The following is a 542,389-nucleotide window of genomic DNA, read 5'->3' on the forward strand; positions in this document are numbered from 1 at the left end:
ATTTTATTTATTTATCTTTAGAGGGGAAGGGGAGGAGAGAAACATCAATGCATGGCTGCCTCCCGTGTGTCCCCCACCGGAAACTGGCCTGCAACCCAGGCATGTGCCCCAACTGGGAATTGAACCGTGACGCTCTGGTTCACAGGCCTACGCCCAATCCACTGAACCACACCAGCCAGGCATTATTTCCTTTAAATGCCTATTTAAAATGTTTAGTGAATATTCTAAAGCTAATTTTGGTATGCTAGATAGAGCCCAGAACGTGAGGTAAAGTAGCCAGCTGGTTTTGATCCCTGAAGGAAGTGCCTGGGAAAAGAAGCAGCCCCGAGGGCGCGTCGGCCCGGGCCCCTCCCAGAATCACTGTGTCACCTGGTGTCCAGGCTAAAAGGCACCTCAGGAAGGTCCCGCCCGCCTCACCCTGCTCTTCCTGGTGTCCCAGCCCGTGTGTCACCCTGGCATGGAGGGCACCTCTGAGTCGGGTTTGGAATGGCAGGCGTGGCGGCACCTGGGGTCCCTCGTGCTCCTGTTTTGCACACTTTGGCCCTGCGGTTGAGCACGGTCCTGACTCACCGCCCCCTCCTTCCCGGGGTGCGTTAGTTTTCGTGGGGACCCCTCGTCCGAGCCCTGTGCACTCTCACACTGTGGGTGGGTCAGCAGCCACGCCCAGCCTGCTGGTGTGAGGCAGTTGCTAGAGCAGACGTGGTTGTCTGGTGGCTGTGACAGAAGGAGCCCAGCCAGCCCCGGAGGACAGGGTGGGGGCTCCGGAGGTGCTGGAAGTAAGTCCTGAGGACAGGACCCGCCTTTGATGACCGGTGCACGGCAGCCACCAAGCAGGAGCCCCCGTTCCAGGCCTGCATCTGCACCCAGGTACAAGTCGAGGCTTCTCCTGGAAACTCGTCACGAGCGACCTCGGGCACACCCATGCAGTTTTGGGGACGCCCGCAGTTTGTGTTTGCCTGATGTGTTCTCATGAGGTTACGCATTGTGGGGAAGGTGGCCCTTCTGTGTCATGTCCAGGGCGACGGTGTCTGTCTGCATTGCCATTGACCCTGACTCCTTGATTACGGTGGGGTCTGCTGGCTTTCTTTGATGTGAACTTAGTTTTTCCCTTTTCAAGTTACCATCTGGGGGAAGTACTTGGAAACTATGCAAATGTTAGACGTCTCCCGTTTTTGCCCACCAGCGTGGGCACGTAGGGTCTCGTGGTGGTTTTCTGTTTCTCACGCCTTTCCCGTGGGCCAGCCAGGACCGTCTGTGTGCTGTCTGCTCAGTCGTTCATGTTATCACGGATGCACGTTGCACCTCAGGGCTGTGACCCAGCACTGGGGCGTCCTCGCCCGCCTGGGCGTCGGACCGGCCTGGGACTCCACCTGCTCCTGCCTGCCCTTCTTCCACTGCTGCTGTGTGGGAAGACCCATTTTTGCGTCTACTTCTGAGCACAGGGTGCTCCAGGCGCCTGTCTCTCTGCCCTGCCCTGGAGCCCACTTTCTCCAAGGAGCCCGAGTGCCCACGTTGGGGGAGAGCCATTTGGAAACCAGAGTCAGGTGCTGGCTGTGCTCATGGCCGCTGCCGCTGGTGCCTTTGAGTAGAGATGTTTGGGGAGGCGTGGGGTGCCCTGGGCGCTACATGCACTCTGCCTGCCTCTCTCTGCCCCCGCAGCGAGGCACAGCAGCACCCGTCCCTGCTGGCCAACTCTTACAGGCAACCGCAAGACACTTGGCTCTCATCATCTGCATTGACTGGTTTGTTCACTCTCAGTCACGTAGACGGTGGTCGCAGAACCGCTTGGCACCTCTTTGGGAAACGACTGCCGGCCAGAGAGGTCTGTCGGCCTCTGCTCAGAACAGCCCAGAAGGCTCCTGCGGCCGCCCCTTCCTGCCCTGCAGTTCCCGTGCGGCGCGGGTCGCTCCTGCGACGGCAGTGTGCTGCAGGTAGGTTCCCATCTTTCTGCATCCCGGGCAGTGTTTAAAATTGTGTGTCTGATATCATCCACTCTTCGTGGTGTGCGCTTCTCTGGAGTTGGACAAATGTGCAGACCAGTCACCACAGTTTGAGTCACCCCCAAATACTGTCAGGCCCCCCGCTACAGTCAGCCCGCCCTCCCTTCCCCCAGCGGTGGGTGGGTTCCCGCTTCTGGTCGTATCTTCTCAAGAGTGTGGTGGGAACGGAGCCGTACAACAGGGGGCCTTGGGCCTGGCTTCTTTTACCAAAGCACATGCCTGGGACCTGCGGTTGCAGCCTGTCCCTTGCATTGCTGGGCAGCTCCCCACGGCACAGACGGACAGATGGGTCCGTCTCCCCACAGGCTGAAGGACGTGGGTATTCCCATTGTTCCGGCAACTGAATAAAGCTGCTGTAAACATTCACGTGATGATTTTTGTGTGAATGTCTTTTCATTTTTGTTGGTAAATCCCTCGATTGCTTGGTCATAAGGTAGGTAGGTATGTATTTAATTTTAGAAGAAACTGCCCAGGATTCTGGCTGTTTGCATCCGGGCCAGCACCAGGTACCCAGGTACCAGTTTTTCTCGTGTGTTTAAACCGAGCCGCTCCCCCCAGTGCGCAGCGGTTGGCGCTTCAGTGTGCGTTTCTCGGGACCTGAGATGTGTGTGCGCGGCTTCCCCCGTGTGCTCGCCCTCCCTGCGTGCGTCCTTCTGACTGAGCTCAGACCGCCCGCCTCTGTGTTTCTCCCTTGTTTGGTTCTGAGAGTGCCTTTCTGTGTGGGGACACAAGTCCTTTGTCAGGCGTGTGGCCTGTGAGTCTTTCCTGCACCTTCGGCAAAGCTTCGGTGTGCGGGTCTCTTTGCGGCTGCGTGTCTGCACGTCTAGTGTTGCTCTGGCGCTTCCCAGCGAGTTTGACATCCGGCCGTCTCACTACTGCCATGGTTCTTCCAGCCCCTTTGCCCGGCCCTGTGAATTTTACAAGGAGCTGGTTGCCATCTACAGAAAAACCTGCTGGGATTTTTATTAGGATTACCCCGAAGTTTTATCAGTGTTCCCATCTTTTTAGCTCAAAGATCCTGTATATAATGGTTTGCTAGATTTAAACCTAGGTATTTCATTTTCAACAGTGCTAAACGGCATTGTTTTTCAGGTTTCAGATTTTATTGTCTATTAGTGAGTAGAAATACGGTTGGTTTTCGTATATTGGTCTTGCACCCCGAAATCTCGATGAACTCGTGCTTGTTACCATTCGGGGAGACTTCCAGCCATTGTTCTGAGGTGTCCCGGGCGTGTCACGGGCTGAGCACCCAGAAGTAAGGGACAGCGAGAGCCCGTGGGGACAGAGGCGGGCGGTGGTGCCCCCAGGTCACCGCGTCCCCTTTCTGCAGTGCAGAAGGTTCTCCCGGCGCGCGCAGCCCCACGGGAGGCCCAGCGGGCATGACCGGGCGAGGCCACCGGCGTCCCCAGGGGGAAGGTAACGCTGAACAAGGAGAACCCCAACTCCAGAAACGGTTCCCCCGACAGCCACGGACAAAGGCCCCCTTCCTCCAGCAACGTTAACGAGGAAGACCTCGCGTCCCCGTGGCACTCTGTTCCTCCCCGCCACTCCAGCCCGTGTGACGGTCCGGGCCCTGCTGCGGGAGCTCAGGGTGGAGGCCGGACGGAGCGCGGAGCGCGGAGGGTCTGCGCGTCCCCCGCGCCCCGCCCGACGGTGCCAACCCCTGAGCTCCCGCCGCAGGAACGAGGTTTCCCGTTTCGTAACCCGGAGGGCAGAAGAGAAAGGGAGATTGACCATATATGGAATTTTTTTTAAAAACAAGCATTTCATGAAACGAAAAGCGTGTTAACACTGCAAAACTATAGAACACATACCAAGATGCACTTCCCTCTTCGGAGAGACTCCAGAGCCGGCGTGTGTGCCCCGCTCGGATTGGGGGGGCGGGGGGGGGCAGGCCCCTTCCGGGGCGGGGCCTATCTCCGGGCGGGGCCTCCGCGCAGCGCATAGCGCTGGGGGCGGGGCCTGCGCTGGGGGCGGGGCCTGGCCTTGGGCCGGCCTCTCGGCAGTCGGCAGGAACCATGGCGAGCGGTGGGACTCCGGGCGACGGCGTGGCCCCGCGGGCCCTGCACTCGGCGCGGGCCGTGGATGTGGCCTCGGCGTCCAACTTCCGGGACTTCGAGCTGCTGCACCTGCACCTGGACCTGCGGGTCGAGTTTGCGAGCCGCACTCTGAGCNCCTCCGCGCAGCGCATAGCGCTGGGGGCGGGGCCTGTGTTGGGGGCGGGGCCTGGCCTTGGGCCGGCCTCTCGGCAGTCGGCAGGAACCATGGCGAGCGGTGGGACTCCGGGCGACGGCGTGGCCCCGCGGGCCCTGCACTCGGCGCGGGCCGTGGATGTGGCCTCGGCGTCCAACTTCCGGGACTTCGAGCTGCTGCACCTGCACCTGGACCTGCGGGTCGAGTTTGCGAGCCGCACTCTGAGCGGCACGGCGACCCTGGATCTGCGCTGCCTACTGCCCGCGGGCGCGGCCGAGCTGCGGCTAGACTCGCACCCGTGCCTGGAGGTCACCGCGGTGGCGCTGCGGCGGGGCCCGCCCAGTCCGGGGCAGCCGCCCGGCCCCGACGAGCCCGTGAGCTTCCACACGCAGCCCTTCGCGCGCTACGGCTGCGTGCTCTGCCTGTGCTTCCCGCAGCCCCGGCCGGCGGGCGAGCGCTTCCAGGTGCTGCTCACCTACCGCGTCGGGGAGGGGCCCGCGGTGAGTGCTCAGGTGTCGCCCGGGTGTCCCCAGCGGAGGGAGAGGAGTAGATCCTATCACCCGCCCCCCAAGGCCAGGAGCCCCTGTGCGCCGCGAGCCCCTCCTCCCGGCGTTTGCAGTGACCTGTCCAGCTTGTTCCTCAGTCTCAGTTCCTCCCAGGGACCCGCGCGTGTCTAGTTTGCAAACAAGTGTCTAGTTTGCACTTTGCCAGAGGAGAGAACCTTGTCCTGCGCGGCTTTGTGCATAATCCGAGCTCTTTATTAGTTGGATTGAATGTTCCGGGACGCGGAGGCCCCAGTCCGATTGATTTCTGCTTTACGGCGGCAGGTGAATCGGCCCCGAGGCCAACTGGGGCCTGTGTTCCGTGTGTCCTTCGGCCGCCGGCGGCGATGACTCTGAACCCAGATGGTTACATTGGTTTGGTTGGGGTTGAGAAGAATTTCAGTAAAAGTCAGACCGCAGTCAGAGTGCAGCAGGCTGTATAATAACACGGCCTTCTCACCCCTGATTAACCCCTAAATCTCAAAGGTGGGGGGCCAGTGGTGGAAATCAGAGGGTTGCAGAAAATCGCGTGGCCGAGGACTGAGAGAGCCAGAAACCCCCGCGGAGGCAGAGCGCTCTCCCCGAGAATGGGGGGGCTGCCAGTGCCGCAGGACCCTGCGTGAGGCGGCCTGAAGTGGATTCACCCTGCGCAGGGCCCTGAGCCTTTCACTCTTAGAACTGGCTCAGAGGACAGTTCCGTTTCCTCTTTCATCGCCTGGGGAGTAAATGAACTTTGTGATACAACTTGTCTTAAAAATGAAATTCCAAAGCAAGGCAAACTGACCTTCCTGGCAAAGGGAAAGCCCAGGGTCTCCCCTCCTGTTCCACCCTCCCCACCCCCCACCACCAAGGCAGTAGGAACAAGTTTGGTTTCTCTTTTGTATTCTGCTCCTGGTTTCTGGCAGGAACCAGAAATTGAACAGGAGAGCTAGAAAAAGTAAGCCCTCTCTGAATTTACCTACTGAGAGTGGCACCTGGAATTACATGTCAAAACAAAACGCCAAACATAAGGACAGAGACCCAGGCTCCCACGCCCCCACGCTTTGCAAAGGGCCACCCTCGGCGCCTGGGAGGTCTCCACGGGCAGCACTTGCATGTGTTTATTCCTCCTTCTTGCCTCGGTCCCTGCGAGGGCCCCACGCAACTGCCGGCCCTACCTGTCCCGTCCCCAAGGGCAGGCTCTGCCTCTGGTGTGTAGGCCACCTGCTCCTCCATTCCCTTTGCGTTGTGTCGTTGGAAACACACCAGCAAAGACGAGTGAGGTCACATCTGTCACCATGTGCCACCATGTGCCAGGGCCCAGGCTGTGTCCCCTAGAGGGAGGGGTTCCATCTGCTGCTCGGCCTTAGCTCGTGGGGTCAATGCCTTCCATTTTTTTGTTAATAGGATTTATTTACTTTTTTAAAAAAGCAAAAGCAGTTTAGGTTAACAGAAAAATTGAGCAGATGTAGTTTCCATAGACCCTCTCCACGCAGTTTCGCCTCCGGGCTTTTTGCAAGTATGATACATCTGGCCCTGTCTGCGCTGCAGCGCTGATACTCGTTACCAGCCAGAGGCTGCAGCTGTCTCTGGTCCCGACAATGTGTTACTTCGTGTCTGTCTCTGCCCTGGGAGTCCGCCCAGGATGCCAAGGTGCACTGCGCGCTCTGCTTGCTGGTGACAGTCTCCCAGACCTCCCCGGGTTTTGGTGGCCATGACAGCCTTAGGGCATGTCGGCCAGGTGTGTGGTGGGGCTCCCTCTCTGGGGGTTAGGCCTGATGTTTTTCTCATGGCTGGACTGGGGTTGTGGGTTTGGGTTTCAGAAAACAGACTATTTTTAGAGCACCTGTAGGTGTATGACAGAACTGAGTGGAATCGTACAAGGTAGAGTGCCTTTCTGTCCCATCACACAGAGGGGACGTGGTGTGAGAGTGGCAGGTGACTGGACCTGGTCACCTGGCGGAAGGAGGGCCATCCGGTCTCTCCGCTCTGGCCTTGCTCACCCCTCTCTTTCCACCTCTGCTGGACCCTGCAAGGAGGCGCGCTGAAGTTTTCACACAAGCTAAAACAAAAATTCAAGCAGAGAAAAACCCAGCATTCCACATGGAGTCCTGAGGTCCCCAGGGCCTGGGTGCCCGGAGGCCCTCGGGACCGCTGCCCAGGCAGGCACCTGTCTCTGCCGTGACCACCCCCAGTGCCCAGGGCCCGCTTCCCTCCGCGCCTTTCCGAGTGGGGCCGCCCAGAATGGCTTCTCCCTTCCTCTCCCGGCTCCGAACCCACTCGAGTGGTGGCTCAACCCCAAAGTCTTGCCTTCCCTGGGAACTTCCTGGAATTCAGCCTTTTCCTGGACTCTGGACGGCATTTGGTGCTGATGTGTCTGCTGCCCCCACAGCCGCCTATGTCTGTGTTATTCGTGAACTGAATTTCGCTGTGGCCATTCGGTCGGTCTGCCCGGGGAGGGGCTCATGGAGTGTGAGGAGGGTGGCAGCCAGTGCCTAGGGCATGAAGTGCGTCAGCTCTGAGAGGCTGGGCGCCTGTGGAACCTGGAACACACAGGAGCCATAGGCTCCTCCCACTCAGGTCCTGCTTTTCTGTGTCTTTGCTCACAAGTTCGAATACGGCTGCTTCGGTTTTTGTTATCTGATGAGAAACTGCTAGGGAGGGAGACGAGGTGAGGGGCTCAGAGGCCAGGCCTGTAGTGGGGAGGGGCAGACCCAATGAAGTGTCTGCCTTGTGAAGTGGACGCCACACCTGGGCACGCAGGAGAGGCCAGCCCAGCAGAGCCAGACCAGTGGGCACACGTCGTGGGGGTGACCCTGACCCTGAGACTCCGACGAGCCCTTCCTCCCTGCCGGGGCTGAGCTGGCACGAGGGGCTGCCTCTGAAGTGCCCACCCCCTAGGTCTGCTGGCTGGCCCCCGAGCAGACGGCCGGGAAGGAGAAGCCCTTCCTCTACACGCAGGGGCAGGCGGTGCTGAACCGGGCCTTCTTCCCCTGCTTCGACACACCTGCCGTCAAGTGCACCTACTCGGCCGTGGTCCAGGTGAGGGGTGCGCCGGGTGCCTGCCCTGGGGGCTGAAAGTGTTGCCTTTGGGTGGCGAATGGGGACATCCACCCAGGAAGAATTCCTCTGTCTACAGAGTGTCATCTGGCCCCAGCCAGGTGGCTCCATTGGTCGGAGCATCGTCCGTACACATAAAGGTTGCGGGTTCGAACCCCCGTCGGGGCACCCCCTGTGTGGGGGAAGGGGCAGCTGGTCGATGTTTCCCTCTCACATCGACACTCCTCTCTCTGTCCCTCCCTTTCTCTCTTCTCTAAAACCAATAGACATATCCCTGGGTGGGGATATAAACAACAAATACATAGTAAATATTTCCTCTGTGCTACAGCCCGTCAGTTTGGCACAGGTATGGATTTCTGCAGCCTTTGGGGCCCAGGAGGACTCGGGTCACTGCCATCTCCACACAGGTCACCTGTCCTGCTGCCCTCCAAGGTCAGGGCCAGCCGGGTCTCCCGGCAAAGCCTCCTCCACGTTCTCTGCTGTCAGGTGCCAGACGGCTTCACGGCCGTGATGAGTGCGGACACTTGGGAGCCTCGAGGGCGGAACCAGTTCTTCTTCCGCATGAGCCAGCCCATCCCCTGCTACCTCATCGCTCTGGCCGTCGGAGACCTGGCCTCCGCAGAGGTGGGGCCCAGGTAGGAGACGAGGCCCTGCAGGCAAGGTTGGCGTGAGCCCCGTGGCGAGGAGGCCCTGAGGCCGGCGCTGCCAGGTGGAGTGTGGGTGTGGGCGCCTCGCTGGGCGCCAGCTGGAGGCCGGGCTCGGGCTGCTCCCTGCCCCACTCCATCCAGTCCCAGCGCCGTGTCTGCCATGGGTCACCAGCCCCACCAGTCCCAGCTGCTGCCCCGAGTCACCTGAAGGTGACGGCGGGGCTGAGGCAGCAGGTCTGAGGCCTGTCTCCCCTTTGCTCCAGCACTTGGTTCCTGAAATAGACAACCTTGACCTCAGCGCCTCCCTCTAGAGAGGAAAGTGCCCAGGGAGCGGAACCCTCGGGCCAGAGCCCGGGGGCAGTGAGCTGGTGTAGGGAGATGGGTGAGGGTTTTCTGAGTTTCCCCAGAGCTTGGCCAGGACGGGGTTTTTCCTGGCTGCCCCGCTGCCTACCAGCTTGGCTTCTTCCCGGCCTGGGGGGGTCACAGGTTGGACAGCAGTGCTTGGACGCTGTCACCGACGCGGTCACTGGCCCTTTATCTGGCTTCTTATCTCTGGTCCTGCTTCCCTTTCCTGGAGGAGGTGGGGTCCCAGGCCTCAGCTGGGCACATAGCAAGGCCAGGGTCACAGGTCTTCCCTCTGGGGCCTGCCGGTGTGTGCTCGGGCCCCTCAGAGTCCTTTCTCTCTCTCTCTGCCCACTCTCCTTAAGCTGTGCTGGGCTTGGCTGTTCTGTCCATTTTCCATCCAAACACAGACCCATGCCACAGCCCAGCCCTCCACGGCCTCCGGCACGGCCTCCAGCACGGCCTCGTGTTCCCGCCTTCGGCCCCATGGCCAGTTTCTCGGAGGAGCTGCAGTTCACCCTGGTCCCCGCGTCGCCCCCTGCCGCCGGCTGTGTTTGGGTGGGGACCAGCCTGCTGTCCCCTGGCTGCACCACCAGCCCAAGGCTGGTTTTCTTTGGGGGCCGGCCCTGAGCTGCCTTCCCTGTGCGCTCGTCCCCAGGAGCCGGGTGTGGGCCGAGCCGTGCCTGCTCGAGGCGGCCAGGCAGGAGTACGATGGCGTGTTCGAGGAGTTCCTGGCTGCGGGAGAAAAGCTTTTCGGACCCTACGTTTGGGGAAGGTGGGTGCACATCTTCCTCTCTGTCCCCTGGACCAAAGGTCCCCCATCCTGGGAGTGACCGAGCCTGACCGGGTTCCCGGTGATGAGAAGGGGATGAGATGACAGTCATCAGAGTGATCAAAATGGCCTCGGGGTTGCCGAGTTTGGAGGTCAGGGCCTTCCTGGGTTGTCTCTGGTTGCTGGAAGCTGCCGCCCACCCTCCAGCCAGGTCTCCTTTGGCTCCTTAGAGAAATGGCTCCCTTAGATCTCTGTGACCCCTCAGTGGCCGTCAGTGCTGCTTGGAAGCAGATCAGGGGACAGAGGTTTTGGGGAGCAAACATGGGGAAGGGAGTCCCGGCAAGTCTGCTGGGACTGAGGAGCCCGGCGCCATCTCAGCACCGGCCGGCCACGTTGTCAGCTGCTTGTCCAGTGTCCACATGTCCCGGCAGGGAGGGAGGGAGGGAGCGAGGCCGGGTCTGCCCCTGCAGGCCTTCGACCTCCCGCCGTCCCCAGGTATGACGTGCTGTTCATGCCGCCGTCCTTCCCATTCGGAGGCATGGAGAACCCGTGTCTGACCTTCGTCACGCCCTGCCTGCTGGCTGGAGACCGCTCCCTGGCGGATGTTATTATCCACGAGATCTCGCACAGCTGGTTTGGGAACCTGGTCACCAACGCCAACTGGAGCGAGTTCTGGCTCAACGAAGGCTTCACCATGTACGCACAGAGGAGGATCTCCACCGTCCTGTTCGGTGAGCCACCCGTGGGCCTCCCGGGGCTGCGGGTCCTCGGGCACCGGAAGGAGGCGGTGGTACAGGGGGGTCTCGGAAGTAGCTGCTGACCAGTGAGCCCAGCTGGGCTGCAGGGGAGCTCACACCTGCTGCTCCGGGGAGACGAGCCCAGGGCCGTTCACGCAGGATGCGAGTCCGACTCCTGAGTGGAGCCCGCATCAGCACAGCCGCTGCCCGCCCCTGCACACTTACACCGCAGCCCGCACTGGGTGTGTCGGGGAGAACGCACCCGCTGGCAGCCTTGCAGCGGCCCGTCGTGGGGCGGGGGTCGTCCTGCCTCGGAGGAGGATGCCCTGCCTGGCCAGGGAGCAGGCACAGCAGGCCCCTGAATTGCGCCCAAGTGCCATTAAGACACCTTCGCAGCCTCGTTTCAGAAAACCCCCACGCACCAGGTGCTTTAAAAGATAACGTGTATTATTTTCTCATTTCTCTGATCAACGTCTGTTTCGGCGTGTGTGGGAGAGCAGAGGAGATTTTCCCCCCGTGATCTCTGTGCTCCGAGGCAACCGATGGGACCTTGCACGGTGCCCTGTGTTGAGTCCTCAGCCCATAGGAGGCCTTCCAGCTGCCTCTTTCTAGCCCCTGCCCCCCAAAACCTCCTCCCAGGCCATGCGGCAGCTTAGAAGGCAGTTTCGCAGTCGTTCCCTCACCTCGGCCAGAGACGAGGGTCCCGGTCCCCAGTGAAACGGTGTGCTGGCCAATGCCCGTGCATCCCTCGGACGGTGTCTGCACGCTGCTGGAGCCACGGCTTCTGGGTGCAGACGCCCTCTAGGGGTTTTGCAGGTGCAGCGCACTCCCCCCAGGTTTGTGCAGCCCACTCCTCCCAGGTTTGTGCAGCCCACTCCCCCCGGCCGTGTAGAACCAGGGCCTGTGGGCGCCTTCCCAGCTGCCACCAGGGATCCTGCAGGGACGTGTGCTCGCCCCGCCACACGCGGGCAGGAAACTGAGGCTGCAAAGGGCTCTGAACGTGTCGGGCCAACACTGGTCCCCTGCCGCCCGCCCTTCCCACCATCACTTTCGGAGCCTGAGAGAGACAGGGAACCCTTAGAAAAGTTTGGGGTGACGATTTCTCTTGTCTGACGGAACAGTCAGGGGAACATAGTGTTTTCGTGGAAGGTCAAATTACTGTCTGGAAATAAAAATGCGTTGATGGGGAAAGGTGCTCATCAGAGAACCAGGGGTGGTTCCCCAGCCGGAGCCTAGGGCGGGGGGGCCCAGAGCTGCCAGGAGCAGGAGGGTCAGGTCTGTCCCCAGTTCCCTGGTGGGCTGGCCCTGAGTTCCCTCGTCTGGCGTCCTTCTTCTGGTGGCCACCAGGGGGCGCTGCTGTCGGGACAGTAGTCTGGGTGTGCTGACCATTGGGGCCTCTGGTCTCCTTCTGCCCAGGGGCTGCCTACACCTGCTTGGAAGCGGCCACCGGGCGGGCGCTGCTCCGCCAGCACATGGATGTCAGCGGCGAGGAGAACCCCCTCAACANTGGTTCCCCAGCCGGAGCCTAGGGCCGGGGGGCCCAGAGCTGCCAGGAGCAGGAGGGTCAGGTCTGTCCCCAGTTCCCTGGTGGGCTGGCCCTGAGTTCCCTCCTCTGGCGTCCTTCTTCTGGTGGCCACCAGGGGGCGCTGCTGTCGGGACAGTAGTCTGGGTGTGCTGACCATTGGGGCCTCTGGTCTCCTTCTGCCCAGGGGCTGCCTACACCTGCTTGGAAGCGGCCACCGGGCGGGCGCTGCTCCGCCAGCACATGGATGTCAGCGGCGAGGAGAACCCCCTCAACAAGCTGCGCGTGAAGATCGAACCAGGTGCGGAGGCTCCTCTGGGTGACACCCACCCCCCAAGTGCGTGGCGGTCGGTGGGTCTGAGGACACCCTCTGGGGTGGAGCTCAGCCACCCAGCTCTGTGTCCTCGCGGATGGCCCCCCGCTTGGGGCTCCTGGAATGGGGGGTCAGCCGCACCTTGTGGGGGCAGGTGTGAGCGCCAAGCCGCTGGTGGCTTGCCCAGACCCTGGGCTTTTCTCGTGTGTGAGTCCCCTCCTCTCCACGTGTGACTGACGCTGGCCCTGCATGGAGCTGAGGTTCACGGTCCTCGTTGCTGCGGGCTGTGAGGGCAAAATTCTCATGGATGGGACTCTTTCATTTGAGGCTAGAACTTTGTAGGACACCCATGTCCTGGGAGGGGTGGCGGTGGGCTGGCGGCCACGGGCTGGGGGAGCGGGGCCCGCACCCACGCCTGGTCCTGGAGTGAGGAGCCAGAAGGCGGGCATCTGGGTCCTCCTGCCCAGTCCCCTTGGAGGGGCCGGGGAGGCCAGGGAGGGGCCAGCCTGCAGCCCTCGGGGCAGCTGCACCGACCCCTCCTGTTCCACGGTGAGTCTGGGCCAGAGGCCTGCCGTGGAGGTGACCGGTGTCTGCCCCGCTGCCAGGCGTGGACCCAGATGACACCTACAACGAGACCCCCTACGAGAAGGGCTTCTGCTTTGTCTCCTACCTGGCCCACTTGGTGGGCGACCAGGGTCGGTTTGACTCCTTTCTCAAGGTATGTGCCGCCCAGCGGGCAAGGGGAGGGGCAGGTGGGGAAGCACAGGTGGGCACCGTGGAGGAGGGAGGGTGTGGAGGAGGCCCGAGGGGCTGAGAAGACCTCTCTCCGCCCAGGCCTACGTCCGTGAGTTCAAGTTCCAGAGCATCTTAGCGGAGGACCTCCTGGACTTCTACCTGGAGTATTTCCCTGAGCTGAAGCAAAGGAGGGTGGACTCCATTCCTGGTGAGCAGGGGGCGGGCCCACAGGCTGGAGGGGCCGCCGGGGGCGTGACCTCCAAGGCCCCCAGAAGTGGCTCTCAGGAGCAGACCCAGGGCCCAGGCTCCGGGCCACAGAACGCCACCTCCTCCTCCCTCCTGGGGGACTCCTCCTTGCACTGGGACCCCAGGCTCACACCCTGGCTTGGCCCTGGAGCCTGGGGATGGGGGGGGACACAGAGTCTCCTCTTGTGGCCTCCCTAACGAAGGGAAGCCCCAGCGCTGCCCCGGGGAGTGGAGACCACCCCGTCACGGATGAGGGCCCGCTGGACACGGCCCCCTTTGTCCCGCAGGCCCCGAGTCACCCTTCTAGGGTTCGGTCCCGCTGTCAGCTCTCGGGCCTGCATTTCAAGGCTGTGAGCCTCTGTAGCTAATAGAGCGAGTAATGACCGCAAGTGGTGATGTCTGCCCTGGCCGCGTTAGCGTGGCTCCTCCTCCCCACTGCGCCCACGCCGGGGAGCAGAGGTGCCAGAGGCGAGGTGCTGAGCCCCGGGAGCAGCCCACAGCCTTCGCTCGAGTCTCGGCCCCGGGCTGTGGCCACACTGGTCCTCGTGGCTGAGACAGCGCGGGGGTGACGTGCAGCAGGTGGGGCTCGGCGGAACCGGGCACAGCCCTCCAACTGCCCTCCGACCTCGCGGTCAGCACAGAGACCCCGGGTGCTCCGCACTCGGTGCAGGGCGCGGGCCTGGTGGGGATTGGCTGGGAGAGTGTCGGGGGCAATGCCGAGGTTCTAACTGTGCCCTCCCCCCAGGGTTTGAGTTCCATCGATGGCTGAACACTCCGGGCTGGCCCCCGTACCTCCCGGACCTGTCTGCCGGAGACTCACTCATGAAGCCGGCGGATGAGCTGGCCCAGCTGTGGGCGGCCGAGGAGCTGGACATGGAGGCCATCGGGGCTGTGGACATCTCCACCTGGAAGACCTACCAGCTGGTGTACTTCCTGGACAAGCTCCTGCAGAAGTCCCCTCTGCCGCCTGGTGAGGGTGCGGGTGTCTTCTCCCGCCAGGTGGACGGGGGCTCCCGGGTGCGCAGATCCGTGTGGGGCCAGGAGGCGCCAAGAAAGAAGTGGGGTGATGGCCGGTGGACATGGCACCCTGCAGGGAGTGGAGGCCACACACAGGGGTGCCGCGGGTACCGGGTCACAAGCCGGCATGCGTCCAGGCCTCGGGCCCTGCCGGCTGTTCTCGGCTCGTGAGTCAGCTGACCCGCTCACCCTTGTGTTCTGTGGGGCGGGCGCCCTCACGCTGATCCCCGGGGCGCGGACACATGACAGCTGGAGAGGCCGAGCTGAGGCAGCCCCCGTGGGGAAGGTCCTGAGCCGCCTGTGCTGCTGGCGCCCAGTGGGCTCGTGGGTGCCTCTGCGCAGAGCAGGGAGGCCGTGGACACTCGTGCTGTGGGTGTGGTGGGGCGGGGTTCGGGGTGCGCCTGCCGCAGTTGGGAGGAAAGCAGGGCGCCGGAGGGGGTCTGGGGCGCCATCTGCCCAGGGATGTTTGCTGGCAGAGCCCCAGGGACCGAGGCCACGGTGAGGATGGGACATCGGGCGGTCTCCCAGCAGCGGGTGGGCGGGGCGAGCGCTGAAGTTGGTGACCCCCGAAGGGGCGCTCGGAGCCGGGGTTGATACACATGCCGGGTCGGGGACCCAGGCTCCGCCGCAATGTCAACCGACGGTAGCCAACTCCGCACCAGACCCCCGGGGGCAGGGGGTGCCAGGGGCGGGCACTGCGTAAGGTATGAATGCCTAAACGCCGAAAGCAGGGGGTGGGCGTCAGCTGTCCTAGGAAAATGGAAAACCCGTCCGCCCAGCAGCCACGTCCTCTCCCAGGGAATGTGAAGAAGCTGGGAGAGACGTACCCGAAGGTCTCGGGCGCCAGCAATGCAGAGCTGCGGCTGCGCTGGGGCCAGATCGTCCTGAAGAACGACCACCAGGAGGACTTCGGGAAAGTGAAGGGCTTCCTGCAGAGCCAGGTGGGCCGCCCTCCGCATCCCCGGGCCCCGTGGGCCCTCAGCAGGCTCAGGGTCCTGCCGGTGGGCTGGGCCTCGCACCCATCTCGGGCAGAGGGCAGGTGATGTGTGGCCATGCTGCCCTGGTGGGTGAAGCCAGTCAGAGCTCACCCCAAACTGGAGAAGGGGTGACGCTGGTGCTGCCCTTGGAGTGAGGTCAGAGGACAAGATAGAGTGACCGTGAGGTCACAGAGCCCACTCCCCGGGAAGCCCGTGCCTTGGAGAGGTTCTGACAGCCACTGCGTCTCTGGTCACCCCAGGGAGCTACCCCGCTGGGAACAGGACAGGGCCCCCCAGGGGACCATGCTGGATCCCAGAGCAAGGTGGGGGGTTCTGGGGGCAGAGCCGTGCTGGTCCTGCAGCCCTGCGGTGGCGGCCACACCCCAGCTTGGAGGTCCCAGCCTGTGAAGTCTTAGCCAAGCCTCTGGGTTCTGGGGACCGGGGGGCTGCGTATTGGGTCCCTGGGCTGGCCTCTGCACAGCGGCAGTGGGACCTGGGACCTTCCGTGTCCTTGGCTTGGTACGGAGCCGCTGTGGACACCTGGTGACCACCCCCCGGTGGCTTTCCCGAGCGGGTGGAGCCGCCTGTTCTGTTGGGTGTGCACCCCTGTCCTGCCCTGGGTCGGGGGAGTGCCGGCACCTCTGTGGGGGACCTCTGGGCACCCGCCCACCGCCCCAGGACAGACCCTGGTGGGCCACATGGGCCACGCATGTCTCTCGCAGGGGAAGCAGAAGTACACTCTCCCGCTGTACCGTGCAATGGTGGCCGGCAGCCCGGCGGCCCGGGCCCTTGCAGAGGAGACCTTCGCGGCCACCACCGCCCAGCTGCACAGCAACGTCGTCCGCTATGTCCAGCAGATCCTGGCGCCCTCGGGCAGCTAGAGGCCCACCCGTCGCTCGGCCTCAGCCTCTCCACACGACACAGGCTCTCGGGGTACTCAACCCTGTGCCGGCACCCTGCTCCGCTCCCCAAGCTTGTGTCCCTCAGGAGTCTGTCCCCCGTGTGGCGCCTGTGACTCCTGGGGACCCCTGGGCCCCCCGCCCCCCACCCCTGGCATCAGTAGGGGGAGCGGGATCCTTCTGCTTTGCCGGCTGCGCCTTGGAGGTGCCAACAGCCGGACCTGGTGGTTCTCTCCTCGGGTCTTGTCTTCTAATAAATCTTTGTACCTGAAAAGTGTGACTCGTGGATTGAGTGACAGGCTTCTTCCCCCAGGTGGCCCCTGCGCACACGTTCTGAGATGGTCACAGGCACTCAGCGCACGAGTGCCCCCTGCCCTTGGGGTGCTCCTGGCTGTGGGAGGCGCGGGCCCCACGGTGTGGCCGTCACACTCGGGGAAAAGTGTGCCGGTGAGCAGTGCCGGGTCCCTGCCCGCCCTGCCGGCACAACTTCCCTCGTCCTCTCCGGGGCTGAGTGTGAGTGTGGGTTCTGTTTCTCTCTCCGGAGCCTCCTTCCAGGCCCCGGGGCCTCGCCAGGCCTCACCTGCCTCTGAACTGGGACACCGCGCCCAGTCACTCCCTGGCTTCAGCGAGGGGGTCTGCACAGCTCACAAATCGGCTGTGGGGGGAAAATGGGACAGCTGGAGTAGTGTCATCAATAAAGCATATAGCTAAAGGTTTTTAAAGGTTTCATTTATTTTTTAGAGGCAAAGGGAGTAGAAGGAGAGAAACATCAATGTGTCATTGCTTCTCTGATGCCCCCTCCTGGGGACCCGGCCTGCAACCCAGGCACATGCCTCAACTGGGAATTGAACCAGCGACCCTTTGGTTCACAGGCCCGCGCTCAACCAGTGAGCCACACCAGCCAGGGTCAATAAAATACATTTTAAAAAACCTTATCTAAATATGCGTAGGTTGCCTTTCTCGTGCACAGGGTGCCCCAGGCCTGTGCCCGCTCTGTCCCCTGCTGCGGAGCCGTCTTCAGCCTCGGCCACCTGCACAGACCAGCACAACACAGACGTGTCCTCACTCTGAGCAAAAGCGAGCGAGTGGGGTGGCCACAGGACATGGCAGGCCGGCCAGTGCCTCCGTCCCACACACAGCTTCGCCAGAGGTGAGGGGCCCGGCTCTCCTCAGAGCAGGCGGGCCACTCCAAGGCTCCTGGGCCCCTCCTGCTCCCCAGCTGGGGTCCCACCCGTTGGCCGGAGAGCGTGGCTCCTCGCTGGTGTGAACCCTCCTGTATCGGGGAGCCCCGTCGTAACAGCAGGTCACGGGAGCTCTTCCTCTGACAGCAGCTCTGACTCCGGCTTCTGGAGTCACAGCGGGGCATCCTGGAGGTGTCTCCTGCCCCCAGCACGTTGGCTGCCCACTTCACCTGGTCCTCTGGCTGTGCCTGCCCTGTCAGGGCCGGGGACCGTGCTCTCCACAGTCCCTGTCCCCAAAGGAGACGCCCTGTGCCACCCCCACCCCACTGGCCCCCATCCTGGGAGCCTCTCCCCCGACCCTGCCCTGCGAGGCACTGACGGACCTCCAGCCTGCATCTCCCACGCAGCTTCAGAATGCGGGCTGGTGAGGCCCCAGCGTGGGAGGCCAGGAGCCAGCCCATCCTTCGCTCAGCCCATTTCTTCCACAAAGCCCCTTGAAGGCAAGGGCGCCGGCGCGTTGGTCCCCTTCCCTTTGTCCTTCCATCCACCCTGCTCGGAGCACGTGAGCAGCTGGGGCTGGAAGCTGGTTCTCCTGCATTCCAGGCTGAGTGACTCAGTGGAGGGTGTGCCTGGCCCCGGGCTTCGTGGGGGAGGCGCCCTCGGGGCTGGGAAAATCCGGAGGCCCGTGGGGGCAGCGGGCCGAACCCCTCCCTTGGGCACCCACAGCTTCCATCAGCCCAGGGAGGGTGAGAAGCGGGTCCCCTCAGCTAGACTCTCTGCTCTTGGGTGCAGAGTTAGGGGGGTGGGCTCCAGGGTGGGGTCACCTTCCCTCCCAGCAACTTCACTGCCAGAGGCAGCCCTTGGCTGCAAGCCACCAGGGGCCGGTCCGGGTCCCTGACCGAGGAGGTGGGGAGACCGTGCTGTCGGCCTCTGTCCACCACGGGTGCAGGAAGACTCGGGTCTGGAAGAGCCCTCTGGGGTCAGGGCTGGTTTAGTCAAATGTCCTGGCTCGTACAGGTGGGGAAACTGAGGTGCAGAATCACACAGCTGGGGAGAAACCAGAGAATGGGCCTCTTGCCTTTGTCCCTCCCCCTACGCGCCGACCCCCCGGGGTCTGTGTTTCCTGGGGACGTCACTGGGCCCCTGGGCGTCTCAGCGTCACTGAGCGCTGAGAGAGAACTGGCGCAGAGACAGGTGCAGGGCGGGCAGTGGCTGTAAATCCCGCCCCCCACTTACCCAGCCCCGTGAGGCCGGGGCTCTGAACGGCGGTGCCGGTCTGCAGAGTGGGGACACGGTGCCTGCGTACCGCGCTTTGCGAGGGTTCACAGGGACTGTGGGGAAGGGGAAGCGGATACCAAGCCTTCCCTTTTGCCGGGAGGCGGTCGGACTCTGACCACTAGGGGGCAGCAGACAGCGCAGGTGAGCCGCGGAGAGCGGCGAAGGGGTGGTCGACCAGGTGGCCCAGGTGGAGGGGCGAACACAGCCTGGGGNGACAGGTGCAGGGCGGGCAGTGGCTGTAAATCCCGCCCCCCACTTACCCAGCCCCGTGAGGCCGGGGCTCTGAACGGCGGTGCCGGTCTGCAGAGTGGGGACACGGGGCCTGCGTACCGCGCTTTGCGAGGGTTCACGGGGACTGTGGGGAAGGGGAAGCAGATACCAAGCCTTCCCTTTTGCCGGGAGGCGGCCGGACTCTGACCACTAGGGGGCAGCAGACAGCGCAGGTGAGCCGCGGAGAGCGGCGAAGGGGTGGTCGACCAGGTGGCCCAGGTGGAGGGGCGAACACAGCCTGGGGACCCCCACACCACCAGCACCCAGGCGGGCAGGGCGCGCTGTGGGGAGCCCGGTCTGTCCAGAGGGGCTCCGGCAACCCTGACGCCTGGATGAGGCCCCACAGGCAGAGAATGCCAAGACCTCGCCACCCAAGCAGGTACCAGCAGGCTGGTACTAAGGCTGGGGACAGGGGGACACGGGGGCCCAGGGCTAAGCCGGCAGGCCTGCCCCGCCCAGGCCCCGAGAACGTTGCCGTGGGGAGAGCCCTCTAGCCGGGGTCCGAGACGCCCCGAGCTGTTGGTTCTTCTCCCCACCAGGCCCCCTTGTCCCCACATCTTCAGACGCTAGCTGCCCCAGCACCCTCCCCTCGCCAGCCCCTCCCTGACCTGCCCCCACCCCCGGAGGAATTTTCTGAGCCGGAGGGTGGTGGACAATACGGGCCCCTCCGCCCACCCAGCGACCCTCCTGCCACCTGCCCTGGCCAGTGCCAGGTGCCCAGCCCCAGAGGGTGCGGAAGGGCCATCTGACAATCATTAAACCAGCTGGGCCTGATTTCCCAGCACCCCAGGTAGGACCTGGGCCAAGTGGCACAAAATATGCAAATCACCTGGGCCCGGGAGCCAGTCTGAAGGCCGGGAAACCCCCTCCGTCCAATGAGCCGCCAGCTCAGGTTGCGGCTATAAAGGCCTAACGGGAGGAGCTCCGGGGCCTATTTAGGGCGGGCGGGAGCGCGCACCGCGCAGAGCTCTGCCTCCTGCGATTCTGGCCCTGCTGCCCCTTAATCCTGCCTGTTCGACCGCCACACCCGCGCCGCCTCTTTGGTAGGTCCCCCGCCACCGTCACGCGCCTCAGCCTGGGCTGCAGAGATGGGGGCTTGCTGTTCTGATCCCGCAGGGGTGTGTGGCGATGGGGGTGTCCTGAGGGTCCGAGAGACGAGGGACCGTCCCTGGGAGGGACAGGGTGGCCGTGCCTCAGCCAGCCCCACGCAAGGGCCCAGGCGACGGAGGAGGGAGCCCAACAGGAAGCCAGGTGTCCCCCCGGCGTTGAGGACCCCACTTGAAGGTGGGGTGTCCGGAGACGCGGGGAGCTCCGTGCCCCCCGGTAACACCTGCCTCGCTTCAGGAGCAGTGGTTTCAGGGCAAGTGCCGGCAGGCCCGTCATCGGCCGTCCCTCCAGGCAGCCCCATGGCTGCAACCTGCGAGATCAGCAACGTGTTCAGCAACTACTTCAGCACCATGTACAGCCCCGAGGACCCGGCACTGGCTCCTGGGCCCCCCGATACCTCCTTTGGGGCCGACGACCTCGTGCTGTCCCTGAGCAACAGCCAGATGCCGCCAGAGGGCCCCGGTGGGTCTCGAGGGGAGGAGCGATGGCAGAGGGGCATCTGGGAGGCTAGGGAGCCAGGGGTCGAGCAGGAGGAGGGTCTGGGCTTGGCAGGGACTTGCTGGAGGTTGAGGGGCTGGGCGTGGGGCAGTGAGCCTCGTCCCGGAGGGCTGGCTGTGGCCGGCTGACCTCTGCTGTGCCCGGCCCCTTCTAGAGAAGGCCAGCTGGTCCCGGGAGCAGCCCCAGTTCTGGTCCAAGGCCCAGGTTCTGGACTGGATCAGCTACCAGGTGGAGAAGAACAAGTTCGACGCCAGCACCATCGACTTCTCGCGCTGCGACATGGATGGCGCGGCGCTATGCAGCTGTGCCCCCGAGGAGCTGCGCCTTGTCTTTGGGCCTCTGGGGGACCAGCTCTATGCCCAGCTGTGGGACCTCAGTGAGTGCGGCCCCTGTGCCCAGGGTCCCCTCTGCGTGAGGGGGGCTGGTCCAGAGCTTGGCCCCATTGTCCCAGATCAGCAAGGCAGCGGGAAGAACTGGAGCCCCGGGCCAGGGCGTGGGCCCAGCCACCCAGAGCCTCGGAGGGTGAGGAGGGCCCAGCAGCTAGGCACTGACTGCTCCGCCCCCTCCTCAGCTTCCAGCTTTCCCGACGAGCTCAGCTGGATCATCGACTTGCTGGAGCAGGACAGCACGTCCTTCCAGGAGACCCTGGGGGACCCAGGCCCCTTCGGTGAGCACCCACGTTCCCGCTGCCCCCCCCACCTGTCGCCCCAGCTAGAAAGGTCTGCAGGTCATCCATCACACATCTGGGTGGCCGTCCCCATCCCTGTCCCCGCCCAGTCTGAACGCTTGCCTCCTCTTTCAGACCAGGGAGGCCCCTTCAGCCAGGAGACGCCCGAGGGCCGGCGGCAGCAGCCCAGCCCCTACCACCTGAGCAGCTATGGCGTGGGGGCCCCATCCCCAGGCTGCTCGGAAGTCTCCGCCACAGGTGAGGGCGCGCCTTCCCACCGCCTACCCCCACCGTCCCAAGCCCTGGCCCCCAGCTCTGGGGGGTGGGGGGTTGGAGTGGCGCTGGCCAGCAGCCTGTGGGGGGGCAGTGGGTAGGGATGCAAGGGACTCACCAAGACCTGCCTCCCTAGGGACTGGTGCTTCCCAGGGCTCCCCCTGCTCGGACTCTGGGGGGAGCGACGTGGACCTCGACCCCCCGGACAGCAAGCTCTTCTCCAGGGGTGAGTGGGGGGTGGGTGTCCCTGCAGGGGCGCTGCCCTGCCCCGCATCCCCCCTCTCTCCCTCCTGACCCGCCCTCTGCCCCGCAGACTGCTTCCCTGACTACAAGAAGGGGGACCCCAGGCATGGGAAGCGGAAACGGGGCCGGCCCCGGAAGCTGAGCCGAGAGTCTAGGGAGAGCCCGGACAGCAAGAAAAGCAAGCACGGTGGGCACCGGGCACTGAGGCCGGGGGAAGGGCAGGTGGGGGGCGGGGTGGGGCTGCTGGGGGCAGGCCTAGCCTCGCCTGTGCTTTCTGCACTGTCCCCGTCCCACCTGCTCTGGGCTCCCTGTGGTTGACTGTCACCAGCTGCTGGCCTGTTAGCTTTCTAACTGTGGCCCCACCAACCGGTGGCAGCCTGGCAGTCACGCCTGCACCCCGTGTCTGTGCTGTTAGCTGGCCCTGCACATGGCATTCGCAGGTGTGTGCCGAGACCCAGGGCCTGCTGGCCGGGCAGGGACAGGACACTGGGGGCCAGTGCCCTGGCCACTGCTGACGGCTCGGCCCCGCAGCCCCCAGAGGCACCCACCTGTGGGAGTTTATCCGGGACATCCTCATCCACCCCGAGCTGAACGAGGGCCTGATGAAGTGGGAGAACCGGCAGGAGGGCGTGTTCAAGTTCCTACGCTCGGAGGCCGTGGCCCAGCTGTGGGGCCAGAAGAAGAAGAACAGCAGCATGACCTACGAGAAGCTGAGCCGGGCCATGAGGTGAGGGCCCAGGCGGGGGCCCAGCGTCCTGCCACCTCGTGGCATGAACGGCGGCCTGGAGGACCGGGGCGGCCACACGTACGGGCCCAAGGAATGTCCAGCAATGAATACCTCTGTGTGGCCTCAAGGCTTGTCCCAGCAAAGGCTGTCCGTGGCCGGTGACCCAGCACGTCCCACAGCCGCCCCTGCCGCCCCTGCCACCACAGTCAGGCTGCTTGTCTCCCGGCCTCAGTTTCCCCTTCATCATTGCCGAGGTCCCTTCCTGCCCTGAAGTCGTGTGGCTTCACGACAGGCCCCGGGCTGCCGCCTTAGGCATAGAAAAGAAAAGCACATGGTCCCTGGGATGCAGTTAGTTCTAGGCCAGAAAGTGGGCCAGGCTCAGGGTGGTGGGGCCCGGCCCCAGTAGGGACGGGTCCCCCGCGGGCCCCGCTGACCCCGCGTCCCCCGCGGACCCCGTGTCCCTTCAGGTACTACTACAAGCGGGAGATCCTGGAGCGGGTGGACGGCCGGCGGCTCGTCTACAAGTTTGGCAGAAACTCCAGCGGCTGGAAGGAGGAGGAGGTGGCCGGGAGTCGGAACTGAGGGCCCCAAGGGACCGAGACGGACGCATGGACGTGAAGCCGGCGGCCCCTCTCGCGAGGACCGCTGGGCTGTGGGGGAAGCCGAGGCTCTGCGGTCTGCACAGCCACCTCCCCGTGGAATTACAAGCCCAGAGTTCGAAGTGACTTGTCCACCAGCGATGCCACAAGTGTGGCTCCTGCGGTGTTCCTGATGCCCTGACCCAGACCCCGGCTGCAGATGCCCACAGGTGCCTGGACGGAGGCCAGGAGGCCTGGGAGGCCCAGGGCGCCGTGAGCAAGGGGACAGGGCCCTGTGCCTTGTTGATGGACCGGCTTCTACTCCCTACCAAAGCTTGGGCTCCGCAGGCGGGGGTCAGAGCGCCCCCTAATTTATGTGCTATAAGTACAGCAGATGTACATAGAGATCTATTTTTTCTAGGACATTCCCCTGACTGGTCCTGGCCCTGGCCCTGGCCCTGGATTGGGCCAGCAGGGGGGAGCGAGGGTGCCGGACGCTCAGGGTGGGGCTCCGGCTCCTTCCTCCCGAGTGGAGGCAGAGATCTACCTCCAATAAAGTGCCTCCTGGGCTGTTTGTAACCTTTGTCTCAGCTCCCTGGATCGGATAAGGCCAGGGTGTGGTCCGGGTCTGTGGGTCAGCCTGTTGCTCTGAGCAGGGGTGGAGGCCAGTGTGGAGGGTGGGGACCCTGGAGCCGTGGGGAGGGGTGAGGAACACCCCTTCGGGGGCTGGGAGGAGAAGAGAAGGGACCCTGCTCGGGGACACAAGCCCTGCAGGCCAGGTGGGGCTGTCGTGACAAAGAGCTGGTCGGGAGGCAGGGCTCGGCCAACATCCTGGACAGCCCAGCGTGGAAGTTGGCCCGTGTCTGCTCGGAAGAGGTGCTTCTTCACTCGGACCACGCTGGCCGAGAGCTGAGTGCCTGAGATACCATCTGTTCTTGTCGTCTGATGTGGAATCGGAGTGAGGTCCCTGTGCTGGGTAAAGCAAGCACAGGCACAGGGGACCTGAGGAGGAGGGCTGGGGGGGCTGGGAGTTTGGAGTGTTCTAGGCAGTGGGCCCCTCCACAGTCCTCGAGAGACCCAACAAGGGGGCTGTACTGCGCCCACTTCCCAGATGCAGGAGGTGAGGCTCGGGACCAGGGGCCTTCCAAGGCCATACAGGCTGAGCCACATGTTCCTGCAGATCCCTGGGGACAGCTCCGGGGCTCAGCCCCTGCGACCTCCTGCTCAGCAGGTCCCCCTGAGCAGCGGGACAGGGCCCCCAGGCTGCGCACAGCGCCCTTCTCTGCAGGTCCCTTCCGAGGCACGGCCGTCTGTGGGAAGTTCCAGGGGTTTGAGGCCTCAGATTTCAGAGTCTGAAATGCCACTTAGTTGTCTGGGAAATGGCAGGCTGTTCGATGAAGGGATGTGGGGGAGGAAGGGCCCTTAGGAGACCATGAGTGTGATGCGTGGGAGGGGCTTGCTCTGCGGACATGAGAGTGGGCTGGACAGCCGGGAGCTGGCTGCACAGAGCAGTGTGGCCGTGGAAGGTCGTAGAATGAACGCCAGCCGCCGTCTGGAAGGAAGGCGTGTCCCTCTGAAGGGTGTGGTTGGTCTTGGAGGTGATGGGCGAGAGTACGGGCTTCACCCCAGACACCCCTGCTCCCCCCATGCCGGCAGGCCCTGTCCTCCGTCGTCTAAGGGGTGCCAGCTGTGAGGCTGCTGGATGTGTGCGCGGGAAGGAGGGCCCAGGCCCCGGGCCCTCGGCCAGACGGAGGCACCGCCTGCTCCCTCCGACCTTCGTCCTGTTGCCGTTTATGAGCTGCTTTCCTCGCCGTTATCGCTTCGGGTCCGTACCACAGCCCTGGAGGAGATGGGGGACCCACGTCCCCGGTGGGGCTGGCCCAAGGTCACCAGGCAGGTGGAGAGGGGACTGCGGCCCAGGACTCCTGCCTCCAGGTGGGCAGCACCCTGCTGTGGCTTCCACAGGGGACCTGAGGCCCCTGGGCATCACCGGGGAGTGGGGTCGGGGGTGGTCCTCACCTCCCCCAGGAGCACCTGTTTCCTCCTCAGGCGTCTTTGCCCCGAGTTGCTCCGTGCCACCCCGCAGAGCTGGCACACACCTCGGGGCTGGCTTTTCTCCCCCCGTCCTGGGTGCCTACTCTGCTGGGTGTCAGCCACCCCAGCCCCAACTGCCACTAGCTCGGGAGCTCCTGCAGGCTCGGCCCCCCTCTGCTAGGACAGCCTGTCCCTGGGTGTGGCCAAGCTGTTTCGGTCCTGCCTGGAGCAGCTGGTCACCTCTTATCTGCTCCCCTGGAATCGAGTGCTGCTGGGCAGGCCTCAGGGAGGTCACCCCGCCCGGGTTTGGGTGTGCCTGCCCAGGCTTCCCAGGACAGTTCCCGGAGATCCGCCCCCACCCCCAGCCCTCCACCCAATCCAGGAAACGGGCTTCACCTGCTGTCTCCTGGGCAAGGTGGCAGGGTGGCTGCATTTTCTGAGGGGTTCGTTTCAGCCTATCCTCTTATTCCAGGGACCCGCCACACGGCTCTCTCCCTGACCAGCTGCCCGCACAGGGCTCACTCACCTCAGCCCCTCGCCCGGGGCCCAGTCCAGAGGAGGCACCCACCAATATCTGTTAAACAGCTGGCTACCACCTCGCCCTGCACACACACTCACACACACACACCTCACACTTCACAGTCACACACTGCAGTCACGCAAACTCGCATGTACACACCACACACTCATGCACACCCACACAGCACACACACGCAGCCCCCCACCCAGGCTCCCTGCCCTTTACTCACCTGCGCGTCCCAGGACCCCGTGTCCTGGCTGCCCCTCCTGCCAGGACCTGGTGCAAAATGAAAACACGGGCCCTTGTGAGAGATGGCAACTCTGGAACCTACGCCAAGCCCAGGGCCCTCCGAGTGTGTCCCGAGTGAGGGCCCAGGCCGCCCCCTGAGCCCCGCGGGCCAGCAGCTGTCCTTGGCTACTGGCCTTTCAGAGCTCACAGAGTCCACCCTCCCACCCCCCACATTCTTCTGCAGGAACCTGGAAAGTCACACAAAATAGAAATGGTCGGTGTCAGCATTTTAAAAATCAGGAAAATTCTCAGAGAATAACGTGGATTTGTGGCTTTTTCTTCAGATATCCGAAGATCTGGAACTCGCTCAGCCCCTTCCACAGGGGGGGCTGGGACGGGGCCAGAGCCCCCGTGACTCGGGCCCTGCCAGACACCCGGGGGCCCCGTGCAGTGCGGGGCTACCACAGGCACTCGGGCCTATGGCTCGGAGCAGGGGTGGAGGCGGCAGGTGTGGACGGCAGCGTGACGGCCTCCTGGAGGGCCACGGCGGCTTAACGCAGAGCACCCAGAGGCCACCACCAGCCCGCAGCCTGGTCCCATCCAGCCACCACCATACTCGGCAGAAGCTGTGCCACTGGGCGGGGGCTCTTGCTGCGCATCTTCCCTTCCCCTGCCTGTTCTCGAGACAAGCAGACCCTCAGTCCTTTAACCGTCCACCCGTGAGCTGTGGGTCAGACCACCAGTGGGCCGAAGAACGCACCCGTTTTATAGGTGAGCAAACTGAGGCTCAGAGGAGGCAGGTGACTTGCTCAAAGCCACACAGCAGGCCCCTATGAAGCCCCTACTCGGTGCCAAGCAGTGTGCCAGGCCAGTGACCATGTGCCAGGCCAGTGACCATGTGCCGTTCGCCAGTTCCCTCTGTGAATGTTTGTTGCGTGTCTGCCGTGTGCCTGGCTGCACACCCGTGCAGGGGGCCCGGGGTGGGGGGGTGCAGAGGCCACGGAGCGGGGCAGGGAGACTCAGCCAGAGCCCGGGATGTGCTAAAGATGTCTGCCAAACCTCCCCACAAGGCTGCAATGGAGAACGACCGCTCACCTCGGCGATGAGGGACCGGGGCTTCGCAGGGTGTGGGAAGCAGCTCAGGCTCTCAGGGCTGGGGTGTCCAGCCTGGACCTGAGCCCTGGGGGCACGGCCCGCTTCCCTCAACCCCACCGCTGACCCTGCCGCATGAGGCTCCGGGCAGTGAGCAACGCAAGTGCCCCTGCTGTCCAATGTCTGAAACTATCACCAACTGTGCCTTTGAGAAGTGCCCGCAGACAGACAGACAGACAGACAGACATGCCTGGGGCAATGGTCCCATTCAATTGGATTCCTGGGGACTCCTTGAGTCTTCGAGGGCAGGAAGGAGGCTTTAGTTTCTGAGATCGACATAGGGCCTTCTCTTGGGGGCCTGGCCTCCTCGTCTTGTGCACCTGCCCCCCTCCCCCTCCTCCCCTCTCCCCCTCCTCCCCTCTCCCTCCCCCCTGCCCCCTCCTGCTACGTGCAAGGCTGGGCTGGGACAGCAGCAGCAGCAGCAATGAGCCCAGCTCAGGCTCAGCCACTGGTTACTGGAACCTTCCTGTCGACTCTGGAGCCCATCCAAGAAGCCACGCCCAGCGGCCCCGCATGACTCAGCCTCACCTGCCCAGCTCCGCACCTGCCACCCCCCATGACCCAGGCGCGGCACCCAGGGGAAAGTCCCAGGTTCCTCTGTCCACCTTCATCACCTACACCGTGCGTGCGTCTGCAAGGCCTGCTGGGACGTGGCGCACTGACATCACCGGCCTGGGCTCCACTGGTGTCTAGCCCGGAGGGAGAGCCGACGGCTGGATCGGGCTGGGCTCAGACAAGGAGAACGTTGAGGGGAACTGTTTGCCCACGGGAGCAGCTGCGACCATGGGGGCTGCTGACGTCATGCATCGAACTGGCAAAGGGCGAGGAAGCCCCGCCCTCTGCTGCTGCGAAGGACGGAAAGGAGCCCGGGCCGCCCCCGAGCCCCTGCCCCAGCTCGGCAGGCAAGCGCTCCAAAACCCTTTCTCAAAACAAAGTAGCACGTTGTTCAGAAGCCTTAAAAAACCTGCGGGAGAGGTGTCAGGGGGACAGATGGTCATGGGAAAGGCACAGTAAAAAATATGCCTGTGTCTTTTCCCACCGCAGTTTCGTGTCTGAGAAAATCTATTTCCCAAGAGAACTACCGGACCGGGCATGAAGGACGTGGGCATGGCTCCACGTGGCGGCATCCACGGGCAGGCAGATGGCAGCACCCGAAGTGTGAGCCCGAAGCGGGCCGGTGGCAGTGACTGCCACGAGGCTGCATCCCCTGGCGCGCAGTTCTTACCCCCGACACATGATTCCTCGTGGGAGAGAGGCGCAGCGTGTCCCTTGTGCACAGAATTCCCCCGCGTCTGTGAAATGTTAGTGGTTGTCTCTCGGCGGTGTCATGAAAAATAACTGCATACTTTTCGGGGAAAAAGATTGTGTTTATATGACTATGGAAAAAGGGAACCATTTCCTAGTTGAACAAATAAAAAGGTATCGACAGAATTAGAAAATGCTGCTGTTGCCCTGGCTGGTGTGGCTCAATGGCCTGAGTGCTGGCCTGTGAACCAGAGGGTCACTGGTTTGATTCCCAGTCAGGACACAGGCCTGGGTTGCAGGCCAGGCCCCTGGTTGGGGTGCATGAGAGGCAACCACACACTGATGTTTCTCTCCCTTCTTCCTACCTCCCTTCCCCTCTCAAAAAACAAATAAACAAAATCTTTTTTAAAAATATATTTTATTGATTATGCTATTACAGTTGCCCCATTTCCCCCTTTCATTCCCCTCCACCCGACACACCCCTCCCCCATTCCCCCCTTTACTTTATGTCCATGTGTCAGAAGTTCTTTAGATTCTCCATTTCCCATACTGTTCTTGCCCTCCCCCCTGTCTATTTTCTACCTACCGTCTATGCTACTTAGTCTCTGTACCTTCTCCCCCTTCTCCTCCTCAAACTCCCCTGTTGCAAACTCTCCAAGTGATGGCACGGGGTTTTGCCCATAATCTTGCCGTGGAGAACTCTTCCTCCAGGTGCCCGGGAACTCCTTGCTGGTGACCTTTCCTCCAGACGAACCTTCTTGTCGGTGAAATCATAGTCGCAGCGGCACTTTTGGAAAATAACAAACTACGGGAAACAGTTAAAATCTGAGTTGCTGCATCGAGAGGTTCTTTGGGGCCAGGTGTTGCTGGTATTTCACGTGTGCAAACGCTAACTCACACAGCCGCCTGCCCAGGCCGGCAGGCCGGCAGCACCCCGTCTTGCTGGTGAGCAGACCGTAGGCCCTGCTGCTCTGGGGTTCGGAGCTGGTGTATCTGAGACAACCACCCAGTCAGGCCATGCCAAGTGGGCCGTTTCCGACTGAAGGATTTGGCATCCAGGAGCAGGTGGTGAGGGGATGAGTGTACAAAGGTGTGTCTGCAAGGTGACTCGCGCGTCTTGGTCGTGCCCAGGGACCGGGGGTTTGTGAGACAAACCTGCAGCCACAGTGCGGCTTGGTGGTCAGGGAGAGCGAGGCCTCCGGTACCCAGGGTGCCGTTTGTGACGTGCGGTTCAGCGAGGAGGCTGGCAGGACGGCTGTGCGTAACCACGTGTCCATATTGGTCTGCGGCGTGGGGATGAGCCCCCGTGTCCAGGTGCGTGGGCAACAACCCAGGGGGAAGCCTCTTACGCCTCTCTGTGTCGCCGAAGTTTTTTTTACAAAAACTTGGTGTGGCTCTTAAAACATAAAAGGAGACGACCACTTTTTCTCTTTTGCAAAAGACACATTAGTGACTCAAAACAGGAAAACACACGTCTGTTACAGGGGGTACAGGAAGCGTGAGCGGTCCACTCGGGTCCCAGGTGCTCTGCCTCCAGGACACAGGGGGTACAGGAAGCGTGAGCGGTCCACTCGGGTCCCAGGTGCTCTGCCTCCAGGACATATGGCATCGCTGTGGGGGGGGAGCGGGGGGGGGCAGGGACAGGACCCTCCCCTGTGAAGGGCTGGGAGTGAGCCAGCAGACACTGACCACTTGCTGGGGTTAACAGTGCAAAGAAAGAGTTGGTTAGAGGCCTTGTAGCCAAAGAGTGGCGCGCAGGCCCTGGAACCCGGCGTGGGAATGTGCGTGGGGACACAGAGAGGGGCATCATCCGGGCAGAAAGAACATCGTGGGCGAAGGTAAAGAGGCATGACATGCCGTGTTTGTGCAGAGGATGTGAGGGGTTGGCTGGGATCGGAGCACAGCCTCCCAGGCGGGGGCGGCAGAAACAAGGAGGACGGCTCCTGGGTGGTGAGAAGCTTTGTGGGTCCCCGGGGGAACATGGAGCCAGAGTTCGGCTGCTTCCCCCAAACACCCTGCTGGTGCCCGTGTGGCAGCGACTGGAGGGGACGATGGCGAGGACGGTTCCAGGAGCGAAGTGTTCAAGGTGACCTCAGCCGGGCCACCACCCGACCGCCAGGGTGTGAGAGACCAGCCGAGGGCCACCGAGCTGAGCCCGTCGAACTCCAACATCCACGAAAGACAAGGAGTGACGTGTTGTGTGGAGGAGTCACGAGCAGGGGACGGAGCTGGGGGTGTCCCCAGTGGTGTCATAAAGACAGACATGCCTGAGCCAGGCGCCTGGGCTTGGGGACCACGTGGCAGGTAGCTGGTGGCGGAACGTGGAGGAGACTGTCCATGAAAGACCACGGGGCGTAAACGAGGCAGGGAGTGGACCTGAGATCTCGAGGCAGCGGCCGTGGGGCAGAAAGCGGAGGAAGGGAGACGCTGTCGGCGGCTGGAGGAAATTTGGTGAGAGTGTCTCCTGCGGAAACACAGGAAAAGACAATGCAGCACACAGACGTGGCCATGAAGTGTCACCTTCAACCCCCTCCCGGTGGCCTCTGGCAAGGCCGTGACCCCCAGCTCTAGCTGAGGGTGAAAGGGGAGCATCCTCGGCTGGCTGGGGCCCCGGCCATCACGGCCCTGCTCTGGAGAGCTGACCGGGCTGGGCTTTGCAGGGTTTGGTAGGAAAGGCCAAGGAGAGGCAGGCGGGTGTGGGGTGCCAGGCCTGATGACCAGGGCCACCAGGCATGGTGGCATTGTGGCTCAGGGGGCCGGGGTCCTCAGCCCTTTGCCTCCAGACGCTGTGTGTCTGGGGCCGGCACTTTCGCTCTGTTCCGCGGCTTCCCGTCCAGAGAGAGGGGCGAGAAGCATGAGAAGCCACTGCGCTTACAAAGGGGTCCCCAGTGCGTCAGACCCTGTCCTGGGCGAGACCCCCGCTGACCCAGACGCCTGAGATGTGGGTCAGCCAGTCGCTGCTTCCCAGTGGCTCCGCGGCCGTGTCTGGGCCGGCAGCCGTCTGAAGTCTCCGGGTGCCTTTGCTTGGGCCCTGCCCATTCGGACAGGGGTCAGAAAATGACGGCAGCAGCTTGGCCAGGGGCCAGGGCCCCGTGGGGGACACCAGCCCACAGACGGAGCCACCCCGGGAGTCCAAAGTCTCCCAGGAGTCCAGTGACACCAGCCTGTCCTTGGGGGAAGAGCTTACCCTTGACCTTTCACCCTCTTTGTGCTCTGTCTGCTCTCCCGGCCCCGGGGTTTGCCATCATTAGCCTCCCGATGCCACCGTGTCATCTGCAGGCCCCTACATGGCGACTTATTCTAACATTTACCCTTGGAATAGGGGTCCCTCTATGGGACGGTGGAAGAAGCCAGACACAAATTGGGGGCAGACACGGGAGGGCGTGACCCCACTTACCGGAGATCCCTGGGGGATTGGAGACCACAGGGACAGAAAGTGGTGGACGTTGACCTAGACGTAAAAATTTAAAAGAAAAGAAAGAAAGAAAGTAGATGGTGGTGGCTGGGGGCGGGGGGGCAGAGCGTGAGTGGTTCATGGGGACAGAGGTTCACGCTGGGACGATGACAGTCCTGGAGCAGAGAGGGTGGTGGCACCACCATGTGAAGGTGACCGGCGCCCCAACTGGGACACTTAGAGATGGAGAAAATGGTGAATTTTGTGATATGGATATTCTACCACAACTCGAGAAAGATGAAAAACAGGGCCAGTCACCCTGTGACGGCAACTGGCTGATGTGACCTGACAGAGGGGGCGAAGCCAGCAGCCCCAGGCCCAGGGGACCCTAAGTCAGCACCTCCGTGGCCCTGGCTGGTGGCCGTCGCCTGGGAGACCGCCCCGCCCTCAGGGCCCGCTGCGGTGCAATGCCCAGCACGTCTACACGGGTCTCGTGGTGTCCATGGTGCCTCCACCAGGCCGCATGCGCGGACTGGCAGGGCCTGGGCTTGCTGTTGGATCTGGTGTCTGGTGCCGGTGTGCAGCCAACAGGCACTTGCTGGACATGTGACTTCCCTGAGTTTCCTGGGGTCCGACTGCTCATGCACATCTTTTAAAAATGCATTTTAAATGGATTTTGAGAGAGAGAAGCGTTAATTTACGGTTCCACTCACTGATGCATTAGTGGTTGATTCTGGCCTACGTCCTGGCCTGGGATCGAACCTGCAACCTCGGCGTATCTGGACAGCACCCCAGCTGAGTGAGCTGCCCAGCCAGAGCCTGATGAGCCTGAACCCTGAGGGGCAAGCAGGCAGGTTCCCAGGCGACGGTGGCTGCGGCCTTTCGGACACCCTGGGCCTTGTGTCCTCCACCTCGTCTCCTTTCCTTGAGACAGAAGACCAAACCCAAAGTGCCCCCTGTCCTCTGGGCCACCACATGCCACCCTCAGGACCACGAGCACCTGTCACTCTCTGGCTGTGTCCTGGCCATCAGCTGAGCCACAGGGCCTCACCTGGGCTGGAGAGTGTGGCCGGGAGGACAGATGGGCCAGGGAGCCCGGGAGGTGGAGGGGGAGTCGTGGGGGGCTGGCGGGGGAGCTCCTGGCCCTGCGAGCTGCCCCTCAGCGGGCAGGTCTGGCCCCTGGGGGAGATCGGAGCCGCCTCGGGCTCAGTGAGGGGCAGACAAAAGGCCCAGCCGCCTTTGTCCTCCACTTGCCCTTTGCCCTCTGTCTGTAGGTTTCCTTCCCGTAAGTGAGTTGGCCCAGCGCTGGGCCGAGCTGGCTCTGCGCCAGACGCACCTGCTGGGCAGGTTGGGCAGAGCCCGTGGAGGTGGGGACGGGCGGCTCGGGCCCTTGGGGAGCAAGCTGTGCTCCCTCGTCAGCAAGGTGCCAGGCCCCGGAGGGGGAAACGCCTTTGGGGCTGGGAGGCGAGAGGGTCTGTCCCAGCTGCTGGAGGCAAGAGAGCCCAGGCTCACTGTCTTTCCCAGGGGGAGGCTGAGGGCTAGGGAGGCAGAGAGGGCAGTGGGACCCACCTCCCGGCACTGGCCCCTGGATGGGAGACCCCACACGACCAGTGCCCAGGGCTGGGCTCTGTCCGGCAGGTAACCGGGGAGACTCTGTCCCTCTCTGGGCTTCGCTCCACAGCTGGGGCAGCTGGGCGGTGACAGTGGTGGGCAGGTGGCAGTTGCAGGAGCCAGGGAGGAGCCGGAGGCAGAAGCTCTCCTCCTGCCCCAGGGCGTCGGCAGCCCCCCAGCTGCATTCCTGGCAGTGCCAGGGTCAGGGTCAGGGTCAGGGTCAGGGCACTGGGTCCGTGTGACTCAGTCAGGAGAAGATGTTTCCTCCCCACGCAATTAGCAACCAAGTTCACCTAAGATGTGCCCTCCACCCAGCCCCTGTGTTCTCTGGGTGGTGAGGACTGGCCATGCGTCACCAAGGCCCTGCTGACGGCCTGTCACAGGCCCAGCCCTTCCCCTGTGACCAGCCAGGCTCCGTGCACCGTGCTCTCTGCCGCCAGCTCCCGCCATTCCTGTCTTGCCCCTCCCCCACCCCAGGCCGCACCCCCCTTCCTCCCCCATGACCCACACTGGGAACGGGGGCTGTTAGCGGGGGTGTGGGGCTGCCCAGACGGAGGGTTGAGAGAACATGGCAGGGGACAGCCAAGTCCCTGAGTGAGACGCCCTTGGTGGACATTGCTGCAATGCCCCCCAGCCTTACCCGGCCACCACCCTGCCTGTACCCTCAGCAGAGTGGCCATGCACACGCCGGCTGGTGCTTGCCCAGACTCCCGAGTGGGCGTTCTGTCTGCCTGTGCACGGGGACATGGCCATGGGCCCTCACGGAGGACATGAGTCACAAGATGGTCGCCGGTGTCCTCTTTCCGCTTCCTGGCACTTTCTGAATCACACAGTGACCATGCACCCTTTTTACACACGCCAGCCTCCCTGAGGCTAACTCACACACGACGGCGAGAACACCGTCGTCCCCAGGAGGCCCGGGTGCCAGGACGCCCCGTCCCCACCCCCACCCCACGCTGTCCCTGCAGATCGGCCTGCCCGGGCACTTCTGTCACCCCTGGGGTCCGGCTCTGTCATGTGACCTTGCGTTTCCAAGGTCCATCCGAGGGGGTGGCATACCTCTGTCCCTGCTTATTGCCGACACATATTTCTACCATGTGTCGCTGTCACTGTGCCTCAAGAGACCTGTTGGCCTCGAGTCTGGCAGGACCACAGATGTGGCATTGGAACTGTGCGTGTCACTCACGCCTCAGAAATGGTCCCGGGCAGCAGCTCACTGGTGACGGCCACAGAGCGGCCAATGCCCTCGGGTGCCATCTGTGCAGGGGACAGATAAACCTAGTGAGAAAGGTACCAACCAAGACACCGGGGCCAGGTGCGTGTCCTGAGGAGCAGAGGACACAAGAGATGTGCTGGACGCTGCGTCCCGGATGGTCTGCTTCTGAAAGGATGGCGATGGGGCTTGTGGATACGTGAGATTCGAGCTGCGAGGTGCCTGAGGGAGGAAGCAGGCGCTGGGGGGGGGGGGAGCAGGGCAGGAACACCGGGAAGCTGGGCGCCTCTGAGACGCGAAACAGCTGCTGGTGGTGGGGGGGGTCCTGGGGGACAGGCCCTTGTTCTGGGGAGGGGACGGAGTGAGAGTGGGTGTTTGCTGTCAGAGCTCACTCTGGTGGCCACAGGATTGGAGGGGCACCCCGCAGCAGCGGTGTGGTGCCCGAGCAGTGTGGTGGCGCCGTGCATGGCGGGGGACTAGAGCGAAGACCGGATGTTTCCGGTCTTGCTTGCCTGGTGTTTCCTCAGAAGATGGTGATGCCGCTCTGGGCCAGGCCCAAGTGACACATGGCTGCTGCTCTGACCCCTGAAGACCTTTCCCAGGCCTGGGGGGTCTGCAGAGGGAAGGGCGAGGAGGAACTCAGGCCGTCCTCAGTGCACAGAGCAAGTAAAGACAAGCCCGGAGTGGCGTGATGTGCCACCTGGAATGGACAAGGGCTGGGCTGCCCAAGGTTCCAGCACCTGTGACGGGCACAGCCACTGGCCATGAGACTGCTCTCAGAGACCCCAGTGGGCTCTGCTGGGTTCCTTCCGCACCCCGGCCTCCTAGGGGCTGGGGTGAGGCCCCATCTCCACTCCCCGCCCCACCCCACCCTCGGTGACCATGGACACACAGTGTAACCTGAGCCGGCCTCCTTGTGTGCGCAGGCAGGCGTGGTCCTGGGAGCTCTGGTGGCCGAGGAACCAGTGACAGCGCCCTGCAAACAGACCAGAGTCAGAGTCCCAACAAAGCCCTCAGGCCGGTGGCCATCTCGCTGTGTCACGCAGGTCACCTGTAACTGCAGGGGTGGGGCTGGTCACACGACTAACCAACTGGCCCTGTTCTAGCCACATGGTAAAGGGCACCCTAGGAGACAGGGTGCCCAGGAGGGCGAGTTAACAAGACCCGCATGGGTGGCCTGGGGACCCTGGTCCTCCCTGAAACACACCCTGGGGGAAGGCAGGCAGGCGGGGAGCCCGTCAAACTGCCCCTTCTGGTTTCCCTCGGCAGCCAGGCCCTGCCACACCTGCAGGGGTCACTCTGGGGAGGACGTCTGTGGCGGGGGGCAGGCTGAACAGAGCCCCGGGGCATGTGGACAGGGCAGGGGAGGAGCCCACGCCCACCCGGCAGACACCGGCGCAGCACAGAAGACAGGCCGAGAAGGCCCCCACGGTGCTGCGGCCAGAGCCGGGGCCACAGGTGCTCACTCCTTGGCAGCCCGTGCCTTCCCTGCCTTCCTCCCCGATCCAGCTGTTTAGTTATCCATCCGCCCATCCATCCATCCGTCTGTCCACCTGCCCACCCTCCCATCCATCTGTCTGAGCCCTCCCCAGGCTGGGCCACTGTTGGCCGGCGTGCCTGTCCCCTCCACCACAAGCAACGGGGGCCGTGTCTGGGGCGCCGTCTGCACCCTCACTCAGGACGGCGCTGGCACTTAGTAGATGCTCAGTGAAGTTTGTCGAGTGAATGAATAAACACGTGATCGACTGCAAGGCAACACAGCGCGTGGCACGGGCCACGAGAGAGGTTTCGTGTGGCTCACCGTTCAGTCTCCAAGTCTGGGGCACAGAGGCTGCTCAGTAACATCACTTTTGAAGAAGAAACAAGCTAATGAACGAATGAGCGAATGAAGGAAGCTCTGGGAGTTAGAAGGAGGGAGCAGTTAGGTCCCCTGGAGGCAGGGCGCAGAACAGAGCAGAGGAGCTGGGAGCTGAGGAAGAGCAAAGCCACACCTCTGTACCCGCCCTCCCTGGGGGGCGGGGGCTGCTCTTGCTGTGGGGTCCCTGGGGAAAAACCCTCAAACTCTGGGCATGAGGAAGCGTCGAAACCGGGACAGTCTGAGAAACCAGCCGACCCGGCTCCGAGGAGCCCGGGGAGGCAGGGCAACGGGAAGCCACCCGGTGCCCCGGCTGCGGTCCTCCTGGGCCAGGAACGGAGGCACAAATCAGGGAGCTTGACCCCGAGCAGGCTCCAGTGAATCCTGCTGTGTCCGAGTGGCTCACTGCCTGCGACAGGTGCACCACACCAGTGTGCGAGTTAGGGACCAGGGACACCGGGTCGCTGGGTCGGGGGTGTGGTGGGGATATCCCACGTGGCACATCGATTGGTTTGAAGTCACCCGGGTCCCTCCTGGGGGGGCTGTGCAGACTCAGTGCGGGCTTTGCGTTGTGCCCCGTGGCTGGAGGTTCGCCCAGCCTTTGGGGTGTGCCGACCCTTTACTCAAGCGCAGGTAAGCACCCCCACGTGAGGCCAAGAGCCTGGTGCTTGGTGACCTGATGCTGAGAAAATGTGGGTGCACTGTGGATCCCCAGCAGCCCTCCCCCACTTGCGGCAGCCGCAGCACCTCCCAAAACTGCCTGGCTGGGGCTGCCCGTCCCCTCTTTATTGCTGTGACAACTTTCCTTTGTCCCCAGGGTCAGGTCCAAGCTCCGCGACCCAGCTCAGCGGGCTGCGTGTGACCCGGAACGACCCCGTCTCCCGCCTCACCTGGGCCTCACCTGGGCCTCACCTGGGTCTGTCTCTCTCTGGTGCCTCACAGGCCTTTACGGACCGACAGTCGGTCCGTCGGTCTGGGCGCAGACCTGGCGATCCCAATCCCGCTTCTGATGGGCTTCCAGTGTCCCTGGTGCTGGGCGCTGCTGTGGGGCCAGCCGGGTTTCGCCAAGGTCCCTGGGCGTTTCCTGGCTCTCGTCCTACACAGACCACCCCAGCAAATGGACCTGCACCCCTGCCCCTGGCCCTGCTCCAGGGAGCCTGTCCCTCCCATCTTAGTGGGTACCAGGTGTGAAACGATGAGGCCGGGGCCCACAGTGGCCTCAGGGGCTTTGAGCTCCATGAGAGTCTGTGTTCCCCTGGGGACAGTGAGGAGCCCCGGGGCTGGGCCCCTCCGGCCTGGTGCCACACTCCCACTTGCCCCCTCGGCTGCAAAGTCCTGCCGGCACCTTGGCCCTGGGAGGGTGAGAGGGGACTTGGCAGGGCAGGGAGGCCTCCTTCGCCCTGGCCAGCTTCTTCTCCACCAGAGGACCATTCTGGTGGAGGAGGTGGGATATTCTCAGAGGAGGGCCTGACCCACGAGCTTATTCTGGGGTCCCGGGGAGTCGCCTGAAAGGCCTGAGGTCCTGGCTCAGGTCGTAAGAGGAAGCCCAGCACCTGTCGCCCACCAGGTCAATCTGACCAGCAGGCCACGGCTCCACGTTCTAGCTCTGAACCTGCCCGTGGTGGTTTCACGGAGGCGTCTCCCCAGACCGTGCCAAGGGGCCCGGGCAGGCTGGTCGTGTGGCCTCGGCGCGTGAAGGGAAGACAGACCACTGTGCCTTCCCCACACCGGGCTGCAGACCTGCTGTGGGGCCACCAGGTGCCTCAAGACCTGTCATTCTGAAACCTTGCAGCCACCTGGTGGGTGGAGGTCAGGGGCAGCTGTTGCAGGTCCAGGGAGCACCGGACCAGGGGCGAGACGCACGGGCTGAGGTTGCGGGGCGGGCCTGTGTGCAGGCTCTCAGTTCCAGCGACTCCGCCCCTGTCAGCTCCCCCACACGGCTCAGAGCCTGCGTGTGCCGGGGTCCCTGGGGCCTCCGCCCGGGGCCTCCAGAACGTCTCTGGGCATCCAGCCTGCCCTCCTACGCCCTCCCCTGCAGCTGGGGGCCTCCTCCCTGTGCACGTGGTCACTAGCGTTCTCACTTTCGAGACGAAGGTGTGACGCTCATGCTGTGAGCGTCGCTGTGTGTGTCGCAGTGCCGGGCACAGTCCCTCCTGTCACTCGCTGGGTGACAGCATGCTCTGGGTGGTTGGGGACAAGCTGTGAGCCAGTCGTTATAGGGAATAGAGACCGTGGAGGAGGAAGGGGAGTAGGGGAGAGGCCTGGGGGGCTTCAGACAGAGTGGCCAGGGCGGCCCTTCCGAGGGGCCTTGGAGGATGAGAAAGAGCTGAGGGAGGACCATTCTGGGGAGGAGAGAGCAAGTGCAAGGGTCCTGGGGCAGCGTGAGGGCGGGGGGAGCCACCGTGGCCCAAGGACGTGGCCTGGGGGCCCCAGGTAAGCAGTTTGGAGACGAGGCTATGCAGGGAGGGAAGCCACAGGAAGTCAAGTCGGATGGAATATGATTCACGTTTTAAAAGTTTCTCATGGCAGCTGAGTGGGGACGGGTTGGCAGGGAGGCATGAGACGAAGGCCGAGGGCAGAAGGGCGGCCCTGGCTCACACAGTGCACAGACCTTCCGAGAGGCGCCCGGCCTCTCTGTGCGTTTGCACAGGTGTGTAACAGTCTCCGCATGCCACGGTGTGGCTGCAGGCTCACAGGCACTGGGGGACAGGGCAGGCCGTGCCCACTCTGGGGGGCCCCTTCCTCGTGGGGCGTCAGGCATCAATGCAGAGAACCTCCATGAGAGGCCGGTCAGTGGGTGACCGGGTATGGTCAGAGTGGTCACTGCAGCAGGCCACTTGTTTGCTGACACACACCCGCCATCGAAGGCCCCGGCGAGGGACGGTCCAGAGGGGCAAAGACAGGGCCTGCCTGACAGGCCGGAGCTGCATGCAGGTCACCACTCGCAGGACCCTGTGTGACGGGGCACAGCAGTGGGGAGCTGACCAGGTGCGGGGACCGAGGGAGAGAGCTGTCCCCTGAGGCTCTGCTGTTGACGTGAGGCCGCCCCACCCTTCCTATCAGCTGCCCTGGCCTCATCCCGGGAGCTTTGGAGGCCCCTGCATGGGTGCTCAGGGAGTGGGTGCTCAGGAGGCCCTCCCACCCCTGCCCTGCACACAGGCCCCATCCCTGGGCACAGAGCCTGGGAGTGACTTGTCCCCTCCCCTGCACCTTGACGCTCGCCAGCTGGTCCTGACCCCCACTGGGGGCCACCAGCATGCCTGACCAGGGTCCCCCTAGGCAGGCTCCAGGGTGGCACAGAGCCCGTGGGCTTCCATCCTGCCCAGCACGAGTGTCCCGTGTGGCAGGCCCACACGTTTCCAAGGGGATCTCGGGGCTTCGTTTCTGCGGGTCTGTGGGCTTGTTCCCACCCCCTGGGTCGGCCCTTATCCATCCACCTCTGCTCCAGGTGCCCTTCCACGGGGGAGGGGCCAGGGAACCCACACATCTGAATCTGTGTTGACCTTGAAAACAGTAAACCCCAGGGGGCAGCTGCTGTCAGGGAGACAGGTGGCACAGGGGGCAGGGGAGGGACCCACCTCGGTGGCTAGAGCCAGGAGACCTAACTCTAGCCTCGGATGTAGCCCTGCACTTGCTGGGGCTGCCCCTCTCGGAGCCAAAGTTTCCCCATCTGTAAAAGGACGTGGGCTGGCCTGGATCCATGTGCCTGGAGTCCGCCCCGGACGAGGAACGGAGGCCCAGCAGCGGGTCAGTGTGACCGGGAGGAGGAGCGCGGCCACCAGCCCCCCGCACCAGTCCCCACGGCCTCTCCCAGGCCAGTTCCCTGGTCCTCTGCGGTTCCGTGCTGGCCCCGGAGTCCCCAGCCTTGGGGGAGGACTGGTTTCCACGCCCACGTGGCCTGCGACTTATTTTTGTTCGATTCTTTCCCATGTCGTGTGGGACCCACTTGTGGAGGCCGAGTCGGGAACCTGGGCTCGGCTCTGGGCAAGCGGCTGGCGGAGAAGGGACGGGTCCCTGGAGGTGGACCCCAAAGGTCCCGTGTGGGAGACTCGGGGAGGGGCAGGGCCCTGAGACAGGAGCTGGCCGGCCGGGGATGCAGGTGGTGACAGGCAAAGGCCGCAGAGCTGTGCACGGAGCAGGCGCCCGGGCCCGTGAGTCGCCCTGCAGGGGCCTCGCTGGTGCCAAAGCAAGTGTCTGGGAGTCTGAGGGGCCACCCTCCCCTGACAGGGGACCTGGCAGGTTGGGGTGGCCCTGGGCCAACCCGGGCGCCACCTTTGTCACCAGGCAGTGCCTCTCCGCACGTTCACACCCAGTGCCGCGCTGGCAGGCTGTCAACCGAGCCTGGTGGGTGCCAGGAGAGGCCCAGACCCACCCCAGCCTCCTCAGCCCCCAGTTCTGAGGCGCCCGGGACCCAGCCCAGGGAGGAGAGGGTGCACACAGGGGCTTGGGCAGGTGAGGATTAGGGGCGATGACAGGTTGTCAGCGCCTGGGGACAGCTCTACAGTCCCGCCCCCGCCCAAGGGCCCTTTGATTACCAGACACAGGCCCTGGTTTGCAGCCCAGACAAAGGGCCTTTGTGTGGCCGGGACAAGCTCCGGGAGGGAGCCTCTGGGGACAAGGAGGACAGCCCCGCCCCCTGGGGGAGGGCTGCAGAGCCGGGCTGGGCGAGGCAGCTGCCGGCTTCCCCGCCAAGCCTGCCTTTTGGGCAAAGGGCACTAGTAACATCCCACTGCTCGCCTGAGGGCCGTGGCAGGCCCGGAGCCGGTCAAAGCTCCTTCCAAATTACTCCAAAAGCCCAAGTCTTTACCCCTGTGGAGGCTGCGGGGGGTCCAGTGGCCACCATCTGTTTGGGCAAAGGGCTGGCTCCTCATTGCCAGGCTCCCACCCTGAGCAAACAGGTGTCCGCTGAGGTGTGAGTGATGTGGGCACCGAGTGCGAGGGGTCAGCAGAGCCGGGGGCCATTTGGAAGAGGGAAGGACAAGGGGCACGTTTCAGGGGCCCTGGTCCAGGATGCGGGTCTGCCAGTGAGGAGTGGCTGGGCTGCCCCCTCACTGCCAGGATTTGCAAATCAAATCGGGCTGCGGGGGACGGTGAGATCTGCTCCCCCTTCCAGAGCAAGGGAGGGAAGTGTGGGTGGGTGGGGCACTCCCGCATTCATTTGCAAGTTAAATCCGCCCCTCCCCGCCCGCCCGCTGTCCCCTGGTGAGGGGACAGGGTGGGCTCTGCTCCTAGACAGCCTCCCAGTCAGGGCCCAGCTTAGAGCCGGGGCCTGGGCTCAGGCCAGGAATCCAGGAGGCACCCGTTCAGGGGTTGGGGCCGGGGTGTGGGGTCTTACTGGGGCTGCCTCCGCGGAGACCAGAGGGCTCATTTGGGGGGAAGATCTGCAGAACTGCTGGCTCCCCAAACATTAGGCCACAGCCTCCTGATAGCGAGGCAAGTTCACCAGTCACGTCTTTATGTGAGAGCCTGAGCCTGCCCCTGCCCCCGCGACCTCCGGTCAGGGACGTCACAGCTCCTAAGGGGGAGGGCAAGGCTGGCATGTGCGGCGGGGACTGAAGTGTGGGGAGAAACAGGCTTTCCAGGGCCAGGGTCTTCTCGGGACTTGGGCGAGGGCCACACGCCGCAGTTTTGACAGGTGGGTCCTCAGGTGGGCGCTTTGGGGGGCTGACAGGGGAGGGCTGTGGGGCGGGCCAGCCCTGCAGTACGCGGAACCCCTTCCAGTGGAGAAGTCAGCAGACGTGGCCATCGGCCGTGTGGGGCCACAGTCCCTGTCCTCTGTGGGAGCTCAGAGGGCCACTCCCCTGTGGGCTTGTCTGGGGTTTGGGGGCAGTGGCAGGTCTGAGGTCCTGAAGAACAGTGATAATGGGGCCGCGATGGAGACGAAGAACCAGGCAGAGAGGGGCTCCGCGGACCCAGCACAGGCCCAACCCAGCCTGTGGGCTGGGAACCCGGCCTTCGGGCCCTGAGACGCCGCTGACTTTGGCAGCCCCTCGAGTGCCTCCACCCGCCCCAGCAGGGCCTGGAACCGACTTGAGGCCGGCCCCATCTTGCTCGGGCCAGCCGTGGCGGGCTCCTGCCCAGCGGAGGGAGACATGCTGGGGGGCGTGTTCTGGGGAGGGGGCTTCTCGGGGAGGGGTGTCAGGTTCAGCCCTGCCACTTCAGGAGGTCCCCTCCAGGCCCATTCCGTTGCCTCCTCCTGCATCCGTCACTCTCCTTGACCACCTGCTGGGGACTTGCCCCTTTTCTTTATGGCACAGGCGGCAGACACAAGGCCCCAGGGCCGAATCCCGCCTTCACCTGGTTTTATCTGCCCAGCGGCAGTGCCGAGCTCCTTGCCCCCCTAGTTAAGGAGTAGTTACATTTACGCAGTCCCCAAATCACATTCGGCCCCTTGACGGCCCCCGAGAGGCTGATGTGACCACTCACGAACGTGAGTTCGACAGCCCTGCTTTACGATTTGGGGACCTGCACCTGCTCCGTCACCCCAACACTACAGGGTGATTTCAAAGGCTGTGGAGAAACCCCATCCAAGCCAGTCACCTCTCCATCCCCTCACGCGACCCCAGAGACTTCTTCCCTCCAGGCGATGTCAGCCACCCACTTCCGTGACCACAGTCTGCGTTGTGTCAACACTGGGGCCACGCAGCCCCCCAGCCCCTCCCCCGCAGCTTCTCCCGGTCCTTCTTTGTAACCCCTGGCCCCTGGTGCCTCAGCCTGCCATTGCATCTGTCCGTCTATCCGCTCCTTTCTTTCTTTTTCCTTTTTTAGAGACTGGGGAAGGGAGGGAGAAACGAGAAGAGAAACATCAGCGGGAGAGAGAACATCAGTTTGTTGCCTCTCGTCCGCACTCCAACTGGGGACCAAACCCACAACCAGGCACGCGCCCTGAGGGGGAACTGAACCCTCGAGAGGTTGCTTTGCCCCGCCGGCCTGGGCTGCCAGCCACCTTCTTTGCTGGTCGCCACCAAGTCCGGCTCATACCTGTGAGCCTGCCATTCTGACCTGCTTGCCTTTCCTCTCCCCTTCTGCAAACACCGTGGCTGTTCTGAGCTGCCAAGGGTGGAATCCGTAAGCAAAAGGGTTTTTTGTCTGTGTTTTTTTTTTCCTTAAGGGATAAAGAAAGCTCCAGATTTGCTGGGAGGCCCAAACACAGAGTCGAGGCCCAGCTCCCTGGGAGGTACCCGGCACACCTGGGGTCAGGCTGCCTGGGGTGGCCCGGCGGCCGCGTCCACACGTCCGTCCCCAGCTGGGGTCGGTCTGTTCTGAGCGCTCTCTGGGTGCCAATGGGGGGACAGATGGCCCCAGTCCCTGCCTTAGCTGCTCCCTGCATTAACTGCACAGAGAAATGAAACTGTGACCATCAAGTGAACATCAGCCCTTTGTCTGCCTTTTCTCCTGTTCATTTGTCGTTTGTTAGTTTAGTTCACCCCCCCCCCCTCAGTCACTGAACACAAGAGGGGAAAGTTTTTTCCTGCATTATTTTGACCAGTAGCCCAGAGACGCACAAAAGGCCACCCAAATGAGGCCTCCATGTTTACACGCTGCACTTGAGGCCTCCAAGCCGGGCCCCTGCTTGCCTCAGGGGAGTAAGGGCCGCTCCAGTGAAGTGTGTCTCCGAGGAGGGCGAGCCGGCGGGAACTAGGTCAGAGCCCCGGGGCGGTGGGGGGGTGCTCACCTTGCCCCCCCACGGCCCCTGCCGTGAGGGGCTTTCGGAGGCATTTTCCGACTTTGCCCCCTGTGGCCGGAGACAGGTGAACTCACTTTTCTGGTGGAAGAGCTCTGGGAGTGGGGCAGAGCCGGGGCACGGGGACAGAGAGGGAAGCCGCTCCCAGGATGTCGGCACCCCGAAGGAGCTGGGACCTGCCAGACCGAGCCCTCCCGCCCGCAGCCACTGCAGGCCCCACCTGCCGGGTAAGACGGTGGGAAGGGGCGTCTCGGTGTTGCTCTTGCTGAGCGTCACAATGTATCACAGTTTTATGGAGCCCGGAGGGGAACTCCACCAAAGGGCAAGTGTAGCCCTGCTGAGGATCAGCATGGAAGCAACCAGACAGTGCATAGAGCCACGGCCAAGCCTACCCCCCTCGGCCCCTAAGTTCTCAGAGCTGACCCTCCCGGCTCCCCCCACCACCCCCAGCCAGCCACTGGTCTTCCTCCTGGCACTACAGTTCAGCCTTTTCTAGAAGGCGGATGGAGGGATAGTTCTGAGCTCCGCCGTGGTGCTCCACACAAGACAGTTTATTCCTCCTCACTGCCGAGTGCATCCCGGCACGCGCCCTACCGCCTGCGTGCATGCATTTGGGGGCTGGCGGGCCTGGGATGAGGCGCATTCCTGGCCACTGAGGTAACGCGGCTGCACACGCCGCAGTGCACGTGCATGTGTGGTCCGTGCTCACCTCTGTTGCTCCCGGGCAGGTCAGCGGCGGTGGGGCCGGGTGGGGTAACAGGGTTTGCTTCTGAGGAACTGCTAGACTGGTTTGGTTGTGTCCTCTCAGGTCAAACGCACACACTGCTACCTGTGTGTCGATGTGTGTGACACGGAGCCCCCTTCCCCACCGTGACCTCGCCATCGCCCATCACAGTCTCCCTTTCAGCAAATTAAAACCATGAATCTCCCTGGTAAATAGGACACAGGATGTAAGGCTTCCATCCACTACCAGGGCCAGAGCTGGGTCCGGGGAGGGGACCAGGGAGCTCACCCAGTGAGCCGGTGGAAGCGGCAAAGCTGGGCTGCCCCTGGGCAGTGTCCAGTGAAACAGCCGAACAGCGACCTCCGCGTGATCGTGTCTACCAGGTCGTGTCTATCATTTCTACCAGTTTCCCATTGTGTGTGTGTGTGGGGGGGCATTGGCCCGCTCTGGAGAGAGAATTAGGGGGAACATGTCTCCTCTCCCAAGGCACCTGTGGTTCTCAGGTCAGCTGGAGGCTTTTGAAAGACCAGGCTGTCGTTTTTGCCTTATTGACAAATAGGGGGCAACTTTTCGTAAGCACGCCGGCAGAAACGCTCCAGCCTCTGTAACCAGCCCGCTCTCCTCTGGGCTGGGCTGGCCTCTCCCTCTGCCTGAGGTCAGAGGTCCTGTCCGTCTCAGCCTGTTTGGGCACAGTCCGGTGCAGCAGCCCTCTGGGCTCCCCTCCATCCCAGCTGGTGGCCTCCTCTGGAGTGTGGCTTCCACGGCAGGACTGTCTCATTTCCGTGTTGCCAGGGCCGGGCCCCGTACCTGGTGCCCTTCGAGGCTCATGCACTGGCCCGATGCCTCCTCTGGGTCCCCCCAGATGCGGAGGGTCTCCTCGGAGGGCCGGTTGCCGTGGTTGCTCGATCACAGCCCTGCCTCAGTCTGAGCTGGGGGCTCCTCGAGTCTGCTGGTTGTGCCCCAGAGGTTTAAGGGCTGATAGCTGCTTGTACTCAGGACCAGCGTTTGGGGGCCCCACACCTTCCCCTGGGGCTGTGCGGCTTGGAGCTCCCTCAGGCTTGGGGACAGTGGAGGTCTGGAGACAAAGGGCTTCTCTGTGGTGGGATTTCCTGTTTTCTCTCTGTAGCTTTGCTGCCCTCATTCTCGGCTTCCTTAAATAGACGAACCCAGACACCCATGCATCCAAGAAGGGGCTTTCCTTGGGGGGGGGCACTGTGGGGTCTCAACCTCCCTCCGACCTTTCCCTCTTTACCGTTGTCCCTTCGCCTTGCCCACAGCTCCCCCAGTACCCCCCGTGCGGCTAGGAAAAGGAGCCAGGACAGGTTTCCTGTCCTGGGTCCTCTGGCCTAGGTGGCTGTGAAACGTATTTCCCCAGCCCGGATACTCTGGGGCGGGGTCACTGTTGACCATCAGGATGGGACAACAGCATACACCTCGGCCGTCCTGGGCACCCCGGGAGGTGCGGCCAACCGGAGCCAGACCCACAGGTCACCCAGGCAGCCCGAGGCCTTTGCAGGACGTCCCTGGCCTGGGGACGTTCACAGGGAATGGGAGAGATGACAGCCCACCACCGGAGGGGGTGGACACTGAGCCAGCCTCGTGACTTCAGCAGCAACGGGGACGCAGACTGTGCATGTGGAGGCTCCTCGGTGGTCCTGGGAGGGGCCTGGGTCCGGGTCGGCCCCTCAGGGGTGCGGAAGGAGGCGCAGGCTCTCTGCCCCAAGGTCTGGAGCGAGTGGGCAAGGGTGGTGGCCCAGTGAGGGCGGTGCATTGGCCTCAGAGCTGCCGGCAAGCGCCTGCCTGTCCTGGGCTCCCTCTCGGGGCCACCTGGACCCTCTCCTTGCCCAAGGGGGGCCTGCATTAGGCTGGAGCCCCCCTTGTTTGCTGAACAGAGGGAAGGCAGAGACTCTGACCACACTGGGGGCGACACGGGATGGGCACGGAGCGCCGGCTTGTCACCATCTGTGTCTTTTCTGCAGTATTTGCATCTGACCCTCCGAGGGCCCGGCCCACTGGGGGCGTGCCAGGAGCTGACCCCGGGGCGCCCGTTAGACGTTTACTACGATCCTGCTGGGGGTTGCATTCACCCCAATTTACAGTTGAGGCTCAGAAACCTGCTCAGGTCTCAGCTGACCAGGGACAAGCTGAGATCTGCCGGGATGACCCGAAACTCTGCATTCTGTAAATTCCACCCTCAACCGCAATGCCGCGCAGCCGGGGAGGGCCTAGCGTGACGCTGCTCCTCGGGACCTGGGTGTTGACTCAGTCACCCCCGGGGCCGTGCCAGACCCGGTTTCAGGGGGCGGGTGGTGGCAGCAGGAAGGACACAGAGTTTCTGTCACCCTGGAGCGGGTGGGCAGCCTCCCGCAGGGTGGGAGGTGCTGGGTCTCCTTGCCCTCCTCTCCCTGGGGGAGGGCGGGGGAGGGGAACTTCCCGGGCAGCCAGCAGGCCCAGCCCTGTGATGTCACTCCGTGGAGCAGGGCTTCCAGGGAGGGCCCGCCCCGCTGACCTCAGGAAGACTGAGGAAGGCTGAGGGGCTTCACGTCCCCTGTCCCCAGGCAGCTCGGTGGGGCCTGACGGTACCGCACGTTCAGCAAAGGTCGAGATGACTAGTCTTCTCCCAGCAGGCAGGGCAGGGCGCCTGCGGGGAGCGCTGTTCCCGGCTCCGGGACTGCAGCCAGGGCTCCGGAATCTCTAGGCAGTGATAGGCTGCGTGTCCCCAGACGGGCCCTTGTCCTCTCTGGACCAGCTCTAGGGCGCAGCTCCTAACTCTATGATAGGAAGAGGTTGGAGGTGAGATTGCCGAGCACCAGGGCTGCCAGATGACGGGTTTGGGGCCTGGTGCAGCCTGCATTGTGGCGGGATCTGTCACCCCTTCCTCCCCACCCCCTCCTCCCTCCTGGCTCCTTAGAAGGTGACTCAGCTGCCGGCACCCAGTTTCAGCCCCGCCCCTGCCCCGGGATCCCCTTTGCTGTTTATTCCCAGAGCAGGTGCACCTGGGTCACCACACGGAGGGAGGGGGAGATGTGAGACCTGAAGACAGGGAACGCTCTGGCCCCACCCCCTGCAGGGGGTCAAGGCCAGGCCAGGGTCAGGGAGCTCCCCAGCAAGGTGGGGGGTTTGGGGGCTCCAAGCGGGTCCAGCTCACCCGGCTGCCAGGCCCGGCCCCTCCCTGGAGGCCCATGCAGCACCCGCTGCCCCACAGCCTCTAATCTCCGCCCCGGGATTGGGAGTGGCCATCTGGTTTCAGTCACTTCTCAGCAGCCCTGGCCCCACCCTTAGCCTGAGGCCACTGGGTGGCTGCTCAGCCAGCCTGGGGTGGTTTGGGGGTGCACCCTGATGGTGGTGGTGGGACACGAGGAGGTGTGGAGGGCTGGCCAGGCTCACAAGCCCTGTGCAGGTGGAGAGGCCGGGTGTGTAAGGGCTGGGCTTCAGGTTGGGGGGCAGAGCGCTGCAGAGGCCGGAAGGTGCTGAGTCCTGGCTCGGCCACCATGCCCGTCTGTGACCTTGGGCATGTCCATTACTCTCTTGGTGCCTCAGCACCCCCACCCGAGCAAGGCAGGGGTTCAGATGGATGAGCCAAGTCCCCCCTCACCCTGGCGCTCTGCTCACCCAGGTGGGCGTCTCCACCCCACTCCCACTCCCAGGTCTCCGAGGGAGGGAAGGGCAGGCGTGGGTGCCTGTGGTGGACCAAGGCAAGAGCTGGCCATTCCCTGGGAAGCAGCCCAGCACCACCTGGGAGCTGTCCTGCCAGGCCCCCTGGAGGCCGCCCCTCCCCAGGCCCCCCGCTCCAGACCACAGAGCAGACAACAAAGCAGGCAGGTGGAAAATTCCCTCTGGCCCTCTGCCCGGGCACCCTGGGTGCAACCGTGCCAGCCTGGGCGGGCAGGAGCCCAAAGTCCAGGGCACCAACCGCCTGGCTGCCATGGGGAGCTGGCGGGGGCCCTGCCAATCTCCCCACCTCGTCGCCCCGCCCCCCCTGCCCAGACGTGGGCGGTGCGTCCTGCTGAGAGGGGGGGAGCCATGGGAAGGGCGGGGTCATGTGCTGAAAGCCTGGAGCTTCCCCAAAGCTGCAGCCCTGAGTCTAGGCCGTTGGCAGGCCCTCCAGTTCTGAGCTGAGGGGTCCCTGGGACAGTGCTGGAGAGTTCAGCCACCAGACTGAAAGTGAACTTTGTTAAGTGCTTCGGGGGTGCAGGGCCCTGGCTCCGCTCCTGTGGCCTTGGCATTGTGACCTTGAGCAGGCCGTGTCCCCTTCGGGGCCTCACCTTGTCCATCTGGGACTGGGGGCAGGGTCTGGGCCTCGCCCTGCTGGAAGGGCTTGAAGCCTCCCCAACCACGAGGGGCCTAGGAAGCTGGACAGCTCTGTGCATGCCTGGGACTTGAGACCGGCCCTGTGTGCGGGGGACCCCTTGTGCCTGGGAGTCTAGCAGGGAGGGTCCCTGGACTCTGCCTCACCCCTCCTCTGTGCCTGACCCTCAGGAGGTTGCCGGTTACCATGGCAACAGTTCCCTGGCGGTGTCCCTGGAGGCCCCTCCCAGAATCTGGTTTCTAATGTTCACCCACAGACATTTTTCATGTTCAGTTCCAGGGGGGGGCATTCGGAACAAAGGAGAGCCCCCTGTGGCTTGGTAGTTTATGGCCAGTGCCAACAGGGCCCATCAGGTCACTGCCGCGGCCGGAGCCTGGACACAGGAGGCCCAGGCTGTCAGGGCATACTGAGGTCGAGGTGAACCCACACATTGCTGGGAATGCTGCCCGCAGGGCATGACCCACTGACCCAGAAGCAGCAGCCGGCAAGCGTCACTGCCCTTCAGAGAACACTGTCCATCTGGGCGGGAGAAGCCCTCAGAGATAAGGCGGGCGGTGAACCCGGCTCCCGGGCAGCCCCGAAGTCCAGCCGTGAGTCACTGACAGCAGACCCGGAGGCCTGGGCCTTGTCCCTCTTCCAGCAGTCACACCTGCTGGACACGCCCTCTCGCAGCCATCCTGGGGCCATGTCCTTCTCCCAGTGGCTCGGGGCCAGCTCCACAATGCTGCCCTGCAGGGGGGCACCCGGGTACACACTGAGTGCGGAGGCACACTCACGCACAGACACACTGCACAGATAAACACTCGAGAGCCGCCCCCTGCACCCCATGGGTCAGAGGTGGGCAGGGCAGCAGGGGCCGGGAGATGGCAGCAGACCCACCCGCCTGTGTCTCTCCAGGGTCCCCACGACTTTCTATGAGCCGCGCGGCTGAGCGAAAGCACACAGAAACACCCGCACGGGGTGGGCCGAGCAAGTTTCTCCGGGAAAGTGGGTTTGAAGGGGCCCGAGGGACCCCGAGCAAAGGCCCCCAGTCACAGATGAGACAGGGTGGGTTCTCTGTGCATGGGAGAGCTTGGTGCTCATGTTTGCTCTGGTTGGCAAGAACCTGCCCAAGTTCCAGGAACTAGGTCAGATGTTGGCCCATGAGCCCACCCTGAGGATGTCCTGGGTGGGTGCCCCAGGGGGTAATGGTGGGTCAGGCGTGCCTCCTAGGCCCCCCACCCCCACCCTTGGCACCTGCTGCAGGGCTGGCGGGGCTGGGCGCTCCTGTGGGCTCTTCCTGGAGACCAGACAGGAAGCCTGGGCTGAGCCAGGGGTTGTTGAGGTCCCAGGCACTGGGGCTCAGGGCTGTGGGCCACAGGGACCCCTGCAGAGGGGGCTGGGGACAACGTGAGCCTGCCTCAGTGTCACTTGGAGGGGTCCGAAGAAATCGCACTCACACTGGCAGTCCTCCAAGGACAGTGCTGGGGCTACTGCCCCCAGGCCGGGCCCCTCCCAGCTCCGCTGGGGACCAAACAGCAACAGTGCAAACAGCACAGACTCTCAGCAGGAGCCGGCAGCCCTGAACTAGCGGCGTGGGCTCACAGCCAGCCCTGGGCGGGGCGGCCAGCCGAGCAGGGGAGGACGGAGCCTCACCTGGGGCCAGAAAACCTCCTCTCCATGCACAGGCCCGAGCTCCCAACCCGGGGCAGCCAGGCAGGGGTCCTGCTGTCTGCCGTGGGCCTCGCTGCGTCTGGGAATTTCCCCCCTGCTCCACCCAGGCCGGGCAATGACACCGTTGACCTCCACCAATGGCTCGCCCAGGGAGAGAGAGAAGCAGGGTTTTGGCTGTGGGGTCCGAGGTCCCCAGAGTCCCTGTCAGGGTCACACTGCCGGCCTCTGAGCACAAAGACCCTTGGCCCTGGGCCATCCGGTGGTGCTTGCAGGCGGGCAGGTGGGGGGAGCGGGTGGGGGCGGGCTCCTTCACACCCACTTTGAGTCAGCGGAGCCGACCCCCCAGCTCCAGAGGCAGGAGGGTGGTGGGGCTGCTCTCAGGCTCAGAGGCCTGAGCGGGAGGAGGCCGTCCTTCCCGGGCTACTGCTCAGCGGGGCTGACCCCCCTCCCTGCTCCCACAGCATTCCTTCGAGCTGAGGCTGGCAGCCAGGTCAGGACATCAGAGCCGGGAAGGGCACCTGGCCGTGAACGATCTGCTTCCCTGGCTGGGCTCCCAGACGCGGGCGGTGCCAGCCTGTAAGGGTGGGGGCTGGAGTAGGACCCTGGCCCTAGGCTACCTCCAAGACGGTCGCCCCCGGACAGATGGCTGTTCCCTGACCCAGGGCTTCAGAACCAAGTCCCAGCCTCAGAGGGCCCCCAGCTGCCCGAGGTGGATGTCCCCCTAGAGGTTTCTGTAGAGACGAAGACACTGCGTCAGGGACTTCCAGGCCCTCCTGCCTGGGGTCACTTGGGGAGAGGCAACAGGGAGAAATGGAGATGACCCTCTAAGGGCTTCCCAGGCTCCTGCAGCCTCCCCCGCCCCCCGCCAGGGTCCTCCGCCCTCGATGTCCCTCCAGGGGTGGCACGCCCCTCCCCCCACAGAGGCTGCGTCTTCCCGGAATCCCCCTTTGCTGCCCCCCAGCCACCTTCCTTTTCTGCCTGGGGTTTGTCCGTCCCCCCTCTGCCAGACCGGCTCCCTCACCGCTTCCCAGCCCGTGTGTGCACGTGTGTGGTCTGTCCCATCCAGGGCGCAGAACCAGAACCGATGGGCAGATTTCCCTGGAGTCGCTTTATAAGAAAGGAGTCACGTCCACGCCATTACAGAGTCTAACTCCGGGAAGGGGCTGTCTTGAGGGGTAGTGAGCTTTCCATCAGTGGAGGCATGCAAAGCGAGGCCAACTCCCTCATTAGGAACCCAGGCTCGGGCGCATTAATTACCTGTCTCGCCCAGAAAATGACCGATAAACATTTGTTCAACAGATACCACCTGGTTTCCTCCACCCTTGCCATGGGCTCATTGCAGACAAGTTTGGAATTTGGTACTGAAAGGGGACTGTCTGAGGACCCCTGACCCAGGGCGGTCTGGAGCCCTCCCACCATCCGCGGGAGGGTCCGTGGATGGATCCCCGTCTGTAGTGAGCCCCCTCCTGGAGCCGCGGTGGAGGTGTCCTGGGCCCTGGAAGGCAGCTGGGCTAGCAGGCCAGATGGTCAGGCTCCCTGTCACCGGCCATGCGCACACATGGCAGTGTGGTCCCCCGAGGCCTTCCCGCATCCAGACACTGCGGCCAGGAAAGAGAATGGGTGAGATGGGTTTGGGACCTACGTCCTGGGGGAGCCGGCCGCCACGGCTGGGCACAGTGACCCGGAGATGTCCCCAAGCACAGGGCACCCTGCTGGCTGGACCCTCCTGCTGCCACAGGACAGCTGCCAGTCTTCCTTTTGCTGAGGACACCAGAGGTGGCCTCCTGCCCGCCCCACCGAGGGGACGCAGGGATCGTGGACTGGGGAGGACTTGGTGAGCCGCCTGTGCCTGTTACTGGTTGTTTCCGAGTCTGGTAAACACAAGGATCAAGCTCCTGCTGGACGCCAGGCCCTGGGGTCCCAGACAGGGAGGCCGGCCCTGCCCACCTGAGGGCAGAGAGGGCGGGGTCTGCGGGCCCTGGGGCTCTGTCTCCTTCCTCCGGCCCCTCCTGGGAGCTTTGTTCCAAGGCTTTGGGGAGGAACTCCCCCGCCCCCATTCCTGGCACCGCCTGCACCCGAATCCCCTGGAGAATTTGCTAGAACTCAGGCCACAGCTCCCAGCACCTTGCTGATCTTCAGGTCTGGCCTGGGGACTGGGAATGTGTTTTTTAAGCTCGTCCTAGCTGTGAGTGACCCCGGGCCATGCTTTGAGGACGGCTGACTTGGTGGCTGTGGAAGTCTCACCTTTAAAAGTGCCGTCGTGAGTGCCTGGCCTGGGCCACAGTCTGCAGGGAAGGTGGGAAGACCAGAGGCCCCGCGATGCCCCGTCCTTCCCACAGTGCCCATTGTGCTACCTGGATTCAGGTTTTCAGCGGCCCCGACGGCCCGTGAACATGAACTTGGGGAGGGCACAGTGGTGGCCGCATGGCTGGCTCCCTGTCTCTGGAGTATCCGCGATGATGCCTGGCACATAGTAGGTGCTCAACCAGTATCTGTGAACTGAGTGCGTGAGTGAGTCAGTGGTCGAGGACTCTGAGGGCTTGCTGGCATCAGAGCTGGGACCAGGTCCCTGACCCAACGCTTGGGAGCACTTTCCGGCAGCAGCGTTGGCGTGTCCCCCTGAGCAGGACCCAGGGACCCTCCGCAGGGAGCCTGGGGCTCAGAGGGCTGGCCTGGGGATGCGCTGGGATCCAGTGTCCTAACCCCAGAGACTGGTGCCAGCTGCCGGCCAGAGGGACGTCCCTGTCCAGGCCTACACGCTGGCTGGGGACGGGCTTGCCCAGAATTTGCCCCCCCCCCGCCCCCGCCTGCTCTGACAGCCACCTGCCTCTCTGCAAACAAAGATGGTAATGGGGCTTCCTCCCATCCGTGTGTGTCCCACCAGGGCCCCAGCCTCTGTCCCACCCCGAGCCACCTACAGCCGCGTCTGTCACCAGCACTGGGGAAATTCCGGGGAAGAGGGATGGGGAATTCCTGGGATCTTGCAGAGATTCCCAAGGTCGAGAGCCTGGCTCCCACTCACTTCCTTCCCAGGGAGGGCCCTGCCTGAGCCTGGTCCAGGGGGAGGGATCTTCCTAGAAGCAGAAGCCGACTGGGGAGGAGCTCTGGGCCTGCCCCTCCCGCAGTGAGCACAGCCTGTCACTGGTCACTGAACATCTGCCTCCCCCTAGTGGCCTCCGGTAAACCTCAGAGGCCCAGGGCCAGCACAGCGGGGCCCTATCAGGGGTCAGCGATCACGGATCACCCACCCCGTGTGACATGGGGTGACGAGGGAACCGTCACTGGTGCCAGGAAGGACCAGAGGGGGCACGTCTCCAGGTCCCCTGCACCAGGTGGTGTGTGCCTGACGGTGGGCGGGGGGCGGAGTGCCATGCTGCTGCCCGTCCAGCCTTTCTAGGACCTGTACTCGGAGCATTCCATGACGGCAACGCCAAGGTCCCCGCCGCCCACCAGGGTCGCCGAGTCTCTCCTGCATGGGGGAGTGCCTCACTGCCCACTGCACGCGGGGGTCAGCCGAGGCCTGTCCCTCCCACGCGTGGCCAAGGTCCTGAGATGCTGCCCGCCCCACCGGCCTCCTCCTGGGCTGTGAGCCCTACTCCAGGCTGCCCATCTCATCCTCTTTCTCTGCTTAGCCACCTCTAACGCGCTCCAGCCTTCAGGGTGCCAGGCACACAGCACGCTTCTCGCCCCTGCACTGCTGATGTGCCGGCCTCTGGGCCCCGCCCAGCACCCCCGTGTTCTTGCGGTCTGCCCGTCCAGCACCCACAGCCGCCCCCCCAGGCCTTTGCACGACGTGTTGTGCCTTCTGCCCGGGGTGCCCTCCTTCCCATTGTCTGCTTGGCCAGCTCTCCCGTCATTGTCAGGGTCAGTTCAAAAGTCACTTATCCAGGGAGGCCTTCTGCAGCCTCCCGCCTCTCTAGGCTCCCAGGCGTCTGGCCCCGCACCTGTCAGGGTGCCCAGCAGGCGGCACCAAGATGATGTTCCTGCAGGGCTGTCCCCCTCTGGACTGGACACTCCTGGCGGCCGAGGTCCTGCCCACACCTGTGTGCTGAGTGGCTGGAGCGTAGCAGGTGCTGGGAGTGGCTCCCTTCTGCCGGTGGCCATTCCCCTGCTGGGGCCTGGGGCCAAGTGTCGCGTTCGGATCCTGGAGTATGGCTGGTTTCTGGGGGCCTCCACGTGGCCAGGAGGCTGGCAGGTGGACACGGGCCCGCTGCAAACGGTGTCAAGGTAAAGGGCTCTGGACGCAGACCGTGTCCCCGTCTCGCTCTGCAGACTCGGGTCTCTGGTCCGAAAAATGGCAATGTCACCGCTCGCCCCGTGGGGCTGCTGTGAGGGTCCCGGGGAAGTCGGCTGAGCACCAGGCCCACTCAGTGCTCAGCGAGGGACAGACAGGTCTGTGGCAGCTGCGGTAGAACCTGTGGAGGTGGGGTTCCAGGTTGGGCTTCGGCAGTGCTGCTGCCGGTGGCCACGGAGGGTGTGTCGGGCTCCCGTGCGGTTGCCCTGTGGGTGGAGAGGGAGCGTCCTGGAGCACAGGGCAGCAAGGGCGCTGGGTGTCCAGCAGAGGGCCTGCCCAGCCCAGGCCGGCAGGGTGGGAGGGAGCAGGTGGCAATGCCAGACGCCTGCCTGGGGGCGGACCGAGCGGCCAGCTGCCTCGTTCGAGTCCGCAGCACTGGGTCCCTGGCCCTCGGCGGCTCTCCACGGGGCAGCTGCCTCCGGCTCCTCTGGCCATGCGGTGGCTGTGGCCGCTGGCCGTCGCTCTCACCGTGGTGTCGGCCACGGGCAGTCACCGAACCAGAGTCCCGGAGCAGGCAGGCCGGCCCAAGAGAGGCACCGAGGATGAGGAGGCCAAGGGGGTACAGCAGTACGTGCCTGAGGGGCGGGCTGAGTTCCCCCGGCCCATCCGCCCCGCTGGCCTGCAGCCCACCGGGCCCTCGGTGGCCACCAGCCGCGCCCCAGGCGAGGATGGGGTCCCCCCCGGTGGCCGGCCAGAGCCGCGGGGCCATGTGACGGGGGCGCCGGGCCAGAGGCTGCGCATGCAGAACCCCCTGTACCCGGTGACGGAGGGCTCCCACGGCGCCTACGCGGTCCTGCTGCTGGCGCTGCTGGTGTTCGCCGTGGGCATCGTGGGCAACCTGGCCGTCATGTGCGTCGTGTGGCACAGCTACTACCTGAAGAGCGCGTGGAACGCCATCCTGGCCGGCCTGGCCCTCTGGGACTTCCTGGTGCTCTTCTTCTGCCTGCCCGTCGTTGTCTTCCACGAGCTCACCAAGCAGAGGCTGCTGGGGGACGTCTCCTGCCGGGCGGTGCCCTTCCTGGAGGTGAGTGTCCCCCGGTGGCACAGCCAGGGGCCGAGGCCGCTGGAGGTGGGGGGTGTGGGCCCTGACACCAGGGCCTGGAGCTGAGTCTCGCAGCTTTCTCCCGCGAACCAGGCATGCCGGCCAACAGGGAGCGGGCTCCGGGGGGCTCTTGGGTGGAGCAGGCCCTGGGGTGCAGGGCCCTGGCTCTGGCCCCACCTGGTCCCCACCATGGGAGCTGCCCAAGGGGGCCACCCCTCTCCCACACCCCGCGCTGATGTCTGCCCCGTCTTTCCACTCGGGACGCCCTGCCCTCGGGGTGCCTTCCTCCCTCGTGTCCCAGGCCACTGCTCCTGCTCCACCCCAGCACCCTGTCTCCCCAAGGGGCTTCTGAAGGGAGACCCCCTGGTCCTGCAGATTCCATAGGTCCACCTGTGTTCCCCCCTCCCGCTGTGAATGGTCGGGGCTCCAGTCCTAAAGGGTCCCCCGTCATCCCCCGGGCACCTCCCATGTTGAGAGGAGCCCATGGGTGTCAATGGACACGGGTTTAATCAGGACAAAACCGCCCCCAGGCAGGCATCTCACTGAGACCCTGCAGGGCCCCGGGCTGCACGGGAGCAGAAATGTTCGAGCAGTCTTTCAAGTTTGGGTTTGGTGGGGCGTCGTCCCGAGGCCGAGAGCCACGGGTGTCGTGGTGACCTGCCTGGGAGGGTGAAGGGTGGGAGCCAGGTGTCAGAACGCAGCTGCCGTTCCCAGCTCTGCCCCTAGTCCCTGCGCCCCAGGCAGGGCTTCATGATTGCAGAGGTTCTCTGAGGCTCAGCCCTTTCCGGCCCTTCCCACCCAGTGAGACCCCTGGGTAGCCCTGAGGACTCCAGCCTGAGAGGAGACCCTGGAACTCAGACCTTGGACTCTGGGTGATGGGCAGGCTCAAGGCCTGGCCAGCAGGGTCCAGCAGGGGAGGGTTGGGTGGGACTTTGGAGCCAAGTGGACAAGATAAGAGACCAGGCCCTGCCCCTCCCACGCTGAGTGACCTGTGAGTGACTTGTCCTGCTCCAACCTCAGTGTCCTCACCTGTACACTGGGGAGGGACAGTCACAGTAACCACCGACTGAGCCCTTAAAGGGTTCCCTGGTGCTGGGAAAGGAGAGAACTCAGCGGATGGTGGTTTGAACCGGGAGTGACCCACAGAGGGGGTACACACAGGGTGCCTGGTCCCCAGGGTCCTCCTTGCCCCCCCCCCCGAGGACAGAGGTCATGCATGAGTGGGCAGAGCCCTCCTTCTAGGGTGGGTGACAGGGACCAAATGCACGGCTGCTGGACCCTTTGGGGGGTGGTCTCAGAATAACACTCAAGATGTTTCCTGAGAGTGGGGAGAGGGGAGAGAGCTCGCTGCCCCTGCGGGGGGTGGGGGCGTCTCTTGCAGGAGCCCTGGGGCGGGGCTAGCAGCCAGGGACCATTCCTGGGCCAGAGAGGGAAGAGGGCGGACAGAGGCCGCCGAGCACAGTCCCTGTGTGGTCTGCAGCCTCGTCCTTTCTTGTCTCTGGCACTTTCTCCCCGGCTGCCCTGGCATCTTCCTCTTGGCTCGCAGGGCGCTGTTCCTGTGGGCACAGTGAGTGGCTCTCGGGGGAGGGCGAGTTCTCGACCCCACACAGCCAAGCCCGGGCGTCTCTGGACAGGGTGAGAGTGAGCATGAGAGTGTGAGTGTTTAGGAGTGTGTTTGTGAGCATGTGAGTGTGTGAGTGAGCGAGCATGTTCGTGAGCAAGCACATGTGAGTGTATGAGTGTGTTTATAAGTGTGTGAGTGTATGAGGGTGTGCTTGTGAGTGTGTGTGTGTGTATGAGTGAGCGTTTGCAAGCATGCAAGTATGAGTGTGTGAGCTGTGCTCCCTGAGACCACACATTTGCACGCCATGGGGCGGGGACGGGAGGGCCTTCTGAGCCTGTGTGTCGATGCTCTGACTCTGCCCTAGTGACACCTCCTAGGTCCCAGGAGCACGAGGCTCTGAGGGTACACACTTTGCACCCACCCCGTCCTCTGGAGGTACCAAGCCGCCTGGGGGTGGACCTCAATGCCAGCCCTGCAGGTCACTCTTCCCGCCCAACCCAGCGCAGCCTCTTCTGAAGGTGGCTGGTTGGGAGGGCCGTTGGCACGGGAGGCACCTGGTGTTTGTGCCCGTGGGCTGTTACTACAGCCCCTCGAGCATGCACCACTCGACCCCGGCCACTGAAGCCCCCAGTCTGACCGCGGCCGCCCTCTTCCTCCCATCTCTGCCCAGGTCTGCTCTCTGGGCGTCACCACATTCAGCCTCTGTGCCCTGGTCATTGACCGCTTCCACGTGGCCACCAGCACGCTGCCCAAGCTGCGGCCCATCGAGCGGTGCCAGTCCATTTTGGCCAAGCTGGCCGTCATCTGGGTGGGCTCCGTGACCCTGGCTGGGCCCGAGCTGCTGCTGTGGCAGCTGGTGCAGGAGCCAGGCCCCGCCGCCGCGGGCACGGTGGACACGTGCGTCATGAAGCCCTCGGCCAGCCTGCCCGAGTCCCTCTACTCCCTGGTGATGACCTACCAGAACGCCCGCATGTGGTGGCGCTTTGGTTGCTACTTCTGCCTGCCTGTCCTCTTCACGGTCACCTGCCAGCTGGTGACGTGGCGCGTGCGGGGCCCGCCGGGGAGGACGCCGGAGTGCCGGGCCAGCAAGCACCAGCCGTGCGAGCGCCAGCTGAACAGCACCGTGGTGGGCCTGACCGCCGTCTACGCCCTGTGCACGCTGCCCGAGAACATCTGCAACGTTGTGCTGGCCTACCTGTCGCCCCAGCTGGCCCGCCACACCCTGGGCCTGCTGGGCCTGGTCACCCAGTTCTCTGCCTTCTTCAAGGGCGCCGCCACGCCGGTGCTGCTGCTGTGTGTCTCCCGGCCGCTGGGCCAGGCCTTCCTGGACTGCTGCTGCTGCTGCTGCCCCGCGTGCTGCGAGGCGTGTGGGGGGGGGCCCTCGGAGCCCGCGGCCGCCCCCGTCCCGGACGGCAAGCTCAAGACGGAGATGTCCTCCTCCTCCATCTACTTCCACAAGCCCAGGGAGTCGCCCCCGCTCCTGCCCCTGGGCACGCCCTGCTGAGGCCAGGCCCCCGGGGGCTGCCAGGGGAGGGGCGAGAGGGCCTCTGGGGTCTCTGTCCCCAAGGGGCTGGCTTTTCTTCCCGTCCTGCTGGCTAGAGGTGGACTAGGTCCCTCGTACGGAGGTCCGGGCACGTCCAAGCCCCCTCCCCCAGAGGGGCCTTCCTGTCCTTGCCACCGGAGCATGGTGACGCTCGAGGGTCCTTAGCACTGCCCTTCCGGACACCCAGTCCCACCCGCCAGGGGCCAGGAGGGCAGCTGCCCCCTGTCCCGCCCCTCGGCCTGGGAGCCTCACGCCCTCCAGGCGTGCCCCCTCTGAGTCTCCTCTGCCCACCTTCCCATCCTGGAACAGGGACCAGCCCCACTCGGCTCTTCTCGGGACCCGATCCCAGACTGGACCTTCCTCCTCCTGGCACCATCAGTCCTTCCAGAAGCTTCTCTTTCCTTCCTCCTCCTCCTCCTCCTCCTCCGATGCGTCCCAGGTCTCCCTGTCCCCATGTCCCCTGTTAGGCTCTCCCCCATAGCAGCCTTCTGCAGAAAACAATAAACTAGGTAGAACGAGCCCCGTGCCACTGGGCTTCCTTGTGCCACACCCTGGGAGCCGGGCTCCTGGTCACCTTTGGCCCTTCCCAGCCTGTGGCTGGTGTCCCGCCAGCCCTGTGGCCCGATGGACACAGAGGGGCCGTGTGGGTGGAGGGCACCAAGTCCTCTTCTGGGTCTGAGCCCGGCTGACCCTGGGGAGTCAGAGGGCTGCCAGGTCCGTCCTCTGCTCCCCTCTCCACAAAGCTCCGTTTGAGGGGCGCCAGCAGCCGTCCCTCCGGGAGCCCTGGGCACCCAGCCTCTGTGTCTGAGAGTCCCTGTTGTCCCTGGGACAACTGCGCTGCAGCTGCCTGCCCCACTGTCCCCCCCATCCCCCTCCCTGTGCCCTGCAGCTCCTCCCGCCCGTCCTGCCCTGGGCATCCCACCTCCTCTGGGGACCTCAGCCCTGTTTGGGCCCAGAGGAGTGGCACAAGGGACGCCGGAAGGGACACTTAGCCCAGGCCACCAAACACTTGCTGCCCCAGACACCTGGCTGCCTTCAGGACCAGGGCTGGCAAGTCTGCCCACAAGGCCCACCAAGAACATCTCGGGGGGACCCTGGGCACCTTCGTCTCGGCCTGCCCCTCCCAGACCCCTTGGCCTCAGTCTGCCCTGTACCCAAGCCTCCCCCCACTCTCCCCAGGATCTTAACAGCCTTGTTCTTGTTCCCTGGCACCCTCCCCAGGCCGGTGGCGCGCCGGGGGCGGGAGGCGGTTGCTAGGCGACGGCTGCCTGGCGCACACCCTCGCTGGGGGGACACCCACCCACCGCTCAGCGGACCTGTTGCCACGGCGACCACAGCCCCAGCTTTGTCTGTAGAAACTTAAGATGGGGGGGGCAGGGGGGACAACGGGCAGATCCAGGCCTGCGTTTCCTGCACGTCCCCCCCCCACCACGTCCTAGATGCCCAGTGGCAGAGGAGGGGCCCCGGGTGAGCCGAGGTGAGGGCTGGGCCCTGGACGGGGCTGCTGATGGCCGGCGGGGCCGGGCGGGGGGTGCCCCTCGGGGTCTTGTTTGGGGGCCTCTCCCTCGTGCTGCTTGCCAGCTCGGTGCAGAGGGGGCGGTGGGGCTCTGAGGCCCTGCCACGACCGCCACCCCCCGAATGGCCAGCGCGGCCGCCTGCAGAATCAGTCAGCAGGACAGCCAGGCCTTGGGAAAGAGCCACTGTCCCTCCTGTCCCTCCCGCCTGGACCAGCTGGGGAACAATGTGGCCTTTGTTGCTCAGGGGTCCCAGGCTTGGCAGTGGTGGGCGGTGGGCCTCAGCTGGGCACTGACCCTCACTCTCTGCGGGGCAAGCTCCGGGAGGGCAGCCCTCGGGCCTGGGGTTGGGTGGGAGGGGAGCCGTGCGGCGACAGTCGCCTCACTTCAATCACGGGTTGTCCCCTCTCGGCTTTGCCATCTGAGGGAGATGATGCCTCCCTCCTCAGGACTGGTCACCAAGGGGGACAGGAGCAGGTGAAGCTCCACCTGGGACCTCCCTTCCCTTCGAGAACTCCGTTCTGCAGGGCTGGAGCTGGCCAGGCCGGAGCAGCCTGCGCTCCTCGGGGTGTGGGCGGTGACCCAGGGACACCCTGAGGGCAGCAACCCACACAGTGCCCCTCTCCTCCCTGTCCCACTTCGAGTGCCTCTCGAGGCCAGGTCAGGCCCCGTGTCCGGCCTGTGGCTGCTCTTGCCAACCCCCCCCCCCCCCGGGGACGCAGGACCCAGGAACGGGGGTTCCCCTCTCCTGCCCCCCAGGCTCCGGGCCGGGGCAAGGCCTGTTGCCAGGGAGGGGGCAGCCCGACCCCCCCCTCCACCTCCTCACACCGGTGGGGTGGGGCGCACTGTGAAATCACTGAGTTCTGTGGACCAAATTCCACCCAGATTCTCCCCGAACTCCTCTGGCGGGGCGTGTCTTCCATCTGCATCCTCCACCCCCGCCCGGAGGAGGCCCTGGATGCGCTGGGGACGGCTGCGGGAGCTAGGAGCCACCAGGGCCGCCCGGGCCCAGGGCCCGACCTGGAGGAAAGCGTGGCTCCATCTCCCTGCAGGGGCAGGTGAGGGGACCCCACATGCTTCGGATGCGCCGGCTCCATTCCCAGGGTGAAGGGGGGTTGGGGGGGGAGGCAGCAGGGGCGGAGCTTCCTGTGAAACTGGGTCAAGATGGCTTCGGACTGGGGTGAGCAGGGCCGGTCGCTGTGAGCAGTGAGGAGGGCACCCGGGTGCCAGTGGGTAGGAAGACAGCTGGGAGTGGGCAGAGGGGCGAGGGTGCAGGCCCTCGCTGGAAACCAGCAGCAGAGGAGGGAGGCCACCAGGCTCTGCCCTGAGGACAGTCGGCTGGCTCCATCCGGGTGGGCCGGGGGACAGAGGACAGAGGCTGGCCCAACTCGGGCTGCAGGCAAGGTCCTGTCTGGCTGTAAGGAAACTGGGCCCATCCCCCGATCACAATTTCCCAGGCCCTGGGCCGTCCCTTACCCAGCCCTGAGTGACACTCAACAGCCGTAAGCTCCCAGCTGGGACCACAAGGTCCAACCGGAGGCCCGGCACACGCGGGTGGGTGCCCTGTGAGGTGCTGTTGTGAGCCCCATGACTGTGTGGCCCCCTCCGCGGCTGCCAGTGCTGCATGGAGAGGCACCAGGGCCCAGGCCCGCCCCGATGCCCTCTGGGAGGAGGAGCGGCACCACACACCCCCGGCACAAAATTGCTAATTTATTCGTGTTAGGAGGCAAAAAAATGTACAGTTACAAGAATCGTTTTCCAAACAGAGGTTACGTATGAGCTGAAAAGTATAAAAAAAGAAAGAGGACTGTCACTTTACAAATCATTAAATTAAATAAACAAGCAAACACGAAACCCGAAGAGCCAATGCCCCCGCTGAGTTCTGCCCTGGCGTGACTCTGGAAGTGAGGACAGAAAACAGGAGGCCGGGGTGGGGTGGGGGCCACCGCACGGGCACTGGGCTCTGGCCCCTGGGGCCTGCTGGTCCGGGGCAGCTGGCTGCACTGGGGCCCTGCAAGGCTGGGGGCGGGAGGTGCACGTCCCGGGACTCTGTCAGCCTGTGACACGCAAGCAGGGACAGCCAGACCCGGACGTGGGACCTCCCAGGACACGGGACAGCCGCTGGTGCCTGGGCTGGCACCTGCCCCGAGTGCCGGCCTCCACCTCCCCTGCCCTGGCCCTGCACCGAGCCAGCCCGCACCCCTCCTCCTCGCCAGGCCGCCCCTCCCAGACCCCGACTGGCCCCTGCAGCATCGAATGGTTGATTTTAGTCTTTGCTTAAATTAAAAAATTAAAATATATATACATATATATACTGTACACACAGGACGATAACAGAAGAGTGCTGGGAAGGGCAGGACGGGCCGGGGCTGGGGAGAGGGGAGGAAGCGGGGCAGGTGAGGGGACCGCAGGACAGGGGCGGGCGGGCGAGAGGTCAGGGGACGGGAAGGGAGCGGTTTATTTTACAATAAAAACAGGAGTTCAAACCTCAGCAGAACAGGGCTCTAGGGTGCCCAGAGGGTCCCTCCCCACACCAGTGACGAGGGGGGCTGGGGGGTGGGGGAGCAGGTAGGCGGGGAGCTCGGCTTCAGGTCTGGAGGGGGGGTTGCTGGTCTGAGGGGCGGGGCCCCGTTCTCAGCTTCTCCGAGACTTCGAGTGTTGAATAAGCCACTGTAGGGTGATGTCTGGGTGGGGACAAGAGAAAGGTGACAGGACGTCCTGGGCTGGGCCTGGGGAAAGGCCGAGCAACACCACGGGGGGTGACATGGGAGGTCCACCCGCAGGCCACCGAAGCCCAGAGCCAGTGGCTGTGAAGGGCCCCAGGCAGGTGGCAGGGCGTCAGGGTGCAGGCAGGTCCTGGGGCGCCCCCTGTAGGGCCCTGGGGTGTTCCAGGTGGGGCGGCCAGGACCAGGGTGGGGCCCTCTGCCTGAGGCCACACAGGAGTGGCCAGCAGAGCTGGGAAGATGCTTGGGATGGGGGCCTCCCCCAGGAGAACCTCGGCAGGGGGGCCGAGAGGGAAAGCAGGGCTTTGGGAACCACAGGCTAAACCGCCCACCAGGGCCTGCCCCCCACCCCCTACCGCCCAGGACTCCCGCAACCCCCAAACCCACGCACCAATGTTGTCTTTCTCTTTGCAGGAGATGGAATAGCAGCAGATCTCACGGTCCTGGATGGCAGACAGATTCCTGGGAGGGGAACCAGAGAGGAATCTGCTTGGGGCCTGGGGTGGGGCCAGGAGGGTGAAGCTCCCAGGCAGGTGGGCTCTGCTGCCCCCGTGTGGCCAGCGCTGAGAGCAGACGCGTGCTGCGGAGCAGCCTGGGGGTTTGGAGAGCAAGGGGGAAGGCGGAGAAAAGTCCCCAGACTCACATTTTCTCAATCAGCTCCTTCTCATCCAACGCTCCAGGGAGGTCTCGCTTATTTCCCAGGACCAAGACCTACGAGAAGGGAGGGCCCGGGTTCAGGGCGACAGGACTGGCTTCTTCCTGCCCCCCCCACATGACCTCCCTGCGCGCCTGGGCACTGAGGGCCCCTACCCTCCACCCCACCCCGAAGCTGACCGGGATCCCCTGCAGCTGGGGCTTGTCCAGCAGGTTGTGCAGCTCATTCTTGGAGGCCTCGATCTTCTCCTGGTCAGCGGCGTCCACCATGTACCTGGGGGAGATGGCGGGACAGCGTGTGACACCACAGGGAGGAAGGAAGGACAGGAGCTGCAGCCTGGCGGGGGCCCCGGGAATGTTTCCTGGGCAGATGGAGGTGAAACCTGCAGGCACTCCTGGGCCTCAGGGTCCTGCCCCCTGAAGCCCCCCCACGTGGCTGAGCTTGGGCCTTCAGGGTCAGCGGGGAGACCCCCGCCCAAAGCGACCCACTGAGGCCTTCGCGGGAGGACCTGTCAGGTCGGGGAACCAAGCCGAGGCAGGCCCAGCTGTCTAGCTCCAAAAAGTCAGGTCGCAAACAGCGGGGACTCAGCTGCTGTGTGCACGTCTGCACGCAGGGGGAACGTTGTTTTTAAGAAGCCAGGGAACGAACCCTTTAAACCACACAAAACTCAGGCCAGTGGTGGCTGCGGGGTGGGGGACGCGGGGAGACCGTGAGGAGGGCCGCACAGGTGACGCGGCCAGCAGGTGCGCGCTCCGCGGAGAAGCGGCAGGCCCAGCGCAGCCGCGGGTCGGGACAGGATCACCTCTAATCAGCTCTGTGCCTGGGCCCGGGGAGGCGGGGCCGGCCGGGGAGGCGGGGCCGCGACGCGCGGGCACTCACACGATGGCGCTCACGCCGCGGCAGTAGCGCTCCCACATGCTGCGGAAACGGGGCTGCCCCCCGATGTCCCAGAGCTGAGCAGGAAGAAGGGGCAGCGGTCTCAGCAGCGGACAGGCAACCAAAACCTCTTGCCTCCCAGGTGCCCCCCCACCATGGCCTCCGGAGGCTCCCTGCTCCCATCCTCCGCCTCCCTCCTCGCTACCTTGATGGTCACGTTCCCCTTCGTGATCTTGCGCATGTTGAACCCCACCGTGGGGATCATGTCCTCGTTGAACTGCCCTGACTGGAGGGAGAAGCGAGAGTTGGAAAACGGGCGAAAGTCGACCGGACCCCGTGAACCTCCCGATGACAGCCTGCGAGCGTGACTCAGAGGCCAGGTCAAAGCGCCTCTGGGGCCCCCCTACGGGTCCCTGGGGCCAGCTCCGGAGCCTCACGGGCACCCGTCCCACCCTGGAGGTCCCCCGTGCCTGAGAGGCCTGTGAGTCCCTCTGCACGGGCCCAGAACAAGCTCGTCGGGGCTCTGACCGGGCTCCCCCACCGGAACAGACACCTGCCAGCAGCAGAGCCCCGAACAGATCGCGGGAAACCGTCAGGGGTCTCCAGGGAAGCACACACGTTTTGGAGGAGAAACCAGCCACCCCCAGAACGCAACGCACACCCAGCGCTTTCTGGGTTCTCCTGGTCTTGTGCGTCTGGCCCACCCTGCACTGTGCGGACGGACCCCCAGGCCGTGCGACCTGTGACAATCCCCGTCCCTGCCCAGCCACGTCCACGACGTCGGTAAACGCTGCTGAGCAGTGAGGGCTGTGAGTCTATTCCCCAGGACCCGCTTGCAAACCCCAGCACTCTTCATTTCCCTCTGTAAATTGTCTCCGGGATTTCTAGAGTGTTCCCAAGTAGCCAGAGGCCTCGTCTAAGGGCGGACCAAACTCAGGGTCATGTCTACGTGCCACAGAAGAACGCAGGCTGTGGCTGGCTCAACCTGGTCCCTAAGAGTGACAGACTCTTTCTTCCACCGGGGGAGGGGGGCGGGCAGGGGTAACCCATCTCAGGCTCCATGGAGAGGTCGGGGCTCTGACCGTCAGCAAGGTGCACAGGGGCGTCCAACCCAAGGCCCAGGGTGGCTGAGTGTGGCCCAGCACAAAACTGCACATTTACTAAACACATTATGAGATATTCTTGTGATTACGTGTCACAGTGTATTTAATGGGTGGCCCCAGACAACTCTTCCTCTTCCAGTGTGGCCCAGACGCCCAAAGGCTGGTCACCCCTGGCAGAAGCTGGGGTGTCTTCCTCAGAGCCCCGCGCCTACCCCCGAGGCCCCTCTGGCCGAGAGCACCCAGGTCCCCAGTGATCTGCAGGAACCCCCACCCTGTTCAGGCCCTCGGATGCGAGGCCCGAGCGCCCACGACTCCTGTTGAAGCCGGGCCCGAGGGCCCGGGGACCCCTGCACCCCCGGCACTGCACGAGCTGTGTGCTCACGCGTCTGTCCGCCTGTGTGTTCTCTGGGGAAAGGGCCTCCCAGTCCTATCCGCCATCAGAGGGTCCAAGAGCCGCCCAGGTCAGGAGTCACTGAGGAAAGGTGGGTGCCCTGAGAAGCTGTTCCTCTTCTGGCGGAGTGAGGACAGCCACTCGGCCCCAGGTCCCCCAAGTCCCAGCGGGGTGCCGGGGTGGGGAGGGGCATCTGTGGGACCATCGTCCACTCCATCCCCATTGTGGCCGATGAGGACATCGAGCCCAGGTACTGCTTACCTCTGTCCTGCAGGGGCTGGGACAGGGCACCCGAGCCTCCGGGCCTCAGGGCTTCCTTCTATGACAGGGTGTCACCTGGTGTTCACTGGGGGCCACATCAGCCTATCGGCTGCCTTCAAAGGGCTGAATGTGATTTGAGGACTGTGTACATGCACCTACTCCTTAGCCAGGGGCAAGGAGCCCGGCACTGCTGCTGGGTGGACACAAGGTGCCGGGCCAGATAGAACCAGGTGGAGGGCGGGATTCGGCCCGAGAGGGCCTTGTGTGTGCCCCCTGTGCTCTATGACGTGAGGACAGGGCTTCCGTTTCAAGGCTCGCGGACGAGGACCACAAAAGCTTGGATGTGGTGGATGCGGCACGAGGACCCATCACAGCTCCTCGGGAACCAGAGGAGCCTCAGGCCCCCCTGCAATGAAGAGCCCAACCTGGAGGCTGTGACCTTGGGCAGGCCCGGAGCACCCTCAGGCTGCCAGTGCAGCGGTGAACCACGCTGACTGGGACCCTGAGAGGACTTCCTGTCCTTGCCCACACCTCCCGATCTCACAAGTTCCACTCTGAAGGTCAGGAGCAGCACCGGCGGGGGTGGCCCAGTGGACTGAGCCCCGGCCTGAGAACCGAAAGGTCACCGGTTGGATTCCCGGTTGGGGCACACGCCTGGGTTGTGGGTCAGGTCCCCAGAGGGGGGGTGCACGAAAGACAGCCAATCAATGTTTCTCTCCCTCTTTTTCTCCCTCCCTTCTCCTGTCTCTAAAAATAAATAACTACAATCTTTAAAAAAAAAAGAAGTTACCTGTGGTCGGTCAACCACAGTCCAAAAATATTAAGTGGAAAGTTCCAGGAACACAGGGTTTGTAAGTTTAAGGTGCACACCCTCTGAGCAGCGTGATGAAACCTTGCGCTAGCCCACTGGTCCTGCCGGCCTGGCATGAATCATCGCTCTGTCCAGTCTCCACGCGGCACGCACAGGACAATGAGACAGTTTGTAAGCGAGAGACCACATTCTGATAACTCTGATTTCGGTATGTTGCTACAATTGCTCTATTTTGTTAGGGGTCGTTGTTGTTCATCTCTCACTGAGTCCAACTTACAAAGTAAACTGCTGCAGGTGCACGCATGCTGCCTGCTGCCGGTGTGCACGGATACAAAGAAACACAGGAAACGCAGGGCTCGGTGCTGTCCGCAGTTTCAGGCACTCGACAAGGGGAGACCGCTGTGGGCTTGAGGCCAGCTGGCCCGCCTCTTGTCTCCAACCCGAAGCCCTTCCACTGTGGGTCAGCTCCAAGTCTCCCCAAGGGCCCCCTTCCTGTGACTGACACCCCAAGGCACACCTCTCACCACCTGAGAACAGCCCTCCCCTGTCCTTCGGGCAGAACACCCCCTACTTTCTAGCAGCCCATTTTTTCAAATCTCCAAAGATGAGTTGTAGGTTGCTAGAAACATTGTCTCGAATTCTTCTCCAGCTCCGCTGGACCTCTGGACCCCTCAATTCGGTTTGCGGCAACAGCCCTCCCAAGAGTGAGAAAAGCAACAGCCCTCCCAAGAGTGAGAAAAGCCGCGTGGAGAAAAAGCAGAGACAAAGGGGCAGGAGGAGAGACTGAGGACATTGCAGGTGGGCTCGGTCCAAGTCTCCACTTCCCTCGGAGGGACCCTCTCCAGAGGGTGTGCTCGGGGTGGGGAGAGTGTGTGCGGGCTGTGGGGAGCCCTGGAGGGCCTAGGCTCCGAGTGACCCTGACCCACAGCTCCACAGAAGCCCAGGGGGTGGCTTTCCTAAAGGGATGTTTGCTTGCCCTTTGGGATGTGTGCACTGAAGGACAAATTTCTTATCAAAAGGGGATGCCTGTGCTGGGGAAGGGCACCGTCCCTGCACCTCCCAGGCACCCCTGACCCTGACAGAGGAATCTGCTGCAGTTTCGGGATCTGCCCCTGCTCTCCCCTGCCCCTGCGCCCCGGGCTTTGGATGCCACACTGGCCCAGAGGACACCCTTCTGACCAGGAAACGGAAAACACTGGGGTGCCCGTGGAGGCCCGTCCAGGGTCCAGGAGATGGCTTCCGTGATGCTGCGTGAAAAGTTCCCCGGGGGCACTCAGGCTCAGCCTCTAGGGCGGCAGCAACTCACTTCCCCTCTTGGCGGTGCCCTGGAGACATCCCCTGGATACGAATCCTGGATACGAACGCAGGGAAGCGGTGCCACCCAGGCCTGGGGGATCGGGGACAGGCCCTGCACACCTGCTCACGGAGCCCGGGGCCCAGGTCGGTGCCAAGTCTAATCAGCGGTGTCTGGCCTCAGGGCCGGACCTGGGTGGACAAGGGCTCCGGAACCATGGTGCCAGAACACCCAGCTCGGGCCTGAAGATCCTGCCCAGACACCGGTCCTCTGACAAGCAGAGTCTGAGAAAGGCTGCTGGTGCCGGAACGGGGGCCCCAAGCTTCTTGCTCCTCCAGCCTCTGGTCTCAGGGAATGCTTCTTTCTGGGGCCTGTCCAGCAGGCTGGCTGGCCAGACGCACTTCTCCGCTGACTTACCTAATCAGCATTTCTGGCCCGTCTCCGGCCAGTCCACAATTCTGAGGATCCCCAGCATGGGACTGGGACCAGGTCCCAACCTTCCTGCACCCCCCAGCCGACCGCACAGACCAGACCGAAGGCTCACACACCGCTCATCTTCCCCTTTTTTTCTGGGGACAGAGACTTTAACCCCTTCGGCGCCGCTGCCCTGGCACCGAGCCTCACCATCGCCCACCTCCGTCCTGCCTGCGGGGAGCCCGCGGGGCCACCATCTCCCAGACCCCAGCGCGGGCAGCGCCCCTCGGACTCCTCTCTTGGCCCCAAGCACCTCCTCCTGCAACTTCGGAGCCAGGCGAGGCTTTCCGAACTCCCTTTACGACGCCCTCCTCTCGGACGCCCCCGGACGCGCCCCTTTGGGAGGGCGTCCTGGACCGGGACTCTGGGCTCCGGCCCAGGGCCTCAGCTGCCGATTCCAATAATCCCGGGGGACACCTCCCTTCCCCCTCAACAGCGCCGGGGCTTCCTCTTCCGGCAAGAAGGGGTTAAAGCATCAGGGTGCGGCTGGCCTGGCCCAGGCCCCCTCCCGAGGCCCTCGGACCACCGGGTTCGCACGCTGGGTGGGCAGGCCCCGCACTTTCGCTCCGTCATGCCCTCCTGCGCGGGGGTGGAAAGGCCGACGCGCTGGGCGGAGGATCCCTCCGGCCTCGTGACCCCTCGGGGCCGCGGGTCCCGGGCACCAGCCCTGTCCCTGGTCCCCCGCCCCTGCCGTGCCATTCCGGCCGGGCGGGAGCGCGGGCCGCGCGCCCCCGGGTCCCCGCGGGCCGTGCTAGGCCCCAGGCGCCGGGCCGCTCCTGGGGCCTAGCAACCGGCGGCGACCGGCTGCCCCCCTCAACCGGCGCGGCAGGCGGGGACAGGCCGGCCTCCGCGCCCCGCGCCCCGTACCGCGATCACGTTGACGAAGGTGGTCTTGCCCGAATACTGCAGCCCGACCAGCGTGAGCTCCATCTCCTCCTTCCAGAACAGGGCCTTGAACCAGTCCAGCAGCTTGTTGAACAGAGCGATCATGGTCGCTGCGCTCGCGCTCGGCCAGAGCGGCCTCGGTGCGCCGGGTCCGCGGGGTGCGCGGGGCTCGGGCGCCGGACGACTCGCGGCCGGATCCGCTCGCAGCTGGGTGTGGCCTCGGCGCCTCCTCCGCCGCCGCCCCCCGCGCTCCCGGAGCCGAGCCTGGGCCGCGTCCTGCTCGCGCCCGAGCGCGCGCGCCTTCCGCCGGTGCGGGGCCGGGGCGGGGTGCGCGGGTCCCGCGGGCTGCAGCGTCCGGGCCGCTTGGGGAGCGAGGACTCGGTTTATTTGTCCCCTTCCCGCGCGGCCGCGCCCGACTGGCACCTCCTTCCTTCCTGAAGGGTGGTGGGCCGGGGCGGGTGACGTCCCCAGAAAGCAGGGACACGTGACTGGGGCGGAGAGGGTGCTTCACCCACTTCCCAGGACACGAAGACCAGGCCTCTATGTCAGGGGTCCATGGAGGCCTTGCTCCCTGCATCCCTGCCTGGGAGCATCTCTGAGCCCTGGGCCCCTCCTCCGGCGCGTCCCCAGCAGGGGCCACATGGGCCTTTGGGTGTTTTCTGACTCATCTTGTTTGGTTCACAATTTACCCAGAACCACTTGTTTGGGACCTTCTGGCCCAAGGTGAAGTAGATGTTTGAGGGTGATGTTGATTTATTTTACTAATATCACCGTGATATTTAGGAAAAAATCATTTGGGGTGGGAGGTGGTGGTGGGGTTCAGCAAGAAAGGTTGGCAGCAAATGAAAAAGTTGGCCTGTTTTGGTCAAAGTCGAAATTTCTTTCCAGAGGCCTGCCAGGACGCCCCTGGGCCTCTGAGGACCCAGCCCGGGGCCTGTCGAACCCCAGGCTCCGGGCCACCCCCGCCCTCTGCCCGGTGCTCCCTGGTTCTTGGTAGCCACATGTCGGCTACTTCAGTCAGAGGTGCATAAGCCCTCAGCGTCAGCCGTCTCCATCACCCCCACTGCAGATGACCCCAGATGAGCACGCGGTGGCCGACAGGAGCCCCGGTCTTGGTCCAGCGCAGCATTCTGGGCTCTTAAGCATCGCCTCCCTCAACTCTGCCCTTTATGGACCCCTCTCTAGCTCGCCAGGTGCACGCTGCCGGTTTCCTAAACTGACAGTTTCACTCTGTGCACGGGCCCTCGGAAGGGCCAGGAAAGTCCCTGGACAGCCGCGGCCTGCCCTGGTCTGCGGCTTCCTTCTTTCTGTGTTGCTATAAAGAGACCCCAGGGGCCCGAGAGGTCGGTGGGAGGATGGAAAGAGTCAGCTACCCAAGGCTCTTTATTTTCTCACTCAGTTCCTTTTCCAGAGCCGTGCCCCCTGTGTGCCCAACGTGGTGGGGCTGCGTGTCCAGGGAGGGAGCCTGCGGGCCGGCGTCTGGGAGCCGGCCTTGGGCAGGGCCAGGCCCCTGAGAGCACAGGGCCCAGCTTCCCCGGGCACACTTCCAGGGCTGTGGGGAAGGTGGGCTCCCCCAGCAAGGCCAGGCGGAAGCCTGAAGAAAGCAACTTCTGACCTCTGACCTCCGTCTCAGCGCCGCTGGGGGTGTCGGGCCTCTCTCCAGAGGAGCTGGGGTGAGTGGCCAGCTGGCGGTTCCGGAGGCACGGCTGTCCCTCTGGGCCTGGGAGAGGGGTCCCCACACTTTCCCTCTTCCAGAGACGTCAACTGCCCGGCCTGTTCCCCTGCGCATCCGTCACTCCCAGGATACCCCTGGGCCCAGAGGGCGTCTGGGAGGCTGAGCCCCCCTCACAGGGTGGGGTGAAGAAGTACGTCCCAGCAGGGGAATCTGACCAAGGTCAGGACAGGCCTCTGGCCCCAGCACCCGGTCTGTCCTGGGCAGGGCGCAGGGGCAGGCCGTCCTGTCGGCCCAGGAAGGTGGGACCACGAGCCGTCTCCCACTGCTTTTCCTTAACGGCAGCAAAGTGTGTCAGACACTTGGCGGCTGCCACTCACAGGGTGTCCATCAGCCTCGCGGGTCTGCTGAGCGGCCCCCCGATCCTACTGTCAGAGACACAGGCGGGCTCCCCCTGGGGTCCACTTGGGGCCACCAGAGCGAGCAGAGGCGCAGCCAGTGGGGAAGACCTGGTGTCCGGCTGTGGTAGTGGCTGAGCGGTGTCCTGTGACCCCTCGCTGAGGGGGCACCTCTTCCCCGTGGCCGCCCAGAGGGTCTGCAGCTTGGAAGGCCCACCTTCCCAGGCCTGGAGGAGAGGTGCCCGGGCGGGCGGAGGGCGCCAGGGCTCAGGGGCTGGGCTCCTCCGGCAGCTGCGAGGCGTACAGGGCCAGGGTGTGGTGCAGGAACTGGTACTGCTCTGCCGTCTGGATCATGCCCCCCCTGTGGGCACGGCACGCAGCTGTGAGTCCCTTGGCAGCCCTCACTGCGCCCGGGAGCCCCCCCCCCCCGCACCTCTCTGCTTCCTACTCCTTTCTGCTGCCCTCATGGGAGCCCCCTGCCCCTTCCTTACTCAGGACTGAGCCTGGGGACTGCACAGAGAGGACGCCCCCTGCTGGCGCATGGTCATATGCGACCCATCAGCTGCTGGGGCAGAACAGGCCCCGACTCCCCAGGCCCAGCCAGGAGTATTCCTGGGCACCAAGGCCTCCTCGTCCCAATAATCCTAGACAGAAAAGCAATAAGCCCACGGAGGTGTGCAGCAGGTTCTCACGTCCCCAACCCGCTCTGACACAAGCTAACTCAGGCCTGAGGCGCCTCTCTGCGGGAGGGGCCAGGGAAGCAGAGGAAGAGTCAGTGAGGCGCGCGCCCCAGTTGGCTCCTGGTCCTCTGTCTGCCGGCCAGGGGCCTTCTCTGCACCCCTGTCACTGCCTAGCATCTAGGGCAAGGAGACCCCATCCCCCACCTTTCCCCTGAGCAGGGGTTTGGGAAAAACAGAGTCAAAAACCAACAAAACATCACCGAAGTCTGGGGCGGACCCACAGGGCGGTGTAGTTAATTCTAGGTCCCCAAGCAGAAGTTCTGGGGAGAGACGTTTTCGTGGGAGCCAAAGAAACAGCTCCGTGGGCAAAGGGCGCTTCCTCTCTCCCCGCAGCGCTCTGACCCCGGGAGGTGCGGAGGCCACCCGGTGTCCTCATCCCACTCACAGCCGGGGCTCACCTGTCCAGCCGCAGTTGGCACACGATGCCCAGGATGTCCACTTCCCCTCGGGCCTTCAGCTGTTGGCAGCCCATCCGGGTGGCGATGAAGCAGCCGGTCCGGCCAATCCCTGCACTGAATGTGGCCAGGGAGGGGACGGAGGTCACAGGTGACCGGAACAAGGGGGCCAGGTTCCAACCAAAGAGAAAGCGCCAGGAACTAATGCACTCTGTCTGGCGGCTGTGGGCACGGGGGCAGGGAGGTGGCAAGGCCTTGGCAGGTCACAGCCGGCCCAGGACGAGCTACGTTTCTTGCCGACCTCGCTCGGAGCCTATGCCAGGTCACCCTCAGGTCCCTGGGGGTGTTTGATAAGCTCGTGACAGCGGTTTCCAACGGCCTGCGCCCACGCTGGCCTGCTGACCCTGGGCTCTCCTTATCTGACCATGACTTCCTCCCAGCGGCGGACGCCGCCCATCCCCACCTCGGGCCTCCCACAATTCTCTCTCTTGCCCTTGATTTTGAAATCATCTTGGGCGTCCTTCTCTGAACCCCTGATAGAAGCCGCTCGCCACCTTCCCTCCCCTGCAGGGGCCACTGTGGGTGTGGGGGGCGGGGGGTGGCTGTCCCTTCTGCCTCTTCCTTCTGCTTTATTAAGGAAACGCACTCCCAGAGGGTGTCCTTGTAAGCGTGCCCCCTGCACGGGGCACCCCAACCTCTGAGGCTGTAGCCAAAGTACTCCTTCCGGTGCCATGAGGACCCCTCATCCTTGGGTTTCCCATAATCACCCCTCACCACTCTCCCCTCCCGGAGCCCTCCAGGCCCCCAGCCTCGGACGCTGCCAGCAATGTGTCCGTTCGAACATCTCATCTCTGGGCCCCTTTGCAAATGCTGTCCCACCCGCCTGGAAGGCGGCCCCCTCCCCTCACCGCCTTTCAGGTTTCAGTTCCGCTCGGACCCCTGGGTCCTGGGAACCCCCCTCTGCCCGAAGTCTGGGCTGGGCTGTGGGAGGGCGGGCGAGTACCTGCAGTGGACCACCATGGGCCCCGTGCTGGCTGCCGCCTCCAGGCTGTCCTCCACCTCGGCCACCAGGCGCAGCAGTGGCCGGGCCGACTCTGGGGTCTGGTGGTCAGGCCAGGCCGAGAAGAGGATGTGTCTCACTGACCGGCACTGCTCCTGGTGCTGGCGGGGACACATGGCCTGAGGCCCAGGGACAGGGTGGGGAGCACCCCAGCCCAGGGCAGAGGGGAGGAGACCCCAAGCCAGGAAGGCCAGCTCCTTTCCTGCCTGTCATGCTTCACCCCTGACCCCGACATGCCTGGAAGGAACTTGGGCTGGGAGAGGGGACAGTCCCCTTTTGCCTCCAATTAGCAGGGGACTTGGGGAAAGTCCCTTCAGCCCACTTTCTTCATCGAGAAAATGGGGACAATGATATCTTGCTGGGGAGCAGGAGGGCAATGAATTGAGAGAGACTAGTGCCCAACGCTGCCCAGTGATAGACGGCACTTCGAAGCATATCCCTGTGTCCCCTCCCTCCTGCGCCATGCCGCTGGGCCACCCTAGGCTCTGCCCTGAGAGAGGCACCCATGTCCCTCTGTCTTCTGTGCCCCAGACGCTTCTTGCAGACCCGGGTCCCAGGACGATGGGAGACGTCGACCCTAGCCCCAGGGGAGCTGGGGGCCCGGCCGCCCCGTGGGCCGAGCGCGCACCTGGATGGTGAGCCTCCGTGTGGAGTATTCCGGGAGCGCTCTCTCCTCCTGGACACGGATCCGGAAAGGCCCGTGCGTGTCCTCATCTGTGGGCCAGTAGTGGACACATTTCTAGGAGGGAGGGAGCCGGGAGTCAGGGAGGCGTGGATACGGCCAGGGCAGCAGGAAGTCCCCGCCCCACCCCACCTGCAGATGAGGTGCCCCCCTTCCAGCCGGAAAGCCCCCACGGGGCACGTGTGTCTCAGGAACTTTTCTGGGTGAGTGGGGCGGCCTGGGCCTGCCTGTAGGTGTTCTCCGCCTCCAGGGGGTTGTGTGCTGCCCTGAGTAGGGGTGTGTGTGTGGGGGTGCAGCCCCTTCTGGGTTCACCAGGAGCCCTGGCCTCCTACCTCCTTGGTCTCTCGGAGCTGAGTGAGCATGACGATGAGTGAGGCGCCTTCCTGCCACACCATGTCCCAGAAGTCCGACACGGTGTTGGGCATGGGGCCCTGGGTGGCAATGTAGACCTTCTCCTGCCCGTCGTAGCCCTGGGGGGGGTGCATGGGGAAGGGGAGCAGCGGTGAGAGGAGGGCTCTGGGGAGACCGGGCTCTGCAGGTGCCAGGACCAGGCTGAAGCAATGAGTGTGGACAGGCATGTGCACACGCAGACACACATGGAGATACATGCCTACATGTGCACACACCGTAAGCACATGGTGGAAAAGACAGGGGTTCTGGAGTGAGGCCCGCTGGGTCTAGACCCCTGTCCTGCTGCTGGCTGGCTGGGGGGCCTCCTATGTGGTTACCCTGTCTCCGGGAGCCTCGGCTGTCTCATCTGCGAATTGGGCACAATCTCTCCCTTGCAGGAACACAGTGCAGCTTAGATTCGAAGTGTCGCCAGAGACCAGCGCGTCGCACCCCGTCTCTGAGCACCTGTTTCCCTCTCCCCTGCTCTCTCCTGGCGCCGAGTGCGAAACCGCTCTTCCGCGTCCGCTGCAGGAGCGTTTCAGGTTTCCATACTCCTTTTACGAGGAGCAGGAGGAAGCCCAGCCCGGCCAGCCCTCCTTTCTCCCCGTCGGAGTTCCCGGCCACGGCTGCCCAGGGCCGCGGTGAGACCCGGGCCTCTGCTCCCCTCGTTTCTGCCGGCAGGTGGGGATCGTGTCCCCCGGGGCCCCGCCTCACTAACCGCCCGGCGGCTCTCGGCGCCCGTCGCCGTCCCACCACTGCGGGGCCCTAGGTGGCGCTATTTCCCCGCAGCCTCAGGGCGCGGGCCGTGGGAGGCCCGAGCCCCCCAGGCCTGGCATTCCGGTGGCTACGGGTTCCTGTGTGGCTTGGTGGGAACCACGTCCACAACGGAGGGGCTGCGTGGGGACAGGTAAAGGTGGGAGGGAGGGAGAGAGGCAGAGGCAGCGGCAGCGAGACGGCCATTTGTGCAGACTGGTGGACCCAGCTCCACCTGCCACCTCCTGGCCAGAGTTGCTAGGGGTGAGCCGAGGGGTGGGTTCGGGACACTTGGGGGCCCTTCTTTCAGCTTGTTTCACATACGCTCTGTTTTCTCGGGGCGTCATGGGGACTCGGTGTCTGGCCAGCCTGGCGGGCCAGCATGAGTCGGGGCGGGAGATACCCCTGGGGACACCGGCCAGCCCCCCAGCTGCGCGGCACTCACGCGGATGTAGTTGGCGTTGATGTAGTCCCCGTCCTCCCGGCTCTGGGCGCGGCCAAGACGGACTCGGCTCTGCGGATCTAGGCAGACGAGTCAGCGGGGGTCAGAGGTCATAGGGTGACCGGCAAGGGCAGGGTGCTGGGGCCGAAGGAGGAGAGGTCCTGTGGCGCCCGCAGCTCCTCGGTGTGGCTGTGACGGGCCCTCCGTGTGGACAGGAGGGGCCACACCGCGTTTTGAGCGGCGCAATGACACCGTCCAGGCCCTGGTTTGGGGTTGGGGGGTGCTGCACAGGGTGGGCCGTAGGGAGAGGTAGAGAGCAGAGCAGAGGGGCCGCTGTCCCAGGCCCCATCCCCGCGGGGTGCCGAGGCCACTCCAGAGGAATGCAGGTGAGCTCACAGTGCCGCGGGCTCCGGGCAGAGGGTGCCGGGAACCTCAGGCGGAGGGGGCTCCCAGCTCTGGGGGCTGCGAGGCTGGGTAGTCAGTCCCCAAGCCCTGTGGTCAGTGGCTGGGCCTGGGGACGAGGATGGGCAGGAACCTGAGCTGGGCCCTCAAGGCTGGCTGCTGAGCCCGATGAGGCTGCTCAGAGGGCGTGGGAGGCAGGGAACTGGGCCCAGGCCTCTGCCTCTGTCCTCCTCATGACCCCTCGCGCATCTCAGGCTTTTCAAGACCCTCTCTAGGCGCCACCCCTGCAGCCCTTCCCTGGGTGCTCCCCACAACACCCCAGGGAAGAGGAAGAAGAAGGTTCCGTGCCCCCAGCTGAGTCACCTTGGGCCAGGCGTGCAGCGGCTCTGCGACTCAGTTTCCCCATCTGTGAGGCGGGGATACCATAATACCATAGCGCCAACATCGGGGGTCCCTCAGAGAGACTTGGAGTGCAGCCCGGCCCTGAGAGCACCCCCACTCGTGGGAGGCTGACCGCCGCCTCCCCCGGGAACAGGAGGGGCTGTGGTTCTCGCCATGCGGTGTTGGGGTATCCACTGAGATACAACCCGGGTGGGCTCCCTGGCTCTTCCCGGGCTGAGACCATGCATCCTGTGCAATCCTGACCCCAATCCTGACAGCCCTACCCCTGCCCTGCTCCCCCCAAAGTCCTTACTGGGCAGGATGGTCTTGTACCGGTCCTTGGAGGCGTGGCCAGGGATATCCAGGTCTTCAGGGTTGACAAAGTTTGGGGGGATCTTCTAGTGGGGGGAGGACATGAGTGAACAGCTGACACCCCTGTCCAGCCTCCACCCTTTTCTGCTGGAGCTGGGCCCTGGTGGTCCGGCCTCCTGGCAGTGGCTCGCAGGCCTGGGTGGGCCGCGGCGGAGGAGGAGCCTGGGGCTGTCTGCTCCTTGTAGCCTGGGGTTCATGTCGCGGAGGGCCCAGAGCGGAGGCCCCCTCACAGTGCCCAGAGCGGGACGGAGCCTGTGATTCCGAAGGGCAGGGGGACCCCTCGTTCTTACCAAGAACTCCTCCTCCAGCTGCTGCGGACTGGGGGGCTGGTGCTGCAGGGCCCAGCGGGTGAGGGGGCGGCTGGCGGTGCGCAGGAAGTGCAGGGTGACCTCCCGCGGCGTGTTCACGGAGCAGATGGGTTCCACGGCGCCCAGGGAGCGCACGTCCAGCACCAGTGCCACGCTGGAGCCCCGCCTGCGGGCACGGCATCCGGGCCTGGTGAGCGAGCGCCGTCGCCCAGGCCCCGCTTTCGGTTATCGCTGACTCGGGGACCGTGGGCGGCGGCCCCCCTGCCTCCCTGAGCCACGGCCCCCTGAGTTCAGGGTTCAGGACCCTTCTCTGGCTCTTCTCCCTCCTCAGCCAGAACAGGGCAGCCCAGCGGCCGGCTCCAGCAACCCGCCTGCCCCACCCCTGGCCTGACTCTTAGAGCTGGAAGCTTCGTTCAGACTGAAGACAGCCAGCCCTTCTCCAGGGGCCCGAGGACAAAGTTGGGAGCAGGGACAAGGCTGACATGAAACTCTATGCCCCAAATTGTAAAGGGCATGCAAATGGACACGGGGTTTCCTTTTTAGGCTACAGTCAGCGACTGAGGACCCCTGGGCTCCCTGTTCTGGGCTGGAGGGGTCATCAGAGGGGCTGGGGGTCAGCGCCGGGCTCTCAGCCAGGAAGGCCCTCCAGCCCCCGGGAGGGGCCTCACCTCTCCTGCAGGCGCACATGCTTCTTGGCCGGCGCTTTGGTGGGCGGAAGCTGGGTCATGGCTACCCCCAAAGACCAGGCCGTCGGCTGTGCTCTGGAGCGCCCCCCACAGGCCTGGACCATGCTGGGGGCTGCTGGGCCGGGGGAAGGCTCACTCAGCCATGAGGTTTGCCTGAAAGACAGCGCCCCTGGGCTGCTGAGTGCCGGGCTGCCGCGCAGGGGCGGGGCCCCAGACCCAAGCCGCCTCCTGCCCTCCTCCTCCTCCTGTTTTCACCGGGGATGGGGGGAGCCTCTGTTGCCCACAAAATGGTGTTGTTCACCTTAGCAAGGCCAGGCTCTGCACCGCGGGACCCAGGGTGGTTGGCAGTCTGGGGTTAGAGGAAGGGCAGGATGAGGGCAAAGATTGCGGGGGAAGATGGACAAGCATTCAGAAGGTGCAGAGAGGGGCAGAGGAGCACCCGGGCTGCCCCAGACTGAAGTTCACAGACCCAAGTTCACGACCGGGCCCCAGGCTGGAGGCTCGGAGAGAAGGCAAGGGAGGAAATTCGGAGTGTGGGCTCCCCAGGGAAGGGAGGAGACAGCTCACAGGCACCTGCGGGCCCAGCCCATGGGCCTTCTCTGAGTGAGAACCCTGAGGCCCCTGGCCGCCTGCGGGGACCGGGGCCTGCCGATGCCGGCCCCTAGTGGGACCCTCCCAAGTTCGTCCCGGCTTCAGGGGTCTCCATTTAGAGAGGTAGATTGGGGGTGTTCCTTCCTCCTCTGCCCATCCCCCCTCTCCTGCCTCCCTAACCGTCACAGGAAATGGCCTCACCAAGCCCATGAGCGACAGCGCATGGTGAGGAGACGCTGGGGGCAGAAGAGGGGCGCGGAGGTGGGGGGCCGTCTGCTCTTGGGGGACAGTCCCCATCTTCCAGAGCCAGGGTCCCACTTCCGTGGTGTGGGTGTGTGGGGGGGGGTGGTTGTTAGGGATCCTAAGGCCGCAGGGACCGAGGCGGGGAAGACAGAGTGGCCCGTGCAGAAGCAGGTCACCGAGGGGCTCTCCGCAGCTGGAGGGCTCCTCAGCTCTCCTCTCCAGGCAGCCCCTGCGGCCCCGGCCCTGCGTCCTCGGGGACAGCAGCCAGGTCAGCACCCACTGCCCAGCCAGACACGGGCACCCAATGCGCCCTCCTGGGGTTGCCTGTGCGCCTCCCTGTGGCTCCCAACGCCCCAGTGCCACAGAACGCCTCCGGCCCCCACCCCCCCATTCTTGACTCACCAAAGCAGCTGCACCCCCCAGGCTGCCTCTTGCCAGCTGTCTGTCTGTCTGTCGGTCTGTCTTTGAGGCTGAGGAAGCTTCAGGAAGCCAGCTTCCTCCCTCCGCCCCTCCTAGCTGCCACCCACGCACACCCAGCTGCATGCTGCCCTCCTGCCGCCACCAGGGGTCAGGTGCCTCCTGCCTGTGCCCCTCTGGGGACGGCCTGGCAGCGTCCCCACACCTCTGCCCTGGGGTCAAGGCTGGTGCCGGGGCTGCTCAAGCTGGACGTTCCCAACCACCCCAGACCCTCTTCAGACTGGTGTGCTGGGCTGTCTCCCCACTGGGACGGTCATGTCCAGCTGCTGCCGACTCGCTGGGCAGAGCTCAGCCGACCCCCCCAGCTGTTGCCCAAACTGACCTTGGCCAGAGACTGGTGTCCGCAGCTCTGCTTCTGCCTCAGTGCCCGGCCCCAGCTCTACCGGCCTCTCCAGAGTGGGGAGTTCATGGTCAAAGCCCAGGCTGCTTCCAGGGCAGGAGCGGGCACAGATGGGGTGGGCAGGGAGAAAAGGAGGCAAACACCGGGCCCAGTGGGCCCCAGGGGTCGTCCCCGGGGCAGAGCCACGTGGCAGCTCCTCTGGTCAGAGACAGGCCACCCTGGGAGCAGGCGGCGGAGATGCTGACGGGAGGGGCAGGGGAGTGGCCCCAGTCCCCAGCCCCTCCAGGCCTCCTCCCAGCAGCACGCCGATAGCCTGCGCCCTCACTGCCGGGACACCCGGGTCATCTTTGCTCTCCAGGAGACTGGGGCCTGGGGAGTGGCTCCCGGGCCCCAGCCTCACAGCCTTCGGGCCCTGCTCCCCTCAGCAGGTCCTGCCGGCTCATGCTCTCCGCACCTGTCTCTGTGCACCTGGACACAGCAAACACCCTTCCCTCCCTGGCCCCCCAACACGCACAGCCCTGTCCTTTCCCACCCACTTCTCTGGTTCAGCCGTCAACGGTGACAGACAGAAAGAAACTAGGTGCAGTAGGCACAGGGGCGGTTCGTGGGGGGCAGGGAGGGCCGGCCCGCTGCCGGCCCAGGGGCTGGAGACTGACCAGTAGCCCCTGGAACTGGTGGCCTCCCAGCATGGCCCTGGGTATAGGCGGGACGGGCTCCCCTCAGAGGCCAGCGGGTCCTGGCCCCTTCCTCCCCCTCTGGGGGTGCATTTCCCAGGGGGGCTGATCAGAGCTGGGTAGTACTTGGTGCCCAAGACCCCAAGGGAGGGGCAGGAGCCCAGGTGTCCCCGATACCTGTGGGGACTGACATGAGGCTGCCCCCAAACTAGGCAGCCAACAAGGGGGGGCCCTGAGACCAAAGAGGAGCAGAAGGGGATTGGAAAGAGGGCCACCCCCTGTGGTCCACACTGGTGATGGTTATCGAGAACAGGAAGCTAGGGGAGCACAGGGGGGAGGAGGAAGTGGGCAAGCCTTCCCCCCAGGGCGACCAGTGCCCCTTGTTTCTGTGGCCGGAGCCCTGTTGGCAGTGAGCACCTCTAACCTCACAAGGCCGCTCCCACGGCAGAGGGAGGGAGGGAGGAGCTGGGGGCCCAGCTCTCGGGCAAGCACAGATGGGGGGCATGGCTGGTCCCTTTGGGTGTCTAGGGAAGACAGTCACTTCTGTGGGCTGCCCACTCCTCCTCTGGGTCTGCTGAGGAAGGCTGGGGCGTTGTGGCCGTGTGGGGTGGGAGTACTACCCACAAGCCCAGCCTGGGGTCCTGGGTCACCCTGTTCACTCCCTGGCTGTTGGGGGTGGAGCTGGAGGGCCCTAGCAGAGACCTTGCTCTAGGACCTTCCCCCCTCCCAGCGCCGTGGACCTGCCTGCAAGGTCTGTCAACCTCCCCCCCACCCCCGACTGCCGGCCTGCCCCCAGTGTGGGGGTGCCGGCTGCCCCGACTCCAGAGCAAGCAGAGCTGCAGCTGAGCCCGAGGCCCTGCATGTGCCCAGAGTGACCTGCCAGGGCGCAGGGTCCCCGTCAGGCTCCCGCCCTCGTGAGACAGTCGCAGAGCAGAACGGAGCTGACCCCCCGGGGGCCTGCGCAGGGACGGGCGTAGCAGCATTTGGGTCAGAACCAGGCTCTGACTCTCAGCTCTCAGCCAGACTCTGGGAGAGAGAGGGTTTCCCGGGTCACACTGCCACCCCCCTCATCACCCCCAATTCCGGGGTCGCCAGCCACTCCCCGTGCGTCACCAACCCTCATCCGGAATTCCCAGAAGTTATTTCCAGGCAGCACCCTCGGGTGGCCCGGGCGCTGCCAGCCCCAGAGTCAGAGGCTGCTGCCCCGTCAGATCCCAGAGCAGGGGTCTCGGGGACATGGCCAGCTGCTGGAGCCCTGTCCTGCACATGCTGCAGGGCCCTCCACTCCCTGGCCCTCGTCAGCTCCCCTCTGGAGAAGTCCTGGGCCAGCCTCAGGGGCCCCGCCCAGCTTGTTCCTGGCCGTGTGGGGGAGACAGACACCCAGGGTTGGGGTGGGGGCGGCGGCCTGCAGAGAAGGCAGGGAGACACGAGGCAGCGGGGGGCGGGGGGGCGGGGCTGGGTGCTGCTGGCCTGGGCTGCTGCTGTGAGGTCAGGAGCCCCCGGGCATGTCCTGGGGTCCGGCCTCCCTGGGGGACCTCCGCACTCCCGCCCCCCCCCCAGCCCAGTTCCCTGACCTGGTGCCTGCTGTGGAGGGACTTTCCCATCACCCCCGGCTGGAGGACCAGGGAATCAGACCGCCTGGGCCCCGGGACCCAGGGCCAGCCTGCCCCCCAAAGCCAGGACCCAGTGAGATGGTCGTCCCTCTGCTGTCCCACAGTGTGGCCCTTCCTTCCCAGGGCCCCGCCCCCCACTTCCCCACGTCCCTGGATGCCCACTGCACGCCCTCGAGGTTCACGTACACACACGCACACCTGCCCAGCCCCCTGCCAGGATCTTCCCTCAGCCCCTAGCTGCCTTTCCACAGCCTGGTCAGGGGGCCAAGGCCACCCCATCCCCGGTGACCTTCCTGGGTGTCGGAGGAAGAGTAGGAGACCTGCCTCTCTCCTGCCTGGTGACTGTCCTCCCCCAGTGCGGGGGCTGCCCAAGGCCTGGCTTCAGGTGGGAGGGGTGGGCCAGAGAGAGCCGCCTGGGAGGGGCCTGGCTGGCTCACATGGGGCCTGGACACCCGGACCCTCCCCAGCCCCTTGGCCTCCCGGCTGGCCCTCTCCAGAGGGAGACGGTGAGGCACTCTGGGCCCTGGGCAGGGCCCTGGGGCTGTCTCAGGAGAGGATGTGGGTTTGTCTGTGGGGCCGAAACACAGCTCTTTGGGGACTTTTTTTGCTGAATGGAGAGGCTGGGGCCAGGAGGGTGTTTGTTATCTTTCTGCCGCCTCTTCGGAGCTCCCTGCCCCCTCAGCAGCTGCTCCGGGCTGGCGGGGGCTGGCAGGTGTGCCTCCTGTGGCCAGGTGCCCCTGTGCTGTCCTCAGCAGGCCCCTCCTGTGGGGACTCTTGGGAGGGGTCTGAGACACACCCTCAGGCCGCATCTGCGCCATCCCTTCCCCTTGGATTCGGAATCCGGGTGTTTCCACCTGCTCCCTGCCACTCTGCTGCTGCAGAGATTCTGCTGGTGCTGCCCGAGGTTGGGGGGTGCTCGGGGGCAGGGTTCCTGTCACATCAGCTTCCCTAGTGGCCCTCCCCTGACCTCATCAGGAAGAGCACACGTGTGCACGTGTGCACATGCCATGCACACACAGCCCCGAAAATCTGATGAGTTCTGCAGGGCTCAGTTTCCAGGCCCTGTCCCCATCCAGGGCCCGGCGGGCGGCTCTGAGGTTTGGGGCGGGAGGGGCAGGCAGCCGGCTGGGCCCTGTCTCCCCAGCTGCCTTGGTCTGCTGGCCCCCCATGCCTGCCTGCTCACTGCATGGTCCCCTCCACTCTCCCGGGGCCCAGAGCCATTTCCCCCTTCTGTCCCCCTGTCCCCCACCCACACTCCCATGGTCTCTCCACGGCCCCACTGTCCCGGGGTGGGGGTGGGGAGCAGCTGGAGGCTGAAGGGCAGCCTCAGGCCAGTGCCTCCGGGAGGCTGCCCCTGAGGTGGGCTGGGTGGTGACGGTGGGGTCTCTGAAGCCCCCTCCCGGCTGGAGCTCCTGGGCCGCACACATGTGCATGCATGTGCCCTCACCCTGGCAATCAGACATGGGTGTGGGTGTCTACCACTGTGTGCTCTGTGGGGCCTGGGGGGCCAACGTGTCCCCAGCGCACATGCCCCTGCCCTTTGCCTCCGAAGGGCAGAACCCACCGCAGGAACCCACTGCCACCCAGAGGCCTCTCCAGAAAACCCTGGAGAGGGGGGAGGCGGGCAGCAGGTGCCATCACTGTCTTGCTGAAACAGGGAGGATTGAGCATGCCTGCAGTTTCTCAGCATGGCCATCAGGTGGCGTGCGTTCTCCTTGTAGGAATGGCCAGGGGTCAGGTCCCACGGGATGAGGCCAGTGGGGCCTGGAGTGGGGGGGGGGGATCCCGGGGGCCACCCAGGCTGCGAAAGCAGGGGCGCCAGGTTCTCAAGCCTCCATCTGGCCTCTGCTGTTTCTCATTGTGTCCACTGGGTCTTGTTCTAGGCCAAGAAGGGGTTAGGAGTCAGGTAGGGCTGCCGGGGGTTCGGAGCACAAAAGACGGGCTCTCTGCATCGAAAATCCCTTTCCACAAGCCTGGGGGACAGGGCCCCGGACAGGGACACCAGGCACTCAGCTCAGCCCCTGCAGGTGCCGTGGAGAAAGCTCGCTGGAGGGAGCAGGGGGTGGGTGGACCCTGGACTCCCCAGTGACTCTGTGCTGTGGTGGGCCTCACAGCTCAAGAGTCCTGCTTGGGTCACAGGCCCAAAGGACACGGTCTCCCGGCTCTTCCCCACTGTGCCCTGACACCTGCCAGGGTTGAGCTGCCTGGCTGGGCACAGGCTGGCTGGCTCACCCCTGCCCAGCCTCCCCGCCCTGCCCCGCCCTGCCCCGCCCTGCCCCGTCCTGCCCCGCCCTACCCTGGCCCGGGTGCATTTTCCCACCCACCTGGGAGCCTGCCCCGCCCCCTCCGCCCCAGGGACCCTGTCCAACTTTAGGTCCTCTGCCGCAGGGGCGTGGCCCAGCTGCGGGGACGGACAGGGACTCAGGGAAGGTTCTGCGGTCTGCAGGCGGCCTCTGTGCAGTGCCCGAGCCAGCCACCAGATGGCGCTGTGAACCACGGTGTGCTCTGAGCAACTCTGGCTTGGAATGCACCGGGAGCCTGTCTCATCAGAGACCTAAGTCTGCCCCCAGGTCCGCCTCCACAACCATCGGAGCAGCGCACTGACGGCGGGGCCGCCCTGCGCGGTCACTGAGCTGGGCAGAAGCAGAAGAAGTCTGTGCCGGCCGCAGGGCAGCCCGGCTCCGGGGCTGCGTGCTGTGAAGGGCAGAGTCAGGAGTCAGGAACACGGGGGAGCCTGGGAAGCCCGAGACTGAGCGTGTTCTGTCTGTTAACCTCCCAGGAGGAGGGGACAGCTTCAAGGAACTCGGGACACAGGCCCCACCACAGGGCACGGTGGCTGGGGTCCAGCTGAACTGGCCGGCCCACAGCCCGTGTGCTGGGCACTTTCCCTGGGGACAGCCCCCACCCTGCACCCTCCAGGTTTTCAGACTTCAGCCTCTGGTGTCTGGATTACTCACGGCCCTCCCTCCTCGCCCCCACCCCTACACAGTGAGAGAGACCCTGCTCCTCTCTGGCTATCCTGCCCTCCTCTGAATGCCAGCATCCCCAGGGCTCCCTGAACCCCGGCACGCCGACTTGAAGGCAGGAGGGACCAGGTCTTTGTGGCTGCCAATCTCTCTCCTCCACCCTCCCCTGCACACCTGAGGCAGGTGGGGTAGAAAGCAGCGAGCGCCCTGGGGGAGGGGATGGCCAGGGAGAAGCGCAGCGTCCCAGGCCCTTCAAGACTGAACAGCCCAGCAGGGGACCTGACCTCCGGTGGCCCCAGGAGGTCCCATCTGCCTCCCTGATCAGACGGCTTGGTTCTGCACGGTGCCTGAGGCTGGGCACCTGTTGTGCCCATGGAGGGCCCTGGGGGAGCCCCAGAGAGCCTGGGAACATCCGAGTGGGGGCCCTGGAAGGGACTTAGACTCCCAGACAAAGGAGGGGCAGAGCTGGGACCTCCTGCTGAAGTACAGGGGTCGGAGGTCAGGGAGGGCCCTGTCGGGCCTGGCTGGAGAGTTGAGAGCAGAGGGAGGGCTTTCTGTGCCATCAGGACTCTCCTCGACTGAGGTGAGGCTCTGCCCCGCCCCCATGTCAAGTCCCCATTGTGCTCTGTGTTTATCAGGAGCCTCGGGTGGGGCGGGGGCCGTGGTGGCTCTCAGGAGGGCAGGCGGGAGACTCCGCACCACCGGCCGAGGCGCCTTGTGCCAGGGAGGCACTGCGCCTGGACAGCTGGCGCTGAGGACAGGTGAGGGCGGAACCGGAGCTGTGGGCGAGTGAGGCCGGACGCGCAGGCAACCTGGGAAGGCTGGGAGGGGTTGATGAGAGGGTCCGGAGGGTCTGGGGTGTGCAGTCCGGGACGAAGGGGGTCCCGGGCTTCCGGTGCGCGCTGCGGAGGGACCACGGGAAGGTGGGGCAAACGTGCGAGACCCGAGCCTGCTCCGACCCTGCCCTCGCTCGGCTCAGCAAAGGGTCGGTTCTAAGAAGAGAGCCCAGGCCCCGGGGTTCCCGCCTCCGGGGCGTTGAGCCTCAGCTGCCGCTCTGGCCGCCAGGTGGCGCCCACCCGCTGCCTGGAGGGCTCAGCCTGTCCTTCTGCGGGGTCCTGCCAGCAGGATCCGGGGGGTCCCGGGCTGCGCCGCACGCAAAGCACTCTCAGCGGGTGGAAATGCGCGCCCATTTCTTGGGTCCTTTGTCCGCCACCCCATCCCAGCCCGCAGGGTCGCCCTGGGGGAGGGACGACCCCGCATGCCCCTCCCCTGGGCAGCAGAGTGAGAAGATTCAGTTCACGGGCTGTTTCCCATCTTTGGAGTGACCTTGACCAACGCCCCCTCCCCCACGGGTCACCGTTTCCTCCTGCGGGGGTGGAGGGCTCGGGGGTCTGTGGGGGCTCGAGGTTGCTTCCCGAGCGCCGCTCCCCACCCCACCCTCCGTCCCCTGAGTTCCGTGGCTGCCCCTGCAGCCAGGAGGGTCTGCGCCCAGGCCCTGGAGCCGGGTGAAAGCAAGTGCGGGCCGAACGGACGGCGCGGCTCGCGGTCCCACGGGTTCTCCGCTGGGTTCTCTTCCTCGGGTAGAAGCGCTGCCAGCTCAGAGGAAGGAGGGAAGGGGCGAGCCGGGCGCAGCAAGTTTCCTTGACTCCTCCTCCGCCGTGTCTCCCTCCCTCGCCAAGCCCAGCCTGTGAAACGGAGTAACGCACTCGCCATGCCTGCGCCGCGCTGACTGCAGGGTCCCGCGCCGCCGCCGCCGCCGCGCCCGGAGCAGAGCCCGCCTGGCCGCGCAAACGGTGCGCCCGCAGCCGCCCGCCGCCAGGTGCCCGGCCCCGCCGCCACGATGCCCTGCGCGTCCGGGCTGCGCGCGCTGTGGCTGTGCGCCGCGCTCTGCGCCTCCCCGTGCGCCCCCCAGCCGGGCCCGGCGCCCGCCGCCTGCCCGGCCCCGTGCCACTGCCAGGAGGACGGCGTCATGCTGTCGGCCGACTGCTCGGAGCTCGGGCTCTCCGCCGTGCCCCGGGACCTGGCCCCGCTGACGGCTTACCTGTGAGTACCCGCCGCGCACACTCCTGCGGCTCCCGCCTGTGCCTGCCGGGCCCCAGTCTGGGGCACCTGCCGGGTGGGTGCCCTGCGCACAGGCCTTGGCGAGGGCTCTCCCCTTCCAGTGCACTGACCACTGGAGCCGGGACGGGGATGGGGTGGGGGGAGAGGCAGACTAAACGTCAGACAAGCTGGGCGCTGGGCTTTCCTTCCTGGTCTCCCGGTCCCCCCTCGCCCCGGACCCCGCCCCCGACTTGTGGCTTCACTGAGGGAGCTCAGGCTTGGTCAGAGCTGGTCAGGGCCGGGCTTGGTGGCCCTTGTCCTCCGAGAGTGCCACGAAGGGGGAGAGCAGAGGGGCCTCCGGTGGGGAGTAGGGTCCGTCCTCTGAGTGTCAAAGGCAGCTGGGCAGACACGCGGGCTGGGCAGTGCTGGTGGGGGGGTCCCTGCAGTTGGCAGAGGGGCTGATCCACTCTTGCCTACTCCAGAAGGGACCCTGCCAGTGCCCTGTCCCTTTGCTGAGGCCTCCCGGACCCCCGGGGGCACTGGTGAGAGGCTGATTTGTTGTGGGCAGGCAGGAGGCTAAAAACCAGGGAACCGTTTTCAGAGTCTGAGTTAAGGGCGAGATGACTCGTGAAGGCGTCCCTGTTGGGGGCAGCTGTCTGGGGACCAGCCCCCAGGAGCGTCCCCGCAGAGCCTCGGGGCCGGGGCCGGGGCTCTGGCTGCAGTGCCCTCAGGCAGGAGGAGGGTGTGCAGTTCGTTCCTGCACCCCCCCTCCCGCTCTGAGGAAAGGAGAGGGGCCAAGCTCAGCCTTTCTGGGGCTCCTGCACCCTTTCTCCGTGGGCGGAGAAGGTGGGAAGCCTGGGGCCACCAGGCCAGGGCGGCGTCCCCCCACCCCCGCAGCTTTCTGGCTTTGGGGCTGCAGGACCTGGGTGCTGTGAGGGAGGGGGCGCTGGGGTGGTTTGCACAAGAGCCCCACATGTTTGCCACACCAGACGGGACCACGGCGCTCCGTGCTGGCATGTCCTGGGTGGGCGTGGGGGGCCCTGAAGGGCAGTCCCTCTCGGGGCTCTCCTCCCAGCCTCTCTGCCCTGCGTTGGGATGCCCTCTCCGGGTGCGAGGGGGGGACCAGGGGAGGGAGTGGGCGGAGAGCCCTTCCTGGTGCCCGCGGTGAAGACAGGGTCCGCCGTCAGCCAAGCCTGGGAGGCGGGGAGCCCACGCAGCCTGCAGAGGAGGCCGGCTCTGCCCTGCACCTGCTGCCCCCGGGCAGCCCCACCTGCGCCTGTGTTGTGGGTCGGCGTATGTGACAGTGGTCCCTTTGAGGACAGGGTTCTGTGGCTAAAGAGCTTGGGAGCCAGTGTGGGGGCCAAAGGTCCCTTTCCTGCGTTGAGGGGCCAGGGGACATCTTCCGGGCAGAGTGGTCCAGCCCCCTGTCTAGCACCTGTCTCCCTGGGCCATCTCTTTTTCAGGAAGAGCTTGGAGACGGAAGGTACAGAGCCATTTGGGGATCTGAGCTCCTTGAGGCCCAAGGTGGTAGACGAGGGGAGATCTTGCCCATTCTTGTCCCCACCCCCTGGGGCCGTGAAGGCCACACCAGGGTCCCTGGACGTGGGATAATCCACCGAGCTGGTCTCACGTCCCCCTGGGACTTGAGGAAGGCCCCTCGTGCTTCTGGGAGCAGACAGCTCGTGCTTCTGGGAGTGGGAGAGGGATAGACAGAGACCGCACGGGGATGCCGTGGTGGGCTCTGGGTTGTGGAGGGGCAGCGGGAGAGTGGCCCGTCCCCTGCCTCGGGCTGCGGAATGGTCCCCTCGGCGAGGTGGATGAAGGTTTTCTGCTGGAGCTGGCCGGTGGGAGCAGGGCTCAGAGGAGGGGCCTGCTCTCTCTGCCTGTAGGAGAGCAGCCCGGGGACAGACAGGGATGGGGCGTGGCAGAGGGTTGTCCCTGAGAAGAGCCCAGCCAGGGAGGTCCCGGGCCCCTTCCTCTGCTCAGCAAGGTCGGGCTGTGGGATGTCAGATGTGCCCGCTCAGGCCCTGCTCCAAGTGGCCGGGCTCTCGCGGAGGACGGTGCAGGCTCACATCTAACGGTGTGCCCACAGTGGCCAGCCGTCTGGGCCACCCACTGAGCGTCACCGAACCCCTGGGCGCCTCAGCTTCTCCCTTGGTCCACGGAGGGAAGCGGGGGGCTTGGGGTGTGACTCAAGGTCTCGTGTGGGCCTGGCTCCCAGGTGACTCTCAAGCAGGCCGCCACTCTCATGCCTCTTGCGGGGTGTTCCACCCAGGAGATGGGAGCTCCGGGGGCCCTCCCCGAGGGAGGGACGCTGAGCTGGGGGTGGACGCGGCCCTCCAGGGAACAGACTCCAGCTGGAGGGGGCGGGGGTGGGCTGCCAGGCCCTGGTCTGGGTCAAGGCTTGGCTGTCCTTGGGGTGGGGGCCCAGCCAGCTAGTGAGCACTGGGGATGGGGAGGGAGTGGGCTGGAGGCTCCTGGGGAGGGCCTGTCTGGAGCCCACCTGGGGGACAGGGAGCCCCGCTCTGGGGTACCCCCATCTGCTGGTGACAAGGCCCTTCCCCGTGTCCCATCCCGAGTCCACATGGGGAGGGACAGACAAGCACGCAGGGCTGTCCTCGGGCAGGACACTCAAGTCCCCCTGCCCCAGGTCGGCCCGTATTGGGAGGAGGCTGGTGCAAAACTGGCCGAGGAGTCGCAGGCGCTGGTTGGAAAAGAGCTGAGACATCGACTGGCTGTGACCCCAGGTGTGGGGGGCGGAGGCGGGCCACTCCATGCGTCCAGCAGGCTGCTCACGACCTGCCGGGGCTCCACGCCCCTCAGACCAGCGAGGTCCCATGGAACCGGCTGGGAAGGTCGGACGGTGTCTGTGGGTAGGTTCTGGGTGGTTTTCCCTGTCCTTGTCACTGCCTGGGGTGCTGGGACCGGTGAGACGGAGGCAGGGGCCCTGGCCACAGCAGAGCTGTGTGCACCTGGCCAGGTAAGGGCCCCCTGTGACTCAGTTTCCTCGTTTGTACGCAGAGCCAGAGCTGTGTGGCGTCGCTGAGGGAGGGCTGTGAAGGGCTGGACAGAGGGTTTGGTCAGTGTTGGGAAGAGCTTCACCAGTCGCCTTGTCGAGGTGGCCGAGGCCCAGGGGTGTCCGTCCAGGTGGGCTTCCTGGAGGAGCCCTGTTCTGTGAGGGGCGTGGGGTTGGGCTGTGGTGGGGCCCAGGGAGACAGAGGGGCTCTTGGGGCGCCCCAGAGCAGCTTCGGTTTTGTCCTGGCTGGGGTGGGGGTGGGAAGCAGCGGGCAGAGGACCGTTCTGCCCGCCTCGTTTCGGACGGGCCTTACTGGGTCTGTCTTGTGAGGGAGGAGGAGAGTGTGTCCAGGGGGTGGACGTGCAGGTGTCCATTTTCACCTCTGAGGCTGCCCCCCTTCCTGACGCCTGGGCCACAGCGCCCCCACCCCCAGCCCTCCGTCCCTGCGTTGCTCCCAAACTTTTCTGGACCTCAGCGTCCACAGCTGTGTTGAGAAACGAGAGCGTGGGAGAGGCCCCCTCCCAGGCTGGTCCAGCAGGGGATAGGAAGCCCCCAGGGAGGGAGCCGCTGGGGCAGCGCCCAGACCGGGGCAGAGAGACGAAGGCAGGGAGGGGGGCCGATTCCAGGAGCCTGTCCTCTGGGGGCCTGTGTGCCCGCCACACAGGGCAGCCCGGGGGGCGGGGGGGTGGCTGGCGGAGGGAGAGTGGGGGGAGGGCCCGCACCCTAGTTCAAAGGAAAGGCAGGAAACAGCCGCAGGCCAGAGAAAAAGGAAGCCTCGCCACTCTGACAGGGCGGGCGCAGGGCGCGGCCGGGCGGGGCGGCTGGCGGGGAGAAGAAAGCCTGGCCCAGGGCAGAGTGGGCACCCGGCCCGCCTGCCCTCCCGGTCTGTGGGCGCTCAACCCCGACAGCCCCGCAGATGCTGAGCCCCTTCCTGCCCCGACCGGTGCCCACCAGGCGGGGGGCCACTCGGTGCTGCCGGTGGAGAGGCCCCTGTCCCGGCTCTGGGTTCAGGAGCTGCACGCCTTTGGGGTCCTCGGTCAGCCTCGTGCAGGCCTCCTTTCTTTGCGTCCAAGTGGGAATGGGGACTGGAGTCCCTGGAGGGGCGGTGGGGAGGGGCAGATGGGCCACACAGCAAAACTGGTGCCTTTCTCATCGCCCCTCCCGGCGGGGGCCTGGTACTAGCACATTTGCCCTCCATGCCTGCTCTGCGAATGAGCCACGAGGCCCCCCCACGACCAGGCGGGTTCCGGCTGCCAGGGTCTCCTCAGGAGCTTCCTCAGAGTGTCTGCCCGCCCTCCACCCCTGGTTGTTCCTCCTGAAGCCGCCCCGCTGACCTCCAGGGAAGAGGGCCTTTCCCCAGCGGGTCTGCCCGGGCGCCCAGCCCAGGATGGAGGACGGGCCCCTCCTCACGGGGAGACTGGCTGGCACCTGATGGTGTCTTCAGAGAGGACAAGTCTGGGCTTCTAGGTCCCTTCTGTCTGGGGCGTCCCCAGAGGCAGACCTGCCCAGTCCTGTGGCCCGAGGGACGGCCACGCTGCGGCTGCTTGCATTTGGGGTCTGTGGCTGCCCCGGGATGTGGTCCCTGAAGGGACCAGTGAGGATCCCCTCTGAGCTCATCCCCGGTGGGCTGGGGATGAGCAGCTCACTCTGCCCGGAGCAGGGCCAAGGGTGGGGAGCCCTGCAGGGGCCTTGGACACCTGGGAAGGCATGGGGACAGGTGGGGGGAGGTGTCTGGCCCTCCCTGACACGCGGGGGTGACAACTCATTTAGCCAAACTGTCGTTAGTTCTGACTCAGGGGCCATCAGGATGGGGGGCCCCTTGGTGCTAACTACCCTGTTGGTAAAAGTGGGATTCCTGGTTTCCGATGGCCGTTCAGGCTTCTCTGCCCTTCAGACGTGGAGACAGGTCTCCGGAGGAGGCGAACACCCGGGACACCGAACGTGGGCAGCGAGCAGAGAGTTATTTTGGAAGCAGAAAAGGGACATGGCAGGGCACTCAGGGGCTGGCAGTGTGCCCCCCGGAGCCTTGCCAGAGCAGGCACCGGTGGCTGGCAGCCTGCAGGCAGGTGGGGGCTGGGCCCAGCCCCGAGGCTTCTTCCTGTGTCCAGTTTCAGCCTTCCCTTCCCGCCCTTGTCTTCAGACACAGATGGGGCGGTGTGTGTGTGTGGGGGGGGAGCTGTGTCATGAAGGGTCCCCGGGCTGGGCTGCCGGGGCCCTTCCGGTGAATTGTGAGATGCAGACACTCCTGTGCCCGGCTGCTGGCCTCTCCCTCCACTCCAGTGCAGTGGGAATGCTGTCCCGGGGGAAGGGTCTCGCCCTGGACCTCGACCTTCCTTCCAGGAAGACACTAGCTGGTCAGGAAGGCCGGTTCCTGGGGCCCAGACAGACGTACGTCGTTATGGGGGGACTGTCCCCACAAGGGATGCCACTTACTGCTTTCCTGTGAGCACATGGTGGCTTCGCCCCACGCCCACCCTGGGAGGGCAGTGCTGGAGTCGCTCCCACCTTACTGAGCAGGAAACCGAGGCCCTCAGGGGCGAAGGAGCCAGCCCCAGGCCACCAGCTGCAACCAGCACACTGTGCTGCCTCTCCAGGGCTCAGAGCGGGGAGTCCTGAGCTCCAAGGGGGTGAGCAACACTGTGGGCTGTTAATCTCTAGGCCGAACAGCCCCTCAAAGGCGATTCCTCCTTGTCCGACTATGTGGGCAAAAGCCGGCAGTTTCCCCTGCTCCCCTCCCGTCTGCCATCTCTGGCCTCTGTGAGGCTGCTCGAGGGGCAGGTGTGGTGAGGGGGTCAGGGCACAAGGTAGGAGCCGCCGCCTAGCTGATGTGGACCCCGAGACGGCCGTGGGGTGAGGGGCAGCTACAGGCCCAGGCATCGGAGCCTCGGGCTGACTCCCATGTGCTCCACGGGGACAATCCTTTCTCCCTACTGAAGTGGGCGGATCAATCCTGGTCCTCTTGGGAGAGCTTAGGAGGCGTCACCCCGCAATGCCCCCACCCGCTAGTCAGCTCGACCTGCCCCATGTCTGTGGGGTGTCCCTGCCTGTCCAATGGACCCGGCTCTGCCCCCAGACCCAGGGCTCCTCTAGGGCAGGGTCCACGCTGTCCCCTGCAGACTGGGAGCTTCCCAAAGGCAGGTCCTGCACGCGGGGGCTTCTCACACTCCTCACACCTGTGCTCACGTATGCACACGCACCCGGGACCATTCTCCGCCTGCTCCTGACAGGGCCCTACCAGGTACGAGAGTGCAAGTTTGTCTGCCTCCCCCGACTCCAGACCTGTGGCCCAGAGTGGGGCGGGGATCAGGTGTCCCAGGATGTAGGCGCGGAGGCAGGAAGGGACTGTGAGCCAATCCCTGCCTTGGTGTCAGCAGAGCCGACTGGGAGGCCCGAGGAGACGAGGAAGGAGGGGGGCTGTTGTCTCGAACAAAGGCCGAGAGAAGGAATTGGGACGAGGCCTGGGTCCAGCCCCGCTCACTGGGCAACAGGAAGCTGGACGGTGGCCAGCTCGCTACCCACGGGCCCACACCCCAGCTCTGCCCGCAGTGCCCACGTGCCCTGTGAGCAGAGGGGCTGCCTGGTGGTCCCCGAGCTCAGAAGGACACCCCTGAGTCATTGCTTTGCGGCCGTCCTCTCAGAATTCTCAGGAACGCTCAAACGAGGGCTCCTTTCCGGTTCAAGCCCGGCCTGCCCTCGGCCTCTCTGAGCCGCGCGCGTTTCCAGCAAGAGCGGCCATCTCTTGTCCAGCCTCCCATCCAGTGGCCACACCGTCCAGTGAGACGGCTTCCTTGGAGCCGCCCTGTGGTCCCTCCGTCTCCCAGCCCTCGTGATAGGACGCAGGCGATGGGAGGGGGGTCACTTTCTCAGGGGCCCACGGGACAGAAGCAGCAGCCGCTGCCCAAGGCACCTAGGGCGGCCCCGCAGCTGGGCTGGGTGCCCCTTGGCCCGAGGATGGCCTCTGTGGGGACGAGGCCTCGGGGACCCTGTGTGACTGCCAGTAGGCGGGGGCATGTCCGTATCCTGTGTCTGGGGGGGGGGGCGCTCCGTGGACCTGTGAGCCCTGGGCCGCCCCGTCTGGGGCGCATCCTGGCTCCGCCTCCTGCTCACCGTGGGAAGGGTGGATTTTTAATTTTTTTGCGGTTACAGTCACATGCAGAACTGTGTTAGATTCAGGTGTGCAGTCGAGCGGACTCACTCTTTTGGTGCCTCAGTTTTCTCACCTGTGGAATGGGCTGCCAAGGGCCCAGAGGGCTGTTGTGAGGGCTTAAGAGGCGGCCTACAGAACAACGCTCTTCGAAGGGCGTCTGACGCACAGTGACCGCTCACGGGCGTGAGCCCAGGCTACGTGTCTGTTCGACCATCGAGTGGACCCTCAGCAGCAGGCCCAGCTGTCTGAGCGCTGGCGTTCGGGACACAAACGCAGTCCCCAGTGGGCGAGGTGGCACAGATTTGGTAACAAGCCATGGGAGCCCTCAACCCCCAGGGGATCCCCTGCGGGGCGGCTGGCTGGGGTGTGGGGGGCGGCAGAGTCCTGGGAAGAATGGGGGTGGTGGTGTCTGTAGACCTTCTCCGGTTTTGTCGGAAGCACCCAGCTGCCGGTGCTGGCTCTTCAGGGTCACACTCAGCGGGGTGGGACCGGGAGACTGAGGCCAGGATTCTGTCTCTGCCACTGGTGGCTGTCTTTGGATGGGCCCTCCGACCTCTGGCACTGTGTCCTGGGGGTGACTGTCCGGGATCCCAGAGTTTCCTTGAGACAAACAACCCTGTGTAAATAGAGGCAGAGGGTCTGCCTCTGGAGAAGGGCCCGAGGGAGGCCCTGAGGCAACCTCGGCGAGGGAGGTGCCCAGGTCCCCGGAGACTCGAAGTTTTGCTCCACAAGCCTGGCGGTCCCCGGGCTGGGACAGGCGTGGCCGTTGCCAGCGCCTCCAGGGCCGGGTGCCCAGCCAGAACAAGGCCCCATTAACTGTGTGCAGCCGGCGGAAAGAGGAATGCTCGTGCGCCCCCACCAGCGAACACCACGCGGGCCCTCGCCGGCCTCACTGCTGGCGGCCCCGCTCCGAATGCAGAAGCTGGGGGCCCCGCCGCCGCCGCCGCCCTGCCTGCACCTGCCAGGAAGCATCAGCCTCTCTGTCCAGATCTGCGTGAGGCTGCAGAGGCACCTGCTGTGGGGCCTGGCGCCCTGCGGGGGTGGGGCTGGGGCTCAGCCCTGAGACCCCTGGCATGCCCACTGTGGGGGGACAGCCCCCGGGCCTTCCGGGGCTGGGGGGCGAGGGTCCCCTGAATCATACCACAGCCTCGGCCCACAGCCTTGGCTGGGCAACACCCCCCACCTCAGACCTGGTCCTGAAGCATCGCCTGCTCCAGTGTCTGGCCCTTGAGGAGGGTAACCACCAGGAGGTCCTCCTTGTGTCTGTCCTTCCTGGGTCCGTCTCTCAGGCTGTAATAACCCTGGGGTTCCCTCCCCACTGAAGTCGGAGGGGAGTGAGCCAGAAGCTGCCCCTGTCTGCTCCACTTCCCTGTCTGCCTGAGCCTGGTCCAAAGGGGTCTTGGAAGGTCTGCCCGCCGTGGGGGCTGAATGCTGCAGTGGCCTCCCTACCCCCAGCTCCCTGCACCCAAACACGTCCTTTAAGAATTAGAAAAAGCAGCCCCTTTGGGGGCTTCTTCAGAGGAGGCCAGGAACGCCCAACCTGACTTAGAACACAAGGGCTGACTGAGATGCTTCCTCCTCCAGGAAGCTTCCCCTGACGCCTCCACCCTGAAGAAGGTGGCCTACTGTGTACCCCTCTGCTCTGGGCTCACCTCCTGGGTTCCAGCTCTCCTTGGCCTTTCTGTTTTCCAATCTAGGCTGGGAGCCCCAGGAAAGCAGGCCCCCAAACCAGGGATCCCGGTGTCCTCATGCTCAGTGGAGTGGGGGCCTGAGTGAAGAAGTGAATGACCGGGCAGGGTCAGGTGTGAGGAGCTGAGCCACCCAGGCTGGGGCATGGGCGCTCACCTGGGTCCGGGGATGGGACGGAGGCGGCCCCTTCAGCCGCTGGCTGGCACTCACCTGGCTCCAGGGCAGGCCGAGGGGTGGCACTGGACCCAGACGGCTGCGGTGAGGCTGGAGCCGCGCCGGGGAGCTTCCCAGCTGCCTGCCAGCCAGCCAGCCAGCCCGCAGCCAGGCAGGGTTTCCTTAAAGTGAGACATCTGTTTATAAACCCTTCCACTTAGGAGCTTTGCCTTCTCTGTTCATGCTCTTTATTTACTTTTCCAAAAAGAAAACTCCTTTTGAAAATTTCCATCCAGTTTCCCACAAGCTGAGATGCTTGGAAGTAGATGCCGTTCTGGGCTCGGGCGGGGAGAGTGCTGGGGACCGCTGGGGACCGCCGGCTCTGGAAAGGCCCTGTGTCTGGCACTTGCCTCCGCTCCGAAGGTCCGAGGTGACGGAGACCCGCGGTCTGCGTTAAGAGGGTACCAGGCTGGCAGGCGAGAAAGCGACCACCCATGAGCGCTCCGGAGTGGGGCGCCGTAGGGAAGGGCTGGCCACTCTGGCGTCCTGTGACGTCCAGGGTGCAGGGAAGTCTGAGGACACCAGAGCCCTTGGCCGAGCCTGCAGACCTCAGCCAGCATTTATTGAGCACCTACTATGTGCCTGCATCTGAGACGCACAGAGGAGTGAGGCAAGGACGGCGGGTGGCAGTGAACAAGCCATTTCGGTTCTGTGCAGTTTGGGCCGCAGGGGCCCGTGTGGCCGGCCCAGGTCCTCAGAAGACTTCCTGAAGGGGCTTTCCTCTCGCTTTCTGACCAACCTTGTACTTGAGTCTAATACACGTCCCGAGAGAGGGGCCCCGTCGCAGGTGCAGATGTGATGCCATGGCAGAGGTCGAACACACTGTGTCACCAGGACCCGGGCCACGAAGCAGATTGGCGAGCCCCCCAGACCCCGCCCGCCCGCCAGGGTGGCGGCGGCAGTGACCTCCGACCGCGAGGTGCGCCTTGCTTGTGCTCTGGACTCTGTACACGGGCAGCTCTTTTGGGTCTGCGTTCTCCCCTCACTGAGTCTGAAGGGCCATTCGTACCGCGGCCTGCGTCCCTGCCTCATAGCGCTACGAAGCTGCGTAGCGGTCATCGCAGGGACACCACGAGAGGGGTCCCCTCCACTGTGATGGCCATCGGATCCTTGCTGGTTGGGGTACTATGGGCCATGCTGCTGTAAGCAGTTGGGACAGTTATCTGGTGGCCGCCTGGATGCGTTTCTGCCGGTTATGGACGCAGGACTGGAAGCTCTGGGTCCCGTTAGACCCGGGAGCTGCCTCAGCGTGAGACCATTTTCCTCCTGTGGCCAGGTCGCTGGCTTGGTCTGAGGCCAGGAGGCCAGGGCTGGGGTGGGGCAGTGGGCAGGGGACCCCGGGCAGGGCCATGAGGAGCAGACCTCTGCCCAGTCCCTGTGCCGTCCCTGGTGGCTCCCACAGCCAACCGGGGCTTAAAGCCTCAGAAATGGACTCGCCGACCCTCGGTGGCCAGAAGCCCAGGACCAGGGCGTCCCCCAGCGGAGCTCACTGTGGGGACTCGGGGGGAGCTCTGCGCACATGGCCTCCACCTCCGCTGGTGGCCAGGACCCTGCTGGCTTGTGGCCTCGTCACTCCCGCCTCACCTCCGTCTGCACGTTGCCTCCAGTGCTGCGGGTCCCTCTGCGTGTTTCCCGCTAAGGCCCTCGTGGCTGGGCCTGGGCCCCACCCGAATAACCAAGACGCTTTCCTCGTTTCGGGACCTGTTCTTATCATACCTGCAAAGACCCTTTTCCCAAGCAAGGCCACAGTGGCAGGTTCTGGGTTCAGGACAGAACATATCTTTTGGGGGACCACCATTCAGCTAATGGCATCACCCCTCCTGTCATGCTAAGCACCCCAGCTTCATCCCTCCCTTTGCACCTCTCTCTCGGGCCTCTTTCTGACGGTCTGCCCGTTCCTCTTGGCTACCTCGGGCCCCCTCCCTCCAGGAAGCCCTCCCTGACTGCCTCTGCATCCTCAGGCACTTGAGATCCCTCCAGCCTGACACTCAAGGTTCTGTCCCACTGTGTCTGCGGGTCTGAATCAGTCCTCACAGGGCAGAGAGGGTCTCCTCCTCCCCTTCTCTGCACACACACACATTCGTGCACACTCCCCTCCCCAGGGGCTCAGCCAGCCTGGGCACACCGGGTACTGGGGACAAGGAGCTTCAGCTGAAGGCAGCTTCCCAGCAGCCTCCAGGCTAGGGCGCCGTGCCCAGGGGTAGCCCAGTGGCCAGCCCTTCCCCGTGGCCTCTCTCCCCCAGACGCTGCCACCAAGGGGGGGTGGCTGCCTCTGTGGCCGTCCGGGCGCCGCATAAACAGGGAATGGCAGGAAGGGCGAGAGGGAGGAGCTGGGGGCGGGGAGCCCAGACCTTTGCCTCTCCTTGGAGGAGGCTGGGGAGGCAGAACGCCTTTGGCTAAGGGACCGGGCCAGACACCAGGAGATCAAAGGACCAGGGGATCAGGGCTGGGCAGGTGGCATTCAGGGGGAGGCACCCAAGGAGCGGGAGCGGCAGCTGTGCCTCCCAAAGGCAGGGCTGACCCCAGACGCCCTCCCCTCGACACCCCCACCCCGTGTGACCCTGTGGCAGGGCCCTGGGGGCTGAGGGCAGAGGGAGGGAGGGGCCACCCAGTGGGCACCGCTGGGCCCCTCACATACCAGGGCTCCCCTGTAGCCCTCAGGACCGGTCCCTCCCAGGGAACGTTGTGTAACGTTTTCTGGATGCGGAGACTGAGGCCCGGAGAGAAAGCAGCTGCTTGGGGGTGGGCTGCGCTGCACGCTGGTCCTGGGACGCTTGGACCAGGACCCACGGCAGCGCCCAGACAAAGGCCCTGGCCCAGCTGCAGCAGGACAGGCAGAGACTGGAGGGTGGCAGGGACTCCCTGCTGGGTGCGGAGGTCATTCTAGACCTTGGGCCTCATCTCTCTCCTCAGCCCCACAAGCAAACAGGCGGGAAGTTGGGACCAGCGCAGGTTGTTGGGGTACCACCCAGAGGGAAGGTGGAGGTGGCAGGACAGGGGAGGGCCCCTAGAGCGTGCTGGGGCCTGGGCTGTGGTGCTGGGGGGAGGGAGGTGCTGCGCAGCGGGGCTGCCCGGCCAGCTGCGTGGGTGGTGCGCTCCCGTGGGCTTGCAGGAGGGAGCCGAGCTGGGAAAGCCGTCCTTGGCAGCCCCTGGTGGTGGGACCCAGGGGCCGGTGGGTGTGAGGGGCAAGGCCGTCCCAGGGGGCCCTAACCCCCTGCACTGTGGCAGGGCTGTGGCAGCCTCCTGTCTGGGCGCCCGGGAGCACCACGGGGATGGGGCATTGGGCGCTCGTGGGCTCGGGTGGGCTCCCGTGGGCCGCTGGAGTTCTAGCGAGTCTCTGCCTCTGGCTGTGTGAGGGCGGGAGTAACGGCACCTCCGTGTCTCCCTGTCCATGGGGAGGCCCCGATGCTCCACTCCCCAGCCTGAAACGGGGTGATGGGAGACCGAGGCGGTGCCAGGGCTCTGCCACCTGCAAATCACCGTCCAGGGGAGGCGGGTGGGCGCCGCCTGGTACTTGAGCATCAGAGGGACCTGGAATTTATAAAGATTTTAATTTATTTCTAGTGAGAGGGGAAGGGAGGGAGAGAGGAAGAGAAATATCACCGTGTCATTGCCTCATGCGCGCCCCCTACTGGAGACCTGGCCCGAAACCCAGGCATGTGCCCTGACTAGGAATCGAACCAGCAACCCTATGCTTTGCAGGCTGGTGCTCAATCCACTGAGCCACACCAGCCAGGGCGGGACCTCGGTGTGGCTGAGCCCCTCTGTGAAATGGGTCAGGGCAGCCTTTAGCTCTGTGTCGGCTGTACCCCTCCCCCACAAAGGCAGCTCTTGAAGGCCCTCTGCACTTCCCGCACCCACTGTCTCCCAGTGCCATTTAGAGAGCTATTGAGCTGGGCGTCCAAGCGCTGCCCGGCGGTGGGGGGTGGCATGGGGGCTCCTCGGTGTGTGCCCTGTGAGTGCAGGGGCAGGGCAGGGTGGACGGACGGATTCAGGCTGCGAGAGAAAAGCTCCCATCGGGATGTGGGCGTGGGGGCATCGAGAGAGGGCCTTTCTCCGTCTTCGCCCCGACACACCCTGGCCCTTTGTCTGGCCGAATGAAGGCAGCTTCAGTGGAACAAACAGAACTCGGGGCTCTGGTCTCACACAAAGGCGCTGCACCTCCCACCCTGTGCACCCCCGTCCTCCCCCCCAACCCTCCCCTGGCTCCCCCAGGGGAGCTCCGGCGCATCCTGGCCCGAGGGGAAGTCACAGCCCTTCTCCAAAGGGCCCCGAGTCCGAGGGGGCAGCCACAGACACAGCCACAGCCACAGACACAGCCACAGCCACAGCCACAGGCAGACAGGGCGCCCGCAGCTCACAGTGGACGTTGTCACGCCATGGGCGACTGTCCCCGACTCCGGTGGTCTTCAGTCCAGGGCTAAAAACATCCCCCTCCTCTTCTCTCTCTCTGGCTTTGGGGATTGCCTCCCTCCCCGCCCCTGAGCGCCTGGCTCACCGGATGTCCCGCCCCCTCCCCTCTGGTTCAGTCCGGCCTGCACAAGCCTCACCTTTGCTCGGTGACTGGAGGGACCTTCTGTCCCCTCACGAAGTGGATGCCAGTCCCACCTGCCTGCCCCTCCAGCATCTGGCTTGCTGCCCCACCATGACCCGGCCCCCAGGCCTGCTGGGACATTCTTGTGGAACAAACAGAACTCGGGGCTCTGGTCTCATAAGGGAGCCGAGCCACGACCAGGTCGAGTAGCGGCTCTTTGAGGTAAAACCCAGCTCTGGCCCCACCTGTGTGGCTCTGTCGGTTGGAGCATCAGCCTGTGAACTGAAGGTTTGTGGGTTCGGTCCCCGGTCAGGGCACAAGCCTGGGTTGTGGGTTCGACCCCTGGTTGGGGAGCGTGCAGGAGGCCTTCCTCTGGAATCAGCAAACGTCTATGTTTACTGAGAACTAAGAAGGGCCCCGCTCTCCTGCTGCACTTTGTACAAAGTCCCGGAGGGCGCGCTGCATCCCCTTGTGCGTGGAGACAGAGGCAGGCTCTCCTGCTCGGGAACGCATGGGAACTGCGGCAGCACCAGAGGACCGGTGCCAGCAGACTGTCTGGGACCTCGCAGCAGGCAGCTCTGCTCAGGAGGGGCCGTGGGGCGGAGGTCAGTGTGGGAGGAAGGAGCCTGGTCCAGGGGCACCGGCCCCGCACCCTCTCTGCCACCCCGCTGCTGGTGGCCTTGGGTGACTTTGCCTGACTCTGACCTGTTCCGGAGGGCATGCAGTCGGGGGAAGGCGCCTTCCACTCGGGGTGCCTGGACGGGCACCCCAGGGGGCGACACGACCTGAGCTCAGGGTGCCATCAGGTCTGTGGCGAGTGGGGGTGTCCACACAGGAGGGACACCCGTCCCCAGGTGAGGCGGGGTCTCTCCGGTGCCGTCTGTACTAGACTCAGTTCTGGGAGCAGCTGGGTCCGGCCTCGGCCCCTCCCGGCTGCCCCCGCCTCTGGACCCCGCTGGGCTCTCTGGACCAGCCCGCCCTGCTCCCTGGGGACACTGAGCCGCCTCCCCCACTGCATCTGCGGGGCGTTCACGGATGTCGGGGGCAGGGGTCGGATGGGGCGGGGACTGGTTAAGTCCTCCCCTTGAAGAAGGTCACGGTCACGCGGGTCATTTGACACGGGCTGGCGCAGTCCGGCGAACAGCGAGGCGTCTCCCTGAGCACTGCCCAGTCTGCTATTAACTCGGGGGATCCCCGCTGCGGCCTGTGAGGCAGGTGCTGTTGTTACCCCGTGTCACAGGCCAGAAAACAGAGGCTGGGAGGCGTCAGGAGGCGTGACCAGGGTGGCAGGTGGTGGGAGCTCTGTCGGCGTCCCCGAGGGAGGGTGCACACAGCAGGGTGGGCACACTGGACACTGCGCAGCTCTGCCCAGGGAAGGCCTCTCCCAGGCGGTGACCTGGGGCAGAGCCATGCTGGGGACAGGGGCTCACTTCCCGGTCACTCGGGCTGCCCTGCACCTGGCTGCAGAGAGGTCCCCGGAGCCCACAGGGGGCCTGAGTCCCGGCCTCTGCTGCCGCCGGGTGGGGACAGTCCCTGTGGAACACACAGGAGCAGCTCACAGAACGGCTCCCCACGGCCCTGGGGACAGGCCAGGTCGTCGTGGGGGACAGTCTTCCCTACCCCACCCCTCAGTTCCCGCCCCCAGCCCCCCAGCACCCACCTCTGGTCACACCTGCTCCTGGTCTCCATGGCGACGCCGCCTCACCCAGCCTCCTGGGTGGTCTGGCCGCTTCACGGTGAAGCTCTGCGAACATTTTCCTGATGCGCAGCCAGGAATCTCCACTTCCTGCGCCCAGGGCTGTGGCTCTTCTCACCCCCTCCTGCCAGCCTTGCCCGGCTCTCCCCCACCCCTGTGTCCCCCCAGAGGCCTGCCGGGCCTTGGGGAAGTGTCTGCAGGGCCTGGCACAGTGGGGGTGGGCCTGTTGTTGGAGACTCGGGGAGAACCCACATGCAGCAGCAGAGGTCTGAGCCACGGAACAAGGGTGTCTGTGCGGCCACAGGCGCTGGAGCCCATGTGTGTGTGTGTACATGAGTGAGCACATACATGTGTGTGCATGTGTGTGTGCTCCTAGGGGTCGCAGGGTGACAGTGGTGACCCCGAGTGCGTCCTGGCGTCGGCTCCAGCTCAGCCGCAAGTGGGGCCTGGAGGCGGTGTCACCGAGAGACCGGCGCCGTTTCCCAGAGACAGACTGGGGGGTAAACTGGGGCCGAGAGAAGGTCACAGCACCCTAGGCTTTCTGACCCACAGACGAGACCCAGCTGAGCCCACGCAAGTCTCTTTGTGAGCTGCAGACGCTTCAAGGACTTTGCGACTTCAACGGGGCCGGCGTTCTCACATGCACACGTGTGAGAGATGTACTCGTGTGTGACGCGACATGCACACGCCCCGTACCCACAGGACAAGCGCATCCGAGAGCTCATGTGTCCCCACACATGGCCCCTTATAAACACGCCCCTGTCCACACAGCCAAGCCTGGGTGCCCAGGGGTCAGGGCGCCCTCTTGTCCCAGCCCCAGGCCGTGCCTGCAGGTCTGAGCTGGGGTCTCTGTCCCCACGGGGACAGCCCACCTTCCTGCGAAGCCCTAGCTCAGAACCCCCACCTCCATGGGACACCCCCCTGAGCCCGCCCCGGCACGGTCCCCCACAGCAGGCCCCCCACAGCAGGGCCAGTGAGGCCCCTGGCCCCCCCAGGCCCCCCGGCATCACCATTGGCCTGGAGGCTCTCCGGGGAAGGCTCTGCACCCTCCCTCTCCTGGCTCTCCGTTCCTCCTCCCCCCTCTCCTTGTCACCAGCCTCACCCCTTTGCCTTCTGTGACAGGGCCAGGCCTGAGTGGGCCCCCCGCCCGCTCCCCGCCCCCCGCCCTCCGAAATCCCCCCCCTTGCACTGAGCCTGCAGCTGGGCTGTGTCGTCTGGGGGCAGGATGTGGGGGTGGGCTGGGCAGGGCCCCCACCCCCAGGGGAGAACAATGAGGCCGCTCGTGGGGGGTGGAGGGGGTGGGGGGCCTGGAGCCACATCAGAGCCTCTGAGGAGCGGCCCCTGGAGGGACGGCTGAGTGATGAGCCCTGAGTCACAGGCCCCGCGCTGCCCTCCGACTCCTGTGGAGGCATGTTCAGAAGTGCTGGGGTAAACACTCGGAGGTGACGGGTTTGCAGCTCCCTGCCTGGCGCAGGGCGAGCCGGGCTGGCGCGGGGAGGCCCTGGCACACCCGGGGGCCGAGGCACGGGCTTCCCTGGGCCACCACGTGCCCGCTCTGCCTGGGGCCTCTGCCTCTCCACACCCGGCCAGATCCCAGACTAGAGGGGCTGAGAGCACCCTGAGGACCCAACGCTGGCTTAAAATTCATGGGTGACCTCTGCTGCGGAAGGGTGGCCAGCGGCACACCAGGGGCCCCTCCTTCGAGGGGCCGGTCCACACCGGGAGCAGGGGCACCCAGGGCCAGAACAGCCCGGCTCCGCATGCCAGGCCCGGGGCTGTGGTCTGAGGCCAGCTGCGTCCGAGATGAGACATTTGAGAGTACACGGTCCTTGTGTGGATCGGAACTGGGCTCCCGCGTGTCCCGCTGTGCTGAGCGGACCGGCCAGGCACACGCGTCCCTCAGGGGGAGGGAGGCCCTGCGGTTGGTGGGTGAAGGAGCCTCGGGCACCAGAGAGGGGCCGGCAGTGGCCAGAAGCCCAGGCTGGGGGCGGGCGGGAGGGCCCATGTGTCAGGCACATGCATGTGGTCCAGGCACAAACAGGGAAAATGAAACGCTAACTCAGGTGGAACTGCTGACCAACCTTGGGCCCGGCCCCTCCGCAGCCTCCTGGGCCTGCTGGGCTGGGACACTGGCCCACAGCCCCCGAGGGACAAGTGGGAGGAAGGACCCAAATGCCTTTGTCAGGCCGCCTGTAAGCAGCGGCACCTGGCATCCCTCCAAGGACGGGAGCACTGGAGTTTCCTTCATCCCACCTTTGTGGACAGCGACCGGGGTCCCAGTGGACCGGGGTCCCAGTGGCTCGCTGCCTGAGGTTGGACGGGCGGGAGCAGGAGGGGCTGGGTCAGGGCCTCGGGCGGCAACGCTCCTTCCTCTTTGCCCCTGTTGAATGTGAAATGGGGGTGACAATGGCCCTGCCTCGGGGGGCGGCGCTGGTGCATTCCTCAGTGGGGGGGGGGCGTCCAGACTGGTCAGTATAGGCTGCTACCCCCGGGAGGGGTTCGCACACCATGTGCCTCGCAGGTGTGACTCTGGAACCTCCTCGGGCTCTCAGGGAACCTGGGAGGGGCGGGGTGTCTGTCCTGCCCCTCCGGACGGGCACATTCTGTGACGTGTCCACAGGCCGCAGCACCCTTGGGTGAAAGACTGAGGGGTGCAGCCAACAGGACTGTGACTGGCCGGGGCCTTGGAGGGCAGCGCTGGCCCCCACTCTGGGCTAGAAGGACTTCAGGCCGTGCATGGAAACCGTAGGAACATGCCCTGGAGGTCGGGACGGCAGGGCGCCCCGTGCCTCGGTGTCCCCTCTGGTACAGAGAGGGCCTGTGTGCAGCAGGTGGCCCCTCGCCTCCTGCCCTGGAGCTCCGTGGGTCCCTCCCGTGCAGGGAGGTCGGCTTCCTTCAGAGCCTTAGTCAGAGCCAGCGGCCACTCAGGGGGCTTTGGGGCCGGGCACGGGGACGCTGCAGTCACTCACAGCCCGTCTTCTCCCCACGCAGGGACCTGAGCATGAACAACCTCACGGAGCTGCAGCCTGGCCGCTTCCGCCACCTGCGCTTCCTGGAGGAGCTGTGAGTAGACACTGCACCCGGGGGGGCAGGCTGGGGGCCACCTCGGACAGCTGACCCACTCTCGGGACCGGCGCCCCTTCAGAACAAGGGGCCGGGAAGCTGTTCTTGAGGGCACGGTGATTGCTGATGCCTGGCCCTGCCCGAGGGTGGCCTGGCCTCGAGGGGCCCCGTGGTACAGAAGCTCCAAACTGGAGTTTGTTTCCTCCCTGAGGTCAGCTCCTGGTCATGCCCCCCACCCCCTTTCTGTTAACATCGCCCTTCACCTGGGAGGTCACCCTGCCCGTCCATCCACTGGCTGCTCCCAGGACCTGGTGGCTTTTTCTGGGGGTTCCTCTCTCATCCCTTTTCTCTGTTCCTGCTCCTGCTGCCTTAGACAGCCCCTCACTTCCGGGCATCACCCCAGCCTCCTGGCCGGCAGACCCCCGCCCCTTTCAGGGGTCTCTGCACACCCCTGGGGCTACAGGGGGCCTGTCGTGACAGGTGGCTGACGGTGTCCTGGGGAGACAAGAGAGGGACCCACCTGCTGCCCTCAGGGTGGGGCCTGTGGGGGGCAGGGAGGCCCGTCCCCAAAGGAGGTGGCTGTGGAGTGGATGTCACCCAGGCCCTGGGAGGGCAGGGTAACCCGAGGGCAGGGCCAGACCCCTGTGAATCACCGTTCCCCCCGAGAATGGGGGAGACGGAGTGAAGTGGGATAGACATCGTTGCCCTCGGAAAGCGGGAGTGCGCCCCAGGTCCCCTCTGCAGCCCCCACAGGCTAACGGGTCCCCTCCGTGGGTCCCTGGCGGTGTCACTACCCTCTGCTCTGGTTTGCAGGCGTCTCTCAGGGAACCATCTCTCACACATCCCGGGAGGAGCGTTCTCCGGCCTCCACAGCCTGAAGATCCTGTGAGTGCCCAGCCTTCCCAACAGCCCACCGCCGGAGGCGAGGCCCGGGGGAACCAGGGAGTCTGCCACCTCTGCCTGTCACTCCCTTATCTGCTCTTCCCATCTGAATCGCTGCTTCCGTTTGTGCGTCTGTGCGTGGCTTTGTCTGTACCAAACATGATGGTTTGTGGCTGCGTCTCCCTGGCAGCCCCGGGAAGCAAGCCGTCCTGTTTTCTGATGTGAGTGGTGGCCCTGAGTGCAGGTCTCTGTGGAGTCAGCCAAGGCCCCTCCAAGCGCTGCCCCGAGATGCGGCCAGGGCGGGACAGCGGTCCTCGGCCAGCGTCCTCCAGAGCCCCCACCCCAGTCTCTGCGGCTGCTGTGCTGAGTTCCTCTCTCTGTGCGAACCTGACCCTCCATCAGCCACCAGGCTTCTTCTTCCCAGCTCCTGGCACTTGCCCTTGCAGCCAAAGGAAAGTGACATCCTCCCCTCTGGCCACTGAGTGGGTGGCATTCAGAGAAGGAGAGATGGAGGCACCCTCGCGGGCTCCCTTTGTCCCAGCCCAGCTGAGTACTCAGGGCTGGTGGCAAGTACAGTGCGGGGAGTGGGGAGGGAGACACAGGGTCCGAGGGGGCAGGAGAGTCCCCTTGGCAGGGTGCCTCCCACAGCGGCTGGTTTGGGGGGGAACGAGCCTGTGGGGGCTGGTCCTGGAGCTTTGGAACGAGCCCTCGGAGCTTCTGTGTGGGGCCGGTGGTTCCCCGACGCTCCCGCCCCCTCGCCCCAACCTGGGCAGGCTGCTCACTGCACGAGACCACCTGTCCACAAGGTGACAGGTGCCGAGACTTAGCCCTGTGTCTGGCGTGGGCTACAGCCCCCCAGGAAGAAATATGTGTGTCTAGTTCGCTCCAGGTTATTTGGGCTGGTGGGGCCCTTGGCCGTCAGCTTCTGGTCTCCAGTCAGGCCCAGTGCATTCCCACCCCCTTGTCTGGGGCCTCTGCCCTCAGCCTCCCTCTGTGCTGACTCCAGGGCTCCTTGACCCCTGCCCCCCCGCCCCAGCCCTCTGCTCTGCCCTGGGCACCACCTCTGCCCAGCCTCCCTCCCCTCATTTCCTTGCAGCCCTGGCCCTCTGTCCCTCTGCCCTGGGTCTGTCCCACCCCCATCACCTCGCAGCCCAGGGTGGGGGCAGGTGGCCCGCTCGGCGGCGTGTCTGCGCCCAGGGCAGGCTGAGACCTGCAGCCGGATGAGAGCGGGCTGCATGCTGGGCTTTCTGAAGACTCCAGCTTAGCCGAGCCTCTGCTTTCAAAGCCACCCCCACCTCCCACCCCTGTCTGCAAACAGAGGCCTCGGCTCAGCCCAATCGGGAGGCCGGAGAGGCTGCAGGCAGGAGCCCAGGACGGCCTGCCCATGCCCACTGTGCCCGTGACCACCGTGGGGTCTGTCCTTGAAGACCCCCGGCCCCCAGCCCCATGTCAGCCCCTGGCCCGTGAGCCTCTCCGTGTTAGAGATGAGCTGGGTGGTCTCCGAGCAGCACTTGCGTAGGGCCCAGCCGGGGCCCCATCGGCGTCTGGGCAGGGAGCGCCTCTGGTGTCCGACGCCGGGCCCTCTGGCTGCCGGGCTGGCCCACGTCGGACCTGCAAGGAAGACCGAGCAGCAAGGTCCCTTGTCGGCGTCATAACCTCTTTGCGCAGGGAGACCGTCGCCTCCCTGCCTCCTCCCCGCTCTGTGTCCAGGACTCGGTCTGCAGGGTGAGGCCAGGACACTGGGGTTTGAAATCTTCCCAGGCCATTGTACCGAGCAGCCAAAGCTGAGAGCCCCGGGGTGCTGGCCGCCCCTCCCCAGGTGAGACCAGTGGTCACAGCAGCACCTGCCTGGGGGGCAGGACTGGGCCCCGGTCCTGGTTAAGCCGTCCGTTTGCTCTGTGTGACCTGGGCCAGGTCACCCCGACTCTCGAGCCTCCGTCTCCCCATGTGGGAAAGAGCAGGACTGTTTGTGTGAAGGTCCTTTGGGCTTCCAACCTGGAGTCCCGGGAAGGAGCGCCGGCCGGGGACGCAGGGTCTGAGCCAGGGCCAGTGGCCAGGCCGCCCCCTTGTGTGGGGCAGTGGTTTCCAGCCTTGCCATCTCACGGCACATAAACTAATGACCGGAGTTTTATGGCACGCCCCCAAATGTGTTTTTTACCTATCATGTAATGTAATTTGTAATTCATGTAATTTTGATTCATTCACACCGGACAGCTCCTGCTGTGGCGGTTGCCATTTTCACCAGACTGTCTGCAGGAGGAGAGGTCAGTGCCCCCGACCAAACAGTCAGGCGTCGCTTTCAGATTCCTGCAGCGCGGCGGTGCAGAGTTGCTGGCTGTGGGGGGTTGACTCCAGGGAAGGACAGTCTTTCTGGTGGCCCAGCGCGGCAGATGCTACAGCAGCTGCGTGGGGAGGGACCGTTCAGGGACCCAGGGGACTTTGTAGATGTGGGGTTTGCAGAGGGAAGGGTGGGCGTCTGCTGTGAGTGACTCCTTCTGGGGCCTGAGAGGGGCCCTGGGTGTGGGCAGCTGTCCCCTCCCTGTGCACCCAGCTATCACTTCTGTCCCCTGGCCCCAAGCATCCTGAGGCCTCGGGGAGGCCGGGGCAGCCCTGAGGTGCCACGGAGGATGTCTCTGCCCTCGACACAAACGCGGTTGGTGTGGCAGAAGGGCAGGAGTACAGAGGGCAGGTGACGTCCTGGGTCACCAAGTGTGACAGCGAAGAGAGGTTTTTTTTGTGGAAGGTGAGGGACTCTCTCGGCTGAGTGAGGGGGCGACCAGACATCGATGCTGGCTCCCAACCAGCAGCTGCAGCCCACTAGTGGACGAGGGCATTGTCCTCGTCCCAGCTCCCAGACCAGGAGTGTCAGCCCTTGCACGCCGCCACGCGACTGGGGCTCCGCCGCTGCCTGACACCCAGACCTGCAGCGAGGCCACCCTGTACTCAGGAGACCAGAGAGGCACGGGTTTAAATTCCTCCCCTGAAGCACATTGACCTTGGGAAGGTCCCACCAGGCGTGCAGAGCCTGGCTCCGAGGCTCACAGCCGCCCGCCCTCCCCAGCTGGGCAGGCGCAGGGGGACCCCTTCCCTGGCCCATCTCCTCCTCCCCCAAGGAGCTTCTCTGGTCCCCACCTTCCTGGACCCAGCTTTCTCTCATCGCTGTGGCACTGTTGGGAGTTTAGGGAGACGGGGGGGCGGGGACAGAGACACAGGAGCCCCTTGTCCTCACTGTGGCTGCCCGCACGACACAGGCCCCGGGCGGCCCCGCTGGCTGCTGTCTAGGCCCAGACCCTCCGGGTAAGTGTGAACTCCTCCATGTCAAGTTCTAAGATGGGGCCCAGCACGTCCACTGCTCCTGGTACTAAAACTTAAAGGTTAGGAAACGGGCCACTTTCCCCAAGGCTGTGAGCTGAGTGATATTTGGGTGAGAAGCACATCTTCTTCTTAATTTTTTAAAGATTCTATTTATATATATTTAGGGAGAGGGAAGGGAAGGAGAAAGAGAGAGCGAGAAAAAACTTCAGTGTGTGGTTGCCTGTCTCACGCCCCCCTCTGGGGACCTGGCCCACAACCCAGGCCTGTGCCCTGACTGGGAATCGAACCCGCGACCCTTTTGTGCTCAGGCCGGCGCTCAGTCCACTGAGCCACATCAGCCAGGGCAGGCGCATCCCTTTGCTTCTTTGCCTTCCTCCTCTTTGGCTCTGCCTCATCCTTCCACGAACCCTCCTGACTCCCACAGGAACCAGGCTGGGCCGGGACTCCCTCGGGCCTCGGGAGCTGGGGTGTAGGGAGGCTCCGGGGCTCCACGTGCCGTGGGTCCTCCAAGCCCCTCCTCTCCTCACAGGGTGCTGCAGAACAACCAGCTGGGAGGCATCCCTGCCGAGGCCCTGTGGCAGCTGCGGAGCCTGCAGTCTCTGTGAGTCCCAGCCGGGCCGGCCCGCCCCTCCTCCGCGCCGCCCCCCGCCCCGCCCCGTCCCCCACGTTTAGACAGCCAGTGCTCCAGGCCTGGCCGTGCCGGGGTTCTGCTGCAGCCAGAGGGTGTGTGTCGACTCAAGGGTGCATCCGGGGAAGGGAGGCTCCGGGCCCTGCCGAGGACTGTGGGAATGGGACCTCCCTAGGTGGGGCCACCAGGGCGGCCATCCTGGGGCGTCTGGCGTTCTGCCCCGTAGTCTGGGGTGGGGGTGGAGTCAGCCACCCCCCAGAACTGTCAGGAAGAGGCTGTCTCCTCCACATAGGCTGCTCTAGCCCCCAGGGCTCTGGGGCGGGGTGGCCCAGACACCCACTTCCCTGCTCCGGCGGGACTGTGCTGGCCACCCATGACACAGCCGCCCTCCAGGGAGCCCTGCAGTTCCTCTCCTGCCCAGTAGGGGTGCCATGGACACAGGACGGAGGGAAGGCTGAGCCAGACAGGTGCAGCCTGCCACCCTGGGCGGGGTGCTGGTCTGCGCTCACATCCCAGGCCAGATACCTGCCCACCAAAGTGACCGTAGGTCCTTTTGTATCTGATGGAACAGGGTATAGGTACCTGGGGAGAAACCGAAGTTGGGAGACAGGGCATAAGGTTTATCCGTGGGGGGAACCAAGCCACGGTCAGTGTGCCGAGTGTCGGCTCAAAGGTCTCTCAGCCCAGGGCCCTGGCCTGGCCCCGGCCCCTGGGTGTGGATCAGACCGTCCCGACCCTCTCTGGGTGGGAGAGGAGGCTTCCCCTGCAGGACCCATAAACCCAGTGCCCAGTGGTAGGGCGCTGGCCGCCAGCTGTGCCCACCCCCCGTGGCTGGGCTTCCTCCGCATCCCGCCTCCTGTCCCGTGTCCGTGTGCACCCATGCTCCCCAGCTGCCTGCTGGGCCCTGCTGGCCCTCTTTCCCTCCCCTTCCCACCCTCCATCCCAGCAAGAGCTAGGCCTCTGTCCCCAGCCTCCTCCTCTTCCTCCACCAGGACACCCCTGAGCAGGGCAGGGGAGAGGCCATGGTCAGGAGACCCAAGGCCAGGAAAGCTGGTGCTGGCTCCCCGCTCTGCCACCCCAAAGGGAAGACCCCACATTTGCTTAAGGCAACAGCAGAGCAGGGGCAGCCAGAAACGGGGTGCAGGGGCAGAGTTGGCCATTTTGTCCAAAATATCAAAGAGGCTTTCCCGGGAAGAAGGCAGACACTCACTGGGTGGCTTTGGCGCACCGGCGAGACCAGGTGGTTTTGGTCGCAAATCACAGCTTTGGCACACTGAAGGGTTCTATGGGCTCTGCAGGCGGACCTCCGAGCTCTGGGGGGCAGCAACGCCGCTGGTGGGTGAGCAAGACCGTCTGAGTCCCCCCGCGCCCGACATGCCCAGCATCCCCTGCTGCCTCGTGCCTCAGGGTGGGGACGCAGGCCACCCTCCACGCCTGTGGGGACAGCTCTGGCTCACTCCTGGCCCTGGTCTCACTGCTCTGTCACTCACCCCCTCCATGCCTCGTTTTCTCCACCTTCAAGTTGGGGGTGGCCGTCTCCCCTGCCCCTCTCGCAGGGTCATCACCAAGCTCAGACACAGCAGACGTGAAACTGGAATGGGGTCCACACAGCTGTGGGGAGTGGTGACTCTTTGGTCATCGTGTCCATTTGTCAACAGTTCACGTTGTCCCATGTATGGGTGAGGCTTCCCTGGGGGTGGGCAAGACCCACCTGCTCTCCGACAGCTTAGGAAAAGTTGGGAAGGGAAGAGGCCAGGAGGGCGTGCCCGGCGGAGGGAGTCACACGTTCAAGGGCTCAGCTGAGAACCCAGCGAAGTCTAGGGAATTGTCTGGGGTGGAGCCAGGCTGGCCCGTGTGTGCTGGGGACAGGTGGGACAGGCAGTCGTGGAGAGAGACCTGGAACCAGTAAGAGAGGATGCCCAACAGGTAGGCGCAGACCTTGCTGAGGATCTGGACCCGGGGAGCCATCGCAGGATTTTGGCAGGAGAGCTGTGGGGTGGGGTCTGCATCATTGAACAATGACTGGCAGCAGTCATGGAGGACAGCCTGGAGGCGGGGTCCGTGAAGGGGCCTGGGAACCAAGGGAGTGTGACTCCAGCCCAGGTGGTGCCTCGGCAGGATGGAATGAAGTGAGTTAACACACGTCAAAGACATACCTATCTGGATCCCGCTACAACGCCATCATTGGCATTGACTTCAGGTGGCAGTTGAGAGAGACCGGGTACTCTGGCATCTGGGCAGACTCGAGGCAGGTTGCTGAGAACCTGGCACCTGGGAGGGGTGAGTAGGAGTGTGGTGACGGGGCCATAGTGATGCCCAGGGGTGGGCAGGGCGGGCCCCTGGGAGGGAGGCGCTGATGTCCCCCTGGGGCACGTGGACTTTGAGGCGCCTGCAGTCAGGGACACTGAGCAGCAGATCACCCTGCTGGACACGCAGGGTGTTGGAGGGTGAGTTGGGGGACAGGCAACTACCCACCTTGCGGGGTCTGAGAGGCGTTTGTCCCAAGCTGTTGGAAGCCAGCACCTCAGGGTGACACGCTGTCCCACTGAGTTCAGGTCCCTCCTTCTGAGATGGTGACAGTAAAGCCAGCTCGGGTTGCTAGGCAGAAAGGACAGCGTGAGGGTGAATGACAGGTTTTGGAGCCCCCTGCCCTGGTCAGCGCTGCACGGAACGCTTTCTGATTGTTGTCTGAGTTCGTCCCCACAAACGCTCGTTAAGCATCGTCACCTCTGCTGTCAGACAGGCTCAGGGACCTTCCGAGGTAGGAGCTAGTGGGGAGGGAGGCAGGGCTGCGCCTGTGTCCTGCCCACCAGCACTGCCGGGGAAGCCGCCGTGGGTGGCTGGCGTTGGGTGCTCCCCCTCCCACTCTGTCCACCCCCAGCAGCCAGGCCCCCCGGGCATTCCCGGCACCCCAGTGAAGGCTCCCTTCTGTGGTCCCCTCCCCACCGGCTGGAACCGGATCCTGGGGCAAAAGGAAGCAGGTCCGGGGAGTGGAGCTGGGCTGGGGGCCCCGGTTCCCCATCGGACACAGCACCCAGGCTGTTTAGGGTGGGCCTGGGTGGGCAGCACCCAGCCCACAGAGTGGGAGGGACCGGGGGTGGTGACAGCCAAGAGAAGCCACAGGAAGCCTGGGAGCCTGGGGGGGGAACAGAAACCCAGGGGGCGAGGCGGCCTGGGGGCCCCACGGAAAAGCAGGAAAACAGCCCAGAAAGGCCTCAGGGTGGGGCGGGTCTGGGCCTGGAGAGTTGGAAAAAACACAGTGGCAGGTCTGAAGGGGAGGGGACAGGAACACAGCCGGGTCCTGGTCACCCTCCAGGAGCCCTGCCTGACGGCAAAGGGCAGCCACAGGGCCCCGCCGCCCTGAGCTGAGCTGCGGTCCGAGCAGTCGCCCGAGGTCCGGCCAGCACTGCCTCTCAGCCCAAGCCTCCCTCCCCGGGGACACGGCTTTGGAGGGGTGTGCGTGGGGGCAGTGGCTCCCACTCGCTACACTTTGAAAGGCTGAGTACTCCGTAGTCTCCCTGAGTCCTGAAGGCCATACAGGTGAGGGAGCTGAAGCCCAGGGGTGTGCCCAGGACGCTCAGCTGGCTGTGCCTGAGCCCAGGTGCCACCCTCACCTGCACTGTGTCCTTGAAGACATAGGCTCCAGGGTCTGGAGACCTGGATCCCAGACTGGCTGTCACGAGTACAGTGAGGCTGCAGGCAAGTCATGTCCCCTCCCCGAGGCCAAGGTCCTGGTCTCCAACGGCAGCCAGGGGCCCTGGGAGGACATCGTGCAGAGGGACACGAGAGCTTCCCGAGGGAGTATGAGCACTGTCCCCGAGTCACTCAGGACTCCTGGGCACACTCGTTCTCCACAGGGAAAAGTCTGTAAGCGACTGGAGCTCATTCTAACGGTCCAGGGGCTGGGGCTCTGGGGAGGCCCCGTGCCGGGGTGCAGACGACCGCTCCTTGCTGGCCCTCTCGCGGGGAGGAGCAGAGCCGAAAGCAAGCTCTCCCAGACTCCCAAGGGTATCGACCCCCCAGGGAGACCCCCTCACGGCCTCGTCTACCCCTAACGAAGGGGAGGGGACGGAAACACAGCCCAGTTCAGACACACGGGGTAGACTGGTAATGTGTGCATTTTCGAAGGGGTATAAACGTACAGGCCACACAAGGGGACGACGTAGGTCATCTGGGCATCAGAGGGCACCTGCATGGACCCTGAGTACCCCTGGCCTTGATGGCGAGCCCCAAAGACCCTCTGTGGTGAGGGCATCTCCAGTGAGGGGTGATTCTGGGGCTTTGCACCACAAGTGGCTGGTCTGTCTTCTCCGTGAGGACGGCACTGGTGGTGACAACCCACCTTACGCAGACCTGGAGGGCAGTGCCCTGCTCAGGACCCGCAGTGGGTCAGAGATGGGGCCTCCTGGGGCCCAGCACAGAGGCAGCCGGGGTCCCTCACCACCTCTAGCCTCCTGATGAAAGCCTTCCAGAAGCCGCATGAGCTCGGGGAACCCTGGAGGAGGCGCTTCTCAGACTTTTGGGGTGCTGGGACGAGGAAGGGGCCACGGAGGGACGAGGGAGCAGCAAGACCCCAAGTCTGGGCAGCTCTGGTCCAATGCCCTGTCTGCCGTGGAGAAGACCCCCAAGCAGCCGCTGGGGTCCAGTGAGTACCGTCAGCACTGCCCAGCCCTCCTGCCAGCCAGCAGGGGCCCCGAGGCTCCACCGTGCGGTGGGGCCTGGCCGAGGGTCCCTGGGGACGCGCGAGGTGGCAGACGGCTCCCTGGCGTGGCTATTTCGGGCTCTGTGATTACACGCTGCTGCATTTGGATCCCTGAGGTTCCGGGAGTTGATTGCCACATGTGTCTGGGGCACAGGCCGCCCCAAGGTGGGTGGGCGCGCGGCGGCCCCTGCGTGGGGCAGTTTGGCTGCTGCAGGCACTGCGGCGTGTCGTGGTGGGCTGGGCCCTGGGGTCCTGGGGCTGTTCTTCCCACCGTAAATGCTTCGGTGGGACAGAGGTGGCTCGAGTGGGCCATGCAGGAGCGGTGATGCTGTGCCCCACCGGGAGGGCCTCCGCCCAGCTCCTTGGGGGTGCCCCAGTCCCCCGAGCCCCCCCCGAACCCCTAGAGCTCCGGCAGGCCCAGGTCTGAGAGACCTTTGAGAGGCTGGAGCTCCCGAACAGGAGGGGCTGTGGGGCTGATAACTCGGGCGTGGTTTAGGGGGCACAGGGGTCGCAGGCAGAGCCGTGAAAAAGGATGGTCGCTCCCCACAGGAGGGGACAAAGGCAAGGGCCTCAGGCTGAAGCCCCCTTTCCCGTCATCACCTGCAGACAAGGGAGGGAGGTCAGGTTCGGGTTGGTTTAGTTGCCGACCAGCCTAGGGGCCGTGAGACGCCTGTTGCCTCTTGGGGATGTAGCTGTAGACACCCAGGTTAGACCCTGGGGTGAACTGCCCAGCTGCCTGCACCCACCGGGAGGGCACCAGAGTCCTTCCTTCTGAAAGTCCCTTAGAGACATAGACTCATTGGCCTGGGGGTGGGAAGAGGGGCTTGACCGCCTCCCCTGGATCCACTGGGCGTCTTCTGGGGACGATGGCGTCTTCTCAGAACTCTGTCCCTCTTCCACCTTAGAGCAGAGGTGGGAGAAGCCCAGGACCATGGCCAGGGAGGGGTGGGGACAGCGCCCACGGGCCTGCAGCCCCTTCCGCTGGCCTCACCCCTTTGCCAGGCCTGCCGCCGTCCCGGGGAGAGCTGACTGGTCAGGGGCCGGGGAAGGGTGATCTTTGTCGAGTCTGTGGGTAACTTTCCGCCCGTTTACGAGCCCTGGAGGCCCAGGTGTCTGCCAGCCGCTGGCTGGAGTGTGGAAATTCACACGGCGGCCAGAAAAGGCGGCCACCGGCGAGGCCACGTGGTGGGAGGCAGCCTGCTCTGGACCGCAGGACCTGGGCCTCAGGAGCTGGAGGGCGTGGGTGGTCACCCCGTGGGACCGCCCCGCCCGCAGAGGAGGAAACTGGCAGCAGAGCGGGAGTGACAGCCCAGGGTCTCCCAGCGAGTGGACCTCAGGCCAGGCCTGCAGACGCGCAACTTCCCTCCGAAAGGGCGTGACGCCTGCAGGAGCCTCTATGGCCTCTTCACCCAGGAGGCCCCGAGGTCGCTTGTTCTGCCAGCAAACCCGTCCTGGCGGCTCTCGGCAGCCCTGGCACTCGCTCTTGGACCTGGAGCCCACTCCGTCCTGCGCCGGCCCATACGCAAGGCCCGGCCTAGGCTGGGCTCTGTGGGGCTCGGACGCCGTCTGGGCCACGCGGCAGGACACGGCCCATGTGCCTGGGGGTGAGCTGCTCTGGGTGCACGGGTGACGGGGCGCCGAGCCTTGAGGGGTCCTTGAGGTGGCCCAGGGGGCAGAGGTCACCGCTGCCCCCGCACCAAGCTCTCTTCCCTCCGCAGCTCTGTGCCCCCCCGCCCGCATCTCCTTTAAGAAATTAACTCCTGGAAGTTCTGAGATGGGTCGGTGGGGAGGCCCTTCCTGCCTCCACGGTCCCTTTCCGGAGGAGGGCAATGTGGGGGCAGCAGATGGAGCTGGACAGGAGTGAGGGCCGAGGGGGACTCATGGGGTCGAAGGTGAGAAGCGCAGCCTGGGGCCCGGGACAGGTGAGGCTGCGGCTCCCCGGAGGGGGCTGCAGCTGTCGGACAGCTGTGTGGTCAGGGTCCGCACGTCGGGGTGCACGGGGGCTGCAACACAGCCCGTGGGGAGTAAACACTCTTTTCTAAAAAACCACAGAGCGCAAGGCCAAGACTCACACCTCTCTGCGTTACCCGCTCCTGAGGGAGGGTCCTGTCTGCAGGCCCTCCACCCTGTGGGGAACAGAGGGGTCCCTGAAGGGGAGGCCGGCGCTGACTCGGGCTCCCGGAGTTTCTGGAGCTCCAGGCTGGGGTGCAGATAAAGACGCGGCCAGAGGTCCTAACCCAGCTGGGATGCCCTAGCTTCTTCCCCTGCCTGCCCCTTTGCTGCACGTCTGCTAACCTAGGGCCTGAAGGGGCTTGTCGTAAACCCCCTCAGAACACCTGGAGTGGGGGCAGAGCCACCTGGAAGGCGGGTGGGACGAGGGGAGGGGGTGGTGGAGGGAGGCTGCGTTTCTGGGGCCTAGTTCTGCCCTGAGTGGGGGTGAACAGACCTGGGGACCTGCGGAAGGGGGGTGCCCGAGGCTCCCCCAGGTCTCGGCACCACTCAGTCACCATTGAGCCAGGGGTGTCCAACTTGTGGCCCGAAGGCCGTGTGCAGCCCAGGAGGGCTGTGAGTGCGGCCCAACACAAAATCATACATTCACTTAAAACATGACAAGGTTTTGTTTGTGATTACATGTCACAATGTATTTAACGTGTGGCCCAAAAAACTCTTCTTTCTGTGTGGCCCAGAGATGCCCAAAGCTTGGACACCCCTGGTAAGCAGTCTCGGTCTCTGACCCAGAAACCACCAGCCCCCAGACCCAGCTGGGGCAAATCTCCCCCCGAGTCACACCAGTCTCTGGTGGTGTCCCTGCTGTCCACGAATGGCAGCAAAGTCACTTCCCCCATGCCCCCCAGTTCCCCAAACCTGCCCTCTTCTACCACTAAACCTTTCCATGGCAGTACAGCACTCACCTCCTCCAGGAAGTCCTCCTAGACTACTCCATCTGACTCTGAGCCTTAAGTCCGTTTAGGTACTGTCTAGGCATCTGGCTTCAGCAGTCAGGTTGGGACACTAAGTGGTGACCTTTGGCATCTGTGAAGTCTGTGAAAGTTGCTGTGCCTGCCCCAAGGCAGCAGGTCCCTGTCTGCTGTGTGGCCTGCCAAGGGTCTGAATCTGACATGGTCCAGCACTGCTCAAGGACCCTAGCTGAGTGGGGGGCAGTCAGGAGACCCTGGCAGGAGAGAGCCTAGACCACAGCAACGTCCAGGCGACTCCACCGCCAGGACCCGGCAACCCACCAGGTGGGAGAGCCAGGGCCACGTGGGGCCCAGAGAGGGGCCCAGAGCAGGGTGCGTCCCTCCATGCCTCCCGGAGGCTGCCCCCTTCCCTTCCCCCCGGCAGCGTCCTGCCCGCCCCCCCAGCTCCGCCGGCTGCCTCCTCCCGGCTCCCGCGTCTGGGCCTTAATTACACACTGACGCCATTTGTTTTTAAAACAACATGTTTATTTCTGTTCTGACTCATTGTAGAAAATTTAGAAAACACAAAAACCAAAAAGAGGAAACTGAAAATCACCCACAGTTGTACCACCCAGACACAGTGCTCCAGCGCAGGGCCGCCTGTCCACGCCCCCCCCCCCCTGCCAAGTGCAGTCTCCCTGCCACCCCGGCCCTGGCTCAGTGTCCCTTCTAGTCACACTCTCAAGGGACAGGCGCCGTCGTCTTAGCCTCAGGTATTTGAAAATATCAGGATGTATTCACGGAGCAAAAACCAGCCTTGGAAAAGCACACGGTCCACTGTGTTCAGACTCTACAAATGTGCGCGACCATCGAGATTGATTCCAGAACATTTTTGTTGCCCCCCCCCGCCGAAAACTGGTGATTGTGGCGAGGGGGGGGTCAGTCCGCTTCTCACAGCCCCCTGACAGCTCCGGTCTCGACCTGTCACAGAAATGGAACCGGCGTTCTGTCTGGCCTCTCACTGAGTGTAACGGTTTCACCATCCGACCACAGGTGCATTCACGCACGTGTCTGCACCAATTTTTTTCTCTGGCTGAGCCACCCCTGGTGTGTGCGCCTTTGGCTGGTGGACACGGCGTGGCTTCCTCTGTTGGGCTGTGAATGTGCTGCTTCGAACTCCTGTGGAGACGTGTCCTGGTGTGTGCCTGTGTCCTCGGTTTCCCTCCTAGAAGGGACGCTGCAGCTCAGGGCGGGCGGGTGGGGGGCACTGTGGCTCCATCCGTGAGGAGCAGAGGTGTGCGTGGGGGAGGGCCCAGCGCCCCGTGGGGCTCCGTCGGGAGGCTCCTGAAGGAGAGGAATTTCATGTGAGGCTTCGGGAAGAGGAGGGGGGCGCCTATTTCCCACAGGGCAGTCGAACGACCATGAACTCTGGGACGGGGCGGCCCAGAGACACATCTCCCGGGGAAAGTGGGGAATGGGGGGCCTCTGGAAGTGGGGCTGGGGAGAGTCAGTCGGGGCAGGCGTGTCTAAGCCCAGGCCGGAGGGTTTGCGGTCGTCTGAAGCTTGAGTGCCTCTGAGCAAGAGAAAGACAAGATCGGAACAGGGAGATGGGGGTGGGTGTCTGTAATCTGTGTGAGTGGATGGAGGGACGGACACATGGATGGATGGATGGAAGGATGGGTAGGCTGACGGATGGGCACACAGATGGACAGATGGATAGATGATGGATGGACGAACGGACGGAAGGATGGTTGGATGGCTGGATGGGTGGGTGGATGGGAGGCTGGGAAGCTGGGGAGCAGAGGGTCAACACCACATAGCCGTGAACTGCCCAGCTCCCTTTCTGGTCCACAGGGGAGCTATAAGGCCCTGGTATGGGGAAAGATAAGACAGACTGTGAGGGGGGCTGGGACCCGTGTTAAGGAAGCCGGAGCCGATGGGGACTTTTCTTCCTGCCCCCCTCCCTCACCCAGGGTGCCTTTAAAAGTGTTACCAGGAGGCTGGTCTTCCCTGGCTCCTCTCACTGCAGAGTCGGCTGGGGTGGCTTTTAAGTAAAACCCTGGGATGGTGCTTGTATTTCCTAAACCTCCGACACCACTGCCCCTCCCTGGAGAGGCGCGTCGGGAAAACCCCGTCTGCCTGTCCCTCTGCCAGCCCCAGCTGCCCGTGGCCGAAGGCAGGGCCTGGGAGCCACGGGGCCCAGCTCTTGGCCTCGTCTCAGACGGTCCAGGAGGGACCCAGAAGCCAGCGTGAGTCAAGGAGCCTGGTGGCTGGGGGCTGGGAGATGGATGAGATGGCTTTTTGTGGGCCCCGCCCCAGGATTCTGGGACCGTCACCCACAAAGCTGCCCGGAGCCGCAGGCCTGTGTCTTCAGGGGAAACTCTTGACGAGTCCACACAACCTCTCCTGTGCCTCCCTGCAGCTGAGCTGGGAGGGTCACTACTTTTACCCGCGGCTGCCCATGCAAACACGGGAGGGGAGGGGTGCTCAGGTGTCCCCCTCTGATGTGCAGAAAGGACGGGCTTTCGGTGCCGGGCAGGTGGGAGGAGGACGGCTCGGCCTGGCGTGGCCTCTGCCCCAATGTCCCGCCTCCGACCCATCGAACGGCTGACGGCGAGGGGCATGAACCAGAGGCGAGAAACTCAGACCCTCCCCGTGGAGGGGGCTGCCGCCGTGGCTCTCAGCTGCCCCCACCTCTGCCCCCCACAGCGGAAGGGGCCCCCAGCAGGGAGAGGGGTAGGGTTTGGGGGCGGCAGAGGCCTCGTGGAACTGGAGGGGCCCCCTGTGAAGGCCCTGTGGGTGCTCATGGTGTGGAGGCACCTGGGCTTGGGCACCTGGTGCAGAGGCTGGCGCCTCCTCAGCTGTGTGGTCGCCGGAGGCTCCCCCGCCAAGGCCGCCCCTCCCCGGCAGGTGGGTCAGGGCTGCTGGTCTTCCAACAGGGTCTCCTCTCACTTACCTGCGGGTGGGGCGGAGGCTCCCCCAGGGCCTGGGAGGGCGGGGCCCCGAGTTTTCCATCGCTGTGGGTCGCAGTCAGTGAACTGCCCGACCTAATCATCTCCCGTTAGTCAGGAGGGACCGGCCTCCCCAGCTCTCGGTGGGTGTCTGTGGCCCGGCCTTCCGACCACCTGCCCTTGGGGACCCCCACCGCAGCCTCAGCCTCAGCCCTGGGGGGGTGGGGGGAGCCACGTGGCTCTGGGGGGTTAAGCCGTTCCCAGAGCCCAGGCAGCCCCGACTGGCCCTCGAGGCCCCACTCACCTGCCGTGTTTTCACAGGCAGGAGAGACCAGCAGAAACCGTTCGGGCCGCCCGGGCCCACGCACAGGGAGGGGGCTGCTGGGGCTGCCGGCTTGATGCCAGGGCTTAACTGGCGTGACTCCTCTCTCCTTCCTGGCAAACCAGGGTCCGTCTGGGCTGCTGTCCTGCCTACGGAGGGGGCGGTTCAAAACGCTCTTTCAGTCCCAAGTGGTGGCTTCTGAGCCTTCTCCACAGCCCGGCGCACCTGCCTGGCTGGCCTCAGCCGGCCCTCCCCTCTCCTGCCCTCTGTCCGCCCCCTTCCTGGCCCCCTGTGGCCCCAGCAGCAGCCACTCTCTGGTTCCCTGTCTGCCAGACACTGTCCACTCCCCTGACAAACTCCTCCTGGGCCCCCAGTCCTGCCTCACTTGCGCCTGGAGCCTTTCCTGCCCCCCACCCCGTCACTGAGCTATGACTCTGGGGGGTGGGGGGATGGGGACACTCTCTTCACATTCTTTTTTTTTTTTTAAATTTATTTATCTTCAGAGAGGAAGGGAAGGAAAGACGGAGAGAAATATCAATGTATGGTTGCCTCTCACGTGTCCCCTGCTGGGAACTGGCCTGCAACCCAGGCATGTGCCCTGACCGGGAATGGAACCACGATACTTCTCTTCACATTCTTGTGTTTATATGATCCAACCCATCCGTGTACGGGCGCCTCTAGGGTGGTCTTCACAAAGAGATGCCCAGCGCCCCCTTCTGAACCAGACTCCCCTGGGAGGGGCTCAGGGCTCCGTGAGTGCCCAAAGCCCCGGGCGACCCAGCCTCGGCCGGAGCAGCCAGGGGAGGGTGGCCGCCCTGGGAGGACCGCGCCTGGAGTGACAGCCTTGCTGGGGAGGGCTCCTGGCGGGGACCGGGGCTCCATCAGGTCCCAGCATGTCCGTCCGGTCAGCTGAGCAGGGAGACCCATCAAACCGCTGGGCCCTGGGGGAGGGGGTCTTGCTGCGCTGGGGGTCAGGGAGCAGCCGCGTCTTCAGGGGCGTTGTCATGGTTAGGCTGGCGGGAGGGGAATCTCTCTGTCCGTGGGGGGACCTCGGTTTTGTGGCCATGGAGTGAACAGCTGTGGGAAGGACAGAGACCCGCCAGGGCAGGGGGCAGTGGGGATGCACCAGTTACCCACACGTGGGGCGTGGGTTCACCCGCCATCTTCCAGGAAGCAGAGCCGCACGGGGCAAGGGGTCAAGAACTGCTGACCAGGATGGAGACAGAATCTGGGCTGCAGAGGGGATCCAGGCCCCGGGGGCCCGGTCACGGCTTAGCCCCATGGTGCCTCCTCAGAGCCAGCGGGGGTCCTGGCCGCCTGCCCTGCCCAGCCCCAACCTTGGTTCGTGTCTTGCCCAACTGACCCTTGCCTCCTTCTCTCCCTCCAGGCGCCTGGACGCCAATCTCATCTCCCGGGTCCCAGAGAGGAGCTTCGAGGGGCTGTCCCGCCTCCACCACCTGTGGCTAGATGACAACGCCCTCACCGAAGTCCCTGTCAGAGCCCTCAACAACCTCCCTGCCCTGCAGGCCATGACCCTGGCCCTCAACCGCATCAGCTACGTCCCCGACTACGCCTTCCAGAACCTCAGCAGCCTGGTGGTGCTGTGAGTATGCTCCGCCCCGCTGCCCACAGGCCCCACCACACGCCCGCCGCGGGGAGCCCGAGGGCAATGCTCGCCCCTCTGCGGTGCTGCCCTCCTGCTCTGTGGCCCCTCTGTGCCCCGCTGTCCCCATGCGATCGTCTTCAGACCAAGCGCCGCTAGAGCTAGAGGAGGCCCTCAGAGGGCAGAAGCCGGAGGGCCGCTGTGTTTCTCGCTGAGCCAGCACAGGGGTGGTGCCTGGAGAATGGGCACGTGAGTCCAGACTTCCTTAAGGGACTCCCACCCCGCCAGGGGACCGGGTGTGGCGGCTGGTGCTTTGGCCCAGGGACAGGGTACATTCATGGCTCCCAGGCCCAGAGAAGCAGCCGTCACCGGTGATTAGCCAGCCTGCCCCGAGGGGTAATTACCTGGGAGACAGCAGCCCTGGCAGCAGCAGGCACAGGGTGAACCCTGCCTCCCCGGGGGGTGGGGGGTGGCTGTCGAGGCAAATTAGCTCCCAGCTAATTGCCGTGAGTGACGGGCAGGTTCACAGGGGGGTCGAGGAGGGCTCTGGGGTCATGGGTGACTGCTGTGGGCTCGGCACCAGCTGCTGCAGGAACACGCGTGTCAGGGGCTCTGTCCAGGGGAGGCTGGCACCTGCAGAGGGTCAATGCAGCAGGTGTTTCGCTGTAGCTTCGGCGATACCCTGGCAGCAGCCCGAGGGAGTGGGGTCAGGGCCACGGGGAAGCCAGGGCCTCGGGACGGTCCCCAGCAGCACCCGGGGCGGGGTGGGGGCGACGCAGGCAGAGGCCCTGGAGTGTGGGATACAGCCGCTGCCCTCCAGGGTGACGGTCCAGGGGAAACAGCAGAAGAAAGACGGGGAAGGATAGCTCCTGCCCTCAGATGCATCGGAGCCCAGCGGGTCGGGAGGGGCGGGTCCTGGCCCCGACAGGTGCAGACAGGTGAGGAGGTCACGCGGTGAGGAGAGTGAGAGACCCAGCGGTCCGGGTGAAGACCCTGGGGTATGGGCAGTCCAGGAGAAGAGGCTGTGGACAGAGTTTGGGCCTTGCGGTGTCAGGGGTGACTTTGTCTGCGAGTGGGGGAGGGGAGTGTGAGGGTTTCGAGTGAGGGTGAGAGGTGAATGGGAAGGGGTTGGGGGGGGGGGACTGGGGGACTGAGGACAGAAAGGTCAGCAGGAGGCCCCGCTGACCAGCCAAAGCCCAGGCTGGGGAGGCGGCCGAGGACTGGAGTGGAGCAGCACAGAAAGGGCAGTTGGGAGAAGAACTGACTTGATGCAGAGGTTTTTCGAGGCTGGGATTTCCAGAAGGGGAACCAAGAAGGACTCGGAAGCGCGTTGGGCCCCAGAGGCTAGAAGCTGAGCCACCGCAGATCGAGGAGGGGTGCTGCTGGGCCCGAGAAGGCGGCAAGGGGACCCACACAGGTGGGAGCCCAGCTCAGGGGCAGAGACGACCCCTGCTCTGGGGCAGGGGCAGGGACCCGCTCTGTCCCCCACCTGCCCCCAGCTCATGGGGATGGAGGAAACGGGCTTCGGTAGCAGGTGACCTTTGGGGGATGAGCTGCAGGAAGGCCTGGAGCCAGACGGGGTGGCCCCCGCATGATGGGCAGGGGTCTGGCTGGAGGCGGCCCCCTCCTGTTGCTCTGCCAAACCCCAGAGCGGCACTCGATGGGACGGCAGTGACGCCCCAGCGCCCTGTCCCAGGCGGCCACCGGAGGGGCCCAGCCCCCTGGGCTGAGCAAGTGGCCTGGAGGAGGGAGTTGGCGGTGGGGGTGCGGGGGGCTGTTTGCCAAGCTGAGACTTGGACCAGAGATGCTGTGAGGGGCGGGTGGAGGATGGAGGCCGAGCTCAGCGGGAGGCAGGAAGAAGTGACAGTTTGGTGAGGCTGGGGGGGCTGGGGAGCAGCCCACCCCTTGGGTAGGGAGGACAGTTCCCGCCCAGAAGGTCGGGCTGTGTTTCCAGTACATCAGAAACTCCCTGCGGGAGGGGTCTGTCCCCGCTGGGACCTGGCGGAGCATGTGACAAGGATGGGGACTCGCAGGGCCCTCAAGGCCCAGCCCTGGCCGCTCTGCTGGGCGGGTCTGCCCGCAGGACCCCTGGAGGCCTGCCTGCCTCCCCCAGGAGGCCATTTCCTTTCTGCCTTTAATCCGAGACCCTAGGCACCCTGTGGGATCCCCAGCACCCAGCTCCCCAGAAACAGTGGGCACCGTTCAGCTGCAGATCCCAGGCTCTCCTCATTTTGGAGAGTTCCCTTCCTGTGTCACCCCTGAATGCACCTCTGTCTCACTGCCCAGTCCCTCCCTCGGGGACACCAGTGTCTCCGCGCTGAGTCACCGGGGTCCTCCTCCCCTCCCACTCCCCGAGTGCTGACCCGCGCCTCCCACCAACCGCCCTGCCGGCCGAGAGGTCTCCACTTTCTCTGACTGTGGCTGCAGCTGTTTCAAACCCAGGGACTGGAGTTTTAGGATATGGTCTCTGCCCTCCATTTGCTCCCTTGGCCTGTGACATCACTTTCTTTCATTTGTAAAGTCCGACACGGTGCTTCAGCTGATGGTCCGCAGCAGAAAGTGGCTGTGCTGTTTCCCTTGGGCTCCTCTCCCGTGAGCTGCGTTTCACTCTAGGCCTGACCTCTGCCGCCTTTTGCATCTGTGTGTCTCCCACCTGCTGTTCCCTAATTGCCACGTGACTCCCTTCTGGGGCCTTCGCTGGGAGAGCTGTCTACCGGTCCCAACGGCGTCACTGTTGGCCCGTGGAGCACCCCCTCCAAACTATAGTGTGTGGGCCAGTCTTGCGGGTACACTGCCTTCCCCCACGCGTGCGAGCCCCGGTGGAGCGAGGTGGGGGTGCTGGGAGGAGGCATCCAGCCTCCTCAGACCCCAGGCCCTGCTGGCCCAGCAGATCCAGGAGCTGTGAAACGCCTGAGTCACGCCCTCCACCCGGACCCTAACTCGGTGCATGGCTCAGAGCCTTGGGCTTGGAAGCAGTGCAGAGAGAAAGGGCGTTCGCAGAGCTGCCTCTGTTCAGATTTGGGGGATTTAGGGAGAATGCTCAGGGTTTTGTTTTCGTGCCTGTGCCATCCCTTGGCCGCCAGGTTTTGCAGTTTGCTCGCGTTAGGTTATGTCTGTCCTTGCCTTGTTGCTACTTGTAGTATCTGGGGCAGCAGTGGGGTTTCTGCTATTTCACTCGTTTCATTAGGAACTGGGAGAAGAACATCCCGTTGCTTATTTTCAACTAGCTATTTATCGCGGAATTCTCTCCCAGCCTGTGTGCTCCCCTGAGCCAGGCCCCTCTCCAGCCTGCAGTTCGTCGCTATGGACACTGGTGCTTGGGACACCCTTCCCTCTGCTTGTCCAGATCTCCCTTCCTCCAAGGCCCTGCTCTGGGTCACCACCTCCAGAAAGCCCTCCCTGATTGATCTGGCTTCACCAGTCCCTGCCGCCGCCGTGCTCGCCTGTCTGCAGTCCTGTGACAGAACACTCGGCCCTTAATTATATGTTGTCTGCCGCGGTTGGCTGTTGGCTGCCATCAGGGCGACTGGCCACTGAGTCAGGCAGGCTGGGTGCTGGGGAGCAGGACCAGAGAGGAAGCCTCAGACCAGAGCCCCCTCCGAACCAGGCCTCTCTGAGACATAGCGGGAGCGGCACCGGCTGTGGCCAGGGCGCTCCACTCCGCTTCCCTCTAACCAGAAGTTGGAAAGGGGTCACCTGTGGTCCACCCAGCCTCGGAGACTCTGACTTCCGACATCGGTCTCGGTCGATTGTTTTGTCTCTGGGGTCGAGGGCTGGACCACCCGGGGGCACCCGCTCCATGCGGCAGCCTCCGCGTCCTCCTTAAGCTGCCATCTGCCCCTGCCCCACCCCGGGCTCGGCGCCGTGGGCCCTGCCTGACAACCCCCTTTCCTCCCACACAGGCATCTGCATAACAACCGAATCCAGCGCCTGGGCACCCACAGCTTTGAGGGGCTGCACAGTCTGGAGACACTGTGAGTGTGGGGTTGTGGCCGAGCTGCATCCTGCCCATACACCCGCTGTGGCAGCCTGGCCCTGGGGTGGGGGGGTGCTGGTGTCTGGCTGCCCACCCACTCGCCACACTCCCTCCCCGGAACTGTCTCTAGCTTGTCACCCGGATGAATAAGTGAAAAGGGCCTCCTGCCTGTGGCGGGTGGACTGTGCCCTTCGGGAGCTTGGGGGAGCCCAGGGAGCGGGCCCCAGTGCCAGGTGCCAGCCAGCCACCGAGGTCGGGAAGGGTTCATGGAGGAGGCCGAGTGTGGGGGCTTTGGGTGTGTGTGTCCCAGAGGCTGGGCCGTCCGGGTGTGTGATTGAGGGGGGCATTGGGGACAGGACTGCGGACCCCTCCTCTGCCTGCGCCCCGGGAAGCCCAGGAGCATGCTGGGAGAACGTCAGAGCCGGCCCAGCTGGCCCTGCTGCTGACCTCGTGCCCAGGGGTGGGTGCAGGGGTGCCCAGCCTGCCAGCAGGAAACGCAGCCTGTCTCCTGCCCTGGGCCAGACGGAGCCGTGTGCCCCCCTCCCCCGGCAGCTGCCCAGGGTGGCGGGCAGTCACAGCCAGGGCTCTGACGCCCAGGGACCGCACTGCCTGCCAGGGACCGAGCGGGCCCAGGGTGGTGTGTTTGCGGGCCAGACAGACCTCAGCCCTCCTTCAGTGCCCAGCCATCCTCCGCCACTTGCGTGGAGTATGAGTGCACAGCTCTGCCTTGCCGGGTGCGTGGGGACTCCAGAGCTCTGGGCGGACTCGGGCTGCCCGCCCGCCTGCCCGCCGGGTGTGGGCTCGCTCTGCTGGGAAGCCGTGGGGGCCCCCATGCTGGGTGAGGGTCAGCTCCTCTGAAAAGCCCATCCGCAGCGCTTTCCTCACTGCAGGGCACGCTGCCCGCTTCTTTCTCAATTAGCCACTGGCACACTGCGCCGGGCGTGGCCGGTGCTGGCTGCACTACAGAGCGGCCTGCCGCCCAGCGCCCACCGAGCTTTTGATGTGCCGGGCGCAGGGCCACCAAAAAGCCTGCACTCACGGCACAGGCGGGGAAGCCAAGGTGAGGCACGGAGAGGCGCCCCACCCCCACGACTGGACACAGCGAAGCGGCAGGGGCTGGGGCGTGAGGGGTCCCTCCAGCCTGTGACCTCGGCCACGTCCTGCGCTCTCCCAGCACCGTTGCTGGGCCGAGAGGAGGTAGGAACCGCGCTGGTCTCCACCGTTGGCTGCCGGGTGGCGGCTGGGGATCTCGCCCTGCACCCCTGCTCCCTCCAGCCCCCTTCTGGCTGGGCAACACCCCTTCCTTCCTTCCCAGCCGCCCTGCACCCCTGCTCCCTCCAGCCCCCTTCTGGCTGGGCAACACCCCTTCCTTCCTTCCCAGCCTTCAGGGATCCGCTCCGCTTCCAACTTCTGATGGAAAGGGGTTCTTTATCCTCCGTCCAGGAGGGGCACTTGCTGAGCCTGGGGGCAGCCAGAGGCGGGAGGGGCGGGGCAGGAGAGTGAAAGCCAGGAGTCAAAGCTTTTAATTGTTGGATAATCGTCGGGCTTTGCAGCCTTGGTTATTACTGGGGAGCTTTTCATGTGCGCTCCTGGCTGGCAGGGTGTTTCTCCCTGGGGCCGAAAAGCTCTGCCTCTCAGACCCCTCTCATCTCCGAGGATCCAGCCCCCCTCCTGCCCTGCCCCAGCTGTGGTTTGGCTCCGGCACCCAGCCCTTCCACCTGTGCAGGAGGGGCCCGGTGTGAGCCAGCACACGCGTGGTCACGCACGCACACAGCTCGCACGCCATGTAGCTCAGCCTGCCACGTTTCTCAGCTAACACCGACATGCCCCCCCCCCACCCATGCACAGCATCACTACCCACTGCCAAGCGCCCGGGGCAGTGTGGCCAGTGACCTGCACTGCTGTGGGGCCGGGCGCCATGGGCGCCACTGCCACCTCTGTCCCCGATGGCTGGCTGGCTGGAGTGGCCGCAGCCTTGGGCCTCTTTTCCCTTGGCTGCCCAGCAGCGGGCAACCTCGGAGGGAGAGGAGTCGGCCGGCAAGCATGCACCCTGCTCTCTGTGCTCCAAAAGACCCAGCGAATCCAAGAGGGGTGGGCAGGGTCCAGGGGCTGGACACCACTGTGCCCCGCCGGCAGGCATGCAGCCCCAGGCTCCTGCCCCGCTGCACTCTGGGGAGGCTTGGCTCTCAGGGCAAGACTGTCCCCAGCTGCTTGCAGGAGAGAGTCCTGTCCTGCAGGCGCCCCTCCCTCCTGCGCCCCCACGAGGGTGCCCGTCCTGGCCGAGAAATTCAGAGTCAGAGGCAGGTCGGCCTATGAGGTTTTATTTCCTCACTTTGCCGCTCAGACCCGATCCGGAGATGCGGGGCGAGCTGCCCGCCTCTGGACGGACAGGTGCTGGTGAGGCCCCGGACGTGGCTCCGTCAGCGCTGGCTCCCGGGGGTCCGGCCAGTCACGGGCCTTCCCGAGCGTCTGGGCTGAGAGTCCTCGAGCAGGAGCGGTGCTGGGGAGGCTCTGCCTCCGCAACCTGAAACCGGCCCGTGCGCAGTCCACGTGACACGAAGCACGGAGACCAGGGCGCTACTCCGTGCCACCAGCAAATGCTTCTCAAATCCCTGGCTCTACTGGCCAATAAAATCTGTGCCCCCCACAAAAAGAGCCGAGCAAATGCACTGCCACCCCAGGGGCCTGCCCCACACCTCAGATATGGGCGTCTGATATCAGCCAGAACTCGGAGGGGCCCTCCCTGGGGCCTGGGTCTCGGGCTCTGGGCCTCATTACCATCTGGTGAAGGAAATCCGACAGATCAGGGCCCCTGGGCTGCTGGACTTTCTCCTGGGAGGGGACCTGGGGCCATGGAGGGTGGACGCCTTCTGGCCCAGCTCCCTCTCGTCGGCACTGGCCAGCAGCCGTGTGATACAAGGCCCGGGGTGGGGGGTATATTCGGGGCTCTGCCTCGTGGTCCAACACGAAGCTCCACGTGCATCAGGCAGTGGGATGGGAAGTGAAAATGCTTTTTTCTCAGAGGCTGTGGCATCTCTTATCTTGCTTGTTCCCCCTCCCATCTGCCTGTCCAGGCAAGAATTGTCTCCCCTGGTGTTGCAGGTGAGGAGAGCCGGGCAGAGCAGACATGGCTCACCAAGGTCTCCCGGCAAACCAGGGGCTGGGACTGGAGCTGGGTCACTGCCGCCCTCCCAGCGCCCATGGCCAGACCACACAGGCTCTGGATGGGTCAAGGGGACCCTTCCTTGCCAGTCTCTCATCACCCCACGTTTGTGGGTCTATTAGTTACAAATCTGTGGGGCTTTGTGGCTTATAGAGGAATTTATTGTTCCATATAAAATGTCATTTTTTCTGGCTTTCCCTGTGGAAGCAGTCTTGGAACCTAGCAGGTGGGAAATTGAGCCGTGCAATGCGTTTGTCCTGCAGTCCATGGCCACGGCGAGTTATTAACAGTGCTTCCCAGCACCGCGTTCGCTGTCCCACGGCCCTGGCGCTGTGGGCAGCCAAGGTCACCCTTCTTGTCCCTGCTTCCCCTTCCTCCCCTGCTGGCAATGGGGCTGAAGCTTCTGCTCCAAACCTGCCCTGCTCCCCGGGACGCCCCCGCCAGCTGGCCTGGAATGGCGGGGAGCGTAGGCTCAGGAGATGGTGGGCGCCCATCCGAACTGCTGGCCAAGGTCCCCCGGTGGGTCTGTCCCTCAGTTTTGGAGGGAAGGAGCCGGCAGAATCAGTGACCCCTGCTCACGGCTGAGTTTCTGGGGCGTTCGTGACCACCGTCTGGAGATGCTTGTGCTCCCACGGGGACAGTCCCTCCACGAGCTCCGTGGTTCAGAACTGTGGGTCCTGACATTGCACCTGCGAGGTGAGGTTGCTGGGACAGACCCTGGTGGCACAGCGCTGTGACGGGGCCACCCCAAAGCCTCCAGGTCGTCATGGCCTACGAGCAAGGTGGGTGCTGCCCACACCTGGGTCCTGTGGCTTTTCTGGAGAGGGTGCTGGGGGGAGGAAGCGCCAACAGACCCTCATTCAAGGGCCTTGGTGGCAGCTCGAGGCAGAACACGGCAGCTGTCTCGGGAAGACAGTGAGCAGGTGACTGGCCGACATGATGGCCCGGGGAGTGAGGAGAAGAGGGAGGGTTTCTCGGTGCACAGAGCAGCCCACGGGGGTGGCCCGACACCCAGCACAGGCAGTGGGTACCCTGCTGCTGAAGCGGTCCCCGTGCAAACTCAGACACGGCTCTGGCCACAGGCAGACTTCTCACTCTCTTCCAAGTCCTGGCTCCTCGGGTCCCAGGTGCTTCAGGGGTCAGCAGCTTCCTTGAGACCCCGCTGTGCCAGCTGCCGGTGTTTTCCGAGTTTCCCGGGGAGGACGAGCAAATAGGCGGAGGGAGGCTGATAGGAAGCAGCCTCTGTGTCTCTCAGGGGAAGTCGATGGCAATTTCGCTAATTGCCCCGTTTATTCGTGGGTGGCCTTTGCTGGAGGCTGCTGGAAGGTAAAACGGTGCTGTCAGTCAGAGCGTCTCTATCGGTTCCTGGCTCCCGGGCCCTCCGCCCCCAGCAGGCAGAGTCAGATTCAAGCCAGAGGCTCTGTGTGTATGGGAGGGCGCACGCAGGACACGTGGTCACGGCGCCGTCCTCACCAACACTGCCCCACGTGCCCTGGTCTGTAACCTGGGAATGAGCCCCAACTGAGCCTGAGAATCGGCATGAGGCCCGCACCATAAATCACACGGACCCTCTCTCTGTCCAGGCTTGTGACAGCGGCCAACTCCTGTGTCTGCTGGTGCAGTGACCAGGGACCGGCGAGTCTGGGTGGGTGACCAACGTCCAGTAAAAGGAAGAGGGAAAGGAGGCGGCACCCTGGTGGCCTCTGCCCTGGGCGCACGGCGGGTGTCGGGGTCCGAGGGGGAGGAAGCACACGCGCGGAGTTGGGGGCTGTCCCAAGGCCCCGGTTTCTCCCCCATCCTCCTCCTCACTGTCCCTGCAACTTCCTTCTCAGAAGGGCGCCTGCCAGCCTGTGTCTGTGTTGTGCGTGGAGAGATGTGAGTCGGGCCTAACTCAGCCCAGGCTCCAAGACCCTGGAGCCCCCCTCTCTCCACACCTGCGTTTTCTTACCGGTCGGACACAGGGGCCGGCTAGCGTGACAGCGAAATCTGCAGCTGTGAGCTCTGAACGAACAGCGAGGCTCGCAGACAGCTCGGGAGGCGGCCGTTTCCTGGTCTCCGAGTCTCTACAGGGCCAGGGAGGAAAGATGCTGGGAGTGTGGGTCCTCGGCAGCTCAGGGCTTTGCCTTCTTCCCAGCTGCGTTGCCGATGGCCTGGACCTGCCACCCACCGGGGTTGGGTTTGGCTGGAAATGGCTGAGCAGACGGAGCGGAGCTTCCAGACGGAACTGGGGCTGCAGGAGGCCCTTCGCCGTCTGCTCCCAGCTCCCCAGAGCAGCCGACAAAACAGTTCACGCTTCCTGGGCTTCTGGCTCATTCCAGGCTCTTAAAAAGCCATGAGAGGGTTTTCTGAGGTGAGGGTGTCAGAAACCAGCCTTCCACAGAAGGGCCAGACCAAAGGAGCCCGTGGGGGTGTTGCAGGGCGGGCTCTACGTGACCTCAAGGGGCAACACAGGACCGGGCAGCCCCGTCCTCAGGCCTCGGCCCTTCGGCTGGAGAAACCACCCCGGACAACGAGCACCCGCATGTGTGGCCCTGTGCCCAGGCCTGGGGAGCCCCGAGAGGGGACCCACGTGCTTCCTGAGTGTGGCAGCTCCCAGTGGGTCGGGGCACAGCGTGCACACAGCGGCCCCCCCGCCCCCCACCCTGACTCACCACGTGGGCCGCAAACCCAGCTCTTTCGTTCTCAGCCAAAGGGGTCAAGCGCAGGCCTCTCTCTGGCTCAGCTCCTCGTGGGCAAAATGGAGGCGATAACAGCACCTGCCTCACGGGGCTGGCACGGAACGGGATGAGTTCATAGATGTAGCTCGCCCAGAACCGCAAGAGTTACCTAGCAATTACGGTCATTATCAGGACTGTTATTATCACCACCTTCGTTATTGCCGCCTGAGGCCGAGCTGCTCCGGAGAGAAAACCAGCTGGCAAGGGGGCGAGGGAGCCGTTCCGGCTGCAGGGACGCCGCGCGAGAGGAAAGGTCTGCTGGAGTCGGGCTCCGGAGGGGCGGAGGGTTTCCGCAGCCGAGGACGCGAGGGAAGGCTCCGCGGAAGCAGACGCACGCAGACATGAAGAGGCACAGCGGTCGGACAGGCAGACGGGCGGACGGACCACTTCATTGCTGGATCCCGTTCCCCACGTCAGGAGGAGCCATCTCCAACTTTTTGTCGGAGAGCAGCCAGGTCGCCGGTGCCGCCTGAAAGCTCTTCCCAGCCAGCAGCTGAGAGTGTGGACTCCGGACCCCCAGGGCCCGGGCACAGCTCCCGCTGAGCGGCTGGAGCAGACAGGCCGTCCCTGGGCAGTGGCTGCAGCCCCAGAGGGTCATCTCTGGACCCGGGAATGGTCCGAGGAGAGTGTTTCTTCGTGACAGGTGGCCACCCCACATGATGGTCAGGGACTTGGCTTCTTGGGCCCTGGCCACCCTCATGAGCTGGTGGAGGGGCGGACAGACTGTGGAGGAGACGGGCTGCTGTGCCATCCATCCTGGGCCAGCGGCACCTTCCGTGGGGGAGTCGGGTCAGCGCCGTCAGCTGCCTCCCCGCTTGGCTCCTGTTCCGTAGGCCGCGCCATCCAGCAGCACTCTCTGGATGGTGCAGACGTTCTCGTCTGTGCTGCTGACCTCAGCCACGGAGAGCTGGTAGGCCCGCTGATGGTGCTGACGTAGCGTCAGCTGAAACTGAAGGAACCACGCAGCTGGGGGCATTGGTAGTGGGCAGTTGTCACACAGAGGAGAGCGGCTGGGTTCAGGTCACGGCCGTGCAGGAACAGGTGTGATCAGGGGACGTGGGACACCGCTGTGCCTCGCTTTGTGGCCTGTGCAATGGGTGTGAGAGCAGTACCTGCCTGACGACGTGAGGCTGTCCCGTGGCCGGCATCGTGGAGGTCAGCAAGGGCGTGCTCGGCAGTCCAGGGACACCTCCCCCAGACAGAGACACCTCGCCTCCAGACGCTGCCTTATCTCAACCGAACGGTCACATGTCCTTCACTAGCTTCACGGCGCAGACTTCGGCTGAAGCCGCTCTCTCTGCCGGCTCCACCCCCTTCCCTTCTCCACCGATGGAAATGTCACCCCGTGACCTCCAGTTTGCAAAGGTCCTGGTCCCTGGTGAGTCCTCCGGGACCTGTCTCGTCCTACGGAGACCCAGTCCAGTGGTCTCAGGCCTCGGTCCGCACAGGAATATCCTTCGTCCGCCCCTCTGCCTTTGGTGTTACCCCTCGGGGCTGGCAGAGCAGAGGTCAAGTCTGATTGGCCCCAGAGGGAGCCTGCACCCCGCCAGCCACACCCACACCTAAGTGGGCAAGTCCAGGGGCTCCACCGGCACACTGTTGGCAGGGTGCCTTCTGACATTTGCTGGTTTTATTTTCCCACGTTTCCCAACAAAAATAGCCTCGTGCTCACATGCCTTTTCCCGTGTCGGCCAGGCCGGGTCTGGCAGTGCTCCCAGCCAGAGGCTGCCGAGGGGGGCCTGGCTGCCTGGATGCGGGTCCGCCGTTCCCCCAAAGGGCTCCAGCAGCAAACGGCAGGGGGCTCGTGCCGGGGTCCCATGGCCCTGAGCGAGCCCCACAGTGCCCTGCGGGACTGTCCCTTGCCTTTTTCACATCAGCCTCCAAATCTTAAGGAGGATCCCAGGAATACCCTTAGATTCCTTAAGGGCCCCTTAATGTTTTCCATTATCGTTGTATCTAGACCTTTTCACTTACTCCTTCGTTCTCTTTGCAAGTGTCTGTGGAGCTCAGTTCTGCCCCCGCGCTGCTGTGGGGTCTGAAGTCTGAGTCGGGCAAGTTCCTAATTTCAGGGAACTTTCGTTCTCGTCGCGTAAAAAGAAAAGAGACAAATACGTGTCAGATGCAAGTACGTTCCACGAGGAGAGAGTAGGTGGGGTGTCTCATGATCTATGGCCTCACGCTTAGGGGAGTTCAATAGTTCATAATCACTCCTGGCTCCGCGGCCTGTCTGGGCGTGCGTGACAGGCCCCTCCCCGGTGCTCTGCCGGGGCTCGGGGGTCCTGCGGGGCCGCTCACGTCTGGGCCTTGGTGTCCAGCAGGTCGGGCCTCTCTCTCCAGGCCACCCCGCTCCCTTCCCCAGTGATGGGAGTGCACCCAGGGGAGGCAGAGGCTGCGGGGCCGCTTGTGACTGAGGACTATCTCACGCCAAGTTATTCCCGCCGCATTCTGCCGGTCACTGCCCGTCACGAGGCCAGCTCTGTCTCAGAAGTGGGGAGGTTGATCTTAGCAGAAGCATTGAAGAGCTGCAGGCAGCAGATTCATTGAGGTATGATTGGCAGACAGTGGGAGTTGAAGGCGTTCGGCGTGTCAGCTGGATGGGCCGCTGAATGCCAGGCTGTGGCTGCTCTGAATCCGCTGGCCTTGCGGGGTTGGGGACAGGGCGACTGGCTGCGGTTTCACACCGAGCGATCGGAGGAGGGCGAGCCCGGTGAGAGCCGGCAGAGCTCCGGGCCCGACCAGCCCAAGTCTTAGCGCCGGTCTCTGTCCCATACGGGAATAACGCAGCATCGAGGCTTCTGAGTGCAGGTGCTTGGGTGTCCCCTGTGGAACGTCCAGCTGCCAAGGTCAGGGGCCTCCACTTGGACACAGGGACAGGTGACGGTGGGACCGAGAAGACTGTGTGATCACTCTGCAGCTCACACCCCGGCTCTCCCAGCCTGTCATCTGGGTGGCTTCCACGGCCGGCCGGTGGTAGATTGAACGCCAGGAATGTGGCCCCCCGCCCCCCGCTGCAGCCCCGTCTGGGGCGCTGTCTTCCGAGTGCCCTGAGCCTGGGCACAGACCCTTCTGCAGGACCCGTCCCTGGCCCTGAGGGAACTGGGCATCAATCGGCTTGAAAATACACGGCCAGCCGACGTCTGCAAGGCGGTGCCCCTTTAAATGCCCACCTGTCATTGGTTGGGACAATGCCACTCTCAAAGCCACTGCCATGTTTGTGATCACACATGTGACATACGTGCTCATTGTGGACACACTGAGAAATGGGGAAAGATGAGCTGCCCGCCACCACCTTATGCCAAGGGGCGCTGTTCGTTTTTACAAAGGGTGAGGGCAGAGGCCACAGGCAGCCCAGGGAATCACCCAAGAACCTTCTAGAATCCCAAGAGCTGGTGACAGGTGTTAAAGGTTTCCTTCTCCCATCTGTCCCGAGGCCCCATTGATGTCCCCAAAGGCTTAAAGGGCTTCCCTGGCCAGCGGGGACAGTTCTGAGCCAGCTGGCCCCTGCTCCCTGTCCCCTTGTCCAGGGGCTGTTCCGGTTTCAGGAGTAGGGGTGAGATGTGCATGTCCTCACACATGTCTCCCAGCATGGCGGGGGGGGCCCCATGCCTGGGCAGCCCCTGCTCTAGCCGGGCCGCTCCTGACGAGGGCTCCACTTCCTTCCAGGGACCTGAACCACAATGAGCTGCACCAGTTCCCGGTCGCCATCCGCACGCTGGGCAGGCTGCAGGAGCTGTGAGTGCCTCTGCTGGCCCGCGCCCTGCACTGGGGGCTGGGACGGGCGGGGGCCGGGGACAGACGGACAGGGGCACAGCCTGGAGCGCGAGCAGCCTGAGAGAAGCTGAGGGCGACCAGCAGAGCCCCAGACCTCAGGCAGCGTCTCCACTCAGATGGCCGCCTAGACCGCAGTGGCACCTTCATGCCACCTGGTCCTAGATGCGGGCCAGACCGGCCAGAGGGGAGAGTGGGAGGGGACACCTGGAAGTCCCCCATCTCTCGCTGGCCGAGATGTCTGACTTCCTCGGGCTGGGCAGGCAAAAGGATGAGGTTCCGTCCCCTGAGAGGGGAGGGAGGGGCCAACACCCTCGGGAAGCAGCAGCTGGAGGGTCTGTGCATGGACGTGTCTGTCCGTCCCCTTCTCTCTCTGTGACTCGGAGGGAAAGCTGCTTGGGGACAGGGCCTCTGTCCCCTGCACGTGTGAACCCCCAGCGAGCAGCTCAGCGCTGTCACAGCCGGCCCAGGTGGTGACATTGTCTGGAGGGCCAGGGTCAGTGACAGCTTGGGGCTGAGGGAGACCGAGAGCGAGGTGAGGTGAGGTGACCCGGAGCCCCAGAGAAGCCGGGATCGCCACGGAGACGAGGGTGGCTACTCTGTGAGGGTTCTGTGCCACATGGCCCAGCATTTATTGATTGTATTTCATTCTTTTCAAGCATTTATTTCGAAAGGTCTTCCCCAGCTAACCAAACACAAACTCCTGCCCCAGGGCCCCAGGTGTTCACCCTGGTCTTCACGTCCACGTGTCCCTGTGTCCAGTCCGTCACCTTCCCGCCTTATGCCTCGTCCTCCTGCCCTGGCCCCTTCTCTGTGCTTTCGTTTTCCTGCCTTGAGGTCAAGCCAGCACCCATCTGGGGCTCAGCCCTCACCCAGATCCCCTGGACGTTCTGTTTCTTCCACTTTAGTCTCCTCCCCCCACACACCCTCCCCTTCCCCCTTGGGGACCCTCCAGAGGGCTCCTGCCTGAGTGACAGAGGTGGTGGTGATGGACAGGACTCCCCCCCAGCTGAATTGCCCTAGGGCTTCCTTAGGCCCCACACCCACCACCTGCACAGGGAAGTGGGGGCAGGGGTGATGTCCGATGAAGAAAAGTCACAGACAGGGTTGAACCTGGGTCTCCCGGCAGGTGTCCCTTTGGTCTCTGGCCTTTCGGGGGGGGGCGGTCCGCCAGCTCCCTGCAGCCCGTGTGTCCCCATGAGGCCACATGTGTCCCCGGCCCCCGCTAACCATGCTGCCTTCCAGGGGCTTCCACAACAACAACATCAGGGCTGTCCCAGAGAGGGCCTTCATGGGGAACCCGCTGCTGCAGGCGATGTGAGTCCCGACTCCTCCAGCAGCGTCTGCGGGCCGGGCCGGGCCGGGCGGCCGGGCGAGGGGGTGCTCTTCATGGGCTCCGTGGGGGGAAGACGGCAGAGAGCTGCCCTGGTCCTGGCGGAAGGCGCCCAATCCCTGAACTCGGTGTCTGGGGCTCTTTCAGACACTTCTACGACAACCCGATCCAGTCCGTGGGGAGGTCGGCGTTCCAGGACCTGCCGAAGCTGCACACGCTGTGCGTTGCCCCAGAGGGGGGCCCCTGCCCACCCCGCCCCTCCCTCGGGCTCAGACCCCAGAGGCAGGAGCTCCAGGCCACAGGCCTCCCCTTGCTCGGGCCCTTCCCAGACGTGGTGACTGGACAGCCTCCCGGCCCCTGTGGCTTCTTCCCAGCCCCCAAGTGGGTGGGCAGGGCCCGTCCCCGGGCAGGGCCTTGGACCCGGCCTCTGCAGGTGGCTGGATCGGGTGGCACCCTCGGAAAACTCCAGGGCCGGTTGCGGTTCTCCAGCTCTCGGCCGCACTGCTTTGCTTCCTCCCTCCCGCTCCGCCAGTGCCAGCCCAAGTCCCTCCCCTTCGTGGAAGCCCCGCCCCTTCGTGGAAGCCCCGCCCCCAGTGACCTCCAGCCTCAGCACACTGGCTTTAAAGCACGTGCTTCCCTTGGGGGTCCTGTGTCACCCTTCTCCCCACCCTGGGTGCGGACTGTAAGGACATCACACGGCTGGATCCCGGGCCCAGGCCCTGCTCAGGCAGCAGCCTGAGACACTGCCCCCCCCCACCCCGCCTGCCCCCTCTCCATGTACAGGTCCCTGGGCTTCCTGTCTCCCCAAGATGTGGGGTGAGGGGGGAAGCTTCCGTCTGAAGCAGCTTAAGAAAGGGGTGCTGAGGAAACCGCAGAAAACAAGAGTTTCGGGGAGCCCCTGTTTCAGGCTCTGAGCAAACCTAGCAGCCCGAGCTTTCTCCAAAGCACCCGGGCCATCACCATCCTAACAGAGGTGATGCCTGAACGACTCGGGCGCCTGTTCCGTCTGGGCTTTGTGGCTGCTCCGCCCCCGCTGAGCACAAACCGGCCTCCACCTGGGCAGGGAGCTGTGGGGCTTGGGAGGAGGATGACACTCCCCCCACGGGGTGCGGAGGTCTCTGTGGGGAGAGCCCCGAGGGCCAGCGCTGGTGTGGACCCGCTCAGACCCCGCCCTCAGGCTGCGGCTGTCTCCAGGTCCCTGAACGGAGCCGCGGACATCCAGGAGTTCCCAGACCTCAAAGGCACCACCAGCCTGGAGGCCCTGTGAGTGGCTCTCTGGCCGCCCGCCCCCCCCTGGACTCCATCCGCCCGGTGTCTGATGCCTTGCTTGCCCCTGTCTGGCCGCCTCCTGCTGGGGGCTCCAGAGGGCGCCCCGCTGGGCCCCCAGGCCACAGCAGACTCTGGATGGGGCACCGCTGCGGGCAGGGTGGGTGGCAGGTGGTTTGGGGTGAGTGACTTCAGGGTCCCTCCCCCAGCCATGGGTGCCTGAGGCCCTGCAGCAGAGAGGGGGTGAGGGGCCGCCTCCTTGGGCTTCTGAAGTGAGTGTCAGCCTAAACTTTCTCGCTCACCCCTGGGGGGAGGGGGGCAGGGGTCGGGGCTTAGCGGGCCCTGAGACAGTTTGAGAGAATGAATGGGACAAGTTAGGGATCTCCTGTCCCGCCCATGTCACCCAGCCCACCCAAGGCACAGTGGGAGGGCACTCTTTCCGGTGGCTCTGCTGTCCCCTGAGACTCGCTGGCATCCGGAAAAAACTCTCCAAGGATGACTGGGCCTTGGGTCTTTCCTGGGACACCCTGTCCCTGCACCAGGCAGCTCTCCAACCTGCCCCTCCCTGGGCAGCCTCTGCTCTCCCCTTTCTTCCCATCTTCTCTCTCCTGAGGCACAGGAGTGGGGGGGACAGGTGCCGGGTTCCCCGGGCCCCACCGCCTGCTTTTCCCCCCCGTCCCCGGCTGCATCCCCCTGCAGGACCCTGACCCGCGCTGGCGTCCGGCTGCTCCCACCCAGGATGTGCCAACAGCTGCCCAGCCTCCGCATCCTGTGAGTGCCCCCCGCCCCTACAGCCCCACCTCACGCCCGGGTCCCCCTGGGCTGCAAAGGTCCCTCCTGGTCAGGGAAGGGTCAGGTGTTACGTGTGTCAGCAGCCATGTCCCCGCAGGGTCACCCCGCCTTGGCTTCCTGACGGGGCTGGTCCCCTGGCCCCATGTCACGCCGGCCCCCACCCCCCCTCCCCAGGGAACTGTCTCATAACCGCATCGAGGAGCTGCCCAGCCTGCACAGGTGCCGGACGCTGGAGGAGATGTGAGTGGGGGTGGGAGAGGGTGTGAGCAGATTCCCGCCGGTCTGCAGGGAGGGCTCCGCACACTGACCTTCCCCCGAGGGGGGGCGGGGGCTGGGCAGAGGCCTGGGCAGCAGCTGACGGGCCAGGAGCCGGTGCCCAAGGGGACTCCAAGAGGCTCCCTGAGGGTCGAGAGCAGCATGGCAACGAGGGACTGGACCACGGTCCGGACCCAAGAAGACCCTGCCTTCAGAGCACACGGTCACTTCCCCTGGCAGCATGTGTACTCTCGTGTGTGCATGCTGTTGTGTGACACACACACACACACAGTGGGGGCCCGGGTTCCGACTTGACAGGGAACAGAGTCACGTGAAAGATTCTCTCTGAGGAGGTCCCCCGCCCCTGCTTTCTCCAGCTGGCAGGGCCTCCTGGGTCTGTCCCCAGGTCTCCGCGGGGCGATCAGTGCCTTTGGGGGCCTGGGCGGGATGTCAGGGCCGGTCGAGGTGCCTCAGTGGGTGCCGAGGCACCAGCCTCTCAGTCCGCTGAGCAAGGGCTGAGCAAGGGCTGGGCGGGACAGGGCTCCGGTGCTGGACCAAGGCCTGGAGGACCCGAGGGGCGAGGTCACTGGGCGGGGAGCCAGGCCCCATGGGAACCCTGGAAACGGACTCTCCTTTGGGCCACAGGGACAGCACGGTGGCTTTGTCCCCTGACCCACTTACCCAAAGCAACCGGACCCCTTTGATGCTGGCGACTGCTGCGGGCTAGGCCCTCACTCTCTGCGCCAGGAGAAGGGGGGGCTCTCCCTTCGCTGCCCAGTGTGTTTGAGGGGGCCCGGTCTGGAGTGCAGCCAGGGCCGGAGCCCCCGGTCACCAGCCCGCCTTGCTGCCCTAGCGGCCTCCAGCACAACCGCATCTGGGAGGTCAGAGCCGACACCTTCCACCAGTTGAGCTCCCTGCGGACCCTGTGAGTACCCGTGTACCCGGCTCGGGGGACATCTGGGGACGGCTCAAGGCCACTGCCCTCGTGATGTGGACACACCGTTGAGCACACAGGTCCCTGCACACACAGCCCCCAGCACACACACACACAACGGGCCAGGTGCCCACACCCCCCAGATGGCTTCTCCAGCTGCATCTCCAGTGGGTGCCCAGGGACTGGGAGGCTCTGAGGCCAGGCTGCCATGTCCCTTTTGGGGGGCCACAGCCGGGAGCCAGGCTACAGATGCCTTCACCTCCAGGAATGGCTCAGACGGGGGCGAGTACAGGAGAACCAGGGGAGGGACAGGGAGTCCTCCATGTGTCCCGTCCCTCCTCTCACACCCTCTCTGCCCGCAGGGACCTGAGCTGGAACGCCATCCGGTCCATCCACCCGGACGCCTTCTCAACCCTGCACTCCCTGGTCAAGCTGTGAGTGCCTCTGTGTCCCCGTCCTGGGTGCTGCCAGCCAGTGGGGACAGCAGGACCCATGCAAGAGTGGGCACCGGCCTGGGAGCCTGGCCACATGTCCCGGGGACAAGGGCTCCAGCCTCATCAGTCACGGGGACCGGCCATGTGATCGGCCGTGGGGCCTGTTACCAGAGAGCCGCGCCCCCTGCAGGCTGTGGGATATCACCTGGGGGTGCTCTGCAGCATTTCGGGGACCTGGGCCTCCCTGTGCCCCACCCTGCCCCACCCCTCCCTTTCGCCGCCCACAGCCCCGAGCCCCTCCCAGCACTGGAGGGTGGAGGCAGAAGGGGAGCCAGGGTCCCAGCGTGGGCATCCCTGTGCAGTGCTGCCATTCTGCGGGTGGGGTGCCGCCGGCCGTGGGGTTAGGTGGGACAGGGCAGGTAGCGTGTCGCACTGGCCATCTGGCCGTGATGTCAGCGTTGGAAGGGCCACTGTTGTGCAGCCACCGCTGTGGCGAGGCCCACGCGGCGCCAGGGGAGCTGCCTGCTGGCCGCGTGTCCAGAAGGCACGTCTACCCGAAGGGTCCCCTTCTGGTTCTTACTGAGACCCCTCCCGGGCTAGCACCGACTCCACCTCAGGGACCCTCCGCGCCCACGCTCGCAGTCCCCCCAGTCTGGGCTCCGTGGGCTTGGGCTGCAGGGCTCTCCTCCCTCTGACTCGGGGCAAGACATACCCGGCCTCACCTCTGGCTGCAGAGGGGACGGATGACCAGCCGGCCAGCTTTGTCCAATACCAGCTCTGGGCTCCAGTGTCATCCGAGAGTCAGGGGCGGGGTGGGGCCTCCTGGATGGGACTCCCACCTGGCACAGGAGCTGTGGCTGAGGGGCCCGGTCACTCCTGAAGCGGAATGACCCCTGGTGGACAGTCAGTGCCAGACATTTGATGAGTGAATGAGCGAATGAGTGAGCGAGTGTGTGGTGCCCGGAACCTCTGCTGGCCGCCCTCCCCACCCCGTGCCCAGAGCTGCCTTCCCAGCCTGTGACTGCCGGCCCTTTGATCCTCTCCTCTGGCCACACCCTCAGCTTGGCCCTGGCCCCACAGTCCCCCGACTGCCAGTAACCCTGACCGTCCACTGTCCTAGGGACCTGAGAGACAACCAGCTGACCGCACTGCCCCTGGCTGGGCTGGGGGGCCTGGTGCATCTCAAACTCAAAGGGAACCCGGCTCTGTCTCAGGCCTTCTCCAAGGACAGTTTCCCAAAACTGAGGTGAGGGCCTGGCTTTCTTCCACCCCCGCAAGGGAGGTCTGCCCCTGGGCAGCTCAGAGGCCGTGAGGGACACACGGAAGCCACCGGAAATGCTTGGTGTCCAGGCTGAGCGGAGGGCTCATGCCCCCCTTCCCGGCCCTCCTCGGCAGCATTTCCCTGTTCCAGCCCAGGGGACCCCGTGAGGACGGAAGAGGATGGGAAGGCCCCTGCACCTCACTGCCCCTCCCCCTCCCCACATCTGGGCTGCGTCTGGGCCCCTGGAGCCAGGGCAGAACGAGGCCGCTGAGCGGAACCCCGGTTGCAGCGCCCACCCAGCACTCATGGCAGCCAGGGCCCCCCCTCACAGGGCACCTGTCCAGCTTGATGTGCCGGAGGGGGGGCCAGGGTGCAGAGGTCACCGGGAGAATCCCGTCTCCTTCAGTTTAAAGAAGAGGTGCTGGCTGGGAGGGGACCAGAGCCCCCCAGTGCTGTGTGACTTTGGGGGTCCTCCCCCCACTCTGAGCCTGCCGAGGACAGCAAGTCCATGGCCCCTGGCTCCATTCTCCAGACTGAAATGTGCCCAGACCTTCCGAGGCAGGAGCCAGGCTGCTGACCCTCGAGTGCAGTGCCAGGAAGCCACCGGCAGGGCGCGGGGGCATTCCGGGGTCGAAGGGCAGGCACTGGGTGTGGGGAACCTGGGATGAGGCCCCAAACGTTCCTGACGCAGCCGTGTCCCTCCCCGCCCCGCAGGATCCTGGAGGCGCCCCATGCCTACCAGTGCTGTGCCTACAGGGGCCTCTGCACGGGCTTCTTTAAGGCCCCCAGGCCGTGGGAGGTGGACGACTTCCACCCAGAGGAGGAGGAGGCTCCCAAGAGTCCCCTGGGACTTCTGGCAGGACAAGCCGAGAGCCACTGTGAGTGACGGAGACCTGGGGAGGAGCAGGCGGGGTCTGTGGAGGAGGGCAGGCAGACCAGAGGCCTGGGGACCCCGAGAGAGGACTCAGGGAAGGGCTGTCTCTCCGACGTTGCACCACAGAGGTGCGCCAGAGACACTAGCGACGGAGGGGGCGCCCTTTGCATTCACAAAGCCCCTCGCCCCACACCCCTGCCTCCCTGCCCTGTGTGCACGGTCCCCTCTCCACACTGTCTCCTTGAAGCCCTTCAGCTGTGGGTCGTTCTCGGGAACACATCCATTTCCCCCGAGGAGGAGGCTGGAATTAAGTAGATTAAGTTCAACCTGCTTCCAGAAAAAGTCCCCACTTCCATCCTGGAGGCAAAAGGAACGGCACAGGGAGTATGCTGGCCGTGTCTTCCTGCCCCTCGGGTTTCAGAGGGACACTTCTGAGGCCACCAGGTGCCCGAGGGCCTCGCTGAGAAGGGGACCCCAGCCAAGGCTGTCGGGGCCAGATGGGTCCCCGTTTCTGGAAGATTTGGGCAGAAGGCAAAAAGTGGGGGCAGGTGGCCAAGGGGAATCTGAGGGACCACCTCCTGAGGATGTCTCAGGTGAGGACAGGGACCAGCCCCCGCCTGCAGTGGCAGGCAGAGTTCTGCATTCCTGTCTGCTCTCTAACCCTCTCCACCCTCCGACAACTGAGGAGTGAGTGGAAAGATGAAATCTGAATGTGCAAGGAGAGTATCTCTCAGCGATGCAGACAGACCCAGCCTCTAGACCCAACAGACTGACCGCCAGCAGCCGGGCGCCTTGGACAAGGCCCCCAGCATTGCCGAGCCTGTTTATTGCTCTGTAAAGTGAGACCTGCATCACATACCCTCTGGTTGGATCAAATACCACAGGTGGCGACCAGGGTCCACCTCTCTGGCCGCCACCCCGCTCCTGAGATCTGTGCCTGCTGGTGCAGGGGGCAGTGTGTGGACAGGTGATGGGGTCTCTGGGAGCGCCCCCCACCATGTGCTAAAACCCCCCTCCGCCAAGGAGGGTGAGCACCAGGCAGAAGGCCCTGCAGCTGGGCTGTCCCCAGGACGGCTGGACATCCGCAGTACACCCTCTCAGGGGCTGGAAGGAGCAGTGGAAACTCTGCTTGCTCAGGGTGAAACTTCCCGCCAGGCCTAGGTCTGCGAGGACCTTGGGGCGGTAAGATCTAGGGCAGGGCCAGGAGCTGCCGCTTGGGCCAGAATCGATTTCCTCCTCGCTGGGAGAGCGGTTACTAGACCCCTTGGCTGGGACTCTCAGCCGCAGACTGACTGACTCCTCGGGCATGTTTCATTCATGCACTTGGACTTCAAAGTGCAGCTGGGCCCCACTCTGGAGAGCAGGCTCGGGCGGGAGGGAAGGTGGGGAGAGAAGGAAATGCCAGGGTCGGGCACACAGTGGCCTCCGCAGCTGAGTCTGGGCCGCAGCAGCTCCCCTGCTGCCGCCTTCTGGACCGATCCCAGTGCCGATGTGAACCCTTCGGGTGGGGCAGAAGGGCCTGCACGGGAAGCCGTGGGAGCCAGACAGGGGGACAAGTGCCACTGCCACCTGTTCGTTGTCCCCCGTAGACAGAAGAGAAGCCCCGGGCGCTGACTCTCCAACCTGCACATGGTGCAGGAGTTTCATCTGCATAGTCGGAAACGTTTCAGATTGTTTCAAAATCCTGATACAATCTGTGGACCCTGAGATGTCTGTCCCTCCCCTCCCCGGGCCCCTCTCTGCTAGAGCCAGCCACCATTTAAGAAACATTGTGCCCTGGCTGGTGTAGCTCAGTGGATTGAGCGCGGGCCTGCGAACCAGAGGATGGCAGTTCGATTCCCAGTCAGAGCACATGCCTGGGTTGCAGGCCAGTTCCCTGCAGGCCAACTCCCAGCAGGGGACGCACAAAAGGCAACCATACATTGATGTTTCTCTCCTTCTCTCCTTCCCCTCTAAAGATAAATAAATAAATAAAATCTTTAAAAAAAGAAACATTGTAACAGAGAAACACTGTAACAGAGACTAGGAAAGAATCCACTGGTATCCGCATGGTACCCAGCATGGCACATTCTTTAGCAATGTGTTTACCTTTCTAATCCTGTTTCTCCAACTGACTTAGAATCCTGTTGGAAGGATGGGTGGAGTCAGCTGAATCCCACCTCTGAGTCAGTGTAGATGGTGCCCTTTTTCACCTTAGGGACGGCCTGCGTCAGCGTCTCTGGTGAAAGGGACACTGGCCCCTGCTTTTGTAAAGCTCCCCCCACCCCCCACATCAGTCCTCCCTGGGAAAGCGTCCTGTCCCGTCCCCGGCTCTGTGGTCAGACACACCTGGGTGTGGAGTCAGCCCTGCGGCTTGCTCGCTCACTGGCCGAGGCTGGGGCGAGCCACCTCCCTCCCACAAGCCTCGGTTTCTTCTCTGAGACGATGCCCAAGGGCGCCAGCCCACAGAGTGGTGACGGCGCTCCCTGTCTGTGCTCATAAGCTGCTTGAGATCCGGCCGTGTCAGGTCCACCATGTCCACGCCTGGCACGCAGCACACATCGGGCTCCGAGTGTGAACCTCCTCGTGCCACTGGCTGGACCACCCTAACCCTGGGACTCAAGCACGTCACTGGCAACGGCGACTCCCCCCTGGGACCCTGAGGGCCGCCTCCTGGAGAACGTCGTCTCTCCTGTTCTGCCCTCCTGGAGGACACAGCACAGGAGAACGGTTCCTTCGTGCCTAACAGGCTGTCAGCCTGTTCAAAGATTTTATTTATTTTTAAGGAGGGAGAAAGAGAGGGAGGGAAACCTCAATCAGCTGCCTCTCACACACCCTGTACTGGGGACCTGGCCTGTATGTAACCCAGGCATGTGCCCTGACTGGGAATCGAACCAGCGACCTTTGGGTTTTCGCGATGACGCCTCACCCACTGAGCTACACGGGTCAGGGCTCCTTTAGCGTTTTGAGGACAGTCCTTGTGTTCCCACTCACCATCCCAGCTGCTGGACTGTCTCACACACGGGGCTTCCACTCACTGTTCCTGGGGTCTCCTCCTCTGGACTCGGGTTCAATTCTTCATCTTAAGAAGACGTCCCTTCTTACTGTATTTCTTTCCCATTATCATTGGTACCCTGCCCGCCCAGCAATTCCCCCACTGTTCTCCATGTCTGTGAGTCCTCTTTCCTTTTTGCTCCATCCCTCCACCCTCTAATGCCCCCCCACCCCAGCTATCAGAGGCGTCCTCTGCAATGCGCTGTGTTTCCAGTGGGACAGGGAGTGACAGTGCCGGGCCAGCCCTGGGGTCACCAGCTCCTGTCCTCAGGCTGCGTGCCCCCCCACACACACACTGCAGGCAGCCCCTGCACACCCTCCCGCCTGGACAGGGCGCAGAGCCGGGTCACAGAGAGCGGGTCTCTGCAAAGAGCCCAGGACGTGGAGAACCCAGCACGGGTCACAGGGTGCCAGCCAGTGTTCACGCCTGGGGGCCCAGAGGGGCTGTGCTGGGAGGGGTGAGGCGGGGGACTTTGTAAAGGTAAAGGGTGGGCATTTGGAGTCCAGCCACTTTCTGGTCTTCCCGTCAGACGACCTGGACTTGGACGAGCTCCAGCTGCAGGCAGAGGACAGGAGGCCGCAGCCCAGCGTCCAGTGCAGTCCCGTTCCAGGTCAGCTGGGGCCGAGGGGGCCGGGGCAGGGCGGGGACACAGGGTCAGCCAGGTGTGCTTGTGGCTGTGTGCAGGGCTCGCTGTGTCCATAACCCACCTCCTGGGGAGGACGGCCTCTTCTGTGACTCCTGGGCAGCAGGGGTGCGGGGGGGGGGGGTCAAAGAAACCTCTCCAAATCCACCAATCAGAGGTCTCACATCCCAGAGGAGATGCCCCCCATTGAGAAGAGAAGCATTGCTCGGAGGAGTGCCAGGCGGCTCCTGACCACTCCCCCAGCCTGAGACCCTCAAGGGGGCGGGGCTCTGCAGGGTCCCTTCTCTGCCCTCTGGGCTCCGTTCAGTCCCAGAGGGTCTCACGATGCCCCAGGGTGGGAACCCCAGAGCCCCCAGGGAACTACTTAGGGCACAACCAGCCGTTACCGCTGAGGAAGCTTCTTTAGAGCTTAACCTAAACCCATCTTCTGTAAAGAAAGAAGGAAAATCCTCTCCCCTGGGTGCAAGTCATCTTCGGGTGCACCGGGCACAGTGCCCAGGCCAGGACAGCAGCTGCTCAGCATCAGCCAGGAGCAAGGGGCAGTGGGCTTCTCTGTGTCACCCACGCCTGTGCTCCACGTTCCCGGCCCCCTGTGGCTCGGGTGCCTCTTTCCTCCTCGGCCCCCCTAAGGCTGCAGCTGCACCTGCCCACACCTGCCCTCCGAGCCCGCGACTGCCATGCGCCCTCTAGTGGCTGCCCGGGCAGGCGCGCCGACACAGAGCGGGAAGCGGGCGCTGTTTTTTCCGACCTGGACAGAAACTTCACCTCTGAAAACCGGGAGTCAGCAGGTGAAAGAGGACATTTCAAGGACCAAGTCCCACTTGAACTTACTTTAACATGTGGCTCGTACAAACGGCCAGGTAGATCATGTATTTCGAGGAATATGAGAGGCCTGGTGAACAGTACCTAACAAAATTTTAACTTTAAAAGAGAATAAAAGCTATATGCAGTGAAACCCCAGTGGAGTTTAAAACTCTCTATGTATATACGTATCTTTTAATGGAAGGAAACATACCAAAATGATGGCTTCTCTCTGAGAGGTAGGATCATAATTAGTTTTAACTTTTCCATGCTGTATTTTACAGATTTTCTATAATCACTACCTATTGCGTAGTAATCAGGAAAAAATGTGTTAAAATGGCTCCTAAATTTTTTTCAAATCCCCAAGCTACATAGCCATGCACGGCAAGAAAGGCGCCTGGAGCTGAGAGGATTGAAGACACAATATGTCCAGAATGACCAGGCGATGAGAGGACAGAACCTAGGGGCCTAGAGGGGAAGAGGCAGGGTCTGAACGCCCAGCGCAGAACCAGACTCGAAACCCCAGAAGTCCCCTCCGGTTTGATTTAGGAAGCTGCGTGTACCCGAAATGTGCCTCCCAGCTGCAGGGAGACGCTGTGAATACTAAATGTGGTCTTTGTCCCTGGCCCTGAACTAGGGGCATCAGGGCCATCCACAGCCGGGTCCTCAGGGGCTCCCTGGGCCCAGGCCAGGTGAGCAGAGCCTTGGCCACAGGGTGGTGGCTCTTGGGGCAGCCCCTGCACCCAGGTGTCTCTCCTCCAGCCACAGCCCAATCCTGACGGCCTGTCCACTGCTTTGGACCTGCCTGTCCCTTCCTTTCTCCCCGAAGCTGCTCCCTCGAAAGGACAGTGTGCTTACCCCTTGCTCACCACCTGGGCTAGCAGTGCGTTTGTGTGCTCTGTGTGTGCCTGTTGTGAGTCTCTCCCCTGGGTCACCCCAGCCCCAAGGGGGTCCCTGCAGCCCGGGACCACGCCTGCCCTCTCCCCACAGGCCCCTTCAAGCCCTGTGAGCACCTGTTTGAGAGCTGGGGCATCCGCCTGGCCGTGTGGGCCCTCGCGGGGCTGTCACTGCTCGGCAACGCGCTGGTGCTGCTGAGTGTCTTCGCAGGGGGGCCCGGGCCCCTGCCCCCAGTCAAGTTCGTGGTCGGTGCCATCGCCGGGGCCAACACCGTGACTGGCGTCTCCTGCGGCCTCCTGGCCTCCGTGGATGCCCTGACCTTCGGCCGGTTTGCCGAGTACGGGGCCCGCTGGGAGTCGGGGCCAGGCTGCCGGGCTACGGGCTTCCTGGCGGTGCTCGGGTCCGAGGCCTCGGTGCTGCTGCTGACTCTGGCCGCGGTGCAGTGCAGCGTCTCCGCGTCCTGCGCCCGGGCTGGAGGGAAGGCGCCCGCCCTGGGCAGCGTGCGGGCGGGGGCTCTGGGCTGCCTGGCGCTGGCGGGGCTGGCTGCCGCCCTGCCCCTGGCCTCGGTGGGGGACTACGGGGCCTCCCCACTCTGCCTGCCCTACACGCTGCCCGAGGGCCGGCCGGCCGCCCTGGGCTTCGCCGTGGCCCTGGTGATGCTGCACTCCTTCTGCTTCCTGGTCGCGGCCTGTGCCCACATCCGGCTCTACTGTGAGCTGCCGAGGGGCGAGCTGGGGGCGGCGTGGGACGGCGCCCTGGTGCGGCACGTGGCCTGGCTCATCCTCGCCGACGGGCTGCTCCACTGCCCCGTGGCCTTCCTCAGCGTGGCCTCCATGCTCGGCCTGGTGCCCGTCGCCCCCGAGGCCGTCAAGTCCGTCCTGCTGCTGGTGCTGCCGCTGCCCGCCTGCCTGAACCCTCTGCTCTACCTGCTCTCCACCCCCCGCTTCCGTGGGGACCTGGGGCGGCTCCGGCCTTGGGCGGGTGCCGCACGGCCCCTGGTCTCGGCCGCTGCCAGCCACCTGCAGAAGAGCCCCTGCGACTCCACGCAGGCCCTGGTGGCCTTTTCTGACATGGACCTCATTCCGGAAGCTTCTGAGGCTGGGCGCTCCCCCGGGCCAGAGACCTATGGCTTCCCCGCCGTGGCCCTTGTCTCCCAGGGGGGCACCAGGTTGGAAGGCGGCTGCTTGGTGGAGCCAGAGGGAACCCACTTGGGGAACCAGCGGCCCTCCGTGGGCAGGGCCGTCCAGCGCTCTGGCTCGGTCTGTGCCTCCCACGTGTAACTGTCCCCACCTAGTGTCCCATCTGCTTCTTCCCTCCCCTCCACGGACGGCGGCTGCTTGTGAAAGGAACACAGCCCACAATCAGCTCTGTCGTGCCCAGGAGGAGGGCCCCGCCTCTGGCTCCCTGGGCCCCGTGTCCATCACCCGTGCGTGATCTGGTTTCCTCTGGGCTGTTCTTTGGGCCCTGGCCACTCGACTCTGCTTCAGGGAAGGGGCCCTCATGGGAAGGGCCGCAAGGGACGGCCAAAGGCATGTGGGCATCTCCCCCATCGCTCCTGGGTCGGACACAGCACATGCCCTGTAGAGACGCATGGGGCCTCTCTGAGGGCCACAGGCCACGCCCGTGCCACGCAGGCTCTGACCATCCCTGCGGCAGGGGGCCCATCGCCACCATCTCGCCCAGCTGCCCCAGCCGTCAGATGCAGGGCGCGCGTTTGCCTGTTCAGTTTCCATGGACGGCCGACCTCTCAGCGCTGCTCTCTCCCAGGGGCTCCACCTCATGCTCTCCAGGGACCCCACGAGGAGCCCTGATCCCAGGGGCTCAACCTGGGTCAGGTGGGGACATCAGCCAGCAGAGTCTGCACCTGCGAAGGACAGGGGGTGTTGCCCTGTGGTTCGTTCCCATGCCGCCTCGTGCCAAAGCCAGGTCCTCCCTCTGAATCCCGGGCTCCACCTTTTCTGAGGGGGGTGGCCCTCAGCCAGAAAACTGGAGGGCCATTACTTGCATGGGTGTGTTGTAGGAGGCATGACAGAAACCGGTGCCTGGGGGCCCAATAGGCCAGGACCCTTCTGCCTGGCCCATCACGCCTTCCTACCTTGCGGTTCGCCCGGTGCCTCTGAGCACCCCAGGGAGGCCCCTCCCCACCCAGACCCACACACTCGGAGCGAGGCAATGAGAGCAGGACCCCTCTGCAGACACACGAAGATAACCAGGAGGATTCCTGTCCCAGGGCACCCCGACGTTGGCCACATCAGGGCAGGGGCCTGGAATCTGAGACCGAGGGCAACACGGCCCACTTCCCGAGTCCCCTGTCCTCAGCCAGCCCCCAGCCCCCTTCCCAGGGGGAAGATGACACTGAGACAGTCCTTTGGAGTCACAGCCTGGCTCTTCCTCGGTGCCCCTGCTGCTCCCAGACCGGGCAGGCGCTGACCCGAGTCCATAGTGTGCACGGGCCACGCCACCGCCACATGGCTGAAACTGGGAGCAGAACGGGCCCTTCCCTCCATCCCATCCGACCTGCTGAGTGGCCCGGACTCTCGCAGGCTCTGGAATGGGTGTGCTGGCCTCAGGACCGGCACTCTCCACGTGCCGTGCGCTCCTTTGGCGGTGGGTCATTCAGGAATGCCAGGCGCCCGTTCCCAGGGCTGACAGCAGACGTTAAGTGTGCTCTGGTTTGGGCACTGCTAACGGGTGACTCTTTGGTGGGGAGATGCTCTCCAAGATGCCCAGGGTTGACAAAGTCAGTGTGACATTGGCAGCCTTGACTTCTAGGAAGTCACTCAGACCCCACCCTTGGGGTCCGGAAGCTGTGGGGAGTGGGGTGTGGCGGGTAGGCCGCGTGCGGGAGGTCCTGAAGTCGTGGACTGCCCAGGTAGGGGGCCACTCCCATGAAAGGGGCTGGTGCGCCTTGGCTGCCGGCTCTGGGTGATGCCAGAATTGCGTCCCCGCGAGGACCCAAGCAGGCACCCGGGCTGGCCCTGCTGGTGGGGAGATGCAGGCCAAGCAGAGGCATCTTCGCCCAAATCTTTTCCTTCGTCGAAAGCCGAGTAGACGTCATGTGCTTGAGGAAAATAAGGCGGCGACAGGAAGTGTCTGGCTGTGAGTCTCACTCAGAAAGCGAGTGGGCCGGCCCTTCGGGGTCTCCATCGTGGTCAGGAGACAAGGTCGGTTTTGTGCGACTTTGATGAGACACCGAACCGCAAACCAAAATGATTCAATCTCTGTAAGAGCATTTTGTTTGGTCCACAAAATCTCCCCAAACGGCGTCCTTCAGGGGAAGGACCTGTCGAAGGGCTGGGGCTCCGGGTGCCTTGTCCCCTCCCAGATCGGCCGGCGGAGAACTTCGAGTGGTCGAAAAACCAGGACTTCTGAAGCACCCAGCCACACGGGAAGGAAACAGCCCCCGGACTCAGTGCTGAGATCCGAGGATGAACAGGGCCCCGCCTGGGCCTTCTCTCTGCCTCCTCTCCCACCCCCAGCTTCCCAGCCTCCTCCCCGACTTGGCTTTCCAGGAGGGGTGCAAGGTTTAAGGATGGGGGAGCTGGGTGCCGATGACTCCGAGGGGCTTGAGTGACTCCAGTGACGGAGGTGCCCGCGCGCCTTCCTTCCTGGCCCCCCTGTAACTACCTCGGCTCCGGGGTGGCCACGGGCCCCCACCCCACCCCCGTCACTCCTGGGTCTCGGTCCCACCGTGCCTGGGCTGTGTGAGGTGTGAGGACTGTAAAGTGTACATTTTGGGATTCTTCTGTCCAATAAAGCACCGTGAAGTACCATGTGTGTCCCAGGCTCCTACTTCTGGTGGACCCGGGGGGCGGCCTGGGGGAGCAGTCCGGTGTCCAGTCTGTTCCTCAGCCTGGCCTCTGAGCCCGGGCACCAGGGGCCCCGCCAAGGAGGCCCAGAGGGGCCAGAACCAATGGCCCTCACCCTGTGTGCTCCCACTGGGTCAGAGACAGTCGTGTGGAGAAAGAAGCAGCTGGTGGGCTTCCAAGGACTCGAACCCAAGCCTGTGCTTTGGTCTCCTGACCCCAAAGGTCAGCTGCTCCCCTCTTCTTGGGCCCCCTTCCTCTCCACTCTCTGCCTCGGGAGCCTGGTCCCCCAAACCTTGCTTCAGAGGGGGGTGATGTCCCAAGACAACTGGCGGGCCCCTTTGCAGGATAAGAATGCACAGTAAGACTATCTGTAAGATCGCCCTGGACCGACGGGGGGGTGGGGCAGGTGGAGCTCAGCAAGATGGGCGTCATCCCCCAAACCAAAAGGTCACCAGTTTGATTCCTGGTCAGGACGTCTGCCTGGGTTGTGGGCCAGGTCCCCAGTTGAGGGCATGCAGGAAGCCACTGACTGATGTTTCTCTCCCTCTCTCCCTCCCTCCCTATCCCTCTATCTAAAAATAAATAAATAGAATCTTTTTTAAAAAGAATATCCATAAGGTAAATTCCTGGAGGAGGGTGCTCGGCGGGGGTGGGCAGGCGCTGGGGCCCAGGTGGGAGCTGTGGCGTGAAGTGGAGTCCACCTGCAGCACTTACGGGCACGTTCAGGTGCACCGGGCCCGGGAGGGTGTGTCTCCCAGAAGGAGAGGCACCGAGGCCTGAGCGGGCAGTTGGAGCTGAGACCGGGGAGATCTGTGTCCCCGAGGCTGCCACCCTGGCAACCCCGTGTCCTGGGACGCAGAAAGCAACTGCTGAGGTGGTTCTGCCTCTTCTGGACCCGCTGCTGCTGCTGCTGACTCGGCCTGCGTCAATCCACGGCCGCTGCAGACGGGATCCCCGGTCTTCTCAGGCCGTCCCCGCCAGCTCGCCGCTCTGCCCCCCGGCACAGGGCCTTGGCTCCTCTCAGCATGTCCCAGGGCGGTGTCCCGAGAGCCTGGGTGAGACTCCCACCAGCCAGCTTCTTTGTCTCCACTAGGCCGAACACAAGTCAGCAGCCAGCTGTGGCCGGCCACGGGGGCCAGGCCCTCGGGACTCTCGGTCTGTGTGCGGGCTGCTCAGGCAGAACAGAGCCGTCCGGGGGTGCCTCTCACGCCCACGACCACAGCCCTTTCTGGGGCCTCTGAAGGCCGTGCTCAATGACTTTTTGTTGGAGAAAAAGAATCAGGGAATTAACGTGTCCAAATACGTCCGTGAGGGTTCTGTTTCCCCACCTAGTGGGGACACCTGGCCAGGAGACGCAGCTTCCCCCTGAACGACCCCGAGGCGTCCCAGAGACCTGCCCCAGGAGGCCCAGACACCAGCCTGCGCCCTGCCCTGTGCCGGTCCTCTCCGTTCCAGAACCCCACGCACGTCCCAGTCCCTCATTCCCACGCGCGCTAGGCCCTCTGCCTGGGCCTCGGCTGCTGCCTGCTCCCCGGCGGGGTGTGCCCCCGGCCCCACAGCTTGTCCTGTTCCCTGCGTGCAGGGCTGGAGCCCCCCAAGGTCTAGGACTTGTTCATTAAGGAAGCCGTGATTTTTGTCTGCTCAGGTGAGTTGGTAGAGTTTTGCCACCAGCAGGTAGGCTTCCTGACACCCCTTCTTGGCCTCCCCTGCCCACACACAGTGTGAGGGCGAAGAGGGCAGCTGCTGACCGGGAATGTGGCTGGGCAAGGGGGATTGTTGGGGTGGGCCATCAGGAGGGGAGAGGGGTGCAGCGGGGGAGGCCCCTCGCAGTAACCTAGGACACGGTGTGAATGTGGAAGACTGATGAGCATGGAAGGGAAAGTGGGTGGGTGACTGAGACCCACCTGGTCCCCTCATCCCTGCCCCTGAGGCCCCCAGACTCTGCCCTTGGACGTCACAGGTGCAGTCAGAACCACAGGGCCACCGGGGCTCTGCACTGGGAGCTCCCTGCAGAGCTTCTCGCTCTGCAGAGAGGAGCCTGGGGTGGGGGCACTGCTCTGGGGGCGGAGCGGTGGGGGTGTGTGGATACTGGCACTGGGTCCAGAGTCCAGGAGTCGTACAACAAGGCTCTGGAGCCAGCCGGGCCTGGGTGGGAGCCCCAGACCTGACAGGGCCGGCAGGTGTCTGTCTGAGGGTTTCCCTTAACCCGAGTCTGCGTCGTCAGCGGAAAACCGGGGTGGGACGGCACCTAAACTCTGCAGGCTGTTGAAGTTGGCAAAGGAGATTCTTCGAGTGAAGAAGTGAGTGCTGGGCACAGAGTGAGTGCTTGGGAGCTGTCGGCTGCTCAGTCCCCCCCAGCGTGGGCGTCTGGGAGCTGCTCAGCTGGCAGCACTGGAGATGGGGGGCTGCCTAGAGGTGAAAGCAGGCGAGCCAGGCACCAGCCTGTGGGTGACCGTGGGGCACACAGGACCCTGGAGGAGGAGGCTCCTGGTCACGTTCTGAGGTCGGTGGTGAGTTGCCAGGTGGGGGAAGCTGGATGTTCCCCCCGCAGGGGCCACCCCCTGAGCCTGTTCTGGCACTCCTCAAAGGCAACTTCCGCATCTGCAGGGGACTTGCAGGCTTCAGCCTCAGCCCCCAGGAGGTGCCCTCTGCTGGGAGGTTGGGGGAAGCTGCCTACGCAGGACATCTTTGAAGTGGAGTTGCCCGGTCCCGGTTGAAGGTGAGGGGAATGGAAGGAAGGGTCACTGGTCACCCCTGATAGAAACCGAGACTTGGGGAGAGATGTGGGGGTTCTGGGGGGCCTGGCAGGAGCTGGGGGTTGGGCTGGAGGAGACATCCCAAGAAACAAGGACAAAGCGGAGAGTGTTGTCTCTGGGTGTAGCAGGGCTGTGCGCAGGCCTCTGCTGGCTCACGGGCAGCCCGTCCAGGCACACCGCACGCAGCCGGCCTGCCTGGGGAGCGGGTTTGGAGCCACAGCACCCCTATTCTCCCGTCCTTGTCCTTGCCTCCCCCAGGCTGCCAGGCCTATAAACAAGACAACCTGGGCGGGAGGTCGTGGGGGGCGGGGCACACACTGGTGGGAAAACACACTCGTCTGGAAAGGAGCTTTATTTGTTCGTGCTGAGTCCCCACGGCAGCTGAAGGATGATTGGCTGGCCTGGCCTTCACCCGAGACCGCCCACGAGGTGGGTGGACAATCTGCTCTGGTTTAGACGCTCCTGCGGATTGTGGGGCGGGGAGGGCCCCAGGGAGGGACCTTGCAACCTTCAGTGTTTATGTGATTGGTCACGGTGTCATCTCTCCTCTTGAATTAGGGTTTGGGGGTGCTCAGCTCTCCTGCCCTAGAGCAGATGGGCGCAGAGCAGCTCTAGGGGCCGCCTTGGGGTGACCGCAGTCTCCTCCCTGTCCCCTGCTAGGCGCTCCATGCTCGCTGTCCCAGGCCCTGCATGGGCGCTTCCTCTCAGCCAGTCCTCACAACAGCCCATGGGTCAGGTCTCTGTCACGTTTTGCAGGAGAAACTCGGGTATAGGAAGGTGGCCGGCCGGCCCCGGGGCTCCCGGTCCCAAGCCTGCTCCCACCCTTCCTCGGGCTTGTTCCCTCTCACTTCTGTTCTGCAGCTGAGTCCTTGTGCCTGCTGCGTCAGAGGCGGGTGGGCGGCCTTGAAGAACTGGCAGCTCAGTGCTGCTCACCCTCAGAGAAGCCCCTGCAGCCCCCTGTCACCAGCTCTTGGCCAGGCTCTCGGGCAGGGAGTGTGAAACAGACCCCGGAGCAGTGGCCGGGGCCAGAGTTCACCATTCCCCCTTCATAAGGGACGGGCGAGGACGCCTGGGCCACTGCCTGTGAGCCACGCCTCTCACGGCCAGGAAGGCAGAGGGAATAGCACTCGTGCAGGCGACGAGGCAGATGGCCAGGGGTGCTCAGGTTGGGCGGCCCTGTGGCGGGAGTGGGGCATGGGGCGCAGCTGCTTCTGTGAGGGTGGGTGGAGGAAGGGGCAGGGGCCGGGCAGGACGCCCTGGGAGGACTTGAAGGAGGGAAGGCGAAGCCGGCTTTGGCATCACCAGAAGACCGTTCCTGTGGCTGTGGGACACGTGGACTGTGGAGGGCCATGGCTGGGGACGAGCAGACAAGGTAGCGGCTGTGTCTGTGCAAGGAGAGGGGCTGGCAGCAGCCGGTGCTGGGGCAAGGGCAAGGCTGGCAGCCGAGGGCTGCCTGGGCCGAGGCAGCGGGTGGGGTCTGGCCTGCAGGGCTAGGCCTTCCCCCCCCTGCCCCCGAGCCCCTCTGCCACTGCACGCCCACCTTTCCTGGTCACAAAGCTGGGGTTCAGGGTGGCCCAACAGCCACAGGCACTTGGTCCACGGCCTGCTGCATGAAGGAAGTTCCTAAGGCTTTGGTGCTGGCAGTCACGGTAGGGGCAGACAGTCTGAGAAAGTCGCCACCTTGGACAGTGGGTGGGAAGACAGACACCCCTGCCCACCAGTCCTGGTGCTCACGCTGCCCCGGGCCTCACGGGTAGGAAAACAATGAGCACCCTCCTTGCCAGCTCCGGCCTGAGCTGGGCTCCGCTCACAGCTGAGGCCACCACGGACACACTCACGTCTAGGACCCCGAGTTGGACACAGCACATGTGAGCAGAGATGAGCCTGGAGGCAAGTGGCCGCTGGGCTTTAGGAAGGGACAGGAATGGGTTCCGGGGAAGTCGGGAACCGAGGAAATGGGGCATGGAGGGAACTGGCGTGTTCAGTCTCTGCTGTCCTGTTGCAGTCGATCCACGTCTCGCCCCCCGAGCTGGGGCCGCAGTTGTCCTGCGGCAGGCGAGGGCGGGCCCGGGGACTCACAGGGGGCCGTCAGGAGCGGCCTGCTCAGATGCTTTCCCATGAGGGCACCTTGCCACGGGGTCACCGCTGTGGGGGACACACACGGGGACCTGACGGTTCTGCTACCTGCCATCCTCAAAGTCTTCCGCTCAGCAGGGCAACCTCCCCCCACTTCACCTGACTTCTGTTCCACCTGCTTTCTGTCACCTAACAGGAGGACGCGGACAAGCCACGTGCACCCACGATCTTGAGTCGGGGGGCAGGTCTAGCACCCCACTGTTCCAAGCAGGGCGTGCCTTGAAATGGAGCCAGGGACAGGTTGGGGCTCAAAGAACCCCTGACTTAAATTCAGTTAGGCCAATCCGCGTCTGAGCACCTCACCACCGCACTCTAAAACACTAGCACAAGCCTGGGCACACAGGAGGCGCCCAGTGGGTACTCGTGTTTTTTAAAATTATTATTTATTTATCTTTATAGGGGAAGGGAAGGAGAGAAGGAGAGAAATATCAATGAATGGTTGCCCCTTGTGCATTCCCTCCTGGGAACTGGCCTGCAACCCAGGCATGTGCCCTGACTGGGAATCAAACCACGATCCTCTGGTTTGCAGGCCTGCGCTCAATCCACTGAGCTACACCAGCCAGGGCCCAGTGGGTACTTGTTGAAAGGCACCCACAGCGATTCTGATCAGCAGTACAACTCCCAGAATGCGGACGCTGCAGAGGTGAACAGAGTGCGCGTTCCCGCAGGTGCTCGCTGCGCTGACTGCGGGCCCTGCAGCCCCGGAAGGCCCGGGGGAGACGGCAAGTCGGCAAAGCTAAGGACAGCAACTGCAGCTGCTTTCGCTTTCTCACCGAGTGGCGAGCGCGCTGACCAGTTCACTCCCAGACACACATTTGGGACAAATACACTCAGCATTAAGTGATCCTTTATTTTTCAGGTTTAAAATGTCTCAAAATACATATGTACAAGCTAAACAAACTCCACTAGAGAACCAGTGATGGGCAGAACACATAAATACACGAGGCCTGCTTTATACGGCACAAACGCAACGTCATCAAATACAAGGAAACCAGGTGAGGTGGGCGGGCCAACCAGGCCGCCCTGGTCCAAACGCAGACTCTGCCGGGCCAGGGTCAGGGCCAGGACCAGGGCCAGGGCCAGCCGCTACACATCGGGGCGGGCTTTCTTCTCCCTGCCTCCCAGCTGCCCAGCCTTCCTTTTCTCTGCTGTGTTCTGTGCTGCTGAGTCACCGGCCGCTGGTGGGGTTCCAGGCATCTCCTCCTCGCCAGCCTGAGGAGGAAAACCCGAGGCTCAGGACGGAACCACGGAGCCCCGGGCAGCGCCTGCAGGGCCTTCTCTGCGGCCTCTGGGCTGGGCACTCCCTCAAGTGGCTTGGTGCCGGGCGTCAGCGTGTTGCGTGTTTCTCCCCCACAGGTGGCCCTCACCGCCCCTGAGCTCACCCCCAAGGAAGCCGCCGCTCAGCAGGGACAGGGAGCTCACCCTGTGCTCCCGCACCGTGGGCTCAGGAAATGAGGACGCGTGCCACTCGCGTGGGGAGTCTTCCTGCTCCCGCAAACGGGCGGAGAAAGTCCACACCCCGCCCTCCTGCACCCTCACCCTGGCACCTCCTGCAAACGGTTCCAGCAAGAAGTCTCAGGGGGAGACTCTTGAGTGTCTGAGTTGCCCCTCCCTAGCCCCACCACCCCCAGGGATCTTCGTCACTCGGTGGCTGCCTGCTCCCTGGTGTCATTAATGGGTGACAACTCCCGCCCACCAGACGATGGCAGCAGAGAGTCCGAGCCATGCGAACGCCTCACCATCTGTCTCTGCCTCGCATGCTTCTCTGTCCACTGCCGAGCATTGTCCAGGAAGATGGGCTTGTTGTATTTAAACTCTGCAGACTGAGACAAAACCAAAGGGGAGAGTCAGGGGAGGGAAGGAGGACCTGCCGGGGTACGCTTTGGAGCCCAGCAGCCTTGCTGATGGAGTCAGAGGCGCAGAGCAGGGGGTACTCACAATGTCAGCCATGAGTGGGTCGTCGGGGTTGGGCTCTGCCATGAGCAGCTGGATGGAAGCCAGCACGGTGGCGATGCTGAGGGACGGCCGCCAGGCTCCCTGCACACAGGCAGCAGGGCTTTGCGTGAGCAGGGACGAGGGGCTGCAGCACCCACCTGACAGCCACATGGTGCTGCTATCAGCCCTCCACCCCCACTCACCTTGGGCGGCAGCTTGAGAATATCCAGACAAATCCTTCCCGCGGAATCAATGTTTGGATGATAGATTGGAGTCAGAAATCGGACCTGAGGCGGCTCAAACGGGTACCTTTGAAAGCACAGGACAACAGAGGACTTTCATTAAAACACTGCTTCTTAATCCATCACGAGCGGCTTCCTGGTGACCACTCAGAAAGACAGTCTTTCCTTCCCCCCGATTTTTCTTATGGCAGGTTACACACACACAGGGGAGCCTGAGACGGTGGTATTAAAACACTCCTACCCCCACCACCCGGAACAGGCCCTGCACCGTCTGAACAGTCAGCACCCAGTCACGATCAGAGAATTAACACCCAGGTCCTTTAACTCCCACATTGCTCTGTCTTCCTGCCACCGAGCTTAGCGCTGCAGGTGCAGAACCTAACCCACACTAACCTCTCAGGAACGACCACTTCCAGCGTGAACACACCTTTGTCATAAGGGGTGTTGGCTCCACCTATTATTTCTTAGAAGAAAAAAGAGGAAGTGAAGAGATGATCCAATGACCTGAATTACCACCCTGCGTGAACCCAACAACATCCCCGGCCTTGCAGAGGAGTCCGTGGGGACAGTGATGTTCTCTGGGTTTTAACCAGTCCTCAAAAAATGCGCTGCGGTCATGCCCAGACAGTGAGGGCGTCAAACTGAGCACACACAGATCAGCAGGAGCTGGAAAGGGCTGGGCACAGACTTGCTCATCATTTCCGTCTCCTGTCTGGCCTTGCAGGAAGTTAAGATGCGGACGCCCCAACCGTGGCTGCACATCAGCAAAAGTGTAGTAAAGAGCCAAGAGGAGACACCAAGCAAACCTTTTCCAAATGGGGACAGACTGGGGTAGATGGACAGGGGGAATACTTAGAGGTCGGATGGTTCCCCGCATGCGATGGGACAACTGTTCGCATTTCACCACAGCCTTCAGCCAAGGGTGCCCCCTACCCCACTCGCCCGGCACCTACGGGCGCGCAGCTGCGGCTGGTCAGCCTCCTGCCAACACGTGATGCCCGGCGGGGGCTCGGAGGCCAACAGGCTCAGCTCTCTCCGCAAGCGCGAGGCCCTCTGCATGGTCCCTGCACGCTCAGGGCTCGCGGGGGCTCACCCGGAGAAAAGGGCAGCTCTGAAACATAGAAGTGGCTGGGGTTTCGTGCACTGTCTCCATTTGGACAAACAGATGCCTCAGGAGAACCCCGTTTACGCCTTTTATTTACAGGTTTTACGGCTCCCAGCGCACGTGTGCCTAACGCGGGGATGCGGTGCACAGGCGGGGACGCGGGTGGGAGCGCTGGGAGCGCACAAATGGAGGCCCCACCCGGTCTGTGTTCGCTGGGGCTGGAGTCCTGCACCCGAGTCACGCCGCCACGCCCCCACTCCTGACGCCACGCCCACAGGTTCCGCCCACATGCGACGCCACGCCCCCACACCACGCCCCTGACGCCAGCCCGGACCTCCAGAGCCGTCCCGTGCACCGCGGACCCACGCCACGCGTCGAGGGAGTGCTTCCCTGACAGGAACAGGTCCCGTCCACCCTCCCCGCCTCACCCTCCGCTCCGAGCGCCGTCGCTGAGCCCCGACAGGCTGTCCCTGGAGGTCCCGGGCCGGTTAAGGGGCTTCTCGGTCCTCTGCGCAGCCCTGTGGTGGGCGGGGCCCAAGCCTGGGCTCTCGTCCGCTCGCCCGCCCGCCGCCTCCCCAGAGGCTGACCGTCGGGTCCCGAGGACCCCACCCAGAGGGATCTCCACACCCACGCGGGAGCAGGACGCGCACCCAGACCCACAGGGACGCCCCAACACCAACCCCTGGCTTACGCACGCGGACCACCACACAGCAAAGCCGCCGTGGACCCGCCGCCACTCGCGCATGCGCGCTACTTCGAGCGCCGGTCCTGATTGGCTCGCAGTGGGGCGGGGAGACGAGCGCAGCCGCCCATTGGCCCGCGCTCTTAGCCCCAAATTCAAAGGTGAGCGCGAGGCGCGGCGGGTTCAGGTAGGGAGCCCGCTGCTCCCCGCCCCGTTTCCCGCGGGCGGCTGGAATGGCTACGAGGAGGGTGACCGGACCGGCTCTGTGATCTGATCGGAGAAGGCGCTGGAAAGCAACCCGTGGAGGGAGCGGGAAGATTCGATGTGCTGCAGGGAGGCCGTGGCACTTCGCGGGACACGGAGGACGCGCCTAAGACCGTGGGTGGAGGTCGAAGGTGCGGCCTGAGCTCCGCGATCGGGCTGGCAGTCAGAACTCGGAACCGAACCGCGGGCTGCGGAGGCGGATCCTGCCTCCGCAGCGCGTATCCTGACCCCAGGAGCGCCTGTGGTCAGCCAAGCCTCCCGGGAGCAGGCTCACACCCGCTGGACGCCAGAGGACGGGCCTCCGGGGACACCCTGCACCCCGAACCCTCGTCTCACTGCTCTCCGCTCACCGCCGGCTTTGGAAGAGCGGTGCCACCGGAGAGAGTGCCGGCCAGCCGATACCGTGACCCCCGCAGTGACTTCTGTGCTTGGTCCACATTGGGCGGCTGGGATGTGCTTTCTCTTCCAGACTCCGCCCTGGGGACCCCGACGGCGGTCGCAGGAATGGACCAGCTAACAGTGGCTTGCGGACGACGAATGGGGCTTTGGTTATTTCCTTCCTACCCAATCTGGAGCTGGATCTCGATCTCAGGGACAGTTCTGTCTTCGGAACCGAAGTTGATTTCTTCCTGGGTGGTTCTTTTGGAAACGCCTTTAAAAGGTCTCTTAGAAAAAGCAGGAGCTGTATTGAGTCTGGTGAAGGGGTGGCGTCGGAAAACGAGCAAATACCTGTAGTTTTCAGCAACCAAATGGGAAGGATTGGCTCCAAGGACAGAGCCACAGGGGTTAAACGTGCCGTTTCCGTTTGTCCACCAGGGGGAGGCGTGGGAACGCGGGAACGGCGGCCGGGCTGAGAGATTCCAGAAACGGGGTGCGCAGGTGTTAAAAACGGAGCCGTCTACCACTGTAATTGTTACCGCGTGTATGTAGGAAATCTATGTTTCTTTATACAAGAATATACGTGCATGCATCCTAGCCCGCTCAGTACATTTAAGTGTACACAATTTTATGTATCCACAGACTTATTTGCCAGGATTTTATCACTTGCACATAAAATATATTTTCTTTAGAGTAGAATATTTATTTAGCATCTCTGTCGTGTTCAATGAGCTGAGTGTATACGTTTACTCTCAGTGAGTCATGGAAGATGTTTCAGGAAAAAACAAGTTAATTTTGTTTCAAACCACTGTACAGAAATTGTTTATTTTGGTGGCATAACATCTTTTTGCTGAGCCAGTTCAGTTAGTTAGATTAAAATAGTGCGGCTTTCCATAATTACATAGCTGGAAGACATCCCTCTCTTTCCAGGTAAGTGTGCACATAAATTATCCAAGGAACTTAGCTGCTTATATAAAACACCCAAAGAGGGTTTTGTGCTCTCACTGCTGGACTGGCCAAAGAGTCCATACAGCTTTTCCCCAAAATAAAAGACGCATTTCTCATTTTCACCAGTAACTTCATTGATTTGGATATTCCGGGCATGTCAGCTCTCTCCTGCTATTGGCTGCTAGTGGGGAGAGGCCAGGGTGCTGCTAAACGTCTTCCAATGCCTAAGACAGCCCCCCAGCAAGGCTGTAGCCAAAATGTCTGTGGCACCAAGAAACCTCGCAAACCACTTCTGACACATTCAGCCAGTCACAGCACCTTCTCCACACTGCACAAATCATTTTTATGCGTTTCAGTTGCATTTTTACCTTCCTTGAAACGAGAAAGCATAATGTGCCGAAAATGTTGCACATCTTTTTCCATCTTCAATATTAAAATGGCTGCACAAAAATTCAACAGTTTTGATAAGTTTTTTAAAACGCATGCCGATACGACAGGTGTCACAACACAATCTAACAAAGTTGTTTCGAATGACATTAAAGACAGCTAGCTAAGTGCTACTACAGCCATCCTACGGAGAAATGTAATGGACTTTTTGGCCAGCCCAATACTTAAGGGGGAAAGAAAGCAAGTAAAATAGATATGGAAGAAAGACTTCCTGGTATTGAAACTGAATTCTCCCTGTTGAAATTTAAGTTCATACCTTTGGGGAAAGTAAGGATTTGACCTGGACTTAATGGATTTTAGCTTACTTATACAACTGGAAGCAGAGATCACATTCTGAATGTGAAAAGAATACAGGCAAAAGAAATGTGACATTATTGACCCCTGAAAATTTTACCCCAATTAAAAAACCTTCATGAGAAAACTAGGCCAGTAAAATATACGGTTCGATTGTACACCTTTTTGGAGCAGCTGCTGTGTGCCGGGAACACGGTATTAAAATGAGCCACGTGGGCGGCCATCAGGCCTGCTCCCTGAGCTTCCAGCAATTCGCTTTATGCGCAGACCTTGCTCCTCTCACTTTTTGGCTTCCTTGCCAAATTGGCAGTTTAGCTGATAACGGTTTCCTAAAGAGGGTTAGGCTTATTACCTCTGTACCCTTTCCTGTTGGATTTAATGTCAGTGTTTCTTTTACCCTCCCGGGAAAGTCTTATCGAGGGCTGTGGGCAATTTTAATTACCAGAGGCTGGGTTGGAATGTTGACAAGTTATTGTACCACGTAAATCCCATACAGAACTTTTAATTGCTCTAGATGATGAGGCATGGCAAATTGACACACAGAGCAGGGAAAACAAGGAATAATATATATTATTCCCAGGTCATAAAGATGCTGGAGGACTTAATTAGTACTTATAAGTTATTTAAGAATACCTAATTAAAGCATAGTGTAGATGGATATAGTATTATTAAACAATATTTTCCAATTACATGTAACTTTTCGTTTGAGTTTCAGTTCATCTCAGGGGAAATTGTGGCAAGGGCAGATTTATTATATCGCATTAATAAGTGGGCTATAATAAAGTTTCCCTTTACAGTGGCCTAATAATTTTTGCAGCATTTTTAAATGAAAAAATTTCAACACACTGAAAAGTTTGAAGAACCTAGTAATCGTATGTGTTTTCCGTCATTGTAGATAACACGTTTAATTAATTTTGTCCAGGCCTAAGGACCTGGGGGTATAGATATTAAATCAGTCTGACGGGTTTTATTACCAAGTTCACTGTGAATATGAAAATGCCCAGTTTGCTGCCTTCGAGTTTACAGTATGCTCTCCAGTGCCTTTTTGTAGACAAGACATCCGTTCTGTCTCCTAAGAATTTAAGATTCATGCAGAGGGTCGAGGAGAAGAGAGAAGGAAGGGAACTTATTTGTTGCTGCGAGCTGATACATGCCGGGGGGTACTATTACGTGGCCTTCCTATTTGATCCACATGGATACGTTGTTACTCCCAGTTATTATTCCCATTCTGCGCTCCGGGAGACAGGCTCTGAGCGGTCACCTGACTTGTCTGGGGCTGCACCTGAACGCGCCTTTCCAGGATCACTTCCGAGCCTAGAGCCTGTGTCAAGTTCGAAGTTCGAGTGTGTAGTTTGTGATACTGTAGGTGTGTGCGCGGTCCTCTTCCCCACGCACAATGGCACTGTGGTTAAAACATGGTAACGTATTATATTTATAACGTTAGTAAAAGTCTAGATTTAGAACCAGGTACTTTCTGTCTAGTTTTCTCCAAAAGAATATAGGGCTAATTCCGGAACCCTTGCCACTTCAAAGGCCTGATGTGATCATTAGGAAGCCAAGAGTAGTTGGTAGTCATAACAAGAATAAACTACGACTCCCAAAATGCCCACAGAGGCGGCCGCCGGTGCGGGAGTCAATTCCAGCTTTGGGGCAAAGGTGACCCCGCCGGGTCCCGGGCGAAGTAGGGAGCCACACGGGTTCTGGCCCTTTTCCTGTTGCATCCAGGGATTGTAGTTCTCTCAAGGCCGAGGGGCGCCCTTGGGGCCGGTCTCCGACCACAAGTCCCGTGATGCCCCGGGGCGCAGCGCGCCTGCGTGCTGGAGCCCGGGGAGCGCGCCGGCGGCGCCAGCGGCGGAGTAGTAAAGATGGTGGCGCGCGGGTCTCCGCCTTCTGCTCCCGGCTGACGCGCTGCGAAGGAGGCGGCGGCGGCCCCCAGGGCAGCAGTGACCTCGCCGCGGCAGCGCGGCCGCTGCCGCCCGCCCGAGCGATGGCCGAGCTGGAGCACCTGGGCGGGAAGCGGGCCGAGTCGGCGCGCGCGCGGCGGGCGGAGCAGCTGCGGCGCTGGCGGGGCTCGCAGACGGAGCAGGAGTCCGCGGAGCGGCAGGCGCGCGCCAGCCGCGGGGCCCCCCGCGTCCGCTTCGAGGACGGCGCGGTCTTCCTGGCCGCCTGCTCCAGCGGGGACGCCGACGAGGTGAAGAGGCTTCTGGCCAGAGGGGCGGACATCAACACGGCCAACGTGGACGGCCTGACCGCCCTGCACCAGGTACCCGCGCGCGGCCGCCGGAGCGCCGGGGGCGGCCCCTGCTGACAGCCTCCCGGGGAGCCAGCCTCCGCCCGCCCGGCCTCTGCCGGAGGGCAGGGTGCGCGCCCGGGCCGGGGTACGGATTTCCTTCCCCTCCTCTGGCTGCGCCCGCTCCTGGGGACCCGGTCCCCGGCGTCGTCACTAGAGGTTGGCCGCCTGCGCGGCCGGTCGGCGCGCCGTGCGCCGAGTCACCCTGGGCAGTCGGTGTCGCCCGTTCGGAGAACTCGTCCCGTTCGGACAACTCAGCCTGTGTGGCAGGGCAGTCTCTGAGGTCCTTGTGCTGCGCTAGGGAGGCAGGTCTTCGCAGAGCGCACCTCTCGCCTGTCTGGCGGACCTGCGATGAGTTAGAACCAGCCCGTCTCCGGCCGCCTGCCGCTCCTATGGCGGCACCTGACCTCCGGGCGTCTTTGCCTTCAGCTTCGCCTCCCCAGGGCCTCCTGTGGGGAGCCAGCCTCCTGAGTCTCTTAGGATGTTCGGTGCTATGGAATGGCCTTTCTTTCTTTTTCTTTCTTTACGAATCCGTCTATGGTCGACACCACATGTCCTTACATAGGTGCGGTGCACAGGCTGCGGAGGACGCGACACTCCTGTGCTCAGTAATAGAGCACCTTGGCTGCCGTCCTCCTGTGCAGCAGTATTCTGCCAGCACGGCTGTCATAACCAGCTCCACCCCCACCCACCCCCAGGTGGAACTTCACAGTTGTTGCGGTGAGCTAAGCGCTGGACACCCACTCATAATCTTTCTTATTGTCCTTCTTCTGCGGTCAGTGCAAAGTGAATGCGTTGGTGTGAGAATCGACTTTGAAATAATCATTCAATCTGTTGTCACCCTCTCCCCTCAATGTACAGCCAACAGCTTAAAATTCCTCCTCATGATGCTGGCAGCTTCTCTTTCAGGTGGAGGAACCTTCTTTCTTTTCTTCCATCTGTAGCCCTTTCCTTCCTGCTCATGATTGTGTCCCTGGGGCAGCCAACACTGGTCTGGTCCTCTGCTGCTGGAAATCGTTTCTCGTTTGACCACCTGTGGGTCTCAGCAGTGGTCCTGGGTCGTGGGTGTGGCAGGTGGGGCTGCTCTCACCTTGCAGAAACTCGGAAGACTTTCACCTGGGCGGGGTTAAAAAGGGAACTAGGTATTGACTTTTCAGATTTAAATTCCAGAGCTTCCTCTTCAGAAAAATACCTAATAAGGAGTTGAATGTAAATGCTGATCTAAGATAGATGCGCATGGGCCTATGCTCATTATCTGAAATGTCTGAACTCTGGGTTCACAGAGGACAGCGGATGCCCTGTGGCCCCTGTGGCCCTCTCTCCGGTCGCTGTTCTCTGGAGGCACACGTTCCCAGTGCAGCGCAGAAGCCCCGTGCAGTGTAAGGCGAATGTGCCAGCAGGGTCCGATCTTGACCCTGAGAGAAGTGCCTGCTCTGCCGGGGTCCCCTTGGGAGCCCTTCCTCCCACTCCAGCCCCCTGAGTTCCTGATCCTTCTCCTGGGCTGACCTTGGTGCCCGCCTCCCTGAGCTCCTACCCCAGACTGGGAAGTGTAACTTCTCTGAGCTAACATGCTCTTCACAGTCAGTAGGCTCCTCCCATGGGAGAGGAAGGAGATGACAGCCGTGGATAAGAAACAAAAACAAACCCCCCACACACAGGACAGTTGGCCTTCCATGCCCGTGGGTCCCAAGCATCGACCAAGGGGCTTCGCATTCCTCCATCCTCGCCATCAGCAAGAGACAAACACAGCTGAAGGCGAAGCTGCTGGGAGATTTCGGGTCCACCTGGCCTCTGTTGAGAGACCATCTCTTTGTCTGAACCTAGAAAGGGACCTTTATTGGCCGAGGGACTCTGACAAGTCAGCCCCTGCACAGTTCTAGCCCATGTCCCCGGCCCAAAGGGCTTGGGTGCATCAGGTCCCCTCAGTGAGGCTGGAGCTGCCAGCAGCTAGATAGCCTTGTCACTGACCGGCCTTCTCTGAGACGGACAGCGGCACGGCGATCTGAGTTACGTGGTTGGAATGGCCTCTGTCATACAAGCAGGATGTCAGTTACCAGGGTACTGGCTTCCTTTCTCTGCTGCTGTGCGGCCCCTGGACCAGCTGTGGCTCAGCATCCTGGTGCCTTGGGAGAAACCACCAGGTGAGACTGGGCTGTTCGCCTTTGCCCACAGGTGACACTGCATGATTTGCTCCTCCGGTTGGGGTGCCCCGATGCTATTGGATTGGCCAAAAAGCCCGTATGGGTTTCTATGCCGATTACTGTATTGATATGGATATGTCCGCTCTCTCCTGCTGTTGGCTTCTAGTAGGAAGAGGTCGGGGTGCTGCTAAACTTCCAGTGCCTAAGACAGCCCCACCGCAAGGGACTGTGTGTCAAAATAGCAGCAGTGCCAAGAAACTCCGCAAACCGCTTCTGACACATTGATCAGCCCCAGCACCTTCTGCACACGCAGATCTTGTCTGCCCGGGTCCGTTGCATTGTTACCTTTCTGGAAACAGTAAAGCGTAATGTGCTGAAAATGTTGCACGTCTTCTTCCATCTTCAGTATGAAAATGGCTGCACAAAAATTCAACAGGTTTGATACAGTCTCTTTTTAAAATTTAGGCTGATAGGATGGTTGTCACAATGCAGTCTGAATTGTTTCAAATGAAGTTAAAGACAGCTAAGCGCTACTGGAGCCATCGTGTGGAAAAAACGTCATGGCCTCTCTGGCCAGCCCAGTCCTTCTGACTTGGAGACCTTTCTTTGCGTAGGACATGAGGTCCTCGAGTCAAAGATAACAAGCTCCAGGGAGCCTACGAATCATACTGGAAATAGCCAGGGGTGGAAGTATCTCAGAGGTTGCACCTGCTCTGATGAGAGCCCGAAGCTGGTGCAGACTGATGGAGCGGGGGTGAGTCAATCCAGGTTTGGGTGCGTGCCCTTAGCTTCCTGGCATCTTCAGTGAAACAGGCATTAATCTGATGACCTAACTGTTAGAAGCAGTTGCTTGCTCACAGAGGAATTCCCATTTCATTTTATACGTGTATTACAGGGCACAATCCGTGAGCTAATAATTCTGGAAGGCTGGTACCTTTTAAAATTTCTTTTATTTCTTTTGCAGGGTTGAGTATTATCATCCATCTTGGTATCCCTAGTATTATAATCTTGGGTGCCAATAGGCCTCGGTACAGGCTCAGACAACTGTATCTACCCAGTTACTGGGCTGCTTCAAGAGGCAAGTGCTTGCTTTTGGGAAGAGACTTGCTGGAACTTGTGAAGTTGAGTGCCGGCTTATTCCTGCAGAGCAGATTTTGGTATATCTCTCTGACGGTCCCTGTGGACCTTGGAACCAGGCTGACGAGTCTTCCTTTAGAGGGGCACCTCGGGACTCGCAGCCTTCCCCACTTGCCAGCTTGTGTGGGAAAGCACTCTGTGCTTCCTGTTCCTTGTTGCTTATCAGTTGATACATTTTAGAAAACAAATAGAACTTTGGGGGTTCTCTCCAGAATGGCTGGTTCCTAGTAGCATTTCTAGTGGGGAATTGGTTACATAGTGACTTTCTCTCCGTTCCGAGCGTTCTGGCTCTTTAGGGGTTGACTCAGAAGTTCAGGTGGGCTTTGGAATGGTCTCAGAGTCCCAGCTTGGACCTTAGGGTCACCCAGACTGGAATTCAGCTCCTCGTTCATTCTAGAGTGCCTCGGTCCTCGGGGAGATTACAATTACTTCTTTCTCTGGAAGAGCAGTGGAGGAAGGCACAGATGAGGGGAGGAGAAACCAGGCATTTACATTCAGAGTGGTACAGGCTGAGCAGAAGACGACCAAGAAAATGTTTAATTCAGTACAGAGTAGCACAAATGTGTGCCAGCTTGTGTGGGAAAGCAAAACTTGTGTTCTGGCCCTTTCTCTCTCGTTCCACATTCGTTCCCCCCTCCGTGCAGCCCCACCTGTGAAGGGACCACTGCCTCACCCTGTGGATTGGTGGATTCTGCCCGGCATCGGGCACCGAGGCCGTGTGGGGTGGGGTGAACCCTGCTGCTTCCGAGTGTTGTGGGCGTCTTGGCACTTTTAGTAGGTTACTTCTTCCGGCTGGTCCATGTGAGGCCTCGGGCCGTGTTGGGCATTTATGACCTTTGAAAGGGCAGTGTCAGTAGAAACGTGTGTTTGAGGACTTTTGTGGTGTTGTATGATTTTTTCCCATTAAGCATAATTTAATTTAGTCTTTTGACTTTTGTAAGAAAAAGTAAATCTGTGGTCAGTATGATTGTAACTGTAAGTTAAGGCCCCAGTGTATGACTCCTGAATAGGTGGTTTCTGGCTGCTTCAGGAGGCTCCACTGTTTGTGAGTCAAGAATGTTTTAGACTGTTAGGCCTGACAGTAGAGGCCAGAAGGTTGCCTTCATACCACTGGAAGGTTGGTTAGCTAGTTCAGACTGCTGTTCCCAGCTCAGGGTGGCCTGTGTCCCGCTCACCAGCACTGTCGCTGGAAGGCAGCCTGCAGGGAGCAGGGGTGGGGAGGTTGGTGCCTGCAGAGTATTCGCTGCCTTCCTCCTTCCACATCCATTCCCTGAGAGTCTACTTTGTGTCTGACTCTGTGCTTCTTGTTCCTTGTTGCTTATCAGTTGATACATTTTAGAAAACAAATAGAACTTTGGGGGTTCTCTCCAGAATGGCTGGTTCCTAGTATCATTTCTAGTGGGGAATTGGTTACATAGTGACTTTCTCTCCTAGCGTTCTGGCTCTTCAAGGGTTGAAGAGGAAGCCTTATATTCATGAGGATTTGTGACTGTTTTCCTCTCCACTTATGAATGAAAATGATCCTATTTATACCTTTCTATCTAAAGATGGTAAAAGGTGGGAGTTTGGGATTTTTAGCAGATCTCTAGGTGGTTTAATATAGTAATAATAAATTCAGATTAAAGGTCTCAACCCAGGATTTTATATAGGGCAAGGAACTGGAACCTCATTTGGATTTCTAATTGCAGCTTGCTCAATTTGTTGATGGGGGCAGGGGGTGGGGCTATGACTGTGTTGTTGGGTTTTTTTTTCTCCCTGCTCTTTTGAAGTGTAATGTAAACAGTGTTTCTCCCCCCCCCCCCACCATGGGAATTTATTTATTTACTTTAAAAATATATTTTGATTATGCCATTGCAGTTGTTCTATTTACCCCCTTCATTCCCCTCCACCCTGCACACTCCCTCCCCCACCATACCCCCCTTTAGTTTATGACCAGGTGTCTCAGGTTCTTTAGATTCTATATTTCCCATAGTATTCCTGCCCTCCCCCCTGTCTATTTTCTACCTACCGTCTATGCTACTTATTCTCTGTACCTTTTCCCCCCTTTTCCTCCTCCCACTCCCCTGTTGCTAACCCTCCATGTGATCTCCATTTCTATGATTCTGCTCCTGATCTAGCTGTCCTCTTAGTTTGCTTTTGTTTTAGGTGTGGTTGTTAATAACTTTGAGTTTGCTGTCCTTTTACTGTTCATGTTTTTTTATCTTCTTTTTCTTAGATAAGTACCTTTAACATTTCATATAATAAGGGCTTGGTGATGGTGAACTCCTTGAATTTGATCTTATCTGAGAAGCACTTTATCTGCCCTTCCATTCTAAATGAAAGCTTTGCTGGATAGAGCAATGTTGGATGTAGGTCTTTGGATTTCATGACTTGGAATACTTCTTTCCAGCCCCTTCTTGCCTGTAAGGTCTCTTTTGAGAAATCCGATGACAGTCTGATGGGAACTCCTTTGTAGGTGACTGTCCCCTTATCTCTTGATGCTTCTAGGATTCTCTCCTTTATTTTAATCTTGGCTAATGTAATTATGCTGTGCCTTGGTGTGTTCCTTCTTGGGTCCAGCTTCTTTGGGACTCTCTGAGCTTCCTGGATTTCCTAGAAGTCTATTGCCTTTGCCAGACTGGGGAAGTTCTCCTTTATTTGTTCAAATAAGTTTTCCACTCATGTCTGTTCCTCTTCTCCTTCTGGTACCCCTATAATTTGGATGTTGGAACGTTTAAAGATATCCTGGAGGTTCCTAAGCCTCTCCTCATTTTTTTGAATTCTTGCTTCTTCATACTTTCCTGTTTGGTCATTTCTTTCTTCCTTCTGATCCACTCCCTTGATTTGAGTCCCAGTTTCCTTTTCATCACTATTGGTTTCCTGTGTATTTACCTTCATTTCTATTAGTTTAGCCTTCATTTGTTCCTCTAATTTGTGACTAAAATCAACCAGTTCTGTGAGCATCCTGATCACCAATATTTTGAACTGTGCATCTGAGAGGCTGACTATTTCTTGGTCACTTAGAGTTACCGGCTCTGGGGCTTTGAGTTCTTGAGCCATATTTTGGCCTGTTCGTGCCTGTTACGTATGAGGAGCGGAGCCCGAGGTGTTCACTAGGGCGGGGCGACCCAGTTGCTGGGTTGTGATGCTGTGTGTGGGGGCAGGGTCAAACAGGGGCAATGGCGGTCCCTCTGCCACTTCCCGCTGCTGGGGCTGCGTGGTCCGTTTCACTGCTTGCTCCTTTGCTGGTCTATTTGCCCGTGAATGAGTGACCATGGTCACCCTGCTGCCTTGCGCCTTCCCTGGGTCCACCCTTCGCAACCCCACACCTGGGATCCGCCCAGGGCTGCCTGGGTGCCTGGGTCAGGGAATCTTTGCTGCCCGGCCCACTCCACTGCTGGCTCCGCCCCTCTTACCGGTCTGGCTGAATAGCTGTTGTCGGACTTCCGTATAGTTCAATTTTCTGTGTTTTTTTTTCATTTATTTATTTTATTTAATTCTTATTCAAGTACAGTTTAATTTTCTGTGTTTTAGCTGCGTTTTTGTTTACTAAACCTTTATTGTCTTTAAACTTGGTTGTGGGAGAAGGCACGGTGTTCCCAACATTGTTTCTTAAGTCTCAGGTTTGGAGGCACACCAGTCTCAGGCCAGTGGGACGGGGCACACCCAGCGTGTGTGTCTCCGTGTCTGTGCAGCTGACCAGCTCTAGGAGTGGGACACTGCCCGGTGCGAGGTTCCCGACACCGTGCTGGACCCCACTGTGTCCATGGTGGGGCAGCGTGGGGACTTCGGAAAGACCGTGTGCCGTGTGCTGTGCTGCAGGTTGGGACCCTGGTTGGTGGGCGTGTCTGTGCGACTGCTCATTGTCTCATGCGGGGGTGGGGTCCCCCTGCCTCCCAGGTGGTTTCTGCTTCTGGCGGATTTCTGGTGGTGCCTGCAGAAAACTCCTTGTTTGCCTCTGTTAGCACTGCTGGCAGCACATGCGAGCAGTCACCCCGCCGCAGCCCCTCTGCAGCAGGTCCTCCTCGCCACGCTGAGAGGCGAGGCCATCGGTGACGGCCATCGGTGACGTGCAGAGGTGCAGCCTGAGGCAGAGAAGCTGCGTGACTCGCCGAGGGCCTGTGGGCCTTCAGCTCCGCAGCAGCCTCTGAACACACACTTCTGGCCAGTGCTCCAAAACAGCGCCCGCAGGCCGCAGCCCCAGGCCCAACTCAGTACCGCCCAGCGTCGCTCGGCCTTCGAGCCAGAAGTGGCGTTTACATTTCTGACTGGTGGACACGGCAGAAGGAGAGCCGCAGTCCGTGGCATGGGACACTTGCCAGAATTTCAGGTTTCCGTGTCCAGGAGTGTGTGCTGGGACCAGGCGTGGTGCCAGCCCAGCTTTGTCTGTCCGCACCGGGGCAGGGAGGCCGTGGGGCCTGCGGGGCCTGCAGCACACACATCTGCCTCTGCAGGGGGCGACAGCCAAGCTTCGCTCTGAGTGCGCCAGCCGGCCTTTTGTTCTAGAACGTCGCACAGAGGACACGCGCTGGGGGCAGCACTTGGATTTACGTGCACTCATCTGTTTCAGAGTCCGTTTCCCGTTGGTCTCCTGTGTCCTCAGGGCCACGGCAGACTAGGAGGCAGGTCAGCGTGCCTGTCGTCCCGTCCGTCCCACTGCTGGGGAGCGCCATGGTGGCAGCATGGGGTGCGGTGGCCTCGGTGTCGGCTGGCCTGTGCAGCGTCTCTGACGCCCCTGCTCACGCGGAAGTCTGCCCTCCACCCCTGTCTTAGGTGGGCGAGGCTAGAGCTGGGGCCCGAGGCTTCGCCTGCAAGGAGACAGTTACCGACAGGGAGCGCAGGTGCCCGCCGTCCCAACCTCCAGCCCCCGCCGCAGCGTCGGGACCCCCAACTCGTGGGAGCCATGTGACTGAGCACGTGCCAGCCAGGGGCTCCAGAAAGCATGGTCCCACCTTCCTGTGGCCCTCCCGCCCGAAGAGGTGGGCCACTGCCCCTTGGGCTCCGGGGCAGGGGAGGGGGCGCCTGGACCACCCCCTCTCTAACAGTAGACTTTGAATTGCATTCCGGGTTCTGCTTGTCCATCACTCTACCTTTGGGACGTGAGGTTTCTACCCTGTAGTGACTCCTGAGCTTTTCCTGGGCTCAGGAACGCCTCCTCTCCACCTGGAAGTCACCGGAGCCTTCCTCATGGCCCCGGCGGCACCACCGGGCCTGTCTGCGAAGTGGGGTCCATTTCTGGGCGCCCGAGCCGGCCCTGGCTGTGTGACCATCGTCCCCTCCCCCCCTCTGGGCCATGATCCTGTGCTCAATGCTCCCGGGAAGAGACAGGGACTTAGGGTTTCTGAGCCTCAGGCACTAGCATCTTCGCTTTCGGTCTCAGCGGTGAGTTCACATCACCAGCAGGGCTGACCTCGCCCAGGCCTGGTCTTCGAAGGCGCAGCGGAGGCACAATGCCTCCTTGAGAGAGGTCCGCTGCGCTTCTGTGCGTAGCCCCCGTGGTCAGGGCCACGCAGAGGCCACTGCACCGTGCCCGGGCAGGCGCCTGTCGGAGTGCGGCCACTTGTGGAGGGGACCGTGGTGAAGGTCTGAGTGGGCCAGGTGGTGAAGGACGATGTGCGAGCAGGCATGGCCTCAGCCTGGTCAGCTCCTGGCCTCCGGCTGTGACAGCCACTTCCTGAGTGGTGTCCCCATCTCGACCTCTGCCAGCAGCCAGACTCATGTTCCCCGCTGCAGCTGTCATTCTGAGACACAGTTCTGATGGTGTCACCTCGGCTGGAAGCCTTGGGATAAGGTTGCTCTTCATCGGGGGACACGGGGACCTTCAGGCCCCCAATGTCGGGTGACCTTCAGGCGCCGCTATCCTGCCAGCGCCCTGTCCGCCCCTTTCAACCCCTTCAGGATCCCCAAGGAGGCCCTGGTCAGGCTTGCGGGTGCCCCCCCGGGGGTCTGAGCACGCTGGGCTCCTTACCCCCCAAAGCCCTGTCCCTTGTCCGCCCCCCCCCCCCCCCGCCCAGGCCTCCCTTCCCTTTGATTCTCTCGCCCCTGCCTTTTCCACTGGCCAGCTCCTCATCCTGTGTAACTCAGAGGACACTCCTTTCGGGGAAGTGTCCTCGTTATCTGCAGACAGAGGCAGTGGCTCCTCACTGGGACGATGGCACTTTGTGCTGCAGTGTCGGTTACAGAGGGCTCACTGCACCGGGACGGGAAGGGTGGTGCGAGCAGAGCACGGCCTCAGTGAGTGAGCGTGCCATGAGGACGTGGACGAGTGCGTCACCGTGGACGAGCGCACTGCCCGTGAGTTCCCGACCTGTTTTCGGTGGTGAGAGCCAGCGTCTGACCTGTAGCGCAAGGCCCATGCTGGGACGCTCCGCCCCCACTAACAACAGGCCGGGTGGGCCCCCGCACCCCACCCGCACTCCCAGGCCATGGCGGGACTCTCTTCTCTGCAGGCTCCGTCTTCCCCTGTCCCACCCCTACTCCTCCCGTCTCTCTCAGGCAGAACCAGTGGAACCTGACCGGGTCGGTTGGCCTCCACTGAAACCTCCCGCGAGTTTTTCTCAGTAGAGAAGTCCTGCCCTTTCTTGGGTGGGAAGGGGTGTTCCTGCTGACTCTTGGGGACTAGGCGAGGCTGTGGCGGTGGCGGTAATAATAATGAGAACAACAGCAGCAGCTGACAGTTGCACTGAACTCTGAGCCAGATTCTTGTCTCCACACACATTAGCGCATTCGTGACCCCCTGAAGTAGGGACTGTGATCGGTGGTTCTACAGATGAGCACACACAGAGATAGCTTGTTTCACAAACACAGCACCACTGATGAGTAGTCGTGGGCTACAGCCCTGAAGCCCGGTCGGCAGCCTGCCCGCGCAGCCAGTGCACTGGGCAGGGGTGGGGTTGCGTCCACACCTTCCTCCGTCCAGAGTCCTGCACGTGCGGAGACACAGCCGTGACAGACGGACTCACGCTGTGCTCCCGGCCTGCTCTGCAGACCCCTGATGCGGCTGTGCTGGGAAACCGGCAGCCTCTTGTTGGAGCTCTCCTTTCAGGGACAGGATTTGCAAGGCTGATTTATCCTCTCGGAGAATTTAATCTTCTCATCATTTCTTTGTGGCTTTTCCCCCTCACCCAGCTCAGAGCCCATATTGCCGCTGTCTTTCCGCAGGGCGGCTCTGACCCTGCCCGTGCCGCAGCTTTCTGGCTGTGCACACGGCTTCTGAAACACCTGTCTGGGGGCGCACAGCGGTCCAGAGCGCAGTGGGACTGTCTTCTCCCCGTGCGACCGCAGTTCGCCCCTCCTGCCAGGTTGGCAGGGTGGCCCTTGGGGTCCTCCCGTGGACAGGCAGCCACGCTCCAGGGCAAGTTTCCAGCCCACACTCCCGGCGATTGGCGTGGCCACCACAGCACCTTGATGGGGTCTCTGTGTCCGCAGTCAGTCTGGTCGACAGAGGCCCTCGGAGTCGGCCGAGCAGGACGGTCCTCGTGTGTGATGACTAGTGAGTGGGCTGAGACTGCCGCTCCCCGCAGACGCCGGGCAGCTATTTTGAGGAAGGTCAGGCCAGGCATCAGCAATGTTCCCTGTGCCAGGTGGAGTCCTGGCCAGAGCTCGGTTGGATGCCCCTAAGTTGGCAGGTGGAGAACATGCAGGTGGTTCGGCAGCCGAGCGGCTGGCCTTGTGCCAGTCGGTTCACACTGGGGTCTGGTCCCCCGTCTGTGCAGTGAGGAGGCCCAGTGCTTGTCGCCGCAGCTGCCACGTCTGCCTTCGTTTCGCAGCTTCGTGGTGCTTTATCGTTTCCACAGCGAGTCCCTCTGACTCAGTCAGTTGGGATGGGCCACTCTGGCGCTTCATGAGCCTCAGCTCGTATGTGCCGAACCTTTAGGAAGACAGCCTCGACCAGGGCTTTCTTATCTCTGGACAGGTGCTGGGGACGCTGGGGACTCAGCCCTGTGCACTCCTTGACCTGAGGGAAACTCACGCTGGGGGATTTTTACCACATTCGTTATTCCTCAAACCAGGATGGCCCACAAGACAAAGTCGAGGTTTGGAGGCCGGGAGTGTGAACCTTCTGCTCGAAGTGCTGTGGGCTTTGAGAAGACACAGCCCTTGTTTCCTGGGCTCTGTCTCCATCCTTCCTGGGCTCGGTCTCCATCTGCCTGCTTTGACACCTGCCTGGGTGACAGGAGTCACACTGGATGTGGGTGGGGCCTGGAGGGCTGGTCTCGGTTCAGTGCACACACGTGGGGGATGGGGAAGGGGGAGGGAGACGCTGGCAGGGTAGGGGCTTGGGCCATTAGGAGGTTCTGGTTGGATCCAGAAGGAGCATATTTTTGGAATCTAAATATTGTCAACTGCTCTCAACTGCAGGGAGGTGTCCTCTGGTCCCACGTCATAAATGTTTGCAGTCTTGGGCACAGTACCCCAGTCTCCTGAGAACAGAAACCCTGTGTGACACTCCACGGAAAATTCTTTACCTCCGTCATCTCTCTTGGCTCTCTTTCCTGACAGGCTCCGGATCCGCATCCAGAGCCTGCCTGACTGCTGAGCACATAATCAGATATATAGTTCTCGCCCTCAGAAGCCAAACTGTGTGTGCCAGGGAGTCGTCAGTCTTTCACACCGAACGACCGTGCTGGTGTCACCTGTCATGTTGGAGCCGACTGTTGCTGTGATGCTCACTCAGGCCGTCATTACACGGTTATCCTGACGCCATTACACTGTATCACGATGGGGGGTGGGGTGGGAGACAGGCGGTTGTTACAGTGTATCCCAGCGGGGGTGGGGAGACAGGCGGTCGTTACACTGTATCACAGTGGGGGTGGGGGGACAGGCGGTCGTTACACTGTATCACAGTGGGGGTGGGGAGACAGGCGGTCGTTACACTGTATCACAGTGGGGTTGGGGGGACAGGCAGTCGTTACACTGTATCACGTCAGGGGTGGGGAGACAGGTGGCTGTTATGCTGTATCACAACCAGAGTAGAGAGACAGGCGATTTTCTTTGCCTCTTCCAGCTTCTGTGTGTGGCCTCATAACTCCAGTCTGTGGTCACATTCCCTCTTTTTCTGTCTTGTGTCATGCCTGCCCCTGTCTCTTATAAGGACATTTGTCATTGGGTTTAGGACCCACTTAGATAATCCACTCTGCGTCCTTAACCACACCTGCAAAGACCCCTTTCCAAGTGCAGCCCCTGCAGCAGTTTGGGGGACTGGGACGTGGATGAGCTGGGGGCACTGCTCAGCACGCTGCGGCAGGGGCAGGGTGCGGGGACAGTGCACACAGCTGCGGGGCCGCATGTGCAGCACCGACCTGGGGAGGGCCTCGCGCAGCCTGCAGCGTGGGCTCGGCGGGTCTGGGTGACCCTGGATGACGGAGCATCAGCTGAGAGTGCGGACAGTGGGACTGCCCGTGCTCCCGAGGGTGCTCTTGTGTCACCCAACAGATGTGCGCCTGGTGCCCTCCAGGGTTCGGGCTGCACCAGAGGGCGCACAGTGGTGACTGTGGAAGGCTGTAGAGGCCACAGGAGTTTGGCATGTGGCTGGTAAATTGAAGCAATTACGGTCTTTGCGAGCATTCAGGGTGTTCAACGTGAAGTTGGAAGTGTGTGGTCTGGAGGAGTATGCGAACCCCAAGTTACAGAGTCCTGGACGGGTTGTTACTGTTGTTGAGTCTGGGGGAGGATGCGAACCCCAAGTTACAGAGTCCTGGACGGGTTGTTACTGTTGTTGAGCCTGGGGGAGGATGCAAACCCCAAGTTACAGACGTCCTGGACGGTTGTTACTGTTGTTGAGCCTGGGGGCTGGGGGAGGATGCAGGACCGGACCGTGGGAGGTGTGCACTGGGGATGGCTCTGAGCATCAGTGGCGCCGGCCGGCACTTGTGTCGGCGAGGTTCCTGGGAATCCAGGCAGGTGTGGGCTGCAACACCCAGGCAGGTAGGCGTGTCGCCTGCCCAGGGCCCCCGGAGCTGGGCTTTGTGGGGAAGGGAGTCGCAGCAGCGTTCTGAGACATGGCAGCAAGGTCAGCCCCTGCAGCCAGTGGCACTTGGTGGCGGTGACAGTTGCAGGCTATTTTGGGACTGGAGGAGGCTCTGTGCTGTGAGGCCTCTCTGCGGTCCCAGAGTGAGCTCACCCACCTCCCCGGGGTTCCGTGGGATCCAGTCGTTTCCTTGGAGAGAGCTTTCCGTTGCCAGGGAGACGTGACACTCCCACCTCAGGAAGCTTCAGACCGTTACCGGGCAACACCTCTGATGGCTCTCTGGACTAATAACTAAGCAAGAGGTGGTGAAACGCCATCTCTTTCTTAAGGAGCTTCACACAGCTGTTTCTGCAGTGGTGCTGTGTCCCCAGGAGGTGGGCGTGGACCGCAGCAGAGGGAGCCGTGCCTAGAGGCAGGAGCGCTCTCCACTCCGGTCCTGAGCAGCGTCGGGACCTTGTTCAGCCTCCTTGGCCTGCTCAGGCACAGGCAAGGCCCATCCACCTGGCGGTCAGGGCAGCTTGCGTGGAGGCCAGCGCTGGGGCCCATGGACCTGGACGCAGTGGTGCGGACGAGTCGGTGCCTGCCGTGCTGCGGTCTCGGGGGAGGCAGCACGGCTGCAGGTGGTGTGAGCCGGGGCATCTGCCTCAGTGTCGCCGGCGCTGCGGAGGCTTTCAGGGGCTCTCTGTTCTCCTCCGCGGCCTCAGCCGAGTTCCTGCCGCTGGAGCCTCAGAGGCAGAGGAAGGAAGGACAGAGCAGTCACTCCAGGACGTCTCTGCTAGCAGGGCTCTCCAGCAGTGGCTCTCAGCTTAGCCCCTGCACGTGCTGGTTCCCCCTTGGAGCTCCCGCACTTAGGGTCCCGCAGGATGCTGGACCTCAGAGGGGGGTTCTGAAGTTGGACTGCAGCTCGCCCCGAGGTCTTGCCAGGCCAGAGGCACTTTTGACCCTCTGCCTCCCTGCCTGCGTGGGCTCTGAGTGGGGGCGGCAGGGGCGGCGCCACTCACTGGACTGTTGGCTAGAAAACAGCCGTGGTGCCGGGCCGCAGTGTTCGTCTCTTCTCGCCCCTTACAGTCCCGGGAGGCCTGGATGCCTCTGTCCCCACCTCACCCAGAGTCAGCTCACGGCAGAGCTGGGCAGGCCCCTCTGCCTGCGCCCCGGCTGGCCCTGACCCACTCCAGCCCTGTGCTTGAGCCCCTGGGGCCAGTTCAGTGCTCAGCCTGCCCTACTGTCACTGGGGTGACTGTGGAGGGACCCCGCCAGGTCTCCGTGCAGATCAGGCCAGCGTATGGCAGTTCTCTGAAGCTCCTGTGAGAATCCTTCCACAGGGCCATGAAACCCAAAGGGAGGAGGGCCCAAGTCCTGATGGGGGAGGAGCCTGAGACGGGGGAGGAGTCAGAGGGACGGAGGGGCGGGGCATGCTACCAGCAGACACCGCACGGGCTTCTTTGAGGCCCTGTCTGCTGTCGCCTTCGGGGGCAGAGGCGGCTGTTGGAAACGGAAAGTCCGCCCGGTGGGGGCGTGGCCACTGCAGCTGAGCCTGGAGACCCTTCTCTCAGAGCCAGGGAGACGGCGCCGCCAGGCGAGAGGCCCAGTGGCGGGCCCAGTTGGGGCAGCACAGCGGGCCCTCGTGACGCGGGGCTTTCTCGGGGCCTGGGCGGCATGTGCTTAGCCTCCGGGACACTTTCTCCCCCTCGGTCTTCAGTGCCTTTTTGGAAAGTAGCCCCTCATCCCTTCACTTGAAAGTCTTCCTGGACAGGTCTCCTCGAGGCACTCGGCAGCGGCTGGTCTCAACGCTGCCCCGGGGCAGATGTGCCGTGTCCGCAGGACTCGGCAGCGAGCGTGGTTTCGAAGTGCTGCGCGTGGTGGCCGGGTGCAGAGCAAGTGGACAGCGCTCATCACGGCAGGTCAGCCTGCCAGGAGCGACCTGGAGGAGGTGTGGCCTGGGAGCCACTTGCTGGGAATGGGCCGTCACGGCCCCAACCTCAGAGGGTGGCTGGGAGGGATGTGTTACCGCGGAACCCAGTCTAGGCTGGTGTGTTCGGTGACCTCACTGGTTGTCGAGGGACCAGATGGCGTGGGGGAGACTAGCAAAGGTGCTGGGCGTAGCCAGGGTGACCTGGTCCCGTGTTCGTGTAAATCGGGTCAGCCTGTTTTTGTTGGTGCCCTGGTGCTGGGCGGGCAGACAGACATGTGGCTCATCTCGGGGTGGGTGGCCATGCGGCTCCTGGAAAAACTCGGGTCACAGTGTCCCGCTGGCGCTCTCCCCAGTCTTCCCGCAGTGACTGCTGCCGGCTGAACAGTTGCTTGGCGTCACCGAAACGTGCCTGGTGGCAGGGGTGGAGGAGCACAGCAGTTCTCCAACTGCGTTCTCAGCATTGCCCCACACTCTGAAACTTTGTTCAGAACTTTGGAGAGTTTTTGTTCATATGGCTTATTATGTATCACTGAGACGTTTAAAAAATATGTACTCGTTAAGTCACTTAAAATAGGAATAACTTATTGCAGGATAATATAAATCACCTGTTTTAATTGAAATAGTTATATATTGTGCTGGCCAAAAAGCCTGTTTAGTTTTTTCCCTAAAAGACACATTTTTCATTTTCACAAATAATTTTATTGATTTGGGTGTTTTCAATGTGTCGGCTCTCTCCTGCTGTTGGCTGCTGGTGGGCAGAGGCCGGGGTGCTGCCAGCATCTTCCAACACGTAGGACAGCCCCCCAGCAGAGGGTCATTTGGCCCAAATGTCTGTAGTACAAGAAACTTCACAGACCTTCACTGAACTTCTGGCGCGTTCAGTCAGTCACAGGGCCTTCTCCACACACTGCACAAACCTTTTTTTGCGTTTTAGTTGCATTTTTACCTTTCTTGAAATAATAAACCATAATATGCCAAAAATGTTGCCTATTTTCTTCCATCTTTAGTATTAAAATGGCTGCACAGAAATTCGCCAGTTTTGTTACGTTTTTTAAAAAATGCACACTGGTACGACAGCTGTCATGATACGCTCCAACTGAGATGTTTCAGATGAAGTTAAAGATGACGAGGCGCCACTAGAGCCGTCGTGCAGAAAAAAAGTACCGGACTTTCACTCACAAAAGTAATGACGAGTGGCTTTACCTTATGTTTTTACAAGTCCCTTTTAATGTCTGGATTCAATTTGTTCGATATGGGGTTTTGACTGAAGTCGTAAAGGAAAACTGGGCTCACGTAGGCAGTATCTGGAAAGGGAAACGTATGAAACAGCTGCCCGGGCCGTGTGGGCACCTTCTTGGGTTGGCGACCAGACCGGAGAGCCTACAGCAGCGGCAGGTGGGGAGAGGCCCCGGCAGGGCCGTCCGTGCTTCGACTCTGGATGAGTCGCTCCCCTGTGCGGTTTTCTAGCACTGTGCGTGCGGTGGCTTGGGACACCGGGCCCACTGTGCCGCGCCGGTCGCCCAGGCTCACCCCGTTTTGCAGGACCCCAAGTCTCAGCCATGGCGGGAGGGCACCACACTCTCGGTGGTGGCTGTTTCCCAAATCCGAGTGGCGGAAACACTGGCTGCTTTCTTTCCACTCTCAGGTGGGCAGGCGTGCTGCGTCCCCTTCCAGGTCTCGAGTGTGCCGTGTCTGTCGGTCCTTGGAGTGACACCGACGCTCCGCGAAGGGAGTGGCTGGTCCCTCTTGCGAGTCGGAGGCACCCGAGCTTTTCCTCAGCGACAGGTTTGCCCAGGCGCCGTGTCCTCCCCACCTGGCCACTGCCAAGGGCCGAGGGCCAATAGAGCCAGTGACCTCTGCTGTTTGAGCAGGTGGCGCCGGCTCTGGGGCAGGAGCGCCGGTGTTGGCGCTTGGGCGCCCACGGGCAGTGGAAGGGCCACGGCCCTGCTGCTGCTGCTGCTGGGAAAGTCAGTTTGGTCTGGATGCGACCCGACCCGAGGCTCGTGGAGGACAGGCGGCCTTCGTCAGCGCAGCTTCTCCTCCTCTTCGGTCTGTGGACATGCTATGACAGCCTGGTTACTGAGGTCTCTGGCCAGAGAGCTGTGCTTCCCCTGCTGTTCGGGGACGGGCAGCAGTGGGTCCCTAACTGCCCATAACCACAGACAAACTTCGCCGTGCTGTGTGAGGACAGTCAGAAAATGAGTGTGAGCCCCGGCTGGGGTGGCTCCGGGGACTGAGCGCCAGCCTGCAAACCCAAGGGTCACGGGCTGGATTCCCAGCTGGGGCGCATGCCTGGGTTGCGGGCCAGTAGGTCCCCAGTGGGGGGCGCTCGGGAGGCCACCACACGTGGATGTTTCTCTCCCTCTCTTTCTCCCTCCCCTCCCCTCTCTCTAAAAATAAGATAATAAAATTTTTTGAAAAAAAGTACACAGGAAAGGTCTGTTTCTTGTGCCTGGCGTGCTCACCTGTCCCTGCGCACTCGGCCGGGCTGGCGGGGGCCCCACCCTTCAGAAGCGAGCCCGTGGGTCGCAGGGTCGCTTTCTATAGAGCCGTGACGGGGCCGCCTGCCCGCTCCCAGCAGCCAGGACCCTCTGTCTCCGTCCAGCCCACTAGTGGCGTCAGTAAGGCCGTGTCCTCCTGCCTGGTTCACACTGGGGCTGGGAGGAGGGAGACACTCGGGTTCACACCAGCCCGTGCAGCTGAGGGGCCACGCCCTGGGTGCCCTTACGCAAGAGTCAGAGGCTTGTGTCGTCAGGGCTGCTGTGCGCCGGCGCCCAGAGGCGTGCAGCCGGGCTCAGCGAAGGCTCTCGGGTGACGACGGGCTTCTCTGTGCAGGCCTGCATCGACGAGAACTTCGACATGGTGAAGTTCCTGGTGGAGAACGGGGCCAACGTGGACCAGCAGGACAACGAGGGCTGGACGCCCCTCCACGCGGCGGCCTCCTGCGGCTATCTCAACATCGCAGAGTGCGTGAGCCTCTCCTGCTCCAATCTCGGTCTCCGAGTAGTTACACCGCTCTCTGTTGAAAATTTCAAAAGCAGAGAGCTGACTTGTTTTTAAGGAGTAATCGATACTGTAGCTGCTAAGTCCACAGGGTTTTTGTCGTTGTCGGGGTGGGCCTCTGTCTCCCTCCCTCCCTCCCTCTGAAGAGCAGCAGCAGAGGCCGCCTGGGGCCGAGGAGGTGGCGGGGACAGAGGCTGTGCTTTCCGAGGGAGTAGTGACTGAGCTCATGGGATTTTCCAGCCTCTGGGCAACTGTGCAGGTTCTTAGGGAGCAGTGAGTATTATTTCATAGGTTGGTTGTTATTTTCGTTCAGGAAAAAGTGTGAAACTAAAGGGGTTTTTACTCTTTTTCTAAGAATGGTTCAGGAAGGTGGCCGTACCTAACAGTAATATCTTCCCGAATTCCGCTTCACCATAATTCAGAGTACTTTCTGGAAACAAGGCTTCTGGACCATGGGCCTCAAAACAGGTCAAAGAGGCAACAGCGGGGCCCAGGCGCCGTGATCCCGACCCCCCAGGGATGGGGGGGGACGCCGAGCGGAGGTCAGCCGGTGTCGTTCAGGCCACACTCTGGAGGCCAAGAGGAGAGAGTGCCAGGCGCTCGGCAGTGGCTGGGGGAGGGGAGACACCACAGTTCAGTCTGTCACAGCAGGAAAGAGCCACTGCTGGCAGGGTGTGTCGGGAGCAGGAAGGGGCGTGGTTTAGCAGAGTGGGGGGGGGCAGCCAGCTGGAAGCGTTTGCTGAGTGCCTACTGGGCACACCGTGGGCACATTTCTTTTCTGGGGAGGGGGAGGTGTGTTTGAGGGGTCCTGGGGGTGAAGGGGAGGAGCTGCGGTGGGTGGGAGTGCGGGGTCAGCACCAAGGATGCCAGGCACCGCAGGTGTGTCCGTGGGAGGCTAGCGTTGGCCGCGAGGGCCCAGGCTCAAGGAGTGAGGCCACACAGGAGCTGCCGATCCGCGTCAGAGGCCCTGGTGGGCGCCGCTGCGCCCGTCTGACACTGAGGAAGCGCGTGCAGTCTCTCGTCTCATCTCTGCCTGTTCTTTCTCCCCCGTCAACTCTTTGGGTCCAGGGGTGTTGTCTTGTCTTTTTAAAGTTTCCGCCCTGGCTGGTGTGGTTCAGTGGATTGAGCTCCAGCCTGTGAACCAAAGGGTCACTGGTTCGATTCCCAGTCGGGGCACGTGCCTGGGTTGCAGGCCAGGTCCCCAGTAGGGGGTGCGCAAGAGGCAACCACACACTGATGTTTCTCTCCTTCTCTTCCTGCCTTCCCCTCTTTCTAAAAATAAATAAATAAAATCTTTAAAAATAGGAAACAAAATCTACAGTGTCTAGAACACGGCCCCTTGAGCTTGTGGGGCCAGTGCGTGTTTACTGACTTGGGGACAGGCTGAAGTCTGACTGCAGCAGTTTTTTCTGCTTTAAAGACTTCTGAGCACTTGGTGGAGCTCCCAGCACTATTGGGGTTCTCACTGGCCCCAAAGTAGCCAGGTCTTGTGAAAAGGGGAAGTAGACATGAAGTTGGAAGACCGGGCCTCTGACCTCTGCTGCTTGCTGCCCTGTGACTTTAATTCCCCAGTGCACGGGAGCCTCGTTTCGTAGCCCGGCCTTGCTCTGCGTTGAGTCTCAGGTCCCTTCGTGCAAATGTGTGGGAGTGACTGACGGTGTTGGCTCTCGTCACGTCTGCGCAGGTACTTCCTTAACCGTGGAGCCAGTGTGGGCATTGTCAACAGCGAAGGTGAGGTGCCTTCCGACCTTGCGGAAGAGCCTGCCATGAAGGACCTTCTTCTGGAGCAAGTGAAGAAGCAAGGTAACCCTTAGCCCCGGGAGGGGCCCTGAAGTGGCAGCACGGGGAGCCCCCGACGGCCGCCCCCCACAGACAGCAGGGAAGCCTGCCAGGAGGGACAGGAGACTCTGGGGACGTCGGCTGTTGTGACGTCTGGTCTCCTGTCCGCCGCCTCACCCATGGATGCGCTCACCCGAGGGTGTGGCTACAGTGGCTTTTCCTGGTGGGCTGGTGGGAGGGGGCAGCTCTGGCCACATCCCCGTGTTTGCCAATTATCCAAACCTGGAGAGACTTCATCCCTGGCCCTTACAGAAATGTGCCAACCTCTGTGCCAGGGCAAGGAACGCCGGCTTCTCCTGCCTTCCCTTGTGTGACCTTGTGCCCAGTGGGGCCGCAGAGTTGCTGCCCACTTCCCCAGGCAGACCCGGGCTCTCGGAGTCCTGGTGCCAGCGGGGACATGCTCCGTGGCCCTTCCGTGTTCCCTCGTCTGTTCCCTGGGGGCGTGGTGCCCATTCGCACCTCCGAGGGGCAAATGCTGTGGCATGGAAGGGGACTGTGAGATGGACAGCTCTGAACAAAGACCATCATGTAAAAATAACAGCCCCTGGGCCCCTTGTTCTCAGAACGGAGAGCTGCTTCGGGTCGGCCCCTAACGGACCTGCCACTGCATAGTGTTCCTGGCACGCCGCCGACGGGGCCCGAGGAGTGTCTGTAGATGCCACGGCTCTGTGGACGAGGGCGGGTGGCTCCCGGCCCTGCAACTGCGTGCCTTTCCCGCCCGAGGTGGGAGGGGCCGTGGTGACGCCTCGGCTGCTGTGGCTCCTGCAGGGGTCGACCTGGAGCAGGCCCGGAAGGTGGAGGAGCAGCAGATGCTGCAGGACGCCAGGCAGTGGCTCAACCGCGGGAGGATCCAGGACACCAGGCAGGCTCGCTCGGGGGCCACCGCACTGCACGTGGCCGCCGCCAAGGGCTACGCTGAGGTCCTCAGGTGTGCCAGCCGCACCGGCCAGCGGGGGGTGGGGGTGGGCGTGGGGCGAGCCGGGCCTTTGGAGCGGGGGTACGGTTTTCCACCACGTGTCTTTGGCTGCTTCCCCTGGACCACGCGGCCTTCCCTCCCGTTTGCCAGTGCCCCCCGGGCAGCTCTCAGCCCGCCGTCCCTCTAGGTCCTCGCTGGTGAGTCTAACGGCAGACTAACCACGAAGGGGACCTTATGGGGCCTCCCGCAGCCCCGGATTCAGTGTTAATGTCCCCGTGGCCTCCCCGCTGTGATGGGCTCTTCAGGAGAGATCGCGGTCATTGGTTCCCTGGGCTCGTTGGTCAGCAGTGCGGACCTGGAGTGGGCATGTCTGGCCGGAGTTGGCTGGCTACACGGATAGGCGGGTTCGGGTTCTGCTGTCCCCTGTTGCGTGTCCTCGAGTCCATGGGGTTACACACAGCTCTCGGCTCTGCCAGGCTGCCGAGCATCGGGCCCCACCAAGCAGGCTCCTGGCTGTATGGCAGTCACGCTCGCTCCCTCCTGGGACGTGTCTGTCTACGGGCCCACAGTGCAGGCCGACCCCCTCTGGCTCCTCGGGAGCAGGACCCTCCCTCCTCCGGGCGCAGGGGCTCAGAGCTGTGCTCTGCGAGAGCCCTGCCTACTCTGAGGCAGGGCTGGAGGGCCGGGGTCTGCTGGAAGCATGGGGCGCCCCGGAGAGGCCCACAGAAAGCCGGTCCAGGAAGCGGCCTTAGCTGAGTTCCCGCCTGAGGCGGCGCGTGCTCCCGCGCTAGGAGCAGGCACAGCGTCTTGGGTGCCGTCTGCGGCCAGCTGAGTCGGGCTCGGCTCCCGCACAGGTGCATACCCCGCACAGCACCTTTGCAGGCCCCTGCTGTGCCTGGGGGGTCCCGCACCACTTTCGGGGGTCAGACTGGCCCCCTGTGTGGTAACAGAACCCTGAGTGGGCCTTAGGGGCAGGGGGACCTCTACGCCGTGGCTTTGTTAGGGGACAGGGTCTCCAGCAGGAAATGGACACAGAGGGTGTGAAGGCCCTGGTGGGCTCTCCCCCCAGACTGCTGGTCCAGGCCGGCTACGACCTGGACGTGCGGGACCACGACGGCTGGACGCCCCTGCACGCCGCTGCGCACTGGGGGGTGAAGGAGGCGTGTTCTATCCTGGCAGAGGCCCTCTGCAACATGGATGCCAGGAACAAGCTGGTGAGTGCACCCGGCCCCCACAAGGGCCACGAGCCTGGGCTGGGGATCTCGCCCCAGAGACTCCCTGTCCAGGCCCTCAGGGGCGCGGCCCTGCAGCTGCGGTCTGCTCCCCATGCCACCTGCTCGCCACACGGGTTGGCTGTGTGAGGGAGGCGTCCCCGACCCGCCTCCAGCCCCACTGACGCTGAAGCCTCTAAACAAGAAACAAGTAGGGTGCAGTGGCGTCTGCCCCTGGCCAGGGGCCTGAGGCTCAGTCTGTGGTGAGGCATGGAAGGTTTCATTTTACTTTTTTTTTAAAGATTTTATTTTGGGGGAGGGTAGGGAGAAAGGGAGGGAGAAAAACACCAATGTGTGGTTGCGCTCCCTACTGGGGGCCTGGCCCACAACCCAGGCCTGTGCCCTGACTGGGGATTGAACCAGGGACTCTTTGGTTTGCAGGCCGGCAATCAGCCCACTGAGCCACACCAGCCAGGGCTCATGTTACTTTTTTTATTATTTTTTTTAACCAGTACCTGAGGACTTGCTTATTGATTTTAGGGGAGATAAGGGAAGGAGGGAGACAGAGAGAAAGGGAGAGAAACATCGACCAGCTGCCTCTCGTATGCACCACAACCCAGGATGGAACCTGCAGCCTGGACATGTGCCCTGATCAGGAAACAAACCCACGACCTTTCAGTTTACGGGACGATGCTCCAACCTACTGAGAAACCCAGCCAGGGCTTGGCTTTATTTTTAATTCAAAGACTTGTAATAACTGAGCTCCTTTCACATTCAGTCGTTTTAAAACGTTGAAATACAAGGATCCTTGAGCTTGTTTGGTATCATGTTACTGTACTCACTTCCTTAAGTCCGTGGAATCTCTAGGAATTTCCTGGGGGTCCAGAGACACAACCCTTGGGTCAGTGGTGTTTCGCCTCCTTCTCGCCTCTGCTGAGCCGGGTCCTTGCCTGTGCAGGGACTCCCTAGCAGAGCCGGGTTCGAGGTGTGACGTTGTGCACACATGTCCTGGGCCCCCTAAAGCCCCCGAGGCCCCTGTCCTATCTGCCATAATGATGAGGGCCATTGAGCTACAGGTCAGGGGAGGTGGCACGTGGTTATCGGCCACAGGCCACAGGCATTCGAACAACATGGCCGCTTTCTCAGTGCTGCTTCATGAAATGCCAGACCCCCCGCTGGGACGCACTGCCTCTCGGAGATAGAGGACGGCTTCCTCGTAGCGTAGAGCCGTGCCCTGGGGAAGTGGCTGGAGTCAAGGTGCAGAGTGAATGCCCACAACTGCTCTGATGGAGGCACATGGCCACGGTGCCCCCTCTCCCTCCGCCAGGGCCAGACCCCGTTCGATGTGGCCGACGAGGGCCTTGTGGAGCACCTGGAAATGCTGCAGAAGAGGCAGAGTGTGGTGAGTCTGCTGGGCCGAGAAGCTGTCCTGCCTTCTCGACCCGCCCAGGCCACCCTGCCGTTTGGGGAGGGCCGCTGTTCCCTCAGGGCCGTCAGTGGCCAGTGAGAAGGAAAGTCCCAGGAGCCATGGTTGGTAAAGTTCACTCATTAGAAGGTTAAAAACAACAGAAGACCAGTTACCCAGGGGCTCTGGAAAGGAACCTGAGTGCTTGCCCTGCCTTCGGTGTTGGCCTCCTGCTCCTCAAAAGGGCAGGCCCTTTCGAGTTCCCGTGTCTGCTGATCCATCCCACCCATCTCACTTCCCAGCTTCGGAGTGAAAAAGAGACCCGGAATAAGCTCATCGAATCAGACCTGAGCAGCAGAGTGCTGAGTGGACTCTTCAGGAAGTAAGACATTTGGGGTGCATGCATGCAACCCACTTTGCATGAGGATTTATGAGACTAAAAACTTTCCTTTTAGTCAAATGATCTTCAAATTGTAGGAGCCTTTGAGGGCAGGGAGGGACGCTAATGTGTGGGGGGACTCGGGGGGCGGGGGGTGTTTGGAGTTTAAGGACAAATTGACCTTGCGCAGTGCTTCCTGTTCCCTGGTTTTAGGGGCCTGAGTCCCAGCTGCCTCCCCAGTGGGACATTCCAGGAGCTCAGGGCCCACCACTCCTGAGCCAGCTGGGTCCTGGTGGGTCACAGCAGACACAGATGTTGTTGAGTGATTTCTGTTTACCTGCCAAGTCAGCACTGAGGTTCCTGACCCTCCCTGTTCTGTGCTGAACAGACGAGAGCTGCTTCAGTCACACTCTGCAGCCCAGCGGTGCGCCTTAGCCTGCGGAGGCAGACTTGGGGGCACGGGGGGACGAGAAGGACTCGAAAATGCAGGCCCGTAGCCTTGTCCCCCTGACACCTGACTGTCAGTGCACCGAAGGGACGGCTGTCCTTTCTCCATGACGCTCAGGCTGCTCTCTTCAACTTAGCAAAGAGAAGATGCTTAATGAGGAGGAGACGCCCAAGTCCCATGAAACAGAGGAAGAAAACAAGGAATCCAGCAGCTCCAGCTCCGAGGAGGAGGGTGAAGATGAAGCCTCGGAGTCCGAGGCTGAGAAGGAGGCAGGTAATTCGGGCCCTCCCTCCCCACGGGCCCTGTGTTCAGGTGCAGGGTGCGCCCCCCTGTCAGAGAGCTGAGGCCAAGGAGGCCGCCGGGGCTCAGGGCGTCGAGCTCTGTGTTCAGAGGCGAGTCGGCAGACTGCTGGCAAGAGCTCGGTGGTGAAAGCCCTGAGCCAAGCTGGAGCTGCTGTCCTGCAGCCGCAGGGCAAGGCACCCAAAGGAGCCCTGCGAGAGGTGCCCGCTCCGACCTCAGACACTCGGCTGGGCCTGCAGTGGCCACCAGCTGGGAGACCGGGTTGGGGGCAGGTGGGGGGCTGGGCATAAGTTCACGGTGGCGTCTCTGTTTCCTGAACTTGGCCGTGGCGGGATTCACAATGAAGGCATCGTGAGCTGCCTTCTGCTCTTTGGGCCCTGCTCCTCGGAGGTCTGGGTTCACTGCCCAGTTTCCCCCACAAAGGGACAGCACTGCCTTTCCTCATGCCTCTGTTTGTGGACTCAAGACTGTCACCCCAGGAAGTGGGGGCCAGTGGCTCTAGTGAGGATGTCAGCACTGCCGAGCTGCAGCGTTAGGGCAGCGACCGCTCACTGAGGCCTGAGTTTCTGTTGAGCTGGTTCAGCTCACCCTGATAGTGCTGGTGCCTCTCCAAACCCCTACACATCCGTCTGGTTCTGTGTTCACGGTGCGTGGAGTGCGTGCGGCGCCACGAGGTGTGCTCCTGCCCACCGTCCCTCGTCCCCCCGCCCCGACCCCCTTGGATCATGCCACAGCCCTGTTCCGGGCCCGGGGACCACCTTCCCCACTCCACCTGCCTGCAGTGTAGGTGGTCAGTGCCCCCCACTTTGCCCCCAGCGGGCCTTCTCAGCACTGCCCATCGTAAGCCACCTGCTGTGGCCACAGGGGAGTGTCACCAAATACCCCCTGAAGAACTTGGACTTGACATATAATGTGGAGGACATTGTCAGTTACATGTGGGGGGTTGCAGTTGAAACCACCGGGACAGCCACAGCACTGAGTCTCTCTCCCGGCAGCTGGCGGTCAAGTGCACGTGCCCCCATCTGCCTGGGGAGTGGGCAGACCTCTGAGTCAGCAGGAGGGTGTGTGCACACGCAGGCAGATGTCTCACCGTGCGCTTGTGCTTCCTGTGTCTCAAATGGCAGACCGAAGGCCGGAGGCTGTGCCCGACCACTCCGGCTCGGACAGCAAGGGTCCGGTGGAGGAGCCCGTCCCAGCGCCAGCCCAGGACACCTCTGCCTCCTCGTTCCGGAAGGTGCGTGTTTGGGAAGTAGTTGGGATGTTGTGTTCCCCCACTGCAGTGGCACGCAGTTAGAAAGGCCTCAAGGTCACATTCTTGCAAAACAGTGAAGATACATTCTTTCCTGTCTGAGTCTGCTCAGGCCGTGCGCGCGCACACCACAGACAGGCGCCTTTCGACAGTGGGGGTTAGTTCCCTGCTCTGGAGGCCGGGGGTCCAAGCTCAGCGGGCCAGCGGGTGCCGTTCCTGCTGAGGACCCCTTTCTGGGTCAAGGGTGACCACCTCATCTCCAGATGTGGTCACGTCGGGGTTAGGGCTTCCGCGCGGGGGTCTGGGGGTGCGAGGGACACGCGTCCTGCCTCCGGAACAGTGCCCTCAAAAGCCATAAAACCGTCACCAAACGACTTCGCCTGCAGTGTGCTTAGCTAACACAGGATGTGTCTAGTAGCCTGGGACCAAAAAGAAGCCCACGGCGCGTGTTCCCCACGTCTGAGGGAGGCCCCCGCGAACGAAGCTCAGGTGGGGCTGGGAGCCCTCGGCGCCCAGCATCCGCTCAGGGGCTGCTCTCCCTTTTTGCTTCTCACTGAAATCTCACTTTCTTGAGTCGGTCTCTCCCTTACCGGGAATCGAGAGCCCAGGCAGAGGGAGCCCGGGGAGGGGACAGCAGCACCACCTGGGCGGGGCGAGCGAGGGTGACCCTGCCCATGAGTGACCCTGCCCGCTGAGTGCGCCTGGCTTTGGGCTGGAGAAGGGTCCGAGTTCTCCGGAGTGCAGCCGCCGGAAGCTCTGGGCCTGGCTAGGTGCTGCCTTCCCGGAACCTATGGGTTGGAAAGGTGGGCGCCTAGGCCTCTGCGTGGCTGTGACGGAGCCACCTGCCCCGTCCCTCAGGGAGCCTCAGCCTCTCTGCTGCTCAGGGTGTCACCAGACGGCCTTTTAATAAGAAACACCGCCTTCAAAGAGCACAAGGCCCACCCACACTTACTCTGCTTCGCCGCGATGGCGCCGCGAAGGGCATCTGCCCTCGGTCCGGCCTCTGGAGCCGGCGGGGTCCACGCCCATGGCCAGTGAAGAGAGGAGATGAGTGGGATGTGAGATGCAGGCCTCTGCATCTCTGCCACTGTGCCACCTGGAAGGTGGCCTGGGACCGGACCAGGACCAGGCAGAGACGGCAGCTGCCGCCTGCAGACCCCAGGGGCCCCAGACGGCCTGTGTGCCGACACTGGCGTTTCCCGTGGTTCCTGGCGAAGTGACGTGACAAAGGGCAGGGTGCGCCTTCCCTGTGCTCACTTGGCGGGGGTGACGTGTTTTCCTGGGAAACGATGCTCAGGTAGCGGTGTTCCTGACGTGCGGCTGGGGCTAGGGTGCAGGGCCCCTCGGATCTCCATGCGTGACCAGATCGGGCCTCGGGCCCCTCTCAGCGCCTCGCACACCCGTGAGCATGGGCTCCGGGGCTCCCCACGCCGTGTGAAGGGGCATGGACTCCCTCTCCCCGTCCTCCAGATGGGCATGTGGATTCCCGGACAAGGGTCCTGTTCTCAGTGACACCGCCAGCCGAGGGAGGTGTGACGAGGACTCGGGTCTCATGTGCCCGAGCTCGGCACCCGCTGCTCGGGGATGAGGGGCTGCTCTCCCAGGGCACCTGGTCGGGGCCGCTGTGTGAGAGTCCGAGGCTGGTGGGCAAGGCGGCCGAGAGCCCGCGTGGCCGTGCCAGCTGCACAGAGCCAGAGCGGCTGCGAGGAGGCCCCAACCCTGCCTGTTTGCTCGCTTCCACCCCCCCCCCCCCCCCCCCCCCCCCGNCCTCCTGGCGCCTGGGCCTCAGAAAGACTGGCAGCCACAACGCGCTGAGTGCAGCAGCCGACGCCCAGGAAGCCGCGAGGGACCGGGGCCCCGCCCTCTGCCGCTCAGCGTCCAGCCCTCGCGTCTCAGCCCTCCAGGACAACAGGGACAGGGTACGGGGTCGGGGATGGGGGGCCGGTCGACACCAGCGCAGGTACCACCTGGACCTCATTGGACCCTGGGAGACAGGCGTGCGGAGGGTGCGGGCAGGGCGCTTCCTGCTGTCGTTCACTCAGCGACCGGAGAAAACCCTCTTTGCCTGCCCGTGCTCATCCCTCTCCGCCCTCCTTACTGAGGGCGGAAGATGCGCCAGGAGCGTGAGCACCTGGGCGCGGCCCACAGGGGCCCCGAAGCAGCACCAGCAGTCTGTGCTAGTGCTGTTCGTGGCTGGGCCCCTCAGCCAGGCCTTCCACGTGGCCGACATGCAGGCAGAGCCACACGGAGAAAGAGGGTCAGTGTCCCGCTGGCTCATTCGGGCCCGGGGCCAGCGACAGCGCTAGCAAGCTGCAGGCGCGCCCGTCCGTTCCCAGGGGTCCCTTGGGCTGGGGAGGGGCAGGCGGCCGGCTCTCTCAGGAGGGCCTGTTCCCTGCGTGGCAGTGCTTCGCCGTGGCAACTGGCGTGAGCCCGTGAGAGCCAGCCCTTCACAGCCCATGCCCATGTGATCGGGACTGAGGCTGGAAGTGAGGGTCTGTGGGCCCGTGTTCTGCTCTGTGGCCTGCATGCGTGGCCGCTGTGCCCAGGCCTCACCCGTCTTGGTCTCACAGGACAGAGAGGGCAGGGGCTACTTCAGCTCGCTGGCACCCCGGAGGCTCAGCAGCCCTCGTGATGCTGAGGAGAAGGAGAACAGGTAACCGAGCGCGGCTGCTGCCACAGGCCGCCCGACCCCGTGGGCCTGTTCGGGGCAGCTGCTGGCAGCAGGGGCTCCAGCCCCCCAGGTCTCTCCCGCCCAGCACAGGCCTCCCCCAGAGTAATCGGCCACTGACAGGGCTGCGGGTAATTGGCCCGAGCGGCTCCTGTCAGTACATACAGCTCCTCCTCCTCCTCCTGGGTTTGAATGAGGGCATCCCTGAGCCGCGTAGCAGAACCCGACCTGGCCCCCGGCTCTGGGGCACAGTCCTCCCAGGTAGCTGCAGGCCCCTGTCTGAAAGGCGGGCTCTCGGCGCCCCCGCCCAGACCTGCGGAACTGCAGCCTTTACTNGCGGGTAATTGGCCCGAGCGGCTCCTGTCAGTACATACAGCTCCTCCTCCTGGGTTTGAATGAGGGCATCCCTGAGCCGCGTAGCAGAACCCGACCTGGCCCCCGGCTCTGGGGCACAGTCCTCCCAGGTAGCTGCAGGCCCCTGTCTGAAAGGCGGGCTCTCGGCGCCCCCGCCCAGACCTGCGGAACTGCAGCCTTTACTGCAGCAGCCCCATGGTGACCGGGGGCCATGCGGGTCCCGGGAGGACTGTTCTGGAGCCGCCATCTCTGTCCCCCTTCCCTTTGGCCTCTTCCTACTCCCCACCACTAACCCCTCCCCTGCTGAGGGGTGCTGCGGAGCTTCCGGGGGAGGGGGGAGGCAGGAGTGCCCTCCCCCAGGAAGGCTCGGAGCCCGGCACATAGGGCCTGGTGCCCTTGGCCCTGAATCGGCTCTGAGGTTGGCTTGCCCTCTGCACGGGAACGGGCTCCAGGCCCAGAGCACAGAGCCCGTCTGCCCCTCAGCCACACGCAGCCCACCTCCCTGGCTCCCCTAAGGCTGGCGTGTGCCGTGGGTGCCAGCCCAGGGTAGAGGCCAGTGTCTGGCGTGGTTTTCTTTCCCTCCTCATAGAGAGTCGGCTGCTAACTTGGTGAGGAGCGGCTCATACACCCGGCAACCGCGCAGGAACGAGGCGCCGCAGACAGTCCCCCCTTCCACCTACGTGTCAACCTACCTGAAAAGGTACCAGCTCCCTGGGCCGGAGCGAGTGCCCACTCTGGCCGTGGGTGTGGGGTCGTGACTACACGCTCTTTCTAGCCAACGAGCAGCACAGAATGAGTCAGGAAGGGAAGCACTTTTAGATTTCGTGGGAGTGACAGTTGACTAATTTGAAATTAAAATTAATGAATTTTCTTCACTGCTTTGAAGGAAGCTAATCCCAAACTTGCACCATGGACAGGCAGGAACTCACACCCGCCCTCTTGGTCCTGTTAAGCCGCCCAGTGGACCTGCCCCCAGGGACGCTGCACGGGCCCGTGGCCTGAGATGACTCCCCGTGCTCTCAGGCTGTGCTTGGAGGGGGGCCCTGCAGGTGGGGAGGGTGGGGAGGGGCAGCTTTGTGTTGCACTGAAGCAGTTTCACACAGAGCCTGTTAATCGAGGGACTTGAGTTGTTTCTTTTATGACTTTAATGGCCCCCAGATCCATCGAGATGAGAAACTCGCAAGCTCGGTGCAGAGAAGGTACATGGGCCTCCCTTCCTCTCCTCACCTGTGTCCTCTTCTGCAGTTTCCTTCTCTGCCTCGAGCCGGCCCCAGCACAGTGCCTTTGCCAGGCTGCCCAGCTCGCAACCTGCCTCCTTGGTCCCTTACAGTGGCCTCACCACTCACTCTGACCCCTCACTCCCCCACTCCCCCTCGGCTGCCCCTCGGTGCCATGACCCTCAGCAGGAGGCGCCTCGGACCTTAGACTGTGCTTGGGATCCAAGCTCGTCTCCACCCGATGGGAGAGTCTGGCCTACCGGTTCACGTCGGAGCCCTGAGCTCTCAGAGGGGCGGCTGTGGCTGCCGGGCAGGACCCCCGTCTGGGGGGGCCACGTAAGGAGGGCTCCAGTGGGGAGAGACACGCTCAGCGCACCCGTCTTCCTCAGGCTCCGTGCTCCTTGGTGTCCAGGCTCCGTGCTCCTCTGGCTTCTTGAGACCGGCGACCCTTGGTCCCCAAGGCTGAGGCATTGGTCTGCACTGCCCATGGCTGAGCCCAGAGAAAATGGTGAAAAGCCTTTTCTGGGAAAATGGTGTTGCTGGTCCAGCCAGAGAGGCAGTGACCATGAGACGCTGCGGCAGGTGGCTCCTTTGTGGGGGCAGTCGAACTCTGGCTGAGGGAGCAGCACGGGGTTCGGTCCCTGCCGCTGGGCTCGACTCCGGGAGACGGAGGGGGCAGGGCCGCCTCGGGGGTGGGACGCAGGCTCGTGATGTGGGGGCTTTTTGAGCAAAGATGGAGATCATGCTTCCTACGAGGGGTTTCCGCAGCTCTTCTCCTGCCCCCTGAAGCCTTTTTTGGTTTTGCAGCATCTTAGGACCTTTTCAAAAGCAAAGGCTCTCGTGCTGTCGCTGGCTACAGAGCAGGTGTGAGCAGACACTGGCCACCTGGCTGTGCGAGCCTCGCACACTCTCCAGGTTCTGGTCGGCCCCGGTCTCCGGGCGAGAGTCCTAGTGTACGGCCGGAGAAGGTGCATCTTTTCCAGAGAAGGGTCATAGCTCTTTTGGTTACCCCCTCGAGTGTCTCATTCCTGTCGTGGTCAGGAACAGTTTTTTAGAACTTTTAACCCCGACGATGGCTTGCTGCAGGTGGGACAGCTCTCACCTGCGTTCGGTGGGAGCAGAAAGCTGTCCTGTCCTGTGTCACCCACACATAGGGCTTTCTAGCCTCAGCACTGGAAGTCCACCCCAGGGAACCCCCACCCCAGGGAACCCCACCTCAGGCCCCTCCTCCGCAGGGCTCCTCCACTCTTGTCCACGCTGTCCCTTTGAGTCTCGGCCTCCCAGAGCCGCTCTGCAGCAGGCGGACCCGGGGGCGGGCGCATGGCCGCACTCAGGCTGGTTGGGAGCGGGTTCTCCTGTCGTGCTTCCTGTTCCTCCCTCTCCTGGCCTCGCCCACCACGTGCTCTCTCTGGTCGCCTCCAGACTGTCTTCCTCCCGCCTCCCTCCTCGGGGAGCGGGAGACACCTGCTTGCTGCCAGCAGCCGGCTCCACCGGCCTCTCCTCTTCCACTGCCGTGCCCTCTCTGTCCTGCGTCCTTCCTGGGGCCGTGGGGGGCGGCCGCCTGTCCTGAGGAGCGCTGTGTGTGTGTTTTCCAGCGCTTCCTTGGTCGCCGTAGTGGCCCCACGCGTCCCTTCGTTTCAGCCAGCCACCAGCCGTCTCCTGCCGCCTCACCTGTTCCCGCGGCCCCTCCGCCTGTCGGGCAGCCGGCGCGGCCTGCTCTTCCTGCCCTGCCCGGCAGTGCTGACGCTGCGCACCCGTGCCACACGGCAGGTGAGGCCTCTCGGAGCCACGTCGGCCACAGTTGTCACCGCCGACGCCCCTGGATACGCGAGACGTGAGCTGGAGCGGCTTTGTCACTGCGGAAGCGGCGAGTCCCTGCTGCAGGCCCATCGTGTGGCGAGGCTGCTGTTGCTGTGACGGCAGCCGCCAGCAGCCACCACCTGTCAGACAGTCATCACCGTGTGCTCAGGGGTTGGCACTGAGGACTGACTGCTTCCGTCCCTCCATCGGCGCAGGGTCGTGGCTGCAGTCAGGGGGTACACTGCTGCAGTAGACGCCATGCAGAGCCACCCGTGTTGGGGAGGCGGCTCACAAACCAAACGAGAAGGAAGGCTCACTCTTGTGCCAGGAGACCTGCAGCCTCCTGGAAGCTCCCAGCCACTGAGTGTTTGTGCTGGACACGGCGCAGGAAGGAAGGGATGTGTGCTGGTCCGAACCCCTTGCCAGGGGCGCGTCTTCCTGGGGGGCGGACAGTGTCCTTAGGAATGCACGGAGGGTGCCGCCGTGGTTTTGCTGGGGCTCAGGGCTCTGTGTGTGGCAGACACCTTTTTCCTTGTGGGCGTGGGCACAAGGACTCCTTTCAGGGTCTCGTTTCTGACACAGAAAACGAGAATGTTAACAACGGTGCTGCCGTGAGAGCGGTACCACACTGATGGTGGCACTTGAGGGGCGTTCTCAGTTTTCAGCTTCTTTCCCCAAAATCAGTGGTGGCCATTCATTTGGCCAGAAGGGGCAGGCGAACGACGGCCCATTCACAATAGCACATGTGACAACGCAGGAAGGTGTAGGGTTGTCACAGCGACACACCTACCCGGGCAGGTAGATCCCCATCAAGGGGGAAACCGACGCTTGGGAGGCCCCTGGGCTGACCGTTCAGACCCAGGCCTGGGGGGAAGCAACCACTGCTTCTGCTGGGTGCTGAGTGTTGGGTCAGGCCCCGTCCAGAAACCACACAGACATCCACTTTGGTCACGCGGAGCAGCAAGTCCAAGTAGTGATGGCCTGCATGTGACAAAGGTGTTTGTTTTCTTTTCTTTTCTCAAGAAAGCCCAGAAATAAGCAGGGCTGGCCCTACAGCTCCAGAGTCACCAAAGGATCCAGGCTCCTTCTTTTCACATCGTAGTGCTTAGGTTGTTTCCATTGGTTGCCTCGTGGTCCAAAATAGCTGCCAGAGCACCAGCTGTCATGGCTGCCTTCCTAGACAGGAAGGAGGAAGAAAGGGGAATGTGCAAAGAAGGATGCCTTTGAGAATGTTCCCCAAAGCACTAGTTTCTGTTTCTGTGTCACTGGCTACCTCTGTCAGCCAGGGAGACCTTGGAAAATGTGGATTTTTAACCAAGTACCTTGCTGCTCTCAGTAATATAATGGTTCTGTTACTAAGGAAGAACAAAATGGAATATAGGTTAGGTATCCGGCTGCCACAGGCACACACATCAGTTAGTGTCTCACAGGGAGCCGTCCTGTGTGTGACACGCCACCCTCATGCCATTGGTGAGGACACAGAGACGCCAGGGTCACCCAGCAGGTGGGGCTGAGGCAGGAGCTGGGCCTGGGCTGTGCATTTCTCAGCTCATGCCTGCTGCTCCTGTTGCTTCTACACGTCTGTGCTCGGGGCCGCAGACTGAGCGCCATGCGCACGCTGCTCTGCTGAGTCAGCACAGGACCTGCCCCGTGAGCGCACCACCCTCGTTGCACTCATTCGTGTGTGCGCACTTGGTTGCCCTCACTCGAGGACACCTTTCCCCGTTGCTTTTACTGAGGAGGGAGGAGGGAGAGACACTGGTCAGTGAGTGTTTCTCACTTGTCAGCTTAGCAGGTGTCTCTGGGCCATCTTGGAGGCACCCAACCAGCCACCACGCCCGCAGCTTTTGGGTCCACAGGTTGATGCTCCAGCTGACTGAGCCGCACTGGCCGGGGCCCGTTGTCCCCCTTCACAGGTGATGGTCAGAGCGGTTAGGTCAGCTGAGAGGCAGCCCCAAGTCATCCCACAGCCTCTGACACCCCCCCACCCCCCGCTCTGGAGTTTCTCCACACACTCACTGTGAGGGTGCACAGTCGCACTGCAGGTCCCGCACACTCTCCGTGAGGGTGCACAGTCGCACTGCAGGTCCCGCACACTCTCCGTGAGGGTGCACAGTTGCACTGCAGGTCCCACACACTCTCCGTGAGGGTGCACAGTCGCACTGCAGGTCCCGCACACTCTCCGTGAGGGTGCACAGTCCCCTGTGCTAATTTTATTAGTGCTTCCTGTGCACATGTTGGAGTCTGCAGAATCGTTTGCTTCGGTTTTTTGATTAGAAGAAGGACACAAAGTTTCGCCTTCTGTCCTCTTGATCCCGCTTCCGAGCTGCTGTTTCTGTGTCTGCACCTGTCTCTGCATCAGGTGACATGTTTGGACTTCCAGAGTCTGCAGGTCAGCTCATTCTGATGTGGTTGTCGGAAAGTGGGCTTGTGGGGTGTCCTCCATCGCGGTGCAGAGCGGGAAACACCCAGCTTTGTGGTGTCCTGATGGCCATTGCTGGTCCTGTCTCGGTGAGAGTGGTGTTGGACCTGTCACCCGAGCAGTGCGCTGCGGCGTGGGCCGGGAGAGCCAGGGGACAGGGTGGGGCGCAGAGCCTGTGGTCGACCGCTCTGCACTGAGAACAGAGTCCCCTGTCGTGCCAGTAGCTGTGAGCACCCACAGGCCATGCTGCTGGAGGGCCCGTGGCGGAGGCCACACGGGCAGCCGCGAGCGTCAGGGACACAGATAGCTGGGTGTCTGGCTAAGTGGAGCGCACCGCGGCTGGGCAGGGGGTGGGGCCGACCACCCGGGCTCTCGGAGCTTAGCGGGTGTCTCTGCACAGTCCGAGGGTCAAGTCTCCATCCAGGCTGAGCACGGCCACAGCCCCACTGTCGAGGACGTGGGCAGGTGGAGGAGACACAGCCGAAACCGCAGGCTTGTCCTCGGGTGTGAGTGTGTGTGACCCGGCCGGGGGCCACTCGGGAGTGTGGACGCCTTCTGGCCTGTGTCATTGCCTTCTGGCCTGTGTCATTGCCTTGCCTGATACCTTAGCTAGATTTTTAAAATTTTAATCTCAAGTAGAACATTTTATGAAATGTCACTCCTCAGGCTGAGTATGTGAGATGGAACATGTACTCACTCTGTTCTGAGGTTTCGGAGCCCAGAACTCAAAGAGCTGACCGACAACCACAGTCTGGGTGGGCAGAGTCTGGCTCAGCCCGTCTCCAATGCCCCGTCTCTGTGCTTTGTGGGGCACGGGCCTGAACACCCCCTCTGTGCCTGTCCTCTCTGCTTTCAGGACCCCCAGCAAGCCCCCGGCTGACGCCCCCGCAGAGAAGACAGACTCTGTCTCATCAAACACCCCACTGCGTGTGGTCACCAACCACCCCCTGCCCAGCCCTGCCAACGGGGTCTCAGCGGCCACTCTGCTGTCCGGGCCTGGCTTGGACTCCTCCGCAGGAGCCAGGGATCGGCAGAGGTGGGTCGTGCGGCGGTTTCGTCCAGGGTCCTGTGAGGTGGGGGCACCAGGCAGGTGGGAAGCCTCCCCCATCTCAAATACGGCTCTGAGAGCAGACCCTCATCACACACTTCGGGGTTTGGGTTCTGCCTTGGGGAGGTCACGATCATTTCTGATTCCTGAATAGGGATGCCTGTTCTGTCGTGGAGACAGGCTGTCTTGTCTCTGTGTGTCTGAGGGGGTCATGGTCAGGCGTGTCCCCTGCCTCGTGGTGGAGACCCAGACATGGAGAAGCACCATGATGACTGGCAGCAGAGAAAGGCGGTAATGAAATAGAGGGCTCAGAGGGACGGAGCGGGGTGTGACGTTTTCGTTCACGTGGGAAGAACCCCAGGAGAGAAAGTGGAGACTCGACATCGGCACGGTAGCAGGACAGTGACTCTGTGGGACACGTTGGACTTTGTGGTGTCTACTCCAGAGAGAGATGGACACGGGAGAGATTCCAGGTGGAAGCCGGAGGAGGTCTTTGGCGTGGGGTTCAGAGACCCGGGGAGACGATGCAGGGGAAGGGGCCGCCTCTCGCCCTGGACCGAGTGTGGTGCCCAGAGGGCGCTGCCCGGAGCGTCAGACCCACCGAAGACCAGGGGCGGTGCCCCCTTTCACCAGATGGGAGAAGGAGGCGAACTCTTACGAAGGCGGAGATCAGAGTTTGACTTCACCTGGTCTGAATACCTAGAGGAAGACTTTGTTTTGTGGGTGTGTGTTTACGCTTAGTAGGTCAGAGAATCTTACCTACAAGATACAATAAGCCAAGGGTTTTACGTGTTTATGGCACAGAAAAACCTAACTCAGGAGAAGAAATGAGAGAAGATGTTGAGTTGAGAAAGCAGTGTTTTCCCTCCCTCCCTCCCTTCTTTAAATTTCTTTACATGAGAAGTGAAGGAACTCGCTCCTGGGCCAACACGCTGTAGAGCTGGCCCCTGTGATCCTCCGGGGACTGCCGTGGGCGAGGCCCACCGAGTCCCGCCGTGCAGGGCTCTGCCTACACCGGCCCCGACGTGGCTGCCGTGCCCTCTTCGAACTGAAAGCTGTCCTTCATCAGCCGAGCGAACCCTTCTGAGATGAGCGAGTAAAAGGGGTTGAGTCCGTCCCTCAGATCACGGTCCTGGAAGAACAGGCAGCGTGGCCCCGTCACATGGGCCGATCTCTAGGGAGGCCTCAAGGCCGGGTTGTTTCTCCTGGGACTTCGCGGCCTGCGGCTCACGGGGTGTCCCTGCCGTCGATGTGGCTTGTGTCCCGCACCTGTTCACTGAGCACCCGGGGCCCCAGCCGCAGCCGGGACGCACTTCGGCCCGAGGAGCAGCCCGCAGTGAGGGCAGGGTGGGATCAAGGCGTGACTGGGTTTATCCGTGACCGTGGTCTCTCTCGCAGACATGGGGACCAGGGCTGCATGGGGCACCCGGAAGTCCTGGAGCTGTGGGGAGCGGACTGGGCACTCTGCTCCCTGGGCATGTTGGCTGCGGAGTGAGTTGACCAGATGAACGTCCTTTGCGCGGTTGCACAATTAAAGCCATTTAGTTTCTCCCTCTCGACAAACGCGCTGAAAGGAAAAGCCATGTTCTGAAAACAGCTAAATTTTCCTTCTAAAAGAGCCTGCTGGGTGCAGAGTCTCCTCCTGAGGCCGCTGCTCTCCTGATGGGACCCCACAACAGTGGGGGGAGGAGCAGGGAAGCGTTCCCAGGTCTCCTGGAAGCCATCAGTGACCATCAGGACCAGTGGGGCCCCAAAACCGGCCAAGCCCGGCCCGTGGACCCCCATCTCCAAGTCCTGCAGGCGCCAGGAGCATGTGGGCTGTGGGCCCCACGGGGCTGCCTTACTTCTCCAAGACGCGCGTTCTGAGAGGGGCCTGGTGGGTGTGCTCGCCTCGTGGCCAAACACCGGTCTGCACCTCACGCCCCGCTCTTTACTGGGGAGGCTACCTACAGCTGTGGGGTTGAATGGTCACAGCAGGGTGTGAAAGAACGCTGGGAGACACCCAGTGATAAACCAGGAAGTGTGCGTGGCTTGGAAAACCCTCGCCTCAGGGACGGCGGTCCTGTGACGTGAGTCAGGCTGTGAGGGTGGCCATCAGCACTGAGGCGCGCACATGGAGTCCAGGTCCAGGGTGTGCAGGGTTGTAGGTAACTTACGGTTTTGCTTCCTGAGCTGGGGGTGGGGCTTCTAAAAAAAGCCACCTGTCCTAAGAAGGGCATGGTCTTGGGTTTGCAAAGTTCCCTTTTCATCCTGCAAAGCTTGAGTGCCCACAAAGGCATCCTCGTCACACCAGGGGAGGGACAGGAGGATGCGGGCCCGAGAGCATGGCAGAATGGGCTGCCTGCCACAGCGTGGTTGGGGGGGGTGTACCCTGCCCCTCTTCTCCCTCCTCGTGGAGCCCGTGCAGCCCCTTCTTTGAGATGGGGGCGCAGGGCTGGGTTTGGCAGCCCAGTGTGAGGGTCCCCAGCTTTAGGCACCAAGGCCCACGGGCTTGGCCGACTGTGAGGGGCAGCGGTCAGCAGAGAGCTGGCAGGGAGACGGGGCCTCCTGCAGGTGGCACACAGTGGGGGTTGGGCTGGGTTTCCGAAGCTCTGAGTTTTCCTTAGCAGCCAAGTGGAAACAGCCTCGGGGCTAATATTAGCCTCTGTCCGCTCCTCCCGCTCTGCCCTCTGCTGCTGGTTCCGCTGGCCCAGCCCCTGCCCTTCATTTTATGGCTTCCTTTTTCAGGAGCCCTTCCTTTCCTCTACGGAAGTGGCTACAGCGGCTTTTCAGGACAAGAAACCAAAAACGGTTTCTCTTTTCCCGAACAGCCGGAGTTCAGCTCTGCCTTGCTGGGTCAGGATACGGTCAGTCCTGGCTGAGTCCCTGGGGGTCCCCATGAGCCACAGGGTTATTCCTGCTCGGTGACGCTGTCCATGGATTAACTTGGCCTCCTCCTCGGAAGGCTGGAAATTTAGACCGAGCAGTCAGGCTCTGAGTCATGGTTTCTAACAGTCGTCTGACTCTTCTGTGGGCGGGCTCAAGACAGGCAGCTGTTGGTCTGTGAAGGGCTCTGGGAAAGAGGGTCCTCCGGTCTGGCAGATCTGGGTGGCACGAGCGTCTCCTGTGGCACTTGCCCCCGTCTCCCTGCGACCTGCAGACCGAGCAGGGAGGGGCTGTGCTGGGCTCCCAGCCTGCAGCCCCAGTGGCTCAAGGGGCCAGCGCAGATGGTGCGTGGGGGCCCCCCGCCGGTCGGCCAGGTCGGGTCTCCTGTGGTGCAGCCCGGCCACTCACCCACACAATCCTGGCACCGACTCTCGGGGCACGTCCTCCACACACTGACATCTCCAGTCACCGAGTTGCCCCCACCCTCTGTGCACCTGCGCGACTGCAGCCACACTGCCACCAGCTCGATGGGACGAATGTGCTTCCCTGAGTCTGGAAGGTCACCACCACCACACTAGGCTGTGGCAGGAGGTGACAAGCCCATGGGGCCAGGCTGCAGTGTGGTGTGGGTTCCGCAGTGACATCCCGTGGAGCTGGTGGCAGTGCTCTGCGGGCCCGTCAGGGCGGGGAGGCGGAGAGTGCACCCCATCGGCAGCTGTGTGACGAGTGCATGCCTGTGTGTGTACTGGGAAACCACCTGCTGGCTCCCCTGCACGGCCTGCAAGACCGCCGGTGACAGGCCAGAGGAAGCGTGGCCCCAGCCAGTCGCCCCGGAGGGAGAGACCTCTGCAGCGGGGCTTCAGGTCCTGAGTGCAAGCCCGTCGTCTTTCCCGGCCTTTCTCTCGTTGGTGCGGCTGTTGTGACACAAACTCGGTTTCCCGGAGCCTCTGTCGCACGAGTCCTCGGCACAGCAGGTCACACTCGGGAGTGGGGACAGTCCCCATGCCTGCCCCTCAGCATCCTCACCGCCTTCATCTCCTCCTGGCCAGGGCTTCTTCTCCCGAGCATCGAGGGGCCTTGTGCCCTCGTTCGCCCCTCTGTTCTGCGGGCTAGTCTTCCCGACTGGAACTGGACAGCTGCCCATAGTGGCCCCCCAAGTGGGCTCTGGTGTTCCCTGGGGGAGCACAGCCAGGGCGGCCGCCTGGTCGCTGGACCCCGGGCCTCTGGGCAAGCTGCTGCGCACGTGCTCCCAGCCTGACCTCTGGTGGGGTGACCTGCTGTGGCAGTGGCCCCCCTGCCCTCCTTGGGGCTGTGGACACCGGAGGCCCAGGACATTGGGTCTTTGCGCTCCAGGGCTGGGGGGACTGAAAAGGCTGCCAGGGCCTGGCTGTGCGGCAGGTGGGTGTGCGTGTGGACTGCCACAGAGGGGCCGGTGAACAGGGCTCACTGGGGAATGTGTGGTGCCCACTGTGGCTGCGAGCGGTCGCTGCTCCGGCTGCGTGTCAGGTGGCCTCTGGGTGGAAGCGCTGAGTCTGCACGTGTGGCTTCCTGGCTGGCTTTGGGGGTGCAGAGGACAAGTGTCCAGGTGAAATGCACAACTGCGGAGTTGGGCGGGACTGTCCCAGAGCCTGTGTGAGGGTGGAGTTGACCTCGTCCTCGCTGCTCCCAGCCTGGCGCACCCAGCTGGTGGCCCAATCACGGGCACCCATGCCCCTTGCGTGCAGAGCCCGCTTCCCAGGTGGCCCGGACCCCAGTGCCAGCCACCCCAGACGCTCGCCCTCTGCGGGTTGGATCTCGGAATGCATGGCCAGTTAACCAGCACGGCAGCAGCGACTTTCTGAGGTGCTTTCTATTGGGGTTCCTTCCGTCGCAGAGCCTGGCAGGTGGCAGGCCATGGTGATGTCTTGTGTGTGGTGCCTGCGGCGCCCAGCAGGTGGCAGCACAGGGATGTCCACAGGGCAGCCACACTCCAGGGGAGGGCTCCTGGGCAGGGCACAGGTGTCCCTGGCTTGGAGGCCCTGCGGGCTGGCCTAGAGCTCTCCTTCCCACGGGAGCCGTAGTTCAAGGCGTAAAGCACCCAGGCTGCAAGGCAGGTGATGCGCCTCTTCGGTCAGGTGCGCAGTAGGCCTCTCAGGCAGGCCCTTTGCTGCCTCAGCCGCAGCTGCCGCTTCTGTGCTCGGTGGTGTATCCAGAGCTGGGGGTGACAGGCAGCAGGGCACCCAGGGCAGAGGCCTCCGTGTGGAGGCCGTCAGACGCCCCCCTGGGCATGCGAGGGGCAGGCGTGTGAGGACAAATGTGGGGCTTCTCTGAGACGTGTGGGAGGCCGGAGCGGGTGAGGGGATTGATGTGGTGGACACTTGTCCTAGGCCAGAACCCCTGGGGGCATGTTACCCTGGTGGCTTTGTGGAAGTTGCCCCTGTTCCTGCCCGTGGTGTGTCTTCCTGACCCATCCCCATCACCACTGCTGACATGAGCCCCTCGGCCACAGAGGCAGGGTCCATGGCCCACCAGGACGGAGCACCGAGAGAGTCTCCTGAGAACAGACTTCGTGCATTGTACCCATGCAGGAGGGCGCCCCCCGCCCCGCGGGACAAGGGGAGTCAGTGGGCAGTGGTGACCCCAGCATCGAGTGCACTGGTGTATGGGGAGCCTGCTGAGCCCGGAGGGCCACCTCTTCCCTTGGCAGGACGGAGGCTGCCGACGCTCCAGCTCCTGGGGGGCCGGTGCTGAGGCTTCGTCCTCCCCTGCAGCCATGCACCTCTCCTGCCGTCTGCCCTCACACACCTTTGGCCACCTGGCCGCTCTGCAGGCCGGGGCAGGGAGGTCCGTCTCCTCGGAGCTGGCGTCGTCGAGGGGTCGGAGGGTTCCTTTAGGTCCTGTGTACGAGTTTGATGGTACCATCTGCCTGTCTCTCTCCAACTTACTTCACTCAGCCCCTGCCCTGTGGGGCCACACGTGCTGATGCAGACGGCAGGGTTTCCCTCCTCTCGCCGCTGAGTGTTCCGGCGTGTAAGCACGCCCCACGTTCTTCACCCGCTCCCCGTCGGCGGGCACTCAGGTGGCCCCCACATCTTGGCCGCTGTGTGTGATGCCGCCGGGAACGTGGGGTGCAGTGGCTCCTGCAGCGTGGAGGACACGCCCAGACGCGGGGTGGCTGGGTCCTGTCATAGTTCTGTCCTGGCCGTTTGCAGGGATCGCACGCTGCTCTCCACGGGGGCTGCGCCAGTGCCCAGCCCCACCCACGGTGCACAAGGGCCGCCGTTCTCCCACGTCCTCACCAGCACTTGTCGCTTCTTGTCTTTCGAGAGCCGCCCTCCGGCAGGGGTGAGGCAGCAGCTCGCTGTGGTCCTGACTTGTGTTTCCCCTAGTGGTGGTGATGCGCGGCACCTTCCCACCTGGTGGGCACTGTGCGTCCTCTTCCATCAGGTCACCAAAATGGAAAGTATAGGCCTAAATGATTAAAGAAGTTGAATTCTTATTCCAAACCTTCCCGTAGAGAGCATCATAAACTCAAATGGCTCATTGGTGAACTTTCCATTGTTTACGGAGGAAGAAACTGCAGTCTTACACAAATTCTCACCCGCCAAAAACAGACAGGGAGGAAGCTCTTGTTGACACCCGTGGCCTTACTGCCCAGACCCGGCTGGGGGCCACAAGGCGTCACTGCGGGCCGGTGTCTCACATGAACACCGGAGAACCGGAGCTAAAGGCATTGATTTGTGTAAAAAGAGACCAAGCCGAGCTGATCCAAGAACTCAGTGCCACCCTGTGGTCTGGCTCCCACCTTCTCGGCGGGTGGGAGTCGCAAGGGCGTGGGTGGAGGCCTCACGTCTCCCGCCCCACAGGTCCTACCTGACGCCCGTCCGAGACGAGGAGGCAGAGTCTCTGCGGAAAGCGCGCTCCAGGCAAGCTCGGCAGACCCGCAGGTCCACGCAGGTGAGGGCAGCCTCCTTTTGTGCCCTGTTGTCCTTCCCTGCCCCGGGACAGCCCCCAGCCTCACTCCTTGGGGGCTGGTGAGGTGGGGCACTGTCACTTGGCTGTGAGGAGGAGCCAGGCTCTGACCTTCGCCAGTGCTGTGAGCAGGGGGTGCACCTGAGGGGGCGCTGAGTGACAGGAGGGAGCCAGGCCTGACCCCACATATAGGCGGATCCTGGGAAACTGGCCGCAAAGGGGCCTGTGGGGGCGGGGCTCCAGGGGGTGGGGGCTGCTCACAGGGTGGGGCTCCTTTTGGAGCTCGAGCGTTCTGACTCGGGTTGGGGTGATGGAATACGCCCAGAACCACTGGATCGAACACTGGAGGAGGGGTATGCCACACGGATCACATTTAGTAATAAACTGGGGGGAGCTGGGGACGGGGGGAGGCGTCTGACGGGCGGCCCGGTTTCAACCGCTCCCCTGGACTTGGATGTGTTAGGTCTCGGGGGATTGGGCCCAGCCGGAGCCCCCTGACCTGCAGTGTCTTCCAGGGGGTGACGCTCACAGACCTGCAGGAGGCCGAGAGGACCTTCAGCCGGTCACGGGCCGATTGGCAGGCCCAGGAGCAGCCTGGCCAGAAGCCCATGGGCACCGAGGGGCCGGAGGGCCAAGCTGAGAGGCCTGAGCGGACCACGGCTGACACAGAGGATGCCGCCACGGAGGGTGCTGCCACGGAGGGTGCTGCCACGGAGGGTGCTGCCACGGAGGGTGCTGGGGAGGGCTGCCAGCCCTCAGGCCAGGGTCTGCAGGGAGAGGTGAGCTGCGTCCACCCAAGCTGCACCCGGCCAGGTGGGGCGATCCTCCCCTGGCCCTCCACATGCGTGTCCGCCACTCAGCTGGCAGGTGTTAACGGGGGGGGGGGGGTAGGAAAGGGTCACCCTGGCTCCTGGCCTTGGCCGGTGCTCCCCAGGTGCGCTGAGCTGTGACGTCAGCGATGCGGTAGTTTCAGGTGTGCAGCGTGGGGTTCCATGCACATCCACACGGGGATGTGATCGCCACAGCGAGTCTGGTCACCGGAGTCCGACCCGACACAGTCGCTCTGCTGAAGAACAGGTGTCCTGACTAAGGGAGGGGTCACAGTCCAGTGCAGTGCAGGCGGAAACATGCACCTTCGTTGTGCACCCGGCACTGTCTGCGCTGCTGCAGACCTGCTGACATGACACACTTGGCGGCAGCCCTCCGAGGCACCCGTGACCACGGGGAGGCCAAGTCAGACGGGACATGCCTGCACGTCTCGCACAGAGACATGTTAAGCAAGGGTCTGGCTGCAGGCGCCGGGCGCCGGGCACTAGGCCCCACAGCTCGCCTTGTCCATGTGCTGGCAAACCGCAGAGCTTCTGAAGCAGCCTCAGCCCCGAGCGCACATGGGTGCCACTGTGTGGTGGACAGTAGTGGGCTGTGTGGTCGGGGAGGGCTCAGGTTTCGTGGGCACCGTCTGGCCGTTGTGCTTGCACACCCGTCATCTCTCTCTGCTGTCACCAGTCCCCTTCCTTTGCTCCCAGAAGTGTCCGGCCACGTGGGTGGTCTCGCAGTGTCGGTGCGGTTGTGGGGGAAGCAGCCTCCTGCACAGACGGGGACGGCCCGGCTGCTGAGGCCGCGGCAGGGCTGCCCCTTCCGTAGCTGCCCTCTGTGACAGGCCTGCTTCAGGCCTCTGCTCCCAACAGCTCCCCACTTGTCTCCGCGGACCCCCACAGCCCTCAGAGAGGCAGGGCCCCTGCACGGCCCTCGAGGACGCCGCAGCTCAGAGGGCTGGGGAGCTCGTTCAGGCCACGCAGCCAGCAGGTGGTGGCACAGGCATGCAGGCCGCGTTCTGCCTGACTCCAGAGCTCGCCGTTTTAGTGCTTCTGGCTGTATAACTTGCAGACTAAGGAGCACGCGGTCTCCAGTGCAGTAAGAACTCCTCTCTCTGCGTCTTAGTGAACCCAGCTGAGGCCGCTTGCCAGCTCTCTGTCCTCTCACCCGGGGAGCGCACTGCACCGGGGTGGGTGACGTGAGAGAAGCCCGTTTCCAGTAAACCTGCTACATGCGTGCTTTTGCTGCGCGTGACCGCTGCCTCTCACCCTGTGGGTCCCCTGCAGCCTGCACCCGGCCGCCCGAGGGCAGCAGCCCAGCCCGACGAGCCCACAACCGCCGCGTCCCCGGCCGCCTCAGGGCCCTCCCTCTACACTAGCGCCTACCTGCTGCGGACGGGCAGACCCTCGGCCCCCGACTTGGAGCGTCTGGGGACAAAGGAGGCGGACACGAATGGTGCGTAGAGCTTCCGGCAACTCGGCCCTCCCGGTGCCCGTGCCCCCGGTTCCCGGTGCTCACGCGCGCTTTCTCTGACCAGAGACTGAAGAAGCAGGCGCAGACGACCCATCCGCTGGCGGGCTGTCCGTCCGGGAGAGGAGGCGGCTCAGGGAGCGGCGGAGAGGCACAGGCATCAGCTTCTGGACCAAGGACGTGAGTGGACATACTGGCGCCACCTCTGTGCCGAGCCAGACAGCCCCACAGGGGACAGCGGGGGCGAGGGTCAGGACAGATCCTCAGGAAAGGGAGGTGGGGGAGGGGCTGGCGGGGGACTCGTACCCTCCTGAGGCGCACGGCAGGGGCTGTGAGGAGTGAAAAGCTACCTTTACAGCCTCACGCCCAGCCCCCCTCCCTCACGTCCTGGGAGATGGGCCACGCAGCCGAGGGCCTCGCACCAGCCGAGACAAGAAGTGAGAGCTTCAGGCACCTTCCAGGCCCCACGGGAAGGAGCGCCTTCCGAGGGTCCCTCCGACTCCGCCCTGCTCTTTGGAGGAAAAGGGAGGGAGGGGAGGACCAACCCAGAGCTGGCCGGGCTGTGCTGCCCCCCTGCGCCCACAGCCGCGGACATGCTGGGGCCCCTGTTGCCCTCGGGCTCTGCCCTCTCGCCCCACCATGGCACTGGGACCTTACACAGCAGATCCCTGGTCCCCCCGACTCCTGTGACATCAGACGAGCCGTTTGGGGAGAGAGAAGGGACAGTGACTGCCAGCCGTCCAAATGAGCTCTAGGCACACAGTCATGGCGCAGGACCAAGGAGACCGTGGGCACAGGCGGGGTGTGGTCTGTCGTCTTAGAGGTCCCCCCGCCAGGCAGCAGCCGTGGCCCCGAGACAAGCCCTGGGCCGCTCGGTGGGCAGGGTGCAGCCCTGGCGGCAGACCCTGCAGCCGCCAGTGTGCCTGTGACTGTGCCCCTCCTCTTCCCCCTCCTTCCCTCTCAGGAAGATGAGGCCGATGGCTCTGAGGAGAAGAAAGAAGCGTGGGTAAGTGACAAGCCAGTGTGGCTTGTCCCTCCTGGGCCCCCCTTGCTAATGGGCGAAGGGCGGGCCCTGCAAGGAACTGGGCTGTGGGCAGGGGTGGGGTGGGGCTCCCACGGGGCTGCATGGCCTGTTGGGCACTGGCCACGCCCCCGAAGGGTCTCCTGCATCTCTGGTGCCCCCTGCCCTCGCACAGCTGCGGGGCCGGTGTGTCTGCTCCTCTGGTGAGAATGTCAGCAGCTGCGGGACGTGCTTGGAAGGGGTGCAGACCAACACTGTTTGTGGGCACTGCTGAGGCTCGCCTCGTCTCCCTGGGCTCCTGCCGGGGGCGCCTGGCCAGCACTGCGGTGCAGGCCTGTGAGCTGGGGCAGCCCTGCTGTGCGCCTTCGGGTGTGTGGCCAAGCGCAGGCTACCGGTGCTTCCCCGGGGGCGGGACTTGGCTTCAGCACACAGTGTGCGGAGTTGTCCATACCCCCCACCCCTCACCCCCCACCCCCGTCTTGCCGCTGAAGGAGAAGCGGAGCCCGCACGTGGGGGGCATTCCCGTCCTGTGCAGGAACTCGCTGGCTTCCTGCGCTGTCCACCCGCACAGGCACGCAGCCCAGGCGAGACCATTGGGTTTTCCGTCCACTTCCTGCCTCTCTGGCCGGCCGGCCTCCCCACCGCTGCCCCGCAGCAGGCCTGTATCACCACTGCAGGGCCCAGGGGACATTGTGACGTTGCAGACCAGGCAGCTTGCTCTGTGCCAGAGGGCCTGTGGAGAATCCAGTCGAGGAAGTGCCTCCTGGGTTTGGGGAGTTTGGGGATAACTTGGTCGAGGAACCTCACTTTATAGGGAAGGGGCTGGAGGCCCAGGGACACCCCAGCCTCCTGTCACAGGGTCGGGCAGGTCCTTGGGGTTGCACGGGACAAGGCCCCAGCCAAACGCAGAGGCCTGGGGAGGTGAGTGCTTCCGGGTTACAGCCGTGCTCCTCGTCCATGGCCGACACACGCCCGTGAGGTGAACCTTTGGTCCGTCTCATGCCTCAGGTGGCATCCCACTGGGACGGGCACAAGAGCAGGCGTGCTCGTGTGTGGACGGGATGCCGCCTGGTCTGACCTCTAAGTGCTGCGAGCCAGCTGTGGCAAAGTCCACTGAAAAGTCACCAGGTCCACTGGCCCCCGAGTCTAGGTGAGGGCAAGGCTTCTGCTGACCTTTGGCCACATGCTGTGATGTTACTTGTTAGTTTCCCCTCAGAGGACGTGCCAGCTGTCAGGTCGGCGAGGGGGCTGGCCCTCCATACGTGTGTCTGTGTCCCAGACACGTGCCTGGGGGGTCTGGAGAAGCGAGGGCTCCAGGGGCTGTGGAGCGGGGGCAGGACAGGGATGGGCCGGTGTCCCCCTCGCCTGCTGACGCCTCTGGGACCCACCCTGCTTCTCCCTGAGTTGCCCCTCCACCCAGAACAGTCCCTTTTCTCTCGTCCCAGGTTTTCACGGCTTTGCTTCTGGCCGTTCTGCCTGCTCTCAAGCAGTGTCTTAATTTTGTTACATAACCTCGTGAAGCCCCTTTCTCTGTGGGAGGTGCCAGCCTTTGTCCTTTTAGGTAAAATCCCAGGGCTGTGAGCTTCCCTCTTAGGCCCACGACCTAATATGGTAAGGAATGTCCCGCAGGCCGCCCTGCGCAGCCACCGTGGGGCCGAGCGGGAAGACACGGGAGGGGAGGGCGTTGGTGCTGGACAGGGAAACCCTCCCCCCACAGAACCCCCTGCAACAGCCGCCGTGTGTTTGCAAAGCCAGTCCCTTCTGACAGTGAGCGGACAGTGAGACCGACATTCCTCCCTCGGCCCCTTTGTCTTCGCCCGCGTCAGAAGGGGGGTGGCCCGAGTGTCCCAGAAAGGGGGCGTCATAGGCATCTTGGGGGGGTGAGGACACCCTGATGCTCATGGAGACATCTCTCAGCTGGGCTGTCCCCTCGGGCCCTGGGTGTTGGCAGGCACAGCTCACAGAGAGGCCAGTGGGAGGGAGGAGGCCACAGGAGGATGGCCCCACGGGCCCCTCCTCTGCATGCGGTGACCCGAGCCTTCCACCCCCCAGGCCGCTCCTCGGCATCTTCCTTTTAAGGCCGTGATTAATTTTAGGCCTCGCTGTCACCAGGGAGACTCCGGCGTCAGGGCTCACGTCCTGCCCTGGGGACCCTGTGAGCTCCGTTCCACCGCTCCGGGCCGTCAGGAGTCTTTGCAGAAGGCTGTGCAGGGGGGACCTGCGCAGCACCCACGGAGCATCCGGGCAGCGGAGGGTTTGTCCACCGCCGGGGACGGGGCTGGAGCCCGCTGGCCCTGCCTGCTGGAGGGACACGGGGAGCCCTCTGGAACCTCTGGTTGCTGTGGGGACTGTGGCGTCGGAGAGCACCGCACCCTGGCCCTAGCGTTGGGGCCTTTCGGGTGGAGGCTGTCAAACCCCTGGGGTCCTGTGAGGCCACAGTGACCAGCAGAGATGCCACATGTCCCCTACGTCCCACTCGGCCTGGCTGGCCTGTGGCGGGACCGGCTCCCTGGACAGCCATGACGGAACAGCTTTGTTTTCTGAGTTTGAAACCCAACTCAGTTGTGGCATAAACTCGAGTTTTCCAGTCGCTGCGGGAAAGCCGCCCAGCTTGCTGGTCCCCAACGTGGCCTTTGGGTGGCAGCCGCCCAGCCCCAGGCCTGAGGCGCCTTCTGCTCCAGGGTGGCGCCCCAGCAACCTCGCGGGCCCCACCGCTTATAAGGGAAACTTGCCTTGTTACAACCCACCTTTCCTCTCTTTCTTCGTGTTTCGTGGTTGGCTGTTTGTGTCTTTCACTAAGTTTGGTGCCTGTGACTTTCCCTGCAGGGCAGGAAAGGTTGGCGGTTGGGAAACTTAAAAAGGGTTCTTTCTGCTCCGAAGAACAGGAACCCCAGCCGCCGCAGTTACCCCTCAGAGACAGTGTTGGCTTTCTGCTGGGTGTCCTGCTGGTGGCTTTCCTAAGTGGTTTTTTTAAGGCATGTTTAAGGCCAACTAGTGACATTCTTACCAAGGGGTCGTTTTCGCCGTGTGCCTTCCCGGGACCCCCACCACCCTGAAGTCCGTCTCGCAGGGCCAGGGTGTCCGCAAAGGGCAGGGGCTCAGCCCTTTGAAGGTCGAGAGTCAGCCGCCCACCTGGTGATGGCTGAGCAAGGCCTCCAGCAGCAACACCCACCTTGGTCACAGGAGGACACGTGACACTCGCCCTCTGCCGAGGATGTGGCCGTGGCTGGGGTCAGCTGGGCGGGGCCCGTGCAGTGGGGGCTCGCTGCCCCTCCCACCCCGGCAGTGTCTGCGGGTCTGCCTGGCAGGGCTGCCGGTGCTGACCGGTGCCTGTGAAGTCTCCCTGTAGCGGCACCTCGGCAGCGGCGGGTGTGGTGGAAACGCACAGGTGACTGGTCACAGCCTGCAGCCTCCCTGCCGCCCCGCTGCCTGCCGGGCAGGGTCAGAGGTCAGAGAGCAGCCCGGAGGGCTGCGACTTCCTTCCACAGAGAACTGCAACTGTGTGTCCGGAAGTGACCCTGTACGGCACGAAAACGTTCCCGCAGGTGCCGCAGCAGAGGGGCTTTTAAAAATGGGTGACTTCTCAGTCTCTGACACTTTCCCTTTCTGACAGCCTAAACCGCGCCAGGGTGGTGGGGTCCTGGGAGGAAAGGAGGGACATTTAAACCTGCTAGCAAATCAGTCGTTCTGAAATTAATAGACCTAAATATGGGGCTGGACAAAACGTCTATTTTTTCCTAAAATAGAAGACACATTTTTCATTTCCACCAGTAACTTCATTGATTTGGATATTCTGAGTATGTCGGCTCTCTCCTGCTATTGGCTGCTAGTGGGGAGAGGCCAGGGTGCTGCTGAACACCCCCACATCGAGTCAGGGCAGGGGCGGTGGCCACAGGGGCGGCCTCCTCTCCAGTGTGACCCGGGACGGTCACTGTCTGTCACAAGGATTCAATCCTGCTGTGGCCATGGGAAAGCTGCATGGACGAGGCGCCAGTGAGTGGGCATGGCCGTGCCCACTAAAACTTCATTTATAGAAGCGGGCTGGTGGGCCAGGCCACGACTTGCCGGCCTCCCTGACTCACTCAGACGTGTCTGCTGCTGCCAGTGACCACAGGTGTCAGGGTTCTCTCTGGCCGCCCACATTGTCCCGACTCCCTCACCCTTTGGGGGTGAGGGGCATGTCCGTTCCCACTTGGAAGGGTACTGCAGGGTCGGCCCCGCTGAGAACCGTGCATGAGGCTCCAGAGTGGGGGCGTCTGCACCCTGCCGCAGGGCTTGGGCAGAAAGCACCTGGAGCTCTCAGTTGCCCCCCCACCCCCACCCCAGACCGCTCGCTCCTCTGCTCTGGACCCTGCCCCCGCGCCACCGCCCCCCCCCCCAGCCTGTCCTCCTGGCTGGGGGGTCGCTGTGCGCTGGAGAGACCCTGCCTTCCGTGGACCAGGCCAGGGGTGCCTGCGCCTCGAAGACTCAGAGTCGGGCAAGGGTGGCCAGAGAGGGGTCGCTGGCATTCACTGTAATTGCTGGTCGTCATTTGAATTCCTCAGTCAGGAGTAGATTGTGGTTTTCATTGGTCTTTTTGCCTCGTTGACTTTCCGTCTGCAGAATCCACACAGAGAGACTTTGGGGGGATCTGTGGGGGTGGAGGTGGTGGCAGGAATCTTTGGAGCTTTGCCCTGGGCTTCCTTGAAGTGATCATGGAGAGGAAACTGTTTCTTTTGGAGAAAGAAGCTAAAATTGATTCTTCCACCCCTTTCATTTGGGCCGAGTAAGGAAAGCCAGAGTCTCGCAGTAGAATAGAGGTCTGGCCAACACCCGCGTGGCCGAGAGGCCTCCTGGGTCACTGACGGAGCTGACAGACTGTCTGGTGCTCCCACGTCCTTTGTGGGGGCCAGGCTGGGAGCCCTCTCAGTGGTGACCTTCCGACAGGAGGAGCTTCTGTGTCATTGTCCCTTGGACTTGTCAGGAAGTGTCGCCAGGCATGGTCTGTGGTGCAGACTTGGAGGCCACCCGTCAGGTCCTGAGTTGGGGGTCTAGCTGGTGCGAGGCAGAGGCCCTGCAGGTGCTGCTTCTGGGCACGTCTGGCAGACGCTGTCTCTGGAGGTGTGGCCGTCAGGGGCATACTTGGGACCCAGGGGCTGGGGGGGAGCCTGCCCCTGCCCCTCCCTCCTCCGACCGCGCTCCCAGCCACAGGGCGCCAGTCAGGGAGGGGCAGGTGTTTGTTCGGAGCTTGCTTCCTGAAGGGCTCTGTGGCTGCAGCGCACAGCCCAGCTTCCAGGGGCAGGTGTGATCTAGAGAGCGGTCCTTAGGGACGACTGCGGGCCACCGTTCCCAGACAGCGAGCCAGCTGTAGGGCGTGGGAGGGGCGGGGTGAGACTTGGAGGCAGTGGCATTCTTTTCACCAACCAAAAAAAATGGTGCCCAGTTTTCTTTAGACGAGAGTGTAGTGAAATGGGCCCTAATTAATCCTTCCCTTTCGGACAGCAGATTGCCCAACTGTCAGAAGCCCCAAACTGACCCAGAATATTCGAGAGTGAGAAGCTCTGTGGAGAGCAAGCGGTCTGCAAGGGGCGAACGCAGCAGGAGCTCCGTGCTCCAAGACGCTCGCACACGAGTGTGGGGTGGGGCTGGGGCGGCCGTCCTGGCCTGTGGCTGTTTGTGGGACAATGCAGCGCACGTGTCACGCCCCACAGGAAAGTGGTAGATGGGAAAATGGAAGGAAGAGTCTTGCAGAATGCAGGGCAGAGACAGAGAAAGGGGAGAAGGCTGTGCTGGCCTGAGGGGTGAAGGAGGGACGGGTGGCCCGGCAGGGCGGTGACAGTGGCGGTGACGAGGGGGCAGCTGGGGCCCCTTCGAGGACAGTGTCCTGGGGTGGGCGGCCCTGCACACGCGGGGCTGGGCGGACGGTGCCGAAAAGCCTCCGGGGGCTGGGTGCCCAGTGCTCGGCCACCCCAGGGCGCGTGCGCCGCCCGGCACACACCCGCAGGTCCAGACTCCAGAACACAGCTGCCGCGTGCGGTGTCAAGTATGGTATGATTCGGCATCTCCCTCCTGTGCTTGTTAAAACAAGGGGCTGGGGTCAAGAACTGTTTTACACAAGTCTGAACGTCCCTGAAGGTTTATGGTTGTCGTGGAAATTCCCGGGAAGTTGCCCTTTTCAAGCTGCCGTAACCAGCACCTGGGGACAGGGGCCTCGCGGCTCCTTTGGGGTCAGGCTGCCCCCTCCTGCCTCTGACCGACAGAGCTGCTTCCTCACCCGGCGCCATGAACACCTGGGCAGGGTGGCTCCTCGTCCCGCGGGTCTGCCGGGAGCGTCCCCGCCTGAGCGTGCTGTCCTTTGCTGAGAACACCGTCCTCCCTGCCCAGTGGGAGGCCTGCCCACCTCACAGGGCCACTGTGCCTCTGGCCCACGGCGGGCAGCCACACACGCTTTCACATGAAAGGGGGTAGCGTCCCCCTTCCGTTCGCCTTTTTCAGCTGTTGCTGAATTTAAATTAAATTGCAAAATGCCAAGCCCATAAACCAGTTCTGGGACAGGCCTGTAGACCGAGCCTCTTTCTCAAAGGGCCTTTGAGTCCCCACCTCATCAGGAGAGTCTGAGTCTCAAGCTCTTGTGGCCCCGGGACGGTCCATGTATGGGGGCCTCGTGGGGCCTCTGCTGACAAGCCCCAGCATCCCCTGAGCAAGTGGCAGTTTGCGTGGCTCAGCCTGGAGGGCTGTCTCCAAGGTGTTCCGTTTCTAGGCTCTTTGGTGACTGACCCTGAACTTAAGAACAAGTAGCGTGGCCCTCCCTGCTGGTTGCCATGGGGCCCGACAGTGTCTTGCCTCTGGACTCTGCCTGGGGCTGGTGTCCCCCCGGGAGGCACCGGATGGTGACCACGCTTCTGTTCCCACGGGCGTGAGGGACCCTGCCTTGCTCAAGGGCAGTTCTCATCTCCGACTGAGAGCGGAACCCTCGTCGACTGGGTGGAAGGAGAAGCGACCTGAAAGGCCGCTGAACCAACGTGGAAGCGTGGGTGCCCCTTCCTGGAGGCCTCGCCCACGGTTCTGCGCTTCTGGGGTGTCCCCGAACATGCTCGAAGGGTGGCAGTTGGTGGGCGTCAGATCCTGTCGGCCCTTCAGCCTCCGTCTGTCACCCTTCCGCAGGCAGGTGTGTCTGCTGAGCCGAGTGGCCTCAGGGCCCCGGTTTCCTCGGCTGTGAGCAAGGCTGTGGGTGTCCCGTGCACCGCCCTGCCTGGGTGTGACGGGGGCTGAAAGGAGAGGAGAGACGGCCCTGCCGAGTCCAGGAGGCGTGCGGGGTCCCCGCCAGGGCCCTGTGCGGGCTCTGTCTCTGTGAGGACAGCAGTGTTCCCCTCGCCACACGGGCCCCACAGGGGCCACCTGCACATGCAACACCCAGATCAGCCCCAGGTCGGAGTCACTTTCTGGTTGGACTTCACAAAACGATGTAAGGAGAACGGAGAACATTGACATAGTGGCCTGCTGGCCAGATAGAAGGAAAGGTGTGGATGTCACGTGGGAGGGGGCTGGAGAGGTCAGCTGGTGCTCTGGGGGTGACCACAGGCTTGGGAAGCATCTGGCCAGAAGTGGGGGGTAGGGACAGCCATATGGGCAACACTTTCAAGGTCAAATTCCAAAGCTGTCCATGCCAAGCCAATAAGTTCTTTTTAACCCTGATGTTCACAGTGGGGGGCTCAGCCCTGGGTCTTGCCCCCCCTGCCCTCCCCCATGCACACCGCCTCCCCGCCATAGGGTTTCAGAGACAAGCCCTCCCCCGGCGGGGCTCCAGTTTCGGTTTGCTGGGCTTCCTGGGCGGCCCGGTGACAAGCTGCCGGGATGGACCTGAAGGCCGAGGAGCTCTGACTGCATGTCCATCTGGGCTTCGTCACAGGGGGGGGCTTGTCGCCGCCTCGGAGCAGTGCCTGCTTGGAGGGCGGGGTCTGCCTGGGCGCGCCCCGAGCCCCGTGGCCCTGGAGGCTGCGCCGTCTCCCCCACAAGTGGCAGCAACTAGTGGGTGGAAAGCGGATCTTTGCCCTTGGCCGGGCTCCAGCATTCCTGGCCGCGCAGGCAGGGCTCGGAACGGCAGAGAGCAGAGGGGGAGCCGCGCACTCGAGGGCGGGTGTGTCAGCGGCTGCTCCGGCGGGACCCCGCTCGCCGCCTCCAGCCGCTTCCTCCTCGCAGGCTCCCAGGTCCTGACTGAGTTGTTTGGCGTTTGATCTGCTTAGCCTCAGTTCTTCTCGGGCCGTTGCCAGCTCCGTCCAGCCCTAGGGGCAGGCTCCGGGAGGAGGACGTGGTCTCGAGTGTGTGTCTTCCCCCGGGTGAGTGGCACCTCCTGTCAGGCACGTCTCCGGCAGTCCCCCAGCAGTTCGTGTCCTCGGGACTGGACCTGCTGTCACCAGGGACCTGCACTCTGTGAGCGGTGAGCCTGGGGAAGCTGGGCTCAGCCCAGCGCGGCCCTGACTGTGTCCCAGGGGCCGCGCCCCGCCCCGCCCGACGGTGGGCTGCACTTGGCAGTGTGGCTTCTCCTCTGGGTCGCTCTGCCCGGCCCTGAGCCGCCTCCGGCGCGGGAGCCATGTCCTCTCTGTACACCCGGAGCAAGGAGTTCCCGCGGAGCAGGAAGTCCACGTCCGACTCGCCCCCCGCGTCGCCCTCCCCGACCGCCAAGACACTCCGAGTAAGTGGGTCTCATCTCCGCGTGCGTGGCCGTGGGCCGAGCAGGGGGCCGTGGATAGGGACGTCGGCTGCGGGCCGAGCTTTCCGGGCCCAGGGAGTCGGGGCAGAAGGCCCTGGGGCAGCCTGCGGAGTGGCAGTGGCCGTGCCCCGAGGCCTGCGTGTGGGCCCCACACTCCCAGGCATCTGCTGCCTGGTGGGGAGAGTTTGGAGTCCTCGTCCCCACGTCTCACTGGCCTTTTCTGAGCAGCGTGGCCGTGTGCACGTGCCTGTCCTGGGTCTTGAGGGTCCGTGCTGCGTCCATGGGGCTGCGTGCAGTTCTAGGCGCCGAGGGACACCCCGGACAGCACATGCGGGTATCAGGCAGCTGCCGTCTTCCGCCCCGGCCACCAGGAAACGTGCTTCATGAGCCAGGGAGTCACTGCTGCCTGCCGGGCAGCTTGTGTCTCCTGGGGGCCCCTGGGGCGCTCGGCCAGCAGCCCTCCTGGGGCGGGAGCTGTGTGCAGGCAGGCGGCCCCGTGGACCCTGCACACCTGCATGTGGCTCGTGTCCCCAGAGCGCCGGTCCCTTCACTCAGACCCGAGTGGGGCATCAGTGCCCAGGTCCCACAGCCACCGCTGTCAATCTGTTGAGACACAAGTCCCCCAGTGTGTCCCTGTCACTGGGGCGGCTACCCTGGGGCTGGTGTGTCTTTCCAGGAGCCAACAGATGCTCCCCAGCAGCTGTGGCTGTTTCCTGGTGTCCGCTACTCAAGGTCCTCAAACCCGAACCTGTCCTCCGTCGCTTTGGCCTTGTCACGTGTCCTCCCGCGAGCCCACAGCGCTTTTGGTGTCAGGAGGCCCATTAACACTGGTTCATGTGTCCCCCACTGTCCCCGGCCGCCCATGGTGCCTGGCGAGCACAACCAGGTCCACGCGGCAAAGGCGGGTTCGCATCCCCACTTCCCTGTGGAGTCGGGTTCCACAGCCACCTGCCTTGGTCCAGCAGCCACCGTCCACCTTCGCGCTGCGTTCCCACCCTGCTCTGACCTGTTGGACAGGCCATGACGGGCAGAGGGGTGGGTCTAGGTCACGGGTCCTTTATGGCTGAGCTTCCCCTGCCAGGACCCCTTCCATCAGGGGCTCCCGACATCCCTGGGCCCAGGCCGGAGCAGTGGAACTGGGAGCACTGCACCCAGGAGGCCCAGCCCGGGCAGGCCTCCACTCTGGCTCCCTGACCGGTGAGGGCCACAGCCTGTGGCTTCCAAGTGGGGAAACGGGCACAGGAGAGCCGCAGCCCCCAGCCTCACTCCGCCGGGAGGCGGCGGGCAGCAGCACCGGCGTGCTGATGGACTGTCTGAAGGCTCAGGACATGCGAGGGTTGGTGAGGACAGGCGAGAGCTGAGGCTTGGGGGTTGGGGTCGGGGGGCCTGGGTCGGACGTGGCAGGAGGGGGCGCTGTGTCTGCACAGCGGGGAGCAGCAGGTCCCGGGCCTGACGCGGCAGAGGTGCGGTCAGGCGGGCGGCCAGTGTGTGGCTTGTGACCAAAGATTTTGGAGTTACAGGTGCAGCCTCTGGGCCCCCCTCCTCGGGCGCCCAGGGACGCGAGCCCTGGTCCCTCCTCTGTGCTGCCGAAGGGCCCGGGGAGGCCCCATGTCCCTGTCAGGGACGCGTCCTCCGTGGGGGCTGCAGGAGGGGGCTGTGCACGGGTGGACCGCGGGCGCCCGTCTGAGACCCCGGGCAGCGGACAGACTGCGCGCTGTAACCAGACAGGCGCTGTTTTAATGAGAAAACACAGCCGATGGCACGGTCCCTGGAAAACGGCCTGCCTCTGGGACCTTTCCCCGCACCTCCCAGAGGCCCCAGGGGCGTGAGCGATTGCATGGTCCGAGTTTCTCTGCTCGGAGGACCTAGGACGCCTTTCAACATGAAGAACTGGCGTGGGCCCCCCGGATTGTGCAGCCAGGACCCTCCCCCCTGAGAACCAGGTGGCAACAAAAGACTGTGTGTGCGCGCATACTTGCTCCGGATCACAAGGCCTCTTCTCCTTCCCAGAGCCCAGGCTCTGTGGCTACTGGAGGCTCCGCCCACTGGGGGAGGCCCCACCACAGCCCTGGACGGTGCCGTAGTTCCTTCCCAGAGCTCTCCTGGCTCTGACACCCAGGCTCCGGCGGCACCTGCGCAGCTGCAGGCGCAGCCTCTGCCCCCTCTGAGGCCTCGCTGTCAGTGCAGACGCCCCCTTCGACGTCACTCCCACCACCGTAGGACAGCAGCGACTGCACTGCGAAGTGTGTGGCGCCTTCAGCCTGGCGGTTCCCCCTTCGCATGGTGCTGGGCCTCAAGTTCATAAAGCCTGTGACCTTGGAAACCCTGCACACGGGTTGTGCTCTCGAGTCCCTGGGAAGCCAGGCCAGGGAGCCACGGGTCGGCCTTCTGTTGTTCGCCAGTCCAGGGCTCACCCGAGCGTGCGGCACCGAAGCCACTGGCAGGGAGGCGGACCGTGGCCCAGCGCACAGTGTGTGTGGCTGCGTGGGGCCTGGCTGAGGGCCGTGCCCAGGACGGGCACCACGGCAGGGACACGCTCCGGTGGGGGCTCAGCCCGGCTGGCGCACCCTGGGCACGCCAGTCTGGAGCTGTCCCTTGTCCCCTAATCCTGTCGGGGACGGAGAGGCGTTCGGGGCAAGAGCGCCGACTGAGGGCACCGTCGGTCACCAGTTTTTCTCTCCGAGCAACACCACCAGAGCGTCGGGCTTTCCATCCCTCTCCACAAAACTCAACAAGCGGCCACTCCTCAGTCTCCCGACCAGGGGGTTCGGCACAGGCAACGCACAGGCCCCGGGTGTCCAGTGGGCGGTCGTCTCACTGTCAGACGTTGGGTGAGGGGCACCTTGGGGTGCTCAGAGGGGAGGGCCGGAAAGTAACCAGTCTGCAGTGCAGGAGAAAATTACGGCTGGAGACACTGTGATTTGTAATTACGCCAGGGAGTGGCAGGCCCGTCTGGGGAGCTGAAGGGAAGAGCTGGGAGTAACCCCGGGGTGCTGGTGGCAGGCGGACGAGTGCCGCTCTCCTGGGTGCTTTCGCCGGTGCCATCCCGGCCTGACGTTGGGCTGGGGGGTGGGCAGGTTGTCAGCCTGCCGACACAGTGGCAAGCCTCAGTTCCCAAAGAACACGGAGACTCGGGAGGGCAGTTCAGGGTCCCTGGGGAGTTTGCAGGTCCTGGTTTTATTTTTGTTTTCTGTGCAGAGCGAGCCATGTGCCTGGGGGAAGCTGGAACTGGAAGAAGTTTCCATGTTATTCAGCATCATTTATCTTGTGTTTTTACTTCTTTTCCTCAGCCTCGTAGTGCTCGAGGGACCAGCAGGTGATTGTAGTCTGCAGACCCATGGGGACAAAACCAGCAGCAGGGCGGCTCCCACCTGCCTTTCACCCCGTCTCAGCCCCTTTGGGCTTCTGCTCCTGCCCACTGGTTCCGCAGTGGGTCCTGGGTGTCCACAGCTCCAGACGGCACCTCGGCTGCCAGCACAGCCACCTCCCGGTGGGGTGGGGGCGGAGGCCACAGTTGTGTCAGACTCCTCGTGAAAGCCACTGTCACAGCCCTGAGTCGATCTCCAAGTGAGCCTCACCTGGCGGGCGGGCGGGCTGGCAGAGGGCAGGCCACAAGGGGGGCACAGGAATGAGCCTGGACCTGCAAATGATCCAGCCCTTCCCCCAGTGGGGCCGAGGGGTGGAAAACAGGGAGGTGTAGCCTAGGTTACAGAGAGGGGTGACGTCACTACCTGAGGCCACCGAACAGGTGTGTGCCAGAGCCAACCCCATGTCTGCAGCACAGCCGGACACGCAGCCAAGGCATCCGTCCCAAGAGACTGACTGAACCAGGGTGTGTGAGCCTTGACCCCCGGGCCGGGCGCCTCCCCCCAGAGCAGGCGCAGTCGGAGTGCCCCTGTGCACTTCCTGACACGCCCGCATCTCCCTCGAGCGGGTGCGTGTTTGGTGAGGACGGTCAGGACGGGGGCAGGTGCCGAGGTTGCCGCCGGTGTGAGCTCCCGTGCACACCTGCTCACGGCCAGGCTGCAACCGCGCTGCTCTGTGGTGCTGTGGCCGGGCGGGCTTGCTCCTGGAGAGCCTCGCTCATAGGGAGTCACGGAGGGACCAGGACCTCTTCTCTGGGGGCGGTGCTTCTGAAGTGGCTCCCCAGCCTTGTCCTGGCCTCTTCCCCACATGTGATGTGGTCGTCCCAGGATTGCCACCGGGCACAGTCGGCTGTCAGGGAGGGTTTCCCGGATGGTGACCGGAGGGAGGCCAGCAGTGCTGGGAGAGGCAGGTGGGTGCCACTACCCCGGCCGAAAGCCAGCACAGACTGGGGACCCATGGGCTCCAGCCACAGAGCCTGGGCTCTGCCAACAGCCCGAGTGAGTGGGGAAGCCGGTCCTGCCCCTGAGCCTCTGGGAGGTGGCACGGCCCAGGGCCAGGCTCGGGCGCCAGAACTGCGCGGTCATGAATGGGGCCGTGGGCGCGGAGCCCTCGGGGGGGTGTGTGGATCCTGAGCTGGTGATGTGCGGGCTGCACCAGAAAGCCCCCCTCAAGGAGACGCTCGTTTCCCATGCGGGAAAAGCACCCGGCACAGCCTGGTGGCCCAGGCCCACTGCCACGACTTTGCGTGGATCTCGGAAGTGTCCATGCCACCAGGTGTGTCTCCAGATGGTGCGGAAGCCTGGCAGCCTGTTCCCTGAGAACTCTGGCTGCTCGAGTCTCAAAGGGGGGCCCTCGCTGGCTCAAGGCCACCCAGCCAAGTCGGAGCAGCTAGATCGACCCTACACACCCTAGTCACAGAGTTGCTTGTGTTCAGTTGACTCGGGGGTTAGGGGGGCAAGCTGGTCTGCAGGCCCAGCTCAGCCACACCCGCTGGCTCGATTTCTGTGGCCCAGTGGGAGGGGCTGGTTCCCCGAGGCCACCCAGAATAGCTCGGCCTGCCCCTTGGCCCAGCCAGCGCACAGGGACGCGGCATGCAGTGTCCTCTGGCTCGCTCCCTCTGCAGGGAAACATCAGCTGGGCCGTTCCCATCGCTGTGGGATCAGGCCGGCTCCTCGGGGTCCTGGCAGTAGACACGTGACCGGTCCCCTTCTGCTCCCTACGGCCCAGCTTCCCAGAGCCACAGTCTCATTTTAGACTTGTCAGAGGGGCTTGGTTTCAATTATGTGCCTCCCCGAACCCCCAGTAACGTTCTAGTCAGGAGCTTTTGTGGGATTTTTCTGAGACAGCCTCTGGTGTTTTGCAAGGCATACACGTTTCACAAACAAAAACCAGCCTGGCCGACCCCTTCCTGGGGCCGCCTTCTAGCCCGATGGCGACCTTCGCCCTGTTCTTTTGTTGGAAACAGGTCCTGCCACAGTGGTTTTTGTGGGTGAGTTTGGAGAGGCAGGGAAGGAAGGAGCCCGCCCCTGGGCGTTGGAGCGTTTCTGGAATCTGGGCTGTGGCTCGTCGTCCTTCCCCACCTCCCTGCCTCCTGTGTCCATGCGGGTGCCCGAAGCTTCCATCTGGTCTGCCCCATGGAGAACCGCCACCTGCCCAGTCCTCCCGCTGGGCAGCACCGGGCGGGGGGCCTGTGGCTGTCTGGCATGTCCCAGGTCACTGACGGACGACACTTCAGCAAGAGGCACGGTGACTCCTCACTGGCTCATGGGTCCTTCCTCTTCGTGTGGGTCGTCAGGCCTTTTTCTTCCTCCTCCTCCTCCTCCTCCTCCTCTGTCCTTGAAGAGTTCTTCGGTAACACCTCAAAGGGGGGAAGAAAGATACGTGTTCAAAACCGCTGGGGTTCCGCCGTAGTTCTCTAGACAAAGGGGAAATAAGAGGGTAAGGTCAACCATGACCAAACATACAGGTGGAGCACAGGCGCTGCATGTCTGCGGTTTGCCCACCATGACCCTGTGCCCGTGCTCGTCTGGAAGTTGTTCCTCTGAGACAGACGCAGAGCTCCTCACACCATCCTAGGGGGCCGTCCCCTCCTCTGCTGTCCCTGCAGGCCTGGGGCAAGGCTGGGCCCTGGCCTGGGGGCTGATGCTAGCTCAGGCAGGGCTGGGGTGGTAACCAGAAGGACAATAGTGGAGCAGGTCCTGAGGCCATGTGCACTCACTCTGGAGAGCAGGGGGGTGGGGGCAAGGCCCCCAGTTCCAGAAGCCACCGTCCCCGGTCCTCTGGGCACAGCCCTGGGTGCCGTGGGGCACTCGGTGGCCAGCGTGGCTGCTCTTGGACTGCACCCCTTCCTCCCCCACACGGTTTCAACATGTGGCTTGGAAAGTTCAGCTGTGAAGGGAAATATGAGTGCTTGTCCCTCAGGAATGCTGGCCTTTAACCTGTGTTCCATTCTGTTTTTGTTTTTTCCTGTGTCTAGCATGAAAGACTCTCCAGGTAAGAATGACCCGTGTCACACGCATGCTGAACCCCTGAGTGTGAGTGCACATCCGAGCGAGCTCACACGCATGCTGAACCCGTGTGCTGTGAGTGCACGTCCGAGCGAGCTTGGCTCCCGCCGTCTGTGTCCCCCTCACGTCCCCTCCGTCTCCATGGCTGCCACAGCCACTCAGACTGTCTCCCCTCCCGCTCCCTGCCCCTCCTTGCAGTGTTCTGTGTGCTTCACGTGCCTGGCACGCCGTCCTCGGCCTCAGGGACAGCCAGCACCCAGTGTGGCCTGGGTTCCCGCAGGGGGCAGCGGTCGCCACCTGGCACCAGGCCTCGCACAGCCCCTGCCCCAGCGGCGCGCAGTGATCCATCAGGGCCAATGGAGGCCCGACTCGTGAGGGCCAAGACCCTTGGGACCCTGTCAAGGCCTGGGTCTTCCCGAAGAGTCCGAGCAGCAGAGGCCCCAGGGCCTCGGGTCTGAGGCCCTCCGTGTCCACGGCCACTCCACGGGGACGTCCGCAGGCTGCGGGCGAGGTGGGCATGGAGCCGGCAGCGGCCCGCTGCTTGTCCGGCGCCTGCACCAGCCCTCCTCTGTGGACGCATCTCCGTGTTTACAGACTCACACAGCAGAGAGCGCCCATGCACCCTCAGCTCCCCTCTCGCCGGCACCAGCCACAGGTACCAGTGTACAGCTTGCCCAGGAGAAAATGGCGTTTTGCAGAATTGGGGGACATGGCATTGTCCCCTAGTCAATTTCTGCGCACTCGTCACGTTGTAACAGCCTCTCATGAAAAGAGACTCCTGTGCAGACTTCGACACACACTCCGTAGAGTCTCTCCCCGCAGAGACTAAACCAGCGGGCGCCCCTTCCAGGGTAGGCAGGTCCAGGGGGCGCGGGGAGTGGCCCCAGCATCACGTGGACAAGCTGCTCTCTGGGAAAACAGCTCCCTCCTCAGACCATGGCCAAAAACAGGACAACAGGACAAAAAAGCCTGTTTCAGCTGGATTACAATGTTTAAGAGAAAGGGGTTTCACTACGAAGTCATAGGAGGGCTTATAATCTGTGTGTAGGAGGGGCCTTCCCAAGCAGACGAAAGGCAAAGTGGAGGAAACCTGCAGGAGCGACCCGGGGTGTCGGGCGGCCATGGGCCTCGATCAGAAGCAAAGACAAAACCCAAGCCCGGACCTCCTGGTGATTCGAAACCCTGGACCAAGTGCAGAGAGACAGCCCTGCTCCCGGGACGGGACCGAGCGCCTCTGTGCGGGTGGCGCAGCGGCAGAGTCGGGGTGCGGTGGCCCCACGACCCAACAGCCCCGCTTCTGAGACTCACCCTAGTACTGAGGCCACACGGAGACCTGCGGACGTCTCCTCGTCGTCGTGACGCCGAGGGCACGCGCTGGAGCCACAGACAGCGAACGTGTCTGTCACTGGAGGGCAGAGTCCCCTTGCAGCCACAGGCGGAGGACTTCAGTCCGAGAACAGTGTTCCAACGGGGGACGGGGAACAGGGTCGGAAGCCATGTGTCTTGTCTGCATTGACAGACGCGTCCTGATGCCTCTGTGTGGCTGACTCTCTGCCAGCGTCCCAGCTGCACTCCCTGGGGCTCTGTCTCGGGCAGGATGACGGGGTGGCTGTCCCTTCCTGTTTCAGACGCTTCGGTACTTGTTTTTGTACAAGCACATGCTGCTTTTGAAATCAGGGAGGTCAGTGAAGAGGTTTCTGTTGACAAAATTATTTTTAAAAGATGAGAAGACAGTTGTGGGACTTACTAAGACAGAAGCAGCCGCTGAGTCCTAGGAACTCCGTGTCTCCCCGACTCGCCCAGCTCACTGCCTCCGTTGCGGCCGGAGCTGCCGCCAGACAGAGGCTTGAGGTGCCAGTCTCCCCCCGTCCCCCTCGTGCGAGGGCGCAGAGCCCTGCGGGGCCGGCCTGCGAGGAGCCGCTTCAGGCACAGTGTTTCAGCTTGGACAGGGCCACATCCCAGAAACACACACACCAGCAATGAGGCTCGGGGCCAGCTGCCCGCCTGCAGGCCATGGCTGAGGGACCCTCCCCAAGGGCCTTGCTGGAGACGCTGGGGCGAAAGCCCCCCCCCAGGCCTGGGAGCCGAGCTGCCCGAGGACATGGAACCCCCCCACAGGCAGCATGGTCTTGTGCAGAGAGTGGCCCCCCTGCTGCCTGAGGCCCGTTGGCCACTGTCCCCTGGCTGGCCTGCAACCGGAAGTCCCCGTGCCTGCGACTCACCGGCTGGGCCCCGAGTCACCCGCCCAGAGCTGCTATACCCAAGAAGTGCGGCTTCGAAAGGCACACTCGTGAGGGAACAGTTCAGCCCTGCGTGACTTTGAGGGGCCCCTGGAGTTAAGGCAGCCCTTGGGCTCAAACGGCCGGTTTTTCAAGTTGGCCCCGCTTTTGGCCAATGACGGCCCCTCCCCACGCTGGTGGCTTCACCCTAGGGCCTGAGAAGCGGAGACGGCCCAGGGTTTAAGGAAGGGGTGGGCTCCCACACACTTTGCAGGACATGCTCTGCCCCCAGCACCACCCTCTGCTGTGTTCCCAGGGCCGCTCTGACCGCCCATGTGGCTCCCACGTGTCTCCTGCAGGTTGGAGTCTGGGAGTAGCAGTCCTGCCGCCAGCGACTCCTATGGCGACCGGGCCTCAGCGAGAGCCCGCCGGGAGGCCCGGGAGGCCCGCCTGGCCACGCTGACCAGCCGCGGGGAAGAGGGCAGCGGCAGGGACTACAAGAAGGTAGGGTCCTGCACCGTGTCCCTGTCCCTGGGCCACAGCCTTCCTGGGTGGGACAGTGAGCCCAGTCCTGACAGCAGAGACTGTGCTGAGGTGACCATGAACTCCCCCAGTCTCCTGGCTGCTCCACCTTCTGGGACCTTCCGAGCACCTGGAGGGGTTGCCCAGGGCGGAGTGGTGGGAAGCAGGCCAGGCGGCTGGATGCCTGTCGTCCCTGGGTGCCCGCACCACCGCTGCGGAGGTGACCTGCCGGCTTCCCTCCCAGCTCTACGAGAACGCCCTGACTGAAAACCAAAAGCTGAAAACCAAGCTCCAGGAGGCCCAGCTGGAGCTGGCAGACGTCAAGGCCAGGCTGGAGAAGGTGGCCCAGGTGAGGGGCGCCGCGGGGCCTGGGAGCCTAGGGGGGGTGTCCTCGGGGACGGGAGCTGCGCCTCCCAGATGCTGGTGGACTTCAGTGTCTGACAAAACGCTGGGTGAGTCATGCCTGGTGGTACGAACATTCGTCATCGCTTGCGTGTGGCGTGGTCAGTGCCCGGCAGCGTCCCAGCCTCATGCGCCAGGTGTGTCGGTTCAGTTCATCTCCATGTCACCCCCAGAGAGGGACAGACGAGGCCCTGGCAAATGCAGTGCCAGGGTCGCAGATCAGGCCCTGAGAAGTGAGTGGTTGCCCAGGGCAGAGGTGGTCTTTGGACCGAGGATCTGGTCCCCGGTCCCCCTGCCCCCACAAGGCCACCACTGCCTCTCAGCCCGGGGCAGGGACATCGGCTCACGAGGAGCAGGAGGCTGGGCCACACTAACCACTGACCCCTGGTCCCCAGCCGCAGGCCTGGCCAGCCCCAGGCCGCTGCCCAGGAGGCTGCCGACTCAGCACCCTGGAGGCCAGGGCCCTGGCCCCCTCCAGCTGCACTGACGCAGGAGCAGCTCTTTCCCAGGGAGCAGGAGTGAGAGCCACGGCAGACTCCACAAGTGCGGGCGCCAACACTGAGGCCACAGCGCTGGGTGCTGGGGGGTGGGGGCAGCGGGCTCCTTGGCCTCTGACTCTCCCTGCGGAGGGACTGGCCGCCTCACTTGGGTGCCTGGCCTGACCTGTGCCCGCTGGGCCCTCCCACCGGGAGTTCCCGAGGCCTGCTGCAGCTGGGACAACCTCCCCCGCCCTCCCTCCCTCACCAGAGCTGCCGACAGCTCGTCTCTGGATGGCAAGGCGTGCTCGCCCTGCCCCCACCCCCAGGCCGAGCGGCAGAGCCCCCGCAGCCTCAGCAGCTGCAGAGGCGACCGGCATGGAGGGTGCTGGAAACAAGACCCAGCCCCTGTCTGGCCTTCGCTCTGCCAAGTACACGTCACTGATGCTCACAATAGCTGCGGAGGGGGTCTGCTGCCGACCGAAACTGGAGGGTGGGGCGGGGCAGTGGGGGGGTCCCATTCGCATGGAGGTGGTCCCACAGGGACACGTGGGACTTGTGCACGAAAGCCCCCCCCCCAGCCCTGAGGGCTGAGGATGTTGAGATGGGAAAACAACAGGATGACCAGGGGACAGCCTGGCCTGCAGGGGAGGGCCACAGGCCTGCTCCTGCCTCGGCGCCTCTGGGGAGGGGGGCAGCCACGAGGGGCCGGGACGGGGCCCGAGCCTCACGGTCACTCTGGCTGGCCCTGAGCCCTGTGAGAAAGGAGGCCTTGCGAGCAGACCCACGAATCCAGTGTCCGTCGGGGGTCTGCAGAGGGGTCCACAGTGCTCAGTGCTAAGGGCCGCCCCACTTGCTGGGCAGCGCCCCCCCCGCAGTGCTCTTCCCTGCCCCCCTGCCCCCGCCCCCAGTCTGTGCAAAGCCAGAGGGTCTAACATTCTCCTCTTGTACTGAAACCAGGTCCAGGCTTGTCTGGACACTCCCTCTGCGGAAGCTGCGGGCCTGCTGTGCTCAGAGCTGGGCTGGGGCGGGGGGCTCCAGGGGCGGGGGGGGCTCCGGGGGGCCCTGGCGCCCTCAGCCGGCCGAGCGGATGCCCGGAGGGAGAGTTAGAGGAAGGGCGCCCGGCCCTGGCGCTGAGACGGGCAGAGGGGCCCAGACTGTCCGCTGCCTCCTTGGAGAGGATGCAGGGTGGTGGCAGGCGGGGAGGGAAGCCCCACCAGTCCAGGCTGGTGGCTTGACCATGACCGTGGTCCCATGGGGACCCAGCTCCTGCCCAGGCCCAGAGTCCCACCAACACCTGTGTGGGGCCCCACGTCCTCAGTGCAGCTGCCCCGACAGACCCCAGCCAGGCCACCTCTGACATGCCCCCTTGTTCCGGCAGAAACAGGAGAAGACTCCCGACAGGTCCTCGATGCTGGAGGCGGAGAAGCGGGTGAGTATCTCCCCTTGACGTCCCTGTGAGCGTCTCTGGCTTTGCCAGCAGCGCAGCGGAAAGCGCCCAGCCCAGGAGGCTCCGGCATGTCCTTCCCCAGCTTGGCCCAGACCCTCGCTCCCAGGCTCTGCACAGCAGTGCCACTGGGGGTCCTTCCTACGTGGAGCCCGAGGGGGGTCGCCTGGGTGCTGTTCTGCCTGCGGGCAGCCCTGCACACGCACATGTGCACATGCACACACACGGGACAACACACAATGTGCATGCCTGTACTGTGCACGCAGCACAGACACGCATGCACACACAGCACCCTGACACCCCCCCCAGGCCCAGCTCCACCTTCCCTACCCCCTGGAGCAGTGGGCCTCCCCCTGGACCCCACCCACTCTGACCGAGGGGTGTCTGGGTCAGCTGCTGGAAGCTGACCTCCTAGGGTCGGGAGGACTCGAATTCAGGGACAGGCCCGGCTTGGGCTGCCCCTGGGGCAGCTGCTCCCGCCTCCCCTGTCTAGTTTTGAAAGCAGCTGCACTTCGGGACGCTCTTCCCTCGACACCCATGCTGGGGCCGGGGGCCCCCTGGGGGATGGCATCAGCCCAGCCTCTGCTCCCCAGTGTGACAGCGCCTCCCGAGGGCCTGGGGGCCCGTCAGAGCCAGGCTCCTAGTCCCAGCAGAGCCGCTGGTGACAGGGGGCACGCAGAGAGGTGGCTGTGCTGTGGAGCAGGACCAGCAGCTCCTGCGCCCCTGGGGCTGTCTGCTGGGCGGCAGCATTGGCGTGCCCCGCTCAGCCCACACTTTCCCAGCAGGAGCGGCGTGCCCTGGAGCGGAAGATGTCAGAGATGGAGGAGGAGATGAAGGTGCGTCCCCCCAGGGCTGAGCCCTGAGCGCAGCCCCCACCTCCCTGCCAGAGCAGCGTGGCCCCTGGTCTGGGGGGCGCTGGAGGCAGAGCTGGGTGAGCAGGCGTGGCTGCCCCCACGCACCTGGGGGCCCGGGCTGCCACGTCCCGCCCACCGCAGCCCCTGCAAGGGAGCCGGCCTGAGCCGTCCCACCACAGGGCAGGCTGCAGCCACACGCTGGGCTGCAGTCCCATGTGTTGCCCCAAAAGGCTCAGTGTCCTTAGAGCTGGCTCAGGCCAGTAGGTTTAGGCCAGAGGCTCGCTGCTCCCTCCTTGCCCCGCTACGCAGCCGCCGTTCCGAGCAGCTGCCCAGGGCCTGTCCCTGCTGAGGAAGGGGCCTCTGCGGGGCCCCCGGGTGGTCGGGGACTGCCAGCCTGCCGTGCATGGCACCCGGCCTGCAGCGGCTCAGCACAGCTCAGTGTTGCTTTCCTCAGTGGTCTTCCTTGACTGGATGTCAGACACGGAGTGCCCGTCCGGTGACGTGCAGGGGCAAGGGGGACAACCGCCAGGCTGTAGGTGGACAGGCATCCCTGACGTGCCCACGGGGAGATGTGTGCTGCTCCACGGGCCTCAGAATGTCGATCGTTTGTCGAAAAGGCTTCTCAGGACCTGGGGAGGTCCAGGTCGTCGCACAAACCCGGTGCTCGTGTTCCTGAGGGAAGGGCTCCGACACGGGGGCCCAGAGTCCCCCCGCTCTGCTCCAGCCCTGCCTGTGGCCCGGCAGCCCTGTGGGCTGGCACAGCGAGACCATGCCTCTGTCTGCCGCCCTCCCGGTGGGTGGGCTGTGGGCTCCTGACCGGGCCCTGACTTCCCCGCGCCTCCCCAGAAGGTCACATGGGGAAGTGCCCCCCCTCCTTCGCCCCAAGTTCCGCCCTGCGAGCTCACATGAGGGTGTCAGGGCCCCAAACTCGGGGGGTTGCTCACTTGAAAGTGGCTTTTTTGTTGTTGAACTTAACCCACTTGGTCAGAAGCCGTACCCTTTTCCCAGAACAAGCGCAAAGCTAGGAACCCTGGGCCCCAGCTTTCCCCCACGTCTGCCCCTCTCTGGGCACAAGCGTCGTAGCGCTGGCCCGGGTCACCCTGAGGGGGCCGAGAGAGCGCTTGGCTGGCTTTCAGGCTCTCCCTGCAGCCCACAGCCAGAGTGATGAGGCCTGTGTCCTGTCCAGTCTGGGTCCCCGTGGAGCTCAGGGCCGGTGGCGCCTGCACATCTGTCACGCAGACGTCAGCCCTTCTCGGTGCGTCAGCTGGGCCAGTGCAGGGCTGACCTCCCGAGAACCGTGAGGGACAGGTGCCGGGCGACAGAAAGTGGCCCTGGGGCCCACGTGGTGCGCGCTGGTGAGCCAGGCACAAGGCCCGGCAGGCAGGGAGCGCCAGGGGGGTGGACTGTGGGGTGGGGGCCCCCTCCTCTGGGCTTGCCCTGCCTCAGGCCTGCTCCCTCCCCCGCCCCCCTGGGTCTGGGGTTTGCTTCCTTTCCTCTGGAAACAGCCACACACCTCGTCCCCCAGTCTGCTCGGGCTACTCCCTCCGAGATGTGCCGGCAGGTGGCTCCTGCCCTGCTCCCCCTGCCGAGACACTCCTGACACCCCCCCATGACCTGCCCGTGAGCACAGGAGGCAGGGCCCCCGCCAGGCATGTGGTCCGAGTCCCCCCCTGGAGGAGGGTGAGGGCCCGGGACTGCCCGTGGGCCACATGGGCACGGCCCTGCCCACCCGAACATCCATCGCACGTCCACACGGGACTTGGGTCTGTCCTCTCGGCGTCCAGGGGAGGGTGGCCTGGTCCCTGCCCCTCAGTGGCAACTTCAACGCAGTGGGAGCCCAGCCTTTGTCCTCACTGGCCGTACCAGCTCCGGGACTGACACTTTCTGTTGTCTCGGCCCGTCGTTCTGAGCCTCAGGCCACCTCCTCCCTGCTCTTCACCACTAACCCTTCACCTCTGCCCTCCCGCCTGCGGGTGGCACGCACCTGGGTCTGGTCCTACAGACCTGCCTGTGGCCCCCGCAGGCTGCACACGAGCCTGCCCACCCACCAGGTCACTGCCCTGCGCCCAGACCTGGCGCTGCACAAAGATTGGGCTCCCGGGAGGCCTGCGTGTTGGGAGCCAGGCCCACGGGCCGGGTCCCCTGTGACGCAGGAGGTTCTCCGACGTCTCCATGGGGGACGCAACCCAGGCACCACCATCTGCATGGCACAGACAGTCCCGTTGCAGGCCAGCAGACACAGCGGGTCCGAAGCAGCGGCCTCCCTCAGGACGGGCACCCACACTGGAGGGTGCCACTGTGGCTTCTGGACGGCCTTGCACAGAAAACACACGCACAGCGGGCTCCTCTTTTGTTTTTAAAGAAAAAACCATGAGTTAAGAGGACCCAGAAAGAAAACAAGCAGAACAGGGCCAGCCAGGAGCACAGCTGCACCCGGGACATGCCAGTCCTCACTCCCATCCCAGTGGCCGTGGAGGGACCCCGGGGTGGTGGCTGGACCACGCCAGCCCGGCTCAGAGCCCCCAGAGCTGCTGCCACGGTGGGCGGGGGGCTGCCACCCTGGAAAGCCAGCGGGTGGGCTGTGGAGCCGAGCGGCTGCCGTGCACGTGGCTGGCCCTCCCGGGAGGGGCCTGGCGGGCACTTTCCCCACCCCCGTGGCTGCGCCTCTCCTTTCCTCTCTGCATGAGCTGAGCACCCACCACAGCCACGCCTGCTCTCACCTCCTGGTCTGTCTGTCTGTGGTCTGTCTGTCCGTCCTTCCGTGTTCCACTGCAGAACCTCCACCAGCTAAAACAGATCCAAACCCTGAAGCAGATGAACGCGCAGCTGCAGGCTGAGAACAGGGCACTGGCCCGCGTGGTGGCCCGGCTCTCGGCGTCCGCGGAGGCCGCGCCAGCGCAGGGGCTGTAGCTGCGGCCCCTCCTCCACCTCTGCAGGCAGGTGTCCCTCTGCGTGGCTCCCAGGAGCTTTGGGAGCTCTGGGCCTGCCCCCTCAGAGCCCTGTGCAGGTGGTCAGGGCTGGTCCTTGACGTGGGCAAAGCCAGGACGGAGGCCTCGAGGGGGTGCAGCCCAGGGCCCACCCGAGGGGCTGAGGTGTACGCCGGTGCACTTGCCTGGGTGGTGTTACCACCGCACTGCAGGTACAGATGGGCGGCATGGACCTGCCTGGGCACCCCCGCAACAGAGCGGAGGTCTGGGTGGAGGCCCACAGCCCCATCGCTGCTTCTGTGACGCCAGGGCCAAGAGCCTTGGCCTGCAGGGGCCCCCCAGAGGCAGCTGCCCGAGTCCGGCCACACACTAGGCGGGGCGCCTAAAGGCGCGCCTGGCCAGGGCCCGGGTACAGTGGGATGCGCTCTGCCCCCTGCTGAGTGGTCTGCGGGAGGCAGTTCTCCCACCCTGGGCTCTGGTCTCAGGCCCAGCGGCGTGTTCACACCGCCCAGGACGGGGGCTGAGAAGCCGCCGCCTTTGCAGAGAGGTGGAGGTGGGTGTGTTTTCCCCTGGGACCCAAGTGGGTGTGGAAGGCCTCCCCTCCCCTTGGATGCGGGTCCCAGAGCTACTCGCAGGCGGCAGTCCCTGCCGCCACCCGAGAGGCCTCAGGCTCTGAGACCCACCTTCGCTCCCCAGCAGCAGCCGAACTGGTGCAGACGGGCTGGCCCTTCCCCTGCCCCCTCACTGCGCTTTCGGGTGGCCGAGGGCAGCTCCGCCCACTGGGTTGGCAGCCCCAGCAGAGAGAGAAGGCGCTGAGTGACCCACCAACTCCACACTTTCAGATCAGCCTCGAGGCTCCTGGGAAACTTGGGTTGGTGTGATCAGGCCCCTACAAAGGTCCTAGTTGTTCTCACTGTCAAGGGTAGGGTGTGAGGCGAAACCTGCTTTCAGTGGCCAGTAGCCATGGTAACGTCTGTTTACTGAGGTCCGTGCTCACTGGTCCCCAGAGCAGTCATTTACACTCGAGGCTGCAGGTTGCTCAGAGGGAGTGGCTCACTCCAAGTGTGTCAGGTCCCAGGGCCCACGTCCTGGCCCCCTGGTGCGGAAGCCGGCCCCACGGGCCCCACACTGTCCCCTGCGTGGCAGTGAGGGCCAGCTCTCTGCCCCCTCCACACAGCCGTTTGCCAGCAGGTTCTGCCTGGTACTCGGCTTCCTGGACGGCAGAGAAGTGAGAACATGTGGAGACCCGTGAGAACTGTGGAGTCAAACTTCAGTGTCCAACATGAAGCTTTGCTGGACCGGCTGGGTGTCGGTGTGGCTGAGGGCGGCCCCTGGGGGCGGAGGCTGCGACCCAGAGGAACGGTGGGAGGGCAGCACACTCCCTGGGGCTCCTTGCCTCCCGGGCATTGAGCCCTCTTCCCTGACCCCTGGGGAGACGCTGGCCTTGTCTCGACGCACCGTGCAGCCAGTTGCCACCCGCACAAGCAGGGACCTCCCCAGCAGTGGAGGCAAGACAGGCCACTGTCCCCGCAGGTCGGGACCCTTGCCCTTGCGGGCACGAAACGGACGTTAGGAGGAAGGGCTGAGCGCACGGGCTCCGTCTCACCTGTCCCAGACAGCCGACGTGGCCAGTCCCTGAACCGTGGCTTGCCTTCAAGGCGTCCAGCCCCGCCCTCCAACCTCAGCCCCCACCCCACTGACCCTGCAAGTGTCCCCACCGCAGGGAACGGCCCTGTCTGGTCTCTGTCCCAGTGGAGTCTAGCTCTTAGTGTGGGGACACATCGCCAGGCCCCTAGAGGAGTCTGTGTGTGCGAAGGGCCTGGCATGGCACATGGCCGCCGTCCTCTTACCGGGTGGAGTGGGCGGGGCTGGACGAGCTCACGCGGCGTGTTCTGGGTGCAGCAGCGCTCGGGGAGCCGGTGGTGGGGCAGGAGCTGCGGGCACCGCGTAGCCTGCAGGGCAGGCCCAGGAGGGCTGGGTGAACTTTGGGCTGTGCATACGCAGGCTCTGCCTCAGGCCAGCGGCCAGGTGCCCCCCAGGGGTCAGACTCTTGTCGCTCCCCACCACCGTGCAGCCATGAGAGCCAGCGCTTCCACAGAGCGCTGTGTATACGCAGAGGGGCTCTTCCCCCCCGGGACACACAGCCCGGGCCCTGACCCCAGGTCCTCTGTGGGAGACGCAGGGGGCAGCCGTCCTGTTGGGGCCCCTGGGCCTCGTGACACCTGCGTGGGCCCCGCAGGCCTGTGGTCACAAGCAGCTGCCTGACGTCGTAGGGGGTGCATTGTGGCCTCGAGCCCGGGTGTCCAGCCGTGCTCCCTGGCCTGGCCACCTGAGGCTTTGACACGCCATCCCCTGCCCCCCACAGGTGTTAACAGAGCTGAAGTCCGACAACCAGAGGCTGAAAGATGAGAATGGCGCGCTCATCCGAGTCATCAGCAAACTGTCCAAGTAGCGGGGCCGGGGCCGGGGCGGAGGAGACCTGGCCGGTCTGCTGCCCCACCCCCCGCCGTGGCTTCCCGCCCAGGGAGGGCGTGTGCTGAGTGGCCACTCGTCCTCCCCCCCAGCCGCCTGCTCTGCCCCTCTTTGCACTCTGTTCCTCGCGAGCCTCCTGACGCCCGGCCGCCTGCTGGTCCCTGCCGGGTCCTCGTCCAACCAGAGCTCTGGGTGGCTGCCGGCGGGGCCCCGTGCGGGACGTGGGACTGTTTCTGCTCGGCCCAGGATGAGTGCACAAGGCCCCTGCTGGTCGTCACCTCTCAGGACCTGGCTTTCCCTGCTCCCCGAGCCGGTGGCTGTTGATCGACCACCGGCCCCCACCCTGAGTCATCCGCGCCTGGGGCTCGGGGGCCCTGGCTCGAGGCCTCTCCTCTCCGCCTGCCCCATGCCAGGCTTCGTCGTCCTCTCCCTGCCCCAACGGTGGCTGTCAGAAAGGCCTGCCTCCCTGTGCCTCGTCCCGTCCGCCCTGGGTCCTGGTCCGAGTAGGAGTGACGTGGGGCCGACTGACGGGACCAGGCAGTGGGGCGGGTGGGGCGGACCCCCGGTGCCGGCTGAGACCCTGAGGACGGGTGGCGGGAGCTGTGGGGTGAGGGTTTCTGGGAGCCGCGTGTAGGGAGACATTAGTGTCCGGAGACACCAGCAGCAGTCACAGAAGTTTGCAAGTGACTAGCATGGAATCAGAGGTCGTTTGGTCCAGCTTTGCCCCCTCAGGTGGCCTCTGTGGGTCATTGTCACTCGGACGCTGGGCCGCTCTGATAGGGGGCTTCCCTAATGTGGGGGGAGGCCTGTGGGGCTCCCGAGCCCTTCAGCCCTTGCACCGTGTGTGGGTGGCCTCCCCTCTTCTCCCAGCGCACGTGTCCCTGGCCCCCAGACAGCCACCGGCTGGCTCGGCCACCATGCAGCCGCACTCAGACCCCATCCTGCACAAGGGCCCAGCGTCAGCTCACAAGCGTCTGCCTGTCGCAGGCGTCTCAGCCCTTGGCCGTTTGCTCTGCCTGTGGGCCCCCCACACGCTGCTCCCTGCCGCCGGGTGGGGTGTGGCACTGGTTTTCAGTGCGGCCTGCGCTCCTCCCTCAGAACCTGCCCATTCTGCCCATGCTCGTCACCCAGCACGGGGACGTAGGACCCCGTGCCTGAGCACACAGGGCCGGCCGCGTCCACCCTCTCCCCCAGCAGCTCCCTCGATGAGCGTGGTATCGTGGGAGTGGGTCTCGGGGACTCTGGCGGGAAGTGACCCACCCACAGGCACCTCCCCCTCCGGGCACTGGGAGCCCTCCCGCGGAGTCGCCTGGCCGCTCTCTGGCCGTCAGGGTGCTGGGGAGGGACGGGCAGCCGCCTCTTTCTCAGGAAGACACTGAGCTGCTGGGGAGATGTCTCCACCCCCCTCCCGAGGGGGCCCAGGAGGCCAGACCTGCTGTGCCTTCACGCACGGACGGTGCTGGGACTCGGTGGCTGCCCCTCCGTGTCAAAGATGCCTTTTCTTGCCAGAAAGTTTTCTTGTGACAAAGTCACGAACTTTTCAACCTCAGGAATCCTGGGCCCTGTGGCCGCGCCAGCCCCCCAGGAGCTGCCACCGCCAACTCTGTCACTTCTGTCACGCAGACTGAGTTCTGGCACCTCCCCAGGGCTCAGGACACCGTCCCCACGGCTGCTGCCCAGGCACAGACCCCAAGCCGCCCAGAGGCCCTACGGGCCCCGAGCCCACCCCAGGCAGCGCTGGGGCAGCTCCTCTGGGCCCCAGCCCGCTCTCCTCTGAGACCCCCCAGGAGAGTGGTGTCGGGCCATCAGTTGGGGCTACTTCACCCATGTCCCCTGCCCTAAACAAGACGCGTGCTTACTGGGACCTCCCACTCAGGAAGCAGGAAGGCTGCAGCCCCTCACTGGCCTGTGGCCCTGCCGAGCAAGTGGCTGGTGGGCGGAGAGAAGAGGGGGGTGGCGGCTGCTGTTCTGCCCAGCTGGGCGCTCCCCCCTCATGAGGGGGACACAGAGAGTGTGGCGGTGTTGCTGGCAAGGCGCCGTCCAGGCTGCTGGCTTCTCGGGAGGGGACACCGACCGAACCCTGCAGCCAGGCTGGCGGGACGGGCTCCTGGTTCCACTGTCTGGGAGACACCGGCTCCCAGGAGCCTGGGAGCAAGGGGCCTTGTGCTTCCCTCCACCCCAACAGGACCAGAGTCCGGCCCTGCCCACACCCAGGCCAGCTGCAGGTCAAGGGCCCCAGGCTGATGTGCAGGGTGGCCTTCAGCCCCTCAAAGGCCAGTCCTGTGACCCACCAAGCAGCTCTGAGGACAGAGGCCTAGGGAGAGGGTGGGCTGGGGGCCTCGTGTTGAGGGGTGTCTTCCCCTGAGGGGGTCTTGAGTGGGGTGGGGTGCTGGCTGCCAGCATGGGTGAGGGGTACAGAAGCCAAGCTCCCTCAGGGAAGCAAGTGGGGCTCCCTGGTGGGCAACCCTCAGCTCCCTGCCACGTGGGCCCTGACCTGCTTGGGACCAGTGGCCCCTTCGAGGTCAGCTACTGACCACTTGTGTGATGAGGTAGACTTGGTGGCAGCCCAGGACCTGCCCTTGTCACAGCTGCCAGGGGGCAAGGGGTCTGGAGGCTGAGAGCAAGCAGAGCACCCTGGCTGGCAAGTGCTTGGGAGAGAAGGCCGCCCGGGTCCCCTGGCAGCTGCAGCTGGGGGGGCCAAACCCGCACCCGCAGGCCCTTGGGGAGAAGTGTCCTGGTTAGGGGGTGATGTGAGGACATCCCTTGGAGAGGGGTGACACAGCTGGGACTGGAGCCCATCTGCCCACTGGCATCAGGGAGTCTGGGTCCTGTGGAGACAGAGCCCCGTCCTGCAAGCAGCCGCCCACCCTGCCCGCGGCATTCCCGCTGGGACTCTCCCAGACGCCCCTGTGACTGTCCCCTCGGGGGCCCCTTGAGGTGACACCAGGGTGCTGTGCCCTCTCCCACCGCACTCCCCACTCTCCTCTCAGAGACGATGGTGCTTCAGGGAAGGTTTCCCAGCAACCAGCTGCCCCGCCCCCATCTGGGACCGGAGGGCCACCTGCCAGGCCCCGAGCGGGAGAGGGCACCACAGGCCGCCTGTGCTGAGACAGGCAGCCACTCCACCACCCGGACAGTGTCAGAGCCCCTGGGGCAGCTTAGGCCTGCAGAAGGCGAGAGTGCCACATGGGCCCTGAAGCCAGGGCTGAGCCTGAACTGGGGACCCCTGCCTGGTCCCCCCACTCCTGGAGCCTGGGCTGGGGAGGACGCAGCCCTCGCTCCAGCGCCCCTCAGCCCCCCAAGGGCCAGCCCACCACTGGCCTCCCAGGCGCGTCCCTGCAGTATGGGAGTCTGCCCTCTGCTCCCCTCTGCCTCGTGCTCGGTCAGACAGGGTCCCGGTGCCTCCCCTGCTTCGCTCCCTCCGCCCCGGCCCCCACGTCCATCAGCACAGAGGCCCATGTGGCTGGATTTCAGCCCCTTGTGAAATACCTGGGAGGCCGGGGCCAGTCGCTTTGTGAGCTGAGTGTATTTTATGCAACTTCGAGTGACCTTTTCAACCCTGATGAGTGGGTTTGTCTCCTGGTGGCTGTCACGTCACATTTCGAGTGTCCTGCGTTTCAGCGTTCGGGGGAACACCGTTCACGCCTGTGTGATGCCTGTGAGCACGACAGTGTTTGTGAGGAAAATAAAGCTGTTTCAGTTGTGTGGCCATGTCTCTGTGCTTTGTGGCCCCCAGGCCCAGGACAGGGACACCTCAGGAGCCAGGACCCGGGGTCAGGAGAGGAACAGGGTCCCGTGTGTGACAGAGCAGGACTCGGGGACCAGCTGTGGTGCCTGCCTGTGTGGACCGACACTCTTGCCCTACCCACCCCCCGCCTGAGGACCCCAAAGCCCAGGCCCTGGCCCATCCTCGGCCCGGAAGCCCCACGTTGGAGGTCTATGCCATGAGGCACCTGATGGCCATGTTGCGGCCCTCACTTCCCAAGCTCCCCAGGGCAGCCTCCCACTACGGGGTCGGGCAGCTGGTGACCCCACACCCAGCTCCACTGGAGGCCAGCCCAGGACCCGGTCCTTCCCCCAGGAAAGCTGTCCCTTCCTGGCACTCACCCACTCCCCTCAGGAAGATGCAAGGCTCAAAGCCACTCAACACCCCCTCCACCAGCCCACCCACTGCCCACCACCCAGCAAACCACTAGAGACGCCCCCACCCCCAGGTTCATTCACTAGAGATGCCACCCACCCCCTCTGAGCTCATTTCTTTAATAAGGAGACAGCTCATTACAAAATGACAGTTTGACAAGAGATCAGACCACATAAGGGGGGAGGCGCTGCCAAGCAGGGGGTGGGGGGCTGCACGCGTGTCCTTCCCGTGGGGACAAAGGGGGGGCTCCTGGTGGGGCCGTTGTAACAGGGGGCCGGGCAGGCTCAAGTGCCCCCTGGTGTTGAAGCAGCAGATTGCACTCTTAGATTGGGGGGTGGGGTCGGGATGTCAGGTGACCAGCCAGGCTGTTGTGAGAGGCACCCAGTTCTGGGGGTGTGGGGGACGCTCCTCACTGTCACCAGCCACACGCTCGGCCTTACTGTGGCCTCACTTCTGTCTGCCGTTCTGCGTCCCCTCCACTCCTCTGGGCACCCAGCCCTGCCCGCTTGGACGACGCCCCCTGCGCCCCACCCCCACCTCATTGCCCTGAGCACCCATCGGGATGAGGCGGCCTGGTGCATGGCCCTCACCCCCCGACCACACTCACCCAGCCACCCTGCTCAGGCAGGCGGACACTGCAGGCCAGGGGGCCACCTGGACCCCTGGCTGACGCCCCCTGCCCTGCTCTCCTCTCCCAGAGGAGCCCGGCAGCCCCCAGTGCCATCCAGGGACCTGGCCCCTCAGTGGAAAGTGACACCATCCACCCGGGGGTGATGGGGACCGGCCTCCAGGCTGAGCTTCGGGTGCTGCTCCTGAGCATCCTGGGCGCCCTCTAGAGGCCCCAGGAAAGCCAGCAGGCGGGAGCGCCTGGCGAGGCCCCTGGCACTGAGGGTGGAAGTGTGAGCCAGCTTGCCAGGGCGTGGCCACAGCACCCGAGGCCCCAGCAGGAGCCCTGGACACCTTCGTCCTCGGGACACGGGCCAACTCAGGAGGACAGCAGCATGTGAGCCCTTCTGGAGGGGTTGCAGGTGCCAGTCGGCACAGGGCTCCCAGGAGGAAGTCAGGCCCGGCTCCAGCAGCCCCTTTATGGCTTGTCGGCTAATTCACACAGTGGGTTAAGGGGCACCTCACACACTTGGGACACCAGACACCGGTCCACACGCAGAGCATGGGGCCTGGGGGATCGCCCTGCAGCCCGAGGACCCCCTGAGGCTTCCCAGTGGGCAAGGTGGGGACAGGGGGAAGACCAGGACACAGATGCGGAGGTGTGGGTGGGGCCCTTGGCTGGGCCATGCGCTGGATACAGGAGGTCACACATGCACCTTGGGGGATGGGGGGCTCGCTCACGGGGCTGGGGGGCGGCCGTCTGCACAGACCACTGAATGCACACGGGGCTTGGGGGCCGGGCTGGGCCAAATGGCTTGAGAAGGCTCTTGTTTCGTTGTTAAAAATAAAGTATTTTCATGTCTTCCAGTCACAGTGTCCCCTTCTCGATATTTCAGCTCAAAAACAGGCGCAGGGATGCCTGGGACCAGTCTGCACCCCTGGGACAGGGGTGGGCAGGTGGGGTCGGGAGGCACCGGACTGTATCCCAGGCGGCCCCCGGGACATGCCTGTGCTTTGAAGTTATTCCTTGTCCATCTGAAATTCAAGGCTACCGGGGCGTCCTGTGCAAGCATGTCACCAGGCTCCGGGCCACCGAGTTCAGGCCCAGGGACACTTCCCTGCCTGCCAGTGGGGGAGGGGACAGTCCCTGGCTCCAGCTCTTCCTACCTGTGGGGGCTGGGGCACCAGGGCCAGAGCTTGGGCGAGGCCACGAATTAACTCAGGATGCCGAAGAACTCGGGGCCTCTCATTCCCAGGCCGAAGAGGACATTTCTCCACTCCGGGGCTTGCCCCCAAGCACCCACTGCCCGGAGACCTGCCCACTGATGCCCTGGGCCTATGAGCTCTGTCACCCCGGATGGACTGGGCAGCTGAGGGGCCCCGGAGAGTCACTGCCTGCCCAGGCCCAGCCCCCGCCCCCGCCCCCGCCCCTGGTCTTGGCCTCCAGAGTCCAAACACCTGCCAGTGGCTCTGGCCGACTTGGTCTCCCTTCCAGAGCTCAAGATGCAGGGCTGTCAAACTCAGGTTCACCAGGAGCCACATCAGCCTCACAGGTGCCTTCAAAGGGCCCAACGTGATTTGAGGACTGTGTAAATGTAACCACTCCTTAACTAGGGGCAAGGAGCTCGGCACTGCTGCCGGGCAAAAACAAGGTGCTGGGCCAGATAAAACCAGGTGGAGGGCGGGATTCGGCCCTCAGGCCTTGTGTGTGCCCCGGTGGACTAGCGTGGTCTAGAGGGAAGGACAAAACCCGAGCTCTTGGCCTCAGCCCGGTTTCGGGGCAGGGGAGGTTGAGGTGGGTTTCAAGGCCTCAGAGCTCTGTTTCCCTCTCCTGGACTGAACGTCAGTCCTGAGAGCTGGCAGCCTGACCCACACTGCGCCTGACCTTGGGCCTGCAGCCCGAGCCCCAGGGCCCCGCCCAGGAAGAGCCTGCCTGGCAGCCAGGGCTCAGAGTGGAACGCTGCGGCTCATCCGGGCCACAGGCTCCCCACACCCAGCTGTGTCCTGCTGCCCTCCGTGCACATGCCCCAGCCCTCAAGGCTGCCCCCTAGCGGTGGGCCCAGAGCGGTAACATCCAGCCAGTGCCCACAGAGCAGACCCAGGGCCAGTGGAGCCAGGAGAGGCTCCTGCCATCTCCCACCCTCCTGTGAGGGTGGGGGTTGCCCCTGGGCTCTGGAAGCCTCCCAGGTGGACGTGGCAGGGGGGAGGGAGCTGGGCAGGGCCTAGGGCGAAGTTTGTGGGACAGCAGGAGGGAAGCCCTGAGAAAGCACCAAAATGCCCCTGCGCTGGGGAGGGAGCTGGGCCCAGCGCCCCGCGATGTCCCTCTCTGCAGGCACCCACTCTCCCACACGCTCCTCAACCTTGTCAGCACCCGCCGGTCTCGTCGCTGCCAACATGCTCATAAACACGCACACGTGTGCACACACCGGCCCCTGACCACTGCCACCGGTGAGGAGTAGGGCCCACCCCCTGCGCCTGCGGAGGGGTGACAAAGACAAGCCCCCTCCTGCCCTCAGTAAAGTGAGGAGACGCCTTTTGGGGGCCGCTCCCTCCAAGCCCCAATCTGTGGCTCAGGCGGCCGGCAGGCACAGGTGGGGCAGGTTTCTGCGGGGAGGGAGGGCCGCCAGCTGCTGCCCCAGCCCCACCCCCAGGCTTGGAAGGGGACCCAGTGCAAACTGGAGGAACACATATATGGCTTTTTATCAATGCTGGGGACAAAGGTGAACAGGAAGCAGGGGACAGAGCACGGGGCAGAAACCCCAGCGCCCCCCACAGCCATCTGAAAGGAGGCCCAGCCTGCCTGGGGCCCCCGGAGAGACGCACCCTGAGGAACAGGGGTGGCCCCCCCCAGGGGCCTGGCCCACGTCCTCCATCCGGGAAATCTCTACCATGTGTCCACTGACCTCCCCTTCTCACCTGGGCCTCGGGGAACTAACGACAGCTCGACCCTCCTGCGAATGCCCCTGGCTCCGCACAGGCTACTCCACTCAGATGGAAAGAGAAAACAAGCCAAAGCGTGATGGGAGGGGCCCGCAGGCCTCCTGTCCTGCGAAGGGGCGGAGCGTCTGCCCCCCCACCCTCAGGGCAAGCGTTGGGTGGGGGGCGCAGCTGGGCTTCTGGGGGGACGGGCCTCCAGTTTCTTCATAGTCAGACATGAACTGTCGACAAGAGTGAGGTCCCAGGGCTGACAGTCCCGCTTAGAATCTGACCCATCCTGCAATCGTCCCCTTGTCCACAACCACGGATGTCCCAAATGCCCCCCTCAGGGGCAGCCAGGGCCGGGAGCAGGGTGTCCGCGGCATCAGGGGTGGTCCTCGCTGGGGACAAACCCAGTCTCCACCTCCTGCCTCCCAGGCAGCTGCCCACGAGGAGGGGGGCTCAGCAAGTGGCCGAGGTGGCCACAGCCAGCCTCCCATGTGGGCTAAGGACCTCCTTCCCGTCGGGGCCCCAAAGAGCCTTCTGTCCTCGCAGATTCACTGTCCTTGGCCCATTCCAGGGACGCAGAGAGAGGCTCACACCCACATACTCGTGTACGCACTCACCCACACTCACATGTTCACACACGGGGGCCGCTGGCCACTGGGTCACCTTCCCTGACAGCAAATGGGGAGCGCTGCCACACTCTGGTCCCGCACACCCCGCCGCAGGGCCGGGCTGCCTGACACCAGAGGGCCTCACTCCGTGCGCGAGTGGGGCTGCAACCGGGAGGGGACCGTGAAGGGCATGCAGCAGGACAGCTCCTGGACGGTGACGAGAGCCAGGCTCCTCTTCACCTTGCGGGGCCCCCAGAGGGAAGCCGGCCATTACAGAGACGGATGAGGGGAGAGACGAGGTCATGGCGTGGACAATGGACAGGGGACCTCTAGGGTGCGTGACTGAGGTATTGGTAGCTCTGGGTCTCGTCGGTGTCCGAGCCAGCGGTGCAGGTAGCGGCCGCCGCTGCCTACTTGTTCTTGCCCAGGAGGGCGTCCACCTCCTCCTCGGGCTTCAGCGAGTGCCACTGGGCGATGGGCCTCCGCGGGTTGGCCAGCATGTCGGACCAGTGCCGCAGCTCTGTGCCCGTGGCGTTGCTGCCCACGAAGATCTTGCCGATGGCCTCGTTCTTGCCCAGCTTGTCGTAATCCAGCACCGTGATCACCACCTGCACTTTCTGGGGGGAAAAGGGGCAAGGGTGCACGCTGGCCGGCGGGCATGGCAGGGCCCTGGCTCCGGGTTCCCTGCTCCCACCTCTGGGGACCACAGGCTGCGCCCCAGGCCCCGTGCTGGTGCGTAAGGGTGGAGGGTGGTGAGGAGGAGCGGACGCAGGGAATCCACCTCTGACAAAGGTGGCTGACGAGGACGGTGAGACAGGGAGGTGAGCACAAGGCACCGGGGGACTCGAGGGAGGAACCCGCCTGCTCAGTCCCAAGGGGAGTGTGCTGACCAGCCGCACGCCCCACCCTGGAGGGGGCCGGGGCAAGGCCCCACCCGCCTGGGCAAGGGGCCCAGTTCCCTCTGCTGCAGCCCAGACTGTGGGCCGCCCGCCCGCCCGCCCGCCCGCCCAGGCACCTGGATCTGCTCGAAGGGGATCTCAAAGCTGAAGGACTCGTTGAAGTACGGGTTCAGCGTCTTCTTCTTCACCGTCGTCTTCTTCTTCTTGAGCCTCTTGCCGTTTTGCATCAGATGGATCTTCACGTAGGGGTCTGCGCGGGGACAGCCCGCCCCGGGGCGCCGTCAGCTACTCCCGCCGGCTGAGGCACCCGAGGCCGTGGCCACACCCCCACACACAGAGTGAGCCCCATTCAGGGACTGCCCTGTGGGGACCTCCTCTGCCCAGCTCCCGAGCTGCCCAGAGCACAGCCCTGGGGCCTCAGGGCCAGGCCGTGGGAGGGACGAGGCAGGGGAGCCAGGCTGCTAGGGGACACTGTCCCATCCTCCTGACCTGGTAGAGGAGACCCCGAGGCCCACAGGAGAGACGTCCCCTGCTCAAGGTCACACACTGGGTCCGTGACAGGGCCGGGCTGGCAGCCAGACCTGGCCTTGGGCCAGTCCCCCTGCTGCTTCTCAGGAAGGTGTGGCAGAGGCAGCCGCTGGGTCCCGCCCGCCCCCCAGAGCACCCCTGCCCCCAACGCCTCCCAGGGTGGAGCCACAGGGCCCATCCTGGACACACGTCCTGGCCGTGGTGACACCCGGGCTGCACACCGCCAACGCCCCCCACCCTCGTCTGGGGGTGACACTTCTCTGACCCAGGGCCCAGTGGGAGAGCCCAGAAGGCCGCTCAGAGCCAGGTGGAGTAGGGGGTCCTCAGAGAAAGGGAAGCTGGGAAGCCAGACCCCCTGAGGCTCCGACTCAAGGCCGCTCGGGGACTCCTGGGTCCAGCAGGATGCATTTGGGGCTCAGGCCACACTCGTATGGGGCCTGGCTCGCTGGTGCCACCCAGTGGCAGCCAGGAGCTCTGCACACACCTGAAAGGCCACCTACGTCCATCTTCTTCAGGTTCTTGGCCTCCAGGATGCAGACGGTGAGCTTCCCAGCCGTGGGCACGTAGCGCAGGGAGGTGCAGATGTCGCCCAGCTTCTCCGGCTGTGCAGGGGCAGACGCGGGGCCCAGGTCATCCCAGCCAGCCCACTGCCTCCAGGTGTCGGTCCTTCCCCCCACCCCAGGCCCCACGTCTGTGGGGAGCGAGCAGCTGCCCCAGTGTCAAAGCCCTGGCCTCCCACGGCCCCAAGGGCAGGTGGTGGAGGATCCGTCAGAGCAAATGTGGGCTCTCCTTGTGGGTAAACGGAGGCGCGGAGCCCAGAATCCCCGGCGAGCAGCAGGAGCTCAGGGTCAAGGACAGTGAGGATGCCGGATGAGGACACCCGGGAGCTGCCTTGCGCTCCACACGGGGGCTGCCCTCGCCTGCAGGGCTGACAAGGGGGCTCCGGAGCCGCCAGGTGCGGGCCTCGCGCTCACCTCCTCCTTCTCCCCGCCCTGCAGGTCCCTCCACTCCTCGATGGGCTGGCCGAGGTCCACGGTGTTCATGGGCACCTTCACCTCCCCGATGATGTCATGCTTGGAGAAGCGGTCGAAGTCGTAGATGGCCATCACCAGCGTCTTGCCCCCCAGCTCCTGGTACGGGACCTGCAGGCACAGGCGGGGTCAGGGCAGCGCGTGCCCCCAGGGGCTGCTGAGGGCGGGCGCCCCCCCTGCAGCCCGAGGACTGACTTCTGGTGAGACCTGGAGACAGGGAGAGGGGCCGGGCTCGGGGGCACCAGAGTGGGGGCGGGGCTCCTGACACTGCCCAAGGCCTCAGCCCAGCTGGCCCGGCTTCCAGACCCTGCAGGCCCCAGGGCCTCGGCCACGGCCAGGGAGCGAAGAGGGTGGGCAGGAGGCAGATGGGACTGGGGTCAGGACACGGCCGGGCCATCATCCAGCCCTCGCTCATCACCTTGAAGGTGAAGGTTTCGTTGAAGGCCGGGTTCAGCGTCTTCCGATGCACTTTGGTCTCGTACTTCTTCTTCTTGTCTGGAAGAAGGAAGACTTTGACGTAGGGGTCTGAGGTGCCACCCATGTCCAGGGCGGGCAGCTCGGCAGCCTGCAGGACGCCGACGGTGAGCTGTGGAGACAGCAAGGTGGGCCTGAGTCTCGGGGCTGCCCCACTGCCAGCGTCCGGGCGGGGGACAGGCCGGAGCTCAACAGGAGGTTGGCCCCACCTCCGCCCCCCGAACTCCGCACGACACGGGGGTCACCAAAGTGGACGGGTGCCGACTGGCCCAAGACTGGGCAGGTCGGTGGTTCCCAGCCCGCCCCTCTGTGGGAAGCGGGCAGTCTCTGTCCCCCTCCCCCCCCCACCATCCTGGGCCCCCCACCTGGTTGGCCTGGAAATCGTAGTCCAGGGAGAACTGCAGCTTGCCCAGGTTCTCCGGCTCCTTCTCCTCCTCGCCCTCCCCCTCCCCCTCGGTCAGGCCGGTCTCTGCGTCGTCATCGTCCTGTGGGGGCTGCAGAGGGAAGGACAGAGTCAGAAGAGAAGAGAGCAGGCCATCCCGGCAAGGGGGCGATGGGAGTGAGTCCCCCAGCTCAGGGCTGGGGGGGCTGGGGAGGGACGGGAACTGGGGGTGGACAGTCCCCCAGAGCCCTGCCCTGTGCCTCTCTCCCTGCAGGGCCAGCATGTCCCTTGTCAAGCCCCCCTGTACTTCCCCCCCACACTTAGGCCCCACCCACACCCCGCCCCCAGGCCAGACATACCGGTGTGAGGTCCAGCATTTGGGAGCAGGGCGGGTCCAGGGAGGGCGGGAAAGGAAGGGTGCAGTTAGCAGACAAGCCTGCAGCTCAGCCCCCGATCTGAACTTTGTCCGGGGCACTCCTGAGCCCCCTCGTCCCCCCACATGCATGCACACACATGCACATGTGTGGGCACATGCACAAACACGCAGAGGCATTCTGCTGTCGGACGGAGCTCTGAGGTCAGGCCCTTCCTCCACCGTCTACCCCCACCCAGGTGGGCTCCTTGAACAGGTCTGCCGACACCCAGTAGGGCCTCTGCCAGCCTCAAAGGAGAAACTCGGGTGAGTGAGGGACACCCCCAGCTGACCAGCCCCACAGGGGTCCCTCCAAGGACGGTCCCCGCCCCCTCCCACGAGCGCAGGGCAGACCGGAGGAGCCACAGACCCTGCCGGGGTGGGGGTGGGGGTGGGGGGCCGGGGCAGGAAGGCCGCCTACCTGCCCGCCCTTCATGTCCTTCATGCTCATGGCGTTCTTGGCGCCCTTGCCCTTCTCCTTCTTGTTCTTCTTCCTGCGGCAGCAGCACTTCTTGCAGACGCAGAAGCAGCAGGTGAGCAGCAGGAGGCCGGCCACCACGGCGATGGCAATCAGCGCCCAGGGCGGCACTGCCCAGGCGGGAGAGCCGGGGTCAGCGGGGCTCCACCCAGGGTCCAGAGGGCGCCCTGGGCCCCGCCCCACACGGGTGGCCACACGCCCACTGCCCCGGGGACACGCCGCTCTCAGGGAGACGTCACCCTGGACTGGCAGGGACGTGGCCGGGCTCCGTGTCAGCAGGGCTCCGTGTCAGCCCGGCTAACCCTGTGGCTGAGGGAGCGGCCCGGGGGGGTAGGGGGGCTAAGACCCCTGGACAGCGGGCCCTGGCTGCGTCCCTGGTTCTGAACCACCGTCTCAGCTGGGGAGGCTGCGCCCCTGACGCTGCCCCCAGATGTGGCCAGGAATTCCGAAGGCGGGGGTTCCGTCAGGTAAAAACGCCCATCACTCTGTCCACCTGGAGCTCATGTGGCTACCATGACGTGGCCACCAGCTAGACTCAAACAAAACAGGCAGGACGCCGAAGCGGGGGGCTTGCTCTCCCCCCACCCTGGCACGGCAGAGCAGCCTCTGAGTGACACTGGGGGGCTCAAATGATGGTCTCGCTTTCATTTTTCCTCCTCTTTCAGCTGCACCTGTTGACGCTTTTCGGAACCGTGCGAGAACTTCGTTCCTGGGAGTCCAGCCCACAAACCCCCTGCTCCCTTCAGTGAGCCCAACCACACGCCCGATTCCCGAGGGGCTTCCCGATAACCCAGCCTGAACCTGACGCTAGGAAAGACCCCAGCTGGTCCTGCCCCAGTGCCCCACACCGAGCCTCGGGGACACTCACGGGGGATCTTGTTCATCTCGTTGAAGAACTTCTCCTTCAGCTTCGCGAACATGTCTTCCTTGCTCTCGCCGGCTCCTCCACTCTCGGTGGCGTTGTCTGCAGGCCCGATGGGCATCGTGGCCGTGGTGGTGGCCGGAGCCACCACGGGCTCCTGGTTCCTCTTGAAGATGTTCCTCATGGCGGCAGTGGAGACGGCTGCTGGTGAGAGGGACGGGCCAGGTGATGTCCCAGGGGCCCCTCCGGCAGGTTCCCAAGCCCGGGAGGCAGAGCGGCCTGAGGCCGAACAGCAGGCACTCTCCCCCGTTGGAGAACCACGTCCACCGGCAAACTCTCAGCCTCGACTCAGCCGTTCCCAGCAGCCTCTGGCCCCTGGCCCTTCCCCCCACCATTGACTCGCCCCCGACACATGGTCTGTTTTACTTGCTGTCCCCCCTTCACTGGGATTTGAGGGCCATGAATGCAGGACGGCGGGCACCCAGTGCTCGGCGCCCCCGTGTGAGGGGTGGGCGGCTGGAGGCCTCGCTGGCGACGCTCAGCCCAGACCATCTGCGTCTGTGGCACTGGCCACCGTGTCTGTGCACTGGGGCCACTCTGACAACCAAAGTGTCACCGTCCTTCTCTGGATGAGCCTATGGGTGTTTCCCACCTACTTCATCCCCCAGAAGCCAAGGAAATGCCTCCAAGATGCTGACGGCTTCACGCCAGTTCCCAAGGCCCCTTGGGAGAGAGGCCTGAGAGGTGCGTGTGGACTCGTCCCAGGCGTCCCACACTCTCCCCCCCCTCTGGCCCCCAGTGGCTTCCCTAGGGCACCACTCTGGCCATGGGGTGTCCAGGGCCTGCCGCCCCCTGATGGATTTGGGAGCCATGGGACCAGGTCTAGTCTTGGGTGGCAGACCTGACGTCCAGGAAGGTCACCGTGGCCCCTTCAGGGGCAGGTGGTGAGATGACTCATTCCCTGGAGGAGAAGCGAGTGGGACGGCCCCCCCCCGACCACCACGCCCCACCCCAGGGGTGAGGGGGCTCACCAGAGCCATGACCCCACACAGGAAGTCCTTCCTCGACCTCACCCAGACCTTCCTGCTGCAGGGAGGGCTCCAGGAAGGGCTCCCCGGCCCTCCAGAGGCACCTTTGGTAGACCTGGAAGGCCCGTTCCACCAGCCACACAGCCAGACCCAAAAGCCAGAAATGCAGCCGGCAGCTGCCGGGGTCCAGAACTTCATTCCAGCCCAGGAGGCGCTGTGGGTTTGGGGCCCCGCCCCTGGCCCTCCCCAACCTCAGGACCAGGGCGCAGGGAGCAGAAGATAACCAGGAAGACAGGCAGCACAGAGGCAGGAAAACCTGGCTCCCAGCCTGGGCTGACCTGCCAAGGGCTGCGCCCCAGCTCCCGGGCTCCGCCTGGAGAAGGGAGCAAGCGACCCCCCGCCTCTCCCCAAGTTCACCAAGGCCCCACGGGCTTCCTCCAGGGAGCTGGGAGCCAAGACAGGCCCTCTTAACAACCAGGGGGCTTACGAGGGAGCAGGTCGGAGAGCAAGCGAGAGGGAGTGAGGCGACAGGCTGGACACAAGGGGCACCGGACGCAGGCAGGGAACCCAAAGGTGCCTCAGAGTCAAGCACTGCACTGCCCACCACGGCGCTGCCCTCATCCCATGTCAGGCCACTGCCTGTCCCCCGTCTCAGGGCGAGCTCGGCCTGTCTTCTCCAGGCCGCTTATGCGCCGAGAGCAGAGGCGGCCCCAATCTCCTTCCCCCCAGAGGCCTCTGCTGTCCATCAGAGGACAGAGCCAGGCCGGGAAAGGAAGCAAGCTGAGGTGCGGGGGGCCGTCCTGGTCCTGTCCCCTTGCCCAGGCCCGTGGGGTTTCCGTCTGTGGCCCTGGCATGCTGGGACACCCAGTGGTGTGAGGAAAGCTCTGGCCAGGGAGCCATGAGCCTGGACTCTGGCCAGGGAACAGGGTGTCCGGCTCCGAGCCACCGTGCACTAGTCCTTTTGTTTGGGGCCTCAGTGGTCCAACCTCAGGAATGGGCGTGCTGGGCTCACTGGCCCTGGCACTCGGCCCAGGAGGTGCCTACTAGTCAGTGGCCTGTCCCTTCAGGGCCCTGTCCCTCAGTGGGAGTTAGGGACACTGCTCCGTGCACAAGGGGGGCAGTGGGTGGGGCCCTGAGCTCGGGCGCCCAAGGGCAGGTGCAGCCCCTTCCCCGGGCCGATAGGCTGTGTGGGTCTGGGCGAGGTGTGCCCCTCCCTGAGCCTCGGTCTCCCCATAATCAATGCTGGAGCACTGAGGACACCTCCAGGCCTCTTCCAGCGCCTCCTGCAGTGACCCCACCCACCCAGCTCAGCCCTCGTCTCCGAGACCTCGCTTCCCAGCCCCCTCCCTGCAGCCGTCCGTGAATGGAGCCCCCTCAAGGCCAAGGCTGGCGTTCTCTCACCACCCAGCCTAGTCTGCAACAGACACACTCGACTGCAGTCTCCCGTGCCCGGGCTCCCCCACCCACAGCCCATGGACAGCGGGATGGGGCATGTTCCCGGAAGCCTGTGAGCAGTGATGACCAGAGCACTGTGCACTCTGTCCCCGACGCTGCACTGCCCTGAAAGCTAGGTAATATCGCTCCCATTTCATGATGAGGTAACTGGGGCTCAGAGAGGTTTAGTAATTTGTCTGAAGTCACACAGCTAATATGGAGAGAGCCTGGGTCTATCTGCCTGCAAAGCCTTTGCTCTTAACTGTCAGCGCTGTCACTGAGAACCAGTCCTCGCCTCTCCCAGGCTGTCACGGGACTATGCCTGACAAATGTCCCCTCCACCCCCGCATGCAGAGCCAACATGGTCACAACAGATTCATCTAAACCAACCTTCTACTTTGCCAATGAGGAAACTGAGGCCCAGGGGCTGTGACCTGTCTAAGGTCACACTCACACTGCCCCCCGTCTGCCCAGCCACCAGGGTGCCCCGTCCAGGCTGGGTCCAGCCTCAGCCTCCCGGCCTCGGGCAGCTCATTCCCGGAAGGTGCAGGGACCGAGCAAAAGGCCTTCATTGTCCGAATGACAGGAGAGACCAGAGAGGCAGACAGAGGGGGGAAGAGGCACGAGCAAAGAGAAGCCATTTCTTTCCCATGAGGTTACTGCTGCAGATGTAACGGACGGACGGAGACAGACGGACAACGGCAGAGACAGGCAGAGGAAGGCTGCTGTTTCCACTCGGCAGGGCAGCGTTGTGAGCCACCGTGGAGGTCACCCCGCACCTCCAGAAATCTCCCCCGTGGCCCAGTGCCACTGCCCCACCGTCTGCAGAGGCCCCAGCAGCTGCCACCAGCCTTCAATGTCACTGTCAGCGCGGCCGCCACTCCCTGAGAGTCGCCACACTGAGCACCCCACCACCGCCCCAGCCCACAGCTGTTGTCACGGCATTCGGACAACTATCTGAAGCCCAGAAAAGGGGCTTCAGTAACTCGCCCAAGGCCTCATGGCTAACACCCAGCACATCCAGGACTAGAGGGCAGAAGTGGGGTATCCACTGGAAATCCCGGGGGGCCACCGCCCCATCCCCCAGCCAAGCCCACTTCCTGCTTCTCAGACTCCAGCCCCGAGCCTCGTGCCCAGAGTGACCGGGTGGGCAGGCCCTGGGAGGGCAGCCGGTTTGGCCCCTCAACGCCCAGGATAGCCGAGGAAAACGGGGGCTTGCCCAAGGTCACACAAGGGCACGAGCCCTGGAGGCAGAGCCTGGAATTAAACTCAGGCTTCCTACCTTAATCCAGGGCTCTTCCCACGGTGCCCTGAGGCACAGGGAGAAGCTATCGTTCTGCCAACTGAAAATGCAGCTGCCTTCACCCCCAGGGAAGGGCTGGGGGTCGCACTGTGGGGACCTGCTGGGCACTGCAGGTCATTCTGGTGACCCCTTCACATTACTCTCGTCTGGGCCAGGGGCCAGACTGCGCGACCTTGGGGGATCCTTCACAAGCCCCTTTATCCCACTGGACTCCTGCCTGCCCCCCTCCCGGGAAGGCCGAGCCCCTGCAGAGTACCGGGAGTCAGAGGTCCCCCCACACTGCAGATTTGGAAGGAGTGAGCAGGCTGAGAGGCTCGCAGCCCCCCCTCCCCGCCTTTTAGGGGGAAGAGGCACTCTGGTCGCCCCAGAGTCCAGGGCACAGAAGGGTGACTCCCAGGGAGGCTGCGCCCACCCAGCCCCTCAACAGGCCCCACCTGCACGGGCCAGCAGGTGTAAGGGCTGCCACAGGCCCCGGGCCCCCGGGGGTCCACACCCCCGTTTTCCAGATGGAGGCCCGAGGCCCAGAGGGGCCGGCACTTGTCCAAGGTCATAGTCCGGGTCCGACGGAATCTCGGCGATTCCCCATGGAACCTACTGGGACCCAGCTCCTCACTGCCATCAGGGGCTGGACGCTGGGCTGCAGCGGAGGCCAGCCATCAAAGACCACACATTCCTAAGCGCCCAGGCTCAAAGCAGGAGCCCCATGGGCCGGTTTGCCAGACCGCCCTGTCCACACCTCATCCTGAGCCTGGTCACTCAGCGCCTCCACCATCCCGAGGCTCAGAGCGGTGCAGCAGCTTGCCCAAGGTCACACAGCAAACCCAGAGGAGCATGCGCTGTTACCGCCCTGTGGCCCCCTTCCCCATCCCCCACCCCCTTTTCTCCAAGCACCGCAGCTGGCCAACATCCTGGGCCCCTTGTTCCGCCAGTTCCCCCCGCCCACCCCGCTGGGGGCGCTTCCTGGAGGAAGAAAGTTTCTAGGAGGAAGGGGCGGGAGAGGCCGCCACCTACCCGACCCCCATGGGCACACAGAGGAGGCGGGCTCCACGGTAGCCAGGGTCCCCATGCACCCCGCTCTGCGCAAGGGGACCCCCGAGCTCCGCACGTGGGCCCTCCGGCTCCGTGGGCTGGGCGGGGGAGGTCCCAGGCGCCCCGCACCCACTTTCCCCGCACCCCTCCCCCACCTTCCCAAGTTCTCAGCCCCCACGCCTCGGCGCCTCAGCCTCCACGAGGCTCGCCCCCGCTTGCTCCCCGCGACCATCCCCAGCTCCCGCGAGGAGAACCAGGCCTGGGGCGAGGGGTTTCCCAGGACCATTTGGGACGCCTCCCGCGGGACTAACCGGGCAGTTCCCACGCGAGTGGGTTTCCGCAGCCCAGTCCCCACCACCCGCTCGGTTCTGCGCTTGGTTTACCCGGCTGGGAACGCTGGGCCCAGAAAGTGCGAGTGTCCCACTCTGGCGACCCTGCCTGCGTCCTCCACCCCGTGCCTAGGCCCTTGGGGCGGCCGCAGGTGGCCCCGGGGCACACGGCTTCGCTCCGGACCTAGAGCTGCCCTCGCAGGCTCCCCGCCCGGCTCCTCTTACCGGGGCGTCCGGCCGCACTGCGGCCCGAGCTCGTGGAGAGCGCCGAAGGCGGGACAGCCGGGGCCCCTCTGCCCCTTCGCGCCGCTGGGCGCTGCGGCTCCTCCGCCGGCTCGTCGTGCGCGCTCGCTCTGCGGTAGTAACAGCCCGAGCCGCTCCCCCGCCGCCAATTGACATGCTCCTCACATCAGTCTGCACACGGAGCGGCCGGCGCCCCGCCAGGGCGATCCCCACCGGCCAAGCGCGACCCTCACCCCCGCAATCCCCGCGCCTGAGCCGCCTAGGGCGCCGGAGCCCCTCTCCTCCAGGGACTGCTGCGGGCTTGCGGGGAGGGGAGATGTGTGCAGGGGGACGCGCGTGGGGGAACGGGTGCCTCTGGGCGCGCCCCCGGAGAAGTTTGGAGTGGCCAGGCAGCTTCGCGTCCCCGGAGTCCGTGGGACCACGCGGAGAAGTCCCCGCCCACTCGTGCGCTCCTTCGCGCCCCCACAGCCCCCGCCGCCCACCAGCTTCAGGAGCCTCCGGGTGGTGCGGGGATTGGCTGCGGGCGGGACGGGCGGGGCAGCAGCGGATCTGCTTCAGGGACGCGGAGGAAGGTTTCCTGAGTCGGGAAAGAAAGGAGAGGGAGGGAGCGGCAGGGCGACGCAGACAAAGGGCAGGATCTGGAGGGGCCGGGAAGGCGCGGTGCTTTCTGCCCCCCGAACGCGGGCCGCCGCCGGCCTCCTGGGGAGCGGAGAAAGCGGGGAGCAGGGGGTGTCTGCTGTGCAGGACCCGGCCTGGCCCCCAGGTCGAAACCCATCCCGGGGCTCGGCCTCAGGGACCCTTCGGGACCCGGGACCCTGCAGGCTGGAGGGGCAGGGGCACTGGGAGCCTGGGCGTCCCTCTTCTGCCTGCGCCTCAGTCCCCAGCACCGCCACGGAGACCTCGGGACCCCGGCTCAGAATTCCCGTAGGCATCAGGCCTGCCCCCCTCGTCCCGACCCCTCTGGGCTTGGCCCCCTCACAGTCCCTTCCTCTCTGCGCCCTCGGAATCCGGGCCAAGTTTGGGGTTCGACCGGGGAAGGAGCCCCGCTGTGCGAGGGTTGGGGAGGGCCTCGCCGAGGAGCCCCGGGATTTCCCGCTCGCTCAGCGGAGCCAGTCTTCTCTGCCTCCACTCGCCCCGCCCGCCCCGCGCTCCCGCGGCCACTGCAGCGCTGCGGCAACGCGCCCCATGCCGGGCTGCAGCCTGTCTCCGACCCGCGGGCCGCGGCAGCTCGCTCATCTCCGTCACCGACCGGGGCGCAGAAAAAGCTGACTCGGGGATTTCCAGGCTCCAGCAAGTCAGCGCGCGCCGCTGCGTGCAGGGGCTGCGCATTCGCACCCCCGCCTCCCCCAGCCACTCTTTGGAGGGAAAGAGGGACCCGAGGGCCCAAGCTCAAGGTCAGAGGCTGGCAGGAGGGCGTAGGGATTCCCCGACTCATCCACGCCAGGCTGGTCTCCCTCACGGAGGCGCGGGAGAGACAAGCTGCGTCTGTCAGGAGCAGGAAGGAAAAGGGCAGAAAGTTCAGGGGGTTGGACTTGGGGTTTCCTGACGCCGAGGGTCCGGGCACACGGCCCGGTTGCAGGGAGCCTCTGCCCAGTGGCTGCTTGGATGCGGGGTGTGGGGCGAAAGGACCCCACAGCCCCTCCTCCTAAAGGGGACCCGAAGTCCTCTGGGCCTCGCCTCCCTCAACGCCAGCTGCAGCAAAGTGGGGTCTGATCGCGGACACTGAAGCGCCTGGAGAACTAGGCCCGCTCCTTCTAAAAATAGCTGTTTAACAGACAGGCTTCCTGTCTGTGCGCTGGGGGGGGGGGTCCTGGGGAGCAGGGAAGGGGCAGGGGACAGGCGCACGGGCAGGGAGCTGGTCCAGACCAGAGGCGGGGCGCTGTGCTCCAGGGCTGCTCAGGGCCCTGCAGGCCCTGGGGACCCCCATGGGGTGGTGACAGCCTCGTCGCCCTTCAGCCCTTTTCCGCAGCCCCAGGCAGCACCAAGGCAGGGACGGGATGACCTGTCCCTCCCTGGTGGCACCTCAAGTCCCAGGAGGCTGGGGCTGAAGATGTGAGTGACCTCACAGGTGGAGGTGACCGGTCTGATCCAAGACTGCTGGACTGATGTTGGTCAGTTATTTCCACCCAAAAGATGCCTGTCACAACTTGTCACCTCAAGTCCCAGAAGCTACAAAAGGCTCCTGAAACACCTCTCTCGTTTTCCTGAAGTGCTCTGGTGTCAGTTTCTATGTGGACATTATCGCACCCATTTTACAGAATTTCCAAGTTGAGGTGCATTCTCTAATAAGCCACACGAGCTGATGGCGAAGTCTGCCCTGGTGTCCACAGCTGGCCACCGGTTTCCAGACGGGGACAGAGGCAAGTTGCGCAGGTGAGCCAGGCCGTGGCCCTGCCCCACCTTGGGTCTCTGTGGGTCACCACGGTGACTACTCCATGCGTCCCCCCTCCATAGGAGGGGTCCCGGTTGGGGAGGCTGGGGGCCTGGGTTCTGGTGCTCCCGGGGTGGTCAGAGCACTGAGGGAGTGAGGAGAAAAAGTGCCTGCCCCTGGGCTGAGGTGTGGCCTCAGCTGTCTCCCCTGGGGTGAGGCCTCAGAACCCAGAGGCCCTGTGTCTTCGTCACGAGAGTGAGGTAACCATGCGGCATCTGCGTGTGGCCACGCGGGTGCCTCTCTGCCTCGCCCTCCAGGCCCCACACAGGAGCATCGACGCAGTGTCTGCCTGCCCCCGGCCCAGCCCCAGGAGTGCCTCCCGGGGAAACCAGGGTGACGCTGTCGCAGACCACTGAGTGTCTTCCTTCAAACAGTCTTCAGGCCCCAGTGCCTTTGCTGCCACTTAAACGGATGAGCTAATTAACTTAACTAATTGTTCCTGAGGACTGATGTTTCGGTCAGGTGACCCAAGCAGGCGCATTCTCCCTAGAATGACGCTGGGCTGCCCCCAGGCAGCCCCGCGCACCCGTCCTGGCAGCGGGCAGCGCCCCCCCAACCCAGCCCCGTGCACCCACAGCTTTGAGCCGGAGCTGTTGTCCTGCAGCCTCCGTCCCTTCCACAGCTGGTGAGCAGAGATGCCGGCTCTCCAACTCTGTGAACGCAGCCGCCAACGCCCCCGACCCTGCCATTCCATTCCAGAGCTTTCCATCCCCTCCAGCACCCTGGCCAAACTCTGCTGGACAAGACCCAGTGAGTCTGTGTCCTCAAAACAGGACATCCACAAAGGGACGGCTCACCCCTGATAGGAGCCAGTTAGTCCAAATTCCCGAGTCCGAGGCAGGGCCAGCCTGAAGCAGAGCTTGTCCAAACCCACCCACGCAGGAGGCCATCGGAAGAGATTCAGCACCCAGGTGGCCTTTGTTGCCAGCCAGGCCACCCTGTGCCCAGTCCCAGGGAGGTGGGGGACGGGGGTCAGCACCTTAGACAGTGGGCAGGGGTGGGGCCACGTCAAGACCCTGCACAGAGGTGGGGGGCCAGGATGCTGGACAGGGGGTGGGGGGTCAGGACCTGGGGCAGAGGTTCTCCGCTTTGGTGGAAGACGGGGCTGCCCGGTGGCCCTGGGGACAGGCCCGGGAGGGAGCAGCAGCCAGCTCTGTGCACTGGACTGCGTTGGTGGTTTGCCGTGTTCTTCTCTCTGCCCCCTCATGTGAGCGTGCCCTGAGCTGGCTTTGGGGTCTTGGCCCCCTGCCTGGCCTCCCTCTCGCCCCAATGGCGGCAGCACCCTGGTCCAGAGCTGAAAGAAGCTGTCTGGCTGAGGCCCTGGGAGTCCCCTATCACCCTGACAAGGTCAGGGTGCTGTGCTGCCGCCAGCACTGTGAGGGCCTGGAGGGTTAGGGTGCGGGGCTCCCAGGGGTCCCCCAGGAAGCCCAGGGTGTGGCATTGCTGCGGGTGCCCCTGTCCTCCCCAGCTGCCTTAAACTGCTAATCCAGATTCACTGATCCCTCCGCAGGAGGGGCGCTCTTGTCCCACCGTTCCCTCTTGGGGCATGTCCTAATCCCCCCGATGCCACCTGCCCTGGCCCCTGGGTGACCTTGGACAAGTCACTTCTCTGGGTCTCAGGTTCCTAGCTAATCCAGTCCAGGGATTGGACTGGGCAGTTTCCCAGGTCCCTTCCGGCTCTGAGCCTGTGAGCTGGGAAATGAGGTGGGTGGATGCAGAAGCTGCCTGGCCTTCTTTTGGGAGGCAAAGAGGAGAAAATGAGGAGGCCTCTCACCCCGGACGGTGTTGGGAAGGGGGTATGCAGGTTTCAGCTCAACGTGCCTTGGATGGCAGAGAACCAGGGTGTTGTGACAAAGGCCAGGGCCCAGGAAGCACCCACTGCCGTCACCCCCAACAGCGGCCACCTCCACCTCGGTTCTGCGGACGCCCCAGGCCAGAGCTGGGTGGCAGGGTGGCCGGTGACCCACTTCCCTGCCCCTGGCCCCAGGTGCAGGCTGGGCGAGGACACAGGGGCCCACACTGCCCCCAGGCAGCCCGCCGCACCTGGGAGGCACTGCAATGCAGTTCTTGGGTTTTTCTTTTTGTTATTGTTAGTTTTTTTTCCCCTAAAAGTCCTCATTTCCCAGGGAAACGTGCAGCCCATTGCCTCCAGGGAACGTGGTCTGGAGCTGGGTCATCGCCCTCCTTCCCAGGAGCTTGACCACCTTGTACCTACCCCCAGGGGAGCAAGGAGCTGGTCTCCCTCCCAAGGCCAGGACACAGGCTGGCAGAGCCTCTGTGTCTACGGAACTGGGGCACCTCTCAGCAACCCGGTCCCCGGGGGCCCCCCTCTGTCTCAGAGGCCCAGACGCCTTGAGATTCGAGAATCGGCCTCTCCCTCCTTCTCTACCCCCCACTTGCGCGCTCTCTTTCTCTCTCTCTCTTTGCATTTTCACGGGGGAAGACAATGCCCTTTGGCACACGGAGCACCACGTCTGCCGAGGGTCTCGGTAAGGCCCATAGGAGAGCCGCCCTCCTCCTGGGGGAGAGGGTCTCCCATTTCCATACTAATTCCACCTCGTGCACCTTTAAAGAACTTTCCAGTCCAGCTCTGCTTCCCAATTAAACAGGCAATGCGCTCCACCCACCAGCTGAGAATGAACCCCGAGGAGGAGACTGTCCCTACCAGCGGCCCCCTCAGCTCCCTGGGTCTCCAAGGGCGGCAGGGGTGGTGGCATGCCTGCCTCGGAGGGGACTTGGAAAGCCTCGCTGTGCGGCCAGGGGGCCGCCACACGCTCTCCCCCGCTCTGAGCTCTCGCCCCAAGACCCGGAGGGGCCGCCTGCCCTCTCTGGTGGTGGGTCTCTCTGGGCCACAGATGGCCTCAGCTCAGGGGCAACCAGGACACGGCTGAGCCAATCTGGGTACAGCCCAGGGACAGGTGCCACCAGTCTGCCATCTGCCGAGCAGGTGACAGCCACTGGCAGGTGACTTGGAGGAGGGGCAGGGAGCTCCGGTGCAGAGAGAAGCTGCCTGCAGGACCAGAGACTCCCGGGGCGTGGAGAGCGGAGGCCTCTGGCGCTGAGCAGCAGGGAGGTTTTTAAGTGAAAACCAACCAACCCTCCACCCGAGAGATGCTGCCCTCTCTGTCTTCCTGCCAAAGCTCCAGCTGGGGTGGGGGGGCAGCTCTCCTCCCTGAGGCCAGGGCAGGGCTGGCTCCAGGGTCCATAAGGGGGATGGGACAGGCCAGCAGGAAAGCCAAGGGAGCCCCGGGAGGCAGGGTGGTGTCCACCAGCCCAGACTGTGCGTCCTGGGTGAGTTCGCTAACTTCTTGGGGGCCTGTCTCCTTGTCTGGGAAGGGTGGTGGCAGCCACGCCGCCCGGGGCTCCAGGGAGGCTCACAGGACACAGGACACAGGACACAGTGGACACGGGCCTCCTCCACGAAGGCAGCTGCCTGTCCACTGGCCACCATACCGGGAGAGCAGAGAGGCAGGGTTCCCACCGCAGCAGCCTGACCGCTGCCTCCGCATTTGGTGAGTCTCTGGGAGCTGCCGTGCCCCCAGGCCCCAGGCCTGAGACTCTGCAGACTCGGCTGAGGTACCCAGAGTGTGTGACACAGGTTCCTTGGGCCACACAGCGCTCAGGACAGCAGGGAGGATCCGAGCCCAGGACACAGGCAGTGTGGCTGCATCTCGTGGCCCTGCCCCTCACCCGACCCAGCCCTGGACACAGAAACCGCTCCGAGGTTTCCTGCTGCGGCCACCCATTTGCATCTGCGTCCTCGGGCCGTTCCTTGCCCAGCAGGTGCCAGTGAGCAGCTGTGGGAGCCAGACCCCAGGTACCAGGACCCTGGGGCAGCACAAATCCGGGCCCTCATGGGCCACTGGGCACATGTGACTATTGACTCACTCATTCACTCACTCTGCCAGGCGTGTGCTGGGTGCCCAGGGGGAGGCCTGCAGAGAGTCCTTGTCAGAAAAAGGCCAAGGAAGAGAGGGCCCTTAGGGACCACATGCCCTTGGGGACCCTTAGGTCCAGTCCTCAAGGCAGAGAACCGTGTCAATGGCTGCTCTCCCCCCCCACACACAGGCAGCCAGAGGGGACCAGCTGCTGGCTCCACAGCCCACCGAGCAGGCAGCTGGGCAGGAGGGGTGTCTGGGTGGCATGGACACCCATGCCTTCCTCCCCAGCTCACTCAGCGTCTCTGCTGGTACAAGGTATTTCTTTCCTCCGACCCAGCCCTGCCCCCCCATAATCCCATACTTCGTAATTACGTGTGAGGACGGGCTAACCCTGGAACACTGCGTCAGGCCATCGACGGCCCTCCCCCAGGGCTGCACTGCCCAACAGGGCCCTCGAGCTGCCTGGTGCTGTGGAGGCTCAGCCCGTGGCCTCAATTTTTCAGGCCAAGCTGGCATCCATCACCGGCTGCCAGGGCCAGTCTCTGCTCCAAGGGGCAGGTGTTCGGAGAGGACGCTCAGCGGGCGCTGGCCCGTTCCCGCTGTCCCGAGAGAGAGCTCACAAGCTCTCTGGCCCGCGGAGCGCAAGCCGGCCTGGCCCCTTATCATGCAGACGGGTGACTGAGGTCTCAGAGCAGGTCTCTGGTTTTCTCAGGGGCCACAGCCAGCTATGTCTGCACCACTCACTCACTTACCCACTCACCAGTTCATTGGCCAAACACCTGGAGTACTGACCAGGTGCCGAGGCCGCGCTGCTGTCTGGACACAGGGTGACCAGACGGGTCCCTGACCTCGTCACACAACACAGTACAGTCAACGTGCTGGTCTGCATGGGAAGCAAGAGGAACGGGGTTCCCATGTGCGAGGGAGAGTGGGATCCTGCCAGCACACACGTGGGAAGGGCAGAGGGGCCACGGGAGCGCAGGCCCGGGGAGCGGCCAGAGGTGCGGTGTGTGTGGGGCTGGTGNAGAGCTCACAGGCTCTCCGGCCCTCGGAGCGCAAGCCGGCCTGGCCCCTTATCGTGCAGACGGGTGACTGAGGTCTCAGAGCAGGTCTCTGGTTTTCTCAGGGGCCACAGCCAGCGATGTCTGCACCACTCACTCACTTACCCACTCACCAGTTCATTGGCCAAACACCTGGAGTACCGACCAGGTGCCGAGGCCGCGCTGCTGTCTGGACACAGGGTGACCAGACGGGTCCCTGACCTCGTCACACAACACAGTACAGTCAACGTGCTGGTCTGCATGGGAAGCAAGAGGAACGGGGTTCCCATGTGCGAGGGAGAGTGGGATCCTGCCAGCACACACGTGGGAAGGGCAGAGGGGCCACGGGAGCGCAGGCCCGGGGAGCGGCCAGAGGTGCGGTGTGTGTGGGGCTGGTGGCAGGGCCAGGTCCTCAGGTGGCAGGGCTTCTCTGCCTCGGCAGCTGTGCGGCTCCCCAGGGATGCGGGATCACACCTGCCGACCCTCAAGTGGCCGGGGGCGGGCTGTGCACCTGGCCAACCGTCATCTAGTCGGTGGTGACGCTCGGGGGCCGTGGCTCCTCCACAGAGGACAAAGGGTGGCCCCCACCTGCCCAGCAGGACAAGAGGCTGCTCATGTCACTGACCAGTAGGGGTGGGGCTGGAGCCGCGGGCTGCAGAGCCCCTCGGTGCCCCACCTTCTCTGGGCGCGCATGGGCCAGGCCCTCCGGGAGACACTGCACAGCCGTGACCTGCCCCTGACCCCCACCGCAGTTTCACTTCCCACAGGTTCAGTGGCCCGGGTCAGCTGCGGTCTGGGAACATGAACTTGCCCCAGCCATCGGCCTCACTGGCCGCTCAGCGGCAGTGACCGGTGACGGTGGTTGGTGACGTGCAGGCACGCCCCCCAGCACAGCGCAAGGGCAGAACCAGACCGTGACCTGCTTCTGCGTCTCCGCTTTAGCAAGCAGTGGTGACAGGGGGTTGTTTGGGGATTTGCAGGTTTAAAGGCTCTGGGACGAAGCACTGGAGTAGGGGAAGGTCGCAAGGATGACCCCGGTCGTGCTGTGCCTCCTGGTGCCAGGACTCCCTGTTCCTGGGAGCCGTCCTGCCTGCCCCTCCGGGGACGCAAGTGCTCCTCCCCTGTGTCCCAGAGGAGAAGCCATCGTGAGCTGTGACTCTGCCACTTGTAAGTTCCCAGGAGTGACCCCCGTCATGGGAGATCTAGGGGCAGGTGGAGGGACTCGGGGCAAACCTCGGCAAAGAGAACAGGTGGCAGGCAACAGGGAGTGGGAGCACTGGGCACTGAACTCTGACCCTCACGTCACCAAATTCCCTTCAGCACCCCGCACCTGGCACCCGGGGGTGGGGCACTGGCCGAGCGCTGGGGGACACACCTGGGGCTCCAGGTGGCTGCAGGATTGCCCGCCCCCAGGTGGCCGTTGCCAGCAGCCTGCGCCCTTTCTGGACCATTTGTTGTACATACAAGGGGAGGGGGAGGGGCGCCGGGACACCGGCAGGAAATCAGGATTGATGGAGTTCCCACCACAGTTAATCTCTGCCTGCGTGGGAGCTGAGCGCCTGACACAGACCGCCGCGTCTGCTTCTGAACAGCAGGCGCGGGACACGGCGGGTGACCAGACCCTCTCACACCTGGCGTCTGACGCGGCTGTTGAGGGCGCAGCACGGCAGGGAGGGACAGACAGCCGCGGCCGCCTCACCAAAGTCCACTCTTTGCTCCACGGCCTCCCGTTTCCATCGACGCCATGTTGGGCACATGTTGGGCACCACCACGTGTCCCAGAGAAGAGAAAAGGAGCAGCGTGCTTGGTGGCCCTGGTGGCAACGCTGGTGGTGACCCTGGCTCCCCTGTCACGGGCGCGTCCTGCCCTTCCTGGACCCCTGTGACCTGGGCCAGCTCAGCCCGTCATCTGGTGCTGAGGGAGGCAGGTCCAAGCAAAGCACCAACCGGCCGACTTAGAACACACGGCCCTGAGCCACGGCTGGAACCTGGCCCCGACAGACGAGTATCCACCTCCCCCGCCCCGTGTGGACAGTGGGCTGGACCCACAGACCTCCACGCACCTCCTGCTGGGCCACGGGAAAGACGTGCTTATTGACACAGCCGCAGCAGAGCAATTTTTTTAAATCTCTGAAAAAGATGGAAATGAGAAGCTTGTAGGATAAAAGCGGCTGACCCAGGACAGTGGCAGGGCTGCCTCAGTGCTGGACGTGGAAATGGCCTGGAGGATTTTCTAAACTCATGGCCTAGGACGCAGCCCCTGGCCAGGAAAGGCCTGGCCATCTGTGTCTACCTCAGGCCTGGACAGCCACACCTGCCCTCAGTCTGCCTGCCTGTCACCTGTCACATGGGGGCCGAGCGCTGCCTCCCTGGGGGAGGGACCGCAGGATGTGGCTGCTTCTGTGTCTGGACCCCGCTCACCCATGTCCTGGGAGAGGCCCACACAGGCCCCCGTCAGGGCGCACCACCCAGGAGAGAGGCCAAGGTCACGGTCATCCCGGGGGTAACCTCCAGCGAGTGTGCCTGCATTCCAGCCCACTCCCTGCTCCTGGCCACTTCCCCAACCCCCACCCCCGAGATTCAATCCTGGTTCCCACCACCATCCCGGCAGCCTGTAGTGTGTCTCCATCTGTACAAGACTTACTCGAGGCAGCGAGACTGATTCAGCACATGCACGCTCAGCGGAGAGGACAACTCCTCACAGAGGTCTAATCTCGTTCACCGACAGAAGCCTGGTGAGGAGTGGCGACTGGCGGGCAGCCAGCGTGCGTCTGTGCGCACACACTGGACATGAGGCGTGGGCTTCAGAAGTGACCCGTGTGCCCCGGGACCACATACGTTCATGTCCAGGGACCGCCGGCTGCACCTCTGTCCTCGCCACGCTCTGTGAGAGCTCCCGGGGCGCGGCTCTCGACCTGGGCCACGCCGGCCACAGCCCCGTGTGCTCCTCTCTGGCCGCACCGCTCGCCAAAGCCTCCTCCGCCGTCTCTCTGGCCCCATCACTCCCCCAGTAGGCCCTGTGTTCTGCCGTTAAACAGTTGGGGAGACACACCAGGTAACCAAACCCACAACATTGTGCTGAGACTGCGAGGCCTGTGGGAGCCGCACCCGACGGGGGCGCAGCTGGGGCACAGCTCGCGGAGCCTCCCCAGCGGCTGCGGTCACAAGGTCCCAGCCCCAAGCTGGGGGACGGCCATGCTGAGGCTGCACTCTGCACCCACTAGCCCACATGCGTGCTCCCTCGCTGGCGCCACAAGAGCCCTGGATGTTCAGGAAGAACGTCCAGCCTTAGGGTGACCGGCTCATTTGCAGACACCCCGAGGATTCCTCTCAGGCCTCCCGGCTGGCGCCCCTCCAGCCTCCCGCTTGCTGGACCCCCGCCAGGCGGCCAGGGGACACCAGAACCATCCCCCCAGAGGAGCGAGTGGAGGCTCCGGGCGGAGGCCGAAGCCCCGCCACCTGCTCTCGCTGCACAGCGATGACTTCTGACCCCGCTGGGCGCTGGCTGGGCGCTGTGTCCTCTTGCCGGTCCTCACAGGCTCGTTGGTGGGGGCTTGGCCTTGGGATGGACCAGGGCGCTGAAGAACCCACCCCAGTCACCCCATGAGCAGCGGCCGAAGCGGGTTGCGTCCCAGCCCGACTCACCGCCCAGGCCGGTCTCCCAAAGGCCGCTGCCTGGCTCAGCCCGGTCACGGGATGCCTGCTCTGCCCTTCCCCCACGCAGCTGGGGACCACTCCAGCCCCACTTCCTACACAAAGCACACGCCTACAGAGCTGCGTGCCCCCGGGGTGCTGGGGACTGGATGCTGGATGGGAACCATCCCAGCCTGAAGGAGCCCGGCTGCCCCCCTCCTGTGTGAGGCCAGTGCCCTCACCCCTGCCTTCCACCCCGACCTTCCATTTGCAGATAAACTCAAGGTTACCCACTTGTGGTTCCACCTACACATTCGCTGCCTGGTTCGGAGGCTCGGGGACCACCCGGCCCCATCCTCTGGCCCCGCCGGTGATTGGCTGCCCGGTTCGGTGCACCACCATCCCTAATTAGCTCTCCAGTGCAGACTCCGTGTCCCAGGGGCCCAGGCCCTCATCCTCCCTCACCCAGATTCCACAATTATCTCCGCGTGGCTTCCTTGCCTTCTCGCCACTCCCCGCACGCCAGGAGCCACGTCTCTGCCGGACCGAGCTTCCGGACACCCCGGGCCACTCACAGGGCACCCCTGCCCCACACCCTTGCCCGGTGTCCAAGCCCTTCACGGTCTAGTGCAGCCCCCACCGGCCTGTGGCCCTCAGGGCTACCACGCCGCTCCCCCGGCCCAGGATGCCCTCGGGTCCAGGAGTGGGCCCCGTCCTTCAAAACCTTTACTAAAGGTTGCCCCTGGAAGGCCCCGGGGCCTCCTTGGTGCAGCTGGCATGTCCGTCCCTCTCACGGTTCTGCCGTGTCCCGTGTCAGCATCCCCTGGACCTGGGCTCGTGGGAGGCGGGGCCTGGCTGCTCCTCTCTGTCCCAGAACCCAGCACAGCCGCCATTTAGTTGGGGCTCCAGACGTTTTGGCTAAATATAGCTTCACAAAATCCAACATGAAAATCCTGAGGAGTCTCATTAATATGGGCCATCACACAACTGTTGCCGACACAGGAAACCAGAACACGCAGCCTCTGCCTCCCGGAGACGCGCGATGGGACCCGTCCAGGGAGCTTTGTGGTGGCTCGTCCCTGCCTACGGGGCCCGTCGGTGCTGATGTGCACCCAGTTACAGCCAGTGGGGCAGGAAGGTGGGAAGGAGAGGGGGTACCCAGGAGCGGGGTCACCCCAGGCCCCCCCGCCACTGAATCCGCCTTTCCCTTCACTTCAGTCCCGCCCTGCCCCATCGGAGAAGCTGCCCCGAGAACTGCGCCAGCCTGCAGCGCTCGGGGCCCGTCCATCCAAGGAGCCCCAGGGCCCAGGACAGGTGGAGGGGTCGACGCCATAGCTCCCGAGCACCCCTGGGTCTCAGAGGAGCCGGCGGAGTGCTCAGGGGATTTGAGCGGCAGGAAAACGGCCTTGACAACAGCTGTGTCATCGCGCCCTGGCGCCCAAAGCCTCCAACCTGGGGCGCCGTCCACGCCCCTCACCCACGTGCAGGTGGCCCTGGCAGGGCTGAGCAAGGCGTGAGGTCCTTGGGGCACCAGCCCCATGCATGCGCACACACTCAGGCACACACATACACACTCACACACACATGAATACATGCACGCACAGCACCCCCAACCCCTTGTCCCAGGTTGCCCCCAGCCCTCCAGGCCACCCCACCACCCAGCCTTACCCCAGGGCTTCCCTGGGCTCACCCGTGGCCCCCCACGGGCTCCAGGGGGCTGCAGGAGAGGGAAGAGTCCCTTGGGGGAGCCCAGGAAATAAGTGCGAGCCGGCAGCTGCGAGGCGCCCGCCCCCCCACCCCCTGTGTCCCGCCTTATTTAACAGCAGGAGTCCCCAGAGCAGAGTCCTTAACTCCTGCGGCGCCGCCGGGCAGGAGCCGAGCGAGTCCCTGGGAGACTCTGTGGAAAGCCCTTCTGCCCCCCCCCCCCCGGGGCCTTCCATGGGCTGCCCTGCTGGGGGAAGGCGCCGCGCGGCAGGGCCAGCAGAGCTGTGCTCCGGTGAGGGGCGCGGGGAACACAGGGGCAAGGACAGCGACTCAGACAACTGCTCCCAGCAGTGGCACTGGCTGTCCCCAAGCAGGGGTACGGGCTCCCCTCTCCCAGCACTGCCTGCCCCAGAGGTGGGAAGTGGGGTGCATGGAGCTCCCCAGCTGCCCCCTCAACCAGCTGACTGTGGGGCCCTCTGGCCGCAGCCTGGCCGTGAACTCGGCCTCCCGACCTGGTCTCCCCAGCTCACACTTTCTCTAACACCATGTCTGTGGCTCCCTGGGTCCCCATCTGGTCCCCCCAAAAAGTCCAAACTCGGGGGGCAGGGAAGGCACCTCTCATTGTCGCACCCTCCCCAGCCACAGACACGGAGCTGGTGCGCAGTAAGGGCACAGGGAAGGCGACCTGACGCCCAGGGTGGCAGGGGACACGGGAACATGCCGGGTCACCCTGTGGCCTGGCCTCTGGCTGCCCCCTCCCTGCTCAACAAGCAGCCACAGTGTGCCAGGTGCCGGGGGACCAGAGGAGCCCCAATGAAGCAGGAAGTTAATTGGCAGGAAGACAGGGGGACGCACAGGAGGGGTCACCAGACAGCATTTACCTAATGGGTGAAGGAGCCTCAGGTCAGGGAGGAAGTGGCCATGGTGAGTGGCTGGAGCTAGAAAAGGCTTCGGGAAGAGGTGGGGGTGAGGGGTGGCTTGTAGGGGGTGGGGAAGGCACCTTCTGGTTTCTGGGGTGAGCTACGAAGCCAGAGCACTGGCCGCGGAGGGACCAGCGCCCACACTGGACAAGAGCCAACTGGACCCAACAGGAAGGGCTGATGGGAACCAGGGGAATTCAATTAACCACCGGCCCCGGTTCCCAAAAGGACCCGACTCTTCTCCCTTCGGGAGAAAACACAAATGGAGGACCAGAGCTGCATCTTCCAGAGATGGGGGTGCAGGGGGGGAGAAAGTTTGGGGAGTGTACCCCTGAGAGCTGGGGGTGGGGTGAGGCATCTGGTGCTCCTTCCTAATGCTCCACTATAAAGTACACCCGGTGTTTTATTTCCAGCCACAGGAAAGCATATTTCAGGACACATTCTCTGATGCCTGTCACCACTCCAGGGAAAACGAATGTGTGGCTCCTGGGTCCATTAGCTGGGAGACGAGCTCACATTGCTGAGGGCACATTCCCTGCACATTTGGGGAAGGGTGGGCAGCGAGGTCATTGGGAAACAGTCTCCGAGGGTCCCAAGCACTGAGTGCACAGGTGCTCGGAGACCTTGGGGAGCTGCCGGGGAGCCCCTGAAGTGGGCACAGGCACACCCACTAGAGAGGACCTGCCCAGGGATGTGGCCCTGTCCCCATCAGCTTGGTGGCCCCCAGGTCACCTCCGTCACCTTCCTGCCTCAGCCTGTGTGTTCCTTGTCATCCCCACCTCAGGCAGACAGAGAAACAGACAGATGGGGTCTCAAGGAAAATAGCGAGGCCTCCAGCACTCTGCTTCCTTCCTGAAGCTGAAGTCTTGCCGCCTGGTCCCCCTGACCTGAGAAAGGAGTCACACAGTCCAGGCAGGGGCTCCCCACTCCCAGTTTCCCAAGCAGCCAAGAACAAGTTACTGCAAAACCTGGTTCCTGTACTGGGGGGCACGAGCAGGCAGAGAACCACAGCTGACAGGCCCGAAAGCCTCTGTGCCATACTCTCTGGGCCTCACTTTCCCTATCTGTAAAATGGGCCAATGCAACTTGCCTCGGCTCCCTGAACGCCCAGCCTCTGCGGGTGGATGCGAGGACCGGCGCTTCACAGGGCCCTCGGTGAGGACACCCTCGTGCTCATGGCTGGAGGACACGGCCAGGTCTGCCTGAGGTAGGGGCAGCCTTTGGAGGGCTCAGCCTCAGCCTCTTGGGCCAGCCCAGCTACCGGGGAGAGACTAGGTCGAGCTGGAGGAGGGACTTGGCTCTAACCCACAACCCTGAGGTGCATTTTCCTCTCTGTCCAGCAAGCGTTACTCACCCAGACTCACACCCGCAAAGCTGCAGGATGCCCTGTGGGGAGAAGTGTGGACCAAGCCACCCAGGAGCCTGGGCAGCCAGGGGCTCGGGCCTAGACCCCAGGGAGGACTTCCCAAGGACAGGAGGAGTGGCGAGACCTGGATGTGGGGGTGGACGGTTCTTGGGGTCCTTCGGAACTGGTGGCTGTGGGCTGAGTTAGGTGGTCCGTGAGAAGCCCAACCCTCAGATATCCCTCACCCAACTTCTGGAGGTTGTGGGGAACAAGGACAGTGGGGCCCAGGGGCGATCAGGCAGGTCTGAGTTGTGTCTGGAATTTTGTGGAGGGTGAGGTGCTCCCGGGAGCCACTCCAAGGGGGCCAACACTGCACCGGTACAGGAGGGGCCTCAGCCAGGTAAGCACCCCTCTACCCACCAGGAGGCAGGTCCCCAGCGCAAATCTGGCTCTCAGAACACCCCTGGCAGCTGAACTCCCAGGACAGGCCAGTGACACAGCCATTCCCCACGGAAGGGGAGGCTAGTGCTGACCCCTAAACACAAGTACAGAGCACACCCCATCAGAGATGCCAGGGTGAACAGCACACACACACACACACACACACACACACATGCTGTTGCTGCTCCCCTCAGGGAACCAGCCAGCCTTCTCAAGGCTCAGGGCCCAAGGCTGCTGGCAGCTGTAATTCTATCCTGGGATCCCAGTGACATCGTCCCCACAGGGTTGGTGGTGGGGGGAGGGGAGCAGGAGGCTCGCTGGGAGGGGGGGCTCTGGGCAAGCTCAGCCCCACAGTTCGCTGGCTGTGTGGCCTCAGGCAAGTCGTTAACCCCTGGGGGCCCCTGCACCCTTGCTTCGAGCTGCTGTCAGCCCAGGGCACAGGGAGGGTCCTGGGAGAAAAGGGGACCCCCCTCTGCCCACCATCAGCACCCACTGGGTCCTCTCAGACACTCAGGGCCGTGCACTGTGCCTGCTTACTCACCCATGACCCCTCCTGGAAGCCCCCCAATATTCTGACTGGTGGGCAGTGTAAACACCCCCCAAAGCAGGCAAGTGCACCCTCAGAATTAAGAACTATGAGCCCCTGCCCCCTCCCCTGAAAAATGCCACCTGACAAGGCTACCCCACAGGCGCCTGGCATGACCCCCCTTGGCTCTGGGGTAACCCCCTCACAGTGGGTTCTCACCACCACCATCACTGCTGGTCCGCCCCCGAGTCATCTCCGTTGGCCGCCACTCAGCCCCCCTCAGTCTCCCGCGCCTCCGCTGCCCTGTCCCTCCAGCATTTCTGGGCCGGCGTGTCGTCTCTGCCTGCACTGCCTTTTTGCTCCATCCCCCCACCTTCCCCACCCAGCCCCCCAAATTCCCTTCCCTCTGACAGCTGTCAGTCTGTTCTCTGCATCCGAGTCTGTCCCCACTTTTCTGTTCATCAGATTTCACATACGAGTGAGATCGCACAGTACCGGTCTTCCCCTGACAGGTTTACTTCACTCTGCACCATGCTCTCCAGGTCTGTCCACACTGCCGCAAAGGGTGTCTGTCCACACTCCGCAAAGAGTCCCTCATCAATGGCCAGCACCGCCCCCCCATTCTGAGAGTCAGGGAAACCCAGGAGTCCCACCCCGACCAGGAGGGCAGCCTGAAACATCCGATCACACAAGCCCGCTGAGGTCCTTGCTGAATATTTCATCCAGAGCAACACTCCATTAGTCTCCATCAATTATTCATCCCCTTGGGGCTGGAGCCAGGGACGCAGCTGGGAGCTGCTGCTGCTGGACCCACCCCCACGCTGCCTCCCCCTCCCCTGAAGGCAGCCAATAAGCCCCCCAAACCCCCGCCACCTAGGGTCCGCTGGAGTGCACCCCTCCAAAGAGTGTCTGTAAGAGTCAGGTGGCCACCACCGCACTGAACAGATGGCCGGCAAGTAGCAGGCCAAGCTACACGGGAATACAAGGGCCTCCCAATGACGACTTCCAAGAACGGGAAACAGACATGCTCCTTTCATCCATCCAACAAGCACATTTGGTGGCAGGTTGATGTCACAGACATGGCAAAACATACTGGGCCGCGTGTCTCTGGGAAAGACGCCTGCTGCCAGCCCAGCCCCAAATGAAGGTCACCTTTCCTCAAAAGAGGTGCCAGGAATCACGGGCTCTCAGAGCTGAAAAGCAAAGGCCCTCAAGGCCAAGCCAGCAGTGCCACAGGTGTCCTTCAATCACACACAGGTAAGAGGTCACCTGGCCTCCGGGGACACGCCCAGGCACAAGGCGCTCAGGTCTCCTGAGCCAGGCCGTGACATATCTGGATGGTTCCAGTCCTTTGACATTCGTCCAGTAAATGCTTCCTGAAGATCTTCCAAGTGCCAGGCACCGAATGAGACCCCAGGTGCACACCCCAAACAGAGCAAGTTCTTCCTCCGTTAGAACCCTCTTCCTAAGGGTGGGTCCAAGTTCATCTCCACAGGTCCCGTGCTCCCTGGGCCTCATTGGAAATGAGATGCAGGGTCAAATGTCTTGGAGACCAAAGCCTTGGGCTCACTGTGGTAAAACTGGGAGTCAGCTTGCTCCCTCAGGCTGGCCTTGGGCCGCAGAACTGCCTCCCTGTTTGGGCAATGGTTCCAGAGACCAGACCTGACCAGTGGGCACTCTTGGGGCTAGAGGTTGAAGTCCCCAGTGTCACCCCACAAGAGCATCGTACCCACACCCACACACAGCAGGCATTTTCACTGCTCCCTGCCCCCACCCACTCCAGAGAACTGCTTTTGCCCACTGCGGGGGGGGGGGGGGGGTAGGCAGTCGACCACCAGTGTTACAGATGCCACAGGAAAGTGCTGGGTAAAATGTGTCCCCGTGGCACCCACCATGCCTGGGATGCCACCATCTTCCACCCAGAAAGTGCTGGGTAAAATGTGTCCCCGTGGCACCCACCATGCCTGGGATGCCACCATCTTCCACCCAGCCTCTCTTGGGCGGGCGTGACCACCTGCTCAACACGGGGCCCTCTTGGTCAGGAGAGAGGCAGCTGGAGACGATCCCCAAGGCTGCAGAAGGAGACGTGCTTGGGGCAGGGGATGGAGAGCAGGCAAGCCGATCCGGAGGAATGGGGCACTGAGGAGCAAGGGCAGCAGGCAGGTGCTTGGCATCTCTGAGGGAAAATGCACCTGAAGGGGAGACAGGAGGTAACCTGAATGCCATCTGGCATCTCCCTTTGGTGTGAGGTGAGCTCTGGAGGGTTCCAAGTGGTCACACCCAGTACATGGAGCCTCAGCTGCCCCTCATGGCCCAAGGGTGACAGTGACACCTTCTGCTTCTGCCAAGTGTCCCTCCCTCTGTGTGAGAGACACAAGGAGAGCTTGAATTGCCACCTTACTGCGGTAAAAAGTGGTCGTCCAGGGCTGGCACTCAGTCCTCTCCCCCAGGGTCACAGTCACCCCACCCTCAGGGCTCTGGGGATCTGCCAGCCCCTGCCTACTCTCTGACCCAGCCAGGGTGCTCCCACGATGGCCCAGCCCTCCTGAACGCGCCCTGTCTGTGACACGGCTTCACTCTCAACCTCTCAGCAGGATGCAGAGGGATGTGAGTTCCCGACTTTGGAGTCCCCAGCCAGACTCCGGGACCTGAGGTCCTGAATTCCCACCACCTACCAGCTAAGCTGTCCCCCCACCAGACCGTGCCCATCAAACGACCAAAAGGCCTCCTGGGGAAGATCGTTGTAGACACCTGCTGAGTGCAGCTGAGCTTGAAGCTCACACCCCTCATTTGACAGAGTGAGAAGTGGGCCCCCGAGAGAGGAGGCGGCTTGGCCGCGGTCTCAGTCAGCAAAGGGTGGAAGGAGTTTTCGCAGCCCTGGTGACCCCACACCACTGCCTCTCTCTCCAAAACTGGAAAGTCAGGGCTCAGCTGGCGGCTGTCTGGTGAGAGGGGAGCAGGGGGCGCTGCCCGTGGTGCGGAAAAGCAGATTCCTCGGAAACTGTCCGCGGTGCTGAAACACGTGAGCGCAGCCACTGACTCCTCGGGGGTCTCTGTCCGAGGTGCTGAAGTCCATGGCACTGTCGCCAGGGGTTTTTCCGTCCATATGGCTGAAAAGCCCAGGACTGGCCCTTGCAGCTCTTCCGTGAGAAGGGGACTCTGTCCATCATGCTGAAAGCCAGAACACAACTTTTTGCAGAGCTCCGCCAGGAGGGGGCTCTGTCTGTGGTGCTGAAAGCAGGTCCCACTGTTTGGAACCCTTGACTGGGGCTTTGTCCACTGAACTGAAATCCAGGGTGCAGCTTTCCCTGTTCCCCCACCAGTGTCCTTTTGCCCTTGGTGCTGAAGCCCAGGGCTCGGCCAGTCTTTTCAGGCGAGTCTCTGTCCGTGGTGCTGACCATTACCGTTGGCTTCGTTCTCTGTCCGTGGTGCTGAAACGCACCGTTTGTTCCTCTTTTTTCTGGCCATGGTGCTGAAATTCAGACCATTTTGTGGCCTGGGGCTCCGTGCACGGTACTGGGCGTCGGCGTTCCGCGCTCGGGCCAGCACAGGTGGGATCTCTCCGTGGTGCTGAATCCCCAGTGCCGAGCAGCATGGCTTGCGTTTCTAAGCGTTGTTTAAGGTCTTCAGTATCTAAAGAGTGCTGTGAGGTGTCCGGAGAAAGGAGTGGAGGCTGATTCCAAGAGGCCACGCGGGCAAATGTCCCAGAGCCTGGGGAAGGAGCCAGTGCACCATCCCTGTCCCTGTCCTCTTCCCCCTCTTGAACCGAGCGCACGTGGCCACCTGATTCCAAGGGGCAACTATGAAGGCAGCCATCAGCAGGAAAGGCTGAAACAAGTTTGGAGCATATATGGATAACAGCAGACTCTTCAGAAAATGTGGGATGAGTTTGAAAGACCCTACGAAGAGGCACCATTCTTCTCCCCTCCTCCTGTCCCCCCACACTGTGACACACTTGCTGAGCACCAAGTAGACTACGACAACCGTGTGTGGTCGGCTCTCTCCAGCACGTCTGCACCCACGTGGTGAAACCTTTGGATGGAGGGAATCTTGGTGACCTGTCTATCCTGCTCCCACCCCTACCCTGTCCCTGACTTTGCTTCTCTCCGAAGGAGGTCTTAGCACCTGTTTGGTCTTCTGACACAACACCTAACCATGTTTGCAGTCCGGAAATTCCTCTTCATAGCTACTTAAGCCCTTCATGCTAGAGCTTAATCCTGTTGGCTTTCTGACATTATCAACATCTCTACGACATGGGGCGTCTTTTGCGGAGAGAGTAGGGAGCAGGATTCCAAAGGATCTTCTGTATTTGGCAGGTAGACACACACACACAGAGGAACACTCCCCACCCCTCTATCCACACAAAGAGCTCATGACCATGAGTGACAACGACAGAAAGTCCAAGGACGTGAAGAACCCCGGAGAGGGCATCTGGTCTGCCCCCTATTTCTAACAACAGGGCCTCTGTGGGGTCCCCGGGAAGAATACCTCATGGGCTGCCCAGCTCCTCGCCCCCAGAGAGCGCCAGCCTTTGTTTCTGGGTCTGAAACACAAAATGCCCTGGTTTTCCTCAGCTCCAGCACCCAGCCTCCCCGGAAACCCTGGTGCTCCCAACCAACGTGCTGCTCAGAGGCCACGTTCCTATTACAGCAGAACGAGAGAGCGAAGGTGTCATCCAGCTCAATCTGATCGAGTGTGACAGCTGCCCAGTTAGCCACATGTGTCACCAAGAGATGTGAACCCAGGGTGGCTTATGCTCCAAAACGCATTCCCAAGAGGACTTGGCATCTTCCAGGTGGCACTGATATCAGTGGCACCATGAGGAGAGGGACCAAGGCCAACCACCTACCCCAGCCACCCCACCACCACTCCCTGTGGGAGTGCGCCCTGCCTTCCAGGGCCACCTACTTGACACTCTCGCCTCGTCCCTTCAGTCGCTTACCCAGCATCTCAGCACCACATGTGGAAAAGCTCTGTCTCGTGTCCATCCGAACGCTGCTTGCTTCAGTTTTCAACGCCTGCTGCAGTGACATGCTCAGTGGGGAGACAGTAGCCGTCGTCTACCTGTCAGGCCCACTCCTCCATCCGGCACATCAGAGGCCACGGTCCCTTTGCTCTCCACCTCCCCCTGCTCTCAGGAGCAGCCCGGGAGTGCAGACTCCTCAGCTCTGTTCCTGAACCTCTTCCTTGTCTCCAGGGGGGGAAACTACAGTTTGGTCTTTGAAACCCTCTGTGATGTGTCTGGGACCCTGAGAAGGAGCTGCCAGAACTTTCTGGCCAAATCTCACTTTCCAGAGGAAGGCACAGAAACAAAGAGGAGAGGTGACAAAGTCAAGGTCACCAGGGGGAATTAGAGGCAGATCCTGCCTCCCAACTCACACCTCACCCCAGAGCTCACCCTGCCAGGTGTTCTGTCAACAGGTGCACCCCCCCACACACACACCTGCCAGTGTCAGGAGTGCCCTGACATCACACAGAAAGCCTGGGAGTGTCTGTGACCTCCCCCTTGGCCATGAATCATAGCAGTCACATACTCATCATTCCTGCTCTGCTAAGTGATCCATTGTAAACCCCTGGGGCACTGAGAATCTTTTGCTTCACACCAATCATCATAATTGTAATTAAGTAATCAATTATGTGGTCCTTTTGTTTAATGTCTCACTTCCCCTCAGACTGTAAGGGTCACAAGGGCAGAGACAGTGTCCACTCTGTCTTTGTCACCACCGCAGCCTGGCAGACAGTGCCCCCTCCTGAAGTCTTGTGGGGCCGGCCCACAGAACGGGTTGAGAGGCTGCAAGGCCAGGAGTCCCAGTCTCTCATCCTGGCCCCAGCGCTGAGGACAGAAAACACACTGGGGCAGAACTCGGGACACAGAGGGAGTCCTGTCACCACGGGCGTACATGAGGCAGCTAACACACCTTTCTCTCCCTCTCCGCCCACCTCCACCACCTCTGTCACCAGGACAGGGCCTTGACCCAGACCCGTAGTCTCATTCGTGTTCCCACCGTGCCCCCTGCCCTGAGCGCCACAGCCCCTGCTCACACCAGCTCCAGTGCGAACCACCAGCCACACCCAGGGGCTTCACCTGCATCCGCTTCTAATCTCAGGTGGCAGCTGTCACAGGATCACAGGGCAGCATGGTCTGGGGGACCCACAGGTCCAGCATCTGTGAACAGACCACACAGCCCAACACCCCTGAGCCCAACACCAGGGTAGTTCTGACTCATGCCTGGAAGTAACATGTGCGTGGAGAAAAGAGACCACATGTCACCCGACCAGTGTCCTCTGACCTGAATGTAAGATCCCAGTTTCACTTTCATTCTCAATTTCCAAGGAATATGAGAGGGAGAGACCACTGCCCACGGGCAACTGGCCCAGAGCACCTGTGTGCACTTATGTGACGGCAGGACCCTTCCCCACCGGTCCCCACCTGTCCCCACACCAACGTGCCACACGCCCCAACAAGAAGGCGCTTCCCTCAGAAATCAGGGCATTGGGGGAGCTCTGGAGGGGGCTGCCTGGGAAGTCTGTCTAGTTTGTTAAGAGCCAGAGGTCTGTGCCCCGAAACTCGGAGACTAGTGTACCAACCCGCCCTAGGGATGTGCCCCCAGGCCTCTCCACTTCCAAAGTCAAGAGTCCTCCCCTGCCCACCAGCCACCAAACCCAGGGTCTGCCCTTGGTCCTCTTCTGGGTACAGAGAGGAAGAGCCAGAGGGAGAGAAAACCCACCCGAGGGGCTGGGAGAGTGAAGAACCAGGGACCCCATTCCTGTTCTACATGGATGCCCCCAAGGAAAGGACAAAGTGCTCAGTGACCCCCCTTGTCCAGGCCCCCCCATCTTTTGCTGTGTCTGGTCTCTCCCCACTCCTAGTCTGTAGTGGGCAGTCCAGAATGGCTGAGCCAGGAAGGGGCCAGGATCAGGGCAACCAATCACCAGCCCTGTGGCTGGTGAAGAGCTGAGAGGTTGTTCCCGGTGGCCCAGCGGGGCCAGCACAGACACTGCACCTCGTCTGAGGGTGGCTCTTCCACTGCCCTGCGAAGCCCCCCGCCCTGCCCTCTGCTGGCCCCCCAAAGATGCACTGACCACTTTCTCTTAGTGCCAGAGCCACGGGAGCCGCGGGAGGGGCGTGAGGACTACCTGAGCTTCCCGGCCTGGGAGGTCGGGGTGGGGAATCTTAACCACAACAGGCAGTTGTCCAGACAGAGCCCAGACGTCTCCACTTCTCTGCGGCCCCTGGACTGTGTACACTCACCCTCGAACACAGGGGGTGGGAGGCAGGAAGGGCGAGTGGGGAGAGGACGGCCCACGTCCAGCTCAGCACGGCAGGAGGAATGTGGCTGAGAGGAAGGGTCCTGTCCACCCTCAGCGCAGCCTCAGCCCCCCCGGCCTCCACACTCGCTGTCCACACCCAGGGGAAGCGCAAGGGCGCCCCCTTCCCCTGCAGCCGTGAGGGCCTGGCTCTGTCCCTGCCTTGGCCCCGGGGGCAGCAGGAGCCCTGAGGAGCCCCAGGCTGTGACTGCAGGCACAGCCCACGCTGCTTCCCGCCTCCTGCGGCAGCCACGGCAGCCAGCAGTTCCCAGCAGCGGAGAGCTAATCCAATTTCTCAGCTGAGCTTCCCTTTCGCCTCCTGCAATGCCAGGATTGATTTGGAACCAGGGCAGCTTGTTAACGGGAGGCCTTTTCCTCCTCATGGGAGAGTCGAACTGGGAGGGAGCCACTTCCCTTCCCGAAATTAGCTCCTCACTTCCTGCTCACGCCAGACACAGCCTCACCATCTAACCTGCCGGGGTCCCAGTTCGGAGAGTGATGTCAGCCCCCCATGCTTCCCAAGGACCCTGGAACACGTCACCCAGGTTCTTGTCCATCCTCTGCCCACGCTTCGGCAGGCAGTGAATGGCCCCTCTCTCTAGGCAGAGAACTGAAGGGTTCTGGCCTCTAATCTCAGACCCCATCCCAGGCCTGTGACCTGGTCCTTGTCAGTTGGCACAGAGAGGGACCCATGGCAGACAGTGAAAGGGGGCCTGGACGCCCAGAGGAGAGACAAACAACTGCGCGCTTGCTAAGTACACTTCTCCACAAATAAACCCAGGAGGGGAAGACAGGAGGGTCGGGGAGGACCGCCTCCAGCACCGAGTCCACAGGCCCCCGGCTCTCAGGAAGGAGTGAGGCTGAGTGGCTCTGCTGAGACCTCAGGACGGACTTCCTCTCTGCACATCTGCCACCCCTTCTCGGAAGGAGGGGGGCATGCCCCACACTGGCCAGAACTTGGTCCCACCGGAGGCAATGGGGACGGGAGCAGCTGGGTCAGGGAGCCAGGAGCCCAGAGCACCCTCCAACCTCGTGGAGTCGTTTCTGCTCTGGGGGGCCCAGAACACAGGGAGCCTGCCCTGCCGAGGCCAGAACTCAGCGCCACCCATTCCGCCTCAGGAGAAAGGGGACTTACAAGTGGGGGGGGCACAAAGAAGAGAAAGGGAGCGAGAGATGAAAGTACATGGGGCCCTCTCCTCTCCTCCACGCACACACGCATGTGCGTGCACACGCGTGAACCCCTGCTGAGCGGGACGCAGGGAGAACGGCCCTTCCTCCCCCTGCAGCCTCCGCCTCTTCGCCGTTTCCCCAACAAGGGCCACGTGACCCGCCAGCAAGGTCCGAGCCTCCAGGGTCTCACCTCGGGGGGCCTCTGGCCCCTCTGATAGGGACTGCTGGGTTAGGTCAGGGGCTCAGTCCACCTGGGTGTGGAAGGGCTAAGTTCCTCCCAGCCCACCCATCCTGTCTCAGGGCCTGCTGCCCCTCCCCATCCACTTCCCCTTCCCACCTCCCCGGCCCCACACTCAGAGCTACTCTGACGCGGAGGAGAAGACCAGACAGGAATGGGTGAACGCGGCCTCTAACTGCAACACTCCCCTTCCAGAGCCACCCCTCAGCCCAATTATGGGAAACCCGGCCAGGCTTCTCCAAGGCCTGAGGCCTCCCCATCCCCACAGATGCCTACGGGGAGTGTCCCTGACCCCTAGCCATCTACCATCCCACCCTGGTCCCAGCCTGTCCTGCAAGGGGGCCTGGGCTTTCCAGGTTCCCTGCAGAGGGAGTGGCATGAGAAGGCCGCCCGGGCGGGAGCACCCGGGAGCCCAGCTGCCCTGCACCGACCACCAGGCAGGCTCCAGCTGCTGGGTGTGTGGCGGGGAGCTGCCCTCGGGGGCTCCCAGGCCAATGGGGAAGACGCTCCGAACTCCTTTAATCCCTGGTGCCAAGCCTGTCTGAACCAGAAGAGGAAGAAGAGGAGGAGAGCAGAGGGGACACTGGGCCAGGCTCTGCAGGACCAGGCTCGGCAGGACCAGGCTCGGCAGGACCAGGACTGGACTCCTGAAGCAGAGAAGCAGCCAGACACCAACCGGCCCCCGTTTCCCTGCCTTTGGAGGCCCTCTCTGTCCCGCCCCAAGGCCCCCTTCGGAGGAAGCCTGAAGCCCAGCAGTGCCCCACTGGGATCAGGCTGCTGAGCAGGGCAGATTCAAGCGGGTAGCCATGGACTCCTCGGGCCCACTGCCACGGCCCCTTCAAAGCAGGCGCCCCCAGGACACCCAACCCCGGGACCAATGCATCTCTGCAGGGTCGCTGTCCGGTTCTGTGAAATCTGCTGTCTGATGTCAGCCACCACCTCCTGCTCTTGCTCAAAGCATGATGGGTGACCACTCCTGGGGGCCCCTGACCACACGGCCCCCACTGCCCGCAAGCTGGTGGGAAGGAGGGAAGGGACCGCGAGGGAGGCTGGCTGCAGTGGGAAAGTCCTGGCCAGTGGCCACAGGGGCCTAGAAAGCCCCACAGTGCCTGAGAGCAAGGGGGCGCGTGAGATTTTGAACAAGCCACACACGTCACTTCTCTGGGCCTCTGGTGTGAATCGGGATGGTGACTGGGGGACACAGTCCCAGAAGGAAAAGCTCCAGCCTGCAGTGAGGGGGCTCAGGCAGGCGGCCCGGCACTCAGCCAGACGGTCCGCAGACCATACAGGTGGGCACATTCTAGCGTGGAAAAACTCTGGGGAGGACGTCTGCTCGTCCCCTCCGTGACCCGTGTGTTCAGGGTGCCCCGCTGCTGAACTGCAGGCCCCTTGCTGAGTGAGGCTCAGACCTCTTCAGGGGAAGCCGGCAGCCGGGGGTCCTGCAGTCCAGAGGCATGGGGACCGGCCAGGCTCCTCCCGGCCAGGAGCTGAGCTCACCCATCACTGGGGCCACTGCCCTGAGCTGTCTGTTCAGGGATGGAAAGAAGGATTTCCGGGGACAGCCTCCCCAGGAGTAGAACTCTGGCAAGACACGGCTCGCTAGGCACGAAGGACGGCTTGGGGTTCGGGGTGAGCCTTTGGCTTGGAAGGGCGAGTCACTGATGATGTCGGAACAGCTCCTCCCGTGAGCCTTTCGGAGGCTGGGGACCCAAGACAGCCCTGCTTGTGGGCAGATGAGGGGCCCCTCGGGGGACCGCTGTCACCTCCGGGTGTGCTGGACACCACCCTGACCACTGCCCAGGACTCCATTCATTTCGTCCTCGCCAAGAACAACCCGCATTGTAGATGAGAATCGCGTCTCCACTCCGCAGCTGGGAATACTGAGGCCGGATAACCTGCCCAAAGCCAGGGTGGGCAGCAGAGCCAGGGGCCTGGGCTCGGCGGTGACCATCTCTCCCGCCTCTTAGACCCATGTCTGTACCCGACTGCTCCACACTGACACGGCTGTGCGTCACGGGCCGCCCACTGCACGAGGGCCGGGTGCGCCCTGCCCTGCCAGCTCTTCAACCTGGAGAACCAGGGCGCATCTGCCAGGAGGCACCGCTGAGGCCATCCTTGACTGCGGGCGGCCGTCTTCCTCTGTCTCCCCGCAAGTGGAGTTCTGCAGACCCGGTCAGCCCACCCCAGCCCGTGCTCTCGGAGCCACCTGTGTGCCCTCCTGACACCTGTCACCGTCGAGAGGCCTCCTGGTGCCATTCTGTGTTTGGCTCCCTATGACTCACTTGGTCACCAGTGCCATGAGGGCAGGAACTCACCGTTTCGTCTCTGGCTGAACGTCCCCTGCCCAGCACAGCCAGGACAGGCCTGGCTCACGAATACTGCTGAGTTAGCACCGCCACACACTTCGTCAGCAGTGGCCTACGGAGCTTCCCGCTGCCCACGCCGGGCGAACACCTCCGTTGTCCCCTCTGGCCTGTCGTTCCGGTTCTGAGAGCCCCCATCACCCCGGGTGACTGGCTCAGGAAAGCACACATGGCTTCTGCAAGACCCTAACCGGGAAAGTCTAAACACCAAATTGCAAAGTGGCTGAAACAGCGTTTCTACCCACCCACAGCCTCCTCAACATGAGGACATTGCTGTCTGGGGGGTCGGGAGGGGTGACAAGCCATTCCTGCAGCCCAAGGAGCTCCCTGCCTCTCCCCACCTTGCTCCTAGGCCACCTGCTGCCCCTCTGCCCACTCTCCAAGAGGTCTGCACAGGTCCGTGCAGACCAAGAGAGCAGACCCCTGAAAAGGGACGAAACCCAGGGAAGGAGGGAGGGCCACTCCAGTCAGCCAGGTGTGCCTGGGGGGCACCCTGCCCCCCCCAAAAAAACACAAGCGCCAGGTGTGCCTGGCGCTGCCCCACACTGGCTCCAGGAGGGCCGTCCTCCAAGCCCACCTGCCCCAAGGTGCCTGCAGTGCCAAGGACAGCCCTGTCACACCTGCCTGGGGACTGGACATCAAAGGAGCCCAGACCCAGCTCCAGAAAGGGTCTCCCTGCCCGACATGTACCACACTTTTCCTGGGGAGGAGGCCAGTCCCAGCTGAGAGACGAGCGGCTGCCAGCCTCTCTGTGGGCAGGGCAGCACCGACAAACACCCTTCCTCCCCTGGGTCCTGCTCAGTGGGCGTCAGACCTATCCGCCACCAAGCTGAAAGAGCGAGAGTTCTGTTTGCACTCTGCCCCCCCCAAAAAAACCCACAAAGTTGCCTGGAAAGAGCTCCCGAGCCCTGAACAAAGGTGGCTCAACAGAGCAGCCTGGGTCCCTCCTCCTGGGGACAGAAAACCTCATCTAGGTGACACCAAAGTGGAGCCAACCCTCTACAACCCCACCCCACCCCTCCACTCTCCAGAAGCCCCCAGCTCCTCCTCGGTATGACAGGAAGTGGGCGTAAGGACTAAGCCCAAGAGGTCCCCAGAAAAAGCCAGGCCCCAGGGGGATGCTCCGAGGATGAGACCAGGGACCTCTTCAAGCGACAAGCGCCAGGCGGGGCAGAGGCAAGCCACACGGAGGCCGGAGGGCAGAGATGAGGGGTCAGCTCGTGCTGCTCATTCCCCAGGGGCACACGGAGAAGTCCTGGCCACAGGTGCCAGGGCAGACCATCCACGCTGACTCAGCCCCAGGCCACAGCTCCCAGGACACAGGCTGGGCCAGGCACGTCCCACTGCACCAGAGCTGCCCCCTCCGGCCCGGCCTTGGGTGGGGGTGTGGTTCTTCTCTGCAGTCTCTCTGGTGCTCGGAGAGATGTTTCTGGCACCCTGAGTGCTGGGCTTGGACCCAGGCAGGGAGACGGCAAGGGCTGCCCTTACGTGGCCCCTCTGATGAAGTGCCTGGGCCACCAGGGCCTGGTGGGTCAGGTTCAGGACCACCATCCCCGCTTGTGGAGATTCCCTGCCAGGTCGGGGGCGGGAGGAGGGGAGGGCTCCTTCATCCTCCAGGTCAGAGCCTAGCCCACCATCCTGTCTTCCTGGACACCCAGATCCTGAGAAGTCCCCCCTCTTCCTCTTCGAGCCCCAGCCCTGGCGTCCTGCTGGCCTGGAAGCACTCACCTCCCCCCTCCCCGCCCCAGGGGAGAGGGGCTCCTGCAGAGGGGAGGGGGGGCTTTGGCAGCCCCCACACACCAGGGGCTTCGGTGTCCCGGGGACATCTGCAGGGTGAGGGGGTGAAAAGGGGGAAGGGAAAATGGGGGGCCTGGTTTAAAGGGCGTGGAGGATAAATCATGTCTTTTCAGTTTAAAACCCAGTGCCTGAGAGACAGGGGACCCCGAACAAGGAAGGCCGGTGAGGCAGGCCAGGGCGGGCGGGTGTCTGCTGGCTGTGGGGGCGCCGGCCTGAGGAGGCGGCTGGGCATGGGACGTCCTGGCCTGCTGAGTCATGAGATTTGCGGGGTGGTGAGGGCCCACGTCCTCCGTCCCGCACAGCTCCGCACCGCCGGCCGGCCGGGCCTCTCCGGACCCGGCTCTGCGTCCTGGGGCTCCGGCCCCTCCCTGCCCTCCCTCGACGACGATGGGGCCGGGTACCCAAGTGTGAGGCGGGGGCAGAAGATCCGGGGGCGCCCTGCCCTGCGGCTCATGCCGGGAGCGGAGGGGTGTGCACCCCTCTCCCGCCGCGAACCCGCAGGGGAACCGGGTCCCTAGAAGGAACCTTCTGTCCGGACGCGTCCAAAGTGCCCTCGGCCACAACTTCCCGACCATCCAGCCCAGAGCCGGCCCCACGCCGCGCCGCCCAGTTGGAGCACAAAAGCCCGCCGGGAGGAGAAACTTTGGGGGGCAGGGTGTCCCACGGACAGGGTGCGGACTCACCGGAGCGGCCGAAGCAGCAGAGAGACCCGGGCCCCACGCGCGGGCGAAGTGGGGGCGGCGGGGACGCGCTGGCACAGCCCCCGGCCCAGTCCCCGCGCCGGCCGGGCCCCAACTCGGCCGAGAGGCTCTGCCGCAGACCCGCGGAGCCGCTGCGCGCCCGCCGGGCGGGGGAGGGAGGGAGGGAGGCGGGGCCGGCGGCGCTGCAGCGCGCGGCGGGGCGGGGCGGGGCGCGCGGAGGAGCAGGAGCCCGACCCGCCCGCGCAGCCCACCGGCCCCGGCGCCGCCTCCTGCTGCCGGTCCGGACGCGCCAGGGCCCCGGGCAGCACCCTCCGGAGCCCCCACCGCGGCCATCTGTGCCCTGGGCGCCCCGCCCCGCCCCCCCCGCCCCGGCCCCTCTACGCACAGTTGTCACCTGGAGGGCGGGGGCTTCTGGGGCCGAAGGAGCGGCGAGGAGGGGGCCCGTGGGGGAAGTTACAGGTGCACCGCCCGCGGGACTGGGTGGGTGGGGAGTCAGGAGGAGCCGGGAGGAAACCACCGTTCGTCCGACTCCAGGGTTTTCCGGCGTCCCGGCCCGTTTCTTAACGCTGACCTTGGCCCTTTGAGGCGGGCACTGCGGGTCGCGTGCCCGGAGGAATGAGTGGCCACGGGGGGCCAGCAGGGGGCTGCCCATCCCTGCAGCGTGGTTGGAACACCCACTTCAAGTCTGGGAGCCCACCTCCACACAGCTCTGGCCCCCGCCCCCTCCCACGATGCCCCTGTCCTGGGGAAAGAAACCGCGGAGGGGCCTTGGGCCCACCACGTGGCCACGGATGCGGGTAGACCCTGGAGGCGTCTCAGCAGGCTCTGCTCCGGGCTCGGTAGGGGCTACACCGCCCCAGCTGTCAGGAGAAGGTGGCGGAAGAACCCCGGAGAATCCTGAGACAGGCTGCACCCACAGCCCTGAAGCACCGGGGTCAGCCCTGCTCACCCGGAAGAGTGGGAGGCAAGGTGGGGTGGGCAGCAGTCTGTCTCTAGGACTGAGGACGCCGGGCCCCACCTTGGCCAGGTGTATCCTGGGGCTCTGGTGTGACCGGGAACGGGGTGGGGGGGGGGTGCCACTCAGTTCCTCCTGCTCCCACACCGGCGGGGAATCTGCAGGACCAGGCCAGAACGGGGCTGCAGCCTGCTGGCACAGAGCCCGGGGAGCTCACTGGCTGACTCGCTGCCACCCGCCGCCCCCTACGTTCCAGTCAAAGGAAGCCTGGTCTCAACCTGCTGCCCAGCCCCCAGCACGCCTGGGAACCTGAGGCCGGAGGACTGCAGCCCTCGTCCAGACAGGAGTCCGTGCTGCTGCCATCCGTGTGGCCAAATGAAAAACGCGGTGTCCCCAGTGCAGCCTGTGTTAATTCATCGGGACAGGAAGTGTCTGGGCCACAAACCCTGTCGGGAGCTTAGTGTCTCTCAGGCTCACTCCCCCAGCCTTGGAGTCGGGAAGAGGAAGAATGGGAAAGAGCCACACCCAGGCTTCTGAACTCTGCCCTTCTCAGAGGATGAGCCTGGGCAGTCTCGGGCCACACTGCCTCTGGACACCTTGGCCCTGCACCGAGGGTGAGGAGGGCTGCCCACCTCACTTGGAGCGCTCTCCAAGAAGGCTTATGCTACCTTCTGCTGGGCTTCCTGCCTGGGAGAGGGACCACAGGGGACTGCAGCCTCTGACCCCACTGCCCCTGGGCTCTGTCTCCCCGGGGACCAAAGCTCCCTGCACCCTCCCTACCACACACGAGGCTCTTCCCCTGAGACGGCTCCACTCTGGCTACTGTCTCACAGCAGCTGCACTTCCTCACACCTGCATTTCCTGTGTCCCCTGTTCTGGCGAGTTCTCTGTCCTCAGGACACTTTGCAAAGCTTTGCCTGTTCACGCCTCGGGTTCTGGACAGCTCCTGTCCCCTCTCGCAGGGTTCTGCCCTCTGCCACGCCTCGGGGGGGGGGGCCTCTGTGTTGAACCCGAACACTGGAACACTGGGCAATACTGCCGCGTGGTGCTGAGTAAACCCCCATGCACCTCCCATCAGTCCAGGTGTTGGTTTTCTCCTTCCGATCTGAAGTGGTGGGCATACCAACTACAATATTTTAAACTTTATTTATTTCATGCTGAAGTCCACTTAACTTTTAGATACTGTTTAAAATGCTTTCAACAGGAAAGACAAATTTTAAGACTTTATTTATTTACTCTTAGAAAAAGGAGAAGAGGAAGAGGGAGAGAAACTTCAATGTGTGGTTGCTTCTCATGTGCCCCCTACTGGGGACCAGGCCTGCAATCTGAGCAGGTGCCCTGACGGAGAATTGAACCGAGGACCCTTTGGTTCACAGGCTGGAGCTCAGCCCACTGAGCCACACGAACTGGGACAAGAAGACAAATTGTAAAACCCTGGTCTCCAGACAGCCAGCTCCTCCAGGAAGCTGATCTAGGTGGACCACAACTGACCCCCACGTGGTGAACACACACCAAAAGCAATTTTAAAAATGGACTTTGCCCCGACCAGGTTGACTGAAGAGCCAAGTGGCCTTGGGGGGCCAAGCTCTTGGCCTCTCCAAAGCCCCTGCCTCCCTGTTGACAGGAGCCACACCTCAGGTACCGAGGAAGTGAAGTGACATATTTGTGAACATGGAGCAGGATCTCTCCCTGTTGACAGGAGCCACACCTCAGGTACCGAGGAAGTGAAGTGACATATTTGTGAACATGGAGCAGGATCTTAACACAGGGCAGCCACCTACGCATGCTGAGGGTCACGGTGCAGTGGGTCTGGGCATCGTGAGTGGTTGGGGACAAAGGCAAGACCACGACGGGCTCTGCAGCCGGAGCTGCCAGCAACTTCTTCTGAAAGTGACAGGGACCCCCGGAGGAGTCAGCCTAAGACGAGCATCACTGATTTTTGTTTCAGAAAACCAAACTCGGGGGGTGGGCCGGGTGTCCTGGGAGGTCTCGTCCCTGCTGGCCCGTCAAAGGCCATCTGTGCAGAGTGGCTTCTGGAGCCGACTGCCTGGGTCCCAAGCCTGGCCGCTTCCCACGGGCTGGGACACCTCCTGGGAGTGTGGCACAACCCTCGGAGGGGACGAGCGCTCAGCACCGCACCTGACACTCAGCACACATGCGGGAAGTGTGGGTGCTACGGGGACCACTGGTTTCTCACCGTGGGTGGCTGCAGCCCCTCTCACTGAGCGGAAGACCCAGCCAGGGAGGGTTCAGAGGGACTGCGGGCTCAGCCACACGCCGCCCCCAGACGCCAGGCTACATCCTTCCGGCACGTCCCCAGGGACGGCACCATGCTCTGCTCGGCCCTGAGTCTATTGGCTGTCGCAGGGGCTGTGGACACAGGAGGGCGCTCAACGCGCTAGGCGAGGATGGGGTCCCAGCACCACAGGGACCTGCTCCGCCCCCAGGGGACTGAGCCCCACCGCCTGCTCCCCAGCTTCCAGTCACGGCTCCATCTCCTCCCCGACAGCCAGAGGAGGAGTGGCCTTTCCTGGGGTTTCCCAGGCGTAAGTCTGGAATGGAGGCCGGCCACGTCTGCTGCCCCGAGGACTCGGCAGCCCCTCCCACAGGCCCTGTCTCGGCCCTTTTTCCAGTGAGGAGGCTCTGGGGGCAGCAGCTGGCAGGTGTGTCCAGGCAGCACGCTGTCCTCTCCGGGGCCGGCCTGTCCCAGGGCCTCCCTGCACCCAGAGGACCTTTGTCCGTCGCCCCTTCTCTTCCCATAAACCACCCTGTGCAGAGACCCATGGACGGAAGGGTGGTGCGCAAGGCCTGGACTTAACACCCGATGACACTGAAGACTGCCGAAACACGCTCTCTCAACAGCTCCCTCCAAAGGGCCCATCTGAACTGAGGGACACCTGCCTGTCTAAAGACGGCAGGAAGGCTCACAGCCACCCTCTGGTGGCCAAACCTGGAGAGGCATCTGTGGCAGCACCCAGGCACAGCAAACTGCCGGCTGCTTTCTGCTCCAAGTAGTCCACTCTTATTCCTTAGGGGTACCCTCTGCACCAGGGGTGGGGTGAGGCTGGGCACTCCCGCCCACCCCTCTGGGCCCCCTCCTCCGGGGACACAGCCTTGATGAGCACACAGTGGTGCCTGGTTAGGCCAGCAGCACAGCCCACCTGTTCCGGGCATCTCCAAGGACAAGGATACTTAGGGCATTTTGCCCATGTGGCTGGCTGGCTGTGCCCACGTCAAGGCTAAAGAGGGATGCTACATTTCAAGACACCTCCACAACACAGAAGCGCCTTCCAAGCCAGGCCACAAAAAAGCAAATGGCCTGTGGGCAGCTGTGGCCCCAGACTTGGGCCCGAGGCAGGTTTGCCCGCACTGGGCTCACACACTCAGTTCAAGACCCGCAGAGCCCTGACCAGGAGGAGCCAGCAAAATGGAGATGGGCCCCTGGGTACAGGGCGCAGGCCCGCCCCTGCTCATTGGACTGCCAGGCCCCCCGCTCCTGGGACTGGCAGTCTCTGTAATGAAACAGGTAACAGCCTACTATGCTCCACAAAGGGTCGTCCTAAGGGACAGGCTCTGCTTAGCCTGGGAAGGGCAGATGCCCGAGTGTCCCGTAACTGGACTGCGGAGCGTCACCACAGCTCCAGGCTCCAGCAGCACCACCTAGGATCTCGGCACACCCTGCCAGCAGGGCACCGGGGGCCTGCAGGCGGTGGGCAGCAGCCCGCCTGGCCTGCGAGTCCCTACAGCCTGCCCCCCCTCCCCTCCCGCCAGGTGGTATTTGTTCCTAAGGGTCCGACCACCAGTCTGTCCCAGGTATGCTTTCAATAGTTCTGTGAACCAGTAACGTGTGCAAGGCTGCATAAAAACAAAACTGAGTTGCTTATGGAATTTTCCATTAAATTGGGTACAGGTAGAACTCTGATAAAAGATTGAATAAAGCTGCTTTAAGTAGTTACATAGTTAAGGCCCCTCACAAACCGAGTCTGAACTACCCATTGTAAAGGAAGCCCATGCTGCCGGCACGGCACTGGCGATGCCTTGGATGACCGAGTGAAGGCCCCGCCTCCAGGCTAGTCTCTCAATATTCCGTTTACTGAAAGAACATGCACACGACGGAGGCTGAATGCCATGGGCCTGCCCTGACCCCACACAGAGGGCCGTCTTTTGCCTGTGTTCCTGCCAGAACCATGGAAAAGTACTGGCAAGGGCAGACGGAGCCCGGCCTGCAACGTGGGACGCTTGCCAGGAGCTCGATTTTCTTGGGGAGAGAGGGTGTCTTTGGCACTTCCCAGAGCACTGTTTCCTCAGAAAGGCAGTTTTTAATCTATTTTCCCAGCCAAGGGGAAGAAGAAAGAACGGGCCCACGGCTTCCACTCACCTGGAACCGGTCACAGCCCGTGCCTGTCGCAATGCAGCCGGCCTTCCTGAAAGTAAAGGCCACACCTGCACCCGCCACACCCAGCCCCTCGCCCCTGCACCGAGGGCCCAGAACCAAGACGGGCAGGATGACCATTAGGTGGCTGGCCGGCCTCCAACATCCAGTCTGTACCGATGAAACTGTTCGTCGGCACGCACTCTTGAAACATGGAAGTCTGTTACATAAGCTCCGAAGAAGTGAAATACCTCACAGATGGACTCTAAACTCTGAAAATGGATGTACAAGTTTTTACTTTGTCAGTTCCTTCTTGATACAATGTTTCAGGTAGGCAGCTTTTGGGAAACATTTCTGTTACAAGTTCCACAGGACAAAGCTGGAAGGCCGCTCCAGCACTGGGGGTACCGACAGGACCCCAGACAGGACCCCACGTGGAGCAGAGGGTCGCTGGGAACTTCGCTGGTGTCCTCAGCTCCTCTCCCAACAGTGGCACAGGAGGGCCTTTTCTGCCTCATGTGGAGGAAAGACCATTTTAACACGGCTCCTGCCGAGCACCGACTAGCACAGTTATGGACGCGACAGTGACTCTGGAAGTTCTCGCCACCCGTCTCCTGTTACAGGGACACGGCACCTATGACCCACTCACTGGCTCCATGGCAGGACAGAGCCCAGAAAAAAACCGGTGGGCACCAAATACCAACTAACACCTGACCCACGCAGAATAAAATACCCGTCAGGACTCTTAAGTGAAAGGCAGAAGCCCGTTCGAAGGGGCCTTCAGAGCGCAATGGGAGGTGGGGAGAGAAGGCAGGCTCCTCCCTTCCGGACCGGCACTGACTCTGTGCTCAGGCCCAGGCCACACGGACCCCAAGGGGCGGCGGCCAGCTTCCTGCGGGGGGCACCTCAGATACCGCTGCCAAGCCCAAGGTCCAAAACCTCAGCATCTCCACACCTTGTTTTTTGGAGCTCTCCATGGCAGAAGAAGTGAGGACATTCAGGTTTTTGCCAGCCTGCCACCACAGGTGGCAGCTCCGGCTTGTGGTGAACCTTGAGAAGCTGGCGTCCAGTTGCCTGCCAGCCTTCTCCTCCGCTTGCCCGAGGCTGCGGTCTCCCCAGGAAAACCACTGGAGTCTGATCCGGAAGGTGAGCTGGGGCCCTCGCCCACCCAGGTCCGACCCCGCCCTTGCCCCTGGGACTCAGGACCCACTCGGACAGTCCTCTCTGCCTGTTCCTCACGGAGTGGCAGGACCGAAACAGAGCCAGGCTGTCTCGTCTCTGTTCCCTGCTTTCAGGCACTTCTCTAGGACCCGGCCTCTCAGTTAACTCTCGGCTCCCCTTGCCCCACGCTTCTCAAGCCTCGGCGTTCCTCCTGCCGCCTCGTCAGCTCACGCACAGTGAGGGGGTGATTTCCACGAGAGGAGGGGCAGGCCCGTGTTAGTGGGGGCTGCAGGCAGCAGAGCAAGATCCGGAAGAGGCCGCTGCTGCTGGTGCGGCCGCCTGGCTGGGCCGAGGCCAAGGAGAGCCTCCCCCTCTGGCAGCAGGAGGCAGGGCTGCGGTCCGGTGGACCCAAATAACCAGCATGCAGCGCTCCAGAGGACCAAGGGTTTATTCACAACAGAAACGGCAACATTTCATACAAGCTCCCGGGACAAAACAAACGAACGAACAAAACCCAGAGGAGGAGGAGGAGGAGGAGGAGGCGGGGAGCAGGCCCCAAGACAGCCGGCGAGCCCCCGCCCCAGCTGCACCGAACTGCTCCTCAGCGACCCTGGGAACCAGGCCCTGCGCCCGCACACCGACTGAAGGCTGAGGCACCAACACACTGTTTGGGAGTTCGGTTTGTTTTAATTCCAGCCACTGAAACCGACATAGAAATTATTGCTCAGATAAATAAACCTAGTCTACGAGGAAAAAGAAAAGTGGACAGAGAAACAAAACCCAAGAGTGAAAAACGTTAAGTTCCCCAACATGGTAACAGTAAACAGGAGAGAAATGCCCCCCCCCATGAGGATTTCCTGGCATTTCGGGTGCCCTCTGGGCACGGAAACCGAGTCGGACCCCTGGCCGGCGCACCGGGCAGGCCCGACGTGGACGCTGTGCGGACAAGGTGCGTGCGCCAACGCCTTCCAAGGCGGGTGGGAACCCTGCAAAACAGTCAGCACTTCAAACCTCAGCCACCACAAACCGCTCTTAAGAAAAAAAATACAAAAGGTGTCAAAAAAATTTTTAGTTGTTTTTTCTTTTTTTCAAAGAGTTCTGGAAAAAATGATCCCTAAGGAATAGAAATAGCACCGTGTGCAGGCTGGTCTAGACCCCAGTCCTGCAGCTTTGCTGAGAAACTGCAGCTGTCTTGGGCGGAGTCCCCAGCCACAGTGAGCGGGGTGTGCCGGGTCTACTTCCGGCTCGGCGTGTCCTTCCCCGTGCAGCGTGCACAGACGTAGTCCTCCTTCTCGGCCGTCTCCGGAGAGACACCGACGCAGGCCTGGTGGAACCACCGGTTGCAGCTGCCGTCACACTGGACCCAGTCCACCTGGTTACAGAGAGCGGGGAGACGGGCGTTCAGAGGACAGTGGGCTCGAGGTGGGGCAGGCCAGCCTCAGACCGGTCCAGCCACTTGCCACCAGTGGCCGCCGTCCCACCACTGGGATTCTGGCACAGCAGCCGAAGCCACCAAGTTGAAGCGGCTCTTCAGGCCGAGACTGCTCTGGGTGGAGGCCGTGCCACCCTGTGACAGGCAAGCAAGGGCGCTGGGCAGCATCCCTCCCACCTTCGCAGCACCAGGGTGGCGACGGCTGGAGGAGCAGGAAGAGGAGAGAGGGAAGACGGAGAGTGTCTTCAGGGAAGGAAGGAGCCCCAGAAGCGACGGGAAGAGCACAGAGACCGGTGGGGGCGGGCCGACCGTTCAGGTAAGCTCAGAGCAGGTGAGCAGGAGAGAAAGACCGGGCGAGGCCAGGGCTAGCTCGCAGGGTTTCCGAGTTAAGGGAGGGCCCGTCCTCTAGGCCCAGACCTCACTGACCTCGTCTCCTTCCGGCTGCAGGCAGCTCCCCGCCGGGCAGATGGCGTCTTCGTCTTCAGAGTCCTCCTGCTCGGAATGGGACGTGTCTGAGGGCAGGGACTGTGTGTCCACAGAATGGACGAATTCACAGCTGCGTGCACTCTCTAACTGCAGAGTGTCCGTGTCTGTGGGGCGGCTCAGTCTGACTCTCTTCTTTCTGGGGGTCCGCACTCTCCTCGCCCGATCCCACCGTTCACGCGCAAGGCCTTCTCTGTCCAGGCGTCGCTTCAGTTTCCTCTCCAGGCCGTTGGCTCCGTCTCGCTTCCCGCGGCAACAGTCACTCTGGGGGAAGACGAGGACACTAGTGTTAGCCTCCGATCCGCCCACCACTGAAAGGAGCGAGAGCGAGAACCAGGTGTGAGGGAGACTGGACGTGCCCCCATCGATGGGGAAAACTACTGCATCCGAGCACCCACTGTCGCCTCCCCTCCACGCCCCCGGGACAGCCCACTGGACGTCAGGGCTGTCAAAGGAAGTCAGGAAAAAGGTTACAGATGACGACCAGCCTACCAGTCCCTCAACCAGCACCAGAAGCTGGGAAGACGCCACGGCTCTGGTTTACCCAAACTCACGAGCACCTGACTGGCTACAGAGCTTGCACCGGGCGCTCTGGTTCGCCCTTTGGCCCACGGGATTCTCGAGGACGTGCGCACACCTCCCTTCCTGAAGGACACGCGTCCCCACCCCGCAGCAGCACAGGCCCACTGACAGACCACACGCAATAAGTCATCTGTGATGAAAAAGTCATCGGTGACTGTTGCCGTGATGACAAATTCGGCTGTGCCTGCCAACACCTGCCATGCCCATGGCCTCCTGGTGAGCCTGTCCCCTCCCCTAACCACAGCGCCCAGGGCCGCACGCTCAGGGCAGTCAGCTCTGGAGCAGGAAGGAGCAGCAGCTGCCACCCAGGCTGCCCTCCAGTGTCCCCCCCGCATCAAGTCCGCCAGCGCTCAGCACCAACACCCGCAGTTTCATCCCACCCTCCCACCATCTCGCTGTGGTCAGAGGGGTTCAAGTCTTTGTTAAACGTTCACTTCGACTTCGGAAAGTTTCATTCCCTAAGGCCTTCCCACAACACACTGCATTTTTATCTCTACTGCTTTTCTTAAAAAAAAAAAAAAAAGTATTTTTTTAGAGAGAGATGAAAGGAGGAAGAAAGAGAGAGAAACATCAATGTGTGGTTGCCTCCTGAGCACCCCCCACTAGGGACCTGGCCCCCAACCCAGGCATGTGCCCCGACCGAGAATCGAACCAGCAACCGCCTGGTTCACAGGCCAGCACTCAGTACAATGAGCTGCACCAGCCAGGGCTCTACTGTTTCTTTTCTTTTCCTTTTTAAAATATTTTATTTATTTATCTTTAGAGGGGAAGGGAAGGAGAGAAGGAGAGAAATATCGATGTATGGTTGCCTCTCATGAGTCCCCTGCTGGGAACTGGCCTGCAACCCAGGCATGTGCCCTGACTGGGAATCGAACCTCGATCGCCTGATTCGCAGGCCCGCGCTCAATCCACTGAGCTACACCAGCCAGGGCTCTACTGTTTCTTTTACAGAGGAAAAATAAGCCTGCTTCCAGCTATCACCTGGAAATGATGAGAAGCACGTTGCTAAAAAGAAGTTCCCAGAGTGACCTGGAAGCAGGACCGGGTGCCAGGCTGTGGGCCAGAGTGGTGTCCAGCACCTGCCTGGTCACCGGCAGCTACAGGTGAGCAGTTTGCCTCCCTTTCTGAGAGGGAGACGCCTCCACTCACCAGATGGCGCACACAGACGGCCCCACCCGCCCTGTCCACCCAGCATGTCCAGGACACTCACCTTCTCACTGCTGGCCCGCACTGGTGAGCTCCGGTCAGCCTGCGGAGCAGAACTTGGCTTTGAGAGTAAAGTCCGGTACAGCTCCTGAATTTCAGGAAGGGCCACCTGGAGCAGCTGTGCTTCCATCAGCAGCTCGTCCACTTCTGGACTCACACCTGTCACAGACGAGACCATGTCACAGCACTGACAACTAGTGTCACACACACATGTAGACCCGTGACACCGGCAGGGGGCACCTGCAGTCAACAACCAGCCTGCCCTTCTAAGTTACGTGCAGCTGAAGTTTAGGTCTGCAAAACGTGCCTACAGTACCGTGGGCACAGCAGAGCCCAAACCAGAGTCCTGCCTTCTGGTGACCAGGAAGGACCCCTTCCACACTGAGCCCTCCTCAGTCACTCGCACGCAGACCACCGTCACTCTGCCTTCACAGCTTGAAACAGAAAGCACAGAAGAGCCCAGGGCACGGGTCACTGTGGCGGTGAGAGGGAGCTTCGAGCAGGACGCGGGGACGTCATTTACAGGTGAAGACAGGAAAAAGGGGCCAGTTCCAGTTGAGACTCATCTCTAGGGTCCCCCCCAAGTCTCCTGAGTGACGAGGTGACCAGGGAGCCTGTCTCTGACGGACATGCTGCGTTCACCTCTCAGCTGCCTTGGCTGACCCTTTCGCCCCTGAAGGCCGTGGATATAAAGACGGCCTCTGTTTCCCGTGCATCGACAAACCTTCAGGGAGGATCTTTCTCTACCTTGCAAGTACGTGGTAACCACTTTTGACATTTCAGGATCAAGTGTTTTGCCACAGGATTGATCATCTGTAAGCAGCCCTACTGTAAGCTCACAGGCTGCTATCCTGCCCTCCAAACACAAACATACGAACCGTGGAGGGGAATGCAACTCCATCCTGCCGAGAAGGGCGAGTGCAAGGACGAGGTTCTGCCGTCCCAGTCACCAGACGAGGAAAAGGACGCTGTGCCAGGAGGCTGAGACACCTACGGGAGGAGACCCATTTAGAGGAGGGCCTTTCCAGGGCCACACAGCCCCAGGACGGAAGGGCAGGGCAATAGGGCCGGCACCGGGGGAGACCTGGCTTTCCCACACGGAGAGCGCCTCCTGGACCTCAGCTCTAGCCAGGTCCACGCAACCACCGAGCCTTCAACCCCCCTGGCTCCACGTGGACTGACTCCAGCAGGGAGAGCTCGGGGCGCGGGGGCGGGGGGGTTGTTCTCGGGGCCTGAGAGAAGAGCCTGTAGCCTCTTCTGACGGGGCACTGAGAACACACAGCCAGGACCCCCGGAGTAAACCAGCCGGGTATCATTCACATCCACCTCCCTACCTCCTCCACTGGCTACAGAAGGAGCTACGAGGAACACCCCCCACCCCAACCAGTGACTGAGTAGCACAGTGCCTTTCCCCTCATTCCTCAGCACAAACGCCTGGCAAGTCCCGCGTGAGCAAACAAACTCTCTGCTGGGGGCGGCCACCGCCCACTGGGGAGTCAGGGACCTGATTTCCAAAACCTGGACAGAAACGCTTTCAGAGGAGGACCATGACAGACGCTGATATTCCATCCTCTCTGATCTGCTGAGAGCTGAACGCACGAAACCCACAGGCTGGTGTCCCCACTGAGCCTCCTGCTAGAGGGCCGGTGGGCAAGCCCAGCCCCAAGGCAGAGGCCGCCCTGCTGGTCCCCGTCCAGTGGGTCTGCGCGCTCACCCTGCAGCCGGTCCAGTCCCCCCAGCACACGGCTGCCCCTCCAGGGGCGGCCGGGGAACCTGGCTCTTGGCAGAAAGGTCCTAGACAGTGTGAAACCTGCTGCCTCTCCTCTGAAGCCACTCGGTGCTCAGACCTTCACACCCACCTCCCTCCCAGGGCAGAGAGCAAGTTCCTTTTCTATTCAGCGACATATGTTGAGAGAAACACATGAAAAACAGGCGAAAAGTTAAAAGATACATATACATCCAACGTGCATCTGGGTTCACGCACGTAAGTCACAAAAGTCTTTAGGTACAATGCACATACGGAAACAGCGGCCAAGAGGCAACTCCTGACCAGCAGGTGCAGAGGAAACCCAAGCCACATGGTGGGGACACAGGACCCGCAAAGCGGGACACCACAGGCTCGGTCAGGGGGAAGGAGCAGAGCGCGGCAGACTCAAGCACCAGCACGGAAAGGCTCGGGCTCACCTTGCTGCTCTCTGGCGCCTGTCCGGCCGAGGCCTGCCACCTGCTGTGTGCCAGTCCGGAGCCCACCCGGTCGTGCACAGATGCCAGGCTCCCCGATGACAGCAGGTGCTGGGCTCTGTGCTGCCAGTTCACGGTTCTCTCAATCATGTAGCGCAGGGCATCGCCCTCTGGGAGGCGCACACGGAGGCGCTGCAGGGAGGCCAACAGGGGCAGGATCTTCTCCAGCGGAGGTTTCTCCGACCGCTGACAGCGGGGGCAGAGCCAGACTCGAGGGCCCTGTGGAGCACTGGGGGCGGCCACGCAGCTCGTGTGGAAAGCGTCCCTGCAGAGCTCGCACTGGACCATTGGGGCAGCGGGCGCTTGCTGGCACAGGCAGACCTTCGTCTCCGCGTCTGGGCCAGGCGACAGCAGCTTCCCCTCGTTGGCTCGTCTCAGGGCCTGCAGGGCTTCCATCTCCCTCAGGCGTGCCTCCCCCAGGGCCGCCATCTGCAAGGACACCCACAACCAAGGGCACCGTCAGACACTCTGCACTCAGGCCCAGGCTCTGCTGGGCGAGCGCCGAACCTTGGGTGACATACCCCCGGTGGTGAAGGGCCCGGTGGGGATGACACGCCCGTCTCACGGGCTGCAAAGGTGAGAGATGTGGGAACGAACACACTGCCTGGCACTTCCTAAGAACAACCACTTCATGTGCGCCCCTTCTGGAAAGTCTAACTTCCCTGCCCATTTACCACCTAGAAAATTCACTTCCCTTGAAAGACGCAGGTTTTCCCCACTCCTCTCCAGCCCTGTGCACTCACTTCTAAAGTCCCCTCTGCTCTCTGCTCCTCAGCTGCAGACGGAAAGGTGCCCTGGACCAGCCTCCACACAGCCACTGGCCACGTCTGTCTCCCACGTGGAGAGAGGCAACAGGAGCCGCTGGGCCAGACCTTCCTCACACCCACGCACACGGGCAGGTCACAACAAAGCGGGGCGTGGGGCAAAGGCCGAAGCAGGTTGCTTTCCCGCAGGAAGTGGCCAGCCCCCTCCCACTGGGAAGCCTTTCCTCTCAGTGAACCAAGAGCGTGTCCCAGGAGAGCGCTGATGCGGTGGACCTACAGCAGTGACCTGGAAACTCGGACAGACCCCACCTCTCACGGAGCAGCGGGGGGACGCCGGGCGCCCTTCTGAGGAACAGGGATTCTGAGCTGTCCGGGGGACCTGCGCACCTCAGCCAGCCCAGGCCCTACAGGTGCTACGTCCAGGCCAAGTTTAGAGGTGACTAGTTCAAAGCACAGGCTAAGCCGCAGTCAGCTGCCACCACCCTCCGCTTGGTGCAGTCTCCTCAACTGGAGGCTGGGCCACCGTGTTCCTCGACCTCTTCACTAACAAATGGGGGAGTGCAGACTTTGATGGCTGAACGGTCCCCTCTACACTCCAAAGCAGTGGGCCACAGGAACGGTGCCTTTTCCCACGCCTATCCCCACATCCTCAATGGCTCCATCTGTCACAGCTGAAACTGCTCCTGACCACCACGTTCTGCCCACCGCCAGCTCTGCCATGACTCACCAGAGGAGGCCAGCGTCCTAAAGTCCTAATGCCAGGACCAGCTCTCCACTACCTCTGTGCAGACCAGGCAAGTGTATCAGATAACAGACCCCTACTGTGTTGGGAGACACTCACTTGCTTCTGTGAGCAGAAGCCGTGCGCCGTGGGTGAGCCAGGGACACTGGGGACAGCTCCCTCGGAGCCCCTGTGCGAGCCCGGCAGGGTCCAGCGGCTGCATCACACAGCGCACCGAGTTCCGAGCAGACAAGGTCTTTCTTCTCGGAAACGAACCACAGACATCGCTGGGAAAAGGAGCCCCTGAAAAACGCCAGAACGAGGCCCAGGCAGCAGAGTCTGCTTGGAACTGACTGAACGTACACACATGCCCAAGAAAGGCTGTGTCAAAATATGCAAATCGATCTAGGCCACGTTAAACACAAGAGAAGTCAGCAGCTACAAGAAAGAGACTGGGAAGAAGAGGCCCCACCCGAGGACAGAGCCACACGCCCGGGTCAGTCAGCAGGTGGCCCTGGGCTAGGGGGCAGTGCTGTGAACCGATAGAGCGTCCAGGTGGGACCACACCAACGGAAACCATCGGCAGAGTGATGAGGCACCTACCAAAGTGGAAGCAATACTGGCAAATCGAGTCTCTCAAGAGCATCAAACTCATTTTTACCAGGGGCCACATCAGCCTCATGGTTGCCTTCAAAGGGCCGAATATAATTTCAGGACTGTGTGAATGTAACTACTGCTTAACAAGGGGCAATGAGCTCAGCACTGCCATCGGGCGGAAACAAGATGCAGGGTCAGACAGAACAAGGGGGAGGGGGAGGGCAGGACTCGGCCTGCAGGCCTTGCGTTTGCACCTGTGACGTATCTGCTAGGGGTTGATAGTCAACTTTCACAAAGAACTCATATAGCACAACAGCAAAAAACCCAAACAATCCAATTAAGACGGGCAAAGCATCTTAACAGACATCCTCCCAAAGAGGACGCACAGTGCCCACCAGGTGGGAAGGTGCCGCGCATCACCACCACTAGGGGAAACACAAGTCAGGACCACAGCGAGCTGCTGCCTCACCCCTGCCGGAGGGCGGCTCTCGAAAGACAAGAAGCGACAAGTGCTGGTGAGGACGTGGGAGAGCGGCGGCCCTTGTGCACCGTGGGTGGGGCTGGGCACTGGCGCAGCCCCCGTGGAGAGCGGCGTGCGATCCCTGCAAACGGCCAGGACAGAACTATGACAGGACCCAGCCACCCCGCGTCTGGGCGTGTCCTCCACGCTGCAGGAGCCACTGCACCCCACGTTCCCGGCGGCATCACACACAGCGGCCAAGACGTGGGGGCCACCTGAGTGCCCGCCGACGGGGAGCGGGTGAAGAACGTGGGGCGTGCTTACACGCCGGAACACACTCAGCGGCGAGAGGAGGGAAACCCTGCCGTCTGCATCAGCACGTGTGGCCCCACAGGGCACGGGCTGAGTGAACCTCAGAGAGAGAAAGACTAATTTTTAGAAGAGGTTTAAAGGCTTCCAAACCACAGAGCTGCCTCCCCGTTCTGACGCTGTGCTCACCAAACATGCTCCACCTGGAGGCCAAATCGGCACCCAGGACCCCAGCCCAGCCCAGAGGTACCGACGAACCAGTGCTGGGAGGCCCTTGCTGGATCTGCTGCACCTGTCTGCACATCTTCCATTGAAAACTTATATTTTCACCCTGGCTGGTGTAGCTCAGTGGATTGAGTGCGGGCCTGCGAATCAGGCGATCGAGGTTCAATTTCAAGTCAGGGCACATGCCTGGGTTGCAGGCCAGTTCCCAGAAGGAGACACACGAGAGGCAACCACACATTGATATTTCTCTCCCCCTCTCTCCCTTCCCTTCTAAAAACAAATGAATAAAATCTTTAAAAAACCAACACCCTGTGAACAGGCGGGGTGGGAGCCGCCCTCCCCACCACCAGAAGAAGGAGGCAAGGGGCCCGTACGCACAGCTGCAGCCGTCTCCTTGCTCTCGGCTAAGGCCCTCTCCAGGTCACTCAGGGTCTCCAGCCTGCTGCTCCTCTTCTTCCCACTGGGCAAGGGTTCCTTGAACTTCCTCTGCTTCCTCTTTGACCCCCAAGGGCCAACATCGCAGCGAGGACACAGCACCTGAAATGTGGGACACAGCACAACCGCTGGCACGCAGGTTTCCGACACAGACGAGGCGGCCCCAGAGGCTGCGACGAGCAGTGGGAAGGACGTCAGGTTCTTCCTGTTTAACAGTTTGTCAGCACTGTGTCGCCCTGGGCCAGACAACTCTCCTTTGAAAGGGAGGGGAAGGAAAGAGGGAGAAAGAAGGAAATCTCACGGGGCACCGACTTGCACTCAGACCCAACACCTGACTGGCGCCCGCTTACAAACACGCACCAAGTCAGTGACGGCGCTTTGTGAGAGGGGAGGGGCCTTACTAAGTGCAAGTGGTGAGAGTCCAACCCTAACAGACTGAGGAGCCTCCATGAGAAACGCATCCTCCCTTCACCAAATGCTACCTTCAACGTATCCACAGCACACGGGGAGGTCTCACAGACGGGGAGGTCTCACTAGAAGCTGAGAAGGACCTCCGGGCTCTACTGAAAAACTCGTGACCCCATGGGATGGAAGGGGCTGCACACACACCTCCAGGAGTGAGTACGGGGAGTTCTCCATCAAGAATGTGTTTGCAGCACACTCTTTCCAGGCCTGGACCTCAGCTACCAGCGACTCCAGTCTTGGGAGGGGACTCAGATGCACGGGGATGCAGCGGCCTCGAGTGACAAGTTCCACCAGTGTGTCTAACACTGGCACGCGGCCTCCAACCTGACAAACCAAGGAAAATTAGAGTGACTGAGAGAAAGGGGTGTTTCTGTGCCCGGTGGGAAAAGCCCAGCTGAGACTCGGCGCGCACCACCAATTCAATGAGTAAAAGTGAGAGAGCAGCAGAGCCCATGATGGTGGGGGTGGGAGGGGGTGTTCTTTCACGTAACCAATAACTGAAGAGCCTACTTCGTGCTGGGCCCAAGGAAAGCACTGTGGCCACGACATGCACGGTGGCCCCTGGATTCTGACTGTGTCCTGGGAAACTCACTAGCCACACTGGCTGCCATAGGCAGCTTGAGAACAGTTCAACAGAAATGGAGATTGGCAGCAACTCAAAACACTTTACAACTCACAGAAATAAACGCAACAAAAGAGAGTTTTACTCCAACCTACTCACCAATGACAAAGTAACTCAGAGCACATTACTCAGGAAACTAACATGAGCTCAGAAACCTGGTGGTCTCTCCAACCTGAGAACGCGGTAAGCAAGACTCGCCAGGAAAGCCCAGGCGTTCTGATTCAGACCCCCGGGGAGGCCCAGGAACCTGCCTTTCTGACACGTCCAGGTGGTGCTGGGACCACGTTTTAGGAACGACGTGGTCAGACTGGAAGACGGAGACACTGGGTGAGCCTGGGGGGGGCTACGGAGGCAGCGCTGCCGCTGGGCAGCCATGGGGTGCCCCTTCCCGGAAGGGACACTTCCCGGAAAAGCAAACGGAGAGTAGGCAGGTTGGCGTTTCACTGCTCTGACGTCCGTCCTGGTGGGTCAGACGCTGAAAGGCGCAGCTGTCCTCCTGGGCACTTTGGGACGGCATCTCATACCACACGCCGCTCTGTGATGCTCAGCTTAGAAAGGCAGGGACACCCCCTGGGTGGAGCAGGACACTGGGTAATACTCTTAAGTGAACAGTCCACTAAATACAAAGACGTTCCTTGACGCAGGTGTTTAACCCTCAAACGCACGAGACAACCACGGCCAGGCTGTCACCGCAGGACCCGCTCTGGGCCCGGCCGTGGCACACACCCAGCGGTGTGGTCTCCGCACAGCAGAGCCACGCCCTGTCAGCAGGGTGGGCACGGGTGTCCCCTGGCTGCAAGGAGGGGGGACCTTGCCAGAAACTCGCCACTAGAGTTCCAGCAATCACTGACAAGAGCCGGCACCCAAAGCACCCGCTGGGGAAATTTACAAACAGTAAATACTTCCCGTGGCCAGTCTTTAACTAGCTGGGCTCACTCACTCCTTAATTACATAGTAGTATTTATCACCCATCTTCTCTTCCCTATGAAGTGCAAGAGATGCCCAGATGTTTTCTTGCGAACATCTAGACAAACCTTCCTTTCTGGCATTTCTTGTTAGACGTTGACTAATTAGCACCACTTTAAATGACACAAATGTTCATAAAGCAAGATACTTTATTCCCAAATTCTGATGGCTTCAAAAAAACAGACCAACTTGAGACTCAAAAACACCACAAATTAAAATTTAAAACACAGCCCGTTAAATAATTCAAAGATCTTTTTCCTCACTAGGTCACTGAGACCCTTGGGTTCTGGTGATCAGAGGATAAGGAAGACGTCCCCTACCAACAGCCCCCAGCTGACCAGTAGGGACACCCTAGAAGTCACTGTCCACTGCCCGCGAGTGTGACCCCTTCACCCGCAGGAACACCCAGCCTTAGTGCTGCTCTGGACAATACTTGGCAACTCGCCCCATTTACTTCTTCTGGAGGGATGGCGAGGCACCTCCAGTTAAGCCCCTACTGCCTGGTGACACACCTGGGCTCTGGGACCGTGTTTGGCCGTGCGATCGTGTACCTGGGCTGAATCTGCACCTATTTAAAAAGACTTTATTTATATTTAGAGAGGATGATGGAGGGGAGGGAGAAAGAGAGGGAGAGAAACATCCATGTGTGGTTGCCCCCCACGTGCCCCCACCAGGGACCTGGCCTGCAACCCAGGCCTGTGCCCTGACCTAGAACCTGACCAGCAACCCTCTGCTTCACAGTCCGGTGCACAATCCACTGAGCCACACCAGCCGGGGCCCAATTTTTCAATCACTGCCCTTAACAGACACACCTACAAACTCAGGTTTGTTTGTTTGTTCACACCAACCTGCAGGGCCTCCACCTCCTGAAGCCAGTCCCTGGCTCTCTGCACCGAGTCCTTCAGAGCCGCCCCGCTGGGCAGGTAGGCGGGGATCTCCTCCATCTCCTTCAGCGCCGCGCTGAGGCTGCTCAGGGAGTGCCGGGGCCTAGAGGAGGGAAACGCCAGCCGCTCAGCGCCGTGCGACGGCTCAGCTTCCTTGTGGTTTACCGAGGAAATGGAAAAACTACCTCAAAGGGAATTCAGTGCGGCACATAACTTCTCTAAATGGCAACAACTGTTAGATATCCAATTAATTAAGATTCAAATGGCTGCCTAAGACTTAAAAGAGCATCTAAGACAAAACAAATGAATCAGTGAAACGTTTAAATTCTCCTTGCTCCTCACTTTCCACGGGCAAACCACAAACGCCCCCTGCAGCTCACTCAGTGACAATGCTCTCAAGTTACCCACGCCTCTCTGCGTCTCCTGCGTGGGCCCAGACGCACCGTGAGGGCCCTGCAGAGTCGCCAAGAACATTAAAGTCCGCCAGGGCCTCAACACGCCAGAAGCACCGTGCCATCAACTTGCACACTCTCCCCGGTGACCGCGATTCCAGGGTCACGGAGTGTCTGCGACTGAGACGACTTTCTGGGCTTCAGGCTGCGTCCGACAGACTGCAGGCCACTGAGCCGGTCAGACACGGCCACCCCAGTCCGGGGCTGCTCCTGAGCAGCAGCACGGGTGCACGGCCAGACCCCTCTGCTCTCCAGGACAGAGCACACTAGCTCACACCCTCTCTTTACGACCCTTGGGGATCCCGCCCATTAACTCGAGTTGGAACAACATTTCCACTGATTTGCAAAGTCCGTTTTCTCTCAAAGATGACACTGCACAGCAAAGCAAGAAAGGGCCTGTCCAGGTGAACCACTCATTTCCCTATCAGTCTTCCTTGACCCGACTCCCAGCGGTGCGGACAGCTCAGCTATCTGTACCACTGCAGCTGCAGGGTGCCACCCCCACCCTCCCCGGGAGAGGCGGAGGCCAGATGGCGCACCTGGCTCGGAGGAGGCTCTTGGCTCTGTCATCCCAGTGCTCTGACACCGTAAGCAGCTCCTGCAGCCGCGCCATCGCCTTCTCCACAGCCGCGTACGGGGCCAGGCCCACGCCCAGGTCGATGAGCCGCCTCATGTCATCTAAAGTGAGGGAGCTCGCGTCTAGGCAAGCTTGCTGCACCTCCTCTAGCCAGCGGGCCTGCTCCAGACGAATACGCATCTCAGCAAGCTGCGGCAGTTCGACATCAAATTCGAAGCTGACGTCCAGCAAGTCTTGCAGCTCGGCCGCACTGGGCATCTCCTCAGAGAGCAACTTCTGGCTATGCTGTTGGAAATCTTCCACACGACTCAGAAGATCCTGAAACACACGGCTTGTTACATCAACACAGTGATCTCAGTAATTGGCCTCTCACTCGCAGAACCCGCTGTGCACACTCGACAGGACGCTGTCCCACCTCACTAGGCTGCAGCAACAAGGTGAGTGACGAGGTGACAACTCAAGTGCCCCGACGCTGCAGCCAGTGCCGCAAGCAGACCGCACGCCCCTGCCAGGTGGGGGTCGCTCTTAACGTGAAAATGCCCGCCTTCACCTCTCCACCGAAGGCCTGTCCTTATCTTTACACACACACGCCCTTCACATCAGCCCCACTGATCGACGAAAGGCAGCCCGCCCAGCACCCGCCCGGGAGCCCCGTTACCTTCAGCTGCGGCGTCTGACTGAGGACGCACGGGAGGGCGTACAGCTGCGTCACGAACTGGCGGAGCTCACTCACCGTGAGCTGGTTTGGGGACTTCCCGCCCCCAGATCGGTACCTGCAAAGACAGGGGCCGAGGAGGCCCTGTGAGAAGACGGGCACTCCCCGTCCCCAGACTCCAGGGTGGCAGACGCAGGACCAAAGGGGAGGCCCGAATTCACGGCCACAGGCCCCACCTGGTCTGCCTCTTGCCGTCGAGCAGCTGCTGGGCGACAGAGGCGCACTTCTCTGCGTCCTGGGTGACGAGGCGAAGGTGACGGAGAAGGTCGTTGTCTGGGAACTTCTTCATCTCAGACTCTCCAATCAAAGCCTTGAAGCTGGCAAGGCCTAGGGACAGATAAAAGGTGACCGTTGTGGGCCACCCAGCGGGCAGCGTGGAGGCGAGGTGGTTTCCGTCAGCTCTGATCTCCAAGTGCTCGCCACGCTTCACGTCATTAAATCTGCAACCGCCAGTGTGGCGAATTTTCTGCTTAAAACGAAGAAATGTTTACACAGAAAACAGCTGACTTGCTGAAACAGAGCAATGCAAACTCTCACTGTGCCCGAACTTCCCTCCTGCATTTCGCCCTGCAGCCGGCAGTCACCAGTGGGCTCGCAGGCAGGGGCACGTCACCTCTTAGGCTACGGAAAGAAGAGCATAAAAACACCGACACAGGGAGGAAGCCGTGGCTTTCAAAGGCCGTTGTCTGGGGCAACGCAGGAGAAAGGAGGCGGTACGGAACGATGAGTGACGGAAACAAGCACCTCCGAGACTCCTGCCTTGTCGTGACGTCTCCTTAAACCAAGTTTTTCTGAGGCGCCCCACAAAATGGGAATGACGCCGTCTCTGAGACAGAGTGTGCAGGTCCCTCTGCCTCCTGACAACATGGTCTAGGTCAAGAGTACAGCGTGCACGGCTCCTGCATCAAGACCTCCCTGGCGGCCCCCGCACCACCTCGCCCGCTCCTGTGCCTCCCCGCTCTCTGGGCACGCTCTGCGAGCCTGCCTGCACGGGGTGCACTTAGGCAGAGCCTCAGACTGAGGCTGACAGCCTCAGCACAGCCGGTCCTGCTTCCCGTACCACCTACTTTTCTTCTTGTTGACTTTCGCCTCCAAAGCATCATTCACATTCAAGGCCCACTCGTTGTAAGACTCTGCTCGCAGCTTCAACGCATTCATCATGGGGTAGAGGTCATCCAGGGTGTATCTGTATCTGCAAACAGGAGGTGTGGGTTGGGAGAAAATCCCATGTTTTCGTTCCATATTCGGGCCCTGGAGCTCCACTGAGGAGCCTGTGTGCTCTGCAGGAAACCACCCACGCCTCCCACTCACCGCAGTTTGTATCTGTGAGGCGGACAGGCACACAGCTCCTGCACGTGGTGCAGGCAGACGAGCAGGCCAGGAGAGCACGCGCAGGAGATGGCGGACATGAAGCACGTCGTCTTGCATCTTATACACTGACGCTCGTCATCCGGCAGCAGCTCAAAATCCATTCTTTCTGCATCAATCACTCCCTAAAGAACAGTGTATGTGAGAGGCCTCTGGAGACTCCTGTGGCCCACCAGCGCCCCCAACAGGGAGTGCAGGGTCAGCACCGTGCAGAATGGGAAGTGACAGTGACGCAGCAAACATGGAGTCCTCGCTTCGCCTGTCTAGCGAGGACCTGTTTTTAGACAAAGTTTGATGTGAGTATAAAAACAGTGGTTGGCAGGACAATAAAACTAGATTATTAGCTGTTCCTTTGACTCCGAAGTGACCTTGGCCACATTGCAGGCACATGCAAAGGCAGTGCTCTTGCCCCACACCCTGTACCACCAACAAGAATCACTTTAAGATGAGCCCTGGATGCTGTAGCTCAGTGGATTGAGCGCGGGGCCTGTGAACCAGACAATGGTGGTTCGATTCCCAGTCAGGGCACATTCCTGGGTTGCAACCCAGTTGCCGGCAGGGGCCAGTTCCCAGCAGGGGATGCACAGGAGGCAACCATACATTGATGTTTCTCTTCCTCTCTCCTTCCCTTCCCCTCTAAAGATAAATAAATAAAATATTTTTTTTAAAAAAGAATCACTTAAAATGAAATAAACATTTAAACGTAAAACCTAACACTAGGAACTCTATATATGCCTGCACAGGAGAAAAATCCTGCGAGTTTGGGTCAGGCAAAGGTTTCTTAAGGACCACACACAAAATAGATCCAGGAAGGGTAAACTGGCGAACTGGATGTCACCGAAGCAAAACGCTTCTGCTACTGGAGAGATGCCGCGAAGGGGACACAGAATCAGGCCCCCAACTGGGAGGCAGTGTCTGCAGAACACCCGCCTGCTATCCAGAATAAACAGAAATCTCACCTTAATCCAATGAAAGGGGGTGGGCAAGACATTTAGCAGACTCTTCACCAAAGAGACACAGGTACAGGTAGATGAGAGCACGGTAACGTGTTTCACTGTATCAACAGCCATTAAACAAAAAGTCTCGCAGGGAATCGGGTTAAGGAGCGACCTAGAACCTCACTAAGTCCTTCGCGACAAACACCACAACACTGAGGTCCCAGGAGCCTCACCAGCTGACGCACGGCTTCTCTCAAAGCCCTCTCATCCTCGACCATGACAGCCATGTCCTTCTGCACGGTCGAGGCCACGACGACGTCCAGCACGCTGGCCTTGGAGGCCATCTTGCAGATCATCTCGTCGTGGGAGAACACGCAGTAGCGGTGCAGCAGGCGGTAGTGCTCCACGCACTGGCGGCCCAGGGGCAGCTGTTCAGAGACAGGGACACGCGCACCGTCCTTCTCCCTCCCACGCCCAAAGCCTTCTGGACCCTGACCCTGACCACCCAACGGCCCAACATTGTGCCTGGGCCCCACGCATCACGTACCAACTCTCAGAGTGGATCTGAGAGGCCTTGGGGTTTTTAATGCATTAACAACGTGTTACTGCCCAAACGAGAATCTAACTGGAGCCCCAGCTGGTGGTGGCTCAGTGGCCTGAATGCTGGTGGTCTGTGAGCCAGAGGGTCGCCAGTTCAACTCCCAGCCAGGGCACAGGCCTGAGCTGCAGGCCAGGTCCCCAGTAGGGGCAACTAGACACTGATGTTTCTGTCCCTCTCTTTCTCCCCCTTTCCCTCTCTAAAAATAAACAAATAAAATCTTAAAGAAAAGTAAGTTATTTTAAAGATGCTAAAAAACCGAATCTAACCAGAGATAGAAATCGACACATTTCCTGAAACCACTGTGCAGAACCGGACACGGTTCACCTACTACTTCTGGGAGCAATGATGCCCCAAAAAGGGCAGAGGAGCTGGAGAGACAGGCAGTGCTGTGGTTCAGAGAGACACTGAAATGAGGTTGCAGCTCATCAGATGTAACACCTCACACTGACATCAGACAGTTCTTTTTAGGTAAACAAAGTACAAATACTAACATTTAAAAATCTACTTTCCAAAGTAACTAAAACCAAATACTTTGTTAAAAACTGCTGTTTTGGACAACTGGGGCTTGTGTGGAACAGTCTGAAGACTGCAACTATCGTCAGTCTGCAATGAGCCCCTGAGCTTCAGCCAAAACGTGCCACAGGGGACGCCTTCCCTCAAGTCTTGCTGTAAAAGACAAGACCGCCAGCTGCACCCAGCCGTGTGCTCAGCCGGTCCGACCTGGATTTCCAGCCCAGTACAGCGCCTAACTTAACACGGGTCAACAGTGTGCAGATCAGCTTCCTGAGTGGCGACAGGTTAAGGGACCACGTGTGTGATGGGGGCGAAGCAGTCCCGACTCGGCACGCAAGGCTCACAAAGCCCCGACCCCGTACCCAGTCCACAGTGCAGAAGTTCACAGCCTCGGCGAAGTTGAAGCCCTGGTTGAAGCCGCTGTGGTAGGCGCGCGGGAAGGTGATCACGAACTCCCCAGCACACTGGTTGGTCCGGTAAACCTGAGGAGACACAGCCGAAGTTTTTACTGACATTCTCCCAGAAGACGGTCTGGACACAGACCATCAGACGGTTCTTCAGTAGGGGTAGCTTCCCACCCATTAAAAGTGAGCCAGAGAGAAGAGGACGAAAACCGCCGCGGCCCACCACCAGATGGAGTGGTGCCCTGGCCACCAGGGCTGCTGAGGGTCTAGACAACGTGACGTGGCTCACATTACGCAAGTGGCTACATCCAGCATTGGGACACATCTCTGTAAATGAAGCCAAAATTAAGAATATCCCACATTATTAGGCCTGGCTGATATGGCTCAGTGGACTGAGTGCTGGCCTCCGAACTAAAGGGTCACTGGTTCAACTCCCACTCAGGGTACATGCCCAGATTGTGGGCCAGGTCCCCAGTAGGGGGCGCATGAGAGGCAATCACACACTGATGTTTCTTTTCTCGCTCTCCCTGCCCTCTCTTTAAAATCTTAAAAAAAAAAAAGAATATTCTACCTTTAACCAAAATAAGATCTCTGACCAATTCAAGAAATCGCACACTATTTCAAAAGCTACTACCATGGAAAGACAACTCTGTATCTGCATCGCTGGTTTTCCGACATGACCCACAGCAGTGTCACGCAGGGGAGATTCTCAGAAATGTAAATTCGTGACCACTCCACGCCAACACCACAGGAAACTCCGGCGGTGAATGGGGCTCAGCCTGGGAGGCGAGGAGTGCGCCCCAGGTCCTGATTCTCGCCAAAGGCGCAGACCGCTCCCCAGCACATGCGCACGGCTCCTCTCTCCGGGGAACTCTTCTTCCTCCCCCACCTCTGCCTTGCACACTCCTCCCATACGCCTGCCCAGACACACTCCCTTCCTTCTCGGAGCTCCACACGTCCCGGGTCAAACATCGTTTTGTAGCCCTGGTTCTCCAGAGTCAGTGGGTCAGCAGCCTCCCAGTTGAGCCACTGTCGTCATCTGTCTCCTTTCTGTCGTCTGTCTCTCCTCTTCCAGAGTGAGCTCCCAAAGGCAGGAGTTCATTCATCTCATCTGAAAGTCCAAAGTTGAACCCCACATGGCCATGGCCAGGGCCAGACACTCACAACCAATCAGAAAGGGCAATCAGTATGAGGGGGTAACACACACAATGAGGAGTGGGTGGTATTTTGGTCGTGACTGGTCGTTCTTTTCTAAGCTATTTGATGATCCCTCAAATGAAGTCCTTGCTACCTGACCCCAATTACTGGCCTATGGACCCAAAAGCATAAAATTCAGGCCACAGCAAGACAGAGAATTCACACCTGCACTGGAAATGCACCACTTTTGTCTGATTCGGCCGAGACAGGCTCTGCAGCTCCCTACACCTCACCCCTACCGCCCCCGATCTTCGGTGTCCCCTCCCCAAGCAGCCACCACCCCAGCGAGCGCCACTCCACGGAGAGCCTGGAGGAAACATCCCCAACAGCCCTGTCTACAGTGAGAAGCCCAATCCCAAGCTTAAGACCCTAAAGTAAATTTTCTTTTAAAATATGCTTAATTAGGGGGGAAGGTGTACTATGACCAAGACCTGTCAAACACGTCGTTTCAGTTCATCATTCAAAAGTAAGATTGAGTAGGTTCAATAAATTATTTTTTTATAAAGTACGAACAGGGCATGAAGGATTCCAACGTTAGAGTTCAGATCTAATCACAACAGAGCCCGGCCTTTCTCAGAGTATTTACATTGACAAATGACATGGATGTTTTAGGGTTTTGTTGCAGTGAAGAAGCAAGTTATAAACAAAAACCATGGTGCAGAGTATACAGTGGGGACGGCCGCATGACCTGTGAGTGGACAAGACACAATGGGACTGGACACGAAGAGAAAGTGTCACAGCCGTGACTTGTAAAGTGAGGCTGCTTCCCGATCTAGTCATTGGCAACAATGAATCAGTTTGTGGGTCTGAGAACCCCCAATGCAACATAGTATCAAGTCCCACCAAACAGTTGCCAAGTCAGGGGGGGGGGGGAGCCCTGGGGGATGGGGGGAGGGCCGGCCAAGCACGTACGGGCACGTCGTGCGTCATCAGGGTGTTGGGGTTCATAATGGTCACGAGCTGGTGCAGCAGGTCCGGCTGGGACACAAAGAGCTCCGGGGCGAGTCTCTTCATCACGTCTTCCAGCTGCTCGGCGGCGTACCCGGGAACGCCGTACCAGGTTTTCGGCTCACCCCTGGAAATACGTGATAAAAACTAATCAATGTCCAAAAAACACCTAAGCATGGACTTTAAGTAGTCTCTTTGTATCACACACATTCCCAAAATCACCAACACACAGAGCCACACAGGGACACACGCAGTTCAGACATGTGTCTGAGCTGAGACACAGCTGGGGCGGGAGCTGCCCCCACCAGCCCGCACCCTGCGCCTGGGTCCCTGGGGCCCCCACCAGTGTAGGTAGTTGATCGAGTAGCTCCAGTGGTCTTCAATGTGCCAGCAGAACGAAGAGAAGCACATGCCCACGTACAGCCAGGGGAGCTTCATGCCACATATGTCAGCGGTGATGTGAGCAAGAACCGACTGCTCCATCACTGGCATGTTGTTCAAATTCCAGCCACTATCGAGATACTCCTAAAAATGCAGAGATAAAAAAGTGAAAAGGCTTAGCTATATCACGCGAACATTTCAGAATTGAGTGTTTCAAAAAGATGTGCGAAGAGAATCTCCTTCAAAATAAAAACGTCAGGGCAGCAGGTGGGAGAAGCCATGACGCTGACCTCTGGGACACCACGGACCACCTTTGCCGCTTTAAGCTTCACACACGTGACCTTGCACGGCCTGCGTGTTCTACGTGCCCCTTTCCCACCTGGATGCGGAAGAGCAAGGCAACCCAGGTCGGTTTATGTGAAGCCCGTGGTGCTATGAGTCGGGACAGTGCTGTCAGAGGCCTGTCCTGAGACAGGGACAGTAGTGACGAAGGGGACAGAAGAGGGGCTTCTGGGGGAATGTGGTCAGGTCCTGTTTCTTCCAGCATGGTTACACGGATGTGTTCGGGCCATGAAACTTCATCAAACTGTGCACTTACGATTACGTACTTCTCTGTTCATGTTAGATTTCCAAAAGTTTACCAAAAAACCTCTCTGACTTTTTACTAAACAGAAACTTTCCTAGCAGTTGGGGTCATTATGGGAAATTATGGACTCAAACCTTAAAGTTCATAGGTAAGTAAGGTCTGAGGCTGGCTGGTGTAGCTCAGAGGATTGAGCACCAGCCTATGAACCAAAAGGTCACGGATTCGCTTCCCAGTCACATGCCTGGGTTGCAGGTCCCTGGCTGCGGGCACGCGAGAGGCAACCAACCAGTGTTCCAACCAGTGGTCCTCTTGCTCGGTATTTCTCTCCCTCTTTCCCCCTCCCTTCCCCTCTCTCTGAAAACAAACATCTAACGTCTTTAAAAACGAAAATAAAGAAGACAAGTAGGCCTGGTCCCAACCCCTCAGACTTCCTTCAAAAGGAGAAACCAAAGTGACAGGCTCTGATGGCCCAGGGAGGGCAGTGCGTCCCCCCTGTCACCACAGGGCAGCGGCGCCGCGGGGATCAGGCTTCTGTGGGCTCTCGGTGCTCTCCCCGAAATCATTAAAAACCTGGTGACTGAGGGTCTTCTGAAAGTAATCCTAAACCACTTCAAACCAACCAAATGGAAACTGAATCAGTAACTCAAGCTCCAGGCTACACCGGGTTCTGCAGTACAGCTGCCGCTAAGGCCACGTCACACCCAGCAGACCCTGGACACGCTCCGCCACCCAGTCCCCTCTGAGTGCAGGTGCCCCCCGGAGGTGCCCACCTCTTCCTCGGGGGAGAGTTTGACCTTCCCGTCTCGGACAGGGAAGCCACTGCCAAACTCCTTCGAGGCGATATCGGCTCCATACTCGACCGTGACATCCTCCTCAATGGTGCTCACCAGCCGCCAAAATTCTTTCTCAACCAGTTCTGTGGGAACCATCTGGAAGTAAAACCGTAAGAAAGAGGAAAAATGCACCTTCTCCAACATCAACTCAGAGCCCCACTTGACTGGATGAGCTGAACGACAGGACCACGGGATAGCGCCCTGAGGAACGGTCCTCGTGCTGTGGTCCACAGTGCCCCCGGGCAGCTCCCACTGTTTCCCAGCAGGCATTTAATAATAACTGGGAGTAGCCACTAGGCATTCCTGCTTCTCCATGGCAGACCTGGCCACTGACGTAAAGGAGGCAGGGAGCGCAGCACACTGACACTCCCAACCTGCAGGTACAGTTCTGCCCAGACAGGTAACTTGCACGGCCTCCGGGCTGAGTGGCGCTTGCCCTTCCCAGCGTCCTAGCACACCGCCCAAGGCCCCCACTCGCCCTTCCACTCAACCTGGCTGAGGACACCATGGGCGACCACAGAGCGGGCAGTGCAGACTGTGAACAAGAGCCCGCTCTCACGCACAAAGCGCCCCAACTGAGTGCCTGGGGCCTGTGCTTCACTGACTGTGTCCTTCCCGCAAAGTCCTTGTCTTTTAAGTAAAAAAAAAAAGCCAAGCACAGATGGAAAAGCCACAGACAAGTCACGGGGACTGGCTAAGCAGACCCGTGGGGAATAATACAAGGCACAACAAGGAGTAAAAGAACGGAAAAGTAGAGCACGATTTGGATTTATGGTCCCATTAAACAAACAAACACCTGAAGCAACTTCCCAGCTGACGCTAGTGAAGTCAGGCCCCAAACAACACGGCAATTACAGTGGGAGAAAACGGTCGATTGCTCTCACCGGACCTCAGTAACCATCCCCAAAATGGAATGCAACTGAAAAGATCCACACACAGGAAGTGTCTGCTGAAGCACTTCGTCCGTGGTCAGAAAAGCCCAGCTGGTGTACCCAGAATCACGGCAGAAAAGCATTTAAACACTGGCGTGCTCACGCGCTTCGTATCAAGCGCCAAATGAAACACGCAACACTTCTCTGCGAGCAGACAGAACGCAGTAACCTGCGACGACGGACAGTGTGCAGATGCATCCCCCACGCACAGCACGCCGAGGGGCATGTGGAGTCATTCGATGAACTCTGTGGAGTTTTCTGTAAATTCTATCTGCTGAGCTGAAAACATTACTGGAGACTTCGTACACTGTACGGTCACAGCTGCTCTATGGCTCATGTGGAAAAGCCTATCTCTAGGGAAATCAGATGAAAAATCAGAACCCGTTTGAAAGTGCTGCGGGATTTTAACGCCACTGAGCAAACCAAGGTTTCGCTGTGCGTGATGCGGACTGTCGGGGAAGTGCCACCTCGAATCTCTCTCCAGAGCCACCCTTATAAAGTCACTAAAATCCTCAATCACAGCAGTATCCGTGTACATACGTGGACCGGCATGTTGAAGTAATCAGACTTGAAGGCATCTGCCATCTCCCCAAATGTGCGGAGGGTGTAGTCCCGGGCTGCTTGTTCAAAGCCAAATGCTTCTTGTGGCTTACTACACTCCTATGAGAGAAAAGAGATTTTTGTTTACACATGTACAAAAAAAACAGATGACTAAAATTGCTTACATACAGAGGGCTCTGATCCTGCTATGGAACAGGCACAAACAACCCGAAAGATGGCACAAGAAGAACTCAAAGTCCCAGAGCCAATAACTCTAAGCGACCGAGAAATTGCCAGCCTCTCAGAAGCACAATTCAAGACACTATTTATCAGGATGTTCACAGAACTGGTTGATTATAGTCACAAATTAGAGGAACATATGAAGGCTAAACTAATTGAAATGAAGGGAGATGCACAGGAAACTAATAGTGATGGAAAGGAAACGGGGACACAAATCAATGGAATGGACCGGACCAGAAGGAAGAACAAAACATCCAACCAGAAAGGAATGAAGAAATGAGAATTCAAAAAAATGAGGAGAGGCTTAGGAACCTCCAGGACATCTTTAAACGTTCCAACATCCGAATTATAGGGGTACCAGAAGGGGGAAAGAAACAGCCACGAGTGGAAAACTCATTTGAACAAATAATAAAGGAGAACTTCCCCAGTCTGGCAAAGGAAATAGACTTCCAGGAAATCCAGGAAGCTCAGAGAGTGCCAAAGAAGTTGGACCCAAGAAGGAACACACCAAGGCACATCATCATTACATTAGCCAAGACCAAAATGAAGGAGAGGATCCTAGAAGCATCAAGGGATAAGGGGACAGTTACCTACAAAGGAGTACCCATCAGACTGACAGCAGATTTCTCAAAAGAGACCTTACAGGCAAGAAGGGTCTGGAAAGAAGTATTCCAAGTCTTGAAATCCAAAGACCTACAGCCAACATTGCTTTATCCAGCAAAACTTTCATTTAGAATGGAAGGACAGATAAAGTGCTTCTCAGATAAGGTCAAGTTCAAGGAGTTCATCATCACCAAGCCCTTATTATATGAAATACTAAAGGGACTTATATAAGAAAAAGAAGATGAAAAATATTAACAGTGAAAGGACAGCAAACACACAGTTATTAACAACCACACCTAAAACAAAAGCAAACCAAGAGGACAGCTAGATCAGGAGTGGAACCATAGAAATGAAGAACACATGGAGGGTTAGAAATAGGGGGGTGGGAGGGGGAGAAGGGGGGAGAAGGCACAGAAAATAGCAGAGATGGTAGGTAGAAAATAGATAGGGGGGAGGGCGAGAATACTGGGGGAAATATAGAATCCAAAGAACTTGACACACGTGGTTATAAACTAAGGGGGGGAGAATGGTGGGGGAGGGAGGGTGCGGGTGGAGGGGAATGAAGGGGGGGAATAGAACAACTGTAATGGTATAATCAATAAAATAAAAAAAATTGCTTACATACAATTGCATTCATTTAAAATAGAAAAAAGTCTGGATGAATATACATCAAAATATCAGCAGTGGTTATGTGTGGTATGGAGTATAAAATCACACTGTTGTTTTTGAAGTATTTGGGATTGAAGAATTTCTGCGAGGAGCACAGAGTGTTTTTCTCCTCAAAGAAAAAAATTTCAAGTGCAGTTACTAAGCATTTTTCTGCCTCTCCGCTCCCTGCGCAGCTGTGAGACTCACTTCCGAGACCTCCTTTCTGGGCAGGGCCAGCCCAGTGCTTCTGAGGACCTCACGACCGTCAGTCGCCAGGTGCAAACCCAAAAGCCAAGAACAGCACCGAACGTCCTGCTGCTGCCCCAGCTGCTGCCTCTCACCTGAGCCAAACACTTGGGACACCTCCAGTCTCCCTTGGGAACATCATGGAGGGGTGGCACCAAGCAGAAGGTGTGGTAGCTGTCATCACACCCGTCGCACAGGAGGAGCCGGTCCTCATCGCTGCCACTGCCACACAAGAGGCAAACATACAGGTCCACCTGCAGCCACGACACGGGCACAGAACACAGGGTGGTGAGCGCCCACCAGAGTCTGCAATTCTAGGCATCGACTGAATGGAGCTGAGACCCAGGCCCCCCGCCTACTTCAGATGACCAGCCCCCTCCAGGGCCCTGTGCACAGGGAAGCTCTCCTGCCCAGACAGACTGCCCACACCTGCCGTCCAGAGCTGGGAAACATCAACTTGACTTTGGTTCCAGCCTTCAGCTCATCTGGAGGCGGGCCAGCACCGGGCGAGCAAGCCTACAGATCCACACCGTGTGCTGGTCGACTGGCCTCCACAAAGCCGCCCTCAGAGCCCAGACGCGACTATGCTCCCCGTGCCTTTGAGAGCTTCCCCCTCCACAAACTGGCACGAGAGGCGGACCTGAGGCGGCCGCTGCACTGCTGACCGCCAGGCCTCAGTCCGGCACACACGTGTGGACTAGGGGTCAGAGTGTTGGAAGGTGTCCACTCACAGCACTGGTGGTTTTTCTAGGTCGACTCCTGGGCTTCTCCCTCTCACTCTCTACAACGTGCTCTTTCTTCTCAATGGGTTCTTGCTTGGTGCAGCTTTTCATTTCTTTCTCTGCAGGAGGTGATCCAAGTCAGCCAGCTCTTTCTGCGCCTTTCTCAGCCTCTTCCCCGACCCTCCCCCCTCAAACACACGGGGCACGCCGGCGCACTGCCATGTGTCTTTGCACACGGCGGCGGTGGCACCAGTGCTGCTGTCCAATGCCGCCTCCGAGACAAATGCCAAGTCTCACCCCACTTAAAGAGCAAGGTGTGGGTGCGCACTGGAGATGCCGCTCAGACTTCTCCCCTGTGAGAACAGCACGCACTGGGGGTGGGGGTGGGGGTGGGGGAGACGGTGAAGGCGGATAAATGGTGATGGAAAGAGACTTGGGTTGGTGAATGCACAGTACAGCGTACAGATGAGGCATTAAAGAATCGCACACGTAAACCCTATAATTTCGTTAACCAATGCTGGCTCAGTAAATTCAATTAAAAAACCAAAAACACACACCAAGGCAAGTAAGTCCTCTGACCAGGCCTGGGAGGGCCTGCAACTCCCCAGCTGGACCCCTCCTGTCCAGACCAGCCTCCAGGCCCGAGGCTCCTCACCTCGTCTGTTTCCTGGTCCCACAGGCTTTGGCTGAAACACTGGTATCCATCAATGAACTACCTGTGGTAGGCCCTGTGCTAAATGCTTTCCACCAATTATTTAATCCTTTGCAACAAATCCATTCCAGAGATGAGAACATTGTCATCAATGGCTGTCAAGGAGTATCTCTAAGGTCAAACAATAAACCAGGAAGTGGCCAAGAGGGGACTCAGATCTGTATTGTCTCAAGTCTCTTCCCCTGACTCTGTGCTACCCTCAGCCAACTCACCAAGCGCGGGGCCCCGACGTCAGCAGCTCTGGCACCCGTGTGCCCAGCCCATGCAGGAGCCAGGGCTTCTCCTCCAAGTCCCAGGCTTCCCTATGATTGGCACCTGGCAAAGGCCAGGCAAGCAGCTGCCAGCTCCTCCCCGACAAGTCTGCCCACCACACCCAGATGAGCCTGGCCGAGCCTGGCCGAGCCTGGCGCGGGTTCTGCGGCTCCTCAGAAACCGCTGCTTCGCCACGGTGCCCCCGACTGTCGTTCAGAGGAGCAGCCAGTGACAGCTGCGGGACTCCCACCCTGACGTGCCTCCCTCTGCCCGCTCCCCTCTCTGCTGGGACTCGACGGTGAGGACAGTCACACATGAAGACTTCATTTCTGAAGGCCCAACCAGTGACTGGTAGGTCATACTTGCTCCAGTGTTTTCTTAACTAACAAACAAATCACCATTTTTACTTGTTTACTTTTTATTACTTTCCTTTTTACAGATAAATTTTCTTACCATTTTCATACTTTGGAGTCGGGCAACCCATTCGACGTCTGAGGTTATGAGTTCTGGCTTCTGTGGTCTCCTCCGGTTCTATTTTAATATTCATGGCCTTAAAAAAAGTCATGATATACATAAATATTTTCTTAAAAAACAAGTAATTCTTCTAAAATCCCACTGGAATCCCAAAGGGACTATAATCCTCTAAACTGTCTCTGTTAACAGGACCTACTTAGCAGGACCTACTCCTCCCAGCCCTTGCCCTCGTGGGCGCTGCTGTGGGCAGAACAGAGGCGGCGGCTTCTGCACCCCGACAGGTCAGCCCCCACAGAGCCTGAGCCAGAGCCGCCAGCCACGCCCCCACCCCGCAAGCCTGCCAAGGCTGCCGGCCTCTTCAACCGCGGCAAGTATGTGCGGACGCTCCCTCCTGCCGTCCCTGCCACCCACTCCTCTGCCATCGCTGGGTCACCCGGGACTCCCTGGTCATCAAGGGCACATAAGCCAGTCTCCGTTTCTGGTAGTTTCAAATTTACTTTTCACGCATAACTGATATTATTTCTTGAAGTGCTAATGCTTACTGATAGCACAAAACAGTGTTTGTGATCTGTCCCACCGAAGCGTTTTGGAGCCAGACGCGGCCACTGCCCCTGCTCACTCAGTGCACACGCAGGGGGTGCGTGGGTACGAGAGCCCCTGCCAGGTCGCTGTCACCAGCACCGCACACGATGTACAGGCAGACCAAGGACCAGGGCGTGTCTTTCACATGAAAGATCAAAATGTTCTGGAACAAGGACTGACCTCAGACTAATGAAACCTTAACTTTAAGCATGCTAACGAGCTTCAAATAACCGTATTTTCCAATTCTGAGGAAGTCTCAACTCAGAAAACTACAGCCGCTACATTTCCCTCAGCCCCAACTTATCTAAGCAAAAAGCAATTCTCTTATTTATCCATTTCCTCAGAAAACAAAATGGCTTGCTTTTCCTCACCCTCTCCAACAGCTACTGAACACCAGAGACTGACTCAGAGCCGAGGCACCAGTAGGCACCTCCCAGGGGCTCCGCCTGCACTGCTGCCCAGTGCGGCCGGCTCCACAGGCCCCCAGGCTGGGCTGGAGCCATCCTGCACTGTCTGGGGACCAAACACACCCACACCCCTCCTTCCCCAGGGCGCCTCTCGGGCAGACACACCCTGCACAGCAGGTCTCCCTTACCTGGTCTCTTTGCCCTGGTCTCAGCTCCCACATTCACTGCTCCCCTCTCCCCACACTGCCCAGTTTCTGTCTCAGCCTCACGTTTGCCCGAGGGGCTGCACTCCTTTTGAGAAGCCTGAGAAAACCAGCTTTCACTATGTTCTAACTTCTCTCTTTTTAAAAAAATTCTTTTCAGCAAAAACCCCCCCAGCTTCATAGCCTTACTCTACGGTGGGCAGCCTGACCTCATGACGGCCCCAGGCAAACCGCACAGCACCCTACGGGCACCCGCTCCTCCGGGCCCTGCCTGCCACGAGGTGTCTGTGGAACAGCACAGCCTAGAACCAGCTCTTGGACCCCCCAGCCCGACAGCATTCGCCCCAGAAGCTGGAGTGCATACAGAGCCGCCAGGGGAGCGAGGCTAGAGACGAGGCACGTGGGTTGGACGGGCACGGGCACCAGAGACTCTCACCTCAGCCCTCATGCGCTTGGCTCGGCGGGCGGGCGGGCCCGTCTCCAAGGGGGGCACAGACTGCCTCTGGGGGATGTCGTGAGGTTTGTACTCCTTGTCCTTCGTGTCTGTGGCCAGGTGTGGCTTCTGCAGACACTAGAAACAAACGTAATCATTCTGATGAACTTCCCTTCTTTTTAACAACAGAGAATCTACTGGGTTTTTTAAAGGTAACAATTATTTATGTTCATATACAACACATCTGCAGTTTTTCAAATCTAAATAGACAGACGAATTACAGTTGTTGATCATATATACACACCGTATAGCAGGTTCTAGGTAGCAGCCACCCCTGCTCAATACTGCAGCTCTTCCTCCAATATTTTTTAAAGATTGACTGATTGTACTTATTTACAGAGGGGAAGGAAGGAAGGGAGAAAGAGAAACACTGATGTGCAAGAAATATCAAAGCTAACCTCTTACACGTCCCCAGCTGGGGACCGGGCCACGGCCCAGGCGGCTGCCCAGCCTAGGCATCGAACCGTGCCCTTTCGGACGCAGGACGATGCCCAGCTCACTGAGCCCTGCAGCCAGGGCTCTCCTGCCAACAGTGGACCCTGTCCCACTGGTGCTGCCCAGCAGGCACGTGAGGGTGCAGGGGTACACATGCAGGGTGTCTGCTCACAGGAAGGGAACGAGCTCCGGGCCCTCTGCCCGGCAGCTCCGAGCTCCTGGTGGGTGCGCTGTACGCTGAGAAGCCCTTCCTTCAGGCCCCTGCTCTGAGCACACCCGGACACCTTTTGAGCAGGTGAGAGGTGCTGTTTCGACTCACGTAGTTATTAGTGTCGCCCTCAGGTTACAAGCGTCGACGGCCATAGCACCCTGAACGCACCCGATCTTGTCTGATCTCGGAAGCTAAGCAGAGTCGGGCCTGGTTAGTACTTGGATGGGAGGTTACAAGGGACGCCTGCAGGCTCAAGATGTTCCCAGTCAGCCAACTGCGATTGCCTTGCTCGTGGCTGTCAGAAAGGCCCCTAAAAAAATTTCCCGTAAAAACTTTCCATATTGAAAACAGCTCATCTTTTACAGTGTTTAGATTAACAAAATATAGAACCCAATAGGTTTCTTAAATTTCACAATCCTGAGTCTATGCGGCAATGTTCTGTTCACAAAAGTTATCACCTGAACTGGGAAAGCAGGTCTCAGTGTTCTGCCTTGTCAGGGCTTCCCTCAAAGTCTGATTCACAAGACAAAGGCTGACAGGGGAGGCAGCCCACAGCTGTGGGCTGGTTTTCATCAGAGAGAAGTCTCATCTCCCTTTCAGCTTTGCCTTTTCTCGTTGGTCTGACCCTAAGGGCGACGAAAGGGGGCACTCAACGCCGACCAGATGCAGCGTGAAGCACCCCCTTTCGTGAGCAAACCCAAAGCATCGAGGAGGCAGCTCTCAAAGCCGGTTCCAGAATGAGCCCGCCGACAGCTGCACCCCACACCCCGCCGACGCCTGGGGAAGGCGCGGAAATAACCAGCTCCCAGAACTCTCGGTTCCACGGGCACCGTCTCTACTGTCCAGTCTCACCAACAACACTGCTCCTTCCTCAAAGCCTCTGCGGGAAGAATCTAGAGAACAGCAGAACGAAACAAAAACCAAAAAAAAAAACCCCCAACCATCCAACAACCATCTACCAAAATGTTCTTTTCTTTAATTTAGAAAGTCACAGAGGTAGGGGGAGTGAGTGGAGGAGGAAATGGGCTCCAGTACAGCAGCACCGTCCGTTTCTAACTGGCACCGACCCCTCGACACTCTGACTACAAGAGTGACCCCGCTGCCACAACCCCGACTGTCCCTGCACTCGGGCCTGGACACCCTGAGTGGTGTGGTGTGGGCGTTGCCCTCCGCTGCGCATCAGTGTTTGCTGACAGCACACGGGGGGGGGGGGGGGGGGGGGGGGCNGGGGTGTGATGATATGAAACGTGTCCTCCTCGGAGTTCACCTCTTTTCTGTATTAAAGGAACTATTTGAGACATAAAGGCATGTGTGATTGGCAGAAATACAAACTGAGCTGAACCACAGAAACTTTATTAAGTGGATGGTCAGAAATTCAAATATTCTATACATTACCCATCTGCCATTAGCCTAAATGGTTCATGACCTATGGTCTTCCTTGGTTTCTTTACAAGGACTTCAGAGACCTCAAGTGAAGTTCAAGCTCAGAGGCTTTTTAGAACGCACATGGAGAGCCTGACTAGTGTGTCTGAGACTCGCCCCTGAAGTGCGCCTTAGAGCCAAGGCCACCACAGACAGACCCTCTCACTGTAAACCTTCACTTGAGAAACTGGGACTGAAGGGTCAAAGGTCATCGGCCGAGGTATGTCATGACGACACTCTCCCACAGGGAGGGAGCAACCCCTCACAGCACTTAGGAGGCACTTAGGAAACACAAGGAAGAAGAGGGAGGCCTTTGCTCCCCGCCACCTCTGGTACATCCATGCTCAGCTTCCTCAAGTCTCCCAGAACGCGCCGAGGCTTTCGCGCCCCCCTTGCAACAACGCCTTCACTGTATATCACGTCCACTTCTTAGCACCAGGACTCTCTTTGACAGGAGTTTTAGGTTTAGAGCGCAGTTGAGAGGAAGGTCCAGAGAGCTGCCGTGTCCCTCCTGCCCCCACACTTGCACAGCTTCCCCGTCACCAAGACCCGCCCAGGAGCAGCACTGCACCTGGGACATGTTGTCACCCCCCGCGTCTGTGGGTTCCGCCAGGGCTTGCTCTGGTGTCGCTCGCCCTGTGGGTTTAGACAGTGAGCAGGGACAGGCCCGTCATCACAGCATCGCCCAGGTTCGGCGCCCTGCCTCCCCTCTGTGCTCTGCCTACTCCCTCCCACCCCAACCCCTGGGCCACCAGTCTCCTCACTGTCTGCAGAGTCCCTCTTTTTCCAGAATGTCACACAGTTGGAATCGGGAAGTATGAGGCCTTTGCAGATTGTCTTCCTTCACTTGGTCATAAACATTTAAGGTTCCCCCATGTCTTTTCATAGCTTGAGAGCTTATTTCTTTTTACTGATTCACTGTCTGGATGGACCACACTCTATTTATCCATTCTCTAACTGAAGGGCATCTTGGTGCTTTCAAGTTTTGGCAATTAAGAATAAAGATGCTACAAACATCCATGTGGATGTAAGTTTCCAACTCCTCTGGGCAAACGCCAAGGAGCGCAAGCACTGGATCCTATGTTAACAGCACATCTGCTCATCTAAGAAACCACCAAACTGCCCTCCACGGCGGCTGCCTCGGGCCGCACCCGCTCCAGCCACAGGCGGGGGCGGGCGGTTCCTGGGCCTCCATGTCCTCACGGCACCCGCGCCTTCAAGGCTCTGGCTTTTGACCATTTTCTGATAGGTGTGCCATGATATCTCACTGTTATTTTTCATTCTTTTAAAAAATATATGAATTCCGACTTCCTTCCCCCTAAGAATCACTTTCAAAATAAGAAACGTAAAGATTTATATACAGAGAATACCCATCACCGTATTATTATAATAAAAATGATTGAAGCCAATCCAAACATTCATCCACAGGAAAAATCAAATCAAGATCTGGATACAAAAATAAAACGCCCGAGTCACTAAAATTAGATTTCAAAATACCCAGTGACATTGCAGGTGGCCAGGACTCATGAAGTAGGACAAAAGCAGAACGCACCATGTGCATGAAGAGCACACTCTCGTGTGTGTTTGTGTGTGTGTGCGTGTGCGGGCATAAAACCGGCCTTGGGGAAAAACGGCAGGAGAATGAGAAGTGACTTTCTTGTCATCGGACCTCCCGCTGGTCTAAACTTTCTACAATGAACATGTGTCCGTGCCCAAACCACAGCTGGCACGGGGCAGGCCCCTGGACAGGCCCGAGTCTCTGCTGCAGACGCTGTCTGTGCAGACTGTCTTCACCGCCGTGCTCCCTACCACGACACTGCACTGCCCGCCGGCTCGAAGAAAGGGAGTCTCTCAGCACGCGTCCCAGAAGGCAGACAGGCCCTCCTGCCCCTCCTCCCTGTGACTGGGACCATGAGACCCAGGGAGGTCAACAAGGAGAAAGTCTATGTGGGCAACTCTCCAGACCTGACTGTAACACGGAGGCACAGCCACTCCACACACAATGTTCTGGAAAGTTCCATCCAGGGGTTCAAGTGACACCCCCGCGACGGATATACATGCAAAGCCCTACCACGTGCTGCCTGTCAGACCGGTCCCGTTCTGCTACGCTGCAAAGGCAAGCCCATCGGAACCGAGGAAGCAGAGGGGAAAACGCTCCGGTACCGTCTCCCTGCCTCTGGCTGCAGCGCAGGCACGACGCTGGCTGCTCTGAGGAACGTGAAGAGTGTGAGCAGATCATGACCTTCTTCTCTTTCCCACCAGAGCCTTGAAGGTAGTTGAAAGTTTTGATACTACTGTTTTAGTTTAAAACAAGTTTTCATCTAAATAATGTGGTAAGTGCTATCCCTGTGAGGAACCAGTTACCCAGAGCTCAGCCCCCTACCCACTAGTCAGCGTCCAAGCTGACGAGCGCCTTGGCGAGCTCAAGTGGAGTGGCAGGTTGTGCTTTCATGGGACAGCCAGGACACACATGAAGTGGCAGGTGAACGCAAAGGCACCAGCCATGACAAGTGGACAATAAGCAACTCCTGATTGTAGGGAGAAATCTATAGTGAAGTTAATACAAATTTCAGCTTTGACAGCAAAAGGCCATTCCTACAACCTTATCCATCCCCAAACAAGCTTCTAAGCATGGATGCTCTCAAAGCAGATAAACGAAAAGCCTGGAAGAATAACTCACACAACAAAGACTTATAAACAATGCCCCCCGACCACCACCACCACACACACACTCTAAAGGCCTTCTCACTTCCGCAGCGACAGCTCACCCACCAGCGATGAGCCAGACGGGCCAGGGCCAGCCTGACACTCACCCTCAGACTGTCCCCAGACAGGAACAGGTTGTAGGGGTTGAGGATCCGCTCGTAATGCCCTCTGATGTGGGAGCCCACAGCTTTGCCAGGAGCAAACCCCATCTTGGTGGCAATTTTGGTCCATTTTCTGTCCTTGCAAACAGCTGCAAACCCACCTTCTTCTGCAACCAACTGTTAAAGGAAATGGCAGAGGAGATGACAAAAACCGACATGGAGACCACGTCTAATCCTCTCATACCCAGGTATGACTCCAAAAACAAAACATTCTTGGCTAAGGTAACCTTTCAAAATTTTTTCTAAGTCAAAAGAAAATACATATACCTATCACTTTTAAACTAGAAAATTAAATCATGACTTTTTTTAAAAAAGATTTTATTTATTTATCTTTAGAAGGGAAGGGAAGGAGAGAAGGAGAGAAATATCAATGTATGGGTTGCTTAGTGTGAGTCCCCTGCTGGGAACTGGCCTGCAACCCAGGCATGTGCCCTGACTGAGAATCGAACCGCGATCGTGTGGTTCGCAGGCCCGCGCTCAATCCACTGAGCTACACCAGCCAGGGCAAATTATGACTTTTGATAGTGTCCATAAAGTGTCCAAGTGTCCATAAACACTTGCAACCACCCCAAAAGCAGTCAAGATCCTCTGGGAGAAAAAACTAGATTAATAATTAAATCTCTTCACAAAGAAGGGGTCCAACTCAGTAAACCTTAACAAAACCCCACATGCTGTGAAGCACAAACAACGGCAGTGTGTTTGGTGGGAAGAACCCAGACTTTAGACTGAAGTGGCCCTAAGTTAAGGCACTGAATTATGACTCAGCTTTTTCAGCTTCGCCCATATTCTCCCTAAGCCTCATTGTCTCATCCGTAATAAAACAGAAAAGAGCATCTCACAGTCCTGTTGTGGAGTTAAAAGAAACAGGCGGCAGGAAAACATTTCACAAGATGAGGCTTTCAGACCTGAGAGGTCAGAGCCCGATCAGCTAACCTGGATGAACAAGTTCATGTTACACACTGCTAACAGGCATGTCTGTGTTTAAAGCAGAGAAGGTCACTTCCGTGCTGCCAGAGGGTCCACTGCAGGAGGGGGAGCTCGTCCGCCTTTACCTTGTTAAGCTGAAACAAGTCCAAGATCTTCCTCTCCACATGGGGGATTTTCAGAGTACTTCCCTGTAACTCCCAGTACTTCGCAATCTGGTCCAGGAAATTCAATTTCACACGAGTTTGAGCCTTAATGACAAAGAATTACATTTCAATTTTATTTTAAAGAATTTACTTACTTATTCTTGGAGGGGGGGAGAGAAAGAGAGGGAGAGAAACATCAGTGTGTGGTTCCCTCTCACATGCCCCACTGGGGACCCAGCCTACAACCCAGGCCTGTGTCCTCATCGGGAATTGAACTGGCAACCCTTTGATTCACAGGCTGGCACTCAATGCACTGAGCCACTCCAGCCAGGGCCAATCGATGCTTCTTGCTCAGATCAATGTTTCTCTCCTCTTTATCCCTCCCTTCTCCTCTCTCTAAAACTAAATAAATAGAATCTTTAAAAAAAAAAAGAAAAAAGACCCCAAAGTTAGTGCCTATCTCCTATCTTCCAAGTTCAACTTGAAAATACATACCCTATAATACCACCAGCACCCTCAAAACTCCAGTGTACACGTTCCCTTTAAATTAAGAATGTTTATTTAATACAGAAAAATGAAACGTGGTCTGGTTCAATACAGAAACCAGAGTAGCGAAACATCAACATGAACAGCCCACGCCCCGTGTCATCCGTACCCAAGCCCCCCCACCCTGCAGGTCAGGGTCCCGCAGCTCAGGCTGAGTGAACAGCTCTTCCTCCCCAGAGAACCCCCTGCCCACCCCTCGGGAAGTTCAAGTCCCCGTGGAATGAATCTGGAGTGAAGACATGTGTTTGGAAGAAAATTAGAGCTGAAGAATCATTTCCTTTATATGGTTCTCAGAGTACATTCTTTTCAAAACCTAAATTCTAGTGACTGTCACCTAAATTTAGAAGGATTTAAATGAATGACTAGGCAAACGAGTGACAAAAATCAGGGGTCTTTAATGAGATATGGTTTGCTGCAAAGGCCTATTACCATTCACTCTACCATGATTATCGATTATTGGCCATGTTGTAATGTCACTTAAAACCACTAGATCTGCCCTGGCTGGTGTGGCTCAGTGGACTGAGTGCCAGATTGCAAAGCAAAAGGTCACCGGTTCAATTCCCAGTCAGGGCACAGGCCTGGGTTGCAGGCCAGGTCCTCAGTAGGGGGTGTGCCAAAGGTAATCATCACACATTGATGTTTCTCTCCTTCACTCTCTCCCTTCCTTCCCCATCCCTCTAAAATAAATAAATAAAATTTGTATTTTTCAAAAAGGCCACTAGATTTGTGACGGAGCACATTCAGAGAAGGCCCCTGCAGAACTCAGGCCCCCGGAGCAGCAGCTGAGACGTTACCTCCAATTCGTTCAGCCTCTGGATGCGCGGGGTGAAATGAAGCTTGTCGACGTCGCAGGCAAACGGCGGCTGCCAATCCTGGGGGAGGCAAAGGCTTTTATTAGAGGAGTTTGCATTCTGGCCTTTTAAAAATCGCTTTAAATTAAAACCCTGGTATCGCTAAACAGTCAAACAAAATAGAACATAGGACTGTAGTTTTAATTAAGATTTAAAATACACGTATGTGAGAAACAATGACAAAGACTACTTTCTTGTCAATTTAATGGCTTTCTTTCAGTAGAATGTCCCAAATGCGAGAGGTGGAACTACGCACATTGCAAACCCTCTGTTATAAATCACGAAAACAAGCAGTGTTTACAGGCCCCTCGATGGAGTCGAGGGTTTGCCCCTCGTGGCCATGCCCTCGAGGGTGTTACCAGGAAAGCTCTGGTGATGCCAAAGACCTCATTCAACACTTTCTAGACGGAGAAAAAAACGCTCTCGCCCGGCGAAGCTGCTGCTTTCTCCCTCCTTCCTTCCCTCAGTGTGGGGCTTGACACCAAGCACCTTCAACCGGTTCAAATCCAAGATCTCCCATCCTCCATGAGGCCCTAGTAAAGCCACTTACTGTGAGGACTTTTGTTTCAGACTATGGAATTCCATGATCGCCCCTCAAATCAGAGGCTCTTAAATTACGTAGGGACTTGAGTATGTGTTGATTTTTCTGGGAAGGGCCACAGCTTTCACCCGAGTCTCAGAGGGACCAAAAAAAGTCCTGGGAGTGAATCCGGCTTTCCTAAAAATGTTTTTGCACCTTCAAGTTCGCACCTCATTGCCTTACCTACTACTTCCTTCCCACCCCTGCTCCTTGCACTTCGGACTTGACAGTGGGCGAGACAGACGCCTGTTGCTGAGAAGGTCAGCAACCTATATATATATAGCCCAGAACAGAGAGAGCAATGCACATAAAGTTGGAGGCCTGGGTTTGAAAGGTGTTAACAACAGCTACCTTTAGGACTATGGGGAGAATTAAAACTACAAATATAAAGGGCTTTTATTGTAAAGCAAAAATAACAACTTACTACATTAAGTTTCGGCAACTAAACTACAATTTTCCCCTACCAAAAAATCTCCACACCCTCCACTTCCAAGGAGCCTCTGACCCCTCACCTTCACCTATGAGAACTCTCTCCATCCTGCCAACCCGAGCTGCCAACTAGCACTTCTCATCACGGCAATTTCAACCCAGGTTACCAGGCCCCCGGTTTCCCATCTTTTCTCCAATGCTCATTTCTAAGGCACAGCGCCACCATTCACCTCTCCCTTGTACAGGAAAACCTGGGAAGGAGAACCGGCTCCAGAATCACACAACCCAGGCCCAGATCCTGACTCTGCAGACAGCTCTGTTATGGGTGACTCTCCCTACCCCAAGTGCACCTATAAATGAAAGGGAAACTATAAATAAGGCTTATATAAAGTAGCACAGATAAAGACTTTAGACAGGAACCTGGCGTTTCCAAAGTAAATTAATAGTCAAAAGTTAGTATTTTTTCCTAAAATATTCATCTCCATAATGTTAAACAAAAAATGTATTGTCTTTTACTAACTACACCGTAAACATCTAATATTTCATTGTACTAATACTTTGGGGTTCTTTCTTTAACTTTACATTATTACTCATTAAACAAAATAGCTGTATCGTTACAGAAGCTCGTTTTAGCCTCGTTCAATGGGGGGAAAGTCACCCTGACCACAGTGCTCGCTGTACTTGGACAGCCTCTTAAAAGCGGCGGCTTGATTCGCTCTATAGACAGACGACAATCACATGTAAGTATAAAACAGCGTTTGGGTTCTTTTGAATCCTCACCTGAGACGATGCTTACTGATTTTGGAGAGGGGAGGGAGGGAGGGAGACATGCGTCCATTCAAGAAACATCGACTGGTTGCCTCCTTCCCGTGAAACCCCAACGTGCGTACGTGGCCTGACCAGAGATCGAGCCTGCAAGCCTCTGGTACCCAGACAAGGCGCCAACCAACTAAGCCGCCTGGCCAGGGCTAAATGCCTTTCCGGGAGGAATTACAACTGCCTTCAGAAAACAGTGCTGGTGTTCAATTAATGTCGCTGAACAAGTAAACATCCTAATTAAGCAAGTTAATTTCAAATGTCTCTATAAAGCTAAAAGTAAAAGCTGTAAAATCAAAAGTTCTGCCTCCTAAAACTTTGCCAATGAACTTAGTGACAAGACTTTGCAAACAAAGAGAACAGTTGTTTAGTAAAAATCACACCGCACTCCTTCGTCAGATAACTGTATCCGCTGAGGTTCACGCTGTGCGGCACCGGGCTGCTCTCTGTTCAGATGACACGAACTCCCACAGCGCCCATGTTAACACCCTCCACTGTGAGACTACATAGCTGACCCCTTGAAGGAAAATGAGCCAGCCACTCATAGACCCAGTTTTACCATGAGAAAACCACCACACAAATTCCAGCAGTGGGCCATCCTATAAAAAATCCCCAGTCCGTACTCCTCCAAACTGTCAAGGTCATTAAAAACAACGACAAGTCTGAGAAACTGCCACAGCTAAGAGCTGAAAGAGACAGGGCCACTGAGCTAATGTGGCGCCCTGGGTGAGACCCTGAACAGAAAGAGGGGCAGCAGTGAAAGCTGAGGAGACCCGAACTAACTCACAAGTAAAGCGTACAGACCTGCGTTTCCAACGTTGGTTCATTAAGCATAACCAAACCTAATGCAGCGACAAGGTGAGACCCAAAGGGCCCACTCTGACTCTGAAGCTGGGACCAGCCGTGCAGGAAAGCGGACTGTCTGCCCTCTAGACACCACCAGAAAGCTTCCCCTCCACAGAAGCAACAGGGAGGCGACAGGCTGCAGTCTTCACCAGACACCTCTGTCCCCGTCAGGGCCCCACCGGGTCTGTCCCCAGGAGGCCAGCCTCTGCAGGAGCAGCCCGCCTTCCTCACCACACAACTGCTCTCAAGCTTTTGGCCTTAAGACCCTTTTTTAAACTTAAAAAATTGAGGCCCTCAAAGAGCTCTAGTTTATATGAGAAATATCTACTCATTCTGATCACATTAGAAATTAGAAGACATTTTTTAAATCATTTAACTTAATAACGAGAAGAAAGTAGCGAGAAGAGTCGTCTCACTTTGCACAGATGTAACAATTCTCTTTGTACCTGGCTTAAGAGAGACAAGCTAGACTTTCCAATCTTCTAGATCTTCTACAGTCCGTCTGTTGTAACGTGTTGCTTTGCTGCAAGAATGTGAAGAAAATCTGGCCACTGACATTTAGCTGAAAAGAGAACATTCCCTTCAACCTGCTGCAGGGGTCTTGTGAACCCCACCACGGTCGTGGCCCAAATCTCGGGAACAACTGCCCCGAGAGGACTCTCCCATCCAACCTGCCCCTCCAATGAACACTGTCCACCCAGATTTTAAGAGCAGCCCCTTCAAATGCTTCCTCTACTCACAAATCGCAATGATTTCCTGATGTATTTGTATAATGCCAACATTTTTGACATACCTATGTCAAACCAGTCCTACTACCAAAAACAATCCTGAAAATACCAACACGATCATTTGCGAACATACACGGTATTAAAATATAAGTACCAAGGAATAAGAAAACTTTTGCTAAAGTTACAGCTCCTATAGATAGATCAGGCCTAATAAAGTATTGGTTTTCAGTTTTACAGAACGACTTACTTAAAAGAATGTCTTAATTTCTGAGTATTAAATACTTGGAAAGGCTCCCCCTGGCCAGCTAGTTCAGTTGGTTAGAGCATCATCCATTAGGCCCAGGTTGTAGGTCCGATCTCCGGACAGGGCACACATAAGAAGCAACCGATGGACGCAAAAATAAGTGGAAAAACAAATCAATGTTTGTTTGCTTTTCTATTTTTCTATCTATCTAAAATCAATTTTAAAAAAATTTCAAAGACATGCCCTGGCTGGTGTAGCTTAGTAAACTGAGCGCAGGCCACTGTGGGGCATAAGAGAGGACACCACACAGTGGTGTTTCTCTCCCTCTCCTTCCCTTCTCTCTAAAAATAAATAAAATCTTTAAAAATTTTTCTAATTTCAAATACATCACATGTCCTAACCAAATGATGCAGTATTTCAAGGGAAAAAATTCTTAGAAAGGCAAAGGACTACCGTATTTTTCGGACTGTAAGATGCAGCCCCCCAAAACTTGGGAGGAATAATGGTTGTTAATGCTGTTCTTGAGTTCTGTTTACATTTACCTTGGTGAAATATTATGTTATTAAATATTCTATCACATTTTTTACTTCAAAAATTTTTCCCCATTTTCCTTCTCTAAACCTAGGCGCATCTTATAGTCCAAAAAACACATTATTTTAATGGACTATTGGGTCTATTAATGGATCTATTAATAAATGAAAATATACAAAAAAGGGGGAAACGCCATGGTATTTATTTTTTAAGCATTAGTCCCAGTAAGTTCCTCTTTAACCACTTTAATAAAACTTAGCAAGAATATTATATATTGCAGGGCCTCTAGATGACTTATCTGTTACTGTCAAAACCATCTGAGAACATCAAACGGTCTTCCAACCGATACTGCTGCCCAGACCTCCAAGCGAGTTCCCTTCTGAGTCACTTCACAGGAACCACTAAGAACCATCTTGTTTATAAGCAAGGGAGCAAGGGAGTGAGTACATCGCATGGAGACCTTCTCTCTCCCAAAACGTCCCCAGTGTCTACCAAAGTTACCCTGCACTGGAGTGACTCGGATTTCTGACAACACAGCAGGTCATAACGAAAAGTCAGCAGGAGAGCATCACTCCTTTCAAACCCTCATGGGCATCTCATCATGGTACAGAAGCCACCGAGCGGGGCCACGGCCTCGCCAGACCTTCTCCCCTAGAACAACGGCAGCCGGTGCAGATGCCAATCCCCACGCCCACACCAAGCCGTGTGGGGGTCAAATGGCTGCACTGCAGCAGCTTTTCCCCAAGGAACGGACCTCATAAGTAGTTCTGACTGTTTTCTTTCATTCCTAGTATCCCAGGACAAAGAGACCATTTCTTTTTTTTTAAAGATGTATTTGATTGACTGACTGACTGACTGATTGGGGGGAGGAAGAGAGAGAAACAATGATGTGAGAGAGACACACCCCGAAAGATTGCCTGCAGCTCGCCCCCAACCTCACCCCAAAATGGGGGCCTGGCCTGCAACCAACCCAGGGCCTGTGCTCTGACCAGGGAATTGAACTGGCAACCCCTAGGTTCAGAGGCCAGCGCTCAACCCACTGAGCCATACCAGCCAGGAAGGGTCGAACCTGCTTTTTCTCTCCTTGGCTTCCCAGCACACTTCCTGCAGCCTCCAACCAGATCCTCTTCGGTCTTTAAACGCTGTGTTTCTGGGGTTCTGTCACGATCCTCTTCCTCAGTGTACACCTCATTTCCTCCTGAACCAAAGCATTCCCAGACATCCCAGGCAGCACCCTCTCCTCGTGTTCCACCCCCCTCCATACCCCCAGCCCCGACTAGCTTCCGCTGTTCTCCATACGACCTCCACTACCTGCACACACACTACGTAACCTAGTTCTCAGCAGTGCACCGAGTTCTTTCCAGTCAAAGCTGTCCCTAGAACCTGAAAACAATGCTATCAGTAACTGTCTGAATGGAAACCACCACAAACCCCAAGGACCCAGTTCAATTCGTCCCTCACCAGAGCCAGGCAAAAAAGGACTTCCCCAGTTTCCTATAGTGCAGTGGAGAATTTCTATTTCTGAAGTTGGCAGGTTAAGAGAATTCCTTTTATTAACAGGAGCCAAATGACCAGAGGAGCTACTTAAAATTCAAACACTTGGGCCCCACGATGATCAGTGACATTGACGAGCCAGGAGTTTCCATACAGATCAATCAGGCAACCAACGAACAGTACAGGAAATGGCAGGGCTCATACGTATTGATAAACTAAAAGAACGAAGTATGGCCCTGGCTGGTGTAGCTCAGTGGATTGAGCGCGGGCCTGCGAACCACACGATCGCGGTTCGATTCCCAATCAGGGCACATGCCTGGGTTGCAGGCCAGTTCCTGGTTCCCAATTCCTGGCAGCGGACTCACGAGAGGCAACCATACGTTGATATTTCTCTCCCTCTCTCCTTCCCTTCCCTTCCCTTCTAAAGATAGATACATAAAATCTTAAAAAAGAGGCTGTGGTTTGCAATCCTTGATTTGTCCTTTAGAAGCTGTAACAGCGGAGACGAGTGACCTCACCTCTCTCAGCAGTCTCCCTGTCTCTGAGGCTGTCACACCTTAGGGGGGAAGGTACACACACCAGAAATCCAATGTTTTGATTCCTACCCTAATATTCTTTCCACGAAATCTGTTCTCTGATACCAACCGACCTCCAAAATCAAATTAGCTTGGATCCTAAATCAAACTCTAAACCCTGTCTCCTTCAAAAAATCTTGATGAGCAAATACCTATTATATGAGAAAGAAACTTTATAAATGGAGGCTGGGAAAAGCCCCAAGGCTAGCAGTGGAAAAAAGCAGATGCAGAGTCCAGAAGACGGGGCTGCCATCAAGTGCAACTTTCTAAAAACCCCCACCCTACCTGCAGAAGCCCCTGAGGCCAGCCGCCCACTTGGGAAGTCGGGGGGGGGGGGGGTGTTCGGAGTGTCCAAAATGNGGGGGGGGGGGGGCTGTTCGGAGTGTCCAAAATGCATGGACATAATGCCGGGTAAGAGCCCCTCCGGAAGAAGAGAAATCTTGGAACACCTGGAACTTTACCAAATGAAGGTTATATTCCAAAAACTCTCTTGGCAGAACCCTGTCCCTCCCCACCCCCCTACACTTGACCACAACAGGAAGCTACAAGAGCATAACCCCAGGAGACCCTGCTCCCTGGTCTTCCCCCGAGTCAGTGCTGGGGGCGGGGGGATATGATGATGAGCCAGGACCATCTGGTTTAAATGTTGCCCAGTGATGAACTGGCACAACCACACAGAAAACTGGGAGGATCTCGCCTCAGAGACCTAGTAATTACGCAGTTTCGATAGGGATCTGTCTGTCTCTGGAGTTAGGAGACGAGAGTGAAGTCGTAATGTTTGGTGTCTGCAGTCTGCAGTGTATGCCTCACAGGCATATGTGCCCAACAAAGGCTCTAACCGAGCGTGCAGAACACACTAGGCTTTTAGACCTAAGTTTTCTGCACATTACAATCTAGTCAAGCTGGTGAAATGGCAAGAATAAGTGTCACTTTTTACAAGTCCACGAGCTGTGGGGAAATGAGGGACATGTACGTGGTACTAGCCCTGCCTCACAAATCTTCTTAGTGGGGAGCAAATAAGCTTCGGGGCTTAAGCTCCTTGCGGGACATCAGTTAATCAATCTGGACAGCAGTCCTCGATCCATGTCAGATCCCCTTTTAACAGACAAAGGCATACTCCAGAGAAAATAACTTTGTCCAAGGTCACGATGGAATCAGACTCGAGATTCTACCCACTTATTTTTTTAAATCTAGAAACAGTGATGACTCCTTCTACATAAGAGAAACCGACTTTTAAAAATACATAAAAATCCACGCATTCTCTCCTCGGTGAAGCTTATTTTTATCCCTGCAAAATAGTCCTTAAATTTTACATGCTGTAAAATAACAGATAACTAAGTGAAATGTAATCATCAAGTTCTAAAAAGCTGTCCATTATGTGAGCTTCTGCCTGGCAGTGTGTAACGAGGCTCCCATCTGAGAAATGAAGTTGTTATTTTTTGGGAAAGAATCATATTTTAAGGGGTTGTCAACAGAAAATATTTTCCAGTGACCTGACTTTTAAATTGCTCATTTTGCGGGCCACTTCCCAGCAGGGGACGCACGAGAGACAACAACCATACCTTGACATTTCTCTCCTTCTCTCCTTCCCTTCCCCTCTATAGAAAGATAAATGAAATCTTTTTTAGAAATACATAAATAAGTAGTAAATTGCTCATTTTGAACATCTGATACACAGGAAAGTTAGACAGCAATTCTGCTGAAAGTCAAACCACTGGTTTTGACAGCCATGTGAACCTAACGACCAGGACCCAGGAGGCCCTTTTCCAGACCCGGACTTCGTTCCACTCCCTGATCACCCCACGTCCCCAGCCTGGTCCGGCTGAGAGCAGATCTGGCAGAGAGGAAGACCACAAAGAGCGGAGAGTGGAGAAGGCCCTCCACCCAGCACCACCAAGCGCTGGCCTGAAGGGGTTGACTTTCCACACAGGTTCCAACAGCTGCAGCCAGGCCACGTGTGAAAGCTGGGAAACGCAGTCCCCATCCCACCTGGACAAAGGGACCGTCACTCACTGAGCCTGGAAACCTCACTCCCCCAAACAATAAGACAGCTACACAACCCCCATGTTGCAGCTACACTTTCTGTTCTTATACCCAGGAAAATAGCTAAAGAGACTATAGTCTTTAAAGTTCATGTGTATGGCTTGAATATTTTCCTAATAAAAATGCTCTAATTTATACCCTGGAAGTGATGGCTGACAGGAAAAAACCTACTCTTCATATCCCTAAAGAATGCTTACATGAATAAAAAGTAAGTAAAACATGATCATATCGATGATTCAAAGCCACTTCTGAAGGGTATGGCAATGATGCTGTCAGAGGAAGGGTCGCCCTGGCTGGTGTGGTTCGGTGGGTTCAGCACTGGGCCTGTGAATGAGAGGGAGCCGGTCCAACACTTGCCCAGGTTTGGGGCGGGGCCTCGGGGCGGGGGCCTGCAAGAGGCACCAGGCTGATGTCTCTCACCCACCATGAGATATCTCACTGTTGGTGCTTCTCTCCCTCTTTCTCCCTCCCCTCTCTCTTAAAATAAAAATAAACTGAAAAAAGAGAAAGGACCTACAATTAGAAATTTGTGTTTTAAAAAAAAAAGGACTTACAAGAATGCGTTAAATCAAATTCCACCTCTTTGTTTTAAACATAATTATGGAACATAAAAGACTCACTGCCCTAGAAACAGCTTTTCCTCATTAGTCTGGTTCATAAACTTGGAAGTATAAAAAAGCAAATTCAGCCCTGGCTGGTGTAGCTCAGTGGATTGAGAGTGGGCCTGTGAGCCAAAGGATCTCGGTTCGACTCCCAGTCAGGGCACATGCCTGGGTTGCAGGGGACACAAGAGAGGCAACCATACATTGATCTTTCTCTCCCTCTCTCCTTCCCTTCCCCTCTAAAGATAAATAAATAAAACCTTAAAAAAAAAACACCTTGTTAGGCTGCCCACTGCTGTCAGGTCTAAAACAAGTTTCTCACGACTCAAGATTTTAACATCCAGTTAGTAGTTTCTCACGGTTTACATAATCTAAAGGACATGGGCGTAGTCCACTCACCCCAAAGGGGCTCCCTACCTACTACGCCTCTGGAGATCTCTCTTTGATGCTAACTTGACAGAAATTTCTGAAAGGAAAAGTACTGCCAGGCCTTCAGTTCCCCACATTTACTCCACCCAACTTTAATTTTTTGAGGTTGAAATGACCTTTGCATTGAGGCAGGTATATTAGTATCATCTATAGAGAGAATCTAATTCTCTGAGAAAAGGAGGGAAAAATCAGCCCTGGTGTGGCTCTTCGGACCAAAAGGTCACCAGTTCAACTCCCAGTCAGGGCACAGGCCTGGGTTGCTGGCCACTCCCTAGGTAGAGGCACTCGAGCGAGAGGCAAACTAATCCATGTTTCTCTCCCTCTCTTTAAAAATAAATAATATATTTTTTTAAAATCACACCACGAGCTCAACACAAGCCACGTTAAAAGGACTGTACGGAGAGGAAAGCAGGTTTTTCTAGGTTACCTGCTGTTTAAACCTACAGACGGCCTGTGGACAGAGGAGCACATTGGGAGCGGGGGTGGGGTACCAGCTCCCCCTCCACCCCTCTCCACAGTCAGACTTTTTTTTTAAAGATTTTATTTATTTCTCTTTAGAGGGGAAGGGAAGGAGAGAGGGAGAGAAATATCAATGTACGGTTGCCTCTCGTGTGTCCCCTGCTGGGAACCAGCCTGCAACCCAGGCCTATGCCCTGACTGGGAATCGAACCGCGATACTCTGGTTCGCAGGCCCATGCTCAATCCACTGAGCTACACCAGACTTTAATGTGCTCCAAATGAGACAGCAATGGCAGGCTACAAAATTCTACAGAAAGATCCCATTTAGAGCACATGAACCATCTTCTGCTTTTTTTATCAAGTAGTTTTGGGGGAGTTTTCCCCTTCTGAAAGAAAATTCACTGGCAGATTTTTGTCTGCCTATAGTAAAGTATCCTAAACACCCTGGACCTCCTTATTGTCCCCAGGTTAAAGAAATAAACAATTTTACTACTAATGTATCAAACCAAAAATATTCCATGTCTATGCCAACACACCATAAAAAAAAATTAAGTACCTCAAAGACAAAGAATGAAATTCAAGGTTAACAATTTCCTTTAATCTTTAAGTTTAAGTGTCTCAAAACAATTCAAGCCCCAGCTTTAATACAGAACATTAAGATTTTTTTCAAAGGCAATTCCGTATTCCTTTGACTCTCTCGAAGGTTTAGACTGCAAGTTTAAAAACAAATACTCTAAGCCCTGACTGGTGTAGCTCAGTGGATTGAGCACGGGCCTGCGAACCACACGATCGCGGTTTGATTCCCAGTCAGGGCACATGCCTGGGTTGCAGGCCAGTTCCCGGTTCCCGGCAGAGGACGAATGAGAGGCAACCACACATTGATCTCTCTCTCTCTCTCTCTCTCCTTCCCTTCCCCTTTAAGATAAATAAATTTTAAAAATCTTTAAAAAACCCCACAAATACTATACGCACAGGAAGTTTTCCAGTGGGGGAGGGACGTGACTCGCACGTGTCCAGTGTCACTCACAGCCCATTCCAAACCGTCCACTGACTCTGTGGATTAGATGTTCGTCAGAGTCAACTGGAGGGATGTGTCTGTGGCTCCTGCTAGCTCCACTTCACCACTGGCCAAGTCAAGTTCAAACATCCACACAAAGCCCACAACCGGTGAGGTCTGGTTGTGCTTTGCAAACACAGACAATTTCCAACAAGGACTACAGGACTTTACCCAGCCTCCTACAGAATAAGGGGAAAGAATGTTTTTTTCCTGAGCAGTACAGTCCTAAGTCTTCTTAAAAAGTAATTTACAAATGGGTATGAGGTTTCTTTGACTGTGATAATGGTTGTACAACTCTGTGAAAAACTGATTAATTGTATAGCATATCAACTGTCTCAACAATGCTGTTATTTTTTAAAGTAGTTACTCATTCTTCCTTCGTTCAAGAATGATTGCTGTTGATAAGTTTTTCTCCAGATGCTAAGGGTTTAAGTTGGCGGAAGAATCGCAACTACAGAAAATTTTGTGACCGACACCAGAAAACTGGGAAAACAGAGATTAGGCCAAAGCCGATGAGACGGAAAAGAGGAAGCCAGACAAGCAGGAACAAGAGGGACCGGGCTCCGGGGCCACTGAACATGGAGGATTTTTCACTTGGGCTAAAAAGACAAAGGGATCCAACTGGTGACCCCGGGAAGTGACCGCTGGGAACCGGGTCTGCTGGGCCATCTGGGCCTCTTAGCCCTAACCCTGACCCCCTGGACCCACCAGGGAAGCCCAGCTCTGGGGGGCCGGACAGGAAGCCTCTGCGGGCAACGGAGGTGTCGACACCATCACATCCACTCCCGTCCAACTATTTTTGCCTAATACCGTCTCCAAGTACCACACAGTGACATGGAAAACACAACATGTACTTCAAAAGACACCCCAGTACTTGTAAGAAAGAGATGAAAATCTGCGTTTCAAAGGTAACGAAATGAGGAGACAGACTAAAGGGCAAAAAACAGGCAGCTCAGGAAACAGCCTGATGTCCCACCCGGCCGGCGTCACCCCAAACAAAGCTCTTCCCCCCTCGTGCGGGTCCCGGCGCGGACCGGCGGTCTCACTGCACTGCCTTTGACCCCTAGCGTCTCGCACCCTAAGCTCCCACAAACGAGGCGGTTCCGCTCCCCGAGGCGGCAGCTGCTCCGTGGGCGCCGGGAAGGACGCCTAGAACAAAAGGGCAGAAGCGCCTCGAAACGCCCCCTCCGCCCCACGCCCGCGCGGCCGGATTCGCACAGCAGCGCACGCCCAAGCCTGGGCGCACGAAGCCGCTGATAAGCGTGGTCCCCCGGCCCCGGCTCTCGGGGCTCCGCTCCGACTCTAGGAAACCACTTGTTCGCAAGTCGCTTCCTAAGGAGTGGCTCGCACCCGCCGCCCGGGGCGCCTTTGTTCCGAGAAGACCCTTCTCCATCCGGAGCTCGACTTCTGCAGACGCTTCCGTCCCCTGGGCCACCGAGTCCCCAGACAAAGGAGACGACGAGCCCCGCAGCGGCGGATGCGGAGCCGCTCCATCTGCCCCACGTCAAGTCCCCGGAGTGTCAGGAGCCTGTTCTCGTCCGGGCCAGACCAGACGTCTGACCCACGACGCCATCCTCGGACCGAGCGCGGCCGGGCCAGGCCCCACGGGCGTGTGCGGGTCCGGGGGCGACGCGCCTCCCGGGCCCACTTCCAAGCCCCCACTGGGCCAGCCGGAGACTTCCCCGGCGCGTGTCACCGCCGTTGTCAAACTTGTCCGGCGGCACTAAGCGCTGTGAACAGGGGGCGCTGGGTCGCGGGTTCTCGCTGAGGAGTTCCCTCAAATCTGCTCCCCCAACAGGACGCTCGCCTGAGGGAGTCCCTGCCACCGCGAAGGTCTCGGCGGAGCGGCCCCGGAGGGAGCTGCGAGGGGCCGCGCGCCGGGAGGGCCGGGGGCGGGGCGGGGGCGCCGCGTCGCGTGCAGGCGCAGCAGCGACAGTTAAACCCCGTCCCAACGGCCCCGGCCGGCCAACCGCCGCCCGGCCGACGCGGCCTCCGCCCGCCCGAGGGTGGCCGCGCAGGGGCCGCGGGGACTCCGTGCCCCGGCCGTTAGAGCCGTTGCGGGGGTCGTTTCAGGAGCCCCTACCCCACCCCCACCCCGTCCCGCGGGGAGCTACGGCGCCGCGGCCCCAGGCCCCCACCTCCAAGGGCCTCCTGCCCCCGCCCACTCGCCGCCCAGCCCGCGCCGCCCGGCGCCCGCTCCCGCCCCCAGGTCGCCCCGCCACCCCTCCGGGCCGGCCCCGCAGCGCGCGGCGCCCAGGTGAGGCCGCCCGGCCCCGCCACACAAAGGACCCGGCGCCGCCGCCATATTGAAACTTTGCTGCGCGCACGACAACTCCAGCCGGCCGGCCGCCCCCCCGCTCGCCGTCCCGCATCCGCGCCGCGCCCGCCCCGCAGCCGCCCGCCCGGCCCCGCCGCGCCCGCCGGGACGCGCCCGGCCGCCACCAGCTCCGGCCCCGCGGCCGCGCGCTCGCCTGACTCACCGGCGGCGGTCGCACCTTACAGATGCCCGTCTGCTCAGCAATGGGCCGGATCTTGTGAATGAAGGCAAACGGGTCGGCGAACTCCTCCCAGCTGGGCTCGAACACCGGACACTCGGGCGGCGGCAGGAACTCGCCCAGTGGGCCGGGGGCCCCGAGCGGCGGCGCGGGGCGCGGGCCGGGAGGCGGCGCAGCGACCGGATCCATCGCCGCGGCTCGGGCGGGGACGAGGACAGGGCTCCGGGCTGCAGGCGGCGACAGCACCAGGCTCCTCAGCTTTCCTGCGGCGCCTCAACCTTCCTCCTCCTCCTCCTCTTCGGCGGACGGCGACTACGACGTCTGCGCAGCACGCAGTGTGCCTCCGCTTCCGCGGAAGGAAAAAAAGTCCCGCCCTGCCCCCACCCGCCGCCCCGGAACCGGAGGGCGGGCCTGCGCGCCGCTCTCCTCCACCCTGCGGCCGCGCGAGCCGTCCTTTCCGGACCGTTTACTGCGGGCCCCCGGGTCCAGCCCTCCGCGAGCCAGCTCTGGTGGAGGAGGGGGGCCTCGGGTCGCATACCGCTCGGGGTGTCGTACGCGGTGGTACGTCCCGCTGGGGAAATGCACCCAGGGGACCCAAGGGGCCGGAGGCACCAGTTCCCCGTAGTTACAGCACCGAGACGAGAAAACGGTCATGGGACGTTCATACCCGGCTAACGCAGACCACTCGCATGACCTAGGCACAGTCCTAAGAGTTTCCGTGATTAGTCGCGCAACCTACGCAGCAGCCCCGGCAGGCAGATCCCCTATTTCTGTTGCACAGAGGAGGCCTGTGAAGCACGGGTTGATGGAGCCATTGGCCCCAGCCCACGCAGTTAAGGAATGCAGCCTCTACTGATGGAAGGTGGGGTGTTGCAGAGAAAAGGGGTCCACCAGCAATGTGAGGGTGAGGCTGAGCGGGAGAAACACTCCTAAAGCTAGGCCGTGGTACTGTTCACTAGAGGCAAGGGAAGGGAGGCAAATGTAGATGAAGACCTGGCGATAAGTCGGGGAGCGATAATGAAGCATCATGGTGATTCAGGAGCCTGGGGTACAGGCTTGAGTGCGGGCGGGTGGGTGGTTGGCATTGCCGGCTAGTAGATTCATGAGCAAGAGTCCAAGGGAGGGATGCAAGATGCTCCCTTCCCGGCGCGTGGAGTGGGAGGGCTCTTTGGGACTGTTGGAGAGATCCAGCAGGCTGAAGGAGAGACATCAGAACTGGAGGTGTGAGTCTGGGAGTTTCCAGCATGTATTTCTATTTAGAATAAATAGCTGTTTTCTCTGATGCTCCCTGTGTGTAAGAAATGCTTTGCTTGTGTTAACCTACTAAGCTCATCGAGCAGCCCTCTCGTTGGGCAGGAACTGCCGTTGTGCCCGTTGTGCAGAACAGGCCACGAGGCACAGAGAGGTCAGGTGACTAAGAGATCTGAACCCTTTGGGGCACCTGTGGGGGAAGAGAGGGGCATCTAGTGTCCTGTCCCAGAAAAGGGAAGCGAGGAAATTCAGGAGGTAGGACTTCATACTGAAAAGACCTTTTACCCAGAAAGCAGCCAAAGCCCTGGAAGGACTGACTGGTTGCGAGCTAGCCCTGCTGTTCCTCACGGATTCTTCTGTTAGAAAGGGGGAGAGGGCTCAACAATAAACTTCCCGGAAGTCCTTGGCCCTTCAAGAGTTCCAGAGGTCCTTGGAGAAGGCAGCCCGTTCCTTAGCTCTCCGGGCCCACTGCCATGGAGACTGAAGCCAAGGGGCGACCCACAGTCCCCAGGGTAGGGCAGAAGATGTGAGGCACAGCGAGGTGTTGTGGAGTGAGAGTGGTGGGATCTGGGGGGTGCGGTGGGCACAGAAGAGTTGGCTGCAAAAACTTTCCACTTTGCTGAGTTGCTGACCCTTTTCCTTAACGAAGCATGGAGCAGAAAAACCATCCTGCAGCCTTCAGTCGCGGGCGGGCTGTGCTGTTGAAGGTCTTGCTGGAGCCGAGTTCCGGACCCGAGAGCCTAGCCCGCACTTCACACCGGCGTCCCGGGAGCCTGGGAGGCCTGGCCTGCAGGGAAGTTTCAGGCGCACATGAATCACGAGTGTTCCCTAACTGGGGTGCCCCGGGCACGCCTCGGAACACCTCCCCAGCGCCGGGTGGCCTGTGTTCCGGCGGTGGCCGTAATCGAAAAGACTGAGGCTCCCAGGTGAAGCAGCACTGGTGACGTAGAGGGGGCGGTCGCCGGCGCCGGGAGCGGATCCAGCGGGGAAGGCTCTGGGAGGCGACGCCTCCGCCCTTTATGATGCATGTTTACATGGCGGAGGGATCTACCAGCTGACACCGCTGAGCCGGATCTTCTTTTTTTAAAGAGCCCGGCCGCGGGCGCGGATTGGCCGCACGGCCTAGGGGGCGGGGCCCGGCCGCATTGTCTGGTCTGGGCCGCGGGATGCCCCGGAGGCCGGACCGGTCAGGTNCCGGGAGCGGATCCAGCGGGGAAGGCTCTGGGAGGCGACGCCTCCGCCCTTTATGATGCATGTTTACATGGCGGAGGGATCTACCAGCTGACACGGATGAGCCGGGTCTTCTTTTTTTAAAGAGCCCGGCCGCGGGCGCGGATTGGCCGCACGGCCTAGGGGGCGGGGCCCGGCCGCATTGTCTGGTCTGGGCCGCGGGATGCCCCGGAGGCCGGACGGGTCAGGTCAGCCCGCTGTCCCGGGCTAGGGGTCACGGACGGCTAGGCGCGAGACCTGGACCGGGTCGGGTTCGGGCTCCTGGCGGAAAGCAGGGCTGGAACCTGGGCGGCCTGGGAGAAACCAGCCCCTCTCTGAGTGCCACGTCTCCAAGAGCCCCTCCTTACTCCTGACACTCCGCCCCACCGTCCCCTAACCGCCCCATCCGCGCAACCCGGATCCTCTGGACACATTCCTAGGGGTCTTAGTCCTCATCCGGCCCGCTCGGCCCCAGCCAGCCCAACCCACCCTCCGCCTGCGCCCTCAGGTCCGCCCGCCTGTGAGGGACGCTTTTTGAGTGCCTTTCGGTCGCTGCGGTTTCCAGACTTGGGGGTGCGACTTCCGCCCCAGCCCCAGCCCCTGCCCACCGCCCGGCACGGGGCTCCGGGGTGGACGGTGGCAGGCCCGGCTCGCAGCCCCCGAGCTCCGCTGAAACTGCGGTAGGGGATGGATGGGGGCGGGCCCGGCTTCCAACTGCCCATGAGGGGGAGGAGTTGCTCGCACCGCACGTAGCGCACGTGTAGGGCCCTCCCCCTCCCCCCGCACACGTTCCCCTGCGGCCCTCCTGCTGCTTTCCGGGGCTCCCATCCGCCCGGACCTCCGGCCTGCGCCTTCCTGGTGCTGCGGCCCTCTGACACCATCTCCCCACCCAGCCCGGTGGAGACTGCTGGTTCTCTCATTTTCCCTACTCTGCCCAGTGCTCAGGCCTCCCCTCAGCCTCAGTCCATCCCACTTCAATGCCATCATCTCGCTCCCCCCCTCCACCACCAGCACTCTTCCCCTTCCCCGCTCTGGTGCCCCACGATGTCTGGTGTCAGATGTCCGCCGTGGAGACCCCCAGACCTTGCGATCTCACGAGGAGCCGCAGCCTTTTTGGCCTCCCTGCTTTGTCTGTTGTGTCCTGCCGTAGCTTCTCGATATTTGTGTTCTTTTCCCGCCCCCTTCCCTACACACGCCCGCCGGACCAGATTTAAGCTGCTGGAGGGAAGGAGTAGTGGGCTCTAGCCCTGGAACCAGGCACAGAGTAGAAGCTCTACAAATATTTGTTGAGGGGGAGAGGAGTGGCCTTGAGTGTCTGTGGCTCCCACTGAGAATGTAGTCTGGGGCAGGACAGGAGAAGAATCGGGCTCCACAGCGAAGCGGAAGAGATCATGCAGCACATCAGCACGTGGGAATCGGGGCACCAGCAGTGGGAGGAACCATCCTCCCCCATTGCCCTCCCCTGCTCATGACCCTGAGACCAGCTACCCCTTCTCGTCTGCAGGACTGGTCTCCTGGGTGGGACTTATGTGCACTGGGCTCTGCCCCACCCCAGCCGCTGGGGCTGCCCAGCAGATAAGCTCACGTGGTGACAAAGGCTCTCTTTCTGGGCCTCAGTCCCTGGGAAGCTGGGTCTGGATCCAGGGAAGTCACCTGGTAACTGAGTTCATTTTCTCCTTCCCCCTCCTCCTTTTCTCCTGTCCTGGGACCCATTCTCTGCTGACTCAGCCCAAGGGGATCCAGGATTCAGGGCCTCAGTGGGCCTGGGTGTGGGCCACCTCCCCAGGGAGCCTCAAGCAGACACCAGGTGGGAGGTTCCCACGGTGTTCCAGCCCTGCCCAGAGGGTAGGGAGGGGCAGATTACTCCCACCCGGGCCTCAGGTGCTGCCTCCTATTCAGGTTGGACCACTTCGCAGGTCCCAACCTTGAGCAGCTGAGAGGCGGAGTGAAATTCCTGTTCCCTGATCATCCCGCAGCGCCCCCAGCGCCCCCAGCGCCCCCATGAGGCCTCTGGACTGAGGGGCCGCGATCTGCATGCTCCTGGGCCTTGGACAGTTGGAAAGGTTGGAATCCTCTGTGTCGAGAACCAAAGTCTTCCCTACACAAATTATGTCAACGTTCTGCAGCTTTAGGAGTGTACCAAGCTCTCTCGAAGTCCATGGTGTTCAGGCAAATTATGTTGCACCCCCGTCCGATACATGAGAACCTAAATGCTGATTTCCTTCTCTCCCCTGGCAGGGAGCGGCCAGAAATGCTGTGCAATCAGAAATAAAAAACAGGGCTGGTGAAGGCACTGGCTGGTGTAGCTCAGTGGATTGAGCACAGGCCTGAGAAACAAACAACCATGGTTCGATTCCCAGTCAGGGCACATGCCTGGATTGCAGGCAAGTTCCCAGCAGGGGGCGCATGAGAAGCGACCATACATTGATATTTCTCTCCCTCTCTCCTTCCCTTCCCCTCTAAAGACAAATAAAATCTTAAAAACACACACACACACACAACAGGGCTGATGAAGCAGGTGGATTTGTCATCCTTTTTCAGACTGAGAAACAGGCATAGAAAGGGTGACCAGCCAAAGTGACACAGATCAGCACAGAGCTGAAACCAGAATGGTGATCCTGGAGCCTCTAGTCATGTGACCCCAAACACCGAGCCAACTTCCCCAAACCGAGGAGATGGGACACAGAAACCCAGTCCCAAAGGTCACCACTGGCTGCCCCTTCACCTGTCCACAGGTGTCCACTCTCCACAGTGAGTTCACTCTTGTTTGACTGGCTTCTAGGACCAACAGTTTTACAAGACAACACTTGCCCTTAGCGATGCCGGTTGATACCTGTGAAGACGAGTTTGTAACCTATAAATACTTGACCTTCAATTGGAAAAAAAGTTGCTCTGAGGTCAGCTCTTCCTGCCGTGGGGCAGCTTTCAAGAAGATCAAGTTGGGGCAGTCAGTCTTCTCTACTCCATACCCTTCTCCTCTGCATTGTGGCCACACCCTGCCTCCTGGAAGCCCTCCAGGACACTATCTAGTCGTGCACAAAACCCGTCAGAATCTCTTATTTCTTCAGTTTGTTTTCCACTGTTTATTACTCACTTGTCTGCATTCTTCTGTCCATTTTCCTCCTACCTCCGCCCACAGCTCTCCCACCCCAGGGGTTGCTCTGGGTCCCATCTTTTGAACTCCTCATCCCCTGGAGGTGCCACAGGAGACCAGGATCCAGCAGAGTCTCCCAGAACCGGACTCAGAACAGGGGTCAAAGACCTAGATGCCCGAAGGGCGCGAACTTCAGTCAGTGAAGTCAGCCAAAGAGTGCGTCCAGCCCCCGGGGCTATCACCAAGCAGGCCAGGATGGCTGGGAGCTGCCATTTTTCAAGAGAAGCCAAGGTGGAGGTTTTTGTACAATCTCCTGTAATTTTATTTTTATTTTTATTTTTTAAAGATTTTATTTATTTGTCTTTAGAGAGGAAGGGAAGGAGAGAAGGAGAGAAATATCAATGCATGGTTGCCTCTTGTGAGTCCCCTGCTGGGAACTGGCCTGCAACCCAGGCATGTGGCCAGACTGGGAATCGAACTGCGATCGTGTGGTTCGCAGGCCCGCGCTCAATCCACTGAGCTACACCAGCCAGGCCAATCTCCTGTAATTTTAAAGATTTTGTTTATTCATTTTTAGAGTGGAAGGAAGGGAGAGAAACAGCAATGAGTGAATACCTCTCTCATGCCCGCAGCTGGGGACCTGACCTACAACCCAGGCATGTGGCCTGACTGGAAATCAAACTGGCGACCCAGAATGGCACTCAGTCACCGAGCCACACCAGCCAAGGCTCTCCTAATTTTTAAATGTTTGATCTTCAGTTGAATTTTTTAAAAACTGTGTGTGAGCCAAACAAACACGCTTGTGACCCAACTGTGTTCTGTGACTGTGTTCTGTGCAGAGATACCTCCCTGGAGGGTCTGGTGGGGTGATGAGCTTGCCACCTTCTGAAGGGTCATGGTCAGCAAAGAGGTGGTAGCAGAGACTCCGGAACAGTGCTGGAGTAGGGGGGTGAGCTCCTGCCCCGCCCCCTCCCTGGGGCTCAAAGGACCATCGGGACTTCCGCAACCTCTGGAGCCTACACCCAGGACAGCACAGAGTCACCGGTGGGGGCGGGGCTCAGGGCTTCCCCACACTCCCTCCTCTGCTTCTTGTTTCCTCTAAGGCCCTCAGATGAGTGGGAATCCGGTGCTAAGATTCAGAAAGGGACTCAAAGTGCTGAACGTCTCTGTAAGAACCCAAAAGTAAAAATTTGGGTGGGAGCCCAGGAATAAAGGGAAATGGACCCTCAACGTAAGGGAGAAAATGGGGTTCAAAGAGGCCACGTGGTCAGTCAGTTCAATAGACTCTGACTCTGGCCCAGCCTGGCTGAGTCCACAGTCTGAGCTTCAGACCACAAGCCAGTGCCCCCTTCTCTGCAGGCTGACAGGTCCTCACTGCTCCTGCACCTTGAGGAAGAGGCGGTACCCTTGAGATTCCTGGTGTGAGCTAACAGCGCTGGCTGAGCACACCCCCCCCCGCCCCCCCGGGCCAGGAACCCTGCCCCAAGCCATGGGTGCAGCACTGAACCAAAGCCCTGCCCCTCAGGGGCTTACATTCCCATCTAGTGGCTGGGAACAGACAATTGACACGTACATTTGAGATAGAAATAGACACTGAGGAAGACAGAATGGCTGCCAGACCACGGGGAGAGACCGAGCGAGAGAGGTGAGCGAGGCAGGAAAAGGGACCGCAGAGCTCAGGGTTGGTCTTGGAAGGGGGTGGTGGTGTTTGGAAGGTCCACAGGAGAAAATTCTAGGAGAGTCATTATGTGCAAAGACCTGTGCCCAGAAACAGCTCGGTCCGTCCAAGGGGTGACCCCTCCCCAAAAAGCCAGAGTCGGGGGTAAAGTCAGAGGAAGACAGGACCACTCCAGAATGGGTCTCCTCAGACACGGTCAGGAATCTGGATTTTTCCTGCTTGCCGAAAGGAAAGCCATCGGAAACTCGTAGGTAGAAGGGACACCATCTGACTCACAATTTTAAAAGGTCTCTGACTGCCCTGTGGAGACGGACTGCAGGCCAACAAGGGGGGAGGGGCGGGGCCATTAGAACGGTGTGGAGGGAGCGGTGCACTAGTCCAGGCAGGAGGTGATGGCAACGTGGACCACGCTGTCACAGTGAGACGCACCCCTCTGGATGCGTTTGGAGGAGAAGGAAACAGGACTAAGTAGACTGGAGCGTGGAGGGAAAGAGAAGCCACGGGTGACAGGCTTCTTCGCTGGGGAACCGGGCGAGGCAGCCCTCTTTCCTGAGGTGAGGGAGTGTGGGAGGGAGAGACTTGGAGGCAGGAAGCTGTTCCTCCACTTTCTCTCTGTTGAGGTTGAGTCTCTCTGGCTCATCTGAGTGCAGACATGGAGTAGTCTAGCCGAGGAACCCAGACCTCAGGCTCGGGTCAGGGCTGGAGATCCGTCAGCTGGGAGTCAGCAGTCTCTGGTGAGATTCCACACACTGTCCACACACTGTCCGGTACAGAAGCCCTTAGAGCTGCAGGACTGGGTGAGGGCTCCCCAGGAGGGTGTGAAGGAGGAGCCCGCCTGGGGCGGGGGTGAGGCAGGGAAGGACGGCCTGTGTGGCCAGTGAGGGGTGTCAGGCAGGAAAGGGCTCCACGGAGGCAGAAGGCAGCCGCGTGAAAGGTGCAGAGAGGCCAACGAGAGGAGGAGAGGGAATGTGACAGTGAACAGAGACTCACTAATTAAGACAACTCTCCAAGGAGTTCTGCTGGGTTAAGGTCCCAGAGAAATGGGGCGAAATCGGAGAGAACCTGAATTTGGGGAGGGATGAGTACTGCAGAGGAGAAGAGGTCCCTGCCTGGGGGGAACCAGGCACACCAGAAGGTGGGGAGTGCAAGCTGGGCTCTACCCCGTGGCGTCCAGCTGGCTCTCATCTCTTTTCCCTGAAGGCACTGGGGCTGCTCCTCCCACTTCATCACAGTTGAGTGACTGAGCAGTCGCCCTGGGCAGGGCTTGTCCAGGCGCACCTCTGATGACAGGCAGGTGGGGAGCTCACAAGAGTCACATCACATCACAGAGGCAGCTCGGCTCCAGGGTGGAGACCTGGGAGGCCCCAGTGTGCTTTTCTGGGCCTCCCAGGTCTGTCGCCCTGCACAAGGACCAGTCCTCAGCACCTGCTCCTGGGTCTGTCTGCCTCTAGCCCCCTCCAGAAGCGGTGGCAGTCTGAGGGCTGAAAGGCAGAGGGACTGGGGAAGGAGGCGGAGGGGCTGAGGGGGACAGAGCCACACACCTGCTGGAGAGCCTTTCCACTCAGCGTCTGGATCCACCCATTTCTGGAGCAGAGAAGCCAGTTTGTTTCAGGTGCAGGGGTTTGTGTCTGAGTCACCTCGGACCAAAAGTCCTGGTGTAAGAAAACCAGGTAAGAAAAGTTTAATCTGTGAAACCCCGCTACCAACATAAGGATTATTTGTATATCTCCTACTGAAAAGCAAAATGGTTAAGGGATGGAAGCCTGTTAACCTCCACCAAAATACTCAACTGGTAGTCATCTATGAGAATGGAGAGATTGGCACTGGCTGGTGTGGCTCAGTGGACTGAACGCTGGCCTGTGAACCAAAGGGTCGCCAGTTCGATTCCCAGTCAGGGCACCTGCCTGGGTTGCAGAGGAGGTTCCCCAGTAGGGGGCGCGTGAGAGGCAACCACACATTGAAGTTTCTCTCCTCCCTCCCTCCCCCTCTCTCTAAAAATAAATAAATAAAATCTAAAAATAGGGAAGGAAGGAAGGAAGACAATGGGGAGATCAGAGAACGCTATAGCCCCAGGAACATGGAAGCCCCTGGCTGGGATTTCCTCCGTGTCCTAAATATGTGGGGTAAGAATCGAGAGCTGGTAACAAGCGTATTAAAGGCTTTCCTCTGATCATTCAGAAACAGAAGGACACAGAGGGAAAAGCCGCCCTCCTGCCCCACCCTGCCGGCCTTTGAGGCTTCGTCCGCCTGCGCTCCCACAGCCCCACCCTCGAGGAAAAGACTTTTACTCAGCGTTCTTGGAATCACATTCTAATCAAGGTCTGTGAATAACATTAAAAATTAGAATAAGTGAATGATACCATTTATTAAAAAGCCAAGAAAGCCACCCAACGCCTTAGGACTTAGCAACCCTTCAAGTTCATCTGTTTCAACAGTTCCACTTTTGTCTGCAAAAGCAGGCTGGGTGCTGGCCATCTGTTCTCTGAGATAAGCGGCCTCATCCCGCAGCCCTGGCCGATCCCCGTTTGGGGAAGGAGGCATTGTGGGAAAGTGGACTCTCCCCACGGAGCCATAGAGAGAGAGTATCAGCAGAGGCCCAGGGACAGGGGCGCCTCCTCCTGGTGGTGAGAAGAGCTCTGTGCCGTCCTGTCAGGTGCGCTGCCCCTGCCCCGCCCCCATGAGAATAACGAGCAGGCTTGGGAAACAAGGGAACAGTGACAAAGAGGAAGAGTAGGATGGGGAGACGGACTGGGGGAAGGCTTCCAGGGGACACCGGGAAGTGGAGAAGTGCACGAGGCGGGGGCAGCCCCCAGCCTCAGGCTGCTTTCTGCTGCAGGAGCCTGCCCGGCCCAGGCAGCATGCGCGGCTCCATCAGGCACGGCCTCCTCACCTCGGTGGCCCTGGGGCTCCTGTGGCTCTTCATCACTTTGAAAGTCTCCAGCAAAATTGAAGAGGATCCCGTGATGTCTATCAAAGGCCAAGTAGCAACCGTTGCTCTCTGTGTGGGGACTGAGCCATAGGGTGGGCGGTGTGTGGACAGACGGCCCCTCAGCAGTGCCTGCCCCGTTCACCTGCGAGCAGAAAGCTCCAAAGGGAGTGTGGGTGGACCTGGACCCAGGGGTCCGTGAAGAAGCTGCATCCCTCCCCCATACGTATTAAGGTGGGAAAGACAGCATGCACTGGTTGAGCTCTGGGGCCTCTGGCCAGTGGTCAGACGCCCTGAGAATGTGCTCACCTGGGGAGAGTGATTCACATACCCTCGTTCCCTGGAGAAGTTTCTGGAAGCTCCTAGGGCTAAACCTTGTTCTTGTCTCGAAAGGGAAGGCATGTTTTGCTTTGTCATTGTCTCAGGACAGTGGCGGCAGAAGGCAGGACCCAAGACCACGAGAAGACTGGCAAAATCTCACCTTCCAATACATGAAAAAAGTCCAGCAGAGAAGAAAGAGTAAGTTCCCAGGAGGGGAATGGGGTCCCCAGGGGAGGCGGGGACATCCCCAGAAGCACCGTAGCAGGGAAGGAAAGAAGGAAGGGGAGAAGGAAAGGCGGGGCTGTGCGGGGAAAGGCTGAATCTGGCCGACAGTCCTCTCCCCACCAGGACGCTTAAGTGACTGCTGGAGGGAACGCAGAGCCACTGGACTTGAGAACACTGGGCCTAGAACGGTGTGCCTGTGTCTCAGGGTCCTTCGCCTCCGTTTCCTGGGTTGGGAACTAAGCCCAGGACTGAAGGGACCTGCTGGAGGCCACACACTCAGTGGCAGGAATGGGCCAAGGAGAACCTTGGGCTCCAGACTGGGAGAACGAGTGCTCTTCCCGAGACATCTTCTTCCAGGGAGAGCTCTGGGGGGAGAGCTGGGCAAGCCCAAACAGTCGATGCTGGCTGAGCACTTGAGCCGTGTGCCAGACAGGTCTGGCTCCGGGCAGACGCAGAGGGACCCATGGGGACTCGGCATCGCAAAGCTTAGTCCTTTTGCAACTGAAGCACACACGCGAAGCACCTGGGGACGCTGTGAAAATGCAGGTTTTGTTCAGGGCGGTTTGAGGCAGGGGCCCCGACTCTGTATTTCTCGTGAACGTCCAGCCTGCATTGCTAGAATAAGGCCCCCACTTTGATGAGCAAGGAGCTAAGCATGCCCTGCACCAGAAGACAGAATCAGCCCTGGCTGGTGTGGCTCAGTGAACTGAGTGCTGGACTGCGAACCAAGGGCTCGCTGGTTCAATCCCCAGTCAGGGCACACACCTGGGATGCAAGCCAGGTCTACAGTAGGGGGCGCGTGAGAGGCAACCACACATTGATGTTTCTCTTCCTCTTTTTCTCCTTCCCTTCCCGTCTCTAAAAAATATATAAGATAAATCTTAAGACAAAGTCAATGGAGAAACTAGATGGACAAGAGAGGGAGAGAAAAGACCCCAAAGAGCACCCCAACCCATAGCCCCCCAGCACCTTCCCCACCACCCATCCTCACCACAGTCCCCATTTTGCCTCCCCCCAGTATGGCTGATGGTGGGCATCTCCTCAGGGCCAGGCCCGGATCGGAGGGGCCTCCTGCACACACTGGTCTCCCTGTTCCGAGCCTCCTCCAGGGCGGAGCAGAGGCGTCTCACGGTGCTGGTCCACCTGGCCCACTCCGACCCCGCCTCACTCAGAAAAACCACTGCCCAGATTTCAACGCTCTTCAGCCCGCAGATCTTGGCAGGGCAGCTGGTGCTGATCCACGCTCCGCCGGATGCCTACCCCGTGGGTGACCCTGGGGACGCGGCCGACCAGGGGGACGCCTGCTCCAAGCAGAACGTGGACCATGCCTTCCTCGTGAGCTTTGCCGCAGGGCTCTCCGACTACTTCCTGTTGCTGGAGGACGATGCTGTCTGCGCCCCCGACTTCCTCACCCACATCCGCTGGAGGGTGGGCAACAGGAGCAGGACCCCGTGGGTGCTGCTGGAGCTCTCGAACCTGGGCTTGCTGGGCAAGCTCCTGCGCGGCAGGGACCTCCCGCTGCTGGCCCGCTTCCTCCTCCTCTTCCACCAGGAGAAGCCCCTGGTCCAGCTGCTCCCGCATTTCCGCACCCTCCTGGCCCAGAGACAGGCCATCCTCAGCACGCCTTTCCTCTTCTACCGCCGGGGCCCCCACTATAGCGCCCACGGCAGCCGTGCAGCTGGAGCCCTGCGGAACAGGGGCCCCCGCGGCCCCCACAACCCGCCTGGAGCCGTGTTCACAGACATGAAGGTTTGGGGGGTTCATTTCCCCTGGCAGGCCTACGCTCTGGATGAGTCTTTCTTCTGGACCCACAACGTCAGCGCAGGGAGCCACCTGACAGTCATCCTGAACCACCCAGCCAGCCTGCGGCGGGTGCAGGTGCTGACGGGCACCATCGTGGACGGAAAGCACGCCCTGCAGAAGGGGCGGGTGGAGCTGGGCTATGAGCCGGAGGGAATGCCGCAGTACTGCACCAGCTTCGCCGTGCTGGGCCCCCTCCTGGAGGGGCAGCTGGATCAGGAGACAGTGCCCCAGAGCATGGGGCACGACGTGAGCTGCGTGAGGCTGGTGGTGAGCGCCCATCAGGCTGGCGGGCTCATCGTCAGGCACATTCACCTCTGGGAGGAACAAGCCAAAGGCAGGACAGCGGCTCCCAGTGGGAGGTGAATCAGTGAGGGTCCGAAAAATTAAAGCCTGGGAGCCACTGTGTTGCAGCCTGTCCAGGTGACCGGATGCTGAAGGGGGCCGAGGGAGAAGGCTCATGATTGCGGTGCCACAGAGATGGCAGGAGACCCGTCCCTCCCCTTCTGTGCCCAAACAAGTGGCACGAGCAGCACCTTTCCTCGCCCGGTTTGGGGGACGGTCTTGGTCACGAAGGCAGGTGTGTGTGCAGGTGCACATTCCAGAGTTCACACTTACAGGGGTCACTGGGCAGCGAGGGTGAATGGGCAGACCATGGGGGTCCCTAGAGTGGACACCACAAGAGGCTGAGAAAGGGACTCCCGTTAGCCACACGCTGACGTTCAGGAGAGTAGTGGAGGGACCGATGGCCTTAAATGAGCTCCTTAAGTGAACCGTCCATTTCCTGCCTTTCCTGGCCAGCTTGGGCGTGAATGGTTTGCAGCTAAAACTTTACTGTCTCGCCTCCGTTCACTCCTTGGCCCCCCGCCGACCTCCACATCCTCCGAGTCCCGAGACTCTTCCCAGCCTGTAAGGGCAGATGCTCAGCGGCAATCTTCCCGCCTCGTTCTTTTTATTTCATTTATCTTTAGAGAGGAAAGGAAGGAGAGAAGGAGAGAAACATCTGTATGGTTGCCTCTCCTGAGTCCCCTGCTGGGAACTGGCCTGCAACCCTAACTGGGAATCGAACCGCGATCGTGTGGTTCGCAGGCCCGTGCTCAATCCACTGAGCTACACCAGCTAGGGCTTATTTTAAAAAACATTTTATTTATTTTTTTAAGATTTCACTTCTTTATCCTTAGAGGGTAAGGGAAGGAGAGAGAGAGAGGAATATCAATGTATGGTTGCCTCTCGTGCATCCCCTGCTGGGAACTGGCCTGCAACCCAGGCATGTGCCCTGGCTGGGAATTGAACCACTTTCCTTTGGTTCACAGGCCCGCACTCAATCTGCTGAGCTACACCAGCCAGTGCTATTTATTTTAGACAGAGGGAAAGGGAGAGAGAAAGAAACATCACTGTGTGGTTGCCTCTCGTGCGCTCCCTACTGGGGATCTGACCCCGGCCCACACCCCAGGCCTGTGCCCTGAACTGGGAATGGAACCGGCGACATTTTGGTTCACAGGCTGCCACTCAAGCCACTGAGCCACTCCAGACAGGGCCAAAAATTGAGTTTTATAGTGCGTGAATTATGTCTGCATAAAGCAGCTATCATTTAAAAAGCCATAGGAGCACGTCAGAGGGCTTATCAGACTCTGCTGATGGCGACAGGGAGGACCCAAGGGTTTGGAACAGGAAAGAGAAGGCCGGAGCCACAGCTGCTTCACTGTCATCCCCACTCCCCACACCCGAAACCAAATCCTTTGCTCGTCCCCAGAGCCCTCCCCTCCCAACCTGTCTGTCCCTGGCAGCAACAGCCCTCCGCACAGAAACTCAAAATCTTGAACTAGTGCTTTCAAAGGAGGGGCCCGTGAAGCATTTGGGTGGCACCACTTTGAACTGCTTCTTAAAAACGCTTTTACCAAGTCTTGCTCATTCTCCAGTTAAAGTGCTCCAAACCCCGTGATCTTCTATTTCATACCCAGCCTGTCCAGGCCTGTCCCGGAAGCCCAAGCCCGTACCTCTCCACAGGCGTCCAGCCCTGGGAGAGCACGGGCCACCACGAGGTCGACCAAAGAGAAAAGGAGAGAGAGCAGAGTTCTCAGGAAGTGGACATGCGGGCTCCGTGGCCTGTGCCTCCTCGTCCGCGAGGCCGGCTCAGCAGCCCCTTGGGTTTGTCTGCTGCCCAGTGAGCTCGATGCCCAAACTTGGAGGGTGTTTGACAAGGGAGGGGATGACCCCCAGCTTTTAGTTCACAGAGCCCCTAGGAATCTATGTCCGATTCAGTCTTCGGATGGACACTGGGGGGGCAACCCCCATTTTACATCCTGAGAAGTGGGTGTGAAGGGCAGAGACTGTTCACCTGGAATTTGCAGTGGCCCCACGGGATCCTCACCCTGGACCCCATCTTACCTGTGCAGCCCAAAGGAGGGTGCGGAGAAGGCTTCTAAGGCACCTCAGGAAAGTCGCCGCCAAGCTGCCAGCAAGGCCCGGTCTGCAGCCCACAGACACCTGGGGCTCCACCTGCGCCCCGGCCAGTGCCAGCCTGCCCTTTCCTGATCCAGCTTCTGCAGGGAAGGGGCTGTGGAACGCTGGTGCAGTGCTCCAGGAAGTGGGGGAGGGGGTGGTTGTCCCCAATGGACTGGCCATGACCTTGCGGAAGCCACTGCCTGGACTCAGGAGGGGCCCCGGGCAGCCAGCTCCCCATGGGAGGTGCTGAGTGACGCCTTCTCCCGGGAGGCCTGCACCTGCCTCGGCTCCGGGCTGACCCTGTCGCCTGTCGGTAAGGCAGAAAAGCCCTCCAGTGTCCTGAGCATCAGGGAGTCTCAGCGCCCATCCCCACCCCGGCCATGGCCACCCCACCCTGCCCGGCAGGAGGTGCCCTGTGGCTGCCCTGTCCTGGTTGGGGGCTGTGTCCACCACTGTCCAGAGCGGCTATCACCCCTGGGGAAGCTCCATGGGCGCTTCAAAGCCCATAATCAAACTTTGTTTAAAGTCCCAGTGTTGTCCTGTGTCCGTCAAGCTCAGATTGCATGACACGGGCACAGGGCCGGTCCCCGAGGGACTGACCGTCCAGGACAGACACCTCAGCTCCTTCGGAGGCCGCACGGACAGCCGGCCACCAGGCCAAGGCGGAGCACAGGGCACGGCCCCGGGAGCGGGGAGTTCCCAGAACACGGAAGTTTTCCTCTCCTGCTGAGAGTGTGTGTGTGTTCAGTGCCTGCGGGGTCTGGCCCAGGTTAAGAGCCTCTGACCTACATGGACGTTTTTAGAATTCTTCAGTGAGGGCATCTGGGCCTGGGATTTCTTGGGTGGAGTTTTTAAACGATAAATGTGATTTTTAAAATTCTAGGGTTATTAAAATTATCCCTTTCAAATTGGATGTTATGTATTAATACTTTGTATTTGTTTTATTTTATTTTATTTATTTATCTTTAGAGGGGAAGGGAAGGAGAGAGGAAGAGAAACATCAATGTATGGTTACTTCTCGTGCATCCCCTGCTGGGAACTGGCCCCTGCTGGGAACTGGCCTGCAACCCAGGCATGTGCCCTGACTGGGAATCGAACCGTGATTGTCTGGTTCATAATACTTTGTATTTGTATCTGCCAATTTCTCCCTTGTTGTTCTGTGGTTAGTTGTTGGGGGTGGTTGAGTCTCCCACTGTGCTTCTCTGGATTGTGCTTCTTTCCGGTCTACCAGGTTTTGCTTCCTGTACTTTGCAGTCTGTCTGTTTGGTGGGAACACAATTTGGGTCGTGTTCTCTTGGCGGACCGATCCCTTATCAAAACAGGACATCCCTTTCTGCCTCTGGTCATGGTCTTGCTCTGCAGTCAACTTCATCTGAAACGAATGTAGCCATTCCTGCTTTCCTTTCCTTTTTTTAAAAAAATATTTTATTTATTTATCTTTAGAGGGGAAGGAGAGAGGGAGAGAAACATCAATGTATGGTTGCCTTCTGTGGGTCCCCTGCTGGTAGTTAGCCTGCAAGGAACCTGCCTGCAACCCAGGCATGTGCCCTGACTGGGAATCGAACCGCGATCCTCTGGTTCGCAGGCCCACGCTCAACCCACTGAGCTACGCCAGCCAGGTCTGCTTTTCTTTCCTTAATTCCTCCTGGTAATTCTTCCCCTCCTTTTGCATTTAGCTACCTGTGTGGTTATATCGAATTGGCCCCACAGTTCACTTGGCCAGAAAGTCTGTTCCCTTGGCCGAGAAAATCCTTCAGCCAAGAAATTTGTTCGGCCAGAAAATTTGTTCCATCCACCACAAAATTCATTTGGTGGCCAGAAAGTTTGTTGTTGGCCGAAAAGGCCGTTCAATGGCTTGAAATTTCAGTCGATTGACCAGTTATTTTGTTCATCTGGTAAGAAAGGTCAGCCAAAAAAAGCCCATTGGCCTTTTCCAAGAGCTGACTCTAGGAGTGCTTAGTTGTCTTTAACTTCATTTGAAACCATTTTGTTAGATTGTATTGTGACAACTGTTATATCAGCATGAAGTTTAAAAAAACTTATCGGAAGCAGTACATTTTTGTGTAGCCGTTCTAATATTGATAGAAGAAAATATGCAACATTTTTTAGATATTAGGCTTTGTTATTTCAAGAAAGGTAAAAATGTAAAAATAAAGATTGGCACTGTGTGTGGAGAAGGTGCCGTGACTGATCGAACGTGTCAAGAATGGTTTGTGAAGTTCTGTCCTGGAGATTTCTCAGTGGACGACGCTCCTCGGTTGGGTGGACCAGTTGAACTTGATAGTGAGGAACTCATGGGAAATTAACACATATCTTGAACTGAAGAAAAGTGAAAATATGTCCCATCAGACTTTGTGGGGTGTAGCTAAATCAGTGCTGAGAGGCAAATTCACAGCACTAAATGTTCCCACTGGAAAAGAAGGAAGACATGGCTCACTGATCTGCTCACTGATCACAAGACTTGAGAGAAAGAAGAGCAAAGTAATTGCCACCCAAACAGAAGCAAGGAAATAGTAAAGATAAGAGCTGAAATCAGGGAACATGAAAATGAAGAGAACCAATTTTAAGAAGAGCTAATTTTTTATTTTATTTTTAAAAAGATTTTATTTATTTATCTTTAGAGGGGAAGGGAAGGAGAGAGGGAGAGAAATATCATTGTATGGTTGCCTCTTGTGCATCCCCTGCTGGGAACTGGCCTGCAACCCAGGCATGGGCCCTGACTGGGAATCAAATTGCGATCCTCTGGTTCACAGGCCCGTGCTCGATCCACTGAGCTATGCCAGCCAGGGCAAGAGCTAATTTTTTAAATGATCAATAGGACTGACCAGCCTCTAACAAGACCGACAAAGAGAAAGAAACTGAATTACCCATCTCAGGACTGAAACCAAGGATGTCCCTGCAGACCCTGACAACATCAGAGGAGGGGGGAAAGCCAGGGACAATGTGACACAAATACACTGGACAGTTAGACAGAACAGACCAAGGACTCCAGAAACGCCAGCCTGTTGTGAAGTCTCCACTTCTCACCACCCGTCACAATGTTTCAAATATGAAACATTTTCACTACTTTTATGTAGAGAATAATTGCATGCAGAAATACAGCCAAGCAGGTCTTTTTCGCTTATGTGGAACCCAAGCAGGAAGGGAAGACATGTTGGTGTCAGATGGAGCCGGGCTTTGAGGAACGAAGACAGACAGTGTGGGGTGAGGGTCTTGTCTTCTCTGTGGGTCTCACCAGGGGAGCAGCACTGCCCCGGGAGACACCACACCTTCAGAACCTGGGGGGCTTGTCGAGCGCATGGGAGAAAAGCCTCTGTGTGTCCAGGCAGGTAGCCCTCAGCTGCCTCAGGTCCTGACAGACACCCAGACACCCGAGAACAGGTGTGGCCGCACCCTGGGCTACTTCCTTCCTCCCCGGCCGCTTCTGAGAGTAGGAGGCGCGTATACACCTTCTTGCCTAAGAGGCCCATGAGGATCCTCTTATTTCAGGTGTTACTAGAGCCAGACTCAAGGCCCCTGACCTCCAGAATCCTGGCCCTGGGGCTGGGAGGCTGTAGGGCACCATCAGGGCAGAGCCCTGAATGGGCACCAGCCTCTACTGCCCTCTGCCGGCCACCAGTAGGGAGGACATGCAAAGCGATGCTCCGTGACATTGACCTTGACTCTGGGTTATTCCTGCAGGTACAGCTTCCTTGGCTTTCACCAGAACCTCTACTGGATTCACCGCCCCCCCCCCCCCCCGTAAGTGGGCAGGGGTCAGGGCTGCATGGGACCCCCCACAGATGTGAGTGCACTGAGCTGGTGTCCTGAGCCCCTGAATATTGGGGTCGGCCCCAACATCCCCTGGCTGGACTCAGGAGGCAGAGGCTGGGGAGGGAGAAGGCCCCCAGCCCCACACAGGGTGTGGGTGCACTCCCGGGGCGTCAAGGAGACCGGAATGGGAGATGAGCAGAGCAGGGCTCGGGCTGCCTCTGCATTTTCCCGTTATTCTCCCCAAGGACGTCCAAGGATCTCGTGTCCATTGTTCAGCACCTTTATTTCTCCAAGTCAGACTGAAAACACTGAATACTTTCAGTTGCCGGCAACAATGTTTGCAAGTGCTCAAAAAAGATACAAATAATCAGAAAGTATATAAAATTTCATTAGAAATAACAAATGCAAATTGAAGCAAGGAGACACCATTTTTTCTCTATTGAAGTAGCAAATGTTCTTTAACGATGACAGACGCCCAGGGCGGGGAAAGCTCAGAGGGAGTGCTCTGAGGCAGGAGGCTGTTTCTGAGGGGTGTGGACACACGCACCCCTGCACCCCAACTCCTAGTGATGGACCACGAGGACAGGCCAAGGACTGGGCACACCAGTCGCCCTGCAAGGCCACAGCCACAGCCACTGCTTCTAAGGACACGGGGGTGGCAGCCGTTGGACTGCTGACACGTACACAGAAACACAGTGAGTGCTGACGCCTCGGACAGGAGTGCCGTAGGACAGCACGAGCCGCATTTGCTTTACAAGATTTATACCACATTACTATTGGCAACCTATGGACGGTGCAAATATGAGGGATTAAAAACGTTTATACCCATTTTTGCATTTACCTGCAACAAATGTGTACTACTTGCGATGCAAGGAGAAGCCAAAGCCTCATTTTTGGAGAGTCTGGCCTGGGTCTGGCTGTGCCCAGACGGGCCCGTCACCCCCAGAGGCATCTGCTCGGCTTTGTGCCTTCTGACCCGAGTGGACAATTCCCACAGCTGTTCTGCAGATGCCGAGTCTTGGCCACAGGGCTGCTGGTCTGGAACAGGTCTCTCCTTTGGGCAGGAGCCCCCTAGGGCTCTCCCTGGGCAGGGAGGGCATAGGCTGGTCGCAAAGCCCAGCCCCAGGCCCACATGTTGGTGGGGGGCCGTGGAGAGCAGGAGCCGCAGCAAGCCAGGTCACTAGTGTGTCCCGGCGGCAGGTACGGGTCTCCTGGATCTGAGGTGGGTGATGGGGGGACACCGGAACTCACTCACACAGACCACTCTAGGTGATTCATTTCAGAAGAGAAAGGACAGAACGGCAGAAAGTCCCAGTAAAGTCAGAGAGGTTTGAAACACTGCTCACTCTGGTAGAGCAGCCCCACAGCTGAAGGAACATCTGTGTTCAGGACTGGTGGAGAGATTCCAAAGGGACCAATACTCTGTGAGGAGCAGACCTAGCGGGCCCAGTAGCTGACGACAGCATCCACCGAGGAAGTCTCTGCTGAGAGCACAGGAAGCACGAACGTGTGCAGAGAGGGAAAACCCACAAACGCCTGCGTGTCACGCAAAGGCCTGTCCCCCTCTGCAGCTCTGGGAAGCCTGGGAAACAGCCCCGTCAGCCCAGAGCAGAGGCCCTCACACCTGGTATGGGAGGTGTGTCCAAAGTGTTCCTGATTCATGGTTTAAATACAAAAGCTTATAAATGCTAAACTCTGAAAAAAGAATAAATTACGGTAAAGGCAGCCACGCAATAGGCACTCTCAGACACCTGTGTGCTGCCTCAAACGAGAGCTTCAAGAGCATCTCTGTCATGTGTTATCCTGGCTAAAAGGTTGATGACTGCTCTACTAGAGCAGGAAGCCAGGGAGCCCTGGGGCCAAGGAGAGCCTAGCAGGGCACAGGGAGGTCAGGACATCTGAGAAACGCCCCAGTCTGGAACCGCGGGAAGGGGCACTCAGGGACACTGTGACGCAAAGTGAGCGAGGCCGAGGGGGCGGGCAGAGCACTAGCCTCTGCACGTCCGCCTGGACGCGAGACACTGTAATTGGGACAGAGAAGCAGCAGCAGGACTGTCCCACCAGCCAACACCGGCTCTGGTGACAAGCAGCTCTCACACTCGCAGGGGCTGAGCCCCTCCCCTCCGCTACTCGTGGGAAACTCGCTCCAAGGCCACGTAGAAACTGTTCTTGTCATCAAGGCAATGCCAGCCGATGGGCCCGATTTCACAGTCTGCACAGACCAGGAACTTGACATTGCCCACGTCCTTGGTGAAGCCAACATTCTCGAAGGTGAACATGTCGTCCACCAGCCAATGCTCCTGCAGGAGGTCACCATCGGGACTGCCGCCATCGGCCAGGGCGGGCTTCTTTCTCATGGACGGAAGGAAGAGCTGCAGGGGCGAGAACACACAAATGCCATGCTGAGCACCCATGGTGCCAGCACCCCTTCTGGGTGCTGTGCATGGTCCTCACACAGACCAAAAGCGCAGGCCTGACTAGGCTGCAGGCTGCTCCTCTGTTGCCTGAAGCCTGTGCCCTGACTCTTAGGAGACATGGAGAGGGACCGTGAGCAGCTGTGGTGGTGATGGGCCTTCACGGCCAACCTGGCCTTGGGCTTCGAGGCCCCACTGGCCTTCAGGCCTCCTTCAGACACGGGCACTCTGCTCTGCTCTCAGGTCTCAGCCAGGCAGTGCCTTCTCCACATTCAGCTCAAAAGTGACCGCCTCAGGTCGCCGGCCTTAACAAAAAGATCTGAACTGCCTTCCCACATTGCCCATGGTATTGTTATAATTTATTTGCTTTTTAAAAATCATGGATTTTAGGGAGACACACACACACACACACACACACATTTGTTGATGCCTCATTGGTTGATCCTTGTCCGTACCCTGACCAGCCCACAATCTTGGTGTATGGGGATGACACTCTAACCTACCCAGCAAGGGCTCCTTTTGTTTTTGAAAGCACCTTTACTGAGGTATGACTGGCGTGTTGCATGCTGCCTGTATTTAAAGTACATGTTGATACACTCGGGCACATCACTATGATCAATGTAATGAGCACATTCATCACCCCCAGAATTTCCTTGTGCCACCCCCTCTTTATTTTCTGCTTGTCATCCTCTGAAACTGTTTTATTAGTTTACTGGCTTAGCAACTTCCCTCGGCTCTCCTCCATGTGAACGAGAGCCCCTTCTGGCCCAACACCACGTCCCCAGTGCCTGGGACAGAGACAACAGAGTGCAGAACTCAGGTGTTTGTGGAAGCAACACATGCCGGGTGTCTGGCTTTGCTCTGTTCCGTCACTGTTGTGAATACTCTGGAATCATCTTATAAAAAACATTAAAAAGGAAAACTGAGTTCTAAAATTTGGAATACTGCCCCAGACTACTACAAAATACACCACCTGTAGTGTCTGGCCTTCTGCCCTTCCCTACCTGCCCCTGCCCAATGGTTCACTTCCCACAGCCCCAGACTCTTCACAAGCCAGTATGGCCTCTGGGTGCTAGTCTGCCACTGGCTATCACAATAAAAGCAGAATGTTTTTTAAATATTTAAAAAACATGCACCCTTGCTGGTCTGGCCCAGTGGACTGAGTGCCACCCTGTGAACGAAGGGTCACCAGTTCAATTCCCAGGCGGGGCACATTCCTGGGTTGTGTGTGAGCCAGGTCCCCAGTGGGGGACATGAGAGGCAACCACACACTGAGGTATCTCTCCCCCCCTTTCTCCTTCCAGGGAGGCAGGCGTGGTACAAGGGGGTGGTGCCCTACCTGGAAAGTTCCTGCCCCTGACCTCCAGGCACTTGGCCTATGGAGAACAAGTGTCTGTGCTGCATCACCAGGGCAGCACCTGAGGACACAGCAAAGCACCACTGGTCTCCCTGGTTACTCCGCCTTCTTCCTCACTCTACCTCACCTGCTGTGCAGTGAGTCCCTGAGGCTTTGTCTGTCCCTCAGCGACAGTGGGAGCAGAGAGAGTAAGGGGGGACAAAGATTCAGGTGCCAGGAAACCTGCTGTGGCTTTCTGTGGACCTCTGTCCCTACAAGTATTTCCGGCCCATCCCCTCTTCTTCAGGCTGAAGTCACACCCTGGCCACCCCTCAGGGGAGAAAATCAGGGAGGGCTTGAGCTCTCACCCTCAGAAAGTGCCCAGCAAAGGGACGGCAGACCCCTTCCCACTGCCCTTTACCTCGTGGGTCCCTCTGGTCCTTCAAGTCCCTCCTCCCAGGGTGGGCAAAACAAGTAGGTTCCCAGCTGTGCGGGCGTGAAACACCGAGTGCACGCCCGAGTTATTGCATATTAATTACGGCAGCATTTATTTATGTTACAGCTGCAAACCTGCTCTGCCCACTCCGTATTTAAATCCTGCAAGCCAGACCCCCCAGGACCACACGCGGACACACGCACACATGCGATCTGAGCAGCAGCGTCTCGGCCGCTGGCTACGATGCCCAGGATCACTGCGGGGGGCGTATCCAGAACGAGGAGGGTTCCGCGGACTAAGGGCTGGAAATCAAGAATCTTGTCTAACTTGAGGCTGACGCCTCCCTGGCCAGGTGGGTTGACTACTTTGAGAACCCACCTGGGCCCCTAACGCAGGACCGTCTCCTCAGAGACAGGGAGACACGACTCGGCGAGATTCCGTTGAGGCCTCCATTTGCTTTTTCAGGCATATTTTCTTTGTAGAAACTTGGTAAATCTGCTACAACACAGACGAGAGTAAAAACCGCTACAGCAGAGTAAACCTCTGCTGGTGTGTTTGTAGCGTCCACGTCGGTGAGTACTTCCGGTGCTTTCACAATAGGCTCTGCAACAGTCCCCCACCCAGAGGTGCAGCTCACGCCTGTCCCCTGGAGCCTGGGCAGCCCCCCCTCCCCGACGGCCCATGCGAACCCCCAGGGCCTGCCCAGGCTCAGGGTCTGGATCCTTTGCCGCGGGCAGGCTCGGAAGAGGACGCGCCTCTGAGGCAGTGCTGGGACACCAGCCTGCGGGACACGCGGCTGAGCGGGGAAAGCAGCACGAACGCCCCGAGTGCGGGAAGGGCACCGCCGGCCCAGCCCGTACTGTGCATCCCTGTCTTCCATGGAGCCCCGGCCCCCAACGCGTGAGGCCATCAGGGCGGAGCCTTGGGCAGCGAATCCAGGTGACAGGCCCGCACGCGGTTGAAACAGGGTGAACTCCACACTTCTCTAAGGCAAGTTTACCCAAACCACGTTGTCTCCACTTTCTTCCTCCCGGTGACTGCACCAGGCGAGGAATTAAGGTCGGGGTCTTGGAGCCAAGAGAAACTGGCCCCCAGGTCCTGAGGCTCCGGCCGCGCACCAGGCTGCCCTACCTGCCGGCGGGAGAAGAGTGCCGCCCCCGGCTGTAGTACCCGCGAGCCGCAACGCTGGCACAGCACCGCTTTCCGGTTCCGGCCCTCCGCCGACACCAGCTCGCTCGGCGGCGCCGCAGGCTCCATCGCCGCTGCCGCCACAGTACGGGACTCGGACCGCGCAGGCGCAGCTCGGTCTCGCCCGACTGCGCCGGCGCAGGTCTCGGAAGGGGCTGAGCGGGCAGCCACCGCCTTTTGCGCAGGCGCCCTCTGCGCGGACCCGGAAGGTACTGCGCTCGCGCACGCGCACGAACGCGCGCACGCACGGCGGCCCCGGCGGGTCTGGCGTCAGCCAGCTTTGTGACCGGGTCATTTTCCTGCGCCGACAAACCCTCTCCACGCCCACCAGGTCACCAGCCCTCCCTGATTGTTGAGTCGTTCAAGTAGAGCTTGAGTCCCTTGTTTCCTGAGACCCGAGTTCAGGGCCGGGGTGCGAGGGACGTTCCTGATGCGGCAGTACATCGCGCGGGTCAGACCCGGGCTCCGGCAGGGGGCCGCTCCGGTAGCTGTCGGGGGCTGACAGCGAGCGTTCCAGCCGGCGCGGGCGCGCTGTGGAAACCGTGCTCCCGGGTCGTCGGGACCTCCCTCCCACGGTCCCCGCAGGGCGCAGTGAGGAAGGTCTCGGTCGGACGTGGCTCGCTGGGGTGCACAGGCCCGGACTCGGCTGTCACTGCGTACCGCGCAGAGTCGAGCTCTAGAGCCGCAGGCTACGGGCCCCTCCGCAAGTCCTCGTCTCTCTGTCAGAGACCCGGAGGTCCGTGGGCGCCCGTCACACGCCAGCCCTCGGGCCCCGAAGGTGACACGGCGAAACGGGGTGTGTGACAGACAACCAGGCACAAAGTGGAAGGAAGGGAAGGCAACCCCGGAGCGGGCATGACGGGGCACCGGGGTTTGTGGGCAGAGGGAGGAAGAGAATAGGGAGCCGCGGTGGAGGGTTTGGCAGACGCTGTGGCCCGGGCAGGAACTTGCAATCTCGCACCAGAAACCACCGCCCGCTTCCCGGAAAGGTGCGGTGGAGAGCACTGCAGGGGCCTGTGCGCGCAGGGATGGTGACCGGACAGAGGGAGGGGCTGGGCGCCGGGAGGCAGCCACCGCGGGAGGCCGCAGGCAGAATGGGTAGGAGGACCGGCTCTGGAACAGCTGAGACAACCCGGCGTCCCAGAACGAGAGAAGGGAGGGCTTTCCACGTGATTGGCTGCCCGTTAGCGGCCGGGCAGAGCCAAGGCATGCGCTTCACCGCAGATTCTGTAACCTGGGCTGAAACTCCCCAGGGGCCATCTTCCCTGCCCTCCCGGGGCTGCTGCCGTGTCCCCAGCAGGCAGTGCCCTGCTCACAGAGGCAGATTCCTCTCTGGCTCCCCTTCCCCTGCTCTGGGAATATCTGGGGGTTTTTTTGTTTTTTTTTTTTTGCAGTTTGGCAGGCCTTCTGCATAGCTGTTTCATGGGCCATAAACTGAAGCAAGTAGAAGGGTTTGGGTGACTAAAACCCCAAAGTTCAAGCGAGTGTTAAAATGAGCCTCTTTTTGATTCCCTGTAGGTTTTTAAGGATACTCCAAGTGAAACAGTCATCAGAGAATATGGCAGATTCAGGTAAAGGTTTCACTGGTGACTTTCCAGTGGTAAGAGGTGCTACCTCGTACCCATGTCAAACAGAGAAGCAATGGAGCTACGTGGCAGACACATGGTGAACAGGTTGAAAAGTCCACACCCACAGCTGCTCCCTATGCCTGGTCTCCAGGCTGTCTGCGGGCAGTGCTGTTTCATCACAAACTCTCTTAAGGCATTTGACACAAATGATTTTTAATATTTTCTTAAAAAAATACAAAGGAAACAAACTCTTTAGGTCACTTAAATTCAGGGAGAGGAAAAATGGAATTTCAAAGTAAAGGGAGGTGCCTCATTGTATGTTTAGGTTATCACATTCCCACACTCCCAGGACCCATAAAGCAAGAATGTCACTCCACAGCACAGGGCAGCCTTGAGTGTGGCTCAGAACTGGGGAGAGCAGGTCCTGGACCAACACACAAGGTTTTGGTTGCCCTTTGATTATTCTGTGCTGGGATGAACGTGGTTCGCCCTCAGGACACAGATGGGGAAATCCTCTAGTAGGAAAAGGACAAAACGTACCAAACAGCAGTAAAAACCACCCTTAGCAGAAGTGTACCCTTAAAAGGACAGGGCAATACCAGGTAGCTGAACTTCCAGGCTGCTTCACCCCTACCCCTTCCCAAAATAAATAGGATGCCAATGTAACAGCAGCACCGTGTCTTACTCAAAAAAAGAAGCTTCTCACCCACCTGAGGAGAACCCTGCTCTGCCTGGCAGGGAGTAGGGCGGTTATGAAATCATGGGTACTTCTACTGTGCCCCCGACTCCGCCTCTGCCCACCTGAGGCTTGTTCTGTTTTCTCTCGCACAGGCTCCAGTGCCAGAGGAGCCACACTGCAGTCCAGAAAAGCCCAGGAAATCTGAAGACCCTTCAAACAACTGCCCTCCTCAGCCTTCCAGGTGACACGTCATTAAATTCTGGTTACAGCCAAACCTTGGCTCTCAAATGCCTCCCATCCCACACAGTTCGATTCCTGACCAAGCTGTTCACAGAAAAAAACATCTTGGTTGTCAAACAAAAGTTTGGTTCTCAACCTGAAAATCCTTTCATGCTGATGTCTGTATGGTCAGTCATCTGTATGATTCAGTTTTCTAACAAACTGCTTCTCGAACCATCTTCCAGAAGCAATTACCTTTGAGAACCAGGGCCCCACTGTACTTCCCTTACTCCAAACCCAGTTCTGACGCAGCAGCCCTGCCCACATAGGGGTGTCACACAGATGTCTCCCAAGCCCCACAGCTTCCACAGGACTCTTCCCTTTGTTTCCCTCCAGGGTGGAACTATGTTGCCACCAACTATCTGCAGACTACGAAAGATATTTTTACCCGGAAAACAAGGCTTGGGTTTTATCAAACTGACTCAAACTGGCATCTTCCCAGTCCTGACATAGGCCAGATACTGCCCACATCTAGCAGGTCATACTCACCTTCACTCTCAGCGACACAACGAGGCACAACGTATAAACCCCCCCGAGCACACGGTCAACCAGAAACAACCAGGAAGTGCTGTCCAGACCAGGAGAGGACCTGGCCTCTCATACCCACTCAGAGTGCACCTCTTTCCACGAGTGAGCATCCGTTTCCCACCCTCCTCGGGGAGGGGGAAACCATCGTGAGGGGCAGTGTGTGTCAAATAAGGACAAGCATCACGACACCGGTGCTTGTAATCACCCTGAGTACAGCGGGAAGTAGACATTCTGGGAACCATCTCGATTCTCCCGCCAACTGGCCCCTGGACTGGTCACTCGCTTTGGATGGTTTCCAACAAGGGTCACTTCTCTCGAAGCACACACACGCCGGCATCACAGCGCTGGGTCCCCATGGACGTCACCACTTCCCAGCTGTCGATGATGGGGTCATAGCACTCGATGCTGCTCAGCAGGGAGTTCCCGTCATAGCTGAGTGGGGAAGAAGCAAAAGGGTGAAATGAGCGTTCTGTCCCTCTCCTCGCATGTCCCACACTGAGGATGCCACAGAGACATCTCCCCTGACCCACGCCCTGCACCCACCCAACCGTGCAGATCGGCCCACACTGTCCGCTGCATGACGGCTCCAGCCTGGCTTTCAGTCCTCACCCTGCAATTGCATAGAGTCTGCCCCGAAGCACTGTGGCCCCCACATAGCATCGTGGGGTGGTCATGCAGGTGACAGCTGTCCAGGAATCAGTGCGGATGTTGTACGCTTCAACGGAAGAAAGGTGGGCTGTGCCATCAAATCCCCCCACCACGTAAATATGGTCATTCAGCAGGGCTACTCCTGCACCTGAGGAAAAAGGTGCAGGAAGTTACTAACAGTGAAGTGAGGCTCTGAGTTCTAGAAAGTACACGCAGTCACTGAGGGCTGGCTGAACTCCTGGGGGCCTCAGGGACGCGTACTAGGGCCGGACAAGGCTGATGGGGTCGGTCCAGCAGAGGCTATTCCATCTGTAAACCTGGTGGGAGTTGAAATGAGAGAAGAAAAATGAAAATGGTTCTCACTTCCACTCATCAATTCAGACCCTGACCCTCTTCACTGGTAGAAGACGAGGAAATGGAAAAAAGGAGGCAGTGAAGGTGGAAGGGAGAGAGTGTGACTGAGCTTCCGGAGTCGTTTTTACCCAGAGAAGGTGCCTCGGAACAGCAGGTGCTCTCTGACCTGGAGCCCAGCTCCTGCACCTCAGGAAGCACCTGCAGGTGTGTCAGGCCCTGTCAGCACGCATCCATGTAACGTGTGCTGGACACCAAGCCTCTGCCAGATACGACAACGCAGGCAGGGCTCTGACTGGGTGGTTCACTTGGGTAGAGCACCAAGTGGATGTGCCGAAGTGGTGGGTTCGGTCCCCAGGTGGGACACACATAAGTATCAACCAATGAATGTGTAAACAAAGGGAACCACAGATCCATGTTTTTTCTCTCTCCCCCCGAAAAATCAATAAAAAAATTTGTTTAATGCAAGGAGGGAACAAGGACATAAAAATGCATAAAAGAAGAAGGCTTCTGCCCTCAAGTGTACACTCCATTTGGAAGTTTAAGCTGTCTTCACTCTCAAGAAACTAGAGGAGCCCTGGCTGGTGTAGTTCAGTGGATTGAGTGTGGGCTGCGACGGAAAGGGTTGGGTCGCCAGTGCGATTCCCAGTCAGGGCACGTGCCTAGATTGCAAGCCAGGTCCCTAGTATGGGGTGTGCAAGAGGCAACCACACATTGATGTTTCTCTCCCTTTCTTTCTCCCCTTTCCCCACTCTCTAAAAGTAAATAAATAAAATCTTTTAAAAAACAAAGAAGCTAGAGGAAACAGGCAAGGAGGAGAATGGAATCTGACTCATGTTTCACTGCAATCAAAGTGAGGAGGAAATACAACTCTGATGGGCTCTGTCCTGTGACAGTGCCACCACTGCACAAGCAGACACGTGACAGACAGCCGTACTGTCCGGTTCCTTAGATCTGATGGGCCTTACCAGAGCGCTTGGTGGCCATTGGTGTCACGTTAGTCCAGTGTCCTGTATGGGGATCGTATTTCTCAACTGAATTTAAGATATTCAAGCCATCATATCCTCCTGAAACACAAAGTAGAGACCATTCCAGAAAGAAGGACAAATCTGGACACTGATTCCCAGTCTGCCTTTCTCTGAGTGTCCCAACTGATTCTTCAACCTCAGCTCTCCCTCAAGAGTTCCAGTAATCCAAAGAAAAACCTGATAGCATCCCACGTTCTGCTTGCATGAAAAGATAATCCCAGTTTATGGAAGAACGGATAGACCAGGGTTTTAGTTCAAGGCCATTTATGAACTTAATTTTGGTAAAAAGGAATGCCCAACCCCCAGGAAGGCTGCTACCCTTACGTCCTCCCCCATCCCTGGCTCCCCAACTCGGTACCTAGACAATAGATCACTCCACCGGCTACCACCAGCCCGGCGCCTTCCCGGGCTGTCTGCATATCTCCCAGCATGCTCCACTGGTCAATGTTGGGGTCATAGCGCTCCATACTGGTGTGACGCCTGCTGCCATCAAAACCTCCAGAGACATAGATCATATCTGCTCAGAATGAACACATGACAGACTGTTAGAGGAGGAGGGATTTCTAATCACTCTCTTCTCCACCAATTCGCACAAGTCCTTCAAAGGTTTGGGAGCAAAAACGACGTGTTTTTATGGGATTAAATCTTATCAGTATGGATGAAAGCACAGTCAAGACGTGTGAGAACAGTGGGGCTGGATGGAACCCTCGAGGTCCTCAAAGGGCAGCGCAGTTCACGGAAGTCCAAGAGCCGACTTCCCCACACCACGATGCAAGCTGACCTACCAAGCCGTTGGTGCTGAAGTGCCCGTGACCACTGAACAGCTTTGATAATACGGCTGTTTCCAAGGCAAAAGGAATACTGACCTCCCCAGTGCCCCCATTTCATGCTCCCGCTAGACAACTGGGAGGGATGACCGGATCCAGCCACGACAGTGGAAGCACTGCCCAACACACCAAGCCTACCTCCCAGGGTGGTGGCGCCAGCTAGGCCTCGCCGGACGTTCATCGGGGCAACGGAGTACCAGACCCCATCCTCATCTGCTGTGTAGTCTAGACACTCCACCGAACTGAGGCGGGAACGGCCATCATAGCCGCCAATGACATAGATCCGGTCATGCAGAGACACGGAGGCCACGTAACGTCTCTTCCGAGTGATGCTCTATGGAGTCAGGAGAGGAGGCACAGGGCACGTGAGTCAGGCAGCGGCCCCCCCCCGCCCTCTGGCTCTCCTTCCCGTTTCTGTCTGAACTCCTTCAGTTTCACTGGCCGGCAGGAACCCCTCGGACGGAGGCACAGCCTCAGTCTTGTCCAGCTGTCTGCCGGCTGCATGCACGTCAGGCCTCCTGCCCGTCTGCCTCACTCCAGAGCTTCCCACTTCCCACATCTGACTCCTTTCTCGTCCTCAGGGCTCTGGGCTACAGGCTCAGATCTACAAGTCTTCCACAAAATGGAAGGTTTCCCCCACTGTTAATCAAAAGGCCAGGACTCAATGACCCTAAGAGTTGGGAGGCCTGAGGGAAAGAGTTCCACGTTTTCTCAGATTTATTATTGCTCATTCACCACTGAACAGACATACCAAGGGGGAGAGAGAAAAACTTCTGTGCTCAGTGTGACCTAACACTAAGCTCAGGGTAACAGAGCGGGGCCAGTGAAGCATGCTGGGAGTGAGACAGCTCAGGGAGGCGCAGCCACAGTAGCATCTTACACAGGCCACTGGCATCTCCAAAGTCTAATCTAAATAATCTAATAACTACTTCGTGAGTACCTATTATGCGTATGCCCCTGCTGTGACGAACACCTTGCGGTCACAGGCTTTTCTGGTTTAGGGCTAGGCTATTTTTCTGGGCTATTTGTGACCTAGAGCCAGAGACTGAGACGAGTGAGCTCCTCCTTCACAACGGCTTTTGCCCGCACTCACTGGTAAGAAGCTCCACTCCTGAGTTTTGGGGTCATATTTCTCCACCACATCGATGGGAGACTGCTGGCTTCCGAAGCCCCCGACCACCAGAAGCACTTCATTGGCTCCTGAGGAGAAAGGGAGGTCACGTCACTGTCCCACCCTGTGCCATCCACCGTGGCAGCTCCTTCCTTCCTCGCCCAGAAAGGGGGCGGGTGGGCGGCAGCACACTACGTGCTGCACAGCACTCAGAGACAGTTCCAGTTCGCAGATTCCAAATACACCAGAACAACATTAGACAATCTGCCAAATGCTTCTGTACCCTTTGTCTCATTTAATCTTCCAAACAGTGATGCAAACAGGACAGAAAGCTCAGGGCTAAAGTGACTTGTCTAACAGAATAAAAGATTAAAAACAGGTCTGAAACAAGGTCTTTGCACTGTTCATGGAATGTTTTCAACTACACCATGCCATCCGGCAGGGGCAGTTTCCTGCCAAGGTGCCAGCTTACCTAGGCGAGCCCTTGTCCTGGGCCCCTGCATCTGACTTCGCAGTTCAGGCCTCAGATGAAACTTCTTTGCTTCGTCAACGAGGTCCCTGCACTGGAGACTACAGCGGATAAAAGGCTGGGACATGGAGAGAACTGAGTGAGCCTTCGCCACCGCTAACGTTTTAGGTGTAAACAGGACGTTTATGATCAGGTCGTACTGATAATTAACCTCTTAACGCAGAAACCAGTTTCTAAACTCTGTGGTTCCCGGAGGCTGCTGGTAGTAACTGCACCGTCGGTGTCCAGAAATGACTTAAACACTGAGATGAGGCCACAGCATTAAGCGACAGGAGATCCCCAAGGTCTGGGGTCCTGTGCGTCTCCCGTGACTCACCTCGGCGTCTATGACGTCGGTGATGTACCTGGGGGTCAGCAGGGGCATGCGGACGTACTGCAGCAGGTCAGGCAGGGACTCTGCTCGCTCCTTCTTGCTGTGCTTCACCCAGTTGATGACGGCCTCGAAGACGGGCTCTTCGGAGTCCACCTGCCAATGCACGGCCTCATTCGCCCTCGCAGATCTCGGCCCTGCCGATCACTGCGCAAGCTCGAAAGTGGCCGTGATTACCTTTCCCTTCCTAGTCCCCACGCCCACCATCATTTCCCACTTTCCAGAAACACCTAGATTCTTGGGAAAACAGTCTTTTCACACATAATTCACTAAGCCCACGAAGAAGACGGCAGGCAGGTTGGGTGAAGTGTAAGACGGACAGTGCCTGACAAACCCTCAGCCGGAGCTGGTTTTCTCGTCGACCTTTCCCCCGCTCCCGAACTTTGTTCCTGATCATCTCTGAAACCCAAGGTGGTGGGGGAGACTCTGTGGCCCTATTCAAAGCGGGCACTGGGATGGCTCCCACCCTTAATGTCCAGTGAGGCCCAGGCCTCTCCTGCCGCCCAGCCCGCCCCTGCTCCATCGCTACACTGCCAGGTGTCGGGCCCTGGGCCATTCGAAACGACGCATGTAATAACCCCCCAGGTCTGAGCGTACCTTTGACAAAACGGCTAAGGTAAGACAGCCTGAACAACTGATACTATTCCCCTGGAGCAGCAGCAGTTATAAGGACACCTAGGACCTTCCAAGGACGACAGCAGAGGGTAGTCCTACGTGCCCCCCACCAGCCAGAGTGTATCCCGACGACCACTTTTCAAAGGGTGACAGTACCTACAGCAAGAAACCGTTTTGTGAACTTTTCCTAAGAACTAGAATACAGAAAATGTTCCCAAATGTCCACACATTCGATGGCTTCTCCGAACCCCTAGGAAGTGCCAGGCACACAGTGGTGACAAGTTAGACATGAACCCTGCTTGTCAGTAGGGAGGTCACGTTCAACCAGAAAGCGAGCCCTCCCGTTCTACCATGATGTGCCGCACAGGAAACGCATGGGCTACGAAGCAGAAACACACGAGAGGCCCTAGGTTTGACTGATGGGCTGGGGAAGGCCTCGCTGCAGAAGCAAGTCTGAGTCTGACTCTGACAGATGAGCAGTGGTGAGCAGAGGGGTGGGGGCGGTGAGGCCTCCAAGGCTGACCAAGGGGCACAAGCAGAGACTCCAGAGCCCAACTGCCCAGCAACCATGTGCAGCAACTGCAATCACCTTGGCTAAAATTAGGTTAAACTCAAAAGCCAGCTTCTCAGTCTCACTGGCTACTCGTCAGGGGGCTACTGAGCTACACAGCAGACACAGGTCCTCCCCCTCCTCCCAGGACATTCTGTTCAACGGTGCCATACTGGAACGAAGTGCTGACCGCTTGGTAAACGAGAGGAGCCTGGTGCAGTGGGTGAGTGGGGGGCAGGGGGGCAGTAACAGATCAGCTGCAGCGGTCAACAAGGGCCAGGCACAGCACTGGAGACTGGGCTTTATCTAAGAGCAATCGGAGTCGGGAGAGGGTTTCACGCAGGCTGGTGATCTGACCACATGACGCTCGTCAGGATCACCCCAAAGACCCCAGAAAGAAGAATTCAGCAGGGAGGAGAGTTGGGAGCTCTTTAAACTGAGAAGCCACTAATACCTGGGAATCCACTAATTTAAAATCCCTCTCCATTGTTATCCAAGGAGTGCAAGAGAGGAAAAAGAAAAGGAATTCTTAACCTTCCTGGAGAATCGAGTTTCTCCTGGCTGCGAAAACAAAACCTATAGGTGGACTTTCATCCCACCACTTGGCTGCTAACTAGACGACAGGCCTGGACAGCTGGAGGTGAAGGCCCTGGGCTCATTGACACCAAATAGCTCAAGGCTGGACTTCTCACGAACCTAAGACCTACACACCATAAAGACTGTGCAGAGGCACGGAACAACTTCGAGCTGCCCTGATGTTCCCTTGCTGGGCTCAGCACTGAGGGCTGCCGGACGGCTTGGGTCCCAGGCCCTTCCTCCCATTCCCTCGTCCTCCATGGGGCACTCAGGACCCAGCTCCTGCTCACGGACCCCAACCTCGCCCCTTCCTCTAACTTGATCTAACTTGCGCCTAGGTTTACTCTTCTTTCTTCCATGCAATATCCTCACTCTAAACAGGCTCCTACTCTCACTCCACTCTATGGAAATCAGTTTTGTTTTTTTGTCACCTCTACCACCACCCTGTGACTTCTCTGAAAACAAGAACTGGATCCACAGAACCCAGCACAGTGGCTGCTATGCCACAGGTATTCATGAGAGATGTCTGTAAGGTGAATGGGCAACGAAGAAACCCACTTCCCCCCAATTTCTGCCTTGCCCGCTCTGCAGAGCAGTGACTCTGAACTGCCGGGCCCTCACATTATCTCCAGGAAGGTGGTGAATGCCCTCCCATAAATATGCACATACATCTGGCATGTCATTTCCAAGAGCATTTAATGAAGCCTGTGGAGCCAATGTGTACACTTGATTAAGACATCCTGCTGCAGCCCTGGCTGGTGTGGCTCAGTGGACTGAGGGCCAGCCTGCAAACCAAAGGGTCGCCGGTTCAATTCCCAGTCGGGGCACAAGCCTGGGTTGTGGGCCAGGTCCCCAGTAGGGGGCCCATGACAGGCAACCACACATGGATGTCTCCCTCCTTCCCCTCCCTTCCTCTCTGTAAAAATAAATAAATCTTAAAAAAAAGACACGCTTCTGCAGAAACATGGCTAACTCCACCTTCTTTTCCAAGGTTTGTAATGGCCCAGTCTGAAGGAGCTGCAGCACAAAACCAAGCCTGTACCTGAATTTCATCACACTTGATTAGCTTCTCCACCTCTCCTTGACTGAGGAGGATGAATTCTTCATGCTGCACCACCTCAGGAAAGTGCTTCTGGCTAAACACCTCCGCAGCCCGCATCAGGTCCACACAGCTGTGGGTCTCAGCGAAGTCCCTGATCCCCAGGCAGTTAGAAGGGTCCAGCTGACTCTCTAGGAACTCACAGCAGGCCTGCTTCACACCTGGGACAGACAAAGCGTGCGCTTCAGGGCTCCCAGCCAGGTGTGCACTGGTCTCCACTCTCAATGGCAACATCTTGTCTACAGGGTATCACAGAAACCCTGGCTGAGCACTGAAGCAACAGGCTCTAGGATCCCACACCCTCCCTCTAGGCTGTGTGCCCTCCAGCAAGGCCTTTCCAACAGCCTCTGCTTCCTCTGCTTCCATAAGAGACACTGCTTCCCTGGACACCGGTACGATTGAGCAAGAATGCCTATAAAACGCTTGGGAGTCAAGCTATAAAACCAATTATAATTCAACATAATGCACCTACTTCCTATTCCACATGGAAATTTACCTCACAAGTAATGTAAGTGTAACTACTATGCTGTACCCCTTACACTAATATGTTATGCGATGTCAACTGTAATTGAAAAATTAAAAAAATATCTGTACTAGTACAGAAAGTCTTTTCTGTACTAAAAGACTTCAACACAGAAAAAAAAAATAGGAGCTACGAGTAACTGCCTCCTGTTTCCCAACTCGAGAAGCTCAGGGTGAGACGTGACTGCAGAGATGTGCAGGGTGCAGATGCCCTGCCCGCGGTGACAACGCATCCAAGGACGGAGAAGACACATCCCTGGAGGCTGAGGGAGCAGACTGGGCACTGGAAGGGGCTTCACTGCAAATCCTGGGAAAACGCTGCGCTTTCACTTTCCATTTTCTAATTGTGTGTCAATTAAAGGTCTTATCACACACGTCATATGATTCAAAAGTTAAAGGCACAAAGGGTTTCCCACGAATAGTCCCCCTGGCCTGTCCAGTGCCCTGCGTGGGCAGCGAAGAGCACTGGCTTCTCCTTTCCTCCCCCTGCAGGGCTGTCGTGCGCACACATGCAGGACATGCCTCTGCCTCCTGCTCCTCCCTCTCCCTGAGACCGGAGCGGTGTAGTGATCCAGAGTCAGACACTCACGCTGGGAGAGGCCTGTCCACTGCGCTCAAGCCTTCCCGGTGCCATGGACAGCACCCACGGCTGACTGAGGTGACACCCTTCCTTCGAAACACCCCAGGGCCACCCTGAGTGGACAGGAGTGACAGCTGTACCTTTCAGCTGGAGCAGACAGGCTGCCGGGAGCAGCTCCTGCACGTTCTCCACTGTCACGTGCACCGTCTCCGTGTACACGAAGTCCAGCAGGATCTCCATGGTGGAGGCAGTCAAACCCTGGATGTCAACGTGAGGCTTCCCCTTCTCTGAGAGCTGAGAATTCAGAGAGTATGAAATAATGGTGGTGCGAATTCCCCAAGATGAAGGCAGGATCTTATGTCCAAGAGCCTGAAGGGACGTCAGGGATATTAACTGACTACATGTCCTTTGAAAAATTCTGATCTCTCCCGTTCAGTTTGTGTAAAGCAAACATGGCGTTTGTAGCTGCTCCAGTGGGGGAGGAACTGTGTGGGACCCAGGGCACGCAGCAAGGCGACACTTTCCTGGAGTATCAATTTTACCAGTGAATAATTTAAAACACTGCTTTCGTATAAAAACAAACACAGATGTCACACAATGAAATGTGACACGTGAACATACTACTGAGCTTTAAGGTGAAACACGAAATTTTAGGAAGATGTCATGCTTGTAGAGGACCCTGGGGTTATGGCCCCAGACCCTCCAGGATTCCCTAGCACCGTCTTCCCTGTCCCTGGACTATATGTGGTGATGACAAGGAGGGACGCACAGGTCATCTGAGGGGGCCTTCTGCTGTGACACTGAGGACAACTGAGTTGTCTGCTACTGTGGAGGACACTGGTCTGACTCGATCTGGGGATTACGGAGTCACTGGTGGTGTATTTGCAGTAGGCCACCTCCTTGGAGTTATGAGTCATAGTTACTCTCACAAATGAAGATGAAACCAGGTGGCACTCCCGTGACCAATGTCAATTTCTGAAAAGGACCCCAAAATAATCACTGATCAGAACGAGAAGGAAAGAGCTCTTTCACGGGAGTCCACACAGTCTGAGCGTGCAGAAAAGGGGCGGCCACGTACGCTTCTCCAGCGGAGCAGGAAGAGGCTGCACGGCCGGAGCTGGCGGGCCTGGTCCCCCAGCACATTGAGCCCGGCCCACTGCCACTCCCAAGCTGTCGGGCGGATGCTGTGGGGGACAGCCCAGGACAGGGCTCCGTAAGCCCCTGAAAGAAACGCTGGTAAGGGCGGAGCTGTCAGCCTTTTCCTGGGGTCTCTAGGCCAGGAACATGTTCCCCAACAGCGCCCTCCACTGGTCAGTGGTCTAAGGGCCCTTCAGAATGTATTCTACAGCCATGCTCTGCACTGCAAAGGTTTCGCAGGCCCCTAAAGCCATCTCTGGTCATGCTTCGTGAGCAACACTTTCTCTCTGGGCAGGCCGACCTCCTCCTCACCCTCTTTGTTAACTGCTTATCCCCAGAGCCAGCGCCTTCCCAGGTGTGACTCCACACACCTGCACAGCCCCCGCCGAGTCCTTCTGCTCTTGCTGGGTGTTACTCTAAAACCCGCATCGGCAGAGTGAAGGCTGCCCCTGCCTCACGCACTGTTAAATGGGGTGGGGTGAGGGATGAACTCCACTCTGCTGTCCTTCCCTCCTCCTGATTTTCCCCTAGCATTCACTTTAAAATATTAAACTCTACAAGGAGAAAAACAGGTAAACATTTAAAAAACAAGTAAAACCAAGGCCCTGGCTGGTGTAGCTCAGTGGATTGAGCGCGGGCCTGCAAACCAGACGATCTCGGTTCCATTCCCAGTTGGGGCACATGCCTGTGTTGCAGGCCAGTTCCCAGCAGGGGACGCACAAGAGGCAACCATACATTGATATTTCTCTCCCTCTCTCCTTCCCTTCTCCTCTAAAGATAAATGAAATCTTAAAAAAGAAAAGTTAAAAAAAAAAGTAAAACCCAAATCTGATATTGTGTGTGTTACCACATACTAAGCACTATTCTAAGCATCTTGTATGTAATTTTGTCAAATAACTGTCACAGTAACTGAATGTCATTATGTATCACTATTATCCCTAATTTAGAGGTGAAGCAACTGAGGTGCGGGCAAATGGCAGACTGGGACCACCATTCTGTCTAACATCTACTTTCACTGGTGAAAGGAGACCCCTCAGGGCAGGTGCCTCACCTCACTGGTGAACATGGCACAGAAGTAGTCACTGCAGGCGGCCAGCACGATCCGATGGGCAGGGAAGTCCTTCTGCTCCACTCTCAGAGTCACGTCGCAAAGGGTGTTGCTCTTCCTGAGAGAGTTCATTGAGTTGAGGATGGACTTGGCGTGCGTGTTCGTCATGATGTCTCTGGGGGCCATTATGCCTCCCATCAGGCAATGCGGAGAAATGGCGAAAGGGCTCTTGGATTCTGGAAACACAAGAGGAAAAAACAGTGAGCACATTTGAATACTTATCTTTTTTTAAGATTTTATTATTTATTTATTTATAGAGAGAGGGAAGGGAGGGAGAAAGATAGAAACCTTGATGTGCAAGAGAAACACTAACTGGTTGCCTCTCACTCCAACCAGCGGCCTGGCCTGCAAGCAACCCAGGTATGTGCCCTAACTGGGAATCGAACCAGCAACCCTTCAGTTTGCGGGATGACGCCCAACCCACTGAGCCACACTGGCCAGCGCACAATGAGCACATTTGAAGGACTGGAGAAACGGATCATTTTCGAGTAGTTTTACAAACTAAGGAAGCTCCTCAGGACCAAACTCTGAGTAGAGAGCATCCTATTCCTGGCATCACCACCACTGTCTGGCCACTAACTGTCCCAAAGAGGATCTCCTGTCTCTGAGTCCCAGCAGTGCCCTGCCACTGGGGCTCACTGTCCTGCATGCATGGAAACCACCTGTGTCCCGGAGACCCGCACGAGGCTGTTGTTGGACACGACCCAACAGTGACGACAACACTGCTTAATGACAGAGAGTTAGCCATACACCAACACTTCCAAATACACCCACTCTCACCAAGGGATACCTCCTGTCCTTGGACACTGGCCTGTCTAGGGGCTTTCACTGGATTCGTCTTCCACCTCTACATTATTAGCTGATGTCCATCAACATCAGCAAATCAGTATTTGGAGAAACCCTCCTAAACCAAAACAAAGAGCTTTATTAGGGCAGAAACATATCAAAACTAACTACTAATTTTCTGCCATAGCCAGTCACTCGCAAAGTTCACTTGTACATGTCAGTTAAATGAACTCGGCGATACATTATGTATAAAAAAAAATCAACGCAAGAAGTACTTTGTCAATTGTTGACAAGCTGTCGTCATACTATTTTTTTCTTCCACGATTTCTTAAGAATGAAATGAGGTTATTAAGAGCCTCTATCTTATTTGGAACCCAAAACTTTCTAAAATGATTCTAGAAAAACAATCACAAGCGTCCAGAAGTCACAACCATAACGACATCTCGAATCCTCGAGGCTGCCTTCTCATTACCCCCGACGCCCCTCCAGGGGAATCCGCGTTAGGAAACAGGAGGTGGTTGAGTCACCAAAGCAGACGGTGTTTACCAACTTGGGCGTCGCTGCGGAGGAGTAGGAGGGTCTGAACAGAGACACGGGGTGTGGAGCCTTCCCGGGGTCCCGCAGGCTCGGCCTGCACTGGGCTGCACCCTCCCCGGGCGAGGACAGCAGCACCCCTCCCAGAACTGCCGAAACCACCGGTCCGGTTCCGGAACGGCTCCAACCCAGGGGAGGAAACAGGGAGACGATCCGGGGGACACTCGGTGCCGCGGGCTGAGAGCCCCTCTGGGGTCCCTTCGGAGAGAGGCGACGCGGGACTGGCGGACGGGGACAGCACGCCGAGTGCCGCCGTTCCGTCGGCTCACCTGCACCGGCCCGCGGGGTGGGCTCGAGCGGGGCGCGGCCCAGGCGGCTTAGGCTGGGGAAGCCCAGGCGCCGCCGCCGCCGCCGCCGCCCGGACCCAAGGCTCGGGAGCCGTCGCCGCGCACGTCTCGGCCCCGTCGGCCCCGCGGCCGCGCGACGTGATGACGTTTAGAGCGGAGGCCGCCCCCTCCGGCCGGGCTCGTCACGTGACGCGACACCTTCACGTGACCCGCAGGCCCTGGGGTCCCAGCGGCAGCCGATTCGAAGTGGGGGTGTGGAAGGCAGCTGTGGGTACCCCAGTTCGCGCGCGGTCCTTCGGACGGAGGACCCCGGGGGTTCCCGAGCCGCGAAGCTGAGGGTGGAGATTTCTTCCCCGCCGAGGGCTCGGGAGCCGTCTGCCCTCGAGAAAAACCACGAGGCTCGCCGTTCCCCCAGACAGGGCCCAGGGTGGCCTTTTGGCGGACGGCCGGGTGGGAGCCCGCCGACGCTGAGCCCCTAGCCTCAGGACGCCGTGCATCACAAGGGGACCGGCCAGACCCGCGGTGCCTGCAAGGTGGACGCCTGGACCTTCGGCGCCCCTTTCCGCGAGTGCTGACGTGGCTGCTCCCAGCGCCGGGCGCGAACCCTGCGAAGGTGGCTTCGCATCGACGTGGGTGCACTGGCTCGGGGGACGAGGTTCCTTTCCTCCGTGGGGCCTTTGATGCCTTAGGGTAATAAAACCGTGGCTGAGGAGGTAGCAACCTCATTCTACGTAGTGTTTCCATTTTTCACGTCATCAATCTGGTCTAAAAGTGCTCCTGACGTGGTGGGTGGGAGTGCGCTGTAGGTGCAGGTTCTATAGGGGGCAGTTGGGAAAAATTCGCCAAAATTATGTATGCAAATGTCCCTTATCGGCGATTTTGATGAATCCATCCTCCGTAGCTGTACTCATACAATGATGTGTGTGCAGGCCGGTCATAAGTTGGACCTAAAACGTCCGTGTCCATTGGGAGGGGACTGTTTCAATCAAGTATATCCATCCACCCAATACCATGAGGTTGTGAACAGTACACATAGTTCCCTGTTTTTTGTATAAAAAGGTTGAGGAAATAGATTCATAATTGCTTGTATATGTATAAGATTCATTTGGAAAGATATGAAATAAAGTGGTAACGTGTTTCTTTGGCAAGGAACTGGTTGGGTGGGAGACAGGAGGGAGATTTTTTTCTCCCTATTGTGCCTTTTGAACTTTTCCGTAAATTAAAAATATGTACCAATTGAAAATGATCCTTGTTTTCTGGATGTGAATGCTAAATCAAAAAAATTTTCCAATGTGAGAAGGAGCTTAATAAAAGAGGCTTTGTGTAGACTGCGGCCCACGGCTTTTCCAGGAATAAAAGGTGGAAAAGCTGCCAGCAAGGCAGACCACACAGCAGGGGGACTAGTTCACGCTGTGGTGTTTTCAGGGGTACGGTCCTGGCATATTCTGGCCGGTTCTGAGTGTTCACAGCCCCTGAAGGGTTCCAGTCAAGGACCTGGCTCCGAACTCTAGCCAGTTGTTGGAGTGCAGGCCAGCTGAATCTCTAAACCAGCCAGGCAGACTCTAAAGGGTTCCCAGCCTTCTCTGGCCCCTTCCTGTTTTTTACACATTTCCCCTAACTGAAATCTCACACATTTAATTTTGGCACATGCTCTCTGAGGAGCTACGTGTGCAACAGTTTCTTTGGATATTACCCATTTGCCATAATTTAAGAGTTTTATCAGTGTTCCTAAAGTTCTATTTTTTAACTGGAATTGGATGCTTTCTAGGTGGCGATGTTAGGCAGGAAAGGGGTACACTCAGAGTCTCAGCTTTGCCCCTTTCATCCCAGCCCATCCTTTATTCCTTCTCCCAAACTGCCTAGTAGGGCCTCACCACCTGCCCTGGCGCTCCACGCTTCCTCGTGTAGGAAGGAGACGGGTCGGAACAGGCAGGACCGAGTGGCCACCAATGCGGTGCTGGCAGCACTAGGCAGGGAGGATGCTGACCAGAGCGCACACCCTTCCCAAAGGACACAGCGGCCATCAACTGCCCACTGCAGGCCACACAGCGTGTCTGAACGATTGTGGCTTCTGCTATCAGCTCAAGTCTTTTTCAAAAATTAAAATAGTTTTTTATTAAATATATTCATTACACATATGCAAGAGAAATGACCACAACTTAAGGAACACCCAGATCCCTGCCACCTTAGTCAGAAAGAATGTAAGCTACAGTTCTGAGATGCCTGTATATCCCTCGCCTCCCTCTCTTGTTTCTAGGGGTAACCATTTTTTCAGGATTAATATTTCCTTTTTAAATGCTTACCATATTTGTGTCCTTTAGCTATCATTAGTTTTGCAAATTTCTGAACTTTACATAAATGTAACCAGACCCTTATGTCCTGTAAGTTGCTTGTCACTGTCATTAACTTTCCCTGCTTAATAGTGTTTCGTTATATGAAGCCAAGAGTTACTTTCCCACCCAACAGTCTGGACATGGGCTTGAGCACAGTGTGTTGCTACCGCCTCTGGCTGCAATGAACTTTCTGACACAAGCTAAGTTCCTCAAGGGCAGTGGTGTTCCAAGTGTGGGTTGTGAGCTGTGAATGAATTCTGAAACAAACTAGTGGGTCAGAACCGGCGTTTGTAAAAACGAAGTAACTTGGGGTGCATTTCAGACGCACCTTGTGAGGTGTCTGATGGTGTTTGGAAGCTGCACCCTGTGTGTGCGTTGTCCGCACACAACACAAACCGGCCCCACCACCACCCTTCCCGGTCTCTGCTCCACGTCTGCACAGCGTTCAGGATTTCTGATGTGTGCTGATCTGGTAGTGAACTGGCTTATCACTTTGGTTCCAATTTACATTTCCCCGACTACCACTTGAGATTGAGAATTGTCCTGTTTGTTGGCCTAGTTGGATTGTTTTTCTTGGATTGTTGGACTAAAGGATCATTTAGTCCTCCAGCTGTACAAACCCCACCTGGAAGGAGCCCATCTTTGTCACTCACGAAGACCGGCCTGCATTAGCTCAGAGGTGCCTGCTGGGGTGGTGGGGCCGTCGCCCCGGGCCCAGGACAGTGGCAAAGGCACAGAAAAGCAGGGAATAACCTCCTCCTGATGAGACACCCTCAGCAAGGCCGTCCTCAGAGAACGGAACCCTAGAGTGACAGGGAGCAGACCCTTCATATTCGAAGGGATGTGTCCCAACACCGTTGAGAATCTAGTCATTGTTAAATGATACTTTAGCACAGCAATTTCCCTAGTAAAATTCTGTGCATTAGGCAGAGAAAAACAGGGCTGTGTGGAGGAGCTGATGCTAGGAATTAAATGGGGCCCCTTCCTTGGTTCACATCTGCCAACCTGCCAATGCCTGTGACTGTGACTCCGATTTGTGCCTCAGCAGAACCTGAGATGACTTTCCCAGTTTTAACCCTTTGGAGTTACATGCAAATAGCTTGGACCACCTGTGTTCAATCTTGAATGCTAATTGTCTTCTGTACTTCCTTTTATTATCATCATAGTCTTTGCATCAAGATACATAGCAATGATAGCAGATTTCTTTTTAAAGCTTAGTATTAAATATTAAATATCTTTCCCCATTTTAATTTTACATTACTCTGCCAAGAAAAAAAATGAAAACTCAACTTATCTGAAGCCTGGACACACCCCCCCACGATCAGCCGGGCTATACCCAAGCTGGTGACTGTCCCTGCTGTCAGCGGGTCTAGGCCCCAGAAAGACGGGACCAGCGCACCATCGTTTCTGAAAAGTGTGCTACAAAATAGGTGGCCTGTTCTAGGCCAGGTTATAAAGTAAGGACAGGGTAAGGGGGACGTTGTCTTCCTGAAACAGGATTTCCCAAGAGTCCCAGTCCGTCACTTCTCCCCCAAGTGGCTGGAGGAGGGCAAACTCTCAACAGGAGCTCCAGTGCTCTGTGCGAGGGGACCGGCCGAGCAGACACCCCCTTCCTCAGTGAGGGGCCGGGAAGGTGAGGCCCCCACCCCGGGGGATCTAGGGAGTGGGCTGAAGCCTGGCTGGCACTGAATTCGCTAAGAGGTTTCTTCTAGAAACAGACAACTCTTGGACGCCTCTTCTCACTTCAGTGAGAAAGTTATTTTTAAAAGCACTTGGGAAGTTCCCCTCTGGCCCCAGGGGAGGCTCAGAGGAGGGAGTCATCGGTGCAGCCGCCCTCCAGGCCGTAGCGGAACTCCTGGAGGTTGGAGACCCCATAGAAGTGGATGAAGGCTGCTGCCACCACCAGGACGTGGAAAATCTGATGGGACTGGAACTGTGGGGACAAGAGGCAACTCTCAGCAGGGAACAGAAACAAGGGGAGAGAGCTCTCGCCTTGTCCTCTTTGTCCTTGAAATTTCATTACCGTGAAAGTGCTACCTTTGTAGTAGAAAACTTTCTAAAAGTCATGTCAGAAATACACCAAGATGTGCCCTGGCTGGTGTGGCTCAGTGGGTTGAGCAGAGGCCTGTGAAGCAAAAGGTCACCAGTTCGATTCCCAGTCAGGGCACATGCCTGGGTTGTGGGCCAGGTTCCCAGGGGGATACACGTGGGAAGCAACCACACATTGCTGTTTCTCTCCCACTCCTTCTCCTTCCCCCGTCTCTAAAAGTAAGTAAAAAAACATAAAAAAAGATTCCAGTCTTAAAAAAAAAACACACCAAAATGTTCTAGTCAATTACCATTGCCAACTGCCCCACCCCCCCCAACAGCATACAGGCCCCGTTGCTCTCAATGCCTTCGGCTCAGGCTTTCCACTGGGTGCCACTCCCTGACCATGGGGCCGCCAGCAGCGTGCTCCTTACCCAGATGTCGAACTTCCCAGGAAAGAAGCGCTCGGGAATCCGAGCGGCATAGAGCCCGGCTCCGGTGATGTACATCACGGCCATGAGGAAGAACCAGCCCATCTGGCCCACGGTGGTGGCCTTGACGAAGCCCTCGGCGATTGTGAAGTGCATGGTGGGCACAACGCCGCTCAAGCCAAGGCCCAGGAATACCCCTGCATGGAGCAGACACAAGGCTGTCAGAAGCAGGGACGCGGCCGCCACGCGGAATGTCCCAGTGGGACCACTGCCCCACTCTAGAACGCAGACGTCCATGGCAATAGCATCCGCTCAAGAAATGTGGTCACACAACAGAGAACAGCCCGCAGGAATTGCTCCAACAACCAGGATGGGAAGGGAGCTGAGAAAGGGCTCACACAGACACCACCCTCTAAGCAGCACCAGAGCCAGTGCCTCCCAGTCTCGTTTGCTGAGAAGCCTGGGCAAAAAGGACAGGCCCAAACCCGCTGATGGCTGACTTGGGAACAGATGTCAAAGCTTCAGGTGGCCTCGAGGCAGAGGGGAGTGGACAGGTTTCCCAGGAAGAACATAAAGACCCATAACCTGGGACTCTGACCTACCGAGCAGGGAGGGACACCAGGGTAGAAGCTGTCGAGGCTGTGTGGGTAGACAAGTCAGAGGATGGAAGAACAGACACCTGTCTCCCCACCACTGCACCGCACACAGCTGGATGGCAGACACCCTGGCGACCGCACCACACCTGGCATGGGGGCGATGCTTAGTGCGTATTTCATTCCTTTACCTGAAGGTTGTAACACGCCAGATCCTAAGCAACCTAAACAGGTCACTGGTGTGGTGCTGCAAGTTATAAAGCTTAAAACAAGGGTCTGGATGCGACAACCCAAAGATGCCCGTGCTGTAGCTATGGCACTCATGGTGACGAGTGTCCAAGCTCACACCAAGCCTCCAGGTCCTTCAGGAATCAGCTCAGGTGGCTCCAGTCCAGCCCTGGCCCGAGTGCCTAGGACTCGGGCCATTGAGAAGACTGTGCTACGTGCGTCTTGCAACTTTCTCGAACCGAAGATGACAGCAGCTTGCTGACAGCCTCAGTCGTTACATGCCCCACGGGCATGCTACTAAATCAGTATAACTGAGGGGGCAATGCGTTTTAAAACTCCGCACTGGTCTGAGAGTTCCAGACAGAACCAGGGCTTGAGTGGGGTCCTCAAACTGCAAACCTCAGGGCCCAAACTCGAGCCTGTTAGGGTCAAGGTCCAAACACCCGTGAGGCTTACCTGGTCGTCCTACCCACCTGCTCTTGTCTGCCGGTGTTTAGGAGTGGCAAACCGGTCCCACTGGGCCACAATGATGGCGGAAATGCCCAGGACACAGACGATGGAGAGGTAGATGAGCCGCGGCTGTGGGGAGCAGTAGAAGGAGTAATAGAGCCAGGGGACAAAGCTCCCCATGATCAGTAGGGCGATCCCTGAATAATCCAGTCTGGAAAAGAGCCGCGAAGGTTGAAACGCGTCAGCGGGAGGAATGAAGAGGTCCTTTCCATTTCCACCTGCACCTACATCTGACCACCCTCATCCCTTGTCTATAGCCCGGATCCAAGCCCCACAAGATCAAGCACTTCTCTTCGCAGTGGCAAAGTTTCTAAAAGCCCCGATCACAGAGCCTTGTCTCTCCCTCAGTTGGGAAAAGTCATGTCCCCCAGTGGGCCCTTCCACTCAGGAGCTCCAGCACAACCCAGCTGGTTCCCAGCTCACGTTCAGGAAGGGCTCTGAAGATCCCCGGAACTCACAGGCTGAGTCCTAAAGGCAAAACCCTTACACTGGGTGGGACTAGTCTGAAGGGGCACTGTTCTGTTTCAGTTGACCATTAAGTGATGAAAACAGCAACACCACTGCCTTCAACACCAACAATGAACATGAGGGGATGAGGACCCCGGGACTGTGGGAGGCACCAGACGGCGGACGGCAGACACCTGGGGCTTCCAGCAGCATGTGGGCAGCAAAGATAAGCTCCGTGGCTTCAGGCAGGAGCTCAGCAGAACACGGCACAGACCAGGCCACCACGCCCTGCCTAGCTGCGTCACTCGGCCTCGGAGAGGAGCCCACTGCACCCACATTTTACACAGGTAGTGCGTGCAGGTGGGAGATGTATCCCACAGCTGGGCTGCAGCTGTGGAGGAGGCTGCGTGGGCCATTTCACGAAGGACTTAAGAGAAGGGCCTGCTCACGCTACTACACCCACAGCACAGAAGGCCTGTGCTCTGGCACGGCAGGGTGTCTGCAGGGTCCCTGGGGTGCCAGGACCCAGTCGGCACTTGGATCACAGGACGCAGCCACGAGGCTGGGACTGTCCCCACTGACGAAGGGTCTCTCACTCACTTGGAAAAAGTCCGGGAGACTTTCTCTGAGTGACAGTAGACGGTGTGGAAGAGCCAGGAGAAGCTGAGGCAGAGCACGGCGCCCAAGAAGAACATCCCGAAGACCACTTTCTCCTGCAGGGGGGCCATGAAGTACATGTTTGGCCTGAGCATGGTCAAGATCCCCAGAAAGAGAAACAGCACGAAACCTGGAGGAGGAAGAAGGGGACATGTGTGTTTCGACAGGTGATGGTGTTAAATTAGGACTAAAATGACAGGTTTAACTGTGAGAACTGCAGCCCAGAGCTTCAGGAGAAAGTGGCACCAGTCACACAAACCCAGACAGAAAGGTCACTGTGAAAAGCACTGCTGTTCTGGCTGGTGGGCGCAGTGGATTGCGCGCCGGCCTGGGGTTGCTGAGTGCGATTCCCAGCCAGGGCACAGGCCTGGGTTGCAGGCTGGGTCCCCAGCAGGGGATGCGTGAAAAGCAACCTGTACACAGAGGTTTCTCCCCCTCTTTCCCTTTCTCATAAACAAACAAAATCTTAAGAAAACAAACCACTGGCATTTAGCTGTGACCATGGGAACTCACAAAAAGGAAGGATGCCTCCACGCTGGGCAGTTCTTCCAGGGATCACAAGGATACCCAGTTCCACTTTCTTCTCCCGTTTCCAGTCCCCTCCCACAGTCACCTTCACGGTCAATGACCAGGAGCCAACCAAGCTCACTGGCAATTTTGAGGTGCAATGCCAGCTTTCAATCGGTCAGAACAACTTGGTTCCTCTTCCTTCTATGGCACTTAAGGAGGAAGAGAAAAGCATCCCCCCCACCCCAGATCACTCACCGAGCAGATGGGTCCAGATGTTGCCGGTCTCTGTGTGGATGCGGAAGATGCTTCGGAAGCAGGCCCGGAAGGAGGGCATGGGGGGCCTGTGGCCGTGCAGCAGGTAGTCGTTGTCCTTCAGCCAGTCGGGGAGCACATCGTACGGGATGACCCTCCAGCGGCCCTCCCAGACCTGCAACAGTCGGCCCTGAGCACTGTGGGCGGGGCTGCACCAGCCCACTGGTGCGAGGGTGTTTCCGCAGCTGGCGCCCCCCACAGCAGGGTCAGAGCTGTGACCGTCACCAAAGGAGGTCACCGAGGATCTTGCCCACTGGTTTTGCAGATAGCAGAATATTCTTTCTGTTCATCACCACTTAGCTCACACATCTCACTAAACAAGCTACAGCCTGTCACGGACACGCATTTTGCGAGCCCATTAAGGAGCCCATGTGACTACACCACATTGAAAGACTGTCATGACCACCAAAGGGAGCCACATATTTTGAACAATGCCTAACACACCCGGCAGTAAAAATCCGCCAGCCTTTCCCTGGATTTACTACATCTTAAGCAAAAACAAACTCCACACGCAGAGTTAAAGGTCTTCAACCCAACACAGGCCTGCCAGCTGGGACCCCCAGCCAGGCCACTGTCCCGCCCGCCCCGCCAGGGCAGAAACTCGCAGGCTGCACCTTGTACACGAACTCCTCCATCTTCTCCATTGCATGGTGGGCCTGCAGGGGAAGGGTCAGGACCCGCACCTCCTCCTCCTCCTCCTGGGGTGCAGGGCCTGCTTGCTCTTCCTCAGCCTGCATCCAGAAACAAGCACAAACAACCCTAGCAGTCAGCACCATCCCAGACCAGACACTCCAGGGAAACCGGGCCCAGCCCCTTGTGCCTGGCCTCTCCTCTAAGAGCACAACAGGCAGTCAGCACCCATACTTGTCCAGGGTCACTGACACCGTGTGTGTGTGTTGCAGGGAGAGCTCGACTCGGCACACAGGGAAGGGCTGTGAGAGGCTGGCCAGAGTGGGGAACACAGGGTTAGCACAGCAGCCCCCAAAGCCCTCAGAATCTGAATGCCCTCCCCGCCCCCATCTCTACAACAGTGGTTCTCAACTTCCCCCAACCACCCAGTCACATCCATCTCAGAAACCTGCTGCCTCTGGGCCTGCCCAGGTGAGCGGCACCTTGTAGTCCAGCAGCTCTGCTTCCACAGGAAGCCTGGACACAGTGCACTGGGGGAGCACTTGCCCACTGCAGGGGCTCCCTCCGCCCGAGACTCTGAACCACGGAGGACGGCCCTGAACTTCAGCTCCTCCCCTGAGCTGTCTTCTCTTTCCTGCTGACACTCCCCAGTGGCAAACGTGGTCCCCTCTCTGACTCCACGGCACACACTCCTGCTTGCCTACCCCAGAGCTGCACTCTCTCGTCCTCAGTGACAGAGTCCTTGGTGTTGGTCAGGGTGGCAATGTGACTTGGGCCCAAAGAAAAGGCTGCACAGCCTCCGCTGCAGCTCAACGTGAGTAGGAACCAGTCCTGGTCCCAGGGATGGCCATGGACAGGAATGACAGTGCCACGAGGCACTTCCCCTTCCTCCATCATGGTGGCCGGTACGTGGGCATGACGAGCAACGAGGGAAGGAGGAGCAAGACAGGCACGTGACAGTGGCACGGGCTTGGCCTGGTTCCATGTAGAGTTCTTTCATGGGAGAGACTTCCGTCTGGGCAGGGCACAGAGAGTTCTGTTTGTTACATGAAGCTGAACCGCATCCTAACTGCCTCCTTCACTCATTCAGATGTTTGCTGATTATCTGTGGGGTTTCAGGCCTTGTAGTAAGCACTGGGGCCTCAAAGATGACAGTGGGAAAAAGAGACCCACAGGCGAGAAGGTGCTTATCCTACAGCTCAAGTAGGCTCTGATGAGGCCGCCTGGGGCACTCTGACCCCTCCTGCGGGAGGAAGCCAAAACCCTGAACAACGCAAGTGCAGGGATTCTGATCGAGGGAGTGACTCCTGGGGAGACAACTTACTTTGGTGGGGCTGGCGATTCCCCGTTTGCCCTTCTCTTCTAGCAGGGGTCCCAGTTCCGCCAGCTCCACTGTGTCTGTTTCCCTGGTGCTGGCAGGAGCCCCATTGCCCTGGGCGCCCCCAGGTCCTTTGTGAGAAGACATCTAGCTGGTCCCTCAATACCCCGCAGCTTCAGCCTGGGGAGAGGCTGGTGTCTCGGCCCCGGGAGGCAGAGGTCTTCCTGTGACGGTGGACACTAAAAGCAAACACAAACACGAAGGGCGATGACAATTATTCCTCTTACAGCTCCATCTCCCCGAGTCAAACCTGCATGAGACACTAGCCAATCAACTCATGCCCTGTCTTCAGCTCTAAAGGCTGATTAATTGCTACAATGGAACCTACCCCTTCTCCCCTGTGTCTAATACCACCTTTACTCAGAACCCACTAACTTACAGATCAGCCTCAAAACATAATGCCTGGCTGCTTGCCCTCAAAGCATCAGTGGTTTTCGTACCAAACTGTTACCACAGAAAAACAGCTTTCCACCTGAACCCCCTCCCATAAGCATGGAGCCCGTTTAGTTCAAAGAAACAGCCCATCATTCCCAAAGCTGTTCTGTCCAAGAAAGGTCTGACTTTAAGGTTGTGGGGCAGAAGTATGAAGTCAACGGCCAACTGGTGCTACGGGACCTCTCATGCTTATAAAGGAAGTGCATGCTAGTTGAACTTGGCTGGGTTTATCCACCAGTGCTGACAAGTGTGCCCTGCAAGCAGAGCAGCCCACTGTGGGCTGCGGGCCCAGTGGTCCATCTCTTTGCAAGGCCTACTCATTCTGTTGCAGGGTTAGAGCCCGGGTTCGACACCTGGAGAACAAGCTTCCTCACAGTCTCTGAGTATAACCAGTAAATTACCTGGAAGCAGGAAGCTGCGGACAGGGGGGGCAGCCCCGCCCTTTGCCACACACACACACACACACACACACCCACCAAACAACCAGCTCAGCAAGGGCCTGGACAGCCACCACCAGTCCTAACCTAAGCTCCACTGAAACTAGTTTTCTGGAAACCAGGGACAGGCACACAGAGCCTCCAGGAGAACCAGAGAAACCCAGAACCGGGTGTTCTGGGAGAAGTCTCAAAACCTCCAGGTTCGTCCCACGCTGGATTTCAGGTGGTGTTTTAATCAGGCCTCAGGGAGATGGAAGTAATACTGAAAAGTGCCCCCAAGATTTCCAGTCTTGCAAATAAGTTTTTTTTCCTCCCCAAAATAAAGAAGTTTTTAAAAGAAGCTACTGCTTTTTTAATAAAGCAGTAGCCAGAATATTAGCATTTCCTTGCACTGGCCACCTGAGTCCCCGTGGCTGCAGAGCAACGTGGAGGGCCGGGGACAACTGCACCTGCAGGGAGCTGCAGAGGCTGCAGCTCAGGGGACCCCGGCCTTCGCTGGGGACACAAACCGACCCTGCGCCCCAGGGATGCACCTCCCACAGCTGTTCTCTACACAACATCTTCGCAAACATCTCTGGCGTCTTCTACCAGCTCTCTTTTTTAAAATCCGAGAGTAACCCCACTTTCTTCCCAGGGATGGTAACTGGGCTTACGTAGCAGGTAAGGGCAACACTCAAGGTTCAGAAGTCAGGCTGCACTCCACTCAAGAGCAGAGCTAAAAGCAACAGGCAGATACAGTCAAGGGAGCAAAGGACAGCCCGCTCTGCAGCCGCCTCTGCATGGTGTTGGCTGGGTGAGACGGGGCGCTGGGCCGACTGCCGAGACCAGGAGCCTGGAGGTGCCCAAAAGCCTCAGGAGAGAGGCGGTCCCGAGAGGGGCGCCGGGCAGCCCCGTTCAACAGGCTGACCACAGAACACGCCTCCTCAGAGGAAGTGCTGCCGGATCAGCGGCTTTGCTGAGAGATGATTATGCTGGAGAAAAATGTAAACAACTCTGGGCATTGGGAGAAGTCAGTCAAAAAGGGGAAACACTTTAGCTTAGAACACAGAGGCCAGTGCTTCAGAGGTTGAGGGTCTGGGACCAAACACCACAGAGGCAGCCAACTGATGTACACCCCGGATTCCGGTCAGAGCACACATTTCAAAACGAATGAGTGGGGTAGCACTCCAGCCAACAAGAACATCCCCGGTTACTTTGTTGCTCCTCGCTGAGGGTCGTGCACTTTCCTGTGCTTGTGGGACTTCCCCTTCACTCAACACCTAACACACGTGCTTGGTGCCCACCCCGTGGCAGGTGAAGGCCTGTGCCAGATGCGACAGTGAAGCCGTGAGGTCGCTGTCTTTGAAAGTCGTTACCTCAGAAGGTAGCGTGGCCCACCCACTGGGTTCCGGCATCTTGGGTGCTGTGTAACTGCTCCACCAGAGGCAAGGAGAGTAACGCAGACAGACTTTCGGTTGGGCAGTTAGAGCCAGATGCAGGTCCCACCTTGGTGGTGTTCGCTTGGCCTGAAAAGCTTCTGTACCCTCAAGCTGAGCATCCACTGAGGGTGACCTTGGCCTTTTGGCCATGGTCAAAGACTCCTCTCTTTCCATCCAAGTCACTTTCTAATTCTTCTGATTCCCTCCAGCTTCCCTATCACTGGCTCCCATGCCCCTTTCCTGGCACTGTGTCCTAGACTCAGTGTCACCAAACCTAACACCCTAGTTAGCCAACGCACAAACCGGCTATCAGCTGCACCGCATCACACAAGTCATACTGAGCAAAGTCCATCTCGCACTTTGGTCATCACAGAAACAGGAAAGGGAGAGCGGGATCAGAGGCCAGAAGGAAGAGCAAGCTCTGCTAGGAGTTGAAAACACAATTCCTGGCAGGGCAGGCCGCTCACAAACACTGGGAATTTTTACAAGCGTTTTAGTCTTTATGACATAAAATCTGCACACACCCCTAAGACTGACTCTGGGCACACTCAGGAGAGCCAAATACACCTCAGCCGTCTGTATCCTTATGTATTTCAGAGCAAACACATTCCCCCTCAAACTCACCACACCGAAAAGGGCAAGTTAAAATTGGGCCAAACTCCTCAGAGTGCATTTTTTATGGGATTTCTTCAATCCCAGCTATTACGTCTTTACCACTGAGCTTTCTAACTGGATAAACCTATTTTAGAGAATTGAACTGTGCAGGCAGGGAGGTGTTTGTGCTCCTATAAGTAAGACAATCCTTGGCCAAACCAGGCAAGGACGGATCATTACTCACCAGCCAGCTAGCTGGAGAGTTTATTTCCCTCACAGGTTTTTGAAACATTTATTCTTTGAACCAGTTCCCAAGTTTTCCAGGCTATAGCACACTCCTTCCCTGGAGTCTAGGCACAACAGAAGTCCCAGAAGTTTTTCATCTGGGGTCCCCGGACCCTTGGAAAGTCCATGGGTAGGCTCGATCTACGTCTACCTGACTCACGCCATGTTAAAGCAAGCCTGGCCTAGCAGTGAAGACAGAACACAACTCACCTTCTCCTCCATACAGCTTCTCTTAGAGACAGCAGTCCTCAGCCCTGCTGGCAAAAGCAAGTCCAGGCCAAGGCCTGTGTTTGAAAATTACCAAACTGCAGCAACAGGGCCTCAGCTTGGCTGCTTGATGCTAAGTCGCTGACTTAAGAGTCTGAAGCGGAAAATCAGGAGCGAATGTCCTTTGTAGCTCTTCTCTAGTTAAAGCAGTCCCACCAGAAGTCTTTCTGATTCCAGACTGGTAAGCTTCTCAAATTCCATTAAAAAAAAGTAAATGGTACACAGAAACACGAAGGAGTTTCATGCCACTCCGTTCTTAATACCTGGCTGTCAAGAATACACTATGGAGCTATAGGGTCACTAGTCACAGAACACAGTGAGCACTTCATACCTGTGTCCCAGAGGCACCTACGTAACACAGCAAACAGGTGCATGCCCAGCAGCCAATCACGTAGAAGTGGTTTCTCCAGCGGGCACACTCAGGGACCTTTCAGTTGGAGATAGCTACAGATTTTAGAAACAATCATCACGCCCCCAACACTTCTGAGAACAAAAACAGAACCAACTTTGAGCCTAATGAGAGGCATCAAGTCTGGGGTAGGCGACATTAGGGACCAATGGATGTTAAGACAAAATGTAACATGACTTTAATGAGGATCGGCACCAGAAAAGCCCCATGGTACTTAATCAGCTTCTGGGTTTACAGATGACTGTTCAGATTGCCAGCGTGATCACAGGTAGATGGGACAGAATAATGTGTCAGGAGTGTCCGTCTGGCTTCCTGATACAAGCAGAGACCTCCCAGGGAAACAGAACAAGCTTACTGGTTTGGAAAGAAATACAATTCTTTTGTTTTTGTTCTTTCTTTTCCTTCTTTTTTTTCTTTCCCTTAAACATTTTTTCCTCCCACTTTTCCACAAAGGATTCTCAGGCAGGTGAAATGATGCCAGAGTGAAGAAACTGAGGATGGCTGAAAGCCAAAGTGCATCGAGGGTGGTGCACATCATCCATTAGGGACGCATTAGTGCTGCATCTCGGTACCTAAGACTTTCCTACACGCAGGCGAAATGGTTGATGAATGTTTTCCATCCTTGGGAATCATATAATCTCTTAGCCACAGAGAACAAAATGCTTTCAGATTTTACTCTGCAACTAGGTACAGTGGAGTGGAGGCACTCTAAAATGGACCTTCATAGGAGCTGGTCGCTGGAAGGAAAGGTGGCTACTTGGGCCCACAGCCGCTGGGTGAGGATGATGCCAAGCCTGGCTTACTGCACCTTCCTACTGGCTGTCGGTCTGTCCCAGATCTTCCTCTTAGCACATTTCCCTCACCAGGTGTTGGCTGGCCTGATAACCGGTGCTGTCCTGGGCTGGCTGATGGCCCCCCGGGTGCCCATGGAACGGGAGCTAAGCTTCTACGGGCTAACCTCACTGGCCCTCTTGCTGGGTGCCAGCCTCACCTACTGGACCCTCTTTACATTGGGCCTGGATCTTTCATGGTCCATCCACCTAGCTTCCAAGTGGTGTGAGCGGCCTGAGTGGGTGCACGTGGACAGCCGGCCCTTCGACTCTCTGGGCCGTGATTCGGGGGCCGCCCTGGGTCTGGGCATCGCCCTGCACTCTCCTTGCTATGCCCAAGTCCGGCGAGCGTACATGGGAAAGGGCCAGAAGACAGCCTGCCTTGTGCTGGCCATGGGGCTGCTGGGCCCCCTGGATTGGCTGGGCCCAGCAGATCAACCTTTTCTACATCTTCAATTTCCTCAAATACACCTTCTGGCGATGCCTGGTCCTGGCCCTCGTGCCCTGGGTGGTGCTCACATTCAGTGCCCAAGAAGCCCCACCCATCCGCTCTTCCTGACTTCAGGTGCCTCCTCCAAAGCCACCGCTCCAGGAGGCAACCCCAACCCCTCCCAGCCCCTCAAAAGGCCCGCTTATCTTGAATTTCCCACTTTTCCACGACCTGGCTTAGCCCCAAAGAAGGACCTTCTCCCTCCCAGAAAGGTTGGTCCTCCTCCCTTCCCTTCAAAGTCCCCCAAAAGCAACGCCAGCGGCAAGCCCAGTGGGTTCCTACGACACTGTGCGGGGCTGAGTGGCCTCAGTAAAGCCCTTGAACACTTAAAAAAAAATAAAAAAAAAATAAAATGGACCTTCATAGACAGCACACTTGCTTTGAGGACAGATTTCCCAAGTACCAACCAGTACACGGGGACAGAAGCTACTCCCGGGATAGAGAAACTGAGTGGCTGCTCGGGCCAACTGCTATCTGACACTGCATCTGTTTAGCACACCCGGTCTGCATTCCTCCTACTGGGCGGACGCTCTGAAAACACGGGGAACAGCAGCTGCACCGTCACAGGTGATTCAACCCAACCAAGAGAGCAAAGCAGTGAACTGACCCCACCATTTCGTTCCAGCGCTCACTTGATTTAAGGTGGCAGGTTAAGTCCCTGCTGTTTTCTAGTATGTCTTCTCTCTACCAGGAGAAATACTATGGTTAGTCCAGTCAAGTGCTGTGTGGGAGTCCTACTGCTGCTCCTACACCTGATCCTGTAGGAACTGAAACGTGCCTCATCCGTTTCCCACAGCCTACTAGGCAGGAGAAACTGAGAGAAAGCACGCATCCGTCTCAAACATAAGATGGCACAAATCAGTGTGAGATTTCCAAAGAATGAAATTTCGTTTTCCCCAAAGTAGTTTAGCTTTTGCTCATGTTTCAGCGTTAAGGATTAACTTAAATAAAGGTAAACTGTCCACTGAGCTTCCCTTTTCCAACATCAAGGTGTGGGCACTGTCTTGATCGAGGAACCCTGGAGCCCCCACACCAAAGGCTGGAGTTTCCAGGTGGGGCAGGCGGCCCTGAGACCCTGGCTCGCAACCCCCGCCCACCCCCACCCCCCGCCCCCTACTTGCCGCGGGCGGCGGCCTGGCGACCACGCTTACCTCTGTGCCTGGCCCGTGTCGGGCCAGAGCCTGAATCCAGACTTCTCACCCCCCGCGGGGCTGGGGAGACATACACTCACCAGGAACACTGGTAGCTGGGGGAAGCGGGGGGACTAGTAGCCCATCCGCCCTTAAATGGCATTTGAGGTCTCCTCGGAGGCGGAGGCTGCGCGCAGTGGGAGGGGCCGGAAATGTTTACAAGGCGGACCGCAGAGAACCGGGAGACGCGGCCCGCTCCACATGGAGGAGGGGGCGAGGTCTCGGACCCACCGTACGTCCCCACCACGGGACTGGGACGAGGCGCCCCGGGTCCCGGCGCTCCACCGACCCACACCCACTCACTCGCCGCAGGAGCCCCGGAAACCTACCGCCAGGTGACAGGCTCAACTGGGGGCCGCAGACCCACCGCTACATCCCGCAGCACGGCAGGCGGCCTGCGGCCAGCGGCCCCGATATTGACGCTCTCCGCGCCGGAAGGGGCGCCGACACACGACGTCACCTCCGCGTCCCGACCCCACTCCCGGAGCTCCCGCCCCCTCACACCGGCCAATCGCAGGCCTGCCCCTCCAGGCCACGCCCCTCTCCGACTCCAATTCGGAGCTCCACCTGCACGGCGGCGTGCGGGCCACACCCACAGTCGCAAATGAGGGGCTGGAGGGGGCGGGGGCGTGTCGGGGAAGTGGACTGAGCCTGGGGCCGGCGGCCGAGTCTCACCCCTCGCTCTAGCTCTGTGCGTGGACCTTTCTTCCGCAGCCCATCTCCGACCAGCACCAGCCGTTTAATCTTCGAAAGACTTCGTCCCTCTTCGGCCCTGCCCACAGATATTTACTGAGCCCGCCCATGCGAGGTACCGGGCTTGCCCTCAGTTTGCCTTCCGTTATTTCTTGTTATAAACGGCGAAACTGCTTCTACTTAGACTTGCTCGAGAACTCCCTGCTCCAGCCCTTGCTCCCACACTGGGGTTATTCTAGATGCAGAGACGCCTCGAGGTGGTGGGGTTAATTCTCCGTGAGGTCTGGAGTCACGGACCTGGGCTTCCCCCGGGCCAGCTTATGATCTCGAGCACTTACTGCACCCCTCCCTCCAAATGACGACTACCTTTTAAAACTTGGAGGGAAAGTGCTACTAAGCTGGGTTGAGGTAGTTTAGGCAGGCTCTTAATATGAAGCCAGATGCTTCATAAATGTTACCTATCATGTGTTGCCCGCTGTATAAAACCGTCAGGAAACTTCACTGACCACAGAGCTGACTCTATTTTCTTCAGTGGGACTCGATGTACGACCTTTGGCAAATCCTTAATCTTAGGATTATCATAAGGACTAAATTTTGAGGCTTTGGCACAGTGCCTGGTCCGTGGCTGCTAAATCAGTGACATTTTCTCCCTCCACCTCTGCATCTCCACCCCATCCATGTCTTGTGTCCTTACTATAGTATTAATCACACTGGGATTAGTTATCACGTCTACTGTACTCTGGACTACAAGCTCTCCGGGGGTCTAATCGCATCTTGAGCTGAACACAGTGCTTAGCACCTGACGGGTCCTTAACGAATATGTGCTGAGTGGACGAGGCAGATACCTATGCAAACAAGGGATCATGAGCTTGTGTGCAAGAACTTCTCTTTGCCAGGTGGCTTTACTCTCGGAGCCTGACCCCCCTAGGCACGGTTTTCCTTTCTGGAGGTGAGGAAGCCAAGGGTCTCCCACTACATACATCTTTGGTATTTATGTACCAGGGGGTGAAGAAGCGGCTGACAAAATTCCAGTAACAGAATTGACTAATTAATGATTCTGCCCTGCGGAGGGGTGAATTCTCAGGGTCCCAGAGCCTTTCTTTTAGGGGCCCCACAGAAAGCAATACATACTTAGATGCAGGAAAACAATGTTGACCTTCTTCCTGAGAGTGATGCATTGTTCTATCCCAATGGGACTAACAAAGATTTCAAGAAGCCGCCCTAGCGCAGCCCTAGGAGAAGGGAGTGGACTGGGTGGTGCTGTCAGAGCACAGGAGAAGGGCGGTCAGGATCTATGGGCCAGGAAGGCCAGCTCTGTCCAGGCACCAGCAGGGCTGGTGATGTCAGGTTACTTTTTAAAGGAACAGGCTTCTCTCCCAAACAGAAAGACAGTATTTTGATTTGTTTGCCAGGTACCCTGAGGGATGAATATGGTGAAGGAAGGGTCAAGAGAAGGAAGGAGGAAGAGTAGCCAAACCAAAGGACCCCTTAAGGAGTACCTGGACTCCTTAAAGAGTATCCCCTCTGAGCTGTACTCTCCCCCCCCCCCGCCCCCGCCAAAAGCCTCCAGGGAAAAGTTGAGCTCTGCTTCTACTGAGACAACTGGTAAGATGATCATTACACTTGGTGGCTGCTCACATTTCAGCCCAAGGTGTAACTGTTCAAAGGTTCTTTGAAAGACCTGGAAAAAATTCTGTGCTGGGAAACCCTTCCTCCCAGAATTCCCGGGCACAAATCCACAGACACAGCAGCAGTCCTTTAGGAGTAACACTGGGGCCTTCGCCCTGTTTATTTGCATAGCCAGAGGTTCCTGCCGTAAGCTCAGACTGTGGAGACACACTTCCCTCCAGCCTCGGCTGGATAGAGACAGACACACAAATGCATATTTCAGATTCTTCCCTCGAGGTCTGCAGTCTGAAAGAGCCACTTCCTCCTTCCCTGCAATCTGTGTAAGACTGGCCTAGAAGTCTGCTCAACTTGCACTCACACACACAACCTGCTGTGAGTTAAGCACCAAGTAGTAAGAAAACCCATCGCAGACTGTCCCTTTCACCCAAGACACAAAGAAGAGGGTGATGCCATCCAGGAACTAGCCGGTGTTAGAACTGGCATATGTGCTGCCTCCTTTCTGACCCATGGAACAGACTGCCCCATGGCCTGACCTGGACCTTGTATCACGGAGATCTGGGAGGGGGGCCTCCCAGGGAATGCTCAGCCTTGACCTCTCCCAGAGTTACAAGGATGCTATTTCTGTAGGTGCCATTCAGAAGTCAGCTCCAGAGAAAGACAAAAGGCTGGTCCTGTCGGGAAAGAAACCTAGGGTTTACAGCATTCGAGTACTGACCAGGACAACTGCAGGGAATGGGAAGCGAGGGGACGCTCAGTAGGTGAACCGCATCTTCTGCGAGTAGCCCAGTTTGTCCAGGTTGGGGTGGCAGGCCAGCTGCACCATTGGGGGAGGCCCACAGAGCAGCAGCAGCACATCGTCCCCCGGGGTGGGCAGGTGCTCCTGGATCATGTCTGCTGTCACAAAGCCCTTGCTGTAGGTCCAACCTGAAGTACAGGGACAAACTGACACTCCAGACCCATGCTGGCAAGGCCTGCACAGCCAGAAAGGCTGTTGGGGTGTCGAGCAGGATGGCTACACTCAGCCTGCCTCAGCAGCACAGGTGTTCCTGCCTCCCGCCCAGTGAACAGGAACCAGAATGGAAGGGCTGGGAGCGCACAGCACCCCTGCAGCCCGACTTGGGAGTTTGGCCGTGTCACGGAGGGTTGCTCCACTAAAATAGAACCCAGCAGGGGCAAGGCCCTGATTTTTCGATGTGCAGAATTGGGAGGTTACCTTCTGGGGGATGATCCAGGGTGAACCAGAGCTTAAAGCGACTGGGATGTCGGGCCTGCAGCTCCTCCAAGTCCTCCCGTAAGATTATGTCCTTTTCAGTCTGAAGTGAAAAGGGGGAGCAAAGTCTTTAGGAACCTTCTCAGGCCCACATAATGCTGTCCAGTCAGAAGAGAAAAAGAATGCTCAAGTTCTAGGCAGTAAGCACAACTCTCAGGTCGTTAGCATAAGAGGAAGGAGAGAACAGCCTTTATTTACACAACACGAAGAAACAAGATGGAGTATTTAACAAAGGAAAGCCAAGGTGCAAGTTTTATGCTCAGGAGTAGATTCCCAAAATGTTTTCTTCTCTCCTCGTGGGCCAGGGAAGAAATATGGCTCAGGGCTCGGTCTGCTTATTGTAGCAGAGGGTCCTCTACCTACAGGGGACACCCTAGGCAGAGGCCAGCACAGGCACCAGCCCACCTCTGTCCATCGGTGCCACACTGCTGAGCCCACCTATGCAACTATGAAGTCCCAGGATTAAGGAAAAAAACCAACCTGGTTGGCAAAAAGCAAATAGCACTGGGTTGGATCTTCAGGGTCTTTCAAGATGGCCCGGATCAGCTGGAACATCGGGGTGATTCCTGCATGGAGACACCCCACAGTGAGACATGGGAGCTGCAACCCACCTGTCTGAGCCCCTCAGTTGACCAATGCTTCCATCTGAATGCTCCCCATTCAGCCCTGCACCCGGCTTTCATCCAGTGTCTAAATCCTCCAATCTCCTGTGTGTTCTCCAACACCCACATTTCTGGGCAGGTATGCCTCTTACCCCGAACTCATGAAATTCATATCTGGTAGCAGAATTGTATGAGTTCACACTGTTGAAATTCTTCTAAGACTCTTCCTCTGAACGTCCCTTGTTGGCTAGGACTCAGGCGTCATGGGTGTCGATTCGGTGTGAGAGCCCTGGAACACTGCACTTGCGCGTTAAGTGCAAGTACTTCAGGTGTGCACAACTCAGGTAGAGTGGGATGGAAACCCTGTGGAAACCACCTAAACCCTCTGAACCTACATTTTCTGTAGAAGGAGACAGCAAGCACCTACTTCACAGACATAAAGAGACTAGCATAGTGCCCAATAGGTAGAAGTGTCCAATGTCCATTGTCTTTCTCCTCGACTACCCTATTTCTAGGTCTTTCTCTATTTTCACTTAAAGATTACAAGACCTGTTCCATGCGGGTCTTGGGAGAACGCACGTGATTTATTTCTCATTCTACCAGTCAGGATGTGTTTTTTTGGTTTCTACCTGGTCACAATTTTGTTTCTAGGTACTGGGGAGCCCTGGACAATGCTAGGAATCCTAATAAAGAGCTTGGCTATGATTCCTAGACCTTCCAAGGGTCACTGGGAAGTTTTCACGGCAACATCAGCAACATCTCTCTCTCTCAGGACAGAATGACTCCCAAGCGACACACACCTGTCCCGCCGGCGATCATGCCCAGTCTCTTCGCCACTCGGGACTCCGGTGGAGACTTTTTGTCCGGCTGAATGCTAAAGTTCCCTAAGAAGTGAAGTACAGAGCGGGTGGGAGAGCAGCATCGATAGAGGAAACCGAGAAAACAAACGCAGAACCAAAGACACATGCCAGGCCAGTTTAACAGTCGTGACAGAATCTGACCCTGGAGCCCGTGGGGATGTCTGAGTTGAGCCAGGTCTAATAGCACACATGAGGGACAGCGGGGCCTGGGCCATGTGTCCTGTATTAACTGCCAGTCCATTTAGGGCCACAGAGTGAGTCAGCAGCTGCCTCTGGCAGATGGTCACCCCGGTGAGGGTGGCAGGCCTGGTGCCAGTGTGACTCTGCTTTCCCAAGTGTACAGAGCAGTTCCAGAGGCTGGCTAACGTGCCCAGCGCTCTCCCCGGGGCAGGGCTGAAAGCGCTCTCTGGCTCTCCACACAGCTCAGCCTAAGGGGCGAGCCGGGAGGAGGGGCTGCTTCCTGACCACCTACAGCTGCCGTGGCTGGTTAATTCAAGTGGATAGGGAACCCGTTCCAGTGACAAACAGGGCTGATGTTTGCAGGAACATCATGGCTCTGTGAGCAGGAAGGGCAGCTCTGGCCCATCCACATGGTGCGTGTGCCCAGAGGATGGTGGACCTGGGGGGTTGGTTGTGGCCATCACCTTTCCCCATGTAAGTGAGCAGCCCACTTGGCCCTCGGAATTCCACCACATCCCCAATCTTCAGGCTGTTCAGGTACTGAGACATCTTCCCTCCCTCAGGAAATTTGGGGTGCACACCCTTCAGGTAGACCTGATAAGACGGAATAGAAAATGCGTTACTTGGACTGTCACTGAGTTCTGAGCCCTGCTGACTGAGCCTCTGAAGGGTACACGTGCACTCGGCACATCCACACAGAACATGCACCTCCTTCTATCCAGCCAAACCTGCACGTTTCCCAGAAAGAGTGGAATAGGGAGCTCCTGGGGTTCCCTCCTACCCCCTACCTTGATGACAAGATCCACATAGCCTTGGTCCTCATCACTGGTGACAGGAGTGTATGGCCTGATGACCAGGCTGCCATCAATTCGGGCAGAGAGGTAGACGTGTCTGCCTGGGGGCCGTGCAGAGAACTACGTGAGTGTGGCTTGTGGACGGGCTGCATTCCACTCACCTTGTGGAAGTGCAGGGAGGTTAGAGAAGACAAGAACATCTTGCTTCCCAGTGCGGTCCCAACCAAGCAGGGAGGACTCATCCCTTTGAACTCCCGGCTGGACCCTTCCTAAGTGCCCCATTGGAGATATTTTTATCAGTTTCTGCAGGGCCTTAGTTGCAACAGCAGGTGAGTTGGGGCGGGGTGGGGGGCGTGCAAGCAAATCCTGCAGGAGGGAGGCAGAACTGCTGAGTGTTAGACACCTGGGGCAGCTGGTGGGGGAGGCACACAAGCCACACCCTACAATGGCCCGATGGCATCTCACAGCCTGGAGGATCCAGCCAGGTGGGGAAGGGGAAGGACCGTGGAGGGAACAGACCAAAGCAGCGTGTTTCTGTTTTGGGAGACTGGGAGGGGAATCGCTCCCTTAGGATACGAGGGAAAGGAGCCCACATTTTCCTTACCCACAGGCAGCCCCAGAGTGTGCTGGGCAGTGGGCAGCGCAAAGCGGAACCTTTTGGTGTTGTGGCTCACAGTCTGCAGGATGGACGACAGAGTTTTACTAGAACGCCCCAACCGCACAGGAGACTGTCGCTTCCCAGCAGGAGGGGAGTTCTGGTCCCTCCGCCGCCCTACCTTTCCCTCCACAACTCACCGTCTTGTCTATCAGTCGCAGCAGGTACTTCTCATCGGGGTCCAGGAGAGTGACCCGTGGCCGGCGGGACCTCCGAACCAAGTAGGAGCCCAGAGCCAGGCCCAGAAGAGTCAGCAGTCCCACCCCCAGGGAGGCGAGCAGGCCCGGGCTCTGTGGGGAGAGGAGGCAGCGTGACCGCCCCGCGGGGGAAGCGCCCCGAGGTGGCGACCCCAAGCTCCAGCGCGGGAGCAGGATAAGGCCTGAAGGGTTCCCTGGGCAGGGTCCCGGGACCCCAGCACCCAGAGCGGGGACGGCGGTGAAACCCCCTGGTGTACAGCTGAGCGGCCAGAACCGGATGGAGCCGCGTCCCCCAGGGCAGGGAATAGAGCGTAGGGCTCACCGGCTGGAAGCCCATGACCGAACCCTCTGTCCTCCGCCGCAGCCGCGCCCGCGGGCTGGACTGCTCCCACAATTCGTCGTGGGGCGGGCAGGGGGCCTGGAAGGAGCCGGAGGCGGGGGCAGAGGCGGGTCCTGGAGGAGTGGGGCCCAATCAGTGTCCACTGGAATGGTGTGGGCTGGCACAAGCAGAGACGGAAGTGGCGTAAGGCCAAAAGAGGCGGGGCTTCTCGGAAAGGGGCGGACTCCAAGACGGTTGGCCTCCCGAGGAGAGGGTGCTGGAAAAACATGGTCCCGGCGGAAGCAGGTAGGCGGAGGCGGACGTAATATTGAGCAGGGGGCCGGAAGTGTAGGGCCTGGCAACAGCAGGTTCAGAAGGGGCTTGGGGCGAAGGGGACGAGGCCGTAAGGGGTGGCGCCTGATCTAGAGCCGCCGTGCCGGAAATGGCTGTGTGTGGGGCCTAGAAACACCGGGGCCTGAAAGGTTTGGTGCCGGAAGAGGCGGGGAGGCTAGAGGGGAGGGCCTAAAGCAGATGGAGGCCGGAAGGGGCGGGAACCGGAAGTGCGGGGCCTGGCAAGAGCCGGGCCTGAAGGGGTTTGGGGCCAGCAAAAGCGGCAGTAAATGTTTTAGGCTTCGTGAGCCCTACAGCCTGGATCGCAGCTACCCAGCTTTGTCCTGGTAGCGCGAAAGCAGCCCTAGGAAGCATACACGTGATGAGCATGGCTGGGCATACTGCCCCAGCAGGGTCTCAGTGTCGGCACGTTGCAGGATCGGGCCTTTCTGTGGTCTGCATGTGCCATCCCCGCAAATTCATGTTGAAATCCTAATCCCCAGGGTGATGGTGGTAGGAGGTGCAGCCTTTGGGAAGTGGCCTTGAGCCCTCATGAATAGCATCAGTGCCCTTATCAAATACCGTAAGTGCTCCTTCAACCACTTGTGCCAGATGAGGACATAGCAAAAAGAGAGTCGTCCATGGACCAGGGAGTGGACCTCTACCATCACCCAATCAGCTAGTACCTCGGTTTTAGACACCCCAGCCTCCAAAACCACGAGAAATAAACTTCTCTTGTTCATAAGCGACCAGTCTGGAATTCTGTTACAGCAGCCTGAACAGACTAAGGTGTGTGGATGTGAGCCACCGTCAGGCCACCTCTGTGATCACGGTACTATCAAGACTGTTGCCACTCTAGGTAGGGTGATAGCTCTTTCATGGAAAGATCTGAGGGTGTGACACTTGTGTGCAGATTGGAACCAAGGTAGTTCGTGGTGAGTCCTTCCCTCTCTCTGACCCTTGGAAGCCGAAGGGATATTGTCTCGTCTCTTCCCCGAATCAGACTGTTACCTATCTCAAGTGGCCTACAAAAATCAGAATCAGGCGGAGCATACATCTCTGCTCGCCTGGGAAGTCTGGCTTCCATCTGTGGTTATAGTGTCATTTTTAACAGTTCTTTCTTCCAGTCTCTGAAGTACCCCAGGCTGGACAGTAACTTACATGGTCACCCTACTCAGAGTGCACAGGCCTTGGCCAGTTTCTAGCTTTATTTCTTGCCGGTTGTGAAGACTGCCTGCCCAGGACCGGTCCACGCAGAACTCCCTGTGTGCCTCTAGCTCTCCTCCTCCTCGGGCTGCGTCCAGACCCTGATCTGCCTGATGACCAGCCAGGAGTCCTGAGAGGCCAGCACCAGCAGCCGTATGCAGCTCGGCTGCTCCACAGAGTCTTTTTCATAGAAGACCCTCTGGTCCAAGTGTCCTTCCACCAGTGGCCCGAGCAGGGCGTAGCGAGCACAGCCTTCGGAGTGTGGCAGGAGGCTGTAGCCCAGCTCCACTTGGCCCTGCTGCAGCCGGTACAGCCCTTGTTTGTCGGAGCCTGTCAGCACCTCTACCCGGGTGACATCCTGTGGCCTTTCCCAAACCACTGTCAGGTAGTTGCCCCTTAGGGGATCGAGGGTGTAGTAGCTCTCCTTGTTCAGAACATAGGCGTACTCGGGAATCGTGTTTGATATTGTCCTCATGTCAGTGAGGACACTGGCTACGGGGTTGTCTGGCTCACCGAAGGCCGGTTCCTTCTCCATAGGAAAGCAGGTGTCCGCAGGCACGGAATAACTGCGCACAGGGTAGAAGACTGAGGAACTGAAGCGAATCGGAACGTGCTGGGCCGAGAGAAGGCGGAATTCGGAAAGTAGCAGGTGAGTGGGCACGTCCTTGGTGAAGAGGAGGAGGAACGCAGTCAGGCGGGCAAGGTCTCTCGTGTGGAAGACTTTCCCGGAAAAGCTCAGGCTGGAGAACTCCAGGGTCACCCAGGGTCGTTCTTTCCAGGCTGACAGTGCCCAGTAGATGGCAGAGACAAACTTGGGGGTGCACCGAACACAGTCTTCCATCATCAGAAAGTATTCAGAGAGATTGAGAGCAAAGTTCATGAGGAGGGTGTAATCGGCCTTCTGCCTGGAGTACACAGTGGCACAGGGTGAGGAGTCACCAGCATCACCTGGGTCTCTTGGGACAGGGGGGCCACCGAGCTGGCCGTGGATCACGAGCAGCTCCTGGGCCTCAATGTGAGGTTGGAAGAGGCTGGAAATATCGGCGGCCATTTGTCTGAGCCACTCAGGGTCAGGGCCTGACAGGTGGACCAGCACCACGATACAGTGCAGCTCTGGCCCTGAGGAGGCTTGGAACAGAGACTGCAGTGTGTCCAAGAGGGCACTCCCGTGAGGACGCTGCACTGAGGAGATCCCCACTGTCAGCAGTTCTAGGGGTGATGGGACAGAGGGCACCGTTAGCACTTTAAGGTGGTGATGAGACCCTTCTCCACTCTCCCCTTTGTGCCAACACCTGGGACAGATTCCAATTTCCTTTCCCTTGGAGAGTGTGGTCGATAAGAGGTTGATGTCTAGTCAGAGGCTGTGACGAAGTTCTCGTTAGTCAGCACTTGCAGGGCGGTTGGGGGCATTTTATGAAGGACAAGGCTCCTTCTGATGGGGAGGCTGCCAAGTACTACATGTAAATTTGCTGGTGTGGTAGATTAACCTGGCCTTGACCTTAGACCTGGGTGGGAGAGTCTGCAGGGACCGAGGAGCCCAAGGGCTGCAGTCCAGGGCCCAGTGAGTCGTCAGCTGCCGAGCTCAGCTCCCTCCCTGGGGGGCCAGTCATGAATAGGCTGCACTGGGGGGAGATCCCTAGCGGCCACTGTGGACTCTCCACCCTGTGAGGCACTCAGGGCAGCAAGTGGGAGTGGAGCCTGCACCCAGCGCCCATGCACAGCTGTCCCCAGAGCCCTGCTTTCCCCGCGATACCAGCTCGTTCCCTTCCCCTCCCATACCCTAGCTTCATGACGGATTGCCTGTGTCAGTCCCCCCGTCTGGCCTCCCCACCCCCACGCACTCTTCTGCTGGGGAGGGGCCCCAGCCAGGACTCTGTAGGCAGCATGCTGGAGAACAGGGGGCCTTTTCTGCATCTCCCTGAAGGTCTCCATGTGGTTCTTGCTTTCAGAGTTGGTTTGTTCCTGCTCCAGATGCTGTAATATCTTCTTCTTTTCCTCCTGCTGAGGATGGATAAGCATCAGCCCTGAGCTTCGCCCTGCTCCTCTGGAGACAACTGAGGACAAATCCCCTTTTAGGACAGGCTGGGCAGTCCCCAGGTCCAATCACTAGGGAGCCCAAGCGTCAGGGTTCGTGAAGTGCTGTTCCCACCTCACCTCGAGAACACGTGTGCTCTGGGAGGGGCAGTGGGCCCCGGGGTCTGGGAAGTGGTGCTCTCCGGTTCCGTGCAGAGTACCCCGGGACTCCCCAGGCTTCTGCAGGGGAAGAACCCACCTCCCCCACCTTGCCGCACGTCTCACTTCTCCCCCACCACAAGCTGGCAGCGCATCTGTCTGCTCAGACTGTGCCGGGTCTGTGGCAGATGCTGAAGGCCAAGCGTGCCTTGTCCGTAAGGAAGTCACACCGGGTGCCTTGATTCTGAAGCCCTTTCCTCTGCTCTGTTCTGGCCATACCCTTCCTCACACCTCTCAGGCTCTGCTCTCACTGGCTGGACCGTGTGGGGAGGACATGGACCCCAGAACCAGAGCCTGACCTTCCCCACTGCAGACTTGTGCATGTGGGAGGAGTCCCCATCATCCCCGTCCCCGCTGTCCCCAACGGGAGAAGGGGAGAAACACTGCCTCTCTGGTGGCGAGGGGGGAGGTGGCCCTGGGTAGCCTTCTCTCGCGCTGGGCCTGCCCTCAGCACGGCGGTGGAGGCCTGTGCAAGGCTTCCTCCCTTCCACACTCAAATTTTATCCATAGCGAAGGTGGATTTAATATTTATCTTTAAAAATGTTGTTTTAGCCCTGGCTGGTGTAGCTCAGTGGATTGAGTGCGGGCCTGTGAACCAAACAATTGCGGTTCGATTCCCAGTCAGGGCACATGCCTGGGTTGCAGGCCAGTTCCTGAAGGCAGGGGATGCACGAGAGGCAACCACACATTGATGTTTCTCTCCCTCTCTCCTTCCCTTCCCCTCTAAAGATAAAGAAGTAAAATCTTAAAAACAAACAAAAAAACCTCTTTAAAAATATTTTTTAAGCTTTGAGGGTACTTTTTCATTCCATTTAGAGACAGAGGAAGGGAGAGACAGAAACATCGATGCAGAAGAGAAGCATCGATCAGTTGCCTCCTTTACATGCCTGGACCAGGAAGCAAAACTGCCCTGACTGGGAATTGAACTTGCAACCTTTCACTTGCGGGGTGATGCTGCAACTGATGGAGCCATAGTGCACAGGGCCGTATCTATGGTTTTCGGACGCATCCCTGGATCTTCAAGACCCTTCTCTCAGCACTGCTGTGGTAACGCTAGAACTTTCCTCCCAGCTGAAGTGTTGGCGGGTGGCCCAGCCTCAACACACGGCACTCACCAGCGACAGGCCACGCTCCAGGGGCTCTTCCTCGTCATCCTGGAGGAAGAAGCTCAGGGAGAGGAAGGACACGGCCACAAAGGCGCATTTCCACAGGCAGCGGTGCATGGTGCCAGGCTGGGCCATGCAGCAGGAAGGGAGCGGGCCTGGATCCCGAGAGCCTCCTGCCAGGAAGCCAGGAAGGTTGTCCTGTTGCCCAGAGGCCTCCCCTCCCTTCCCCACCCCTTCCCCACCCCTTCCTCCTGGACACCTCTGGCACTTCACTTTCTTAGCCTCTTCCACCCGTGGTGCGCACCCACCCCCCCTTATAACCATCTAAAGAGAAACAAGGCTGTGGACCTTGGTTCTCTTCAGCCTCTGCCTTCACCTCCTGGCAGGGTCTCCAGGGGAAACTGGAGCAGCGTCTTACTTGTCTGTTCTTGGAGTAGAGGCCCTCCTGGAGAGGAACCCTTCCCTAAACTCAAACTCGAGGTACAGCCTCCACTGGTCCTTGCCTGCTAGCTCCTCATGAGTTTTTGTGTCTGATCTCCCTCCCCCCCCCCCCAGCATTATGTTGCAAAGGTGAGAGAGAGAGAGATTAGAATCAAGGCAGAGGGGCCACTGGAAAGGCTTGGCCCTCCACCCCCGGCCTGGTAGCTGTGGTGGGCACCTAGGAATGACCAGGAATTTCTATGCTGTGGCAGTCTTTACCCTGTCTGTGGAGCTGCAGCCACTGGAGACTGTTTGACAGACAACGTGGCTTCATAAGTCCTCAGAGAGCAGGATTTCTTTGAAATCCATGAGAAGAACTTCAGGGTTGTAGGGCGGGGCCACCTCCCAGGAGACCCTGCCTGACAACCATTGTTCGCCCTGAATGGGGCTGCTCAGCACCCTGTCTCACAGAAGCACCTGTTTCTGGGTACAGCGGGAATAGGCGTGAAAGCCAGCTTTCCGGTCTGACCTCCAGCCCAGAAGCCAACAGTTAACTGTCGGTTTGAATCAAGTTGCTAAGGGTCGATACTGAATGATCCCTTCCCTTATTAGAAGGGAACCATCCACGTTTATAGGACATCTAATTATAGGGTGAACGAGTATCATTATTCAGTTCACAATAATTTTTAATTTCTACTGTGATTTCTTCTTTGACCTATGAGCTATATTAAGAAATGCTGCTGGACTTCTGGCCAAGATGGAGGTGTAGGTGGAAACACTGCCTCCTCGCACAACCAAGTTTAAAGACAACAAAGTTTTAGTAACAAAAATGAAACCAAAACAGACAGAAAATTGAACTGTACGGATGTCTGACAACAACGAACCGTTCAGCCAGACCAGTAAGAGGGGCGGAGTCAGCGGCTAGCTGAGCGGGGTCCTGCAGGAAAAAGTGGCCAGACTGATCCAGGTGCCAGGCGGTGGTCGGCAGATCCCAGGTGTGGGGTGGCAACGGGCGGAGCCAGTGAGGGCGCAAGGCGGCTGGCTGACTGTGGTCACACATTTGCACGCAGATAAACCAGGCAAAAAAACGAGCAGTGAGACAGACCGCACAAACCAGGGCCCCAGCGCTAGGAATTAAAGCCTAAAAGCACCAAATGGAAAAACTTTAGGGGGTCGAGGTGCTGGGAGAGGCTCCCAAGGTCACAGAGAGTTTGTTGAAGAGACCCACAGGGTCCTAGAGGGTGCACAAGCCCAGACATCCGGGAACCATCAGCAGAAGGGCGCAATTTGCTTGCGGGAAGCAGCAGAGGGGACTGAAATCCGAGAGAGAGTGTGCACGCGCACAGGAACAAACGCCATTGCCCCTCTCTGACCCCGCCCCCACATACAACTCGGCAACTGGGTCGCCCCACCCTGGTGAACACCTAAGGCTCCGCCCCCATACGTAACAGGCACAAACAGACCAAAACATGGCTCAAGAGGAACAGCTTCAAAGCCCCAGAGCCAATACTTCGACCAAGAGATAGGTAATCTATCAGATGTACAGTTAAAAATACTGATGATCAGGATGCTCACAGAAGAGGTTGATTTTAGTCACAAATTAGAGGAACAAATGAAGGCTAAACTAATAGAAATGAAGGGAAATGCACAGGAAACGAATAGTGATGGGAAGGAAACTGGGACTCAAATCAAGGGAGTGGACCAGAAGGAAGAAAACAATGACCAAATAGAAAAGAATGAAGAAATAAGAATTTTAAAAAATGAGGAGAGGCTTAGGAACCTCCAGGACATGTTTAAACATTCCAACATCCAAGTTATAGGGGTTCCAGAAGGGGAAGAGGAACAGCCATGAGTGGAAAACTTATTTGAACAAATAATAAAGGAGAACTTCCCCAGTCTGGCAAAGGAAATAGACTTCCAGGAAATCCAGGAAGCTCAGAGAGTGCCAAAGAAGTTGGACCCAAGAAGGAACACACCAAGGCACATCATAATTATATTACCCAAGATTAAAAGGAAGGAGAGAATTCTAGAAGCAGCAAGAGAAAAGGGGACAGTCACCTACAAAGGAGTGCCCATCAGACTGTCAGTGGATTTCTCAAAAGAGACCTTACAGGCAAGAAGGGTCTGGAAAGAAGTATTCCAAGTCATGAAATCCAAAGACCTACATCCAAGATTGTTCTATTCAGCAAAGCTTTCATTTAGAATGGAAGGGCAGATAAAGTGCTTCTCAGATAAGGTCAAATTCAAGTTCATAATCACCAAGCTCTTATTATATGAAATGTTAAAGGAACTTATCTAAGAAAAAGAAGATAAAAAGTAGGAACAGTGAAAGGACAGCAAACTCACAGTTATTAACAACCACACCTAACACAAAAGCAAACCAAGAGGACAGCTAGATCGGGAGCAGAACCATAGAAATGGAGATCACATGGAGGGTTAGCAACAGGAGAGTGGGAGGAGGAGAAGGGGGGAGAAGGTACAGAGAATAAGTAGCATAGACAGTAGATAGAAAATAGACTGGAGGAGGGCAGGAATACTATAGGAAATAGAGAATCTAAAGAACTTGTGGCACATGGACATGAATTAAAGGGGGGAATGGTGGGGGAGGGGGTGTCGGGGGGGAATGAAGGGGGGAAATGGGACAACTGTAATGGCATAATCAATAAAATATATAAAAAATAAATACAGTGCCTAAAAACTGCTTAACTTCCAAATGTGTGTGGATTTTCTAGATACAAAATTATTTTACTTTTACTCATTTTTGGTTAGAGAGTGTGTTTGGCATGATTACAATCTTTTAAACCAGGGTCACCCTTTCCCCTCCTCCCCCAGTCTTGACTCTCTGGCTTCCCTTCTAGATGAGCCCTTGAATGTGAAGCAGATCTGGCCTATGACCGTCTGCCCTCATGTCCTTGGAAGTGTGGCCCCCGCTGGCTGAAAGGAGTGGCCATCTCAGCTAAGCTAAGCTTACCACCCTCCTGCCGGTGTGAGGCCTGGCCTGGGGCCCGGCCCCCGAGGCCCTTGTGGCCAGGCATCCTTGACAACAAACGCCTGATCTTTCCTGTAAACCCACAATTCTCAGTTTGGGGGAGCTGCGCTGTGCCCCACGTGGACCTAAGCCTGCAGTTTGGCTCACTCTTCACCTGTGCCCTTGGCACACCTGCAGTAGGGCGGGGCCCCAGCTGCACCAGGCAGGGAGAGCAGGGGTCACCCCTGGCGAAATGGAGCCTGACCCTCTCTCTAAACCACTGGGATCTGCTTGTTTTGTTTAAAATAGAGTTGGTGAGGTGGCCCAGTTTTTTATCTGGGCTCTACCCCAGCCTTGTTTGGGTGGCTGAGTTGGTTAGAATATAGTCCTGATACACCAAGGTTGTGGGTTCAATACCTGGTACAAGAAGCAACCAACAGCCCTGGCTGGTGTAGCTCAGTGGATTGAGCGTGGGCCTGTGAAGCAAAGGGTTGCCGGTTCAAGCCCTAGTCAGGGCACATGCCTGGGTTGCAGGCCAGGTCCCCAGTAGGGGACACATGAGAGGCAACCACACGTTGATATTTCTCTCCTTCCCACTCTCCCCTTCCCCTCTCTCTAAACATAAATAAATAAAATATTTTTTAAAAAGAGGCAACCAACAAATAATAGTGGAACAACAGGTCGCTGTTTCTCTCCCTTCCTCTCTCTCTCTAAAATCAACTTAAGAAATTTAAAAAGGAAACCCACCCCACCTGTGAGCCGCACTTCTGTGCATGTGCAGCTGCGTCTTACCCAGGGGATTGGTGGGAACTAAACCCACCACTGGAAGCCCTGGCGCAGGCTCACCTTGGGGAGCCACCCACCATAGGAGGGTGTGCCTTCTGGTTTGTAGAAATTGTAGCAGTGTGGCCTGGCTGAGTCCACTCTGAATCCCACACCAAGATGAGACCCGTGTGCAGGGAATTATGGGAGGGGGTGGGTGGTACAACATAGCCTTTGAGGTCGACCTGCAGGTTTGACCCATGGGAATGCAGGAGGGCGGGGCTGTGCAGAAGGCACCATGCACACCAGCACAGCATCAAGAAAGCTTCAGACAGGCCAGCGGGGACAGTCCTGGTGCCCTTGGAATAGGCCCACCCTTGCAAACCTCAGCCATCATCGCCGAGAGCTTGGTGGCTTCCCTGGTGGTGTGACCCAAACCTACATTCCTAAATGGATTCCAAATTCCCCCACATGTCTGGGTGTCTCCCTCTCCCTGTTCTGCAGTTGCAGGTGCCTTTGGGAGCGTGTCTGGGGGGTCTCACAGGGCCCATGTGTCTCAGGGTTTCCTTCCAGGGACCTGCTCACCTCTTCCATCAGCACATGTAGACATGAAAATTGGCTTAGGTTCAGGGATGAGGCCAGGGCTTGTGACTTACCAGATGGCCTAGTGCCTGGTGCTCCCAGAGCCGCTCCCTGCCACCCTTACTGGGTATCCCCACTCCCCCTCATCTCTCTCCCGCTGCCCTGTCTCCAGACGCTCCAGCCCATGTGTCCACTCTGGTGACAGCTCATGTGGACGCAGCACCTGGCTTTGGATTGGAGCTCTTCCCTGACATCTGTCTGTCTTAAAGCTCTGCTTGCTTGCCTCCCTGCCACCAAGGGTGGCCCTTCTCCAGCTAGCAAAAACCAGGTGCTGCACATTAGCTGTGCACAGGGCTCAAACGTTGTCTGGGAATCTCATAATCTCATAGCTAAACTTAGCTAAAAAGGTGAAGTATCCCAAGTTTTCACCATCAGAAACATAGTCCCAGAGATAAGACTGTGCTGGACACAGGAGCTACCAGAAACAGTGAGCGATTTTCAGTGATTGTGAGGCTATTTAGAGAGGAGCACCTGGCATGTTGGGGGGGCGGGTCTCGGACAAGAGGACTCTGCCCGATGTGAAGGAACCGGTGTCGTGGAACGACTGCCTCGGGTGCAGAGGAGACTCCAGGGACACTGGCCTGTTTCTGTGCTGCCACACTGGATGTTCAGCCTTCAGTGAGTCCACTTGGTGCTGGTGGAGAAACAGGCCTCCCCACCTTCTTCTCTCGTGTCCAGCTAGAGTCTCAGGGCATGAGTGCCAGCCAATCCCACCCACTGTTCCTGCCCCAAGTGAGAATTCTGAATGGGGGGCTTTCAGCAGAGGGACCCAGGAAGGGTTTAATGAGCCCACCTCATCTACCAGTGCCTCTGGAACCAAGAGCATGTCACCTTCTCCCTTGAACATGCTGTGTCTTTGGGGCCAGCAGTCCTGAAAGGGCTCAACAGTGAAAGGCACCCCATGGATTTCAACATAGTAATGTTTGGGGTTTTAAGCTCTGCAGACTAACCTCCAACCTGACCTGTCCCAGAACTCCTAGGGGCCCCTCCACTTGAGACACAAACTTTACTCGGCCCACAGGCGGATGTGCCTGAGCACTACTGTGGAGGGTGTGCGGTCTGTCACGAGCACACGCACGCACTTCACCTTCCTCCCAGCCCTGTGTGACAGCACCCGCTTGTCCAGGCCACCATCCACCAGGGGCCCCAGCAGGACATAGTCATCACAGTTGCTGACCCTGTTGCTGGAGTCATAGCCCAGTTCCACGTATCCCTCCTTCAGCTGATTCTCATCTCTCAGGTTGGAGCCAGTCTGCACTTGAACTCGGGACACTTGGGCAGGTGTGTCCAGAACCACAGTCAGGTGGCTGCCAGCCTCCACTGACTTGGCATAAAAGACGTTCTCGTCCAGGCTGTAGGCGCTTGAGGGAACAGAGTTGTTGGCAGCCTCCAGGCTGGTGTGGATGGAGGCAGCTGGGTTGCTGGGAGAGCCGATGTTTTCCTCCTCAAAGTAGGAGGAGCTGCCCGAGTGCTGGAAGAGGGAGGGCAGGAACCGAACTGGCGTGCTCTGCATGAGGTCCTGAAAATGGGAGAGGAGCTGGGCACAGGGCATTTCCTGGTGGAAGAGGAGAAGGAAGTGGGCGATGCGGGGCAGGTCTCCAGTGTGGAAGAGCTTCCCGGTGAGGCCCAGCTGGGAGAACTCCAGAGTCACCCAGGGCCGGTGTGCCCAGCCAGACACTGCGGTGGCTATCTGGGTCACAAATCCGGGGGCACAGTTCACGTCATCTTCGACTATCAGGAAGTAGTCAGAGTACTGGGTGGCAAAGTTCATGAGGAAGGCATAGTCCCTGTTCTGCCTGGAGTGGAAGGCTACGTGGGCAGGAGGATCACCAACGGTTTTCTTCAGGTCCTTCGAGGGCAGGCTGCTTGCAAGTGGGGTGGTGATCACTACAAGCTCTCTGGCCTGGATGTGGGCTTTAAACAGGGCTGAGAGGTTGTGGGTCATCTGAGCAAGCCACCCGGAGCCCTTGGGGTCAGGGCCTGCTGCGTGGAGCAAAACGGTGAAGTGTTTCCGCTCCGACGAGGAAGAGGCAGAGAAGATGGACTGCAGGGTGCCCACGAGGTTGCTCCCCTGGGGAGGGGGCACTGCAGAGATGCCTATGGTCAGCAGTTCTAGGGGTGGGAGAAAAGAGGGTGTTTGTTCACTTACAGAAGTGAGAAGATAGTTGCCGTGGGTGAGGCCGTGATACTCTCAGATCTTTCCGTATGCCAACTTAATGAGTTCCTGTGGTTATTGCACATTTTTTCTCCCCCAGGCCTAAGTATGGCCTATGTTAGGAGTTTAGTATCTGGTCACAAGTTGTTTTTTTTAAAAAATTGCTGCCTTTCAGCAACTATTGTGGGAGAAATAAATAAAGATGATAAGCTAAAAAAACTTGCATTTATGTCTCTTCCCTCCTAAAATCCCACTGGAAAACCCGAAAGGATGCCATTAGAGAACCAAAATATTTGCAGAATTCCTGGAAGACCGTGAAAGTGCAAAGGAGAAGTGTAAGTAGAAAAATTCATAGTTCAGAAGACACAGAACACAAATGCACAGGTGCATCTCCTTACCAAAAGCTTCAGAGGAATTCTAAGTGCAAACCACCAAAAGAAAAAAAAAGGAACGAGCCCTTGGGTGGTCGGTGGGACAGTGTATCAAAGGACCGCTTCCAGAACCACTGGACTAATGACCACAGGGCTGGCTGTGGCCACACCCACCACAGGTGGACGTGCTTAGGGTTGCTGTCAAAGTGAAGTGGAAGGTCTGCCTGGCCGGGCCCATGGGGTGAGTCCTGGGGCTGCAGGGAACCCCAGGATGGAAGCACGAGCTTGAGGCCACAGTGGGGAAGGTGGGGGCACATCAGGTGTGGCATCTGCCTCCAGGATAAAGCCCAGTGCTGGCCCCCTGAAGGTGACATTGGGACGCACAGAGGTTTGCATAAACTTATGGATTTCAGGTTTCGGACCACTGAGAGTTTATCCTATTGATGCTCAAATTGTTCTGTATGTGGCAAATAGCCTTTTGAAGTTAGATCCTCAGCATTTTTGAAATGACTAGTTATTTTCAAAAGGTTCCTCACTCTACTGTGACATTCTCTGTCTTAGACCCTGAGTCCGTCGTTTTTCCAAGGAACCTGGTTCTTTTTCATGGAAAACAGCATTTAACAAGCACTCATCGCTGGTGGGTCATTTCTAGGCCAGCAGACAGACCTAAAACATGTTTTTAAGAGATAAACACATCCTGAGTTTACACAGATACTTTGCAATGCCCTGAATTAAAAGCACGTTTAGCTGGCTTTGCACAGTGCAGCATTGTCGCCATGAGGGTTATGCAAGGTGGGACTGGTGCTCATTTTAAAAGATACATTTGAGCCTAAAGAATAACTAGTTTTTCCTTACTCTGGGTCCTTATATTATTGTTGTTGTTTATTGATTTGAGAAAGAGAGACATCGTTGTGTCGTTCCACTTATTTATGCATTGTTGGTTGATTCCTGTAGGTGCCCTGAGGGATCAAACCCCCAGCCTTGACGTATGGGGACGACACTCCTACCACCTCAGCTACCTGGCCAGGACAGAGTTCTTGTCTTGTTAAGGCCAACACACTTAAGCCCCCTTCACCTTAACTGTATTTTATTGACACAATAGCTTAGTCCTGTCCTTTCAAGTCTTAAACTATTTCAACCAGAAAAGTTTATTCTGTTTTACGGTTCATTTTTTCTTATCAAATACCATCACAACTTACGGGGATCAAATGCGTGTCAGAGCTGGACCTCGGGAGGGTATGCAGTATCCATGGGAGAACCAGTGTCCTGACTGAGCTGCAAATTAAAGGCCACATCTCGTCTAGGCATAGACTTCAGTGCGGTCCCCACCCGGAAGAGGATGCTGCACGGGTGGTGAGGACCACAGACAAATCGAGCTGGAGTGTGGTTCTGAGACTAACCAGTGGACAGATGGCTCCGACACTGGGTGAAGTCACCAGGCAGCCAGACAAGACGGAGCTCTGGGGTGCATCAGCACTTAGGGGTTGGAGAGAGAAGATAAAACTCGCGAAAGACACTGGGAATCTACCTGTGAGGTGGGAGGAAAACCAAAAGAGTTTGGGACCCTGGAAGCCACTGGGGAGCATTGGCAAGTGTGTGTGTCAGATGCTGTCACGGTCCCTGCCCCTTCCTGCCTGACCTGTCCCTTCGAGAGCCAGACCCTGGTGCACACTCACTTTTTTTGCCAGGAGGGGCTCCAGTCAAGATTTGGGAGTTCACATTTTTTAGTGGCTCTGAGTTTTTCTGCATGTCTTTGAAGGTTTCCAGGTGGTGTGTTCTACCAGGGTTGAGCTGCATCCGGGCCCTCTGCCAAGCCACCAGCTTCTTTTCCTCCTGAGAAAAGAGTAGGTTTCAGCTCTGAATCATGCTTCTTGGGAATAAGGGCTGGGTGGGTTCCCTTTGCACCACATAATAAAACATCTCCAGGATCCACGGCAGGTTGCTCAGGGCGCAATTCAGTTTCTTCCTCACCTTCTTGGAAAGTTCTGCCCTGTGGGTTCTCACATAGGTTATGGGTTGGGGGTGAAGGGAGTGGGGCTTCTCTAGCTCTCTAGGGTTACATGTAGGGGATGAGGTGCACCCGTCCTGGCCATTCCCCACCCCACCAGTCATCTCTGCCTAGTCCAATGAGTCACTTGTTCCCAGGAAGGGCAACCGTGAGAGGGGAGGCAAGGGGATGCTTCTCAGCCCTTTCTGTTGGTGGTACTTCACCCTCCAAATTCATTCACCACTCTGCTTTTCTTTCTTTGCCTTTTCTGGGTTCTGGTGGAATTTCCTCAACCACCTACAATTTTTCTTGGCTTGGAGAAATGACAACTTGGCTGAGGTTCAGGATCCTATGGTGTAAAATGGGGATAAAATGGGTAACTTTATAACCACACGAAATGTGTCGTTTCTTCACAGCCTTGGATTCGCTCCTCCAGAGTGCTACGTCCCGTATTGCCCCATCAAAGAAAAATACATTGAGTTCTCAGGCTTTAATATCTTTCTTCTTCAACTGTCTCAATGTTAGTGACAATTTTTTTAACTTTCTGATTTTTTTATGGAGAAAGAGGAACAGAGAGATGGAGGGAGATGGAGAGGGAGAAGGAGCGGGGATGGGGAGGAGAGAGATTTGTAGATCCATTCACTGATGCGTTGATTGGTTGCTTCTTATATGTGCCCTGACCTGGGTCAAATCTGCAACCTTGGTGTCCCAGAAAGATGCTCCACTGAGCTGCCCAGCCAGGGCTGTCGTGACAACTTCACACAAATGGATATTTAGCGGACACCTCCTTTTTTTCTGTCCAGGGAGTTCAACTTTGCCCACCCCTAGTCTCTGGCACTCACCACGGAGAGGAAACTTGAAGGGTCGAAGGGGTTTTCTGTGACGAAGAAGAAGACCAAGAGCACTGCTGTTGCTGTGACAACGAGCACCCACAGGGACTCTTCCATGGTGCCACTCAGAGAGCTGTACTTCCACCTAGCTGTTGAGAAGAGTTTTCATTGGACAGTTTTTTAAAAAAGACTTTATGTATTTTTAGAAAGAGGGGATGGGGAGGAGGAAGAGAGGGCAAAAAAACATCGATGTAAGAGAAACATCGATTGGTTGCTTCTTGTACACCCCCTGACCAGGGACTGAACCCGCAACCGAGGCATGTGCCCTAACCAGGGATCAAACCGGCAACTTTCTGCTTTGCGGGACAACACCTAATCAACCACACACCAGTCAGGGCTAGGGTTCACTCTGGACGTCATATGTTCCATGAGTTTGGACACGACACCTTATCTGTCAATATATATTTTCACTGCCCTAAATATCCTCTGAGCTCTGCCTATTCATTCTCCCACCCCAACCCCCGATCTTTTTACCATCTCTATAGTTTTGCCTTCCACAGTCACATAGTTGGAATCGCACAGTATATAGCTTTTTCATATTGTTTTCTTTTACTTAGTAATGGGCATGTAAGGCACCACTGTGTCTTCTTGTGACTTGATAGGTTATTTCTTTTTAGTGCTGAATAATATTCCGTTACATGGACATACCACAGCTCATTTATCTATTCTGCTGATGGACATCTTGGTTTCTTCCCAGTTTTGGCAATTATGAAGGAAGCTACTATAAATACTTGTGGGCAGGTCTGGTAACATGTTTTCAACTTCTTTTCTGTTGATGATCTTTTTTAAAAATATTTTATTTATTTATCTTTAGAGGGGAAGGGAAGGAGAGAAGGAGAGAAACATCAATGTATGGTTGCCTCTCGTGAGTCCCCTGCTGGGAACTGGCCTGCAACCCAGGCATGTGCCCTGACTGGGAATTGAACCGCGATTGTGCGGTTCGCAGCCCGCGCTCAATCCACTGAGCTACACCAGCCAGGGCTCTGTTGATGATCATACTTAGGATTCCTTGTTGTGTGAGGGCTGTTCTCTCTCTCCCTCCCTGCTTTTAAGATTCTGTCTTTTGAGGACTTCTGGCCAAGATAGAGGCGTAGGTGGAAACACTGTGCCTCCTTGCACAACCAAGTTTAAAGAAAACAAACTTTTAGCAACAAAACTGCAACCAAAACAGACAGAAAATTAACTGTATGGAAGTCTGACAGCAACGAACCATTCAGCCAGACTGACCCAGGAGCTCGCAAGCGGCAGTTGGTGGATCCCAGGTGTGGGGTGGCAACGGGCGGAGCCAGTGAGGGCACAGGGTGGCTGGCTGACTGTGGTCACACATTTGAGCACCGATAAACCAAGTGAAGGAGTGAACAGTGAAACAGACTGCTCAGGCTAAGGCCCCAGCAATGGGAATTAGAGCCTGAAAGCACCAATTGGAAAGACTTTTGGGGTTGAGGTGCTGGGAGAGATTGTTGGAGAGACCCACAGGGTCCTGGAGAGTACACAAACCCACACACCCAGGAACCAGCACCAGAAGAGCCCAATTTGCTTGTGGGAAGCAGCAGGGGGGACAGAAATCTGAGAGAGAGCGTGGGACAAGTGCCATTGCTCCTCTCAGACCCCGGCCCCACATACAGTGTCACAACCCGGTGACCTGGGTGGCCCGCCCTGGTGAACACCTAAGGCTCCGCCCCACATACATAGCAGGTGAGAACAGACCGACCATTATGGCTCAAGAACAGCTCAAAACCCCAGAGCCAATACTTCTAAGCAACCAAGAGATAGCTAAACTTTCAGATGCACAGTTCAAAAAACTGGTGATCAGGATGCTCACAGAAGTGGTTTATTTTAGTCACAAATTAGAGGAACAAATGAAGGCTAAACTAAGTGAAATGAAGGGAAATGTACAGGAAACCAATAGCGATGGAAAGGAAACTGGGACTCAAATCAAGGGAGTGGACCAGAAGGAAGAAAACAATGACCAAACAGGAAAGAATGAAGAAACAAGAATTCCAAAAAAATGAGGAGAGGCTTAGGAACCTCTGGGACATCTTTAAACGTTCCAACATCCGAATTACAGGGGTACCAGAAGGGGAAGAGTAACAGTCACGAGTGGAAAACGTATTTGAACAAATAATAAAGGAGAACTTCCCCAATCTGGCAAAGGCAGTAGACTTCCAGGAAATCCAGGAAGCTCAGAGAGTCCCAAAGAACTTGGACCCAAGAAGGAACACACCAAGGCACATCATAATTACATTAGCCAGGATTAAAATGAAGGAAAGAATCCTAGAAGCAGCAAGAGATAAGGGGACAATCACCCACAAAGTAGTTCCCATCAGACTGTCAGCTGATTTCTCAAAAGAGACCTTACAGGAAAGAAGCATTCCAAGTCATGAAATCCAAAGATCTACATCCAAGACTGCTCTCTCCAGCAAAGCTTTCATTTAGAATGGAAGGGCCGATAAAGTGCTTCTCAGATAAGATCAAATTCAAGGAGTTCATCATCACCAAGCCCTTATTATATGAAATGTTAAAGGGACTTATCTAAGAAAAAGAAGATAAAAATATGAACAGTGAAAGGACAGTCATTAACAACCACACCTAAAACAAAAGCAAACCAAGAGGACAGCTAGATCAGGAGTGGAATCATAGAAATGGAGATCACATGGAGGGTTAGCAACAGGGGAGTGGGAGGAGGAAAAAGGGGGAGAATTTACAGAGACTAAGTAGCATAGATGGTAGGTAGAAAATAGACAGGGGGAGGGCAAGAATAGTATAGGAAATATAGAATCTAAAGAACTTGTGACACGTGGACATAAAAGGGGGGAATGGTGGAGGAGGGGTGTGCAGGGTGGAGGGGAGTGAAGGGGGGAAATGGGACAACGGTAATAGCATAATCAATAAAATATATTTTAAAAGATTCTGTCTTTTGAAAGTTTGATGATAACGGGTTGTAGTGTGGGTCTTTTTGTGTTCGTTTTACTTGGAATTCATGGAGCTTCTTAGAAGTTCATGTTCAGCAAATTTGGGAAGATTTCAGCCATTATTTCTTCAAACATTCTCTCTGCCTCTTTCCCTCTCTCCTTCCCTCCTGGGATTCCCATGATGGATGTGCTGGCTGCCCTCTGCTTTAGCTGGGACACCTGCTTTCTTCTGCTCTCAGGCATTGGCTCCCCTGGTTCACAGGTCTTCAGTTTTGGACTGGACACAGCACCAGCAGCTTTCCTGGGCCTCCAGCTTATAGACAGAAAACCATGGGATTTCTCATTCCCCATAATTTGGTGCACCAATCCCTCACAATAAACCTGTTTCCTATATATCCTATTGGTGTTCTCCAGAGAAACCAACACAGGCACTTATTAAGGATCTTCGAATGGGATCAAGTCAGATACAGGAGAACCATCTCCTTTTCTGACTTGACATTCCATCCCCCCCGGGCATCTGAGGAGGCAGGAAGGAAATGAAATACATTTACAAAATTTACAAACATATATGTTTTCAACATGACACTGAAAGTCCTCACTGTGACTGGAGCTGTAGTCCCATCTGAGATTGTTCTCTTCTGTGTACACAGGAGCTGAACTCCACACATTCTGAGTGTTCAGGACTTTCCTCAAAGTCAAGAAGAAAATTGTTGGGGGGGGGCGCGGGTAGTGCTGAGATGAGGCCAGAATATGCATCCTCTGAGGCAAGAGGAAGCTGGCCCTGCTCAGATGACACCACCCTGACAACCATTGTTCTCCCTACACCCCCGCCTCACACCAAGCACCACCTCCTTGCTGAGGGTCTCCAGGAAGAGGTGAGGAGGTCCTCATGGCAGCTGTCTGGGTTTCTGACCTAGATTCCACAGTGTGGGCTGTGACTGGGCCACCTTTTTCTCCAAATAAAACAGTTTTATTGGTGACCTGGCTGGTGTGGCTCAGTGGATTGAGCACGGGCTGCAAACCAAAGGATCACTGGTTCGATTCCCCGTCATGGCACAGGCCTGGGTTTCAGGCCAGGTCCACAATGGGGGATGCAGAGAGGCAACCACACATTGATGTTTCTCTCCTTCGTTCTCCTTCCCTTCTGTCTAAAAATGAGTAAATAAAATCTTTAAAAAAATTTTTTTAAACTCTTGTTCAAGTACAGTTTTCTGTCTTGTATTCCCAGCCCTGCCCCCCCCAGTGCTCCCCACCTCCCTCCCATCTCCACCCCCCCTTAGTTATTGTCCATGTGTCCTTTATACTTGTTTATGTGAGTCCTTCCCCTTTTCCCCTGTGATTCTCTCCCCTCTCCCCTCTGAACCCTGTCAGCACCTTCTGTATTTCAGTGTCTTTGGTTACATTTTGCTTGCTTGTTTGTTTTGTTGTTTAGATTCCTGTTAAAGGTGATATCATATGGTATTTGTCTTTCACTGCCTGGCTTATTTCACTCAGCATAATGCTTTCCAGTTCCATCCATGATGTTGCAAAGGGTAGGAGCTCCTTCTTCCTTTCTGCAGCATAGAATTCCATTGTGTAAATATACCATAGTTTTTTGATCCAGTCATTGACTGATAGGCATCTAGGTTGCTTCCAACTCTTGGCTATTGTAAATTGTGCTGCTATGAACATTGGGGTGCATAGGTTCTTTTGGATTGGTGCTTCAGGGTTCTTAGGATATACTCCTAAGAGTGGAATTGCTGGGTCAAAAGGCACGTTCATTTTTAGTTTTCTTAGAAAGTTCCATACTGTTTTCCGTAGTGGTTGTACCAGTCTGCAATCCCACCCACAGTGAACTAGAGTCCCCTTTTCCCCACAACCTCTCCAGCACTTGTTGTTTGTTTATGATAGCCATTCTGACTGGTGTTAAGTTGTATCTCATTGTGGTTTTGATTTGCATCTCTCTGATAGCTAGTGATATCGAGCATCTTTTCATGTGTCTCTGGATCCTCTGTATGTCCTCTTTGGAGAAGTGTCTGTTCAAGTCCTTTGCCCATTTTTTAATTGCGTTGCTCGTCTTCTTTGAGTTGAGTCGTGTGAGTTCTTTGTATATTTTGGAGATTAAACCTTTGTCTGAGGTGTCATTGGCGAATATGTTTTCCCAAACTGTTGCTTCTCTTTTTATCTTGATACTGGTTTCCTTGGCCACGCAGAAGCTTTTAAGTTTGATGAGATCCCATTTGTTTATTCTTTCCTTTATGTCCCTTGCTCTAGGGGATAAATAAAATCTTTTTAAAAAGTTTTACTGGTATTTTCCCAAGTATAAATACAACACCTGCTCAGTGGAAAACACTGAGTCAATGACAACAGAGCTACCAAGTGTGGCAATCTGAGAACAGGTAAGTCTTATCTCTGCAAACTTATCACTATCAATTTCCTTGGACAACTTCCAGTTTCCACTTATCCCAGACACGCTTTTCCCTCAAACTCTTCCTCTTCTTCATCTTGTCTTAAATCTGCCTTTTCAACCCTCACCTCCCTCCCTGCATTCTTAGACTGCTCTGGATGAGATACACATTTAAGCTACTAAGGAAAACCAAGTGAGATGGATGGACTTTGTGAACGAAGCCACAGGAGCTGAGTAGGGCTGTGAGGACGGGACCCTGTGGACCCTCAGCTCTGATCCAGGTGGCGTGGATTCCAGGCCGAAGGAGCAAACCCCTCACAGGACAGAACTACCGGGGGGGGGAAAACCCCGACACCATCGATTCTCTCGCAATCCATTCGGAGGCGGGCGCTGGGCGCTCGATGATGACGTAGTCTTACGCCGGGCGGTGACTGGCGGCGGAAGAGGAACGTCTTGCCAACGCGACGCAGGTTCGGCCTGAGTCATCGCGAGAGGTGCGGGCTGGGGGCGGGATGGCCACGGAGCCGGACGGAGTCGGCCGGCGGCTCCTGGAGCCAGCCCTGGAGCCCGAGACATGGCCCGGGGTCCCGGTCCGCTAGGCCGGTCTCGCCCCGACGCGGCCGCCATGCCCAAGCGAGGGAAGCGACTCAAGTTCCGGGCCCACGACGCCTGCTCTGGACGAGGTAGGCGCGCGGCCGGGGCGCTGGGAGGCTGAGGCGGCGGTCGGGCCTGGGGGCGCAGGGGGCTGGCGGGGCACCGCGGCAGAAGGCCGCCTCTCTGAGGGTTGCCGCTCGTTTCAGTGACCGTGGCGGACTACGCCAACTCGGACCCTGCTGTCGTGAGGTCTGGGCGGGTCAAGAAAGCCGTCGCCAACGCCATTCAGCAGGAAGGTAGGCTCCTGATGAGCCTGGACGCGGCCGCGGAGGCTGAGTCTGGGGCCCTGTCCGTGTTGTTCTTGCAGTTTTTCGGGCACCGTCGACGAACGGGTTTGCCCTCTCCGCGGTCGCACAGTGGGTTCCGGGGAGGGTGCGGGGTAGCCTGGAGCGCCAGCATTTTGTGCAGCAGAAATATCTACCTTTGCGTGCGCTCTGGTGTCCACTACCTCCTTGGCTTTTAGACTTTGCCTGCCCTTCACGCGTGCTCTGCCCTTTGCTTTTCGTGTGAGGGCCTTGAAGAATTCTTCTTCTCCCACGCTTCTCTTACTTGCAAGCTGCTTCCTCACGTATCCCTGAGACTTGTGTTTTTAGGACACCCATTATCTCCAACCCAGAAACGTGGTTAAATTGGATTCAGTGCCTCTCAAACCCTCAGAATTTACGCGAATGTCAGCAGCTCCCTCCTTTCGCGGTATTTATAGTGGGGGGATAATGTGTACCCTTTTTCTTCAGGTTAGGGTTACTACTCTTTAGGAGTTGGTTTGCCCAGGACTTCCCAAATTTTTTTTGTATTTACAATGCTCAGTTTTTTTTCTTTTTAAAGAAAACTAAAGCTTTTCTCAGCTTTCTCCAGAAGACTCTCATGCTACTTTTTGCTGCTTTTTCTTAAAAATTTTTTCCCCCTCGTGGATGCTGATATCCTTCCTACACCCTTTGTATTTCTGGATGGGACTCTGCCTTCTCACTCTTCTCTTATTTTTTTTTAGTAAAATCTCTCTGTGGCTTGGAAGCCTCTCAGGTTCCTGTGGTGGAAGCTCTTTCTGGGGCTGGTGAGCCCTGTGACATCACCGACAGCAGTGATGAGATGGACACCCCAGAGGAGAACATCCGGGAGAGGACCGTCTCCAGAAAAAAGAAATCCAAGAGGCACAAAGGTGCAGGGCTTGCTCTCTGCTGGTTGACTAGTCCTGTGTGTGGTGACAGCTGGAAGCTGTCACTTTTTCCGTAGCCCCAGAGGGGAGAGGAGTGGAGAATCCAAGTTTGGATCTCAGTAGTGGGACAGGGTTGAATATACTATGAAGCTTTTCTTTGCTAATTTCATTTCCTACATTGTGAAATTTCTTAATAGTTGTGTTTAAAATGTAGGTCTTTGGTAACTACTGAGTTTGGGTCCTAAAGACAAAATTTTTAATAGCCCTCTGCTTTGTAAAAGTTCTGATGGGTTGTCTCAGCGGAAGGGATTCTGACAGTCACTTGCCTTCTCTTTCGGAGAGAGATTTCTTGTGGGGTAAGCCAGGCCCACACATAGTAGACTGAGCCCTAAATGATTACAAGACAGGATAGGGCCTAGAAAGAGGGTGTTTCAGAGGCATTGGTCTCTGATGTAAAGAGCCCGAGACGAGTTACAGAACCGCGGGAAGTAGTTAGCAGAAAAGCAGAGGCGGCTTTGAGCAGGTGGTGCAGGGGATTTTTGACTGGGAAGGAGATGGAAGAAAGCTGATTTTTGCACAGTTATGTGATGAGGTCTGAGTTAAAGATTAGAGGTAGGACTAGCCCAGATTCAGGTGTCTGTGGAGTGTGAATTTTTACTCGGACCTGCGATGTATAGCAAACCTCAGAGTCAAGAGAATTAACATTAATGAGGTCTGTTGGAGGAGGTGGCATGCATTAAAATAGTGTCTTCGAATACTGAATGCATGTGGCTAAGATTGTAGGTCAGACTGGCAATGAAATCAGGAAGAAGTAGAAGAAAAGAAGTATGTTTGCAGGTGACTATTGAGTGATGAAGAGAACACTGTAACTTACCTGGTTTTTAGTTCAGTTTGCACTTTCAGGTTTTCCTCATAGCATCTTAAAACTGGCTTTGTTTTGTCAACGACAGAACTGAAGAACATGTTTAGGGGGTGGGGACAGTGAGGGAGATCAAGGGCAAAACTGGACTCCAGAGCCAGAAAGCCTGGGTGGTGGGGGTATGCTTTCTTGTTAGTGAAATGGGCTCAGTGATATTTTCCTTACTTTTGTTGAAAAATTACTAGAATGGAATGGTTTAATGTATGCAAAGTTACTTTCTAAACTTCAAAATAGTGTATAAGTAATTGTTACATCAAGGCTTAAAAAACAAGACCCATTACAGGAATAAGTATAAAGAACACATGGACAAAAACTAGGCGGTGGTGGAAATGGGAGGGAGGTGGGGAGGGCTGGGGGGCAGATGGGCTGGGATGGGTGTAAAAGGCAGAAAACTGTACTTGAACACAAGATTTTTAAAAAATTAAAAACCCCAAGATCAATTCACTTGGGCAGCAGGAAGCAAGAGTCCCGCAGCTTGAGTAAGCAGGACGTGATGGGTTTGATAGGCCGCCTTGGGCCTCTTTAAAACCCTCTCTCAACTGTGAAGTCTGGGAGACGCCGTGATTGGGGATGTGTGGATCTGTGTGTAAGAGGTCAGCCATTGTCGCTCCTTCTTCTGTTTCAGAAGACCTGGACGAGGCTGGAGGAGAAGAGTACCCCATGGATATTTGGCTGCTGCTGGCCTCCTACATTCGTCCTGAGGACATTGTGAATTTCTCCCTGATTTGTAAGAATGCCTGGACTGTCACTTGCACTGCTGCCTTTTGGACCAGGTTGTACCGAAGGTGCGGCCACAGGGAGCTCACTGTTGTCTGTGTAGCTGATTTCATGCTGTTTGTGGTGTGGACCTGCTCCCAGGATGGAGACCTTTGCACTTTCTCTACTCCATGGCCAGGTGTGAGCCTGGCTTCGGACTGCTTGCGCCCTCTCTAACTTAAAATTGATAGTGTTAGTTCATCCAGGTAACTGTGTTCCCTGTGGTTGTCTTCTCCCCTCACCCAGTGTCCATTTGCAGCAAAAAGTCTTGCTTCAGGTTTCAGAAGAATCGTCTTTGACTCTTCTCAGGGGGTTATCTCAGCTAAGTTTGCAAAAGCTGCAGCTGCCCGTCTCTTGGCCTCTTCAGCTGGATTAGTTTCTTAGGTTTGCTAGTCATCCGGAAGTCCTGTGCGGCTTTCGTATGCACGCTGCCCTGCATGCAGTCGTACACCTTAGTCGTACTGGTGGGGAGAGGGCTGCAGAAGCATAGTGAAGGTGCAAGCGATCAGTGGTAACGTGGCAGGAAGGGAGCAGAGACCTTGCTGAGGTGTGTGCCAGGAAACCTGGTGGCCCTTCCCCAGGGCACGGCCTGAAGTGTCCTGTCAGGGCGAAGACTTGCGCTTCTTTAGAGTGAGGTACTGAGGATCACACATTTTGAAAAGGATGGAGAAATTCAGGGTTGTAAGGTCAGTGTGCACTGGGTCTCATGTGGCGAAGAAGCAAGCATAGCTGAGAAGTGGGGGAGCTGGTGGTATGCGTGTGAGTGAGCCCAGGAGGCAAGCTGACCACTGGTTGGTGACACCGTGCAGAGATGAGGAGTCACAGGAGCCTGACGTGGAGCAGGAGAGACGGGTCACACGGTGGTGGGAGTCATGTGTCCTGTTTCAGGCACTACACGCTGGACGCCTCCCTGCCTCTGCGCCTGCGACCAGAGTCCATGGAGAAGCTGCGCTGCCTCCGGGCGTGTGTGATCCGGTCTCTGTACCACATGTATGAGCCCTTCGCTGCCCGAGTCTCCAGAAACCCAGCCATTCCAGAGAGCACGCCCAGCACCTTAAAGAATTCCAAAGTAAGTGAGCGTCTGTGTTGGGCCCTGCGTGGTGGGCCGGTCCTTGCGGCTTTCCTCCAGCTTCTGTGGTGGGGAGGGCTTGGGCTGCAGGCTTGAGGCTTCTAGGGGGCTAACATCCACTCTCCAAGGCGTCCCTGCTGTGCCAGCCTGGCTCCCTTGTGGTTTTAGCCATGTTCCTTACCTTCTTTATTGTAACTTGTTTCTGTGCATTGTGCCTTGTACTGGGTTAGGTGGCTGGGATGGTTTGAGCTAGAAAACACACAACTTGGATGGTAGGTCTGAACCGCAGTTCTTGAGACGTGCTTTGTGTCACGATGCAAAGATACACCGTGATCAGCTCGCTAGTTCTCTCTCTCTGTTATGACCTTGACATCTGGGATCCCCTTCCTTGTTGGCCTCCTTCGAGGTCCCGGTGCAGACCTCGCTCCCTTGGCGTTGGCTATGTGCCCACTGCTGCCAGGCCCCGCAGTAGGTGGTTTACAAGACCAGCAGGTGCTCCCAGTCAGGGACTCCAGTGCTCTGAATCCTCTGTGTCCCGTCTGCTACTTGTGCTTTGGAATTTTCCCAGCAGTTTTCATTCACACGTCGTATTCAAGTTGCTGGCGTTCTGATCTGCACATAGGTCTGTTAACCTTTAGTCCATTTTCTTTCTTATTGCTTCCTAATGAAATCCTTAGCGAACGCACCTTTGCCCAGCTGGGCTACATAGCAGGTAGGATGATTTGGGCGAGTTGATGTCTCATTCCCGCGTCCCCCACCCCCTGCACCTGAACTAATATTGTCTAAATTTTGTATCTTTTGAGTCTGTGGATAATTTTTATTACTTTCTGAGTACACAAAATTGGTTGTTCTATAGCACTTCCTCTTTCGTGTTTTGTTTTTATGCTTTGGATGTTACAGAGACTCTTCGCCCCTAGTGTAGCCCTAGTGTGATAGTATTTGACCTGATGCCTGCTGACCAGAGGGTACTGCTGATTTCTAGGTCATTCGTCCAGGTTCCTCCCAGGGTCGCAAATGCAGGTGCTCAGGGCTGTGGGCTGAGCTCAGTGTAATGTCACACCAGCTGATGGGTGCAGGGCACGGGTAGAATTTCACCCAGCAGCTGCTTTTCCTCGTCACGTGAGCAGGCAGTGTGTCGTGTCCCAGTCACAGTCTCCGCCCCCAGAGACAGTGGCAGTGTCAGACTGACTGACGAGGAGGGCCCATCTCTGAGCTGACCTGCCAGGGGTAGGCCGGCTCTGGCAGCAGGGCAGCGTGAGGCAGACTCGTGCTGACACCTCGTAGCGGCTCCAGTGCCCAGTCCCAGGGGACCTGTGTCTTCTCACACTTAACACCGTGCAGTAATTTTGAAAGTGGACTCTAAAGAGCCAATGTGGAATCATGGCTGTGGTTTAATCCAGGGAATGAGCCCGGGGCCACCAGGCTGCTGCTTTTGTGCCTGTTGTTAGAGATCATTCGAGGAGGATGTGGGACCTGCACTGGCAGCTGTCCCATGCATGGCCTGGCGACTTGTACTGCCAAGTTGCATGGCATTCTGAGAGGTGCCAGCATGCCTAAAGGAGTCGCCCCACGTCCCGACTCCAGCTTTTTGTATACGACTCTCCCTCTCTCTCTTTTCAGTAGCATAGCTTGTGTGGGACACTGGAGCCGTTGTGATGGCAGCAGAAGTATTTGCCCCTTAAAGCCAAGCCCATTATTTTTGATGGAACATCAGGACGTGCAGGGCACGTCTGAAGGGCAGGACAGCTGGCACGGCGGACGACCCACCCCTTGCCCCCTGGGAGGTACTTGACTTCTTGTGCTTAACCTTAGCTGTAGCCTGCCTTTTACCACGGGGTGTGCTGAGCTCAGCCCAGTTTTGCAGCGTCCACACCGCTGTCCGCTCCCAGAGGGCCCTGAGTGGCTTGCCCCCTGTGTGTTTTAGGGCCGGCCATCTGCCTGCCTTTGTCACCATCTTGCCCAGTGGCTGCTTATGTTCCAATGTAGAGGAGTGGCCTGCTGGACCAGAGAATGCCCCAGTCCCTGGAGGCCATGTTTCGTCTTTAGAGATGAGAACAGGAGGGGCTGCCTTCGTAGCCTCGGAGGTTGACTTACCTTGGTCCCTCTTCTCCTTGCCGAAGAGCCCTGGGGCCCTCTCTCCATATGGCACCAGTCAGATTTGGGGGGGGTCTCCACTGGGGCCAGAGTGGGATCGCAGCATTGGGACTGTGGCTGGCTCCAGAGATGGCAAACAGAAAGGTTTCTGCTGCTTATTTTTTGTTACCTTGTTTTGATTTTTTCCTTTTCTGTCTTTTATTTATTTTTGGTTTATTTTATTTTTATTTTCTTACAGTGCTTACTTTTCTGGTGCAGAAAGATTGTTGGGAACAGACAGGAGCCAATGTGGGAATTCAACTTCAAGTTTAAAAAACAGGTATGCAGTTGTATCTCCTTTGTTTTTCAGGTATCTTGTTCTAGTAAATTCAACTCAGTGTGAAGTTGCCTTATTACAGTCAGATGACATCGAAACTTGTAGTGATGCCGTGAAGAGAAGTTACGAGGGAGCTGTCCTGTGTGAAGGCAGCCGGGTGCAGGGAGGGGCCCTTGAGTGTGTACTGGCTCTGTGAGCACAGCCGTGCGAGATGTTTAAGGGACAACTAAATTTGAATATGCTGTGGGTATTATATGACATGACATTTTTGTTAGTTTTCTTTTCTTTTTTTTAAAGATTTTATTTATTTATCTTTAGAGGGGAAGGGAAGGAGAGAAGGAGAGAAATGTCAATGTAGGGTTGCCTCTTGTGAGTCCCCTGCTAGGAACTGGCCTGCAACCCAGGCATGTGCCCTGACTGGGAATCGAACTGCGATACTCTGGTTCGCAGGCCCGCGCTCAATCCACTGAGCTACACCAGCCAGGCCTAGTTTTCTTGAATATGATCAGAATATTATGGTGATATACATGTGTCTGTTCAGGCTGAGTGAGGGTGGAGTGTCACTGTCACTTTCAAATGGCTGTGCACTTCCCACCCCAAAGTGCGTGTGGGTTTTTATGTGCCACATGTATATGAAATGGGAGGGGAGAGGAACGTGTGTGACAGGGACTCGGCTGTCCTCCCAACGCTGGAGAGCCTCCGACACAGCTGCACGTTGCCACCTCTTGCCAGGGGGACGCAATGTTGTGGCCACCGCCACATTGCTTATCCAAGGGCCCTGCTTTCAAAGGGCCGATTTTCCCGGATCTGTGTGGGAACCCGTGCGTACATAAAGAGAGAGGAGAAACCGTAAACTGGGTCTCATGGCACCCACTGGGCTGTGAAATTTCCCTCGGTAGAGTCTTCAAGCCCTAAACAGTCCCTGTACAGCATGAGATGAATTCTGTTCCCCTCAGTCTCCTAGGTTAAAGAGCAAGTGCATTGGGGTGCTGCAGCCTCCTGTTCAGTACGAAGATGTTCACACCAACCCCGACCAGGACTGCTGCCTTCTGCAGGTCACCACCCTCAATTTCATCTTCATTCCCATCGTCATGGGCATGATATTCACTCTGGTAAGTGGGAACAGGGTGTCCATGCAGCTCTGGCACAGAGTTGGGCGGCGCCTAGGTTTCAGAGAAATCTGTAAATTTAACCTTTGGAGAAGAAATCTGTGGTGAAGATTTTAAAAAGTCTGAAAGTAGACTTGCATGTTAGGAACAGACAGACTTGCAGAGGAGCTCTCTGTGTGTCCGAGCACATTACCTCTGTTCTCTGTGGTGCAGGGAGCACTTTGCATCTCCCGTGGGGTGGTCACTGACGTCTGGGAAACATCCTCTCCTGGGGACAGGGGTGAGGCTGCACGGAGCTCTGCATATCAGGGCTGGAGGGCACACGGGGTTTCATACATGTGGATATATTTTAAAACGTTTTTAAAAAGTGTTTTGAGCCCTGGCTGGTGTGGCTTACTGGATTGAGCACCAGCCTCTGAACCAAAGGTTTGCAGTTTGATTCCCAGTCAGGGCACATGCCTGGGCTCCACCACACACTGATGTTTCTCACCCTGTCTTTCTCCCTCCCTTTTCCTCTTTCTAAAAATAAATAAATAAAAATCTTTTTTAAAAAAGTGGGAGAGAGAAAAAGAGAGAGAGAAGCATTGGTCTGTTACTCCACTTACTGATGCATCATTGGTGGATTCTCGTATGTGCCATGACCAGGGATTGAACCCGCAACCTGCAACCTTGGCGCATCAGGACACTGTTCTAATCAGCTGAGCTGCCTGGCTGGTGTAATACATGCAATATTAAAACATAGTGTGACCTTCTCCTAGGGCAGGGGTGTCAGACTCATTTTCCCTGGGGGCCACATCAGCCTCGAGGTTGCCTTCAAAGGGCCGAATGTAATTTCAACTCCTTAACAGTTAAGGAGTAGTTATATTTATACAGTCCTAAAATTATTTTGGCTATTTGAAAGCAACCATGAAGCCGATGTGGCCCCTGGTGAAAATGAGTTTGACACCCTTGTCCCACAGGGATGCTCTGACCTTTAAGACTTAGCCAAGAATTAGATTAGCAAACAACAAATATGCCTCTGGTGTATTTTTTAGGTTTTTTAATTTTTTAACTGGATTGGCAACAGGAGAGTTGATGTAATTTATCGTCTCTGTATCTCAGGCTTATGTTCAAAGAACACAGGGGGTCCCCCTCCACATTGAAAAGAGCTTAATTCTTTTTTTTTTTTAATTTATTTATCTTTAGAGGGGAAGGAGAGAGGGAGAGAAACACCAATGTATGGTCGCCCCTCATGCTTCCCTGCTGGTGACTGGCCTGCAGGGAACCTGCCCGCAACCCAGGCATGTGCCCTGACTGGGACCCGAACCTCGATCCTTTGCTTCACAGGCCCTGCACTCAATCCACTGAGCCACACCAGCCAGGGGGTGGAGCTTAATTCTTTTTTTAATGGTAAAATAAACAACACATAATTTCATGTAAAGAATTTAAGTAACGCTTAGTGCACTGAGTAGAGGTGGAGACTCCAGTAACGGAGCCCGCAGCTTACCCTTTGGGACTGCTTTTCTGGGTCACGCACACGCCCTCTCCAGGGAAGTCTGGGAAGGGCTGTGTGGCCCCCACGCTCAGCTAAGCCATCTGAGACACCCAGTTACACGGCGCTCGTGCTCCCTGTACTTCAGACTCATACAGTTCTTTGTGGACCTGCACGCGTATGGCCACATTTAGAGCTTTCGTGGTGTATTTTATAAAAAACGGGGGTCAGGTGTGTGCTCCGTGCATCACCCCCGACTTGTTCAACAGCATCTCATCAAACCCCTTCGAGTCGCCCTACAGCTCCAACCCAGTGTTTAAAGCTGGCTTTGGTGGGAGTCTGTGTGCACGTCCTGATTTGTTCAGCCGTCCGAGAGGTGTGCTGTAACATAGTCTAAATATGTCAAGCCACGAACTGATGAAATCACCTTTAATTTCGTGTCTTTGCAAAGGTGTTGGAATTGTAACTTAGAGGTTATCTTGGGGCCTTGCCAGTGTGAATTTGGTCTGGACTGTGTCATGTTAGAGTGGACTGTGAGGGGACAGTGGTGTCATTGGGATGTGGGAGCTCACGGAATGCACTTTTTCCCTCCAGTTTACGGTCAGTGTGAGCACGGACATGCGGCATCACCGAGTGAGACTGGTGTTCCAAGACTCTCCGGTCCACGGCGGTCGGAAGCTGCGCAGTGAGCAGGGCGTGCAGGTCGTCTTGGACCCGGTGCACAGCGTCCGACTCTTTGACTGGTGGCACCCCCAGTACCCGTTCTCCCTGAGGGCGTAGTTGCTGCGCCCCCTGCAGGCAGGGCTCGGCTGCCCCAGCGGCCATCACGAGTCCTGGCTGAAGGGGCTCCGGATTGTTCGTCTGCTTAGTGACACACGTGCTCCTGTTGGGGATGGGGACGGGTTGGACCTCACATTTTCTGAACATAAGAGGAAACGTAACCATGACTTCTAAACATATTTAAAGTAAGGATTTTGTGTGAGAGGAGAAACCAGGCCCTATTTTCTGTGTTAAACCCCATTTGGTGCTACTGAGTTGGTTCTGTTCCTTTATCCCAGTGGCCTCGCTCTGGGGAAAGTTAGACTCTTGACTCTCTGGTCAAGGAAGTTGAGGCACAGGGGTGTTGCTGCAGTGGCTGCCAGCTTAGCTGCCCCTCAGGTTCCAGTGAGCATCCCTCCCTTTCCCCGTGTCTGGAAATAAAGCAGGTGGCAGGGTTTTCAGAATCTGGAAAGACTGACTTGTGTACTTTTCTTGAAAAACAGTTTTTGGGTGTTTATTGCATAAATATTCTTTTGCCAGTCTTGGATTTAGGTTTATTTTTGCATGAGGCTGACAGCGGTGATGACAGTGACTATGCCCTTGGCTCTGTACTGGGAACTTCACAGAACAGCGCTGATCCCCACAGTCCTGTGAGGTGGGTGACACTGCTGTCATTCTGTGGTCGAGGGGACAGACTCAGTGACATGGGCAGGGCTCCCACCCAGGCTCTGCTGTCCCACTTAGAAGGTCAGTCTTATTTTTCTTGTGACTTGCTGGCGAGGGGAGAAGGAAGAGTGCACCGAGGTAAAAAGTCGGAGTTGTGTAAAAATTGGACTGTGGCGTACCTTACCCCTAATCAGCCTAAGGGTGTGTAAGATGAAAGAGGCTGTGAAATAAGTCTTTTTAAGTAAAATGTAAAACCCAGAAAGTTAATACAGGAAAGACAGTGGTATTTTCACTGAATTGTCAGAAAGGCATTTATTATACTGAAGGTCATTAAAAATATGTCCCGTGTTGAAACCAGCCTCCTGAGCTGGAAGCGCTCGGTGACTTTCCCGCCCCGCCCCCTCTTTGAGACCCACTGCCCTGAGTGTCCTCACAGGGATGCTGTCTTCAGGGCATTTGCTGGGGCTGGTGTGCTCGGAGGGGAGCGTGGAGGTTGGGATGCTTTGCTTGGTTTTGCTTTGGCCAACAAGATAACTGTGCTGCTCCCCCCCCTTATTAGCCCGTGAGCTGGGTATTGCCACAAGGTGGGCATTAGTGTTCCAGAACAGACCCAAGGGGGGTGTGCGATATACTATTACCAAAAGGACCCCCCACCAGGTTCCCTATGCCAGCCGCCAGAGGAAATACATCTCAATGCCAGAGATTTGTGAAAGGAAAGGAAATACTTATTTAAAGCTATACAGACTTAGAGTAGTGACTTAATGTCTTCATTAAAATACTAAAGTCCTTTAGGATACCCTCAGACACGCACAGTCCTTTCTCCTCTCTCTGCCCTAATCTGGGGACCGTATCTCAGGAAAAGAAGTAGAAAAGTCCATGATTTGGGCTCCCAGCACCATCAGCTGTGTTGCCGCCATGATTTCCAGTTAATCCAAAGCCATGTGGCACCTTCTCACGGCCCACCAGCAAGAGTCCTTTCACCCCTTTTCTTCCAGGCAAAGTCTCTCCTGCTTCCTGAGCCACGTGATCCTCACTCTGCCAAAGCCGAGTGGTTCTCCCCCACTTGGCTGCTGTGTCTGGGTTTAAATCCCCGTGCCCATCTTCCTCTGCAGCCCCATTTCCAACTCCCCCCACCATTGGCTACACCTGCCAGCACTCCTGTGTCCTTCCAGCTTTTCTGGGCTGCCACAGGGAGTCTGGGCAAGTGTGACCCCACGGCATGGATAGCCAGTCATCTCCAAGCAGGCGCTGGGGAGTTGCCTCCCAGTAACATCTTGGGTGGAAGTCGCTTCCATCTCCCTGGCTCCAAGCATGGCCACAGCTATTTAACACATCTACAAAACCAGTTAAAGGTTATAGATGTGTTCAATGACCACGCCAGAGATTAGCTGCAAAGCTGTTGCTGTGCAAAACAGCTCTCAGTTGCCCTTTTTCACCCCCAGCTTAGCCTTGTGGGGGGTGGGGTCAGTTCATCCCTTATATCTTTCTAATATTTCCTGGACACCTTGAGTTCTGGACCCCATTACAAATCCCTATTCGGGGCTCCCTTCTTGGCTGCACCCTGTTACATTAGGGTCACATTCTTTAACCACGAATGTCTTTTGGGGGCAGCTGCCATACTGCGAAGTTAGCGTGGAGTTGGCGTGTCCTTTCGTTACTGTCCTCTCGGCCCCTGCTACTTGAGGACTGTTTATAGGGAGCATCTGCTGATAATACCTCTGCCCCCGGCTGTCCTTTCCCCACACCAAGGATGGAGCTGAAGCTGTTCACACGGAAATGAGCCTGGGTCCATGAGAAACAGCATTGGGGCATTTAAATGATAAAAACAAACACCGAAGATGGAAAGCACCTTGCAAATCTTGCCTACAGTCAAAGCTTGCTTCTGCCCTGACATCCTGCCAAGCGAGAGTGGGTTGATTCCTGGCCATGGGTTGGGGCATGTGCAAGACGCAGCCAGTTGATGTTTCTCTCCCTCTCCTCCCTCCCTTCCCCTCTCTAAAAATAAATATCTCAAAAAAAGGTTGCCTCCGAGGTAGGAGGAGAGAAGCACAGACCCCCCTGGAGCAGAAGGGGGCTGTCCTGTTGGGTTGCCGTCCCCCACTTAGGAGTTCCCTTTACAAGGGAACTGTTTGCAAAAAACCCCAAAAAGTGCTCCCTAAAACTGCTTTTGGCATCATCAGCGTGTCCCGACTCAGCGCCTCAGCGCCGCAGTGGTAGATAAACCGCTAGGTGTTGCCCCAGCTGCTGTCTCACGGGGCCGTCACCAGCACGTACTTGGCAGCGCGAGTCGTCCCTTCAGGCCCCTCAGCGGGTGTGCCGCCTTTTCTTGAATGCCCCACGTTTCACTGAAACCATGTGAAGTGTCCCAGGGATGTCCTTTTGGTGAGAGCCCCACCCCGAGCCACCAGGGGGAGGTGGGACTTTCTGCACTACTTTCCTGTAAAATCTGTTTTGTGATCGGGACTTCCTTAACCTCGATTCTGCTCCGATGGTCCGAGAAAACAGACTAAACTTCATTTCTGACCCCTCTAATAAATCACAGTTACTCAGATTTTTCTGCCTTCCACCGAAGATCCCAGGAAACTGAGCCAAATGGTGACTATATTGGAGAAGAAGAGAAAAGGCAGGTTATATGTGCCACTTACCTCAACTGCAGCCTTCGTCCTGTATCTGTAAACGGGCACGCGGCACACGCACCTCCAGCTTCTGGGCGCCCCCCGCGCCCCCCCCACCCCGCGCAGTGTAGTGCGCACGCGCGGGGACCTGCAGGCCCCACCTAGGGGCGGTGGAGGGTGGGGTTGCTGTGGGTCGTATGTGCAAGAGACGTTTCATAGTGACTGTTAGCTTCGCCAGGGGCCTGTGTGGAGACAGGCGACCTGGTTCACTTAAAAACAATACAGAAATGTGTCTTGGTTTCAAGTTTCTCCACTGGAAAATGAGTGTGACCAAAGGGAAAGTACTAAATGGGCTCGAGGGAGCGGGTGTGACAGGGGACAAAACCACTGGCCACAAGGCCGGGACCTGCTGACGGAGGAAACAGGCGCCTAGACTTGGGAGCGGGCGGATTTCCAAGGCAGGGCAACCTGGGAGTGCTTGGTCCGCGCCGGCTGAGACTGCGCGGCCACCCAGCAGCTCTCAGGTCACGTGTCGGGGCGGGGTGCTACTGGGGGAGGTGGGTATTGAGAGGCCCCGCCTCTGGTGGTGGGGCCAGACCTGTTGAGGGGGCGGGGCTCTGCCCAGTGGCCTCTGGTCATGTGAGGGGTGGGCACTCAAGGGAGGGGCGGGGCCTCATGGGAGGAGGCGGGGCGCGTGCCTGGGAGGCTGCAGCTGCTCGGTGTCCGGCTAGGGACTCGTGAGGCCTCTGCAGTGCCCGCGGCCGGATGCCGAGCCGAGCTGCGGGTCTCCAGTCTTGTCTTCGGGGACTGCAGGCAGGTGAGGGTCCAGAGTCCGGGCTTGGGGTGGATGTCTCTGTTCCCCTCGCCGGCTGCTGCACCGTTTCGGGAGGGGTGCCTGGCGCGCGCCTTTAGCATCAGTCCCCTCTCGCTCTGCAAACGTAGATTCCGCCCCCCCTTGCCGACCGTGGCTGCCCCCTGCCCTTGGGGTGAGCTTGGCTGCGATGCCCAGTTTGCGCGGGGTGGAGTTTGCGCCCCGCTGTCGGCCTCAGAGGAGGGGGCTGAGCCCGCAGGTCTGATGGAAGCCGGAGGGACTGCCCTCTCGTGTCACCCCCCGCCCAGTCCCGGGAGAGTCAAGAAGAAGCGCCTCTCAGCTCCTTGGTCAGCTCCGCCCTAGAGATACCTGGGGCACATGAGGGGCCGAGGACGTCGGACTCCCCTGAGATGGGGGTCCTCAGCCTCCCTGCATCACCTGCAGCGCCCCTTCTCCCTGTCTGTCACTGGCTCCGGTCCTCCCGCTGCCGGGCACGGGCAGAGCCTGCTATGCCAGTCTCTGCAGGGCCGCCGAGGTCCGCCAAGGCGGGGGCGAGGGGGGCGCTGCTGGGAAAGGGCCGGGAGGGTGCGGGCGCAGAGCTGACTTTCCACCCCACAGCGCCTTTCCCAGAGCAGACCCTGCGGTTTTCGGTGGCGGGTGGCAGGAGAGCGCCCTGGGCAGGCTGGAGGACGTCGAAATGCGCTGTGGGCGCTTGTCTCTGAGAAGGATGGGGGTGGGGGACAAACGGCCAGGAGGCGCTGATGTCACCTCTGAGGGAGGCGTCCGCTGCTGCTCGGCTGCTGCCTGCGGTGAACAAGTGGTCAGGGCTGTGCTTCGGTGGGGGAATCCGCTCCCCTGGCGGGAGCTGAGGGGAGCCCTGCAGCAGCCAGGGTTCAGGGACCCCCTCAGCCTTTCAGGGGCGATGGGACTGATACTTAGTACTTCGTTCACATTCAGCAAACATTTATTAGGCACTTACTGTATGCCAGACACAGTGCAAGTTGCTGGGTCCTTTGGAGCGATGTAAGGCTGTGGGGCAGTTGAAAGGCCACACAGCAGGCACTCTGTCCACGCCCCCCCGCCTTTGTTATACTGTCATAATTGTCATTGGATTAGAAGGGAGGGAGCTGTTGGAACTGGACTCCGAGTCATCCACCCCCTGCCACTGTTAACTCGCTGCACACTCCAAAGAACGCTGCCTCTGCAAGGGGCACAGTGGGAAATATGTCCCTGGCTCTTTTCTAGGATTTCGTCCTGAGGCCTCAGAAGGCTGTATGGGGCACATGGTACCTCAGACTAAGGGGACAGTGACTAGCACAGTGGTTACCTGGCCGATGCTGAGCCAGGTAACCACTGTCTATGGTAAGCCCTGGCTCAGTGGGACGTCCAGTCTCTGGATGGCAGTGGGTGTGGAGGGAGTGCTCGCCCTCTTGTTCACCCTGTCAGTGCTGCCCAGCCATCCTGGTGTCAGAGCCCGGGGGCATGTGCTGGTGGGGGTGGGGCAGGGCCAGCAGCCTGGCTCCTGGGGCTCCGTCACTCCAGACTCAGAGCTGGAGAGACTTGTCAGTGAGGCTGTGGTCCTTCCAGAGCCTCTGAGGGCCCTGGGGAGGGAGCTGGGGAGAGGGTGAGGAGTCAGACTGTGCAGGCAGTGAGGCAGGGCTGACTCAGCAGGACCTGGAGTTGGGGGCCCTGAGGGCTGCAGGATGTATGGCAGTTGCTGAAGCTGTTTCGTGCCAGGGGCAGGGGTCCTCTCACAGGGAGTCCCCTGGCTGGGGCGTAGGCTTTCGGATGGGTTGCTGTGGAGCCATGGTGCCATCTTTGGAGCTGTGGGGAGTGTGTGTGCTGCACAGGAGGGTTCGGTATGGAGCAGGGGTACTGACGGTGGAGACCTGGGAGCATGGAGGGGAGGGAGCGGGGCATTGCAGCCACCAGAAGTCGCCCTCTGTGCCCCCTCTGGCCTGCCAGCTCACTGATCCACAATTAGCTCTGGAAAGCCTGTGGGGCTGGCTTGCAGGAGCAGACATGCCCCTTTGAGTGGCCATCAGAGTAAAAGTTACTTGGAGACAGACTCTGAAGGGCTCCTAGAGGCTGGGATGGTATAGCCCCAGAGCCCGAGGAATCACCCAGTAGGCTCACAGCTCTACCTTCAGAGAGCCTTGGGTTCTGCAGCCCCCGCCTCCCTGGAGACTCTCCTGTTTCTCCAGGTGACGCCAGCTCCAAGGCCAGACAGGTCTGCGCTGGGGCTGCTCCACTCTAAGGGAGGGGAGGGCAAAGTCAGTGGGTCAGACTGCAACAGGCCCCCAGGCCGACCCCCAGCCTGTGCCAGCTGCTGGGTGTTCCCTCACATGCTCCTCGGCCTGGGGTGATGTCTAAGTGTTGCTTGCGTAGCTGTGTTCTCTCAAGTAGACATGAACTTCCTGAGGGCTGGGATTGCATCGTATGGGCCTTTGGTACCCATAGCAAGACCCAGCTCAGCATGGGGTCCGTGTAAATCTGCTCAGTGCATTGTTGTTGCATTGCATGGAAGTGGGGCCTCCCTGCAGCTGGAACCATTCAACCTGGAGCAGAGGAGCCTCTGGGGACCCGGGACAGTGGTGCTCCACCTCGGTGAGGTGTCATTCGAGTCTGTCGGCAGTAAATACAGGGAAACCCCCAAGGGCCCATTGAGCACGGTGTGTGGATTTAAGCCTTTAACTCTGAACAATAATGTTCGTTACATGTATGTTACAGGAATATCCACTGTGTACTGTGATTTTAGGAGTACGGATGTATAATGTAAGTAGGTGGTAGGGTGGATGACCTTCCTCTATCCCTTTGCTCTGAGGGGCTCACACCCTGGGGGTCCCTCTTGGCTCAGCCAGTGGGCACTGCGCTTGAGCACTCGCTGGCAGCTAGGCACTGGCCCTGTGGCCTCTGCAGGGTGGCAGCCTGGCCCTTGCTGCTTTCTCTCGCGGTGGCGGGGCTGCCATCTGGTGGGGCAGCAGGGAGCCAGCCTGTGTGTGTGACCCGCCAGAGCACCAGAGTCAAGTGCCCAGCCCTCCTGTTCGCTGGGCAAAGGCAGGGCTAAGTTCTGAGGAGCCCTGGAGGCCTCCGAGGTTTTGTGCCCACCAAGTTCACGAGCCCACAGGCCTGGTTTTGCCCAGCCTCTTCCTCCACACACACTCACACCCTTACTCACCTGGAGACCCCTTCTGTGGTGTCACCCACAGACCCCCCACAAATGCCGGCTTTGGGGGAGGGTGGCTTCCACCCCTGGACCAGGACATGCGTGTGTCACTGGTGGGACGTGCCGGAGTGGAAGGGCCATGCTGGGTCAAGGTGACGGCCGTGCTGCTGGAGGATAGCCCCGTAGCCAGAAGGAGGCCCCCTTGTGGCTGCCACACTGGTGCCCTCAGCAGGGCACCTGGCTGTACGTGCTACCTGGCACCTGATTGGAGGGAGGCTGGGGAGGGCTGGTGGCACTGGAACCAGCTTCTCAGTTGCCAGAATGATCAGGAGGATTTGGAGGAGGCCAAGTTGGACCAGCCAGCATGTCACAGCAGGCGGGCTGAACACTTCCCAGCCCTTTCCTGTAAAGAGCTTCAAAAACCCACCCGCAAGCCCACCCTGACCTGCCACTGGGAGGTCCCTACACCCCTGCAGTCATGGTGCTTTCTGCGTTTCCAGGCTCTGCTCATCCTTGAGTCTATCCCTCTGCGTGCGGTGGGCAAAACAGGTCACGGGTTTCATCTTACAGCAGAGGCCTCGGCAGGTGGTGATGAGCCCAGGGCCACCCAGCTGCTCTCCTCGGCGCCAGCTCTGGGTCCCTTTACGCTCAGCGTCCCCGAGCGCCTCAGCGTGCTTTCTGACACGAGGGCCCCTTCCCCAGCCTGGCCTCCTCTCTGTTCCCTCATTGTTTCTTGGGGCAGGTATGGGAGAGGGAGAGGGGTGAGAACCTGGCTGTGCTGAGCTTGGAAAGGTGTGGGGGCCCTTGTGGCCTTTTAGCCTCGCAGGTGGAACCCTCAGGGGTAGGGCCCTGGGCACTGTGGGTGGGTGTGGGAGGAACGGCGGTCAGCGTCAGTGGGATGGCAGCTCTGGCTCCTGCTGTTTGGGGGGCAGGGACATGGCAGTGAGGGGGGCAGGTGCAGACCAGGGTGCTACTTTCTGCCTCCGTGGTGACTGTCAGCTTGGGGACAGGATCCCATGGGTCAGAATATGTCCGGGAGCACATGTGTCTCCACATGTATGCATGTCCTAGGTCTCTGCTCCCGTGTGCATGAGTGTGGGCAAGCACATGCCTGCCATAACCACCGGGCCCTCAGGGGTGGCTGTGGAGTGAGCTCTGCGGTTCCCATACTGGCTCCCTGGCCTCTGGGTGGTCCGGGCCCACGTTCCCCACAGCCCCCCTTGTCAGTCCCTGTTTCTGCCTCACCAGGGCTTTGGGGTGGGTGGCAGGTGGGTCTGGGTGGAAGAGGCTTGGTCCTTCTTTGGTTCTCCTGCTGGGTTCAGCCCTTATGACCTCGCGCTAGGTCCCCATGTGTCCCGTCCACTCCCAGCCTGCCCCCTGAGGGGTGGAGAAGAAGCTGTCCCAGTGTCTCCCATGTGGGCGGGGCGGGGGGAAGGAGGAAAGCACTGTTTGAGGGACCTCGCGAGGGTGTGGGGCACCTCACATCTTGTCTCATGTCACAGGGGCCCCGAGGGCAGCTCCCTCTGCATGTTGACTCTGGTGGTGACCTCCCAGCAGCAGGGACGTCAGAACCACTGCAGGAAGAAAAACCCCAGCCACTTCTGCCCTCCTCATCACGCCTCCATGCCTTGACCTCTGGGCATCTTTGGGCCAGGCTGGTGGCGTTACCGGAGCCAGGTTGTGCACAAGCTAACTGCCCTAGCCGCTGCCTCTGGCAGCACCGGCAATGGGCAGGTCCATGGAGGGAGAAGATGCCAAGCACTGAGCAGCCCCCCACCCCAACCCTGCCCCAGGAGAGTGACAGCCCCACCCCACATCCATCCTGGGTCCCCTGGATGGCCCAGCAGTGAATGCTGCATGCCAGGGTTCCGGGATGGGGGTGACTGGAGCCAGAGCCTCCTCCCCGAGTGCCGAGCCTGCGTGCCAGCCCAAGCTGTTCCAAGGAGCCATGGTGCACCAGTGACCCACGCAGAGCCACCCTATGTGGGACCCAGCGGCACTGACCGCCCTGCAGCCCCTTCTCTGCCTACCTTGGCCAGAGTGTGGGGTGCAAGCTGGGGAAGAGGGGCAGAGACGCTGTTTCCTCCCCTCACCCTCTCCCACCCCAGGTCTCAGGAGGGCTCTGGGCAGCCTGCCGCTAACTGAATCATTTCTATATTTGGCCAGGGAGCCACGTGAGTTGGGGAGCCACTCCTGTGCGTTGCACTCTGACAGCTGAGGTGTGGGAGCAGGGGGCAGAGGCTGTGGGTGGGCAGAGCATTCCTCAGGAGAACTGAGTAAGCTGAGAAGGGGCTGATACCTCCCTTCCTTCCCTCTGCCCTCCCTGGACACCCCATTTCACTATGCCGGGCCTCACGGAAGTCTCTTCTCCCGCAGACCACTGCCCTCCAGAACCATGGGTGTCGCTGGACCCAGCGGGGACCCTGCCGGGTTCCAGTGTTCAGTCTAAGTGCGGGAGCCTCTTCCAGCCCCTCTCGCTGCCCGCCATGGCCACATTTGGCTGCTGCTCGCCTGCCTGGGGACACAGGGCGCCCAGCCCCAGCCCTGACCAGCTAAGCCAGGTCCTCAGGCTCCATTCCACAGGGGCGCTTTGGACACCTGGCCCCTTTCAGAGCAAGAGCAACTGATGCCCCGAGAGAAGCCCTGGCCCACCTGTCCATTCGCCTGGCACTGCCCACTCTGAGACCCGTGCACTGAGTCCTCCTGGAGGTGCCAGTCCTGTGACCCCCTACCGTCCCCCACGAGAGAAGGCCCTGCCCACCCCAACCATGTGTGAGGTGATGCCCACAATCAACGAGGGGGACCCTCTGGGCCCCCCCCATGGCGCCGACACAGACGCCAACTTTGAGCAGCTGATGGTGAACATGCTGGATGAGCGGGAGAAGCTGCTGGAGTCCCTCCGAGAGAGTCAGGAGACCTTGGTGGCTACGCAGGGCCGGCTTCAGGATGCCCTTCATGAGCGGGACCAGCTGCAGCGCCACCTGAACTCTGCCCTTCCCCAGGTAAGGCCTGACCTCGGCACTTCTCCCTGCCCTCCCCAGCCCTGCTGAGCCCAGCGTCCTGGGGCCCTCCGCTCATGGCATTGCAGCTGCCTTTGGGCAGCTGGAATCCACAGAGCCTCCTCGGCTCCTCAGCCCTCTGCGGGATGCACTCCCCTGCCCGGAGAAATGCCGGGAGGAACCCTGCTGGAGTTGCCAGTTGCAGTGAGCCACTGTGGCCAGCAGGTGGCACCCGAGACTGGCTGTTGCTCCCCAGACTCTTCCTGCAGGTGCTGGGTGGGGAGCCCCCTCTTATCACCTAGATTAAAAACAAGAGGTGTCCCACAGGAAAGTATAGGCAGGAGCCAGACACTTGTCACGCTCCGCGGTCAGCAGCAGCGCCAACCATTGTGTGCTCCCTGTGTGCGCACTGCTCCCTGAGACTCACCCAGGTCCCTAGGGCTCTGACGCAGGTGTTGCTGCTGCCAGCATCTGTCTGCCTCACAGGAGATGACATGAGAGCCTGAGACCAGTGAGTGGCTCACGGATGCCCCACTGTTGGCAAGGCGCCAGAGAACCAGGCTGCTCAAGATGCAGCTGCCGGCCTGTCCCCGTGTGGGGACCAGTGTGGGCACCAGTGTGGGCCCAGAGTCTGGTGTCACCTTCTCAGTGGCATGATGGGGCTCTGGGGCAGCATTGGGGTGGCAGGTGGCCCATCCCCAACCTTGGTGCTCACAGGCCAGGACTGAGACAGACAAGAGCCCCAGGGACTGGAGAAGGGTGCGCAGGTGGCTCGCTGGGTCCTCACGGTGACACTGGAGGCCTGGGCCTCTGTCTCCCGCATCAGAGGGAGGAGGTTCGGTGACATGTCCGAGATCACATGGCGTGTGGGGCAGAGCAGAGACTGCACCCCAGCCCCACATTGGGAGCTCAGTGGGGGCAGGGGTCACGTGTCTCTGGGCCCTGTCTGGGAGACTGGCACAGGCCTGGTGTGTGGTGGGTGCTCTCCCCACCGTTCCGGGTGGTTTTCAGAGTGGGGGGCTGGGCAGATCCTGAGGGATGTGACCCCCTCACGTGGTGACAGGGGGTTGGGTTCTCCAGGGGGGACGGGACCCGTGGACCAAAGGCATGGAAACAGCAGGTGACTCAGGTTGATGAGGTATTAGGGCACATGGGAAGGAGCCGTGAGACAAGCTGGAAATACTCCCCCCAGCGCTGTGCTTTGTGTCAGCTGGGCTGAATTGGGGAGGCAGGTGGGAGGCATTCTGGGGGCGGAACCGGGCAGCGCTGAGGGGAGGGGAGGGGAGGAGAGAGCACCAGTCCGCCGGTGGTGGTGTCACTGGTGTGCTGTGGAGGCCTGTGCCCGGGGCAGCATGCGTGTGACAGGGTGAGCGCAGAGGTGCGAGCCAGCACCGGCGGGCCTGCCAGGGTGTGATGTGCTCGACCTCCCTGGGCCTCGCCTGGATGGAAAGGCAGTGACCCAGGGGTGGGGTCCGAGAAGCCCCACCCAGTGAGGGGCTGTGGGGTTTTCAGGAATTTGCCACCCTCACCCGGGAGCTGAGCCTTTGTCGGGAGCAGCTTCTGGAGCGAGAGGAAGAGATATCGGAGCTGAAAGCAGAGCGGAACAACACGAGGGTGAGCAGCGTGACCTGGCATGTGTGTGGGGGTGGACCCCGTGGCCAGGCCAGGTACATCCCTGCCTGCCTTGTGTCTGGGGCGACAGCCAGATGGTTCCACCATCAGTGCTGGCTGTCACCTGCAGTCAGGGTCCCAGGGGAGAGGCCAGGGCTGCTGGCATGGGGTATACCCGGCTGTGCTCACACGTCCCCGTGCTCACCTGGGCCCTTCCCCTGCCTCCTTGCTCCCGGCCAGCTGCTCCTGGAGCACCTGGAGTGCCTGGTGTCTCGCCATGAGCGCTCGCTGCGTATGACTGTGGTGAAACGCCAGGCCCAGTCGCCGTCCGGGGTCTCCAGTGAGGTGGAGGTTCTGAAGGCCCTCAAGTCGCTGTTCGAGCACCACAAGGCCCTGGACGAGAAGGTACCAGCCTGGCTCCCTCTTCTGTGACTTCCGCACCCCTGTGGAAGGAAAGCTGCCTTCCAGCTTCGTTGGGGGCCCCCTCTGCTGTTGCCCAGGGCCCAGGCCCTCCACCTCGGTTTACCCAGAAGTGTGTTTGGTGAAGCCTCTCTGCCTCACGCCAGCAGTGGTCGGCCAAGCCCTGCTGTTCCCTGCATCCAGCGGGGTCTCTGCTTCCTCCTCCACCCTTCACCTTCTTACCTTGGGCAGGTGCGAGAGCGGCTGCGGGCGGCCCTGCAGCGAGTCTCTACCTTGGAGGAGCAGCTGGCAGGGGCCCACCAGCAGGTAAGCACCTGCCCGCCCTCCACCTGCACTTGAGCTGGAAGCCGAGGCTGGTTCATCCCCTTGCCCCACTCGGCTCCTCGTCAGATTCCCCCCGCTGGCTTGCTGTCTTAGCTGGAGACTGCTGGCTGAGGAGCGGTGGGGGCCCCGAAAGGGGTGGAGCACGGGGCAGGTCCTCTTGTCTCTGACTCACTGCGCTGGGGCTGTGCCCTGCAGGTGTCTGCCCTGCAGCAGGCGGCAGGAGTTCGGGATGGAGCAGCGGAGGAAGAGGGGTCTGTGGACCTGGGACTGAAGCGCCTGTGGAAGGTGGGTCATGGGGACCACATAGCAGGGAGCATGTTTTCCCCAGGCAGGAGGTGGGGGTCCTGCCCCTCCCTGTTCTGTAGAGCAACTGCTGGAACTGAATTCGGAGCTTCCTCCAGTATTCCCCTTCCCTTTCCTCCCGCCCAACCCACCTACAGAGAAACGGGTAGATTTTTGTTGTGGCCCCGAGCTCACTGCTAGGCACACTGCGTGCTTGCCCATCTACCTGTGTGTCAGCTTCAGGCAAGACCCCGTTCGTCCCTGAGCTTGTCTGTGCCCCTCAGTCACGCCCTCTCTAGGTTACCAGGTGCTGCGATGGCCTGTCAAGCTAGAAGCCATTGCTTTTGAAAAGGCACACGGCAGAACAAGGGTGTTGGTCTTTGGCGTGAGCTGGGGCCTGGAGAGAGGCAGGTGTGTCTGGAGGTGTGCTCAGAAGCTAGGCACAGGCATCCATCCCTCCTGCAGCCTTCCTGGGGCACCAAGGACAGACTAACGATGGCTCGTTGTCCCCAAGGATGATGTGGTTCGGCTGGAGGAGCTACAGGAGCTGCTGGAGAAGCAAAACTTGGAGCTGGGCCAGGCCCGGGAGCGGCTGGCCACCCTGACAGCAGCAGTGGCCGAGCTGGAGGAGGACCTGGGCACAGCCCGCCGGGACCTCATCAAGTCAGAGGAGCGGAGCAGCAGGCATCAGCGGGACCTGCGGGAGGTGACCAGGGCTCAGCCTGCCCGGTTGTGCTAAGTGCGGCAGTCGTGGGGTCGGGGCAGAGAGATGCTGGTGGCCTTCCCCATGTCCCCTGCTCCCCTGCCCAGGCTCTGGCCCAGAAGGAAGACATGGAGGAGCGAATCGCCACACTGGAGAAGCGCTACCTGGCTGCTCAGCGTGAGGCCACGTCCATTCATGACCTCAATGACAAACTGGAGAACGAGCTGGCCAACAAGGAGTCCCTGCACCGCCAGGTACCTGCTCCCGATGTGGTGCGGAGGTATCCTGCGTGACTCTGGTGTCTGCGTCCTGTGGAGACCTACCCTTGGTGGCCCAGGAACCCCTGGGGTCCTGCAGGTCACCGTGGGCAGCCAAGAACCAGGGGCGTTTCTTGTTCCTTTCCTGTCCTGGAGCTTTGCCGGGGCTGTTGGGGCTGGTGGGGCTGCGGGGCTGCGGGACTGCAGGGGCCCCTCCTGACGATGCTTCTGATGCATTTGCCAGTGTGAGGAGAAGGCGCGACACCTGCAGGAGCTGCTGGACGTGGCCGAGCAGAAGCTGCAGCAGACCCTGAGGAGGGCGGAGACGCTGCCGGAGGTGGAGGCTGAGCTGGCTCAGAGGATTGCGGCCCTCACCAAGGCGAGTGGCCAGGCCTGAGGGTCTGCATGTCCCCACTGCAGGAAGCCCACCTGTGTCTGTCAGTTGCAAGAGCAGTCCTTGCCCACGAATCCCCCACTCTTGGAGAGAAGGAAGTCAGCATCCTAAGCATCAGGCGCTAGGGCCTCTGTGCTTCCACGGCAGCTTTGGGGCTCCGGTGGTGGTACCTGCAGCCTGGCTGCCTCCGCTATCCCAGGACCAAGTCTGCTCTGCCACTGACCAGTCCCTGTCCCTGCCCCCAGGCCGAGGAACGGCACGGCAACATCGAGGAGCACCTGCGGCAGCTGGAGGGCCAGCTGGAGGAGAAGAACCAGGAGCTGGCAAGGGTGAGGCCCCTCCTGCCCAGCCCAGCCTCCCGGGGTGGTCTGTGGACAGGGCAGGGAGGAAGCAGGTGGGCAGCAGACTCTGGCCAGGGACCCGGCTGCAGAGGGGCCGGAGCAGGTGGTTGGGAGAGCTGGAGTGAGGCTGCCGGGAGGGTGAGTGTGGGGTGGAGGGACCGGTGTCTGGGGCAGGCAGCAGGGTAGCTCTGGGTGCACGGAGCGAAGCGGGCCGACTGTGCAGGTGCGCCAGCGGGAGAAGATGAACGAGGACCACAACAAGAGGCTGTCGGACACCGTGGACCGGCTGCTGAGCGAGTCCAACGAGCGCCTGCAGCTCCACCTCAAGGAGCGCATGGCGGCCCTGGAGGAGAAGGTGCTGTGGGGTGAGGCTGGAGGGGTGGGCCAGAGGGAGGGGCGGGGCTTTATGGAGGGCGGGGCCCGGAGAAAGGGGCGGGGTCGGTGTGAGAGGTTGGTGGGGTGGCATGGCCTGGGTGCCTGTGACCAGCCACTGTGAAGGTGAAGAAGGGTGCAGTGGGGTGGGGGGGTCAGGCGGGGGTGCACTGGCAGGCCCTGTCTCACTGCTGTTCTTCCCCAGAACTCGCTGATGCAGGAGCTGGAGAGCTCCCAGCGGCAGATCGAGGAGCAGCAGAACCACAAGGTACCCAGCCGCCTGCCCACTGGCAGGCCGGGAAGGTGCCGCTGTGCTGGGCACAGCCGCTGTGGTTCCCTCGCACAGCAGGCCCAGTGCTGTTCTGCGAGCGCCTGAACACTAACCCTGACGGGAGCCCCAAAGCAGGTGCCCTGCACCTGCGTGTGAGGAAGAACCTGAAGCCCTGGTGAAGGGCTTAGAGTGGGCAGCAGGGATGCAGGGCCCAGTGAGGACCCAGCAGAGGGCTTGGTGAAGCCTCTGGCCCTGTGACCCAGGGAGGACGGGCAGCTGTGCCGCCTCAGCAGTGTCTCTGGGGCACCGCCAGCCTCCGGGGCCCTGCCAGTGTGCTGAGGGCTCTGCAGACCTGCTCCTGAGTCCGTCCAGACACACCCCTCTCCTGGCCCTGCCTGCCCACCTGCCTCTGCTCATCCTTCCGCCGGGTCCGTTTCTCTGGTGTGGCCTGCGGGCCTGGCCGGGGCCCTGGCTGTGCACTTTTTGGGGTGTTCTGCTGCCTCTCCCCAACTCCGCTGCCCTCTCTTCCCCTCTCTGGTCCCCACCCCACCCCACCCCGGCTCTGCCTGGCACAGGGCCGCCTGTCCGAGGAGATCGAGAAGCTGCGCCAGGAGGTGGACCAGCTGAAGGGTCGAGGGGGGCCATTTGTGGACGGTGTCCACCTCAGGTACTAGGGCGTGGGAGGCTGGGCGTGCTGGGAGGGGTCCTCCTGTCTGGGGGCGGTCGGGGCAGGGAGGCTTGGAGGGCCCACTGGGCAGTTAGAAGGGAGCCCTGACACCTGGGGCTGCCCCGGCTCCCCACCCACCTCCGGAGAGGGTCTGGGTCCCTCTGGCTCTCCAGTGACGGTGTCCTTCCGGCTGCTGTGTGAGCTGCACCTGCCTGGGTGCAGGTATGGGATGGGGGGGCGGGGCGCAGGAAGGCAGCAGGGGAGACTGGAGCCAGGCCCTGGGAGCCCCTTCCTGTCAGTCCCATGGCGGTGGCGTCCCTTCCTGAAGGCATTTTCAGAGATGGCAAGGGAGCTTTCCCAGGGTTTGAGTGAGGCCAGGGTTGCGGGGAACTTCTGGGTTTGTCAGCGTGTTTCCTGAAGGGTGGGTGTGGTGCTGCCCTCAGTTCCCTCCCAGAGGCAGGACGAGGCGGAGACTGAAGCAGGTGCACCCAATCCAGTCGCAGCTCCTGGCTGTTCCCCCCCCCCCCCCAACCAGTGTGTAGACCTGCACCCTCAGGCAGCAGGCATCTCAGGGCAGCCTGCACCCCTTCCCTGCAGAGAGGGGAAGGGGACGTACCCAGAGTGTGCCAGGGTAGGGCTGTAGTCAGGGAAGGGTGGGGCATCTGGGCGTCAGTGGTGAGGCTCGGGTCCACCTCTGCGCTGGTCACTCGTGTGTGGACGTGGCCGGAAGCAGGGACGGGATTCCTGTCTTTCTGCGGGCTGCGCAGTTGAGACAGCCCCCGGATCGGTAAGACGTGGCCCCCGGCTGACCAGCCACAGGCCACTAGTTGCTTTCCTCAGTGGTTGGGTGTTTGGCTCTGACTGCAGACACCCTGAGCCCATCACACAACGGGCAGATGTCAGGGGGATGGCGCTGGGGGAGGGGAAGAGAAACCCCTCTCCCTCCAGCTGTGTTGTGGATCTGTGGTCGCCCGCCCTGTCCCTTTGCTCTGGGCTTGCTCAGGGCTCCAGACTGAGGAGGCACCCAGACATCCCAGAGGGCTGTTACCAGGACCCTAGAACCCCACGGCTGGAATAGACCCTAGGGCAGCCCATGACTCCGGTTCAGCGGCAGGGCCTCCCGAAGCTCCCTGGGAACAGGAGTTAGCCTGGGAGGGCGTTCGGCCAGGACACGGCCCAGATGATGGGAGACGAAAGGGCGTGTTGGGCAGAAGGCCCGGAAGGAGACCGCCCCCCCTCAGAGTGAAGGACCTGGAGAGGCCTCCGAGGTCCCTTTCAGCCTCACGGCGCCAGCAGCCCTCCCACACCTCACGTGTTGGGGCTGCGGGACCTCTGTGTGAATACTTTGGTGGGGGGATGAGCTTTTTTAAAGCTGCCAGTTGCGCCGTGAGCCCACTCCTGCTATTCAGAGGTGCTTCTTACAAACGGAAAGCTGCCTCCCTAGACCTCTGTCCCCTGGAGTGCCTGATCCCTCAGGCACCAGAGAATAAATGAAACGCCTGTCTCCATGGCAGCCCTTGCGGCATGGACCCAGCCCCGTGTCCTGCTGAGACTGTGGGCCCAGTGGGTGTGAGCTGGCTCACTCCCCACCTTCCCTCCCTGCCCCCCACACAAGGTCACACACAGGCAGCGCTGTGGACCTGCGGTTCTCCCTGAGCACGGCGGCCCCGGGCCTGCGGCGCCGCTACTCACTGCGGGAGGAGCCTGCCAAGGTGAGGGTGGAGGTGGGGGGATCTCCTGGGAGTTGGGGGTCTGTCAGGCCGCGTGCCTGGCTCCAGTTTCACAGCTGGCTGGCGTGTGGTGCAAATCCTCCCCCTGCACCCACCCCCCCATGTCAGCGACAGCTGTGGCCCAGGGGTGGGGCCTTGGCAGCTGCAACAGCTGTGCCCCCAGCCTCCTGGCCCCTGAGGCCCCACTGAAGCATGTGCACGTGTGCCTGGGTGTGCAGGCGTGTGGTCGGGGTGGGGGCCGGGGGGCAGGAGGGAATCGGCACGCTCTCTGGAACAAAGCTGTGGTTTATGGGGAGACGGGTGGGATGACGGGGTGGCTGGCCCTTGGGTGGCACCTGGAGTTTCCTGAGAAGCTGCTGAGAGTCCCTGCTGAGCCCTCCTGGGGCCGGGGGTGGGGTGGGGCAAGCTGGCTGCTGCCTGGCCCCGGGGTGGCTGGCCCGCTGTGTCCTGCACCTAGGGCCCCACCTGCTCCCGGCCACCAGAAGTTGCAGGTGGAGAAAGAGGGGACTCGGAGTCTGAAGGCACCTCCTTCTCTCTCCCCCTCACCCCTCTCCGCTCATAAGAACACAGCCGCTTCCCAGGGCCCTTCCATGCCCCCTTCCTTGTCCCGCCCACTCTTCTGGCTCTCCCAGCTCCATTCTTGCTGAGCCCACAGGAACCTGTGCCCTCTCCATGGGCCTCTGTCCACCAGGGAGGTCCACGGGTGATTTCGGAGAAGCCGCCCCCTCTCGGCTTGACCGGTGGGCCCTGCCATGTGCAGAGGAGGGACACGAGACAGCCCTGGGGTCTTCGCCACTTGTGTTAACAGTGCTGACTCTGTGTCAGACGCTGCCATCCTCACAACCGCTCGCAGGCACTATGACGACCCCATGGCACAGAGGAGGAAACCGAGGCACTGGGCGCGTAAACAGCCTCTTTGTGGCCACAAAGCTAGTGTTTGGTGGGGCTCATCTGTCTCTGCAGTCTGTCCAGCTCCTTGTAACAGTCTAGGACTGTGTCTTAGACCCTGACGTGCGAACAAACCACCAGAGCATTTATCAAGTGCTGATTCTGCACCTGTAGGCCTGGGGGGGTCCTGCGACTCTGCATTCCTGACCCCCTCCCCAGAGAAGTCCCTGCTGCTTCCTGAGGTCAGGTTTCTGACTGCTCCTCCTTCTCTGCTAAGGACTGGGAGCCGTGTCCGCTGCCACGTGTGCGGGCCCCCACGGCCACCTCTGCCTTCGACAGTGACCCTGAAGTCTCCGATGTGGATGAGGAGGGTCCGGGAGGACCTGCGGACACCGTCTCCCCCGGCAGCCGCTCCGACGCACAGACCCTGGCCCTGATGCTGCAGGAGCAGCTTGACGCCATCGACGAGGAGATCAGGTGAGGGCCTCTGCAGGGCGGGGGTGCCAGGCCCTGAGTGCTGCCTTTCTGGGCCCAGGAGCTCCTGTGTCAGATGCCGAGGGGCGGGCCCCGCTCCCCAAGCCTGTGGCCAGTCTCGCTGCTGTCTCTGGGGGGGCAGCACTATCCCCACTTTAGAACAGAGACGGGGGTTTGACTGATTTGCCCAAAGCAGCACAGGGAGGTGCAGAGCCAGGGTTCATACGGGTCCCCACTTCCCCGGTGAGGCCTGGAACAGTCACTGAGACGGGCTCTTTACCTGCCTTTCGGGGAGGTGGTTCATGTTCCCAGCCGACGGCAGATCTGAGTGAGACACTGTCAGAGCTGCAGAGGCCTGGGGGTTGTGGCTCCCTTGCTCCCCTCTGAGCATCCCTAACCCCCATTGTCATTGTTCCCTGAATGGGGAACGTGCTGTCAGGGGTCGGCATCAGTGAAAGGTCTTGTGTTTGGGGTGCAGACCACTTCCCATGCCTGCAGGCCCCCCTGTGGCTGGCGGTGGGTGGAGATGGCTGACGTCCAGCAGGTTTGTGCTCCACCCACTGAAGTGCCTCCTGTCCCAGCAGCTGCTTTGGTGAAACTGGGGGGTTTTGTTCCGTTCACCCAGCACACAGGAAAGTAGGACGGGGTTTCCAAGCGGCTGTGGGATGTGCCCCGCGATGCTGCAGACCCCGCCTCCTGCTGGCCCACCGGGTCTGACAGCCGGGTTCCCCCACCTCCCAGGATGATCCAGGAGGAGAAGGAGTGCACGCAGCTCCGTGCGGAGGAGCTCGAGACCCGAGTGACCAGTGGCAGCGTGGAGGCCCTCGACCTGCCCCAGCTGCACAGGCGCGGCCCCATCCCTACCTCGCTGACAGCCCTGTCCCTGGCCAGCGGGTCCCCTGCAGTTGTCGGCCGTGCTACCCCTACGGGAACCTCCCACAGTGCTGCCCAGGACCTGGACCGAATGGGGGTCATGACCTTGGTGAGTCTTGGGACGGCCCTGCCATTTCTGGGCTCAGCTTTGGGGACTGGTGAGGGCCGCACGTCTCCCCATAATGGGCACAGATGGTGGGCATTGGGCCAGCAGCCCACCCTGGTCTTGGGAAGGTTCCCTTCCTAGGCAGGTGCAGGTGCAGGTGCTGGTGCTCCGGAAACCCACAGCTGCCCACACCACCTGCTCCCTCAGAGGGGCCCCAGCTTGGTTTGCTGGGCCAGCTGTTTTCAAAGGCGATGTTGTCTCCGGGTCTGCAGGAGGCACCGAGCCTGTGTGCTCCTGAGGCCGGGGGCTCCCTGCGGGGTGGGTTCTGGTCCCTGGAGGAGAGTCTGAGCCCAGCTTCTCTCTCTTCCAGCCCAGCGACTTGAGGAAGCACAGAAGAAAGGTTCAGGTGAGCGTGGCCTGACGCGGGCCCTCTAGTCGGTCCTTGGCCCTCCCCCCCACGGCTTTTCCCTGGGCCCCTGGGCCGCCCCGCTGCGCCCCCAGCTCTCCCCCTCTATGGCCTGATGGCTCCGCTGTCTGTTCAGCCACCAGTGTCTCGGGAACAGAACCGAGAGGATAAAGCCACCATAAAATGTGAGACTTCTCCTCCTTCCTCACCCAGGACGCTGCGGCTTGAGAAGCTCGGCCACCCAGCCCTGAGCCAGGAGGAAGGCAAGAGGTAAGGGCAGCGGCCCCACCTGTCCGTCCCCAAGGTGTCACCTGCCCAGGTGTCTCAACATCTCACTTGTCTGTGAAAAACACCATCAGGGAAGGATAGTCCCACATCTCCCCGTCACCTGCTGGGATCTCCCCCGCCCCCCACCCCACTCTGACACTTACTGTGCATTCTTCCCACGGTCTGACCTCCGGCCCTCCTGCTGGGATTGACGTTCGTTTCCTGCCCCCCCCTCGGTGGCTGCCCGCAGCGCTGCGGAGGACCCGGGAAGCAACCCCAGCAGCAGCAACAGCAGCCAGGACTCCTTGCACAAAGGCGCCAAGCGCAAAGGCATCAAGTCGTCCATCGGCCGCCTGTTCGGGAAGAAGGAGAAGGGCCGGCTGACCCAGCTGAGCCGGGATGCAGCCTCGGGCCACGGTCCCTGCTCCCGTCCTAGAGGGGCTCCAGGAATTGTGGGCGGTCCCGTCAGGCCCTGGGTTTTCCTGGGCTGAGGAGCTTCCTGCTAGTCTCCCCACCAGTGCTGGTCAGGCCAAGGGGGGACAGGCAGAGGGTCTGGCTGACTTGGTGTCACTTCCCTTCCAGGTCCACTAATAGACTCCGAGCTTGGGCTGCAGGAGTCCCTCGTGCCTGCCAAGCTGGGGACCCAGGCAGAGAAGGACCGGCGGCTGAAGAAGAAGTAAGAGCCACTAGCCAGGCTGGGTGCCACTGCCCGTCTCCTGCGCTGTGAGGGATGGGGCTCAGCAGCCAGAGCTCAGTCCAGCCTGTCTGGACTGAGGTGGCCTGCTTTGTGTGGGCCCAGCAGGGGCTGGGGGCCAGGAGGCGGGGCTGGGGCCTGGGCAGAGCAGTCCCCCCACCATGTCGGAGGGAGCTCCCCATGCCCTCGGGACGGGCAGGTGTTTCCGCCCTGTGTCTCGGTGTCCTGCTGCTCCTGGCACGGAGCAGAGGTGGCAGTCCGGGGGTGGGGTGCAGTCCCCGGTCCCTGGGAGTCGGCACAGAGGAAAGACAGGGGTGGACTGCTGAGTCTGTTGCTCTTCCTGCAAGACACCAGCTGCTTGAAGACGCCCGAAGGAGAGGGACACCCTTCGCCCAGTGGGACGGCCCCACGGTGGTCTCCTGGCTGGAGGTAGCTGGCAGGGGGTCTAGTCAGGGGCCCAGGGGCGGGCAAGGCCTCCACGGCAGGACTTTCCCAGCATGCTTCTCCCCTGCCAAGTGTGTGTGCGACCTGGCACCTGCCCCACCCCCCGCATGCAACAGCTCCCAGCGATGCCCTCGCTGGGTGAGGGCGACTGGGCTGCTGAGCTGCGGGCCCTCTTCCTGGAGGCGCCCTGGGTGCTGGCAAAAGCCTCCCCAGCCTCAGAGTTTCCACTGTAGACGGGAGATGAGGGCGTCTGCTCTCCCAAGGCCACGGCTGGGCCTGGCCCTGCCCCGGGTGCTGCCCAGCTCCTGGGGCAGGGCTGAGAGTCTCCGCGCCTATGCCCACAGCTCTGGGTAGGCATGCCGGCCTGGTACGTGGCGGCCTGCCGGGCCAACGTCAAGAGCGGCGCCATCATGTCCGCGCTGTCAGACACGGAGATCCAGCGGGAGATCGGCATCAGCAACGCCCTGCACCGGCTCAAGCTGCGGCTGGCCATCCAGGAGATGGTGTCGCTGACCAGCCCCTCGGCCCCGCCCACCTCCAGGACCGTGAGTGAGCCCGGAGTCGCAGGCCCTGGAGTAGCTCTGCAGGGGCTCTCTGTGGTCTCGGGGGGGGGGGGGGCCTGAGGCTGGGTCCTCCCCTTCCTTCCCACCCCACAAAGGGCCCTCCTGCTCTGCAGGGGGTGTTGTCAATTCCGGGGTGTCAGCAGGCCCAGTGCCTGCCTCCCCCACAGCCTGTGGGCTCTGCCGCCAGCCCAGAGCTCAGTGCAGCCCCTCGAGGGCTGAGAGGTGGGCATTTGGGAACGTGCCCCTGGCTGGACGGCCCTCATCCCACGGCCACAGCATCGCTGCCCCCTCCCCGAGGGGCCACTGGGTGACCAGTCCCTGTGCCTGGGCAGCGGGACTTGGAACTGGGCAGTGGGCAGAGCCTGGGGGAGGACTCTGGGAGGCAGCTCTATCCTTGTCCTTGAGGGACCCACATGCAGGACCCGCTAGGTTTCCTCTCTGCTTACAGTCCTCTGGGAACGTCTGGGTCACCCACGAAGAGATGGAAACTCTGGCAACATCCACTAGAACAGTGAGTTGGCCTGGGCCTGGAGTCAGGGCTGACGACCCCTGGAGGGCGGTGGGAAGGCTGTGGGAAGGTGACCCAGGTGCAGGGTTGGTGGGAAGGGAGTGTGTGTTGGGGAGAGGGGGAGGGGGTCCGTTCCTCAGCCACTGCTCCCCTCGAGCTGGAGTGAGGAGAGCTGTGTGGGGAGTGGGTTGGCAGCTGGGGTCCCAGTTCCAGGAATGAGTTCGGGGTGGGCTCTGTCGCGGCCACACTCACTCTACTGCCCTCTCACCAAATGCACGGCACCCGCAGCGGCCTCCTGTCCTCTCTTAACCTTGCCAACGCCCTGCCCTGGGCCTCACTCTCTCCTGATGGGTCTGGGGCGCACCGGGCCCCTTCTTGACTTGGCCCCTTTCCCCTCATGCTGCGCGGTTCCGGCTAGGACAGTGAGGAGGGCAGCTGGGCTCAGGTAAGACCTCAACTGGGCCGCATTCTCCCGGCGGGTGCTCCTGCCAGGAGCCTCCCTCCTCGTTTCCCCTTCAACCACGGTCCTGGCTTCCCAGGGCAGTGGGCTTGGAGCCCTGGGAGGCCGTGCCCCCTGCATGCCTGCCTCTTCCCCCAGCGTGACTCCCTTCAGGAGTAACAAGACATAGGTTGGAAGGGTGCTCCTATTCCCTCTGTGCCTCTTGGGAGCCCTGGGGAGGTCAGCAAAGGCTTTTCCATTTACTTCGTGAGCAGGTGGTCCCTGAGCGGCTGCAGGGCCTTCGGCCTCTCCAGGCTCTCTGGACACAGAAGTGAGCAAGCCAAGCCCTCCTGGGCTTCTATTCTAGGGAGACACAGGCAGTGAACAGCCACCCAAATTGGGGACGGTGGGTTGGGCAGGGGCCCTGAAGAGCAGGGGCGTGGAGCTGGGGCCAGTCCTCACAGGGAGGTGGTCAGTGGAAGCGCCCCCCCAGGCCCCAGGCCGCAGCGGGGCTAGAGTCGCGGGAAGGCACCCTCAGAGTTATATGCAGAAACTGAGAAGCAAGCAAAACTAGAGGTGTTTTGCTCGGAGCAGTGCTTTTCCACGGCCGTGCCGTGAGAGTGTTTAACGCGTGGGGCGCCTGCCTGGTCAGGGGCACCACACCCTTGTCCTGCAGATTGTTGGTCTAGAGGACAACAGCAGCCCAGCAGCAAAGCTGTCCAGCGTGAATGAAACTGAATCACACCTGTTTTTTTGTCAGATCGGCCAAAGCCCTATTTTTCAGCGTGTTGAGAGCGTCAGTAGGTTATGTGTGCCTTGAGATGGAAGAGGTTGGAAATCACCAGCTCAGAGAAATATGCGCTTGTAAAACCGCCAAAGCTTTTTCCATGCAAGCGGCACGAAGCCCAGCACTGTGCTCCCTGTGGGGGAGCAGGTGGGGGCGCGCAGGCCCCGTCTGCGTTTTCCTGTCCAGCTCCTCCTGCGGCCGCAGCAGGCTGAGGCCGCCCAACGCGGTCGGCAGCCACCTGCCAGGCAAGGTGCAGGCCTGCAGGTGCAGATGGGCTCGTTTTCTCTGGGTAGTGGCTCTGTCACCAGCGCAGATAATCAGTGGCCTTTGGGACCCTGACGAGGTCCATTTAAAATGCCCACCTCCCACCACTACCAGCCTGTGGGTGAAAATAAGCCGCAATCTTCCTGAACTGCCGTGGAGCCTGCAGCCTGGCCCTGCCTTCCTCCCCAGACGCTGGCCTACGGGGACATGAACCACGAGTGGATAGGGAACGAGTGGCTGCCCAGCCTGGGGCTGCCCCAGTACCGCAGCCACTTCATGGAGTGCCTGGTGGACGCGCGCATGCTGGACCACCTGACCAAGAAGGACCTGCGAGTGCACCTGAAGATGGTGGACAGCTTCCACCGGTGAGTGGAGCGGCCGGCCACTCCCGCCAGGTCCCGTGCCCTGGGCTCCATCTCCAGGACACCGGGGCTCCATCCTGGGTGTTCATGGCTCCCTTTGAAAGCCAAATTCTCTCCCTTCAACCCCGAAGACACAGAAAGTGACCTCTCTTTAGTGTTACTTTCTTGGAAGTTTCTCCCAGGGCTGAATTTTGTCGCTTGTCATTGGGCTTGCTGAGTTCTCTGTGTTTACCCTGAGACTCAGAGGGTCCAGTGACTGGGCTGGGCGACTAGTTCCTTCCGAGTTCCGGGGAAGGTCCCTTGGGGCCCTGGCCCTGTCGGCCTCCAGGTCTGAGCCCGCGGGCTCCTCTGCAGGATGTTGTTCTCTTCACCGAAAACACCTCGCATTCGAAGGTGTCTGCTCGGGACTGGGAGGCCCTGGGAGGCAGAGTGTGGCTGACAGACGTGTTCTGTTTGGTGGTTTTGCGATGAGAAGTTTAGTTGCCAGTATGTGAGCACTAGGAAGTTTTACCCAAAATTTTGGATGTCTGGTTCCTTGGAAGTTGAAAGCTCTATGGACACATCATAGCAGGGACTGAACAGAGGACAGGCCGGGTAGAGGCTGCCTTCCTCGCCGCCTCCTGGGGGGTGCTCCTCCAGCCCCTGTGCAGTAAACACCTGCCGGCCCCCGGAGGCATCTGGGTTGAGAGCAGGGGCTGGGTGTGGTTTGAGGGGCGGCAGGCCTTCGGAAGTCTTTTTCAACACCAACTTCTCGCTGGCGCTGTCTGGAAGGGGTGTCTCGTTGCTGCAAAGTCATTGTTCCAGGCGCTAGGGCCAGGGGACGGCGGGGCGCTGCAGGGCAGGAGGAGGGAGCTGGCTGCATGGTCTAATCTCACAGAGCAGTGACCTCAGCCACAGAGGGGCGAGAGGTTGGGTTTGGCAGGGACTTTCTCTTCGGTCCCTCGGCTTTGCTCGGGACCACAGCCAGAGGCTGTGCCCTGGTGGTATTCGGGCGGCGAGGGGCGAGGAGGGGCGAGGGGGGCGGCGTTCTGATCGCTGCCCAGAGGCAGTGAGCTCTCTGTCAGGGAGGTGCTGAGGCCAGGCGCCCCGGCTCCTGCATGAGGCAGGTGTTGGGAGGGACAGCCTTGGGGGGGGCCCATGTAGCCCCCGGCTTCTGCGGTTCTCCGCCAGGTCCGGGCTGTCTCCTCAGTGCCCATGTGCGCTTGCTGCCGCGTGAGTGCTTTCAGTGCTCTCACTCATTAGCATCTGGGACGAGTGCTGGGTGCCGGGCCCTGCTCTGGGGGTGACAGCCGTCAGGGACCAAAGCAGAGTTCCCAGCCTGCCTGGAGCTTCTGTGCTGACTGTGGTGGGAGTGTGGGCACTGAGAAGGGCGGGAAGGTGAGAGCCAGGCGAGGAGTGTGGGGACCGTCAGGTAGTCAGGTGGGCATGGGGTGTTCGAGCAAAGATGGAAAGCAGACTGGCTCTGGGCAGCACAGCAGTTGGCGCAAAGGTCCCGAGATTGTGGGCAGGGGTACAGGGCTGTCCCCCCCCTGCCACCGAGGGGCAGGGAGTGACATCTGGGAGCCCGGAGGCGGGAAGACCTGTAGTATCTCGAGGCTGTTGTGAGGAGCCCAGTGCCTTGGGAACACAAAGGGATGTCCTGCTCCTGCTTTTCCTGTGATGGGTGGGCTGTCGGGTCTTTGTCACTCAGTTCCTCGGGAGGGAGGGACATGCCGCTTTCTTCTGAGAACCTTTCTCCCATTGGCAGGCCCGAAGGGCTGAGAGGGTGGGTTGGGGAGCCAGAGGAAGTGGCCGAGAGCAGGGGATTGCGGGCCTGGGGCAGACCACCGGAACAGGGCCCCTGAGGCAGTGGGGGGGGGGCTCTGTGCCTGCAGAACCAGCCTTCAGTATGGCATCATGTGTCTGAAGAGGCTCAATTATGACCGGAAGGAACTGGAGAGGAGGCGGGAGGAGAGCCNAGCACAGCAGTTGGCGCAAAGGTCCCGAGATTGAGGGCAGGGGTACAGGGCTGTCCCCCCCCCCCCCGCCACCGAGGGGCAGGGAGTGACATCTGGGAGCCCGGAGGCGGGAAGACCTATAGTATCTCGAGGCTGTTGTGAGGAGTCCAGTGCCTTGGGAACACAAAGGGATGTCTTGCTCGTGCTTTTCCTGTGATGGGTGGGCTGTCGGGTCTTTGTCACTCAGTTCCTCGGGAGGGAGGGACATGCCGCTTTCTTCTGAGAACCTTTCTCCCATTGGCAGGCCCGAAGGGCTGAGAGGGTGGGTTGGGGAGCCAGAGGAAGTGGCCGAGAGCAGGGGATTGCGGGCCTGGGGCAGACCACGGGAACAGGGCCCCTGAGGCAGTGGGGGGGGGGCTCTGTGCCTGCAGAACCAGCCTTCAGTACGGCATCATGTGTCTGAAGAGGCTCAATTATGACCGGAAGGAGCTGGAGAGGAGGCGGGAGGAGAGCCAGAACGAGATCAAGGGTGAGCTGTCAGCTGGGAGGGAGGGAGCTGGAGGCTCTGGGACTGGGGGGACACGAGGCCCATGCCCGGAGGATGCTGCCCTCAGGTGGCGGAGAAGAAAGAGCCCTGCCCAGTCAGCTGTCACCCCTCCAGATATAGTGGCATTACCTGCAGGCCGGATGGGAACCAGACCTTGAAGGGGAAGGAGAAGCCGTTGTAGCCCAGGGGTGGGGACCTGGGGAGAAGGCAGGAGCCCCCCTGCCAGACCCCAAGTCGTACAGGCTGACGGTCAGGGCACCCCGTGCCCGGGCGGAGAGAGGGGCGTGGGCGCGGGAGCCTACGAGCAGGAATGGCAGGGGCCCTGGTCTGGGAAGCTTCCTCTGTCCCGGAGGCCTGGTGAGCTTGGTTCCTCCGCTCCTCTCCTCCAGACGTGCTGGTCTGGACCAATGAGCAGGTGGTTCGCTGGGTGCAGTCGGTCGGGCTGCGGGACTACGCGGGCAACCTGCAGGAGAGCGGCGTGCACGGTGCCCTGCTGGCCCTGGACGAGAACTTCGACCACAGCGCGCTGGCCCTGGCCCTGCAGATCCCCACGCAGAACACCCAGGTGGGTGCCACTCCTGTCCGCACTGGCCTCAGGAGCGTGGGGCCCCTGGGGCCTGTCCTGGGGCCTCGCCGCCAGGAGGTCCCTGTCACCCGGCCCCCAGAAGTCGGTCGCTTCACACACGCAGCGCCCGCCTCCTTCGGTTCCGGCAGCAGAGACTCCCCGCCTGTCCCTCCACAAGCTGACCTCCGACCCGGCCTGTTAGATGAGTACTGGCCCTGGGCCGAGGGTCTACCACCCACATGTCCTCTGTCTCCCATCTCAGGGCTCTGGGCCTGGGCCCCGGGCTTGAGGAGCTAAATGGACGGACCAGTCACCCACCCAGAACCAGGTTCCATCTCCCAAGACCAGCTCAGAAGAGTGGGTCTCTCAGTAAACTGCAGGTTGCCACTGTTCTGGGGCCGCCCTCCAAGGACACGCCTAAATTCTCTGCGGCCTGTGTCTGTTCAGGCTCGCTCCCTTCTTGTGGGTGATGGAGTCTGGAAATGCCACCTCTTGCCAAAGGACTTCCTGACTGTATTGGCCCTAGAGATGCCCCAGGCTTCTAGGCTTGCTCACCAGGTCTGCGCTTCCAGGATTCCATGCGCTGTGGCTGGGCTGCCTCGGGGGCCAAGCCTTCGTCTCTGCCCACTCCCAGTTGCTTTAGCCTTCCCTCCTGGGGGCCGCCTTCTGCCCTGATCACTTTAGCCATCTCGTCTGGACCCGGGGCAGCTGGCAGGCCTCTTGAAATTCAGTTGCAGAGCTGCGAGAGCTATTCTGGGAGCAGAGGCATTTGGCTTGTGTGAGGGGAAGGCTCTGCTGTCTCGGAGTTCTGGGTGGCGGGCGGCCTTCTGGGGGCAGGGGCAGCACACGGGCCAGTGTGTCCGAGAGGCTCTGAGACACATTGTTTCTGCAGCTGCCCACCTCTGGCCTGGTCTGCCCTGCCCTTCCCACTCCCGCCCCTCCGGAGCTGTTTGCGGTTGGAGTTGCTCCCTGCCGGGCCCTGTTCCGAGGAGAGTGCCTTCTGGGTGCTTGAAGTTCACCCCTCCCCCGCCCCCAGTCATTTAGAAGGATGTTGTGTTCCCAGTCCACCTCTGGTTTCCTGTCTGTGCACACACAGCCGCTGTGGGCAGGGTTCGCCCCTGGACAGGAGCAGGTCCACCGGCTGTCCAGCCTTCCTTGCTCCCTTGGCCCCTGCATGGCTGGGCTCTTAGGGGAGGTGGCATCTGAACCAGTCTGAGCCCTTCATTAGAAAGGTTGTGAATACCTGGTGGCATTTTTGAAAACTTGCTTATTTCCGGCATTACCCCAACCCCCCGAGTGAAACCCCTGGGAGCTGTGGAGGAGACGTCAGAATGCCGCTCAGCCCACGGTGAGCTGCCTCTAAAGTGAAGTTTAGATGAGGAGCCGTGTGAACATGTAGGGATAAGTGAAGTCCCTGCTCCCTGTGGCCTGCACGGGCACTTGCGCCCCACCCCTGAGTGATCTTCAGTTAGGGACCGAATGTGGGTTTTCCTGCCCATCCAGGTGGTCTCTCTAAAACGCTGCAGTTCCCTGACTTGCTCAGTAACAAACGACCCGGAGGTTTACAGTTGACTTGTAAGAGGACCCTGAAGTTTCCCTTGGAGCTCTGGGAAGCAGGTGACCGGCAGGTGGCGTTGAGCTCACTAACTACAGCCCCTCACCTTTCTTACCTGTGCACTGCAGGCCCGCCAGGTGATGGAGAGAGAGTTCAGCAACCTGCTGGCCTTGGGCACAGACCGGAGGCTGGATGATGTGAGTGCTTGCTGTGGATTAGGGGCCTTGGGGTTTGGCCCTTGCCAGGTCATGGGGCAGAACTTTGTGAGTCGTGCTTTCCGGGGGCTGATGTTGTCTGGGTTGCCCTGGGGAAGGGGATGAGGTTGGAGGGGAGGCGGGCCAAGCTGCCTCGGGCTGGGGAACTCCTTCCTGGAACCAGAGCTGCAGGCTGCCCTCCCAACACCTCTTCCAGCCGCCCGACATTGGGCCAGGTCTCCCCAGAGGCTGTCTCCTGGGGATTGGATCTTCTCTTTGTCTCTCAGACCCCTCTAGTCAGGCCTGTAGGCAGCACCTCCTTTCAGGGGTTTGCAGGCAGAGTGATGCTGAGGTCCCTAAGTGGCAGGTGGGTTGTTCCTTCCTTGGGCCGGAGCAAGGCTGTGGGTTCTGGTTTGTGCAGGATCACGGGAAGGACACAGGCATGATCAGGAAAATTCCTGATGACCCTGGGGACAGGACGCCTGCACAGGAAGCCAGTCGCCATCTGTGCACCAGGGGACATTTACCAAGCACCTGCGTGTCCAGGGTGTGGGGTGGGCTGGGCCGAGTTGGTCAGAACGACGAAGAGGGCAGCCTGTGCCCTTGGGAGGGTAGAAACGGAAGTGTGCGTTGAAGGGCGAGGAGGTTAAGGAAGTGGTCTTTTAGGTACCTGTGCGATGCCTCTGGGCCCAGAGCTGGGATGGGGGTATATGTGCCCCCTGAGGGGGCTGCCCACTGGCCCTTTAAGAGCGTGCCCGTGGCAGTCTACCCCATCTGTCCCTCTGTCCCTCTGTGCCTCTCTCAGCCCATCAGGAGGGCAGCCTGGGGAGGACACAGGAGGTCCAGGGTGGCAGGGAAGGCAGGTCTCCTGACCCCTGGCCCCAGAGGAGGACTGGAAAGGTTACTGGTGTCCCAGGTCCTGTCTGAGGTGACTGGGCTGTGGGCAGGCTGTTGCTCGGGAGGGCGGTGGTAGGTCCCCCAGGGGGGCCCCTCTTGTGCAGGGCAGTATCGGCTGCAGCTGGACTCATTTCATAGACGGGGAAACCGAGGGCCAGAGTGTGGCTCTCTTCTTTCCAAAGGGTCTGGAGTGGGACCCTGCCCCACTCCTTGCTGTGGCGCCCTCTCCACAGCCAGGAGGGCAGGTGGCATTTCCAGTGTGTCCCCACTGCAGGGGGAGGACAGAGTGTTCCGACGGGCACCCTCCTGGAGGAAGCGCTTCCGGCCGCGGGACCTGCCCAGTGGGGTGCTCGGGGTGCCCGCTCTGGGGGCCCTGCAGCCTCCACCAGCACCACCCAAGAAGGTCGCACCTGAAGGTGAGCTGTGGGCCAGCCTCCTGGCATGCTCCCCGGTGCTGCACTGACCCCGCTGTGGCCCTGGCTCTGGCCGCCCAGCACCAGCACTCATACTAATGGTGGTCCTGTGTGTTCCCCTGGCTACCGGCCCCCTCCTCCCAGCCGGAATGGCCGAGGCTCAGAGGCTGGAGACAGCCCCGGTGCAGACCTACTCCTGCTGACCCTCCCCCTGCCACGGTCTGGCCCGTGTGCCTCTGGTGTGGGAAAAGTGGGCCAGGCCCAGCCGCACAGCCTCCTCTGCCTCTGTGCCCTCCCGGCTGGTGGCTGGCCCTGGGCGAGCGCGGCTCCACCTGGCCTGGCGCTNCCGGCCCCCTCCTCCCAGCCGGAATGGCCGAGGCTCAGGGGCTGGAGACAGCCCCGGTGCAGACCTACTCCTGCTGACCCTCCTCCTGCCACGGTCTGGCCCGTGTGCCTCTGGTGTGGGAAAAGTGGGCCAGGCCCAGCCGCACAGCCTCCTCTGCCTCTGTGCCCTCCCGGCTGGTGGCTGGCCCTGGGCGAGCGCGGCTCCACCTGGCCTGGCGCTCCCTGCTTGTGCCCCCGGGGCAGCCTGCGACCCGGCCTCCTGGGCACCGACTCCTGCTCACCACCGACGCCTGTCTCTCTCTCTCAGCTCACTCCCACTATCTCTATGGACACATGCTCTCCGCCTTCCGGGACTAGCCGTGGCCCTAGGGCTCCACAGGCTTGGCCAGCGCTGACGCCCTGCCCGACCCCGCCTTCCACGGCTCCCAGGTTCCTCGGTGACTCCAGTCGCCCTGGATCTTCGAGTTGACTCGTCCGTGCCCTCGGCAGCCCACCACCCCGGCGCCGCCCTGTGTCCTGTGTCAGCCTCCCGTGGATGTGGCAGATTGTGCCGAAGGCAGAGGACAGCTGCCCGGGCAGGTGTGACCCCGCCTCCTTCTCCTGGCCCGGCCCCGGCCCGACTTCGACCTCCACGGGGCGCTGTGCCGAGGGCTGTGGCAGCCTTGCCGAGAAAAGAGCACTCTGCCACACTTGGGCTCCTTGGCCTCTGGTACCTGTCCCCACCCTGGCCGTGCCCGATGGCCTGACAGCTGCGGCTCCTGCCTCCAGGGCCACCTCAGGGGCTCGGGGGCTGCAGGACACCTGTCTTCCCAAGATGGTGAGGCTTGGGGGGCAGTCCCGAGGCCTGGCTGCAGCCGAATCTCAGATGTGAGTTTGAGAAGAGTTGGAGATGTGACCCCTGACCTTTGGGCCAAGGGTCATGGTAGGGAAAATGCTCTCCACCCCCGACTCAGTGGGTGCAGGCCGGCCAATGGGAAGAGAGCCAAGGGTCTGTAATGGTCTCACCCCAAAGGGCGAGGGGGTGGGGTCTGTGCACCTTGGCTCGGGCTAGAACGAGCTCACCCCCCAGGCACTGCCAGCTCTGCTCTGCCCCCTGCCCCCTGCTGTCCCCTCGGCCCACTCTGCACTAATCCCAGCCCCATAACAGTAGGCCTCTCGGTGCCCTGAACACACTCTGACCTTGACCTCAGGTTTGGGGAAAAGGAAGGTGGAAGCTTTAATGACATAAAGCCCCCATCAGTGAGTCGGGCCCAGCTCCAGGCTCCGGGTGCCAGTGAAGGCCCCTGCCCTGCTCACCCCGGAGACCCTGGCCTCCCCACTCAAGACTCTCTGGGCGGACGTGCAGGGCCTGCCTCCTCTAGAAATGCCCAAGACCTGCCAACTTGTCCCTGTTGCCTCCGTCCGTGTATTTGCAGAGTCACCAGTGACCCAAGCCCGTGCCCAGCCCCCGAGTCTCAGGTCCCTCCTTGGCGTGCCCTGGCTCAGTGCGTCAGAGCGGGGGCTGTGTGCGAGTGTGTGCACCTGGGTGTGTGTACCTGCCAGTAAACAACCTGGTTTTACAACAGCTTACCCGTGGCTCTGGGCTGTTATTCTCTCGGAGCTCACCTGACATGTCCAGCTACCTGCACAGCCCTGGAGGCCGGTGGACCCTGGGAAGCAGATTCCAGAGTTGTGAGCTATGGGGGTGGAGCAACAGAGAGCTGGAGAGAATAGATGGGCTTCCTCAGGGGTGGGAGGGGTGGGGGGCAGCTGACTGCCGCTGAGGTCGCCTCATGCCAGCGATCCTCACCTCTTCCTTCTGGCCGGGCTCCCCAGGAACGTGTGCAGCACCTGGTGGACCCAGTTCGGTCTATCGCAGGTGCCTCCACTGGAGATGGGAGCTTGAGCTGATTCCCCGAAGGACCACGCATCCAGGGATCCTCATCTGTGATGTAATTGTGACGGCTGAGTCCCCTGTGACTTAGGGGAGTCCCTGGGCTGCAGGGATAGCTGTGGGCTGGGCAGCCTTTGCCGTCGCACCCTGGCGGCCTCCTCCAGCTTCTAGCTGGGAGGGATGAGGGGCTGTGGAACAAATTCGTGGGCAGCCGCCACGCCTGACCCTGGTGGGAACCACCAGCCCTGAGGGCCGTTTGGTGCTGGGGACTGTTTGTTCTTTCCGCAATGTGAATGTGAACTTCAGTTTCCAATGGACATGGTAACTGAGGAGTAGACTTTAAAAATACACCCGGCGACGCCGGAGCCTAACCAGCTCCCTAACAGAGGCAGGGGCCTTCTCGGCCAGCGCAGACCCCAGCGCAGGGGGCACGTGAACGTGGCTGGGTCGTGTCTCCCTGAGAGCCTTGGGGTGTGGGGCCCGAGTTGGGAGGGCTGGGAGTCGGGGGGCGGGTGACCCTGGTATTCCCTGTGGCCCTTCCCTGCTGGGGAGACTGAACACAGTGATACAAAGAAAGGAGCCACCCCTCTGGGGTCTGAGCCTGCTTTGAGACCTCTTCCTCCATTTTCTTAGGCAGTTTCTGGGGAACCCTTGGGGACCCCGGGTTGAGCCCCCTCCTTGGGAGCAAGTCAGGAGACAGGTGTGGGGAAAATGTCCTGCCGAGCCCCAGGGGCACCGGAGCCTGGTCGATGACTCTGGGTTCGTCTGCTAAGGGCCCCACAGGGCTGAGTAGGGGCTGGAGGGGAGCACGCTCTGAGCCCCTGGGCTTCAGTACTGGTTCTGAAACCCACAATTTGCTGTCACTCCGCCAAACTCAGCTACAAGCTGTTGGAAATAAGGAAGTTTGGAGTGGATGTTCACGGCCCACGGATGGTGGAGCTCCCGACGGCTCCTATGCAGTCTTGTTCTAGGGTCTGTTCTCCCTCAGGAACCCAGTGTGGGGACAGCAGCCTTAGCTGCTCTTCCTCCCGGGCTCCTGGTGACATCCCGCCAGAGGGGAGGCAGGGATTGGGGAGGGGAACCCACCGATTCCAGCTACAGCCCTGCCCACGGGCTGTGGGCCGAGCAGTAGGCATGTGCTCAGTTAAGTGGAGGACCTGGCGGGACTAAGTGGACTTGTATAGTGTCACGAATCAGAGGGCGCTGGACACTCGGCGGGGCTCCCTGCGTGTCCCACAAGCACTTCTGTGGACTCTGGTTTTCACCCGGCCTGTGGACCAGGCCTGGCCTCTTGGGTCATGGAAAGAGCAGGGGTCCCAGGGCCTAGTGACCACCAGCAGCAGGGGGCATTGGTGCTATGGGAGCCGCCAGCCTCGCAGGCTGGTCCCTGGGGTGTCTGGACAGGGGGTGGGGCAGGAGCAGTGGACACCCCTTTCTACATCACCACAGACATCCAGCACCCAGTCTTTATTCATTTTTTAAAAAAGGAAATCCAAATAAGTTAGCAAAAAAATTACAAAACAATAGCAAACCCACACAATGCTTAGTTAACAAAAGAAATCACCCCAAGAATCCCTGGCCCCTCCCCATTCCGCACCCCCCCCACCCCGTCCCTGGCAACTTAGCACAGGACACATTGGTCAGATGGCAGCTTCACAAACAACACACAAAACAAACAAAACGTAAAGCCCCTGGGAGACTCCCAGGATTCACCACGGAAGCTTGGCCCCCCAGGGACTTGGGGACAGAGGACTGTCCCTTCTTCCTCTCCCAACTCAGGGCAGGCCCAGCCCAGCCACTGGCCTCAGAGGGACGGGAGTCGGCAGTCAAGGCGGTGTCTGTGGCTCGCACATGAATGTTTGGGGGTGGGGTGGCATCAGAGGCTGAGCTGGGACCAAAGAGAAGCTCCTGAGTGGGGCGCACACGGCACGCTGGTCCCCTGTGTTATCGCTCTGGAGCTGGGATGGCTCGTGCCCTGAGTGGTCGGCTCAGTGAGCACGCCTGCTGCTCTCAGGGTGGTGGATTGACCTTGCACGGTGAGGAGAGGTGGGCTGGCCTCCTCGGGCGGCCCCACTGAGGCCATGGTGCCGCCCGTGGCCAGCCTGTGGCACGGACCCCGGTCTGGCAGACGCCCTCAGCGGGGCATGGCTTCATCCGGGAAGGCCACAGAGACGTCCTCCATGCCAATGCTGTCTACCACAGACGTGAGTGAGTGCAGGTCGTGGGCCTCGGTGGGGTCCGCTGTGAGCAGGTGGTCTGCAGGGAGGAGGTGGGGGTTGTTACTGGTGTACACTGCGTCTGGAGACCCAGGACAGCTGGGGGAGCAAAGCTCAGGGGTCCTCCTCCTCCAGCGCTAGGCCTAGAAGCAGCTGCCCCCACTGTGTGGGGGTGAAGGTGGGTGGGGCCTGAGTGGCATGTCCTGGGAAGTGGACCTGCCCTGGCTGGCCAGTGGGCAGCACTGACTCAGCGACTCCCGGGGACCGTGGGGCAGGGACAGCTTCCTCTCTGTAGACAGCAGCCACCAGCCACCGGCACCCTCTGGGAGCTTCAGAGGCTGGAGCCACGTCAGCTGGTCAAGGCTTCAGGGAGGCACGGGGCTTCCCAGCCCACACCTGGGGCCCTGGGGTCAGCAGGTCGCTGCAGAGGCCAAGGGAAGAAGCCCAGGGCAGGGAATGAGGTGAGAGGGGCCACACAGGCTGAGGGATTTGAGCCAAGCTGACCAGGGTCCTCCTCACTTACCCCCTGGGCTGGGGCCGAACTCCAGGGCACTGCTCCACTCGGGACTGCAGGAGGCGCTGTGGGAGCTGCATTCACCGGCCACCTGCAAGACGCCGAGGCCCAAGGTCAGGCACAGCGTTCGGTGGCGTCCTCTGTCCAGTCCCCCAGGCAGAAGCTCCTATGTGGAGGTGCCGCCCCCCAGCCTGGGCCACAGCCACCTGGAATCTTCACAGTTAGCCCCTTCCCTGGCCATTAAGCCCCGGCGTCCAGGCCTTTCCTGGTCTTCATCCGGGGTGGACCCTGCGGTGAGGGTGTCTGGCTGAGCCAGGGCCTCTCCATGCGGTGCTGGGGTTCCAGGTTGGGTGGGGTGGGGCAGGGCCGTCCTCGCCTGTGTGATTGGCCTTGCTGTTGGGCTGCACCCCCAGGCACCCCGGCCGGCTGACCATGGGCTGGCTCCTTGACCCCTCCTTCTGTCCACTGCCCCCCATCTCGGCTTCTCTTCCCACTGTTGCTGTCCCGTCTGGGGTCTGGGAAGGCGGCTAGACAGCCCAGCTCTCACAGGGGACTCTCAGACCTCCCCCGGGGACAGCAGGGCGGCCACTTACCCCCGCCTGGGGCCCACCCCCAGCGCCGCCACGGCAGCGCAGCTCGCGTTCCTCCTGGTTGAGGGCGCTGAGCAGGGCCTGCAGGCGCTCGATGTACTGGATGGCGCTGCGCAGGATCTCCACCTTGGGCAGCCGCTGGCTGGGGTTCAGCAGGGCACTCCTCTTCAGGGCCTCGAAGGCCTCGTTCACCTTCTTGAGCCTGCGCTTCTCCCTCAGCGTGGCCGCCCGCCGCCGGTCCACGGACACCGACTTCCTCTTGCACACCTTGCACGCCCAGGGCAGGCACTGGCCCGGGCAGTGCTCCGGGGTCCCCAGCCCCTTGTCTTCGAGGGGCCCCCGGGCTTCGGGACTCAGGCTGAGCTCCGTCCGCTCGTAGCCCGGCGGCTCGAAGCCCTGGAGGTGGACGGGCAGGTAGTTCTCCCCGTCGTAGAAGTGGGGCTCCTGGTAGAAGTAGGGGGGTGTCTCATACAGCTCCATGGGGTCGGAAGAGGCTTGTTCCTGCCGCCAGCCCCTCACGCCAACTGCTGGGTGCCATTTAAACCCTCCCCGCTGGCATGGAACCAGAGATAAATATAGCCAACGCCGCGGAAACCCGAGCCCCTCTAAGCTGTTGCTACACATCAAGACGTTCACAGCGGATTAGACGTGAGCCCCCCGCCCCCCACCCCCACCCCAGCCTCCACCCACCCACCCAGGCTGCCTGCCCGGCCGGCCGGAGGCTCCTGTGCCCGGGAGGGAGCCCGTCGGGTGTAACTTGATTAGTTTTCATTTCTCAGCAGCCCCCGTGGGGCAGGCAGGGGAGGCGGGGACACATTCTCATCTGCTGCTTTCAATTACTGCTGGTGGGGGGCTGGCCTGCTCTCTGCGCCGTCCCGGGGCAGCAGAGGTGGGGGGCAAGAGAGGGCCAGCGTAGGCTGGCGTGGGTCTGACGCCCGCTGCCTCATCCCTCCGTTCCCGGCTGTGCTCTGAGCAGCCTCACCCACAGGGCGGGTGTGGGAGCTCGGGGTGAGAAGGGCTGACAGGAAGGGGGCGAGTGGCCTCCCCATCCGGTCTTCGTCCGTCTTGGACATTGTGTGTCTCTCAGGGCTTGTGTGACCGGGCACATCGAGCTGACAGGAATTTGGGAGCCTGGTTTTTCTTTTGTGTCAGGGTCAGTGGAAGTTTCGAACATGCTAGTTGAGGGCAGAGTAGCCTGCGCGCCTTGTTGTCCCCCCACCCACTGTGGAGAGTCCCGGTCTTGAGCCCGGTCGCCCCTGCATCTCCTCCCTCTCTCCTCCTCTGGGTCCTCCCGAGTTGCCTTCTCGAGCCTGTTTCTGCCCCAATTAGGCACCAAGATCCTGCTGGCTGCTCGCTGTGGAAGTGGGGGTACAGAGCCCCTCGACTTGCTCTCCTTGACCACCTGGCTTGGTCCTGTGTCTTCCTGTCCGAGCCATGAGCTTTCCCTGCAGCCTGCGGTCTCAGACGTCTAGCACAGGCGTGATCTCTGGGATTCGCAGTCCCTGGTTCCTTGGGGCCTTGGGGCCCGAGAGGACCATGCTCCGTGCCGCGGGCAGGTGTCACAGCCTGTCTCAGAGCCATCAAGGTCTCTCACCTCGATGGCGACCTACCTGGTGCCACCCAACCCCCAGTGCCAGAGTCCCCTCCCCTGCACCACTGCCCGGCTCCGCTGGCCCCAGCTCTGGCCGCAGGGAGGCCTTCTAGATTCTGAAGCGCAATCTGCCCCTTTTCTCGATTCCTTGGTCCCAGTTTTTTCTCTAGGGCCCAGTGGACGACGCCTTGTCCCGCCTCTAGGAAAGATGGGTCTGACGCCATCCCTCCTGGACAGTGGCGAGGACGATAGAGAAAGGGGAACTGTGGGGACCCTGGGAACACGTCACAGGGGAGGGGGGACCCGAATGGAACTCGAAGGGCCCGGCTTCCCTTCCTCCGCTTGTCTGTGGGAGGAGCTGGGGAAGCGCTCTTGTCCTGGGGGGGGAACAGAGGCCAGGCGGGGGGCAGGGCTGCTCAGTGCAGCCCCTGCATATTGAGGGCCACACCTGGCCCTTGGCCCCACCAGTGGGAGAGAAAGTGCCCCGCAGGGGTCCCATCCCACTGCTGGACTGGGGAAGAATCTTTGTTTCTGAAACGCCCCCACCAAAAAGGGAAAAAGAAAAAGAAAACCGCCTCAGTTTACACTCTACTCCTATGAACCCTAGGAATAGGAGGGATCCTGACGTTACCATGGAAACCCAGAAATGGCATCACTTGGTCCTTTCGGGATCCCATGGCCTCGCCTGCCAACAGTGTCCCTCCGTCCTCTGAACCTGGGAACAGGAGAACTGGGGTGTTTCATGGGGATGCGCAGGACCTCCCTGTCCAGTGGGTGACTCTGGACACAGATGTGCACGTGGAACGGCAATGCAGCCAGCGAGGGGCCCACCGTGCAGGAGGGTCAGGGGTCTGCAGAGGGCTGAGTGGAGGACACACAGGGTCCAGACAAGGGGCAGAGCGGACGGGGAAGGGGGGTGGCTCTGAGTGGGGCTCCAGGCTCAGGACAAGCCTGTGGGGAGTGGGGGCCGCCCAGCCGGGCCTAGAGGGGCTTGGAAGCTGAGGCAGGGACACCCCGTGGGAGACCACGGCAGTCATTTGGGAGTGAGGCGCCAGGGGAGGGCTTGACAGGGAGAGAACAGGTGTTCCAGCTGGCAGAGGGGTGAGTGTGGGGCAGGTGAACGCTTGTGATGGACGGGCACCTGGTACGGGAAAGACCCCAGCTCCGCCGCACCTGGCCTTTCACGGGGCTGCCGGCCTGGCTGTCCTCACAGCCTCAGGGAACTAGAGCATCAGGACTGGGGGAGGGGGCCAGGCCTCTCCCGGAGTGTGACAAACACTTATCCCTTCGTTCTCTGAGTCAGGAGACATGCCTGGTCCCCCTTGAGCTGGGTGCCGGGGTCAGCGACGTGAGCAGGATGTGAACATGCCTGCAACACACTTGGTGCGTGAGGAGGGGAGCACGGGCATCGAGCCTGCAGAACATGGTGCACAGACCCTGGGAAGGGGAGCGTGATGCAGAGGAGGGGTCGTAGAAGGGGGGCTCCAACCCCCAACCTGCCACACTCAGCAGCCTGAGGTGGGGATGGCCCTGTGAGCCTGCCTTGCAGTGACTCAGGCTGTGGACGTGCATGTGTCTGAGTGGCCCGTGGACCATGCCACAGCCCTGCTGGGGGCACAGGCCCTCCCGGGACTCAGAGGGGAGGGCAGCCCAGGTGTCTGTGACCTCAACACCTTGATGGGGGTGGAGGGAACTGCCCCTTGACCCACCTCGCTCCTCTCAGATCCAAGCCCCTGGAGGCCAGGCTCCCCTCCCCCGCAGCCCCACTCCACGAGCTGCCCTCTGATGGACAGGGACACATTGGGGCTGCCACAGAGCGGGCTTTGTGCTCCCAGCAGTGGGGATCCATCAGCTGCGGCCTGACAGCAGGGAGTCGGGCCTTGATCCCCTCCCCCTCCCCCACGGCTGGCCTGGGCCCACAGGTCCTACTGCCCGCAGTCCGCTCCCCCAGCAGCTGGACCCCCGAAGGAGGGGCTGCCTCAGCTTTGGCTGCCACTTCGCATGCCGGGCCTCAGGGGTCCCCTTCACAGCTTCCACGCCTCCCCTGCCCTGCTGCCCACCCAGGCCTCTTTGTCTGACCCCCAGCACCTCCCGGGGCTGCCGGGCTGCCTGGCTAGCACCCAAGCAGGTGCCCATTCAGGAGTCTCTTGTGCTGGGAGTCGGGGAGGTTTCTGCGGTTGGGCCTGAGCTTGTGTTTTTGGGCTGGGCCCCTGGCTGCAGCGCGAGGGAAATGCTCCCCCAGGCCCTGCGTGCCGAGCAGAGCTGTGAGGGCGGACTGGCACCGGTCACTAGGGCAGCAGCCCTGCAGTGAGAACGGACTACAGTCACAGGGTCTGGGCTGGAAGTGTCCCTGAGGTCCACAGTCCTCCCCTCCCTCCTGCCACCTGGGGCACCGCGGCCCAGAGGACAGGTCTAGCCCCAGGTGCAGGGGGCACCGGGGTCAGAGGGCGAGGGGTGCTGGCTCTGGGAGCCTGAGCTGAGGCCTGGGGTGGAGTCAGGTGCCTCCTCTCCTTCCCAGGTGCAGACCGGGCCCAGCTGCACAGTGAGTGCCTGCGCCCCAGTGGGCTCGGCCAGGGCCGGGCGGCAGCAGCTCGAGGCGCTCTAGGCTTCGAGTGGAGCGTCCGGGGACGCGTCAGAGTGGTGATGAGAGACGTGGAGAAGACAGACATGCCAGGGCCCGGGGAGACGGGCTGGGGAGGCTGGAGGCCTGAGGGCTTGAGGTGGGAGGAGGGTTTGGAGGCCAGTGGGAAGAGGGGGCAGTGAGGTGAGCAGCAGGGAGGCCGGCATTGTTTCCATCGAGGACGAGTGTCAGATAACCACGGGGAAGTCGCCCCTGCCTGGAATCTGCCCTCAGAGCCAGGCTCACCCACCAGGAATCTCTGGCCTCCGCCTGCCAAGGCCAGGCTGGGAGGCAGGAAGCGGGGGTCCTTGGGGAGTGGGGTTCCTGGGAGGGGACTGGTGGTCACCGGGCTCAGTGGCGTGTGTGGCAATGTGGACCTGGGCCTTTGGAGACATGGGTGGGGCCTCTGAGGAGTGCTTCCGGCATGTGGGACCCTCAGCGGCCGACACAGACGCTGGGGGGAGATTCAGGCAGCAGAAGCAGGAGCCCGGGTCAGGAGTTGGTGCACTGTGGGCCTTTCTCCTCTCTGGGTCTCAGCCCCCCTTTGTAAGTCAGGGCGCAGCCCCGAGTGACCCGATGGCCCCTTGCAAGGCAGGGTGCCTGTCCTGACTCAGCACGTGGTCCCACAGCGAGCTCAGGTGCGGGGTCAGAGGGCCTCAGCCTGAGGAATGGACTTGGGACTCAGCCAGGGTCAGCAAGGACCCTGCCCCTTACTGTGCATGTCCACCCCCACGGTCAGTCTCTCTGAAAGGTCACTGGGCAGCTCTCTGGCCCATTTGCAGACCTGCCTGGCACCTACCTGTCCTACTCACCTCTGGAACCCCTAACCCGCCCCTCCTGCCCCCTCCCTTCCGGTGCCCCTCCTGCCCTCCTCGTGGGGCCACAAGCCCGGGCAGGCCACCCACCCCCTTTCCCTCCCTGGACAGCTTCTATTTCTGCTCTTTGACAAGTTGTGACATATTTGGGAGCAGCTGCTGCCTGGGTGGAGGTGCCTGTGCTCGTCTCCGGCTCTGGCTTGTCTTCTCGGAGCGTCTGCACCGGCCACCCCCTCCCAGCCCCTCCCTGCGGGTCCTTCCCTGCTTTCCCCTCCTGGGAGCTCGGACACTGTCCAGCTTCATGGGCTCCTGTGGGACTGGCTGGGCCTCTGACTGGCACTAAGGGACCTGTCTGGGAGGGAGAGCCCGGTGGCTGCTTGGGCGGCACAGAACACCTTGGCCACACCCAAGCTATGTGGCTTGAGGCGAGTCTTCCCCCTGCCCGGGGCTCTACTTTTCTATCTGTAAAATGGGGATAAGTACCATCTTCCCCGCTGACAATAACTGCTATTGTTGTCTGGTGACCAAGCAGACTGGGAGCTCCTCTTGTCTTCTCCGAGGATTTCATTCTGTGTCCCTCTTTCCCCCTCTTTCTGGGCCTTTTTCCAAGCTCGGAAACGAGGGGAGTCTCTCCCATTGAAATCCCTCCCTTTTCCAAGCAGCCCTCAGCTATGGCTCTGTCACAGCCTCTCCTCCGTCACCAGGTTTCTGGGACAGGACTTTACACTTACTGGCTGCTCTACTCACTGGCTTCCGCCTTCCCTGGGATGCCAGCTGCCCTCAGCCGGTGCCAGCTCCGGACGGTGGTCCGCCTTGCTGCTGCTGGTCTGCGTGGAGCCGTTGCCCGTGGCCCTGCGGTCCCAGGCCCTTCCCCGGGCTTTCTCGTCACCCCTCTTGCGCTCTTCCTTTGTCTCCCTCCCTCCTCTTCTTTCATCCTGCTGGGCTTCCCTTCCGCCTGCCCCGTAAGAGGGACCTTTAGGGTTAGATCTCCTCTCCACCGTCTCCCTGGGCGACCGTGCTCTCCCACCTTGGGTCAGACGGCGATGTGTATGGGAGTCCGGCAGATGCTGGCCGCTCCGCACTGTTCGGTGCCAACGGCCCCCCGTCTGTACTCCCCTCCCCAAGCTGCAGGTCTCAAGTCCAAGGCCCACAGTCCCATGTCTCCCAGGCATGGGACCCATCCCAGTGTCCCCTCTTTCAGTGATGCCTGAGGCCACCATGCACTCGGTCACTCTTGGCTTCGCTCCTGGCCCCACCCGACATTCTCCTTTGTCTGTCTGTCTGTCCCGGGCCTCCTCAGACCGTCTCCAGAGAGTCACAGCCAGACAAGGGAACACAGGCTCCTGGGAGCTGGGGCGGGTCCGCCTGCCGCCTGCCCGTAGAGCAGGCTGTGGGAGCCCTGCCTTCCGCCCTCTGGCTCCCGCAGCCTGGTGTGTCCTGCCCGAGCCACGCTGCTCGAACCGCCTTCCCCGTGGCTGGTGGACCTTGGGGTGGCCCTGATGGCAGGGTGGTGCTGGGAACCTGCTCCCCGGGCCCAGGGGCTCTTCCCAGCAGGTGTCTCGTGCTGATGCACCCCACACCCTCACAACGGCAGTGACATGGTCCCACAGTTGGCGGACCATGTCACCATGTCCACGGGCTCCCATGCTCTGGTCCTTACCTACCTTGTCCCCACCCCCACCCGCAGTGTGGTCACTGCCCTGCCTCCCCTCAGCCTGTGGCTTGTCTTTCTGCACTTGCAGGTGGGGAGGTGGAGGCTCGGGCTCAGGCCCCAGGCTGCTCCTCCCCGCTTCCCTCTCCTCACAGCCGCGCTGTGTCTAGCTGCCCAGAGCTGCGGTCACCTGGCTGTTCCTCATCTTTCCTGGCTGTGACCACATCTCTGAAAGTGACTGTTGGCTAGTGAGGTCCTCACACTTCCCAGTCTGGGCAAGGAGCAATGTCCCCTTGGATTCCTGGGCCCAGAGCCAGGCGCCTTCTGCCTGGAGTGTCACTGGTAGGGGTCAGATGGTCAGAGGAAGCATCCTGGGCCCAGGCGGGACTGCCCAGGGGGGCAGTGTTACCAGGCACTGTGACAAGCGTGTCACACACACAAGTGGTACAGTCCCTGCAGTGGCTCTGCTCCCATTTGCATCTTGGGGGTCCTGGTTCAGAAATTTGCTCATGTCCCTTGTAGGAGGTGGACACAGGGTTAGCACCAGCCAGGCCCACCCGGAGTCAGGGAATGTTCTCCACAAAGGTTACTCCTGATGCTCCGGCCTTAGATTCCAGAGGGGGCCAGCCCCTCTCCAGGGCTGGTATACAGCAGGCGCTCAGCGAGTGCTCTGGTGATGTTTCCTGGACACTCGCTGATGAGCTGAACTGAGAGGTGGAGCCCTTCACCCAAGCAAGTGTCTTCTGCAGTGCAGGGTGGCAGCAGCCCTGAGCCCTCACCCCCGCCCCTCCGGGGTAACGGGACCGACACAGCTCCTGTCCTCCGAGACTTGGGGGAATTCCTGGTCCTTTCCCGTAGGGGACCAAGGGGGGTGCAGAGGAGCTTGGAACTGCCACCTGGACAGGTAGGAGGCTGCACGCCCAGCCTTCCGAAGAGCTGGCGCCGCCCCAGGAGCTGGTGAGCTGCACCCAGCTGCTGGGCGCTCTGTTTATTCCTGGAGTCCTGAATTCAGGAATGTCTCCTCCGAGCACTGGCGGGCAGGCCTGGAGCCGAGCCCGGAGCCGAGCCTAGAGCCTGCGGGTGGGTGCTGGCATAATCTGCGGTGCTGGCATAATCTGCGGCGCTGGCAGTGCCACATTCCTGCGGCAAGGAGCAGATGGTGCAGCCTCTTCCCTGCACTCCGCCCCCTCCTAGCCCCGGCTTGGCTCCTGGCCTGGAGGTTGTAGCCAAGAGCCTGATCTCTGACCTCAGACCTCAGACATCCACCCGAAGCCGTCCCTCCTGACACTGTGGCTGCAGTGAAGTCACAGAGGTGTTTGACCAGGGCTGGGCAGCGCCTCAGACCAGGAGCAAGAGCAGGGAGCCACTGGCCTGTGGGGACAGATGGCAGAGTCCAGGAAGCTGTGCTGGATGCCAGTAACCTGCCTGCCTGTCCTCGGAGCCGGGACACACTGCTTTGAGGAACGTTTAGACCCCTCTGTGTATCGTCACCCTGCCCTCACCTGGCGGGTCACCTGGGTGTAGTGCACACCACACTCCCCACACTCACACTCACTGACACATGCTCACACCCGTGTCCCCACCCCCATCAGGCTCAGGCCCGATGTCTGTGGCTCAGGGCTGCTGTGACGGCAGGTTGGGGGGTGTGCAGACCCTGGGCCCCTCCTCCCTCCCACATGAACCAGGTGCCAGGCTTCCCCGTCTACATCTGAGTCTACAACCTGTGAGGCTACACCTGTGAGGCTACACCTGTGAGGCTCAAGGTCTGTAACATACCCTCCAAGCCTCAGTTTTTCATTTTACAAATGGGCAAAAGTGCTTCCCCAGACCCGCTCAGCTGGGTGCCCAGCTCCCACTGGGCTCACTCCCAGAGGGGCCGTGGCTGGGCGGGGTCCCACAGCCCATCAGTGAGACCCGTGCCCCCAACCCCAGCATCCAGGGGTCCTCGAGGAAGTCCCTGTCCTCACCCTGCCCACCCATCGCCAGCCCAGCCCCGGCATGTGAGGGCCCTCGCCCGGTCTGTTTTGGGTTATAAATNGTGAGTCTACAACCTGTGAGGCTACACCTGTGAGGCTACACCTGTGAGGCTCAAGGTCTGTAACTTACCCTCCAAGCCTCAGTTTTTCATTTTACAAATGGGCAAAAGTGCTTCCCCAGACCCGCTCAGCTGGGTGCCCGGCTCCCACTGGGCTCACTCCCAGAGGGGCCGTGGCTGGGCGGGGTGCCACAGCCCATCAGTGAGACCCGTGCCCCCAACCCCAGCATCCAGGGGTCCTCGAGGAAGTCCCTGTCCTCACCCTGCCCACCCATCGCCAGCCCAGCCCCGGCATGTGAGGGCCCTCGCCCGGTCTGTTTTGGGTTATAAATAACCTCCGCCATCTGTCCCACGAAACCCCAGTGCTGAGAGCGAAGCAGAAGCTTCCTGGATCCCCGTCTCCCTCTGCTCTGGCAGGAATTGTATCTTCTCTGCTTTGGGACTGCAAGCTCTTCCCTTTTGTGCCTCCTCCCCTGACTCTCTGTCGCTGCAGCAAGAAGGCCCTCGAAGGGAGATCCCTGAGTGGAAGCTGCTCCCTCTTCGGGCCTCGGCCGGGCAGCTGAGGCAGGCGGGCCTGGCACCGGGAGCCCGAGGGGATGGGGCGGCACCGCAGAAACAGGGCTCGGAAGTGGTTTTCTGCATCTCCGGAGCTGACCGAGTCTGCAGCCGTGTTGGGGGCGTGGGGTGAGACCCCGGGGCCCGTCTGCCCTCTCATTCCCACTCCCCCAAACACATGTCCTGCCTGAGTCCCTTGGACCTGGCCCCTCTCAGCCTGCCAGCCGACAGGGAGCTCCTCTGGGTGGCTGTGCGCTGGGGACTGAACGTCCTGTCACCCCCAGGTTCACATGTGGAGGCCTCACTGCCAGCGGGCTGGCGTTGGCAGAAGGGGCCTGGGGTGGTGGCGAGGGCCAGGCGAGGTCACAGTGGTGGGTCCCTCGTGATGGGGTTTGTGCCCTTATAATACTGAGAGACACCCGGGAACAAGGCTCTCCCCACCTTCTCGCACCAAGGAGAGGCCTGGGTGCCGAGCAGGAAGGTGGTGTCTGCACCCCAGGAGCAGTGTCCTCACCAGAACCTGGCCACGCTGGGCCTGACCTTGGACCCGAGCCTCCAGAACTGGGAGGAAAGGAATCGCTGTTACTGATGCCCCCGCCCGCGGTGCTCTGTCATGGCCGCCCATGCTCGTCCATCCATTTGTTGGTTGCTTGTATAAGAATTAGTTTTACCTGCGTGGCTGCAGGCGTGTCTCTCTGTCTCTCTCTGAGCAGCCCCTCGCTCAGGTGCTGGCTGTGAGCAAGCGACCTTAGTGAGAGAGCACTGTTGAAGTTGCAAATGCCCTGTTGGGAAGAGTGGGCTTTTTGCTTTTTGCGGTCTGGAGCGTGGGTTTGCTTGGGACCCGTCCCCACCCCCGACCCCCACCCACCCCTCCCCCATCCTGGCAGGTGGAAGTTGGGGGTTTTGAAGTTGAGTCTCTGCACTGAGTCCTGGGTGGGGCGGGGGGGGGGGGATGACAGATGGGGCCACACGGCCCTGCTGCTCCGACCGAGGGGAACAGGTGGAGGCTCCCAGGCCAGAGTGTGAATGCTGGCGATTCATGAGTGTCAGGCAGGCGGAGTGCCCGGCTCAGGGGCTCTGACAGCTGGCCGCACGTGGGTGGGGGTGGGGTGGGTTCATCCACAGGGAGAAGGCACCAAAGGGCAGGAGAGCAGGGAAGAAAAGAGGGGGGACTCCTTCTGCACCCCAAACCTCTGGGGCCAGCTGACCTGAAAGACTTGGGAGCTGTGGGGAGAGGGGACAGTGGGCATGATGAGACAGACGAGAGGCTCCTGGTCACTGTGCCCTCCCCCGCCCCGGCTGTCCTGGGCCCAACCCGAAACCCAAGGCATTTGGGCCATTCCAACAGCTGGGCCCGGCTTCTGGCTGGGTGAGGGCCCAGGCAGGGGCCAGAAGCAGCTGCCCGCTCCCATTGCAGACAGGATAGGGACACCAGCAGGCAATGGGCGGAGCGTGTCTTAGGCACATGACAGGACATGCCACACGTGCCCTGTGCCCCTCTCCCCATTCTTCCTCACAGTGAGGGACAGGGGAAGAGAGGCGACATCCACGGACATGGGCTGCTGATTCAGCGATACATGGCTGCCTCCTCCCCACGACCTTACACAGGCGTCGTGGCTTCCAATGTGCCGGCGAGAACACTGAGCCTTCTCAGTCAGACACTGGAGAAGGGACAGAAGTGAGATTTGACAGCAAATTTGTTTGGCACTAGAGACAAAACTCATAACTTCTTAAGGGAGATGCATTAACGAGACGCCCAGCAGCCCCTAATTCCAGGAGAAATGGGAGGTGGGCGGGGCGAGGTCCACATTTTCTCCAGATGGGAATGACCAACCCATGGGGCTGGTTTAGGGGACTTGGCCCAGAAAAGAGAGAACAGAGCCCCTTGGACTGGGTGTCAGTGCGGCCCCTCGGTTCTCCGCTGGGCAGGTCACTGGGCATCTTTGGTGTGGCCCATGGTGTCCACTCTCTGCAGGAGAGCTCGCAAACCTGGGGAAGGTGGGGCTGCACCTGGGGCAGCTCAGGGAAGCCTCGAGCAGATGACAGGGCTCCGCCCCTGGCTCAGGAACCAGTGAGAAGCCCTGGGCTGGGCCACCTCCTCGACCCAGGCCGTAGCTCCTGTCTGGCCAGCAGGGGGAACCTGAGCCCCAGGCACCAGCTCTGTGCAGGGCAGCTGCTCTGGCTCTGGCACCCGTCCCTGATCCACTGCCCCACAGACCCACACCCATGCCCGTGCCTCAGTTTCCTACTCTGCAAAATGGAGCGATAGTTACACTTTGCTGGCCATGCTGCGAGCATGAAAGAGTTCTGGATGGTCAAGAGAGGGTCAGCTTGGTGCTTGCAAATACTCGGCAGGCGTGTCTTGAGTTCCTGGAAGCCCTGGATGAAGTCTGTTGCCTCATGGACCAGGGACAGTGTTTGGACTAAGAGACCCCTGTTGCTGGAAGGCCTGCTTGTGTGGCCCACCGCACCTGACCAGCAGGTACCTCTGCCAGCTCCTGCGTGTTCCTTGGCCTGGAATTTGGGGCTGTAGGGTGGGTGGAGGGTGGGGACAGAGGGGGCCCAGGCCATAGCCACCTCTCCACCTTGACTGCAAGACAACGCACTCAGCGCGAAGACCTCTGGCTCACCCCATCTGTCAGGCGTCAGGGGTCAAGACCGGTGGGAGCAGAACAGCCCTCGACTAGCACTTGAAGTTGTGCCTGAGACCAGGGAATGAGGGCTGAGTGGAGGTTGGGGTTAGAAAAGGCACTGAAGCCAGAGCCTGGGGCCAAACCTGTGTTTTTCAAAGGCCTCCAATCTGTTCTTCTCCCAGGAGTGCTGACTGGCCGGGATTCCTCCCCGCAGTGGGGCGACTCCTGGCTTCAGGGGGACGGTCACTGTGAACACCTGAGAGGGGGGCTCTGCGGCAGGTTTGCAGGCTCCAGCGGAGGGGAGACGGCCCTGGTTAGCTCTCCACCTCGCTCCGTTCAGGGCTCCGTGGGCTTTGGTCTCAGCCCTGAGCCCCGGACACAAAGCGTCCAGTTCCCCCTCTCCCCCATCCGGCTCGTTCCCTGGGGCAGACCTCAGACGGTCTCCTTGGGGGTTCCTGTGGCATGTCAGCAAGGGCCCTGGATGGGGTGTGGGAGGCCCGAGCTCACACTTCATCCCAGCGTTTGGTGGTCCCAGGGCACCCCTGAGCCTGGGCATTGTACTCTGGTAAGGAGGGATCGCAGCCGCTCCCCAGCCAGGCGGTGTGACGATGTGTGACAGCCAGGCACGGGGTCCCACGTCTCCGTGCAGATGAGAGGGGACACGCACACTCACACTGGGCACGGATGTTAGCCTCAGCACCACCTGCAAACGTGGACACAGCCCAGAGGCGTCGACTGAGGTGGGCAAACGAAATGCCGTCCACACGCTGGGCGGGGGGGGGGGGGGGTCACTCAGTCACACACGGGAGTGACGCGGAACATGCTGTGCCGAGCGGCAGGAGCTAGTCACCCCGGGCCACGCTCCGTGTGGCTCTGTGTGTGCAAAGCGTCCAGAAGAGGCAGATGCAGAGACGGGGTGGGGGAGTGGTCTCCAGGGGGCACGTGGGAGGCAGTGGGGCTGGGGGGAGGGGGAGGAGGGGAGAGGACTATGAACCATGGGAGACTTTGGAGAGGTGACGAAAAGGCTCTGAAATTAAGTGAGGGGATAGGTGTGCAGTTCTGTCCGTGCTGAAAACCAGAGTGTCACACTTCGAGTGGTGAGCCGTATGGTATGTAAATTATACGTCAAGAATTGGGTTCCCGAATGTAACTGAACAACTCGGTGCCTGCCCCACCCCCAACCCCCACAGTCTCCAGGGGCCCGTCCCCCTCTCAGAACACGCCAAGGCCGTGAGCATGCTTCTCTCCTTGAGGAGCAAGGGCGCAGCAGCTTGGCAGGTGGGAAGGAGTCAAGGAGGCATTCAGATGTCACACGACCTCCCTGCCTCAATTTCCCCTTCTGCCCCTGTTCCCTGGGAGCAGGTGTGTGAGGGCCTGGGAGGGAGGGGCAAACAGATGGGCCAGAATGAGGTGGGTAGTGGCAGGGGCCTGAGCCCTGAGTCTGTGCTGTGGCGGAGCCAGATCTGTGGGCAACGGGGCAGGGGGGGCAGGCAGCTCGCCCAGAGACCCTGCTTGGCCGCTGTCAGGGCGAGGGAAGCCCAGAAACCCAGGGCTGGTGCCTGTAGGCTGGGCAGGGTGAGGGCTGGGCTGTGGGCGGGAGACAGCCGACTGCTGGCCTCGGTGGGGTGGGGGCGGGGTGGGGTGGGTGGGGCTTTGGTGCAGGGCTCCTACGCCTGGTCTGCCAGCCTCTGGAGCTCTGTGTCCAGCTGGCCGTCGTTAACCTCCAGGGCCCTGACCGGCAGGGTCTGTTCTCAGCTTCTGCTCCCTCTGAGGCAGCCCCTCCCTCGGGAGTGAACACGCTCGGATCTGCTGCCCGAAACCGTGCTCTCTCCTGCAGCTACCGGCCTGCCTTCTGCTCTCTGCCCCGCCAAGCTCTTCAGTGCCTTTTCTGCGGCACGGCCTCTGTTTCTCTTCCCGCCCCAGCATCGACCCCCTTCTCGTCTCGGAGTCCTCACGGCCCCCTCAGATGGCTCACGCAGCTCCCTAGCCCAGAGCCCCTCAGTACCCCGTCCCTGCAGGGGTCGGGGGTGCAGCCCCGTCCCATCCATCTTCCATCTGCACCCTCTCCCCGAGCCACCTCGTCTTGCCCAGAGGCCCCCGGGCTCTGCACTGAGGTAACTGGGCTGCACTGTCCCCCGAGCTGTTCCGAAAGCCTGCTGGACCTGCTGGACCCGCCCCCAGGGGCACACCCCTCACCCTGTGCAGGAGCGACCCCCTCATTCCCCATCAGCCTTTCTCAGAGGCCCTTTGCATCTCCCTTCCCTGGGGCTTCGCCTCTTCGAGGCCGAGGGGCCCGGACATCCCTGAGACCTCTGTCTTCCCACCTTCGCTCCCCCATCGTTTCCTTCTGGGTTGGCCCTGTCGTCTTCTCTGGTCAAGCCTGCTGCCGCCTCTGATGGCTCCTTCTGCTGCTCCTGCTTGGCCCGCTCCGCACAGGACCCGAGCGTCTTGCCAGAGTGTCTCTCAGCTCCTTCAGACCTGTGTTCCGTACCTGCCCCCTCCCCTCACCAGCAGAGCCGACCCTGAGACCTGTCCAGTGACGGCAGCCTGAATAGCACGTGCAAGCAGGTGACGCGGTTCGGGGAACCGAGGCTGAGGTGCTGCGAGTCACCTGGGCTCACCCAGTGCCAGAGAGTGGAGTCCGGGCCTCCTGACTTCCATCGGCCTGGGGCCCAGTCCAGTCTCTAACCTCCCGGCAGCCCCAGCAGCTCCTGGCTGTCGCCCCTCGGCCAGCGCCCAGTCCTGCCCAGACTCCACTCTCTGGCTCGGCCGGAGGTTCTTCCCACAAACCCCTGCTCCAGCCACCAGCCCTTCCCCACACACGGCTTCCTGCCGCAGCCTGTGCCAGTCAAGCACACAGTCTCCCGTGTCCGCGGCACCTGGGCCACAGCACCAGGCGCACGAGCAATTCTGAGCAGGCTCCACGCAGCCTTGCCCTCCATCCCACACTGTGCGTTCCTGAAAGGGACCCTTGAACAGTGCCACTTCTACAGTGGCACCCTAGTAAATGCCACTGAGTGGGCACACGCCTGGGGCTGCCCCCCCCTCCAGGAACTCAGGCCAGTGGGTCCCACGGTTCCCGCCACCCCAAGAAAAACACCTCACATCTGGGGAGTCTCGGCTCTCGGTCCCCTCACCTGTGACGGGGGGCTAAGAACATCTGCCCTGCTGCCTCCCGGGTGTGTGGCGAGAGTTAAGTGGAAGCTCTCCCCAACCCCTGAGCTGCTCTGGGTGCGGCAGCCTGAGGTGGGGGGAGCGGAGGCCACGGCACCAAGTTCTGCGTTTAAGGTGCTGGCGCTAAAGGGCTGGGCTCAGCGCCCCCACACGTCTCTGTCCCCCCCCTCGGCACCAGGCTCTGCCCCCAAGTCACCCATGGGTTGGAGCAAGTTTGTTGCCTCTCTGGGTCTCGGTCTCCTGAGGGAGTTTCTGAGTTTCTAAAGCTGCAGAACTAATAGAATCTTGTGTTCAAATAAAATCCCACACCGAGAAGCCATCTGGGGAGCACGTCAAAGCAGAGCGTCTCTGCTAGAGGAGGGGTGTGTGTCTGAGTCCCCAGGACCTGGCCCTTCCTCCCAGCCCCCGTAGCCACCCCGCGCTCCTCTCCTCACCCCAGCAGGGAGCCCTGTCCTCGGCTGTCAGGCCCTTCAAAGTGCAGCCAGGGGAAATGCTCCTGGGTGGGGCTGGGACAGACGTCTGACCCTCACTGCAGGGACTGTCACTTGGGGTCTCTTGGGCCTTAGGTCCCCCCCTCCGATGGGCAGCTCTTTCAGGAGACTGTGGCCCTCTTTGTCCCCGAGGCTCAGCTCACTGTGGGTGAAGGGGCCCAGCACCGTGTGTTGAACAGAGTAAATGGTGGATGAGGGAAGCAGCAGCGATGATGCTGAGAAGGATGTGGGAGCGGCTGCGCACTTGCCTAAGGACTTGGAGACACTCTGCCGTCCGGGGAGGCCTGGACCAGCCCTCTCCCTCCCCGACTCCCACACACAGGCACCGAGGGGAGTAGCCGCCTGGGCCTCTCCTCCCGCTGACCCAGCCTCTCCCCCGCATGAGGCTCTGACGCAGGAGAGGGGATGGGGAGGAGGGATGGCAAAGAGGAAGCCCTGGATCACAGCCTGGAGAGGGGAGGACTCCAAGGAAGTCACTGCATGGATGGGGGGCTTGGCCTAGCACGGGGGGCCCTGGGGGAAAGGCCAGGGGCTTCCTTGCCATCGGAGATCTTTTTCTTTCCATCTGCCTGCCCTGGACCAGCCCTGGTCCTCCGCCTCCCCCACCGACCCCGCCCCGCCTTGAACACTGCCCAGAGAAATGCTGAAGAACAACACAGGGACTAAAATAACCCCCCGCCTACTGGAAGGAAAAAGAGGAGAATCGTAAAACTCCCTCTGGTCCCCAGGCCTCCCCGGAGGCTGAGTGGAGCCTGAGTGGAGCCTCTTCGCCCCTTCCTGACGGGGCCAGCTCTGGGTGGTCCAGGAGGCCTGGTCCTGGCAACAGGCAGGGGACGGTGGGGGTGGGAGAATGGATGAGGGTTTTGGTTTATTTCTCCTAGAACTGAGGGGGAAAAATCACCTACAGGTAGTATGCAAAGGTATCTACTACCTGTGGGTTGGGGGTGGGATGGGGGGAGGGTGCCCTCTGGAGGTGAAGGGTGAGCCAATCACCACCCCCTGCGCCAGCCCAGGCCTGCCTGGCTCTTGGCAGGTGTTTCTGACAGCTAGAGGAGCCCAAAGTAGGGAGCTGAGTGAGAACCGAGAGAAAGCCTTGACCACAAAAGAACTTGGGCCAGGGAAAGTGCAGAGAGCCCGAGGGGTGGGCACAGAGGTTTTCGCCGCGGGGGACATGGCTGCCCTGGAGCGCTGAGGCCCCCAGGAGAAGCCTGGGGAAGAATCCGCGTCTGCAGCTGGACTCAGGCGAACACCGCGACTTTGCTCTCTGGGGCAGAAATGGAAGCTACCGCGCCCCTGACACCACCCCGGGAAGGTTCAGTGAAGAGACCCTCCTCTGGGCGGCTGGTGGGTCTGCAGGCCTGGGGTGGCCTGCCTGACTCTCTGCTCTCTCGGGGCCCTTTCCCACGGTCCATGTGGTTTGCTCAGGTTGGGGTGCCCGAAAAGCACCTATTCTGAGTGAGGGTCTGCCGAGGCGAGGGGCGGATACCGGTAGGTGCCAGTGGGCCAGCTGACCTGAACCCGGAGCGGGAGGCAGCCAAGAAGAGAATCTGGGTCAGGCAAAGCGGCGAGCGCGCCGTTCAGGGCTCCGTTAGGATGTACTGTGCACCTGCTTCCCCGCCGGGCCTCGCCATTTACACCACCAGCGGACCAGGCTGTGCGAGGCGGTCCAGAAAGGGGTCCCAGAGGCGAGACAGAATGGAGCGGATGCCGGGAGCGAGGCGTCCTCTCGGAGCCTCGGTACACCCATTTGTGAAATGGAAATCACGAACAGGCAGTTCTGAGAGCCGGGAAGGATGCGGTGACTCGGGAGCGCGCCTGCAGCGCGGGTGCGGAAGGACGACAGCCCCTGAGCGCGCGCGGGGCCGGGGAGGCTGGGAGAGCGGGTCTCGGACGGAGGCTTGGGGCGCGGGAAGCAAGAAAGAGGCCGGAGGGGGTGCTGCGCGGCCGGCGCAGCAGTCGCCTCCCGGACACCCGGCGACGAGAAGGGAGAGTGGACGCGGGGAGGCTGCACCTCTGTCCACTCCAGAGGCTGGAGTCACACAGGGGACCTTACGGAAAGCTCCCATTTCCCAGCTTTTCTCACCCAGAATCCCTCCCTTTGTTTAGCGTAGGTAGGGGGCGGGGAGAAGGCGGAGGGCGAGGAGGGAGGTCCCGCGGTGTACCGCCCCCGCCCCCCGGTGTGCGCAGCCCGGTGTGGCTCAGCTCCCGCGCTAGGAGCGCCCGAGGCGAGTCCGTCCGCCCCATCCCCCGACCAGGCTCGCTGGCCCTGGGTTCTCGGGCACCCACCGACTGGCTGCACTGAAGGCGTCGGGCTGGCGGGGGCGGGGGCGGGGGCGCGTTCGGACGGACCCGCTCAGGTGGCTGTGAGTTCTGCCAGCTTTGGTGACCTTGGGTAGGTCTGTGTTTCCGTCCGCACCGGGGGTCTCCGAGGGAAACTCAGGAGAGGGTTAAAACCGGCGACTAGAAAGCCCCTTTCTAGGAGCAGGAGTGGGCGAGGGTCCCGGGGAGAGCCGGAGCGGGGCCCGGGGCGCGGCTGGGAGGCTGGCGCTCAGCGGCCAGGGTGGGTGGGCGCACGCTAGGGAAAGGGGACCGCGCGCGCCACGGCCGACGCCGGGCTCGGTTCCCCGGACCAGCGTCTGTCAGCTCCGTCCCAGGTGCGGAGAAGGGCGCTACCTCTTTAAAAGCGTCCGGGGCCCAGCCTCCGCGCACCATGTGATTGCTTGAAAGGCCGGGGCTGCGGCGGAGCCGGAGGACGATGAGCGGCAGCCAGGCTGCGCGCAGCCCAGCCCTGCCCCGAGCGGCCCGGAGCTCCGCGGCGGCACCAGGTGTCCCCAACTTTGGCACCGCCTCTGGGACCCCCTGGCGGCCAGCAGGCAGGCTAGTGAGCTCCTGGTATTCTGTTCTGTGGGCTTCGGTGGGCAGAGGCACGCACGGGGACCGTGTGTGCCGAGAGCTGCCTCACACCTGATAAAAAAGCCAGGGGAGGACCCAGCACTGCTATCCTGAGTTGCTGAGTGGAACCTCCGGGGATGACAAGGGGAGGGACAGAGATTAGGCCGAGAAAGGGCAGGGGCGTCTCGCCAGCCTAGGCAGGCGCCCGCTGTGCCAAGTGGGGCTCATCTCCTGAGGGAGGGGACTCCAGAGCCCCGGACCTCTGGCCGGACAGACCTCCCACCCGGCGCGTCCCGACCCCAGGTGCCGCCACCGATGTGCCATGCCGCCCTCCATCTCGGGCTTCCAGGCCGCCTACATCAGCGTGGAGGTGCTCATCGCCCTGGTCTCCGTGCCCGGGAACGTGCTGGTGATCTGGGCGGTGAAGGTGAACCAGGCGCTGCGGGACGCCACCTTCTGCTTCATCGCCTCGCTGGCGGTGGCTGACGTGGCCGTGGGTGCTCTGGTCATCCCACTCGCCATCCTCATCAACATCGGGCCGCAGACCTACTTCCACACCTGCCTCATGGTCGCCTGCCCCGTGCTCATCCTCACGCAGAGCTCCATCCTGGCCCTGCTGGCCATCGCGGTGGACCGCTACCTCCGCGTCAAGATCCCGCTCCGGTGAGTCTGCCGCAGCGGGAGGTGCCGGTCACGCCCATGCTGGGCGGTGTGAGGGCCATCCTGAGAGTCTGGATGGTGCAGCGCAGGGCCCCAGTAAGCCAAGTGTCCTCTGGGCCGTTGGGCCCCGGTGCACACTCTGTCCCCTGCCCTCTGCTTTCCAGTGCCAGGCCGAGCTGTCGTTGAAGCAGGAGGGTGCTGGGTGGCTGGGGGAGTGCCAGCCTGGCGGTGCCCAGGACCCCGAGCTACGCTGCTGCTGTTCTCTGGACACGGCCAGCTGTCCAGCCTGGAGTGAGGGGTTGGAGGGGTCAGCAGGAGTCCCAGTGAGCACTGAGCAGGACCAGCGGAGTCACCAGTTTCGGGGGAGTGGAGGAGGCAGCAGGCTGCCAGGGGGCTGGGAGTGTGGAGGGTGGCCCACCAGGAGCCGGAGGGCGGCTGCTCCAGGCAGACAGGGCAGCCCTGCCGCAGACACTCACACCCGTGCTGGCTGGCAGTGCCCTGTGGGTGGCCCCGGGAGACCGAGCAGTCAGAGCGCCTCTGCCCGTCACCCATGCTGGCAGCTCTGTTGCAAGAGGGAGGACAAGCGCGGCGCCTTCTCTCGACCACCCTGCTTGGGCACAAAACCGGGCAGGTCTTTGCTGGTCACCACACATGGACTCAGGCTGCGTCCAGGCAGCACCAGGGTGGGTGGCCTCATGGTGGCTGCCTTCTCAGGAGTATTAGTGCCCCAGGGGCTCCTTCCCCAGGGCTTCCAGGCCACCCTCTCGGCACCAGGCAGGACCTGGGCGCGCTGCCAGCCGGCCCTGCTGGGACACCCCGTGAGGCCCCTCCGTGTGGCGCGGGGGCTGTGGCCGGCTCTGGCACCTGCCGTCCCTGCAGCAGCCTCCATATCTGGGACATGGGGCCTGTGGCCTTCGTTGGCAACTTGCCCGGGCAGGCCCAGCCACCCATGTGTCTCCCATTTGCACTGAGTTTGTGCAACTTCAGGAAGCTTTTTCCACCTACCTTTTTTCCTGTTCTCACCGTGCTCCGGACGGAAGCTGCAGTGGGAGCAGGTAAAGGGAAAACTCAGACCCAGGGTGTCCCCTGACACCATTTGGGAGCAGAGCCTCCAGGTTTCCCAGGGCAGGCATTATGGACACCCAGGACGCTCGCCCCCGCAGGGCCTTCGAGCTGCCCTGGGTCCCAGGTCTGGAGGGCTGTGCAGGAGACACTGGTTGCAGCCCACTCGAGTGGCCAGACCTCTGCTGACCATGTGCAGTGTCGCCACCTTGGGAGGCTCACACGGACAGGCAGGTGTAGGCAGCTGCTCGGGAATCCTGGCTGGAGCGGGTGTGAAGGTGAGCAGAAGCCTGGCCCTGCTGTGACGGAGGTGAGACCTGCCCTGCCTTCCCTGTGGGGTGTAGTAGCTGCTGAGCTGCCCCCCGCAAGGGTCAGCTTTGGCCTCTGTGCACCTGGCGGGGGGGGGAGCTGCCTTCTGAGGGTGGCGGCTGCACTGAGACTGAGCCTGCAGGCCTGGGTTCCCGGCCCTGCGGTGTGTGTCTAGCTGTGTGACCGCAGAAAGTCACTCATTCACCTGCTTCAACTTGGGTTCCTCATCCACCAAAGGGGACGTGGACACTGTCCCTTCTTCCCGGGATGACTGGGAGAACATGAAGTGCGTAGTCTGTGTTGGGCATGTTGTGTGCAAGCCACACATGGCAGGTTGGCATTTGTGGTCTTATCACGACAGACATAAGGCAAAGTAGGCGAGGGCTGACCCCCCCACGCATGCCCCCACCCCCAGCTCCCCAGGAGGTGCCAGGCACCGTGGGTTGGTCGGCAGTGCCTGAGGGGCAGCTGTGCATCCTGCCCGTGCTGCTCTTTGCACAGAAAGCCTGGCCTGGCATCCGGCCTGAAACAGGCTCTCAGCTCCCGGGGACTGAACCAGCTGGATGTCCAGAGCTCACTTGGTTGAGCCCCAGGCAGGCCTCCCAGATGCCGACCCTCTGATTTACCATCTCTCTGTGGCCCCCCTGCTCCTGGGCCGCCCAGCCGCGCAGGCCCCAGAGCCTGGAGGGCCCCCTCCCAAGGGGGACTCCTAGATGGAGGCTGGGCTGAGGTGGCAGGGCACTCCAGGCCCCTGCCTGTCACACTCCCCACGGGCCCCCTGGAGTCCCCGGGCTGCTGGATCTGAGGGCCACCTCTCGGCCTGGGGGCCCCAGCACTGGGAGCCAGAGGTGCACGCAGCCCTGGGCCCCAGGAAGGAATCTGGACAAGCGTCGGCAGGTGTGTCCCTGCAGCTCTGACGAGTCTGCGGGCCCCCACCAAGCGAGGCTCGGTTTGGGCAGTCAACCACAGGTTTTATTTCCTTCCACTTGGCAGGCAGACAAGGGAGAAGACAGGTTCGCAGCCTGCAGTGCGATCATTACCAAAGGAGAAAAAACCTCACATGGTTGGTTCATCAATGACCTGTGGTCATTTACATGTGCTTTGCAGGTCATTTGCATAACACCTTCACTTATTTGGCAACTGATGCCCTATTTCTCTCAGCTCCCACTTCTGGGAACCCCACCACGTTCGTCTCAGCACCCCCCACCCTGGGGGTGGCACCCACTCCAGGGGTGGGCCCTGCAGAGCAGGCTGGCGGGACACCCTGAGCAAAGCCCAGTCTGTGGTCAGGAGACCCGGTGGGCGGGGCGGGGTGAGGGGAGGTGGGTATGGGAATCAGCTCGACCCGAGTTTCAGCCTGGCTCTGTTACTAAATGCCACCTGGGATGCTCGTTCACCCTCCGACCCTGCCCCCACCCCCGGCCCCCGCCTGGTTAGACGAAGGGGCGGGATGGGCCCTCTCCGAGGTTCCTGTCAGCTCCGTGGCTCTTCCGTGTCGTTCCTCCAGACCGTGCTGTGTTGAGATCTTGGTGAAGCAGTGATGTTTTTAGCCCCTAGCGGGGAGCGGGCGTGAAGCTGCGCCTTTGCCGGCTGTGGCTCAGAGCTCGCAGCCTCTCACTAGTGGAGACACCGGGCAGCCCCTTCCTGCAGACACTTCGTTAGATGAACTGAGGTCCGAGGTCAAGGAGGATCAGCAATTTGCCCAGACAAACGTCTTGTCAGGAGGAGCTGGGGTTGAATCGAGGCCAGGCGCCTCTGACCGGTGAGCCCACATGTGGCCTGAGTCACTCCCAGGAAGCTGTGGGGCTCACGGGGGAGGGTGTCGGCGGGGTGGTCTCTCTCCTCTGATCTGGGCCTGCGCCTCCTGCTCTCCGCTCAGCCCACACACGCTCCTCCCCTCCCCCCTCACCTTCACCCCAGTGGGCAGAGGAGCCCCTGGTAGCCTCGCCTCTGTCCACAGCTGGAAGCCTGCCCGGCTGGGCTGCTGACCGGGAAGCACAGCCAGGAGTGGAGGCCCGCCTGCTGGACCAGGCTCAGGCAGAGCGAGAATTCGGGTAGATTAGGGTGTGTTCGCTTTCAGACAGGACTTTAGCCCTCCACCCTCCCCACTAGCTTGGGCTTCTCTTGACAATTAAAGGGGGCTGTGCTTGTACCCACGCCCACCTCCAGCCGGCCACCGTCTGGGGCCTCAGGGGCTCAGGCCCTGGCCTCTGCTTTCAGAGGCCTTCAGCATCCCCTTGCCTGGTCAAGGACGGGTCCTGCAGAGGCTCTGTGGAGTAGCCCTGCCGTCCAGCCCCCGCCCCTGCAGAAGGGGAAGCAGAGGCCAGGGTTCCAGCATGGTGAAGGTCACTCACGCAGGAGGTCTGTCCTCCCCTGCCTCCGTGCTCACTCTGGCTCCCTAGCCTCCGACCCTGAAGGCCAAGGCCGGGCAGGAAGAGCTCTCAGCAGTCACCCCCTTCAGGGACAGAGCAGAGTCAGCAGGTCACTGCTGGGCTGAGGGGAGCGTGATTGGTGATTAGAAAGGTCATTGTTTGAAGTAGGGGCGGCCTTCAAGTAGGTTTTGCTAAAGAGTGAGCTGGGCCCGGTGCCGTGGGCTGTAGGCGAGACCAACGTTGAAGAGTTCCCAGGGTGGCCACTTCGCCGAGCTGGCGAGGAGGCGGCTCCCGGCCTGCCACCTGCCTAGGTCTGAGCTTCTGGGAAGCAGGTAGTGTCTGAGGTGCCCTCTGCAGAGGGTCCTGGGGTGCAGTCCTGAATGTATGTTTACTGTTTAAAATGTCAAAAATCTAGGGAAAAATAAAGATGAGAAAGTCATCGGTAGCTCTACCACATGCGGATGAGTGTTACTATTTGGCATTCCAGAAAAATTTTCCGCACATCTCTCCCTATCTGGTCATCAGCTGTCGGCCACCTGGCATTCTTCCACAGTCAAGAGCATCTGTAGCTTCGTATTCCCGTTTGTTTACCTCGTGTGGTGTTTATAGGCATCTCCCCATGTCGACACAGGTGATTTGGTAAGGATTTTGATGGTGGTGCCGTGTTCGCTTGGTTTTTAATGCATCTTTCAGTCTCATCCATTACTGACCTTCCTGAGAACGGTCCCCTCTGCGCCACAAGGGACCAGGTGAACCGTCTCTGTCAGGTGCTCAGGGCGCATCTGTGTCTCCTTCCCCACCGCTCATGGTCCAGGTGGCTTTTCTGAGCTTGGTCAGTGCCAGACGGCCAGGAGCACACCCGCCCACCCGCCCACGTCCTCCCATGCCCGGCTCCGAGTAGGCCGGCTGTCTGCATTTCTTCAGTAAAAGAACATCATATTTTATTTATCCATTCCTACAGTTTCGATGATTAGGGTTATTACCATGTTTAAAAATCATTACAACTGTCACAGAATGCTGTTCAGGAACCTCGTTGTTTGGGAGGTCGGGGCCGACCCTGCACCCTGGGCTGCGTCGCTGCCCCCAGCACAGCCTCCAGCTGTGAGGGGTCCCGGGCCGCGGTTTCCCAGCTCTCTCTACCCCAACTTCGTCTCCACTCCAGCTCGGTCACTCCTCCAGGCCAATCCCACGGGAGCTGCAACCCCACCCTGGGAGGGAGCCTGGCATTCCTTTGCCCCGGGCCTCTCCGGGTTGGGTGGGCAGGATGGGTGGGCCACGACGCGGCTCATCTCAGTGCCTGCCCTCTCCCCCACGAGGCCTGGACGTCCCATTACTCAGCCTCTCGGTGAGGAGCGCCGTCCCAGGCCGCAGGGCTGGGGTGTGTCCCTGCTGCTTGGCCCGAGGTGGCAGGGCAGGGACAGAGCAGAGATGAGAGACGACAGGGGACCCTTGGGCTGTCGGTCGCCCCCACAGCCTACGAGGCTCAGCCAGACAGCTCCGCGTGCATTCACAGACGACAGACCTCGGGACCACCGCCCAGGGCAGTGCTTAGGACAATTTCCGCAACCCAGAGGGCCCCCTCGTGTCGCCCCTGGTCAGTGCCCTCGAGAGTGACCACCAGGCTGGTCTTTGTGCCGCCGATCGGTTTTGCCTGTTGGTGAGCTTTTCTGAAGGAAATTGAGTGGCGTGTATGCTTTTCTCTATACTATATTGTGTTCAGTTTAAACGCTGATTTGTTGAGATTCTGGCATATTTGGAAAAAAGAGCCCAAGAGTTTGCTTGTGGATTGGATGTGGGCACGAGAGAAAGAAGAGCCAAGTGTAACCATGCTTTTTGTCCCGAGCCCCCAAAGCGGGGCTGTGGGTGTGGCTGGCGTGGGAATAACAAAGGTTCCCTTTCGATCTCGCTGGGTCTGGGCCGAGTGTGATGCTGAACAGGCGGTTGAATGTTCATGGGTGACTTCAGGTGTGAAGTCAGGGTGGGGGGTGGGGAGCCGCTGGCAGGTGGGCCCCGTGGCTGGACAAGTCCCCACGATGGAGGGGAAGAGCAAGGACTGAGCGTTGAGGGGCTGGGGAGAAGGGCAGGCACCAGCACAGAGAGGGAAGGGGAGCCAGACACGTGGAGGGGACCCCAGAGCCCCGAACGTGGTGCCCGAGAGGCCCAGTGTGCAGAGCGCGTCGGAGGCAGCTGGCGTGGCTGCTCCTCTGAGGGGCCTGGACAGCGATGCAATGGAGCGAGCAGGGCAGGGGACGGGCACTTTGTTCCCTGTTGTTCTCTCGGACGCGGTGACGTTAGTCTGTGTGCCGACTGAGACTTGGTGCAGCATAGAGTGAAGGAGGGCCTTTCTGGAGTGAAGTCCTGGAGAGGGGGCAGGCGAGGACCTGGGGGCCACCCAGAGGGTGGGTGGTCTCCAGGGCCGTGGAGCTCGGCTCCCAGCAGGAGGCAGAGTGTGTGGCGCAGGTACTGGGAGGTGGCATCCCCTTCCGAAGGCAGGTCAGCGGTGGGGAGAGAGGATGCAAGAGGCAGCCATGCACAGAGTTGAGACCGCGAGTCATGTTCAGCTGCAGGGGCGCAGCCCCCAGGAGAGTCCCCTCCCTCACTGACCCAGGTGCCCCTGCCTCTGTGCCCTTAGGGACTGGTGGGCGAGGGTGATCTCCAGGGCAGGGGCAGAGCTGGGCTACAGCCTGAGGAGAAGGCAGGGAAGGGAGCCGCCCTGGCATTCCCCGAGTCAGGCTGTGCTTGGCCTCTCCCCAGGGCGGCCGGTGTCGGTGTCGGAAGGAGGCCGGGCCCATGGCTCAGGGCCAAGCACTTGCACTTCAGTCTGAGTGCACCGAGAAGCCTCAGAAGTGCTTTAGGCAGGGGTGACGTAATCCCAATTGCATATTTAAGAGGTCGAAAGTCCTTAATAAAGTATCAGCGAATCAAATCCAGCGGTATACAAGAAGCATGATCTGTCTCAATCGAATGTCCTGTGTGCAAGGGTGGTACGCCCACCACGTGGACACAGGATGGTCCGGCCTGTTGGGTGCAGGGTGGATGGGGGCAGGGCAGGCTGTGGCAGTGTGGGCGGGCAGGGCGGGGTGTGGAGAGGACCGGAGAGATTGCAGCCTGTCGGCCTCAGAGCCTGGGGGGTGCTGGAGCGGATGTGCGAAGTGGAGAAGGAGTCGGCTGTGACTCTGCGGTTTGTGGCTGAAGCCACGGGGTGGATGTGCTGCCCGGCCTGGAGCCGGGGGTGGTGAGGGAGGGCGGCGGCGGGTTGACCCAGATCCTCAGAGAGACTGCAGTGGAGGTGACGGCAGATCCCCCATGGTGGCCCTCTCACTGGCCCCTGCACAGTGGTCTGTGACGGCACAGCAGGGGCTTGTCACAGCTCCTGGGCACCGAGTGGCAAGTGTCAGCTAAGGCAGCAGGGACGGTGGTCACTCAGGCTGCCGACAGTGATTATGTGCCCAGCACAGACCCAGGGAGAAGAGCTGGTGGGCGTGGGGCACTGGCCACTGGAGAAGGCCCCGGCTGGCCTGACCTGCCACAGTCCCCTTTAGCTCCTGGAGCGAGTGTGCTTGGCAGGGCAGGGGAGAGGGGAGGGAGGAGGAAGGGGGTTGGCCCCTGCACCGGGGCCAGACCTGCAGGCTCTCAGAAGCATCCACTTCCCAGCCCCTTCGCCCCTCCCCCGCCCCAGCGTGGCCAGGGCCAACTGGCAGCCTGGTTTCTCTCCCAGTGGAACCAAGGGCTCAGGCCACAGCCGCCCAGCTGGACCGGGAAGTCCGCGGGCAGCACCCTCCTGGGGGCAGGCGAGGGGGAGGTCCGTTTGAAGGGCGCCCCTGCACCCTTGACACTTTCAGTGACCCCCTTTTCGGTGAGGGGTGCCACCCTCCCTGTTCACGGGGACACACCTTGGATGGACGGGTGTGAGCACACTGAGCACATGCCTCTTCACGCTTCCTCCACGTCGTCAGGAGGGCCTGGCCAATGAGGGGCACTCAGGGAGCGGGCGCTGTTACTGGGTCGGATTTCCCGGAGCCTGTTTGACGTTCGGAGCATGGTGTCCACTGGCCTCCGCTGTCCGCTGCACTCAGGTCTGCCCCAAAAACGAGCTACAAGCTCTTGAGGGTCAGCGCGGCTCTCTCCCGTCTCTGCCTCGCACCCCAGCCGGCCCTCAGCAGCTGGGCGGGTCAGGAACAGGAGGGTGCTCCCCGGGAGGAAAGCACTCACGGGGCAGGTGGGGTGGCCCGGCTGGGAAGGAGCCAGTCGGATATTTCAGAGTCACCCACGGGCCAAAGGCAGGCCCTGGCGAAGGAAGGATTATTTCATTAAGACACTCCCAGGAGATCGGGGGTGGGGGGCTGGGCACAGAGCAGTAAAAGGTCTCATCCCAGCTTACCTGGCAAGTTCCAGGGGTGGGGGGGGTACCCCAGTCTCCGGATGTCCCCACAGGCTGCTGTTTCCAGGAGGGAAGGCTGTGAACAGCCCCTCTGGGACCTCCGTGCCTCCCGAGTCCCCCCTTCCCTCCGGGGAGGAGGATGTTCAGTGTGTTTGGGGCATCACTGGGCCCAGCAGACACAGGGGCCAGCCCTCTTCAGGGAACCCCCATTACAGGCTCCTCACGGCCACCGTGAAGACAGTGGTGCAGCAGACACCTCCGGAGCACTGGTCAGGCCCGGGGGCTGACAATCTGCATGGAGCCAGCGAGCCAGCGAGGGGTGTGAAAGCGTGGCTGTAATCAGGACAGGGGCCACATGGCTCCGTGGGGCAGGCGTGTGGGGTGGTATTCACACATTTCACACCTGTGGGCTGTGTGTGTGTGTGTGTGTGTGCCTGTGTATGCGCGGGGTGGGGGTTATGGCTCTTCATTCTTACTTTTATGAGTCACGAAATGCAGGCCTGGGCTTCCAGATCATTCATGAAACTGCCTGTTCACCCCCATCCCCTCCTCCCGCCCAGCCCCTCGTGAGTCCCAGCCCGGGGGCCCCCTTCCTGTTCGTGCTTCACCCCGAGGCAACAGCCCCGTTTACATGTTCAAGTCAGCGTGTGTCTGTGGTGACACCAGGCCTGTCCTCAAGGGCACAGACCCACGGGCGATGATTCCCCAGTGGCCCCAGGAGGAGGCCTGGGCAGGCTCGGCCCACTCCCGGCACACGGCGCCCAGCCCCATGCCGCCCTCCCCCTGGGCTGGGGGCGCTGCCTCTGCCTCCGGCCATCTTCTTCCCGCCCAGGCCTTGGGTTTCGGAGAAGGATGAGGCCTCTCCCATAAACACCCCGGAAGCTGCTCCTTCTCTCATCGGTCTAGTTCCTGCTCACTCTGTGAGGCTCTGCTCAGAGGACACCGCCTCCAGGGAGCCTTTCTCGTCCTGCCCTCACTTCCCCGCAGCTCCCGGGCTCCCCTGAAACACAGCCATTGTCTGACCTGCTCACTGGCCCAAGCCCATTCTTGCTGTGTCCGCGCTGCCAGCATGGTTCCATTTTTGTCTCCAACAACTGACCCAAGGGGTCTCTGAAGGGACGTTAGTAGGAGCAAGTGGCCTTTGAACACCTGGTGTTTGCGAGACTGCGCCGAAGACCTGGCGTGGGTGCTCTTGTGTGAATTCTTGCACAGCTTTCTGAAGAGGCAGCATTTTGTACGAACAGTGTAATGTAGCCCTGGCTTCCACATCTCCTGAGAAGCCGAGGCTCTCAGAGGTCAGACAACCTGCTAACAGCCACAGAGCTGCCGCCTGCAACGGGACTGTCCAGTGAGTGATTGAACAGGTGAATGAAAAGACCTGTGTTTGCGCCTTGGCTGCAGCACTGCCAGGTGATCTTGGGGGAATCACTTACCTGTCTGGGTCTCAGTTTCCACATCTGTGAAATGGGCTCAATTCCAATTGCTGCAGCAGAAACCTGTCTGTAAGGCAGCGCGGTCGGATCAGGAGGTGAGTATAGCATCGTCGTTCAGGAGTGATCTGACTATGGGTGTGTGGGGGAGGGTTAGGCACCCCGGCCTTGCCCCTGCCTGGTCTCTGGCCTGCAGTTCAGAGCTGCCCCAGGGCTGGCATGGACCTGGCATGGACCTGCAGGCGTGTGGGAGCAGAGCACAGACCTGCACAGTTGTGGGCGGACATGCCCCATGCCTGGAGCCCACCTGCTTCCTCTCTGTGTCCCACCTGCGGGAGCTGTGGAGGGCTCCCTTTGGGCGCTGGACAGGAGGGTGAGGCTCGGTGACCAGTGGGTAGAGGGAGGCTCCACGCGGGCAAGAACGCCTGTCCCATGTGCAACGGGTGCTGGGCTCCAGGAGTGTGTCTCCCCAGGGCTGAAGCCACATCGGCCAGGAGGGGGCAGTCTCTAGGCCCCTCCTCCCATCAGAACGTAGCCAGAGTCTGAACTCTGTTTGTAGTCAAGGCGGGAAGAAAAACGTTCAAGGGAAGCACTTGTGAGGAGACTCAGGGGTACGGGAGCCCCTCCCTTCTGTGGGAAGCTGGGGGACGAGGATCCCCCAACCCGCCCAGTGCTGAGGGGGGCTTGGGGCTGGGAAACCGGAGCCCGGAGCCCGCGGCCTAGGCTGCCGCTGGCTCTCTCCGCAAGCCACCTCATTGGTAAGGGGACTCTGGTCCCTGGTCCCTGCCTGACTCCCTGGGGGGCGTCAGCAACGCAGGGGAGTGGCAGTCAGGCTGCCGCACTGGTCTCCCATCTCAGACGCCCCAACCCTGTGTTTCTTCACCTGTGAACTGGAAACACCAACAGGTGCCTCGTGGGTTGTGGATGCTCCTAGGTAGGGACGAGTCTCTCCCCGGCGTTGCGGTGCTCCTTCGCCTTTCTGGGAGGCAGGGCGAGCGGTGGACGGCGGTGCATGCGTGTCTGTCTGTCTGTCTCCTTGCGGTTGGGGTGGGCAGCCGACCAGCTCGTCCACACTGTGGCCTGAGGCTTCCTTTGCACGGATGGCGCCGCGAGCGTGACCATGGGGAAGTGACTGTGGCCCGGCTGGCCGCCACCTGGAGCCCGAGCACAGATGAGGGCGTGGCCTGTCCCTGCTCTGGGCACAGGGCCTGGGCACCTCCCCTTCTTCCTCAAGCCTGGCAGTGAGCGTGGGGGCTGCCTGGCAGGAGGGACCCCAGGAAGGGAGCCCAACCCTGTGGTTGGGGAGGGGTGCCACCTTTCCGCCGATCTCACTGACGTTGGCAAGGCCGGCATCAAGTCCACCGTGCAGGGAAGGCGCTGAGATGCCGGGAGGTCGAGGAACGTGGAAATAAGTTCGAAAGTGGAAAAGGGGGCTTGAAGAGCTGCCCCGTGGGCCCCTGAGGGGGCGCCGCATGTGATGCACCTGCTCGCTCGGCCTCTGTCATCGTGGAGTGTCCTGGCTTCTGCCGGTGACAGGGGTCAGCACAGGCTGCGCCGAGAGGTGAGAGCAGGGACTGAGGCTGCTCGGGCCGCGGCCTGGTGTGGCTCCCTGCTGGACCTGCCTGCTTCCTCTCTGGACCCAGCGCCTGCACGTGCCCCCCTGCATGACCCCCCTGAGGGCAGGGAAGGCAAATCTGGAGGCAGAAAGGACCCCTCGAGGCCCCAGAGGTGAGCGGTGGGGAGAGGCTCGGGGAGGCCTTCTCGGCCACACAGGCAGAGGTGCTGCAGCTGCAGAGAGCCCGGCCTCAGCTCCGCACCAGCCAGCCCTGCTGGGGCTCTGGGTGCTCCCGGACCTCCCTGGGCCTCAGTGTTCCCATCTGCAACACGGCAGCGACAGGAGCCCTGTGAGTGGTGTGAGGGGACCTCCGCCCTCCCCGCCTCCCACCTGGTGCCGCCCTCCCCTCTGCGTGTTCTGGGCGCCGCTCCCCAGGTGCTGCTCTCACTGATGGCGCGTCAGTGTGGGCCTGGCAAGGGTTCCCTCCTTCTGGGTCCTCTGTCACCTCCCCCCAAGAGGAAGGGCTGGAGCTGCGTTGGAGCCGGGCATGGAGTGCTGTGGGCCTCGAGAAGCTCGGACTGACAGGCACGAGACTGTGTCCCTCGGTGCCTCACGGCCACAGGGCAGTTCCCTGCTGGAGCCCCAGAGCAGGGCGTGGAGGCTTCTGACCCGGGTTGCAATTCTGTTTGTTCGGCCGTCAGCTGCATGACCTTGGGCTAGCCCCCAGACCCCTGGTGCTTGGACCAAGGACAGGGAGGAGACCGCTGGGAAGCAGGGGCCCAAGGGACTCTGGAAGCCTGGGGGACGGAGGCAAGTGTGGCCCCGAGTCTCAGAGGCGGAGACAGGCCCTGAGAGGGGGTCCGATTTGCTGGCAGCAGCCTGAGTCTGAATCAGACCTTGTCCCTCTCAGGCTGGCCTGTGTCTGTCCCTCCGCTGGAGGAGGGGGCAGCGGCTACAGAGGTGAGAGGTCAGGGGCGGGGCTCGAAAGCTGGTGCTCCCTCTAGCTCCTCCTCCACGGGGCAGCTCCAGGGCCCAGAGCGGACCTCCCACATGGCCCACACTGGGGGTGTTGGCTTCACTGGGGAGAGAAGGCCCTTTGGTGTCCCCTCCCCCTCCCTGGTCCTGCCCTGCCCATTTCTGCCTCGTTCAGTCCCTCCTTCAGTCCCTAAGGCTCACTGTTGCCAGCAGCCTGGTGTTCTTTTTCCAGCTCCGCGCACTTTCAGGCTTTCATGCTGGTGGGTGGAAAAAACGGCTTTGATTTAATAAGCTCCCCCCTCCCCGCCCCCACACCACCGCCGAGGTCCCTGCAGGGTCCTGGCGCATGTGAGCACCTTGCAGGGTGGTGCTGAGGCAAGAGAACCGACAGAAAGGGCCTCCAGGGCTCACCCCTCAGAGCCCCCGTTCCAGGATGCTGCCCGGCTCCCTGCTGTTCCGTTCAAGGGCGCAGGCCGCATCCCACGGAGGAGGACAGGCTGTTCCCCACGCTGGCAGTGAGCAGGGGGCCGGCCTTGCAGCGGGAGGAACTGGGGTCTGACTCCTGCTGGAGCCTCCTAATGAAGCGGCCTAATGAAGCCTAATGAGGCTTCACATGCTGGGCTGGGTGAGGTGGGGCAGCCCGAGGCTCCCGTGGAAGGCCCGCCTTTGGGGGCAGGGGGCGCAGGCCCTTGTGCAGGCAGGAGGGGGCTGTGTGAGCAGGGCCCCCTCCCCCCAGTTCTCTCACACTGAAGCCGACCATTGATATTGCTGTTTGTAACTTTTCTGTTTGTTGGGTTCATTCTCTTTCCACGGTCTGTTTTCAGTTAAGAATGGTGTGAGAACCTGCTCTCCTTCCCCGAATCTGGCTGGATGCCGACTGGGCACCAGGGACTGGGGCAGGTTTTGGGAACCCACGGCGAACTGGAGTTGCTCCTCACACTCTGGGACACACAGTCAAAAGCTTGGGCAGGAAAACAGAGTTTTGCTGATTGTCCCCCAAGGGGGCCCTGTTCCGTGCCTGCATCCGCCTGGGCCAGCCTGGTCCCTGCCCACCTCCCACTGCCTCAGGGACCTTCCTGCCCCCAGCCCATCCCTGGGGCAAATGCTGGGGGACTGGAGGGGCAGGGTGGGTGGGGTGCAGGGCGCTCGTCTGTGGGCCGCGGGCTGAGAAGGGCTGCTTCCTGGGTGGGGCCCGGACTCTGGGCTCTGTTCAGTGGACGGAAGGGAGGGAACGTGAGGAGACCCCACTGAGAGGAGGCGGGAAGCAGCTCTGTGCTGGGCTTCTTCCCGCCGCGCCCCCTCCCCTGCGATGTAGTAGGAGCCATGAAGTTGGACCCTCGGGAGTACTTGCTGATATGAAAGTGCCAGCAGTGGAGAATAACAGGCCCCCCGGGTAGGAGTGTGTTCTTCCTCTGGGAAAGTTTCCAAGGTGGGGGGCCCTTTCCATCCTCTCCGTCCTCCCCTGTTGCCTGTTGCCTCTTTCCCAGAGGGTAGATGCCATGAGGTCTGGGGAGCCCTGAGGGCTCAGGCAGGGGGTGCAGAGGAGAGGAACCCAAGCCTGGGGAGAGCGTTGCCCCAGCGGCCAGGGGAGGCGTGCGCACTGGGGCGCCCGTCTACACAGAGTCTCTCCAGCAGGGACAGCCCTTCAGGCAGAGGCCGAGGCGCCCCTGGTATCAGACCGGCCAGGAGATGCTCAGGAGGATGTGCCTGTCTGTAGCCCCCCCCACGCCACGCCGCACACCCCAGAGGGAGCTACCACCCCCTGCTAGTCAGAGGGGTCAGGGAACACGGACTGATTCTGTACCAAGGCTGAGTTCGCTACAAAGTAGACGCCAAAGCCATGTGAACAGCCTCCCGAATCAAAACAAGACACTTTGTGTCCCTGCGCCCGCTGCATCTCCGCAGGACAGACTGGACTTTCTCGGGCACTTGGGTGCCTTCAGGAGGTGGAAGCAACGGGCACCTAGCAGGGGCCCTGCTCAGTCTCTGCGCCAGCCTCTGGGCCACACGGCTTCCATGCCAGTCTCACTGTCCCACTGTGCTGAGGACAAGACCCAAAGCAAGGGTCTGTGACCTGCTGAAGGCCACGAGCTATTGGCTGGTGGGGCCACGGTCTGAACTCATCTGACTCCTCAGCTGAGGAGGAGCTGAGGAGTCAGCTCCACTCACTCAACAATATTTAATTCTCTTTCCATTCCCTGGTGCGCCCATCCCCCCACCCCCTTGCCCCCCGACTGCCGCCATGGGCGAGTGGCCAGAGTGACACATTCTTAGTGGGGGACCCCCTTGGGGAGCTGATGTGCTTTGGGGCTCCTGCTCCCCCAGCTGGTCCTCCTGCGCCTGCCCAGTGGGTCTAGGAGAGGGGAACCCCGGGCACGTGGGCACCTCTCATTCAGTCATCCTGCCGAGGGTCCAGGTGCCGGAATCCAACCGGAACTCCTGACACCTGCAGGGCGAGGTGGTGAGGCAGGAGGCTGCTCTCAGGGGTCCTGATGTGGCCGGTTCACCTCAGGCCCCCTCTCTGGGGAGTGCAGGGCCTTGTCTGCACCCTCCAGCCGGGCACAGTGAGGTGAGGACACTCAGTGTCCAGGCTGTGGGGTCCTCGGCCACCTCTTGCAAGTGACCAGAGTCTGCTCCAGTTCCCTGCCACATCAGGTCTCTCCGCTTCACCGGAGAAGGAATGTCGCCTCCTCTGACCGGGCGGCTGCCCTGGGGAGGCCTCGCGGCGCAGCCGCTCACAGGTCACTGAACCCTGGCGCAGACACGGTGGCTTTTTCCATGCCACCCGATGAGTCGGAAAGTCACCCACAGTGGGTGGGGCCCTGCAGCTGCAGAGTCAGCGGCTTTCGGTGCCGGAAATGGCAGGAATGCCGAGGTCGGGGGACAGTTTCTGGAGTTGACCGTTTGGGTCAGAATCCCTCTTCCTTGAGGACCCTCAGCCACTGGGCCGTGGGGGCTGCACCTGCTTTTGGGGGGCAGAGCTGGCTGCCGCTGGGGTGGCAAGGAGGTAGCTGCATCTCAGAGTCACCCAGGGCAGTTTCCCAGCACAGCACCCGGGCCTCCTGCCCTCGGGGTACGTCTGGACTCTCAGGATAAGGGTGGGGACTGGGGGCAAATCCCCTCCCTTGATCTGGGGAATGCCTTCCAGCACCCCACTCCCTGTGGGCGCCCCAGTGTCAGAGCCTCTGAGCACAGCAGGGCCCAGACACAGGGCCTGTGAGTTCAGGGCCTGTGGGGCCCGGGAGCGTGGTGTTTGGCCTTGGGCGGTGGCCCCGGCAGTCAGGGCAGAAGCCCCGTCTCTCCTGCTGGCTCCAGAGGCGGGGAGGGTCCTCAGAGTGGCCAGCAGCACTTCCCAATGCTCATAATGCTAATAACCCAATGGACTCGCTTGGCTCCTTTCTCTCAGAGCTCAGGGTTCCCCCTCCCCCAGCAGCTCTGCAGGCTGGCTGTGTGCCCAGACGCCCCCTCTGGGGATGTGGGACACCGTGGTCCCAGCTGGTGGGCGATGCCACAGGCCCCAAAGCAGCAAGATTCAAAGCAGGGTCATTAGAACCCAGACGTTCTGGCCTCCGGTGCCCCACCTGGCCCTTCCTCCAGACTCCTCTGGGTAAAGTTACTGTTACATCTTTGGCCCCTGGAGTGATTGTATCTGGTTTCCTGTTTTCCTCCGGGAGGAAGACTTTCTCTGCAGGAAGCAGTTTAATAGTCTGAAAACCTTACTTCCCTGGTCTTGGGATCCAAGTTTCCAGTTACAAGTGCCTGAGAAAGGAGGCAGGAAGGAGGGGACCACAGCCATGAAATGCCCTCCTCGGCCCCGTGGGAAAGGGGTTCAGCCATCTCAGGGGCATGACCACAGAGGGTGCTGACCCCTCTGGCCCCCCGCCCGGCGCTGGGCCCAGGACCTGAGAGAGGAGCCTGTGACAGGGATGTGGACACCTGGCTTGGGGACCCTGCCTGGATGTCAGCAATGGGCTGGACCCTTCACCACCCTGCCTTTAGGCATAGCTGTGCCTTCTGGCCCACCATATGGAGTCTGTCTGTGTCCTTCTGAGTCGACACGCGTGTGATGAGAGGCCGGTCAGTGCTCTCCTGATGGCCACGCTCCATTCTTCCCGCTCTGGTGCCACTCCTGAGCCACTGGGGTCCAACCAGGAGCACGGAAGTCAGCTAGGGGCTTGCAGTGGAAGGCCTTTCCTGCCAGAACCTGGGCACCCAGGGGCTGAAGCACTTGAGACACCACACGGGAGACGGAGGTCACCCAGAGACCAGCGACCCTCACCCTGGGCTGCGGGGCCCAGGGCTGGCTGCTGCTTGACTGTGGGGGTCTGTCTGTCTGTCTGTGGATGGAGGAGCCAAGGAGGAGACAGCTGCCCGGCACCCATGGGCGTTGGTGACGGGGGAGGAAGCACCCTGGCTTCTGTCCTCTCCCTGTGGCACTGCAGTGCCTCTGGGGGACCCAGATGACTCGGCAGCTTGGGGAAGACCCCGTGAGGCAGAGTGGGGCTTCAGGCCCAGTCCCCTGTTGCTTCCCGATGCTCCTTCCTGCCCAGGCCCCTCGGCCTGTGTGGCGCCCGCTGGCCTCCCCAGCCTTTCCTGTGCGAGGAGCCTGCAGCCCTCGTCCTCAGGGTGAGCCGGGACGCCAGTCCCGCCGTGTCCCGGAAGCGCCTGCTGTGAGGCGGTGGTAGGCGGGGAGAGGCCTGCGCTCTGTGCCCGGTGGGCCCCCCACTGGAAGTGATCTCATCCATGAAAGGGGCCTATTCATGAGGCAAAGGACAGATGGGGCGCTCGGGCACGCGCTCGCGGCCCCTGCTGGGACCTGGCCGGAGATGGAGACCCGGCTTCTCTGGGCTGTGGACTGGAAGGGTCCGGTGGGGGTGAGGGTGGGGGGGTGGGCGACTACATCTGACCGAGAGCCTCCGCAGGTCTCACACTGCGCAGGGGCAGCACGGGGCTCCGGCCACCCTGCCCGGACCTGCCTAGACCTGCTGGAGCTGGCTGGTGGCCTGGGGGCACGGGCTCACTCCTCTGTAAGGGTCTCCCTCAGAGCAGCCTTAGGTGGCAGGACTTGCGCAGGGACCAGCAGTTCCTGACTCAGCAATGGGCTCCCGCCCCTCCAGGGCCTTCACACCGACCTTCTCTAACTGAGCCTCTCCTCTCCGTCCTCACGTGGCATTGACTCCATCATCGCAGTTTGTCGCGGAACAGATTTTATTTTTCACTTGTTATATCCGTCAGCTGAGTGTGACTGTTCCGCCCCTCCCTTAGCCTCCAGAGCGCCCTCTCCTGGCCCGATTCTGATCCAGGGATTGTGGCCTTCGTCTCTCTCTGGAATTTCCGAACTGCTTGCGCTTGCTGGCTCTGGCGCCAGGCAGGACGGCAAACACTTGCCCATTTGCCCATCGGGCCAGGCTGGCTCTCGGCAGCAGGGACCCCGTCCGCCTTTTCTTCAGCCTCTGCCTCTCCCTCGGAGAGTCTGAGCTCCCCACCGCCCCCGACACCCCAGGCCACCACGCCACTGTCACCAGCAGAAGGTACTGACTGATGGATTACTTCCTGTCTTGGAGCTGTGTCACCTTTGCACACAGAGGATGCAGCACCCAAAGGGCTGTCTCTGCGGTGGTGGGTGGGGCTCAGCTCTGGGGGGGGCAGTGCTGGAGGTGGGGTCTGGCTGGTCCCTTCAGTGCTGTCCTTAAGGAGCTTCCCCCTTGCAGCGTCACTGCCTGCATGCCCGTCCCCCCCCCCACCGTGAGCCCCCAGCCCATATCAACCTTAGACTGCCCCCTCCTGAGGGCAGCCGCCTTGCTGGCTAGTTCCCAGTGCAGCTGCGGAGGTGGTGAGGCCTTGAGCCCCATTTGGGAGGGACACCCCGAATGTTGGAGGCGTACTCAACACACCCCACCCCATGTGCACCCAGGATGTGCAGCGTCCACTGTTCTTTCTGGCGTGAGGACAAGGTGGGCCCCTGCCTGGCCCTTCCTGTGACAGCCTGCCCCCCCTCAGCCGAGGTCCTGTGTCCAGCCTTTCCCACTGTGGAGAAAATAGCAAGAAAAACAGATGGGAGCTGATACCCTGAGCTGCAGGGTCTGCTGGGACCCAGCCTGGAGGAGCCCCAGGGACGCTTTGACCCGGGGGCTCCAGGGAGTCAGGCAGGACCAGAGGAGGGAGGGGCACCTCCCCAGCTGCCGTCTCCCACCTGAGGCATGGTCGGTACCCACTCCACTCTCAGGGCGCCATCATTGCCCCCACACATCTGAACTGGCTCCAGATGGTTTTGTTTCAAGCCTGTAGGAGACGGATGTCCCCAGCTTGCCGGCCATCTCATGACCAAACGCACCACAGCGAGCCCGCTGCCCTGAGGGAGAGCTGGTCTTAGAGCCGGAAGCCATGGGCACGGGCTGGCCCAGTGTCAGGCCTTGAATCTGTAATCTGTGGAGTTGGGGTCCTCACAGCGTGTTGTGGGTCCCCTGAGGCGTGGATGTGTAAGGCCTGTGAGCAGTAAATGGGATGTGGACCTGCAGCTGAGGCCGTCCTGGGGCCCGAGCCCCTCAGCTCCCTCCCCTCACGGAGTGGCCTGGCTCCTGTGGTCTGGCCCCTAGACTCAGGGCTGGGTCTGCTGGGCCTGCTTGCTCCACAGGTCACTGTGGAGCCCCAGGGGCCACCGGTAACAAGCCCTGAGGCTGGCGTTGGCCGAGCATGCAGACACCCCAAGGTTTTCTGGTTGTGAACGTCTCAAGGGGCTTGGAGGTGTAGGAGCCCAGGCACAGGCAGCCACATGTTGCCTGGTCCTCCTTGCTGAGGGGCCCCATGGGCTTTGGTCGTGGAGCGGGGCTTGATCCGGTCTCTGGTTCCAGCATGTGCTGCGAGCTGGCTCTCTTGCCGGGGACCCGGCAGGAGGGTCTGGGCTTCAGTCACAGTAGCAAACAAGGATTTGGATGAAGAGAACCTCAGGGAGGAGCATAGGGGAGGGGTGGGCAGCCAACACCATGGATGCAGGGACCACCGGGCTCCTCAGTGCCCCCACTGGAAAGGCACGGAAACTGGAAATGAGGTTCCCAAGGCCCCACCCAGCTCACCTGCCTTGTATGTGGGGCAGGAAGGGGACCTGACTTGTCCCACCCCCACGGTGCCCCTTCCAATCCCGTGAAGCCTTCCCAGGACAGTGGGCACCAGTGGATGGAAAGGCCTCTGGGAGGAAAGGGACCTAGGGGCTGTCGCTGTGAAGGACCCGTGGGCATGGGGCAGGGGCAGCAGCTGGAGGGAGGCCCCTGCCCGCCCGCCCATCTGTCTGTCCGTCTGTGAGGAGTGCTGGGAAACAGTGACCGGTGGCTGCTGTGCTGAGCAGCTCCGTGTCTGAGGCCCGAGTGTGGCCTGAGTGCGCGCTGGCCGCTGTCAGGGTTTACTTAGTGGGAAGCGGGGACATGGAGACTCAGCCCTCTGCGGGCGCAGGGCCATCCCTGGCCGTGGGCGCCTCACTGGTTTTCATGTCATCTGGGGCTTCCACCGTCTGTGCGTCATGGCATGGAAAGGCTCGGCAGCCCCTTGGGGTTGTATCCTCAGATACTGCCCCTTGCATTTCCTTCCAAGGACACCGGACAACCCGTAGTTGCTCCCAAAATTGGAGCCTCTCGGGGCAGGACCCTATCTTGCCCCTGCAGAGGGTGGGCCTGGGACCCAGGGCCCACAGCGGCGTCCTCTAGCCAAGGGCGCCCCGCACAGGGCGGAGGCTCTGTGGGCATCCAGAGCCTCTTTCCTGAGAACACTCCCCACGTCGCTGGGTGTGCAGAGCTGGTACCCAGCCCTCAGGAGATGCGCCCTGGGCAGTGACCAGGAGGGGGCGGGGGGAGGGGGAGGAGGGGGAGGGGGGTGTCTGGGAGAGCGGGCGGAGCCCGGAGGGGGTTGCGGTGCTTCCTGAGTCCCATCAGCTGAGGGGAAGGTGGTTTGTGTGCCAGCGGCTGTGTGGTCGGTGTGGACGTGTGCCGGGGAGCACGGGGTGGCCCCCCTCCACGGGGCCCTGGCAGCTCCCGCGACCGCGTTGAACCTCCATTTCTTCGTCTGCCCGCGCTCCCCCTGCCGCCCCCCACGAGGGCTGTCACGAAACGGTGATGTGATTGCAGGTGGGGGTGACAGGCCCTCCACCTCCATGACTGTATTAAAACTCCTAAGGGGCGTCCTTTGCTCTCTCTTGGGGTTTTCTGTATTCACCCGAAGAGGTAAGCCACGCTGTCCTTAATCTTAGGTCCCGAAAATGTGGTGCTTTAGCCACAGACACGCACTCCCCGCAGCCCGGGCCCCAGCGGGCTGGGCCTCCTGGGGGGCGGGGTCCGCCTCGCAGGTGCCTCACACGCTGTCCCCCCCCCCCCGCAGGTACAAGACGGTGGTGACGCCCCGCAGGGCGGCGGTGGCCATCGCTGGCTGCTGGCTGCTCTCCTTCCTGGTGGGCCTGACGCCCATGTTCGGCTGGAACAACCTGCGGGCGGTGCAGCGGGCCTGGGAGGCCAACGGCAGCGTGGGGGAGCCCGTGATCAAGTGCGAGTTTGAGAAGGTCATCAGCATGGAGTACATGGTCTACTTCAACTTCTTCGTCTGGGTGCTGCCCCCGCTCCTGCTCATGGTCCTCATCTACCTGGAGGTCTTCTACCTGATCCGCCGGCAGCTCAACAAGAAGGTGTCGTCCTCCACGGGCGACCCGCAGAAGTACTACGGCAAGGAGCTGCGGATCGCCAAGTCGCTGGCCCTCATCCTCCTCCTCTTCGCCCTGAGCTGGCTGCCCCTGCACATCCTGAACTGCATCACCCTCTTCTGCCCCACCTGCCACAAGCCCAGCCTCCTCATCTACATCGCCATCTTCCTCACGCACGGCAACTCGGCCATGAACCCCATCGTCTATGCCTTCCGCATCCAGAAGTTCAGGGTCACCTTCCTCAAGATCTGGAACGACCATTTCTGCGGCCAGCCGGCACCCCCCAAGGACGAGGACCCCCCGGAAGAGAGGCCAGATGAGTAGACTTCGTCGGCCCACAGCCGGAGCACCTCGGCTCGGTCCTCTCTTGCCCGCCATCCCACTTGTCTCCCTGAGCCTTCCCTGGCCTGGCTGTCGGGTGCCGGGTGCCCTGCGCCTCTGGGCCTGGCGGGAGGGTTGGGGGGCAGCCCATGGGGAAGGAGCGGGTAACCCGAGGGAGGAGGAAAGTGGCTTTTGCCTCCCCTCGGGCCTGGCCATCCCATGGGCAGCCCTGGCCTCCGACAAAGAGGCCTCGTGGGTGGGGCGGGGGGACAGAGGCCCCGTCTTAGCGGTAGGGGCCCTGGAGCCCTAGGACCAAGCTTCAGGAGGGGGAGGGGGTCCCCTGCAAGATGAGCAAAGGAGAGGAGCGAGTGCCTTGCTTTCTCCTCTGTCTGCAGGGGAAAGTGGCCAAAGCCACTGAGGGGCGGAAATGAGCATCCTCAGTCCCTGCCTCCTTTGCTCAGAGCAGCCTGGGCTTGCACCTGGGAAGGAGGCAGAAACAGCAAGTCGAGAAATCGCTTCCAGTATCTGCTTTATTCTGCACCAGCCTTTGGACCCTGGTGGGTGCTCAGAGGCCCCGGAGCAAGTGTGGAGTGTGTTGTGGGCCTCCCGCAGCCACCAGGTGGCAGCACTGAGTGCCCAGCAGCGGCCAGGACTGCGGCGGCCTGGCCTCTGGGCCGCCAGTCTGGAGGGGCCTGGACTCTCCTGACACCCACTGCGGCTGCTTCTGGGCCTGGTGGAGACCTGCTGACTCCTGGGAGCATCATGCCTGCCTGGCAAGGGGGCGCACAAGGGACGCGGCTGACCGTGGACCCTCCTGGGGTAAGGTACGGCAGGCTGGAGCAGCCCGGAGGAGACCGCTCCTGAGGGTGTGGGCAAGGAGCTGCTGCTGGCCTCTGAATGCCCACGGCACCCTCTGCTTTTGGCCCGGTTTTCAGGGCCTTTGGGGCTCTGCTGCAGAGTCAAGGATTTTAGGGTATCTGGGCAAGGGCACCCTCTACCAAACCCAAAGCCCCTTGTCCAGAGGGGTGGGTGGGGGGGCGGGACTCTGTGTGTGAAGGGGACTCCAGGCCCACCGTCCCTCAGAGGCAGGCTGTGCCCTGACTCCCAGGGAGGACCCCTGACTAATCAAAGACTGGGAACCCGCCCCATGCCAGGGCAACTGGCAGCCTTGGTGGTGGAGGGGATGAAAAGTGGGGGCCCAGAAGTGGGGAGCAGGGCGATGTGGAGGCTCTTGGAGGAGGAGGGGCCAGAGAAGGGGGTGTGTGTTCTCACAGTTCTTATCCTAGGGCAGCAAGCCCTGAATGTGGAAGTAAGACCCTGAAAAAGCTCATGTTGGGAAAACGCCCCTGGAATCTCGAGTCTCTGTCCGCTGGACCTTCCTCAAGGTGTTATGTGTGGAGACCCCCTCTGGTGACAGTTCAGCACCCCCTTGCAGGAACATGGCGCCACCCCGTTGCAACGACGGTCACTGTCACAGATCGCTGTTGCAGAGACCCAGTGGCGACGTGCACACCTTTATTTGAGCGCCTCGCGCCCACCCTGTAGCTCTTTGCCCACCAATCGTGGCCCTGGTGCCTGGGAAGCCGGTCTGGGCCCACCAGGCCCCTCCTGGGTCCTGGGCCCCAGCCTCGGGGGAGGGAGGCTAGGCTGGTGCCAGGGAGCAGAGTCATCAGCTGTCACTTTGGAAACGGGGGTGTGGGGCATCCGCACAGCTTGATTTTCGGCCTGGCGGCCCTGACCCCTCAGGCCTAGAGCACCTGGCAGAGGACATGCTTCAGGAGCTCTCTCGGGGGAAGCGGCCCCTCTCTCCTTCCCGGATCTGAGCTTTGCCCACTTCCTCTGTGTCCGGAGCCTCAGGAGCACCTTGCAGGGGAAGCAGGGAAGGTCCTTGGCCCTACTTCCCTGACAAGACCCAGGTCCGAAAGGACGCCCTGGCCTCAGGTCACTCCGAGCCAGGACCAGGCCGTGCAGCCAGCCACTGTCCCCCCAGCCGCCCCAGCAGGGCCCTGCCTGCAGGCTCCCTTGTGTCCCCGGGGCACCCCAGCTGGTTACCTCTGTCCTCACCACAGTCGCCTCCGGTGCTGTTCAGTGTGTGGCTGCGGCTGGGAGAGACACCGTGTGTTAGAGCTGGGTCGGGGAGAGGGGTCCTCCGGGGGCCAGTCTGGCAGCGGAGGAGCCAGAGAGGCCCATGGCCACAGCCCGGGGGACTCTCAGCCCCTCTGCCCACCCTGGGCCGCCTTCCCAACAGCCGGGCCGAGGTGGTCTCACTACCCCTCAGCCTCACCTTACCTCTCAAGGCTCAGCCTTTTCTAGCCCGGCAGAAGGGGAGGGGGTGTCTCCTGCTCCCCCCCTGACAGGTCCCAGGGGAGAGACCCTCCTTCAACCCTCACCTTTGACCTCCAGCCGGCAGTCCGCTGTTGCCTCCCCCAGCGCATTGACGGCCTTGCAGGTGTAGACCCCGGAGTCGAAGGGGCTGGGCTTCCGGATCTCCAGGGTGCAGACGCCTTGCTCGGAGAAGGCGCGGTATTTGGGGTCCCCCTGAATGTTCATGTTGTTTTTCATCCAGATGATCTTGGGCTGGGGGGACATGGTCACAGGGTGGCTGGGCGGTTGTGGCCTGGGACACGGCCGCCAAGGCTGTCCTCGGGCTCTGGCGGAGAGGCCGGGCCAGAGTCCTCAGCCGGCCTGCCCCTTCCCAGGGCGACGAGGGCCCCAGGCCTCACCTTGGGTGAAGCTCGGACGCTGCAGGAGAGCTGGGTGCTGTAGCCAGGGGTGGTGGTGTGGTCGACCAGGGGCTGGGTGAATGAGGGGGCTTCTGAGAAGTCTCTTGCAACAAACCTTTTCAGTTTGGCAGCAATATCTGGGTTCAGGGGAGAAAGTGGGGTGAATCTGAGGTTATAGGAGGAGACCCTTCTCCTAAAACAGTCACGAAATTCCCATGTAGGTGTCTTCTGCGGAGAATGGCTCTCTGGGCCGTGCGCTGGTGGCCTGGAGAAAGGCCTCAGCCTCTAGAGGGTGGGATCACTCGGGAGCCAGGCATGGCCAGCGGGTGGGCAGGCACTTAGAGACAGGTCTCAAAGAGGCAGAGGGCAGCTGAGACCCGGGGGGGCCGGGGACAGGAGCAGAGAGAGGAGGTGATCCTGGCTGAGGTGGAGACCAGCAGATCAGAGACACTGCACTTCATTTCCGTTGTCTTTGGAGAGCTGACTGGCTTTCCTTTTTTAAATAAAAATTTCTTCCTAATTTTGTGCGGCTCAGGCTTGTGTTAGAGGGTGGGCCCTGCTGGAGCGGGCACAGACTCTGCGTGGGGGAGGGCCTTGGGGCTCACAGGGAAAGGGGGAAGGGGTGGGGGACTTCACATGTGACTGAGGGCCCGGGCCTGTGTGGAGACAATAAACACGGCATCTCTCTGTCCGTCTCCGTGGTGGTGTGTTAGGGCTGGGAGGTTTGGGCTTTCAACAAACTGGCCAGAGTCCACCCCGCACACTGCCCCTCGTACTGGCCCCAGGACTGCGCACGTGGCACCTAGTGGCTGCTCTGATGTCGGCGACGACAGAGTGAAGACACAGTCTCCCGACGGACAGTTCCTGTGGGCAAGGCGGTGCCCTGGTGTGCTTGTTCAAGCAGTCCACCTCTCTGCAGTGGCGTGTGCATGTGTGTGCATAGCTGTGCAGGGGCGTGTGTCTGTGCACAGTGTACACAGATTTGGACAGGGTGGCACTGTCCAGGGAGCAGCACCCCTGAGAAGCCCTCAGGGAGGGCAGCTGGCACACCAAGGAACAGTTGGGGAGGGAGGTGGGGACAGAGGGTCAGCCCGGCTGGCCTCCTGGTCTGGCCCCCGGCCCGGACCCACCTGCCTTCTGGATGTGGGCAAACTCCTTGGTGACCGCGGCCGAGGCGCTGAGTCCGCACAGGTTTTCCGAGAAGACGCGGAAGGAGTACGAGTTGCCCACGACGAGGTCAGAGACGGTACAGGAGGTTGGGTGGTAGCGCTCCAGCACGGTGAACCATTGCTGCGGGGACCGGTCTCGGTCACCCAGGCTCTCAGCCAGCCCTCACGCTCCCTGCTCACCTGCTCATCCAGCCCGGGGGCCTGAAGCTTTGGGAGCAGGGACTTTCGCCTGGGAGAAGGGGCCCCTGGGGCATTCAGGTGACCTCTCTGGGGTCCTCAGAGGGTCCTGTGCCTCACACCCAGAGTGCGGCCCGAGGGCCAGGGAACGCGGAATCGGTGGGCAGCCTGAGTCCTCAGCCCTCGCCCGGAGCCGGCTGAACTACTACCTTCATTTGAGCAGGAGTCCCCGGAGGCTCGTGAAATTTCCAGAAGTCCCATCCAGAGCCTGGAGGGTCTCAGAGAGGACCACCCCCCACTGCCACCCATGTAGTCCTCAGGGGAAAACCGAGGCCCAGTGACCAGAGCAACCTTCCAAGGCAGCGGGAGTCAGGCTAGTGGTGGGCAGCCCAGGACTGAGTCCCTGGACTCACAGGCCGGGCCCTCCCAGCCACCGTGGCCCCTACCCTTCCCGCCCAGTCCCCTCCCCGACTCGGCCCCGGGGGCTCACCCCTGTCTTCCTGTCGGCCTTCTGCACCGTGTACCCCAGGAGCTCCGTGTTGCCTGTGTCCTGGGGTGGCGTCCACTCAAGGGCAGCGTTGCAGCCCCAGACGTCCAGCAGCCTGATGCTGCTGGGGGGCCCAGGCTTCTCTGCAGGACCCACGTGTCGGGGTGAGGTGGGTGGCTGGCTTTGCTACACACTGCTCGCCCAAGGTCTTGTTCCCACCGCTCTCCCCTGGTCTGCCTCTCTGAGCATCTGCTCTGGGGTGGGAGCTAGGGGGTCTCTGGGTCCCTGGTGAGGTGCCCCGCCTCCCTGGCCTCGTACCTGTGACCAGGATGTCAATGGCCGCCCGGGCCTCCAGGTTGTCCAGCCGCACGGTGAGTTCGTAGCGGCCCGAGTCAGAGCGCTGGGACGAGCGGATGAAGAGGATGGAGTCCTTGTCCCCGGTGTGTACGCTCACCCTCTGGCTGTCCAGGGCGTGGCCATTGTGGGTCCAGGAGGCCTGAGGCTTGGGATTCCCCTGCGAGGGAGGAGCCCCCAGAGCGTGTGTACGAGAGATGCCAGCCCCTGACAGCCCCCCAGTTCCGGGGTCTCTGGAGCTGTGTCCAGGGAGCTGCCCCACTGGCCCTTCCCAGGACGGGCCACAGAGGCTAAGGCCACAGGGCTGGGCACAGCCTCACCCCAGGTGCCCAGCCAGCCCTGGGACAAGCTGCCCTGTCCCAGGTTGGAGAATGTGCATGGCAGAGAGAGGGGGGCCACCTGGGTGGGTCCCAGGTCACCCCCATGGGGACCCTGACACTTCCCGGGCGGCTCTTCTGACCACCCCAGGTGGGGCCCTGGTTTCCGCCCGAGCTGGTGCCCTGGGCAGGAGACACATACCTGGAAGGGAATCTGCAGGTTGATTGTCTCTCCCACCTCTCGGATGTAGGTCTGACGGAGGTGGCGGGGCACTCGGATCTTGGGGGGCTCTGCATCAAAGCAAGAGTCTCAGCTCAGCTCAGCAGCGGGGCTGCTAATTGGTGAGGGCTGCTGGTAGGACAGGAGGGCTCCTGGGTGTGTTCTGGGGCCACCTCCTGGTTGGGTAGGTGAAGCTCCCTCCTGAGACCAGGGGCCTGCAGCCCCTAGGGCCTTTGGGGACAAAGAGCCAGGAGACCCCAGGAAGGCAGGGCTTCCACGGTGTGGGAGGGGAGCATCCGGCATCCCTAGGCTCCTGGACCTTGCCAGGCTGGGGTTTGCACCTGCTGGCCTGCATTCCCATAGAGGAGGTGCAAAGCCTTGGCCTCCTAGTCCAGCCCTCCCACCCCCACTAGGCTAGCACCTTCCGAGAAGCCCCTGGGAGACCCAGGTGCCCAGTGGTCTGTCTCCAGGACACAGGGAGGCTCAGGCCGTTTTCCTTCCCACCCCTGCCCAGCGCCACAGCTGGGGAGGCCTTCCTGAAACCTGACTTTGGCCCCTGCAAGAGAAGGGCCCCACCGGCCTGCTGGCACCTCACCAGGCGCCACCTCTGAAGCCCCTGGGCTTTCCCAGGGCAATGGCCACTTGCCCCCATGGGGGTGGAGCTGGCAGTGACTGAGGCTTCTCAGTGCAAACAGGTGGCCGCAGTTGGTGGCTGTCAGGGCGGGGGGAAGGAGACAGTGAGAAGGAACACTGTGTCTCCGAGGATTAGCTGTGTGGGCACTGGGCTCCGGGAGCCTCGGTGGAATGCTTGGCAGCTGCAGGTGGCCGAGGAGAGACAGCTGAGCAGCCGAGGAACCTGGCCTGGCCCGCACCCTGCCCTGCCCACCAGGCGGGCCTGGCTGGTCCCGGTTTGTTCACAGTCTCTCCCCTCTTCTCTCCAGGAAATCCCCTCGTCCACTGCCAGAGGGATTCCGGCGGAGTCGTGGGTGCCGAGTCTGCCTGGCAGCGCCGGGCTTCGGAGGGGAGGCTGGGCCCTCGCGGCCTCCGGGAGGCTCCGGGACCTGCCCCATCAGGAGGTCTCTGTGTCCTCCTGTGCAACCCTGTCTCACCCAGACTGAAAGGCTGGGAGTATCCTCGGGTTTTGAAAATCCCAGAGAAGACGCCCTGCTGTGTGGCAGGCATGAACGGTCCTGGGGGTCAGGCTCTGGGCTATGTCTCCTCCGGAAGGTCCCTGAGCAACGGTGACAGCCTACGGCTCTGAGCCCCCCATGGACCCCCTGCCGTCAGGCCCCGGAGTTGAGATGTGTGTCCTTAAATCGGAACTTGACCCCTCCTGTGGCCACGAGCCCCCCGGTTTCTGGAGGCCTTGTTCAGAGCTGTGGGGTGCCCCACGAGGGTTGAGGTGCGGAGCAGGGGCAGAGGTGGAGAAAGCCTCAGGCCGCAGGCTGGCCTGTGTCCCTCTTCACTGGGGCCCTGGGCCATCCCCAGAGACCTCGATCAGAACAAATGACTCACTGCCATTAACAGACTGAAACCTGACCAGCTCCGGGAGGCGGCACCCGCAAATAGATGTCTCAGCCACGAGCTCAGGTCCCCAGGGTGGCGCTGCCCTCTGGGGATGGGGAACCCTTCACGGGCCTGTGAGGGCCCTTGTCTCCCTCCCACCAGAGACACCGAGGGACAATAGCTCTGTCCCCAAGCCTCTGGGAGGCCTGGAGCCCAGGCCCCGTGGAGCACGTGGAGGACAAGTAGAAGGGAGCGTTCCCGGCCACTGGAGGGATGAAGATGAGGCGGGAGGAAGGACGGAATAACCATTAGCAGGTGAACTGGGGAGCGTGGGGGTCAGGAAGCTCCCCCCCATGCTTGGGGCTGGCCTCCTGCACCTCCAGAGGTCTGTGGTTGCTGAGCAACCTGGAACTTTTCTGTTTCAGAAATCTTCTTTTCTTTCACAATAAGCTGGTCTGAGAACTACTCATATGTGAATTATAAATAAATATCTGTAGATGTGGATAGCGGCTAATAGGGGAACCCAGAACTTTTTTAAGGCAGGAATGTGGCAGCAAGTGGGGGACGGGGGAGTGATGGCCCCGTTCCCTCTGCCCACTGGCCTCAGCTTCTCTGCCATCGAATAAGGTGCCTGGGAAGGGCTGGGGCAGGAGACGAAAGGTTTACCTACGATCTCGCGGATATGCACGGGCTGGTCCAGCACAGCTGGTGGGCCGGCCCCTGCCGGGCTCACGGCAGCCACTCGAAGGAAGAACTTGTCTCCCAGGGCCAGGTTTCGCAGGGTCTGCTGGGTCACCATCACGGGCCGGGCGTTCACGGGCACCCACTCCGAGGCTGAGGGGGGAGGGGGTGTGAGGCCCTGGCTTGGGGGTCATGGGCACCCTGCTCTGCCGGGCGTCCCTTCTCGCTGGTGATTGGAGAAGTTGACCTCCCTCTCTGGGCCTATTTCCCCTCCCTCCCTTCTCCTGCCTCTTATTTTCGAACGGCATTGAAGACACCTGGCCGGCTGGTGGCCCGAGGTGCGGCTGCTGAAGCTCGGGGAGGAGGGACGCGTTGCCAAGTCACATGGAAGGTGGGCTACGTGGTGGAGCACAGGCTGACTGTGGCTGCCGTGGAGTGGACGACGGGAACCCGTTCCCTTTCTCCTCATTGTCTCTCACAGTCCCTCTGCCCCCAGGCCCCGCCCCCCAGCAGCATCTTCTGATAGGCGGCACCCCCCACCCTCACTCCCCTGCAGAGCAGTGCCCAGGCCCGGGCTCCTGTGCTGTCTCTCAGGAGCCCCCTGGAGCTGGGGGACGAGCCCCTCCCACGGTCATTCAGACATCCCCTGCCTCCACTCTTCGGGAGGCATCTCCCCAACCGACCAACAGCAGCGTCAGCAGCTCGTCTCTGCTGCCTCCCGCCTGCCCACCCGCCTGCCCACCCGCCTGCCCGCGTGTGCGCAGGGCCTCACTCACAGCTCACCTCCCTCCCTGCGAAGCTCCAGCAGGTAGCCCTGGAGCCCCAGCCTGCCCAGCTGCTCCGGGGGCTCCCAGCTCACGGTCACCGAGCTGTCACTCACATCCTCCACGGTCAGAAGCAGAGGGATGCTAGGCAGGTCTGCGAGGAGAAGAGGGGAGAGGAAGGTGGCCAGGAGCCCTTTCCTCGGGCCATGCCTGCCTGCCCCTCTGCACATCCCACCTCTGGTCACCTTCACTTGGAGGCGCAGGTTCAGCGGCTGCAGGGGCAGGTGCTTGAGGCGTTGCCGCGGGAGCCGGCTCTTCCTGCGTGATGGTCTGCGGCACTGCCCCTTCCTCTGAGGGCTCTGTGGGCACCCGGGCCACCTCAGAGGCATTCTCCTCTGGGCCAGAAGCAGGGGCCTCTGAGGTGGCTTTTCCTGTCATGGCCAGGCCGGCGGGAGTCTGGCTGGAGTGGGCAGAGGTCAGCAGTGGAGGGTCTGGGCCTCCGGGGTGCCTGGGACACCTAGGTCCTGGCTTATATAGGCAGGGCTGCCCCACCCCCAGCCAAATGGCTCCCAGCTGTGGGGTCAGGTCAGGTGGGGGGACCAGGGGGCGGGGAGGCATTCAGGCCAGGAATAGCTCTGGGGGAGGGACTGCAGGGTCCCTAGAGGAGCACGCTGCGTCGTCCATCACCCCGGCTGGCTCTCTGCAGTCAGGGTGCTGGTGCCCAGACAGGAGGAGGGCACACATGGGTGAGAGGGGACATGGCCAGGAGCATGTGCCAGGGGTCAGGACAGAGGGAGCGAGAGCGTCCATCTGGAGCGTGAACCCAGATCAGGCCCAGCTGGCCTCCCGGGGGGCATGTGCGCCCAGGGTTCCTTGGCCTGGGGCTGAGGCCCAGACAGCTTTTCCCAGGAGCCTCTAGCCCTTGGCCCCTGGCCCTCCCCTTCCCGGGGTCTCCCTGGTGTTCTAGGAGGTTGAGGGCCCTAGAGAGGGAGGGAATGGGGATTCCAGGATGAGGCTGAGGGAGGCCTTTGAGGGATTGGGTCCCAGGAAGGGGCTTACAGCCTGTGGTTACTGCCTCTGTTGGGGATGCGGGCAAAGGCCTCTGTGGACCTCCACAGCCCCACCGGTTACAGAGCACACACGACAGACCCCTAGCTCTTGGGGTGGGGTCGGGTCAGCCAGGCAGCTGTGGCAGAGGGCCTGGGGGGAGCCGGCTTGCCCCCTCTTCGAAGCAGGGCCTGCGGGGCATTTGCCGTGCGGAAAAGGGGGCAGGACAGGGACAAACTCCTCCTGGGGTCACTGGTCCACTAAAGACTCAGGTGGGCCCTGGCTGGTGTAGCTCAGTGGATTGAGCGCGGGCCTGCGAACCAGACGATTGTGGTTCGATTCCCAGTCAGGGCACATGCCTGGGTTGCAGGCCAGTTCCCTGCAGGGGATGCACGAGAAGCAACCATACATTGATGTTTCCTTTCTCTCTCCTTCCTTTCCCCTCTAAAGAATGTGGCCCTTCGTTCAGCCGAGAAACACCACGTGTCGGGGAGAAGGGGGACGTGCGGGCTCTCATTGCCGCTGGGGGTGTGAACGGGGACGTTCCTTCGGTGACAGTGAGACGGGGTCTGCATGTGTGGCACACGCCCCCCAGAACGCCACGGCGACACCCCACGGGCTCTCACACACGTTCACCCGGATCTGGGTGGACTGACGACGTCCACGGCAGGGTCATTGGCAGTAGCCAACACCGGGGGGAAGAGCAGCTTCCACAGTGGACGCCTTGGTGGCTGAGAGCGCAGAGCACGGTGGCACCTGAGAGGCAAGGCTGGCCCAGTCCCGCCCACGTGGCACCTCCACCGGGGAGGACAGGGTGGGGTCGCCTGGGGACGGGGTTTCAGGACCTCAGATAACGTCTCATTTCCTGTCCTGGGTACCAGTTACACAAGTTTTCACCGTACAGCGATTCTTTCCATTAAAAGCACACATTCTACACTGGCTTCGGGGTGTATGGTGTGTCCTGCAATTTAAAAATGAATACACAGGGGATTTATTTAGGGTCCTCAGCCACAGGCACGGCCTCTGCCCCGGAGCCAGGCCGCGGCCGTGTGGCTGCCTCTCACCCCTGGCTGCCCTTGCTGGGCAGTGGCGTGCGGGGCCCCAGTGCCTGTGGCCTCTGCCAGGTGACTCAGTGTCCTGCCGGGCAGGGGCGGGCCCTGCAGGCCCGATCCCCACCCCGCTCTCTGAGTCTGCAGCTATAAGTGAATGTGACGAACTTCGGAGTCCTGAGTCAGCCCGCCGAGCCGTCCCAGTCGGGGAAGGGTGGCCCCAAGGGGTTGGGGTGGTGGGCTGGCTGCCCAGGGGCTTGCAGCCCCGGGCTTTCATAGACCCTTGGGTGGGGGGTGGGCAGGAGTCAGGGGCCAGGGAATGCTTGGCCCCACTGGCCAGCTGCAGAATGTCACGTCCCCTCCAAGTGCTGGCCAGGTTCCCACTCTCTTTGCCTTTGGCCAGGCCGTGACCTCGGGAGCAGTTGTATCTGCTCGGCTTCAGTGGGCTCAGATTTCAGGGCGGCCAATGGGCACTTCTTTCCCTGGCCCTCAAGCAGGTCTTCAGAGCCACTAGGCCAGGCCCCAGAGCCCGAATGGCACAAACGAGGTCCCCGGGTCCCTAATTGCAGCTGGACTCTGGACAGCAGGCAAGCCACCCCCTAGTCCTGTGCTGCCCACCATGGGTTCCGGGCCAGCCTGTGAGGAGGAGCCTTGGTCGCTGCTGAGGGCGTCCGAGGAGAGGGGAGGGGACTGGGGCTGATGCTGGCCTCCCTTTGGGACTCTGTGTCCCCGTCTGCAAGCTCAGGGACCCCCAGCCTGGGGGACAGGAGCCCAGAAGCGACGGGGGCGGTGAGGCCAACGGGCCTCAGAGACAGACTAGGGCCCCGCACTTGGGAGCTCTGGCACTTTATTGAGCAGCGGTGGGACCAGGAGGGGAGACGTGAGGACACTGTGGCACAGGCTGGAAGGTGGACTTTGCGGAGGGCGTGGTCACCACTTCCTGGACAAAGCCTGGTGCTGGTCGTGGCCTCGGACAGGGTCCCCAGGGAAGGAGCTGAGCTTGAGGTCACAAGTACTTTCACTTCTTGTGGCCTGTGCCTCGTCTGACACCGTAGGTCCCCAACCCTCACTGCCCCACGGCCCCACGGCCACCTGCCTGTCCGTGTAGCTGAGCTCAGAGCTGTGGCCTCTCCTTGGTCCCCAGGGGAGGAGACGGGGCTCAGCAGGGCAACTGACACCCACCCTGAGCAGCAAGACTGCAGCTCGGGGGGGTCCCCCGCCCTGTGTGTGCTGGAGGGCAGAGCGCTAAGCCTCGGCGAGGGCATCCTTGATGGCCCCTGTGAGCGGGAAGCGCAGGTTCTGGCCACAGAAGCTGCCCCGGAAGTCGTCCAAGTCCAGGGCCCACACCATGGCTCCGGCCAGCTCCCTGCTCCTTAGGTACCGCACCTGGCGGGGGTGGGCAGGGGGCAGGGCTGGGGCTTGGGGTGGAGCCTGCTGTCTGAGCCACTCCCCGTGGGGGACACTCTGGGTTCTCCTCTCCCTCTTCGCCCTGGGATGTGGCTGGCGTCCTACCTTGGTTTCGATACTCTCCTGGTCGACGTACCCCACCCACTGGTTGCCCTTGGTGGCATAGGGGACCTGCTGGCCAGGGAGCCTGCGCACCGAGGCTCCTCGAAGAAAGTCACAGATCTGAGCAGAGAGCAGGGCAGGGGTGTGGAGGGCGGCACTGAGACTGCCGGTCATGGGGTGCAGTTCCTCTCAGGCCCACGGGCTACAGTGGCACCTGCCCCCCGCTGCTGGTGTTCCAAACGCTCATGTAAAACAGATGTCAGTGTCCCTAAGTTGTGTGGCCCCAGGCTGCAGAGACCAGAGCACCCCCGGACTGGCGGCCAGAGGCAGACCCCACTCCCACTCCCCATTCCACCCCACTCCCCCTCATCCTGTGGGGCTGGTCCCCTGGAACATTATTTTTTTTCCAGGGAGAGCAGAAGAAGGTGGGGTGGGAGGCCCACCTTCTCCCCAGGACATACCTCATAGTAGGCAAGCATCCCTTCCTCCTGGGTGAACTGGCCTGGTGTCCCCAGCCCCGAGTTGGGGGCCCCCACACCTGTCTCAGAAGAGGCCAGTGTGAAGCTCCTCTCAAAGGTGGGAATGCCCATCAACAGCTTTCTCGCCGGGACCCCCAGCCTTAGCATGTAGCCCACGGCGTAGTCCTGGGGGGATAGGGGACAGTGGGGCCATTAGGCTGGTGAAGGCTACTCTGTCCCTGCAGGTTCCTGGGATTCCTCTTCCCTCCAGGAGCTCGTCGCCTCGGTCCGAAGTGTGCCAGTCTCGTTCTCAAAATGCCCCATGGGCACTGGGAGGGCGCGTCACTGGGCGACAGTTGCCGAGGTCGGGTGGCCGGCTCCGGCTCCAAGGCGAGCACATGGCTGGCTCAGCCCAGCCGCGCTCTCATCCCCTGCTGCCCCTGTGGCCCCTCTGCGGCCTGCCAGGAGAGGCCTGGCTGCCTCTGCTCCCAGACCTCTGGGAACCTGTGGCTCTTGGGCCTCAGTGTCCTCATGTAGGACGTGGCCCCTAACCCCTGCCTTGCAGGCTGACGAGGAGGGGAGGGTGGTGCATGGGGCTGGCCAGGACACCACTGCCTCACACTCACAAAGTTGTTGAATCTGTCAACACTTGCCACGTCCAGGCCTCGAAACAGGGGGCTGTGGTGGCCGGTGCTCTGGCGCCAGGCTCCATGAAAGTCATACGTCATGAGGCTGATGAAGTCCAGGTGTCTGCAGCAGAGAAGATGGGGGCCGGGGAGGGAATCAGAGAAGCTCTTGGCCTCACGACCACCAGCCCCGTGAGGTGTGAGCCGGCAGCCAGGTAGCTGAGAGACAGCCCATCCACCCAAACCCCCGCTGTGCCCAAGGGTCCACTGTCCCTCCTGCTGGACCCTGCCCCCCAGCGGGTTCCTCCTGCTGAGAGCTGATTAAGCGTCATCAGCGACAGCTCGTGGGGAAGTAGCAGCACACGGGCACCTGGGCCCGCGACCACACACCTAAGGAGGCGCTGCAGGTGGACTCGGGAACGTGAGCGTCAGGTGTTGGCAGCAGAGGCTAGAGGGCTCCCTCACTCCTACCGGGTACGTGGTCAATTTAGGCTCTGAGTCTCCGCCTCTCTGGAATGGTAAAGAGGACTCGAGGGTCCTGGGGACGAGCCCTCGTTCTCTGGTCCGGTTTCCCAAGACCCAGGCCTTTGCTCCGCCCACCTTTAGGCCGTTGAGGGGCAGCTCCTTCTCACCCGGGGTGAGGGTGTGGGCTGAGGGGCAGAGGGACGGTCTGCAGGCGCCCTGGCCACCTGGAGAGGGAGAGCAGCCTCACCGTGGCTTCGCTTCCCGGGGACGTGCCCTCTGCCTGCCCGGCTGCGGGTTCGACAGCATTTCCCTCTTTCTTTTCCGGACGCCTGCACTGCACGTCCCCGCGCTGCTCAGGACCCCAGGTGGAAAGGAAGGGCAGGCATTACTACGCCCAGGGACTGACAGGTGGGGACTCACTGGGCTAGCCCGGCGACATCATAGCCTCTGTCCAGGGCCACCTTCCCAGCAGGCACCGCGGCACTGAGGAGCAGCAGCTCTGAGCCCTGCTGGGCGTCCTGCACAAATTTGGCCTTCATTTCCTGGGTGGGAGAGAGGCGGGCGAGTGGAAGGGGCCCTGGAGGTGGGACGGGGAGCCCCGCCGAGGGGGGCCAGGCCCTGAGCACCTCATGGCCTCCCCACGCTGGCACCCTGGCCTGTGGGGCTCAGTGGCAGGACAGGGGCCCATCGGCGGTCCCGTCCTTTGGCTCACTCTTCTTTCCCCGACACAACTGCGTGGCCTCCTCTCGTCTCTACCTCGGCTCCACCTCGTCCCCACTCAGCGTCACCCCCTGCCACCCTGTGCTGGGGAGGAGACCCTGTGGGATTGTAGCTGATGTTGGAGGAAGTTTGCCTTCTGGTCTCTGCCTTGTCACAGCTGGCACACAAGGCCACAGAATGAAAGTGGCTGTCCTGCTGCTGGGGACAGTCACTCCACCCCTGGGGTAACTGGAGATGCCTGGGCGGCCCCCTACGTGGTTGAGTGCCCCTCACGCAGCTTTGGGACTGACCAGGAGCAGTGACACCCCACTGTCTGTGTGGGTGCTCTGCGTAGTGACCTTCTGCTTCCTAGGACCTCACCCCACCACCCACTGTGTTCACAGAAGGTCTCCCTGCTCCAGGATGTCTCGGCTCTGGCCTGTGGTCTTCCCTCTGGACTGGGTCCCAGGACCCTGAGGTCTGGGGGCCTCAGTCCCGCTCACCTGCTCTCAGGAGGACACTGGGACAGACAGCTTCTGTCCACCTGCTCCTGCTACCCACCCACCTTCCCGCCCATCCCAGAGCCAAAGCTGTGCGTCCTCAGGAACGGTGGCACCGATCTGATGAAGGTCCTGCGACGCTGGGGGTTGGAGGCTATTTCGGAAACTCTGGGACCACAGTCACCCCAGAAGAGTGCTTAGCACTGAAACGCTGGGGGCGGTGGCCCTGCGGAGGGGCTCCTGTGTGTGAGGAGCAGGGAGGCCGCGCCCTGGGCCCCGCGCCCTGGCAGACACGAAAGCCCACACTTCTCAGCGTGGGCTTTGGAGCCCGACGCTCCGGTTTCCACGCTGCACCCAGTCACCTACTGGTCAAGCCCCCTACCCAGATTATAGCCTGAGTCCCAGTCATCTTGTCTGCAAAGTGGGGGCACGTGCAGTAAATGTCTCAGGGCCGCTGTGAGGGTCACTAGGACAAGGGCTGGAAGGTGCCCTATGGTGACGCTCGGCACAGGGGAGTGCTGGAGGCCACGCCCACTGCGTGGTACGCCGGGATCTGGCTCCACCCACTCCCGGGCATCCGCCCAGGGCCTCCATCCGCGCGTTTCCCATTCTTTGCCTCCCTCTCTGTCCGGACCCAGAGGTGGCGGAGGTTGGATGGCCAGAAATCCTCTGCTGCCGGGGTGAGAGGTCGTGAACGGTGCCAGGAGACCCATGGGCAGTGGCCGTGTGATGCTCTGAAGCCCCTGTCACCCTGGCTCAGTTTCTCTCTTGGGCTGGAGGCCAAGGCCTAACCAGGCGGGCCCCAGACCCTCCTTCCGTGAGTGAGGGGACAGCTGTGCCTCCCCACTCCCGCGCCATCACCCTCTGGGCAGGGGGTCCTACCTTTGAGAACCGAAGTTCCACCCTCCAACCGACAAGAGGGTCTTCAGGGCAGGGTTCCTGCGGGGGCGGGGGCGAGGGCAGGGGGCAGGAGGTTGGGTGGCCCCACGTTGGGCCTCTGAGGCCCTTCTGGCCCCGCGATGCAGCGTCCCAGCCTGAGGTTTGACGCCTGTTTCTGTGCCCCTCCATCCCGGGGAAGCCAGGACACGGAAAAGCAGTTTCACACAACACCACCCACGCCCCGTGGAGAGACACCTCAGGGAGAGGAGGGCTCCCTGTGTGCAGCCGCCTCCACCCTCACCCCCAGCACCGCCCTCACCACCTGCTCCCACCTCAGCTGAGGCCTCAGACTCTCTATGCAGAGGCAGGTGCAGGGGGCCCTTGGCCACGCTCTGGAGCAGGGGTGCGGCTGACCCTCCATCCGCCCCTGCCCGGCCAGCCCTGGGCCCAACCTCTTCTTGAGTGTATTCAAGAAGAGGTCACATACAGGGTCATACAGGGTCATACAGGGTCACATCGTTCCACTCCCAGGTGTCGATCTCGTTGTTGCTGATGTTGGCAAAGCTGTAGATGATGTGGGTGCAGAGGAAGGGGTCGATGGCATCTGGGAAGCAGCTGCCGGCCCCCTGGCGCTACTGGGACCGGCTGGTGGAGTAGCAGGCCAGAGTGGACACAGCACCTGCAGGAGAAGTCAGGTGGGGCCTGGGCCAGGCTTCCGCCAGGGGCCCTCCCTACGGGGCAGGCACGGGAGCAGGGGTAGAATTGTGCACGGAAGGGGTGGTGCAGGGCCTGTGCCCGGGGGCTCCGAGTCTGATGAGGAAGGAGGGAGGAGGAACGGGACTCCCCGTACGTGAGGAAGGCTTCCTGGGGGTTGAGAAGGGACGGAGGGAGTGCCCCCGGGCAGCCGGGCCAGGAGATCCTGGCCTTCAGGAGCCTGGCAGGGCCTGTGTTGGGTCCTGGGTCTGACCCCTGCCTTCCTGGGGGGGTGCCCCTGACTCGAAGGCCGCCTGGGACAGCCGTGTCTCAGGCCCCTGGCCTGTCCCCCACGCTGTGCACTGTGTCCGGGGACCAGGAGTCCTTCCCCTCCCCCTGACTCTTCTGCCTTCCTGCAGTGAGAACCCGGTGCTGCGCATCCAGCAGCCACTGGGTCTCCCCCTGCCTCCATGGAGCCCTGGCCTTTGACCGATTTTATTTTGAAAAAATTTAAATATACAGAAAAGTAGAGGATAGCAAGGTATACATAAAAATACTTATCACTTTTGTTAACAAATGTGAATATTTCTGAGCTTTCTGAATCACAGAAGGACCTGGAGGGGCACCCCTGCCAGGCCTCACGCAACACAACAGCCCCCCTCCCCCTTCCCAGGGGCCACTTACAGCTCGGGAGCATCAGCAGGACCACAAGGCCTGGGGGAGGGAAAGGGGGTCAGACCATGGCACCTAGCCGCCCTTGCTCCACGTCCCCCACCCCACAGTCGGGGCTTAGTGGCCAGCTGCCTCCTCCCCTTCCCGGCCCTGCTTCCTCTCCCTCCACTTTGTCTGTCCCTCCTCCCAGCGGGTCCAGACCCTTCTGTGCAGTGGCTCTGTGGGCAGCTGGGCCCATCAGCTGGTGCCCACAGCCCAGACCCGCGGCCAGCCCTGAGACCTGCATGAGTCGCCCTCAGGCCCATGCTGGATGCAGTGGAGAGGGCCATGGTGCAGCTCCTCCTGTGCTTGTGGTGCCCAGACGCCCAGCCCGAGCCTCTTCCCCGCCCCACACCTCCTTTTATGCCCGTCCCATGACACTTTCCTGCGCCCCAAACCATCCCATTTATGGGAACTGAGCTGTCACTGAAGGAACCACCAGACTGGGCCCCCTGGGGGTTGGGAAACCCTGGGGAGTTGTGAAAACTTGGGTCAGGTCTTCAGGAGGCACCTGCCTTCGCAGAGTCATCGGGGTGATGCCCTGGGACCCCCCACTGACTGAGTGTCACTTCTGAAGACCTCCTGTAGCCCCCCCCACCCCCCCACCCCCGGCCTTCCTAGCCAGTTTCCGGACGTCTGCGGCAGCTTTCATGCCTTGGCGTTTCCGTCGCCAGCTCTCAGCCCAGGCCCTTGGCCAGGGCGAAACTGGGCACAGTCGGGCTGTGTGACCCACCGCTCCCCAAGCAAGCTGTCCCTTTTCTCCTCTCCGCGCCCAGCAGTGCCCCGCCTGACCTGCTCTCCCCTCCAGGTTTCTCTCTCTAAGCCTTTTCCCACAGCTTGGACGGCCTTTCACTCTCTGCCGATTATTAGGGTAAGTCGGGGTGGGGCGGGAAATTCCCAAGAATCTCTGACACGCCTCTTGGAAGGATCAGGAGAGGGTGTGTTGCCATCTTGAGGCTTCAGTGTGGCAGCAAGGAGCAGGACAGGTGGCCCCTGGTCCCCAGGAACGGGCCACCTGGCAACTCCCACAGCCTTCTCTCAGGTGCTTTGGAAAACGAGGCCCGACGGACGAGTCACCCCCACGCAGACCCCTCTGACCCCTCACCGCTCAGGCGGAGGCTAAAACTTCTCACCGAGGCACCGCATGGTTTGGCCAAAAATCCAGGGCAACCCCATTCTCTGCCCGCTGTAAATTAATTAACAGGCGGTGAGTGGAAAGCTCAGAACAGCAAGGGCCGGAACTGGGTCAGAGGGCTTCTCCACAAAGTGCCTTTGTGTTCCCGGTGCCCTGTGGTCGCAACCCGAGGTTCCCTGCCCTACTGCACACGGTCTCTGCCTCTCACCCCCCATCTGCTCCCTTTGCCGTACGTCCAGAGTCACCCTCCACAGACACTGGAGTGTCAGTGCTTCTTCCTTGAAGGTGCCGGACTCCTTTAGCGGGAGGGGATTGGTGCAGTGGCTGTCAGGGACAGCTCCATCTCCCCCACGGGGCATGGAGTGGGGGCCTCCTCTGATCTCTGACGGAGGTGGTACCAAGTGGCAGACATCTTCGTGGGGGGTGTGGGATGCGAATAAAACACGTCCTATTTTCCTTCACTCTCTTCCTTTGTCAGAAACTCCCTCGCAGGTGCAGACTGGCCCGAGCCTCATTGCTCCGAGGGGTCCCACAGGTGTCTCGAGGACATGTGGCCCACACAGACCCCGCCTGCCTCTGTGGGGTTGGCCAAGGCCCCAGGGCTCAGCAGCCCTCAGCCTCCTGTCCCGCTGTGCCCCCTGCCCCGAGCACGCCCTCTTCCGTCCTCGCATTTCCTCTCCGCTCTCCCACCGTTCACTTTCCCGTTGACAGCAGTGAAGTTTTCATGCTACTTGTAAGCTAATGAGGCAGCCACAGTGTCCTGGGTTCTGGCAGGTCGGAGACAAAGCGCTCATTCATGGCAGAGCCAGTGGGCTTCGAGTTTGCATACCGTCCTGTAATGAGGGGACCGATTTTGAGCTGCCGCCTGGGCAGTACACAGGGTGACAGCCGCCCGCACCGAGTCCTGGTGAAGGGTCTGGAAGTCATCTGTGGTTTCAGGTCCCCAAGCTGGGGGTGTGGCCCAGGCTATAGGAGGGTCTGGGGGCCTCAGGAAGATGGTGTGGATGGGAAAGGGGTTTATGGGAAGTAACCTCACAGGGTGATGCGATGGCAAATTCCTGATTGGCCAGGCCGTGGTGACGGCCACGCTCCCAGCGTGTGACTTCTCTACGAGGCTTTTCTTTGTCTCGAGCAAGCCCTGTGCCCTGCTCCCTGGGCCTGGGCGTGTGCACCTGTGTGACAGGCCGTGACCAGAAGCAGGAGGAGAAAGAAACCAGCATGACCACCCTCACGAAAGCTCGTAACCCTGTTAACTCGCTCGTAACCCAGTCCCTGCCTAGCAGACGCGTAACAGGACAGGCGCGGCGCCCTTCTCGGGGGTCTCGCTTCCTGGCGATTGGGTCAGTTCAGCTCAAATGCATTTTCGCAAACATTCTTTACATGTTTGGGCGTCTCTTACATTGACATGGAGAAAAGAGGTGCGAGCCAGGGCACTGTTCCTGGTCTGGCGCCCTTCCCCAAGACTCCCAAGCGACCTTGAACCCAACCTCCATTTCCCCTGTCGTCCACATAGATCCACGCTCTTCCCTCATTTTCCACCCCACCCCAGGCCCCAGGTCTCCTCGCCTTCCCCAACAGGCCGGCACCCTTGGGAACAGAACGTTTCTGAACGAGATTCACTTCGCAGCGAGAAGACCAGAGCCTGGACTTGCCCCCACCAAGGTGGTTGCCGTCTCAGCAACGGTTGCTTCATGTCCTGCTGCTGAGAAGCTGTGTGTGTCGACCAGCCGGCACGTCACAAGGCTGGGACAGAGGAGAGAAAGCTGCCCCTGAGCTTTTCAGGGAGGGACGAGGTCAGCCTCTGTGATAGCAGGCGAGGTCCCCACTGACCACCCACCCTCCTGTCCTTGGTGCCCAGGACAGCAGACTGGGCCGAACAGTTGCCTGGGCACGGCTTACTCTCTGTGGCTACGTTCAGTGCATGAACCGCTCAGTCTGGCCCAACCTGTCCTCCAGGCTGTGGTGAGCCCCAGGCTGGGCCCAGCATGAACGTGCCTCGGGCACCCTGGCTGTCTGCCCTTGCCTGGGTCACGCACTGCCCAAGCCTAAGGAAGGCGTTCCAGGCCCAGTCTCAGTGCCCTGTGGGCTGCAGCCCTCGCCCTGCCCACCATCCACTCGGAGAGATTTCGCCTTCCTTTGCCGTGTTCGGATTCTTTGTTTTCATCACTTACGTCTCATTTCGTCTTGAACCACAGATTAATCTTCACAAGAACTTTAAAAGTTAGATCTTTCCTAAATGAGAAAACTAAGACCGAGAAAAACTGCCCGAATCTGAACGCAGCAAGTAAGCAGAGCCCCGACGCCACCCTGCGCCCCAGTCTGCAGCTACCTCTTAGTGGGAAACGGCTGCCATGGGGCCGGAGGGCCAGAAACAGCCCGTCTCTGGGCACCTGGGGGCTGGAGCCCTGGGGGTCTCCCTCCAGCTGGGGCACAGCGGTGTGGGTGCCCTCGGAAGGCCAGGTGCTCCGAGTCACTGCGGGGACCCTCTGGATGCTCATCCTGCAACGGGGCGCAGGGCAGACTGGACAGGGCAGGCCCCAACTCCTCCCGCGGAAGGAGGACCTCGGCCCCTGAGGGGCCCACTGAAGGTGAAGGGGGCGCCGGCCTGCCTCGCTGCCCTGTTCTTCTGGGGAGGGGCGTCCAGTGGCTGGTGGTTGCCTGTGGCTAGTAGGCCGTCCAGTGCAACCTCCCCACTGGGCAGTGAAACGTGGGGGACGTGGGGTGCAAGGTCCCTCGTGCAAGGCCACCCAGAGAGGCAGAGGCAGAGACCTAGTGTGCTTCCCTCCACACCAAGGCCCTTGAGTCCGGTGGGAGGACCGTGGTGGGTGAACTGCGCTCTGTGGTCCCAGGGGTGTGGCCCCCAGCCCCGCCCTGGAGCCCCTCAGAGGGCCCTCAGTTTGCTGGTGGTGGGCTGGGCTGAAGGATGGGGTCCAGGTCAGGCCCCTGAGGTGGCCCAGGATGTGGCCGTGGGCTCAGACGGGCCACACTGGAGACTGAGCCGGCGGGGAATCGGGCAGGGCGGAGGCCCCACCCCTCAGAGACCAGACCGGTCCCATGGACTCACACCGAGCACCGGAGGGGTCGGGGAAGAGCCCCCCCCTGTGGTCCAGCCTCAGTGCCGTCGCTGCTCTGCTGAGGAAGCTGAGAGACAGGCCTCGTGACGGAGGGGTTGGGGCACCAGGTCCTCTGCCCTGTCCTCCAGACACCTCCCCCTCCAGGGGGCCCCTCAGTGTCCCCTCTTGGTCTCTGAGGAAAAGGAGGCGGTGGGGGTGCAGACCTGGGAGGGTGTCCTCGGCCACACCTGTGCTCCTGGGGGCTTGGCCACCCCGGTTACTGGCGGCCTGGACGACAGCTGCGAGCGGCAAGGACACGCCGGAGGGGGCCATCCTCTGCTCCTGAGGCCTCACCCACGTGCAGGGCGGTGTCAGGAACGACAGGAATGCCGCCTGCTCTTCCCTCCCCAGTCCCAGGCCGAAGAAGATGGCCCGGGACCCAGAAGAAACGGACTGGCAGGCCTCGGGCAGTGACGCCTCTCCCTGAGACACGTTTGAAAACCACTTGTTGCCCGAATGGCTGAAGTGACCGGAGGAATCCAGCGGCTTCCCCTTCTCACTGAGCTCTGAGTGTGGGGGGAAAGCCGATCTGGAGCAAGAGACCGTGGCGGGAGGTGGGATTCCGCCCTGGGCCACCAGGCCTGGAGAGGAGCAGTTGTCTGGACAGCATGACTCAGATGGGGGTGGGGGTGGTGCCATCTGTGAGCACCCCCACTCCTGACAAAATACCCTCCATCGGCCCCTGTGGGGCGGCTCTGACGGAGAGGCTCGGCCATCCTTTGCCATCGATACCTGGTGGTTCTGTCCCTCAGCCGGGGCTCCTTCCAGGCCCGCAGCCTAGCAGCAGCAGGGCCCCAAGCCACAGAGATGCAGCCGGGACGAGTGGACGCTGGGGCTTCTGCCTTGGGCGGTGGGCTGGGGAGAACAGCCAGAGCGAGGAGTGATCTTTACTTTCAGTTGAGGACTGGCCATCTTCAAGGACTGTCCTTTCTAAGACGGGCACGTGCTTAAGCCCATTTATAAAACATGCACATGTGCTTATTCTAGGGATTCTGTTGTGTGTGCTTTCTTCCCTCACACCTGTCTCCAGGTCCAGGGTCACACCCCCCACAGCACCACACGTGGACTGCGTGGGGGAGCAGCGGTCACCTCTTCCATCTGGCAGGCTCTGACTTTCCCATCCGGGTGCCAGCCGTCCAGTCAGCAGAACCACAGCGTCCTTCAGAGGCCGTCCTGCCTCTCCCAGGAGGCAGCTGCACGTCCGCAGCCTCCGTCGCTCTTCTGCGGGGGACGATGCCGTGTTGCCAGTGTGACACCCATTCAGATGTGTTCTGAGGGGGCCGGTGCTGTTCCTGTGGCTCCTGATCCCCGAGACCAAAGAGGCGGTGGTGCCACCTGCAGAAGTGGTGACTGGGCGGGAGCTCGCTCTCAGAGTGAAGTCCAGCCTGGGGAGAGGAAGCTGGGCTGCAGATTCGAGGACTACCCGTCACCAGGGGAGTAGTGGAGGTCAGAGTCTCCTCTCCCAGCGCTACGTGCCAGCTGGGTTTTGTAGTCGTGCAACGTATGTTCTAGGCTTGTGAAGTGTCACAAAGCTGCGTGTGGGATACAAGACTTCATTGGATCTTAACTCCAAGTAAGGCAAGTAAGGGGGGCGCTCAGTTCCTCCTGTCACTGTGGGCTTGTGCTATGCACACTCCAATCGAAATAAGAGAAATAGCCCCAGTTAGCAGTTATCATGATGACAGCGTACCTCACGTAGGAACTTGGGACAAGATAGAACAAACACATACCTGCATCAGAAGCTCACCACCGCACGGCAGGCATCTATACTAAAGAATCGTTACAACTTAACAGGTGCGATACACTGTACTGTTGCTATGGGTTAAATTGTGCACCCCCCCAAATATGTAGACGCCCTAGTCCCTGTTCCTATTAATGTGACCTTATTTGAAAGGAGTCTTTGCAGATGAAAGCCAGTGAAGACGTGGGTCTACTCACGGAGGATGGGCCCCAACCCAGTGCGACAACTGGTGTTCTCGGAAGGAGAGCGGAAGATGCAGGCGTGCGGAGGAACACATGTGACTCTGAGGCAGAGACGGGGGCGGGGGGCTACAGGGCAGCCCAGGGAGCCCCCACGAGGCCAGCAAACCACCAGAAGCTAGAAACCCTCTCAGGGGTCGGCAGTTCTGCCCACACCTGCATTTTGAACTTCCGGTCCCGGAATGGCGGGATGTTAAATCATTGCTGCTGTCTGAAACCACCTAGTTCGTATGACTCTGTTATGGCAGACCGGGAAAACAATAAACGTGTGGAAGTTATATTAAAATGCCCACGTCAACGCAATAACACTTTTGCAGATACACTGAATTTTGCACATCTTCTATCAGAACGTGTGCTTTCCTGGTCCAGACCCCTTTCTCTACATCACCGAGAACAGCAAGATCACTTAAAAACCAGGCTGTGGACTGAGTTACAAGTGATTTCAGTGACTCTCAGAAGTAACAGCCTCCTAGGCATGGGGAGTGACAGGGTTAGATCCCTGACTTAGGAAGGTTGGACGGAGGTTGGACTGGATGAGCCAGGACAGGAAGCACAGGGACAGTGAGAGGACTGGTGGAGGGGGGGGGTGCTGGCCTGAACTAAGGTGAGACCCCGAGTTTGCAGAGGAGCAGGGGTATGAGGACTGGAGAGAGGCTGTGGTCAGTGCTGCCCTGAGGAGGAAGCCAGGCTGGTGAGGAGTGAGTGGCCATGGGGAGCTTGGCTGTCTGGACACCAGTAGGAGAGCTCATTCTGCTGAAAGGAGACTATTTGCTAAACTCTTGATTTATTCAGCCCATAGAAGATAAGGAAGGACACAGAAGGGAGAATGAGGCTGATCACATGTTGGATAGGAGCTGAATGCCCCACCTCAGTGAGTCCTCCAGGCCACCCTGAGAGGGGTCATTACCCATCTGGCAGAGACTGAGTTTACATTCATTTGCCTGAAGTCACACAGCTGGTGGGTGGTGGAGCCAGGAGTCAGCTCTGCCCCTGTCTGCGACTCAGGCTCCCCCCGGGTAACATAACTGCCACCCTAGACTTCATCCTGAGCCTGAAGGAAGCTCGCGCCAGCTGAGGCCTCAGAGGAAGGAAACGTGGACAGAAGAACAGACTTGAAACGGCGCGGGGACAGGCGGGGAGTAGAAGTGGGGAAGTCGCTGTGACAGGAATCTGGTGCTGGTTGTGCTCCTGCAAAGGGCCAAACCACCTCCTCCTCCCCACCTGCCCCCTTCCCAGCTGCTTATCCCAGTCCCACCCCAAACACCAGTGGGGCGAGTGCGTGGCAGGCTGGACCACTAGGTTGTGTGCAGGTTTTCTTCAAACAGAACACCTGAGATTTGACCGGAAGCTGCAAGGACTGTTGGATTACTGAATTTGTTCCGGCGTTCTGCGTGCCTACTCTTCTGACCCATTTAGACCTGGGCTCTGGACTTTGAACTGTGTCATCCTGAGCCTTCAGTTTAAATACCTGTAAAGTGCAGATGACAAATGTTCCTGCCTCATCTAGCAAATGAGGGCAAAAGGCGAGATGAAGCACGTGATGGGCTTAAAATAGGAACCGCATCCAAGTGAGCTTATTAGCAAGTCTGGATTCTCTTTCTCTTTTTTGATTCTCACTGTAATAGAGTGTGGCAGAGCCCTTAAACCAGGACAATGTGGTCTTTGCTGCCACCTCGTGGTAATTTTAGGAATAATACGTCAGTCGATGTTACTGGGGAAAGCATCGAGAAGGTGCTGCCCTCTCGTGTGCACCTTGAGAATGGCATCTGAGTGAAAGTAACCAGGAAACACTCTTTTACGCTGCTGGTGGGCACCTTGGGAATACAAGTGGAGTGGAGGCCACCAGGAAAAGCTCTGCTACTTCCTGTGCATCTTGAGAACAGCCCCTAAGAGAAAGTTGCCAGAAAACGTGTTCCTCTGCTGCCCAACAGTGTTCAACTAACTAGTGGATGACGATGGACCGCACGTCCTAAAAGTGTTACGCTCTGCTGCCATCTAGCGTGCATCTTGGGAGTAACACCTGTGCGTGTCGTTCACCAGGGAAAGCGCTTTTTGCTGCCGCGGCATCCGAAGCAACCGGACAGGAACAACCGAATGTGCGCGAGGACGTCTGCCACCGAGGCCCCAAGACTGGCCTCCTGAAAGACACACGCGCGCCATCAGTTTGCCCCAGAGCAGGGCAACCCCGGGGCGCGCGGCGGGGGCGGGGGAGGGCACGTGAACGGCTCTCAGCTCGGCCTCCCCGCGGTCCCGAAGCCCCTCTCAGATCTCAGACCGTGGGAGACTCCAGGAAGGTCTGTGGGGAAGGGCGAAGGGGTGGAGGACGGGCCGCGGGGCCGCGCAGTCACACAGCTTTGGGGGTCCTCTCGTCCCTGGGAAGGAAGGGAGAGCGCAGGGCGGCGGCCTCACGGGCGAACGACGCTGCCCGTCCGGCCTCCGGGCGGGCGGGGCGCATTGCGGGTCCGGGGGTTCGCAGAGCAGAGCCGGCTGAGGGTTCACATGGATGAGTTCTCCAAGGCCGCCTAGCTCACCTCTGTCTTTTCTGGGTATGAAAAGAGGAAAAACGGGAAAATCGGCGTCCGGGGAGCGTGGTGAAGGGGTGAAGGTCTTCTCCTTTCTTCCGCGGTGCGAGAAGAGGGGGAGGGTCTGGACCCCACGTGCGGATGCGGAGGCTCCGGACCCCTGAGCCGGGGACCTGCGCACTGGGGCGGCCTCTGGGCAGCAGGGTCGTTACACGCGCGTCTTTCTCCCCAGACATTTGGCTTGTTTAGGTGCCAGTAGGGAGAGTCGGCGTTTACGTGTCAGAAAAACCCCTGGTGGGACAAACGTCTGAGCGCACGCTGCCCCAGTGGGGGTCTGGTTCTCACTGTGTGATCGGCCATGGGAAGGGGCGAGATAGAGATTGGGGACAGTTCTGGTTCGCTAAGTGAAGTAGTTGACAGAAAGGGTCCTCTTTGCTGTACCCACTGTGAGCGGTTCTCCCTAAAGATGAAAGTGAACTTTGCTGTTGCCGTAAAACTAGGCGGGTGGCACAGGGATTGGAGGAAACAGGCAGAGGTGTCAGTTGGACTCCCACCCAACCCCATTGCTGAAGTTGGGACCTTTTTTTGCAGGAGTTACTGCCTCAGAAGTCCTCAGGGTTGGTGTTGGTCTGTAACTTGCACTGATGAAAAACTAGGACAACAGTGCTGGCTGCCTTCTTCTGCCCTCTCCTGTCTCCAGTGTGACCTGACCCCAGCATCGCAGCACCCAGAGCTGATGTGACAGGACCCCCTGAGCCCTCTGGGAGGGATCTTTCCCCACACTCAGGGGCCCCAGAGCTGAGGCAACGGGAACCACTCTTCTCCCTGGTGGGACAGTTTTCCAGACACACAGGGGACAGAGCCAGTGTGACGGGCTCCCTACTCTGTCAGAGGGAGACCTTCCCGTGTCCACAGGACTCAGCTGTCAGACAGGACACCTGTCTTTCCCAGGTTGGGTCCCTCTTCACTGTGACAGGCCCCCACTCCTCTCAGGGAGAGGCCCCTTCCCACACTCCCAGGACCCAGAGTTCAGATGGCAGGGCCCCCTACTTTCTCAGTGAGGGGCCCACCCCACATTCATAAGACCTCAAGGTGATGAGACAGGACCCCAGACTATTCCATGTTGAATCCCCACACATTCTCTGGGACCCTGGCTGATGTCAGAAGACCAGGTGTCCTTTTGGGTGGGGCCTCTGCTCCTGCTAGACACCCAGTGCTGTTACAAAACCACAGCTTCCTCCCCCTGGAGGGACTTCTTCCTGCAATTCCAGGACCCAGGACAAAAGTGACAGGACCCACAGCTTTATCTGAGAAGCCCCTGTTGTCACACCCACAGCACACAGGCGATGGGACTGGACCCATCACACTCACAGGCAGGGATGTTCCCCGCGGTCATGGACCCAGAGCCTCTGATCACCTTGTGATCCCAGGGCCGGTGTGGCAGAGCCCTGCACTCCTGGAGGCGGGGGGGGGGGGGGCTGTGTTCAGGCTCTCAGGACCCACAGCTGAAGGGACAGGAACTCCTGCTCTGTCAAGTCAGACCCCTCCCCACAGTCACCAGGCTCAAAGGTGGAGGGTCAGGACACTTACATGTCAAGTCAGACCCCTCCCCACAGTCACCAGGCTCAAAGGTGGAGGGTCAGGACACTTACATTTCACAGGGAGGGACCTTTCTCAGCCCTCACAGGACACAGGTGTGCTGTAACAGGATACTCTTCTCTCTCGTGTGGTCCTCTCCACACTCAAGTGGCCCAGGCCTGAGGTCACAGGACCCTTGGACCCCCTGGTCTCAGGTGGGGCCCTTCCCCTTGCTTGTAAGACCCAGAGGTGACCTGACACAACCTCTTTTGTTCTCTGGTGAGGACCCAGAGCTCATGCCATGAGGCTCCATCCTCTCTTAGGTAATGTTACTTCTCCCAGCAGTCAGAAGACCCATGGCTGACTTGGCAGGACCCCTACCCTCTTGGGGGTGAGGCCCTTTTTCACACTCTGCTGTACACCGCCATCTCGTGTGCATCTTTGGAATAGCATCTGAGATGAGGCCAGCAGGAAATGCTCTTTTTGTTGCCACCTTGTGTACATCTTGGGAACAGCACCTTTTTGTAGCATCTGCTCCTATCGTTTTGAAGTCCCATGGCACCTCACACCATCATGGCCTCAGTACGTTCTGTGTGTCTGTTTCCATTCTATCCCTGATGCTCTTCTGCATGTGGGGTTCCTGACTCTTTCATATGAGTAAGGTTCCCATGCCTATGCACGTCTCAAATTTGTGTTTTTTTTCATTTGCTAATCTGTGTCATACCTATTAGATTATCAGACCGGCCCAAAGATTCTTGAGGTTGGAGGGATTGTTTCTCCACCACGTAAGCAAACAGCCAGATGTTTAATAGGAGGTGGTTTTGGGGAGTACGTGTATGTCACCATTTACTCAAGTAAGATTTAACAATTTAACTGAAGTAACTTATTCTCAAAATTGAATGATTAGGTTGATGAAGTATGGACTGAAGTACTAATTTAACTTGTCAGTGTAAAACTTCTATGTAAAGTTTCAGAGGTGGCAACGAAGAGGGCCAACATTGTGCATTTTGTGAAGAAGTCAACATTGTTGACTTTAAACTCACTGTTAGGAAAGGGAAGACTAGGAAGCTACTTAGAATCGGCATCTCATTTTTTTCTAAGAGGTTTAGTTTTCAAAACTGGGTTTAGGAAGAGAGCTTTAGCACAATTGCCTGAGCTTCAGACAGTAATACTCCTAGCGAGAGTTTGTTGACCCTCTTAACTTACTCCCTGTCTCTTAAAGTTTTTGGAAGATAAAAAACCTCATCACAAGTGGTGAATGTGTGCGTGGCCCTTCTCCCACTGAAGATGCATGACCATAAGCAATATTTTCGGCCCCTTTGGTTTTGTCACTTCAAGAAAGGTACAAGCACAACTGCAAGGCAACAAAAGGTTTGTGGTGTGTATGTATGGAGATGTTGCTGTGAGTGATGGAATGTGTCAGAAGTGGTTGTGAAGTTTCATGCCAGAGATTTCTTGTGCGCAGTTGCCCCACTGGTAGGCAGATCC

The 542,389-nt window shown here is 60.6% G+C and overlaps 23 protein-coding genes, 4 long non-coding RNA genes, 1 other non-coding gene and 1 pseudogene across 51 annotated transcripts in view; 11 read left to right on the plus strand and 18 right to left on the minus strand.

Annotated features, from left to right (window-relative positions):
- Positions 1 to 3,974: 3,974 nt before the first annotated feature.
- On the plus strand, positions 3,975 to 18,376 carry RNPEP (arginyl aminopeptidase). Of its 4 annotated transcripts, none has more exons than XM_037070583.1 (13): positions 3,975 to 4,147; positions 4,394 to 4,693; positions 7,616 to 7,756; positions 8,261 to 8,409; positions 9,422 to 9,538; positions 10,031 to 10,266; positions 11,689 to 11,762; positions 12,056 to 12,095; positions 12,713 to 12,825; positions 12,942 to 13,050; positions 13,834 to 14,058; positions 14,904 to 15,046; positions 15,805 to 16,385. In XM_037070583.1, exons 1-13 carry the CDS (start codon positions 4,019 to 4,021, stop codon positions 15,961 to 15,963), a joined length of 1,935 nt encoding a protein of 644 aa, XP_036926478.1. In that variant the 5' UTR covers positions 3,975 to 4,018; the 3' UTR covers positions 15,964 to 16,385. The 4 variants fall into 4 exon arrangements, 3 of the variants coding, with proteins under 3 accessions (XP_036926478.1, XP_036926479.1, XP_036926480.1); XR_005070085.1 differs by lacking the exon at positions 3,975 to 4,147 and adding an exon at positions 18,363 to 18,376 and having other exon boundaries at positions 4,233 to 4,693; positions 15,805 to 16,186; XM_037070584.1 differs by lacking the exon at positions 3,975 to 4,147 and having other exon boundaries at positions 4,233 to 4,693; positions 11,689 to 11,744; positions 12,038 to 12,095.
- A 1,253-nt stretch (positions 18,377 to 19,629) lies between these two features.
- ELF3 (E74 like ETS transcription factor 3) lies at positions 19,630 to 23,386 on the plus strand. Of its 3 annotated transcripts, none has more exons than XM_037070587.1 (9): positions 19,630 to 19,753; positions 20,055 to 20,279; positions 20,470 to 20,691; positions 20,887 to 20,982; positions 21,118 to 21,240; positions 21,392 to 21,481; positions 21,569 to 21,685; positions 22,030 to 22,225; positions 22,693 to 23,386. In XM_037070587.1, the coding sequence occupies exons 2-9, from the start codon at positions 20,117 to 20,119 to the stop codon at positions 22,805 to 22,807; spliced, it is 1,122 nt and encodes a 373-aa protein (XP_036926482.1). In that variant the 5' UTR covers positions 19,630 to 19,753; positions 20,055 to 20,116; the 3' UTR covers positions 22,808 to 23,386. The 3 variants fall into 3 exon arrangements, with proteins under 3 accessions (XP_036926482.1, XP_036926483.1, XP_036926481.1); XM_037070588.1 differs by having other exon boundaries at positions 20,113 to 20,279; XM_037070586.1 differs by having other exon boundaries at positions 19,631 to 19,757; positions 20,113 to 20,279.
- Positions 23,387 to 54,926: 31,540 nt separating this feature from the next.
- On the plus strand, positions 54,927 to 59,387 carry GPR37L1 (G protein-coupled receptor 37 like 1). Its single transcript, XM_037070530.1, has 2 exons — positions 54,927 to 55,743; positions 57,996 to 59,387. The coding sequence occupies exons 1-2, from the start codon at positions 55,153 to 55,155 to the stop codon at positions 58,827 to 58,829; spliced, it is 1,425 nt and encodes a 474-aa protein (XP_036926425.1). The 5' UTR covers positions 54,927 to 55,152; the 3' UTR covers positions 58,830 to 59,387.
- Positions 59,388 to 62,072: 2,685 nt separating this feature from the next.
- On the minus strand, positions 62,073 to 70,410 carry ARL8A (ARF like GTPase 8A). Its single transcript, XM_037070515.1, has 7 exons — positions 69,838 to 70,410; positions 64,842 to 64,922; positions 64,640 to 64,713; positions 63,940 to 64,033; positions 63,749 to 63,816; positions 63,497 to 63,567; positions 62,073 to 63,066 (listed from the first exon to the last, which is right to left on the minus strand). The coding sequence occupies exons 1-7, from the start codon at positions 69,958 to 69,960 to the stop codon at positions 63,017 to 63,019; spliced, it is 561 nt and encodes a 186-aa protein (XP_036926410.1). The 5' UTR covers positions 69,961 to 70,410; the 3' UTR covers positions 62,073 to 63,016.
- A 284-nt stretch (positions 70,411 to 70,694) lies between these two features.
- On the minus strand, positions 70,695 to 80,341 carry PTPN7 (protein tyrosine phosphatase non-receptor type 7). 4 transcript variants are annotated; one of them, XM_037070526.1, is made up of 10 exons: positions 79,329 to 79,448; positions 78,519 to 78,689; positions 77,833 to 78,016; positions 77,484 to 77,565; positions 76,391 to 76,467; positions 75,135 to 75,272; positions 74,749 to 74,859; positions 74,064 to 74,221; positions 73,064 to 73,177; positions 70,695 to 72,286 (listed from the first exon to the last, which is right to left on the minus strand). In XM_037070526.1, the coding sequence occupies exons 1-10, from the start codon at positions 79,349 to 79,351 to the stop codon at positions 72,193 to 72,195; spliced, it is 1,152 nt and encodes a 383-aa protein (XP_036926421.1). In that variant the 5' UTR covers positions 79,352 to 79,448; the 3' UTR covers positions 70,695 to 72,192. The 4 variants fall into 4 exon arrangements, with proteins under 4 accessions (XP_036926421.1, XP_036926424.1, XP_036926423.1 ...); XM_037070529.1 differs by lacking the exon at positions 79,329 to 79,448 and adding an exon at positions 80,170 to 80,341 and having other exon boundaries at positions 70,696 to 72,286; positions 77,484 to 77,568; XM_037070528.1 differs by lacking the exon at positions 79,329 to 79,448 and adding an exon at positions 79,773 to 79,869 and having other exon boundaries at positions 70,696 to 72,286; positions 77,484 to 77,568.
- Positions 80,342 to 87,280: 6,939 nt separating this feature from the next.
- On the plus strand, positions 87,281 to 153,057 carry LGR6 (leucine rich repeat containing G protein-coupled receptor 6). The gene is made up of 18 exons (XM_037070533.1): positions 87,281 to 87,483; positions 105,767 to 105,838; positions 106,652 to 106,723; positions 110,565 to 110,636; positions 122,923 to 123,138; positions 127,041 to 127,112; positions 136,658 to 136,726; positions 138,008 to 138,079; positions 138,243 to 138,314; positions 139,290 to 139,358; positions 140,061 to 140,132; positions 140,328 to 140,393; positions 141,262 to 141,333; positions 141,705 to 141,776; positions 142,897 to 143,022; positions 143,752 to 143,915; positions 147,475 to 147,555; positions 149,380 to 153,057. The coding sequence occupies exons 1-18, from the start codon at positions 87,281 to 87,283 to the stop codon at positions 150,564 to 150,566; spliced, it is 2,829 nt and encodes a 942-aa protein (XP_036926428.1). The 3' UTR covers positions 150,567 to 153,057.
- Positions 153,058 to 158,817: 5,760 nt separating this feature from the next.
- Positions 158,818 to 162,059, minus strand: UBE2T (ubiquitin conjugating enzyme E2 T). 2 transcript variants are annotated; one of them, XM_037070561.1, is made up of 7 exons: positions 161,961 to 162,032; positions 161,118 to 161,275; positions 160,558 to 160,627; positions 160,126 to 160,231; positions 159,926 to 160,024; positions 159,727 to 159,810; positions 158,818 to 159,199 (listed from the first exon to the last, which is right to left on the minus strand). In XM_037070561.1, exons 2-7 carry the CDS (start codon positions 161,221 to 161,223, stop codon positions 159,074 to 159,076), a joined length of 591 nt encoding a protein of 196 aa, XP_036926456.1. In that variant the 5' UTR covers positions 161,224 to 161,275; positions 161,961 to 162,032; the 3' UTR covers positions 158,818 to 159,073. The 2 variants fall into 2 exon arrangements, with proteins under 2 accessions (XP_036926456.1, XP_036926457.1); XM_037070562.1 differs by lacking the exon at positions 159,926 to 160,024 and having other exon boundaries at positions 161,961 to 162,059.
- A 350-nt stretch (positions 162,060 to 162,409) lies between these two features.
- On the plus strand, positions 162,410 to 163,783 carry LOC119003935 (uncharacterized). Its single transcript, XR_005070082.1, has 2 exons — positions 162,410 to 162,876; positions 163,032 to 163,783. It is a non-coding gene; the product is annotated as an uncharacterized LOC119003935 (long non-coding RNA).
- A 2,318-nt stretch (positions 163,784 to 166,101) lies between these two features.
- PPP1R12B (protein phosphatase 1 regulatory subunit 12B) lies at positions 166,102 to 240,221 on the plus strand. Of its 5 annotated transcripts, XM_037070560.1 has the most exons (25): positions 166,103 to 166,545; positions 184,547 to 184,677; positions 186,399 to 186,517; positions 187,322 to 187,481; positions 188,539 to 188,683; positions 190,008 to 190,082; positions 190,388 to 190,467; positions 191,049 to 191,185; positions 192,337 to 192,446; positions 194,159 to 194,380; positions 195,032 to 195,114; positions 196,073 to 196,183; positions 201,779 to 201,958; positions 208,681 to 208,771; positions 209,302 to 209,565; positions 210,889 to 211,057; positions 211,140 to 211,252; positions 212,037 to 212,078; positions 227,126 to 227,142; positions 229,735 to 229,879; positions 230,142 to 230,246; positions 232,154 to 232,207; positions 233,008 to 233,058; positions 235,852 to 236,012; positions 238,369 to 238,452. In XM_037070560.1, the coding sequence occupies exons 1-24, from the start codon at positions 166,270 to 166,272 to the stop codon at positions 235,984 to 235,986; spliced, it is 3,015 nt and encodes a 1,004-aa protein (XP_036926455.1). In that variant the 5' UTR covers positions 166,103 to 166,269; the 3' UTR covers positions 235,987 to 236,012; positions 238,369 to 238,452. The 5 variants fall into 5 exon arrangements, with proteins under 5 accessions (XP_036926452.1, XP_036926455.1, XP_036926451.1 ...); XM_037070556.1 differs by lacking the exons at positions 166,103 to 166,545; positions 184,547 to 184,677; positions 186,399 to 186,517; ... (7 more) ...; positions 195,032 to 195,114; positions 196,073 to 196,183 and having other exon boundaries at positions 201,600 to 201,958; positions 232,157 to 232,207; XM_037070558.1 differs by lacking the exons at positions 166,103 to 166,545; positions 184,547 to 184,677; positions 186,399 to 186,517; ... (8 more) ...; positions 196,073 to 196,183; positions 235,852 to 236,012 and having other exon boundaries at positions 201,648 to 201,958; positions 232,157 to 232,207; positions 238,369 to 240,221.
- LOC119003936 (uncharacterized) lies at positions 220,282 to 245,227 on the minus strand. The gene is made up of 3 exons (XR_005070083.1): positions 245,216 to 245,227; positions 241,793 to 241,811; positions 220,282 to 220,419 (listed from the first exon to the last, which is right to left on the minus strand). It is a non-coding gene; the product is annotated as an uncharacterized LOC119003936 (long non-coding RNA).
- A 1,617-nt stretch (positions 245,228 to 246,844) lies between these two features.
- Positions 246,845 to 286,767, minus strand: SYT2 (synaptotagmin 2). The gene is made up of 9 exons (XM_037070498.1): positions 286,667 to 286,767; positions 251,828 to 252,022; positions 250,903 to 251,069; positions 250,053 to 250,172; positions 249,632 to 249,799; positions 249,157 to 249,324; positions 248,667 to 248,784; positions 247,771 to 247,904; positions 246,845 to 247,372 (listed from the first exon to the last, which is right to left on the minus strand). The coding sequence occupies exons 2-9, from the start codon at positions 252,003 to 252,005 to the stop codon at positions 247,166 to 247,168; spliced, it is 1,260 nt and encodes a 419-aa protein (XP_036926393.1). The 5' UTR covers positions 252,006 to 252,022; positions 286,667 to 286,767; the 3' UTR covers positions 246,845 to 247,165.
- Positions 286,768 to 293,839: 7,072 nt separating this feature from the next.
- On the minus strand, positions 293,840 to 343,199 carry KDM5B (lysine demethylase 5B). The gene is made up of 27 exons (XM_037070577.1): positions 342,847 to 343,199; positions 329,477 to 329,554; positions 328,119 to 328,241; positions 327,013 to 327,183; positions 322,075 to 322,209; positions 320,426 to 320,522; positions 319,018 to 319,127; positions 318,382 to 318,540; positions 316,550 to 316,669; positions 315,015 to 315,173; positions 313,621 to 313,802; positions 313,242 to 313,404; positions 311,091 to 311,210; positions 309,848 to 310,042; positions 308,620 to 308,801; positions 308,376 to 308,500; positions 307,485 to 307,635; positions 307,252 to 307,366; positions 306,556 to 306,911; positions 305,529 to 305,667; positions 303,237 to 303,416; positions 302,571 to 302,729; positions 299,060 to 299,545; positions 297,754 to 297,865; positions 296,880 to 297,034; positions 295,031 to 295,351; positions 293,840 to 294,544 (listed from the first exon to the last, which is right to left on the minus strand). The coding sequence occupies exons 1-27, from the start codon at positions 343,048 to 343,050 to the stop codon at positions 294,407 to 294,409; spliced, it is 4,635 nt and encodes a 1,544-aa protein (XP_036926472.1). The 5' UTR covers positions 343,051 to 343,199; the 3' UTR covers positions 293,840 to 294,406.
- LOC119003951 (small nucleolar RNA SNORA11) lies at positions 322,718 to 322,845 on the minus strand. The gene has a single exon (XR_005070086.1). It is a non-coding gene; the product is annotated as a small nucleolar RNA SNORA11 (small nucleolar RNA).
- Positions 343,200 to 352,872: 9,673 nt separating the features above from the next.
- Positions 352,873 to 356,299, plus strand: LOC119003945 (alpha-1,3-mannosyl-glycoprotein 4-beta-N-acetylglucosaminyltransferase-like protein MGAT4E). Of its 4 annotated transcripts, none has more exons than XM_037070579.1 (3): positions 352,873 to 353,074; positions 353,445 to 353,538; positions 354,584 to 356,299. In XM_037070579.1, exons 1-3 carry the CDS (start codon positions 352,952 to 352,954, stop codon positions 355,729 to 355,731), a joined length of 1,365 nt encoding a protein of 454 aa, XP_036926474.1. In that variant the 5' UTR covers positions 352,873 to 352,951; the 3' UTR covers positions 355,732 to 356,299. The 4 variants fall into 4 exon arrangements, with proteins under 4 accessions (XP_036926474.1, XP_036926476.1, XP_036926475.1 ...); XM_037070581.1 differs by having other exon boundaries at positions 352,981 to 353,253; positions 353,413 to 353,538; XM_037070580.1 differs by having other exon boundaries at positions 352,981 to 353,253.
- A 4,629-nt stretch (positions 356,300 to 360,928) lies between these two features.
- Positions 360,929 to 361,535, minus strand: LOC119003907 (uncharacterized). Its single transcript, XR_005070075.1, has 2 exons — positions 361,182 to 361,535; positions 360,929 to 361,058 (listed from the first exon to the last, which is right to left on the minus strand). It is a non-coding gene; the product is annotated as an uncharacterized LOC119003907 (long non-coding RNA).
- A 1,809-nt stretch (positions 361,536 to 363,344) lies between these two features.
- RABIF (RAB interacting factor) lies at positions 363,345 to 367,923 on the minus strand. The gene is made up of 2 exons (XM_037070516.1): positions 366,881 to 367,923; positions 363,345 to 363,935 (listed from the first exon to the last, which is right to left on the minus strand). The coding sequence occupies exons 1-2, from the start codon at positions 367,004 to 367,006 to the stop codon at positions 363,690 to 363,692; spliced, it is 372 nt and encodes a 123-aa protein (XP_036926411.1). The 5' UTR covers positions 367,007 to 367,923; the 3' UTR covers positions 363,345 to 363,689.
- A 778-nt stretch (positions 367,924 to 368,701) lies between these two features.
- KLHL12 (kelch like family member 12) lies at positions 368,702 to 382,835 on the minus strand. Of its 2 annotated transcripts, none has more exons than XM_037070478.1 (12): positions 382,356 to 382,835; positions 380,986 to 381,218; positions 378,938 to 379,091; positions 377,639 to 377,856; positions 374,802 to 374,951; positions 374,429 to 374,543; positions 373,939 to 374,045; positions 372,984 to 373,179; positions 372,377 to 372,535; positions 371,959 to 372,057; positions 370,601 to 370,787; positions 368,702 to 370,423 (listed from the first exon to the last, which is right to left on the minus strand). In XM_037070478.1, the coding sequence occupies exons 2-12, from the start codon at positions 381,178 to 381,180 to the stop codon at positions 370,297 to 370,299; spliced, it is 1,707 nt and encodes a 568-aa protein (XP_036926373.1). In that variant the 5' UTR covers positions 381,181 to 381,218; positions 382,356 to 382,835; the 3' UTR covers positions 368,702 to 370,296. The 2 variants fall into 2 exon arrangements, with proteins under 2 accessions (XP_036926373.1, XP_036926372.1); XM_037070477.1 differs by having other exon boundaries at positions 382,692 to 382,771.
- A 2,794-nt stretch (positions 382,836 to 385,629) lies between these two features.
- ADIPOR1 (adiponectin receptor 1) lies at positions 385,630 to 399,574 on the minus strand. Of its 3 annotated transcripts, none has more exons than XM_037070551.1 (8): positions 399,451 to 399,574; positions 392,713 to 392,945; positions 391,373 to 391,489; positions 390,702 to 390,873; positions 389,880 to 390,066; positions 388,796 to 388,983; positions 387,505 to 387,698; positions 386,847 to 386,975 (listed from the first exon to the last, which is right to left on the minus strand). In XM_037070551.1, exons 2-8 carry the CDS (start codon positions 392,851 to 392,853, stop codon positions 386,847 to 386,849), a joined length of 1,128 nt encoding a protein of 375 aa, XP_036926446.1. In that variant the 5' UTR covers positions 392,854 to 392,945; positions 399,451 to 399,574. The 3 variants fall into 3 exon arrangements, with proteins under 3 accessions (XP_036926448.1, XP_036926446.1, XP_036926447.1); XM_037070552.1 differs by lacking the exon at positions 399,451 to 399,574 and adding an exon at positions 398,564 to 398,583; XM_037070553.1 differs by lacking the exon at positions 399,451 to 399,574 and having other exon boundaries at positions 385,630 to 386,975; positions 392,713 to 392,853.
- On the plus strand, positions 397,325 to 398,174 carry LOC119003924 (glucose-6-phosphatase 3-like; annotated as a pseudogene).
- A 1,997-nt stretch (positions 399,575 to 401,571) lies between the features above and the next one.
- Positions 401,572 to 406,430, minus strand: CYB5R1 (cytochrome b5 reductase 1). Its single transcript, XM_037070555.1, has 9 exons — positions 406,324 to 406,430; positions 405,945 to 406,094; positions 405,754 to 405,826; positions 405,144 to 405,250; positions 404,820 to 404,949; positions 404,116 to 404,199; positions 403,194 to 403,279; positions 402,657 to 402,756; positions 401,572 to 402,367 (listed from the first exon to the last, which is right to left on the minus strand). Exons 1-9 carry the CDS (start codon positions 406,336 to 406,338, stop codon positions 402,195 to 402,197), a joined length of 918 nt encoding a protein of 305 aa, XP_036926450.1. The 5' UTR covers positions 406,339 to 406,430; the 3' UTR covers positions 401,572 to 402,194.
- A 1,493-nt stretch (positions 406,431 to 407,923) lies between these two features.
- LOC119003925 (alpha-1,3-mannosyl-glycoprotein 4-beta-N-acetylglucosaminyltransferase-like protein MGAT4E) lies at positions 407,924 to 408,736 on the minus strand. Its single transcript, XM_037070546.1, has one exon. It carries the CDS (start codon positions 408,734 to 408,736, stop codon positions 407,924 to 407,926), a length of 813 nt encoding a protein of 270 aa, XP_036926441.1.
- Positions 408,737 to 415,226: 6,490 nt separating this feature from the next.
- LOC119003929 (alpha-1,3-mannosyl-glycoprotein 4-beta-N-acetylglucosaminyltransferase C-like) lies at positions 415,227 to 421,447 on the minus strand. The gene is made up of 3 exons (XM_037070550.1): positions 421,342 to 421,447; positions 420,189 to 420,345; positions 415,227 to 418,098 (listed from the first exon to the last, which is right to left on the minus strand). The coding sequence occupies exons 1-3, from the start codon at positions 421,444 to 421,446 to the stop codon at positions 416,993 to 416,995; spliced, it is 1,368 nt and encodes a 455-aa protein (XP_036926445.1). The 5' UTR covers position 421,447; the 3' UTR covers positions 415,227 to 416,992.
- A 5,708-nt stretch (positions 421,448 to 427,155) lies between these two features.
- Positions 427,156 to 437,526, plus strand: TMEM183A (transmembrane protein 183A). 2 transcript variants are annotated; one of them, XM_037070471.1, is made up of 8 exons: positions 427,156 to 427,370; positions 427,488 to 427,577; positions 428,330 to 428,497; positions 430,039 to 430,198; positions 431,058 to 431,238; positions 433,571 to 433,651; positions 434,605 to 434,760; positions 436,823 to 437,526. In XM_037070471.1, exons 1-8 carry the CDS (start codon positions 427,262 to 427,264, stop codon positions 437,006 to 437,008), a joined length of 1,131 nt encoding a protein of 376 aa, XP_036926366.1. In that variant the 5' UTR covers positions 427,156 to 427,261; the 3' UTR covers positions 437,009 to 437,526. The 2 variants fall into 2 exon arrangements, with proteins under 2 accessions (XP_036926366.1, XP_036926368.1); XM_037070473.1 differs by having other exon boundaries at positions 430,042 to 430,198.
- Positions 437,527 to 440,970: 3,444 nt separating this feature from the next.
- PPFIA4 (PPFI scaffold protein A4) lies at positions 440,971 to 469,713 on the plus strand. 4 transcript variants are annotated; one of them, XM_037070467.1, is made up of 30 exons: positions 440,971 to 441,085; positions 446,622 to 447,247; positions 448,757 to 448,858; positions 449,096 to 449,260; positions 449,507 to 449,581; positions 449,795 to 449,884; positions 450,396 to 450,587; positions 450,692 to 450,838; positions 451,086 to 451,220; positions 451,481 to 451,564; positions 451,800 to 451,931; positions 452,154 to 452,216; positions 452,795 to 452,886; positions 454,502 to 454,598; positions 455,782 to 455,981; positions 456,720 to 456,960; positions 457,328 to 457,363; positions 457,500 to 457,633; positions 457,881 to 458,047; positions 458,213 to 458,306; positions 458,672 to 458,753; positions 459,113 to 459,313; positions 459,780 to 459,842; positions 460,258 to 460,284; positions 461,519 to 461,694; positions 464,060 to 464,157; positions 464,565 to 464,740; positions 466,424 to 466,492; positions 467,661 to 467,802; positions 468,574 to 469,713. In XM_037070467.1, the coding sequence occupies exons 2-30, from the start codon at positions 447,014 to 447,016 to the stop codon at positions 468,888 to 468,890; spliced, it is 3,831 nt and encodes a 1,276-aa protein (XP_036926362.1). In that variant the 5' UTR covers positions 440,971 to 441,085; positions 446,622 to 447,013; the 3' UTR covers positions 468,891 to 469,713. The 4 variants fall into 4 exon arrangements, with proteins under 4 accessions (XP_036926362.1, XP_036926364.1, XP_036926363.1 ...); XM_037070469.1 differs by having other exon boundaries at positions 468,452 to 468,661; XM_037070468.1 differs by lacking the exon at positions 460,258 to 460,284.
- A 1,922-nt stretch (positions 469,714 to 471,635) lies between these two features.
- MYOG (myogenin) lies at positions 471,636 to 473,953 on the minus strand. The gene is made up of 3 exons (XM_037070491.1): positions 473,341 to 473,953; positions 472,757 to 472,838; positions 471,636 to 472,273 (listed from the first exon to the last, which is right to left on the minus strand). Exons 1-3 carry the CDS (start codon positions 473,815 to 473,817, stop codon positions 472,152 to 472,154), a joined length of 681 nt encoding a protein of 226 aa, XP_036926386.1. The 5' UTR covers positions 473,818 to 473,953; the 3' UTR covers positions 471,636 to 472,151.
- Positions 473,954 to 491,051: 17,098 nt separating this feature from the next.
- On the plus strand, positions 491,052 to 516,832 carry ADORA1 (adenosine A1 receptor). The gene is made up of 3 exons (XM_037070511.1): positions 491,052 to 491,294; positions 492,098 to 492,457; positions 512,903 to 516,832. Exons 2-3 carry the CDS (start codon positions 492,117 to 492,119, stop codon positions 513,540 to 513,542), a joined length of 981 nt encoding a protein of 326 aa, XP_036926406.1. The 5' UTR covers positions 491,052 to 491,294; positions 492,098 to 492,116; the 3' UTR covers positions 513,543 to 516,832.
- On the minus strand, positions 515,590 to 522,425 carry MYBPH (myosin binding protein H). The gene is made up of 10 exons (XM_037070512.1): positions 522,183 to 522,425; positions 521,957 to 522,091; positions 521,159 to 521,326; positions 518,969 to 519,057; positions 518,414 to 518,609; positions 518,099 to 518,238; positions 517,393 to 517,552; positions 516,263 to 516,399; positions 515,930 to 516,116; positions 515,590 to 515,641 (listed from the first exon to the last, which is right to left on the minus strand). Exons 1-10 carry the CDS (start codon positions 522,373 to 522,375, stop codon positions 515,625 to 515,627), a joined length of 1,422 nt encoding a protein of 473 aa, XP_036926407.1. The 5' UTR covers positions 522,376 to 522,425; the 3' UTR covers positions 515,590 to 515,624.
- Positions 522,426 to 524,866: 2,441 nt separating this feature from the next.
- CHI3L1 (chitinase 3 like 1) lies at positions 524,867 to 534,206 on the minus strand. Its single transcript, XM_037070548.1, is given in 11 exon segments — positions 524,867 to 525,419; positions 525,546 to 525,662; positions 526,004 to 526,186; positions 526,627 to 526,750; positions 527,512 to 527,633; positions 528,356 to 528,458; positions 529,173 to 529,229; positions 529,622 to 529,641; positions 529,643 to 529,848; positions 530,547 to 530,576; positions 534,038 to 534,206. Coding segments are annotated over 11 exon segments (1,272 nt in total). The 3' UTR covers positions 524,867 to 525,278.
- Positions 534,207 to 541,597: 7,391 nt separating this feature from the next.
- Positions 541,598 to 542,389, minus strand: part of LOC119003917 (uncharacterized) — a 7,807-nt gene continuing 7,015 nt past the window's right edge. Inside the window, exon 3 of the long non-coding RNA XR_005070076.1 lies at positions 541,598 to 541,609. This is a non-coding gene — a long non-coding RNA (uncharacterized LOC119003917). The remainder of the gene's footprint in view (positions 541,610 to 542,389) is intronic.

Source organism: Sturnira hondurensis, unplaced genomic scaffold (genome assembly GCF_014824575.4).
Source record: "Sturnira hondurensis isolate 20B ecotype Veracruz unplaced genomic scaffold, ASM1482457v3 Scaffold0018805, whole genome shotgun sequence".
NCBI classification, from domain to species: domain Eukaryota; kingdom Metazoa; phylum Chordata; class Mammalia; order Chiroptera; family Phyllostomidae; genus Sturnira; species Sturnira hondurensis.

What these genes read in the sequence shown, in the direction of transcription:
- RNPEP (XM_037070583.1), top strand. Translation starts at nt 4,019, where the DNA reads ATGGCGAGCGGTGGGACTCCGGGCGACGGCGTGGCCCCGCGGGCCCTG. An exon ending in GCGTCGGGGAGGGGCCCGCG is followed by an intron (nt 4,694 to 7,615) that starts GTGAGTGCTCAG and finishes CCCACCCCCTAG; the next exon opens with GTCTGCTGGCTGGCCCCCGA. An exon ending in ACATGGATGTCAGCGGCGAG is followed by an intron (nt 11,763 to 12,055) that starts GAGAACCCCCTC and finishes GTCAGCGGCGAG; the next exon opens with GAGAACCCCCTCAACAAGCT.
- ELF3 (XM_037070587.1), top strand. Translation starts at nt 20,117, where the DNA reads ATGGCTGCAACCTGCGAGATCAGCAACGTGTTCAGCAACTACTTCAGC. An exon ending in CAGCAAGCTCTTCTCCAGGG is followed by an intron (nt 21,482 to 21,568) that starts GTGAGTGGGGGG and finishes TCTGCCCCGCAG; the next exon opens with ACTGCTTCCCTGACTACAAG. An exon ending in AAGCTGAGCCGGGCCATGAG is followed by an intron (nt 22,226 to 22,692) that starts GTGAGGGCCCAG and finishes GTGTCCCTTCAG; the next exon opens with GTACTACTACAAGCGGGAGA.
- GPR37L1 (XM_037070530.1), top strand. Translation starts at nt 55,153, where the DNA reads ATGCGGTGGCTGTGGCCGCTGGCCGTCGCTCTCACCGTGGTGTCGGCC. An exon ending in GGGCGGTGCCCTTCCTGGAG is followed by an intron (nt 55,744 to 57,995) that starts GTGAGTGTCCCC and finishes ATCTCTGCCCAG; the next exon opens with GTCTGCTCTCTGGGCGTCAC.
- ARL8A (XM_037070515.1), bottom strand. Translation starts at nt 69,960, where the DNA reads ATGATCGCTCTGTTCAACAAGCTGCTGGACTGGTTCAAGGCCCTGTTC. An exon ending in AGGGGAACGTGACCATCAAG is followed by an intron (nt 64,714 to 64,841) that starts GTAGCGAGGAGG and finishes CTTCCTGCTCAG; the next exon opens with CTCTGGGACATCGGGGGGCA. An exon ending in AAGGAGCTGATTGAGAAAAT is followed by an intron (nt 63,568 to 63,748) that starts GTGAGTCTGGGG and finishes TTCCCCTCCCAG; the next exon opens with GAATCTGTCTGCCATCCAGG.
- PTPN7 (XM_037070525.1), bottom strand. Translation starts at nt 79,351, where the DNA reads ATGCGCTGTCGCTCATGGGCTTG. An exon ending in CACGGAGGCTCACCATCCAG is followed by an intron (nt 74,222 to 74,748) that starts GTGCGCGCTCGG and finishes TGTCCCCGCCAG; the next exon opens with CACCAGGAGCAGTGCCGGTC. An exon ending in CCCATGGTGGTCCACTGCAG is followed by an intron (nt 73,178 to 74,063) that starts GTACTCGCCCGC and finishes GGCCACATTCAG; the next exon opens with TGCAGGGATTGGCCGGACCG.
- LGR6 (XM_037070533.1), top strand. Translation starts at nt 87,281, where the DNA reads ATGCCCTGCGCGTCCGGGCTGCGCGCGCTGTGGCTGTGCGCCGCGCTC. An exon ending in CTCCACAGCCTGAAGATCCT is followed by an intron (nt 106,724 to 110,564) that starts GTGAGTGCCCAG and finishes CTCTCCTCACAG; the next exon opens with GGTGCTGCAGAACAACCAGC. An exon ending in AACCCGCTGCTGCAGGCGAT is followed by an intron (nt 138,080 to 138,242) that starts GTGAGTCCCGAC and finishes GGGCTCTTTCAG; the next exon opens with ACACTTCTACGACAACCCGA.
- UBE2T (XM_037070561.1), bottom strand. Translation starts at nt 161,223, where the DNA reads ATGCAGAGGGCCTCGCGCTTGCGGAGAGAGCTGAGCCTGTTGGCCTCC. An exon ending in GAAGTGGTCGTTCCTGAGAG is followed by an intron (nt 160,232 to 160,557) that starts GTTAGTGTGGGT and finishes GTGCTTTCAAAG; the next exon opens with GTACCCGTTTGAGCCGCCTC. An exon ending in TTCTCAAGCTGCCGCCCAAG is followed by an intron (nt 160,025 to 160,125) that starts GTGAGTGGGGGT and finishes GCCTGTGTGCAG; the next exon opens with GGAGCCTGGCGGCCGTCCCT.
- SYT2 (XM_037070498.1), bottom strand. Translation starts at nt 252,005, where the DNA reads ATGAGGAACATCTTCAAGAGGAACCAGGAGCCCGTGGTGGCTCCGGCC. An exon ending in AGGGCGGGGAGAAGGAGGAG is followed by an intron (nt 248,785 to 249,156) that starts GTGAGCGCGAGG and finishes GCCCCTGCACAG; the next exon opens with CCGGAGAAGCTGGGCGACAT. An exon ending in TCCCCTTCGAGCAGATCCAG is followed by an intron (nt 247,373 to 247,770) that starts GTGCCTGGGCGG and finishes TTTTCCCCCCAG; the next exon opens with AAAGTGCAGGTGGTGATCAC.
- KDM5B (XM_037070577.1), bottom strand. Translation starts at nt 343,050, where the DNA reads ATGGATCCGGTCGCTGCGCCGCCTCCCGGCCCGCGCCCCGCGCCGCCG. An exon ending in GAGAAGCCGTGCGTCAGCTG is followed by an intron (nt 308,802 to 309,847) that starts GTGAGGCTCCTG and finishes ACTGTTCTTTAG; the next exon opens with GGAGTGATTGATGCAGAAAG. An exon ending in GCAAGGAGACGGCTGCAGCT is followed by an intron (nt 299,546 to 302,570) that starts GTGCGTACGGGC and finishes GTGTCCTTGCAG; the next exon opens with ATGGCGGCCCTGGGGGAGGC.
- LOC119003945 (XM_037070578.1), top strand. Translation starts at nt 353,268, where the DNA reads ATGCACTGGTTGAGCTCTGGGGCCTCTGGCCAGTGGTCAGACGCCCTG. An exon ending in AGTCCAGCAGAGAAGAAAGA is followed by an intron (nt 353,539 to 354,583) that starts GTAAGTTCCCAG and finishes GCCTCCCCCCAG; the next exon opens with TATGGCTGATGGTGGGCATC.
- RABIF (XM_037070516.1), bottom strand. Translation starts at nt 367,006, where the DNA reads ATGGAGCCTGCGGCGCCGCCGAGCGAGCTGGTGTCGGCGGAGGGCCGG. An exon ending in CACTCTTCTCCCGCCGGCAG is followed by an intron (nt 363,936 to 366,880) that starts GTAGGGCAGCCT and finishes TCGCCCCTGCAG; the next exon opens with CTCTTCCTTCCGTCCATGAG.
- KLHL12 (XM_037070478.1), bottom strand. Translation starts at nt 381,180, where the DNA reads ATGGGAGGCATAATGGCCCCCAGAGACATCATGACGAACACGCACGCC. An exon ending in GTGCCATGTTCACCAGTGAG is followed by an intron (nt 379,092 to 380,985) that starts GTGAGGCACCTG and finishes CTGAATTCTCAG; the next exon opens with CTCTCAGAGAAGGGGAAGCC. An exon ending in AATGGCCACCAAGCGCTCTG is followed by an intron (nt 370,788 to 371,958) that starts GTAAGGCCCATC and finishes CTTTTTCCTCAG; the next exon opens with GTGCAGGAGTAGCCCTGCTG.
- ADIPOR1 (XM_037070553.1), bottom strand. Translation starts at nt 392,853, where the DNA reads ATGTCTTCTCACAAAGGACCTGGGGGCGCCCAGGGCAATGGGGCTCCT. An exon ending in GTCTCCCGGACTTTTTCCAA is followed by an intron (nt 388,984 to 389,879) that starts GTGAGTGAGAGA and finishes GCTCTTTTCCAG; the next exon opens with ACTGGATTATTCAGGGATCG. An exon ending in CTGGGAAGTTCGACATCTGG is followed by an intron (nt 386,976 to 387,504) that starts GTAAGGAGCACG and finishes TTGTCCCCACAG; the next exon opens with TTCCAGTCCCATCAGATTTT.
- CYB5R1 (XM_037070555.1), bottom strand. An exon ending in CACTCTGGGGCTGCCTGTGG is followed by an intron (nt 405,251 to 405,753) that starts GTAAGGAAAATG and finishes CACGGCCCCCAG; the next exon opens with GCAGACACGTCTACCTCTCT. An exon ending in GCTCACTTACATGGGGAAAG is followed by an intron (nt 404,200 to 404,819) that starts GTGATGGCCACA and finishes TTCACTTCTTAG; the next exon opens with GGAACTTTAGCATTCAGCCG.
- LOC119003925 (XM_037070546.1), bottom strand. Translation starts at nt 408,736, where the DNA reads ATGAACTTTGCTCTCAATCTCTCTGAATACTTTCTGATGATGGAAGAC.
- LOC119003929 (XM_037070550.1), bottom strand. Translation starts at nt 421,446, where the DNA reads ATGGAAGAGTCCCTGTGGGTGCTCGTTGTCACAGCAACAGCAGTGCTC. An exon ending in CTTCAAGTTTCCTCTCCGTG is followed by an intron (nt 420,346 to 421,341) that starts GTGAGTGCCAGA and finishes CTCTTTTCTCAG; the next exon opens with GAGGAAAAGAAGCTGGTGGC. An exon ending in AGCCCCTCCTGGCAAAAAAA is followed by an intron (nt 418,099 to 420,188) that starts GTGAGTGTGCAC and finishes TCCCACCCCTAG; the next exon opens with AACTGCTGACCATAGGCATC.
- TMEM183A (XM_037070471.1), top strand. Translation starts at nt 427,262, where the DNA reads ATGGCCCGGGGTCCCGGTCCGCTAGGCCGGTCTCGCCCCGACGCGGCC. An exon ending in GCACCTTAAAGAATTCCAAA is followed by an intron (nt 431,239 to 433,570) that starts GTAAGTGAGCGT and finishes ATTTTCTTACAG; the next exon opens with TGCTTACTTTTCTGGTGCAG. An exon ending in TGGGCATGATATTCACTCTG is followed by an intron (nt 434,761 to 436,822) that starts GTAAGTGGGAAC and finishes TTTTCCCTCCAG; the next exon opens with TTTACGGTCAGTGTGAGCAC.
- PPFIA4 (XM_037070467.1), top strand. Translation starts at nt 447,014, where the DNA reads ATGTGTGAGGTGATGCCCACAATCAACGAGGGGGACCCTCTGGGCCCC. An exon ending in TGGCGGCCCTGGAGGAGAAG is followed by an intron (nt 451,932 to 452,153) that starts GTGCTGTGGGGT and finishes GTTCTTCCCCAG; the next exon opens with AACTCGCTGATGCAGGAGCT. An exon ending in AGGAGGGCAGCTGGGCTCAG is followed by an intron (nt 460,285 to 461,518) that starts GTAAGACCTCAA and finishes CTTCCTCCCCAG; the next exon opens with ACGCTGGCCTACGGGGACAT.
- MYOG (XM_037070491.1), bottom strand. Translation starts at nt 473,817, where the DNA reads ATGGAGCTGTATGAGACACCCCCCTACTTCTACCAGGAGCCCCACTTC. An exon ending in GGGGTGGGCCCCAGGCGGGG is followed by an intron (nt 472,839 to 473,340) that starts GTAAGTGGCCGC and finishes GGCGTCTTGCAG; the next exon opens with GTGGCCGGTGAATGCAGCTC. An exon ending in GTTCGGCCCCAGCCCAGGGG is followed by an intron (nt 472,274 to 472,756) that starts GTAAGTGAGGAG and finishes TCCTCCCTGCAG; the next exon opens with ACCACCTGCTCACAGCGGAC.
- ADORA1 (XM_037070511.1), top strand. Translation starts at nt 492,117, where the DNA reads ATGCCGCCCTCCATCTCGGGCTTCCAGGCCGCCTACATCAGCGTGGAG. An exon ending in CGCGTCAAGATCCCGCTCCG is followed by an intron (nt 492,458 to 512,902) that starts GTGAGTCTGCCG and finishes CCCCCCCCGCAG; the next exon opens with GTACAAGACGGTGGTGACGC.
- MYBPH (XM_037070512.1), bottom strand. Translation starts at nt 522,375, where the DNA reads ATGACAGGAAAAGCCACCTCAGAGGCCCCTGCTTCTGGCCCAGAGGAG. An exon ending in ACCTGCAGATTCCCTTCCAG is followed by an intron (nt 518,610 to 518,968) that starts GTATGTGTCTCC and finishes CCTCCCTCGCAG; the next exon opens with GGGAATCCCAAGCCTCAGGC. An exon ending in TGCCCACATCCAGAAGGCAG is followed by an intron (nt 516,400 to 517,392) that starts GTGGGTCCGGGC and finishes CCCTGAACCCAG; the next exon opens with ATATTGCTGCCAAACTGAAA.